The 510,863-nt window shown below is 44.4% G+C and overlaps 6 protein-coding genes and 2 non-coding genes across 8 annotated transcripts; 4 read left to right on the top strand and 4 right to left on the bottom strand.

Annotated features, from left to right (window-relative positions):
• Positions 1 to 20,381: 20,381 nt before the first annotated feature.
• Positions 20,382 to 85,912, top strand: DEPTOR (DEP domain containing MTOR interacting protein). The gene is made up of 9 exons (XM_056854500.1): positions 20,382 to 20,478; positions 43,825 to 44,003; positions 45,086 to 45,209; positions 57,344 to 57,522; positions 69,768 to 69,953; positions 71,401 to 71,535; positions 75,568 to 75,638; positions 77,169 to 77,273; positions 85,708 to 85,912. The coding sequence occupies exons 1-9, from the start codon at positions 20,390 to 20,392 to the stop codon at positions 85,834 to 85,836; spliced, it is 1,197 nt and encodes a 398-aa protein (XP_056710478.1). The 5' UTR covers positions 20,382 to 20,389; the 3' UTR covers positions 85,837 to 85,912.
• Positions 85,913 to 123,570: 37,658 nt separating this feature from the next.
• On the top strand, positions 123,571 to 195,687 carry LOC130481896 (collagen alpha-1(XIV) chain-like). The gene is made up of 14 exons (XM_056854682.1): positions 123,571 to 123,664; positions 167,550 to 167,705; positions 168,958 to 169,077; positions 171,747 to 171,911; positions 172,165 to 172,326; positions 172,731 to 172,882; positions 173,227 to 173,356; positions 178,947 to 179,092; positions 182,163 to 182,292; positions 185,601 to 185,740; positions 188,997 to 189,123; positions 191,688 to 191,827; positions 193,809 to 193,941; positions 195,560 to 195,687. Exons 1-14 carry the CDS (start codon positions 123,571 to 123,573, stop codon positions 195,685 to 195,687), a joined length of 1,923 nt encoding a protein of 640 aa, XP_056710660.1.
• Positions 195,688 to 195,986: 299 nt separating this feature from the next.
• COL14A1 (collagen type XIV alpha 1 chain) lies at positions 195,987 to 283,017 on the top strand. Its single transcript, XM_056854323.1, has 31 exons — positions 195,987 to 195,999; positions 203,348 to 203,477; positions 204,688 to 204,810; positions 206,823 to 206,972; positions 207,760 to 207,876; positions 209,844 to 209,990; positions 211,074 to 211,148; positions 212,304 to 212,443; positions 213,469 to 213,592; positions 214,646 to 214,789; positions 216,957 to 217,121; positions 218,572 to 218,610; positions 219,322 to 219,460; positions 226,623 to 226,765; positions 227,046 to 227,155; positions 228,553 to 228,711; positions 234,041 to 234,118; positions 235,112 to 235,198; positions 238,297 to 238,350; positions 239,852 to 239,947; positions 240,887 to 240,940; positions 242,400 to 242,453; positions 256,334 to 256,387; positions 257,474 to 257,545; positions 259,212 to 259,247; positions 260,148 to 260,214; positions 262,879 to 263,067; positions 276,047 to 276,124; positions 277,997 to 278,152; positions 280,858 to 280,910; positions 282,896 to 283,017. Exons 1-30 carry the CDS (start codon positions 195,997 to 195,999, stop codon positions 280,893 to 280,895), a joined length of 3,021 nt encoding a protein of 1,006 aa, XP_056710301.1. The 5' UTR covers positions 195,987 to 195,996; the 3' UTR covers positions 280,896 to 280,910; positions 282,896 to 283,017.
• A 19,904-nt stretch (positions 283,018 to 302,921) lies between these two features.
• LOC130482207 (small nucleolar RNA SNORA5) lies at positions 302,922 to 303,056 on the bottom strand. Its single transcript, XR_008933498.1, has one exon. It is a non-coding gene; the product is annotated as a small nucleolar RNA SNORA5 (small nucleolar RNA).
• Positions 303,057 to 310,683: 7,627 nt separating this feature from the next.
• MRPL13 (mitochondrial ribosomal protein L13) lies at positions 310,684 to 329,849 on the bottom strand. Its single transcript, XM_056854707.1, has 6 exons — positions 329,822 to 329,849; positions 327,380 to 327,503; positions 327,088 to 327,181; positions 323,573 to 323,633; positions 312,000 to 312,086; positions 310,684 to 310,809 (listed from the first exon to the last, which is right to left on the bottom strand). The coding sequence occupies exons 1-6, from the start codon at positions 329,846 to 329,848 to the stop codon at positions 310,684 to 310,686; spliced, it is 519 nt and encodes a 172-aa protein (XP_056710685.1). The 5' UTR covers position 329,849.
• A 238-nt stretch (positions 329,850 to 330,087) lies between these two features.
• On the top strand, positions 330,088 to 361,228 carry MTBP (MDM2 binding protein). The gene is made up of 22 exons (XM_056854578.1): positions 330,088 to 330,148; positions 331,952 to 332,032; positions 334,158 to 334,231; positions 334,317 to 334,468; positions 336,987 to 337,045; positions 338,467 to 338,611; positions 339,791 to 339,905; positions 340,831 to 340,953; positions 341,140 to 341,234; positions 342,577 to 342,649; positions 344,137 to 344,254; positions 345,252 to 345,425; positions 346,438 to 346,548; positions 347,799 to 347,963; positions 351,346 to 351,439; positions 351,594 to 351,731; positions 353,384 to 353,479; positions 356,135 to 356,401; positions 357,436 to 357,688; positions 359,257 to 359,370; positions 360,561 to 360,626; positions 361,178 to 361,228. Exons 1-22 carry the CDS (start codon positions 330,088 to 330,090, stop codon positions 361,214 to 361,216), a joined length of 2,613 nt encoding a protein of 870 aa, XP_056710556.1. The 3' UTR covers positions 361,217 to 361,228.
• Positions 361,229 to 365,696: 4,468 nt separating this feature from the next.
• SNTB1 (syntrophin beta 1) lies at positions 365,697 to 473,552 on the bottom strand. The gene is made up of 7 exons (XM_056854681.1): positions 472,574 to 473,552; positions 409,853 to 410,069; positions 395,525 to 395,732; positions 380,503 to 380,642; positions 368,779 to 368,975; positions 367,885 to 368,075; positions 365,697 to 365,800 (listed from the first exon to the last, which is right to left on the bottom strand). Exons 1-7 carry the CDS (start codon positions 473,550 to 473,552, stop codon positions 365,708 to 365,710), a joined length of 2,025 nt encoding a protein of 674 aa, XP_056710659.1. The 3' UTR covers positions 365,697 to 365,707.
• On the bottom strand, positions 398,848 to 398,919 carry TRNAV-CAC (transfer RNA valine (anticodon CAC)). The gene has a single exon. It is a non-coding gene; the product is annotated as a tRNA-Val (tRNA).
• Positions 473,553 to 510,863: the final 37,311 nt, after the last annotated feature.

The raw sequence follows: 510,863 nt of genomic DNA, 5'->3' as shown, positions 1-510,863 counted from the left end.
CTAAACTTAACCTAACTAATCTACTACTCAATTCTATTTACTGTCTTAATTTTCTGCCTATTCTCCTCAGAAGGGTCTTTTCCTGCCAAAAAAAAAAAAAAAAAATGGCGGATCGGCATCAGGACAGCTATATAGCGCCTGCCAATTTAGACCCTAGCCTGCTAGTGGCCTTACCACTACAATTAGATGAACCCTCGGACAGTCACTCTGGTGACCTGAGGACCAAAACTCAAAAGGGAAAGGCGAAAGCGGCAAGAACAGCGCAGGCAAGTACAAACGGCTTGGCTCGACCGCTAACTAGCGCGCCAAATGCCTGCTGCAAAACGCACGCTGCTCTGCCGCGCCTGAAAGACGCGACTGCCAGATCGCAACAGAAAGCGGCCGTGAGAAAACAGCGGCGGTAGCCGCTCCTCCCACACAGCATGAACGGGGGAAATGAAGGAGGCTGGCGGCTCGCCTTTTTGCCTCGCCCGCCGTGCTCCGTCCTTAGGCGGCTCGCCTATTGTTATTCAAGGACGGGAAGCAGCGGGAAGCAGCCAGGAGAACACAGCGGCTATAGCCACTTCTCCCACACTGCACAAATGGGGAAAATGAAGGAGGCTGGCGGCTCGCCTTTTTGCCTCGCAATGCTCCGTCCTCAGGCGGCTCGCCTATTATTATTCAAGGACGGGAAGCATCAACGGAGACATCGACTGCCGGTAAGGTGACTTCGCCCCCCCCCTCATAGATGCAGCCTGTTTTACTCCTGTAAGAGCAGAGCTCTCCGCCCTGATTAAAAACGCCTTCTCAGATGGCTTAAGGGCAGTACAACCTCCTTATCCTGCCCCATCCATACAGGGATCGTAGGGATCACACCCTCCAGCACCACAAACAGTAATCTGATTGCTAAAAGGGCAGAATATCAGCCAAAGCAGGGGAACGGCTGTGGCTCAGTGGCAGAGCGTCGGCTTGGCATGCAGAGGGCCAATTCTGGTAGTAGGTGATGTGGAAGACCTCTGTCTGAGATCCTGGTGAGCCGATCACCAGTCCAAGTAGTACCAAGAGAGTACGTGCTGGCCAGCCTAAGCAGCTCTGAAAGCTAATTCACGATCCCAAAATTGCCAATTGGTACCCAGACTGTCTATAGTATTTAACGCAGAAGATTTCCTTCTGCATTGGCATAAAAACCTAGCTACTCTTGATCTCTCAGAGGACTCAGAGTGGGAGAAAAGACTCCAGATAGGTTTGTGCCAGCGCTTGATTATTTCTAACTCTGTTGAAAGCAGAGCGGGAGAAACCAATGGCACCCATACAATGCTCCACAGCCTCTAGGAAGCCTTTATATTTGGTTTATCGGAGCTTCTAAAATTCTAAAAGTGCCTTCAGTAGAATCACCTGTCACTGCCTTCACTCCTTCAACCTTGTTACATGGCCTTGCCATGATTAGGGACCCTACAGATAGGAAGGCAGAGTTAGCAGGCATAAATGCTCAGAGGCCTTGGCCCTCACTATCAAGCGCTTCTATCACATCTGCCCTAGTATACAGAGCGGCAATAATTTGGACTAGGAAGTTATATCAACTTTTTCCACAGGAAGAAAGAAACGCCTTTACGGGAGTACCCATGTTTTTTGAGAGTGGTATTCTTTCTAACTGATTCGAACTTCGATACCATACCATATGCAGCTAGGACACTAGCCGCAGCATCAGATGCCAGAAGGGCATCCATGTTTTTTTTGAGAGTGGTATCCTTCCAGCTGATTATACCTTAGATACCATGTCATCCATGTTTTCGAGAGTGGTATTCTTTCTAGCTGATTCCTCCTTAGATAACATGTCATATGCAGCTAGAACACTAGCCACAGCCTCAGCTGCCAGAAAGGCTCTCTGGGTATGCCCCTGGCAAGCGGAGTATATAGATCAAAATTGGTTATTATGGGCTTCCTGTATCAGGGAAAGACCTTGCTTGGAGACAATTTGGTCCCCATATCAGTGGAGACCAAAGACAAGTTTCTACGCAAGGAATCCAAGGGATCACTCCCTCTATGTCCTTTCGTGCATACCATATACTTCAAAGATACAGACCTGATCAACCTAGAAACCACCGGAACCAGAATCGCAGCTCCTTTAGTAAAGGAGGATGATTCAATAAATCTCCAAAATCCTCCACCTTCCAGGGCAATAAAGGGGATAAACCCGACCGCCCAACCAAACAGTGACGCCAGCCACCAGTCAGTGGAAGGCAGGCTCAGCCTATTACACCGTCAGTGGTCACCTCCCAACCAGGCCTCTGGGTCACAAACATTATCTCACAAGGCTATCAGATAGAGTTTTTCTTACACTCCTTCACATCGACTAGTAATATCTCCAACATTCCCCCCCCCCCAAAAAAAAAATCCATAGAACTTCAGAGGCCTCTTAGACATCAAGGCGATGGAGCCAGTCTCACCATTAGAGCATACATTGGGAGTCTATTCAGTATTCTTTACTGTTCCCAACAAAGGCGGCGGATGGAAAGCCATCCTAGACCTCAAGTTTCTGAACAGATTATCCCATTAAAGCGCTTCAGGATGGAGACACTAAAGTCAGTCACACAGGTCCTCAGGGAAAAGCATTTTCTTACATTCTAATACACCCGGCACATTGTTGTTTCCTTCGGTTCCCGTACAAGGGACACCTCTTCCAATTCAGGGCCTTACGATTCGGGTTATCATCGCCCCTCCTCGAGTATTCACCAAAGTTCTGGACACACCAGTCACATCTCTGCGCAAGGAGGGCGTGAGAATGCACCCTTCTCAGACGACATTCTGATTTGCGCAAGCTCAAACTAGCAGAGCATAGATCATTCAGAGAGAGTTCTGAAGAGGTTAACAGAACACGGGTCATAATCAACTTCAGAAAGACCCACTTAGTTCCATCCCAACGATTGAGAGAGATGGGGGATGGACATAGACACACTGACAAACTCCTTATACCTTCCAGTGGACAAAAATCCACAACATTTCATCTCTAGCAAAGAAAGCGATTAATTCCCGGTCGCCTTCTCTAATGTCCCTGACCAAACTGAAGGGTCACATGTCTGCATGCATTCCCGCAGCTCAAGGGGCACGCTTACGAGCAAGACCTTCAATGGTTCTTAAGGCCGTACCAAAGAGACATACCAAGGAAGAAGTGACAGAAATCTCATCCTGACCGAGGAAATCAGATCAAGACTAGTATGATGGTTTCAGTCTCAGAATTTGACGAAAGGAAGTTGGTATCTCCGTCCAACACCAATTCAAATCTTCACGGACGCGTGTCTATCAGGTTGGGAAGCCACACTCAAGGGACAATGGCTCAAGCAACATGGACCATCAAGAACAGAATCTTCACATCAGTGCCCTAGAAATCAGGACGATCCTCAGAAGCGACTACATTTTTCCTTGGGCCGAGTCCAACCTCTCATCAAAATCAGCGGAACATATTCAGGGCACAGTCAACATACAAGCAGACTGGCTCAGCAGACAGGACATCAGCGAGGCAGAATGGTCTCTACATCCAGAGGTTTTTCAACTTATTACTCAGAGATTCGGCACGCCACAGATTCATCTGTTTGCATCTAGCATCATCCACCAGCTGCCAAGGTACTATTCCATGTACCGTCAACAGGGGGCGGAACAAATGGACCTCTTAATGTCACCAGGGCCACACGACCTACTGTACGGGTTTCCCCCCTCCCTCCAAGGGTATTGAGAAAGGTACGACTTCAAAAAGCATCAGTCAGATTCATAGCTCCATATTGGCTGCGACGACTGTGGTTCCCATCTATAATTCAGATGTCCATACAGAACCATTGGAGACTTCCAGACAGACAAGATCTCCCTCTACAAGACCCAATATGCCATCCCAATCCAGGGTGGTACAAACTGACCGCATGGGCACTGAAAGGAGATGACTTATAGCCCTAGGTTATAGCCCGGTGGCCGTCACTATCATATTGACAACAAGGAAGCCATCAGGAGGGACAGAGCTTAGGGCTAGCTACATGCACTCTACAAAGGCAACTGGCATCTATAGCTACCATAGTACCCAAGGTATCTGGATACCGCTTAACCAAACACCATCACATAAAAGCCTTTTTAAGGGGCGTCAGTTATTTAGCTCCTCCTGTTAGACACAGGTTCACAACTAGAGCCTGCACACAGCTTTGACAGCACTCACACAACTACCATTCGAACCAATCACTGAGATAGGACAAAATGTAGCTGCAAGTTTCACAGGGAGCAGGACATAGTGCTTACATCTTCTGCACTAACCCCAAGAATCCTAAGGAGAAGGCCTGGCACTAGCTAGACCTAAGAAGGGCACTACCTGTTTACATTTATCTTACTAAAATTATTAGGAACTCTGACTCCTTATTCGTTCATATCTCACCACCTGACAAGGGCAAGCATATGTCCAAGGCATCCATTAGTAGGACCATCACCTTATACATAACACAGGCTTATAGAATAAGTAACCTACCTGCTCCTGCGGGCGTTACTGCCCACTTGGGAAGAAGTGCGGCTACTTCAGCAGCCTTCGACTGCCGTGCTTTATGGAAGAGATATGTAAGGCCGCAACTTGGTCCTCGGTGTCCACATTTGTGAGACACTACAAATTAGATCTATACTTGTCAGCAGATGCCGCCTTAGGCAGATGAGTACTGCAAAGTATACTTCAGGACGTCTAACCCTCCCAAGGGCGGGGGACAGCTCTTGTATGTCCCATAATGAAGATGCCCTTCTCCCTCTGAGCGAGAAAGAGCCTTGGCTACTTACAGTGAAGGCTTCTTCTGCTCAGAGGGACGAAGGGCATCTTGCCCGCCCAGACGTCAGTAAAATATAAATAAAACAAATAAAATAAAATTACAGGTAATCATGGTTACATCTAACTTCCAGTTGACATTCAATTCAAGTTAAATGCTGTTTGTTGGTTCATGACTTATAGTTATCCTAAAGGTTCATCGTTAATGTTTATTAGGAACTTATTTCTTGTATAGAATTATAACTAACATGTTTCTTCAGTCTATCTTAAATATATAAGGCTCGGAAAGTCTTTAACTGATCACAAGGGGGCGTTTACCCTCAGAGGTCAGAAAAATTTAAATATTTGGTTCCTGCCTCCCGAGATAAGAGGAAAAGGAAACACCCATAATGAAGATGCCCTTCGTCCCTCTGAGCAGAAGAAGCCTTCACTGTAAGTAGCCAAGGCTCTTACTAATGCTTGTCTGAATTCACTTTCCTCTACTTAAAGACAGATGGATTCACATTCTAAGCTGTATCTGAAGTGAGCTGTGGCTCACGAAAGCTCATACCCTACCAGAAAATATCTTTTTTTTTTTTAAGCAATCTTTCTTGCAGCCTGGGGCTGTACATAGTTTTTCAGAAATTCCACTAATGAGAGACTCATTATGGTCACATTATGAGAAGACAAGAGTCGCTGGAAAAGACTGTCATGCTAGGAAAAGTTGAGGGCAGCAGGAAAAGAGGAAGATCCAACAAGAGATGGATGGACTTATAAAGGAAGCCACAGCCCTCAATTTGCAAGGCCTGAGCAACGCTGTCAAAGATAGGATGTTTTGGAGGACGTTGATTCATACGGTCGCCATGAGTCGGAAGCGACTTGACGGCACTTAACACACACACAGTAATGAGAGTTACCGACTAGGTTGATTGGTTAGGAAAGAACAGACCAGCTTGATTTGCTGGGAGATCAGCAGGTGAGGTCTTGCACAGTATAAACACTGACGCCTGCGTGTCAGAATTTTAGAAAGTACGGTTACAGTGACCTGTTCAAGATCTCATTCCCAAATAAGTCTGTACAGGACTGTGCTCTTGCAACCTTGCTCAAAAGTAAGTTGAATGACACAGTGCAATCCTAAAGAGAGCTACTCTGGTTGAAGCCCATTAAAATGAATTGGCTTAGACTGCAGTAACTCTCTTTAGGATTGCATTAGCCCCAAGTATACCATTGTGGTTGGTGTGTCAGACTAGGATCTGTGAAAACAGTTCAAGTGACGATTGTTGGGTATTTTCAGGCCTATGAGTTTCTCTTGGCCCATCCCACCTCCCAGGGCTGTCGTGAGGATAAATGGGTGAAGGAAGATGCTGCCCTGAGCATTTTGGGGTGAAAATATCTTTGAGAAATAGCTAAGTGTCAAAGGGCTTCGGTTTTAAGATCGCTTTCTTTTTCTGACTTAAATCCCCTCTCCCGTTTCTGCTTTCTGCAGCTCATGTGGAGGAGTGGGGAATCAAACCTGGTTCTCCAGATCAGAGCCCACCACTCCAAACCACTGCTCTTAACCACTACACTACGCTGGCTCTCAAATGAGGTCAAATGAGTTGACCATTAAAAGAAAGCATCTAGTGGTTAGTTCATCCTGCTTCCCACCCCTCACATAAGACAATTGGTTCATCTTATTAACTACAGTGTTTCTAATTTTTTAAAGACACATACACTTCCACACCATCTGAATGTTACGCTACCTTCTGGAGCCCCCACTATAGGGTGTGATCCAAAATATGGCATGCAGAGCTCCAGGTGTTTACTGCAGGTGCCCAAGACCTGCTGTCCTTCTGCTTGCCAGAAGCTGTCCTGGAAAGTTGCTTCCTCCAAACAGGTACCTACTGGTTTGCCAGAGTTTGCTAGATTCTAGAGGAAGAGGAAAAGCAACCAAGCAATGGTAGAGGAAGCAGCAAGGCCAGGCATGGTTGGGTTGGGAGCATTTTGCAATCTTTCTCAATCCTGTTGTAGGATGCAACAAAGCCACATGGGGGCAGGCGGGTACAATGTACAATATGTGTCCCGTTGCTGTGGCAACAGTATTACATGAATTGAAGGGTGGAAAAAAACCCTTGCGTTTGGGTAGCAATCTTCTCCGACTACTATCTTTGCTTCCTGCTTACTTTCACAGCTGGAGGGAGTTTTTTCATCTGGGATGTTTCTGTTTCTTGCTAAACCCCACTGTGTTCTTGAAAATGCAGCAAAGATCGGATCAAATTCTGGCTTATGTTCTTGAAGAATTCAGTGTATTGTCACTGAGTTCATCTGCAAAACTGGAATAGAAGTATTGACCAGGCAATTGTACAGGAACACAGACAGGTTAATGATGATAATTATAATTTGTATAGCACTTGCAGGTGTTTGAAACACAGTACGTACATTATCTTGCTGTAACTCTTTTATCCCCCTGCAAGGTAGATCAGTATCATCACCTGCATATTCATACTGCACTTTTGTAAGGGAAAACCTTACCTTAAAGTTTTTCACTCATTCTGAAAAGGGTAGAAGTTGTGGAAAAAACTTCTCTCTATTTAATTTTTTCCCTTAGAAAAATTGAAGAAGTCCTTAGAGTTTGGAATGAGTGAAACCGTGCCTTAAGAAGACTATTATATATTTGGAATGAGTGAAACCTTGCCTTAAGAAGCATTTCACTCATTCCCAAAAAGACAATATTTCATCATTTTATTCCAGCATTGCCCCACATTTCCCATTTTTTTTGTCAGAGAATGTGAGAAGTCATTAAGAGAGAAATTATGGATGTATGTGCGAATGGCCAAATTAACAGAGTCCTTACATGGGAAGGATATGGAAGATTTAAAAAAAAAAAAACATGGTCAAAGGCCGTCGCATATTGGGACAAACTGGCGAAAATGAATTTTACTAATTTAGTTAATGAGTTGTAGATAATTGATTTTTACAATGATTGTAATTATACTTATTCTTTAAAACTGTCATAACACTTCTCCGGATGTTCAATGTGGTGATGGGACACTATTTTAGGATGGGTGGTGGTTTTTCAGGGCACTATGAATTTTGTAATTTTATACTATAATAAGTAGCATTAATTATTATGTAAGTGCTCTTTTGTATTTTCTTTTTATTTGTATGTTGTGTTTTATGTTATTAAAAAAACAATAAAATTTATTTAAAAAAAGAAGTCATTAAGAGGAAAAAACAGGCAAATTTCCCTCAAATTTTCTGTTTTTCCCCTCCCCTGGGGACCTTCACATTCACTAGATGCCAGGAATTGAACCTGGGACCTTCTGCATCCAAAGCAGATGGACTGCAGATATTATTAGCTTTTGATATTAACAAAGAGTGATGACTCTTTGTTCATAGCAAAAGTTAAAGATGACTAACAAGAGACAAACGTCTCAAATTCTACCATAATTTAGAAAGGACAGTCTGTATAAATTCTGCTGGTCTACCAGCTAGTCCAATGACCACTTCTAAAGGGGTCAGGCTAGGGTTGCCAAATCCCTCTTTGCCACCGGTGGGAGGTTTTTGAGGTGGAGCCTGAGGAGGGTGGGGTTTGGGGAGGGGAAGGGCTTCATTGCCATAGAGTCCAATGGCCAAAGCGGGCATTTTCTCCAGGGGAACTGATCTCTATCGTCTGGAGATCGGTTGTAATAGCGGGATATCTCCAGCTGGTACCTGGAGATTGGCAACCCTAGGTCAGGCGAGGGTGTACAATTAATTACACAGCTTGTCAGTTGTAAGGATAAGGAGAGGCAGACTGGTCATCTTATCTGTTCTTAGACTGATGAATGCTTCTCGCGCTGTTTCATGATAACCTGCATTAAAGCAGCTGAACAATTAGCAGCTGTCAGCAATGAGGAAACAAATGCGCCAATAAACCTATAATCAACTTTTCTTATGTTGCAACCGCCAATTAATTAACGCTTACTTGGTAGGTAACAGTTTCCATAACAGAGGTCTCTAAAAATGCCATTTCAGCTGTTCCATGTCCGCTGTTCTTCTTTCCGATGCCATGATGTCCTGCATCTCTAGTTTCTCTTCTCCTTTCTCTGGCCTCTCTTCTCCCCATAGTTGTCACCAACCATCTTCAGCCTCCTTGACTGTCCCCGAAAACTGTTCTTCCCTTTATTTTATAGGAGAAGGCCTTAGGGTACCTCTCTTATTTCAGTCTCTATATCAAAGATTTGTTTTGTTTTGTTGGGGGGGGGGGCGTTCTTTACAGTTAAAAGCAAGGATAATAAATTATCTGTCCTTTTTTATGCAGACACCAGAATCCAGTTGGCACAAAATTGACTGGGCTTATGATGATTCCTTTAAAAAACAAACAAACAAACAAAACCCAAGCAAACAGTAATTACTATTTGGCAGCACATTTTGCCATTTCTTATGCTGGAGCAAAGATTACAGTTTTAGGCCCATGCCTGGATGTTAGAGGGGCACCCAGTCTCTCAGGGACACTCACTGAGATATTTGCTGTGTGTGTGTTAAGTGCCATTAAGTCACTTCCGACTCATGGTGACCCTATGAATGAAAGTCCTCCAAAATGTCCTGTCTTTGACAGCCTTGCTCAGATCTTGCAAACTGAAGGCTGTGGCTTCCTTTATTGAGTCCATCCATCTCTGGTTGGGTCTTCCTCTTTTCCTGCTGCCCTCAACTTTTCCTAGCATGACGGTCTTTTCCAGTGACTCTTGTCGTCTCATGACGTGACCAAAATACGACAGCCTCAAGAGATATTTGCTACATTTATTTATTTATTTTTGTTTAGGAAACTTGTGCTCAGCCTTTATTTGTTTATCGATATATCTAATTCTCAACATGTCCCCCATCTGTGGAAAGCTCAATCCAGAGACTGGAGCTATGAACAGACAAAGCAGATCTTTCTATAAACCTGAGAAAAGACCCAGATTTGCAGAAAGCTACAAAATCTTAAAATGAATAAACAACCATTTTCAGGTTTAAAAAACCTCAAAATAAGAGAGACAATGCCTGTACTGTTAAGAAAAATGTATGTTGACTGAGATCTCGGTGGCCACCATAGGAGTTGCTAGGCGACCACAACACTATTGCTGGCCTTCAAACCTTGGTATCTGTCAGTAAAAGGCAGGCAGGGGAGCCCTTTCCAGGGCTGTTTTGGTCTCCCAAGGGACGGGGAGAACTCATTGGGTCCAGGCCCAGCAGCAACCACCTTGTAACTTCCTACCATGCAAGTTGTGCAACTCACCCAAGTGTGGTAGTGGCTATGCCTTGATGCCACACAATTCGCTTGCAGCCTTCACACAACATGTGCCACTTGGCTGATCTCAGCAGTGGCCGCTGCCCAACTCACCTGAGCAACTTGTCATTGTGCAGTGTATTCAGCTGGGCCAGATGTTTCTCAGGGAGAGGCTGACGGGGGGGGGGAGAAGGGAGAGAGTCTTAATGGTGATGTTAGAGTGTCAGACTAGGATCAGGGAGACCCGGTTTCAAATCTTCCCTCTGCCATGGAAGCTTGCTGGGTGACCTTGGGCCAGCCACTTTCTCCCAGTCTAACCTGCCTCACTGGGTTGTTGTGAGGATAAAATGGAGGATATAAGAATGATCAGTGGGTTAGAAATGAAATCAAGCCTGAACTGACCCTAGAAGCTAAAATGACTAAACTGAGGCTATCGTATTTTGGTCACATATGAGACAACAACAGTCACTGAAAAAGACAGTCATGCTAGGAAAAGTTAAGGGCAGCAGGAAAAGAGGAAGACCCAACAGGAGATGGATTGACTCAATAAAGGAAGCCACAGCCTTCAATTTGCAAGATCTGAGCAAGGCTGTCAAAGATAGGACATTTTGGAGGACTTTCATTCATAGGGTCACCATGAGTCAGAAGCAACTTGACGGCACTTAACACACACACACACACACACACACACACACAAGAATGATATAAGCCACTTTGGGTCCCCAGTGGGGAGAAAGGTGCAGTGTAAATGAAGTAAATAAAGGTATATATGAAGTAATAAATAATAATGCAGTAATAAATAAAGGTATAAGTGAACTAAATAAATGAAATTATTTATTATTCGGGAATCTGTCTGTAAACTGAATGATCTGAGGGTTCTTTTAGAAGGGGTGGATTTTAATATTACATTGTCAGTTGCCAAATTTCTTTCCCAGTCAATTCAGATTAAAAAATACTCATTTCCTTATGTGTTATGCAGATAGTTCCTTTTTCTTCCTTTTTATTTTGATCTCAGTGTGACACTGTGAACTAAATAAATGATAAATAAAGCTGAAAACTGGGAGGACCAATAAAAGAAAGACTGGGTGGTAAATAAGAGAGAGAAGAAATCATGGAAAGAGGAGAGGCTATCAGAGCTTCCTGGAGGAAAAGAAAATAATGTGGGGAGGAGTTTACATAAGAAAATGAAGTGACCCCTCCCACATCCTTTGGATCCAACCCCATATAGTTATTACAACTCAATGCAGTTATTACAAACAGGTGCCTCAAAGTATCAGTGATAACTGTCTATAAAAAAGTAGTATTGCAACTGATAAAAAGAGTTAAAAGACAGTGTGGTGTAGTGATTTAAATATCACAGTGGATCCTGGGGTCTCTATGTTCAGATTCTCACTGTACCATGGAAGCTTGCTGGGTGTTCTTGGGACAGTGACAGTCTCCCATCCTAGCCTACCTCGCAGAATTGTTGTGAGGAGAAAGTGGGGAAAAGAGTTATGTAAGCTGCCCTGAGGGGAGGGGCTGTGGCTCAGTGGTAGAGCATCTGCTTGGCATGCAGAAGGTCCCAGGTTCAATCTCCGGCATCTCCAGTTAAAGGGTCTAGGTGAATAGGTGATGTGAAAGACCCCTGCCTGAGACCCTGGAGAGCCGCTGCCGGTCTGAGTAGACAATACTGACTTTGATGGACCTTGATGGTCTGATTCAGAATAAGGCAGCCTCATGAGTTCATGTGTGTTTGTCTGAGGAAGGGAGGGATAAAAATATTGCACACATATGGAAGTAGCAGCATCAAGACAAATTCTGACGAGCCCAAGAAAATTTACCCCCAATGCAACTATCTGCATGAAACATTGTAAAAAGATATTTATACCCCATTTCCCCCCTAATAAGCACCCACAGCAGCTTACAAAATCATCATGGTGAGGGGCTGTGGCTCAGTGGTTGAGCATCTGCTTGGCATGCAGAAGGTCCCAGGTTCAATCCCCGGCATCTCCAGTTGAAGGGACTAGAGGCAAGCAGGTGATGTGAAAGACCTCAGCCTGAGACCCTGGAGAGCCGCTGCCAGTCTGAGTAGACAATACTGACTTTGATGGACCAAGGGTCTGATTTAGTAGAAGGCAGCTTCATGTGTTCATGTTTTCTCCCATCCCTCATATTAGCATGCTAACTAGAACACGACGCTAGCTCTCAATTCACTGATACATGGTGGACCAAACTAGATCGTTGCTTTTCTTAAGGTTCCCTGCATCCAGACAGCAGCTGGTGGGAATGGCTATTAAAAAATAAAGCAGAGCTCATTTGGGCTTGAAACGCAGGCGCTTCCTCCCCACACAGAGGCATTCCAAGTCCAAATGGGCTCTGCTTTATTTTTTAATAGCTGTTCCCACCGGCTGTTGTCTGGCTGGGGGGAATCTGAGTTGGGTCCAGGGGACTTAGACCCAACTGTTTAAAAAAAAGCAAACATCTTGTTCGGCCCTATGATTTGGTAGTCCAACCTGGATATTAACCAAGTAGGGTTGCCAACCTCCAGGTACTGGCACGGGAAGAAATCAGTACAATGATACAAAATATGTGTATTGTGTTTCAAAACATTTCAACAAGTACAATGGACTACAACAAGTGACAATAAACAATATATACAAAATATACAAAATGTGTTTGATGCAGTCTATAAATAGTACAGTCTATAAATAGTACAATCTTCTTAGTATATGGAAAAGTAGTTTGAAAAGTCCATCAGGTACATGTATAAATGATCACAAAGTCTTCATTAAGCATGATGGGTGGGGGACGGCCGTTTCAAGAATATTTCTTCAGCTCCATTTCCAATCAAGTATCCAAGCTTAATTAAATTCTATATATCATCATGAAGTCAATTCACCAGTTCCCATAGGATACTCCCAAGTGTAGGCAACAGCTAAGCTGAAGAAATATTCTTGAAACGGCCGTCCCCCACCCATCATGCTTAATGAAGACTTTGTGATCATTTATACATGTACCTGATGGATTTTTTAAACTACTTTTCCATATACTAAGAAGATTGTACTATTTATAGACTGTACTATTTATAGACTGCATCAAACACATTTTGTATATTTTGTATATATTATTTATTGTCACTTGTAGTCCATTGTACTTGTTGAAATGTTTTGAAACACAATACACATATTTTGTATCATTGTACTGATTTCTTTCTGTGCCAGTTTCCAAACCTAACGGTATTAGCACGGTGCTCTCTTTTTTCTTGTTTTGCTAACCTCCAGGTACTAGCTGGAGATCTGCTATTACAACTGATCTCCAGCCACTAGAGATCAGTTCACCTGGAGAAAATGGCCGCTTTGGCAATTGGACTGTATGGCATTGAAGTCCCTCCCCTCCCCAAACCCCGCCCTCAACAGGCTTCGTCCCAAAAACCTCCTGCCGGTGGCAAAGAGAGACCTGGCAACCCTAAGCCAGGATCAGACCCAAATTAGTGGCTCCAAAGCCAGGCTAGTAAGAGGCTAAGACCGCTGAAGTCAACGGAAGGGAGTAACTGCTGATAGTCTGTCAAATTAGAAAGATATGTGAGGTGGGCTCTTTGTTTTAATGATGTATGGGGGCGGTGAATATTGTGCAGCCAAAGCTGTAATGATAAAACGTGACTAGCTGATGACTTGGAGCAAAAGCAACGTTTGAACGGTTCCTGGTTTCAGTGTTGGCTTATTGCATATTTTAGTGCAGCCAGACTTCAAAATTTGGTTTCTTTCATTTCTTTTAAACCACAAGATAGCTCTTATCTCACTCGGGCATGACCGGCTGCTGAACTGTGCTGATAAATGTGGGTTGGAGCAATAGAAGGGGAGAAAACAGAAAGACACATTCAAAGCAAATGTATCCCGTGCCATTTTCAGGGACTTTTCAGCCTTACCTCATGATGTTGATGCACGTGTATGAAAATTAGAAAGGTAGTTCTCGGCATACTTGTGCCCAGGTTTTCTGCCAATGCAGCAGGGTCAGTTTGCAGCTGGGTTCCCATATTTGGGTGCTCTGTTAAGCTTGTGTGATTTCAGTCTCAGTGTGGTGGCATGCCAACCAATACTGCCGTTTGTTGGTCTCTGCAATGACAACCTTCAGACTAGGGTTGCCAGGTCCCTCTTCGCCACCAGCGGAAGGTTTTTGGGGCAGAGCCTGAGTAGGGCAGGGTTTGGGGAGGGACTTCAATGCCATAGACAATGGACAAAGCGGCCATTTTATCCAGGTGAACCAATCTCTATCGGCTGGAGATCAGTTATAATAGCAGGAGATCTCCAGCTAGTACCTGGAGGTTGGCAACCCTGCATCAGACTATTTACTTTAATGATATTGTTCACATGGCCAATGGGGCCCTGACCAATGTCACCCTGAGATCAAAATAAAAAGGAAGAAAAAGGAACTATCTGAATAACCCATAAGGAAATTAGTATTTTTTAATCTGAATTGATTGGAAAAGAAATTTGGCAACTGACAACGTAATATTAAAATCCACCCCTTCTAAAAGAACCCTCAGATTATTCAGTTTAGAGACAGATTCCCGAATAATACCTCAGACTATTAACCAATCTAGGGTCTTGCAGGCAGATAAGCCTGCCTTTTTAAACTGTGTCTTGTTTTTTTGACTGTGCATTTAAATGGTGTATTGTTTTTAACTTGTTGCAGGACGCTTATGACGCTGTTATGCCCTTTCAGCTTTTGCTGGCTGGTTAGCCACCTAGGTTGTTGCTGTGGCTAATGCCCTCTTCGCTTTATACCCAGTCTTTTGTACTGGGCTTAGCTAATGCATAGGGTTGCCAGCTCCGGGTTGGGAAATGCCTGGAGATTTTGGGGGCGGAGCCTGAGAAGGGCAGGGTTTGGAGAGGGGAGGGATTTCAATGCCATAGAGTCCAATTGCTAAAGCGGCCACTTTCTCCAGCTGAACTGATTTCTATTTCCTGGAGATCAGTTATAATAGTGGGATCTCTTCCAGCCTGGAAAATAGCAACCCTACTAATGCAGCCACACTGATCCACACTTGAAGATAATATTTTGTTTATAAATTGCCTAAAGGATTATCTGACTGAAAGCCATCCTTAAAATAAAGGGATTGGCGGCTGATTTCAGGTATTCTTCACAGATGATTAAAGCCGATGCTTCTTGGAGATATTTCGGTGGAACATTTTAAAGGCTCGACCAGGAATGGATTATCAAGACAGGCTTCCTTCTGCTGTGTTTCGTTTCTTGGGAAGGCTGATAAATGTTCTGAAGAAAATGAACAGACTACCATAACATCACAGGGCGACATGCCTCTTGAAATCATTCCTGCGGGGAGGGACGGTGCTCTCTAATACTAGTTGTCCTTACAGTCTGTTGAAAGGATTAAAACAGGATAATGTGTGCTGAAGAAGAAAAACATGCCGCTGAGTTGCAACCAACTCATGGCAACCCCATCCACAGGGCATTCCAGGCAAGAGAGGAGCAGAGATGGTTTGCCATTGCCTTCCTCTGCGTAGCAACACTAGTCTTCCTCAGTGGTATTCCATCCAAGTACTGACCATTGCTGACGCAGCTTAGCTTCCAAGCCCTGACAAGCTCAGGCCAAACTGGGTAAATCAGGGTGCTAATATATGCTGAAAGCCAAATATAAATGCGTAATGTTATTATCAGGTGGCAGCCTATACAGACTGTATGAAAGGTTTTTAGGTGTTGGACGATGAACAACAACAACATTTCAGGAGACTTGCTTTGCCCTTCCCTCTCACTTCCTCCCTCTCAGAGTGTAGCTATTTCTTTCTTTGCTAGGTGGGGCAGCGATGTGGGGCAAACCAGCATATGTCCATATAAAATGTGGATCCATGTTACTCTGTTGCAAATAGATCTATTAAATTGACACTTAGGTTTCGGTTCGTACTTCACGATATCTTTCCATTTGGGATTTATATATTCTAGATTATTTTCATTTGATAATTCCAGCCATTTGGATGGCCCTGGTTCTGCCCTGGTCTCTCTTGGTTTTCTGCAGGTTTTCCTTTTTTGTATTCATCATGTTCCTGGCACGGCTCTGGTTGGTGAGATGATAACTCTGGTTTCTCTTCTTCCTGTCGCATGGCTCTGAAGTCGTCTGATTTGCTGTCATGTGCTTATACTTTAGTGAATCTCATGCTCAGTAGGTCCTGGTAAGGTTCGAGACCACTTCTATAAATCCATCTTGCACATCTGATTCTGAACTGTGATTTAAAAAAAAAAAATTAAAAATTGTCTCTTCCATGCCTACACCAAGAATGGTTTATGGTTGCCCTGGTTTTAAAGTAGAACAGAAGTTGAGTTCAGCAGAACCTTAAAGACCCACGGAATTTCCCAGGGTTATAAGCTTTTGTGAGTCAAAGCTCACTTGGTCAGATGCTGTGACTTCGTTATCTCACCAAATGAGCTTTGAGTCACAAATGTTTATACTCTGGAAAATTTTGCTGGTCTTGAAGGCCCTACTGGAGTCAAACTTGTTTTGCTACCACAGACTAGCACTTGACAGCAGTTTTAAAGTGTTATTGCATGTTGTTGTCTCAACTGTATTTGTAAACCACTTCTTGATTTCGGGAAAAGTGGCAAGCAATACCATACGTAAAGCATTTTTCAGCGCCTCTCTCATTTTTTAAGACGAAATCAGCAGTTATTCTCTCTAACCAAAATGCACAATAGTCTGCATTATTTCAAAGACAAACAATACCAAACGAGTGCTGTTGCGCCCCCCCCCAAATCTTATCTCAATTAAGAGATCTGTGCTAATGAAAGCATATGCATTTATTTTCTTTGCAATATACTATTGGGTTAACAAGATGGGGAGGAGGGGAAGAGGCAATAATAAATATCAGAACTCTTCTGGCCCCTTTCCTTGGGCACTGAATTGACCCTAGCAGACCCCCATATTTATCTGGAGTTGTGGGAATGGAGTGGAAGATCAGAAGACAGTTCACGATGGGTAGCCGTGTTAGTCTGCCTGCAGCAGTAGAAAAGAGCAAGAGTCTAGTAGCACCTTAAAGACTAACAAAATTTCTGGCAGGGTATGAGCTTTCGTGAGTCACAGCCGGTGCTGGCTTTACCTATAGGCTTGGCAGGCTAAAGCCTAGGGCCTCAAAATCTAGGGGTCTCCGGCCAAGGTGTATAATATTTTTGACACTGTCATAGGCCTTTTTTACAATGCTGTCATAACGCTCTATAGTCTCTAAACAACCCTTCCGGCGTTCCTTGCACTCCATTTCAGAATTCTGGCTCATCCCACAAAATGCTTACAAAGTTCAGTTATTGCAAAGTTTTTCACAGTGTTAATTTTAACATTTATGCCCCCCCCAATCACTACAGTATTTAACAATAACATCTTATATCCTTTAGAGCAAAGCTTCTTAATCTGTGGGTCGTGACCCCATATGGGGTCGCGTAACTGAATGTGGGGTCGTGAAAAATGTGTATATGTACACCAAAGAATTGTTTTAAAATAAATTTATTTATGATTTATTATCAGTAAATGTTTGATTTGTATACCTATTTTATATAACTATATAACCCGTGGTTGTGTAAAAAATTATCAGGCGAAAAGGGGTTGCAAGTGGAAAAAGCTTAAGAAGCCGTGCTTTAGAGAAGGAATTGTGAATTGCGGGATTTTAAACACCCATCATCATCCTCGGCTTCACTGAATTTTGTTTAAAACACTCTTCCATCTTCCTCTAGCCGTGACGGTGGGGGGTTGGGAGGGGCCTGGCGAGTGGAATAGCCTAGGGCCCCTCTTCATCTAAATCTGGCACTGGTCACAGCTCACTTCTTCAGATAAGTTTGGGGCGGTGAACTCTAATCCGGGTTTGATTCCTCACTCCTCCACATGAGTGGCGAGTTTGATTCCTAATCTGGTGAACTGGATTTGTTTCCCCACTCCTGCACGCGAAGCCAGCTGGGTGACCTTGGGCTAGTCACAGCGCTCTTAGAGCTCTCTCAGCCCCACCTACCTCACCGGAGAGGGGAAGGTGATTGCAAGCCAGTTTGATTCTCCCTTAAGTGGTAGAGAAAGTCGGCATATAAAAAACAACTCTTCTTCGCCGTCATCTTCTTCTTCCAGGGAGGCTTGAGCCCCCATACCCATTTAAAAACCAAGAAAACGAACCCGTTGCTTTCATCTGACAATGATCCACCCCCCCCACCCCCCGCCCCATGGCTGTTTGTTGTAGAGGGAAGACAGCAGGAAGCAGGGCCGGATTTAGGTTCGATGAGGCCCTAAGCTACTGAAGGTAATGGGGCCCATTCTATGTCCAGCTGTCCTTTGTCAACAACAAATTGTCGCTGTTTTTCGTGTTGAACATATGCTATATGGTAATTTATGGACCTAATAGGTATCTGCCCTGACCTGGATGGCCCAGGCTAGCCTGAACTCGTCAGATCTCAGAAGCTAAGCAGGGTCAGCCCTGGTTAGTATTTGGATGGGAGACCACCAAGGAATACCAGGGTTGCTCTGCAGAGGAAGGCACTGGCAAACCACCTCTGTTAGTCTCTTGCCATGAAAACCCCAAAAAAGGGGTCGCCATAAGTCGGCTGCGACTTGACGGCACTTTACATACATACATAATAGGTATCTAAAGCCATTTGCACATAACAAAATATGTATTTTATCAAAGTATTTGATATTACTGTATGTAGGTTTTATTTTATTTGTTTTTTATCTTATATTTTGAAAATGTACATCCAGTTATTGTTTTTCCTTTAAAAAATTTTGGGGGGCCCAAGAGACTGGGGCCCTAAGCTATAGCTTGTTCCACTTATACGTCAATCCTGCCTGGAAGGGTTCAGCATAGAAGAGGGAAAAGGCAGCGTGCGTATATGTGAGTGTGGGAGAAACAGCTGGAGCCTCCCCTACCCAAGAGGAGACAGTTGTATCCTGAATGGCAGAAGCCCCTCCCTCTTCGCTTCTCTCCAGCCCCGCCGCTTGCTTTGCTCTCCAGCCATCCAAAAAAAAAAAAAGGTTGCTGGGGGGAGCTGTGAGCCCCGTCCTCGGCCAGCCTTGAACCGAACCAGATTCTGCAGGGGGGGATTGCCTCCCAAGGCAGGCTCAGCCCAAACACTCCCCTTTCCCAGCCCGGCCAGACACAGGAGGACGCTGCAGCCCGTGTGGTTGCTCGGGCTGCCTGCCGCACGGCCACAAGGAAGCCCACGGTGGGAGCTTGGTATCTCCAGGAGGGGTGGGGAGCAACGGGACCGTGCGCGATCCAGGTGAGTGAAAGCCTGGGGGGTGGGAGAGAAGGGAAGGAAGGGGGGTATCTGAAGGAGGGGGGTGTCTTTGGCATTGCAGCGAGTGCCTTTTTGCAAAAAAAAGAAAAAGGGAAAAAAAGCGACCGATTGGAAGGCATGGCCCTCCAAGGTATTTTGTGCGCGTCCGTGCCGGGGTCCGAAACTGCATCCCCTCTGACCTGCGTCCAGGTTGCGCCTCCGCTGCAAAATCGCTCCGGGGCTTTTTTTATGGACTGCAGAGGAGACTTCCGAGCAGGGTGGCAGGGGAACAGACAGGCCATTTATTCCCGGAAGGTTTTGCACTGGATGTGTCTCTCTCTAGATGCACATTTTCCCCATCGGAATTCTCAAAACTCTGCATGGCAACTTACTGTTGAGTTTTGAGAATATGAATGGGGAAAAAGTGCATCTAAAGAGTGGCAAATCCAATGCAAAACCTTCCATGAATAAATGGCCACACAGACAGAAATGCAAGCAGGGCTGGGAAGGGGGGGGGGGACTTGGGAAGCTGAAGAAGGAAGCTGCTGGCTGCGAAGGGCCCCTAACGTGTAGGATGCGAGCAAGAGCGTCAGGAGCCAAGCGTCCATGGGACTTTAAATTACAGCAGGGCGTCATCGACCTCCAAAGAGGACAAGGTTCAAGGTGGTGGTTGGGAGGCAGGTGTAGAGGGGCCGTGGCTCAGTGGCAGAGCATCTGCTTGGCATGCAGAAGGGTCCCAGGTTCAATCCCCGGCATCTCCAGTTAAAGGGACTAGGAAGGTAGGTGGTGTGAAAGACCTCTGCCTGAGACCCTGGAGAGTCATGGAGAGGGGCCATGGCTCAGTGGTAGAACATCTACTTGGCATGCAGAAGGTTTCACGTTCAATCCCCGGCATCTCCAGTTAAAGGGACTAGGAAGGTAGGTGGTGTGAAAGACCCCTGCCTGAGACCCTGGAGAGCCGCTGTCTGAGTAGACAATACTGACTTTGATGGGCCAGGGGTCTGATTCAGTATAAGGCAGCTTCATGTGTAGAGAATGCAGAAGGGATAGGGTGTGTGTGTGTGTGGGGGGGTTCTTGCTAAGTTGCAAGCTGGAGGTTTGGGATGTTGTGGTGGAGGGAATTGGTGTGTCCCCTTTTAAGCTTTGGCCTGTTGTGTCCTGTGCCCCAGGCCAGATTGGTAACGATGGAAGAAGGCAGCCTGGGCACCCTGCAGCAGAGGGCAGCTGAACTGGAACACATGGCGGAAGTCCTGCTGACCGGGGAGCAGCTACGGTAGGAGACCTTGGTCTTTCTTTCTTTCCGTGTCTCCAGGAAACTGTTGGGGTTTTTTTTTTAAGGAAAATTCTTTGTGCTTGTGCAATCGACACCAAATCCCCTCTCTTTCTCTCTCTCTGTTCCAGCTGACATAAATCAGGCGCTCCACCTCTGAAGCGAACAGTTTGAGGTTAGGGCTGCTCCTCCCACGGTGTCACCCGCTATGCAAAAAAAAAAGGCGGGGGCTTCTCTTAGCTGTGTTGCAATTTCAGGCGGGCCGGTTGCCAAGAAGGAAAGGTCTCCCAGACTTTTAATAGCTGGGTATGTAAGAGGGGACTTTTGGCAGGTGTATGAAAAAGCTTGCACCTGCCAACCCCAATCCCCCTTCCCTATCCTTGCTATTAAAGGCTCTGGATCCCTGCAATTCTTTGCATCAAGTTACCCTTGTTGCACCCTGACCTGGGTGGCTCAGGCTAGCTGGATCTTAGAAACTATGCAGGGTCAGCCCTGGTTTGTACTTGGATGGGAGACCACCAAGGAAGTCCAGGGTCGCAACGCAGAGGCAGGCAATGGCAAAGCACCTCTGAATGTCTCTTGCCTTGAAAACCCTATGGAATTGCCATAAACTGGGTGCGACTTGACAGCACATTACACAGACCATAGGAAGAAGAGATTAATGCCCAAAATTGTTTGGGATTACTATTCCTTGAGGCATTTATTAAAGTGTTCCATCCATTATAAATTGTCTCACGTTTCTTCCTATGGATCATAGATTTACATTTCCCTTTTGGTTTGAGAAGATCTTTGATTTGAGAAGAGTTACAGCAATTCCTAAATCTTCGATGTTTGATTTGTCTAGGTTTTTTCATGTTCTTGCATTCCTTATTGGACCATGTCCAGAGGAGGGCAACAATGACCAAGTCCTATGAGGAAAGGTTGAAGGAGCTGGGTATGTTTAGCCTGAAGAGGAGAAAACTGAGAGGTGATATGATAATCATCTTCAAGTACTTGAAGGGCTGTCATATAGAGGAGGGTGCCGAGTTGTTTTCTGTTGCCCCAGAAGGTCGGACCAGAACCAGCAGGTTGAAATTAAATCAGAAGAGTTTCCATCTAGGCATTAGGAAGAATTTTCTAACAGTTAGAGCAATTCCTCAGTGGAACAGGCTTCCTCAGGAGGTGGTAGGTTCTCCTTCCCTGGAGGTTTTTAAGCAAAGGCTAGATGGCCATCTGTCAGTAATGCTGATTCTATGACTTCAGGCAGTTCATGAGAGGGAGGGCATCTTGGCCATCTTCTGGGTATAGAGTAGGGGTCACTGGGGCTGTGTAGGTGAGGTAGTTGTGAAATTCCTGCATTGTGCAGGCAGGGGGTTGGACTAGATGACCCTGGGGGTCCCTTCCAACTCTATGATTCTGTGATTCATGGGCTATAGACATTTTTGGTTCTTGATGATGTGCAGGTAAAGGCTGGCATTAAAAGTTCTAATAATTTGGCCAAAATTACAGGGGCGCTTTCTATATTCTGCCTGTTTCCCAGTTCATTGACTAGCGCTTGGACATCGGGAGTTTCAAAAAGAGCGGCAGCTCTGGCTTCCACATGGGTAGACCAACGAGCTGGTTTCAGTAGGTTTCCCTCTTGAAAGAGAGGGAACTCATGAGCCAGTGGCAGGACACCAAAATTTCCTTCGACGTTACACAAACACACACACACATACCCTCAATGAAATAAGCAAGTGGTGTGTGCTTTGTAACACGAAGACCTCGACCCTGCAAGCACCCAAAGAGTGGTTGTTAATGGTTCCTCTTCCACTTGGAGAGGAGTGACTAGTGGAGTGCCTCAGGGATCTGTCCTGGGCCATGTGTTGTTCAATATCTTTATAAATGATTTGGATGAAGGAATAGAGGGGATACTTATTAGTTTTCACAGGGTGGCGGATTTAGTTTGGTTTTCAAAAGACTTGGGTATTTTTCTCCCCCGGGGCTTGAGGGAACAGGCTTAGGTGCCAGGAAAGCAGAACAAAGGGATGGGGCATGAAGCTGATGCCCCCCACTTGCATGGCCGCTGAAAACTGAGCCAGGCCCCTTCTGAAGATTTTACCCATTCCTTTCCTTGTAGTCTGCAAGGTTCTCTCTACAGCAGTGGTTTCCAACCTTTTTTTGACCAGGGACCACTAGGCCTTTTTTTTCGGTGCAGGGACCCCAAGGTTCAAAATTAAAATTCCGAGAATTTGAAAATAAACTTTAATCATAACTGTTAGTTAAACATTAAACTTAGAATAATATTTGTTTATATATTTTTATAATAGAGAACTTTTAATTGAAAATATTAATTTATTATGTTTATAACTTTTTTTGCGGACCTTAATTTAGTTCTCGCGGACCCCTGGGGGTCCGTGGACCCTCGGTTGGGAACAGTGCTCTACAGCCATAGAAGTAAGGATTCCTTTTTAAGAAGACAGCGGCCATTTATGCACAGCTGTTTCCTCGCGGTCACCCCACCGACTACTTCAGGGCTTTGCTTTGATTATGCTTGCATTTTCCAACTGTCAGAGTTGCCTTGCTCTCCCTGCACATTTCTGTGCATTTCCCACAAGTTTTCTGGATGCTAGCTAAATATGAATCCAGAAAACTCAGGCAAAATGCGCAGAAATGCACGGGGAGAGCGAGGCAACCTCTGACGGTCGGAAAATGCAAGCATAATCAAAGCAAAGCAAAGTAGTCAGCGGGGTGACCCGTGAGGAAACAGCCATGCATAAATGGCCAACAATACATGACATTTGTATATTGCATTTCATACTGGTCTCTTTTCCTCTTTCCAGTCACAGCCTTAGGTCTTTTATGAATGGCTGTTTCACTCGCCGTCACCCTTCTGATGACTTCGGGACATTGTGTGGATTATGCATGCCGTTTTCAACCATCAGAGGTCGCCTCACTCTCCCCCTGCGTTTCCCCACATTTTGCCCTCATTTTCAAATTCGAGATAAAACAGGTCTCTGAAAACGCTGGGAAATGCAGGGTGAGAGCAAGGCATAATCAACACAAAGACCGAAAGTTGTCAGAGGGGTGACCGCGAGGGAAACAGCCATGCATAAAAGAAGAAAGTCTCAACAAATTGAAGTTGGAGGGAGTGACTGGCCCAAGACCACCCAGCTGCACTTCGTGGCAGATTTAACCCCGGACTAATCTGATGCTCTGTCCCCTGTACTAGTAGTTCTCAGACTGTGAACGGGGACATGATTCTCTCTCAGGAAGGGTTGTGCAGACAGGAAGGAGGAAGTGGGAAATGATGAGTTAGGAGAAGAGGCTTGGTGGCAAATTCTGTATTTGCCTTTGTATGTTGTGTGAAATGACCACAAAATACAGCCTGTTGCCCAGTAATGCTATGTATGCATGCATACTAAAAAAAAATGCAAAGTGAAATATAAACTGGCTCTGCGTTAACTAATGTGAGATTCTCATGTGTGTGTTTTTTGTTGGGGAAGAGGAAAGCAGCACTGGAGTTATTTTGCAAGTGGATGCCAAAAATGAAGAATCTGGTTAGAAGTGGGACCCCCTTCAAGAGTTTGAGAACCCCTCCTGCATTGCTGTTGGATACCCCTCATTTCTCCCCAATGGGGACACAAAGTACTTACAACATTCTCTCCTTCTCCATGCTATCCTCACAACAACGAAGGAAACAACCCAGCAAGCTTTCATGGCAAGGTGGGGATTCAAACCTGTGTCTCCCAGATCCTTGTCCGACACCCCAACCACTAGAACAGGCTGGCTGACTTTACAAGATGCTGGCTTTTGTGTATAGATAACATTCAAAGCAATTCAAGTGTGTTATCTCCAATAATTCTTAGAGAAGCTCTTTATAATTCTTAGAAAAGCTCTTAATAATTGTTAGAAAACCTCTGTAACGGATGCCAGCATTATATTGCAGGTGGGGCTGAGGTCATTTATGCATGGGAGTTTTACCTGGGGTTTGATGCTCGCTCGACCCACACTTTTCTGTTGCGAATCCAAAAAACACTATGCAACAGCAAAGTCACCAAGCTCCAATCCGGAAGCGTCCCCCCGCCCCTTGAAAACACTGCTTTGTAATTGGCTGTAGTGCTTGCTGTGAGAAAAATGCCCAGTTCCCCCCGCCCCCACGGAAACCCAAGTACCATTTTACAAAAATGTTTTATACAACAATTTCAAAAACAATGCTCTTTAAAAGGAACTGGGGAGGGGGAGAAACCCAAGCGTCGTTTTAAAACCGTTTCGTTTTTGTGAATGTCTGCTCAGAAAGAACTCTGGGTGGAGACAAAAATCAGGAAGCATTTTTGTCCTTGCCCCTTTAAATGCTGCTTTGTAATTGGCTGGACTGCTTACTGTGAGAAAAATTTCACACACACCCCAACTGACACACACCCCAACTCCCCTGCTTTGGCTTATGCATGGTGATTTCACCCAGGTTGATTTCAGGGGAGATCGAAGACTCAGGTTATTACAGGAACAGGAAGACTCGGGATTTGTGAGGGCTGGCTGCGAGGTCATCTCTAATGGACAGAGAATTCATGCATTACTCCACGGAACAACCGAGACAGACCGGGGGCAAACATGAGTGAAAGTACCCATGCATAAACGACCTGAGAGTACTTTGCTTAAAACCGCCATGATCCAATGCAAACATAGGCCTTCTGAAGGCTGCCGAAATGAGCGAGTTCAAGTAATTTTAATTGTGCATAGGATCGGGCTGTAGGTGAATCTGACTCAGGTGAGATTTGATCTGAGAGCTTCCTGTGTTAACACATTGGATCCCCTACGTTGCAGCACCCCTGAGTTCTTAAGAAGTTTCATATTTCAGCTTGTGAGATATACGTGCAGAGCAAAATGGCAGACAAACGGAAGACACGTGGCCTTAATTTATAAGCCCCAGTAAATTTTAGGAGCTGAAAACTTTGACCTTGAACGGGGCAGCAGAACATGACGAAGTAATCATGGTTATGTCTATCATGGTTGTGTCTAACATGTTGATAAGGATTGGGTTCTCGGCTGGCTGCCACCCGTTTTTTTTTTACAGAGCCAGCAAATATTTATAGAGTGGGGGGAAACTCCTGAAAACTATGATGCTGTGCTGTGCATGTTAGTCACAGTGTTTGTTTTTGAAGTGTTGGTCCCTTACAGTTTGCTTGGGGAAAGAGGTGGAAAGTGACTGCTAGCCTTGTAAATGAAGGCAGCACCGGGACTTATTTAGGCCTTTTAGTTTAGTGTTGGGCCTGAGTCTCTTCCACCCACCCCAAGGTGTAACTGCCTGGAGACCTGGGAGCTGAGAGTGGGAGAGATACCTTCCTCCATAGAATGGAGTTTGGTTTATTCAATCAGCTTCGCCTGTTTTCTCTGAAGGCACCCTTATTCAGTGTGCTTGTTTTTCCCCCCACTGTGAGAGCCAGAGTGGTGTAGAGCAGTGGACACAAGTAAAGTGTCAAGTCAAGTTTATTAATACGGTCTATTTGACCAGCCAGAAGTTAGTTTATCATATTGTCCAACTTGATCAAACTGTAAAAACTGTTACAAATTACAAAAATTGATTTAAAATAAATCTAGTACTAATATGATACACAAAATTGGTGCATGTCGCAAAAGTGGCTTGCCAACTTAAGATTACTAAAAGTATAAAAGAATTTAACAGTTTTTTTCCCACCCTATTTTTGCATATTTTAATTGCAATGGCGCAGAATTTAGCAATGGGGAGCGAAAGATGAGGAATCTCCCCCATCAGAAGAGCAGTGGACTCTAATCTGCAGAACCGGGTTTGATTCCCCGCTTCTCCACATGAGCGGCGCACTCTGACCTGTAGAACTGGGTTCGATTTCCCACTCCTCCATATAAAGCCTGCTGGGTGACCTTGGCCTAGTCACAGTTCTCTCAGAACTCTCTCAGCCTCACCTACCCCACAAGGTGCCTTTTATGGGTGGGGGGTGGTGGAGGCAAGGTTTTGAGACTCCTTAAAGGTAGAGAAAAGTGGGTTAGAAAAACCTGCCCTCCTACTTTTTCCCTCCGCTGTGTGAGATTTTTGGCAGAGCTGTGCCTCATGTCTGGAGGGAAGGGGTTGTACTAAGTGGCATTTGGATCTTGTCAGTGTCTTTGATTTATGTACTCCGTTAATATCTGTTTGGAAACAAAGAGGCATGCGGCCTTTCTGGATCGATCCATGCCTGCTTCACATGTCAAAGGACAGCCCGATGCAAGTTTTCCATTCTTTGATGGCCAGATTGGCTCCCTGGGTCAAAAGCTAGGGTTGCCAACCTCCAGGTGGGGCCTGCAGAGCTCTCCAAATAACAACTGATCTCCAAACTACACAGATCAGTTCCCCTGGGGGAAACGGCTGCTTTGGAAGATGGACTCCATTGCATTACATTCCTGCTCACCCCAGACTCTGCCCTCCACAGGCTCCACTCCTGAGTCTCCAGGAATTTCCCAAACTGGAGTTGGGAATCCTAGTCAAAAACACACCTGAAAACTTGCTTGTTGTGCATTTTGATCTAACTTAAATTTAATTTAGTATATATATATATTTTTAAACCCCTTCCCTCCCTTTTATCGTCACAAAAAATATCCTGTGAGGTGGGTTAGACTGTGAGAGAGTGACTGGGCTACAATCACCTAGTGTCATGAGTCAGCCTGCAGAGACCTCCTCTGACGAAGGGGAATTAGAAGCCAGGACAGAGGGACATCCTCAGGCAGAAGTCTCACAGGAACAACCACAGGGACTACAGCCTGCAGAATAGAGGATCAGCCAAAGTCAGGAGATGACTCACCATGCCTGCAGCCTGTCAGCTCAAGGACTCCAGCTGGACCTGACACCTTGCAACATGCAGTGTCTCCAGAGGCCTCTCCAAGGCCACTGGAGCAGAGAAGAAAACAGCTCCGTCTGGCAATGCAGCAGAGACGGCAAAGTGCTAGGCTGAAGGCTTTACAGAGGAACCTCCTCAGTAGCAGTGATGAGGAAGAGCAGGGCTGAAGCACCACCTGTGAACTCAGCCTAAGCAGCATCAGCTGGCTCTGCTACAGCAGCAGGGGAAGGGATTTAAGCCATCAGTTAGGCTTGGCTGTTGTGCAAGCAACTTGTCACCAACCTCTTTGTGTACCGACCTTGTTTCCCTGCTATCCTTTGGATTCCTGGTATCCTGACTTCTCGGACTGGCTTTGACTAACGCCCTGGACTTCCCTTGCTGGTACTGAGATCTTGGGCTTTGCCTGAACTGTGAATGACCTTGGACTGTTCCCCAGACTACACTTCCAGCTCTCGCTCCTTGCCTGCACCACGACACCTAGCAAGTTTCAGGCCAGAGTGAAGATTTGAACCTGGGTCTCCCAGATCCTACTGCCACTTTCTAATCCAGGGGTGTCAAACATAAGGCTTCAAATCAATTGCATTAAATGAATTAGTGCAATAGGCGCAAACTTTCAATACATATAAATAAATAAACAGTAAAATAAAACAATGCTTCATGAGACAAGGCTGAAAAAAATCAAAGCAAATTCAGAATCCAGGGTCTAATATCTCTGGGGTTCATTCTGCCACGTAAACGTGATGGGTGGTGGGATGCATTGCAGCATTGGGAGGCTGGTGAGAGCCAGTGGCAGCCCCCTTCTCAGTACTTCTCAGTCTTAAGTCCATTTCCTCGAAGGAAATTCTATTAATTTCCCTAGGGTTTACTTCCTAAGATGTAGAGGTTGTAGCGGAAGTTTAATTATGCTGTGCTATTCAACAATGCCGTTGATTTCTGTTTCCTTCCCTTTTTGTTACCACAGCATGACCAAGGAATTATGCAGGTGTAGAAGCCGTTAGTGAAAACATTTCACAATTTTTTACTATTTGGTCACATGGTAAGGGAACTTATTAACGTCGCCATATGTTAGGAAAACCTCAGTCTCATTGTCCATTTAACATACAACTGTCAGCTTCTCCAGATTTGTTTTAACCCACATATATTCACATTAAGACAAGTCCTTTGCCAAGAGCAAAGTATCGTACTACTGGGATATTTGGTTAATACAGCAGAGTTTGCCCAGTTGCATAAGTATGATATCGAGTGCAGTACATAAACCTCCCAAGAAGTATATTGCAAAAAGTAGATTTTGTTCACACTCAGGTTGCAGTCGGAAGGAGAGAGAGAAGCCTAGTCTAAAGAATACTTTCCCTATCACAAATGGCCAGCTGATCCGGCATCAGGAGAGATCTGTAGAGATGTGTGACTTCATGAAAAGACATGTGGCAAGAGGGAAGAACACAGGACAGAGAGAGAGAGAGGAGGGGTCAGAGGGTAGTTCCCAGGTTAAGACAAAGACAGGGACATCCCATTCAAGGAGATATCACTTATACACACTTAGAGTGATGTAGTGCCCCACAATGTCCAGGCATGCTGTCACTCCAAAAAATACTCTGTAGTTTTTGGTCATTTATGCATGGGTACTTGGATTCACGTTCTCCCCCTGTCTGATTCGGTGGTCCTTGGAGTTCTGCACGAGTTTTCCGTCCATTAGAAATGACCTCGCTGCCAGCCCTCGCAATGTCTGGGTCTTCCCATTCCTCTGTGAACCCGACTTTTCCCTCTCCCCTGAGCTCATCCCGGCTGAAATCTCCATGCAGAAGGCAAAGCACTGGACACAGAAGCTGAGCTTCTCTCACAGCCAATTACAAAGCAGCGTGTAAAGAGGCGGGGATTCAAATGCTTCCTGCTTCCTCTGAGCTCTTTCTGAGCAAAAGAAAAACTTTTTAAAACTGAGGCTTGGATTTCTCCCGCCCCTTCTTTCAGATTGCTCCTTTTTTTGTTCATAAAATGCTTTTTTAAGGCAGCAATTGGGTTGGGGGGATTTTCTCTCACAGTGAGCATTGCGAAGTAAGCAATTAAAAAGCAGCATTTAAAGGGGCAGGACTTGATTTGAGTTTGGAGACTGCTGGTGCAGAGATTCCCAACTGGAAAGTGTGGGTCCAGCAAGCAACGAACCTCAGGTAAAACTCCCATGCATAAATGATCTTTGTTTTCCAAGGAAAGACATATATGCTGCACTATAAGGAGGAAAAACATAGCCAGAAAAAAAGAGCCATTTTTAATTTGAAGAGCTACAGGGGTCCCTCTCTCCCATCCCTGAGCTGTCAACATAAGAAATAAAACTAATGTCCATCGAATGGATGGCAGTACAGGGGTGCAGTTACATTGTTCAGCACTGATGAGGATGGCACAGTCACTATGCAATAGGTGCCTGTTAGACTTGCTCATTGTTTTTCCAGCAAAAAACTGGATGTCTAAATGCTAGAAAACTGAAATAGTGCCATGACAAAATTGCTGTTCTGTGGTAATGTGTTTCGATTAGGGTTGCCAAGAAAAAAGCACAATGACTTTTAATAGAGGCTTAATGTGTGGAAATGGGCAGCTGAAGCATTTCATGGCATGGCAGTCCATACCATTACCTGATAAATAACATCCTATTAAGCCTCTGTTAAAAGGACAGGACTTTTTTTTTCCTCCAGGAAGCTGGCAAGCCTAATTTCAATCCTGTGCAATCCATGTGTAAAACTACTAAGCAAAATATTAGTCTGCTTTGGGTTTGTTTTTTAATTTTTTTGCAGAAGAACAAGAGTTGGTTTTTATATGCCGACTTTCTCTACCACTAAAGAAAGAATCATAGAGTTGGAAGGGACCACCAGGGTCATCTAGTCCAACCCCCTGCACAATGCAGGAAATTCACAACTATCTCCCCCACACAGCCCCAGTGCCCAGAAGATGGCCAAGATGCCCTCCCTCTCATGAACTGCCTAAGTTCATAGAATCAGCATTGCTGACAGATGGCCATCTAGCCTCTGCTTAAAAACCTCCAGGGAAGGAGAGCTCACCACCTCCTGAGGAAGCCTGTTCCATTGAGGAACCGCTCTAACTGTTAGAAAATTCTTCCTATTGTCTAGATGGAAACTCTTTTGATTTAATTTTAACCTGTTGGTTCTGGTCCGACCTTCTGGGGCAACAGAAAACAACTTGGCACCATCCTCTATACGACAGCCCTTCAAGTACTTGAAGATGGTTATCATATCCCCTCTCAGTCTTCTCCTTTTCCGGCTAAACATACCCAGCTCCTTCAACCTTTCCTCATAGGACCGGCTTACAATCACCTTCCCTTCCCCACAACATACTCCCTGTGAGGTGGATGGGGCTGAGAGAGCTCTAAGAGAGCTGTGACTAGCCCAAGGTCACCCAGCTAGCTTCATGCATAGGAGTGGGGAATCAGACCCGGTTCTCCAGATTAGAGTCCACCGCTCCAAACCACTGCTGTTAACCACTACACCACGCTGGCTCTCTTGAAAAGTTATGGCAGGAATGGCAGTGTAGCTATGTTACTCTTTACATCTGTTCCGAGGAAATATGTTTCCGCATACTCTAGACTCCGCTTGTTGCAGTCTAAAAAGGGTCCTTAGACAGCTGGTCAATGTGATGTAGTGAAACAGATGAACTGTTGCAGAATTGGGTGAAAGTTTATTTTGACTATTGTGGCATGTTTAAAACACATAATGTCAGAGTGATGGGGTAGAATAAAAGTCCAAGCTTGGAGTATACTACTGGCTGTGGGCCTGCAAGAATTGCGTTGCTTGCTCAGGTCAGGGGTCCATTTAGTCCAGCATTCTCTCTTGGTTTACAGAGGTCTCTGGATTCTCCCAAACAATGAATGAAGAAGAGTTGGTTTTTATACCCCATTTTTCTCTACCTTTAAGGAGTCTAAAAGTGGCTCACAATCACCTTCCCCTCCCCACACCTGTGAGATAGGTGGGGGTGAGAGAGTCCCGAGAGAACTGTGACTAGCCCAAGGTCACCCAGCAAGCTTCATATGGAGGAGTGGGGGAAACAAACCAGTTCACCAGATTAGAGTCCACCGCTTATGTGGGGAATCAAACCCGGTTCTCCAGATCAGAGTCTACCGCTCTTAACCACTATACCTCGCTGGCTCTGAAGTTGATGGCCATCTTCCCGGTTGTTCCCAAGATGAAAAACGGTGTGTGAGGAGGGCCCTCCTGGAGCCTCTCCTCCTCTTAAGCTCAGTGCTGAGCGGAATCGTGCCCCTTCAGGCTTTTAAAATGTAGTTCCCCTGTAGCTGCTGTGGACCTGTGGAGAAAGCAATCCCAGAACCCAACTATCAAGAAATCATATCATGTACTTTGACCCAGTGATCCTGGAGAAACTACTGCAAGTCAGAGCCAGTGTGGTTAAGAGCGGTGGCTTAGAGCAGTGGAGTCTGATCTGGAGAACCGGGTTTGATTCCCTACTCCTCCACATGAGCAAGGGAGGCTAATCTGGTGAACTGGATTTGTTTCCCCACTCCTACACACAAAGCCTGCTGGGTGACCTTGGGCAAGTCACTCTCTTTCAGCCTCACCTACCTCACAGGGTGTCTGTTGTGGTGAGGAGGAGGGAAGGTGATTGTAAGCTGGTTTGATTCTGCCTTCTTCTTCTTCTTCCCCCTTTGCCTTCCTCTGCAAAATCTTCCTTGGTGGTCTCCCATCCAACTACCGACCCTGCTTAGATTCCAAGAGCTGACAAAATCAGGCTATACCATGCTGCCTTCCTTCCCGTATCTTACTATAAAGCATTTTTAAATAGCTCTATTACAATGGTTTGCAAATATTATACCTTTGAGGAGCTATTTTCAAATCATCTTGCTTGCTGAGAAGCCTTATTGGTTCTGCCATAGAACTCTGTGTGTCATTGACCATTCTGGGTACGTTCTCACCAATTACTGGCTTTCACTGAGTGGGAACATGTGTGATCCGGACCTGTTCCTAATTAAATTAATTACTTGCTCCCTTCTTTGCAGCCTTACTTGGTAAAGTAAAAATATCATAACATTTGCTCTGTGATCTTTTTGTTTTGGAAGAGCAGAATAAGTATTAAGACTCCTTTTTTTTTTTAATGGAAAATCTGTAACTTAGCAAAGTGGGATATGAAAGAAGAGGACTGGAAGAAATATTAAACTTTCAAAGACCAACCACTTAAAGTAATTAATCATTCATGCAGATTTTGCATTACAAAAACCATCTGCTTCAGGATTCTGGAGCAGTCCCATAAATTTCAGCAGGGTTTCACTGACATAAATCTCAGTCCTGAAGTCCTATGCTTTCAAGTAACCCACCCCAAAGTTTGAAAGCACTTAGCAGGTTGGCAAGAATAGCTGTTGCCACTGGAACCAATGTTTTGAGAAATTCATCCAGCACTTCAGTGGATTGCATCCTGTGTCTGAATTCTCTATGAAGAATACTGTAGTGAGAAAATAATAATTTACCATTGTCCTATAGCATATTTCAGGTGTTCAAAGCAGGCTGCACTCACAAATGCTGAAGAATGAAAACGAAGGAGGAGGAGTTGGTTTTTATATACTGACTTTCTCTACCACTTAAGGAAGAATCAAACCAGCTTACAATCACCTTTCCTTCCCCTCCCCACAACAGACACCCTGTGAGGTAGGTGGGGCTGAGAGAGCTCTAAGGGAGCTGTGACTAGCCCAAGGTCACCCAGCAGGCTTCATGTGTAGGAGTGAGGAAACAAATCCAGTTCACCAGATTAGCCTCCGCCGCTCATGTGGAGGAGTGGGGAATCAAACCCGGCTCTCCAGATTAGAGTCCACCACTCCTAACCACCGCTCTTAACCACTACACCATGCTGGCTGGTGGTAGAATGGCCTTTTCCACAGGAGATGTGTTCCATCTTTAAATGGACCTTTGTGTAAAAATCTCCATGCAAACAGAAAACTAGGAGAGCAGGTAGAAAGGTTCTGGTGGTGGAGGAAACTGGTGTCAAGTTGCAGCCGACTTATGATGACCCCGTAGGGTTTTCAAGGCAAGAAACAAGCAGAGTAGGTTTGGCATTGCCTCCCTCTGCATAGTGACCATAGATTTCCTTGGTGGTCTCCCATTCAAATACTAACCAGGGCCAGCTCTGCTTGGCTTCTGAGATCTGATGAGATCAGTCTAGGCTGGGCCATCCAGGGTAGGTGTTCTATACCTCTCTTTTTTGCTTATGTTCTATTTGTGGGGAATATATTTTTTTTACATAGGGATCATTACAAAATATGACCCTCCACCTACAGTCTGAAGTGGTACAGTCTATTCTACCACTATTCTACGGGGAGGTGCTGTGGCTCAGTGGTGGAGCATCTGCTTGGGATGCAGAAGGTCCCCGGTTCAGTCCCCGGCATCTCCAGTTAAAAGGACTAGGCAAGGAGGTGATGTGAAAGACCTCAGCCTGAGACCCTGGAGAGCCGCTGCCGGTCTGAGTAGACAATACTGACTTTGATGGACCAAGGGTCTGATTCAATATAAGGCAGCTTCATGTGTTCCACCTAGTTCTCTTGCATGTGGGAACCACTTCATGTACTATATTTAGTCCTCTTTACAAGTTACTCAAGGTAGGTTGGTACCATTATGACCATATTTTGGAGCCTCACATAAGTGCACAGGTTCACAGGTTAGGGTGACTCTCTTCCAGGCGTCCACTGTACGTTTTTGGAGAATTTCCAAGAAGAGGGTAACTTCCTTCAAAGTTGAGATATTGTTTAATCTAGATTTTCTAGGCAGTCTTTACCGACCTGGTAGCTTTTGATATCTTAGTGTAGAGATGTATTAAAAATGGAATCTGCGCTGCTGTTTTATCACAGGGCCTCCCCCCATCTGAAAAGTAAGATACTGAAAGCTTTTAAAGACCTAATAAATAAAATATTTATGGCTACATTTAAAATGTTTGTTGTCAAGGTATAGTCATGGGCCCTTAGCCTTCTTAATACTAGCCAAGAGATCTGAGAATAATTGACAAAGTTCTTCAGTGAGGGTAACAAATCATTAACTAGCAAAGGGTGGCTGTTAGAAGTTGGGTCATTCCTTGCATATAATTTTAATATCCAGTCAGAGTATGGACATTCAGTCAGAGTAACTTCACTCTGGTGTTAAAGTGGAGGAATTGGGCAAGGCTACAGAAAGTTGGATATCAAGCCTATAGTATGTTGGCAAACCACATTCCACACAACATTTACAGTCACCAGTTGACATGTTTTCAGCCCTTGCTTAGATGAGTAAGTTGTAACTAGATTTATACTTCACCTTGAAAACAATATTTCTATTTATTTGTTCTATTGTAGTCTTACAGTACAATCCTAAACAGGTCTGCTTAGAATCCTACTCAAGTCTATTCAATAGGGCTTACTCCCAGGAAAGTATTCCTCAGATTGCAATATTATATAATAAGCAGGGATGTTTAGAATTCGACAGCTTTTCTACAAAATCTCAGAAGCAGTGAATGGATGGAAACTTTACTGCTCCCCTTTTTAGTTTCACTCCTTTTTTGGAACTCTTTCTCTTCATACCTTCTTCATATTCCTATGGACCATGCCAACCTCCAGGTACTGGAGATCTCCTGCTATTACAACTGATCTCCAGCCAATAGAGATCAGTTCACCTGGAAAAAATGGCCACTTTGGCAATTGGACTCTATGGCATTGAAGTCCCTCCCCTCTCCAAACCTTGCCCTGCTCAGGCTCCACCCAAAAAAATCTCTAGGTATTTCCCAACCTGGAGCTGGCAACTCTAACCGTGCCCTATTCCACACCAGTATCCCTAGGCTGAGTAATTTCCTATCACCTTCTTTCCCCAGGATTCCTGCTTCCTTTTACTCTGGTTTCCTAGTCCCAGAAGGCTGTCTAGGCTACAATAAATGGGCTGTGTGGTCCCCCTACTGCCCCCATAATCCCCCGAGTAAAGGCTTTTGCACCTCCAGAAGAGAAAGAAAGATTAAACTTAATTTATTAGCATGTTTACTACTTTTTTTATCATCGATGTATCTAATTCTGAACGGGGTCCAAAAATGCAGATTAATAAATCCACAGAAGAAGGCCGTTTACAGACAAGACAGTCTGTCGTCCCCCCCTTAAAGTCCTGAGGGAAATACCAAACTTTTTAAACTGGAGAAAAAGATCACGTGGTGCTTGGCCACCACGTTGGGGTGGGCGGTGGTCAAGGCAGCTGCCAGTGGCAAACGAACTGGGCAGGCAGAGAAAGCGAGCAAAGGAGAAAAGCCAGCCAGTTGGCTAATGGGGGTGAGGACAAGGTAGATGGAGGTAGAAGCTGCTGCTGGCCACTGAAGAAGCTCACCAGGTGACACGGCAACTAGGAGCAGCATCACTACATCCTCCTCCCTTCCCCAGATGTCTTTGCTCTGCCCTGTATCAGCCAGGGAGGGAAGGTGGACAAACGGATGGGCAGGAGATGGTGGTGCTTGCTTCTCTCCAAACTCAGCCCCACCTACCTCACAAGGCGTCTGTTGTGGGGAGGCAGGGAAGGCGATTGTTAGTCGATTTGAGACTCCTTAAATTTAGAGAAAACCAGGGTATAAAAAGCTACTCTTCCTCCTCTTCTTCCTCCTCCTCCTAAGGTTTTCTTTAAAATTGGGTCAAGTGAGGTTTAAATTGCCCCAGAATAGACAATAGAGAGCCAGCATGGTGTAGTGGTTAAGAGCGGTGTTTTGGAGCAGTGAACTCTGATCTGGAGAACCGGGTTTGATTCCCCACTCCTCCACATGAGCGGCGGACGCTAATCTGGTGAATTGGGTTGGTTTCCCCACTCCTTCACACGAAGCCAGCTGGTTGACCTTGGGCTAGTCACACTCTCTCAGCCCCACCTACCTCTCAGGGTGTCTGTTGTGGGGAAGGGAAAGTGATTGTAGGCTGGTTTGATTCTTAAGTGGTAGAGGAAGTCGGCATATAAAAACCAACTCTTCTTCTTCGTTGGCTTTGCTTATGCAGGCTACATGAAGGGAAAGAGATCTGGTGACGGGGGTTACAGCCATTGCTGGGTTAGCAGCTGTTTCTGGGATAGGGACTATTGGTGGCAGTGGAATGGGGGCAGCCAGGGAATAAGAGGAGAAGAAACCGGGCAAATGGTGTTGCAATGGGTATGTGGAGAGGATGGCGCTGCAGTTGCTGAGAATATAAATGGAAGATGAAGCCAGGTGGACAAGCAACAAGGAATGTTATGTAGGAACCTACAGCCCATCCTCAGACCAATGGAAAGCCTGTTCAGCCTCACACCTAGGGTTGCCAACCTCCAGGCGGGGGCTGGAGATCTCCTGGGATTACAACTGATCTCCAGATGACAGAGATCAGTTCCCCTGGAGAAAATGGCTGCCTAGGAGGGTGGACTCTATGGCATTATACCCCACTGAAGTCCCTCCCTCTCCAATCCCTGCCCTCCCCAGGCTCCACCCCCAAATCTCCAGGTGTTTCCCAAGCCGGAGTTGGCAACCCTACTCACACCCCATCTTTTGATCTACCCAGTGGTTGTGCTCCAGCTTTCAAGTCAACCATTGAAGAGACTCCTAGGGTTCTGAGTAGTGGCTCCAGTACCATTAGACTCAGCTTATGTCATTGTATAATTACAGAATACAAAGAGCCTCAATTGTAAATATTACGCTTGCTTAGCTGTGCTAATAGAATGCCTCCTTGGCTTTGAATCACCAAGCAGACAGCATACTTAAAGATTGCTCAAGGCTGTCTCTGTAGTTGGCACCTTCCATTAGCACAGCAAAAACAACCATGTCAAACAGCTTTGAGACCAAACATGGTTACAGGAGCCAGCTTCCATGTAAACGTGGTTCGCAGCTATCGTTTCAGGGCAGAATTTCCTCCTGAATCATATTGACTCAGAAGTATCCTCATCTCTCTTTATTCCTTCCTGGTGTTGGCCTCCGTTTTGTGGAGTATTTTCTTTCCTACTACAGTCAAATGACAATTATGTTTTCATGTGGCTGAGATGTAAATAGAAAGAGGAACATGTCTTTGGAACATGACAACCGCTAGCTGCCGAGGGTTGGCGAGTCTGTGGGAAACAGTTTGTCCTAGGCCAGGAGCATCACATTTCCCAAATGTCTCCTCCTGGGCCTCCCAGGTCACATATTTTCATTGTCCTACTTTTGGTATTCTCATATCTTGGGGTGGGTTGTGTAATAGTTGTATGCCACATGCACAACAACAAAGTAACAAGTACTCTGTATTAATCTGAAGATACCACTCCACTGTCTTCCTTCCCATTCTTTAACCACCCTGGCTGCAAACACCACAGAGATTTTAGAAGTTAAAAGCTAAGTGATCTGTGATAATCAATGCAAGCGACATGCATGAGAATACTGGCAACGAGTTTACAAGAGCAGTCAGTCCATAAATGCCACCATGCTCTAGAGATTCCTTTAGTTTTACCTGGATACACCATTAGCCTTACTGTTGCTACTAGCTGAAATTCTAACGTGGTACCTCCTGTAGTCTACAGTTGTTTATGCATGGGTACTTTCACTCACATTCGTCCCCGGTCTGTCTCGGTTGTTCCTTTGAGTTATGCATGAGTTTTCCGTCCATTTGAGATGACCTCGCTCCAGCCCTCACAAACCTTGGGACTTCCCATCCCTCTGTTAACCCGATTCTTCCCTCTCCCCTCAGCTCAGCCCGGGTGAAATCCCCATGCATAAGGCAAAGCTCGGGACACGCAAGCTTGGATTCTCTCATAGCCAATTACAAAGCAGTGTGTAAAACTCCCATGCATAAACGACCTAAAACACCTCCCTATAAAACCACACAATTTGGTGTTGCAGATTAACACTGGAGATAGCATCTTTATTGAAGCTTTGGATGAAATGATCCAGTGACCATCTGATATTCACAAACCACATGTACTGTTGATCTCTCCCAATGCCTCTCTCATGTATCACATGGTGAGGGGGATTGTATTGCATGGCCAGTAGCTGGTATATTACAAGGTTGCCAACTCTGAGTTGGGAAAATTCCTGGAGATTTGAGGGTGGCTCTTGGAGGTGGAGGATTGGGGAGGGGAGGGAGCTCAGCAGGGTATAATGCCCATAGAGTCCACCCTCCAAAGCAGCCATTTTCTCCAGGGTATTGATCTCTGTAGTCTGGAGATCAGTTGCAATACTATGAAACCTCCAGGCCCCACCTGGATATTGGCAACCCTAGTATGTTAGGAGGCATGCTTTTAACCTGTGAGAAAATATACTGGTTTTGTTCTGCTGACCATACTTCTGGTAAAAACTGTACCAAGGACACTGTGATAAAAACTGCCTTGCTAAATTAGGTCAAAGGTTCCTCCAGCAGTAGTAAACCAGATTACCTAATAGTGATCAAAATGGGTTTTTTTAGAGTTAACTCATTCTTACCGTTTCTAAGCATTTTTCAAGTTTTGTGATGAAACCTCAGCGTTTATTTTTTATTTTTTAAAAAGTACTTTCAAAAGTGCTCTTGAATAATTATTTCCATGCTTGGCAAAATTCTACTTCCTTTCCTAAGGCCATGTGCGCTGAAATGTATTCCAAAGAACCACAATACATATCTCTGCCTTTTGTGTACAAAAATAATGGTAATGTTTTCATGGTGTCCATATATCCTGCTTAGCCTCAGTCTGGCTTAAGTGGTATTCATCACTCCACTGGTCCAAACAGCCCTGTAGGGACATAACCTGTTGATTGTACCGTAATTACTGCTGGAGGGTAGGCCTGTTAATGGCTACTAGCCATAGTAACTAAAGAGAACCTCCGCGTTCAGAGGCAGTAAACCTCTGAATACCAGTGCCAAAAGGCAACATAAGAGGAAAGCCTCGGTCTCTGTGCCCTATTTGTTGGTCCTCCAGAATAACCTGTTGGCCACTGTGTGAGACTGCATGCTGGACTAGATGGACCACTGGTCTGATCCAGTGCAATGCATGGCTAATCTTATATTATGTGCTTTGTACGAAATTGGTATTCCCTTCCTGGCTTACTCTTGCACAGTAGTTAGGGCTTGGAATAATAAAAGCCCCAGGTATGGCTGGAGAATAAGAGATTTGAAGCCCAAACAGTACATAGTGATTTTCAGAAAAATTTGGTATGGAACAGAGAATCGGCTTTGATGGAAAGGTTTGGGTGGCATACGCTGCAAGGCTGCGTAAGGGCACAACCTCCCCTCCAACTGCGGTGTTGGGAGTAGCGTTCAGCTTCCTTTTAAAGAAAGTGACACACCAGTAGTGGTTAAGAGCGATGGGTTGGAGCGGTGGACTCTGATCTGGAGAGCCGGGTTTGATTCCCCACTCCTCCACATGAGCGGTGGAGGCTAATCTGGTGAACTGGATTTGTTTTCCCCACTCCTCCACATGAAGCCAGCTGAGTGACCTTGGGCTAGTCACAGCTCTCTTAGAGCTCTCTCAGCCGCACCTACCTCACAGGGTGTCTGTTGTGGGGAGGGGAAGGTGATTGTAAGCCAGTTTGATTCTTCCTGAAGTAGTAGAGAAAGCCGGAATATAAAAACCAACTCTTCTTCTTCTAACTAAGAAAAAGAAGAAGAGTTGGTTTTTATGCCCTACTTTTTCGCTATCTTTAAGGAGTCTCAAAGTGGCTTACAATTGCCTTCATTTCCCCACAGCAGGCACCGGTGAGGTAGATGGGGCTGAGAGAGTCCTGAGAGAACTGTGACTGGCCCAAGGTCACCCAGCAGGCTCAATGTGGGGAGCAGGGAAACAAACCCAGTTCACCAAATTAGAGTCCGCCGCTCTTAACCACGACACCAAAGTACAAATCTCTTTTTACATCCCCCGATAAAGAGTGAACTTCTTCGACATTTATTGGCAGGGGACTGGCTTCAGAGGCTGGTGAGGTTTGGTGTGTTTGGGCTCCCGTGACTGGCAAAAAGCCCCTTGCCCTGACGGACTTGCTGTTTGTACTTTGCCCAGTATTCCCAAGGTGGTCAGAACCCATGAAGTGCCTTAGACTGAATGAGACCCTGTTCCATCAAAGTCAGCCAGTCAGACTGACCGGCGGCAGCTCTTTTGGGTCTCAGGAAGAGGTCTTTCACGTCACCTACTGCCAGATACTGCAGCTGGAGATGCTGGGGATTGAACCTGGGACCGTCTACATGCCAAGCAGATGCTTGGCTCCTGAGCCACATGCCCATTCCTGCACGAAATAATTCTAAGTTGCACGTCTTCCCTCTTCTGGATTAGTGGAACTATTAGTGGAGCTATAGCCTGAGGTATTCCAAAATTCGAATGCCACCAGTGCACGTTGGGACTTGGTTCTTAGAGTAGCTTCAAAACCTATGAAGCGGATTCAGAGTGGTACTACATTGCTGAATCCCACAACAGACACGATACGCCAGTGGTTCCCAACCTTTTTTTGACCAGGGACCACTAGGACTTTTTTGTTCGGTGCAGGGACCCCAAGGTTCAAAATAAAAATTCCTAGAATTTGAAAATAAACTTTAATCATAACTGTTAGTTAAACATTAAACTTAGAATAATATTTGAATATATATTTTTATAATAGAGAACTTTTAATTGAAAATATTAATTTATTATGGGTTTATAACTTTGTTTCGTGGACCTTAATTTAGTTCTCGCGGACCGCTGGGGGTCCACGGACCCCTGGTTGGGAACCAGTGCGATACGCCAAAGTCACAGAACTAGTGAGCATAATCTCTGTGCTGGCAGATCACAACCAGTGCAATCGAGAGGTGGCCGGGGAGGATCCATACCCTACGTTCTTTTAAGGGGTTGATTGCTCTCCTGGTGATAATGTAATGGTGTGCTTACAAAACAGGCGGGATCAGTAAAACTACTCCCTATTGGAGTCAGTAGAGAGCTCAACAAAACTATCCCCTTGTATTTCCCCCTTTGCTCTTACTGCCATGTGGGAGGCTAGAATTCCAATTAGTTCAGCCAACTGTAATACTCCACTGGAGTAAAAAAAAGTCTTGGCAAGGGAGCTCAAATTTCACACATTTCATGATGTACAGTGGTGGGGAATTTTGGTGACGGCACCATGTACAAAGGGAACAGTTTGCATGGACAACAGACAGCCAAGGCCAATAACCAAGTTGCAAGGGGCAGAGGCGAACAGTTGTCTCTTGAGAACCCCTACAATTGTTGTTTGTGTTGCGTTAAGTTGCGGAGCTACCATTATTCTCAGTGGAATCAGCTCCCTAGGGAGGCGGTGAGCTCCCTCTCACTGGCAGTCTTTAAGCAGAGGTTGGAGGATCACTTGTCAGGGATGCTCTAGGCTGATCCTGCCTTGAGCAGGGGGTTGGACTAGATGGCCTATATCAGTGATGGCGAGCCTTTTAGAGACCGAGTGCCCAAACTGCAACCCAAAACCCACTTATTAATCGCAAAGTGCCAACACGGCAATTTAACCTCAGGCGAACTCTGTGCTGGGGCAACGGCGCATGTGCCCACAGAGAGGGCTCTGAATGCCCAATCTGGCATGCATGCCATAGGTTCGCCACCACTGGCCTATATGGTCCAGCTCTATGATTCTAAATTGATCTGGTACCTAGTCCTTGAACAATGACCTTAAGTATGGCAATCTTTCACTGGAACATTAAAAACAGAGTCCTCCTCTGCCAATCCCCCCGCCCAGTTAGCTTCTAGAACCAGTATAGAAATATACAAGAAGGGGAGGGAAATCTTAGGATTCTGTCAGTCAGCTTAACAAAACAAAACCACAGACGCAATCATGATATTGCAAATTTGTAACAATCCCAGGCATTAAATTCCATTGCTGTGAATCTCAGCCTAAAATATTTACTTTCTGTACAGAGACTAGGTTATGCACCATACTCTTGTTCTTAACTCTGGACGTAGTTCCTGTAACTTTTGTCTGCAAGGTTGCCCAAATAATGTGGTAATAATGTGAAACTAGTTAATGCAAAGCTTGTTAACACTTCCATGGGAAAATGACACCTGGCTTCTACTAATGTTCAAATGCTTATTTAATACACATACTGAAGCATGTTTATATGTTTTAGCGTATGGCATGGAAAGCTGCCGCTGTGTCTCCTCCTTATTTTCTGTTGGGCCAACAACCAGTTTCTCCATCTGCCAGGCCTAAAACTGACTGTCAGTGTATTCCTAAGAAGCGTTACTCCAGTCTAAGCCCATTCATTTAAATGGGCTAAGACTGGCGTAACTCTCCTTAGGAATGCACTGTTTGTGTTATTGGGGCTTATCTGTTCTGCAAACCTTTCTCCAACACAGGTAAAAGCATGGAGGTGCCAATTTTTTATTGGCAGGAAAACAGCATGAAAACCTCTTTCCCCATCATTAACCTTCCTATTTAAACCAGAGCCTCACTTAGGGTTGCCAACCTCCAGGTGGTGGCTGGAGATCTCCCACTTTTACAACTGATCTCCAGGCGACAGCGATCAGTTCCCCAGGAGAAAATGGCCACTTTGGCAATTGGACTCTATGTCATTCAAGTCCTTCTCCGAACCCTGCCCTCCTCAGGCTCCACCCCCACCCCAAATCTCCAGGTATTTCCCAACCTGGAGCTGGTAACCCTAGCCTCACTGGCTGCATTCTGTTAAAAAAATATTTTTGTCTCTAGTTTTCTGTATAACAGATAGGAGCACTGGGGGGGAAAGGCTGTCTGCAAAATCCGAGGAGTGGCGTGGGACAGATTTCTTCCCACCTTCTCATGACACTTTTAGTAGGAAATTTTTATGAAATGTTGGGTATTAAAACATTGCTTTAAAAGTAATAGAGGCTCTTCTCTTCTCTTTTGACCCAGTTTACCAGTCCAGGGAAATTAGAACTATACTGCTATTGAGGACAGACCGATATTTTACACAAGTGATTAAAATGTGGAATTTGCTGCCAGAGGATGTAGTGGTGGCCACACACAGAGACAGCTTTAAAAGAGGATTCGACAGATTGCTTGGAGGATAGGTATAGCAGTGGCTGCTAGCCACAGTGACTAAATGGAACCTCCATGTTCAGAGGCAGTAGACCTCTGAATACCAGTGCCAGAAGGCAACATCAGGGAAGGCCTCGGCCTCTGTGCCCTGTTGTTGGGCCTCCAGAGGAAGTGGTCAGCCATTGTGTGAGACAGGATGCTGAACTAGATGGACCACTGGTCTGATCCAGCAAGGCTCTTCTGGTGAACTGGATTTGTTTCCCCACTCCTACACACGAAGCCAGCTGGGTGACCTTGGGCCAGTCGCAGCTCTCTTAGAGCTCTCTCAGCCCCACCTACCTCACGGGGTGTCTGTTGTGGGGAGGGGAAGGGAAGGTGATTGTAAGCCGGTCTGAGTCTTCTTTAAGTGGTACAGAAAGTCGGCATATAAAACCCAACTCTTCTTCTTCTTCTTCTCTTCTTATGTTCTTATATTTTTACTGGTTATGTGGTGCGGTGGTGGACTGCATGATGGGAATGTTTCCCCCACGAATGCCCTTGCAGATGGAAAGCCCGTCTGTCAAGGAGGCCTTCTTCCAAATATTTTGAGGAGGACGTGTGAGACATTACTGCTAGTGTGAATGTCGTTTGACCCCCTCAGGCTCCGACTGCACGAAGAAAAGCTAATCAAAGATCGAAGGCATCACCTCAAGACGTATCCAAACTGCTTTGTTGCCAAAGAGCTGATCGACTGGCTGATTGATCACAAGGAGGCCACGGAGAGGGAGACCGCGATTAAACTTGTACAGAAATTACTGGACCGTAGCATTATCCACCATGGCGAGTGAAAAGCATTGGCCTTTATTAGATTCTTTAGTATTACATTTGCTTTAACCTCAGTTTTCTTTCAAGGAGCTGCCCAAGGTCTTCTAGCAAACTTGGTGGTAGAGTGGGTATTTGGATCCAAGCTTAGTCAGTTCGTGCAATATGGAGTACATCGATTGGGTCTGGGTAGACCCTGAGTAGTAGTGAGACTTGTGTTTTGGGTTCTCCTCAATTCTTTCATGTGTGGAACAAAGTCTGGCACATGTGGAGAAGGGTCTTCAGCCTTTCCCTGCACCCAACCTGAAATGGCCTCAGGGGCTCTATTTGGATCACTCCTCTGGACCGTTTCAGGAAAAGGGCACTGGGGAATGTTGAAGCCCCTTCTTCAAAGATGGGGCATTGCTGATCTGAATTGGGCACCCCATGTGTAGGACTTGAAAAGAACCCACAGCTCATGTCTGACTGTTACACAGGGTGGGGACCCCAGACCCAAATTCTGTATGAATCAGACTCCACTTACACCGCGCTATGAGTAAGCATGGTTATTTGTGCAGGCTTGTAGGAAGGAATTCATAAGTAAGAATTGTCTTCAGGTGACCAGCTAAATAAGTTATTTACACTGGAAGGTATTGTTCCTTTCCTTCCTCTCTTTCAGGCCGTTGGTGTGGATGTACCACAGATGGCTACTAAACAAATGTAAATTAAGGCGAAATAACTTTTTGTAATAATTTGCAAAGATGTTTGTGTTACTTTGCCTATATTTCCAAGTTTGAAATAGTTGGTTATTACTAGGCATTTGGCCACCTGTTGTGAAGTTAGGGTTGCCAGGTCCCTCTTCACCACCAGCGGGAGGTTTTGGGGGCAGCGCCTGAGGAGGGCAGGGTTTGGGGAGGGGAGGGACTTCAGTGCCATAGAGTCCAATGGCCAAAGTGGCCATTTTCTCCAGGTGAACTGATCTCTGTCGGCTGGAGATCAGTTGTAATAGCAGGAGATCCCCAGCTAGTACCTGGAGGTTGGCAGCCCTATGTGAAGTGTTAGCACTTCTAATTTCATGTATGTCACATTTCTTTTCTGATTTCATGTATTTTACATTATAGTGTGCGACGAACATAAGGAATTCAAGGATCTCAAACTTTTCTACCGCTTCAGGAAAGACGATGGAACGTTCCCACTTGACAATGAAGTGAAGGAGTTTATGAGAGGACAGAGGATCTACGAAAAGTATGTTGAACCCAGTTTGGAGACAGAGGTCTTGTTATTAGCTTGCCTTTATAAATACCCAGAAAAATTACGTTGTTGCAGTCAAAAAAATGCTTATTTAATTGCATGATTTTCTGACCTGTATATTTTTACAGGAAACGTTATACTTAAACTAATACGGAGGGAGAGGAAAAGATCAGACCCGCAGCATATAAATAAGATTTGAAACAGATGTTTGCATGGAGACATCAAATGTCCTTTCTGATTTTTCCAAAAGAAAAAAGCCTCCAAGATGTTAAACTAGATTGTAGTACGTCCACAACAAAATGCACGCTCCCCCCCACCTCCCACACTCATTCAAGCCACAGGCTTGATTGCAACATGGGTGCTTCAGTCACTTAGAAAGAAATAAAATATGTGAGTTGACATTTATGTACAGCGGGTAGTATGTAAGGTGAGCAGATGTTTTATTCAGCAAGTCTTGTGGGATACTCTGGGACAATGCTACCATCCGGGAGAGGCACACGTGGCTTTTTAGGGTTCCAGTAACTGGGTGAGATGTTGTGTTTTGATTGTCTGCAGCCGATATTGTTTCCATGTCAGTTTAAAGTGCACACAGAGAGGAGGATTAGGAAAAATACTTTGAAAAAAAGCAACTATCTTGAGCATAACTACAGAATAAAAAGCCCCTGTTTATATTAGTTTGAGAGCGTAACTGTGTTGGTCTGCAGTAGAACAGCTACATTCGAGTCCAGTAGCACCTCAGAGACCAACAAGATATTTTGGGTATACGTTTTGGGACCTTCGACTCTCCGAAGCTTATACCCAAAAAAATCTTGTTGAAGAAGAAGAGTTGGTTTTTATTTGCCGACTTTCTCTACCACTTAAGGGAGAATCCAACCGGCTTACAATCACCTTCCCTTCCCCTTCCCGCAACAGACACCCTGTGAGGTAGGTGGGGCTGAGAGAGTGTGACTAGCCCAAGGTCACCCAGCTGGCTTCATGTGGAGTGGGGAATCAAACCCAGTTCTCTAGATCAGAGTCCACCGCTCCAAACCACCGCTCTTTCTACTATACCACGTTAGTCTCTAAGGTGCTAGTGGACTCAAATCTAGCCATTTGTGTTAAATTCCTCTCAATCCTCAATGTTTTAAAAGAGAGTTGATACAATAGCAGTGCCGTTTCTTGGGGCGCTCACCTTTTCTATCCCACTACGGTCTCTGGGCAAACAGGACTTGACTAGCCCAAGGTCATACAGTGTGCGCTTCTGTGGCAGAGTAGGGATTCGAACCTGGTTCTCACATGAACACATGAAGCTGCCTTATACTGAATCAGAGCCTTGGTCTTGGGGAACATGACGCAACAGGCCAAAGCTTAAAGGGGACACACCAATTCCACCACAACATCCCAAACCTCCAGCTTTCAACTTAGCAATAACCCCCCCCCCAAAAAAAACCCTCCACGTCCTATCCCTTCTTGCATTCTCTACACATGATCACATGAAGCTGCCTTATACTGAATCAGACCCTTGGTCCATCAAAGTCAGTATTGTCTACTCAGACCGGCAGCGGCTCTCCAGCGTCTCAGGCAGAGGTCCTTCACATCACCTACTTGCCTAGTCCCTTTAACTGGAGATGCCAGGGATTGAACCTGGGACCTTCTGCATGCCAAGCAGATGCTCTACCACTGAGCTCTGACCCTTCTCCATAATTGCTAGACTCTAACAACTGCACCACTCTGTCTCTCTTCAGTGTTAATAACTCCAAAGGCTAGCCATATTTTCAATTTGCATGATCTTGCTGCTGGAGGACGGGGGACAACTTAGGAAACATGAAAGAATGTTAGATTAGATGGGTGTTTGGTAGAAAGTGCTATCAAATCAAACAGTGTGGGCTTCTGTGGCAGAGTAGGGGTTCTCCATAACTGCTAAGCAAGGGGTGCCAAACTCATTTGTTACGAGGGCCGGATATGACATAAATGTCACTGTGACAGGCCAGGCCATGTGTACCATAAAATTTAATGGAACCCAAGATACAAACTTTATAGAAGACACAGGAAAGGCCAGTTAATGATATTATTATTTTACTTAAAACATAAACATGCTTAACACATGGTTTTATTTAACAGTTTTATGTCATGTTATGTTATGTTTTATGTCATGTTATGGTTTTATTTATTTGAACATTGACACCTCGGGACTGGGGTGGTGGTGGCTGCCTCACTTGGCTTGCGGGCCAGATAAGAGTTCTCAAGGGGCCAGATCCAGCCAACAGGCCTTATGTTTGACAACCCTGTGCCCCACTCTAGCAACTGCACCACGCTCTCTCTCTCTCTTCAGTGTTAATAACTCCAAAGGCTAGCCATATTTTCAATTTGCATGATCTCGCTGCTGGGTGGGGGACAACTTAGGAAACATGAATGAATGTTAGATTAGATGGGTGTGTGGTAGAAAGTGCCACCAAGTTGCAACTGACTTATGGGCAACCTCGTAGGGTTTTCAAGGCAAGAGACGATCAGAGGTGATTTGCCATTGCCTGACTCTGCATAGTGACCCTGGACTTCTTTGGCGGTCTCCCATCCAAATACTAACCAGGGCTGACCCTGCTTAGCTTCCAAAATCTGATTAGATCAAACTAGCCTGTACCATCCAGGCCAGGGTTGTTAGATTAGATGGTGGAGAAAATTTCCCACTTCAGTTTTAGGAACGATAATCAAGGTGGTTTATCTCACTGATAATCACTGACAGTTTTTCTGAGAGGTTCTACAGAAGAGGAAGCGGCCACTCAGAGCATCTTCCATTTTTAAGAATATCAGAGCAACCATGATGGATCAGACCAGTGGTCCATGTAGGTCTATCAGTAGCTACTAGCCAAGGTGACTAAATGGACCGATGCTCCAAGTTTCCTGTAGTTGCCATCCAGTTGTCTGAAGAAGGCCTACAGGAAGGACATTCAGGCCGAAGCCTTCCCCCTGACAAAGAGCCCCCAGCAATGGGGCCATTGGACCATGGTTTGCCCCCAGCTGTTGACTGAAGGAAAGCCCCTATCGGTCATAGCAACCAAGAATAAGTAGGGATGGGAAGATGACAGTGACAAGATGTGACCGTTCCCCAGACAGAGGTGGAAGTCAGACAGGCACATTGGTAGGTGGTCTTGTCACCTACAGTGACAATAATAAGCATTCCTCCCAGACAACCAGCTGAGGAAGCTTTGTTCAATGGGAAGACAGTTGGTTCTGTTCTTTCAGGCTTTTGAGATGCTCCGTGGTTATCCCGCAAACAGGCTAGCGATTTTCGTTGTCAGGCTGAAGTTGTCAGAGAACAAAAGGAGAAGGCGCCCGCTGTAAATATAGTGGTATAGGTCCAAGCATGTGTCACTTTTGCCATTTCTTGTCAAATCCTTTTTGTTTCTTTGTCACGGCTTTGTTTGCTGCAGACAGTAAAACAAAAACCCTTCACTGTGAGGCAGCAAACGGGAGGGCAAGCCGTGTTTTCAGCGCGTTGTTGCAATGCCCTAGGAGATTGTTTTTTGCAGAAACAGCAAAGGATTGCAGGCCTGTGTTTCGAGCTGCGTGCTCCAACTTGGAATTGATGGCTGCGGTCAGAGAGAGAAATTCCAACTTGGAATCCAGCCTCTCTTAAGTGGTGGGGAAAATGTTGCTGGAGTTTAGAGAGAGACGACAGACGAGATTCCAGCATGCTCAGAGTACTGCTCTATTTATTTATTTGTTTATTTGGATAGATTTAGCTGTCTCGTAATCAATTGGTTCTGGAGGCTGTTGACAGAAGACCAGCACAACAAGTAAATGTATATATATATTTTTAAATGACAGCAGAAAAACAGAAGCAAGCATAAAAACAACATTAACGTGACCCTGAAGCAGCCGTGCAAATTAAAACCTCATTGGTGGTAGTAGCATCTGTGAGCTTCTAAAGCAGTTTTGTTAAAAGCAGGGCTGGGCGCTGGCTGCCCATTTTGAAAGCAGCTACATTCTCCTGAAAACAAACAAACCGTAAATTCTCTGCTCAGGATAAAGGCATGCATGTTGTCCCAAACGTTAGTGTGAGCATATACTAACCATTGGTCCATATCGCCAAGTACTGTCTGCTCAGACTGAGAGTGGCTCTTGGAAGTCAGAGGAAGAGGAAGAAGAGAAGGAGTTGGTTTTTATATGCCGGCTTTCTCTACCACTTAAGGAAGAATCAAACCAGCGTACAATCACCTTCCCTTCCCCTCCCCCCAACAGACACCCTGTGAGGTAGGTGGGGCTGAGAGAGCTCTAAGAGAGCTGTGACTAGCCCAAGGATACACATGGTCAACAGTGCAAACAGGGCAATATATGTACTTTCTAGGTTTGGTACACATTGGTCATTTATGCATGGGAGTTCTACCTGAGGTTCATTCTGGCTGGACCCACACTTTGCTGTTGAGAATCTATTCACCAGCAGTCTCCAAGCTCAAATCAAGTCCTCCCCTTTAAATGCTGCTTTATAATTAGCTTACTTGTAGTGCTTTGTATTTGGCTTACTTGTAGTAATGTGAGAAAAAATCCCCCCAACCCAGTTGCTCCATAAAAAAGCATTTTAAGAATAACAACATAGAAAATGGAGCAATCTGAAAGGGGGGGAGAAATCTGAGCCTCGGTTTTAAAAAAATTTCCTTCTGCTCGCAAAGAGCTCCGAGGAAGCAGGAAGTATTTCAGTCCCCGCTTCTGGACATGCTGCTTTGTAATTGGCTGTGAGCGAAACCAAGCTTGCGTGCCCTGCACTTTGACTTATGCACAAGGATTTCACCTGGGTTTTGCTCAGAGAAGATGGAAGAGTCGGGTTAACAGAGGAAAGGGAAGACCCGGACATTGCGAGGGCTGGGCATGAAGTCATCTCATGCATAACTCCAAGGAACAACCGAGACAGACCGAGGGTGAATGTGAGTGAATGTACCCCTGCATAAACGACCATAATTAGAAACCTAGATGTTTTTTAGGCTATGCTTAACCTATCTTGCTAAGAGTAAAGTATAGACGATTGGTGAAAGCAATGGCAAACCACGCCATAAACATAGGTCATTTATGCATGGTCGCTTTAACCTCCTTTATTCCCCGTGTCAGCCAGGATCAAATTTTTCAGTATTCATGATACCTCATTCCTTGGAAGCTCAATGCTGTTTCAACACAAAACGAACCTGGCTTTTCCCATTCCTCTTCTAGCTTGAATTAAACCGTTCATCCTGGCTCATTCCGAAGTCACAGAGCATGCATGCTCTGCTCTCGGGTTGAGCTTCCCTACCCCACACTTTTCCAACCCCCTCCTCAAAGCAGCATTCAGGGGAAAACAGAAGATTGGCTTCTCTCACAGCAAGTCAGAAAGCAGTGTGTAAAGAGGCGGGGATTCAAGTGCTTCCTGCTACCTCTGAGCTCTTTCTGAGCAAAAGAAATGCTTTTTTAAAACGAGCCTTGGATTCCCCCCCTTCTTTCAGATTGCTCCGTTTTTTGTTTTTTGTTCCTAAAACGCTTTTTTATGTGGCAGTTGGGTTTGGGGGGAAGGAAATCTTCTCTCACAAGGTAAGCCAATTACAGAGCAGCATTTAAAGGGGTGGGACTTGATTTGAACTTGGGAGACTGCTTTTCTGTATTCATGGCTCGCTTAGCACACAGTTTCGTCCCTGATCATTCAAGCCAATGCATACAGTTTCCCCCAACCCGGGTTACTTTAATGTGCGATGAACCCAGGTCCAAGCAGGGAGATCCAACCCATGCATAAAAGACCATAGTTTGCCTAGTAAATGTTGTGTTGTGATGTCACCCCCGTGGGTCAATAATGACACGGTGCTTGCACAGGGGGCGGCCTTTATTTTTACCTTTTTTGCGAACACGGAAGCTGAAAAATTTGCGCATTGCCCTGTTTGCTGAGAATGGTAGTCGCGTGTATCAGGAGGATTGCAAGTGGAGCAGTTTCCCATTACACAAGGTTGGAGTGCCAAAATTCTAATCACCAACCAAACAAGCCTTCTGTGGGGAGAAGGGAGAATTGGCGATTTTAACCGTTACACTTCCCAGCCTCCCCTGCTCTTGAGATGTAGAGGTTCAACTTAGTCCAGAAAGCTGGCCAAAACAGCAATAATTTGAAACCTTGTTATTGGGGAAAATCCAATTACTCGCTCCCGTATTAGGTTGCTTGACTGTTTAGTTCATGATCCTCATAAATAGACTTCTGGAGCAACACATCTGCATGCGATGACAGCTAATACATTCTTAATTTGTTGGCAGGAACAACATGTTCTGGATTTGAAATGTTAAATGGATGTCTGATCCTAGCAGGGAAGGGAAAGCCACAGTGATATAACATTATAAAATCACAGCGTAAGATCTGAAACCTGTAGAAGTTATAATATAGTGATCTTGTGGCTTATCCATTCAGGGGTGCATCCACGCAGTGAACACCTCCATATGGGGGTGGGTGAGCAGCAGGTGGTTTAATATTTAGCACAAGCTTACCATAGTAATAGAACATCCAAGCAAAGTACAGCTGCGGGATTTCCTGTCTGTGTACAAGCCGAATATTCAAATCAGTTCTGTTATTAAAATGGCTAGCCAACAACTTTTCACCATGAATAGGGTTGCCAACCTCCAGGTGGTAGCTGGAGATCTCCCACTATTACAACTGATCTCCAGGCAATAGAAATCCGCTCCCCTGGAGAACCTGGCTGCTTTGGCAATTGGACTCTATGGCATTGAAGTCCCAAGATAGGGTTGCCAGCTCTGGGTTGGGATCTCTATTGAAACTCGCCAGGTGATCTTGGGCTAGGGCTGCCAACCTAGCTGAAGACCTTAGATTCTTTGTCCTATGGGTGTATCAAGGCCATCAGTACAACAGGACCAACATATAAAAAATATTACTCCAAAAGGAGGCAATGTTCATACAATTATTCAACACCTTAAGTCCCAACGGACTTAATGTGCATGTGTGTGTAAAGTGCCTTCAAGTCGCAGCCGACTTATGGCGACCCCTTTTTGGGTTTTCATGGCAAGAGACTAACAGAGGTGGTTTGCCAGTGCCTTCCTCTGCACAGCAACCCTGGTATTCCTTGGTGGTCTCCCATCCAAATACTAACCAGGGCTGACCCTGCTTAGCTTCTGAGATCTGACGAGATCAGGCTAGCCTGGGCAATCCAGGTCAGGGCAACAGACTTAATACTGAACTTGATTTATCTTGCTTTATATAACGTTAATTTCTATTTTTGTCATGTTTCTTTAAAACTTTGCAACTATGATACAGCATTTATTTTCATTGGGGATAGTCTCACACCTGTGACTATTTAATGGAGCACTAAGTAACATTCGTCATTCCAAGCTTTGATCTGCGAGTTAAACCAGCTCTGAGAGGCAGTCATAACGACAAGCCCTTAACGGCGATTAGGAGCCGTTTGTGCTGTAGACACGTATGTAGTCTATTGCCATTTTGTATCCTGTGTTTGCTTGCTACCATAGATTTTTAGCATAAAATCTTTTTACTTAAGTTAGAATATAACAAATTGCATGATTCAAATATATTTTCTGCCAGGCTGATGAAGCCCCTAGCGGCGAAAACATGCAAAACAATCCAGAAGGTGTTCCCATTTTCTTTTCTGGCTGTGAAGACTTCTTGAGAAGCTAACTCAATTCTACATCTAGCCTTATAGGCAAAATGAATGAAACTGTAATTTATGCACTACTGAAGAACTTTGCAACTATGTCATGTGCAAATAAGAAAACATAACTTTTTTGATGTATATTGCGAGATCTTCTTCTTTTGTTTGCTTCTTTGTACTATTTGCTTTGCTACACTTTTGGTGGTTATTCATATTTGTCACATTGTATGTCATGTATAGTATTATCAATTTATTATAGCTTTTGTAATTGAAATATATAGAGCCTTGTGCTGTTTTTTCTTGCTAATCTAGTACCTGGAGGTTGGCAAACCTATCTACAGCCAATTATTAAGCAGCGTTTTCAAGGGGCGGGGACTTACTCTTCCAGAGTTGAGCATGGTGATTGTGCTGGTGCATAGCTTTTTTTACAGAAAAGTATGGGATGAGCAAGCATCAAGGGCCAGGTATAACTCCCATTCATAAGCGACCATGTTGTGATATCTGCTCATGGATTCCCTGTGTAAGGTGTAATACAGACCTAAGAACATGTCACTTGTGCATAGTAGTATGCAGCTGGAAGTGATCCAGTTTTGAATGCTTTTCAATGCTTTTTCTAGCCAATGGAGCTTTTACATTCCAACTGCAAGTTGCAGGAAAGGAAAATTCCCTCCATGTTAGAAGAAAAGTTTGACCTACTCTATCCCATGTAATGCTGTTTTTCTGCATACAGGGGGGATTTTTTAAAACCGGGAACGTATTAAAAACTACTATTTCCCGCAGTTCAGGAGATACTATGCCTCTTAATTATACTGAATGTTTAAACTGGCTCTCTGTAGAGAGTGTCACATCATATAACTCTCCAGGTTTCAGTGGTATAATATTTTGAATCCTAATGCAATTCTTGGGTTAGATCCAGCTGTAACTTTCCACTGGCGCAAAGTACTTCCATCAATGGAACATTTTCCTGCCTTCCCCTCCCAATGCAGCCCACGAAGCTCCCCCAAAATCCAGCTCCCGGGGAACATGAGACCTCCAGAAACAGCATGAAGGTGAATTGGTGTAGTTATACAGTAAGATACATAAGTACTGAACGAGAGAAAATCCGCAATAACGATGCGACATTTCAGTGTCATTAGTGAGACAGTGTGGTGTAATGGTTAGAGTGTTGGACCAGGATCTGGGAGACCCAGGTTCAAATTCCCCACTATGCCTTGGAAACTTGCTGTATGATTAGTCACACACTCTCGGCCTAACCTACCTCACAGGGTTGTTGTGAAGATACAACGGAGTAGAGTAGAATGATGTAAGCCACTTTGTGCCCCCCTTGGGGAGAAAAAAGGTAAAGGTAGTCCCCTGTGCAAGCACTGGGTCATTACTGACCCATGGGGTGATGTCACATCCCAACGTTTACTAGGCAGACTATGTTTACAGGGTGGGTTTGAATTTGAATTTGGGGTACATTTGAGTGTCTAGTTCTGCAGAACTGCTATATAGTTGGTTTGAGTTGTTCCTCCCCACCCTTTTGTGTGTGTTATCATTTAAGAATTAGCACCAGGCCAGTTTGTGCTAGGCAGCTCACAGTGGATTTTTTGTAATGATCACAAAAGTGTCCTATAAAAAGTGTTTCAAAACCCCCGTTCCTGCTTATATGTATCTTCATCGTGCATGTTGGGGGAATGTCATTATCAAGTATGATCTTTATTAGTCATACGCTCTGTCAAGCCCCTGCCTCAGTGGTAGAGACCACCAAAGAAGCTTGCCTCTTGTGGCTGATCAGTTATAGAGTGCAGACTCTGTAGCTCTCTGTAAATGTAATGATTCTCCTGTATCTGATCAAGATTTTTCTGTTTGCCAAGACATTTTTGGATCGCTACTTGTTTGGTCTGAATTTGTTCTGTGATTGATCTTTGTGATGCCTTTTTTCTGCATCCTTTTCTGGTGTTGTTTTTTTTTTTTTTAATTATTATTACCACCACTGTATTTAAGTAAGCTAACTATTCATTCCTACATCCAGTCTTTTATTATAACTTTCAGTTCAGGATTGTTGTTTTATTGCACTTGACTTCACTGTAAGTGTTCCAGCGTCTTTTGTTGGTTTTGTAATTATGATGTTTGCAAACCGCTTTCGGGGATTTTTATAGAGCATGATGCATGTAAATACATTCAGTAAATAAAAAATGAGTGGCCATGCTACAGACTGAAACGGATGTAATAGTCACTCTAGTTTTGCAAAGGAATCTCTTTAGGGGACTATAGGTCTTTGGGAGGAGCCATGACATTGGAAGTGGTACAAAGCCAAGCCAAGTTTGTAGCATAGGTGGGGTCTTGGTTCGTGTGTTCCTGCACCTGAGCTATTCTACTAAGGCTGTCAAGCCCCCATTGGGGGCATGGGATGCCCTGCATCCAGGTCCCATTGCCCACTGCTGCTGGAAACAGTGGCAGAGAAAAAATTAAAAAGAAAAATAAGGCTTACAGATGCGTCTTACCACAGAGCTCTTGGTGATTCCTAGAGCTAAGTGACAAAGGGCCAGAAACTCCATTGTAAGAACTTCCTTTAAGTAGACAAGGCCTTATTTTTTTTTCTCCTGCAACGCTGCCCCCTCCCTCAATGCTCCAGCCAGCTTCCTATATTCTACTCTGACCTCATGATATGAAAAATCAGGTTGCAAACTCCGGCCGCCGCTTCCACCACCTCCACTTGACAGTGATCCAGATTCCTTTCATGTTTCTGTCCCTTTCAGTCATTAGCATCCCTTTTGCAGACACAGATCTCTCTCTCTCTGCCACTTCAGTCCGGCAGGCACGTTATTTATAGACTCATCGAAGAACAATTAACAAAGAATTCCCACTCAGCGTCTACAGATCCGGGGTAACCAATTTTTCACACCACAGCTGCTTTGAAAAGACTCAGCTAATGTTTTGGGGCTTTTTAATCTCTAGGGTAGAGAGAAAAGGACATAAGTGAAAGCATCCTCACCACAATGCTGTCTGTCCCAAAGCCGTGGTCAGAAGCCAGATCTTTTCATCTTTACAATTTAAATTCAAAGGGGAGGTCAGAAGCAGTGCTATTGGTAGGATGGTGGTCTTTGTTGTCTTCCCTTTTTTAAATCATTTCTGTTTGCCATGTCCTTGGATCAAGCTTCATTTTGTCCCGATTCATTTTGTCCCAATTCTAAAGGACCGGTACCGTTATAAGGATAATCAATTTAATTGCTTCTTTGTTTTGGTGCAACATGACATAGATTGAGTTTTCGATTAGTCATTGAACTACTGTTTGTCTAGATTATTAACCAGACCAACTAGGTGTCAAGTCATTTCCCATTGAAAGGTTTGGCAGAGGCCCACGCTTAGACTTTAACTATGGATTTAATCATCATATACCTAATTCCTAACCACACATAGAGAGTATCATCCATAGATCCACAAAAGGAAGCTAGAAACAGATAAGGGGAATTTCTCTATAAACCTGAAAGAAGACTCAGAGTTAAAGAAAGATCTAAAATCTAAATATATCTATATCTGTTAGGAGATTAAAACTCTGCAAAATAATAGGAACACCTGTAGCCAGCGTGGTGTAGTGGTTAAGAGCGGTGGTTTGGAGCGGTGGAGAACCAGGTTTGATCCCCCACTCATCCACATGAGCGGTGGACACTAATCTGGTGAACTGGATTTGTGTCCCCAGTCCTACACACGAAGCCAGCTGGGTGACCTTGGGCTAGTCACAGTTCTCTTAGAGCTCTCTCAGCCCCACCTACCTCACAAGGCGTCTGTTGTGGGGAGGGGAAGCCGGTTTGATTCTGCCTTAAGTGGGAGAGAAAGTTGGCATATAAAAACCAACTCTTCTTCTTCTTCTTAACAAAAAGAATGCCCACTGAACTCTCCATGGCAATTTTTGAAGGCTGCTGTGCAGCCACAATAATATTGCTGAGCTTTCCATGTCTTGGTTTCTGTCAAACAAACCCATGGGGGAGGGAATAAGTGTGAATTTAGAGGCCAAAACAGCCCAGGAAAAGGTCCCATCCTCCTCTCCCATCATACGCCTGGTAGAAGAGGACTAGAATTGCCAACTCTGGGTTGGGAAATTCCTGGAGATTTGGGAGTGGAGCTTGGCGTAATGGTTGATATGCTCCTTAACCTTGTATTTTTAGACTGGCAATGCCGTAATAAAAGTAATTTCATGCTCCTTAACCCTGATCAGCACCAGCAGCCGCCATGCAACTAGCCCTGATTTTTCCTTGGGGAGAGGTTGCCGTGTGTAGGGAAGGAGGGAAAACTGAAGATAGGAGGGCAGATTAATCTCTAGCTGGTGAGTGGGAAGGAGAGAAGGAAGCAGGAAAATGGGAGAGGCTACGAGGGTTGCCAGGGAAGGGAACGAGGTAATAGTGGGGTAGAGGAAAACAAGGAGGAATTGACATCACCACCACAAAGTCCTTGCAGGTCCATGGCTTGTGTGATCCTGTTATCCCTTAGTTTCTTGAGGTTGTATTTCATAAAAACTGTGTGGGTTTCCTCCCCCCCCCCCCACTGCAGACTGATGAGTACTGAAAATGCTCTTTTACAAGCCAGAGAAGAGGAAGGCATCAAGTATGAACGTACTTTTGTGGTATCTCAACTTATTGATTGGCTGATCCAGGAAGGAGAGACCACCACGAGGTCTGAAGCTGAACAACTTGGCCGCCGGCTGCTGGAGCATGGAATTATACAGCACGGTGAGGACTTTGTAAGGAGGGTGCATATTTTAATTTAGACCACTTAACTGTTCCATATTCTAAATGGAAAAAAAGAGGGAAAAGAGGACATGGGTGCCAGTTAGGGTTGCCAACCTTCAGGCGGCAGCTGGAGATCTCCCACTATTACCACTAATCTTCAGACAACAGAGATGATGATGATGAAGAAGAAGAGTTGGTTTTTACATGCTGACTTTCTCTACCACTTAAGGAAGAATCAAACCGGCTTACAATCACCTTCCTCGCCCCACAACAGACACCCTGTGAGGTAGGTGGGGCTGAGAGAGTGTGACTCGCCCAAGGCCATCCAGCTGGCTTCAAGTGTAAGAGTGGGGAAACAAATCCAGTTCACCAGAGTAGTCTCCGCCGCTCATGTGGAGGAGTGGGAAATCGAACCCGGTTCTCCAGATCAGAGTCCTCCAATCTTAACCACTACACCACGCTGGCTCTCAGTTCACCTGGAGAAAATGGCCGCTTTGGAAGATGGGCTCTATGGCATTATACCCATTGAAGTACCTCCCCTTCTCAAACCCCGCCCTCCTCAGACTCCACCCCAAGTATTTCCCAACCCCGGGGTTGGCAACACTAGTTCGAGTGCCAGGAGGCAACATCAGGGCAAGGCCTCGTCCTCTTTGCCCTGTTTGTTGGCCCTCCAGGGCAGCTGGTTGGCCACTATTTGAGACAGTGTGCTGGATGTTGGCTCTCATAGTTTCTTTTAATGTTTAGGTTCTCATTTATCTTTTCCTTTTCATTTACCATTGCATGAAATGGGGGGAAAGATACAATCACACAAAAACAAACACTGATTAAAGTATAGTTTTTAGTTAGTAGGCTAATATGATTATGGTTGAAGTCTGGAATGCACAGCCCCCAAAAAGTGCTTAAGAGGATGAAGAGAAAAAATCAGGATGTCTACAAGTAAAGGAGTGGGTGAGATTTGCTCTGCTTTGCAAAGCACAGGAAGACTGTATGGCATGCTCTATGCCTTCTCATGAGTATGGGAAAGAACTTCATAGGCCATTATAGAGCCTTTCTCCTGCACTGGCCAGATGCCCATGGTATTGATAACACAGTAATGTACCCATCTATTATGTTGGATAGGAAGCCCACGCTCACTTCCCATTGAGTTATCTGGCAGCCCTGCTCATCCCCAGATTCTACTGTGGAACTAATGAATTAGCATTCATTAATAGGTTCCATGAGAGCCAGCATGCTGTAGTGGTTAAGAGCAGTGGACTCTAATATGGAGTTCAGTTGCCCGCTCCTCCACATGAAGCTTGCTAGGTGATCTTGGGACAGTCAGAGTTCTTTCAGAAGTCTCTCAGCCCAGGCAGAGCTAGGCAATGGCAAACCACCTCCAAACGTCTCTTGCCTTAAAAACCCTATGGGGTCGCCATAGGTTGTAAGCAGCTAGACTCCTCCCGCTAAAGGGTGCCATGAAGGCACGGGGGCCAAAGACTAGCATAAGAGCAAGACTCTTCTCCAAACAAAATGGATGCCTCTCTGAGACATTTGGGATCCACCTTTTGTGGCTGACTTGGGTGGGAAGGCAGTTGGCAGCTGTGCTTTTTCCTATGGCCCAAGGTGTCCTTTGCTGGACAATGGGGCTAGCTAGCTAATCCCCATTGCCTCACCCTAGGGTGATTTAATCAGCACTCTGACCAGACCATTAATTACCCTAGCTGCACCCATCCTGGGCAATCCATCAGTATTCAGGAGGATATCCCAGATATTGACTACTCATCAAGCCCCTCCTGTCTTTTTGCTTGGACTCTAGCTTTCCTTGCATAACAAAATCAGCTGTCACTTTACAACACAATAGGTTTCATACTGACTACCTGCTAGGGTTGAACTGGGAGTTGGCATTTTTATCTGTTAGAAGTCTCTAGTTTAGCATAACTAGTGAATTGTCTCCACATTTTTCTGGATTAGATTTGGATTTTACATAATTACATTTCACTGGTACTTCCGGCGGTGCATGGCCCCTATTTATTTTTTCCATACCTCTTACATAAAATGGTAGCTTATTGAAATAAGTGGGCTGTACTCCATTTTTTTAGTCTTTATGGTGCCACAAGAATCCCATTTATTTTTGCTGCCGCAAACTAACATAGCTACCCCTGCCAAATTATACAATGTTAACATATTCTCAGATTCAGTAGTGATTCCTGAACCTTTCAAACAATTGAAAAAAGAAATGATACAATATTTTTAAAAGTACAATATCATATTCCTGAAACTTTAGAACAATTGAAAAAAGAAATGCTACAACTGAAAAAAGAAATGTTACCACTGTTCTACTCAGGAGACTTGTTCTTCACTTACCTGCTATGGTTTATGATGGCCCCATGTTTTGGGGACGGTTGGGCTTTTGAATACAGATCATGTACATTGTTGTTGTGTATTACATGAATTATTGTGAATGTACACATTGCATTGTTGAATTTAGCTTTACTGTAGTGAAAGTGATTTTGGTTGAATCATAGAATCATAGAGTTGGAAGGGACCATCAGGGTCATCTAGTCCAACCCCCTGCAATATGCAAATTGTTTTGCATATAGGTTGTTAGTAAACATATATGGAATAGTTGTTTGTTCCTTGAGCTTTGGTGCTGTTCTTTGCATTAACTTAGTTCTACTGCAGCACTGGTTCTTCCTTTTTTGTCATTGAGGAGTACCCGGAGGTTGCCAACCCTAGTCATTTGGGTAATTAATGCTCCAGCCCAGTCAAGCAGGCATTCTCCTGGAGATGCAATAAGAGAAACACACGGGATTACAGATGTGCGCAAGTCCCTTCTTTTCAGTTTAATGATTGTGACAAAGTGCTCTTATTGACTTCCCAAAGGGGCTTAGAATTAGTATCAGGTTGGTATAAAGCCTGGTGACGGAGTATAGAGTAAGCACTTTATATGCCAGTAGGAGATGTGGTTTGAAGGGAAACTTACAATGTAATACTGAAAACACTTTCCTGGGGGTAAGCCCTGGTAAATGGACTGCAGTAGGATTCTGAGTAGACCTGTTTAGGATTGCTGCCTTAGTTTGTCCTATGGACTTCATTGCCGTTTTGCTAGAGTTAGAAAGCATATTTGTAACACTCAGTTGAGATAGAATGGCTATGGGTTTATCTTTAGCGAATGAATATAACATCTGGTTTAATTACTGTACTGGTAGACTTAGGAAGACTAACACAGCTAGAAAATTAGAAGAAAAAAAACCAACACACACACACACATGCCATTTCCCAATTGCAGGCTTAATCTGAAACAACAGCTGTCTGGTGTTCATTGTGTTGCCTATTTACTGCGGCCTTTTTGAAAGTCCACCTTATTTGCAAGTAAATTCCGTGTATCCGTTGGTAGGTTTATTCTGCTCTCCAAGGGCCAAACGGTTTCCTGTATCTTGTATGTCAGCATTGCCAATATAGATTCAATTAACACTAATTGGCACTTCTGCCGAGGCTTGGCAAGAACTGAATGAAGTCTTTGGCTGATGACCGAGTAGGGAATAAAATACCTTTTGTGCCCCATAGGCTGTCTTTCTAAACTGCCGTCACCACCTATAACAGAACTTGGCCACTGTTATTGTTGAATAAGCACAAAGAATGACAAAGCAAAGCTTCCTTGTATACTTAATTTTATTACAGAACCAGAAGGGACCTGAATGTCCTCTCTAGTTAGGGTTGCCAGATCCCTCTTCACCACCGGCGGGAGGTTTTGGGGGCGGAGCCTGAGGAGGGCGGGGTTTAGAGAGGGGAGGGACTTCAACGCCATAGAGTCCAATTGCCAAAGCAGCTATTTTCTCCAGATGAACTGATCTCTATCGGCTGGAGATCAGTTGAAATAGCAGGAAATCTCCTGCTACTACCTGGCAGTTGGCAACCCTATCTCTAGTCCAAGTCTGGACAGTAGGGTTGCCAGGTCCCTCTTCGCCACTGGCGGGAGGTTTTCGGGGGTGGAGCCTGAGGAGGGCGTGGTTTGGGGAGGGGAGGGACTTCAGTGCCATAGAGTCCCATTGCTAAAGCTGCCATTTTCTCCAGGTGAACTGATCTCGATCGGCTGGAGATCAGTTGTAACAGCAAATCTTCAGCTAGTACCTGGATGTTGGCAACCCTACCGGACAGTCAGGCAAAAACCTTTGTCTCTAAACCTGCCTTCTGCTCTTTGAACTCTTCCCCAAGGAACTGCCCCCTTCCCCTGGCCATGCTGTCTGCCTTCTGAAGGCTTACACCATTCCCGCCTTCTCCATTTTATCCTCACAACAACCCTGTGAGGTAGGTGAGGCTGAGAGTATGTGACTGGCCCAAGGTTACCCAGCATGGCTTCCATGGCAGAATGGGGATTTGAACCTGGGTCTCCCAGATCCTAGTCTGACACACCAGCCACTACACCATGGTGGATCTGGACTTGCTTTTAAACATGCGTATTTACCCTGTGTCTGCCAGGCAAGTCCTGATATGATTTACTTCTTTATTTATTTTTATTTAAAACATTTATTAGCCGCCGTTCTTCCTTATGGAGCGCAAGGCATCTTACAATATTAAAACAATACATAAAATAGATCACATAAAAATACATAAAACCAAAATTTAAAATCACAGTGTAGGACTGCTTTAATCAAATGCAGTCCTAAATAAAACCATCTTCAGCTGCCTCCTGAAGATCGAAAGTGAGGGGGCCAGGTGCAACCCCCTGGGGAGGTTGTTCCATAAATATGGGGCTGCCACTGAAAAGGCCCTGTCTCCTGTACACACCAAATGAGCTTCGTTGATTTATAGGACATTCAGGAGGGCCTCTCCCTGTCATCTTCATTCCCAGGAAGGAATGTGAGTTGGTTGTGGAGATGAGCAGAGCTGAAGTTGCTCTGTACATACAAAACTAGCACAGGAAGGAAAAGGCTAGGCCAGAAGCCTTATGAAGAGAGTCCTTCACCCCACCCTTGTATGATATGTTGCATGAACATAAGAAAGGCCATACTGGATCAGACCAAGGTCCATCAAGTCCAGCAGTCTGTTCACACAGTGGCCAACCAGGGGCCTCTAGGAAGCCCACAAACAAGACGACTGCAGCAGCATTGTCCTACCTTGTGATCCAAAGCACCTAATATAATAGGCATGCTCATCTGATCCTGCATGAATGTTGATCTATATGGAACTCCAGTGATGGAAACTAAAATTTAACTCTAAAACATGTGTGTGTTTTTATAAAAGTTTTAGCCAGATACCATAAAGCTCTGTATGCCCATCAGAACTACAGTGCCAACCTTCTTCTCTAGCTCCAGGCTCTGGCACTGTGTCAGATGCCATTAAGGTGAAGGGTGTTCTCCAAAACCTCAGTGCATATGGATCCTCTGTGACCCAATGAACAGATGCCCCCACAGGGACCCCTGTGTTTGCCCTGACATGGCTGCCACAGGCTTGGAAGAAATATTCTGTTTAATATCAAACTGAGGTCCCTGGATCTAGGCAGAGGTTGCCCCAGGCTGGGTGTAGCCCACCTCCCTGAAAGCTTCATGGAAACATTGTAATCAAATCCCCATTCAGACTCTGGAGCTGCCCCTGCCCCTTTTGACCACAAGAAAAGACCCAGGTAGGCATGACAATAAGCAAGCCCTCCAACTTAAGTCATATCTCCTCCACTCCCCAACATAATTTAATCTAGAGCCTAAGGGAGCCATCAAATCCTTTGTTAAATCGGCCCAAACTGGTACTCTGGGTAGGTAACCTAATCACCCCGCCCTGGGTTGGCTTTCCCATATAGAGCAGGGTTGTCCCTGACAGCATATCCCTTCCCTCTGGACTGGGCACCCCTTTCTCCTGGATCAGGTGTAGTATAACTTTCTTTGGCCCTTTTCTGTTTTTCTGCTAGCTTCTCCCCCCCCCCCCCAATCTCCCTCCAATAGACAGATACCCCTAGACTTGTGAAGGTTTATTGGTGTGTTGCCATATTTATTGTCTATTTTATTGCCTGACTGTTCCATTTCTGCTGTTTCCTTCTTAGATTTGTGTTCTGGTTAGGGAAATAAAAACCTTTCCCTTTCCCTTTCCTTCAATGGGTTGTTTTTCTCCTGGGTGTTGTCCTGTGGAGTTGTGGAGCCACGAGGGCTTCTCAGGTTTGTCAGGTGAAGAAGAGTATTGCCGCCAGGGGTTCTACCTTGTGTCCATGCAGATGGCAGCTAGGTCTGGTGTATGTGGGTGAGGGGGGAGTGTGTCAGATTTTGCTTCTGCTTCCAGTGCTTTTCCTTTCCCCATAAGAGTAAATAGCTGCCATACACTTATAAGTGTAAGGGGCAGGGAAAACAGCCTCCAGGTGGGACCTGGGTAGCCCCTGGAATTACAGCTCATCTCCAGACTACAGATATCAGTTCTCCTGGAGAAAATGGGTGCTTTGGAGGGTGGACTCTGTGGCATTGCACCCCACTGGGCTCCCTGTCCTCCCCAGGCTCCACCCCGAATCTCCAGGAGTTTCCCAATCTGGAGCAGGCAATCCTAAATACCTCACCCCCTACCAGTGGTCAGGGTTCCTCAGCGGAACAGGCTTCCTTGGGAGGTGGTAAGCTCTTCTTCCCTGGAGGTTTTTAAGCAGAGGCTAGATGGCCATCTGTCATCAATGCTGATTCTATGACCTTAAGCTGTTCATGAGAGGGAGGGCATCTTGGCCACCTTCTGGGTATGGAGTAGGGGGTCACTGGTGTGTGTGTGTGTGGGAGGTAGTTGTGAATTTCCTGCATTGTGCAGGGGGTTGGACTAGATGACCCTGGTGGTCCCTTCCAACTCTATGATTCTATGATTGTAGGGAGGAACTGGCAACCCTAGTAAGGGGGCACAATTGGGGTGGAGACTAAATCATTGCATTGGTGACCCAGTAAGAATCAAATCCACTCCTGTCTGCCCAGTCCAGTTCTAGGTTTTGTTCCTCAGGCCTGTTGGAAAAGTTAGCTGCAATACTGGGGACATTTTAAATGCATGGCTAAATAATTCAGATTAAAAGGATATCGCAGAGCTTGAGAAGGGTCAGAAAAGAGCAACCAAAAGGAACAGGGGGCTAGAGCAACTGCCCTGTGAGGAGCGGTTAAAACGTTTAAGGCTGTTTAGCTTGGAAAGAAGGTGGTAAGGGGAGACATGAAAGAGGTCTATAAAATTATGCATGGTATGGAGAGTGCTCTGACCTGGATGGCCCAGGCTAGCCTGATCTCGTCAGATCTCAGAAGCTAAGCAGGGTCAGCCCTGGTTAGTCTTTGGATGGGAGACCACCAAGGAAGTCCAGGGTTGCTGTGCAGAGGAAGGCACTGGCAAACCACCTCTGTTCGTCTCTTGCCATGAAAACCCCAAAAGGGGTAGCCATAAGTCAGCTGCGACTTGACGGCACTTTACACACACATGGAGAGAGTGGACAGGGAGAAGATTTTATCCCTCTCTCATAATACTAGAACACGGGGCCATCTGCTGAAGCTGGAAGGTGAGAGATTCAAAACAGATAAAAGGAAGAGTTTCTTCACACAACTCATAATTAAATTGTGGAACTCCCTGCCCCAGGATGTGGGGATGGCTGCCAATTTGGAAGGCTTTAAGAGGGAAGTGGACATGTTCATGGAGGATAGGGCTATTCATGGATTCTAGTAAAAATGGATACTGGTCATGATACATACCTATCCTCTGCAGGATCAGAGGAGCATGTCTTTTATATTAGGTGCTGTGGAACACAGGCAGGAGAATGCTGCTGCAGTCGTCTTGTTTGTGGGCTTCCTAGAGGCCCCTGGTTGGCCACTGTGTGAACAGACTGCTGGACTTGATGGACCTTGGTCTGATCCAGCATGGCTTTTCTTATGTTCTTATGAGCTTTGGAAACAGAATGTCTAGATTTTTAACAGAAGAGTCTGGATTCTGAATAGATGCCACTGCGTAAATCACATCTGCAGATGCAACATTAGATCAGAAGGCCTTTTAGAGGAATTGGGGAGGGAGCTCTCTGCCTCAGTTGTATGTTTAATGTAAAAGCCAGGAAATGCCTTTAACAAGTGTGGGCGCAAGTGCCATTATTTTTCCAGGACATTGCATGCATTCGCAAAAAAATGTACCTGCTTTTAGAAAAATTGGCTCCTCTAATAAGCTCCTAGGAAATTCACAGACATTATGGACAAAAGATAAAGAGAGCCTGAAAGCTCTGCTGTTCTCTACAGCGATGATCTTTGAATGAAGTTTTAAAATGTAGCTGGTCTTTTCTGTTTTGTTTTTTAAACAACTTCCTGGTGGCTTCTCTAAAAGTGAGAGAGGCAAATAAATTCAGGTTTAGATATCTGGTATGTGTGCTTACCTCTTTCATCTGGCATACTAGCTGCAAATAAATTTATTTATTTATTTGGTGTGTGTATTGGGCCAAGTTTGTTTGTTTTTTAAATGAAAACACAGAAAGTGGATATTCAGTAGATCTAGGCTGAGATTTTGAGACAGGAGCTTGATAGTCCTGCTTACAGGAATGAAGCTTTCATACTGGAGTGGGAAGTAGGACTGCCAACTCTTGTCTGGAAAATTCCTGGAGATTTGGGGGTGAACCTGAAGATGGTGGGGTTTGGGAAGGCCCCAGATGGGGTATAATGCCATGAACTCCACCTTCCAAAGCAGCCGTTTTCTCCGGGGGAACTGATCTCTGTAGTCTGGAGATTGTTTGTGATTCCAGGAGATCTCCTGGCCCCACCTGGAGGTTGGCAGCCATTCAAGGTTAGATCAGATCTTCCAGTTGGTCTGACATTTAAATTTCCCCTCAAAATCTGTAGCTGTAAAGGGGACCCCAATTTTGATAGGAGCATGTGTGTGGGGGGGTGATCCTTTCTCTTGCACAGTTTTCTTATTCTGAACCTATCCCCAGGCCCTAGCTGTTTTTATCCCCATGGGGAGGAATTAATCGGACAAGATTTTCCTTTCCCCAGTGGAGGTAAAAACAGGGGATGGCCATTTTCAGTGGGAAAATGAGGTCAGGAGAAAAGGTGCGAGTTAAATAGTCACTCCTTTCTGCCCTAGCCCCTTCAGTTTAAATTGCAATCCCCGCAGCTGAGTTTTGTAATAAATAAGAACAATTGCAGAACACTTAACATGTTGCCCTCAAGCAGAAAGCAAAAGGAAGTTGTCTGCACAGAGAGGGAAGAGAGGCAACTAATGAGGAATTTAAGCTGGGGGCTGCCTAGGCAGATGCTGAAACTTTGTCACAACCCCCCCCCCAATTGTTAACTGCATATACTGAAAGTGATGAGATCATCTGCACTCTCTGTAATGAAGTCAGATAGCATCTATAGTGTAATTAGAAGGTTGGAACTAGGAAATGAATTGCTGCAAAATGTAACATCCTCTGTGATTTTAATTTCGAAACTGCTCGGCTTTAATGAAGGCCTGGGGGGGGGGGGAATTGGAAAGCACACCTGGTGTGAAGAGCCAAGGATGCTGGCAGAGAAACAAGCTGGAAAATGGAAAAAAGATAAAAGGGATCCTGGCCTCTCCGATGCAGTTTAATAATGATAACTGCGTGTGGTGGGTTCCAGATACAAATGGCAGAGTATGTAGCGGTTGGCCTACTCATTAGCACATGAAATAAGACAAATCTGGCAGCCACCATTTTTTCCCCATTTTCTTAATTTCCATATAATCAGTTTCCCTCCACTCAGATCCCTGATAGTCCATACAGTACAGTGTAGGAACAAGGTGGAAGATCATCGGTGTGAGTGGGACAGCCCACACAGAGGGAACACACAGGAAGAAGAGTTGGTTTTTATATGCCGACTTTCTCTACCACTTAAGGAAGAATAAAACTGGCTTACAATCACCTTCCCTTCCCCTCCCCACAACAGACACCTTGTGAGGTAGGTGGGGCTGAGAGAGCTGTGACTAGCCCAAGATCACCCAGCTGGTTTTATGTGTAGGAGTGGGGAAACAAATCCAGTCCACCAGATTAGCCGCCGCTCATGTGGAGGAGTGGGGGATCAAACCTGGTTCTCCAGGTCAGTGACCACCGCTCCGAACCACCGCTGTTAACCACGACACAACTCTGGCTCTTATAGCAAGTCAGCTGCCTTATAGTGAGTCAGACCATTGGTCAATCAAGGTCAGCATTTAGAGGCAGTGTGGTGTAGTGGTTAAGAGCGGCAGACTCTAATCTGGAGAAGTGGGTTTGATTCCACACTCTTCCACATGAGTGGCAGACTCTAATCTGGTGAACTGGGTTGGTTTCCCCACTCCTACACATGAAGCCAGCTGGGTGACCTTGGGCCAGTCACAGTTCTCTCCAAACTCTCTCAGCCCCCCCTACCTCACCAGGTGCCTGTTGTGAGGAGAGGAAGGGAAGGAGATTGTAAACCGGTTTGATTCTCCTTAAAAGGGAGAGAAAGTCGACATATAAAAACCAACTCTTCAAACAAATATCATGATGCCTAGTTCAGTGCTGGAGACTCTACTTTAGATATTTCTTTTTTATTTAAAATATTTATTAGCTGCCTTTCTTCCATATGGAGCTTAGGGCGGCTTACAATATTTATAAAATTCATTAAAAAATCATTAAACCAACGTTTTAAAATCACAGTTTGCAACCGCTTTGATCAAATGCAGTCTTGAATAAAACCAGCGTGAGGACTGGGCAGAAGAAGTTATTTAAAGCTGCTTGTTTAAAGGAGAGGGATAATTATTCTTGGCAGCAATTGTTTACTCAAGCTGGGCAGGGCGTCTTTCCAGGAATTACCACAGCAGGGAGTTGGAGCACACACCTGGCTAAAAGAAGGTGCCATTGCCTTTAGGGTGAAGGATGGGGAACACCTGAATGAGGGAGCACAAAACGTATCATATCGAAGCCTGTCTTTAACATCTGTTGTGCAGGATTTTGTCCGGGAAGAACAAACTTACCTTGCATGCCTTACCGAGGCTGAGCACGACAAGAGGGTGGGGGTGAAGCTGTCACAACGGTGCCCACCAGGTACCTCGGAACAACAACTGAACAACCTGGGAGTGTGTATCAGGAGACTGGGTTGCCATAGTCTGTTAGGATTACCTCTGCTGTGCCGTGCACCCAGCCCTACTGAATTCCAAGTGATTATTCCAGATGTTGCAGCAGTGGGGTTGCCAGCTCCGGGTTGGAAATAACCTGGATATTTGGGGGCAGGGCCTGAGGAGGGTGAGGTTTGGAGAGGGGAGGGACTTTCCGTGATCCGGAAAGTGATGTTATTATGCTGGGGGCAGCAATCACACACCCCATCTCCTGCTGTTTGCCTGGCAACCCTAAGTCAACCTGACTTCCGGTCCTGTTGCTCTGTGCGCTCACCACCCCATCCTGGGTCCCTCCAACTTATTACTTTAACAGCCTTTTCACAGACAGATGAAGTTGGGTTATGCTGCCTTAGAATATTGTCGAAGGCTTTCATGGTCAGAGTTCATTGGTTCTTGTAGGTTATCCGGGCTGTGTGACCGTGGTCTTTGTATTTTCTTTCCTGACGTTTCTCCCGCAGCTGTGGCACGCATCTTCAGAGGAGTAACAGTGAAGGACAGGGTCTCTCAGTGTCAAGTGTGTAGGAAGAGTAATATATAGTCAGAAAGGGGTTGGGTTGAGCTGAATCATTGTCCTGCAAAAAGTATCAAAGGTAATGTGCTAACGCATGCATTTTGCCGAATGTGCGTTCGATCCTGGCTGAAACCTGGCTGAAACAGGGAATAAAGGAGGCTAAAGCGACCGTGCGTTTTCGCCCTGAGAAAGATCTTTCACAGCATCCTTGGAGATCCTTTAACCGGAGAAGCCAAGGATTGGACCTGAATGCCAAAAGCATGTGTTCTTCCCCATATAAAGCATGGGCTCTACCCACTGGACCATGGCTCCTTCCCACTTGTCTGCCCTTGACTAAAGCCTGCTTCACTCACACATGCGAGAATTTGGGAGTGAATGACTCGTGTTCTGTAAATAGGGGCTGTGGCTCAGTGGTAGAGCATCTGCTTGGCATGCAGAAGGTCCCAGGTTCAATCCCTGGCAACTCCAGTTGAAGGGACTAGGCAAGTAGGTGATGTGAGAGACCTCTACCTGAGACTCTGGAGAGCCGCTGCCGGTCTGAGTAGACAATACTGACTTTGATGGACCTTGATGGTCTGATTCAGTATAAGGCAGCTTCATGTGTTCAACCCCAGCCCAGGGCTTATTAGTTCCATCCTGACTTTGATAACCTGCCGTGCGAGATCTATTCGTTTCTCTCTCTTTCCTTCCTTCTCAGTGTCCAACAAGAACCATTTTGTAGACAGCAACCTGCTCTTCCAGTTTCGTATGAACTTCCGTCGGAGGAGACGGTTGATGGAGCTGCTTTCTGAGAAGTCCCGCTTGATCCCAGAGAGTCACGACAGCCCCTTCTGCCTGCGCAAGCAGAATCACGACAACAAAAAACTCACCAGTTTCCTTTCTGGTATGTTTTTGGTTAGAGCTAAAGATGGCTGCCGAATCCTTCATTTTCAGGGCCAACAAAAATGTTGGTTGTGATTGTCGGAGTGGACTGAAATCCCTGCATTTTCAGCCAAGACTCAGGCCTGGTCGGCACATGCAGTAGAATGATGTGTTCAGTTTTGGGCACCGCAATTTAAGAAAGATGTAAACAAGCTGGAACGTGTCCAGAGGAGGGCAACAAAGACGGTGAGGGGTCTGGAGACCAAGTCCTGTGAGGAAAGGCTGAAGGAGCTAAGTATGTTTAGCCTGAAGAGGAGAAGAGTGAGAGGGGATATGATAACCATCTTCAAGTACTTGAAAGGCTGTCATATAGAGGATGGGGCCGAGTTGTTTTCTGTTGCCCCAGAGGGTCGGACCAGAACCAACGGATTGAAATTAAATCAGAAGAGTTTCCATCTAGACATTAGGAAGAATTTTCTAACAGTTAGAGCGGTTCCTCAGTGGAACAGGCTTCCTCGGGAGGTGGTAAGTGCTCCTTCCCTGGAGGTTTTTAAGCAGAGGCTAGATGGCCATCTGTCAGCAATGCTGATTCTATGACCTTAGGCAGCTCATGAGAGGGAGGGCATCTTGGCCATCTTCTGGGCATGGAGTAGGGGTCACTGGAGTGGGTGTGTGGGAGGTAGTTGTGAAATTCCTGCATTGTGCAGGGGGTTGGACTAGATGACCCTGGTGGTCCCTTCCAACTCTATGATTCTATGAGATGGCAGAGCTCTGAGGAGATGGAATCAACAGTACCAATTCAGGCTAAGGAAGAGGATGCTATTTTTGAATGTTCTCTGTATTAAAACTCCTTGAACATCTAGCACAGCGGGCAGTAAACTGGGCTTGAACCTTTTAAAAAAATTGTTATTTGCGGAGCGATTGTTATCTGAAAAGCATCAACTGTGGCATACCCCACCTACCTTCTGAAGTGGCTGAGCTTATTTTATCACCTTTGGTTTGCCTCACATGTACACTAGACCTCAGTGTGGTGAGCCAGCGTGGTGTAGTGGTTAGGAGCAGCGGACTGTAATCTGAAGAACCGGGTTTGATCCCCCTCTCCTCCACGTGAGGGGTGGACTTTAATCTGGTGAACTGGGTTGGTTACAACCACCTTCCCTTCCCCTCTCCTCAGCAGACATCCTGTGAGGTATGTGGGGCTGAGAGAGTTCAGAGAGAGCTGTGACTAGCCCAAGGTCACCCAGCTGGCTTCATGTGGCGGAGTGGGGAAACCAACCTGGTTCACCAGATTGGAGTCCACCTCTCCAAACCACCACTCTTAACCACTACACCACGCTGGCTCCCAGCATGGTAGATGGTGATGTTCTGATAATGATCTCATGAATGGAGGTAGGATCTTCAAGGAAAATTGTACTCCGAGAGGCAAGAATAATTTACTACTTCTTCTGTATTTTTTTTCTCTTGGAAAGTGAGCCCCAGCAAGGAGATAAAAATCATCTCTGCAGTCCGGCGGAGCAGCATGAGCAGTTGCGGGAGCAGCGGATACTTCAGCAGCAGCCCGACCCTCAGCAGCAGTCCCCCGGTCCTGTGCAACCCCAAATCCGGTAAGGGCAGCATGGGTAACTATTAGAACACTGGCAGCTGTCTCTTCTGCAGAGAACAATGAAAACAAATCACTGTTTCTGTCTGCTCTGCCTAGAGAACTTTGGAGGAGTCTGGGGGGATTTGGGGTACTAAGGACAGCTGTACACTAATATATACCACCAATTTGGAGTTGCACTCCATGATCAGCAGGATCCCATGATGCTACTGTTGCTGGACTGTGGGCACTTCCACACATGTTGAATAATGTATTTTCAGTGCACTTTGCAAGTGGGTTTTCCTGTTTCACTCAGGGGCTTAACGCACGGCCAATTTGTCTCGCTTTTGTGCCTTAATAGTAGCGAATCTCCATGGTCCACACGCACGACCGTCCAAGGGCTGCGCATCGGACCCACCTTAGTCGCGAATTAAGGCAAAAAAACCCGGGTTAATCAATCCCTGGTTTATAGCGATCTTTTCGGTTCTAATCCGCTACTTTTTTTTAATTCCGCTACATTACCGGAACGCCGACGTGCGTGTAATTGCTCGGCTAGCTCGCTACTAATGCTCCTTACCGGTCTCCTCCGTCCCGCCCCCTTCCCTGCGCGAGCAATTGCCGCTTCCCGTCCCCCGTCCCGCCCCCTTTCCTGTGCGAGCAATTGCTGCTTCCGGTCTCCCGTCCCGCCTTTTTTTAATTAACAGGTTGAGACGATGGTATACCGGAACGCTGGCGTTCAAAGAAAAAAAAAGGGGGAGAATCGCCCTTTGATTGGATAACTCCTCAGCCAATCCTTGGGCGATGTCACTCCCCTGCTATCCCGCATTGCGAACTATCCCACATTATATGGTTGATTCAAACGCACGGGGAGCCTCCAGCAGCTACTTGTTTCAGACTTAATGTGGGATAGGCTGGCGTCATGCGTTTGATTATCCAGACTTAAATATTGTGGGATTAAAATATTGTGGGATAACAGAGGAGCGAACCAGGAACATTCTGCCCATGCGTTAATGTCCTCAGTAAAAGCCAGTTGCAAAGTAGATTGGGACATTTTCCACATTCTCATTTTCCTCGTTTATAAGTTCCTGTTTCATAGGGGGTGGGGGGAGGGTACTGTTCCACTCGTGTTTTGCTCCCTCTAGTGGTCGATTGGATATCACACTGGTTTATGTCCAGCATAAAACCCTGAGGTTTAAATCTGCCGGGAGATACGCTGGACATAAACCAGTGTAATATCGAATTGACCAGAAGTCAAGTTGCAGCTGACTTATGGCAACCCAGTAGGGTTTTCCAGGCAAGAGACTAACAGAAATGGTTTGCTGTTGCCTGGTATTCCATAGCGGTCTCCTATCCAAGAACTAACCGGGGCCAAACTTGCATAGGTTCTGAGATCTGATGAGATCAGGATAGCCTGGGCCATCCAGATCAGGGCACTGACCTATCTACTCACACCTTTTGTGTGTCACCAGCATGTTGATGTGACAGTGGCAGCTCAGGTCTCCACATCTATCAGCTGGGGAAATTGGCCTTTAATTAGGGGGAAATCCCAGTTTACAGCTGGTTGAACTGGTTTGTGGATCACTATAATATTTTGCATTACTCAGATGAAACACAGTTCTGTGACAGCAAATGCACATATGATTTATTACGGGCAGTTAATTAAACAGGGCAGCTCCTGAAAGAGGAAAGCAACAAAGCGATAAAGCTGTGAGTGCAAAGAATTAGGAATATTTCCAGCCATTGCACTCATTGGTATTTGACAAGTCCCTCTTTAGCAGGATGAAAGGAGCCAGTGTCAGAGCTTGTTTTCTTTCTAAATAATTCTGTGTCTCCAGAAAGAGGAAGGATCACCCATTCCTGCTGCTCTTCCTGAAATGAAAACCAAGGACAATCAAGAAATATATTACCGCCAGTCTCTCTTCATTCATTCCAAAGGGAGATTTGAATATCAAAGAACAATTTTGTGGCTCCCTTCCTCACATCTTCTGCATTAATGTATTCTAGCTTCAGCAGCCAGACATCAAAATTAACCTTTGAACGCGAAACGAAGTTCCCTTCCTTCCAAAGGGCACCTGCACAGTTTTACCTTTTTGGGTTTAGATAATGGCTTGTGAAGGATACACACTCCTTAAAGACGCCCACTCTTGCCAAGACAAAAGAAAGTGCACAAGATTTCGATGTAATGGAGGAAAAGCTTCAGAGAAAGGCAGGGGGAGGGAATCTCAAGGGGAAAGAAAGGGAAACACAGAGGGAAAAGTCAGAGCCCTTTTTTGCTGGCATAATATGTAGTTCGGCTCTAAGTGGGGAGTACATCTAACTGAATATGTGTAGGACTAGACTAAATGAGTGAAATTATTCTGCGTCTTTATAGGACTTACTGTCACTCTGAACTATGAGCTATCAAGAGGCATGGAGTCTTGACATCCAGGTCTTTTAACCCTGGATTACTTGGGCACTGTGTTTAAATGAGATTGTGGTTTAAAACTATACAATGTGTTTTCCACAAATACCCCCTGCCCCAACAAGTTGCATGGATTTTTGACAAATGACACATACATAGCTTATTTGCCTGTCTGTGAACATGCAGATGTCCTCTGAACTCTGCAGGTCTCTGTTCATTTTATTGCCTCATTCTTAAATAAACAAGGCCGCCACATAAAAGTTCTGTGTTACTCAAAAGCCAATCTACACATAAGTACATAAGTTGGGTCTAGGGTCCCCATCTTGTGTCTTCTAAGAGTCATGTGTGAGTCGCAGGCTCTCAATTCCTATGCGCATGGTGCCTGATTCAGATCATGCCATTTTCCGGACCTGAAGCTGAGGGGAGGGGTACGTGTCAATTTCCCCAGCAGGCCAAATAATGCATCCTTGGGACCACTGCAGGTCAGAACAATGGAGCAGTTGAGGGGGGACAGGACTTTCTTTGTGTGTACCACAGTTGTGATCAGAATCATGCACTGTGCATGCAGGAACTGAAGAAAACCCACAACTCTTGTATGACTGTTGCACAAGACACAGGGTGGGTATCCTGGATCATTTTTGCTTTTCCTCTTGGCCCTCAGGCAGGTAATTTTTACCCAAGCCCAGCATCTTCTCCCTTCCCATACAGATGGGGGGAGACCAGTGTGAATCCTGTTCCCACATCATGTTTGTTCATTAGGAGAGCAAGGCCCTGAAGTCCTTTGTGCAATCCTTCCCCTTTCCTCTTTCCTTCCCTCACATATGAAGCACAGAGGGAAAACTTTTTGGTTCGATACAAACCTCAGTTTGCTATGAAATTCAACTCGGGCAAAAGATCAAACTGTAGTTTGGTTTCTTACTTGCATAGTGACAAACCAAATTATTCTCATTTAGATTCTCATTCCATAGACAAGAAACAAACCAGGATTGTCTCTGTGCCAGATTCAGACTTGATGCTAAACTGTGGTTTGTGTCAAATCAGAAAGACTTCAGCCAGCACTATGCACAAGGGAAGGAAGGGGGAAAAGAATACATGAGTTCAAAAACTTCAACAATTCAGTCTTATCACAAATGAACCAAAGTTTGTCCATGATGTCTGAACATAGCCAATGTCTGAACTGAGGCTCAGTAAAAAGATGTAAAATATTGTTCAGATTGGAGCGAGGGGAACTAGGGAACAGCAGTGATTCCCATCTGTTTGGTCCAGTGGTGATAAAGGAGCACTGGCAAAACAGTTTCTCCATGTTTGTTGCTGAACAATGATATAGGATTGCCAGCCTCCAGGTGGTGGCTGGAGATCTCCTGCTATTAACAACTGATCTCCAGGCAACAGAGATCAGTTTCCCTGGAGAAAATGGCCACTTTGAAAGGTGAGCTCTATGACATTATACCCCATTGAAGTCCCTCCCTTCCCAAACTCCGCCCTCCTCAGGCTCCATCACCCAAATCTCCAGGTATTTCCCAACTCAGAGCTGGTTACCCTATCAATGAAACACTGTGGAAGCTCAGAAAAAGCAGGCCATACATGTCTTCTCATTGATTCAGTCCCAGCCTCCAAGAAGAGCATTTATTTAACACTTTCCATGTTTCTTCACAGTGCTAAAGAGGCCAGTGACTGCTGAGGAACTTCTGATGCCCGGGGCACCTTATGCCAGGAAAACCTTTACAGTATGTCTCTACTTTGCTTGGTGCTCTTCTGTTACCTTCAAGAATAGGCCATTTTGTTCATGGGATAATTTGTATCGGCCAACTCTGTTTACGGGGTGGTTTGCCATTGCCTTCCCCAGTCGTCTTCCCTTTACCCCCAGCAAGCTGGGTACTCATTTTACCGACCTCGGAAGGATGGAAGGCAGGGTCAACCTTGAGCCAGCTACCTTCCTTCAGGATCGAACTCAGGTCATGAGCAGAGCTTGGACTGCAGTACTGCAGCTTACCACTCTGCGCCAGGGGGCTCTTCCCACTCCCCTTTTAAAGGCCTCTAATTTGGCAGACATGACCATGTTCTATGGCATCACATTCCACAATTTAACTATGTGCTATATGAAGAAATACTTCCTTTTAGTGTGTGTGTGTGTGTGTGTGTTAAGTGCCGTCAAGTCGCTTCCGACTCATGGCGACCCTATGAATGAAAGTCCTCCAAAATGTCCTATCTTTGACAGCCTTGCTCAGATCTTGCAAACTGAAGGCTGTGGCTTCCTTTATTGAGTCAATCCATCTCTTGTTGGGTCTTCCTCTTTTCCTGCTGCCCTCACCTTTTCCTAACATGACTGTCTTTTTAGTAATAATAATTATATAATGAATATAATATTAATAGGTATAATCCCTCCATTTCCACTGTGAAGTCCTCAAGGCTACTTATAACACTTTAAAATACATCACTAGTTGTTTCTTTCTTTTCCCTCCCATCCCTGATATATTTGTGTACATTGTATTCATTCTTTTTTAAAAAAATATTATTATATAATAAAAACAAAACATGTACTGTAAATGATACAGAAGGACCCCCAAGCCAAAGTCTCCTTTATTTCCTTTCCCCTAGATTTAACAGCCATTGGCTATTCATCAACCATTTCACACTTTAACAAGGGGAAATGAAATTTAATTTTTCCTTGTCATTATAAAGAGAAAGGTTGCCACGTCGCTCACGCAATTGACCAATCTACTTGGCAGCAGATAAGGCAGTATCCACTTCTCAGAAAGTGTCTTTAGTTGCTTTATCCAGGGAGTGATATATTTATTTTGTCTCCTTTAAAGATAACATAGTAAACAAATAATAATAAACATATTATTGCTCCAGAATAGATAAAAAATGCAATGCTAAATACAAATATAGGCAATATATAATAAGATGTGTAATAACATAATACAGATCTCCACAGTATTTATATTCATCCATGTACTGAAATGGCTTTTCAGATAGCTTGACTAAATAGTTTGTATTAATTCTAAATATTACTTTTGTTAGATCCCTGCCCCATTGAAACAGTGGGGTGAGCTGTAAGTATGGGGAAGCTCCTATACCAGAGTCACTCACTTTACCAACCAGTTTGAGCCTCTTTGGGTGGGAATCGGTTGACTCTGTGGGTGTTGGCAGGACCAAGTAAACATTGGCTGCACTTTTGTTGATTTTGTTTTGCTGCTGAAACTGCACAGACAAGAGGGTTAAAGCATGCGTTCTCTCTCTTCCTCTCTCTCAAGATCATAGGCGATGCTGTCGGGTGGGGGTTCGTAGTGCGAGGGAGCAAGCCCTGCCATATTCAAGCTGTGGACCCCAGTGGCCCAGCAGCTGCAGCAGGAATGAAGGTAAGAACATAAAAAACATAAGAGGATCAGATGAAGGCCCATCAAGTCCAGCAGTCTGTTCACACAGTGGCCAACCAGGGGTCTCTAGGAAGCCCCCAAACAAGACGACTGCAGCAGCACCATCCTGCCTGTGTTCCACCGCACCTAATATATTCGACATGCTCCTCTGATCTTGGAGAGAATAGGTATGCATCATGACTAGTAGCCACTTTGACTAGTAGCCATGGGTAGCCCTCTCCTCCATAAATATGTCCACTCCCCTCTTAAAGCCTTCCAAGTTGAAAGCCATAACCACATCCTGGGGCAGGAAGTTCCACAAGGTAAGTCTGTCTTAACGTCACGAGTAAAAACAGTCAAGTTGTCATGCTTTGTGGGCTGTTTCCAATGCAATAGAAGTCATACCCAGGAAGCATTTCCATGTAGGTAGCAACACCAAGCCCTGTGAACTTTATATTAGAGTCCACCGCTCTTAACCGCTACACTACACTGGCTCTCATGAAGCGCTTTCATGTCAGAATTCAAATATGCCCTAGGTAGGAAGCAAGTTCGCTTCTCCTCTTTCCTCTCCCAATGTGAATCACCTTTAGAAGTGTGTGTGGGTGTGTGTGCATGTGTATACACACAAACATATCGCTTCTTCAAACTCAGCACAGTCATAAAAGCTGGCCGTGAAGAGGCATCTGTCCTCCTCTAAGCAGTGCTCCCTGCCAGAGTTGCTTGGAACACTCGAGCAAAGAAACCAGACCAAGAAAACTTGGCGAGGACGGAAAGGGCAAGAATCTGAAGAAAAGCCAAGGTTCAGCGTTACGCTTTTGAGCAGAGCCTTCCGCTCCAAGGCAGGGCCCCCCTCCTTCCCTCCTTCTTTCTGGACATCTGCCACAGGCTGCATTTGTTTAGAAAAACTCAAGATCACCCCATGCACCGCATGTTATACTTCCCTTCCTGGCACCATGAGGAGCAAACCCCTGAGGGTAGGACTTCTGCCCTGCAGCTCAGCATATGCCCTCGATGGTCTCTTGTTATAAAATGCTGGTTAGACGACATGCTGCAAGACCAGCAAAGCTTCTTATATTTTTTGAGGCTGGGGGCGAGGAAGAGAGTTATCCAAAACTAATCAATCTGGAGTTCTGGAGCAAAGCCTAAAGCATTCCTTTATGGCAAAAGGGGGGAACGTTGGTGCTGAATTTCTAGTGAAAAAGAGACAGTGGGAAACACCAGGCATTTGATTCCTGACTCCTCCCCCCACCCCAAATTCATTATGTATGGGACTGTCTATGGCAGGGGTCCCCAGTGTGGTTCCCGTGGGGGCCACGTTGTCCACCAACATCTGTCCTGGTGCCAGCCAAATGCTTTCAGAAAGTGGGCAGAGTTTGGTGGGGCTTTTGCCCAGCAGGACTTTATTGGCTGTATACATCAAAAGACAGAGAGCCCCGTGGCGCAGAGTGTTAAGCTGCAGTACTGCAGTCAAAAGCTCTGCTCACGGCCTGAGTTCAATCCCGACGGAAGTCGGTTTCTGGTAGCCGGCTCGAGGTTGACTCGGCCTTCCATCCTTCCGAGGTCGGTCAAATGAGGACCCAGCTTGCTGGGGGTAAAGTGTAGATGACTGGGGAAAGCAATGGCAAACCACCCCGTAAAACATAGTCTGCCTAGTAAACGTCATGATGTGACGTCACCCCATAGGTCAGTAATGTCCTGTTGCTTGCACAGGGGACTGACTACCTTTACCTTTACATTAAAAGACAGCCTGTTTAGCGGATTTCTGCCTGAAATTTTGAAGAGTTACTGTTAGACTTACATACAACTTTCTGTTCCCTGATGTTTTGTGGTTGGTTCTGCCTCCTGTGGCAACCACTTTGCGGTTGCCTCCACTGCCTGTGATTGCGCCCACGGCTGTGTGTCAGAATTCCAAAGATGCCCGCTGGCTGAAAAACGCTGGGGGTCCCTACTCTACAGTTAGTGGTGAGGTAAATGCATGCTCTGCCATTGCTTAGGGGCCCTGCCATCTGTACACTTTTGTATCTTCTGGGGTTGGATCTCAGCACTGGAAACAGATGCTAGATCACAAGGGAAGCATAGAATCATAGAGTTGGAAGGGACCACCAGGGCCATCTAGTCCAACCGCCTGCACAATGCAGGAAATTCACAACTACCTCCCCCCCACACCCCCAGTGATCCCTACTCCATGCCCAGAAGATGGTCAAGATGCCCTCCCTCTCATCATCTGTCCAAGGTCACAGAATCAGCATTGCTGAGAGATGGCAGCATTGCTGCCATCTAGCCTCTGTTTAAAAACCTCCAGGGAAGGAGAGCTTACCACCTGTTCCACTGAGGAACCACATGGGCTAGTCACAGTTCTCTCTGAACAGTTAGGTTAGAAAATTCTTCCTAATGTCTAGACGGAAGCTCTTTTGATTTAATTTCAACCCGTTGGTTCTGGTCTGACCTTCGGCACAGATGACGTGTGTTTGCCATATGCATTACTGCAGCCTGTTCCCTCCTTGCCCTCTTCTCAGCCGATTGCCATCTGTGCTTGTGGAAATTTGGGGGGCAGTGCCCGGAGAGGGCAGAGTTCGGGGAGGGATCTCGGCAGGGGCGGGATGCCTAAAACCCACCCTCCAAAGTCGCCATCTCCTTCAGGGGAAAGTGGGTAGTCTGGAAGGTCAGTTGTAATTCTGGGAGAACTCCAGCCTGCACCTGGCGATTGGCAACCCCCCTTTCTCAGAGCAGGTAATGGGTTTTGCTTCCGGAACGCTGGAAAAGAATGGAGGAGGAAGACAGGCGTTTGCTGTCTCCGGTTGGCTCTGTGCTGGGCTCGTGCTTTTTTTTTTGGCAACCCCGCGATAAAACGACAGGCCCTTTTGGTACCGAACAGCTCTTTGGCAATTGTTTTGGTGAGAACGAACAGCCTTCCTTTGTCACTTCAGCTACCTTACAGGGCTGGGCTTGGTATCGCCTGACTGAAACTGAAGTGAGGTAAATATTGACACAGCGATAATGCCGATTGCGGCATGCTCTGGCACTCTCCCCTGTTCTAGATATGAAAGGGCACAGAAATGGACAGGATGAGGCCTGTTGTCTGTTTCCAGTGGGAGAACTATAAAACTGCCTGCTCAGGGTTTCCCCCCCCCTTTTCTAAAATCTTGATGGGCTGCCAAATATGATAGTGACATGTGCACCGTGAAAAAAAACAGAGCTGGTTTTTAAGGGGAAGAGCAGGTATAGGGTGAAAACACACGGTCCCTTTAGCCTCCTTTATTCCCTGTTTCAGCCAGGATTCAGCCAGGATCGAACGCACGTTCGGCAAAACGCATGCATTAGATCCTGGCTGAATCCTGGCTGAAACAGGGAATAAAGGAGGCTAAATCGACCGTGCGTTTTCGCCCAAAGCTAGGGACTGCTATTTCATTTTTGCTGTTGTATGGACTCTGAACCAGACCCTTTCCTAAAATCTGGGGTGATTTTTTTCCTTATTATTGACTACAGTCTGACAGTCTGCAAGGGTCATGGAGTGGGGGGGAATAATTTGAAAATCCCAACCCAGAATATCCCTTTGGAGTAGGGTTGCCAGCCTCCAGGTGGCGGCTGGAGATCTCCTGGGATTACAACTGATCTCCAGGTGACAGAGATCAGTTCACCTGGAGAAAATGGCCACATTGGAAGGTGCGCTGTATTCTATAATACCACTCTATTTTACCAGCATGGTGTAGTGGTTAAAAGCGGTGGACTCCAATCTGGAGAACTGGGTTCGATTCCCCACTCCTCCACATGAGCAGCAGACTCTAATCTGGTAACCAGGTTGGTTTCCCCACCCCTACACATGAAGCTAGTTGGGTGACCTTGGGCTGGTCACAGTTTTCTCTGAACCTTCTCAGCCCCGCCTACCTCACAAGATGTCTGTTAAGAACATAAGAAAAGCCCTGCTGGATCAGACCAAGGCCCATCAAGTCCAGCGGTCTGTTCACACAGTGGCCAACCAGGTGCCTCTAGGAAGCCCCCAAACAAGACGACTGCAGTAGCACCATGTTGTAGGGAGAGGAAGGGAAGGAGATTGTAAACCAGTTTGATTCTCCTTAAAAAGGTAAGAGAAAGTCAGCATATGAAAACCAAGTCGTCGTCTTCTCCTTCTTCTTCTTCTATCCCACTGAAGCCCCTCCTCTCCCCAATCCCCACCCTCCTCAGGCTCCACTCCCAAAATCTCCAGGTATTTATTTATTATTTCCATTTGTTACCCCGCTCTTTCCGGCCAAAGCCAGGCTGTGCCAAACCCATCATTGCTGCAAACCTTTTTTGTTTCCAGAGTTTGATTCTGGAGAACAAAAACAAAACAAAACAAAATAGTAGATTTGGATTTAATATGGCTAGGGAGCTGCCAAAACTGCTCTACAAATGTTACTTGTGTCTTCATCTATGAGCTTCCAAAGCCTTGTGAATCTTCCGGTCGGCACACTGTTGCCCTTTCGGCAAGAAATCCTAAGATTTTATTCATACTGCGGCACAGAAGCTGCTAGATGTCAACGAAAAGGTGGAAGAGCTGTGTTATCCCACTGTTTCCCCCCTCTTTCTCATGCCTATACATAGGGTTGCCAACCTCCGGGTGGTGGCTGGAGATCTCCTGCTATTACAACTGATCTCCAGCCCTTAGAGATCAGTTCATCTGGAGAACATGGCTACTTTGGCAATTGGACTCTACGGCATTGAAGTCCCTCCCCAACCCCTCCCCTCCTCAGGCTCTGCCCCAAAAACCTCTTTCCCCCCCTCTTTCTCATGCCTATACATAGGGTTGCCAACCTCCAGGTACTAACTGGAGATCTCTTGCTATTATAACTGATCTCCAGCCGACAGAGATCAGTTCACCTGGAGAAAATGGCCGCTTTGGCAATTGGACTCTATGGCATTGAAGTCCCTCCCCTCCCCAACCCCTCCCCTCCTCAGGCTCCGCCCAAAACTCACGACGATGGCTTAGAGCCGTGTTGGCGAACCTATGGCACGCGTGCCAAGTCCGGCACGTCGAGCCCTCTCTGTGGGCACCCGCGGGGGCAGCGGGGGCTTTGAAGGGAGCACGGAGCCATTCAAAGCCCCCCCCCTTCCCTGGATTCCCCGTGCCCCCCCCTTGCCGAGCTGGGAGCAAACCTCGGTATTCAGGTTAAATTGCCGTGTTGGCACTTTGCGATAAATAAGTGGGTTTTGGGTTGCAGTTTGGGCACTCGGTCTCTAAAAGGTTCGCCATCACTGGCTTAGAGGGACCTGGCAACCCTACCTATACACCTATTGCACTGGAAGTACACTTGAGACACAGTAATCTCCCTTTTTTGTTGCTTCCATTTTATGGGAGAGAAGATAAAAGTGACAACTAGTAGACGGCTGCTTAGTGTGCATCTAGAGCTGAAATGCACAGCGGACGAGGGCGTGAGGGTCCCGTTCGCCTGGGGCTCGGCAACAGCTGCACCCATTCAGGCGGGTGCCAAGCGGCCTCGCTGTGGGCTGCCAGCGCAAAACAGAGCCCCGCTTGTGGTGTTCTTTCAGCCTGTAAATTCCAACCTGGGCTGCAGCCCAACCGCGGCTGCAGGACCCTGCCAGACAGCGCAGCTGTGACCTTTGACTCTTGGGGGAACGTTTGCTGGCTACTGAAATAGACATCCATTCTCGCATAAATAATAGGGCCGAGAATGCTGACGTTTCAGAAATGTGCTTTTAAAAATCTAGACGTTAACAGAAGAAGAAGAAGGAGTTGGTTTTTAGATGCCGATTTTCTCTACCTTTTAAGGAGAATCAAACCGGCTTACAATCTCCTTCCCTTCCTCTCCCCACAGCAGACACCTTGTCGGGTAGGTGAGGCGGAGAGAGCTCGAAGAGAACTGTGACTAGCCCAAGGTCACAGAATCATAGAACTGGAAGGGACCACCAGGGTCATCTAGTCCAACCCCTTGCACAATGCAGGAAATTCACAACTACCTCCCCCCACACCCCCAGTGTGCCCCTACTCCATGCCCAGAAGATGGTCAAGATGCCCTCCCTCTCATGATCTGCTTAAGGTCATAGAATCAGCATTGTTGACAGATGGCCATCTAGCCTCTGCTTAAAAACCTCCAGGGAAGGAGAGCTTACCCAGCTGGCTTCATGTGGAGCAGTGGGGAAACCAACCCAGTTCACCAGAGTCCGCTGCTCATTCTTCATCTTATGTGCTGAGGTGACAGCCCTCTGTTCTGTTTAAACTGGCTTATCTCTTTGGCCGTGTGAAACTAGTACAGTCAAAGGAAAAACCCAGGAAGGCACTCTCCCAGTGCCTGCACTTTTCTCCTTTATGCACACATGTTGCATTTGTGGGGTCCCAAGTGTTGTCTGACTGTCAGCTGTACAAGCTAGCTTAAATGCAATCGATGGAACTTAGGTGCAGTATTTTAGTTCCAAACACAGCTTTCATACATACAAACAGGCCATTTCCCTCTTTCTCCTCGCTAAGCAGTTGCCTCTCGGTGGTGGTTTTATCTGAACGAGGATAGCACCATCCGATCAGAAGTAATAACACCAGGAATGCTTGCCATTCCATAAACAAAGTTGTTTTGCTTGCCTGTGCAAATTGAACCCGAGTGCCTAGTAAACATTTTTCTGCGAAGTCTCCAGTACGACACCAGGCAGGCTTTCAGCTTGTAAAGATCGAAAGAGAACATTAATTCTCCGGGGATGTAATGTTTATGCGAGAGCTGGATCGTTGCTTGCCCCCACGCCGCCCACTCTTTATCCAATTACACATTAGCGAGAGACATTTTCAGAGTTCCGCGCACAATGAGCAGTGCGATCGTACGCAGAAATTATAACCCTTCTAAGTCAATTGACTTAAATGGATTTTGGGTGGATCTCTGCTCAGGACTGCACTTCAGATGCTGTTGTGCTGCAAAGAATTCTTCCCTGAGTTGGATGTTCAATAACGAGAGCGACAAAGATGTTGCTGGTGCAGAATGAGCCCCGTAGTGTGGAGAGTTTCCCTCTTGATGGGTGGGAAGATAGAAGAAGCTGCCTGCAAGATAATTACATTAGACCAGCGGCTCCCAAACATTTTGAGTCATGGAGCACTTTTCAGGATAGAAATTTGTCATGGAGCATTTCCGTTGGGATCGAACTCAGGTCGTGAGCAGAGCTTGGACTGCAGTACTGCAGCTTACCACTCTGCGCCATGGGGCTCCTTTCCTTTACCTCTTAGTGAATTCTCATTTTCATATGATAGTATTCATGCTACAGTGTTATATTTCCCTGTTTTACCTCTATATGTTCTTAATGTTAATATTCTCATATTGATTATCTTGAACAAATTATCAGGCTTTGCTCAGTTTTTGTTAGGGAATTGTGTTGTTGTTGTTGTTCTCTCCCCCCCCCCCCCCCCCGCTGTACATTAAAACTTTAAATGTCTTCTTTGGTTAATACTGACGTGGATGGTTATTGTGAGGCCTTGGTTAAGGCTTGCCCCATAGCTCTATAAAATTAAGAAGTGCTTTGGGACCGTTCCACTTAAATGCTGCAATCCTTCCTTCTTGCCAAGTGCTGCCAAAGCCCTAGCCTTTAAAAATTTTTTTACTATCATCATCATAAAACCTCTCTTGTTTAGTACATTGTGCTTGTTAAATTCAAAGAATCCTCATTGGAACAGTTCCTTTATTTTTTAAGAAAAGGTACTCAAATGCTAGCGGTTAACTCTAAAACTGCAAACGAATTGGGGGATTTTAGAATCGTAGAATCATAGAGTTGGAAGGGGCCATGCAGGCCATCTAGTCCAACCCCCTGCTTAAACCAGGATCAGCCTAGAGCATCCCTGACATGTGTTCGTCTAGCCGCTGCTTAAAGACTGCCAGAGAGGGGGAGCTCACCACCTCCCTAGGTAGCTGATTCCACTGTCGAAAAACTATTACCATAAAAAAAAAAAATCCTAATATCTAGTCAGGACCTTTCCTCCTTCAATTGAAACCCATTATTGCAAGTCCTATCCTCTGCTGTCAACAGGAACAGCTCTTCTCTAAGTGACAGCACCTCAAATACTTAAAGAGAGCAATCATGTCCCCCTTCAACCTCCTCATCTCCAGACTAAACATTCCCAGCTCCCTCAGCCTTTCCTCATAAGGCTTAATCTCCAGGCCCCTGATCGTCCTCGTTGCTCTCCTCCGCACCCACTCCATTCTGTCCACATCCTTTTTGAAGTGAGGCCCCCAGAACTGCACACAGTACTCCTGGCCTCACTTCAAAAAGGATGTGGACAGAATCGAGCAGGTGCAGAGGAGAGCAACGAGGATGATCAGGGGCCTGGAGATTAATTTTACAATAAAAATGGCACCTTGTCAACGTGTGCCTTTTGTGCAGGGGTCTCGAACAGCGGCACCTGACCTTAGGGCAGGATGTTATGCCCTCTCAAGTCTGTGACCCCCTTGCTCCTTTCTCCCTTCCTTAGGTCTGCCAGTTTGTGGTTTCAGTGAACGGGCTCAACGTTCTCCATGCAGACTACCGGACGGTGAGCAACCTCATCCTGACCGGCCCTCGGACCATCGTCATGGAAGTGATGGAGGAAATGGCGCCCTGAGAGAGACGCTTCCTCTTCTGTTCTTGCTCTGCGCTCGGACACTACACAAACAAGCAGCAAAGTTATACAAGGGGTTAAGTTTGTGCCTTTCCTAAGTAGACTGTTCTGCTTCTAGGTTCCTTCCTCCCTTTTCTACAGTGATAGCTGCTTTGGTCGAATACGCTAAAGACACATCTATGCTTGTGCAAATCGAAAAGGTCCGATGTTCAAACTGACTTGCTTCATCCATGCCGCACAATCGATTCTGCTAACCCCTTGGAGAGACCAGATGTTTTTCAGAGTGCTGAAGCCCAAACACTGGCTTCTGCAACCATCACTGGGTATCGACCGCATGTTTTCAGCTTATCTGCAGTCCGTAAGGACTAGAGATGTGCCTTCAAAACTGGTGAATTCTTCACAGACCTATCCTTGGGACTTGGGATGGTGTGGACAAGCAAGAGGCCAGATTGCAAGGATCAGGGTTTGGAAACGGACCGGAGTCCTGTGATCTTCTGGGGTCTCGTAAGTCTCAGTGTTGATTTCTTGCAACTTCCCAGGGTCATCTACAAAAGGTAGTAACCACCACCACCCCAAACCAGACCCTTGCTTTCGGGACAGTTTAGGCAGCTTCTTGCCTAAACAGAGTGCAGAGATTTTGAACGTGGAAGAGAGCAAGCTTCATGCCCCTTGTGCTACTCCATAAAAGTTCATGCGTTTTGTTACAATCTCAGCAGCATTTTTAGAGGACCTTTTTCATAAATAAAGAAGAAGGTTACTGTGCCATTCTTGAAGATCTTTTAACTGTTTCAGAGATGTAAAAATATACATTTTGCAGACATCTGTGGAAACAATCAGAACTCTCTCAGCACACACAGAGGCAAGCAATGGCAAAGCACCTCTGCATGTGTCTTGCCTTGAAAACCCTATGAGGTCACCATAAGTTGTCTATGACTTGATGACGCACACACACACACAGAGCTTGGAAACCACTGGGAGCTCCATGTACACTGCCCTGAGCTTTGTAATGGAAGAGCAAGACCTATGTGGTTTAGGGGTTAAGAGTGGTGGTTTGGAGTGGTGTACTCTGATCTGGAGAACCGGGTTTGATTCCCCACTCCTCCACATGAAGCTAGCTGGGTGACCTTGGGCTAGTCACACTCTCAGCCCCACCTACCTCACAGGGTGTCTGTTGTGGGGAGGGGAAGGGAAGGCGATTGTAAGCCGGTTTGATTCTTCCTTAAGTGGTAGAGAAAGTCGGCATATAAAAACCAACTCTTCTTCTTCTACAATAAACTTAACAAGTTATTTCCTTGGGCAAGGAGCATAAAAGGAGTGCTTAGAAGCTTTTGATATCTGTGGTATAGTAGATGAAATGTTGGCGCAGGGAGACCTAGATTAGATTACTGTTCAGTGATAAAGCTCTCTGGATGGCCTTGAGCAAATCACTGTCTTTCACCCTAACCCATCTCAGAGGTGAGAGGATGAAAATGTACCCCATCCTGAGGAGAGGGAAGGCCAGCTGCAAACATAAACATGTCTCAGCTACAATGACCCATCTGAAAAATGGGAATAACACCTCCCTCCCTCCCAGGATGGTTGTAATAACTGCCCACGCTTTTAGTACTTGTACAATCAATTAAGTGTCCACCTGTGGATTCAAACAGCGTTTGCATTGTACCTCCTCCCATCTTCAGACAAGCCCTCTGACGTAAAGTTATGACAGTCCTGATATTAAAAATGAGGAGAAGTGTTTATGGAAAGACATGGATACAAAACTGCAGTGTTGAATAAAGTTGGATAGTCAGTAGCTTGAAAAAGGGTATTCTTCAAAATTAGCTAAGGTATGGGGTGAATGGATCTGCTGAAGCTTTGTTTAGCGGCATTTTCAAAAAGCTATAAAAAAATGAACCAGAGAAAGCTGCAGACTTGCGGTATAAAATGTGCTTCTGACATTGTTCAATGCATATTTGCTTTAAAAAGAACAGCTTTCATTTTTTTGGTAGAATTTCATCTGAATCACTGTTTTTGAAAAATGTTAAAATATGTGGGAGTCAATCTAAGAAACTGGGCAATAGATTGCCCCCCGCCCCAATTTGAATGCGTTTTGAAAGAGTAGTTGTTGTTTGTGCATTTTTGCATAGGGTGAACAGGTATTGCAGTTTTTTTAAATTGGTCCAAAAACCTACCAGAACTACTTTGGCAATAGTGGAATGAAAGTAATGTGTGTATAGAATGTAGGAGAGAAGCCTCTATAGAACCATGTACAGTTCTCATAAAGGCTATTATGTGTTATCAATCTAAATTAAGTTTGCCAGATCTCTCCTGGCCATCAGCAAGGGATAAAGGGGTAAGGTTGCCAGATCCAGGCTGATAAACGTCTGGAGATTTGGGGATGGAGCCTGGGGAGGACAGGGACCTCAGTGGGGTACAATGACATAGAACTCACCCTCCAAAACATCCATTTTTTTCAGGGGAACTGATCTCTGTAGTCTGAAGATGAGGTGTGATTCCAGGAGATCCCCAGGTCCCACCTGGAGGCTGGCATCCCTAAATTCAGATTTGCAGACCCTGCAGTTGTGAGATTCAGGCTTTGAAATTCCCCTAGCTTTGGGAGAGTCATCCCCCGCTATGTGATATCTCAACCTTTTTAGAAGCAAAATTCAAACTTTGCCATCTGTGCTCAGACCTTGATTTGTGATAGAAATTTATACCTGTCTGAAAAATTCAGGTTTGGATTGTATCATGTAGAACTATAGGTTAATATGGCAGAATTTGAATGCCGGGAAATATTTGCCTAAGAGTTGTTGTTAAGCTACTTGTCACTTACATGATAATAGTGTGCCATAAATCTGTTGAATGTATATGTGTTGATATGTTTTCCACTACACTGTAATCAGAAGTTATTCTGGTACTGTTCAATTTATACATGTTGTTAAAGAATTTTTAAAATAAACTTTTTTAAAAATACAGTGGAGGTCTATGTGGTATGGAAAACAACTACCAATATTTAAAATAATAAAGAATGTTTGAAAAGTAACAAGTCTGCACACATGCACACTGTAACAGATCAAGCAAGGAAGACAAAGAAACACTGCAAACACATTCTTCTGCCCTTCCATTCTATACCCTAGCCCAGGGGTGTCGAGCATACGGCCCAGGGGCCAGATCTGGCCCTTTGAGAGCTCTTACCCGTCCTGTGAGCCATCCGCCCCCCAGTCCCAATCTGGGCTGGTGAGCCCGTTGCGGGCTTGCCAGCCGAGGCAGCCATACCCCGAGTCTCGACCTGGGCTGCCAAACCCGCTGCAGGCTTGCTAGCTGAGGTAGCCACCCCATCCCCAGTCCCGATCTGGGCTGGCAAGGCAAGGCCTGGCCCAACCAAGTGACATTTATGTTATATCCGGCCCTGGTAACAAATGAATTCAACACCCCTGCCCTAGCTGGTCTTATTCTAAGGCTGCTTCTTTAAGCTTAGAAGCTGTGTGTGTGTGAGAGTCGCAGTATGTGAGAGGCAGGGGTGGTTTGTCCTTACCTTCCTCTGCAGAGTCTTCCTTGGTGGTCTCCCTTCTAAGTACCAACAGAGTTTAGGTTCCGGGATCTGACGAAATCGGGTTATATCATGCCGTCTTTCCTCCCAAGCTTAGATGTTACAGTTTATTAAAAGCTTCCTATTACCTTGGAGTCTTTGCCCAGGCAGTCATTCCTTTGCTCCAAGGGGCAATGGCTGCAAACAAGATGGAGCTCAGGTCTGGGAACTTCTGATGGAAACAGCCTAAATGCACCCCTCTCCCTCTGTGCCAAAGAATATTTTCCCAAGGTCTTCAGGAAGATACAATCTAGCCTCTCACACTATCAAGTCTCGGTGGCAACTCCCGGGTGTCAGATTCCAGCTAAGGTTTGAGCTGGACCAATTTCACTGTTTTCTGTCAGAAGGGGCCACTTGCATTTATAAAGCTTTGGTGGATGGTACTTGGACAATGCTTGCGAGCAGTTGACTTCCTCCTTCCTGAGGGGCTGTGGCTCAGTGGTAGAGCATCTGCTTGGCATGCAGAAGGTCCCAGGTTCAATCCCTGGCATCTCCAGTTAAAGGAACTAGGCAAGTAGGTGATCTGCCTGAGACCCTGGAGAGCTGCTGCTGGTCTGAGTAGACAATACTGACTTTGATGGACCAAGGGTCTGATTCAGTATAAGGCAGCTTCATGTGTTCATGTGTGCTTCTGCCTGTCTTCTGCTAGGGGAGAGAAAACTTTTAAAACTAAATGTGGGGGTTTTGCCAAGCCCAAATCCTGAAGTTGAAAGGTGTTTCTCCACAGAACACAATAAAAATGGATAGCTTAAATTTAAAAAACAACAACAACCCTGAAATAACAAATGCAATCTTTCCTCTTCATAGCAAAACCTGCAACAATATACGTGGTGATGAAATGCACTCTTTGTGATACAAGAAAGCACAGTTAGTCCCGAAAAGGCATTCACCCTTCATCAATTCAATAATGCCTTTTAGAAAAATACATCTTTTTATTGATATGACATTAACAAAACATTCAAAATTAACATTCATCTCCCTATTCATGTAAAACTTACAAAAGATCCTTGGTATATTTTCACATGGGTATCACCTTATATCAAGAAGAAGAGGAAGAAGAGTTCGTTTTTATATGCCGATTTTCTCTACCTTTTTAAGGAGAATGAAACTGACTCACAATCTTCTTCCCTTTGTCTCCCCACAACAGACATCTTGTGAGGTAGGTGGGGCTGAGAGAGTTCAGAGAGAACTGTGACCAGCCCAAGGTCACCCAGCAGGCTTCATGTATAGGAGTGGGGAAGCCAACCCGGTTCGCCACTCTTCACCTCTACACCACGCTGGCTTAAAAGCAGCCCTCAGAGCCAGTTTTCCGATTGCCTGGGATTTGAAGCCTATGCAAGATGACATTTTTACAAAGTGTTTGGGACTTGGTGAGTGTTCCCAGTGAGTCCCATTAAAGGAAACAGGGCACAGCAAAGTGGGTCGATATGAGTAATGCTCTCTCATCAAATATTTAATTATTTTTTACCTAACTTGAAATGCTTTTTGAAGTAAAATACTGTGGGTTTCTTCTTTCTCAAGACAATCTAACATTTACCGCCACACTCAGTTCAGATCTTGTCTTTTTAAAAAATGCAATTATCATCTCTTAGCTTAATTAATATTCTGCTACTGCTTCTTTCTGTTGCCTAGGCAGAAAATTGAAAGGAAAAAAAACTGAAAAAAACAAAACTGGGTCACAATTTAGCTTTGCGGTGCAATACAGAGAGCTCTTGAGACTGTTGAAAGATGGAGGGGGGAAGAAAAAAATTGTAAATATCGTTACAGAACAAAATCCCCATTCTGCCATGGAAGCTCACCGGGTAACCTTGGGCCAATCATTCATTCTCAGTCCAACTTACCTTACAGGTAGGGTTGCCAGGTCCCTCTTTGTCACCAGCAGGAGGGTTTTTGGGTGGAGCCTGAGGAGGGCGGGGTTTGGAGAGGAGAGGGACTTCAATGCCATAGAGTCCAATTGCCAAAGTGGCCATTTTCTCCAGGGGAACTGATCTCTACAAAAATCTCACTACAAAAGGTTTGCTACAAGAGCTGCTAGACTATTCAGGTATTCTTCAGAACTGACCTGAAATTGAAGAACCTGACTTGAAATTGAAGCATGATGCGAAATGGGGAATAATACCGGAATCCCGTTTTTCTTTCTCTTGGCTTTTGAACTATGAACACTTATCTACCATTATGATAAGACTATTTTCCCATTCTTACTGTCCTCTATTTTGCTTGTACCTTGTGACACTATTATTGTCCTAATTGGATTGATTGTGCTTTGCTTGTAATTTATATAATTTTAATGTTCTTGCATTGATTTTATAAAGTATTTAGCAACATTCTGTTTTGTACTAATTGTACTATTTGATATTTGTATATGCCATTAGTGCCTTTTTCCCATAACTTCCTATTGCTGGCACGAGTTTTTGGTTTGAGTACCTGGAGGTTGGCACCCCTGCTTACAGGATTGTTATGAGGATAAAATGGAAGAGAGGATGATGATATTGTAAGCACTTTGGGGCCCCACTGGGGGAGCAAAGCAGAATATAAATGATTACCATAAGACTGAGAATTGACACCATGAGATGTAAAAGCTCCCGCCCACCTTGCATGGAGTGAGAGCAACGTCTTGCTTGACTCCAGTGGGGGAAGGGAGCAAAGATTCTGGGGATCCCATTCTGCACTTTTGCCCAGAATCACTAAAACTGCTACGGTTACCAACTTTGGGTAGGGAAATTCCTGAGGATTTGGAAGGGGGAGGTGGAGCCTGGAGAGGGCAGGGTTTGAGGAAGGAAGAACTGGAGGGAAAAAGTGGAGTATTATTGCCATAAAATCCACCCACCAAAGCAACTCCCCCCCCCGCAAGAATACTGATCTCTGTTGCCTGGAGATCAGTTCTAATTCCAGGAGATCTCCAGGCTTCACCTGGAGGATGGCAACCCTAAAGACCACCCCATGTTTTTATACATGTGCTGTTCAAGCATCTGCTCACTCACCCATAGGGTTGCCAACCTCCAGGTGGTGGCTGGAGATATCCTGCTATTACAACTAGAGATCAGTTCACCTGGAGAAAATGGCCACTTTGGCAATTGGATTCTATGGCATTGAAGTCCCTCCCCTCTCCAAATTCCACCCTGTTCAGGCTCCGCCCCAAAAACCTCCCGCCGGTGGTGAAGAAGGACCTGGCAACCCTACTCACCCAACAGAGATGGAACTGCTGGTGATGTGAGAAAACTGTCCAAAACTTGAAAGAAAGCCACTGTATGATGTTGTGTACACTAAGAAAACACTTGAAATCCCTTCCAACATCTCTCCATGTAGTAAATTGAGGTCAACAGAGGAGCGGTGAATTACCAGGGACAGCGCTCCCCAGTTTCTTCTTCTGCCTTATCTCAGCTGTTATCAGTTCAGATTACATGCCAGGGAGCTTGTGCTTAAATGGCTCTTGACCCTGAGTATAATCCAAGGCTGGGACCTCCTTTCTTGCCTACGGAGGCACAATCTAAAATAAACATGGCAGGGTAACGCTGATGACCTCGATCTATTACAACCTGTTCTGAAACTAGATAACCTCCGTTGCTTTCACCCAGGTCAAGCTATTTCCTCAACGGAGTTGACAACTGACCAGGAAAAGAAAGAACACCCCACCAGCCTGAACAGCTCCTGGGCATTTTTTAAATTCACTTACATTTTTATCCCATCTTTCTGCCTTATCAGGGCCAGTGGTGGCTAACAATTAAAATATGTATCATGAAAGTATATCGTAAAATGAGTTAAAAAATAACAGAGCTAAAATACATATAAAAGACAGAGCTTAAATGCATATAAAAATCAGAACATGACAAGACAATAAATTAAAACATAATCAGGAAGGAGGGATAGAATCAGAATAATAGTGTTGGGAGGGACCACCAGGGTCATCTAGTCCAACCCCCTGCACAATGTAGGAGATTCACAATTACCTACCCCCTACCCCTACCTCCATACCTAGAAGATGGCCAAGATGATCTCTCATGATCTGCATAAGGTCACAGGATCAGCATTGCTGACAGATGGCCATCTAGCCTCTGCTTAAAAACTTCCAGGAAATGAGAGCTCACCACCTGCCGAGGAAGCCTGTTCCACTGAGGAACCGCTCTAGCTGTCAGAAAGTTCTTCCTAATGTTTAGATGGAAACTCTTTTGATTTAATTTCAACCAGCTGGTTCTTGTCCAACCTTCTGGGATCATTGAGGGAACCCAGACAAAACATCCACTGGTAAAAGACAGTAATAAAGGTAAAGGTCCCCTGTGCAAGCACCGGGTCATTCCTGACCCCTGGGGTGACGTCACATCCCGATGTTTTCTAGGCAGACTTCGTTTACGAGGTGGTTTGCCAGTGCCTTCCCCAGTCATCTTCCCTTTACCCCCAGCAAGCTGGGTCCTCATTTGACCGACCTCAGAAGGATGGAAGGCTGAGTCAACCTTGAGCCAACTACCTGAAACCAACTTCCATCGGGATCGAACTCAGGTCGTGAGCAGAGTTTGGACTGCAGTACTGCAGCTTACCACTCTGCGCCACAGGTTCCTTAAAAGACAGTAATAGGAAACGCTTTGGGAGCCTCTAGCGGGATACAGAACCGGATGGTAGCATAACCTTGAACTGCTGCCCTCCTCCCACTCTTTTTTATAAAATAAAAGGCTATTAGATACCCATCGGAACGTCCAAATGGTCGTTCACAGATCAGAGCCTCGGAGGATGCAAAAGCTAATTCAAACTACTTAAAAAGATGGTTTCCCTTTATTACGTATGTAACAAACAATGACACTCATCAGAATGTGAGTTACTCTAAGTCGGCGTCCATACTTCAAATATGGTCCATCTTATAAACTTTAATTTAGGTATAATGTTGTACTAGGTCTGCCTTTCACCCCTACTGCATTGACTAAGTATACAATATTGGAGAGCAATTATAAATGCACCAAAAATGGAATGAGGACGTTGATGTTGCTTTGTAAACCTATGTTTTGTTATTGTTATGTATGAAAATTAATAAACTTTAATTTTTTTAAAAAAAAGACAGTAATAGAGGGGGACAAATATCCCTGGAAAGGGAGTTCTATAATTTTGGCACTGTAACCAAGAAGGCTGTCTCTTGGGTTGCCACCTTTCCAACCTCAGACAACAGAGGTACCCAAAGCAGGTCTTCAGCACATGACTGTGGCATTTGGGTAGATTCATATGGAAAGTAGGTAGTCTTTAAGCTATACTGGTCCCAAACCATATAGGGCTTTAAAGATCAATGCCAGCACTTTGAATTGGGCACATAAACAAATTGGGAGCCAACGTAGCAGTCTCTTGATCAGGAAGAAAACAGCTGGTGAACCTTTTTGGCCTGGAAACGAGCACTTTTCAAGCTACAGTTAAGGTCGACCCATTTCAGGATCACCACCTCTTGTTTTTTATAACAGAGGCCTTTTTAGCTAGGTTATTCTTCCTCCCTAGCTGGCCCGCACCCCAGATACAGACTTTAAAAACCTGCCAATGCTCATTTTGGTGGAAACTCATTAATTTGACCGGGGATTGGGGGAGAGTGGATGACTATACTATAAAATTTTGGAATGTCCAAAATCATATTTATTCCTGCTTATCAGTTTCCCAAAAATTGCTGAGGACATATCTTCCATTTTTGGAATCATAATGAATATGAATTACACATCCTTATTAAAGGTTTCTGATCTTTTCAAAAACATTTCTCGGTACTACTTGTAGGACCATGCATACCTAGTTCCTTGGAGAAAGAGCAGCCTAACAAAGTATACATTAAAATAATTTTAATAATGCTATTTTTGCATTTTGGAATTTTTTTGGAATCTAGACATATCTCTTTTTTTGCTATTTATTTAAAAGATTTCTATTCTTGCTCTCTTGGGTTTAAGGGCAGCTACACTGAACAGGTGTTTTCATAGTCTAAGCTAATAAAAGTCCCTCTCTAGCCCACATCAATATGCTCTTGATCCCCAGAACAGGTTTTGCATCATCTCCAGCCGTCTCTTTTCTTTGTTCTGGATATTTACTAGTGATACTAAGAATACTTTCCAGTCTGGAAAATGCTTGTTGTGAAGGCTTTTAATAGGAGTACAAACTGAAAGAGGTTCTTTATTCAACCAGTTGTGCATTCGAGTCCCCCCAATTTGTTTTGCAGTGTGACAATCAAGGAGAAAGCCTAGAGTGAAGTGGCACTTGGGAAGAATAATTGTTTTGTTTTCAATAAACTTAGAGAGGAGGGGAGCTTATTTATTATCTATTAAAATGCCTGCCTATCACCCAACGACTTTGGGTCTTTGTTTTGATTATGCATGCAAATACTCGGAAAACAGGTGTTTCCGCTTTGGGGGGGGGGGGCTGCAGAGGTCCATTGAGGAAGACAGCCCGTTGCCTAGGCCACAGTTACGTGATGGACAATCAGGAAGCTGCCTTATGCTGAATCAAACCAATGGTCCATCAAGGTCAGTATTATCTACTCAAGACTTGCAGCAGCTCTCTAGGGTCTCAGACAGGTTTTTCACACTGCCTGCTATCTGATCCTTTCCACTGGAGATGGCGGGGATTGAACCTGGGACCTTCTACATGCAAAGCACAGGCTCTTCCACTGAGCCATGCCCCCTCCTAGCTTGTCCTGCCTTGATGTAAAGGTGATATTGTTCATCCTTTTTTTTTTTTTTTTTACCTTGCCTTTCTTCAAGGAGTTCTGGGCAGCACAGATAGCTTTCCCTATCTTTTTATTTTCATTTTCACAACAATCTCTTGGGATAAACTGAGATAGTGAACTTGACATTCCTGGCCAGACTGATTGCTCAAATCACTGCCTATGTTACTGTTTTGACCATTGCAGTCCTATTTTTAGACATTGCTCTGGCAGCAAAGAAAATAATGGCTGCTAAGGGAGTTGATCCTTCAAGTTGATTTTAATGGTCACTAGGTCACATTGGCCGATTGGGACACCACCACAATTTTTAGCTATTATTTTGTTGTTTTGTATGCATCGTTTTAGTAAAGTTTTATTATGTATATTTATTATTAATCCAGTATGTTATTAATCTAATATTTTATTATGTATTTGTGGTATTTTTGATAAGTTTGTAATGGCCTATGGCTAAATGCAAATAAAACCATCCATTCATGAAAACATTGTAGTCACTTTCAGCCATTAAGGACAGTTTCATCAACAGTGAGTTAGGCCTTGAAGTAATCAGCTTCTGATAATGCACCAACTAGGGTTGCCAACCTCCGGGTTGTAGCTGGAGATCTCCTGCTATTACTACTGATTTTCAGCCGATAGAGATCAGTTCACCTGGAGAAAATGGCCGCTTTGGCATTGAAGTCCCTTCCCTCCCCAAACCCCGCCATCCTCAGGCTCTGCCCCAAAAACCTCCCGCCGGTGGTGAAGAGGGTCCTAGCAGCCCTAGCACCAACTGTGGCTTTGGGCACAGGTGAATGATAACCACCCAGGTGCAAAACAGGAACACAGGTTCATAATAGATCACAAATTCAATTAAGCCTGGAATATGAATTTCAGGTTCAGGGAGCTTGGAACTTGCAATCAATTAACAACTCTTTAACTGGAGACCAACCCCTATGAGGAAAGGCTGAGGGACTTGGGAATGTTCAGTCTGGAAAAGAGGAGGTTGAGGGGGGGACATGATTGCTCTCTTTAAGTATTTGAAGGGCTGTCACTTAGAGGAGGGCAGGGAGCTTTTCCTGTTGGCAGCAAAGGATAGGACTCGCAATAATGGATTTAAATTGCAGGCGGAAAGGTACCAGCTGGATATTAAGACAAGTGGAATCAGCTACCTAGGGAGGTGGTGAGTGCTCCCTCACTGGCAGTCTTCAGGCAGCAGCTGTATGTATACTCGTCAGGGATGCTTTAGGCTGATCCTGCATTGAGTAGGGGGTTGGACTAGATGACCTGTATGGTCTCTTCCGACTTTATGATTCTGTGAACTGGGTGACAGAAGTAAATGTGTGTGTGTTTGTGTGTGTAGTGGTGAAAAGTGTCATCAAGTTGCAGCCAACTTATGGCAGCCCCGCAGGGTTTTCAAGGCGAGAGCTGTTCAGAGGGGGTTTGCCATTGCCTGCTTCTGAGTAGTGACCCTGGCCTTCCTTGATGGTCTCCCATCCAAATACTAACAGGGCCGACCCTGGCTTGACTTGCAAGATCTGATGAGATCAGACTAGCCTGGGCCATCCAGGTCAGGGCATGCACACATACACACACAAAATTACCTGACCAATCCCGAATTCTGCAGCAATGGCACAGAGAAATCTTAAAGTGGTTAAACTGGGTGTCCTATGTCAATTTCAAGCAATCACTCAAAGGTAAACTGTAGCATTAAACAAGCATAGCGATGGGCCTTGGAAGAAGAGCTCTGTTGACTCAGGTCCATCTCATCCACCATCCTATTTCTAGCAACAACAAGATGGGTCTATGAATCCTAGAAGCAATGCATGAGGATAGCAATCTTCCCCTTTTTTGTTTATCCCCAGCATCTAAAGTACATTGTTTCTAGATATGGATGTTCCATTGAGCTATCCCAGAATCAGCTATTTATAAAGAAACTCCATTAATTTATCAAACCACCTTTCATAGGCACCTAAGCCAGGGGCCATTGACACATCCCATGGCAATAGATTTCCGTGTCTCGTGAAGGTGGAGATTGCTGTCAGCGCAGATGTCATGAGAGCATCATGCTAGCAGACACCCTCCAGAAGAGAGCAGAAGCTATATGCATGCCTCTTACATATTCATGGAAAAGAACACTAGTCCTAGGAAGTGGCATTAATCACTCTTTCATATCGTAATAACCATGTTTTTGGCAAGCATCCATTAGAATTATTACACTTTTATCATTTGTGATTTCTGATGTCATCAGGGGGAACCCCCTGAGAGCCAGCGTGGTGTAGTGGTTAAGAACAGTGCCTTGGAGCGGTGGAGTCTGATCTGGAGAACCCCACTCCTTCACATGAGCTGCGGAGGCTAATCTGGTGAACCGGGTTGGTTTCCCCACTCCTACACACAAAGCCAGCTGGGTGACCTTGGGCAAGTCTCTCTCTCAGCCTCACCTACCTCACAGGGTGACTGTTGTGGGGAAGGGAAGGGAAGGTGATTGTAAGCCGGTTTGATTCTTCCCTAAGTGGCAGAGAAAGTCAGCATATAAAAACCAACTCTTCTTCTTCTACTACTCCTCCGCTTTCTCTGGTCAGTAAAAAGCAAAAGAGCAACTTGTTCAGCAAAACAACAACAACACAACTTTAGTTTTGAAATCTTGTGGCATATTCCTCAGCACAAATGTGCAACAATTGGCAATTGCATCATCCCGAATGTTTACCGATCACATTGAAACAAGAAGTAATCCATTGCTGCCCTCTGCTGTTTTAAAATAGTTCTCTAAGTACGTTGTAAAGCTTAGAGGCATTCAAAATGTTTTTATTTTGCTCAGCCTTTAAAAAAATAAAGCATATAAATTTAATTTTTGGGATTTCAGTGAGTATTCTTTGGATTTTAAAAATCTAGATTTTACTAGTGACTTTGGGGGCGGGAATCTGAAATTAATAGGGAACCCCTTGCGTGTGTAAACTAGAGCTTGTGAGTATATATGGGTCAGAGCAAGAAGATACAAGAAGACTGATTTATGGCATAACTGTTACCATGGGTGAACAAGGAGTGGGGGGGGGGGCAGACTTGATTTTCTAAACCTAGTTTTGCCCTCACACAAAGTGACTGTGGCAAAATACAAGTCGGTGTGTGTAGAAGAAGAGTTGGTTTTTATACCCCAATTTTCTCTACCTTTAAGGAGTCTCAAAGCAGTGTACAATCCCCTTCCCTTACCCTCCCCACAACAGACAACTTGTGAGATAGATGGGGCTGAAAGAGTCCAGAGGCTGTATATATTTATAGGTTGCCAGGTCCCTCTTTGCCACTGGCGGAAAGAAAGACTATACAGTCCAGCCCACCCTGCACTTACCTTGATTTAAAAATGGTCCCTAGAAAGAAAAAAGAAGGATGCACAATCGGGGGTTTTGATCCCACCCTTCTGGGGCTAAAAGCAGCCTGGAGGGCATTTTTGATTGGGGAAATAGCACGGTTGTGGAATAAACCGCTTCTATCTGCAGTGTAACAGCTATGATCGACACACACACCCTTCCTAGGGTTGCCAGCTCCAGGATGGGAAACATCTGGAGATTTTGGGAGTGGAGACTGAGGAGGACGGGGTTTGGGGAGGACAGGAACTTCAATGGGGTATAATGCCATAGAGTCCGCCTTCCAAAGCAGTCATTTTCTCCAGGGGAACTGATCTCCGATGCCTGGAGGTCAGTTGTAATAGCAGGAGAGCTCCAGCTACCACCTGGAGGTTGGCAACCCTAGTTGGTGCATTATCAGAAGCTGATTACTTCAAGGCCTAACTCGCTGTTGATGAAACTGGAAGCGAGCAGCCTTGCGGTGCAGAGAGAGCAGAGCCAATTTTTGAGAATTTTTATTCTATAGCAACTGCATATGAAATTCAAAACGAATGACTGAAGAAGCTGCTATCGCAGCAGCGAAAACGCGAGGGTCATCTGGGCCGCGTTCTCGTCTTGCGCTCACTCTCGAGATAATTTATGTATTAGTTCCAGCCAATTTTGACTGATTACAACACTTCTGTGATAATTCTTGTAGAACATTGAGCAGCCTTTTGGAGCTGTACTGTATATGTTGTTCCGTTTGTAAGAGTTTGCACTTTCACTTATTGCACAGTTTTGTATAATAGATGTTTGTTTGCATTGCAAGAGCCTAGTCCTATAGCATTTGGTACTTGTGCCTATTTCTCCAGTTTACCACCTGGAGGTTGGCAACCCTAACCCTTCCCCATAACGGGTTTTTCTTAGGACAAACAACACATCAGGACTTCTAATCACAGTACTCCAAAATCAAGGCATAGTTGACTCCCGGAGGGATGGTCTTGAGGTGAAGAGTGATATTTGGGTTTAAAATTACAACAGGAGATTTTCATCGAGGTCTTCAGGGGCCCTTCCAATAATACAGAAATAGTTAGCTAATGTGCATGTACCCAGAAGTACTGAGGCGTTATAATGTGAGGGGGAAATGGGGTATAAAGCTATGAGGGAATACATAGGCTCTTGTTGTAAATTGTTCAGAATCTCACTCCGATTTAATCCCTGAATGACTGTGCTTGATATGCACGGTCACCAAACAGGATATGATTGCTGATTTTTTTCCTCCACACATACCTCATCATATTTTTACCTAATAAATGACATTATTACTCCGACAACCGTTCCACACAGCTCAGCAATTTGCCCAGTCACTCGGAAGAATCCTGATGACAATAAAATCCATAAAAAGATGATAACATCTATTTAAAAAAATGAAAGAGATGCAATGAAACGAGTCAGCCAGCACATCTGTCAGTAAGGGGGTAGGAGCCTACCCATAAAGAAGATAAAATGTGCAACGCTCAAAACAGCAACACAAATAGGGTTGCCAGGTCCCTCTTCGCCACCAGCAGGAGGTTTTTGGGGCGGGGTTTGGGGAGGGGAGGGACTTCAATGCCATAGAGTCCAATTGCCAAAGCAGCCATTTTCTGATGTGAACTGATCTCTATCGGCTGGAGATCAGTTGTACTAGCAGGACATCTCCAGCTAGTACCTGGATGTTAGCAAACTGAAGTTAGCGTGCTGACAACAACTTAGCAAACAAAACAGCAACGATATGCGAAGAATACAAGTGGTATTAATTTATCATATCCACTGTAGTGTAAATAAACAAGAAGTTCTGTATACAACACTTGGTATACTGATATACAGAAGTACAAACTTGTACAACTTGCCAATAACAAGAATTAATACATGTTAATGGACACCTGTAGAAAGAACTCTTACACTCCTCTTGGACAAGAGACAAGCTACACATGCTATTATGCACAGTGTATTTCCAAAAACATTTAATATGTATTAATTCTTGTTATGGACAAGTTGTACAAGTTTGTACTTCTGTATATCAGTATACCAAGTGTTGTATACAGAACCTATTGTTTATTTACACTACAGTGGATATGATAAATTAATACCACTTGTATTCTTTGCATATCATTGCTGTTTTGTTTGCTAACTACCTGGATGTTGGCAACCCTAAACACAATCTGTTTTAAGACACATACAAAATCATAAAAAGCTCACGTTCACAGAGATGGCAGTATGGAAATAACAGCTGAGGCAGAAAGAAAACCCTAAAAAAACACCTTGGTTTCCAGAAAGCTTATTACACGTTCAAATGAGTCCTTTTTTTTTTTTTTACGTTGTGCTTTTATGTGACAAAATTATTGCAATTCTGGTTTGGCAACTGTACAGAAGAAATAATATAACACAAGACATGTTTATACCTCAAGCATCTGTAAGTGATGCCTGTCCAAAGTTTTCTTGAAAACCACCAAGGAAGGAGAAACAAGTAATGGAAGAAAAGCCCATTGTCTTGATGGCTCAGACAAGAATGTGAAAGCACATGACACAATATTCTGATCAAAGCAGAACATGTTTGTATCTGGTTCGTGTTTGCATGACGAGTAGGGTTGCCAGGTCCCTCTTCGCCACCGGCGGGAGGGTTTGGGGGCAGAGCCTGAGGAGGGCAGAGTTTGGGGAGGGGAGGGACTTCAATGCCATAGAGTCCAATGGCCAAAGCAGCCATTTTCTCCAGGTGAACTGATCTCTATCAGCTGGAGATCAGTTGTAATAGCAGGTGATCTCCAGCTACTACCTGGAGGTTGAGAAAAATGCAACGTATGCTGAATAACAAAGTTAAAGGTATAGGCAGCACCAGCTCAAAATAATGTACAACAAGGAAAAATTCCCTAGTATCCACACTGGGACTAATAAAACTGTGAGGGCATTGCAAAGCAATTTAATAAACTCAAAATAAATTTGTGCAGTTACTTCACTGATATGAATTTGTGCAGTTACTTCACTGATATGTTCCAAAATAAATACAACAATTCCAATGTAATACAAGTAGATTACTTCACCAGAATATACACATGGGTTAGTACACCAGGATGCAATTCCAAAAAATGTTCAAGCCCAAAGTCCAATAGATAGTACCAATCCAGGTACAAAGTCCACGTTTCATTCAATAGAAACGTACTGGGTGGTGTGCCAGCAACCAGTTAGGCCAAAACCCTATACCCTAAACCTTATAGGCCTGGACAGACCCTACAAATATGTTCATTCATAGGCAAATTTCCTATTTATCCCAGGTAAATTCCTGTATAATCAAAATCCAAACGCCACTTCCGGATTTGTGTACGTTTCGCAGGTAGATGCTTCTTCAGTTGATTCATTCAATGGGTCCTTAGACCTCTGGAAAATAAACATATATCCCAAATACCTGGAACTCAACAACATATCAAATAATCCCATAATAATATTACCATACATACCAATGACCAGCTGACCATAAGGCTCTGACTCTCTGAGGGCTGGTATCTATACCTCTGTGTGTCGGCATGAAATATGCTTCTCCAGCTGTGGCTCATTAGCCCTACCTAATGCTCTGATGCTTAAAGAGACCCTTTAAAGAAAACTTGTAAGGTCAAATTCATTATTCAGGCCCATGGGGGCCAGTGTTTTAAATAGAAATATAAGTCTGGTTTCATGTCTATGTAAGTCAGAGCCTTATGGTCAGATGGTCATTGGTATGTATGGTAATATTATTATGGGATTATTTGATATGTTGTTGAGTTCCAGGTATTTGGGATATATGTTTATTTTCCAGAGGTCTAAGGACCCATTGAATGAATCAACTGAAGAAGCATCTACCTGCGAAACGTACACAAATCCGGAAGTGGCGTTTTGATTTTGATTTAAAATATCTTTTAAAATATTTTGTAAGCTCAGCAAGAAAGAAAGATGAAGTAAATAACATTAAAGGAAATAAGTGGGCATGTGGGCTGTTGGAGCGAATGTATTTATTATGTATTTAAAAGATTTGTAAGTTGCCTTTCCACCCAATTTAGGAACCCAAGGTGGCAAAACATCAAAAACATTAAAACAAACCTTAACAATTGCAAATAATTAAAACAAAATACATGAACACCAAAATACACAAACAAGAAGAAGCGACCAGTCAGTGGGGGAAAGCCAAACACACAAGAACATAAAAAGAGCCCTGCTGGATCAGACCAGTGGTCTATCTAGTCCAGTATTCTGTCTCACATGGTGGCTAACCAGTTCCTCTGGAGGTAGGGTTGCCAACCTCCAGGTAATAGCTGGAGATCTCCTACTATTACAACTGATCTCCAGCCGATAGAGATCAGTTCACCTGGAGAAAATGGCCGCTTGGGCAATTGGACTCTATGTTCCTCCCCTCCCCAAACCCCGCCCTCCTCAGGCTCCACCCCCCAAACCTCCCGCTGGTGGGAAAGAGGGACCTGGCAACCCTATCTGGAGGTCCAACAACAGGGCATAGAGGCCAAGGCCTTTCCCTGAAGTTGCCTCTTGGTATTCAGGGGTTTACTTAGGGTTGCCAGCTCCGGGTTGGGAAATACCTGGAGATTTTGGGGGCGGAGCCTGAGGGTGGGGTTCGGGGAGGGACTTCAATGCCATAGAGTCCAATTGCCAAAGCGGCCACTGCTCCGGAGCAGCTGGGTGGATTGGCAGGCAATTGTCTACCAAAACCACTCACCTGGCAACCCGAGTTGTGACTTGATGGCACTTAAGTCTGTAGGTAAACCTTTGTTTTCTTATTATAGTCAAGTATATTCCAATAGCCCTCCGAGCCTGCCCCAGCTACGAATAAGAATAATGCTTTATGAAACACACCATGCTGTTAAATCTAAAACAGCCTAGGGAGGGAAGTTCCTTGCCACACCCTCCTTTTGTCTCTCATGTTTCACTAGTTACCTTACCACACTTCTTTTATTTTCATTTTATGAATTTCTGTTTTTTGCAAGTTGCTTTTCAAAGATTTTTAACGTTGCATATAATAAAAACAGAAGAAAAATAATAATAATTAAACATTACACCATTAGACGCGAGCACTCTTCAGGCAATGTGGTTGACTGCACATTTAAGGGTAATATGCCACAGGCCACATTCCTGGTATGCATAACTGCCACTTTATCTGTAAAGTGCAACAGACGGATATTCAGCTTTGGAATTGGAACACATCTACCAGAACCCGTGCGTTGGCCTTTCAGATAAAATGGTGATCGCAGGTATGTCGCTCGTTCACCTTGTTAGCGTGGTCAAACCGACCACCTGAAAAGTGCTAAGAGAAGTCACAAAAAGAATCAAGTCAGGGCATGAAAACAAGAGGTATCAAAAAGGCCCATGAAATCAGAAAGGTTTTGATTCTCTGCGCCCCTGAATGAAGCCACACAGACTTCAGGGGCAAGAACATCCCAAAGCTCTGAGGAAACCCCAGAGAAGACCCCGCTACACATGGAGAATTATCTGGCCTTCCTGCAAGACAGAACACGAAGCAGGGCCTCTTTGAATCTCTGAGGCCATTTATGCAGGGTCGATTTTGATCCTCGCTCAAAGCTGCTCTTTAAAATCCGCCCTTTGAAATGACTATTCACGGTCCCTGTGCAAGAGGAGAAAATCAAACAAATTCCACCTCCCCACTCGCTGTAAGCCCTTAGCCCAATCTGAACCAAAAACCACATCAGAGACAGTCAGGTCCAAAGAAGCTGGTTTTTACTGGTCAAATAGGTTAACAGAGCATAAAGAAAAGGTGACAGCAATGGAGCTTGCTGGCTTGCACTTGGTAATATAAAAGCGTAGAAAAAAGCAAGAGATTACAAAACACAAACAGCACTGTGGTTCCCACAGCTTCAAAAGGGTTTAGGTATGCATAACAGTCCTTGAGTCTGGTCAGTGGGAAAACGAAACCAACTGAGATACAGGCCTGACACTCGCCTGCTCCTTAGTTTGCATAGCCATTAGCAATGGTCATTTGCATAGCTGAGCCGCAGCTGTGGTTTTTCATGGTTCCTTCGGTAATCGCTTCGATGTGGGGGCGGAGCAAATACAAAAGGTGGAGTTAAAGGGGCTGTTAAGAAATGCGAAGCAGGTATGCGCCGGCTTCACAGTGGCGGCTGGAATTAAGGTTCAGCATGAAGAAATAAAAAAGCGGGGCACTTCAGCCTGGAACCCGCTGTTAATTACCAAGCATAAACAGCCTTAGAGTATCTTATCTAATACATTTTTATCTCACGTTCCTCCAAGGAACTCAGGACAGCGTACATGGTCATCCCTTCCCCCTTTTACCTATACACCATATATACTGTGCGGTAGATCAGTGCGGTCCGAAGTCACCCAATGAGCTTCATGACGGAGTGAGTAGAAGTCTTGCTATTCATAGTCTGACACACTAACCACTACACACCACACACTGGTTGTGTTAAATCACTGGAACATTTGTATGGGAGTCAATAGGGTATGGGAGTCAAGAGGCAGGATCAAAGCTGTTTATTTATTTATTTACTTTATTTATATCCCGCCTTTCACCCCAACGGGGACCCAAAGCAGCATACATCATTCACCACCTCGCCTCCATTTTATCCTCACTATAGGGTTGCCAACTGCCAGGTAGTCAAACAGAAATAACTAGTGCCCTAGAGGAGACTGTGAAATCCAAAAATTGAGCACTGATGGCATTGACAGTATAGTTAACTGCTCAAATGTGTCAGTTTTGACTGTGGGAGTATCCTGCAGCGACGGTAAGTCACCTATAATGCGGTCACGGTCTTCCGCCGTGTATCCAAAGGTCTCAGACCAAGTTGCCATGCTGGGCAATTGGACTCTATGGCATTGAAGCCCCTCCCCTCCCCAAACCCCATCCTCCTCAGGCTCTGCCCCAAAAACCTCCCGCCGATGGCATAGAGCACTGGTTCCCAACCGGGGGTCCATGGATCCCCAGGGGTCCGCGAGAACTAAATTAAGGTCCGCGAAACAAAGTTATAAACCCATAATAAATTAATATTTTCAATTAAAAGTTTTCTGTTATAAAAATATATATTCAAATATTATTCTATGTTTAATGTTTAACTAACAGTTATGATTAAAGTTTATTTTCAAATTCTCGGAATTTTTATTTTGAGCCTTGGGGTCCCTGCACCGAACAAAAAAGTCCTAGTGGTCCCTGGTCAAAAAAAGGTTGGGAACCACTGGCGTAGAGGGACCTGGCAACCCTAACCGTGCCCCACAGGAGTGCCACCATTCCTTGCCAGGCAGCACGTGGTTGGGGGGTTCTGCAACAGGGGGCCCTGCCAGTAAACGTGGGCCCTGGCAGCTGCCCCACTGCAGAGTGCGCTGGCGCCAGCCCTGTCGCCAGCCTGGGCACAAAATAAAGCCTGAAAAGCCCTTGTGGACTGGAAATGTTCTAGTAGTGGCGGTGTCAACAGCATGGAAAGATGTGGACCCACTATGTATCTTTTGATGACTAGTTATTAGACTTTTGTTTAATATTAGGGTCAATACCATAAACGAAAGAAATACACTAATCTATTTTGAAGCAGAGGGAGGTGATGGGGAAGTCACTGTTTAATTCATTACTATGTACTTTTAACAACATTACAGAGATGTTCTTTTGTGATTGCTATTATAATAGTTGTTAAATGGGTTAAATTTACTTTTTTTTTTTGAAAACATAAAAAATTTTATTTAAAAAAAAACAGCATGGAAAGATGCAGACCACACGGTGGCAGTCGTGCGCTTTCCTATCCACCTCATTTCAAATGCCCCTCATTTCAAGCCACGCAATACCCTACTGTAGCCGCCGCGCCTTGAATCCCCTTCAACAGGCCGACAACTTTGGTATATCCTGCATGCCAAGCAGCAGTCAAGCATGAATCTGGATGATTACTCTTTACTGTTTATGAATGCCTCGGGGATTTGTGGCTAGACCTGTTCTCCCCTCCCTTCTTTTTTTTTCTTTAGATGTTGCAAAGAACAATTTCAAGCATTTGAAATGAATGCACATTGTGATGTATTCGGCAAATGAAACACACCGTCCAGCACACAGAGGTGTTTCGTGCATCTGAGGGAGAGGAGTGCGCAGAAAACCCATCCATCTTTATTTTACGGTCATTTGACCAAAAATAGAACGCATCGAATCAAGGGTAACATAAATTTGTAATAAAACAGTATCAGTCAATCGAAAAGTCCACAAAATAAAATATAGCAATAAAATCCCATATCTAAAAAGGTAAGCAAGCTAGCTTCTAAAACGTTTATCTATCAAATTGTACCTATTTGTACATTACATCCTTTCGGGCCTTATATATAGCAGCACAAAATTTGGCCACACATCTCGAAGTTTGTGTGTTACTATCTTCCAGTAGACGTTGGATACAGATTTTATCAGGTAGCCCTGTATTATTGCGCAGAAAACCAGGCATATCTTCTTTGCATTATGCATGGGAGTGCTACAGAATGAGACAGGGAATGTTCTAAATAATAGTTTTTTTTTTTTTAAGGTTCTAATCCTTAGGGTTTCAGAGCCTAAATTAAGTCTTACCTTTAAGGAACTTTTCCTGCCAGGTTAATTGCACATGATAACTGTTAACACACCTCAGTTTTGTTTACACAATTGCAATGATGGTTTCCTTTTTCTTCTTGAACGAGCATCTCCTCTTGGGAGTGGGACCTCCCAAGTCAACGAACTGAAAACTCTACCCAGAGGAAACAACATTGGGGGTCTGAAATCCCCACTCTGACCTATGTTGGATCATGAAGACAACAGGGTGCGTTCATTGTTCCTGTTTACGAGGGAGTCAACTCCAGAGAGGCAGCACAACAAAAATAAGTAAGACTCTCATGGCTCATTAAATATTAACATTTTTTAAAAAATCCCAGCATAAAATTCCATAGACTAGAGTCCACTTCACTAGATGCATGAGATGAGCCCTTACTTTGCAGACATATTTATGAGGTTATGAAGAGAGAGAAAAGTTGCGAACACCAGGGTCAAAGGGCCATGCGCTAGAGAAAGTATGGGGTGAGATGTAATTGCATATAATTCAAATGTTATCAAGTACAGAGACACTCACAATAGCAGTAATTGGCACTACTGCAAGCTCTCTAGTTTTCTAGAGCTTTTGAATAACACAGAACTCCTTTTCACACTGGATTTTTTTTTAAGGGACAATATTTCTAGAAGAAGAATTTGAATTTTTGCGAGTTAATTCAAATTATCTTTATTAAATATTTTAAATATGTATATACCTTTTTGTTCAGACATGCAGTGTGTGCATTACTAGACCACCATATCTGAAGAAGTGAGCTGTGGCTCATGAAAGCGCATACCCTGCCAGAAATTGTGTAGTCTTTAAGGTGCTACTAGACTCTTGCTCTTTTCTAGACCACCATAGTCTGTGATATCTGTATGTGGGGCTCTGCCCCTTTCTTTAGATCCTTTCTCAAAATCCACCCTTTTTTTGTGTGAATCCCTTGGTTCAGCCATATAACCCCCAACCTGTGAATGACTCAGGGGGTAAACTAAGTAGCATCATTTCTGTTTTAGTCATGTACTGCCCCCTGAACGTTACTGCTAGAAGAGGAAATGGAAATAGGGTTGAACTCAGAAAGCTGCCTTATACAGAATCAGATCATTGGTCTATTGCCCACTCAGACTGGCAGCAGCTCTTCAAAGATTCAGGAAGAAATCTTGCAGATGCTATACCACTGAGCCACTGTTAAGGTTTCCAAAATCCAGGTGAGGGCTGGAGTTCTTCTGGCTCACTTCCCCTGGAGAAAATGGCACCTTCAGAGAGTAGATTATATGGCATCAAATCTGTGCTGGGTTCCTTCCCTCTTCCCAAACTCTGTCCTCCCCAGGATCTGCCCCCAAATATCTACAAATTCCCCAGCCTGGAGCTGGCAACCCTAGACACAGCCCCTCCCATTCTCATGCACAGACTACTGCATTATTGCATAAAGTCAATTCTAGATTGCACATTTATTTAATGATACAATCATCTTACCAGCATAACACTCTGAGGACACATTTCAAGATACAGCAATGATTATAAACTGATTCAATCCCATAAGAAAAGTGACTCCCTTAAGAGAACCAGGATTTCCCCAGGAGCCTATTTTTAAAATAAAGATTTAGCTGGGTTATGTGGAAGTAAGAAGTAAAATAAACGAAAAGAGTGCCTTTCCCACGATCCTGAATCGCCAAAGCCAGCTCATGCAAGTTTAAAAAGACAGACAAGGTTTTTTTTTTAAATGCATGGCTGTTTCACTTGCCATCACCCCTCCGACAACTTTGGGTCTTTTTCTGGATTATACATGCCCGTTTCCCGACCGTCAGAGGTTGCCTCGGTCTCCCCCTGTGTATCCCCGTGTTTTGCCCGCGTTTTCAAATTCGAGATAAAATAGGTCCCTCAAAATGCGGGCAAAGCACAGGGATACGCAGGGAGAGAGCGAGGCAACCTCTGACGGTCGGAAAACGGCATGCATAATCCAAGCAAAGACCCAAAGTCGTCAGAGTGGTGACGGCGAGTGAAACAGCCACGCATAGTTGTTTTCAGGCAACTTTGGTTCTCTGCAGTTGTCAAACAAAAATTAAATACTGCTAAGAGCAGCCCCCCCTCCCAGTACTAAAATGGCACTATAAATTATTAGAACCTCCATCATGAACAAATAAGCTAACTTTCCCTGATGAAGAACCCTCCGTAACTAGAAAGCTTGCATCCTTCCAACATCAACAGTTAATCCAATGGGTGGCTGGAGTGGGTGGGGAGAAATAACTTTTTTTTTTGTATTGTTTGGGGGCAGGTCCACGCTAGAAACTTTATTTGGCATTATTCCACGTTATCTTTGCTTTTTCCAAAGAATCTTGGGGACTGCAGTTTGGCCTTGAACCTTCTAAACGTCCCTGAAATCCCTCACAGAGCTACAGTTCCTAGAGGACAAGTAGAGAGCCAGCGTGCTGTAGTGGTAAAGAGCGGTGGTTTGGAGCAGTGGACTCTAATCTGGGGGACCGGGTTCGATTCCCCACTCCTCCACATGAGCGGCAGAGGCTAATCTGGTGACTTGGATTTGTTTCCCCACTCCTGCATACGAAGCCAGCTGGGTGACCTTGGGCTAGTCACACTCTCTCAGCCCCACCTACCTCACAGGGTGTCTGCTGTGGGGAAGGGAAGGTGATTGTAAACCGGTTTGATTCTTCCTTAAGTGGTGGAGAAAGTCAGCATATAAAAAACAACTCTTCTTCTTCTACAGTAAACCCTACTGGACATGGTGTTATTCTCTGGGGCTGCCACAGGAACTCGAATTGATGTGCCAAATGAACATTGTGGGGAAGGGGCTTCTTTTCCCCCAAGATGGTTTGGTAGATTTATTTCCCATAACAATGGGGGGGGGGGGACTTTCCTTCGCTAAAGGACTCCGATTCTCCTTTTTGCCCACGGTGTACCTGGCATTGTATAAACCCCAAATCAGGAACTGACTAGAGAAGGTGAGGGATGGGGGTTTGGAGGGAGGGGAGGTGGCTGGGTGTATGCTAGTGCTTGTTCATACTTCTAGGGCTGGGTGTGTTCCCCCCCCCTTCTTTCCACTTTCTAGTCTTTAATTGGCTGCCTTCTTTTTCTCTCCCATCGCTGCTGCTCCTGTGATCCAGAGCTGTGAAGGGAAGAGAAAGCAGAGGGGTGGAAAGAAACTTTTTAAAAAAGAAGTGCGGCTTCCTTTCTCTGCCCCCCCTTCTTTTAAAGTAAGGCGTCCTGTGGATTTTCTGCAAGAGCGGCTTTCTCCCACCCACCTTCCAAAGGACTAAAAACTACTCATGACCACAAAGGTTGGTTCCAGTTCTTTTTTTCCCCCCTCTTCTCTCTCCACCTTTTAAAAAATAAAGGTGTTCGGGAATAGCCATTATTTTCATGGGAGGGTTAAAAGGGACCTTGGAGGGTGGGGTGGATAGGAGTGGGGAAGGGGGGAGTCATTCTGTGCCTGGTGACCTGCAATCGGAAGAAGACTCCGGGCTTTTTTCTTGCCTTCGCTCCATCAGTGAACAAAGGAAGATCTAAGAGCTCTAATGATCAGGTAGCAATGAGAGGAAGCTGCAAGATGTAAAGGTGCGGAGGGCGAGGAGATGCGCATCTCCCCCATCCGAATCCTCCAAACTCTGCATGGGGGCTTATTGTTGAGTTTTGAGAATATGAATGGGGGAAAAGTGCATCTAAAGAGTGGCAAAACCAATGCAAAAACTTCCATGAACCCGCCAAAGCAGCCGTTTCCCCCAGGGGAACTGATCTTGGTTGTCTGGAGATGAGCTGTAAGCCTGGGGGAGTTCCATGTAAGGTTGCCAACCTCCAGGTGGTGGCTGGAGATGTCCTGGGATTACAACTGACCTTCAGGCGACTGAGAACCGTTCGCCTGGCATTATGCCACACTGAAGGGCCTCCCCTGGTGAAGGTGCGGAGGGCGAGGAGATGCTCATTTCCCCCATCCGAATCCTCAAAACTCTGCACGGGGGCTTATTGTTGAGTTTTGAGAATATGAATGGGGGAAAAAGTGCATCTAAAGAGCAGCAACTCCAAGGCAAAACCTTCCATGAATAAATGGCCAGATCCACCAACGTTTTTGGAGACGCGTTTGCCTCTTTGAGAGGTGGGCGTATGTTGCATGCTTTGTGCGGCGCAATTGCCAAAACCAGATAAGCAAATACTTCGGAGTCGAGTGTTAATTCAGTCGGGAGTAGGGGGAGAGCTGGCTGTTCGCACCTCCTAGCGTCTTTGGGCTCTGTTATCCCGTGGCAAGAAAATCCCCGCTGATCCAATCCCGCGAGGTTCTTCTGGGGGCTTCATTTAAATCGGACAGCTGGGCGCAGACCCAGAACTTGGTCTGTGCCTTTGGGATCAGTGAAGTCAAGAATAATGCCAGTGAGCATGTGCAGAGTGCGGCTCGAAAAGGAGCATTGCCGGACTCGGGGTTGGGAAATTCCTGGAGATTTGGGGGTGGGGCCTGGGGAGGGACCTCAGCGGGGTATAATGCCATATGCCATTTATTCATGGAAGGTTTTGCATTGGGTTTGTCACTCTATAGATGCACATTTCCCCCATCTGAATTCTCAAAACTCTGCATGGCGGCTTATTGTTGAGTTTTGAGAATATGGATGGGGAAAAAGTGCATCTAAAGAGTGGCCAATCCAATGCAAAAACTTCCATGAATAAATGGAGATAGAGTCCACCCGCCAAAGCAGCCGTTTCCCCCAGGGGAACTGATCTTGGTTGTCTGGAGATGAGCTGGAAGCCTGGGAGAGTTCCATGTAAGGTTGCCAACCTCCAGGTGGTGGCTCGAGATGTCCTGGGATTACAACTGATCTTCAGGCGACTGAGAACCGTTCGCCTGGCATTATGCCACACTGAAGTGCCTCCCCTGGTGAAACCCTGCCCTCTTCAGGCTCCACCCCCATAATCTGGTATTTCCTAACCCGGAGCTGGCAACCCTATTTCCAGGCCCCACCTGGAGGTTGGCAACTCTACCAGGAAATCTCACAGTTCAGTTGAAGCCTGAGCTTTGGACAGAAGTCTGTTGCATGAAATGTATGTATGTCAGGTCCCATTTCTGGTACATTAGTAACAACGGGAGCGCCCATGAGCATGTGCTGAGAGCCTTCCATCAATATTGCTTCCCTCAATATTGCCTTCCTTCAGCATTCAGCCAGGACTAAGCTTTAGGGCACTGTACTAGTTTAAATCTTAAGCTCCGAGCCCTGACACTTATCACATTGAGAACCAAGCACTGGAATTCGTTTAATTTCTTCAGATAAAGGCAGTGTAAATATCACAGCTAATACTGGGGGGCCAGGGGAATCTAAGAGCTGATTTTTCTCTTGACATTTTTTACAAATAATTACTATATGAAAGTGTCACAAGGGCATGGAAGAAGAAGAAGAGTTGGTTTTTATATGCCGACTTTCTCTACCACTTAAGGGAGACTCAAACCGGCTTACAATCACCTTCCCTTCCCCTCCCGACAACAGACACCCTGTGAGGTAGGTGGGGCTGAGAGAGCTCTAACAGAGCTGTAACTTGCCCAAGGTCACCCAGCTGGCTTCGTGTGTAGGAGTGGGGAAACAAATCCAGTTCACCAGATTAGCCTCCGCCGCTCATGTGGAGGAGTGGGGAATCAAACCTGGTTCTCCAGATCAGAGTCCACCACTCCAAACCACCTCTCTTAACCACTACACCACGCTGGCTCTCAAGGTATATTTGAAGGTATGTTTGAGCTCTCCTGTGCTATTTGTGTACGTACAGGAATGCTGTTAATCTATAGGTCAGGAGGCAGAAGGGACCCATTCTCAACTCAAATGTATATTCCAGCCAATGTCAGTTTACGGCAGGAATGAAGAATGCAAAAAAAGGGGGGGGGCTTTGAGTTGCAATGTGCGGCTCTAAATAACCTTCTAGCCTGGAATCTGTTATGTGGAAATGTTGCTAACAATGGATAGAAAAGTGGGAGAAAGTTAGTGTTAAACCACATGTACATTCCTTTTATTGTGGCTTTCAATTCCTATTATTGCACAAGCAAGAAATGCAAAATTAGGATTCAACCTTTGCTAGTGGAAAATGGCCATCCTCCTCTTGATGCCGGTTAGGGAAATGTGTTCAAAGGTTTTGGTTTGTTGTCTTTTTTATCATTGGGGAACTTCTGAGTGGTCATTCAGAAGTTGCCATTTTCTCCAGAGGAACTGATCTCTGTAGTCTGGAAATCAATTATCCTTTTGGGAGAACTCCAGGCCCCATCTGGAGATTGGCAACTCTAGGCTCCATGCAGAATTGGGCTGCAAGATAGGACAGTCAGTTCCAGGATGGGAGACTCCTGTAGGTTTGCGGGTGGAGCCTGGGGAGGGCTGCCCATGACGTCAGTTTTAAAAAGATCTAGTCTGGCGGCCAATTTAATTCTGGGCTTAGTTCAGAGTGCCAAACCTTTAACACCTTAAATCATTGTTTCCCGACCTTAAATCATTGTTTCCCGACCATCAGGAGGCCTCTGGAAACATGTCCTCCTGATGGTTACTAGAGGGAGTTTCTTAGGGGGAGTAGGGGGAGTAACGGAGAAGGAGAGGGTGGTCAAAGGCTGGAATGGCTATGTATGTCAGAATGCCATTTATTTCATGTTGCTGCATCCTTTGTGCAGTGTGGGTCATCATATTGAAAAGGTTGGGAACCACTGCCCTAAATGACCTGGCAACAGGGTGTTTGAGGGACCGCCTTCATTTGAGCCTGTCCATCAGCCCAGCCCTACTTTAGGAGACCTGCTCTGTGTGGGTGTTTCAGGTGGGTGAGCAGTAGAAGCAGGGCCTTCTTTGTTGGGGCACCTCTGTTATGGAGTGCCCCCTCTACAGAAATTTGCTTGGCAGTAAGCTGGTTCAGCTTCAGGCACCAAGCAAAAACATTCTTGTTTGGTATCTAACATCATTAGGGTTGCCAGGTCCCTCTTCGCTACCGGCAGGATATTTGGGGGGCGGAGCCTGAGGAGGGCGGAGTTTGGGGAGGGGAGGGACTTCAATGCCATAGACTCCAATTGCCAAAGCAGCCATTTTCTCCAGGTGAACTGATCTCTATTGGCTGGAGATCAGTTGTAATAGCAGGAGATCTCCTGCAGCCACCTGGAGGTTGGCAACCCTAAACATCATCTAGCCTTTTCAGGTTGATTGGGCTGAGATAGTGTATGTCTCAAGGTTATCGTATGAGCTTTATGGCATAGTAGGGATTCAAACTTGGGTCTCTCAGATCCTGATCTAACCACTACATTTAACTGCTTCATGGGCCTTTGCTTGTTTGCTGTTTTGTGTGTGTGTGTGTGTGTGTGTTTTAACACACACACACCACCCTTTACTAGATTGCATTATGCTAGCTATTTTAAGCTGCCTTTCCTACAGGTTTCTATGTACAGCCTGATCTTCATTTTGTATAGTTACTTTTCAGTCCCTCTTTGTACATTAGGTCTTACTTGCAAGTAAGGGCCAAACTAGAGTGATGGTGTCCACACACCCAATTTGTGGACACCACTACACCTAGTTATGAGCTCCGTGGCGCAGAGGGGTAAGCTGCAGTACTGCAGTCAAAAGCTCTGCTCACGACCTGAGTTCGATCCCGACTGAAGTCGGTTTCAGGTAGCCGACTCAAGGTTGACTCAGCCTTCCATCCTTCCGAGGTCGGTAAAATGAGTACCCAGCTTGCTGGGGGTAAAGGGAAGATGACTGGGGAAGGCACTGGCAAACCACCCCGTAAACATAGTCTGCCTAGAAAACGTCGGGATGTGACATCACCCCATGGGTCAGGAATGACCCGGTGCTCGCACAGGGGACCTTTACTACACCTAGTTAGATCCTAAGTATTCATAAGATCATAGCCTTGGATAGAAATAAGTCAAACTAGAATCCCCATCGGGTTGGATCCTATCCCTATCCTACCAAAATTTATTATTTGTTCATTTTTTAATTCAAATATTTATATCCTTTCATTTTGGCCCAAATTTGAAGTCTTTCTCCAATCTCAGGAGGCTTAAGGAGAGCCAGCGTGGTGTAGTGGTTAAGAGCGGTGCACTCTAATCTGGTGAACTGGGTTGGTTTTCCCGTTCCTCCACATGAAGCCTGCTGGGTGACCTTGGACTAGTCACAGTTCTCTCCGAACTCTCTCAGCCCCACCTACTTCACAAGATGTCTGTTGTGGGGAGGGGGAGGCGATTGTAAACTGGTTTGATTCTCCTTATAAAACCCAACTCTTCTTCTTCATCATCTTGACTATGGAAGTGGGCTGTGGGACCCCCACACACATACACACATGCCCTCCCTGGAGCAAACACCCTCCCTCTTGCCTCAGCCATGGTTAAGAGAGATCTTGAAACTGATGTTCATCAGGATTTGAAGCTGGTTAACAACCCCTGCCTAAGCAGGGAGGGAACTTGGCTACCCTTCTCTGTGATTAATGATGGCACCTTAAATCCCTCAACCATGGTTAGGTCAAATGGGACAATTGGCTCAAGGAGGGAACCTAGAAACCCCTGGTTGACTCACAGTTTCTTAACTATGACTGGGCTAGTCACAGTTCTTTCTGAACTCTCTCAGCCCCACCTACCTCACAAAAGTGTCTGTTGTGGGGAGAGGAAGGGAAGGCGATTGTAAGCTGGTTCGATTCTCCTTAAAAGGGAGAGGAAGTTGGCATATAAAAACCAACTCTTCTTCTTAAGCGGTTCTTGTTGGAGGATGAGCCATTCAAGTCGGAGGACGGCTGCTTAGAGGATGGTTGGATCTAACCCACTGTAATTTATTTCAGAGTAAAAACGGTTAGGATCAGTTTTTAAGTGTGTTTCCTAAAGTAGTTGCTTTGCAGGTGCATCTTAAAGTAGGGCTCCCCCCTCCCTCTAAACTGGCACTCCTCTTCTATCTTTAATGTAAACCTGCCACACAGGAATTTGGCAGGTAACGTTTTTTCCTGGCATGGCAGTAAAGTGGTGGAAAAAGCTTTACCTGTTAATCTACATGCCAGGAAAAATTCACCTACTAAATTTCTATATGTCAGACTTGTTGAAGGGGTCAGAGCAGCAAAACAGCAGCTTCTGGTTCAGTGGGTGAAGTATTTATAGTCATGAAACGCAGTGAAATTATGGGATTCATGGCTGCAACATGTGTTGGTGGTCTCTGGATTAGGTCTTTTTTTAATGGAGTAGATTAGCAGTTTAGCTGCATTGAAGTCAATGGGTTTAGAAGAGGGGTAACTCTGTTTAGGGTTGCACTGTAATTCATGAAGGGCAAAGTCTGCTAGTGTGGCTGTTAGCCATGTCCCCCTAAATAGGAGTCAAGTTGTTTTAGCCATGTTAGTCCAAAAGTCAAATCCATAAAGCTCCAAACACCATCCTTGTAATACTTTTATTAGATTTAATCCAGTGATTCATAATAGTGTTAGGGTTGCCAGGTCCCTCTTCGCCACCGGCGGGAGGTTTTTGGGGTGGAGCCTGAGGAGGGCGGGGTTTGGGGAGGGGAGAGACTTCAATGCCATAATGTCCAATTGCCAAACCAAGATCTGACCTTGGGAACAGTATCTTCCATACATTAGTTGGCATTTTTTTGTTCATCTAGGTATGTAGATCAAGAAAACGTGTCCTGATGGTTACTAGAGGGAGTTTCTTAGGGGGGAGTAAGGGGAGTAACGGAGAAGGAGAGGGTGGTCAAAGGCTGGTATGGCTATGTATGTCAGAATGCCATTTGTTTCGGGTTCATAGTCCATAGAGTCCGATTTCTTTCGAGGGTATAGTCCATAGAGTCCAATTGCCAAAGCGGCCATTTTCTCCAGGTGAATTGTTCTCTGTTGTCTGGAGATCAGTTGTAATAGCAGAAGATCTCCAGCTAGTACCTGGAGGTTGGCAACCCTAAACACTGTTCAAGCTTTTAAGTTCCCCAGTATTCATCAGGTCAGGTGTTACAAAAATTAAAAAGCAGGTTCAAATCATCATGATCCCGAGACACTTTCATGCCAAGATATGGCGGAAGTTCTGGCAGGCAAAGAAAATTTAGCTCGCTGTTGGCCAGAGGCCACAAAAGCAAGAGGCGATTAAACACATAGGCCATTTATGCACGGCTGTTTCCTCGCTGTCACCCCGCCGACTACTTGGGGGCTTTGCTTTGATTATGCTTGCATTCTCCCATCAGAGGTCGCCTCGCTCTCTCCGTGCGTTTTATCCACATTTTCTGAATTTGTGTCTAGCCAGCATCCAGAAAATGCGGAGAAAACGCGCGGAAACACGCTGGGAGAGGGACGTGATCTCTAACAGTCGGAAAATGCAAGCATAATCAAACCAAAGCCCCGAAGTAGTCAGCGGGGTGACCACGAGGAAACAGCCGTGCATAAATGGTTTTAAACTCCATAGCAACCCCCTCCCCGGTGTTCCTGATCACTCTGCCTTATCCAACGAGACTCAAGTCCCTTTTCAGAAGGAAGAGGAACCCTGTGTTCAGAGATTGTATAGTATACCTTTGAGTATCAAATGTCAGAGGCAGTCTTGCTCTTAGGGTTGCCAACCTCCAGGTACTAGCTGGAGATCTCCTGCTATTACCACTGATCTACGGCTGATAGAGACCAGTTCCCTTGGAGAAAATGCCCACTTTGCCAATTGGACTCTGTGGCATTGAAGTCCCTCCCCTCTCCAAACCTGGCCCTCCTCAGGCTCCGCCATCGAAACCTCCTGCAGGTTGCAAAAAGGGACCTGGCAACCCTACTTGCTCTGGTTTAAGATTGCCTGGGGATATTTGGCTGCCTATAGTGGGAGCAGCAAGGAAACTCTTGTGTTCTCAGACCCTGATTCTAGACTTCGACTTTACATTAAGCTGTTTCGTTTTTCAAAACCCTTAAGGGCTGCCTTGCCAAGAATGCGAGTGAGATCTCTTTGCTGCCTTGATGCTATTTATGGTTATACTGATAATGCTTCGCAATGAAACATGACTGCACAAACCCACATCCCACTTATTTTAGTTTCTTAATTGTGCCTGCTGGGCCAGGCCAAGCCAACCCAGCAGTTCTGCCTCATCAGAACAGGGCTGGAAGAGTCCCATCTGTTGTGTACAGGTCTGGTCCCCACACCTAAAAACAGGATATTGCAGAGCTTGAGAAGGTGGTATGGAGAGAGTGGACAGGGAGAAGCTTTTCTCCCTCTCTCAAAATACTAGAACATGGGGTCATCTGCTGAAGCTGGAGGGTGAGAGGTTCAAAACAGATAAAAGGAAGTATTTCTTCACACTATGCATTATTAAATTGTGGAACTCCCTGCCCCAGGATGTGGTGATGGCTGCCAACTAGGAAGGCTTTAAGAGGGGAGTTGACATGTTGGTGGATAGGGCTACCCATGGCTACTAGTCAAAATGGATACTAGTCATGATGCATACCTATTCTCTACAGCAGGGGTGGGGAACCTTTTTTCTGCCACGGGCCATTTGGATATTTATAACATCATTCACAGCCCATAGAAAATTATCAACTTAAAAATTAGCCGACCAAGCCCCAAGCAGGCAGCTGCCCCAGATGACCCCCTCCTGGTGCAGGCAAGCAGGCAGGCATCCAACCGGTGGCACACTCGCCCACCTGGTGGCACAGGATGGTCTGTTGCACCATCCGGGTGTAGCCTTCCAGCCGCACGCCGGAGCTGCTCCTGCTCTGCATGGTCGGGGCCAGATTATACAGCCGGCTCCTGCTACCTCTGCCTGCAGGGATGATATGAGGACACACTGGCTAAGAACTCACCCCCCCCACACACTCATTCTGGCCCTGCCCCCTTTAACCCCTCCATTGTCACCACTTCCACCTGCAGCCCTCCATTGTCGCCACTTCTGCCCCCTGGGGTTAGATCTAGACCCATGGCAGCCGAACTGGAGGACTTTCAGAGGCCCTAGTGACCAAAGCATGAACAAGAGTTTGGCCAAGGGTTTTTTTAGAATGGCAGGGACTGGTCATCTTATGCTGTTAATTGCTATTCGAAGTGATGCCGTTATATAAATTTTAAAAACAATTTATTTAATGTGGATAATGCAGACTGATAATTAGGGTTGGGGAGGAGCTGTGGCTCAGTGGAAGAGCCTCTGCTTTGCATGCAGGAGGTCCCAGGTTCAGTCCCCGGCATCTCCAGTCAAAAAGGACCAGGCAGAAGGTGATAGGAAATACCTCTACCAGAGAAACCTGTAGAACTGCTGCCAGGCTGAGTAGACAATATTGACCAGTGGTCTGATTCAGTATAAGCAGTTTCATGTGTGTTCATGCATGCCAACAAGCCTGGAGAGAAAGAAGAAGAAGAGTTGGTTTTTATATGCCACCTTTCTCTACCACTTAAGGGAGACTCAAACCTGCTTACAATCACCTTCCCTCCCCCTCCCCACAACAGACACCCTGTGAGGTAGGTGGGGCTGAGAGAGTGTGACTAGCCAAAGGTCACCCAGCTGGCTTCATGTGGAGGAGTAGGGAAACAAATCCAGTTCACCAGATTAGCCTCCGTTGCTCAAGTGGAGGAGTGGGGAATCGAACCCCCCGGTTCTCCAGATCAGAGTCCACCGCTCCAAACCACTGCTCTTGACCACTACGCCATGCTGGTTTGTTTGTTTGTTTGTGTTTTAATAGAACCTGTATGTGTGGAAATGGCCAACTGGATTTTCATGGTAAAAAACATCTGTTAAGCCTCTGTTAAAGGGACAGAACATTTTTTTAATCCAGGCAGTTGGCAACCCTACTAATAATGGTTTTTTTCTTCTCCAAAGAGTCTAGAGTCACCTTGTTCCCTCTAAGCATGAAGAGCTTCTGTTGTTTGTTTCTGGCATACCACGCTATTGTTAAAGGCCCTGGAGCAGGCCAGGTGGCTTGTTCCTGGCCAGGTAGCAACCTACCTGACATAGAGCTGCCAACCAGTCAGTGATTTCCACACACCCCCATTAGTCTAACCGCAAAATTGGTCTGAAGGCATATAATACTGTAAGAGTGTTAAGACAGAGCAGGTCTAAGGACGTAGGTGGGAGGTTGCCAAGGAACCCTACATATGCCTCTTTGAATTCTCTAGAGCAGTGGTTCCCAACCTTTTTTTGACCAGGGACCACTAGGACTTTTTTGTTCGGTGCAGGGACCCCAAGGTTCAAAATTAAAATTCTGAGAATTTGAAAATAAACTTTAATCATAACTGTTAGTTAAACATTAAACTTAGAATAATATTTGAATATATATTTTTATAATAGAGAACTTTTAATTGAAAATATTAATTTATTATGGGTTTATAACTTTGTTTCGTGGACCTTAATTTAGTTCTCGCGGACCCCTGGGGGTCCACGGACCCCTGGTTGGGAACCAGTGCTCTAGAGAAAGCCTGTAATAAAATAAAGCCATGTTTTGACCGTCCAGATAATCAGTGAATACTCAGTCCTGTCATGGCTGTGCCTGGCAACCCTATCGATCTGCCAGATAGCGTTGTTCCATTTTTACCACTTCCTATTCTACACTGCTCTTATGCAGAGGACCAGGGTTTTTCTCCTACAACCTTACTCTTGTAAGTGGGAGGTTTGGAGGCGGGGACATTGGGGGGCCGTGATATTGCGTGCACCATTACGCCACTTTTGGTGAAAACCTGGAAGTGACAGCGGGTAGCTCTGAGAATCACCAGAAACGCTGTAGTAAAACCATAGGGTTCCTAGCGATTCCTAGAACTACCCCCATCACTTCTGGATTTTTGCTGGAAGTGATGTAGCAATGCATGCAACAACGCTGTTTTTGGCAGCAGGCAATGGGACCTGGGGGCAGGGCATTCCCCCACCCCGACTGGGGGCCTGGCAACCCCCCTTGAGCTTCATTAATTTATTTCTTGCATATCCCAACTTTCTCCTCTAATGGGGACCCAAAGTGTCTCACAACAAAAAAATAAAGTACAATAATACAGCAGGACAAACAGAAGGAGGGAGGCTTTTGAATGTACAGCAGAGCCCCCCATTTCTCTGTGGCAGGAGATCTATGAAGAAGAAGAAGAGGAAGAGGAAGAGGAGCTGGTTTTTATATTCCGCTTTTTTCTATCTTTAAGGAGTCTCAAAGTGACTTACAATCTCCTTTCCTTCCCCTCCCCACAGCAGACACCTTGTGAAGTAGGTGGGGCTGAGAGAGTTCTGAGAGAACTGTGACTAGCCCAAGGTCACCCAGCAGGCTTGATGTGGAGGAGTGAGGAATCAAACCTGATTCTCCAGATTAGAGTCTGCCGCTGTTAACTACTACTCCATGCTTAGGGTTGCCAGGGCTCTCTTCGCCACTGGTGGGAGATTTTGGGGAGGGGAGCCTGAAGAGGGGAGGGTTTGGGGAGGGGAGGGACTTCAATGCCATAGAGTCCACTTGCCAACGCGGCCATTTTCAACAGGTGAACTGATCTCTGTCGGCTGGAGATCAGTTGTAATAGCAGGAGATCTCCAGCTAGTCCCTGGAGGTTGGCAACTCTAGCCACACTGGCCCTCAGGCTCACACCCTCAGGCTAAGACACCTTCCGCTGGTGCTTCACCTCAGGCTACCAGTACCTACACGGAAGAAACACAAACACTCAGCCTGGATATTACAAGCTGGCCACCATCTCCCCACAAATCCCCTTCCTGCTGTGTGTAATACTTGGGTTTGCAGCGGATCGAAAGCTGAATTTTGCTGTTTTCCAGTGCAGCCTTATGAATAGCGGGGAAGCGTAATTCTGTTCGTGATCTGAACGTGAATATAGAACCAGGGATGGCAGCTATTCCAAATGAACAAAACTGGAGGTTTTTTAAAAAGCATCATCAGGAATGTGCGTTGTATGCCAGAGAAAGTTTGGTGCTCCCTAATTGTGCTCACAGACATCTGTTCTGCATTCTCCTGAGCAGCATGCTCCCAGGGAGCATATGCACACAGGCAAATATTTATCACGTGCGGCCACTGTGTGAAGAGCACAACTGCTGGGCAGATGTGCAGACAACAGCATTGTCCTTCCTCTGCTCCTGTTCTCTCCAGCCTTCTTATTGTGGTGTGTAGCTGGCGCCAATACTGTGTGGCTGCCAAGGGTACTTTGCAGCAGTCGCTGGTATATAGGGTTGCCAACCTCCAGGTAGTAGCTGGAGATCTGCTGCTATTACAACTGATCTCCAGCCGATAGAGATCAGTTCACCTGGAGAAAATGGGCGCTTTGGCAATTGGACTCTATGGCATTGAAGTCTCTCCCCAAACCCCACCCTCCTCAGGCTCCGCCTCAAAAACCTCCCACCGGTGGCGGAGAGGGTCCTGGCAACCTTACTGGTATAGCAGAATATGGACCTGTCACACTTTCTTAGACAAACCTACCAAACAGTAGAGGAAGAAGAAGAAGAGTTGGTTTTTCTATGCCGACTTTCTCTACCACTTAAGGGAGACTCAAACCGGCTTACAATCACCTTCCCTTCCCCTCCCCACAACAGACACCCTGTGAGGCAGGTGGGGCTGAGCGAGCTCTAACAGAGCTGTAACTTGCCCAATCTCACCCAGCTGGTTCTTAAAATGGATATATTGTTTTGCAATTGCCTTGAACATAACCAAGAGGATGTTTTCAAATCCTGCTGCTCCCCACTGAAATGGTCACCCCCCTGCTGATAAAACATGTATTTACAGATCTGTTGATACTACGAGCTCCCAGTGGCAAGGATGAAGATCCGTCATCCGTTGAAGACACTGCGCTGGTTCTCCTTGGTCTCTGTGGCAGCCACGGTTCAATTAATTAACCATGTCCAGGCACAAGGTAATATTTTCCACCCTCTAAGAAACAAACTCAAGATGCAAACGCAAGCATTCTGATGTGCAGAAGCGGGCTCTGGCGTTCTCATTTTCACCTTACCCCTTCTCGTTTAAAAGTTGATCCCACATTTTTTCAGGCAAACTGTAACTCTTTCAATTTAGCACAGGTCTCATGCAACATGTCTGTGTTTTGTACAGCCTGCCCCTATCGTTTGGCTATATTTTGAAGTTTCTGTGGCCCTTTGCGCCATAAAGCAAGCGTAGGCTGTGTTGCCTTTAACATATGTCCTCAAGATTGCTCATGTTTCTTTTTTCTCGCCCCCGTTTTCAGTCACTGACCATCTCTCTTTGCCTTCGTAACAGCTGGCTTAACTCGCAACTGATATAACACCAGAGTATGTGCTTTCTGGCTGATACTTACCGAAGTGTGAAATGGGGTGGCAAGAAAGAACAGATTTAAATTTCGCTGGTTTCTTCTCGGCCCTTCTCTTTGCTTGGGAAAGTGTTTAAGGGAATGCGCTGTCTGGCTTCATAACTATCCACCTGTGTTACCAAAAGCTTTCTTTCTAATTCAGCGCAGGGAAAAGAAAATGTGGGTGATATCAGCTGTTACTGTCCCTCTAACCTTGAACTCATATATGGAAGGATGGCCTTTCGTTTATTGTAGACCCTTGTTGGTTTTAACTATGGGGAAGACATATAGAGTTTGCATAAGTATGAAAATAGTTTATGTTGTGTTGCTGGCTATCAATTGCCCCAGTGTTCACTATCATTACCTTTTTCCAGTGATGAGATAACAGTTGGTACCTTTTATTGATGTGAGAATCACCACTGAATATTTTGTTCGTGAGTGGATCCTCACATTTGTCTTTCAGATCCCTATTGTTTAAATAGTAATTGTTGTTATTGACTAACAACAGAAGAGAGGAGGTTGGACATTCCAACATCATTCAAAACCACAGGTGTCTGTCTGCCCCAGTTCACGGCTACCTCCTGTCCCCCACTGCCCTATAGCACCTCCTTCTGCTGCTGTTCCAATATCTGGTCAAATATGCTATCTGCCTTCCGCCATATTGGGGATTCGAAAGTACACGTGTGGCTATCAGTGTGTGCTGTATATAAAGAATCATGGCACTTCCGCTCTGTTTGTCAACGTATGGTGCCCATTTTGACATCTGGATACGTGGCAGTTACAGTCTCCCGTGAGAATAGTAGGGGTAGCACCTGTCACCTAGGTCAAAAGAGGCCAGAATCATAGAATCATAGAGTTGGAAGGGACCACCAGGGTCATCTAGTCCAACCCCCTGCACAATGCAGGAATTTCACAACTACCACCCCCCCACACACACACCCAGTGACCCCTACTCCATGCCCAGTGAAGAAGTCTTCACTGAAAGAATATGCCCAAATCTCCAAGCTTTTAGTGGAAGCTGGGTTGAATAGTCTGAATCTGAAGCATGTGGCGGACCAATCTCTGCTGGTTTAGGTCTTAGTCGGAACTGTGTGCCCAACTATCTTTACAGTGTAAAGATTATTCCTTTCCATACATCTGTATAGCAGGTGGGCTTATTAAAATATTCTTAGCTATAATTATAATAATTCCTTTCTAATGTATTAGTGCAATCCTCTGTAAAGTGCACACCGCTTACGTGCTTTCCAGCTCAACCCCATGCTTCTTTACATGGAAGTAAGTTCTGCGTAGTTCAATGGGGCTTGCTCCCAAGGAAGTATGGGCAGGCCTGCAACTTTGCAAAAATAGGTCTGTCCCTGTCATAGAATCATAGAGTTGGAAGGGGCCATACAGGCCATCTAGTCCAACCCCTTGCTTAATGCAGGATCAGCCCTAGAGCATCCCTGACAAGTATTCATCCAGCCTCTGCTTAAAGATTGCCAGTGAGGGGGAGCTCACCACTTCCCTAGGTTGCTGATTCCACTGTCGAACAACTCTTCCTGTAAAAACTTTTTTCCTAATATCCAGCCTGTACCTTTCCACCTGCAATTTAAACCCATTATTGTGAGTCCTATCCTCTGGTGCCAACAGGAACAGCTCGTGACAGCCCTTCAAATACTTAAAGAGAGCAATCATGTCTCCCCCCTCAACCTCCTCTTCTCCAGACTGAACGTTCCCAAGTCCCTCAGCCTTTCCTCGTAGGGCTTGGTGTCCAGGCCATGGATCATCCTCGTCACTCTCCTCTGCACCCGCTTGATTCTGTCTGCATCCTTTTTCATTCTGAAAAAGACCAGGAATAATAGGATAGTGGACAGATAAGAATCTGAGGTGGGAGGATCTAGTACAACTGACAGCAGTTGCTCCACCCAGGTTTAATCCCTGGCATCTCCACCTAAAAGGGTCAAGTGGTAAGTGATGTGGAAGACCTCAGCCTGAGACCCTGGAGAACCACTACCGACCTTGATGGGCCAAGGGTCTGATTTGGTACAAAGCAGCTTCATGTGTCCAAAGTTTAGGCACAGCCGTTATGATAAAATGCAGCAAGGTCCATTTTTGTAAAGACAACTGTTAATTTTAGGTTCACACCCTGCATGTCTCAGACCATCTTTCTGTGTCTCTGGTCAAGAATGTTGTTTCTGGAGCGCTAAGAATTAAATGAAAATTAGCCAAGTGTTAATGGTTACCTGAACGTGTCTCTAGCCAACTTCTGGATGAATGCATTAACGCTGCTGCTGGCCATTCATTTGCACATTCCTGGGAAACTGCTTAACAAGCTTGAGTGACTGGTTGTTTTTTTAATGTCCGCTAACTTGACTGAATTTGGACTGATTCTGTTTCTTTTTGCAAGAAGTAAGATTTTGTTCCACAGGCTATAAAGGTGTCCCACAGAAATAAAGATTTCCTCTCCAGGTTGGTGACTCTGAAGTCATTCCGATCGATACCTTCTTGTTTGTCCAAGAGTTAGATTTAAAAACAAACAAACACTTTCTCTAGTTGTATGTATTTTCTTGTGTGTGACCAGTCTTTGCATAACTACGTCAAAGTGAAATATTTACCCATTTGGTCCCATCTGTAATCAATGATCAGCACGGAAATCGGTTGGCTTTCTTCTTCTCCCCCCACTCCATTTGAACACACGTGACTATTTAGTGAAAATTGTCTAGTTATGTAAAGACCCTTCCGCACAATTCCTCTAGTCTGTTGTGTTGTAGTTTTCCAGTTATACACCCAGACACATATGGGCGACTATGTATTTCTTTTCCTATCTGTGTTGAATGAGGGGATGGTTTAGGGGTTGTGGAAATGTGCCTTGTTTGGTGATGGCTACTTACTAGTGATCTGAGTACTCTGTTTCTTTGGAAGGCAAGGGCCATGTTGCAGTGGTAGGTTCAATTCCCAACGGCTACCAGTTAAAGAATTTGTGGTGGCAAATGCTGGCCTCTTGGCCTGAGATCTTGGAGAGTTGTGGCCAAGTAGAGTAAGCTATGCTTAGGTTTGCCAGGCTGCAGCCGGCATCCCCTGGGGAGAAATTGGGGATAGATCTGGGACACCACTGTCACATCAGCATGCTGACATCACTTCTGGCAAAAACCAGCATTCACATCATTAGATGCTCTAGAATTTACAAAACCCTTATGTTTTTTTTATGTCCACAAACTCAAGTGCGAAGTTGGCACTCATTCCATTCCCCCATTTTCTCTTGGCTGTGCCTCAGGCACGGGTAAGCGGCAGGATGCCGGGAGATCTCCTGCTTTAACAAGAGGCCGGGTATCCATAGCTACGTTGGCCTAGATGGACTAGTGTTGTGGCCCAGTATAAGGCTGCTTCATATGTTTCTCGGGCAGAAAGGGATTCCTGCACACATTCATGTAAAAAATTTCCAGATGCACAGTATCATTCTAATCAGAGTTACACCTTGACTTCAATGGACTTAGAAAGGGTATAACTCTGCTTAAGATGGCAGTGGAAATCAATTAACAGCCCATTCCTGAGCTGCGCTGGTGGCTGCACCCATAGCTCTTTGGAGGCCGGCGATGGCCCACGCCGGCAAAAGGGCCCACAGCGCCGGCGTCTGGGAGGCACACGCCGGCATTGGTGGCGCTGGCATGCAGGGCCGGATGCCAGTCTCCGGACGCTGCCGCAGCAGCGTCGGGCCCGGACGCCACCGGAGCCTGCTGCTGGCATCCAGATGCTGGCAACAGTGGCGTCTGGGGAGGCGTTATGGCATCCCAGGGGGCGTTCCAGCGCCAGCTGGGGGCGGGGGCGCCGTTAGGCGGCCTCCTGTGCCAAAACCTCCTTAGGAAGCAACGCCGCTGCGTTGCCTCCTAAGCCCGGTGCACCCATTCCTCTCAGGAATGCGCTGTAAGAACTGCAAGAAAGCCTACATTTATAGGTTCTTGTAGGTTATCCGGGCTGTGTGACCGTGGTCTTGGTATTTTCTTTCCTGACGTTTCGCCAGCCGCTGTGGCAGGCATCTTCAGAGGAGTAACACTGAAGGACAGAGGAGTAACACAGTGTTACTCCTCTGAAGATGCCTGCCACAGCGGCTGGCGAAACGTCAGGACAGAAAATACCAAGACCACGGTCACACAGCCCGGATAACCTACAAGAACCAATGACCTCTGACCGTGAAAGCCTTCGACAATATCCTAAATTTATAGTTTCCATGCTACTTAATTCTAGACCTAATTTTCCTGAGAAGTATTTTGAAAGTTGTATTCCTGACCATTGAATTGCTTTTCTTTGAGATTTTTTTTAAAACAGGGAGATTCTTTTTGTATTCATTTTTGTTTGCCAAAAACCTTTGTATATAGCTTGCATTGCTTGGGGGAGTGGGGTACAATTAAATAAAACATGGAATTCGATGTTTTCCTAAATCCGTGCTTGCCATTCATACTGCCAGTTTTATGGTACCCTGCTTTGTACTGTCCCTGACTTGTATGTAAATCTTGAAAATGAATTTCAGGTTACTTTCCCATCACTGTTTGTTTCAAAAGTGTCAAGAAACCCCTAGCTGTTCTAGTAAAGATCTAATACAGGGGTGTCAAACTCATTTGTTACGAGGGCTGCCAGCCCCAGGTTGGGAAACTCCTGGAGATTTGGGTATGAAGCCTGGGGAGGGCAGGGACCTCAGTGGGGTATAATGCCCATAGAGTCCACCCTCCAAAGCATCCATTTTCTCCAGGGGAATGGATCTCTGTAGTCTGGAGATGAGCTGTAATTCTAGGGGATCCCTTGGTCCCACCTGGAGACTGGCATCCCTATTTCCAACTCTGGCTTGGAAAATACCTGGAAATTTAGGGGGGGGGGTGCCTGGGGAAGGCAAAATTGGGGAAGAGGCAGGAGCTCAGCAGAGTTGTGATGTTGAAGGTTAGGGTTGCCAGCCTCCAGGTGGGGCCTGGGATACTCTTGGAATTACAACTGATCTCTAGACTATGGGGGTCAATTTGCCTGGAAAAAATGGCAGCTTCAGAGGGCAGACTCTATGGTATAGTCTAGATTCTAGGTGAAACCCCTCCAGGAATTTCCCAGGCCAAAGTTGGCAACCCTATAGCCTGCCCTGCAAAGTTGCTGTTTCCTCTGGGGTAACTGATCTCTGTTGCTAAACTGAGGGTTGCTAAATTGGGGTAACTGATCTCTGGGGTAACTGATCTCTGCTGTGCTGAAATTATGCACGTAGTGGAAGCACTGCTTTATGCTGGGGCTTCTGGCTGTGGTGGTAGACCCACTTTAGGCCTTTAGCAGTTTCAGCATTTGAAAAGGCACGGGTGGGTGGGTGGGTGGTGAGGAACGGCTACGGTTGCCAACCTCCAGGTACTAGCTGGAGATCTCCTGCTGTTACAACTGAACTCCTGCCTGGGGATCAGTTCCGCTGGAGAAAATGGCCGCTTTGGCAATTGGACTCTATGGCATTGAAGACCCTCCCCTCCCCCAAACCCCACCCTCCTCAGGCTCTGCCCCAAAAACCTCCCGCTGGTGGCGAAGAGGGACCTGGCCACCCTAGGAATGGCCTGCATTCAGCTCTAAAATGGCAGCAGCATTCCCTGGTTGTCCCCAAGGATGCCATAACTTCTAGTCGTGCTGTTCTGTAGCTAGCAACCAGGAAGCACACATTCTGGCTAGCCTTTCTCTTCTGGCATTGCTGTTCTGCTGCGTTGAGTCAGGAATCCTTTAGAAATTCTCTAAGAGAAGATAATTCATGGTGGGTCGCCGTGTTAGTCAGTCTGCAGTAGTAGAAAAGGGCAAGAGTCCAGGAGCACCTTAAAGACTAACAAAAACTGCTGAATTACAGTTGATATTCAAACTAAAGTCAATGCATTTACCTGGGCTGAATGAAGACCTTGCATTCGTGGCTTATGACCAATGCTGATTTCTCCACACCCATCTCTCCCCTGGACATCACAGACTCTTCTGCAGACCACACCGAATCCCATCACGCCTGCCATTCACATTGACATACTGTTAACATTTACAGACTAATGCTTGTCTGAATTCACTCTCCTCTACTTAAAGACAGATGGATTCACATTCTAGCTGTATCTGAAGAAGTGAGCTGTGGCTCACGGAAGCTCATACCCTGCCAGAAAATATTTTTGTTAGTCTTTAAGGTGCTACTGGACTCTTACCCTTTTCTAAGAGAAGAGGCAAACTTCCTGTCTCCACTTCCATAGAATTTCTTGCTTCTGTTCTCTGTTTCCCTTTTCTTCCTCAGTATTTTCTTCTTTTTCTCTGTGGCCGTGTCCCAGAGATCCAACTTTCAGCACTACTTGGCTACCTTTTCCTCTGCTCCCATGCAGCAGTCCAAGCTACTGAAACTAGGGGAGCTAGTGACCTACACCCAGAATGCCTGCCCACCTTCGCTGTTTCACTTCATCCAGGCAGATATTTGAAGTTCAAGACTGGAAGTGTAGAGTCATTCTTTGACAAAAATTCTTTAAAAAATTGTTTTTTCTTTGACAAAACTTCTCTTTTTTAAAAAAATAAATTTATTAGAAACATTTAGTCTTACAATAAAAGAAAAAGGGAAAAAACACCCCTAGATATAACATTACTTTAAAAAATGAAATACTGGTGATACAAATTATTTTTAAAAAAGCAAAACTAAAAGAGCGCTGTGTGTGTGTGAAGTGCCGTCAAGTCGCTTCCGACTCATGGCGACCCTATGAATCAATGTCCTCCAAAATGTCCTATCTTTGACAGCCTTGCTCAGGTCTTGCAACAGCGCTAATATAACTAAAATATAATAATATAACTAAAAACAGCGCTAATATAACTAAAATACCCATAGCACTTAATCAAATAATACTCTACTTAATCAAATAATACTCTATTTGTCTATTTAACTAAAATCTGCATTATTATCACATCACTCCCTCTCTATAGTTTACACACTAGAATGCTTTCTCCATCCTAAAAATTGTTGAATTCCAGCGAGCATCAAGTTCTTCGGTATTTTTATCATTATTATAGTATGTCAGCTTAATTAAAGCATAGGTTTCTTTAACCTTGTTGAGCCAATTAAATCAGGGAATTTATTGCTTTTCCAGTTCCTCGCAAAATTTGTTCTAGCAGCTGTTAACATATGGAGAAATGTGACTTGAATATCCTTTGGTTTGTCTGGAAAATAATTTAAAAAACCAATTTTATCTTTGACAAAATTTCTATTTAGCATGTTAGTTTTGCTTTCAAGAAAGTGGCATGATCATGTAGTGACAAGAGTGTCATGATCATGTAGTGCAGTTTTTGTCTAAACTACACTGCTTCAGCATACAGGTAGGGAATAGTGTGGAGGTTCGCCCCCTTAGTGTCTTGAATCCAGACTACATGTTTCCACAATGATCTCTGCTCACGAGTCATGGTTTTCCTGCCTCCCCCTTCCCATGGCAATCCCAAATACCCCCTGAAATTCTGTTAATGGGGGTCCCCTTTGCCCCAGAGCAGGATTTGGGGGGTAGGGTTGCCAACCTCCAGGTAGTAGCTGGAGATCTCCTGCTATTACAACTGATCTCCAGCTGATAGAGATCAGTTCCCCTGGAGAAAATGGCTGCTTTGGCAATTGGACTCTATGGCATTGAAGTCCCTCCCCTCCCCAAACCCTGCGCTCCTCAGGCTCCACTCCCCAAAAACCTCCCGCCGGTGGTAAAGAAGGACCTGGCAACCCTGGGGGGGGGGTGGCATTTTGAGCTGCCGGGGAAGGGGAGCAAAATTGCGCTTAGTGAGTGAAAATCCTTGCACCCCTGGAAATGTTAGCTTGGATCCAACCCGGTGTGCCTGAGAAGTCAGTTTCAAAGATGTGGCTTCCCCACCCGTAGAGTGGCAGAGTCCGTTTTGTGATTCTGCCGGTTATATAGCTCAGCTATAAGGTATTCAGGCTCAGTCCTATATGCTGTATGGCAGCTGTAGGCAAGCTGTCCTGTTTTCTCGAGGGGTGTATTCCAGCATCCCCTTTCTCATATTTAAGTGGCTTGTCTCTTCTTGCTTGAATTGCTCAGTTGCTGTCATGTATAGTAAATTCCTTAGGGGGCTTAATCTGCGTACAGCCTATGGAGCGAACCACGATTAGTTGCTCTAACTAACCATAAATAAATAGCAGGCAAAACATTAGGGTCGACATGAGTCGGAAACGACTTGACGGCACTTAACACACACACACACACAAAGAAAACATTTTTAGGGTAAGGCTTCAACGAAAGATTTAAACCGGCTTGATAATGTTATCATTTATATGCCTTTATTTATTTATTTTTGTGGCCCAGCTTCTCTATTGGCTAAAGGAAATTCTGTGGGGCAGCTGGAGCAGCCCAGAAAAAGAGCGCCAATTTGTGAAGTTGATGCACCTTCCGAATCTGTTTAAGACCAAACCCACTTTCTTTGTTCATTTTAAAACGTCCGCGCCACCTTTCCACTCAAACAGGGCCTCCAAGGTGCCGAACATCAAACGCTAAAGCATTTCAACATTAAAAACATTTTTTTTAAAAAAGTATATATGTAATAGTTCGATAAAAACATTTAAATAGACATAACATCAGAAACCAGGGAGGAGGTCAATAACAGTTATTGGGAGTATACCAAGCAGAACAAGAAAATCTTCACCCCCTGGCCGCAGAAAACAATACAAGGAGATCGACAAGTTTTGGCACCACAATTGAGAAGCCCTTTTCTTAGTTTGCCGCCCATCTAGCCTCAAATGGCATGGCCACCCAAAGCAGGGGACTGCTATGGCTGCCAACTACAGGTTGGGAAATTCCTGGAGAACTGGAGGTGGAGTTTGGGGAAGGTGGGGTTTGAGGAGGGGACCTCAGAGAGGTACAATGCCATAGAGTCCACCCATTTTCTCTGTTGTCGGGAGATCAGTTGTAATTCTGGGAGATCTCCAGGAGATCACTTTGAGGTTGGCAACCTTAGCCCCTGCACATGATCATAATGATAACAGATTCATATGGGAAGGGGCAGTCATTTTGGTATGCTGGCCCCAAACTGTATAGGACTTTAAAGATCAATACCAGCACTTTGAATTGGGCTTGGAAACAAATTGGGAGTTAGTGTTGACAGAGCAAGACTGGAATGATATGATCCCGAACACCCGCTCCAGTCAACATTTTGGTTGTAGCATTCTGTACCAAACGTAGCTTGTGAACAAAGGCAGCCTGATGCAGAGTACAATGGAGCGATTGCAGGATGGGTGCAATATGCGTGCTCCTCCTAGCTACTGATAGTAGGAGCATTTTGTACCAACTGGAGACTCTGAGTTGACTTCAAGAGCAGGCCTATGTAGAGTACAATATAGTAGTCTAGTCTCAGTGTTACTGTGGCATGGATCCAGGTGGCCAAACTGGACGAGTCTCATTAGGGGGCCATTTTCTGGTCTGGGGGGTAAAGAGCAGAGAGGCATGTCCATTCCCACTCCTTAACCCATGACTTCAACCGATTGCTGCTGGGGTCCATGCATTTTGTATTGGTACTTGCCCACCGCCGCCGCCCTTTGAAAATTATGGCATACCCTGCTTCTTGCATGCACCCCAAAACTTGCATTCAGATTTGTGCTTTGGAAAACATGGCCTGAAGTAATCCTCACACACACATACACACTCTTCTACAGAAAACCTGAGAAACTAGGAAAGGAATATTATGTTGTTGTTCTCTACCACATAGTACAAGAACAGAGCATATGTAAAAAAAAGTAAGAACATACAATACATTGCCTTTGCTTACTAAACTGCAGCTTTAACCTCTAACCTGTGTTTTTCTTCATCTTTTCCTGTGGGATCCGTAGTCCCTTTTTAAATTGGCTGGGGAAACCGTAATGCACCTTAACATATTTAATGTCAGTTTACAAACTAATAGACTAGCGTCATGAGACTTTTCTGATAACCTGCATCCTTTGTCTTGTCTGACAACATGTGTATCTGTGCTAATTTGAATGTGTGTGTAGTGTAATACTAATTTTTAAATTAAGCACGATAATTTTTTTTTGTCACTTTGGGCAACTGTATTTTGCTTCCCTTTCAGTGGCCCCACCGTCAAGATTAAGATATACTGTTGTTAATCATGACAGTATTCAGATTTCATGGAAGGCTCCTAAAGGGCAGCTTGATGGATATAAACTCCTCGTCACTCCAAATTCAGGTAAAAGAAAAGGCAAAACACTATATATATATATTTTTAAAAACAATCAATTTCAAAGGGTGCTCTGGGGAAGTCCAGTGTTTCTCAGACGTTGATTAGGGATGGCTGCTTTGAGAAGAAGCGGCAAACAGAGTTCCTGGGAAAAAGCAATGATCTTTCCACCATCAGGGTTCTGTGGCAGATAAGTCTATACAGAAAAGATTCCCTGGGATGAAAGAGCACTCCAGGTGGAGCGGTGCACATATGGGCCCCACCTTGGTTACAAACCTGATGCTTGGTACCTTCTTAGAATGTGCCTAATGCGGGTCTAAATGCCACCCTGTTTCTTTGAAAGCACCAAATGGGACAGGCTGCCTGGAGCTGTTCTTCAGAATGCATATGGGGGAATTGCATTTGAATGCTCTCCAGAGGGGAAAAAGGCCTTTTAGGAAGGGACATTTCTAGGGTTGCCAACCTCCAGGTGGTAGACAAATCAGACACCTCTATACACTTATCATAAGATGAGAAATTCAGTATAGGAATAGCTATGAGCAATGCCAACAATATTATGGCTATATATTTACAGTACATGGTAATATACCCACCAACTACATATATTCCTAACAAGCATATGTATTTATTTCTTTTTCATGTAAAATTTCATGTAAAAATGGCCGTTAGGATCCTTACCTGTAGTGGACGGAATCCTTCTACTTACCCCTTTTGGGGAAGTATAGTATGTTTTGTTCATAAATGGGTTATTTGGTTGAAACCTGAGACTATGGATGATGATGAATAATTGCACGTAATATATTTTTGAAGAACTGAGAAAGAATTGGGCTGTGTGCCTTGAAACGATCGTTTTCTCCTGCAATTAATCAACTGCTGCAAAGAAAAGAAGTACATCTTTAAGGACATTTCAATTGACTCTATTTCAATACTTACCTTACATAGGAATTGTTGTGAACTTGCTTTTTTGGAAAAAATTTACATGAAAAAGAAATAAATACATATGCTTGTTGGGAATATATGTAGTTGGTGGGTATATTACCACGTACTGTAAATATATAGCCATAATATTGTTGGCATTGCTCATAGCTATTCCTATACTGAACCTCCAGGTGGTGGCAGGAAATATCCTGCTATTACAATTGATCTCCAGCCGATAGAGATCAGTTCACCTGGAGAAAATGGCTGCTTTGCCAATTGGACTCCATGGCATTGAAGTCCCTCCCCTCCCCAAACCCTGCCCTTCTAAGGCATCTCCCCAAAAGCCTCCCGCCGGTGGCGAAGAGGGACCTGGCAACCCTAGATGTTTCCCCGCGGTCATCCGGACGACTGCTTTGGGGCTTCCTTTTGATTATGCATGCGTTTTGCGGCTGTCAGAGGTCGCCTCACTCTCCCCCCTCGTTTTGCCTGCATTTTCAAGATTCTGGCTAAAGTAGCATCTGGAAAGGCAAAACACCGGGGGAGAGCAGGGCAAACTCTGACAGCCGCGAAACGCATGCATAATCAAAAGGAAGCCCCTTTTCCCCGCGGGATGACCGCGGGGAAACATCCCTGCATAAAAGGCCAAAGAGTCCCTGTTGGACCAAAAAAACCACCCTTTTATCTGACATTCTAGCCTTTTGCAGGCAGTAATTTTTAACACGGGGGCAGCATTCAGTAAAATTGTTGCTTCCCCAGTGGCTATAAGGATGGGAATTCCAGGCAGCTCAGGACCCTGCCCCTTACCTGGCTGTGGATGCGAAGAATTAATCAGCAGTAGTTTCCTCATTAAGGAGACATGTAGAGACAAGTTTCAAATGATATAATTCTAAGGCGTACCAAAGGAGTGCATTATTTATGCTGGGGCATATATATGGCTGCGTATAATAGGCACACAGTTATTTATCCCCGTAAGGAGTAGAGAGAGTTTGGCAATGTGAATAATTACTTTCTGGGATTTTTAAAGAAGGGAGGAGAAAACAAGGAGCAAAGGATTCCTCAGAGCTGTTGCCAGCTGGACGAAGAAGGCAGGTTTCTGTAGCTTATAAAATACTGTTGCCCGTATGGTACGAAAATGTCAGTACCTGCGCGATCTTCGTTTTGAATGGGTGTTTTTTCCCCCCTCTTTTGCAGGTGGAAAAACAGATGAGCTCACCCTTCCGAACAATGCAAACAAAGCCATTATTCAAGGCCTTCTCCCTGACCAGAGCTATACGGTTCAGATAGTGGCCTTTGCTAAAAACCAAGAGAGCAAAGCGGCCCAAGGCCAGTTCCGAAGTACGTAACTTATCTCCAGTTTTGTGCCCCACTCGAAGGGAAGAAGCTTTGGAAGAAGCTAATTGAAGACAAACGTGTGTTATGTGTTCATAGAAGGCCCGTCTTTATCTGCCTGGTGTCGTGCAAAAAAATATTGTGAAGATTCAAAATGAAAAGAAATGTAAATTTGAGCCAGATCTTCCCCTCCTCTCCCAAACCAAAAGGATTTGAATGAATCCATTATTCTTGAATGGTATTGCTGTGTTTTCATCTAGGATACTGCTTTCAACTTGCCTCATTTTAGGAAGACTAAGTTGGAGAGGATTCAGACAAAAATGACAAATGGTTTAGAATCCCAGAGATAGGGGTCCAGTATGTTTAGTTTAATGAAGAACAGATAATGGGAACACTGTAAAAAAACAACAAAAAACAACCCTGTAACGTCAAGGACCATTATTCTTCATTACAAACTGAGGAGAGGACAAAAGTGTCCCAGTGTTGTCTTTGGCTCTCTCTATCAATTTGGTCAAGATTCAAGGTGATGGATATGATCTAGAAAGCCCTTAAGAGCTCCAGGCCAAGGCACTTCAATAACTGCATCCTGCCATTTCTCCCTTTGCATTTTCTGTAACCAAGCAACCTGAATGTGCCTTCAGGAAGTGACTGAGAAGCCGGCGCATACCTGCTTTGCATTTCTTAAGAGCCCCTTTAATGCGACCTTTTGTGTTTGCTCCGCCCCACCTCGAAGAATCCCCTCAAGGAAGCCTGCAAAATCACAGCTGCGCCTTAGCTATGCAAATGGCTGTTGCTAATGGAAGTAATGAAGGAGCAGGAGAGGGAGGGCTGTGAAATTTCTCCTTTTGCATCGGGACCGTGAACAGGCATTTTAAAGGTCGCATTTTTAAAAAGAGCTTTGAGCGAGCATCAAAATTGACCCTGCATAAATGGCCAGAGAGAGAGTTGTTGTTGTTGTTTTTGCTGTTAAGATACAGCCCACTGATGGTAACCCCGTAGGGATTTCAAGGCAAGAGACATTCAGAGGTGATTTGCCATTGCCTGCCTCTGCAGAGCAACCCTGGAATTCCTTGGTGGTCTCTCATCCAAGTACTAACCAGGGTTGACCCTGCTTAGCTTCCAAGATCTGACGAGATCAGGCTATCCATGCCAGGGTGTTCTTGGCATATTCAGCGCAAATGTGAAATATCAATATTTTGATGTCCCTGACAGGCACTTTCACGCATGCTGAATAATGCACATTCAATCCATTTTCAATGCACCTTGCAACTGGATTTTACTGTGTGAAATGGTAAAATCCACTTGCCAACAATCACTAAAGTGAATTGACAGTCCATTATTATGTGTGTGTAAAAGCTCATTTGGAGGTGATAACAGATCTTTTCATCTTGGCTAATGTTTGGTGGCCAATGGTTAAGCCACTTAGGGAGTTCAACTGTTAGAATGATTTATATCTAATCTACACGTTTTGAATAATCTCATGGAAATGATAATTTAAGACTCCAGCTGGAGGGTTCCATTTTGCCCATGTTTTCGAATTCGAGATAAAACAGGTCTCTGAAAACCTGTTCAGTGCAGGGAAACTTGAGGGAGAGCGAGGCGACTTCAGATGGTCAGAAACAGCATGCATAATCACAACAAAGACCCAAAGTAATTGGAGGGGTGACCACAAGGGAAGCAGCCATGCATAAAAGGCATATGTAGATCACAGTGCTTTGCTCTACTACTACTACTGTTACTGTGTGTTACTCTTGCCAACAAAATGTAAAATAAAAGGGTGGCTGAGATGTAAAGCAAGCCATGTTATCAAACAAAACATGCAAATGTTACGTACTGAGGTTAATTTTGTAAACAAGTGAGTTTCATTGTTAAAGAGATAGAGCATCTGTCCTTGGTTTTCAAAAATCCAATCTGTATTATCTACCTTTGCAGTTAAAGATATCGAGAAAAGGAAGGAGACCACAGGTAAATCCAAGGTGAAAGATGTAGGTACATGGAGACCTGCCAGTCCAACAACGGACACCACAAACACCCTATCTCCAGAAGCAGGTCAGAGTTTATGGGAAGGGGATATTTTCGGTATTATCTGCATTACAGAATACAATAACTATATTGTAATATATATGGAGACTGGAGGAATTACTGTTTTAGCAAATATATTTTTCACTCTCTTTTTATTTAAATCAGCAGAAAGAGGAAATACAGTGGCTACAAACATTGTAGGGAGGGTTCCCCATCTAACAAGTCTACTTTTGGCCCCAAACATTTTTATGGATGAAAACTCAGCAGCATTCTACATAACAACACCTCTCTCTATGTTAAGAAGTAGGGATGGGGAAATTCTTTGCTTAAGATTTTTTGTGTTGCAAGATTCCTTTGTCAATTGTCCAAGGTTCTTTGGCCAAAAAAACAGAACCTCAGAAGTTGCTAGAGCCAGGCTGATGGAAGATGGTGTGATTTTGAACAAATCCTACTGATTGTTATAGGGCAAAGCACACATCCTGCAAATGGGAAGAAGCTAAACTATGTATCCTCATCCCAGACTCTGATGTTATCTTGAGCGGGAAAAAGTTTTGCCCCTGCTGTTTTTGGGCACAAAAAAGCCGGAAAATTACCTGTTTTTTTCAGGAATGGCCAATTTGGCTTTGGCTTTCCTCCCAGGTTTTGGAATTTGGTAAACTCGAACCTGACGTTTACCAAAATGGCTTTTTTCCGGCTTATTTTCAGTTCGGGTTTATATGCACAGCCCTAGTCAGGACCCTGTGTATCCTTCCTTTTTCACTGCTCTGGTCCTGTCTCTTTGACGTGTAGATTGCTACTCTCATGGAATCTTCCTTCCTTCTGGCTGACACTTTCCCTTCCTGACTCTCGCTTCTCCATCTTACCACCTTGAGAGCAAGACGTGCTCTCCTGTACCTCCGTCTATCCTGGTTTAGCTAGTTAGTTTAGAATGCTATCTCTGTCCCATCCTGAATGAAGTTCCTTATAATAAGGGACTCATATTAGTTTGCTAAGATTTAGAAAGGCTCACTGTGAACCTTCTGCTTGAAGCAGCAAACACAATTCCACTGTGCTGCTATGCACTTTGCCTACTGTTTCCATCTCTTGTATCCTAGAACTCAGAAGGCAGGCCTCCTCCCTCAGTATCTGCTGAAAATGGGTTATACATCCGCCAGACAAGCAGTGAAACAAAGAATAATAGACATAAAAAGACAGACAGATCTGGGGCATGCTCCTTTATTTAGAGCACCGATAAATACTAAATATCAAACTTGCCCTGCAGAATACCTTTCGAGGGTAGAAGCAATCAATTCCAGGGGAGCTTTTACCTTAGCTCGCTGCTCGGCTCTGCCCTCGGCCCTTCTGGAGGGAAAAATTTTTAAAATCCCCTTCTCACAAAGGTTATGTCCTTGTGCCTCTGAGGAATTGGAAACAGTGGAACACGTTCTTTTTAGATGTAGTTTTTATAAGGAGGTGAGTGGAAAGATATTAGGCCCTCTTTTAGAGAAAAGCACAGGTTTTAACGAAATAGAGTAAATTTTCTTCTCAATGATGCTTCACCAGAGATAACAAAACAGGTGGCCAGGTTTTGCAGACTGGTGTGTATCACCAGAAAGGCCAAATTGAGTCATACATTTACCCCAGAGCAGGACAGGGATTTATGATTTTACTAGTCAGTCCTTTTTAGAACTAATATCTGTTTGTTATGCATTTTAAATAATACTGGGTTTTAAATAATACTGGATTTGTACATTTTATGTGGGGAAAAACTGAATGTTGTAGAGTTTTAAAGTTTGGGCTGAACTGGTCTTTGACCGCAATAAATGATTGATATTGAACTCAGAAGGCGATTCCTCGCTGTGTTCAGACATATAAATTCAGCGACCTGCCCAACTGGCTTAAGGTTTTGCCTTGCCCGTGAAAATGAAACCTGTCGAGGTGAACGCTTGGGTAATGACACGCTCAGCTCCCTGGAGCATGAACCTTGTGCGAGCAAACACCTGCCCCGTTTTGCAATGAGTTCTATGTTATTTTCAGATCAACCAGCCCTGTCAAGGGCGATGGTATCCTTGCGTGCCAGCATCGTATCCACTTTTAATGAAAGATAATTCTGTGCTTAAAGGAATCCTCGGGGAGGAGATTTGATTTGTTTTCTCATGCTGTTTTAGAATTCAAAGCGCCCATCTCTTTGTCATGAAATAACATTCCAAAGCAATTAGTCCCCCCATTAAGCAGTGATTTGTGATATGCAGAACAAGCAGATGCAAGGTAAGCTCCGCGTCACCCGTTTCCACTTCCAAGATTGCTGATGAAATCTTTCATTTTTCTGAGGTTTGTATGCCAATGGGGCTAAGGTCTGTGTGCCTTTCACCCCTCTTCTTATCTTGCCAATTTTTGTGCTATCAATAAAGGGTTTTCACGTTCGAGCAGTGTTGGTTATATTAAAGTGACGGAACAGTTTTCTTTCTTAAATACGGATGTGCATAGCAAATACGGCCATTGATGTTGGATTTGCTACTGCAAGGTGTGGCAGTGGAAACCACCTTAGATGGATTTAAATCCAGTTTCACCGTAGAGATCAACAAGAGTTTCAGGGTGTACGCTTTTGAGAGTCAAATCTCCCTTCGTTAGAGTTTTGACTCTTAAAAGTTTATGCCCTGAACCTCTTGTTGGTCTCTAAGGTGCTACTGAACATAAGAACATAAGAAAGGCCATGCTGGATCAGACCAAGGTCCATCAAGTCCCACAGTCTGTTCACTCAGTGGCCAACCAGGTGCTTCTAGGAAGCCCACCAACAAGACGACTGCAGCAGCATCCTCCTGCCTGGGTTCCACAGCACCTAATATGTTAGGCCTGCTCCTCTGATCCTGGAGAGAATAGGTATGCATCATGACTAGAATCCATTTTTACTAGTAGCTATGGATAGCCCTCTCCTCCATGAACAAGTCCACTCTTTTCATAAAGCCTACCAAGTTGGCAGCCATCCCCACACCCTGGGGCAGGGAGTTCCACAATTTATATGTTGTGTGAAGAACTCAGATCTAACTGGACTCTGGAATAAAATCTTTGTTTTCCTTCTGCACACTGGCACAGCTGTGCTCTGAAACTAACTTAGAGGGGTTCAGAAATAATTAGACAGGTTTGAGGAGGATAAGTCAGTGTGGTGTAGTGGTGAAAGTGTTGAAGTAGGATCTAGGAAACTCAGGTCAAAATCCCCACTCTGCCATGGAAACTTGCTGGGTGACCTTGGGTCACCCACACACTGTCAGCCTAACCTACCTCATAAGGTTGTTATGAGGATTAAATGGAGAAGTGTAGAATGATGGGTCCCCATTAGGTTGAGAGGTGGTTATAAATGAAGTAGATAAACAAGTCTATAAGCTATAGAACCCAAATGGAACCTTTATGTCAGGAGTGTCGAACTCATTTGTTACGAGGGCCGGATATGACATAAATGTCACTTGGTCATGCTGGGCCGTGTGTACCATAAAATGTAATGCCAGGTGCCGGAGACACAAACTTTATAGAAGACACAGGCAAAGCCAATTAATGATATTATTTTTTACTTTTTTTTTTACTTAAAATACAAACGTGATTAAAATATTAACACTCTTACAGTATTTTCTTCTATTTAACATTCTTTGATAATTGACGCCTTAGGACTAAGGGATATGGCCGCTTCTGCTGGTGTGCCCAGATCGGGAGTGGCGGGGTGGGGGGGGGATGGCTTCCTTGGATGGCTTGCAGGTTGGATAAGAAGCCTCAAGGGGCCGGATTCGGCCCTCAGGCCTTATGTTTGACGATCATGCTTTACTTATAGAAGTCATATGTCTTTGGTCGTTTATGCATGGATACTTTCACTCATGTTCGCCCCTGGTCTGTCTCGGTTGTTCCTTGGAGTTATGCATGAGTTTTCCCTCCATTAGAAATGACCTCACTGCCAGCCCTCGCAATGTCCGGGTCTTCCCATTCCTCTGTTAACCCGACTCTTCCATCTTCCTTGAGCAAAGCCCAGGTGAAATCCCCGTGCATAAGGCAAAGTGCGGGACATGCAAGCTTGGTTTCGCTCACAGCCAGTTACAAAGCAGCATGTCCAGAGGCGCGGATTCAAACACTTCCTGTTTCCTCGGAGCTCTTTCTAAGCACAAGAAAATATTTTTAAAACCGAGACTTGGATTCCCCCCCCCTCTTTCAGATTGCTCTGGTTTGTTGTTCTTAAAATGCTTTTTTATGGGGCAGTTGGGTTTTGGGGGGGGGGTTCTCTCACCGTAAGCACTACAAATAAGCCAATTACAAAGCAACATTTAAAGGGGCGGGCCTTGATTTGAGCTTGCGGACTGCCGGTGCATAGATTCCCAACAGGAAAGTGTGCGTGCAGCAACGAACCTCAGGTAAAACTCCCATGCATAAACGACCTTTGTCATCTGGACAGACAACAAGAGATGTTCATGTCTGTGATCTCTTTGTGGCATTTGAGATCCTGTGTGGTATTGTAGCTGGGGACTAGGACCCGGGATTCAATTCCTATTGTTGTTGTGAGTTGTTGTGAGGATAAAATGGAGCAGAGAACTCTGTACACTGTCCTGAATTCCTTGGAAGAAGGGGTTGATACAAATGTAATAGATTTGGGATGAGAATGCTGAACTAGGTGAACCTTTGTCCAGTAGGCAAGATGTGTATGTTCCTAAAACAAATTATTATTAATTTGCAAACAAGGGTCAGAGCTGCATAAATGAAAGAACATCCAGCCTTTTTTTTTTTTTAATTTTAAGCACTTGAGGAGCTTATTTTAAGCACTTGTTTTCCTGATTGAAATTGTCTGCTCACCTCTCAAGCTGCTGATAGCTCTGTGGGGAGGGGGGAGACAAGCACCAGTATTGGGCATGGTTTTTCCCACCCAGCAAGATTAATTAGAAGCTAGGTGGAGGCAGTGGTTTCAGCCAGGAAAATGGTACACGTGTTAGGACCAAGCTACGTGTCCGTGGGCTCCGTAGACACTTACAAAATACTCAGCCATCAAAGAGCCATTATTTTGCTGGTTTACCTTTTCTGGCAGCCACTTCAAAGTTCCAGATGGCATCTTTTCATTCTCTGTGCTCAGATAACTTTAAGCTCATTATTTCTCTGTGTTTATCTTAAAGCATCCCTCTTTTTCATTAAAAAGTACTCTTACCTTCTTTCAACACACACCCAGGAGGATGGTAGTTCAGGAGCAGAGCAAATGCTTTGGATGTGAAAAGTCCCAGTTTCAATCCTTGGCATCTCCAGTTGTTAAGGGAGATCAGAAAGTAGGTATTAGGACAGATCTTGCTCTGCCTGATTCCCAAACGGTGTTATTCTCATGGCTTCTTTAAAACTAACAGATTTACTACAGTGTACGTTTTTGAGGGCTAATGCTCACAAGTATTACAGGACCTGATAACATCCTTCAGAGGTTCACCATTCGCTGTGATAAAAGCACAATGCCCACAATGCCCTTAGGCTGTCTATATAGGACAAACAGGTCTCTTTGAAGAAGAATGGCTGGATACAAATTTTGCTTTAAAAATTGGCAATGTTCAGAAACCTCGTAATAGTCACAGTTTGTGAAATATTAGCTTAATCAAAAGTATTCAACTTAACCATTCTGTCATTGATCTTCACATCACACAGGAACTTAGAGGAGAATTTATCTGAGTGGAAATTGCTGATTTAGAAGATATCAGTAGGCTTGATTCTATTAAATGGGGATTAAATAGAGCTGGCATCTTTCTTCTCCACTACTGGAGGTAAACTGTTCAGCACAACTAGGTAGGTTGTTGTCACCAACTACAGCTCTTGTGAATGATTGCTGTGCTCATTCCCCATACTTTTGAGTTCCTCCTAAAAATGAAAAAGCTTATATACCTCTTGCATTTCATAGCCAATTAACTCACAGGTCTTTTAGACATAGGAGTTTTACCTGGGGTTCGAGACTCTTTTGACCCACACTTTTCTGTTCTGAGCCCTAAAAATGCTATGCATGTTGTTGTTTGCCCTGGAGAAAGTCCTGTGGTTTCCGGAGTACTGCAGAATCACCAGCAGAAATTCGGAAGCCTGCCCCTTGAAAATGCTGCTTTGTAATTGGCTGTAGTGCTTACTGTGAGAAAAATGCCACCACCACCCCAGCTCCCCTCTCCTGCACTTTGGCTTATGCATGGAAATGGGGACGATTTGACCCAGGCTGATCTCAGGGGAGATCGAAGAATCGCATTACAACAGGATTGGGAAGTCCCAGACATTGCGAGGGCTGGGCGTGAGGCCATCTCTCAGGGACGGAAAACTCATGTGTAATCCCAACGAAAAACTGAGTTGGACCAGTGGAGAAAGTAAGTCAAAGTTCCCATGCATAAAAGGCCACTGTGTACCATTTCTCTCTCTAGATTCTGGACAGCCACTGCCAGTCAGTATAGGTAATAACGAAGTAGATGATCTTGCTTGCTGTAAGGCAGCTTCATATATTCATAATGATCCTAGGTGCTTTGGCTGTTCTTCTGATACATGCAAACATTTTCTGTAGAAGAAGAAAAAGGTTGTTATTTCCCCCCAGTTTCTGGCACACGTAACACTTAAAATGGCTCATCTTGTTCCTAACTCACTCTTCAGGTTGTCTTGGTTTTGGACCCCGTCACGGTTCTTCTACTGCCTTGCTGCACTTCTTTCAGCAGAACAAGACGTAACTTGATGGGTAACTGCAGGGGCCTTTGGGTGTCACTTCCACTTAAAGGTTGAATAGCTTCCAACTTTTAGAAGAAAGGTTGTTGTTGTTTTTAAAGAACTTAGAGAAAAGGAAGATCCAAGCATTCCTTACTTGACAGTCAGTAGATAATCCCTTGTTTGGAATTCCAGTTTATAGGGGGGAAACTAGGTCTGGCTAACCCACACAGTTGAATTTTGTACATTACAGATAACCAAAGTTAGTTTCTAAGTCTGATTTCTCCATGCGAGAAGGGAGGGGAGGATGGAGGAGTGTGCAGAAGCACTACAGCAAGCCACGTTTGTGCGCATGTTGGTTTAATGTCAGCTTAAAGTGATGCAGGCCTGCTAATATTGAGCTAAGCAATAGCCTGGCTTTCCAGTGAGGCTAGAAGACAGAATTATTCTGAAGAGCTTTCAGGGCTGCCTGAGTCTGGGCAGATGAGAGTATCTTCTTGGTGGGGCATGAGATGTTTCCAGGTTGATTTTTTAAATATTGCCTTAACGTACTTTTGGTGACCCCGGAGAGTTTTCAAGGCAAGAGACGAGCAGAGCTGGTTTGCCTTTTTCGGTCACTGTGTAGCGTCCCCAATCTTCCTTGGTGGTCTCCCATCCAAGTACTGACCCTGCTTAGCTTCCAACCTCTGACAAGACTGGGCTAGTCTGAACTAAAGCACTGAAGGTCAATTTTACACTGTGGTTACCTGTCTTGGGTTCTGGGGCACTCAGGAGAAAGGAGGGTGTTTAAACATTTTAAATAATTTTATTTATTTATTTCCAGAGGGATAGCCATGTTAGTCTGTTGCAGGGGAAAGAAAAAGAGATATAGCTGCACCTTAAAGACTAAAAAGTTTCCATTCAATTATACATTTTTGTGGATTGGAGCTCACTTTCTTAGATGTAGTTTGTCATCTTCAAAGGAAGCAGGCTTTAGTCTGTGAATATTTTATTTTGCTGGAATAAAAATTTGATACTCTGTATGGTGCCCTTGAGCCCCATGGCGCAGAGTGGTAAGCTGCAGTACTGCAGTCAAAAGCTCTGCTCACGACCTGAGTTCGATCCCGCCAGAAGTCGGTTTCAGGTAGCCGGCTCAAGGTTGACTCAGCCTTCCATCCTTCCGAGGTTGGTAAAACAAGTACCCAGCTTGCTGGGGGTAAAGGGAAGATGACTGAGGATGGCAGTGGCAAACCACCCCATAAACGAAATCTGCCTAGGAAACGTCGGGATGTGACGTCACCCTATGGGTCAGGAATGACCCGGTGCTTGCACAGGGGACCGTTACCTTTATGATGCCCCTAGGCTCCTGTTACAAATACTAGTAGATATACAATAAACTTCTCTGTATGGAAAAGGAGCGGCTGTGTACTTTAAAAGAAACAACATTTTCTTTGGGCAGCCCATTTTTGAAGGAAGGGGCTGCACTGGTGGCTGGAGGCAGTGCCGCCCGCTGCCTCCAAAGGAGGATTCAGCCCACCCCACCCCAATAAAGCCAAATCCTGCCCTTACCTTTGAGCTTTGTGGAACTGCTCCATTGGGTTCCAAGGGGATACGCCACCTAAAAAGGTGGTGTATCTCGAGGTAAGGGCAAGGGGGTGTTCCTGGCCCCAAAGGGCTTAGGAGGCCACCTAAAGGTGGCTCCTTCCCTGGACCAGCCCGGGAGGAAGTTGCATGGACGTACGTCATCAGGACGCCGGCGTGAGGCTGTGCCGGCGTCCCTGGGCCACGTTGCCACAGCAGTGCCAGGAGGATGGCTTGAGCACCCCAACCCCAGCGTCCAAGCCTCTCTCGGTGTTGCAAGTGACCCGGGCAGCAGCGCAGGAGGCCTGGATGCCGGTGCGGCCACTTGTGTGCCTCCTGAGCTCTTTCAGCCCCAGAGCTCAGGAATGGGCTGGGAAAAAAATCAATAAAGAGGAAAATAAATGGATAAATACCTCATTGTTCATAGAGTGCTTTTAAAAATGAAAAAGACTGTCTGAAACCATTGTAGTGTATGAGATAGTGTTTTTTGGGGTGAGACACTGACCCAGCATTAAATGTGCTGGTTGCACTAGAGATGGAGAAGAATTTGTGATATGAAGACTAGCCCCACCCTGTTCAGAAATTCCGAGCTACTAGTTGAGACATTGAACCTAACAAACACCCACTCCCCAATTTTGCCTATGCTCATACATAAAAAACAAGGAAAATATTCTCTGCTTGCCATGGCTGATTAATGGATTCTGTGAATTTTGCCTCTGAGCCAGCTTTCTTATATCCTATTTTTCCTCCTCTCCCCGTTTCGCAGACTTTCACAGACTTAATACGCTGTAAAAGGAAACTGTTTTGCTCTGGGAAGTCTAATTTTTTTTAAAAATCGTCTGTATAATTTGACCAAATGGAATAACTATACTAACCAGAGTTAAGTCAAGAGCTAGACTCAAGTCCAGTAGCACCTTAAAGACAAACAAGATTTCCAGGCTATTAGCTCTCAAGAGTCAAAGCATCCCTCACCTGACGAAAGGAGCTTTGACTCTTGAAAGCTTATATCCAGTGTGAGCCAGCGTGGTGTAGTGGTTAAGAGCGGTGGACTCTAATCTGGAGAACTGGGTTTGATTCCCCACTCCTCCACATGAAGCCTGCTGGGTGACCTTGGGCTGGTCACAGCTCTCCCTGAACTTTCTCAGCCCCACCTACCTCACAAGGTGTCTGTTGTGGGGAAAGGAAGGTGACTTTAAGCCTCTTTGAGACTCCTTTAAGGTGGAGAAAAGAGGGGTATAAAAACCAACTCTTCTTCTCCTTCTATATCTTGGAAATCGTCTTGGCCTTTAAGGTGCTAATGGACTCAAATCTTGCTTTTTTACTGTAGACCAACATGTCTATCCACCTGACACCAAGAGCTGTTTTAGTTCCTCAGTCTGCCACTCAGCCTTCCCAGCAAGCTCTGAGGCAGCAATGTTGATTCTGAGAAGTGTAATTTTAGTCACCTTTACTAATTAGCCACAATGAATGAAAAGGGGGAGAAAAGCATAGTCCCCTGAGTTAAGCATTGGAAGGCTCTAGCATGCCCAGAAGTGTCTGTTACAAAGGAATGGGAATTGAAGCCTCAAGTTTTGCAAGTGTAATCCAGCAGAACCCTGGTTACGTAGATCCCTCTCCTAAATTATCTTTTCCAACTGGAGTGGAGGACTCAAGTCAGTAAATGACAGCAGCTAAGGTTGCCAACCTCCAGGTGGTGGCTGGCGTGGGATTACAACTGATCTCCAGGTGACAGAGATCAGCTTATCTGGATAAAATGGCCACTTTGGAAGGTAGACTCTGTGGTATTATACCCCACTGAAATCCCTCCCCTCCCCAAATCGACCTCAGGCTTCACATAGAATCATAGCGTTGGAAGGGACCACCAGGGCCATCTAGTCCAACCCCCTGCACAATGCAGGAAATTCACAACTACCTCCCCCACACACCCCCAGTGACCCCTACTCCATGCCCAGAAGATGGCCAAGACGCCCTCCCTGTGTTTTCCACTCACAAAATATCATGGCGTTTCCTAACCCAGAGATGGTAACCCTAGACAGCACCCTTGTGGCTTGGCAGCAGTTATGAAATTGCTTCAAAAAGAAAAAAAAATTCAAAAATTCATAAGCCCAACCACAGGTAAAGCTGAATCATAATGGCAACGAACAAAGTAATCATATCCTCGAAATCAGGTTTGCACATTGCACACAAGCAGGGAAAGGAAGTGTAGATGAACTTCCTGTATAGTGTAATTGTTACAGACTTGTGCATCTCTCTGCTGGAGACATTCATCAGTTGCATATGTGCCTGGATTTTGCTCATCGCTCTGTGGCAGAGTGCATGAACCCCCATTTTATATGTTATACAGGATGGGGAACGTGAATTGGAAGTGCTCGGAGAGTCTGGTTTTCATCTGCAAGTAGAGAGCCTGGTAATTTGCATGCTTGGTAGAAAGGTTGCGGATCATGTGTTATCTAGCTAGGTAGATAATATATGTGTATTGGGGAGGGGGAGTCAGCGGTTGTGGTCGATGTCAGCTACAGTGATAGTGGAAAGATGAATGCGGTCCTGGAAGCCAGATACAGGTTACTAGGTAACATTCTGCAGTTTAGGGTTTTAAGGATTATTTTCCAGCAGGGCCAGCAAGCAGGCAGGCAGGAATGCAAGGTCTCGATTCATGGATGGGAGAGTAGCATCAACAGGAAGGCTGTAGATTTATTAGGCACTAGGGGACACTTTGGGCCAAGATGAGCTTGTACAAAGCAGACAGGCTCCACTTAGACTGCAGTGGAAGCATGCTGCAGGTGTTTAATGTCACGCAAGTGAGAGCCCAGCTTTTAAACTAACCATTTGGGAAAAGTTCATAATATCTGGGATGCAGCCAGGTCAGTCCTTTTAGGGGAGAATTTGATAAAGAGTATGTTGGGGGTGGTGGTGGTAGTTGCTTAAAGAGATAAGTCATAAAAAAATTGCACATGAAAAGGATGCTGGGAGAGGAATGTAGAGGCATATATATGAAGAAGGGTTGGTTTTTATATGCTGACTTTCTCTACCACTTAAGGAAGAATCAAACCAGCTTACAATCACCTTCCCTTCCCCTCCCCACAATAGACACCCTGTAAAGTAGGTGAGGCTGAGAGAGCTGTAAGAGAGCTGTGACTTGCCCAAGGTCACCCAGCTGGCTTCGTGGGGAAACAAATCTAGTTCACCAAATTAGCCTCCGAAGCTCATGTGGAGGAGTGGGGAATCAAACCTGGTTCTCCAGAGTCCACCACTCCAAGCCACCGTACTTAACCACTGCACCACGCTGGCTCTGATACAAGAAACTGAGATATGATACAAGCTTGAGATATGGAGACTGGAGTGTTGCTACTAAAAAAGTAAAGTGTTCCATCAAGTTGCAGCTGACTCATGGCAACCGCATGGAGTTCTACCTCAGGGGTTTTCAAGGCAAGAGATGCTACGTGTTTCTACTAGAGGGGACAATAAGGAACATACCTTGGTCAAAATACATTATGTGGATCCAATCAAAGGTAACAGGATTGTGATCAGAAAAAGTTCTAGGTAAAATATGAATTTTACGTAGTTGCGTGAAAATTGATTTACTGGCCCATATCATATCGATTCTGGAGTGTGAATCGTGTCTTGCTGAATAAAAGGTGTATTCTTTAGCTGTTGTATTCATTGTTCTCCAAGTGTCTTGTAATTCTAATTCTGAAGCCATGGCAAAGAAAGTTTTAGGCAAGCATCCATCATTGATATCTTTTGCTTTTGATTTTTTGTCCAGAGATGGGAGAATAATTCCATTGAAGTCGCCCATCAATAAAATTTGGTCTTGTGAGTACTGGGTTATCAGGTCATGTAATTTTTCATAGAAGGATTTTTTCCCTTCATTGGGTGCATAGATTCCAACCACTATTGTCCTTTGTCCCAATATTTTAGTTCTGATAATTACAATTCTTCCTTCATTGTCTTTATATACTAGTTCTGGACAGAGACTGGGGTGGGCATAGATTACCACTCCCTTTGTTTTAGTTTTAGCAGAAGCAATAAATGCTTGTCCAAGCATCTGTTTCTCCAAGTATTTTTTATGCTTTGAAGCTATATGGGTTTCTTGTAGGCAAATTAGGGAGTATTTATATTTCTGTAGATATTTGAAGATTCTGGCCCTTTTAGTTTTCTCATTCAGTCCATTTACATTCCAAGAAATTGCTTTTGCCATAATGTAGTATTTTTTAGCAAAATAAAAAGTCTATAATTTAGTACCACCTTCTGCACCCTGTACCTCTTCTTCTTCCTCTTCTTCTTCCTCCTTCTCTCCAGGTAATTCTTTAAGGTCCATTTTATATTTTCTCAAAAATTTCCCCACATCTGCTTGGGATAGAATTGTCGTTTTCACTTCCTTATAGGTGAAAGCCAAACCTTGTGGCATAATCCAACGATATTTGATGCCATTAGCTTTCAGTATAGACACAAAGTCTTTGTAGTTATTCCTCTGTGAAAGTAGATGCCTTGGAATATCCTTCAGTAGTATAAGAGAGGAGTCTCCTGCTGACACTGGATTTTCATAATGAATCTTCATAATCTTGTCTTTAACTCTGGTGTCATAGAACACTATCATCAAATCTCTTGGCTTAGATCTTCTCATTCTAGCAGGTAGTGGTATCCTGTATATTCTATTAATGGCTTGTTTTAATTCTTGTTCATCTATCTGAAATAAGTAGGCCAAATTTGGTATTGCAGATTCTTTATTATCTCCCATCATATCTGGAAAATTGCGTATACGAAGGTTGGTCTCTTTCACTCTCATCTCCATCATTGCCATTTGATTTTTTGCCGCCATCTGATCCGCTTGTATTGTTTCAATCTGTTTTTCTTGGCTTGTTAATTTTTTCTTTGTGTCCTTGTGCTCATCCATCACTTTCTTAATTGATACATCCATCGCTTGCATATCTGTCTTCATAACAATCATTTGAGTTTTTACTTCTTTCAAGTCTCCAGTGACCACATCCAACTTCTGATTAATAGCTTGGGATGCTTGACCAAGATTTGTCATCATAGAAGTCAACTGTGCCATCTGTGCAGACATCTGTTCAAACTGTTTATTTGTTGCCTCAGTTTGTTTAGTTAGCATATCCTGTAACTTTTTTTCCATGGTCGAGGTTTGTAAAGAGTCCCTTAGTTTAGTATAGGCAGGGCTATGTAGTGAGCCAGAGCGGGGTCGAGACATTTACATTCAAAAAAAACTGGTAAAATACATGTCCACCGACAGGGCCTTTAAGGTGCTGGTTAAAAGATGATAGTTCAAAGATCAGCCTAGTAATTTTTTCGGGTTGAAAAGAGTCGAAATTGGCTTTAAAATTGCATTTTAAAGTTTTAAAATACCAGTGAGTTTTTTCGGTCGCTCTAGATCGGATTAATCAGGAAGTAAACAGGAAGTTACTAGTGCTGCAGACCTTCTATCGCCTCTTCTCGATGGTTATTCCTTCAGGAATGATTTGAAAGTAACTCGAGTGCGACGGATATTCAGTCCCGCGGCTACTTCCTGTTGTTTTAGTTCCAATGATAGAGAGGGTGTTATAGAGAGTCTTCCGTTCCAGGCACTCCCTTACTGCAAACGTGGCAGGAATTCGCCGGAAAATCAGGAAGAGAAATCACCCTCCCCTTCCTTCGGACCTTCTCATTGGTGATAATTCTTGTCAATCTAAAAGGTATCCTTCCGACTCTTTGTTATGGTTTAGGCTGATCGATCCGATAAGGCTCCTGTCGCTAATCCCGATGAGTAACTCAGATCAAACTTTTTCAGTTCGGATTATGGAGGGGTGGGGGTCCCAGAAATATTCTTATCAGCCTCCCGTCTGTTCAAATTTCTAGTAAGTAGACGAAGAGTTCTTTTGTACTCACTTAGGTGTCAAGAGGTGAGGTTCTTTTCTTTATGTAGTCCTTATGTTGGTATTAAGGCGGTGGAGGGTAGAGCTTGCTGCCAAAGTTGCGTTTTGGCGATGTCCTTCCCTAGTGCCTGTTACCTTTGATTGGAACAATAAACAAGCATTTAGATGGCGAATGAACGATAAACTTTTAAAAGACAACCAGATACAAAAGGAATTACAGGTTTTAATGAAAGACTTTTTTGAAATTAACCTTAATGGGGAAACTTCTTTAAATACAGTTTGGGACGCATTCAAAGCTGTTCTGAGAGGTTTTATGATACAGAAACACTCGGCCTGGAAGAAGACTCAATTGCAATTTACAAACAACATACTTTGGAATTTACAAAATTTGGAGCAGAAATTGGTAATGGTAACACAGGAAGAGGAGAGAAGAGAAATTCAAATACAGATTTCTGCATCTAAACACCAATTAAATTTGGTAATAATGGAGGAAATGAATAAAAATCTGAAACTTGCTAAACAAAAGTATTTTGAATATGCAAATAAACCAGGAAATTTTTTAGCAACACAACTGAAGGACTCATTTCAAAAGAAGATTATAACAAAAATCCAAACTGCTAAAGGACCAGTTTATTCAACTTCAGAAATTCAGAAAGAATTTGTTTCATTTTACTCTAAGTTATATCAGAAAGAAAATACTCCAAAACAGAAAATAGACAAATTTCTAAACTCAATACAGATGAAAGCTTTGTCAATGACCCAGAGAGAATGTATTGAAGCTCCAGTAACAAGGGAAGAAATACAAGAAGCAATACTGAGACAAAAAACGGATAAAACACCTGGACCAGATGGAATTACTGCACTATTTTATAGAACTTTTAGTGACAATTTAGTTGGATTTTTTGGTTCACTTTACAATGCAATTTTGGACGAGGGAACATCCCCGGAGACTTGGTCACACGCATTTATATCACTGATACCCAAAGAAGGAAGAGATCCAGAAAAAACATCTAATTACAGACCTATATCGCTCCTAAATGTGGATTACAAAATTTTTCCTTCGGTTTTGGCATGTAGGATAAAGCAATTTATTAAGGATCTTATACATGAGGACCAAGCAGGTTTTATACCAGGAAGGCAAATAAAAGACAATGTAAGAATTTTACTAGATTCACTGGAATATTATGACCATAATATTCAACAAACTGCGGCTTTTGTATTTTTGGATGCAGAAAAAGCCTTTGATATGGTCTCTTGGAACTTTTTGAAACGGATTTTGGATAAATTGAATTTTGGAGATCGTTTTCAGAAAGGTATATCGGCTATTTACACCTCCCAACAAGCTAAAATTTTGGTTAATGAATCAATGTCAGATAACTGCCAAATCACGAAAGGGACTAGACAGGGATGTCCCTTGTCTCCACTTTTATTTTTGTTGGTGTTGGAACCGCTATGTGTGAAACTAAGAAGTATGGAGGACATCCGCGGGCTAAGAATTAAAAAACATGAATTTAAGTTGAGAGCATTCGCGGATGACCTACTGCTAATTTTGGAAAACCCAACACAGTCAATGAATATACTTCAGGAGACTTTGGATGATTTTGGAAAAGTATCAGGCTTTAAAGTGAATCAAGAAAAAACAAAGATAATATTTAAAAATTTATCGGAAATACAACAACAGGAATTTATATCATATACTGGCTGGGAGAAAGCTAACAAAGTTAAATACCTGGGAATTTGGATCACTGCAAAGAATAAAGATCTGTTAACCAACAATTACCTCAAGTTATGGGGTAAGATTAAAACTGATATGATTATATGGTCAAACAAAAAATTGTCATTAATGGGACGTATCTCAACGATCCAAATGAATGTCTTACCGAGGATGCTCTTCTTATTCCAAAATTTACCAATAATATCACAAACAAAATATTTTGAAACTTGGAGGAAAGACATTTCAAACTTCATCTGGCAAGGAAAAAAACCAAGGACTGCTTATAAATACTTGGTGGATCTAAAAACTAGAGGAGGTTTAGCACTGCCTAACTTTCAACTCTATGCTGAAGCGGTAGCTTTAGTATGGCTAAAAGACTGGATGAATTTGTCAAATGTACGTTTGCTAGACTTGGAAGGTTATAATAACTTAAGTGGATGGCATGGTTATTTGTGGTATGATAAAATTAAATTACAAGCAACATTCCGTAATCATATAATCAGGTCCTCTCTACTTCGTATTTGGATGAGATATAAACACATTTTGGAACCAGAAACACCGATGTGGATATCGCCCCAAGAAATGCTAACTTTGCGCCCACTTAGACCAGACAAATTTATTACTTATCAAGATCTAACTAATTGGGAAGGAAAGAAATGCTCACTAAAAGACTTTCAACTGCTTAAGGATGATTTACAATGGCTTCAATATTACCAAATCAAATCAGTTTTTGTACAAGATGCAAAAAAAGGTCTCTCTAAAGAAAAATCTCCTTTTCAAAGGATTCTACTAGACAATAATACAAAGCTGATTTCTAAAATGTATAATCTCCTTTTAACAATATACTGTGAGCAGGACACGATTAAACCAACTATGATCGATTGGGCTCAAAATGTGGGACATGATATTGTTTTAAATAAATGGGAAAGATTATGGTCTAAAGATTTAAAAGGAATAAAAGCACAGTCAGTGCGAGAAAACATCTATAAAATGATGTATAGATGGTATCTAACACCCAAGAAAATTGCAAAGATTTATAAAACGATGTCCCCTACTTGTTGGAAATGTAACAAAGAAATTGGTTCCTTTTATCACATGTGGTGGACCTGTGACAAAGCCAAAGACTTCTGGGACATGATTTATAACGAACTGAGATTAATACTACAAAAGAATATATCCAAAACACCAGAAATGATGTTATTGAGTATGATTCCAGACGACTTAGCAACACAAAGAACCTTTTTGATATATGCCACAACAGCTGCGAGACTGCTTTATGCAGCGAAATGGAAAGGGCTAGAAACTCCAGAGAAAAAAGACTGGATTGTTAAAATGTTTGAAGTGGCAGAAATGGCAAAACTCACAGCTATTCTAAATGAAGAAAATGACGTTCGGTTTTTGGGGGAATGGGGGGCGTGGATGCATTATTGTGAATATGAGTTAAAATTGGGAAGAATGGAAGAATATTTTCTAATCTGATCCAGAGGATTATTTTTGATTTTTTTTTTATATTGAATAAGCATAATTATATTTACTAACAGATTATGGTTTTTTATATATGGTATTGATATTTTATCAAGATTAGATTACCTATGACGGGAGGAACTTTTTATTAAGAGGCAGATAGAGGTGATGGGGAAGTCAAAAAATTTTCCTTTTCTTTTTTTTCTTTTTTCTTTTCTCTTTTTTATTATATGATATGGAATTATAACAACTTTAGGTTAGAATTGAAATTCGATATTGTTATAGATGTTGTTTAATGCAATGGAAAATTTCTATCATAAAACCCAATAAAATTTATATAAAAAAAAAATACATTATGTGGATGATCCACCATTGGATCTTCCAGTGTACTTTTTACAACTTAAAACGTGATATGAGGAGTGTGGCCATGGTGCTGGGTGATGCTTGCATTGGCTGATATGTTTTTCCACCCCGAGCTGCTGTTTGCCATGAGGAAAAATACTGGCACCTGAATTGCCTCCTCCTCCCCCCCTTACTAGCGCTAATAGTGGTGCAGGAAACAATGACAGATTTCTTCCAGGAAAATGGCCCATTCCCAATCACAGTCTCTACAGAACCGGGTTTGATTCCCTACTCCTCCACATGAGCAGCAGACTCTAATCTGGTGAACTGGATTGGTTTCCCCACTCCTACGCCTGAAGCCTGCTGGGTGACCTTGGGCTAGTCACAGCTCTCTCTGAACTCTTTCAGCCCCACTTACCCCACAAGGTGTGTGTTGTGGGGAGAGGAAGGGAAGGTGATTGTAAGCCGATTTGATTCTCCTTAAAAAGGTAGAGAAAGTCGGCATATAAAAACCAACTCTTCTTCTACTACTACTGTTGCATTTTGAGGTTTGAAATATGCCGAAATCACAGATATCCTGTGAAACCTTCAGACAGTGATTCTGTGAAGGATTTTGCACCTCTTGCTTCTAACTTGACCATTGCCCTTTGTTGGCTAATAACTGGCTTGTACCCTGTCATTTCACTAAGCAACATTTGAAGCTATTCTACAGCCAAAGGAGCTTTCCTCCAATTTAAGGGGCTCTTCCCCCAACAGAAGATTCACTTAAGGGAGGAATGTCCACCAGTCTGAACTCTTTTCCGCTTGGGTTTTTCCCGTTGATTCTGGCCCCATACAGTTTTGGATTATCCCTTGATTTCTGCATGCATTTCTCTGCCTTTAGCTTTCACCTTGTTTCCCCCCTCCCCCACAGGTTTTTTCCAGCTCTTTTGATACCACTTTTACCCTGCTGTTTTTCTAGAAGCTGATTTTGACTCAGCTTTTTCCTAATGCGTAATGTTTCTTCTGGGTTTTTTGTCCCACCCACTTTTCAATTATTAGACTGTAATCCTGGTAAAACGACTCCCTCTGCCCCCCCCCCCAAACAGCCCTAAAATATGGATACATTGCTGTTGTGTTGTAATGATAGTTTAAGCAAATTCTCTGAATTCCCAGCTTTCATTTTTTTAAAAAAAAGTAAGTCTCTAGCCTTTTCCCTCATGAAAATATGCCTTTTCTCTTATATCTTCACAAGAAACAGGGATAGAGACTTACTTTTTTATTGGAAGGTGGGAATTCAGAGAACCTGCTTACATTATCATTACAAAACTACAGTGATATACCAATATTTTAGGGCCTTTAAAAAAAATAATAAGGGGGTGCTCTGACACCGCCAATAATGACACAAAAGACAACAGCACCCTCCCTTGACAATCCTAATTATTTAAGCCATGTGCAGAAGAAAATAAATTGACTCCACAACTGTAAAACTGCTCAGGGAGGGCAGACGTGCAGAAGAACCCTGCCCAAACCGATTCCAATGCTTGTAGATCGACTCCCAAGAAAATCAGGAGTAACTTGAGCTTGCGGAAAAGGTCCATGTTTGGGTAAAAGCGGTCTCAAAAGAGCTGGAAAAAACCTGTGGGGAAAGGTCCATGTGTTCTTGTTAGGAGGGGCTGACTAGATGGGTCCAATAAATTTATAAATGCCTCATGGTGAATATAGTCCTGGCTGCTTTGAAGGAGTCTGATGCCCTTCCTGAATAAGACATCTGTGGATCCAGTTAATTTAAAGGTAGCAGCCAACATTGTGCTTTGGGCCAAGGTGTGCTGTGGCTATGGAAATACAGGCTGTTACAGATGAAACAGATTATCTAGGCCAAGGCAGCTCATGAAAGCAAAACAGCGACTTTGCTGCAAAAAAATGATTACGAAAACTGAATTTTTCGTCAAGCAGGCAAAGGTTCTTGTAGCAGAAAGAGTCAAAACAACTTTATTTATGAAAAAATTTAGGGGTTTCTATTTAAATCATTCGTTTTTGTCATGCAGGTAAGGCAGTTAATGCCTTTATGCCTAGGGGAAAGCAAGCTCTTTCTGATAGTATTGAAAATCAAATGGAAATCCCTGTTGTAGGCATGTTCAGTAACTCTTGCACTTAAAGCTGGTAATTAATAATGCCTGTCTCTCCAGAGCTTTGTCAGGCTTAATTAATTTGTTGTTCATATGTCATGAAATGCCAATAGTTGTTTTAAGTTGACAGATGGAGAAGATGGCTTGAGTTAAAATGTGATTTAAAAAAAAAATGAAATGGGTTAACTCGCTATTAATATATCTTATAAGCAGACCCATATATTATGACTTTCTCTTGAAAGAGCATCAGCATGATAAAACAAAAATGTGTGAATTGTTTTTTTTCCATGCAAGAAACATCTGCCATAGTTTTGAAACCATCTGCCTGCCCTCTGGGTACTGAACTGATCAGGGCAAAATACTGTTACGGTCAGGGTTTTTTAAATGCCTGAGGCAGACATGAAATTCTGTTCCTCCCTCCTCCAGTGACCGGAAAAGCATACATTTGAAAAGATCACACCTGGGATATCATGTAGAGTAAAGAAGTTAAATGTGTATCCCTGGACTGACCCCTGTGAAGTGTGTGGTAAAACATGAAGTGATATAAGAATGACTGTGAACCTCAGCTCCTATTTCTACTGTAATTCCTTGTTTTTGATGCTCAGATACAGGGCCAGATTAAGATATGCTGAGGCCCTGAACTATGTCAAGTTTAAATGGCCCCATAGCATACTTAAAACAACATAGTCGTGTAGTAATTTTTAGTTTAGTTTTTCTGGGGTTTTGTTTTTGTACTTGCAGGCTCCTCATAATCTGAGGCCATAAACTGTAGTTTACTCATCTTGTGCACAAACCCAGCTGTTCTCAGATCCTTTCTTGCAGGTCTGAAGTAAACCTCCCCCCCCCCCCTTTACTGTTGAGTGGTCAGAACTGTATGTTCCCCTGGCCCCTACTTTGCCATCTTTTAGATACGAAGCCAAAATGTTTCTTTTACATAGGGTTTTAACTAGAATTTTTTTTTTTATCTTTTTAGCTGTTTTATGGTCTGCTTCTGTTTGAGGGATAATTTTATGCTGCTTTTGTGCCCTGGCTTTAAATAAAAATCTTTGTGATTATTTTAGTTGTAAGCCACATCATGCAGGATTCTGGAAGAGGCAGCATAAAAATATCAGAAGTAAACAAATAAAATAATTCTTGGTTTTCTATCTAGGGGATGGTCTGTGGCTCAGTGGTAGACCTTCTGCTTTGCGCACAGAAGGTCCCACGCTCAGTCCCTAGGGTGGTCAATCTCCAGGTGGGGTCTAGAGATCTCCTGGAATTGCAACTGATCTCTAGACTATGTCGATCTTTTCCTTGGAGAAAATGGCTGTATTGGAGGTTGGAATCTATGGTATCATATCCCACTGAGGTCCCTCCCCCAAACCTAATCCTCCCAAGCTCCACCTGAAAATCTCAAGGAATTTCCCTATCAGTCCCTGGTGTCTCCAGTTAAAAAGGATCAGGCAGTAGGTGACATGAAAAATTGAGCAGTAGGTGATGTGAAAAACTGCCAGTCTGAGAAGACAATATTGACCTTGATGGAAAGATGGTCTGAGTATAAAGCAGCTTCATGTGTATTCATCTCTTCTGCACAAGCTGTACAGTTAAACTATAGCCACCTTGTTGAAGTTTGACTTACTTTAGTTTAGGAATGTGCATTCAGATATATCTGGTTTGAATATAGATCCAAAGAAATCTTATTGGTGTTTTTCACATATATTCAGGTGTCTTGAATGTACCCAGAATTTCCCAAGATACCAGGAAATGGGTCCTGAAAAATCCCAGAAATATTTGGGATTAGTGTTTGGGAGGCTGTGTTTGATGCTTCCGGGATGCTTCCCCCCCTTTTTTGTGTGTGTCTGTTTCTTCCTGGGCTTGGTATTGGCTTGCTGTATTGGATTTTTTGTATTGGATTCTTATGTTCTTATGATTTGCTTTGATTCTGCCCTTTTAAAGAGGTTTTGTTGTTCTTGCAACATTGTATTCTTTGTAGGGGTTGTTTTGTGTTTGATTTGCGCTTTGTGGTAGATTCTTAGGTGTGACATTGCTTTCAATACTGAGGTTGTACATTGACAGAGATTCTCCAGTTTTACATTTGTTAGGCTTGCGGCAGCCTTCCTGGTCTTGTTTGGCTTGAATAATTCTCTAATTTGATATTGGGTAGGATTCTCGAGTTGTACATTTGTTGTTTTGGGCTTGCCCCATTGTCCTACGGTTCTGCTGGGATTCCCTGGTTCTTGGGCTTGTTGGTTCTGTCTGCTTTGAGAGGCTTTTGGCCAGGGGTTATTTTGCTTTCTTTTGTGTATCTGGCTATTCTTTGTCCTGGAGAAAGCAAGGGACACCCCTCCCCACACAGCAGGCAATGGAGGATGGTGGGGGCACTGTGTTCAGGGGCCCATAGAATTGGACCTTTTGGTCCAATTCACTTGAGGTTTGGGGGTTATTTAAAGGGCAGGCACCAGCAGCTCTGCTGCAATGTTGGTATAATTTGTTTCTTTTTTTAAAAAAACCACCCCTCCCCCCTCTGGAAAGTTTCCCATAGGGAATAATGGGGCCGAATAATATTGGAATCCTGGGGGGGGGGGGGACCTTGGATCCAATTACCAAATAGGTATTTGGAACCTGGGAAACTAGGTTATTTTCAGCTCCCTGATATATAGATCAGAAAAAAAAAATTGAGCTACAGATCATAGAATCATAGAGTTGGAAGGGACCACCAGTGTCATCTAGTCCAACCCCCTGCACAATGCAGGAAATTTACAACTACCTCCCCCCCACACCCCCAGTGACCCATACTTCATGCCCAGAAGATGCCCAAGATGCCCTCCCTCTCATGAATTGCCTAAGGTCATAGAATCAGCATTGCTGGCAGATCTAGCCTCTGCTTAAAAACCTCCAGGGAAGGAGCACTTACCACCTCCCAAGGAAGCCTGTTCCACTGAGGAACCACTCTTAACTGTTAGAAAATTGTTCCTAATGTCTAGACAGAAACTCCTGATTTAATTTCAATCTGTTGGTTCTGGTCTGACCTTCTGGGGCAACAGAAAACAACTCGGCACCCTCCTCTATATGACAGCCCTTCAAGTACTTGAAGATGGTTATCATATCCCCTCTCAGTCTTCTCCTCTTTAGGCTAAACATACCCAGCTCCTTCAACCTTTCCTCATAGATCCCTACTTTAGTTTAATAACTGTTGATGTATTGTGGACCACTGTCGGTTTGACACAAGGCGCACCTGGAGTAGGTACCCCATCACCCTTACCCAGTTACATTAACGGTAAAAGAGAATTTACTGTCCTAATAATCTTTAAAATTAAAATCTCCTGCTTAGCTATGACTTCAGTGTTATTATTTTATATTATCTTCATAACTCATGAACAGTTTGTGTGACAATCTTCTGTAAAAGCAACATCTGAACTTTTAGTTAAACATTTACTGTCCGTTTGAAAGAGGAACATTAATCAGAAGCAACAGCAAAAATTGCACCATTCACAAAGGCAGATGTGGCTTTTGTTCCAGAAATACTTTTTTTTCCTTTTTAATTATTTTCAAAAAGACACATCACACCATTTGGTTGAAATATGGCCCACAAACAATGAACTTGCAATGGTACGGCAGAAAATTTCAAGGCTAAGGATGATTTGTGATCCAGGGCAGTTAAAAGTAGAGGATACTTTAACTGGACAAATAAATCAGAATCACTACCCATAATGCTTTACAGTAGATGGTTCAGATCTTGTGACCTACCAGGAATTATTTAATTTTAGAACCACTAAAACACGGCCGGATTGTAAGTATAATCTTTATTGTAACCGTGTGTAACTAGATGGGGACATTAAGTTAAATGTAACCATGTATCACTATGTTTATTTTATTTATGTAATAGCCACACAAGGTCCAGAATTATCTTCTGAAGAAGAACTTGATTCGAAACAGGAAATACCGGCAACCTGTAAAGAAAGGAAAATAAGAAATGAAAATACAACAGTAATATGGACATGGCATGGTTACTAATAGCATAAGATAATGAACCATGATTTTGGTTCAGTGTCTATTTTGGGTTCATCTGTATAGAATCTTTTATATTGTTTGTGAAGAAACGTATAAGAATCCTCCAATGTATTATTATACATTGTTGGAAAGTTGTATGTTATAGCATGAAATTACATGATAGTCTGATGTGAACATAATAGTGATATATGAATACAATTCTGCATAATTGTTAATGGTAGCCTGAACTGCAAGTTTTTTTGTTATATCTATGGATCTTTTGCAATTCCAGTTCCATAATGTTTTTTAATTGAGGAATTGTTTTAGAGCATCAAGAGTCCTGCATACATTCACTTCTACCTTCTAAAACAGCAATGGTTTACTCAAACAGTGTGTGTGTGTTCGCTCGCCAAATCACAGCAGACTTATGGCGACCCCATAGGGTTTTCAAGGCAAGAGATGTTCGGAGGTGGTTTGCCACTGCCTGACTCTGCATGGGCTGAGAGAGTTCTGAGAGACCTGTGACTGGCCCAAGGTCATCCAGCAGGCTTCATGTGAAGCAGTGGGGAATCGAACCCAGTTCTCCAGATTAGAATCTGCCACTTTTAACCACTACACCACGCTGCTTTTCAAAAGGTACACTTCTGCAATACTTCCGTACTGTCCATGCTACCAGGAAATAGGCTTTCTTATAATGGCTCTTCATTGGTCTCTTTCCCTGAATTTTGACATAGTCTGGCTCTCTGATTATGAAAGGTTGCAGATCACTGGCTTGGAGCATAACCTGTAGCAAACCAGGAGATATAAAGCTGGAATTAGACATTATTGTGCACTTCAGGTTGCCATTGAAAATAGGTTAAGCCTGTTGACACCAGCAAGAGCTCACTGATTGACTAATCTTTTGTTTTTATAATGGAGTTGTTGATTTTTATTTTTATTTTTGTTATTTGAACAAGTGTTGGTGAAGGGCATTTACTCTCATATCCAAGGGGGATTTTTTTTGTCCTGATGCTTTAGTTCTTGAAGCTTTTCCTAAGCAGCTCTCATCCACAAATGCGTACTCTCTACTCTTCAGACTTCAAATAATGTCTGATCTTCTTGTAACAGCTTAATTGCGTATTTAATGGGTGCTTTGCTCTTTGGGTTGGCCTAAAGACTGCAGGTCTCCTTCCTTTTTAAAAAAAAATCCTGATCTGAGTCATGAAAGAGTGTTAGGGTTTACCTAAATTGGGGTGCCAACAATTCCTATCAGTTGGACTCCCAAGTTTGTCCATGGAGCCTGCGGGACCCTACAGTTTCTGGCCAGACAGCTAAAGGGGGACTGGCCTCAGGCATGAGAGCTGAAAAGCCTCTTCCTTGCCCGGCTAGCTTAATTGCCATTAACTTCTGCTTGTTGGACTGGAAGCTGAGGGATGGGGGGGAGAGGGGAGGGAGGTAGACTTATTAAAACAGCATTTAAATCCACTTGCATAGGTTGTTTTTTTTTTAAAGAAGAAAACTTAATTCAAACTCAGGCATTAATCTCCGGAGTTTGTTTGACAGTTTAATTTGCAGCGATTCATGAAGTTAGGCTATGTTTCTGGTCAGATGCCTAAGACTGCAAGAAATGTTGCCGAAGGGTGGTTGCCACCCCTTGCTAACCCTTGGAATAATTACTGGGGAGAGGTAATGGTGGGCTGGAGGAAGTGAATCTACCCCTCTTTTCCGTCTTCTTTTCTGAAAATGGTTCCTGGTTCCAATCTGCGAAGGAGAAAGAGCGGCCGAGCTTTGAAGGTGCATGGTTGAGATGGAATGTGTAGTTATTGTTATTGTTATTATTTTATTACATTTTCACCCTGCCCTCCCCAGCCCAAAGGCTGGGCTCAGGGCAACTAGTTCCATCCTAAGAAAGGAAATAGTTAAATTGTAGAACTCCCTGCCCCAGGATGTGGTGATGGCTGCCAACTTGGAAGGCCTTTAAAGAGGGGAGTGGACATGTTCATGGAGGATAGGGTTATCTATGGCTACTAGACAAAATGAATGCCAGTCATGATGCACACCTATTCTCTACAGTATCCGTGGAGCATGCCGATTATATTAGGTGCTGTGGAGCACAGGCAGGATGGTGCTGCTGCAGTCATCTTTTTTGTGGGCTTCCTAGAGGCACCTGGTTGGCCGCTGTGTGAACAGACTGGTGGACTTGATGGGCCTTGGTCTGATCCAGCATGGCTTTTCTTAGGTTGTTATGAAATGCTGACTGAGAATTTGAACCTAGGTTTTCCTAGTCGGACACTCTAACCACTACACCATACTAGCACACTAATCACATTCAAACTTCTGGTATAGATTCCCATTTTTCCCCCATCCTAGTGAGTGTCCACCCATCCACTAAATTGTGAAAATGTGATCATGTTGCTTATTCATGCCCAGGAAGCCCATTGCTGTACAATCTAACCGTATTGGTACACTTATAAGTTGACCCAGTTATTGTACTTGATAACTAGTTGTGTGCTATAATTGCCTGTAACTAAATCCGTTCCATCTGGATACATGTGCTTTTATGTGTGTTCATTATTAATATCCATCATTGCTGCTTTAAAAAAAAAACACATTTCAGGTAATCCGGGCTGTGTAACCGTGGTCTTGGAATTTTCTTTCCTGACGTTTCGCCAGCAACTGTGGCAGGCATCTTCAGAGTAGTAACACTGAAGGACAGTGTCTCTCAGTGTCAAGGGTGTAGAAAGAGTAATATATAGTCAGAAAGGGGTTGGGTTTGAGCTGAGTATTGTCCTGCAAAAGTATTGTCCTGTAAGTATCAAGATAATGTGCTAATGAGGGTATGGTATGTTAATATGGAACCATTGTATCCTGAAGTGATCTGTTAATGTGTGTAATCCAAAACTAATCTGTATGGCTATTGTTGAATGTTGTCTTTGTCTGGAGGTGTTTCAGGGCAGGAAGCCAAGCCTTATTCATTCTTAAACTCTCCTCTTTTCTGTTAAAGTTGTGCTGATGTTTGTGAATTTCAATGGCTTCTCTGTGCAATCTGACAAAATAGTTGGTAGAACTGTCCAGTCTTTCAGTGTCTTGGAATAAGACCCTGTGTCCTGTTTGTGTCAGTCCATGTTCAGCCACTGCTGATTTCTCAGGTTGGCCAAGTCTGCAGTATCTTTCATGTTCTTTTATCCTTGTTTGTATGCTGCGTTTTGTGGTCCCGATGTAAACTTCTCCACAGCTGCAAGGTATACGATATACTCCTGCAGAGGTGAGGGGGTCTCTTTTGTCTTTTGCTGATCGTAGCATTTGTTGTATTTTCTTGGTGGGTTTAAACACTGTTTGTAGGTTATGTTTTTTCAAAAGTTTCTCCATCCTATCAGTGACTCCTTTAATAAATGGCAAGAATACCTTTCCTATGGGAGACTGTTTTTCTTGAGTTTTCTGATTTTTGTTTGGTTCAATGGCCCTTCTGATTTCATTCTTGGAGTAGCCGTTTGCTAGCAGTGCGTGATTTAGATGGTTAGTTTCTTCCTTGAGAAACTGTGGTTCACAGATCCGTCTTGCACGGTCCATTAATGTTTTGATTATTCCTCTTTTCTGTCGGGGGTGGTGGTTGGAGTTTTTGTGTAAGTAGCCACCACCCCCGACAGAAAAGAGGAATAATCAAAACATTAATGGACCGTGCAAGACGGATCTGTGAACCACAGTTTCTCAAGGAAGAAACTAACCATCTAAATCACGCACTGCTAGCAAACGGCTACTCCAAGAATGAAATCAGAAGGGCCATTGAACCAAACAAAAATCAGAAAACTCAAGAAAAACAGTCTCCCATAGGAAAGGTATTCTTGCCATTTATTAAAGGAGTCACTGATAGGATGGAGAAACTTTTGAAAAAACATAACCTACAAACAGTGTTTAAACCCACCAAGAAAATACAACAAATGCTACGATCAGCAAAAGACAAAAGAGACCCCCTCACCTCTGCAGGAGTATATCGTATACCTTGCAGCTGTGGAGAAGTTTACATCGGGACCACAAAACGCAGCATACAAACAAGGATAAAAGAACATGAAAGATACTGCAGACTTGGCCAACCTGAGAAATCAGCAGTGGCTGAACATGGACTGACACAAACAGGACACAGGGTCTTATTCCAAGACACTGAAAGACTGGACAGTTCTACCAACTATTTTGTCAGATTGCACAGAGAAGCCATTGAAATTCACAAACATCAGCACAACTTTAACAGAAAAGAGGAGAGTTTAAGAATGAATAAGGCTTGGCTTCCTGCCCTGAAACACCTCCAGACAAAGACAACATTCAACAATAGCCATACAGATTAGTTTTGGATTACACACATTAACAGATCACTTCAGGATACAATGGTTCCATATTAACATACCATACCCTCATTAGCACATTATCTTGATACTTACAGGACAATACTTTTGCAGGACAATACTCAGCTCAAACCCAACCCCTTTCTGACTATATATTACTCTTTCTACACCCTTGACACTGAGAGACACTGTCCTTCAGTGTTACTACTCTGAAGATGCCTGCCACAGTTGCTGGCGAAACGTCAGGAAAGAAAATTCCAAGACCACGGTTACACAGCCCGGATAACCTACAAGAACCAATGAACTCTGACCGTGAAAGCCTTCGACAATACATTTCAGGTAAGTTCCACTAAATATTTGTGGGCCGTCCCTTTCATTCTCAAAACCCTTCTGCACATCAGATTGCTATTTTATTGTTGTCAAAAAATAATACTCGTCATGTAAACTCTGTGTTCTCAGTGCTGAAATCTGCAAATCAGATATTTGTTGCATTTATTAAATGTACTAAGGATGGATTTTTGACTGCATGTCCACTTGTGGTCACTTACTCTTCCCTACGTATGTGTTTCTGACACCCTGCCAGTCATGCGTATACTGATCATTTTTGTCTTCTGTTGGTTTCTTATCAAACCGTCTCTTTCAGTACTGCCCACATAGTGATGTTTAATCATCTTTGCGTTCACAAGTTTCTCGAAGCCCAGAGATATGAATGATGGTCAAATGGAAGGCATCTTCCCTTACATTGGTTGCTGCAAAAGACTTGGCCATTTTAAAATCCTCTCCTTGACAGCCCTTAATAACCACCCAGGAGTATGGCTGCCCCTGCAAAGATGCATTCCCTCTTTTTACACCTATTGATCTTGAAACACTGAATGCACGTTTAATTGTTATTTCTTTCCAACAGGTAGAATAACCAAGGAGCTTTTTCATGTCCCTTCTTTTGATCTAACCATGTTTTCTTGTAAACATGATCTCTGTTTGTTTCAAACAACAGCCGCATCAACTTTTATTGCTCTGTTTTCTCCGAATTAAATCTTCCAAATGCTGTTTTGTTATTGACAGAAAACCAATTTAAATGTAAAATCCCAGCCATTGCAGACATCGTGATCCTAGTCGATGGTTCCTGGAGTATCGGCAGATTCAACTTCAGGCTCGTGCGTCTTTTCCTGGAGAATCTGGTTTCTGCCTTCAATGTGGGCTCTGAAAAGACAAGAATAGGTAATACTTCAAAGGTTTTAAAACAAGACACCTATGTTGATTGTGACTTGTTTTTCTGCCTCTTTAAGAAGACATTACAACTTATTTGCTGTTGGTATGCATTTAGCATCATCTTAAGGTCTTCAAAGTGTTAAAACTCTCATCTCACTCTCCTGGCTTTCCACAAATTATGGAAAACCGAATTATCCAAGAGAGCTTTTCTGTGCAGTTTCACTGTACTAAATGGTTCACAAAGTTAGTTGGATAAATTATTAGTGACTGTGGTCTATACTAGAGGTGTGTATTCGCCTAAAACAGAACCAACCTCCCCCCCACCCCGAAAAATACCTTAATAGTATTTGGGGGAGAGGGTTACTGGAAAAAAATGGCAGCATTTAAAGGAAGCTGAAAAGCAGATTCTGGAAAATGCAGTGGGTTTCAGAGGCAGCAGGGGTGCAGAACTGAATGCTGGGCTCGGCACCACGTATTTTTCAGGTTTGGGTTAAATAAACTGAAAATTTTCGATTATCCAAAAAAAAACCCCACTATAAGGATTCGGCTTTTTTTGGATTTTTCAAAAAATTCAAGGTTGACCCAAAAACCCCAAAAATAGTGCACAGCTTTAGTCTATACTACTGTGTATCGCTTACTGTAAGTAGGATCCTACTATATAATTTTTGCACCACTTAATGTGTCATGTTAATACTTGTGCTCTGCTTCCGTTCTATCTTTTAGATTTCTGGTTGGTTCTAGATTTGTACAATCCTAATCCTATTGCCTTGTTTATTGAACGTTCCATTGTGTTGATTGTATTGACTCACTCTGTATAATCCACCTTGAGTCCTTGTGAGACAGAGGGTCTATAAATAACATAAATAAAGAAATAACAAATAAGTATGTTTGGTCTGTCTCACAAGGGCTCAAGGAACTCAGGATGCAGAGGTAGCATAGAGACGAAGAGGCACCCATCTTTGAAACACCCCTCCCACCTTCTGACTGAGATAAAAAGACTCAGAGATCTCCATTTGTACTCGTGTCTGATGAAGGTAGCTTTGACTCTTGAAAGCTTATACCCTGAAACTCTCCGTGGTCTCTGAGGTGCTACTGGACTCAAATCTAACTATTCCACTGCAGACCAACACAACTACCCACTAAAACCAGAGATCCTTGTAATGGTCAAACATTCCCTTTACGTTCACATGAACACACACCAGTCACAATCATGGGTGTTTGTTTAGTGCTATAAATGAAGCTTGTGTGATTTCTTCCCTAGGTCTTGCCCAATACAGCGGTGATCCTCGGATAGAATGGCATTTGAATGCCTACAGTACAAAGGATGCTGTCTTAGATGCAGTGCGAAACCTACCCTATAAGGGCGGGAACACTCTAACAGGTACAGTGCGGTTTGTGTATGATGGAAAAACAGCTCAAAATGTGTTTAGCTTCCAAATATTATACTACCAGCCATTTACCATGTAAGGGTACAAACAGACTGCCTTATTTACGCATTCTTTATATACATCAATAAAGTTTAGATGGTATTGTGTTGAAAATAATGGCAGCAGCCTGTGCGAAAAAGCAAGGGGTGGGGTGGGGAAGGACAGCACAAACATACTTATTCTGCTAATGCAAAGCAAACTCATTTGTGGTGATAGAATTTCAGTTCCATTCAGTGCATTTTAAAAAGTTTGGGGCCTTGCATAAATCACAGCATTCATATATTATTTAATTTAGCCACCTACATTGTGCTAGTTGTTGCATAAAACACAGTTTACATATTTTATTAAATTTATATCCCGCCGTCCCCAGTTGAAACGCTTTTTCCCTGAATTCTTGAACATTGGCAGGGGATAATCAGTGCTGCTGTTCTTAGAGGAGAGAAATGGGAGAGAGAAGTATTTAAGAAGCTAGATGCCTGTGGGAAACCTGTAAGACTGCATGGAATGACAGTCCTGTTTCTGTCGTTTATCTCCAGCATCTTTAATCTAGAGGTATACTGCCTCTGAACGTGGAGGCTCTGTTCAGCTACCGTGACTAATAGCTATGGGTAGACCTAAAAGGTAAAGGTCCTCTGTGCAAGCACCGGGTCATTCCTGACCCATGGGGTGACGTCACATCCCGAGTTTTACTAGGCAGACTTTGTTTACAGGGTGGTTTGCCAGTGCCTTCCCCAGTCATCTTCCCTTTATCCCCAGCAAGCTGGGTACTCATTTTACCGACCTCAAAAGGATGGAAGGCTGAGTCAACCTTGAGCCGGCTACCTGAAACCAACTTCCGTTGGGATCGAACTCAGGTCGTGAGCAGAGCTTGAACTGCAATACTGCAGCTTACCACTCTGCGCCACGGGGCTCCTACCTTCCATATAATTATCTAATCTTTTTTTAAAAAAGGTTTTTTGAAACTCCATGACAAGTTATTGTAGCATTTTTTACAAATGTTTATGTCTCTCCACCCTTTGGTTCCAAATTTCTCTTCTTTAGAATGCCCACCCAGCTGGGCAGGCCTGTATCCACCTGATAGGCTAATTTTGTAAGATATAATGGATTACCACTCTTTCTGCTAATGTTGTCATCGGGAGATTTGGGATGTCAGGGTGCATCCTTGCTTGCTTTGGCTCAGCCCAGCCCTCCCAGGGTTTCTCAGAAAGAGTCCTGAGAAATAGCTTTAGAGTCTTAGGAAGCTGAAAAGACAGGCCCTCAAGCGGTCCTTCTGATGAATAATAGTTATTCATAATACAAGGCTTAGTAGTCCCAGACACATCAATTAGTAATCTGAAATTCCTGCTTCACTCTACTTCTGACAGTACGTACCAAAGTCCCCTCCCCGCAGCATATATACCATTTGGATATATATTTCTGGCTGGGGATTGAGGGTGGGATAGAAATCCAAGAAAATAAATAAAATAAATTTTATATTTCCCTCAAATTTCAATTTATTTTTCATTCTTCCAGTTATTCTCTCTTGGAATCTCAAGTTTAAGTTTCAAAGGGATTTTGAGCACCCTTCAGGAGGATTGTTAAGGATCTGAAGTTGCCCCATCTTAAAAAATGGGTCCTTGCTAGGATTGGGAAATTCCTGGAGATTTGTGGGTGGGCCCTGGGGAGGGGGTGGTTTGGGGAGGGGAGGGAGCTTAGCAGGGCATAATGCCGTAGAGTCCACCCTCCAAAGCAGCCATTTTCTCTGTCATCTGGAGATCAGTTGTAATTCCAGGAGATCTCCAGCCACCACTTGGAGGTTGAGAACCTTTGGTCCTTCTGTCCTTTGCCTTTAATGGCCCCTTTATAGAAACTTGGGGGAGCTTTTTTGGCAATGTGTAAGTGGTGGGAAAAGCTTCACCAGCTAAAGTTCCCATAAGACAAGATGCAAGTAAAGGTACAAGAAGATTAGACTATTAAAAATGTCTATACCTCTCCTTTCCTCAGGTCAGGCTGGCATTCATTGATGGGCTGATCTGATATTTTCCCTCACAACTCCCCTGTGGAATATGTTGGTTGTAAAACTTTCCTCAGTAGGAGCTCATTTTCAGATGATGGTCCTCTGATCTCATTCTCATTCTGTTGGTCAAGGATCCATCAGAGCTTGGAGGAGGTATCAGTGATCCAGCTGAGAGAGGAGGCAGGGTTTTGCTCCTGGGGAAGCAGGTGATTCCTAGGAACCGAACAAAGGCGGAATCAGAGGTCTATCATGGAAAGGGGGAATTGGCAAAATCCTCCTCCTATCTGTGGAATCCCCTTGTTAGGATTGCCATAAGTTGACTGCAGCTTGACGGCACTTTACACACACACACACACACACACACACACACACACACACACACACACACACACACACACACACAGTGAATCTGCTTCCTTGTAGGAACACTTCTTTCCCTCCATCTGTGCTTTACTTGTACATTTGTTTACAATGGTAAACAAAAATACCATCAGTCTGTAGCATTCTGAGTGCTGACGGGAATCAAACCCAGGAAATTTTGCCCTCTCCCTTTTCATAGCTCAGAGAAGTGGGGAATACCTAATTATCTGTTTGGCCAATTTTTTGTTTGCTGTTCTTCCTGCACAGGCCTTGCTTTAACTTTCATTTTGGAGAATAACTTTAAACCTGAGGCCGGCGCAAGACCCGGGGTTCCGAAAATTGGTATATTGATCACAGATGGGAAATCCCAAGATGATGTCATTCCGCCTGCAAAAAACCTGCGAGATGCCGGCATCGAATTATTTGCCATTGGTAAGTATTGTTCCTCGAGGTGTTCTCGTATTCATCAAAGGGATAGTGAACGAGTTTCCCTTAAAAGTGTCCATATTACAATGGTTTTTACATGTTCCATCACCCCTTCTTTGAACACTGCGGAATTACAGTTCCAGTTAGCAGATTCCTTGGGAATCTTGGAACTACTTGCAATTCCAAGGTTACATTAGCAAAATTCTCATAGAACTGAATGGAGAAAGAGTGCAGCCTTTGTTCTTTCGTCTAATATCAGGCGTAAAGAATGCTGATGAAAACGAGCTGAAGGAGATCGCCTCTGAACCAGACAGTACTCACGTCTATAACGTTGCCGACTTCAGTTTTATGAATTCCATTGTGGAAGGCCTTACGAAAACTGTGTGCTCCAGAGTGGAAGAGCAGGAAAAGGAAATCAAAGGTAGGCAAGAAACTTCTTTTTGCTGTCTGTAGACACCACAGAGTCCAAGCTCTGCTCACGACCTGAGTTCGATCCTGACGGAAGTCGGTTTCAGGTAGCCAGCTCAAGGTTGACTCAGCCTTCCATCCTTCCGAGGTCGGTAAAATGAGTAGCCAGCTTGCTGGGGGTAAAGGGAAGATGACTGGAGAAGGCACTGGCAAACCACCCCATAAACAAAGTCTGCCTAGTAAACGTTGGGATGTGATGTCACCCCATGGGTCAGGAATGACCCGGTGCTCGCACAGGGGACCTTTACTTTTACTTTCGATACCACAGAAGACCATTTTCTTCAAAAAAATTATAGCGAGAGCTTGCTGTTTTTGGTGGGCGACCAAAATAATTTCATGTGATTGTTTAAAACCTAGGGACATTGGTAGCTACGCTTGGGGCACCTTCAGATTTAGTCACGTCTGAGGTGACGGCCAGAGGATTCCGTGTGAGCTGGACCCACGCACCAGGGAAAGTGGAAAAATACAGAGTTGTCTACTATCCCACAAGAGGAGGGCAGCCGGAGGAGGTAAAGACTAACGTGCCCACATGTTGAACAATCTGGAAGTTCTTGCCAGATGGAGCAAGACTATTTTGTGTGAATCGGCCCTCACAAAATAAGGCCCAGTTACATTCATACATTGATCCCCCAATGGGATATCACCATTAGCGTCTGGATTTGAAAGCCTTCAGCCAGACCGAGACCCCTTCTTGTAAACTGGTCTCTCTCTGTGTAACCTGTTACTATGAGGATATACATTAGTAGCATCGTGCCTGTGTAATGTGCTGGAGCCAGGGACTGTTAGGAACTGCAGCCCCCTAGATTCAGCATTTACCATTACACTGTTTAAACCAACCTCTCCCATCATACAGGTCGTGGTGGATGGCACTGTTTCAACAGCAGTTCTGAAAAACCTGATGTCTTTAACTGAATATCAGATAGCCGTATTTGCCATATATATTAGCTCTGCAAGTGAAGGCCTTCGGGGCACTGAAACAACATGTAAGTAAGAGTGCAAATCAAAAAGTATTAACTATCTGGTTCTAGTGTCTAGTTTGGCTGGATAACTTTGCACTTGCCCATATGATTATAGGGTTGCCAGCCTCCAGGTGGGCCTGGAGATCTCCCAGAATTACAACTGATCTCCAGACTACAGAGATCAGTTCACCTGGAGAATATGGCTGCTTTGGAGGGTGGAATGTATGGCTTTGTACCCCACTGAGGTCCCTCCCCTCCCTAAACCCCACTCTTTCAAGGCTGCATCTCCAAATCTCCAGGAATTTCCCAACCCATGGTTGGCAACCCTATGTGGAGAAGAACCTCGCAAGGGGTTGGATCTCCTTATCTATCAGCAGAAAACACTGACGATCATGGATTTTGCCTGCATTCCCCTTCCACAGAGGCCATTTCTGACCCCTAGAAAGTTTATTCTTAGAGTAATGTGGCTAACGTGGTGTAACAGCCATGTGGGTCAGGAGGTTGCGGTGGGGAGGGGGATGAAATTGATCTTTATGCCTCTTCCATCAATGCAGATCCACTGATGGAAGAGGAGGAACGGAGCAATTTTGGTCCCTTTTCCATTGCAGCCTCCTGACCTGTGTGACTGTTACAGTGTACACGGATATTGTGACCCTGGGAATAAATTTGCATCAGCAGATCATGGGATCCAGCCCAATATTTGAAAGCATGCTAGTTTCCACGTTTTTGTGAACTTCTGGATATGAGTTTATACAATTGTTTTAGAGATGTTTAACACATGGGAGACTTTTCATCATCATTCTGATTTAGTTAAGTGTTTTTTATTATCACAATCTATGGTATTCTGTTTAGTTGATTTTAAACCTTTTAAAAGGTACTTCTGGAAAAGGTGTGAACTGGAAATCTGAACATGTAACTGTGTCTTGCAAGAGCGCTGTGGTGCAAAGAGGTCAGCTGCAGTACTGCAGTCAAAAGCTCTGCTCACGACCTGAGTCCGATCCCGACGGAAGTTGGTTTCGGGTAGCTGGCTCAAGGTCGACTCAGCCTTCCATCCTTCCGAGGTCGGTAAAATGAGTACCCAGCTTGCTGGGGGTAAACTGTAGAAAAATGGAGAAGATAATGGCAAACCATCCTGTAAACGGAGTCTGCCTAGTAAACGTCGGATGTGACATCACCCCATGGGTCAGTAATGACCTGGTGCTTGCACAGGGTGCTACCTGTGTCTTGCACACAAATGTTTAACCTTGGGTGAAAATGCAAGGCCTTCCTTTTCTATCTGACCATACCTTCAAACTTGTCTACAGGTCAGGATCTGGCTGCTTTGCTTTGAAATAGGGTAGCATTTTTAATAAGACACCACTTCTCCCCTGAAAATAACTCCAAAGCGATCCCATTGGGGTATAGTTACTGTTCAAGCTTCTCCTCTGAGATGATAGCTTCTGACTGCAAAGGCTATTTTATACAAAAGGCTTCCTAACCCTCACTCACAAATGCTGTAAAATACGTCGTGTGCAAATGTTGCTCTCTCAAAAACAAACTTGTGTACCAGCCCTTGACTTGATCACTCACAAAGCTTTAAATAGCTCTTGTACCAGTCAGGTTACGAGATAATGGAAATGTTCAGCCTGAGTTGGCCAGAACACCCAAATGTTGGCTAGAAAACCCAAACTCTGCTTTCTCTCCTGCACTAACAATTAAACATACTCAGAAATAGCATGAGAAAGCCCTAATGTATGAAAAAGAAAGAAAAGTGTCTACAGCCTCACCCTGTGCGTGTGTTTCCTTGGAAATAAGCTCCGCTTAGTTCAGTGCAGCTTCCTTCCAAATAAGTGTATGTTCGCACATCATAAAAAGGACCTCTGTCTTCTGGAGGCAGCCTTTCTTCCCTCACCCTTCTCCTCCATGTCAGGAAAGACTGCCAACAAATCATGTTTCTGCCTATTTCTGTAAATCCTGTAGAGGCCAAGCAGTGGGGGCCTCCTGATAAGGGCTTTCACCCCCTTACTCCTCACTCTGTGCTGTTGATGCTGGTTTGGCAGGAAGGGGATGGACCGCTGTACTGAGAGTGCCGTCTTGTTTGGCATAGAAACACAGAGCTGTAAGGGATCTCGGGTCATCTAGTCCAACCCCCTTCACAATGCAGAATATTCACAACTACCTCCCCCCTCTTCCCCAATGACCCTTGCCCAGAGGAAGACATGCACACACTGGTTTGTAAATCACCTAAGTTCTAAGCCAGGGGTGTTGAACTCATTTGTTACGAGGGCCAGATATGACATAAATGTCACTTGGTCGGGCCGGGCCATGCCTCGCCAACCCAGATCAAGAGTGGGGGGAGGGGTGGCTGGCTCGGCTGGCTCGCGGGTTAAGAGCTTTCAAGGGGCTGGGTCCAGAACCCGGGCCCTATGTTTGACACCCCTGTTCTAAGCAGTTTGCACCAAACACTGTTTGTTTGTTTTTGCCGATGGTATCTTTGGGATGCTGCATATGTTTTTTTCTTTCTTTCAAGAAATATGTGTTAGACACTTTCTGTCACAAGCCAAGGGTTTCTTTAAAAAAAACAAAACCCAATTTTGGTGGCAGAGTTCTGGAGCCGTTTCAGATGAAGGCATCCTTTTATCCTGCTGCACTTAACCTTGGAAATTAGAACTTCAACAGTGTCTATTTTTCCTAGTTTGCAGTCCTGAAAACCATGATTTGCAAACCTGTAGTTTGTCATTTCAGATCTAACAGCAAAATGTGGTTTGCTGCAAACCAGGAAGTATATAATTAGATTGCTGTGCACTAGTGAAAGAGGGAGAAGGAAACATGAGAAACATGGGTCCAACCTGTAGCCACCAACGCCATTTTAGACTAAAATTGTTGCAAGGTGCTGAGGGGGTACCAGATGATCTTGTTCCCTCCCCGAGTGCCTTTTCAAATGCTGAAATAACTGTGGAGGGGCTGTTTCAGCATTTTAAAAGAGGTGGAGGGGTGGAAACAGGATCATGCAGCTGTGGCAATTTTTAAATGGCTAAATTGCCCTCTAAAATGGTGTTGGACCCATGTCCACTGTAACATGTAGAATCATCGATAGAATCATAGAGTTGGGAGGAAGGGACCACCAGGGTCATCTAGTCCAACCCCCTGCACATGTAGAAAATTCACAGCTACCTCATAAGAACATAAGAAAGGCCCTGCTGGATCAGACCAAGGCCCATCAAGTCCAGCAGCCTGTTCACACAGTGGCCAACCCGGTGCCTCTAGGAAGCCCACAAACAAGACGACTGCAGCAGCACCATCCTGCCTGTGTTCCACCACACCTAATATAATAGGCATGCTCCTCTGATCCCCACACCCCCAGTTACCCCTACTCCATGTCCAGAAGATGGGGAAAAAACTCTCCAGCATCCCTGGCCAATCTGACCTGGAGGAAAATTGCTTGCTGACCCAAAGTGGGGATCGGCATTATCCTGGGCATGTAAGAAAGGGCCCAAGAGCCAAGCGCTGACACAACCCTTCCTCTCCTCCCTCTCATGATCATGTAGTTTGGCTCTAAATCTTGCTAGAACAGTGTTTCCCTAATCTGGCTATAACTGAGGCATACTTAACAACAATAATTTAAAACTGGAGACTCCCTTCATTCTTACACTCATTAAGGTTTACATGTGAGGTGTGAAAAATTACCCAGCCGCGAAGACATGCAGTGTACCTGCATGAGTCATGGATCTGGCTGTGCCTTTTCATCGGAAAGGAGCAAACGGAGAGCAGTGACTCATGCAGAGAATTGAGCAGTTTTTTTGGGGCGTGATTAAACGATCCACTCACACCTGCTTAAATGACTTAGCAGAATTATCCACCTCACAGAGGAGGCTGATTCAGTGGAGATACGGCCAGATCAGTTAATCCTGCAGAAACACAGCAAGCAGAATCTGTGCAGTTCTCTGTCTTTGGGCTTTAAAGGTTTGGTTATTATTTATTTTTTCTGCCACACTGGCACATTAGTATGCCTGTGTGTACAGTTTGGGATTTATTTTTTTCTCACAGGCACAACACAAGCCTTTATTGGCATATATAATTTTTTTCTCACATATGAGCTCCATAGGGTTGCCGCCCTCCAGGTAGTAGCTGGAGTTCTCCTGCTATTACAACTGATCTCCAGCCGATAGAGATCAGTTCCCCTGGAGAAAATGGCCACTTTGGCAATTGGACCCTATGGCATTGAAGTCCCTCCCCTCCCCAAACCCCACCCTCTTCAGGCTCCACCCCAAAAACCTCCCGCTGGTGGCAAAGAGGGACCTGGCAACCCTAGAGCTCCACCTTTCCCCCAGGGAGCATATGGCATGCATAGGGATTGCTCCGTTTTATCCTCACAATAACCCTGCCAGGTAGGTCAGGCTGAGAGAGCCCGACTGGCTCAAGGTTGTCCTGTGAGCTTCATGATAAGGAGTAGGGATTTGAACTCTGATCTCCAGCCACTCTACTGCATTAACACTGCAATGACTGTACAAGATGAAATCCAAATTACGCTCCAAGCAAGTGTGTGACCAAACCTGGTTAGGAATTGGTTAATGACTGACGAGTTGTTAATAATGCTGCATACTGACCCAGTAACATCATTTCCTATAGCATCTGGTGCGTCTTTTGAAGTCACTCATTCAAGTTCTGACTAAGCCCATTTTCTGAGCCCAAGGCAGAATGTCTGGCAGGGTTGTTCTAACAAATCTTTGCCGAGAGTGTCATAAAGCAATCCTCTGAAATATGTAAATATTAATCCCTCCAGGTAACATGTTTTCTTTGCACTGCCGGTGAACGTTTGTGGAAAAATTACAGCTTACATATTTGACCTTGGTGGGAGGCTGGTGACAGATTAAAATTAACTGCAAGTATGAAGACTTACTCGTTTGTGTACGGAGCGTGACTGATCACCACAGTTGCCCGTTGCAGTAAATACACTTGTAAATGTGAGACGTTGAAACTTATACAGCTAAGTGTATTTTCGGTGATGGTTAAAAGAATATCAGGCAATAATATTTTCAGCAAGGTGGCCTCTCCCTCTTTTATATGTGTCATAGCCCTTTGACCTTTATTTCTGCAGTAAGCGGCTCACTGGGTTAATGCTCTCCTGAATTTTGGGCCCATGCATGGTAAATTCTGATCAAATTACTGGCCATCCATGGATTCAGTGCTGGCCACATGAGGAAGAGGAGGAGTAGGAGTTGGTTTTTATATGCCGACTTTCTTTACCACTTAAGGAAGAATCAAACCGGCTCACAATCGCCTTCCCTTCCCCTCCCCACAAAAGACAGCCTGTGAGGTAGGTGGGGCTGAGAGAGCTCTAAGAGAACTGTGACTAGCCCAAGGTCACCCAGCTGGCTTCGTGTGTAGGAGTGGGAAAACAAATCCAGTTCACCAGGTTAGCCTCCGCCACTCATGTGGAGGAGTGGGGAATCAGACCAGAGTCCACTGCTCCTAACCACCGCTCTTAACCACTAACACTCAACCACCTTTGTTGCTCAACCCTGACAAAATCTATTGTGTTTACTATAAGATAATAGTTTTTACAGGACGTTAGCGCAGTTCCTCTCCGTCAAAGAAACTGTCGGACAATTGTGTATCGTTTCCTCCCCTGCAGTGGCTTTACCAATGGCCTCCGATCTGGAGTTGTACGATGTGTCGCACAGCAGCATGAAAGTGAAGTGGAATGGCGTAGCAGGTGCAACTGGGTATATGGTTCTGTATGCTCCTCTTACTGACGGGCTAACTGCAGAGGAAAAGGAGGTGAGGGTGCTTAGCATCAATCAGCATTGCAATTCCCTTGACCAGACAACCAGTCTGTGTAATTCTGCATGTTTGTTAAGTAAAAGGCATTATGAGTCCTTACTTTGAAATTCTTGTGTATTGTTCTGGGGGGGGGGGGAAATCCTCCTCAATGAAGCAGCTTATTAATACTAACCCATTCATCCTGGATGGCCCAGGCTAGCCCGATCTTGTCAGGTCTTGGCTACGAAGCAGGGTTGGCCCTGGTTAATAATTGAAGAAGAAGAGTTGGTTTTTATACCCCACTTTTTCTCTACCTTTAAGGAGTCTCAAAGAGAATCGCCTTCCCTTCTCCTCCGTTCCCCTCCCCTCCCCTCCTCACCCTTGTGAGGTAGGTGGGCTTAGAGAGTTTGGAGAGAACTGTGACTAGTCTAAAGGCTTCATGTGAAGGAGTGGGGAATCAAACCCAGTTCTCCAGAGTCCGCCACTCTTAACCACTACACCATGGTGGCTCTCTGTATGGGAGACCACCAAGAAAGTCCAGGATTGTTATGCAGAGGCAGGTGATGGTGAACCACCTCTGTTCGTCTCTTGCCTTGAAACCCCTATGGAGTTGCCATAAGTTAGCTGTGACTTGACAGCACTTTCCACCATTCATGTAAACAAAGGTTGGGCAACAAATAGACCATAGACCAATGGGAAAATTCTGGCTCACCCCTCAGCTCTTGGTGGCTGCTGTCATCTCTGCAAAGGATGCAGAACCTTGGTCTGATTCTGCAAGGCATTTATGAAGACTGTATACCCAGAATCACTTACTGAAGATTATTTATGCCTTCACATGAACACATGAAGCTGCCTTCTACTGAATCAGACCCTTGGTCCATCAAAGTCAGTATTGTCTACTAAGACCAGCAGTGGCTCTCCAGGGTCTCAGGCAGAAGTCTTTCACATCACCTACTTGCCTAGTCCCTTCAACTGGAGATGCCAGGGATTGCACCTGGGACCTTCTGCGTGCCAAGCAGAGGTTCTACCACTGAGCCCTCCCTTCGTTGTTAAACAAACCTGAGGATACCTTTTTCTTGCTCTGTAATTTTAAAAGGAGCCCCGTGGCGCAGAGTGTTAAGCTGCAGTACTGCAGTCCAAAGCTCTGCTCACGACCTGAGTTTGATCCCAACGGAAGTTGGTTTCAGGTAGCCGGCTCAAGGTTGACTCAGCCTTCCATCCTTCCGAGGTCGGTAAAATGAGTACCCAGCTTGCTGGGGGTAAAGGGAAGATGACTGGGGAAGGCACTGGCAAACCACCCCGTAAACAAAGTCTGCCTTGGAAACGTCAGGATGTGACGTCACCCCATGGGTCAGGAATGACCCGGTGCTTGCACAGGGGATCTTTACCTTTACCTTAATTTTAAAACATCTGTCGTGGATGACAGGGATTCTGGTTTCCTTTAAATTCAGCCCACCTAAGAAAAAGTAGGGACCCAGCCTTTTCCCACCCCCAGTTTCTACCTGTCAAATATATGTTTCTGTATCCATCCAGGTAAGCAGACTTAACAGTATGCAAGGTAGTGAAAAGAGCATGGAAACCTACTAGGGGCTCGCAGAGACTTGCTTTTTGTTCTTTGCAAGATTTATAGCTATGGGCAGGTACCCCTTACTGGAAACTTGCTGATCCTAGCAAGACTGAGAAACCTCACCATACAGAAAGATTATTTCTTTCTTTAAAAAAAAACAAGCCAGTCACTGTTATGGTTACAACGCCCAGTGAAGATGCTCAAGGAAATGACAGCATTCATTTTAAATTGCATTTACAGTATCTGGACCTCCACCCCATGGAAAGAATGCCTACTACACTAATCGTAGCTGCGTCTCACTTTCTCTGTAATATGCTATTTCAGCTGCCATTTTGAGGAATATTTCTTGTTGTGAAAATGAAACAAGACCATGACATGGGCACAAGTGTCAACGAAACCCGGAGGTGTTGTACCTGGGCACCTTCATCCTCTCATACTGGAGAGTTTTATAGACCTCCAGTTAGATAAGCTTGAGCTAGTATGTCTCAAGGACAGAATTACCCTTTCTGTGTTTCTACCTTGTGTGTGTTAAGTGCTGTCAAGTCGCTTCCGACACATGGCGACCCTATGAATCAAAGTCCTCCAAAATGTCCTATCTTTAACAGCCTTGCTCAGATCTTCCAAATTGAGGGCTGTGGCTTCCTTTATTGAGTCAATCCATCTCTTTTTGGGTCTTCCTCTTTTCCTTCTGCCCTCAACTTTTCCTAGCATGACTGTCTTGTTGTAGCATGTTTCTACCTTAATTCCGACTTTTTTGGCTCCTGCTTCTCCTGTGCAAAATTGTGTCAAGAGAGGACCATTTGTGGAGGCGAAGCCATGGGAAAAGGAATGCTTAATCCATTTCATGCCCCATCATTTCCCCCTATAACTTGCTCCTAGCTCCATGGCTTGACCCCCAGTGGGGGTTCTAGATCCGTGCTTATGCCTTATGATTTGCCCCCCACCTTGATGCCACATTGCACAGGAAAAGTAGCAGTTGTTGTTTCAAGATACAAGGTGGTGGCAAACCACGAAGATCAGTCCCAGGAGTATTTGCTTTGTGGGGAAGCAAGTTGTATAACTTGTCGCAGTTCTACACAGAGTTACTCCAGTTTAAGCCAACTGAAATTAATGAGCCGAAACCTAAGTAACTACCTAGGAGTGTACTGTTCCACTTCCAAATTGTCATTACTTTATCTCATTGTAGTGAATCCCACAAGCCATTATTTGAGAGAAGAACTTCCTTTTGTCCAATCAGAGTCTACCTCCCATCAACTTAGTGGGCTAACCCCCAAGTTATAGTCTTGTGAGAAAAGGAGGTTCCCTCTATCCACTTTCTACACCCTGTGCATAATTTTTATAAACCTCTGTCATCTCTCTTCCATACCCCAGTCTTCTTCTGGTTCTGAGCTGAAAAGCCTCATACTCTTTAGCCTTTCCTTGAAGGGAAGGTGTCCCAGTCCAGAGATCGTTTTGGTTGTCACTTTCTGTACTGTTTCCCAGTGGTAAAGGTGTGTTTATGAACTGTTTTATATCTTGCAGATGAAACTTGGAGAAAGCTCAAGAGATATCGAGCTGGAGGGATTGCTGCCCAATACGGAATATACAGTCACAGTTTATGCAATGTTTGGAGAAGAAGCCAGTGATCCCCTTACTGGACAAGAAACAACATGTAAGTAGTTTGTGTGCCTTTGTGAACTCTGTAAGCAAAAATATCTCACTTTAAACTCTGTGTAGAGTATTAATTTCTGGAGGAATCACACAGGGAAGTCAGAAGACAGGGAAGTACCCCTTCCACCAATGTTTCCGACTATATACAAGTATTCCTCAAAACCACTGATTATTATTATAATATTATTATAAGATATAGAAGAAGAAGAAGAGTCGGTTTTTATACCCTGACTTTCTCTACCTTTAAGGAGTCTCAAATCGGCTTACAATCACCTTCCCTTCCCTTCCCCACAACAGACACCTTGTAAGGTATGTGGGGCTGAGAGAGTTCAGAGAGAATTGTGACTAGCCCAAGGTCACTCAGCAGGCTTCATGTGGAGGAGTGGGGAATCAAACTCGGTTCTCCAGACTAGAGTTCACCATTCCTAACTACTACACCCTGCTGGCTCTCCAAAATATCCATAATCGATACTCTTAATATACATTTCCGGCAATAAAGGCTGCAATCCTATGAACAATCCCCTGAGAGTAAGCCTAAATGAATAGAATGGTCTCTGTAGACTTGCTGGTGATTGCTCCCTTGATCTTGGATGGAACCCAAAGAAGGTCTTGCAGTTTTGCTATCAGCCAGTGTGGTGCAGTGGTTAAGAGCGGTGGTTTGGAGTGGTGGACTCTGATCTGGAGAACTGGGTTTGTTTCCCCACTCCTCCACATGACGCCAGCTGGGTGACCTTGGGCTAGTCACAGCTCTCTCAGCCTCACCTACCTCACAGGGTGTCTGTTGTGGGAGGGGGAGGTAAGGTGATAGTAAGCCAGTTTGAGTTTCCCTTAAGTGGTAGAGAACATCGGCATATAAAAACCAACTCTTTTTCTTCATCATCATCATCTTCTTCTCCTCTTCCTCCTACATTGAAATTGCTTTGTTTCCCACTACTGACAGGATGCCCCTGTTTAAATTTGTCTGTATTTTGTTTGCCAGCCGTACTTCTGCATTCCAAACTCTATGGTGTATTCTCGACCCACCCCATTGCCGATCTTTCCCGAAGGCAAACATTCCCTGGAAATGTGTCCTGTATCAACTTTCCGCAATTTTTATATATGTGTTTGTAATATTTGTAACCCTTTATTCTTTTTGGAAGCCTGCATTTTAGGCCCTGTGTTTTTAAATACAATTGTGCACACTAGGGCTGTTGATTTGGTTCGATCCGAACCGAAAAAAACCCCGAATTTCCCGCAATTCGGCGGTTTTTCGGTTCTGACGAACCGAACTCAAAAAGGGGGGAAACCGGGGAGCCGAATTCGCCTAGTTCGGGGTGTTCCCGAATAAATTCAGCGAATTCGGCCCCAGATATGTTCCCCCCCCCCCCCGGCACGCCTCCAGGGAGCTTCCCTGGAGGCGCGCGGCGGGCCCTTTAAACAGATTTGCGCCTCCCGGTAGGGAGGCACAAATCTATTTAAAGCCCCCCCCAGCCCTGCCGGGACTCCCAGCAGGGCTGGGGGGGGGTCTGAAAACCCTCTGCGCTGTGCGCAGACAGCGCAGACGGTCTTGCCAGCCCCCCGCCAGCCCTGCCGGGAGTCTCGGTAGGGCTGGGGGGGGGGCTTCAAATAGATCTGTGCCTCCCAGCCGGGAGGCGCAGATCTGTTTGAAGACCCGCCGCGCGCCTCCAGGGAGCTTCCCTGGAGGCGCGTGGCGGGCCCTTTAAATAGATCTGCGCATCCCGGCCGGGAGACACAAATCTGTTTAAAGGGCACCCCGTGCGCCTCCAGGGACCTTCCGTGGAGGCGCCGGGGTGCCCTTTAAACAGATCTGCGCCTCCCGGCCAGGAGGCACAGATCTGTTTAAAGGGCACCCCGGCGCCTCCAGGGACCTTCCTTGGACGCGCGGGGTGCCCTTTAAATAGATCTGTGCCTCCCGGGAGGCACAGATCTGTTTAAAGGGCACCCCACGCGCCTCCAAACCCCTCTGCACTCTCTGCGCAGAGAGCGCAGAGGGGCTTGCCAGCCCCCCGCCTGCCTTCCCGGGAGTCCCGGGAGGGGGGGCGGGGGTCTTTAAACAGATCTGCGCCTCCCAGCTGGGAGGCTCGGATCTGTTTAAAGGCCCCGCCCCCCGCGCGCCTTCAGGGAATCCCCCTGAAGGCGCGCGGGGGGCCAAATTTCCCCCCGAACTCCGGATCCCCCTGAATTTCTGGGGATCTGAAGCGGGGGAGTTCGGACTTCGGCACGGCCCGAATAAAAACGGGCTGAATTTTGCCCAAGCCGAACTATACTGAATTTTTTTTTCAACAGCCCTAGTGCACACTATACAATACAAGTATATTTTTTGTTGTTACTTTTCTTAGTATTTAGCTCAACCCCTTTGGTTTCCCCTATCCATCATTCTTTGTCAGAATTCCAAAAATGGACTCAAATAAAGTTGGGGATCCCTGTCCTAGTATGTATTATGTCTAAAACTGGCAGTTTCCTGTCTGGCACATACTCTGTAATGATATGAAGGAACCCAAGGCCATTTATGCGTGGCTGTTTCCTCGCGGTCAGACAAAACTTACTTGCAGTTTTGATATTATATATTTTAGTAGTGGAAACGACTTTCGATCAGATCACTTGGGCCTTTTATGCATGGCTGTTTCCTCTCAGTCACCCTGCTGACTACTTCTGGGTTTTGCTTTGATTATGCTTGCATTTTCTAACCGTCAGAAGTCACCTCGCTCTTTCCGCATGTTTTGCCTGCGTTTTCTCAGCAGGGTGACCGCGAGGAAACAGCCGTGCATAAATGGCCCAAGTGATCTGATCGAAAGTCGTTTCCACTACTAAAATATATAATATCAAAACTGCAAGTGAGTTTTGTCTGAGAGGCAAAGTATGAACTACCTGCATATAAGAAAGGTTGTAATTTTGTAAAAATAAAAAGCTGCTTTGGGATGCTGGAGTCCAGTACGGCTGCCAGTTCCCTGTGGCAAATTCATGTTAAAGCATAAAACGTAGTTTGGTCCTACCGTAGTTTCTGTAGGGAAGGTGGAAGTGTTGTGCCAAAGAGTTCACAGAAACAATGGGTTTTGAGGAGAAATGTAAAGGAAATGAGAAATATGCCATTGTACAGATGTTCCGAGAAGCAGCAAGACATGAGGAGCGGCGAGGGAAAAAAACAGTGGAGGTGTTTGAGAGAGGCGAAGACCTTCAGATTTGAATTCTGCACGAACTCAAGTGCTTTGGCTTTAGGGGCCTATAAAAACTGCCTGTCTTCATTTTTAAGAGCTATTGAAAGAAAAGAAAAGAAAAATGTTCAGAAATTTTTTTCTCCTCTCCTTCAAGTGCCTTTAAACCCACCGCGAAACTTGAGGTTTTCAAACATTGAACATAGTTCAGCTAAGGTATCCTGGGATCCTGCTTCTAAAAAAGTGAACGGTTATCGCATTATGTATGTTAAGACAGATGGAACAGAAACCAATGAGGTAAACAGACTTTTAAAATTGTCAAATGTATTTTGGAAAATACCTGTCCTATTTGCAAAATATCTTTATCCTATTTTCTAGTAAGTGGTATGATTAGAGGTTGTACTTTCCTTGGGTGAGGGAAGCTGATTAAACGCTTGATACAAAGTTCCAGGCCCAGGTTTGTGCCAAAAAAAATAGGTTTGGGGCAGAGGTTAGTATTTACAAGCAAAAAATTCTAAAAACTCAGATTTGCCATTGCTGTGATGTTAGTCTGCCCCTCAACGTTGGGTCAGATGTCGGCTATTAGGGAAGTTTTGTTTTAATTCTTACATTTTGTTTATAAATCCTGAGAAATAAATCAACCAAGAAGAAGTTGGGTCAAACAGTTAACCTCCACACAACTGCCTATACATGCACACACATTCTTTTATTATTTTGGGTGCGGTGGAACACAGGCAGGATGGTGCTGCTGCAGTCGTCTTGTTTGGGGGCTTCCTAAAGGCACCTGGTTGGCCACTGTGTGAACAGGCTCTGGGCTGGACTTGATGGATCTTGGTCTGATCCAGCAGGGCCTTTCTTAGGTTCTTATGTTCTTATAGTCAAAAAGGGCAAGAGTCCAGTAGCACCTTAAAGACTAACAAAAATATTTTCTGGTAGGGTATGAGCTTTCTGAAGAAGTGAGCTGTGGCTCACGAAAGCTCATACCCTACCAGAAAATATTTTTGTTAGTCTTTAAGGTGCTACTGGACTCTTGCCCTTTTTGACTACTGCAAACAGACTAACACGGCTACCCACTGTGAATTATGTTCTTATGTTTATTAAGCTGTGGCATGAGTTTTGGGTTTCAGTGTGGGCAAGTAATAATTCGATGTTTGAATTTTATATACGTTGTTTATGGTTTTAATTGTAATAATGTTATGTTGTTAGCCGCTCTGAGCCTGGCTTTAGTTGGGAAGGGCAGGAAAATAACAACAACAATAATAATAGGGGAGGGGCTGTGGCTCAGTGGTAGAGCATCTGTGTGGCGTGCAGATGGTCCCAGGTTCAATCCCCGGCATCTCCAGTTAAAGGGACTAGGCAAGTGGGTGATGTGAAAGACCTCTTTCGGAGACCCTGGAGAGCCGCCAAATAGACAGTACTGACTTTGATGTACCAAGGGTCTGATTCAGTATAAGGCAGCTTCATGTGTTCATGTGTTCAATAATAATGAGGAGGAGGAGGATTGGCACATTCCCCTTGCCTGGATACACTTGGTCTGGGACACACGATTCTAGAATTCCATGACTGGAGCTCAAGATGTGACCCATGATCATAAGAGCAGCTGTGGAGACCTGAGATGGGTTAGGGCTGCAGTCCAACTCTCCCCCTGCACCATTTCCCTATTGCAAACGCCCCTCTCCCTAGCTACCTTAAGTCCCAGCGGGGGCAAGAACCTATCTTTTTTTCACTACTGGGAAAAAAAGTTTTTTTAAATCCCCCCTCCCCTAACCCACGTGGAATAGGACCACATATTTTGCAAACAATACCATCTAAATATTGTCAAAGGCTTTCACGGTCAGAGTTCATTGGTTCTCGTAGGTTATCCGGGCTGTGTGACCGTGGTCTTGGTATTTTCTTTCCTGACGTTTCGCCAGCAGCTGTGGCCGGCATCTTCAGAGGAGTAACACTGAAGGACAGTGTCTCTCAATGTCAAGTGTGTAGGAAGAGTAATATATAGTCAGAAAGGGGGGGGGTTGAGCTGAATCATTGTCCTGCAAAAAGTATCAAAGGTAATGTGCTAATCATTGTCCTGTAAGTATCAAGATAATGTGCTATTGAGGGTGTGGTATGTTAATATGGAACCATTGTATCCTGAAGTGATCTGTTAATGTGTGAAATCCAAAGCTAATCTGCATGGCTATTGTGGACTGTAGTCTTTGTTAGTCTGGAGGTTTTTCAGGACAGGAAGCCAAGCCTTATTCATTGTTAAACTCTCTTCTTTTCTGTTAAAGTTGTGCTGATGTTTATGAATTTCAATGGCTTCTCTGTGCAATCTGACAAAATAGTTGGTAGAATTGTCCAGTCTTTCAGTGTCTTGGAATAAGACCCTGGGTCCTGTTTGGGTCAGTCCATGTTCAGCCACTGCTGATTTCTCAGGTTGGCCAAGTCTGCAGTATCTTTCATGTTCTTTTATCCTTGTTTGTATGTTGCGTTTTGTGGTCCCGATGTAAACTTGTCCACAGCTGCAAGGTATCAGCAAAAGACAAAAGAGACCCCCTCACCTCTGCAGGAGTATATCGTATACCTTGCAGCTGTGAACAAGTTTACATCGGTTGCCAACCTCCAGGTAGTAGCTGGAGATCTCCTGCTATTACAACTGATCTCCGGCCAATACAGATCAGTTCACCTGGACAAAATGGCCACTTTGGCAATTGGACTCTATGGCATTGATGTCTCTCCCCTCCCCAGACCTTGCCTTACTCAGGCTCCACCCCAAAATTATCCAGGTATCCAGGTATTTCCCAACCCAGAGCTGGCAACTCTATCTGAGGGGGTGGCTTGCCTGTCTACTCAGTCAAGTCAGTAGAATTGGAGCATCATCCCGAGACTTGCCTGGTTTTAGCTAAAATCTTATTGTTTTATTGTTTTAAATGTTTATGGCTGATATACACTTCATCATCATCATCATCATAGACCTTTAATGGCATAAGGATATATACTTTAAATGATGTGACCCGTCCTGAGCCTGGCTTCAGCCAGAGAGGGCAGGCAAGAAATCGAAAAAATAAATAAAGTAAATAATAAATATTGGGGGGGGGGTCTCCTTCCTATTCTGTTCTCTTCAGAGTAGTCAAAAGGGAGGAAGCACATTGTTTCAAAATGGGGCTCTTGCCAAACCACTAAGGTACACATCCTAGGATCTCATTAGGGTTGCCAGGTCCCTCTTTGCCACCGGTAGGAGGTTTTTGAGGCGGAGCCTGAGGAGGGCGGGGTTTGGGGAGGGGAGGGACTTCAATGCCATAGAGTCCAATTGACATAGCAGCCGTTTTCTCCAGGGGAACTGATCTCTATCGGCTGGAGATCAGTTGTAATAGCAGATTTCCAGCTAGTCCCTGGAGGTTGGCAACCCTAGATCTCATCCAAGATTCTTATTTCCCTCTTGAGCAGGAAAGGGATCTTTAAGAGACACTTGCTCAAAACAAGCTCAGCTTTTGCATCCCAGGGTAAACAGTGCGAACCAAATGAATCACATCGTCACCTTGCTTCTCATCCTCTGTGCCCTTTTATTCCGCAGGAGGAGGTTGGTCACGTTTCAACCCACACGCTGAAGAGTTTGACATCTCTCACGGAATATACCGTTGCTATTTTCTCCCTCTATGACGAGGGGCAATCTGAGCCACTGACTGGCAGCTTCACCACAAGTGAGTCTGGCTACATTTTTGAAGGCTTTCCAAGCAGGGCTGTGATATTCCTTTTCTTTTCTGGAAAATGTCGCAATTACCTGAAGCTCCCTTCACAATTTTTTTTTTAAAGTCAAGGAGCGCATTTCCTTCTTTTTCATTCATCTGACAGTCCGGATGCTTTCTAGTGCTTAAAGCAAATGCAAATGGGTATTTGAAATAGCTTGACTTTAGCTGGATTTAAAAAAAAACTTGTTACAGAAAGAAAAAAAAATAAAACATTGAATGGTTGAAAGCAGGCCAAGTTTTGCAAATGTGTGGAATAAATTATGTTGATGAAGCTAACTACTCAGCGTTTATTTAAGAAATGTTGCTTTCCATTGCTGGATTGCATTGATTTTTGAACCACAAAGCATAATTCTGCTGCAAATTAGAACTGTCAAACAGATTCCTGCCAAAAGAAAAGGTGAATCTCCCAGTGGGTACTGTCTTTCCCCATCTAGATGTTTAAACAAAGAAGAACTGCACAAACCCCAATTAATAATAATAAGAATGTATAGCATTTGTGCTTTAGAGGGATTACATCAGTTTGTCTCCATAATCCTTATGATCATCTTGCAAAGTAGGTCAGTATTGTTATCCCCATTGGATCAGTTCTCAAGGGAGAGAGTAACCTTGTTTGAGGCCACTTTGTCTGCTTATTGGAGAGGTAGAATCTGAACTGGGATCTTCCTGGTCCATAGCTCCATCTCCTTCCATACTCTCGCAAGCTTATCCTGTGGAAATCTTGTTGGTCTTTAAGGTGTTACTGGACTTGAATCTTGCTCTACCAAACTGCAGCAGCTCTGGTAGCTGTTACTACCGTAATCCTTACCGGTTGTGTTAGCATATTCTGAACTCATAGATACTCTTGCTACAAGGGTATATAGAGAGGATTTTGCTAACGTATCTTCAACAACATGATGTTCAAGGCCCATGAAATTTACTGCACTATGAACAAGAAACATAGAGCTATGTCAGCAAGACTGACTCCACTGGGTTGGAGGAAAAGACTTCTCGTGATAGGACTTGGGATTGTCTCCTGTCTTGCCCTCATCTTGATTTCAGTGGGCTTAGACTAGTGGGACTCACTCTGTGGCTGATGGAGAGCCACGTTCACAATTGCTGCCAACCAAAAAAGCCACGTTTGCTTCCATCCCTGGCACGAGGCCCTCGCCTCAGGGAGGCTTGCAGCTTACCCATTCCTCCCCTTGTTGGCTGTTTCAAGGTGGGAACCAACGACCAGCTGCAAGCTGCACTACCTTGAAACGTGGCGCAAATGCCGCATTGGCAAGCAGTGCTTAGAAAAGCCACAGGTGGCGTGTCAAAGAGGATAGGAATCATCACCTCCCTGCCCCAGGATGTGGTGATGGCTACCAATGTGGAAGGCTTTAGGAGGGGAGTGGACATGTTCATGGAGGAGAGGGGTATTCATGGCTACTAGTAAAAATGGGTGCTAGTCATGATGCATACCTATTCTCTCCAGGATCAGAGGAGCATGCCTATTATATTAGGTGCTGTGGAACACAAGCAGGACAGTGCTGCTGCAGTCGTCTTGTTTGTGGTCTTCCTAGAGGCACCTGGTTGGCCACTGTGTGAACAGACTGCTGGACTTGGTCTGATCCAGCATGGCTTTTCTTACGTTCTTATGTTGTTCTTATGTGGCTTCCAAGCTACTGAGTGAGTATCACTGGCTTAGACTGAAATAATTCTGCATAGGATTGCACTGTGACTCATCTACTTGATTAGTTGATTGAAACCTTTTATTCAATCAAAGGGTGCCTCTGATTAATTAATTGATTAAAATATTTATTAGCCGCCTTTCTTCCTTGCGGAGCTCAAAGCAGTGTACAAGCATAGATAAAAACACATCAAATAAAATATGTTAAAAACATAAAACCGAACTGTAAAATCACTACTTAGGATGGCTACTAATCATGATCGAATGCAGTACTAAATAAAACCGTCTTCCACTGCCTCCTAAAGATTAAAACTGAGGGAGCCAGGCATGCCTCCTTGGGAAGGTTGTTCCATAATTGTGGGGCTGCCACTGTATAGGTCCCCTCTTGTGTACCCACCAAACAAACTTCTTTGATTGGTGGGATGGTCAGGAGGGCATCTTCCTGTGATTTTAATTCCCATGCCGGAACATATGGGAGAATACAGCCCTTCAGATACCCCAGTCCCAAGCTGTGTAGGGCTACAGGCAGAACATTAATTAATTTTAATGTGAGCACGTACAAAACCACAGGAAGGGAGATGCCATCTTTAGAAGGGGACTTCCCGTTCTATTTTACAAATGAGGGAATGCCTCATCTAAGATGCTGCCTGCAAAAACTTGCACGTTTGTCATCTGAAATCAAAATAAGTTTGCTTTTTTCTTCAGACCTCTTTTTATCTATATGCAAATGTAATACAGCAATTAAACCTCATGTGATGAATCAATGAAGTCATCATTCATCAAGTAACAGTACTCTTTGATGCGAATGTTTGTAGAGACCTCTAGCATTCTTACATGATTCTCCCTCTGCGATGCTGTCTTGCAGAAAAGGTTCCAGCCCCTCAATATTTGGAAATAGATGAAGTATCTACAGAGAGTTTTAGAGCAAGCTGGAAGCCACCATCCTCTGATGTAGCTCTTTATCGGCTAGCATGGATTCCATTGGGCGGGGAAGATGCTGAGGAGGTGAATGTTCTTGATTCTCTTATGATGCTGCAGTGATTTTTGAACTGTGTCCAGGGAAACTTGGAGGGTTTAAAAAAAACTGGGAATGAGTTAGAGAGCCAGTGTGGTGTAGTGGCTAAGAGTGGCGGACTCTAATCTGGAGAACTAGTTCAATTCCCCACTCCTCCACAGTGAAGCCTGCTGGGTGACCTTGGGCCAGTCACAGTTCTCTCAGGACTCTCAGCCCACGTGGAGGCAGGCAATGGCAAACCACCTTCGAACGTCTCTTGCCTTGAAAACCCTATGGGATTGCCGTAAGTCAGCTGTGACTTGATGGCTCTTTCCACCACCACCAAGAGTTTTTTGGTTTGAAAATCAGACACGGCATACAATCTTCTTGAAGATAGTTTCAAGTGGGTAGTTGTGTTGGTCTACAGAGCAAGATTCGAGTCCAGTAGCACCTTAAAGGCCAACAAGATTTCCAGGGTATAAACTTCCTGGGAATGAAGCTTTGGTTTTCGAAATCTTATACCCTGGAAATCTTGGTGGTCTTTAAGGTGCTACCAGACTGGAATCAAGCTTCTTGAAAGATAATTTTCCCACCCTAATTGATGTTCCTCAGGAACTCACAGCTGTAGGCCATAGCAAAGAAGTTGGCTCTAGTCACAGTGATCTAAGACCTGTTGACCACCTTGTCCAGCAGCCTTCCTGCATCTTTTTACATGGGCTGTTAGAAAACTAGAGGCAAAGAATGAAAGGAAGCTGAAAAGGCTTCAGGTGGGCTAATGTCCTGAGGCTAGTCTAGATAAGGACTCACACAGAGTTTGAATTCTTGGTGTAGACGTTGCCATTGGCTATTATGCTGTGTGGAATAAATAGGGGTGCCCCTTAAAAAAGTTATATCCCAGTTTTCTCCCCAATAGTGAACCAGAGTAGTTTACACCATCATTTTCTCCTCCAAGATTTTTATCCTCATAACAACAATCATGAGAGGTAGGTTAGGCTGACAGTGTCTTGCCAAAAGTTGCCCAGAAAGAAGCATAGAATCATAGAGTTGGAAGGGATCACCAGGGTCATCTAGTCCAACCCCTTGCACAATGCAGGAATTTCACAACTACCTTCCCCACACACCCTCAGTGACCCCTACTCCATGCCCAGAAGATGGCCAAGATGCCCTCCCTCTCATGAACTGCCTAAGGTCATAGAATCAGCATTGCTGACAGATGGCCATCTAGCCTCTACTTAAAAACCTCCAGGGAAGAAGAGCTTACCACCTCCCAAGGAAGCCTTTTCCACTGAGGAACCGCTCTGTTAGAAAGCTTTCATGGCAGAGTGGAGATTTAAACCCAGGTCTCCTAGATGCTAGTCCAACCCTTGGACCACTATACCACACTGGCTGTGTACCCATCGTATCCCTACATGCTTCAAGACAAAGCCCTATGTCCTGTATGTTAGTGTTTCAAGAGGCGATACCAGAAGTGCTAGTAAGGATTGCTTTAGGACTAAAGCTTCTCCCAGGAGGGTGGGACTATGGCATTATTCCTGGATGTGGTAGCTTTGCTGAAGGGGAAGTGGTTTATTTGAAACAGCCTTTTCTCCTAGGTTTTTTTTTTTTTGTTTGTTTGTTTGTTTTTTTGAGCTGTGGTTTACAGAAAATTTTGAAAAAAATTGAATACAAGCTGTTTTGTAAGCTCAGTGAATAAATTACGAAGATGAATTTAATTATTATTCACATTTTACTTAAGAACATTTGCCTTTCAGAATTCAGTTGCACTGATTTATTTTTTGTTTAAGTCCTTGAGAACTGTTCATGGTTAACAATGTCTTTGGAGTAAGCAAATGGTTTGTGAGTCATTTGGCAGGCTGCACGCGATACACATAGCATTTATTTTTAGCTCTCTCAGTCTCTCTCTCTCTCTCTCTTTTATAATCTAATTCAATTCCAGTTCTCATTGAGCATTCCCATTGATAACCCATCTTTACATCTGTTCTTTTGTATAAGATCATCTTAAGTGGCGAGATGGACACGTATGAGATTGAAGGTTTGGTACCTGGCACAGAGTATGAGGTGTCTTTGGTGGCGCTCTTCGATGATGAAAGTGAAAGTGATGTTATTGCTGTTCTTGGGACCACACGTAAGATAAATTGTGTTAATTACTTCATTCAGGAGGGTGGGCTGGCATCAGCATTCCCTGAAGAGAGGCAATTGCCAGGGCCCAGGGCTTCTGGGGTGGGGGGAGGCACTGCTACCAACTCTATGCTGACTGCAAACCAGCATAGTGTAGTGGTTAAGAGCTGCATACTCTAATCTGGAGAACTGGGTTTGATTCCTCACTCCTCCACATGAAGCCTGCTGAGTGACCTTGGGCTAGTCACAGTTCTCTCTGAACTCTCCTCACAAGATGTCTGTTGTGGGGAAAGGAAGGGGAGGAGATTCTAAGCTGGTTTGATTCTTAAAAAGGTAGAGGAAATCAGCAAATAAAAACCAACTCCTCCTCCTCTTCCTCTTCCTCTTCTTATATAGCGGAGTTTCCGCAGTCATAGAAGCATGATATTGAGTGCAGTACATAAACCTCTCAAGAAGTATATCGCAAAAAGTAAATCTGACATTTATTCAAATAGATTCTGTTCACACTCATGTTGCAGTCGGAAGGAGAGAGAAGCCTAGTCTAAAGAGTACTTTCCCTATCACAAGTGGCCAGCTGATCCGGCATCATGTATATGGGAGTATGAAGCATTATTTCCACAGGACAGACCTGTAGAGATGTGTGACTCCATAAAAAGCCATGCAGAGAGTGAGAAGAACAAAGGACACACAGAGAGAGGAGGGGTCAGAGGGTAACTCCCAGGTTAAGCCAAAGAGAGGGACATCCCATTCAAGGAGATAGCACTTATACACACTTAGAGTGATGTAGCGCCCTTCAACGTCCAGGCATGCTGAGTTTCTCACTCCAACACCATTACCCCACTTGTTTATTTGTAAGCACTCTGCCACCAGCACCCTCAGCTGCAGACAGTGTTTAGCTGTGAGTGCAGGTGGCGGGAGGATGCACAGGCAGGTAGGGGGCATGTGAGAGGAAGGTAGGTGTGAGCGGGGGGGCTGGTGATGGGCAGAAAGGGGAGGGGGTCCTGGGAATTTTCTGCCGCCCCCTCCCACCTGGTACCAGCCCAGTGGGGCAGACTGCCGTTTAACATAATAATTGGTGCAAGGGAATTACATTTTAATAAATTAAATGTGACACAATTAGTTTCCCCACTCCTCCACATGAAACCAGCTGGGTGACCTTGGTCTAGTCACAGCTCTCTTAGAGCTCTCTCAGCCCCACCTACTTCACAGGGTGTCCGTTGTGGGGAGGGGAAGGGAAGGTGATTGTAAGCCGGTTTGATTCTCCCTTAAGTGGTAGAGAAAGTTGGCATGTAAAAACCAACTCTTCTTCTTCTTCCTCTTCCTCCTCCTCCTCCTCCCCCCTCCCTTCGTTTTGGTGCATTCCCTTTTTATCTTGCCGTTTAACATACACAAAAATTTCCTGATGGGCTGATGTTGTCCTGCAGGATCACTACCCATCCGAGTATACCATACTGACCTTGATGGACTAGAAGGTCTGATTCAGTATAAGGCAGCTTCATTTGTGTTCTTGTGTTCAAATGAAACAAAGAAAATGCACCTCCCAGCAACCTAGGGAGTTATTAAACTAGTCCCATATTTCCATAGTTCATATTTAATGATTTTTTTTATATCGTGTTGTTTTTCAGTTGACATGATCACTACTGAAACGACCACTATAACCACCACCAGTACCACGACATCCAGACCTACGACTGCAGGTACAACAATGTATGAAAAATGCAGCAGAAATCCAGCAAAATATATCTTGGCTTAATTTTACTGTGATCAAACATTAGTATTTTTATATTTTCCAAATTATTAAGGCTTAATGCTTATTGCTTCAGCTGTTTTTAGTAAAAAAAAAGTAATTAACTAGAATGCTTCAGAGAGAAATTCTGAGTGAGTACTGATGTACATGTTTAATATTATTTCAGTCTTTCGAACGGGAATAAGAAATCTTGCTATAGATGATGAAACTACATCAAGCTTGAGGGTGAAATGGGATATTTTGGACTACAGTGTTCGTCAGTTCAGGGTGTCGTACCTTACTGCTGTCGGCGACCGTGCTGAGGAAGCGGTAAGAATGGTCGGTATGAATTTTGTATGGCTAAGTTGGGTAGTTTCATACCAAAGCAACAATGGACATGTTTTTGTGGCCGTGAAATGGGAGACAGTCACCTGAAGCGACAATATGTGCATAATTTTGTTTGCTTGTTACTATCGGGTGGTGTAGTGGATAAGAGCGGTGGTTTGGAGTGGTGGACTCTGATCTGGAAAATCAGGTTTGATTCCCCACTCCTCCACATGAGCTGTGGAGGCTAATTTGGTGAACTGGATTTGTTTCTCCACTTCTACACATGAAGCCAGCTGGGTGACCTTGGGCAAGTTACAGCTCTCTTAGAGCTCTCTTAGCCCCACCTACCTCACAGGGTGTATGTTGTGGGGAGGGGAAGGGAAGGTGATTGTAAGCCAGTTTGAGTCTCCCTTGAGTGGTAGAGAAAGTCGGCATATAAAAACCAACTCTTCTTCTTCTTCTTCTAAGCAGTGTCAGCCCTGGTTGGTACTTGCTTGAGAGGCCACCAAGTAATTCTAGGGTTGCTATGCAGAGGCAAACAATGGCAAACCCACCTCTGTTCGTCTCTGTATCAACCGGCTACCTCTCGCCCAGGTCTGAAATGCTGACAACAGCCCTTTCAGACTCCCAATGGGCAAGGTGTGGTCCGTTTAATAATAAGGTCAAAAGCTTTTCTTTGCTAAAGCCTTATCTCTCTGGCCTTCGGTTCTTCCCCCGGGAAAGTTGCACACATAACACGCACAGCTCCTTCCATTAGTTTTGTTAAATAAAATTTATTTTTAAGAAAATAAAGAAAACACTCTCAATTCATAACAAGCAAATAAAACCATCCTACTCACTAGTGAGGGCGTTCAGAAGAGAAAACCCCCCACTGTCCCCAGGACGAGGCTAATTCCTTAAAGAAAACCTCCCCCACCAATCAAGGTCAAACACTTAATCACTCTCCACAGAGCAACTTTCAGTCTTAAAGCCAGACATATGTTACTTCCATACAGTCTCTTGCCTTGAAAACCTATGGGGTTGCCATACGTTTGCTATGACTCAGCGGCACTATCCACTACCAGCACCGTGTCTCCAGACTCAGAAAATATAGTGGGGAGAACATATGCTTTCACTTAGCACCAGTGGACAGAGAGGCATAATTTTAGTGCTTCTGTTCATAGAGGGGTTGTTGCACACTCTGAAATGTTCTGTGGGGTCAAACTCCCTGCCTCCAACATAATTATGGTTGAAAATTGACCATGGGGAAAGTTGACCATGGGGAAGAAGGCAGAAGAAGGAGAGAGAAGTGAGGGCGTCAAGAGAGGGTTGAGAGCATAAGCAGCTCCATGTCTTTAAACTTGACAAACTAGGGACAAGGATGAAGTGGGTGAGCTAGTAGAAGAGTTGACAGCCAGTGTGGTGTAGTGGCTAGAATGTTAGACTAGGATCCAAGAGTAAGGTAAAGGTAAAGGTCCCCTGTGCAGGCACCGGGTCATTCCTGACCCATGGGGTGATGTCACATCCCAACGTTTACTAGGCAGACTATGTTTTATGGGGTGGTTTGCCAGTGCCTTCCCCAGTCATCTTCCCTTTACCCTCACAAGCTGGGTACTCATTTTACCAACCTCGGAAGGAAGAAAGGCTCAGTCAACCTTGAGCCAGCTACCTGAAACCAACTTCCATCAGGATTGAACTCAGGTCATGAGTAGAACTTGGACTGCAGTGCTGCAGCTTACCACTCTGCGTCACAGGGCTCTTAGGATCCAAGAGATGTAGGTTCAAATCCTAACTTTTCCATGGAAGTACGTTAGGTGATTTGGGCTCTGTGTGTGTGTGTGTGTGTGTGTGTGTGTGTAAAGTGCCGTCAAATCACATCCAACTTACGGCAATCTCATAGGGTTCTGAGAGTGTTCTGAAAGAACTGTGACTGGCCCAAGGTCACCCAGGTGGCTTCATGTGGAAGAGTGGGGAATCAAACCTGGAGTCCACCGCTCTTGACCACTAGACCACGTTGGCTTTCAAGAAGTGAAAAGATTGGGTGGTCATGTCCATAGAAGCTTACGGTGAAACTGCTTGGCTCTTACACTGAAAAAAGATTGTGTGTGTAACGTACTCTCCCTCCATCCAAGTTTTAATGGCCCAGTTCAGCAGACTAGATACGGAAGTAATGATGCGTGACAGTGCAGATTGTGTGTGTGGGGGGGAAGTCCCCTTCCTGTTCTCTTCTCTTCAGAGTAGTCGAAGGGGAGGAAGCACATTTTTATCTCTCCCTTTCTCCAGCATGCGCAGGGCAGTGGTGTGGTTTTCCTTCTCATTTTCTCCCTCCAATAACCCTGTTAAGGTAGGTTAGGTGAAAGACTGAGAGCAGCCAGCGTAGTGTAGTGGTTAAGTCACACACGAGTTTTCTGAGGTGTTCATAGTTGTCCACAGGATTTCTAAAAATATGTTCTAGGTTCTTTCCCTTGACATTTCTTGCCTGGTTTGATCTTGAAATGCCTCGAGCAGACAAAGAGATTGCAATCTGAGTACATGTGTGCCCCACCTGGATTATTCTCTGGCACCAATCAGTGTAGGAATGTTTATAAATGGATACGTTATGCCAAGTTTTAGAGATTTCCTGCTTTCTTCTTCCTTTTTAAATACCGCATCAATTCCTCATTTTCCTTTTACATATGAACACACATGAAGCTGCCTTATACTGAATCAGACCCTTGGTCCGTCAAAGTCAGTATTGTCTACGCAGAACGGCAGCGGCTCTCCAGGGTCTCAGGCTGAGGTCTTTCACATCACCTACTTGCCTGGTCCCTTTAACTGGAGATGCCGGGGACTGAACCTGGGACCTTCTGCATGCCAAGCAGATGCTCTGCCACTGAGCCACAGCCCCCCGCCCCAATCAGTAGCTTTTATTTTTGAATATGACCATGCTGTTGGACACTTTGCCTACCTGTGTCCACACTGTTATCGTGCAGACCAAGTTTGCTTCCCCGATAAAGCTCAGGTTTTCTGGCTCTTTTTAAAAGAGAATCAATAGGCGTCTTCAGCTGCCCAATCGCATAGCTGAAGTGGTGGAATTACTACTGCTCCGGGTTCTTATAAGTCTGAATTTTGGTGGGACCAGAAAGAACGAGGTTATGAGTGCAGGAGATTAGGGAGAGGGCATGTATCAGTGGCAGGGGTTCTCCACAGACCTCTCCTGCAGCCTGAAGTGGTACAGCCCAGACACTGGTTCGCTACCTCGGTGAGAACTGGGCCTTAGAGACTTCTGCTGTGTAGGTTTGGCGAACAGCAGAAGTGCATTGATCGCAGGTGGGGACGGAGACAAATGCCCATAACCTTTGTAAAATAAAATTTGGTGTTTGTACAGTATGCACCTTGAACACATGAACACTTGAAGCTGCCTTATACTGAATCAGACCCTTGGTCCATCAAAGTCAGTATCGTCTACTCAGACCGGCAGTGGCTCTCCAGGGTCTCAGGCAGAGGTCTTTCACATCACCTACTTGCCTGGTCGCTTTAACTGGAGATGCCAGGGATTGAAGCTGGGACCTTCTGCATGCCAAGCAGAGGCTGTACCACTGAGCTGCAGCCCCTCTTCCTCCACCTTCTTGGCAGTGCACGGCCAGTGTGTGTTTGTTCTTTCGAATTTGCTGCCTTCCTCTTGCTGTACAAAATTGCTAGCTCAGCTCATCTATAAGATATGCAGAGCAGCTGTAGCTTTTCTGTAGTTGCACTACAGGGTGGCCACAAGCATTTAAATTAATGACATTAACTGAACATAAATTCCATAAAATACTCAAAAGCTGGAGCTTGGTTTCTTTCCTTGGCAGTCGCATCCCGTACAGTCCTGCTTTGTGCTGTTGTCATCTTCGAAAGCTGTGGTTTCTCACAGCTTTTGGCAGACGCTTTCAGCGTTGGCTCGGCTGCCAGAGAATCCTCCAGCATCTGCCATGAAATCCCTTCGAATGCAGAGGATTCTAGGGCATACTGTAGAGCACGCATTAAGATGATACAGAGTGCTGGCAGCGTTTGTTTGGCTTCGCTGTAACCCCCAACTAAACAGGGAGCAGTTCCAAGAACGGTCCTTCCAGTTTTTTGCAGCTGTGCATTGAAGGGGAAGATTGATAATGGAGATCGTGTCATCTTTCCTGGAATCCCGTATGCAATTATTGATCTTCTCCTCTAAGTACCCTTGAGAATCTTCCAAGGAATCCCCAGTGCTCCCTTGGAACACAATGTGAACGTCCGTGTTCTGATGTCTGAATATCCCATTCCTAAAAAATTGGTTGTGATTGCACTTGGCCCTTGCAAACATTGTTTCCACTAAAGCCATTGCTATTCGTCACAGATGTTTAGGGTCTAATGGTGCAATCCTAAGGAGAGTTACTCCAGTCTAAGCCCAAAAGGAGGGGCTCCTTTTGATCACCCCAAAAGGAGGGGCTCCTTTTGATCACCCCAAAAGGGGAAGGGGTTGTGGCTCAGTGGCCGAGCATCTGCTTGACATGCAGAAGGTCCCAGGTTCAAGACTTCTCCAGATAAAAAGTTCAGGTAGTGGGTGACATGAAAAACCACTGCCTGAGATGCTGGAGAGCAGCTGCCAATCTGAATAGACAATACTGACCTTGATGGACTCATGGTCTGATTCAATATAAGGCAGCTTCATGTTTGTTCATGTGTTATAGTGCGGATCATGGGTCTTCCTTAGAGAGGAACAGGGGCTATAGTACGGAAGAGAGATTTAGTGAAAAGCTGACCTGATCCCACTCATTGCTTCCCGCTTTTACCCAATTTTCAGTTACGTTCTCAACTTTAATCTCTAGCCAATTTATGCTGGTCTGTTTCCTTTGCGGTCACCCCTGCCAACTGCTTCAGTGCTTTGTTTTGATTATGCATGCCTTTCCCGTCCATCAGAGGTTGCCTCGCTCTCCCCATGCATTTCCGTGCATTTTGCCTGCATTTTCCGGATTCTCGCTAAAACAGCATCTGGAAAACGTGGGCAAAATGTGCAGAAACATACAGGGAGGGCGAGGCAAAACGAAACACTGGAGCAGTCAGCAGGGTGATAATGAACTATGAACTCAGGCAGTTCATGAGAGGGAGGGCATCTTGGCCATCTTCTGGGCATGGAGTAGGGGACACTGGGGGTGTGGGGGGGAAGTAGTTGTGAATTTCCTGCATTGTGCAGGGGGTTGGACTAGATGGCCCTGGTGGTACCTTCCAGCTCTATGATTCTCAGTGGGAAACAGCCACGCATAAATGGCCTTTGTTTTCTGATTTTGAATCCTGCCCTGTCCATCCAACACATTCATCATGCTATTAAGGAATGTGTGTGGACTGGGAAAAAAAAACACTTAACATTTTTGAAAAGCACTTCTACTTCCAAATGGAAAGGCGTCTGTGCCATTTATTACTGCAGGGAGGAAGCCTGCCACAGGTATGCAGGGCTCATGCTGTGGGTGGGGAGACAAAATGACAAAATCCATTAGACACAAAATGCCAAGAGGGTGTCTCTACTACATACTCAATGTACTTAACTGTGATCTGCCTCAAGCAGGTCTCTGGAGAGAAGGCAGCGTATACATTTTCTAAATAAATACATTTAACAGCCGTTCCCTCTCTCCGAGGAAAGTAGTTCTTTGAATGGTGCCGGCATTGCCATGAAACAACTTTCCCAAGATCTTTGAGGAGAAAATGAACCAGAATTAAACTGATGGAAATGTGTAGCGTAGCATAAGTATACACATGAACACACATGAAACTGCCTGATACTGAATCAGATCAATGGTTCATCAAGGTCGGTATTGTCTACTCAGGCTGGCAGTGGCTCTCCAGGGTCTCAGGCAAAGAAGAAGAGGAGGAGGAAGAGGTGGTGGCAGCGGTTTTTATACCCCGATTTTCTCTACCTTTAAGGAGTCTCAAACCATCTTAGAATTGCCTTCCCTTCCTCTCCCCACAACAGACACCTCGTGAGGTAGGTGGGGTTGAGAGAGTTCGGAGAGAATTGTGACTAGCCCAAGGTCACCCAGCTGGCTTCATATGTAGGAGTGGGGAAACCAATCGGTTCACCAGATTAGAGTCCACTGCTCATGTGTATGAATGGGGAATCGAACCCAGTTCACCAGATCAGACTCCGCTGCTCATGTGTATGAATGGGGAAACCAACCCGGTTAATCAGACTAGAGTCTGCCACTTATGTGGAGAAGTAGGGAATCAAACCCGGTTCTCCACCACTTTTAACCACTACACCACACTGGCTCCCAGGGTCTTGACCCATCTATCTCTCTGACTCTCTAGTCCTCCTCTGAGGTCAGAGGTTAAGAGGCAGCAGAAATTCCTTCACTTCCAACACTTAGACAGATGCGCTTGAAACATTTCCTATCAAAGCTCCAAGCAAAGATCCTTTTTTGTTCTCTTCTGCCTTTGGTTGATTCTGAAGCTTGCTGGCTGCTTCTGCTTCTCTGTGGTTATTTTGGTTAGAATTAACTTTTGGATTTATTTGATTGTTTTACATTTTAATTGTAGCAAAGATGAAGTCTCTGGGCAAATATCAGTTGGGGAAAACACAGGGAACTGCTCTGACTTAAATTGCCCAGACTAGCCCGATCTCGTCAGAACTTGGAAGCTAAGCAGGGTCAGCCTTGGTCAGTATTTGGATGGGAGACCACCAAGGATTAGCAGGGTCCGAGGCAGAGACAGGTAATGGCAAACCACCTCTGAACCTCTCTTGCCTTGACAGCAAAAGAATTTTTTTTAACCACACAAACAATGATAAAATGTGCTAAAATGTGGTTTGGTAGTCCATGTGGTTTGGTAGTCATAGCACACAACTGCCTTGAAACACATGCAGATGTGGCAAAATGTGAAAAATCTTTAAAAGGTAAAGGTAGTCCCCTGGGCAAGCACCGGGTCATTCCTGACCCATGGGGTGATGTCACATCCCAACGTTCACTAGGCAGACTTTGTTTATGGGGTGGTTTGCCAGTGCCTTCCCCAGTCGTCTTCCCTTTACCACCAGAAAGCTGGGTCCTCTTTTTACCGACCTCGGAAGGATGGAAGGCTGAGTCAATCTTGAGCCGGCTACCTGAAACTGACTTCTGTCGGGATCGAACTCAGGTCGTGAGCAGAGCTTGGACTGCAGTACTGCAGCTTACCACTCTGCGCCATACAGGGGCTCCTTAATCTTTACATGTGATTTTGTATGTGGATGTACACTTCCCACCCCACAATTTACATCTGCCTGTGTAGAACAAAAGGTCACCTGCGAGGTAGGCCCAGATGGAGATGCGTTGTTCCAGACAGCATGTACAGAAGCTAATCTGAGGCACAAGCATGAAGAAGCTAATCATCAGTCTTGTATGTGTTTGCTGTTTTCCCTTTCCAGGTAATGGTGCCCGCGATGCAAAACAGTTTGCTTCTCCAGCCTCTGCTCTCAGACACAGAATATAAAGTTACAGTCACTCCCATCTATTCCGATGGGGAAGGGGCCAGTTTATCAGTCCCAGGAAAAACCTGTGAGTACAAACCTTTTCTTTTTGCAGCAGCCAAATTAGATATCTCCGATATCTACAGGTTCGAGGGCCTCTCATTTAAATGGAGTGGCAGCTGAAGGACAGAGGTCTGCCCATACGATAATAAAGTTTTTAAGGACGAAAGGTGGTCATTATGTCCCCGCTCCCCTTAAATTATTTAGAGCAAAATCTCTGGCGCAGCTTTTATATGGGTCATGGCTGGGAGCTTCTCATTGTCAACTTTTGCCCTTAAAACTGGTGCAGTCAAAATTTTTGAGAGCTGCACTGCAAGTCCCTAAATTCATTTCCAATGCTAGTATTAGGCTAGAGATGGGCAAGGTGAGGGTGGAGGCCAGAGTGAGCTTGGCCATTACTCTGTGGCTTAAGATGACCACCAATCCACAGGGCCTGACCCCCTTGATATTGCAAGATAACTTTAGATCCTCCTGGCTCCAGGCGATTTATAGAAAATTGGATAGCCTGGGCATAGACTCAAATGCTGTGCAGAAAATGGACCATGATCAAGCCAAAAGGTTCATAAAACAAAGAATCTGGGATATTGAACGACAGGACGATCTGGGAAAATGCCTGGAATATAGGGTCTCAGCTAACAATAAGTATAAAGTGGCTCCAGCATCATACCTGTATCAGTTAGACCGTCCAGGTTTAAGGAGATCCTTTACGCTGACCCGCTTTCAAACTCTCCCCTCAGCAATGGTAGAGGGGCGTTTTAAAAGGATTCTGACTAGTGAAAGACTTCGCCCGTGTGAAACTGGAGAAATGGAAACAGGGGCTCATGTGTTATTAAGATGTCCTTGGTACAAAGAAGCGCGTTCCAAAGAAGCACATCCTCCCCTCGTTAAAGGGCCCCAGGGAGCTCACAGAATCAGCAATATTACAGACACTTTTGGAGGGGGGGAAAGAACAGGTTACAGCTGGGTTTTGTGCAATAGCTCTTAAAGTCCGCCCTTCAAAGGTTTCCGCAAAGATGAGTTCAATTTTAAATTAGGGAGAAAATTAAAACTCAAATTGATGGATTTGTACTGTATTTTGTATTTTGTACTTGTTTTTTAAATTAATTTATAATTGTGAAATGTAAATAGTTTTACTAAGTTTTTCTAGAATGGCAATGCCACAATAAAAACATGTCTGTCTGATATCTCCAATACGCACAGATCAGAATTTAATTTATGACGTTGGTTTTTTTTTATAGTGCCACTGTCTGCTCCAACAAACCTGAGGGTCTCCGAGGAATGGTATAACCGATTGCGCATTAGCTGGGATGCCCCTCCATCACCCACAATGGGATACAGGATTGTATACAAACCTGTGAACAGTGAGTGGTTTAATTGTCCAGTGTATAACGCTCTTCCCCTGACCTGGATAGCCCAGGCTAGCTCAGTCTTGTCACATCTTGAAAGCTAAGCAAGGTCGGCCCTGGTTAGGGTGTGAATGGGAGACCATTGAGGAAGTCCAAAGTTGCTACGTAGAGGCAGGCAATGGTAAACCACCTCTGAATGTCTCTAGCCTTGAAAACCCTATGGAGTCATCATAAGTCAGTCATGGTTTGATGGCAATAGATAAATAAATAACGATCTTAAACACTCATTAAACCAAACTTGTAAACTGCCATTCTCCTAGGTCTAGTCCTTTCTTACAAATAGCAGGTGAATCGATAAACCATGGTTTCAGCGGTACCACTCTGGACAGTAGATAAGATCTTAAAGACAGAAAGTTCCCCCTTGAAAATGTTTCCCCCATACAGACTAACAGGTCAGGGGAAATCCTGGTTTAGGTCTTTTATGCACGGCTGTTTCATTTGCCGTCATCCCACCGATGACTTCGGGTCTTTGTATTGATTATGCATACCGTTTCCGACAGAGGTTGCCTCGCTCTCCCCCTGCATTTGCCCGCGTTTTGAGGGACCTGTTTAATCTCAAATTTGAAAACATGGGCAAAACACCGGGAAACACGGGGGAGAGCGAGGTGACCTGTGAAGGTTGGAAACAGCATGCATAATCAAAACAAAGACCCAGAGTCATCAGAGGGGTGACAGCGGGTGAAAGAGCCATGCATAAAAGATCTTAGAATCCTCATTTTTGACATGCTTGTTATTTATGTGTAAGGAAGGGGCAGGAAATTTCACCCCCTTTCCCCCTCACTGCAGCCCTATGACCTTCATGGCTATTACTGCACTTGGGTCCCACAACCTGCATGCTATGTTGTGGATGTATGACCAGATCTCCCAAAAATGTAATTTAATAATAAACAGCCCCTGGAAGTGTGATTGGTGGTGCTGTAATTTGCATTTGGAGCAGGGATGCTGAAGCCATCCTCTTGTTCCATGTCCGAATGGAAATCAACCTTCCTCTTCTGCTTTTAATCCCAACAGGAAAAAGGCAAATTTAGAATTTAGAATAGCATGCCTATTATCTTGGGTGCTGTGGAACACAGGCTGGATGGTGCTGCTGCAGTCGTCTTGTTTGGGGCTTCCTAGAGGCACCTGGTTGTCCACTGTGTGAGAAGACTGCTGGACTTGATGGGCCTTGGTCTGATCCAGCAGTGCTTTTCTTATGTTCTTAGAATCATAGAGTCATAGAGTTGGAAGGGACCACCAGGGTCGTCTAGTCCAACCCCCTGCACAATGCAGGAAATTCACAACTACCTCCCAAACCCTACTCCATGCCCAGAAGATGGCCAAGGTGCCCTCCCTCTCATCATCTTCTTAAGGTCATAGAATCAGTATTGCTGACAGATGGCCATCTAACCTCTTCTTAAAAACCTCCAGGGAAGGAGAGCTCACCACCTTCCGAGGAAGCCTGTTCCACTGAGGAACCGCTCTAACTGTTAGAAAATTCTTCCTAATGTCTAGACAGAAATTCTTTTGATTTAATTTCAAATGTTGGTTCTGGTCCGAAATTCTGGGGCAACAGAAAACAACTCGGCACCCTCCTCTATATGACAGTCCCTCAAGTACTTGAAGATGGTTATCATATCATCTCTCAGTCTTCTCCTCTTCAGGCTCAACATACCCAGCATCTTCAACCTTTCCTCATAGGACTTTCTCTTTTTCTGTGTGTGTGTGTGTGTGTGTTTTAAATCCAGAGCTGAAAGCAGCAGGGGGCATTTTTACCAGCGAAACTGGATGAGGGAGAAGCTTCCCTCCCCTGCCCCAACACCACAGTCCCGATCCAAATTGACTTCTCAAGTTTGCACATTCAGGTTAATGTGAACCTTGACAGATTTCCACTATCACCAGTAATGTAATCTTCAGATAGTATCATGAAAAATGTAATGTTATCTATGGAGTTAGCTTGTTTAGAGAGTTGTATTCCTTTCTCCTTTCAGTCCCTGGGCCAGCCCTAGAGACCTTTGTGGGAGATGATATCAGCACCATTCTTATTCTGAATTTATTCAGTGGAACTGAATACAGCATTAAAGTATTTGCTTCATACTCAACGGGATTCAGCGATGCTTTGGCGGGTGTGGCCAAAACATGTAAGAACGCATGATTTCTTGTTGTCTAGCTTCTCATCTCCATGGATTATATTTCAATGGGAACTGCTTTGAGTTTGCAGTTTCTGTAAAGAAAGGCAATATAAACATGTTTTTAATAAACATGTCTTAATAATTAAGTTATACAATGTACAGAATTTCGATGAGGAAAATTACTCCTTCTACTGTTTCTTAATGGAAATGTTTTTGCCAACTGTTCACAAGGTAATTGGGTATGTTAAAAAATGACAAAGTTTAGTCTCTAGTGTGTCACTTATGCATGTTATTTGTAGGTACAGAAAATGGAAGACCCGGCATTTTTAAACCTAATATTTGTTCGACATGGCTCTTTTGAGAGCCAGTGTGGTGTAGTGGTTAAGAGCGGTGGTTTGGAGTGGTGGACTCTGATCTGGAGAACCAGGTTTGATTCCCCACTCCTCCACATGAGCAGCGGAGGCTAATCTGGTGAAGCGGTTTGGTTTCCCCACTCCTCCACATGAAGCCAGCTGGGTGACCTTGGACTAGTCACAGCTCTCTCAGCCTCACATACCTCACAGGCTGTCTGTTGTGGGGAGGAGAAAGGAAGGTGATTGTAAGCCGGTTTGATTCTTCCTTAAGTGGTAGAGAAAGTCGGCATATAAAAACCAACTCTAAAAATTCTTATGTATCTGTGAAACCATAATTGCAATGGAATTATTTTAGATGCATTCAGACTACTTTTTGAAAAGGAGTAGGTAAGTAGTTACTTCTCGCTGATAACTGGTACCCTGGGACCTTTTCTTTATTGCAGTGTACTTGGGAGTGATGAATTTGGGGGTTTATCAGGTCCGCATGACAAGCCTATGTGTCCATTGGCAGCTTCAGAGGCATGCAACTGTATACAGGACAGTGATAGAATCTCTTTTTGGTAAGTCAGCACATCATACAATGTCTTCTTTTTAAAAAATACATTTTTTAAAAATTTTATATTTACAATTAATTATAATTCCAATAAAGATCAATGCATACAATAAGGAAAGGTACCCTACAGGAGATTCACCCTGCTTCTGAATGACTAGATGCCATATTGATTCATTCTGTGTTAAATCCTTCCTGCTGCTAAATGCTGTTAACTTTATCATTTTATATATATTTTTACATTAATCAATCCACTCTTGATGTTTAGGTGCCATTTCCTGCTTCTAGTGCCTTGTAAAAACCATTCTTGCAGCACTTATTAGGTATAGAATAATACTATGTAGATATTTAGGAAACATAAGTATGAAATTTAGTAATAAGGTTTCAACTGTAAATGGGAAATCCATCCCTAAATTAGATTTCATTGTATTTGCGAATAGATGCCAGAAGTTTATAGCTCTTGGACATGTCCATCACATATGGAAAAAATCCGCTTTCAAAGAGTTACAATGCCAACACGAACTAGTTGGGTTCTTAAATATCTTTGCAAACTTATTGGAGGGGGGGATTGATGCTGTAGATGCAACATTTTTAGTCAATTTCCCTTAAATTGGAGTAAGACAGTAAAAGTAGAACTCTGTTTAAATGCAGAACGCCATACCTCATTAGGAATTTCATGTCCAAGGTCTTTCTCCAATCTCAACTGAAAATTCTGTTTACTATTTATATTTATATTGGCTATAATAGCAAGAGTTTTGGGGGGGAAATACGCTCTTGTTCCCCAGTCAGCAACTCCTTGAACTTCCTTATAGCTAAACCTTTTCGCAGTTTTGTTATCAAAAAGGTCTTGAGTTGTTTCATCCCGAACAGGCAATAAGCCATTTAAAACAAAATTATCGCATCCATAAACATTTTTTCTAATGGGATTACTAGCCCATAAAATGTTATTAATGCCGTATTTACACACAAGTGTTTTTTGGCAGTATCAGCAATATCATAATTATTTTTTACCCATTTAACAATCCAAGTAAATCTTGCTGAGTCATAACATAATTTCAGATTAGGTATGCCAAGACCGCCATTAGTTTGTTTCTTTTGAGCTATTTGTAATTTAACTCTTCATTTCTCATTTTCCCTAACAAAACCATTTACAATTTTTGGCCATTCATTGAGTGTTTTCTGTGGAATTGTAATTGGTATGTTATATAATATATAGTTAATCTTTGATATTATTGACATCTTTACTGTATTTAGTTGACCTAACAGAGTGTGTAGGTTTTGTACAGACTGAGTTTGTTTCTTATTTCAACTACAATCACTTTGTAATTATATTTATAGAGATTGGTGCTATCATTGCTAATCTTAATTCCTAAATATGTAATAAACATAAGTAACTTCATACAATGTCTTCTAATTAGGGTTGCCAACCTCCAGGTGGTGGCTGGAGATCTCCTGCTGTTACAACTGATCTCTAGGTGATAGAAATCAGTTCCCCTGGAGAAAATGGCTGCTTTGGCAATTGGACTCTACGGCATTGAAGTCCCTCCCCTTTCCAAACCCCGCCCTCCTCAGGCTCCACCCCCAAAATCTCCAGATATTTTCCAGCCTGAAGCTGGCAACCCTACTTCTAATTGCCAAAATACTTCAACTGTGTCTTGATAGATTACCTTATTCTTAATTAGCATTTACTGTCGTCTTAAATCCAGTCTAAACTTAAACAACAAAGTTATCCATCTTCTGTGTGAAATGATTAGGAAGACAATGCAGAGGGGAAAGGCTTAATCACTCTTTGTGCTGTAAACTACAATCCCAATTTGAATCAGCATTCCAAGCAGGGGAATGCCGGATTAGGTGTGTCAACTGGCCGCCTGGGCTTTATAACGTGTGAACTGGCTGATGAATTTGTATGCTCACTCCACTTTATCATGCTGCATTTGTTCTAGAAAATGACACTAAAGGTTCTCTTTCTGATTTTAGATGGGACAAAGAGGGAAGTACTACTGGGGGGTGGGACCCCAAGGCATTGCTTCTTTGACCTTATTCCTGCCACCAAGTATAAAGTCAGTGTTTATACGCAGCTGCAAGAAATAGAGGGCCCTGCTGTTAGCATCATGGAGACAACGTGTGAGTAAACTTTTTCTGGACTGTGGGGCTCATTAAGCTGCTGCAAGTTCTGTTTTCTGATTTTAATTCCTGAAAGACTCTCATCATTTGCCATAACAATATCAGCTCTAATCAGTTTGGAACCTAGTCTGGAGAGATGGTGTGGTGTAATGTCAGACGAGGGTTAGGAAGACCTGGGTTCAAATCGGCTCTGAAACATGAAGCTCGGTGGATGACTTTGGCCCAGTCATTCTCTTTAGCCTAAATTACGTGGCAGAGGTGTTTAGAGGAAAAAGCGGAAAACAGAATTTTTCTATCCTGTGTTTTCTTTGGAGAATGGGCAGTATAAAAATTAGGCATATAGCTAGTAGTTTTGCCAGGCCTGCACCTGGCTATCCCAGCAGCTTTTGGGGGTGGGGTATGGGGAGGGGGAATAGAGTGCAGCGCAGTGACATCACTTCCTGGTGAAGTCACTGCATCGAGTGACTCCCTAGAAATGTCCTCAATCTCTATGGTAAAGACCATAGAGATTAGGGGAATTTCTAGAGAGTCGCTTGATGTGGTGACACCACCATGTTGTGTGCCATTGTTCCCCTCAGTTTTCTCCTGGTTCAGCTGTGAAGGGAGAAGGGAGGTTGTCCGGTGGGGGCACAATCATTAGACATCACCTTCACAAATCCAGCCTTCACAAATCCCGGGACTTCCCGTTCCTCTATTAACCCGATTCTTCCATCTCCCCTGAGCTCAGCCTGGGTGAAATCCCCATGCATAAGGCAAAGCGCTTTGCATAAGACAAAGCGCAGGACACGGAAGCTCGAGTAGGGACACAGAAGCAGAGGGTAGGGGGTTGGAGCAGAAGCAAGTGGCTCAGGGAGAGGCTATGTGGAGGCATTCCCTTCTTGACTCAACCTCATTTGCTGTTGTTTCCACAGTGGATGCACCATTTTATTCTTCCACATTCCACACAGAAAGCCCTTAAGCTAAATTCTGTGTACAGTACCACATTCTGCACTTGTTCTGTGTTCTTCCAGAATTGCACCCTGCACACAGCCCGACTTGGGGCAGCTAAGCTTTCCTTATGTTATTCTTTTCTCTGTCCTTTAGTACCATTCCCCACTCAACCACCGCCAACTCCTCCACCTACTACCCCACAGCCTACAATTCCTCCTGCAAAGGAAGGTAAGCTATTTCCATAGTAATGGATGTTATACAGTAGCAATCTTATTGATTCTTTCAGTGTGTAAACTATTTTTAATTCATCAAGGCTGGAATCTCAGTGACATCTCGTGTACTACATGATGCATGCAGGATTAATTGAATTGGGAAGGAGAGGATTTGGTTTACAGCGGGAACCATTCTATTATTTTGATTCACAGGTTGAAACTGAAAGTATCTTATACTGAGTCAGACCATTGGATTATCTACCTAATTCTTGTTTACTTTGATTGTCAGTGGCTATCCAGAGTCTCAGGTAGAGAAAGACCCTTCTTAGCTCCAGCAGTCTGAGGTCTACATATATTTACTCATGCAGCAAAAGGAAATGGCAGATGAGGGATACCATATTTCCAGTGCAAAGATTAAAGTAACTCTGCATAGAATTGCATTGTTAAGGGCTCTCCCCATCTAAATCAAAAACTATCATGCAGGGATAAAGGATTTAGCCTAGTCCTCTTCTCTGCTGTGCTACTTTTCAAGTTGAAGGTAATTGCTTTTGTTCCGTTAAATTAGCAAAAACATTTATACTCCACCTTATTTAAACCTCGAAGTGGCTTAAACAGATGATAAAGTTGAAGACCTTAGTTCAGGGGCCCCCAACCTTTTTGAGCCTGTGGACACCTTTGGAATTGTGACATAGTGTGGTGGGTCCAGCCACAAAATAGCTGCTGCAGGAGGTGGAGCCAGCCACAAAATAGCTGCCGCAGCTTACCTTCAATCATACCATGAAGGTGCTTGTGTTGGCAGATGTTACCAAAGCAATGTTTTTAAAAATCTGCACAGCCAGTCAAATTCTAATGGCCAATAGCCCTGCCTTTCCTTGCCCATCCATGGGCACCACGTTGGGGACTCCTGCATTAGTTCATAGTCAATACAAACATTTAAAGACGTCCAAACACATAACAAATCAATCACACAAGTCCAGATCTGTAGAAAGGGCCTAGGTAAAGGACAAAGAGTAAAATCCATTTTGCTAGTGAAATCTCACCTCGTTCTTCTGCTTGTGTAAAGCAGACATGACCTCTTTTAACAGATTTCACCTGGGACCTTCTACATGTAAAAGATATTCTCTACTAGTGAGTCATAGTCCCTCTCCTAAAGTATTTTATGTCTCCTTAGTTTGCAAAGCTGCGAAGGCCGACCTGGTGTTTTTGGTGGATGGTTCATGGAGTATTGGAGATGACAATTTCAACAAAATAATTGCCTTTCTGTACAGCACTGTGGGAGCCCTTGACAAAATTGGCCCTGATGGAACACAGGTAACTAAGAGGGAAGGCGAGAACAAAACGTGAAGTACGTATGGATAAATGTATTAGCATTTAACTCAGACATATATAGAACTACATGGCTCAAAATGTAACATTATGGCAAATGTTTTCTACTAATTTTTAGTAGAAATTTTCTTTGGAATTATTACTCTCAGGATGTAATTTATATAGTTATATAGAAGAACCCAGTAAAGTGTAACCAGTATACCACTAAAGCAAGGATTCCAAATTTGTGAGTATAGCATTTTTTATACAACATCCCTGGAGTTGAACACTTGTGGGAAGGGGAAGCCAAATTGCAGGGATAAGCTCCACCCCCAACATGTGTTTATAGGGTTGCCAACCTCCAGGTACTAGCTGGAGATCTCCCGCTATTACAACTGATCTCCAGCCGATAGAGATAAGTTCACCTGGAGAAAATGGCTGCTTTAGCAATTGGACTCTATGGTATTGAAGTCTCTCCCCTCCCCAAATCCCGCCCTCCTCAGGCTCCGCCCCAAAAACCTCCCGCCATAACTCTCTCCCTTTGATTGGAAAGGGAACTCTGCTCTTTCAAAGTTCCTGACTGAATTGAGAGCACCTGTATATATACATAGCATTTTCACGTGAAGGTGTATAAAGGTGCATTGCTCCTTTGCACACCATCAAGTGAAAATGCTATATGTAAGGTGGAGCTTACCATAATACTGCCACTTCTTCCCGGCCCCCACATGTGTTCATTTCTATAGTATGTTGTATGAAAAGTGCTAATGTCTGGTTGATATCTGTGGAATCAATGTCCAGATAAGTCCGCTGAGAGTTGCAGGCTTAACCGTGCCATCCCAAGCAGAGGTGCACCCTTCTTCAATGGGCTAACTTCCAACAGATTTAGAAAAGGATAGCTATGTTTGAAATTGCCTTGTAAATCCTCTGAAACCGATGTGGTCTTCAGAGCGCCCACCTGAGCCTGGGTCCAAGTGATGTCACTCTAGTGCATCCTGCTTTCATAGTCGATTAATACGATTTTCCCCCTGCAGGTAGCAATTGCTCAGTTCAGTGACGATCCCAGGACAGAATTTAAGCTGAATGCCTACAGAAGTAAGGAGACTCTCTTGGAGGCCATCCAGCAGATAGCATACAAAGGAGGAAACACCAAAACTGGTGGGTTAAGATGCCAGGTGTGACTTGGCATTGTTTGTTTTTAAATTTTCAACACAAAGCTATCTCTCATTGTGTGTCCTGACTGCAAACAAGGAACAGGAAGCCTTGAAAACATAGCTGCATCAGGGGTTTTGTTTCTATAAGTTGGGATGCCAGCCTCCAGATGGGACCTGGGGATTCACCAGAGTTACAACTCAACTCTAGACTCCAGAGATCAGTTCCCCTGGAGAAAATGGATGCTTTGGAGAGTGGGCTCTATGGCGTTGTATCCCGTCGAGGTCCCTGTCCTCCCCAGGCTCCATCCCCAAATCTCCAGGAGTTTCCCTACTTGGACCTGGCAACCCTACCCACTCATCCTCCGCTGGTGACCAGGGGGGTTCTGGCAGCTGTAATACTCAATGCACCAGTTGTCCTCATCAAGAGCCATGGCTCTCATGCTTGTTAGCAGAGTGATTGCTCAGAGACAGGCCACATGAACTGATAAAGGACCGCCTGTGCTTGAAGGGCCGCCTACTCCCTTAGGAACCTACCTGACCCCTGCAGTCCTCTTCGGAGGCCCTGCTTCAGGTGCCCCCACCTTCTGGGATTAGACAGCTGGCAACCCGGGAAAGGGCCTTCTCAGTGATGGCACCAAAACTCTGGAACTCTCTCCCCACGGAGATTCACCTCTCCCCTTCTGTTGCTGTCTTCCACCAGTGGGTGAATGCTTGGCATTCCCTTGGTGATCCCTCCTTCCTCCCCAATGTTTTAACTTAAAAAAAAATCTTTTCTACTTATTTAAAGCACTGGCTTTAATTTGTTTTGATGATGTATTCGTGTGTTTGTTTTAATGGCTTTTAAGACAATACTTTAATTTGTATGTTTTAGTTTGTTAGCCTCCTTGGTGGCCTTATGGGGGCAGAAAGGAGGGTTAAAAATATTGTTAATAAGTAATAAAGAGTTTAAAAAAACCTTTCAACTTACTGAGTCCATTGCGGAGTATGTACTGTTTATGCGTTACATGACTTTGCTTCCTTTGAACACTGCCACCATTACTCCTTTTCTTTTTTACAGGCAAGGCAATTAAGCATGCTCAGCAGGCCTTATTCACCATTGAATCGGGGACCAGAAAGGGAATCCCGAAGGTTCTGGTAGTGATCACAGATGGGCGGTCACAGGACGATGTGAACAAAGTCTCCAGAGAGATGCAACTAGATGGTAACGTGCCGTTCGTTTAGGAAATGGTTGGCACTGACTGGTTTCTTCTTTACCTGCTGCTCCAGATCCTCCTCCCACTTTCAGCTTACCAAGGGCTGAAATACAACTGCAGAGAAGTGTGTGTTTCTTGGTCCTCCTTTGCTGGGCATGGTCGATTCAGGGCTGCTTCTGAGATGTATGCTCTGGTGATTCTGGTATGTCTCATGATGTGTCGGCTGCCACCTGGGGAACTGGCAGCGTGGCAAAGGTGGCATGGCAGGAGCCAAGGGAGTTTTTGAGAGGAGTCATCTCAATCCAACAATGCCAGCAAGGGCAATATATCCTTAGAAGCAGGTAACAGAGGAGGCCCAACCTCATTCCCCTCATCATCCATGGAGACTCTGCAGGAAAGCAGCACTACTTGTTGCTTTGCCTTGGTTTTGGAACAGGGTCTTTCCCAGTCTCTCAGTGTACGAGGACTAATGGCCAGTTTAGTGTAGTGGTTAGAGTGCCAGACGAGGAGCTGAGAGACCCAGATTCAAATCCCCATTCATCCATGAAGCTCACTGGGTGACCCTCAGCAAGTCACATAATTTCAGCCTAACCTACCTCAACAGCATGGGGTAGTGGTTATGAGTGGCGGACTCTAATCTGGAGAACCGGGTTTGATTCCCTACTCTTCCACATGCAGCCTGCTGAGTAACCTTGGGTTAGTCAAAGTTCTCTCATAACTCTCTCAACCTCACCTACCTCACAAGGTGCCTGATGTGGGGGGTGGGGGAGGTGATTGTAAGCCGCTTTGAGAACTCCTTTCAGTAGAGAAAAGTGGGAGATAAAAAACAACTCTTCTTCTTATAGAATCATAGAGTTGGAAGGGGCCATACAGGCCATCTAGTCCAACCCCCTGCTCAATGCAGGATCAGCCTAGAGCATCCCTAACAAGTGTTTGTCCAGCTTCTGCTTAAAGATTGCCAGTGAGGGGGAGCTCACCACCTCCCTAGGTAGCTGATTCCACTGTCGAACAACTCTTAACTGTAAAAAATGTTTTCCTAATATCCAGCCGGTACCTTTCCACCTGCAATTTAAACCCATTATTGTGAGTCCTATCCTCTGCTGCCAACAGGAACAGCCCTCCTCTAAGTGACATCCCTTCAAATACTTAAAGAGAGCAATCATGTCCCCCCTCAACCTCCTCTTTTCCAGACTGAACATTCTCAACTCTCTCAGCCTTTCCTCATAGGGCTGGGTCTCCAGGCCCCTGATCATCCTCGTCGCTCTTCTCTATACCGGCTCCATTTTGTCCACATTCTTCTTCTTCTACTTCTCCTCTTATGCAGAAGTGTCCGGCTCTGGGTCAAGTCTTAAAACCCCAAACTCCTCAAATGCTTTCAAAACAACCCCAAAGTTTTCCGAAAGTGATTTGTGACTTCAGCAAACCCGATGTTGCTTTTCTGGCTCACATCCCAAGCCTGTAACACTGTGCGGCACCTTGATTAAGACACCACACTAGAATGCTGGCCCAGCGAGTGTTAGAATTAGGTCATGAGTTATTTAAAAGATATAAGGAAAATTAATGTGTGTGCTGCTTTGTCTGCTGAATGTGTGCTTGAAATAAAATTGGCTGGCCAAAAGAAGAACATTCCAAAATAAGTCACTTTCTGAAAGTGTTGAAAGACTGTGCTGATGTTAATCAGGGTGCTGGTGTGGGGTGGGCGATGGGTAAAACTGGGACTTCTCCCATGCATTGAAAAAGATTGATGTCTTTTCCCATGCTAGATTTGGCCACAACCAGGACTTCTCCCATGTATTGAAAAATATTGATTAATTTTCCCGAGCTAAGCTTTGCCACAAGATTAGCTAGATTAACTCATAGGTGTGTGTGTAAAGTGCCGTCAAGTCGCAGCCGACTTATGGCGACCCCTTTTTGGGGGGTTTTCATGGCAAGAGACGAACAGAGGTGGTTTGCCAGTGCCTTCCTCTGCACAGCAACCCTGGTATTCCTTGGTGGTTTCCCATCCAAAGACTAACCAGGGCTGACCCTTCTTAGCTTCTGAGATCTGATGAGATCAGGCTAGCCTGGGCCATCCAGGTCAGGGCAGATTAACTCATATAAATGCATCTTTATTTTATGTATGCTTTGCCATTTAACTTATCATGAGAGTTTCCCTTTTTCTTTTCTCCTGCATAGGGTTCAGTATATTTGCCATTGGAGTGGCAGATGCTGACTATTCAGAGCTGGTAAACATCGGCAGCAAACCAAGCGACAGGCACGTCTTCTTTGTGGATGACTTCGATGCCTTCAAGAAGATCGAAGATGAACTGATCACTTTTGTTTGTGAAACGGCGTCAGCAAGTTAGTGATTCTCTACTTTTGTTGGCTGCTTTCCATTGGTTGAACAGAATAAAAAGAGATACTTCCATTTATATTCTCTGTGTCACAGTAACTAACATCCCATTCCTATGTGTGTCCCACTGTGTTCAATGGGCTTACTCCCTAGTATATATGTTGGATTGCAAACTTAACGTTTTATTTCATAGTTGTGTTCATAGTTGTGTAGGAGATAATGTTTCCTATTGTATTTCAGACTAGACCTTTTTACTGTGTGTTGTCTTATAGGGATAAACAACGTTGTTGTTTTTTTTGTCTGAGTGATGCTAATGAGTGTAGGCAGAGGAAGGATGGACTGAGATCTCCAGGTCATACACTTTGGTCCTCAGCCTCTTTTATGCAAGCTGCGTTGAAACACATAATGCCTTCTCCTTGTGATCATTTCCATATGTCAAGTAATGGTAGTAAACTTGAGTGAAACTTTATCTCTGCCGTAGAAAATGACTACAGGACTGGCTGTTTTCAAGGGACGTCTCTCTGCATTTTGGCCCGAAGAGCCAATTCCCCATGTTACAAAGTTCTTATGTCCCCCACGTATTCAGTCGACAGATGTGATCTGGGAGTTCTGTGCTTGGAATTTAATTCCTAGGTGCACAGGGGCCTGATTTGGGTCAGGTCTATGGTATATGGCAAGAGCAGTCTTAAACCTTCCCTTCCATGCCATTTTCCTGACCTGAAATGACCCTGGGGATCCACTGTTTGCCTTGCTTGGGAAAACTTCAGAACATGTAAGTTTCCCCAATTGGGAAAATAGTGACTCCTCTGGGCCATTTCAGGTCAGGGAATCAGCATGGAAGGAAGGCTTAATCCCCACTCCCCGTGTGCCGTGGTTCCAGTTTGAGTTCAGCGTGAGAATTAAGTTCTGAGCATGGAACCCCTCAAAAATGACGGATAAGATATATGGTGGGCATGTCGGGGAGGACTTTGTGAATTGACCCAAAGTGTTCTTATAGAGGTGTTCAAAGAAAGTAAACATACATTTCTGCTGTTCCCCCAGAATAAGGGGGAATCTTCAGAGCAGGTGGAAGTGGTCAAATGGAGGAAGTGACAATCATAAAATCAATAGGCCAGAGATTATTCTAATGGTTACTATGTCGATGTTAAATATTGCTATGCTGAGAAGCTGGCAGTAATATATCAGTACTATATCATTGCTTACTTGGTGACAGATTTTGAACAGAGGTTTATGATACTAAAAGTGCAATCCTGAACTATTATATACCCTTCTGAGTCCATTGGCCCAGATGGGCTCAGAAGATTGTAACTCTGCTTAGGACTGCAATGTCATTGTAACAAGCTGCTTAACCAAGCTGTGGTATCTTTTGATTTTAGGTGAAAATATAGAGTAGTTGTGAATATTCCATTTCATTCTGTTATTAAAGACACTTAGTCTGTTTTTCCTCTCTCCTTGCAGCCTGCCCACTGGTTTATAAAGATGGCAACAGTCTTGCAGGTATGCTGTTATTAAAAGATTATGTATCCAATTTACTGACATGTCGTTACTATTTCTGCATGTAATATGTGATGTTTATTGCACCATTGTTAAATGGGGCCATCCAGTCTATTTAGCATTCCATATCAATTATTTTATTGTTTATTTTTATTGACATTTGACTGCTGCAGGGAGGAAAGAGGCCAAATAAGAAGGTACAAATATGTTAGATACAAGTTGAGTATCCCTCATCCGGACATCTTTGGACCAGAAGTCATAGCACACCCAGACTTCAGTTTAGCCTCCCTCCCCACCGCACTCAAGCTTCAGATCTAAAATCTGGACAGATCCAAAATGTGAACCACTTCTGGTCCCAAGCTGTCCGGATGAGGAATGCTCAACCTGTATCTAACTTAATTGTACCTTCTTGTTTGGCCTCTTTCATTTCAACAACATCTGAATCACAGAAATTGTGCAGATTTTTGTAAGGCCCCATTTTGTCTCAGCACATTTTGTGATATGTAGATTGTTGCAGTAATATTAATTCCTAGAGGGTTTCAGGGGATCGCTGGCCTAACATTAATTCCAAAGATAAATTATTGTTGTTGTTATTGCTATTATTACTGCTATATTATTATTATCATTGCTGCTGTTGTTGTTGTTGTTATTTCTTAACATCCTGGACATATTAACAGATAAAAATGATGTGTGCTATACTTTTGTGTTTTCTAGGATTTAAAATGATGGAGATGTTTGGTTTGGTTGAAAAGGAGTTTGCAACTGTGGAAGGGGTTTCCATGGAGCCTGGAACTTTTAATGCATACCCTTGTTACAGCCTACATAAAGACGCCTTGGTCTCCCAGCCAACCAAGTATGTACTGCCATTATACACTTTATGGTGCTGGTAACCCACCATAAAAGAGAACTCATGGAATCTTAAACCTCACACATTCTGTGATTTTGTATAAAAATGGGATTTTGCTTATCTCATTCTGGACTGATAACGGTACCAGGTGTGGTGGCTGCCTCAAGCACTAAATTTTAGAGTGCCATTAAAGAACACCAAAGTGCAAATGAATTGGTTTGTTGCTATCTTTTTACCAAACGGGAGAAGGCTGGCACTTGAGGTTTTGTCTCAGCCATCAAAATGCCACGGGCTATCTCTGAATGGCCCTCCATAATTAAAAGTATAAAAATGGGCAACCTGTTTTTGTGCATGACAGAAATGTTTTAACAGAAACAAAACTGTAGAGATTTGGGGATGCGAGGCAGCTGAACCAAGCAATCTTCCTAAACTACCAAGAGTGGCGTTGGTGTGTGAGGAGGGAAGCCTTGGTAGTTAATTTAGCTAGAGGTGGGGGATTCAGTACAAATAATTAAAGAAAGGAGGAAAGAAGAAACATAAATGGCCCCTGGGAGTCTCCGACACTGAGATTTTCTGCTAAGCTATAAACAACTTGGAAGAATTCCCGGCAGTTATCTGATGGGTAGGAAAAGGAGACCGTTCATCTTGGTTTCTGATACGAGGCTCAGAGCGTGTGTTTGTTTTTGTCTCCAAAATATCTGTGACTGCTATTGTTAAACTGGGGGGCTATTTGAGGGGGAAAGATGTTATTTGCCCTGTGAGGAAAGATATCAGAATATGCTTTTATCAAGTTTTAAATCTAGGCTGCAGGGTGAAAGCAGTAAACTCAGATGGATGCAAGCTCTGAGCCAATTATTATTTATGATTATTATTATTATTTATTCAATTTCTATCCCTCCCTTTCCCAAAGGAGTCAGGCTCAGAGTGGCTAACAATCTTACATTCATATCACTGAATAAATATAATCATAAAACATATATATATATATATATATATATATATATATATATATATATATATATATATAGTAGTAACAATTAAAACCTAAGTTAACCAGAGCTATCTTAAAGCCACTTTAAAAAGGTGGCGCCCTAATAACAAATCTCCCTAGTCAAATGGATAAGCAGAAGAAGAGTTGGTTTTTATTCCCCACTTTTCTCTACTTTAAGGAGACTCAAAGTGGCTTACAATCACAATCCCTTCCTCTCCCCGCAACAGGCACCCTGTGAGGCAGGTGGGGCTGAGAGAGTCCTGAGAGAACTGTGACTGGCCCAAGGTCACCCAGCAGGCTTCATGTGGAGGAGTGGGGAAACCAACCCAGTTCTACAGATCAGAGTCCACCACTCTTAACCACCACACCACGCTGGCTGCACAACAGGGGACACAGCAAAATTCAGCAGGGGATATAAACACTAGAACACTAGAAGGGCCCAGCAGGGGAGGCCAGTTGGTGTACAACCATCAGTGCCCTCAACCACAGGTGGAAGATCTCCATCTTACAGGCCCTGCGGAACTGAGCCAAGTCCCACAGGCTCCGGGTCTCACTCAAAGGAGAATTCCACCAGGCCGGGGTTAGGGCCGAAAAAGCCCCTGGGGCTTTGGCAGCGTAGCTAGAGCTTGGTTGTGCTTAAGAACAAGAATCACTGGTTGTGCTTGCTTCTGGCCACCAGCAGCCCTATAAGGTAGTGGCCCACCGGGAAATTTCCCTGAACGTTAAATAGCCAATCCACTCCTGGGCACCTGGCTATGGAATAGAGATTTTTCTTGCTTCCCAAGGAGAAATGGCGGGCAGCCTCTTCCCTCCAACCATTTACAGTAAGAGTCTCTCCTGTATATAAGACTGCCTTTGGAATATTGCCAGTATTAATCTTTACCTTGGCCAAATCTATGGGTTTTTAAAAACCCTTATTCATTAAACTTCTTCATCATCTCCCAGTCTGGCAGAGGGCTTGAGTGCTGAAAACACAAGAGAGAGAAGTATATTGAGTTTCAGAGAAAGGGGGTCTTGGAGCAAGATTTTGCCTGGAAAGGGAGCATGTGATAAGTAGAGAGATAAAGCTAACTCAGCCCATATGTGGGTTCTGCAAATTGTAATGAATAATATTATGGGGTGGGGGAGATAGAGGAGAGAGTCAGGCAAGCACAGTGTGTAATGTGGCATTAGGCATTAAGAGAATCAATTAAAATATGTCATTTGTCACATTCTTTTCCAAACTGAGGCCATGTTTATACATAACTGGAACAATTCAGGTAATCAGTAGGCACAGGGGAGGGGGGCTCAATAGAATATTATTTGCTTATGTAAAGGCACTTTTCCAGCAAGGCAGTGTTAGTACGCAGTTTGGTGACAATAATTTAATAGAAATTTTGGAATAAAATAAAAATAAAATTCGTGGGGTTTACTACAGTCCACAGCTGTAATAATCACGGGGTGGCATCGACACTTTTAAAGATGCATCTGAATTCTCCAGGGTGGGGGGAATCTTGCACATTTTTATAAAGCTTTGTTGTTGTTGTTAGCTTCCTCAGAATTTCTTAGATGTTTAGCTTGAGGAGACCTCTTTGTATGCTCTTCAAATTTCACTGGTGAGTAAATCTAGTAACAACCAGACTGTTTGCTACCCTTCTGAGAAAGTTCAGTAATCCTCTTGGAATTCACTTAACTTTCCCCATAAAATTCCTTAGATGTTTCATCTAAAGTGAAGCCTCCATTTTTCTTTGGATTTGACTTTGGGGAAATCCACAATTCAATTGGAATGTGGTTGAGTGTGTTCTGGTACAACTTACAGCGTGCAATCCTCTGCAGAGTTACTCCAGTCTAAACCTACTGATTTCAATGGGATTAGAATGGGCTTAGACTAGAGTAATGCTGTGCAGGATTGCACTGTTAGTTGTTTTAACTTCTCTGATTTGGCTTATATACCCGGCTCAAGGGGGTCTTCCTGGGGCAAAAGGACTGTGGAAGCTGCCTAAATGCCTCCCCCACGCCAGCGTGGCTGCCCTGGCAGCAGGGGCTGGTGGTGCCTGAATGCTGGCGTGTTTGACCCAGCGCCGGCTCCAATGGAGTTTTGGCCTCCCCTTCAGGAATGGGTTGTTACAGTGGGTGGAAGAGAGATACGCAAATGAAGGGTCGCCTCCTAGATGCCGTCACCTGTAGGCACCCATCTCTCCTCAGTAAATTACAGCACAATTGACAGAGCCTGATCTCAGTATCTGGCTGATTCATGGGAGTAGATGGTCTTCAAGGTATTTCAGCAGTTCCCTTGCCAGTCATTCTCAATTAGCTAACTGGAGAAAGAAACAAAATCCTGCAAAATTCAGTTGTTCCTAAATTGCGAACTTTTCTTCAGCAAAAGTTTTATGCTTCTTTTTTTGGCTATGGTCCTCAAACCACTTCCTTTGGAGTAGTCTTAAAGTGATTAAATTACCCTACGGGAGCCAGTACTGAAGACTTGCAATGTGGTTAAGCTCTTTTGCATACCAGTTTCAAGATGTGTAATTTTAACGTCATAAATGTAAATTAGAAAGGTTTATGGAAGGCCGGATACTTATCTCTCAATAGCTTAAGGGTGGCTTAAGTGGAAAAGATTAGTGTAACTAGGTCGCTTAATTAAAAACGCAGGAGAGAAATAAAATATTGTGTATAAAATGGAAGATGGTTTATGCTTTCTAATATCAAACCTTGGAATAAAGCTTGTGGCGGTATTGTTGTGGTTTGTGGTAGCATAGTTCAGTCGCTGTCTATTTGCAATAAAATCCGTAACTGTAGTGGTCTGTTTTATCAGCCAGTTTATCAAAGAAGTTAATTGAAAATGGAAGTTCTATTTATGACTGCTAAAAACGTATGCCTTCTGATGAACCAATGCATTAACTGGGATTCTGAGACCTCTGTAGACCTGAGTATGCTTTTTCTTGTAGAATCTTAAATTTCTACATGTCGGATTGCGCCTAAAGAGGCTTATGTGTGGTCAAAGAGGTGTCTCCATTCATATAGAAGCTCAGGAAGAGCTGGGGAAGGAAGGGGATGTACTGTAACAGAGATCTGTACATGCTTATGGCTTGCCCTCCATAGCCACCTCACACTGCCCTATGAACAAAACATATAGTACAAAGACAAGGTAGAGGCGCCCAGCATTTTCTGTTCAAGGTACGGTTGCCAGCCTCCAGGTGGTGGCTGGGGATCTCCTGCTATTACAACTGATCTCCAGCTGATAGAGATCAGTTCACCTGGAGAAAATGGCAACTTTAGCAATTGGACTCTATGGCATTGAAGTCCCTCCCCTCTCCAAACCTTGCCTTCAAACCAGGCTCCACTCCCAAAATCTCAAGGTATTTCCCAACCCAGACCTGACAACCCTAGTTTAAGGCCAGTGATGACTTTTGAGTGGAATTCTGGGGCCTCCGTTCACAGGTTCTGCGGGGTGGGGTGGGGGCTAAAAAGCAGTCTATAGCTTCACATTGAAAGCATACATTAACATCTACCATCAGCCCCTTTAAGACCATTAAGCCCAGAACTGATCAATTACCCAACTGCAGCATAGTTCAAGGCTAGTGGAACTCTTGAGTTAGCCAATCTGAAAGAACAAGCTCTGAACATCTGTAAAACAAGTTACAGAAAATTCTAAAGCAAACCAATATTTAGCATGCTTTCTCCCCCACACCCCATGACACAACAGGAGCTGAATGTGAAAAACTCCCAGCCCATCTTGTTTTCTGACAGAATATTGGGAGGAATTAGGACTTCCTATTTTACCATATGGAAGGCAGCAGAATCTGAAGGGGGCAGTGGCCTATTTGTTAGGTTGCCCGTAGGAGAAACAGGACTAATTGCAGGTTTTTGTGGGCTCTGAAGCACAGTGTGTCAATGGGCCCTTCTTTGGCGCTCCCTTCTCTCTCTCCCAATCATGGCTGCCATTTTCCTTCCCTCCGATTACGCCTCTATTCTCCCCTCCCCATGGAGACCACTTTCCTTCTCAATTATAGCTCCTTTCTTCCTCTTTGTCAGATGGCAGCTACCTTGGAGGGAGCTGGGTGTGGCTTTCTTGCATTCCTTTTATTTTATTATATTTATAGCCTGGTATTCAACTATAAAGTAGTATTGACCCTAGCAAGTCTAAAAGGAGTGGGAATGGGGTCACTTGCAGTGTTGCGTGATTGTTTGGGATGATTCCGAGGGGTGTCATAATTCAATTATCTTGTACTCTGCTTCCTCAGCCAACTGTAGACACTTTTTGCCTTGGGAAATGAGAGATCACCCTGGTGTCTGCAGTCAAGGGTGGGCCCTCTGCCAGGCTCTGGGCCTTGGCAGACACCCAACCGTGCCAATTCCTGATGCCTGCCCTAAGGAGAACACATTCCCCTCTGCCTTCTGCTTTCCTTCCCAAGGAGAAGATGGGATGGATGCCAGGAAAGGAGAATTGTGCCAAAGTTTGCAGAAGGATCTTGTGCTCTTATTTGTGTTATCTGCCTGTGGATGTACTAGGACCTGTCTAAGCGACGGCCAGCAAAGTAGTACGCAAGGGTCTTGTTTCTCACACACGCTATTTCTTTAGTCTGTATTCAGCAGAGATCCAGGTCCTGTGGCATTTTGGTGTGACTGTGAACGCATCAAAAGAAACAAAGAGAAAAGTGGTGGACTTGTTTGCACAGCGCTTTTAAAAGGAGGCAGCATAGTGTTTCTTTGTAGCTGTAATATTCTTATATGTAGATCTATTTTATCTGGCTGCTTTTGTTGTGTAGCAGCCAAGGGGTGGGTCATCTGGATTGTCAACATAGTATAGAGGGAGGGTAGTTTTAGTCCTTTCCTCCTGTGTGGATTTCCACCCACTATGCCCCCACAAGCTGTTATTTACCTTGTGGAAGGAAACATACAAGCAACTATATCAGTGGTTCCCAAACGTTTTGGGCCACCGCCCCCTTGGTCCCACAAACTCAACCCCAGCACCCCCTACCCTATCCTATAGAAAGCATTATTCAAAATAGGGGTTTGCATGACTCACTAAAGAAGATAATAATAAAATTTCAAAACAGTAACAATTCATTGCACATCTATTCAAAATCAAATTAAAACTTTTTAGTTGAAATTTATTCAACAAAACTGATGAACTTGATCCAGTGGTACCAGCTCTTCAAAGTCTGGGGAAAAATTCTGATAGTTTCCACCCAATTTGCCAGCATGGTGCCATCTCTTGATCTATTGTAAATTAGTGAACAACACAGTTGAAGGGTCCCACCTCTAGCACCCCCTGCTGCCCTCTTGCCTCTTAGTGCTCCCCTAGGTAATCCCACTGCCCCACAGGGGGTGGTACTGCCCACTTTGGGAACCACTGAACTAAATAGTGCCTGAATGTTTCTCTTGAGGAGCAACTAACAGCTTCCTCAACTGGGGAAAATGGCACAGGGGAAGGGGGTTAAATTGCTCTTTACCCGTACTTGGCTCCTATCCAAACAAGGGCTCCTGATGGCTTGTTCACTTTTTAAAAAGCCCACAGGATGGGAAGATTCATAGATCTCTGAACATCTTGTCCAGTCAAGCCAGTGATGGAAGTAATTTCAGGTTCTTTCTGGGACTGTCTCTCTTATGGTGCTCAAAGTAAAAGATGGAGAGGGTACCGCTTAACTCTTTCATCATCATCATCATCTTTATTAAGCATTTACTACACCATAGTTATAAAACAAGATTATGAAAACCAAATAGTCTATAAAAGGGTTAAAATAAATAAAGTAAATAAACCCCCCAAGGATGTAACTGCCTCACCATGGACTTCATCAAATTTTGTGGGTGCAACCCTCCCTGCAAACCTTCTCCTCACATAAACTGTTGGGAGGGTGCTGTCCTGATCTAAGCATCATGTGCATTGACCCTCTTGTCTCATCTCTTGAGTACCAGACAGTCTCTTACCAGTGCTTGGGCATGGATAATCCCTCACTTCAGCCTCTCCATGGCACTCTTGCTGCCTGCATAAGTAGGTTGGATCTCCTTGCCCATCTCCTCAATGACAAAAAGCAGGTCCGTGTAAATGCTTTGGGAACCTTGGACACCTGGTGGCTTCGTCGCCTGCATGTAGCCCATGGATGGGAGCCCAAAATCGTTTAAAAGAGGTGCCCTTGAATCCTCCTCAGTGTCAGGATATCAGTGTTGGGAACATTATTTCTTTCCCTTTTACAGATACTTGCACCCCGAGGGGCTTCCTTCAGACTACACCATTACTTTTCTCTTCCGTATACTGCCTGAAACACCCCAGGAACCGTTTGCTCTCTGGGAGATTTTAAATGAAGAATACGAGCCATTGGTTGGAGTGATATTAGACAGTATGTATTTTGTACGTCTATAGCATACTTTTATTGCTTATTGATTTTCATGTTCACACCTAAGAAGGGTAAGAAAAACATTATTGCAGTGTTTTCAAAGAAGGCTAGAATTTTTGTCCTGTGCGTTACGTACCTGCCACCGGCCTGTTGATTTCAGTTGTATTTATATATCATTATAAATCAAACACTCGACTCACGGGCACCTGAGGTGATATACAAACATTAAAACACACAAAATACACTTCTCTCTGCAATGTGTTCTTTCTCTCTCATGGTACAGATGGCGGAAAAACCCTGACTTTCTTCAATTATGACTACAAAGGTGAATTCCAAACTGTAACATTTGAAGGACCTGATATAAAGAAAATATTTTATGGAAGTTTCCATAAGGTAAAGTAAAACTAGCTTATTAGGAATGGGCATAAGTATCTCCATGTACTTTGGTTTACCCAGTCCCCTTCTGCCTTGCCTTTGCTGCTCTGTGTCACGTGAATAATTTTTATCTCCCAGCCCAGCTCAGATAACCAAAAGTGAATCAGGCCAGGGAGAAAAGTACTTGAACAGTGGAATGTAGAGAAGTAAGGTGAGGCAGGGATTAGCTCCCCTTTTCCCTTCTCATGCAAAAAAATAAAATCTCCTCCAGTTCCACATGCACCAAGATAATAGCCAGTGGTTTATTTTATTTGATTGATTGATTGATTTGATTTATACCCTCCCCTCTCCAGCAATGCTGGGCTCAGGGCGGCTTCCAACATAATAAATACAGTATATCATATATATAACACCAACATTTAAGATACACTAAAAACTTTAAAACTACAAACCCAGCTTCGGCCGGGGAGGGCGAGTTATAAATCACAAATAAATAAATAAATAAATAAATAAAAACAAAGATGATGCCCAAACTTGAAAACTGGCTCCTATAAATAAATGTCCTTGACAAGTAGGTTGGCCTAAAGATGAAAACCAGGAAGGCCATAGTTTGAGAGGTCCATAGGCCCAAGCGCAAAACGAGGATGAAGAAAGGACTGAAAGGGGGAGGGGGGAGGGCAGGAAGAATAGGGAAAAAGAATGTAGGGGAAGGAAGGGAAAGGAACATAAGAACATAAGAAAAGCCGTGCTGGATCAGGCCAAGGCCCATCAAGTCCAGCAGTCTGTTCACACAGTGGCCAACCAGGTGCCTCTAGGAAGCCCCCAAACAAGACGACTGCAGCAGCACCATCCTGCCTGTGTTCCACGGCACCTCATATAACAGGCATGCTCCTCTGATCCTGGAGAGAATATGTGTGGATCATGACTAGTATCCATTTTGACTAGTAGCCATGGATAGCCCTCTCTTCCATGAACATGTCCAATCCCTTCTTAAAGCCTTCTCTTAAAGTTGGCAGCCATCGCCACATCCTGGGGCAGAGAGTTCCACAATTTAGCTGTGTGTTAAGGAAGGGGTGGGAGGCCAGCTAATCCACATAACCGTTGCTGTCCTCAACCATATGCCTGGTAGAACATCTTCGACTTACATGCCCTGGGGAACCGAGCTAGGTCCTGCAGGGTTGTCCTCAGCCGGTCTAGTTCATTTCTTAGCCCTCGCTATCTGCTGACTTACATCTTCAGATATTGCTTTTTATAACTTACCTTTCCAAATTTCAGCTGTGAATCCAAATCTGTGAATTTTGAATTTGGGCAAAATACTAGTAAGTCTGTTACTAAGAAAAAAACTTTTTTTAAACCCGAAAAGGTCCTACATACTTATATGTCCTTTTAAAAAAGACACCTTTGTTCTCTCCTAGTTGCATGTCATTATCAGCAAAACGGCTGCTAAAATAGTGATTGACTGCAAACAAGTGGGCGAGAAAGCAATCAGCGCAGCTGGCAATATCACCTCTCAAGGGATCGAAGTATTGGGAAGAATGGTCCGATCCAGAGGACCGAGGGACAATACTGCACCGGTATGTGAAGCAGCTTGTGTTTCGGGTCTCGGTTTTAAGAGAAATTAGGTTTCTGAATGAAAGGAAGATTTATGAATACGCTTGTGAAATAGTTAAGGAAGTTATTGTCTGGTTGATTAAAGAAATGGTATGATTAACCATGTTCACCTCAAGGATTTGGGACAATTCAAGCTTTCCCAAAATAGGGAACCTCTTGCATCTCCTGGTGGCCTGTCTGGTGGATTTTGCATCTGAAGGTTCCAGTTTCTCATTCCAATGTCTTGTACCACAAGGAGACAAAAGATAGCACATTATGCAGGAGTTTGTGTTCTGGAACTTGTGATTCCATAGATATTAAACCATCCTCCCAGTTGCTGTTACCTTTTCCCCAGCCACCAAAACCTTCCTCTTCATATCAACTGTCTTCCAGAAAGAGCAGAAATAGACTTTCACAGAAATGACTTTGCGTTTTGAGGAAGATCTAATTATTATAGATAAGGGCAGAAGAGGAAATGTGTGTTAATTTCCTTTGAACTCCCTTATCATAGAATCATAGAGTTGGAAGGGACCACCAGGGTCATCAAGTCCAACCCCCTGCACAATGCAGGAAATTCACAACTGCCTCCCCTCCATACCTAGTGACCAGAAGATGGCCAAGATGCCCTCCCTTTCATCATCTGCCTAAGGTCACAGAATCAGCATTGCTGACAGATGGCCATCTAACCTCTTCTTAAAAACCTCCGGGGAAGGAGCGCTTACCACCTCCCGAGGAAGCCTGTTCCACCAAGGAATTGCTCTAACTGTTAGAAAATTCTTCCTAATGTCTAGACGGAAACTCTTTTGATTTAATTTCAACCCGTTGGTTCTGGTCCGACCTTCTTGGGCAATAGAAAACAACTCGGCACCATCTTCAATATGACAGCCCCTCAAGTACTTGAACATGGTTATCATATCCCCTTGGCCACGAGCATTTTCTTGAACCTAAAGCATTTTCTTGAACCTGACCTGGATGGCCGAGGCTCGCCTGATCTCATCAGATCTCAGAAGCTAAGCAGGGTCAGCATGGTGAGTACTTGGATGGGAAACCCCCAAACGATACTGTACCAGGGTTGTTATGCAGAGGAAGGCAGTGGCAAACCCCCTGCAAACGTCTCTTGCCTTGAAAACCCTACAGGGTTGCTGTAAGTTAGCTACGACTTGACAGCACTTTACTCACATGCAAGACCCAAATTGAAACACGGTGCTTTTGGCTATGTATTTGTTTATTGGTCTGCCAAGAACATTTACCCCCAAATTATGTTTCTCTGGATGAAAAAAAATTCTTTTAAGGCTAAAACTTTGAATATTGTCTTAGAAGACAATGGAACAGAGCAACCCTTGTGACCACATTCCAACAGGGAAAGACAATGACGAACTTATAAAAGGTTGCAGTTAAAGGGTGCTTTGTCGGAAGAAGGGGAAAGAACCAGTGCCTTTTGTTGAGAAAGCCTGACCAGCATGAATGACAAGTCATTTAGTAAACTGCACACCCACAGAAAAATGTTGGTTGTCTTCAAGTGAATGGGTCAGCAGTTACATAAGACTAGAGGCATGCATAGCTTCATTTCTCCATGAAGTTCTCTCAGCAGTACCAATGACAGTTTTTTTCACGGGTTTTAACAAAACTTATGCTCTTATTTAACTGTTAGGTAGTTTGCAAGATTCAAAGTTTGGTGGCTGTAGCCTGGGCAATAAAACTCCCAGGTGCGCATGGCTTTTCTGAAAACAGTAGAGCCATATCTGAGGTTGTTTGATGTTCAGGGTCTTTTCACTGGGGTCATCCATGGGTTTTCTAGTAACCTGAAACCTGGGAGGGGAGGAGAAGCATACATTCTCAGCTGTGTTTGGCATCCTGTTCATAAATTCAGCAGCTCTTTGTGTGTGGACCATTGCAATAGAATTAGCCGTCAATGGAGATAAATAATTTTTCACTGGGTCATGCTCTGCAATGCCGGAATATTTTGTCATGATGGGCAGGCGTTGTGGTGAGCATTCTCCATCTGGCATGGCCAAATCTTCATCTGTGGGAGCAATCCTAAGGACATCTACTCCTGTGTAGGCCCCGTTTTATTCAATGGGTCTTACTCCTTGGAAAACGTTTTTAGGATTGCAGTCTAAATGCTTCAGTTATGCTTCAGAGATGTCACAGCTAAAGTCCATTGGTCCACCGCACATGTAGGCAGTCCAATGCCCACATTATCCTCCACTGCTCACAAAGTCTCCTCTGTTGATATCCTTGGATATCTGTCCTCTCCTCTTCAGGGCAGGTGGCAAATTTAAAAGCGCATGTATGTGTGTGAAAGACAGCACATAGAGATCTAAATTTGGGGGCTATTTTCAGCATTTAGGTTGCATCCTTTTTAAAAAATACACTACAAAAACTGTTTGTTTACTTGGTTGATAATTCTGCATATGGTTGCTGTTCAGTCATATGATCTGTAGCGGTGCGTTGTGGGTGTTGCAGGGGAGGGGGGAGAAAGAGATGGTGAGGGTATGTATCTATTCTACATTTTTAAACCAGTTCTACAGTAATTGAATTGTCATGGTATCCTCCAGTGTCCTGGGAATGGAAGCTTGTTAGAGACGCTAATAATTGTCTGTTATCACCCTTCCCCCTGTTTAGTCTGACCATATTAAAGAGGATTCACAGTGGGTAGCTGTGTTAGTCTGTCTGCAGTAGTAGAAAAGAGCAAGAGTCCAGTAGCACCTTAAAGACTAACAAAAATATTTTCTGGCAGGGTATGAGCTTTCGTGAGCCACAGCTCACTTCTTCAGATCTCATACCCTGCCAGAAAATATTTTTGTTAGTCCTTAAGGTGCTACTGGACTCTTGCTGTTTTCTACATATTAAAGAGGTTGAGTTATCCAGTCATGGATCTCTCATGCTGTTCAAAATGTAACAGACTTGATCCTACAAAGGCTGTTTATGATTGGAAGTTATCAGCTGGTTCACAAGTGGAAATGCTGAGAAAGCAGAGTGAAAACTGCTAGCTATCCTCTCAAAACGTGTTTAAAAAAAGACGTAAAGGCTGCAATCCTAATCAGTCCTACTTGGAAGTAAGTTCTGTTTTATTCAATAGAGCCTACTCATACGAAAGTATTCTTGGAATTTCAGACATAAGCATTAACTATACAATTTTTTTCCCTCCCATGGAGAAAACCGAGTAACATGTAGGATGTGTTACCTTGGAATAATATTGCATATAGCAAGATTTAAGCACATGAATGCATGAAGCTGCCTTATACTGAATCAGACCCTCGGTCCATCAAAGTCAGTATTGTCTACTCAGATCGGCAGCGGCTCTCCAGGGTCTCAGGCTGAGGTCTTTCACGTCATCGACTCGCCTGGTCCCTTTAACTGGAGATGCCGGGGATTGAACCTGGGACCTTCTGCATGCCATGCAGATGCTCTACCACTGAGCCACAACCCCTCCCTTATTGATACCACTTTTAGTTCTAAAATTGTCCAACAGCCTGAGTAGCCCAGCTTAGCTGAGTTTGCCAGAGTTTGGGCGCTAAGCGAATGGGCCATGGTACTTGCATGGGAGGCCTCCAAGGAAGACTGGGCTTGGACAAAGACAATGGCAAACTATCTCTGTTCATCTCTTGCCTGGAACACCCTGTTGTCGTCTTGAATGGGTTGCAGCTGGACAGCATATTCTTCTTCTAAAATTCTCCACCATCTCCAGTCTCTGACAATTGGGGCTAGAATAAGAATCCCTGCAGCTGTCACAATTTCCTCTTAACACCATTGTTAAAATTGCTGGTGCTGATGTTGATTACAGCAGAGACATGGCCAAAGTGTGCGTGAGAACAGGCAGCTTTATTTAGAAGTTGTACCTCAGTGTGATAATATCACGAACTGAAAGAATGTTCCATTGACTTTAATGGATCCCATGTGTTGAATTGGGGGGGGGGATTTATAAAACGCACTGCATATTTTGCAAACTGCCTTTTGTAGATATATCTGTTTGCATTCTCAGGAATTTATCCCTGTATGCAAAACAGCATGTCCCCTTTTTCTTCTGTTGTGTAAATTAGAACCAATCAATCCAAGAATCCAGTGTGGTATTATATTTTTCTACAAATCAATTAGCAAAAGTTTTTTTTTTAATTGTTTTATTATATTTGAGTTGAGAGAGGCTGAATCAGCCATTCTTCTGGTTTTAAAATGTGATGTGGGCTTCTTCTGATTCCAGCTGAGTTTACTAAACAAAGATCCCTTTGTCATTGGGAGGCATTTAATCAGGGACATTTACATTCATAGCCTTTAGCTCAATAGTCAGCACCCTTCTCAGACCCAGGGTGCACCTTTAACCCTAATCTGCAAAACCCACTTTTAATTTTTGAATGTCTGTGTCCCTCTTTTTCCTTCCCTCTCAGAGCATATCTGCAGAAGTATTAACTAACAGTGATTCCTTTTTCCTAAGGATCCTGGGAATTGTATTGGGGGATGGGGTGGCAGAGGATTCTTACCATTAGTACCAGTTTCCAGAATACTTGGGGGAGCCATGACAACTTAACTGGTATAAAAATTTCATCTACCATTATTAATTTGTCAGCAAGTCATGTGAAATTAAGATTTTTCAGCTCTCCTTGATTTTTTTTTCTTTGCAGGGAAAGAAAATTTAGCAGGGAAAGACATCTATGAAGTCCTCTTATTGCCATGCTGAAAATTCAGGATTTTTATTCTGTGGGCAGGATCCAAAGAGTTGTTTAGGTTCAAGGCATGGGTATTGCACTGACCAAGTAAAATATTTCCCCTTTTTTGTTTTGTTTGAATAGCTGGCCTCTGTGCCATATTTAGGGTTGCCAACCTCCAGATTGGGCCTAGAGACGTCCTAGTATTACAACTGATCTCCAGATGACAGAGAGCAATTCCCCTGGAGAAAATGGCAGCTTTGGAGGGTCAACTCTATGGCATTGTGCCTTGTTAAGGTCCCGCCCCTCCCCAAAGCCTGCCTTCCCCAGGCTTCTCCCACAAAATCTCCAGGTATTTCCTAACCCAGAGCTGGCAACCCTAGGGCCGTATCATAAAACTGCTCTTGAAACTCTTCTCTGTTTCAAAAACACTTTGCCTTAAAACTTGGGGAGCTGCTGTCTGGGACCCCCCACCCCCGAAGACCTAAATCCCTCTTGGTTTCATAAAATGAGTTTCTCCATTTCTGTCAGTATATGAATTTCACCCAGATAGGAATATCCATTTTAATAATCTAGCATCTATCCAAATAACTTTTTGAAATGGCTATCCTTTGTTGATTTTTTTCTAATACCAACTACATTTCACTTTATATTTCTGTTTTTAAACCAGTTCCAGTTGCAAATGTTTGATATCGTTTGTACGACTTCATGGGCTAATAGAGATAAATGCTGTGAACTTCCTGGATTGGTAAGGCTCCATTTTAAAGCTCCTGTTTGATGGTATGTAATTGATAGTCACAAATATATTTTGGAATTGTCACCAAAAGTTTTATATATAGTAGGCATAACTCAGCACCATTAACACACAGTGGTTCCCATTCAATGGAGATAATTCCCTGCATAAATATAACTATTAGAGATGTGGAATCATAGAATCATGGAGTTGGAGGGGACCACCAGGGCCATATAGTCCAACCCCCTGCACAATGCAGGAAATCCACAACTACCTCCCCCCCACACCCCCAGGGACCCCTACTCCATGCTCAGAAGATGGCTAAGATGCCCTCCCTCTCATGAGCTGCCTAAGGTCATAGAATCAGCATTGCTGACAGATGGCCATCTAACCTCTGCTTAAAAACCTCCAGGGAAGGAGAGCTCATCACCTCCCGAGGAAGCCTGTTCCACTGAGGAACCACTTTAACTGTTAGAAAGTTCTTCCTGACATTTAGATGGAAACTCACAAGAAAGGCCCTGCTGTATCAGACCAAGGTCCATCAAGTCCAGCAGTCTGTTCACTCTTTTAATTTAATTTCAACCCTTTGGAATGGTATAGTATAGCTCAATCTCATCAGATCTCAGAAGATAAGCAGGTTCAGTACTTGGATGGGGGACCACCAAGGAAGACTCTGCAGAAGAAGGCAATGGCAAACCACCTGTGCTTCTTGCCTTGAAAGCCCCTTGGTAGGGTCTCCATAAGTCATTGTAACTTGACAGCACATGCATGCGTACATATATACATACATATATATCTGTTCCTCTGTTATTTGTTAATAGCATCTGCCTGTCATAAAAAAAGAATGAGGAAGCTCCATAAAGTAGAGCACCAGATGTACTTTAGAGCTTCTGCTTGTGCGTGGGGATCATGTGCTCATGACCAAAGTGGCTTTGCTTCTAGATTCTTAAATTTGTCATCGAACTTTGTGATGTATCAGGGATGATGTTTATTTTCCTTTGTCCCTAGAGAGATGAAGAAAGTTGCCCCTCCCTCCCTCATGCTTGTTCCTGTTCTGAAACGAGCAAAGGTCCTCAGGGGCCACCTGGGCCACCGGTAAGGTTTCCTTCATGTTTGACTTCCCCATGTCACTGTTTTTGGTTCTACTGGATTGGGAACATGGCTTCATTATGTTATGTAAGCCATTGATCCCCAGTGTGGCACCTGTCTCCACCATGGTGCCTGCCACTGTGTTTCCCAGGGCCCTCTTCCTTCTTTTCAAAGCATCTCTTCCCTAAAGCAAAGTGCCAATCGTGGCTTTCCTCTACCTTATTGGAACAGGGATTGCTTCAGAAAAGTCCAAGAGGCATCATCTTTGTGTCTGCAGAGAGGACCCACCCAGAAAGAGCTGCCCCCATCGTAGGAGGATACTTGGTTTAGAATCATAGAATCATAGAGTTGGAAGGGACCACCAGGGTCATCTAGTCCAACCCCCTGCACAATGCAAGAAATTCACAACTACCTCCCCCGACACCCCCAGTGACCCATACTTCATGCCCAGAAGATGGCCAAGGTGCCCTCCCTCTCATGATCTGCCTAAGGTCATAGAATCAGCATGGCTGACAGATGGCCATCTAGCCTCTGCTTAAAAACCTCCAGGGAAGGAGAGCTCGCCACCTCCCAAGGAAGCCTGTTCCAATGAGGAACAGCTCTGTTAGAAAATTCTTCCTAATGTCTAGACGGAAACTCTTTTGATTTAATTTCAACCCGTTGGTTCTGGTCCGGCCTTCTTGGGCAACAGAAAACAACTCAGCACCATCCTCTATATGACAGCCCTTCAAGTACTTGAACATGGTTATCATATCCCCTCTCAGTCTTCTCCTCTTCAGTCTAAACATAACCAGCTCCTTCAACCTTTCCTCATAGAACTTGGTCTCCAGACCCCTCACTATCATGGAGGCTTGCAAACAATTTGTGATTGACCCCAGCCTTCCCAGAAGCCATTTTGTGCTTGGCCACGCCCCTCCCCAGTAACAGTTTTATGGCTGTGAGCCCTTATCTGTTCTAAAAATCCTCAAGTGTCCACAGGCTCAAGAATGCTGAGGAACCTTCATGTAAACTACCAAATTACACCTTTTTCAGGGGCTGAGAGGTTAAAATGAAGTTTGTTCAACTAAGGAGGATCTATTGCTTTGACACAGAATTTTGTTTAAGGGGTTTTGTAGGTTTTGGCTCATTACTTTCACATCAGAGCCTAAAGAAAATAATTAAAATACATTAGCTCCTATATTATGTTCCATTTGTATGTGTCACCTCTTAACATTTTCTGGTCCTGCTGTGATAATTCAGCAAACGTACATATAACTCAGTTCCTCTGTTCTGTTAATCAGTGAGTTAGTGGAGTATAGGGTTTGGGTTCCATTCCACGAGGGTAGAATTGTTTTGAGGATAAAATAGTACAGTCACTGAACTTTGAGTTCTTGGAGGGAGGGGCAGAACTCAAATGAGATAAATAATAATCTATGGAGTTTTGGGTCTGGATTTGAAGGTCTTCTTGAGTGATTGCTAATTGACTGGGTTTGCAACCCGGTGGATCCAACACCCACTATTAATGAGTGGCAATCCTATTTATTTGTGACTTGATACTTAAAACTGCAGTTGTCTGGGACAGAGTCAAATGCCCTGACCACTCGGCTGCCATACTTTGCTGAAGTCTGAAACCCGAAAGGGAAAAGACTTGCTAGGAGTGAGGCAAATGAGATATACTTGGGCTAGCATCCTTCTCCAAATGATATGAAAAGGTGCAGTGCAGTAAAGAGGGAAGTGAAGTGCTTTGTGGTATAGTGGTTGGAGTGTTGGACTAGGATCTGGTCTGGGTTCAAATGCTTGCTCTGCCATGAAGTTCATAGGGTGACCCTGGGCCGGTCCCTGCCTCTCAGCCCAACCTACCGCACAGGGATGTTGGGAAGATAAAACAGAGGAAGAGGTCTGTCTGTCATTAGTCACAATGAAAACTTCCTGAGCTCTGTCTGTTATTAGTTACAGTGAAACCATATTGAGCTTTACTGAAATTTTCACCTAATTATATGGGATTTAAAAGTGCAAAATTATGTAGAATTACAATTATGTTTGCTAACATGGTTATACCTGATAGATTTCATTTTTTGCAACTTCTTAAAAAATTCTCTAGAACTTACTGATATGATATGAGAAGTGTAAGGAAAATCCCATAAGAAGCATTCCCATAATAATTCACTGAAGATAAAATAGTCATGATTCAATTTAGACAACTATAATAGTGTTTGGGAGTTTGATTTCCTGTGTACATAGATTACACTGGGGTTAATTTAATTCGGCAAATTAAACTGAACAAATTCTCAGGACATAGCATTTTCTCCAAACATTTTATTTAAAAAAAAAACACCTGTGGAATTGATAGCATGTTAAATGTGTGAGTTCAGAAAACCTCAGTGCTTAAATAAACGTGGCCCTCAGACTTACTGGTATTTCTTTTCTTTATGCTGCTGTCATTACCGTTCTAAAATAACATTGAATCTGTAATGGTATCAAGTGACAGAGTTACAGGAAGGCTTGTATATTGCAAGAACTCAGGGGACTTGTTGTGCAGCACCTCGCTGTGGACACAGCAATCAGTCATATGGCACTATGGAGCCCCCCACACATAGAGAGAGACTCACAGTCTGTGGGACTGGGCCACCCAGTATCTTGGATCTCAGTTAGCGTTTCTGTAGAAGGACTTCCCCTTGTGAAGTGTGATTTTTCTGCCTCCCCCTCCTGATTTCATTGGTCATTTTGGTCTCCGACAGAAGGGGGTATATGGGGAAATCACACTGTCCTTAATTCCCATGGAAACCCTAGTCAGGATCCAAGCTAGTGTTTGGAGTCAAGGAGGAAATTTTCCCTCGTTGCAATAGTGGTAGGAACTCAAGATGTACCATGCTAGATCACACCAAAGGCCCATCTCCAGCATCCTGTTTCCCTCAGAGGCTGATCAGATGCCAGAGTTTGACACTCTAACCACTACAACACACTGCCTCTCTCCTGATCTTATCCGATGAGATCTTGCATCAATGAGGCTTTTCTAAATCAGATAATGAGTATAAATTCTTGGGGTTTGGGGAGGAACAAGGAAAAAGGAGACCTTTGTGGATAGTAGGGCTTATTTTTCATTCAGTGCTAAATGTGTTTTGCAGGGTGGACCAGGCCTCAGAGGTCCAAAGGGTAACCGTGGCGAATATGGCCCAAAGGTAATTGTTGTACTGCTACTTCCTATAGGTACTATGCAAAGTCGCTGGAGTTTTCCCGTTGAGTTCAATTGAATCTGGTTTGCACCTGTCTCAGAACTGGGATCAGCATACCCTAACGTGGGACGGCTGCTGGGGCCAGTTTCCAATGAAACATGCATGCCTCCCGCTACCTGCTTGCCCTTCCCCTACCCTCTCACTTGAAAGCCCCCCCCACCCGCATGCACCACCAGGGGAAGGGCATGTGATTGGCTCACAGCAGCAGTGATCCAGTGCTACCGGGGAAGGGTGTCTGTGCAGCTGACAGCAAGGACAGTGTGCGGGGGGGAGTGGTGAGCAAGCCGGTAGGGGGAGGGCACATGAGCTGCTGGTAGGGGAGGGGCATGCATGTGGGCAGAAAAGGGGGTATGAGCAGGGGGAGGGGGCTAATAGGTACCCTTTGTTCAGGGCCACTGAAACCTGGAACCAGCCTTATATTATCAGTTGTATTATCAGTTGTATTGAAACCTGGAACCAGCCTTGTATTATCAGTTGTATTGTCCCAACAATGGATATTTGTCTGAAATTATTTCTAGAATGTTTTAATGTTACTTATGAGAGAGAGAGAGACAGAGACAGAAAGAGAGAGAGAGAGAATGGGTGGCTAAAAGTATAAGGATTGTTATGGAACAGACTAGAGCAAGAGTCCAGTATAGGGTTTCCAAGTTCCTCTTAGCGTTTTTGGGGTGGAGCCTGAGAAGAGCGGGGTTTGGGGAGGGGAGGGACTTCAATGCCATAGATTCCAGTTGCCAAAGCAGCCATTCTCCAGGTGAACTGATCTCTGTCACCTGGAGATCAGTTGTAATTGCAGGAGATCTCCAGCTAGTACCTGGAGAGTGGCAGCCCTAGTTCAGCAGCACCTTAAAAACTAACAAAATTTCTGGCAGGGTATGAGATTTTGTGAGCCACAGCTCAAGACCTGTGGCTCACAAAAGCTCATACCCTGCCAGAAAAGTTGTTACTGGATTCTTGCTCTTTTCTACTGCTACAGACAGACTACCCACCATGATCTATCTCTATGGAATAGACAGTATTCATAGATCCTTAACAGTGATCTATGTTTCATATGAACCTCCTTATACCAAGTCATTGACACATCTTGCTTGCTATCGTCTACAATGACTGGCGGCGGCGCTTCAAGGTCTTGAGCAGAGAAGTTCTTTTCCCAGCATGTGCTGCTCAACATTCTTTAACTGGAGATTCAGGGGACTTAGCCTTGAAATACGGCTGCTCCCCATTTGTGAGCAAATCCTCAAGATCAGAAATTGGAGTCTTTGATATTTATGTCCTTAAGCCAGCCTTTTGCAAAGAAGGCTCCTATGCTTGCTCAGACATAGAAATGCATAGCTTCATAACCCTCATCACATTGTTTGAACGTGAGGATTCTGTGCATTTATTTGGTATAGTTTGCTACTTTATTTGTTTGGAGGAGTTGCAGCTTATGACCACTAGACTATCATTCTAGGGGCCGGATGGACCACGAGGTGAGATTGGAGCTCCTGGTCCTCAAGGACCTCCTGGGCCACAAGGGCCAAGTGGACTTTCTATTCAAGGACTTCCGGTAGGTTCTAAACTGTTGGCAACCAAGGTCTTGTTCACACCCTAGCAGTTGGGTTTTATGAAAGAATGGAGCAACGTTATACCGAATCAGACCATTGGTCCACTAAGGTCAGTTTTGTCTACTTAGACTGGCAGAATCTCTCCGGGATCTCAGGTAGAGGTCTTTCACGTCACCTGCCAGATGTTTTCGCTGGAGATGCTGGGGTTTGAACATGGGGCAATCAGCTTTTGCCTCACCACTGAGCCACAGCCCCTCCCCAAAGTTGTAGAAAGCAGGTTGTGCAACCCATTAAGAATACTATGATTCTGCGATCGTTAAAAGTCTTTCCGTATGATTGTAAAAAAATCCAGATTTTTTCTTTGGTCTACCCCTGATGCTTGGTCCAATGCGGTGCCGGCATCATAATAACCTGTTTCCCTGTCCCAATCAGCTTTCCTCTCCTGCAGAAGACTTACTAAAGATGAGGAAGGCCCTTCCTGACAGGTCCTCAGCTGGATCTAGCGCTCAACCCCCTTTCCCCTTCTATTTTCATTCTTACCTGTTTAATGGCTTCACATAAAATGCTAAACAAATTAGACCCAACATTTCCACTTTTTAAAGACTGTAAATGTTTTTTTAAATAGGTATATATTATATTTATACTTTATTTATATTTCAAACGATGGGGATGCTTCAGCCAAAGTTAAGCAATACTGTTTTAAATGGGTTAGCATTAAGCATCTTCTTAACCCTCTCTCCTGTTGAAATCTGTGGAATTTAAGTGTTTTGGCTGGATTTTGCCCCAAGTTTGTGACTTGTCCTGTAGTATTTCTTTTTCCATGAAGAAATCTGCAGTGGACAGTTTTGCATGTAGTGTAAAACGGAAAACATGTCTGAAAGGGGGGGGAAGAGCGGAAATAAACCATTTGTTTGCTTAACTCTGTGATTGATGATCCTCAGGGACCAATTGGTGAAAAAGGAGAAAAGGGAGAAGATGGTCGTCCTGGCATACAGGTAACTTCTGTGCTAATCGGTTATCTTTTATGGATTATAGATATCATTAAATATGGACTTAGCAGCACTTAAGAACATAAGAACATAAAAGAGGCCAACGCTGGATCAGACCAAGATCCATCAAGTCCAGCCCAGAGCCTGTTCACACAGTGGCCAACCAGGTGCCTCTAGGAAGCCCACAAACAAGATGATTGCAGCAGCATTGTCCTGCCTGGGTTCCACAGCACCTAATGTATTAGGCATGCTCCTCTAATACTGTAGAGAATAGGTGTGCATCATGTACTTATTTTTACTTGTGGCAGGCATTGGATACTTCACGACTGTGCGGTTACTCATATAGGAATGGACTGTCCTTTTAAATTTCTGGTGGGCCCCTGCCCACTGGCAGGCAGGAGCAAGCTGAGCCAGGAGGCCCCATGTATTTGACAAGGGGGAACTCTTGAAAATTCATAAGGAATACCTCAATTTTATGATCGTTTCTTTAGCGAAGGATTGCAGAGCCCCCTTTGGCTATCAAAATAGGTCCTGTGTGTGTAGGGGAGGGGAGAATTTATCTTTGAGTGTTCCTTGTTCCCCATTGTCCTTAGGATAGTTTCTGATCCAAAGGGGCAGCCTCCCTTCTCCACTGGACAGAACTATGGAGTTGGGGGACTGTGTTCTAAGGGCATGCACTAATGTGCCCATGGAGAAACAGGTCCTCCCCCTTGGGATCCTTTGAGTATCAAAAATGTGGTCTCCTGCTTCTCTGCTGAAAGTATGCATGTGGGGGAATGGGCTCCGAGATCATCAAATTCCACAGTGGAACAGGGACATTCTCAATGTGATAGTTTTATGTCACCTGTTTTTCCTTACTAAACTTTACTGAGGAGAGGAGAAGAGGAGACACAAGGTGCCCCTTTTCGATGTTACTTGTGCATCAGCTGCAACAGGTCCCTCAGCACACAAGGCCTGAGGAAAAATGGCCTGAGTGATGTTGGTGGGAAAGAGCCTGGCAGAGAAGGGAGTCTTACTATTTTTTATTTTATTTAAAAAAATTATTTTGCTGCCTTTCTTGTGGAGCTCAAGGCAGCTTACAATGTAAGGTGGCTATCACTACATAGAAGGGTTGATCAATTGTAAATGCTGTGTGAGTAAATGAACGGTGAATGGTATGTGAATGGTGTGAATGAAAAGAGTGTGTGTATGAGCATCACATTTGATTAGTGTTTGTGTGTATCCAAATAAGGGAGTGTATGCCTTAGTAAAAGGGAATGGCCACAGTGAAAGTATAGCATTAAACACATCCACAACTTTATGTCCATCTCCTTTTATCTCAGTGCAAAACAAACATGGATCTCCATTGTAAGCAGGGGACATGGCTCCTTTAATTGCCCTTAAAGATACATGAGTGTTTTAATAACGTTTGAATCTGTGCACGTTTAGAAATGCATTACCTGGCTCAATTTTTTTTTCTACACAGGGTGTCATGGGACCCCCGGGACCCCCAGGACGAGATGGAAGCCAGGGCCCACGGGTAAGGTGAAATGAATACAAGGCTGGTCTGTGGACCGATAATAACTGGCTTGCTACTTCTGCTTCTTAGACCCGTTCATTTTGGGGTCATCTATAATTTCTGTCACCTCAAGATCCACTCTATGGTTTTCCCAAACTAGGGTTCCCTGACCCAATTTGGTGCTTGTGATCCCAATGGGCCTCTTCACCATTTTCTTGTCTTGCTAATTCCTTGTAGAATAGAAACCGTGCCAACGTGGTGCAGTTGGAGGGTCAGAATTAGACCCTGGTTCAAGCCCCACTCAGCCACAGTCATTCATTCTCAGTCCAGTCTACTTCACAGGGTTGTTGTGAGGATAAAGAGGGGGAAATGGACTATCTATAACACCCTGAGGTCTTGGGAGGAGGGGTAGGACAAATATGACATTTTAAAAACAAAATCTTGCATATGGCTGGCGTTATATAAATAGCAGAAGAAGCAATGATAGCCAATTTGATGGCAAAATCTGAATAACATTTACCCCCAGTTGTTATAATTTGGTTCATGAGTAATCCACCTTGAGAGAGGAAAGGCAGCATGGTATAGCCCTATGTCGTCATATCTCTGAAGCTAAGCAGGGTTGGTACTTGGAAGGGAGACCACCAAGGAAGGCTCTGCAGAGGACAGCAATGGCAAACCACCTCTGCTTCTCAATTGCCTTGAAAGCCCCTTGGTAGGGTCGCCATAAGTTGACTGCAGCTTGACAGCACTTTACACACCCCCACATAGTCCACATTTCTCATTGAGCTTCTAGGTAGATTACAGCCTTTAAAAATGTTAAAAAGGCCAGTATAATATATACAACAAATAATGTAAAAGAACTAGAGGACAAGGAGATAAAAACAGTATACTACATCCAGTAATCCAATGCACTATAAAAAAAAACTGCTCAATTTCTCCCCACAGAGATTAAAACAACAACCTTTTTAAAAAATGCCATCCTGAACAATTCCATTTTATATGTTTTATGAATCAATACAAATGTGGTGTCCTTCCCAACCTCCTCAGGCAGGTCATTCCACCAGGTGGGAACTACAGCAGAGAAACCTCGAGTATAGGCAGCCGTTGCTCTTACCCCTCTGCAGTATGGCACCTTAAGGCAGCTTCAGAAGTTCCTAGTTCTGTCCAGGTTTCATTTTAATTTTACGTCTGCCTTTTTAACCTTAATTATTTTTTGTTCCAAAGACTGCTAAGCAAACTTCCTAGTCATGGGATAAGAGGACAAGTCCTCTTATGGATTGAGAGCTGGCTGAAAAATAGGAAGCAGAGAGTAGGAATCAATGGAAAGTTCTCACAATGGCGGGATGTGAGCAGTGGGGTGCCTCAGGGATCTGTGTTGGGACCGGTGCTTTTCAACCTGTTCATCAATGACCTGGAGTTGGGGTTAAACAGTGAAGTAGCCAAGTTTGCAGATGACACCAAATTATTTAGGGTGGTTAAAACAAAATCGGACTGTGAAGAGATTCAGAAGGATCTCTGCATACTGGAAGAAAGGGCATTAAAATGGCAAATGAGATTCAATGTGAGTAAGTGTAAAGTGATGCATAATGGGACAAAAAATCCCAACTTCACATATACACTGATGGGATCTGTGCTGGCAGCGACAGACCAAGAAAGGGATCTTGGGGTGGTAGTGGATAGCTCAATGAAGATGTCAACCCAGTGTGCGGCTGCTGTAAAAAAGGCAAATTCCATGCTGGCTATAATTAGACGAGGAATAGAGAATAAAACTGCTGATATCATACTGCCCTTGTGCAAATCTATGCTGAGACCACACTTGGAATACTGTGTACAGTTCTGGTCACCACACCTAAAAAAGGATATTACAGAGCTTGAGAAGGTGCAGAAAAGAGCTACCAAAATGATCAAGGGACTAGAGCAACTGTCCTATGGGGAGTGGTTAAGATGCTTAGGGCTGTTTAGCTTGGAAAGAAGGCGGTTAAGGGGAGACATGATAGAGGTCTATAAAATTATGCATGGTTTGGAGAGAGTGGACAGGGAGAAATTTTTCTCCCTCTCCCATAATACTAGAACACAGGGTCATCTGCTGAAGCTGGAGGGTGAGAGATTCAAAACAGATAAAAGGAAGTATTTTTTCACACAATGCATAGTTAAATTGTCTGCCCCAGGATGTGGTGATGGCTGCCATCTTGGAGGGTTTTAAGAGGGGAGTGGACATATTCATGGAGGAGAGGGGTATTCATGGCTGTTAGTTAGAATGGATACTAGTCATGCTGCATACCTATTCTCTCTAGTATCAGAGGAGCATGCCTATTCTTTTGGGTGCGGTGGAACACAGGCAGGATGGTGCTGCTGCACTCATCTTGTTTGTGGCTTCTTAAAAGGCACCTGGTTGGCCACTGTGTGAACAGACTGCTGGACTTGATGGGCCTTGGTCTGATCCAGCAGGGCCTTTCTTATGTTCTTATGTACAGTCAAATGCAAAGAATAACTGAAAGGGCATGGAAAACGTTCAGCAGCAGCTTTCTATCGTCTGTCCACAGCACCATTTTCCATTTTCCACAGCACCATTTTCCTTTATGTAGGGATACTTCCCCGCCGACCGCTTCAGGGCTTCCTTTTGATTATGCATGCCTTTTCTGACCATCAGGGGTCACCTTGCTCTCCCCGCTAGTTTTCCCCACATTTTCCAGATTCTGGCTAAAACAGCATCCGGAAAACATGGGCAAATCGCGCAGGGAGAGCAAGGTGACCTCTTATGGGCAGAAAAGATGTGCATAAGCAAAGGAAGCCCCGAAGCAGTCGGTGGAGGAGACCACGGGGAAACGTCCCTGCATAAAAGGCCTCCCTCTCTTCCCCATTTTTAACTAGTTCTTCTAGTGAGGAAGAAATGGCAACGTATTCCCTAAATCAACACGAGGAAACCAAACGGATCAGTTTCATGATGGATTGCACATTCTATAAAATGTAGTTGAGGGTAGCTTGAATTGCATTTTAAAGAATGATTTGAATCAGACTCAAAAATCTGTTCTATGTTAATAAAATAAACTCCATAAGGAGTTTGATGCTTAGTATCCCCTAACAGTGTGTTTAACTGTATCTGGTGACAGAATCAAATAAATCTGCGTTCCAAAATCGTATTAAACCAATGTTCCTAAACATCCATTTAAACCAGTAGGGCGAACTTCACAAGCCATTTTTGGATCTGGGTTGCCAAGCTACTAACTTAGGTGCATTTATCTGGAAATCTTTTGGAAGGGGCTATAGTATTCATGGCAAACCGAAGGTTACCGTTCCATCCAAACTGGCAAACTGGGGTTACGCACTCGCCCTCCGCACCAGAATTGGAAACCACAATCAAATGGACAGTCAAATAGCTTGTCAGTTTAGATGCAACAGCAAACGCCCACCCAAGATGGAATGGAAGGAACAGGAGGAGGGAATATACGAGCCCAAGGTGGGCATACAAGCTCTGCACTAGGGTGATGAAGGAGTCAAGACTAGGATCTAGGAGACCCGGGTTCAAATCCCCACTCTGCCATGGAAACTTGCTGGGTGACTTTGGGTCAGTCACGCTCTGCACATAAACTATTCACAGGTTTGTTGATGTGAGGATAAAACAGAAGGGGGGCAGATGATTTTGTAAGCTACATTGCGTCCCCATTGGGTCATAATGCCATTGGATTGGCATTACATGTGAGTAGTACCTATGGATAGTAGTGGCAATATGTACATAGTGGTGATTCAAATGCTTTTTTTACGTACAGCGGTGTATGCATTTTATATTTGATTTCTCTAATACCAGTGCAGGAGAAATGTCATGTGCAAAGCAGCCCCGAAGTTAATTCAGAGACAATGGTTTACAGATCGCAAAGGCTGTAAACCAGTGGTTCCTAAACTTTTTGGGCCACTGCCCCCTTGGTTCCACAAACTCAACCCCTACCCTATCCTATAAAAAGCATGACTCACTAAAGAAGATAATAACAATAAAATTTCAAAACAGTAACAATTAATTGCACATCTATTCAAAATCATATTAAAACATTTCACTTGAAATTTATTCAACCAAACTTATAAACTTGATCCAGTGGTATCAGCTCTTCAAAGTCTGTAAAAAAATTCTGACAGTTTCCACCCAATTTGTAAGCATGGTGCCATAGTTTGATCTATTGTAAATTAGTGAACAACACAGTTGAAGGGGCCCACCTCTAGTGCCCCCTGCTGCCCTCTTGCCTCTTACTGCCCCCCTAGGTAATCCTACCTCTTCCCAGGGGGTGGTACTGCCCACTTTGGGAACCACTGCTGTAAACCCTCAAACCACCTTGTCTGTATTTGCCCTTCTGAACCTGCTTTGGAAATTAACTTGAAACCTTGACAAATGAGCAAAGAGAATTCGGCATCTGTTAGTTATTAGAAAGGTGCTGGCTACAAATATACTCTCTGTCCTTCTTTCTGCTTAATCGCCTTCTTACACACATACTTATGCTGTATTCAAGGGCTGTGAAGTGGGACTTGCCCAGTCTCAGCTCTTCAAACAATAGCCATGCTGTAAATGAGGTGTGTGTGTGTGCAAATGCATGTGTGTTCTGTAAAGCAGAAACCCAAAAACCACTTGGCTGCAGCTGTACCGTGCTAACTTTACTTGGTCAAGAATTTCTGTGATTTGCTCCAAAAACAGCACAGAGCAAGTTTTAAAAGCCCAAACAAGACTTTTTAAAAACAAAGCCTGCACAATTACCTTTTAGGTAGAGGTAGGGTTGCCAACCTCCAGGTACTAGCTCTAGATCTCCTGCTATTACAACTGATCTCCAGCCGATAGAGATCGGTTCACCTGGAGAAAATGGCTGCTTTGGCAATTGGACCCTATGGCATTGAAGTCCCTCCCCAAATCCTGCCCTCCTCAGGCTCTGCCCCAAAAACCTCTCGCCGGTGTCAAAGAGGCACCTGGCAACTCTAGGTAGGGCTTTACCACGGGGATTGTTGATAAGGCCTTGGTTATAAGGGCTGGGTTTGTGAGCATACTAAAGCATCAGAAGGATTCTGTACTTCGAGGAATGTCTAAATATTACTAGAATTAATCAAGAAGCTCGATGCTATCTCACACTTTTGCAAAAGCCAGGTGGCAGACTTTGGATCAGACGTGCGCCTGGAGTTCTGTGCTGGGAACGTATTTCCCAGGTGTGTGGGATCCCAATTTGACTGGGGCTCTGGGGGGAAGGGGCTTACACCTCCCTCCCCATGTTTTCTCTCAGCCTAAAACAGCCCCAGAATCCACTATTCACCCTGCAGGGGAAAGTTAAATGCGGTGATAGTCTACATGCAAGGTTCCCCAATGGAGCAAATAATGGGTCTTGGAGATATTTCAGATCAAAAAGGCAGGAATGTGGGAGGAAACAGGCCCCTTCTTTTTGTGCGCTGTGGCCCAATCCAAATTGGCCTCCCACATATCTGGGATTTGAGTTCCAGTGCACATCTGTTGACAGTCCACATGTCTGCCACACGGTCTTAGCCACAAATGAATTGGCCCTATGTCTCCTCACACTAGAGATGTTGAATTATCATGACTAGGAAGGCTGAGTTATTCCCTTTTGTCACTGTACCTCTTGCATTTCATTGCCTGATTACATTTGTTCCTCTGCCTATGTATGTGTATTTGCTAACTAAGGGCATGGCTTGGGTGTCTGTGCAGTTCACAAAAGCTTCTGCTGCAGTAAGTCAGTTACAGCCCATTCCTGAGCTTTCGGCAGCCGGGGACAGTGGGGAGGAGGCACCACCGTGGTGCCTCCTAAACCGTTCCACAGCTGCCAAAAGCTAGGCTTTTTTCTTTTAAAAAGGGCTTTTCGCCCCCTGGACGCCAGAACGCCGGCGAGGGCCTTTACGCCAGTGGAAGGCCCCGTCGCATCCCGGGGTGGCAGGAGACCAGTGTCTGGGTCTCCCCACTGGCGTTGGGGCCACTTATGGTAGCGTAAGTAGCCCGGACACCAGCATGTGTGTGTGTGTGTGGGGGGGCAACGCTGGCGCTTCCCCTTCCTGGCCTCCTCAGAAGTCAGGAAGGCGCTGCCAGTCTTTAAACTGCCACAAGATTTAATTCTGTTTTCGGAGACTGCTTTGCTACGAAGTAAATACTGGCTGCTTCCACGGGCATTCCACTAGAGTGGGTTTTTGTTGCAGTGTCCACATGATGGAGGAGGTTACCGCATTATCCAGTGATGTATTATGAGTTTGAAAATGTTATAAAAAGCATCGCTTTAAAAGGGTTTTTGGATGCCACAGCTAAAAAATGGTTGGAAGACGTCTTCACAGCTAAAGGGGCCAAACAAAGTGCGAACAGTATTTTTTATAACATTTTCAAACTCTTAATACATCGCTGGGAATACCTAGTGCGGTAACAGCCAAAGTGCAAACAGTATTTTTTATAACAGTTTCAAACTCTTAATACATTGGTGGGAATACCTAGTGCGGTAACAGCCAAAGTGCGAACAGTATTTTTTATAACAGTTTCAAATTTTTAATACATCGCTGGGAATACCTAGTGCGGTAACAGCCAAAGTGCGAACAGTATTTTTTATAACATTTTCAAACTCTTAATACATCGCTGGGAATACATCATGCGGTAACCCCGGAGTCTTCTTTTTGTCCTGCTTCCATATTTCACCTCACTTTGCAGCAATCTTTCTAAAACCTGGTTTCCTTTTGAAAGAGATCACTTCCAAAGTCCATTTGCATGCTGTTTGGATGGGGAGGTGCAGATTTTTGCAGGTCCCACCCACATCTGCACTTTCCTTGCCTCCCCCGCATGCAACTTCCCCTCACAACCGGAAGGCTATTTCGCGCTTCTCTTTAAACAAATTGAAAATTGACATGTCACTGTAGTTTTATAACTTTATAACATTTTAGAAGTACCAAGAATGTAAATGATATTGCCCATTTATAATTTATGTTGTTTTGTCTTAGTAAATCTGTCAAGCAGTGTGCTTCTCTGGGTTTGTTTAATATTGCAGATTTTCTATATGCGACTGTTCATGATTCATGACTATCTAGAATTAGTTTCTTTCCATTATAATGGAGTACTAATGTAGCCTGCTTGATTTTCCATCTTATCAATGGAACCTTTTGTTCTGTAAAGTAATTTTCTAGATAAACAACAAGTGGATCTTTTTCTGTAGTTTCATGGTCTCCTCAGTTCTAAATTATGTCATCTAATTTCACTCTGTAGTTCCTCCAGTCTCTCCTTTATCTTGTTAATTTCCTATCTTATTATTTTTTATCTGTACCCTTACATTTTCCCAACTTTACAACTTTCTTACCAATTTTGCTAATTTATACCCTCTTTCCTCATTTTCCTTATTTCTTTCTGAAATCACGTCCCTGAGTTAATTAACTGAGATATCTGCGCATCTGTTTTTTTGATCTCTGTATTCTAAAAGTTTCTCTTTTTCTCTCGTTCTCTCTCTTCTAATTTTACTTCTCACTTTCCCTCATTCTTTGATTACTTCAGTCAGATTTAATACCCTGGAGAAGATAACATTGTCTCCTTCCAGCTTATCTGAGTCTGTTTTGGAATCCCTTGTTTAATTATGATATTTATCTGAAGACTTTTGATATGGGATTTCACCCATCCGTTGCTCACTACAGAAGCTAACTTAATACTCAAATAATATGCTCAGAGTGCAATATCAACTGTTTTGTTTCTCTATTACGTTACACAACAGCAACATAGATGACACAACTCCAGCATATGTTGTGTGTGTGTAAAGTGCCTTCAAGTCGCAGCTGACTTATGGCGACCCCTTTTGGGGGGTTTTAATGGCAAGAGACTAACAGAGGTGGTTTCCCAGTGCCTTCCACTGCACAGCAACCCTGGTATTCCTCCGTGGTCTCCCATCCAAATACTAACCAGGGCTGACCCTGCTTAACTTCTGAGATCTGACGAGATTAGGCTAGCCTGGGCCATCCAGGTCAGGGCCCAGCATATATTACACATCTCTTAAACAAAAGAATCATATTCTGTCCCAATGGAGCTTTTTTTAGTAATAATACAGTAATAGCAGTTAATATTGCTCTCATTTGAAATAAAAATGCTCTCTGGTGACGAGCATTGGCGACAGCTAGTATTGCTTCTGATCTTACTGAATATTGCAGTTCTTTCCACTAATAAACACTTACATTACAGTTCTTCCCTCTAATGAATCATAACAGCAGCCAGAATTACAGTTGGTTCCAAAAACAATTACACTTCACCTCTACAAAAATATATATATGTAATAAAAGGTATTTTGTTATTACTGACACCTGCATGTAATCCTCATGGGTATTACGTTTGCTTCCCAATACTAAATAGTAGCATTAATGTGCTTTACTTAAGCTTGTGCCATATAATAATAATAATAGCATGTAATAATAATTGCATTTCACCCTGCTGTAGACCTGTTAAACCTATATTTACAATGATATATTGGTATTTTAGTGCCATTAAAAACAAACAAACATTGCAGCCATGATATCAATAGATCAATATAAGCATGTGACTATAATAACATCCTCACTCACTATTCCAGCTTGAATGATTCACAGGGTACTCCCGTCCCAGGCTTTACCTTGAGGGACTAGGTATTTAGATGTGCTGTCGCATCTGACAGCCAGATAATTTCCCAGTCTAGATCTTCTCTCTGGTTCAAGTTCTTTAAAAGGAATCACGAAAGAGCTTCCTGTTTACCCAGTATTTCTGCATACAAGCTAAGAGTTGCTCTCCCATCAGTCAGATTCCAGACCATGCCAACAGCTGTGTTGGCTGGACGCTATGCTCAAATCCCGATGGCCTCCTGCTTATGCATCTGAAATTGAGGACTTACCTCATTATGTGTTGCACTGCCCTTTATACTGTGAACCAGATCCAAATTTCTTGGTTTATTTTTTATCTGCTATCAATTATTTTAATGTTCAGGAGAAGCTTTCTTTCCTCCTGTCTGATAACGACCCTGTTGTTTCTTACAATTTGTCTCTTTTTGCCTTAGCTGCAGGGAAAATTTGAGACAGTATTGTACTTAAACCGGATAACTAAGTGTAATTTGATAGCAATGTATATTTGTATGTGATTTTATTTGTGTCCTTTTTTTTAGTAGAAGCTGTTCTGATTTATGTTTATGTGATGGTAATGTGTGCGTGTTAAGTGCCGTCAAGTCGCTTCCGACTCATGGCGACCCTATGAATGAAAGTCCTCCAAAATGTCCTATCATTGACAGCCTTGCACAGATCCTGCAAATTGAAGGCTGTGGCTTCCTTTATTGAGTCAATCCATCTCTTGTTGGGTCTTCCTCTTTTCCTGCTGCCATCAACTTTTCCTAGCATGACTGTCTTTTCCAGTGACTCTTGTAGTCTCATGACATGACCAAAATACGATAGCCTCAGTTTAGTCATTTTAGCTTCTAGGGTCAGTTCAGGCTTGATTTGATCTATAACCCACTGATTTGGCAGTCCATGGAATCCGTAACACTCTCCTCCAATACCACATTTCAAAGGAATCTATTTTTTTCCTATCAGCTTTCTTCACTGTCCAGCTTTCACACCCATACATAGTAATAGGGAATACGATGGCATGAATTAATCTAGTTTTGTAAGGGCCTTTGGCTATGTACAATAAATTTGTACCGTACCATAATATAAGTATGTGCAAAAATAAAAAGTAGGGATTGTTGTGACGCCACCGATGACAACAAAGCCCTCCCTTGAAATTCTTGATTATTTAAAGCATGTGCAGAAGCAAATAAACTGACTCTGCAGCTATGAAAATGTAGAGGGAGGATAGACGTGCGGAAGAACCGTACCCAGACCGATTCCAATGCTTGTGGAACGACTCCGAAGAAAATCAGGAGTAAGTCAAACATGCAGAAAAGGCCAACGTTAAAGGCAGGAGATAAGCCCTGTTAGTGGGGAGGGGGGGGGGAATCCTGGGGTGAAGTATGCAGGTGGAATGTAGAGAGCAGGGATGGGTTAACCTTGCCTTATCACTGACTCATACCTGCATATCTTCCCTAATTCCTGCAGTCATCTTTCCCAGCAAACTAGAGTTTGGGATCCTGTCAAAATCAAATCTAATTTTGGCCTCAGTTGCCCTAAAGACTACGGAACAGGATTGGGATTAATCCTTCCAACAACATGCCTGTCTGCTCCATTTGTTGCATGGTGCTGTGATATTCCATAACTGCTGCTGACATGAGATAATACGATTACAGCCTTAAGAGAAAAGTTCAGGCTTTTGCATTCTTTCACATCTGATATGGCCCTGGTTCGCTTGTGAACAGACTGAACTACCTTTCCATTCCCCCGCTGCCTGCTAGAATCAGTTTAAGATGTGTATCTGCCATTTGGTAACCTGAGAAATGAAATCTAGTAATGAGTTTTTGAAGTTGTCTCCAAACCAGGATTTGTTTGAGGTATGGCAGTGGGAATGCTCCTTACTCGACTGCTTCTGAAACAGACTCAGGTTTGACTTAATTTATGAAGGACAGTTTTAACACCTAACAAAAAACGTACGGTAGGAGGAAATTTGCCAGTGGCCAAGAGATACAGACAAAAGTTCCCAAATAAACGGATCTGGAGGCTTTAGATGGAAATACTCTGTATCAGCCAAATGGGGAAAGCTGTGACACTTGAAAGCAAATTATAGAACTGAAAAAGAAATCCATGTGGAAACGTTTTTGCTAAACTTTTAAGAGGGGAGAAGAGCACCCCAATCCATAGACCTGCAAGTTTCCGTCTTGACATTAGGAAGAATTTTCTAACAGAGCGGTTCCTCAGTGGAACAGGCTTCCTCGGGAGGTGGTAAGCTCTCCTTCCCTGGAGGTTTTTAAGAAGAGGTTAGATGGCCATTTGTCAGCAATGCTGATGAAAGGGAGGGCATCTTGGACATCTTCTGGTCACTGGGGTGTCGGTGGGGGGGGAAAGTAGTTGTGAATTTCCTGCATTGTGCAGGGGGTTGGACTCGATGACCCTGGTGGTCCCTTCCAACTCTATAATTCTATGATTCTAAAGTACAACAGAGGGCTACTCATTATCTCCTTAAAGAGAAATGGGGAAGGCCAGATCCTCCCCTTCCTGTGCTGGCTCACAGTTTAGTGGCTCTTGAAATCTTCTGAGTCTACCAATCACCTGTTGGGAGTAGGATCGCCAACTCCACCTGGGAAGGGTGAGGTTTGGAGAGGGAAGGGAGTTCAGCAGGGATGTGATGTCCACCCTCAGATCCTGCCAATTTCTCCAGGGAAGCCGATCTCCATAGCTTGGGGATCAGTCGTAGTTCCCGGAGAACTCTGCACCCCACCTGGAGGTTGGCAATTTCGGTTGGGAGTGATAGAAACAAAAGCTGATACGTGGGACCAGCGTGGTGTAGTGGTTAAGAGCGGTAGCCACTAATCTGGAGAACTGGGTTTGATTCCCCACTCCTCCACATGAGTGGCGGACTCTAATCTGGTGAACCGGGTTAGTTTCCCCACTCGTTCACACGAAGCCAGCTTAGTGACCTTGTACTAGTCACAGCTCTCTTAGAGCTCTCTCAGCCCCACCTACCTCATGAGGTGTCTGTTGTGGGGAGGGGAAGGGAAGGTGTTTGTAGAGAAAGTAGAGCATATAAAGTCAGCATATAAAGACCAACTCTTCTTCTTTTACCGCACAAGGTGTCTGTTGTGGGGAGAGGAAAGGAAGGAGATTGTAAGCCGGTTCGATTCTCCTTGAAAGGTAGAAAAAATTGGCATATAAAAACCAACTCTTCTTCTTATTCTTGCCTCCACTCTTCCCATTTGCAAAGATGAATTGGTACAGTGATCAACCTGTGAGTGGGAAAGAGATGGGAGGAGGCTGCACACCCAGAGTAGGTTACAGTGGGAAGGAGGTTCCCAGATTAACTGGCAGTCAACTGTCAGGGGATTGAGGAAGGAACTAGACCAGAGACATGCCTGTGAAAAAGGGCAAATGTGGATTGAACTCCATGTTCTACTTTGTATCCTACCATGTACCCATGCCTTGACATCACCACATTTCCACATTTCCCAGACTCCAACAACACCCAGTGGCTTCCAGTTTTTTGGCCATTATACTGAGTCAAACTGCTGCATGTGCATCAAAGTCAACAATGGCCGGCTATGCGCCCCCCCCACCCCACTAAAGCTATTTCTGTGCTTCCATGTTGTTGCAGAAGTGCATTTCCACATGTGGATTGCTGGTGTTGGCTGGTAATTGTAACATTTTGTAATACGTTCCGGCTGGAAAACTTGAGTTTCAGAAAAAACAGGACATAACCCAACATGGAAGTTGGAAGATGAAATTCAGATTTCCAGTTTGTCAAAAGGTCTACATTTTAGTAATGTATGCAGAGGTTCATTTTTGCTTTAAACGGGACCCCGTTGTAATTTTTTTAAGTCTTTCCCCTTCAACCTCAATTCAATGGCTCGACTCACAGGAATGTTGAAGTGTTTCTGTGAATAACGGTTTGCAATGCTATCTTGTAATAAGCTCCAACTTATGAGGCATTCGGATGGCGCAAGGAGTGAGGTTCATCTTTTGAAATTAGCAGTTTGCTGTTCGTACTTTAAAGGAAACCAGAAAATCTGTTGCCTAGGAGATCCATGAAAAGCATTAACAAATATTAAGAGCTGATGTAATTATCACTACTAAGAATTTGAACTGTGCTCCGGGAACTCTCTCTTTCAAACCTGACCTCAGCCGCGAACCCACTAGGAAACCTTCCTCAAGCCTCTCTACCACACTGCTTCCCCTCCTCTCCACAATGGAGAAGAAGAAGAGTTGGTTTTTATACTCTGCTTTTCTCTACCTTTAAGGAGTCTCAAACCATTTTACAATCTCCTTCCCTTCCTCTCCCCACAACAGACACCTTGTGAGGCAGGTGGGGCTGAGAGAGTTCTGAGAGAACTGTGACTGGCTCAAGATCACCCAGCAGGCTTCATATGGAGGAGGTGGGGAATCAAACCCGGTTCTCCAGATTAGAGTCCATCGCTCATGCGGAGGAGCGGGGAATCAAACCCACTTAAGTGCTCTAAACCACTACACCACACTGGCAATATAAGGAGAATAATAGTGACTTAATGTATAAAGTGATTTAATGTATAAATGATTGTAAAGATTGCAGCATTCAAATTCAGAGAGAGACAGTGTGTTGTAGTGGACAGAGCAGCAGACTAGGACCGTGGACAACCAAGGTTCGAATACCCCTTCTACCATGGAAGCTCGTTGGGTGACTGATGTCACAGGGTTGTTGTTGTTAGAGAATGGAGGAGGAGAGAATAATCTAAGCCACTTTGAGACCCAATTGGAGAGAAAAGTAAGATATAAATAAATAAATACAAAATAAAATAAATGCATGCATGTATTCAGGGAACTCTTTGTACACCTAAAATGTGACGTAAAAATGTGTGTGCATAGCTTTTTCTTTTTAGCCACCCAATCGCAACTGACTTACAGTGACCCCGTAGGGCTTTCAAGGCAAGAGATGTTCAGAGGTGGTTTTCCATTGCCTGCCTCTGTATAGCGACTCTGGACTTCCTTGGTGGTTGTGTATACGGTAAAATCTGGGTTCAATTGCATTCAACCCCATCCGCCACCAATTCTAGAAAGCATATTGCAGCTTCAGTGCAAACGTTGCTCTGTGGGAATGCAGACTGCTTTGTTTACTTCAGTCTGTATCTATGTACAATCACACAGGGCATAGGGAGTATTCCTTAACCTTGGCATGGTCCTTCTGTATTTGCATGGAACTTCATGTACTTCTCTGACTTTGAGGTCACCACCGTGTTGTGCAGTGAACTTACCAGTCCAATATACAGGAGATGGTTGGTACTTCTAATTCAGTGTAAAAAGTAATATATTCATTTCATGTACTTTCTTTTATTTAGGGCCTACCTGGGAAAGATGGGCCTACTGGACCACAAGGGTCCACAGGACCTGCGGTAAGTATAGGCCAAGTAAATTTAACCGTACTGTCAAATTTTAACTAGCATGGCTTAAATACTCCAGGAAGTCAATATCTTCTTCACATTACTCAGCTGTAGCCCAAACCCACAACTGCTTTTGGTGTGGTGGCAAAATGGGGAAACTGCCATGAATTAACTGCTTTTCATAGTGTAACCAGGTCCTATTAATACTTCAACACAGGTCAGGCATAAATTAAGGCTGCAGCATACCTGCATACCTGAGAACCATCACAATCTGAGTTGGCGCAAAGGAGGGGGTTGAGCAGGATCTCAAACACACATTGGGTGTATTTTCAGCACTTGTGATTGTGCCAGAAAATGGAAGCTTAAGACGGGGCTCATTCATGGTTATCATGGTGACTGTCCTGGTAAAATGATCATTTTTAATGTAGAAAGTCAATCATTCTTAGAAAAATTGAAGGCAGTAGGAAAAGAGGAAGACCCAACATGAGATGGATCGACTCAATAAAGGAAGCCACAGCCTTCAGTTTGCAAGACCTAAGCAAGGCTGTTAATGATAGAATGTTTTGGAGGTCGTTAATTCCTTGGCCATTTATGCCGGGTCAATTTTGAAGCTCGCTCAAAGCTCATTTTTTAAATGCGACCTTTAAAATGACTATTCCTGGTCCCAATGCAAAAGGAGAAATTCCACACACCCCACTCGCCTGCACCTTGTTTGCATAACATTAGCAATCGGCGGTTGCATAGCTAACGCACGGCTGTGATTTTTGCATGCTTCCTTGAGGGGATTCTTCGCCGTGAGGGCAGAGCAAACACAAAAGGTCTCATTGAAGGGGCTCTTAAGTAATGTGAAGCAGGTATGCAGTTCAGCCTGGAATGCACTGCTAATTACCAAGCATAAATGTTTATACAGTCACCAAAAGTCAGAAGCGACACACAAAGTTATTGTGCAGTAATATCAGCTACATTTTAAAATTCAGTTTCTCAGGCCTGCTGTTGTGGCTCTCTGGGCAATGTATTTTGTAATGTACTTTGATAACACTTTTTCATACTTCACCTGGCATCAGATTATTGAAGTTTGCTTTTGTTCTTTCCATGTAGGGGATACCTGGTGCTCCAGGTGTGCCGGGAGTTATGGGGAATGCTGGAAAACAAGGAGACGTTGGGCCCCCTGTAAGTAGCAGAACAATCGCACGCTTCCTTTTTGACGAGAGAACCATATCCAGAGAACCAAATATTCCACATGGACAAGCTGCAGCTCACCACACAGCTACCACATCGGCACTGGCACCAGCCAGCCAGCTAGTGAACAGCTTTGCTGGGATGTTTGCATTTGTGGTGAACAGCAATCCAACCTCTCTGAAGACTGAACCGCAGCGCCAAGGTGGACCAAACCACATGGCCTACATACTTAGGGTTGCCAACCTCCAGGTGGTATTCAAACCAAAACTCATGCTGAACTAGTGAGTTATGCAAAGAAAACAAACAAACACAAAACTAAACAGCACTATGGCCAAATAAAACGTATCAAAAATGAAATCTATTCCTACTGTTATACATATATACAAGTTTCAATTTCCACATGAACATGTTTATATGTTCCACCAAAATCTCCAGGTATTTCCCAACCTGGAGCTGGCAACCCTATACATACTGCCACAACCTTGTAAAAGCCAGTGAAGCACTGAGGGTTACGCCAAGCACAGAGGGTCTCCTTTTATTTGGGGAAATTAGCTGGAGACTAAATAGAGCTTTGCAAGAGGCTGGCGTGGGGATCTTTCTAAACCAATTCTGCCCCTAGGTGAGCAAGCCAAATGGAGAGCAACCCAATAATGAGGAGGCTTTTATGAATTTTAAGGGTTTTATTAAAAGTAATCAAATAGGGTAAACACACACACACACAAACAAACAATTCCCAACACACACAGAGCTAAGAAAGTAAAGGGTTGAGATTCCCAAGCAGTTCATAGTCACCTTTCCTGCAGAACGAGGTTCCAGAATAGTAGCTGCATGAGGGAAGGGGGAAAAGGACTACACGCCAGGTGTAGGACTCACATCTTGTGTTCTGGATCCAAAATGAGAAGCCACTGACATGTGCCAGATCTCTCTGTTTTATAGTCAAATTCTGCCCCTGAAGCAGAGTGACTCACAGGGCATGTGAGCAGTGGGGCACAAAGGTAAGATTGCTTTAAAATTGGAGAAAGATTGAGTGGTGAAAAGGTGGGGGCCAGGGTGATCGGAATATGAGGGGATTATTGATGACTGTCAATCACTCAGCGATTGTGTTATTGACAGCTGGCAGGAACTGGGAGCAGAGAGGGGAAGGAGAAGATGGGATTAGCCTGCCCTGAGAAGGAATGTAAGGTGTGGAAGGGGGAAACGCTATTGTTCTGAGTCTGAAGTCGTCAGGCAGATCTTGATATGCCAGCCGTGTCTTTGGTCATGCAAAGGTGTGTCCAGGAAGGCAGCTGTTCCAGGGGCGAGTCCCTGGCAGGGAGGCTCAGGAGCAGATTTTGGAGTTCTCTGTTCTGCTCTGCATTCAGATCCAAGATGGAGTTCAGGTCCACTTCCCTTCTTCGGGTCCAGGTGCTGTGGTCCATTTGCAGGTCCCTGCTGGCTCCATACAGCGTCGTCCGGTGGGGTGTCTGGGGTGCTCCTGTGTCTTGGAGTGTGGTGCTGTCTCTCTCTGTGCCTCCCCTGCTATTCAGCAACAGTCCCAATGTACAGACCCGAGAGTCCAAGGGTGTCCATATTACAGGGGGTATAGAAGGGTATCGTTACATGAGGGGGGAAAACAACACACATACAAACTAAATGTTCATCTTAATTTTTTTCACAGGGACTTCCTGGACTAAAAGGCGAGAGAGGAGAACGCGTAAGTATCCTGTTGTAAACGCAGAACTCAGTAGGCCGTGGGAATATGAAGAGGATTGAGTTGTCCTTTCTAAAAAAGACAGGGGTCTAGTCCTCACTGTTCTGAAGAAAAATATGTTGTTATGCAAGTTGTTCCTTTTCAAAGACACAAAAGCCAAAAGGTCTCAGGGTATATTTTCTAATAATTAGAATGAGGCTATTTCCATATGGGTTATTTGTTCTTCACCGAAGCATTGTGGTACATTTGTGCACCTCCCAGAGTTTCTCCAGCTTTTATCTGATCTTTTCCAAACCTGCTTTGCTGGAAAGTTTTGGGAAAGATCACGGCTAAGCCTGGATGGCCGCTATGTAGGTGAGAAAGTTTGGGTTTTTCCAGTCCCGCCCACATGGCAGCCATTTTCCCTGCCGCATAGTTACAGTGGCCACCCCCCCTCTGCCAACCACCTGTGTATCAGGTTTTCTGAACTCCCAGCTTTCTTTTTTTTAATAGTAGGTCTCTAGCCCCTTTCATTGTGGAGATATAAGAGGAAAGGCATGAAAGAAGCTAGAGACTTACTTAAAAAAAGAAAAAAGAAAGCTGGGAATTCAGAGAACCCGATACACAGGTATATTGTTACGATTTTATAATGATATTCAACTACCAATTTGTAAAATCTTGAAAAGCCCTGCTGATCCAGGAGAGGGGGCATGGCTGCTACTATGGGACTAGGACAGGGTAGTTTTGGGGAAACCTGCCATATAGAAGCCAGACTGCTGCTTTACCAGCAGCTGCAGCAGCAATAGGGAAACTACCCAGGTTTGTCCCCGTGTGGAAACCACCTAAGAAACTTCCATGTTCTAAGCCACTGGTTTTATCTCGGGGAGAAAATTAGGAGCTAATTATGATATTCTTGTTATACAGGGAGACCTTCAGTCCCATGCAATGGTGCGGGCAGTAGCTCGTCAAGTGTGTGAACAGCTGATCCAGGGTGGGTAGAAACATCCATAATTCTCACAAAGTTATATCTGTTACCAATCTTGGTTTATTGCTGAAATGCAGACCTGTTCATCTGGCAATCCAGGAAACTGGATGCCTTCTACTGTCACCCACCGGGTGCCTGATAAAACTCTAGGTAGGCAGCAAAGAACCAGGAGGTCTGTTGAGCTGCTGCTGCCTTGCGTTTGAGTTGGTGGGACACCCATAACATTTCACAAGTGGAGGTGGATGTTTTGTGGTGGTGGAAGAGTTTTAGCCCTTTAGGATTGTTCCTTCTGCTGAAGAAAAGGGTTGTGAATCAGTTGAGAGTGAATGTGTGCTTGGCATATGTGTCACATGCAGGAGGCCCTAAACAACCCAGATAAAAAAGAGCCAGGGCTTACTGGTGTTAGGAAAGGTCTTTTTTTGTGTGTCTGTGTCCTAGAGAGCTACTGCCGGTCAGAGTTGGCAATACCGAGGCATATGGACCAATGAATTATCTTAGTATAAGGCAGCTTCCCAAATAAGTTCGCCTTGTCCAGTTGTCCTACTGCCCCTCCTCTGGCTATACTTGCCTTACCCCAGGATCACTTGGGTGCCCTCAGGTCTGAAGCAAGCAGAGGTTGCATTGCAAGGAAGTACATGTGCAGTGTATAATAACTGCTACAGCAAAAGACCCCAGGCCCAAGGGAGTGACACTCACATTATACATGGGGAAGCTGGACAGGAAAGGCCCCTGGATGCACAATGTGGTTGCACATGTCTTCATTCTGCCACTCCAATCTAGGGTTGCCAACCTCAAGGTATTAGCTGGAGATCTCCTGCTGTTACAACTGATCACCAGCCCATAGAGATCAGTTTTCCTGGAGAAAATAGCCGCTTTGGCAATTGGACTCTATGGGATTGGTCCCGCCCCTCCCTAAACCCCACCCTCCTCAGGCTCTGCCCCAAAAACCTCCCGCTGATGGCAAAGAGGGACCTGGCAACCCTACTCCAGTCAGAGGCATCACCCCTGCGAATCCTGCAGGCACAACACAGTTTAGGCTGCATTATGGGTTGTAAAATTTGCCATCTAACTGGTAAAAATGAAAGGCATATAATAAAACATCCGTGGCTTTCACCATTCACACCCTGTGAAAGCACCAGGTCATTCCTGACCCATGGGGTGACGTCACATCCCAACGTTTACTAGGCAGACATTGTTTACGGGTGGTTTACCAGTGCCTTCTCTATTCATCTTCCCTTTACCCTCAGCAAGCTGGGTACTCATTTTACCGACCTCAGAAGGATGGAAGGCTGAGTCAACCTTGAGCCGGCTACCCGAAACCGACTTCCGTTGGGATCTAACTCAGGTTGTGAGCAGAGCTTGGACTGCAGTACTGCAGCTTACCACTCTGCGCCACGGGGCTCGTCAGCACATATGTACCACATCTTTATTTATTTAGCAGCCTGATAGCCCAGCCCATCTCAATCTCATCAGAGCTCAGAAGCTAAGCAGGGTTGGACATCATTAGTACTTGGATGGGAAACCACCCAGGAAGACCGGGGTTCCTAGGCAGAGGAAGGCAATGACAAACCACCTGTGCTCATCTCTTGCCTTGAGAATTCCATAGTCGGTTGTGACTGAGAAAAACAATTGCACCTAAACATTAGGAAGAACTTTCTGATGGTGAGGGCGGTTCGACGGTGGAATGTGCTGCCTCGGGGTGGGGTGGGGTGTAGTGGAGTCCCCATCTTTGGAGGTCTTTAAGCAGAGGTTGGATGGCCATCTGTCGGGAGCGCTTTGATTGTGGGATCCTGCATGGCAAGGGGTTGGACTGGATGGCCCTTGTGGTCTCTTCCAACCTTGTGTGATTTTGTGATTTGTGTTGTTGTTATTATTGATTTGTTTAAATGTTTATGCTTTTCTCCCACGCTGGGGACTGTTATCCCACCTTCTTAACAAAAGGGTCTGAATGTACATCCTTGTAAAACTTGAAAGCCATCTATAGACTGCTTTTAGAAAACTAGAGTTCCATCACAAGAAGTTTATTTTTTTTTTTTTATTGGAACAATTGTGTTGCTTTGAGTCTTAGGTGATAACCTAGGGTAGAAATGTTTAAAATAAACACTTATAGGTTGAGTTTCCCTTATTTGAAATGCTTGGAACCAGAAATGTTTTGGATTTCAGATCTTTAGGGATTTTGGACTTTTGGCATATACATAATGAGATATCTTGAGGATGGGACCCAAGTCTAAACATGAAATTCAGTTATGTTTTATATATACCTTATACACATAGCCTTAAGGTAATTTTATACAATATCTTTAATAATTTTGTGCATGAAACAGCGTTTGTGAACATTGAACCATCAGAAAGCAAAGGTGTCAGTATCTCAGCCACCCACCACAGAGCAGAGAATAAGCCTGGAAAAGATGTAGCGCAGCTAAAGGGGGCCTTTTCTCCCTTGGGGCGCTGAATAAATGTCTGTTGTGCACCTGCGTTTTGACTGCAACCTATCACATGAGATTAGGTGACATTATGTCAAAAAGTTTCAGATTTTGGATAATTTCGGATTTCGGATTTTCGGATAAGGGGTACTCAACCTGTACTATGCTTGTACCCCTGAATGGGGACTCAAAGTGGCTTTTATTGAATGGTTGAAGTATAAATTTTATGGCTGTTCCTACCACGCAGGACACCTGGCCAGATATAACTCCATCCTAAATCAGATTCCAAGCCAATCTGTGTCAACAAGAACTATCCCCGGGCCTCCAGGTGAACCTGGTAGGCAAGGGCTGCCTGGACCTCAAGGAGAACAAGGATCTTCAGGAAGACCAGGGTTTCCTGGCAGTTCTGGCCAGCCTGGAAGACCTGGTGAAAGAGGTAAGCTGAATTTAAAGGAGTGGAAGATGCAATTTGCCTGAGGGCCAGCAAGGAAAACATAGCCATGGCTGATGTAAAACAGGACACACAAAGGGAATAGAACTTAATGTTTAACTGCTGGAAGGCAGGTAAAACCAATGAAATCAAGTGTTCCGTTCTTTTTTTCCTTTTCTTAGTTAATGGTAATGATCTGTTGGCAGCGTTGTGAAGAACTTTCCTTGTGAGTATGGTGTTTTCAGAAAAAGATCCAGCGTGGTGTAGTGGTTAGGAACGGTGTACTCTAATCCGGAGAACCAGGTTTGATTTCCCACTCCTCCGCATGAGTGGCGGACTCTAATCTGCTGAACTGGGTTGATTTCCCCACTCCTACACATGCTGTGCTCCTACACAGCAGGGTGACCTTGGTTCTCTCCGGACTCTCTCAGCCCCACAAGGTGTCTGTTGTGGGGAGAGGAAGGGAAGGCAATTGTAAGCCGGTTTGAGTCTCCTTTAAAAGGTAGAGAAATCGGGGTATAAAAACGAACTCTTCTTTTATTAGCCCTGAGTGAGGAAAAAAAGAGATTTATTAAGCTTCCAAGTGGAAGCCCATGGGGCATTGTTCTTTAATTCTCATCTGATATGATTATTTTTGTGGCCCGGTTTGCTTATAGAACCTTAGTGAGCTTTAGCAGTCTACATGTAAGAGCAGAAGTCAAGCCACGGTGCTGTGGTAATCCCATAAAATAAGAAGATGGTTACATGTCAGACCTTACAATGGGTGGGATTTTCTTAAGGCATCTGAGCAATTAAGGTGGTTGCGTCTTAACGACAGCGAAGGGAACTTGGGCGTGTGTGTTCCTTTGGGGCTTGCTTTATACTGAGAATTAGCACATGGTGGATTTTTGTAAGAATATGTGTGGTGGCGCCTTGTGACAATTTTATCATCATTGTAATGTGTGGGTATAGAGGTGAGTTTATCTGACAATACAGAATGAATAACGCCATAGCTCCCAGCAAACATTTTGTGAAAGAAATGCATCATGGTGGACAAAGTATTTTAGTTGTCATGATTTTGTGTCGTTTCTGGACCCCAGATCTCACCCTCAATTAAATGAATATGAATGTTAGGGGCAAACTACACATGGCCCTGGAGTTCTGTTCTTGGAATTCCAGATTTATAACTGGGCCTTTAAAAGTGGCCATTGGAGTGTGGGGAAGAACATAAGAAAAGCCCTGCTGGATTAGACCAAGGCCCATCAAGTCCAGCAGTCTATTCACACAGCGGCCAACCAGGTGCCTCCAGGAAGCCCCCAAACAAGACGACTGCAGCAGCACCACCCTGCCTGTGTTCCACAGCACCTAATATAATAGGCATGCTCCTCTGATCCTGGAGAGAATAGGTACGCATCATGACTGGTATCCATTTTTACTAGTAGCCATGGATACCCCTCTCCTCCATGAATGTGTCCACTCCCCTCTTAAAGCCTTCCAAGTTGGCAGCCATCACCACATTTTGGGGCAGGGAGCTCCACATATATGGCACAGGGGAGGACATGAGGGTTACCTTTTCCTTTTCATACTGTTTCCCAGTCAGAAATGTCACTTTCCTGGTTGCTTTAAGCCCCAGTGGGGACGAAGACCCCTACAATGCCTGTCTTTTCCCCTTGCTGAATTTTAAAGCAGTTCGGTGGTGGGAGTGAATTTTCAGATTGGGGGAATAGCGGCATTCTCCTTAATGTTCCAGTTCCAGTTCCCTTTGTTACCATTCCCCCCCACCCCCTGTTTCCACACAGCTTCATTAGCAATCCTTTGCTATCCTGGTTTTGTACCTGGGGTTTCAGAAAGAGCGGGGTGGGGTGGGGACGCAGAAAAGCTAGGACAGCCAGGGATTGCTAATGAAGCTGTGTGGTAACAAGGGGGGGGGAGGGAACCGGTAACAAAAGGAAATGAAACGGGAACATTAAGGCTGTCTGAAAAACACGAGTGTGTATGGGGAGAGTTTCAGAGGGTGACCGTGTGGGTCTGCGGTAGAAGAGCTGCAGTTGGAGAGCGAGATTTGAGTCCGGTAGCACCTTAAGAGACCAACAAGGTCTTTGGCGTATAAGCTTTTGAGAGTCAAAGCTTTTTTATTGTCAGATACCAGAAAGAGTTACAACTTCCCTTCCCCAGTTTTATGCCTTGATACAGATTTGTCCCGCATTCCCCGGCTAATTTTTGGGACCAAATTATACATCCAGCTATGGAACTCTAGCATTGCACGTCCAAATGGATTTGCTTATGAGCCACCGTGGTGACCCTTGTTTCCCCCCATCCCTCTTTTAAATTTAGAACATTACCTATAGAACATTAGATATATGGGTCAAGAGCTGCTGCTATTATTGTTTTGTTTCTGGCGTGCCAAAAACATCTTGAAGGAATCTATTATCCGCAACCACGGACTGTTTAATTCCAACAGTAAATGCACTTAGTTTAATTTCATTGATCGCAATGGGAATTAGACAGTTTTAAGTGTTCATATTCTGATATATACACAGTATTGCTCCCCCCCCACCTGTAAACGGCATTTTGGAACAGCTTTGGGTCGATTATAATGGTCGCTCCTCTTTTGGCATGGCAGGCGGCTCACGTGGTAGCCCTGAGAATTAATATGAAGTCGCTGGTTCTGACAGGAAACCTTTCAGCAACCTCAAAGCCTGGAGTTCTCCTTCCTGAGGCCATAACTCTAATTACTTTAGTGTAAGAGGAGACAAGATTTAGGAGGTTGAGCTTGTCGGCCTTGGGTTTCTATGGCAAAGCCGAACAAAGAGCAGCGTTGTTTAGTGGAATACAGGAGAAGGGGGTTGAGGTACGGAGTGAAGTGGGAAGTTGGAACCAAGAACGAGACTGATTCAAATTGGATGGGCTAAAGAAAAAAGTGGGATATGAAGCAGCCTCTGAAAAGCGAAAATTCTCTGAGGAACTTAAGGAACCGTTTTAGACTCGCGTAAATGTTATGCAAATGTGTAGACAGGAACAAATAGTGTATCTGATGATAGTAATAATGTAAGTAGCAACGCTGAGTCTTGCGGAGAGAGGGCTAGAGAATTTTGGGGACGGCCAATAGTTTTGCAGTAAGGAAAGAGGGCGTAGGATCAGAGTTCTCACGTTCATTATTTGTCGCTAAAACAGTTGTCTAAGTAAAAGAGACATTTTGGCAGAACCAGCTTTGTTACTAATGTGGAACTGATACCTAAGGACACTGGGACCAGCATTCATCAGCCTCCTTTCAAATGTCATGACTTGGTCCTATGCCAACTTCCCAGCTCCAACTCCATGGCACTCTTTAAAAAGTGACTTTGGGCTGCAAACTGTTTACACCGGCTTGATCTTTTAAATGTCCATTGGACAAAAAAGACAGTTTACTTCAGATCTGTTGTTGAGTGCCCGTGTGTAGATCCCATTCATATCTGTGAGGGCTTGTGCATGGAGAATGTTCCCATTGAGAACGTAAGCAGAGTCTACTGGACCAGACCAAAAATCCATGTATAGTCTAGCATCCTGTTTCTAACAGTGACTGGCCAGGTGCTACTCTTTGGGAAGAACTTGAAGGCATCGACACTTCTTCCTTATTTGTATATTCAGTATTCTGGTATTCAGAAGTGTCCTGCCTCAGAACATGGAGGTTCTATTTAGCTATTTTGGCATATTCATTGTCATAGTGAACTCCATACATTATTTATGTGTTATGTAAAAATAGTGCTTCCTGTTACCTGTTTTGATCCTAATGCACAGAAACTTTGTTGGGTGATCCGAAGTTCTAGCGTTATGGGAAAGAGAAGAAAACCTCTTTCCAGGTTTTTTTTAAATAATGTTTTAGAACTGTATATAAATTCCTAAGCGCAGGCAGATAGTGAGAGTACATACGCTGTAGGTTGAACTAGCTTCAGAGTTATCAGTCTTTTGAGCCATGTGATATGCAGCAAGGGAGGTGACCCTGCCATGTTTCTGGCAATCTGATTCTGATAGGGGGAAATCCATCTTAATCCATTAAAGCAGGGGTGTCAAACATAATGCCCACAGGCAGAATCCAGCCCCTTGAGAGATCTTTATCTGGCCCGCGAGCCAGCTGAGGCAGCCGCCCCCCACTCTCGATCTGGGCTGGTGAGGCATGGTCTGGCCCGACGAAGTGACATTTACGTCATATCCGGCCCTCGTAACAATTGAGTTTGACACCCTTGCATTAAAGCAATCAGTACACAAGGGTTAAACAGACATTATGACATATACCAGTTTAACTTTCATGGCTTCCCCTCAAAAATCCTGGGAGTTGTAATTTGTTGAGAGTTCTGTGTTAATGATTCTTGGCGCCACTCACACACAGCGAAAGAGCTCATTGTTCCTTGAGAAAAGAGGGATAACTATCAAACTAGTTCCAAAATCTAAACGGAGGTAGGGCTGCTAACCTCTAGGTGGGGCCTGGGTATGTTGCGGGAACTGGCGGATTGTGCCAACGCCCAGGAATAACCACCAGTACCAGTAGAGCTTGTAGAAAATGCAGTTGTTTATTCACAGTGCTATACACACACTCTTCCACCACTATCTCCCGACATAGACTCACGGAGTCAAATACTTATATACAGATGCCATCTCCAGGCAGTGTTACAGGCTGAGTCACCCTCCAGGTGCAACTCATTACCTTCAGGCTGAGTCACCCTACAGGTGCAACTTATTAACTCAGTCTCAGGCCTTCTAGGGGCTTTCCAGGTTATTACATCAACTTAGCTTGACACTTAGATCCCCTGAATCTAAATCCACCTGTCATAGCTAATAGAACAGACTTGCATATTCTGTCAGGGTACAGTTGCCAGCCTCCAGGTAGTAGCTGGAGATCTCCCGCTATTACAACTGATCTCCAGCCGATAGAGATCAGTTCACCTGGAGAAAAAATGGCCACTCTGGCAATTGGACTCTATGGCATTGAAGTCCCTCCCCTCCCCAAACCCCGCCCTCCTAAGGCTCCACCCCAAAAACCTCCCACCAGTAGTGAAGAGGGACCTGGCAACCCTAACTATAGGAGAGAGAGAAGGTGAAAAACTGGTGGAACAAAAAGAGGTTAAAAAAAGAATGGATGGCTAGGTTAGAAGGAGTAAAGTGAAATATTGATTAGGTTAAAAATTAAGCGGGCCACAAGTTTCAATTAAAGGCCTAGGTCTGAGAAGGGCAAAGGCCATTCCTGTAAGGTCCCCTTTGGGGCACACACACTGCAAGGAAACTGCTACTCTGTGGTGGAATCCTACATATATATGAATATCAGAATCACACTGGTTTCCCATTAGGGTTGCCATCCTTCAGGTACTAGTACAACTGATCTCCAGCCGACAGAGATCAATTCACCTGGAGAAAATGGCCACTTTGACAATTGGACTCTATGGCACTTAAGTCCCTCCCCTCCCCAAACCCCACCCTCTTCAGACTCTGCCCCAAAAGGAGAAAAGGAGTTGTGAGATGCTAACGATAAATTGCAGTTATGGAGGGACTTGAGTGGAGATTGGCTCCCGGTTGAATCGTTCTCTTCCAAAGGGAATAAAGCGTTATCCAGTTGTTTCATTGCCCAGTGGGAATAATTTAGCAGGCTCTAGGTCTTACAGGTTTAGGGTTGCTAGCTCTGGGTTGGGTATAGGGTTTCCAGCTCTGGGTTGGGAATTACCTGGAGATTTTGGGGGTGGCGCCTGAGGAGGGCAGGATTTGGAGAGGGGAGGAACTTCAATGCCATATATGTTTTATATGTAGCCTGCATTCCAGGCCCAGTGTTTTTAACAAACTTATGGTGCACACTATATAATAAATATGATTATTTTGTTATAGTTTTATAGTTTCCAGCTCAACCTTTGAGGCTCCCTATACTTTTCTGGTTGAGTTCTTTCCCCCCTCTTTTTTTGTTGTCTAATTGGTTCTTGTTGCACTGCCAAAGCTAAGCTGGAGGATGCCAAACTCAGGCTTCCTTGTTAAAAGTCATTTTTAATGTTCATTTAAAAATACAGAATAAATGCAATTTTGGTAAATTTCTGGTTCGGTTTACTGAATCAGCAAAATCCGGGAGGTTGACAAAGCCGAATTTGCCATTCCCAATAATTTCACTTTATCAGGAACGCCTTTCTGCGGCTCCTGCGGGGACATTTTTGCAGGTAGAGGTCCCAAATTTTCAGGGTAGCTAGAAGGGACTCTCCTTGCAAGAAACCCCAAGTTTGGTAAAGATTGGGCTGGGGGTCCAGAGTTGTGGGGTCTTGAAGGGGTCGCCCCTGTCCTCCTTTGAAATGCATTGGCAAAGTGGCTGTGTTCAGAATCTTTAGTGTGATTAAAATAGGAGTGTAGAAATAGCAAAAGTGTTAGACTGGTAGGGTTGCCAAGTCCCTCTTCGCCACCGGTGGGAGGTTTTTGGGGTGGAGCCTGAGGAAGGAGGGGGTTTGGGGAGGGACTTCAATACCATAGAGTCCAATTGCCAAAGCAGCCATTTTCTCCAGGTGAACTGATCTCTATCAGCTGGAGAACAGTTGTAATAGCAGGAGATCTCCAGCTACTACCTGAAGGTTGGCAACCCTATAGACTGGCGAGGACAAGAACTCCATATTGCCTGGGCAACCAAGAAGCCTTTTGTTCATGATGCTGCTCAGCAGTGACTTGTGTGCTGTTGTGCAGGAAAGATCCCCACGCCTGCCATGGAATGCTGTCGACAGGGGAGGAGATTTAAAGGGCCCTTTCACACAGCCCAAATAATGCACTTTCAATCCACTTTCAGTGCACCTTAATGATCGTTTGCACGTAGATTTTGCCAGTTCACACAGTAAAATCCACCTTCCAAGTGCATTGAAAGTGGATTGAAAGTGCATTATTTGAGCTGTGTGAAAGTGCCCTAGTGTCCCTACTGGAGGACATCAGGAGGCAGCGAGGGAAGCGCACAGTTACTGAATGGATAGAAGAACCCAGGACTGGCATGCGATAGCATTACATGCGACCATGCTAGGGTTCACCTCCCGATTAAGATTGCAGGGAGGGGCCCTCCTGACTGTCCCACCAATCAAATGACCTTGTCTGGTGGACGCATGAGACAGGGCCTTTTTGGTGGCAGCCCCATGATTATGGAACAACCTCCCTAGGGAGGTGGGCCTGGTCTCCTCTCTTTCAATCTCCAGGAAGCAGTTGAAGACAGTTTTATTTATGGGGTTGCCAGGTCCCCCCTGGCCACCAGAGGGGGATGGGGGGTTGGGTTGCCGGATCCCTGTTGGGAAACTCTTGGAGATTTGGGGACGGAGCCTGGGGAGGACAGGGATCTCAGTGTGGTACAGTGCCACAGAGTCCACCCTCCAAAGCATCCATTTCCTCCAGAGGAACTGTTCTCTGTAGTCTGGAGATGAGCTGTAATTCTGGGGGATCCCCAGGTCCCAACTGGAGATTGGCATCCCTGTTTATTTAGGACTGCATTTGACTAATTTAGTTTTTATGTATCTGCTTCCTAATTGAGATTTTCAATGGTGGTCTTTTAGGTGTTCTTAAAAAAAAACATAATCATTGTGTTATTTACATTGTAAGCCGCCTTGAATTCCACAAGGTAGAAAGGCAGCTAATAAATGTTATAAATAAATAAATAAGGGTCATCTAATAAGGGCACCACATCTCTCTCTCCCTTCAGTAGTGGTCAGTGTTGGTCCCTGGGACTTCACCTGTTCTTATTGTGTCTGGCCATCTTTGCCTACAGACGGTGGCAGCATCTTTATTTCCCTTTGGCACTTGGGGAACTTTCCCATGGGGTTAACTCTTACCACTCAATTAAGAGTGGCATGTTTCTCTGACACAAGATACTGCTTTATAGCCTTGAGACTCAGGCAAGGTTGCCAACTGGCCAGGAAAAAGAAAAGGTCTGGTCGCTTTTTACAGAGGTTTAATATGCAGAAACCTGCAGCTTTCCCTGGCATGGAGCTAAAGAACCTCGCCTGAGGATTACTGCAGATCAAACTGATTCTAAAGGCACAGCTGGAAGGAGCAATTTAAAAAGTTGGCAGCCTTATAAAGGAGCCTGGGGAAATCTCCCGAGCAATTTCTCTATGTATCTGATAGCCCCTCTGTTTCCAGATATGAAGAGCACACAACCTTATGGCAGCAGACCTCTTTTCTTCGGCCCCCTCGAGGCTGCGTTTTGCGATCGCAATGGAAAGCTTTGGCTTCAGCCTCTCTGTAAGCCTGAATGTGATAGCATCCGTCCAAAAAGACTGGGATGCCAGCCTAAAGAGCATGGCCCCGCAGGCTGGATTTCTTCTTGTGGCTCTATTGATCTTGTGCCAAGTCACCCGACTGGCTCTCATCTCTGAAACCACGCTAGAAAATATCGAGGGCTGGGAAGCCCCGAGGGCTGGAGTCGCTGGTTTGAATTTCCAGCCGGCTCTCAATTTCAACACTTGCGACTTCAATCCGAGTATATTTGTGGCTCGCTGGAATTGTGCTTTGGGCTTGTCGTCACAAGAGACCACCTTTTGCTAAGATCTACATCTGTGCATTGGCATCTGGCTTTTGGTTTCATTCTGTTCACTCATCTTGGGCTGTTGGAGTTTATTCTAATATGTAGCCAGGCATGTTTAATGCAGGAAAGATATTAGAAAGAATTTTCTAACAGTTAGAGCGGTTCTTCAGTGGAACAGGATTCCTCGGGAGGTGGCGAGCTCTCCTTCCCTGGAGGTTTTTAAGCAGAGGCTAGATGGCCATCTGTCAGCAATGCTGATTCTATTACCTTAGGCAGATCTTGAGAGGGAGGGCATCTTGGCCATCTTCTGGGCATGGAGTAGGGGTCACTGGGGGTGTGGGGGGTAGTTGTGAATTTCCTGCATTGTGCAGGGGGTTGGACTGGATGACTCTGGTGGTCCCTTCCAGCTCTATGATTCTAAGGAAGAATTATGTTGTGGGAGCTTAAGTTCTGTGTGTAGTTGGACAGGTGTAGGGGCTTAATAAGGACCTAGGTTGTTTTTTAAGAATAAATATATTAGAAAACAGATACTCAGAAAATGAAGATGACTGTTGCCTTTCTCTGCCATTTCCACCTTTCATTTAGGAAAACAATGTTCCAGTGTGTATATTTGTGGGTTGGGAGAAGGATACTACATTGGGGAATGGGCTTATCATAAACTTGAGAGTCTATATGAAAATATCACAGGAAGTGGGGGAGGAGAATATTGCATATTCTCCAAAATATGGGAAGTTCTACACTGAAGCTCTACAAAGAAGGAAGGGGAGATTGTGATCACAGATGGTAGATTTGGGGGAGTGGCATATTACCTGGGCACCTTCCCCAGCCCCAGCTATGGATCCAGGGCACCTAAATGTTCTTCCCTCCGGGTACCCCAAGAATCTTTAAACCACAGTGGCTGTGCATGTCGAATAGTGATTCTCGAATTCTCTTAAGATGTGAAAGTTCAGAAAGCCCGAATGGGCGCATGCAGTTCATTTCATCTCATTGGAGAGCTAACGTGGTGTAGTGGTTGAGTGGTGGTTTGGTGTGGTGGAGTCTGATCTGGAGAACCGGGTTTGATTCCCCACTCCTCCACATGTGCGGCAGAGGCTATTCTGGTGAACCGAGTTGGTTTCCCCACTCGTCCACATGAAGCCAGCTGGGTGACCTTGTGCTAGTCACAGCTCTCTTAGAGCTCTCTCAGCCCCACCTACCTCACAGGGTGTCTGTTGTGGGGAGGGGAAGGGAAGGTGATTGTAAGCCGGTTTGATTCTTCCTTAAGTGGTAGAGATAGTTGGCATATAAAAACCAACTCTTGAACACATTGTAACTCAGCCGATTTAATGTGTAACCACTAAAATAATTTTATAGCACCCATGTTATGTTTGTTATTATTAGTTTTGTTCGAGTTATGCATAGAGTTGTAAGTAGAGAATTATATTGCTATTAGAGCGAGCCTTCGTGCTGTTCCTTTTGTATAGTAACCTCCAGGTAGTAGCTGGAGATCTACTGCTATTACAACTGATCTCCAGCTGATGGAGATCATTTCACCTGGATAAAATGGCTGCTTTGGCAATTGGACTCTATGGCACTGAAGTCCCTCCCCTCCCCAAACCCCACCCTCCACAGGTTCTGCCCCCAAACCTCCCGTCGGTGATGAAGAGGGACCTGGCAGCCCTACCCCTGGCCTCTGGTGGGGGATGGGGGGCAGGGTTTCCAGATCCAGGTTGGGAAACTCCTGAAGATTTGGGGATGGAGCCCGGGGAGTGTAAAGACCTCAGTGGGGTACAATGCCAGAGAGTCCACCCTCCAAAGCATCCATTTGATCTAGGAGAACTGATCTCTGTAATCTGGAGATGAGCTGTAATTCCGGGGGATCCCCAGGTCCCACCTGGAGGTTAGCATCCCTAGCCTGCAATGAGAAACATACAAGTGATGGGGTTTGTTGAGGGACCATTTCAGGTTTGGGGCACAAGAAAAGGATTCAGAGCAAGGAGCACCATAGTGCCAGCTTGGCTCAAGGCCTGCAATCGGATGTATTCACAATTAGTTTTTTTCCCCCAGTCAAAATTGGTATGTTCTGTCATTTGTGTAACTTGTGGCTCATAGCCATAGGGAGAAGGGGGCAGCTGGATTAGTAAGAGTTAATAGTCAGCTTGCTATGGTATTCTAGAGCAAGGCTTCTTAAACCTTTTCCACTCACAACCCCTTTTCGCCCGAGAAATTTTTGTGCAACCTGGGGTATATAGGTATATAAAATAGGTATACAAATCAAGCATTTACTGATAATAAATCATTAAAAAAACTTTATTGTTTCCAAATTTTTTGTGACCGCCACATTCAGTTACAAAACCCCCATATGGGGTCGCGACCCACAGTTTAAGAAGCTTTGCTTTAGAGTCCAGTTTAAGAAGCTTTGCTCTAGAGTCCTTGGTGGGCATAAGAAGAGCCCTGCTGGATCAGAGCAGTGGTCCATCTAGACCAGCATTTTGTTCCACCCAGTGGCCAACCAGTCACCCTGGAAGGCCAACAAATGGCACAGAGGCCAGGGTTTTCCCCTGATGCCTCCTAACACTGGCATTCAGATATTTTCTGCCTCTGTATGTGGAAGTTCCCTTTAGTCACCATGGCTAATAGCCAGTGATAGATCTATCCTCCATGAGTTTGTCTAATCTCCTTTAATAGCCATGCATGCTTGTGGCTATCACTACATCCTCTCCCAGTGAATTCCACATTCAACTCATCGAGTAACGAAATATTTCATTTTTTTCTGTCCTGCATTTATTGCTAGGGTTGCCAAACCTCCAGGTACTAGCTGGAGATCTCCTGCTGTTACAACTGATCTCCAGCTGTTAGAGATCACCTGGAGAAAATGGCCACTTTGGCAATTGGACTCTATAATATTGATATCCCTCCCCAAACCCCACCCTCCTCTGGCTCGGTCCCCAAACCCTCCCACCAGTGGCGAAGAGGGACCTGGCAACCCTATCTATTGCCCATCAATTTCATTGGACATCCAGCTGGGGAGAAGGAAGGAAATGGAGAATGGTCCATCAAACTCGATTCTGCGTCTCCTCATAGTGGAAGAAAAGAGGGAATATACTAGATTCAAATTTTTGCAAACTGTGCCTAATAATTCAGTCCTAAACAGAGACACAACCTTCTAAGCCTATTGACTTTAGAAGGGTGTAACTTTGTTTAGGATTACACTGTAAAAGGATTAATTTGAATGCATTATTTAACTTAAGTGGCTTTGGCAATCTGCATCATTTTCTCTTTCAGGAGGCTTTAGGATTTTACACCTCCCTGCATTAAATCGTTTTTGTGGGCTGCCGTTGAGATGGCTTTGCATGGCTTGGGAGAAATACTCTCCCTTTGTGCAAATAAATGTATCCGAAATTGCTCGCAGGCAGCAACCACGGATTAAAAGGGAGTTGTATATCTGTAGCAACCGACCTGTAAAAGAAAACCATTGCACCATCTGGCATTGTTTTCCTGGCACTAACCTGCAAATTGCTGGCTGACGAAAGGGAATGAAAGACAAAACGATCGCATTGCTTAGCATGTTGATCTCTCCCTTGCCTCATAAATTTGTAGCAGAATGGAAGGTTTAACAGAGGCCGCCTGTTTCTTAGAACACTGGGTGTCATGGGCCTTGGTCTGATCCCTCAAAGCGTAGAGTCATAGAGTTGGAAGGGACCACCAGGGTCATCTAATCCAACCTCCTGCACAATGCAGAAAATTCACAACCACCTCCCCCACACACACACCCCAGTGACCCATACTCCATGCCCAGAAGATGGCCAAGGTGACCTCCATTGCTGACAGATGGCCATCTAGCCTCTGCTTAAAAACCTCCAGGGAAGGAGCCCTTACCACCTCCCGAGGAAGTCTGTTCCACTGAGGAACCGCTCTAACTGTCAGAAAATTCTTCCTAATGTCTAGACGGAAACTTTTGGTTCTTGTAGGTTATCCGGGCTGTGTAACCGTGGTCTTGGTATTTTCTTCCCTGACTTTTCGCCAGCAGCTGTGGCAGGCATCTTCAGAGGAGTAACACTGAAGGACAGTGTCTCTCAGTGTCAAGTGTGTAGGAAGAGTAATATATAGTCAGAAGGGGGTTGGGTTTGAATATATTATATATATTTATATCTCTCTCTCTCATATATATATATATATATATATATATATATATATATATATATATATATATATATATATATATATATATATATATATATATATATATATATATATATATATTCCTTAAAAGGTAGAGAAAATTGGCATATAAAAACCAACTCTTCTTCTGAAGTGGTACAATATGATAGTAATTACATACCTTGCAAGAAGCATTATAGCAGGAAGCTGGCTATCTCAGGATCTTCTTGTGAGAAGAAACAAGAAAACCGTTTCTCTCTAGCCTCATTTAATTAATGAAAGATGCAGATGTAAAAACATTAACCAGTGATTTGGCTAAGCCCCCCGCCCCCTGCCATCTGTTCTGATTTCTGTTCTTTGCTTGTACAGGTTTACCAGGAGAAAAAGGCGAGAGAGGTAGTCCCGGTGTTGGAACACAAGGACCTCGGGGTCCCCCAGGTCCTGCAGGTAAATCGATTAGAGTGCCCCCATTTTGTAGGACAGTTTTACATCCATTAAAACAGTAAGGGTGTCTGCCGCAATCACACTGGGGATGTGCAACATTATTCCCATTAGAATTTCTCCTTGGAGTTTGAGCTTCTGAGTTACTTAAACTTGTTTGTAAAGAGAAGCCAACTTGGTGATGTTACACTATACTTTTGTTTTTTGGATTCTGCATTTTACACAGTTCTCTGCGCACTTGCCACAGGTTTGGGTCAGCGTGGTGTAGTGGTTAAGAGCGGCGGACTCTAATCTAGAGAACTGGGTTTGAGTCTCTGCTCCTCCACATGAGTGGCAGACTCTAATCTGGAGATTCCCCACTCCTCCACATGCAAGCCTGCTGGGTGACCTTGGGCCAGTCACAGTTCTCTCAGAACTCTCTCAGATTCACCTACCTCACAAGGTGCCTGTTGAGGAGGAAGGAAAGGTGATTGTAAGCTGCTTTGAGAGGCCTTTCGGTAGAGAAAAGCGGGGTATAAAAACCAACTCTTCTTCATGATGTCTTTTCACTTGCATAAGAATGTGTGCCCATTGATGAAAGCACTGTGCAAAAAGGTATCTTTTAAAAATTAAATTTTAATTTTCAATTCAATAAAATACAAACAAAACATACTATACAAAACAATACAACACATAATACATTACCTCAACACAGTCAACTCAGAAACAAAATAGAGATAAATGGAAATCATTCTATGAATATATTAAAACCAAAAAATGACAACAAAACTTTATAATACTCAGCAGATTCACATTTGGGATTGAACACAACTCAATAATAAGTTAATGTATTATGATACCCTATAAGGGGGCGGTACTAGATATATTAATGCTGTATAATATCTATATACATCTATATCTATATCTATATATTTTTTTATTCCCTTGCCCTTCTTTCCTTCTGTATCCCATTTATTATTAAAAATCAATAAAAATATTTATTAAAAAACCAGTCATATCACTACAATACCAAAACATTCTTTGATTGGGTGAACATAACATATAATTTCCTTAATTATTCTAGATATAATATTAATACCAATATAATTTTTATCTAAGCAAATCATCTCTAAATGTGCTTTGCTCCTGCATACTCATTCTAGCCAAGATTAAATACTATCACTGGTATCATGCTTTTGAAACTTTCATGTAATAATTGATTTCAAAAATGCTAAATCCAATACAATTTTATAACATAACCGTTTCCATTTATACAATCTTTACGAAACATATACAAAACACGGTTCCCATTTTTGTTGAAACTCTTCACTGAATCGTTTGTTTACTTGCAAAAAGGATTTTTTGTTGTAATCGTGTGATCACATTACGATCCCGGGTTTTTTTTGCGTCTAAACTTAACCCTGAATGCACAAAATTTTGCATGCACCAATTCTGAAATTGATTTTAGAACATCTCCAAGTTAAACCAGAAATCAGGTGGTGTAGAAGGCAGCCTAAGAAAGAGAAAAAGATTGGGATGGCAAATTTGTAAACAAGTAGGAAACATGCTTCAGGAGCCATGATTGGCCCTGTTCCCAGGCGTAGGTTCACGTTATCTTCATAGGCATGCCTTTCTACTTCTCATTTTAATGCACTTAAACTGTGGCAAACGTGCTTCCAGTGTGGAATGGCCATTCTTCTAATAATACTATCACAGCGTTAAACAGATTTTCCCCTTTAGTTGTGCAAGCTTGTCTGTGATGCCATGTAAGCACATTGCCAAAGAGTTGCTGGGCAAAAAGGAACATGAACGTGCGAACTCACTTCATGTGCTCATACTTCTCTTAAGCTTTACAGGTGATCACTTTAGCACCGACTGCTGCTTTTGGTTTCCATGCAGGACCTCCAGGTGAGAGTCGAACGGGTAGCCCAGGTCCTCCTGGCTCTCCAGGCCCAAGAGGGGCAACTGGTCACACAGGTGCTCCTGGGTCACAGGGTACAGCAGGGCAACCCGGATACTGTGACCCTTCTTCCTGTGCTGGTTATGAAACAGGAGGTGAGTATGCTTTTCCAGGACATTTTTTTTACTTATTCCAATTCGACCCTGCTTCTCGGTAATGCCCTCATAGTTAATGCTGCACTGATATTTAAATTTTCATTGTAAAAAATGGTCATTTAATTGGGGGAGAAGTTGGTTTCTCTTTCCACTGCAGTATCTTCTGCTTCTCCCTTCATCGTATCACTTCTGAGGTTCAGGAGGCCAGAATGTTTTGCAGTGCGGTACAAGGGGTTCTATATTTTGGACAAGGGCGGCCATGGTTAGAAATTGCCAGTTGCCTCATGCATAATCAGATGTAATCTTCTATTCTTTGATCGTTGGACCCAAGCACAAGTCCTCTTACAGGAACCAGAAAATATCAGTCCACCAGTTCATTCATAGACAGCTACCCCCTTCTAGGGATGGTAATTTGAATTACGCTTATTTTCTATGCGACAGACCTCATCAACTATATTTACAAGTTTAGAAAGCAAACAAAAGCAAACCAACAAAGCCCCATCATGGGGGGGTCACATGCTCAGTTCTTACACCACGACTGATAATTCTGCCTAGTTGTTTCCCGTACTGTTCAAGACATAATTTGACATGCAGGAACTATTCAGGAGGGTCGCCAGCACCACAGGACACAATGGTTGCAAAGGATATTTTGAGTATATGTGCAAGTCTTTTTAGATGATTTGCTCAACACTCCCTCCCTGTGGATTAATTTGCCATGGCTCTGATCTAGGGCTACATGCAAGAAGCCCCAGTCACTGTTGTCTGATTGGTTGTTCAACAGGGGGAAATGACAGCAGGCAGGGTGGTGTGTGTGGGTAAATTCAGCTTCCTTTCAAACAGATGATAAGCACTGGGGCTATGTTTACACAGCCCAAACTATTGAACTGGGCAAGGGAGTTGTATGTGCCACAGCTTGTTTCCACATGTATGCGTGACCCCAGGATGGTCAGGACCTATGCCCAGCTGTCTTGTCCATCAAGACAAAGGGCTTTTACGCATTCTCCATTTCCTCACATCTAAGATCCTGTTTCCTCTGGGGTTTTTTTCCAGTTCTCCACACGTTTTGCACCCTCTGATGGTCGATTCAACATCACACAGCTTTAAATGAAGCATTCCTCCCTGCAGTTTAAAACAGCAGCTTTTTGTGCTTGATAACAATTTGTGCTATATCGAATTGACCACTAGAGGGAGCAACACACGTGCAGAACTGAACCCCCCCCCAAAGAAATGGGAAGTTAGATGCGAGGAAACCGAGAATACGTAAAAGCCCAAATAATGGCAGTTTGATTTTGTGGTTGTGAAATCCAAAGGCCTTGTTATATCAAATGTTTCATTTTCTGTGTGTCCTACTTTTGTGGCAGTCTTGTTGTCCGAATCATCCATCCCATCATACTTGCATGCCTTATTTGTGTAGTTTCTATCTCCTACACATCTGCCTTGACGTTTTACATTTGTAGTTGCCTCACATGGGGAAAATTACTCCTCATTCACCTTGCTTATTCATGTGCTTCTATATGACATGAGGGCATGAATGCCACTAACCTGACATACTGTAATAACCTGAAGCAATGTTGCCATGAATGAATGAAACATAATCTTTGAAAGAAAAGGCTGGATTCAAGAGTTTTCATTGCATGGAAAACCTATAAAGAATAACAATTGTTCTAGAGCAGTGTTTTTCGAACCGTGATCCATGGAACCCTATGGGTGACCCTATTAGTCTGTCTATATAAGTAGAAAAGAGCAACAGTCCAGTAGCGCTTTAAAGACTAACAAAATTTCTGGTAGGGTATGAGCTTTCGTGAGTTACAGCTCACTTCTTCAGAACCATGTCGAGACAAACCTGCCTCCATGCATTAACACAGCCAAGCTTTTCTAGGTTTGGCCAGTAAACTCACCCCAATAAAAGCTAAAAAGAGCTTTATTCGAGAAAATTTAGGGAAAAAACACACCTGTTTTAAAACATTGCTTACAGTTCTTTGATGACCGTCTAAATATAACAAAACTAGCTCGCTAACTACTTACTGAAGTCCCATGCAGCAAAGATGGTTCTGAAGAAGTGAGCTGTGGCTCATGAAAGCTCACACCCTGCCAGAAATTTTGTTAGTCTTTAAGGTGCTACTGGACTCTTGCGCTTTTCTACTGCCATGGAACCGTGACATTTCTTGCCAAAGATTTCCCCTACCAGACTAGGAATTGTGGGCAGAATCCTTTGCGAGACAGCTGCCCCCAGTTCTACGAATTTCCCCCTGCAGTGTTGGGTATACATCAAAGTATACACCCAGTTCACATGATGATGAAGTCCAACAGCATGTGGATCTTGGGCCATGCCTCTGAATTCTCTGTATAAAACAGCAGTGCCATGACAGAAAAAAAAACCCCATAAAGAGGAGTTTCTTGTGGGTAAGGAGCTTGAAAAACAGTGTTCTAGCACATACAGGCCATGAAAAAACTTTGGCCGCATGACATCTGGATCTTTCAAATGTTTGGACTGGCAAAGCATGAAATAAAACCTTAATCTTGCAGTTATTAAATCTGTAACTTGATGGGCTTGGTTACTTCAAATGTAAGACACAAGATTAACATGTAGCTAAATTGGCCTATGAGACTTCCTTGTTCTAATGACCTGTATGTTTTTGTTTGTGTTCATCTTCTCCCATCCCTGTTCTTCCTCTTTCCCCCCATACCGTTTTCGATTTTTAAAGGTTCATTTCCTTACAATGGCTACCAATACAGAACGTGAAAGACACTGATTCGGGTAGAGTTTGTTTTTCTTTCGTTTGATGGAGGTCACAAATGGCTACTGAACCACTTTGGAGCTTTCCCCCCCTCCTCCACCAGCAATACTGCTCACCACTAACCAAGGGTTGCTTGCTTAATTGTCTTAGGTTTCTTGCTAAAGTCAAAGCACTTAGCACATTTCTTCCACTGAACAGATTTGCTAGACACAACTGATGGCTGTCCCAGAGCAAGGCTGTGCAAAGTCCTTGAAGAGCTTTTTAAAAAAACTAATTACTAATTAAAAGCTCAATCGTCAGGTCTTTTGAGGAAGATGTGTACACAAATAGCAGGCTTCTGTCTATGCTGCTAATAGGCAGGCAGGTATGCATCAAGGAATTCATCCCCACCCCATTAGAGTAGCAAGCTGCATCATTTGATGTGGCTGGCAATGAGCACCACCATTAGGGTATAAATGTGTGCCTGTTATGTTTAATTATTGGTATTAAGTTTTTATTACATGTGTATGTATTTATCAGTGTGTAGGAAAGCTGGTCAGAGGTGCCATAAATAAATGCAACCAGGGAAACACTAGTTCTAGGTAAAAAAAAAAAGGTGCACATTACTGCAATTGGATCAAGACTAGTGGCACTCTTTTATGTTTCAGTATATCCTGCATCTTGGATGCTATTGCCCTATCTTGCAGAGGCTGAAATACATTTTCACTTTAAAATACATTCAGCACATAAATATCCCTTATCCTCAACCACACTATCGGTCCACCTACCTCTGTATAGTTCGGGGGGGGGGGGGCTGGTAGAGAAGGGAGATGCCTGAGATAGGACCTTCTGTGTTCTCTACCTCTGACCCCTGTTCCCTCCTCCCCAAAAAACAGCAGGCAAACACATGAAGCTGCCTTATACTGAAACAGACCCTTGGTCCATCAAAGTCAGTATTGTCTACTCCAGTGGTTCCCAAACTTTTCGGGCCACTGCCCCCTTGGTTCCACAAACTCAACCCCAGTGCCCCCTACCCTATCCAGCAACACAGTTGAAGGGCCCCACCTCTAGTGCCCCCTGCTGCCCCCTTGCCTCTTAATGCCCCCCTAAGTAATCCCCCCCAGGGGGCGGTACTGCCCACTTTGGGAACCACTGGTCTACTCAGACCGGCAGTGGCTCTCCGGGGTCTCAGGGTCTTTCAGATCACCTACTTGCCTAGTCCCTTTAACTGGAGATGCCGGGATTGAGCCCGGGACCTTCTGCATGCCAAGCAGATGCTCTACCACTGAACCACAGCCCTACTACTGAGCCACTTACTCTGGAGTTGACTACACCCAACCAATCCTGCACCAAGCCTGCCAGGAGAGAACTGGTTCAACACTTTGTAGTTTGAGGCATTGATCATCCTTCCAGTTCTTGCAAATACTGAAACTTTGCGGCATCAGTTGTCAACTGTTTTAATCTCTCCCAAATAAATAAAATGTTATGGGCACAGTCCAGCCAAACATGAGAACTTTTAGATACCATTGACTTCAGGGAGATAATGAGCTTCAGTCTAGGAAGAGTTGTGCTTGACTCTCACTGAAAGCAATAGGAAAAACTGGTTATGATTACCTCAAATCCCTTAATTTAAACGACACTTAAGTACAGTTTAACTTTCTTTGGGTTGTGGCCATTTGTTTATCCTTCTCCCACTGGAATCAACGAGGTCCCCAAAATTTTTAATTTTTGCTGCTGTTGTACCTACTTTTATTTTTAAACTTCAAGGATTTCCTAATCACACTGAATTAATACAACAAGCACATTCCTATTGCTGGTGATGGTTTCCAACTAACTGAACTCAAAAGCTGTAAAATAAGGACGCTCCCCCTATTCACCAATGCTTATTTAATTTTTGAAAAGGCTAATTGCTTCATAAGCAAACAACAGCTGTAGAGCTCCATAACAGACCAAGTTCCTAACGATTGCTTTAATTTTCCTTTCCTCTTCACGTTAACCATGTGACTGCTCTTGGTGGTGGGTTAAGGTGGATACGGGGATCCAACTGATGAAGATATCCCAGTCGTGCCATTGCCGCATAACTCCTACCAGCACTATGACCCTGAGGACCTTTACGATGGGGAACAGCAGCCCTATCTCGTTCACGGGTCCTACCCTCACCCCCAGTCCGCGTACCCTGCTCCTCATGTCGCTCAGCCACAGTTCACGCCTGTTCGTGACGAAGCAGAGGCTCTCGAATTGAGATCCCCGGGAATCAGCCGCTTCACAGGCAGAATCTCCAAAAGAAGCATTGGCTCTCCAATCCGCAAGACGGTGATTAAGGAAACCTCTTCATGAACTGTTTCTTTTATGTGTGTGTACGTTATATAGTATTTTTAGGCCTTGGCCCAGTTGCCTAAAGGATGTCACAGAAATTGTTTACAGGCTCATATGTTAAAGGGAAAAAATTATACTGTACATGACCACTGGCAGAAGAAGAAAATGCTAATTATATTGCATGCCAGAAGTTTTTAAGCATTAAAGAGGTTTGTTGCTATAGGAATCCTCAAAGAAACTTTTTTTTTAGTTCTTTACAGTTGTCACATGACGGTGCTTCAATTCACTTTTCAAAACACTGTATAACTAGCTGGTATATTTGAATAAATCAAGAAGAGTTACAGTAATGTCTTGCTTTTGGGATGTCTCGCTTCAAATTTTGATTGTGTGTAACCCTACTAAAGCCGGTTGTATTGGTTGATTTTTTTAAAAAAAACCTTTTTTGAAAAGATTTATATGGTGGAATTGTCTTTCCATAGTATTCATATAAATACCTTTTAGAAACACATCAATAATTTATTGTGGATCTATTACTACTCTGTTTTTTTTATACATGAATAAACATGGCAAACTTTTATAAATTAATTCCTCACCTGTATTGATTTTTAAATTTAAGCAGTGGCTCCACAAACTGGGGAATGGAGATCTTTGTGGGCTGCAGACTTTCACCGTGATCTAATGATCTCTACACAAATGTCCTTGATTGCAATCATTTCACCACTGACTTGAAATGAAAGAACTCACTTAATTCTGTACACAGCTCTCCTTTGCTGAATTCAGATGTAATTTACATAGCCATTTTGAGATGACAAAATCCCCCTGAATGACTTTGTTTGCAATTGTCAGGATATCTTTGTCTTCTGAAAGAATCCACTATGGAAAATTTTAGACTCATCCGGGTGAGTCCTAAGGCATACTAGTCAATTCATGATTTGAGTCCAGTAGCATCTTAAGGACCTGCAAAGTTTTCCTGGGTATAAGCTTTCGTGAGTCAAAGCGCACTGAATCAAATCTAGTATCTGACAAAGCAAGCTCTGACTTATGCAAGTTTATATGCTGGAAATTTTGTTGATCAAGATGGTGCTACTGGACTTGATTTTTTTCTGCTACTACTGACTAATGCGACTACCCACCTGAAATTAGTCAATTCACGGTGAATTAATGGGTGCATGAAGCAGCTGTCACATGCTGCAGATAATTTGGTTAAACTCCATTTAAAAGGGATTAACTAACAAGTAGTATAAACCTTTATGGTATCATATGGTAGAGAGCCAGCGTGGTGTAGCGGTTAAGGTCTTGGACTAGGTCCTGGGAAATAGGTTCAAATCCCCACTTGCGCCATGGAAGCTTGCTGGGTGACCTTGGGCCAGTAACACACTCTCAGCCCTGACCCTGCCTAGTATTTGGATGGGAGACCTCCAAGGAATACTAGGGTTGTGATGTGGAGGCAGGTAATGGCCAACCACCTCTGAACATCTCTTGCCTTGAAAACCGTATGGGGTCGTCATAAGTCAGCTGTGACTTGACGGCACAATAAAATAAATCATAAAGTAGCCAAGACTTATGTGTTAATTCTTGAATTACAACAGTTTACCGAAGAAAAAGTTTGATAACAACACAACATATCCATAACGCTTGCCCTTATAGAAACGCTGCCAGACAAGGGTGGTCCCAGTCTGAGCTTGGCCTCAAACCAATACTTAAGATGAGGTGTTATCAGTCATGCAACCAGACTACAGTGGGGCAGCTACAGATGGGGGTGGGGGGCATGGGGAAATAGGGACGGCCATAAACATAGTTACCCTTTTTCTAATTACTGCAATCAAGATGGCTGTTTCTGTGTTGGTGGAGGGGAAGGTGATTTTAAGCCGGTTTGATTCTCCCTTCAGTGGTAGAGAAAGTTGGCATATAAAAACCAACTCTTCTTCTTCTATTGTTCCTCCAAATGCGTGCATACCAAGTAGATCACTGTTCAGTTTGAACGCTGGAAACATGCCCAGGATTATATTTTAATTGTTTAGTTTCTATATTTGAACCTCTAAACATTTGCAGTACAATAACTCAGTTATTGCCCACCAAGCTTTTAACTTCATCACAACTGGATACAAACATCAGTATATTTTATTTTAAGTTTTGGTTATTGTACGTGTTTTGGAAGTCTCATCCTTGAGTATTATACTACTTTAACAACTAAATCTGCCAGATGACAACTGCTTCTTTTTTCCCATGGACTATTTGCTTAAAGATTGACCTGTGCGGTATTTTTCCCATCAAGATGGCCACATATGTTTATACTCTGCTCTGTTTTCTAGAATTATTTATGCTTATCACTGTCTCATTCTTCCAATTCCCTTATAATTAGGTCAGGGACTAAATTGCAAATGTGAGCTTAGCTGAAGAGTCCAATCCTTTTTCCCATCAACGCTTTATGAAAAAAAAGTTGGAATGGTATAGAGTAATTGATTCTGATTACATTTCATGCAATTATATATGCACACTGCAGTATTGGTAGCCTTTGCCAGAAAATGCTCAACTCTCAAGCACACCAGAAGTAAAGGAAGATGGTCCTTCTCGCCAAATGAAATGGTCTCTCTATGTGTATTTTTGATAGTACAAGGTGGGAGGTGGAGTTAAACCTCCCTTCTGCAGCACACAGCCTAGATTTTGATTTGCCACCTCTCCAATGGGTTTGTAAAGGCCAAATTACATGCTAGGGAATTCCAATCACAGACATCCAGTGTCACATGTAGTCTGTGCTTTGGTGGTGGTAGAAAGTACCGTCAAGTCACAGCTGACGTATGGTGACCCCGTAGGGTTTTCAAGGCAAGACACATGCAGAGGTAGTTTGCCATTGCCTGCCTCTGTGTGGGCCGAGAGAGTTCTGAGAGAACTGTGACTGGCCCACGGTCACCTGGCAGGCTTCATGTGGAGGAGTGGGGGAATTGAATTTGGCTCTCCAGATTAGAGTCCGCTGCTCTTAACCACTACACCACGTTGGCTCAGTCTTGATTTAGAGAGTATGTATTTTAGTCAGCATGAAGGAAGAGCAGCTTTGTACACAGTAAAATCCTTACAGAAAAGATGCTGGTCCAACCTATCGTTTTTCAGTACTAGTTTCTGCTGAATACGACTTTGGTAGAATTCCTACAATTACACACTCAAAACTCATACTAAATATCCTGTCCAAGATCTCCACTGTGTATTTAAACAAGGCCTCAGATTCATGAGCTAATCTAGCAGCTGGTGGGGCTTTTGAAGTGATGAAGATTTACTTTAGATGAATATCTGGTCCATTAGCTAAGCATATTGTACCACAAAATCAAAAGTAGCATAAACTACGGTCTTTGACTGGCAGCAGACGGCAGGCAGTGATATAATCTACGTGGGTCAGTTGGAGTCGTTCCTAAATTAAAAACTGAAAGGGGATTACTTATAGTGCTTTGTATCTTATGTACAAGGCAACCCCAGTTTTCTAAATGGTCTGGGAGACATCACAATATTTGAATAAACAGTATGGAGTGTCTTATGTAGGATTAACATTGACACTAGGGACAAAGAGACTCTACTTTGAAGATCTGCCTTCGAGGAGCCAGAGGAGGGAAGTGTGCAGAACAAGGAACACTGCCTAGCAGCAAGTCTTGGGAAAACTCTGAACAATGTATAACAATCCCAAAAAACCCAGCTAGTGGAGGCTTATTCTTTGAAGCAGAACATTTACTTAAGAACATAAGAAAGCCATGCTGGATCAGACCAAGGTCCATCAAGTCCAGCAGTCTGTTCACACAGTGGCCAACCAGGTGCCTCTAGGAAGCCCCAAAACAAGGTAACTGCAGCAGCACCATCCTGCCTGTGTTCCACAGCACCTAATATATTCAGCATGCTCCTCTGATCCTGGAGAGAATAGGTATGCATCATGACTAGTATCCATTTTAACTAGTGGCCATGAATAGCCCATTCCTCCATAAACATGTCCACTCCCCTCTTAAAGCCTTCCAAGTTGGCAGCCATCACCACATCCTGGGCCAAGGAGTTCCACAATTTAACTATTCGTTGTGTCACAAGGAATCAATAGAATTACTCTGTGGTACAGAGTGCCTTTAACCAACTTTGGTACTGCAACTGCAGCTATTCCTCAATAACCATGATCTGGCTACATTCATTCATATTCTGAGCCCATCTAGGCTATCCTAATGCAATGCGCTCTACATGGGGTTGCCTTTGAAGACTGTTCGGAAGCTTCAGCTGGGCCAAATTCAACAGTGATATCGCTGACAGAAGTTTGCAATAGGGATATGTGGCCAATTCTGGAAGTGTTACATTCACTGCTAAACTCATGGTGACTCCCTACTGTGATATCAGATGAGAACAAGGAGAAAATTTACACATGCCTGGTAGTTTTTTGTTTTTTTTAATGTAATGTTGTATTGTATATGTTTTAATTTTTGTCGGTGGCCCTGCGTGTGCAATTGACCCTCCACAGAAAAGCACTATATAAGAAAGAAATCCTAAGCAGGTCTACTCAAAACCCTACTCAAGGTCTACTTAGTGTGAAAGTGTTTTCAGGATTGCACTGTAAATTATCGAAATAAAAACTCAACAGGGGTTCAGAGGGAGATGGGTCCAAAGTACCCGAAGGACTACCTGCCTCCCCGCATATATTCCTGTCTATGATCTAAGGTTAGCCAAGGGGATTCTGCTGCAGGAATGTCCATTTGGCTGGGACTCATACAAAGGCTTTCTCAGCAGCTGCCCCAAAATTGTGAAATACTCTTCCCCAAGAGCTGTGCTGCTCCTTATAGGTCTTTCCATGGCTTTTGAAGGCCTGCCTGTTCTAGAAAACCTATGTAGGATGTCTCCCTCCCCCCCCTCCCCCCCACAACTGAATTTGTGTCTTTTAGTTTTTGACTGGTATTTTGTGTAGCATTGTATTTTGTGTGTTTTAATTTCTCTTAATCACACAAACAAGATAACTAGACAAGTTCAATATATAAGCCAATATATAAGTTGCGTTCAATATACAGGACAATGAGATATAAAATACTTTAAATAAATAAATACATGGGAACTAGAAGAGCTGCAAATGACAGCTGAAGGAAAAGGGTAAATTTGACATAGATATTGACAATGCCTACAATCTTATGCCCATTTTAGCTGGAAGAAAGTCCCACTGAATACAACCTGCCTTTCGAATAAACATGCTGAGGAGGTTGCGTTGTAAATCTTTGCCTGCAGGTTCCTAGCTCATTTGTATTACCGGTCAATTAAAAGTTATTTTTTCCTGTTTTTTATGGCTAAAGTATACAGACTGTAATGCTCCTACAAGCTGTATGACTATATTAACCCACCTCGAGTATTTCATTAGAGAAAGTCAGATTCAAATATCATAAATAAACAAACAAAATAATGTCATGCATTCTTACAACAGGACTGAATTCACTGCATATGAGTTCTGAACCGTCACTTTTTGTCTAACAGTATGAGACATGAACATGTTTAATGAAACTAGAATAGCCAAAATATTTCTTACAAGGTTTGAGAATGACTTTTATAGTGCTAGAATTCAATCCTAACTTTAGTTTTGATAACTGCATTAACTTTATGTGAATGAGTGATTAACATCATAGGAAAACTGCACACAGCCCTTTGATAACAAATCACTAACAACACCCATTTAACTGATTTCATAGTGTTTTCTTTAACATTTTATCTCTGCCAAAAATAGTAAGAGACAGATGTGCCGTTTCAAAACTGCCTCCAAAATGTAGTCAATTTTTAACCTTAGGAGAGTTAACTGACTTTCCCAGATAGTCTAAGAAATTAAAAGCAACCGTGAAGCATTTCGCACAAGACGAACAGCTGAAGTGCCTGCCTCAAATACCCACCCTTTGTGATGATGCATTTCTGCCCTAGCAGACTGCATCTTACTGTAGATTCTTCAATCTTTAACTTTAGTTAACATCACTGTTCCCAATCCATTACAGGCATTGTGATCTGCAAATGCCTAGGTACCCAATAAATGGTTGGTACTGTTAGTTTAGAGATTGCTGATGAGTGAACACATGAAGCTACCTTATACTGAATCAGACCCTTGGTCTGTCAGTCAGTATTGTCTACTCTGACTGGCAGCGACACTCCAGGGTCTCAGGCAGGGGTCTTTCACATCACCTACCTGCCTAGTCCCTTTAACTGGAAATGCTGAAGATTGAACCTGGAACCTTCCGCATACCAAGCAGATGCTCTATCATTGAGCTTCAGCCCCTCCCCTAAAGTGAGATGGGGGGGGATCCTGAATCCAAGTACCCCTCACCTCCTGACAGAAAAGGATTAGTGCCAACCACCTCAGCTGACTCGGCTGGACAGAACCAACCATCTACTTGGTGCTTGCTTCTCAACCCAGCAAGGGATTCCTGTGTGAAAGGCCTTGGTAGAACAGGGTGCCAGGAATTCGGTGTGAGATCACCGGTCGACGGCATGCTTCAACAGGAATGTGCCAATTTTAACAGCCAGCATATCTGCTCAATCTTTCTGTGTATCACACAGAAAATAAGCCATAAAATAAATTCACCGAAGGCCAAAGAAGAGGATTCACATATAGAGTAAAATGCAGATGTCTCAAAATTGTTTTCTGAAAAGCAGCTTTATTGCCAATACTTACCAAAACAAGGTGGTGATTAAAAAACAACAACTGTGGTCTTGGCTTTATGATGTACCGAAGGTTATTCATTTTGGCCAAGCAATACTGTCCGTATCAGAAAAACAAAACACATTTTTACTATTTAGAGCAAATTTGTAAAGGTTTATGCAAGTGACTGAACTATGAGATGCCGGCAGGTGCAGTGCTCAGAAGAGATGTAGACTCCATGTCCCATTGCTTTAAACTCCCTCTGCTACCTCCATTGAAAGTCTTTAGGCCTGCAAATAACAGGAGGAAAATAAGTACCATTAGAGAGATCTTGCAAAATAAAGAAGAAATAGAGCTGTCCTAAATCATGACTGCAGTAACTGCATACGCAGTAAGAGAGAAGCAGCAAAGCAAAAGCAATTGTTCTTTGAGAGTTCACCTATGGTTATTTCAGTTTCCAACAGCCAACTTTGCGTGTTAAAATGAAAATAGAAACGTGAATTTTTTAAGGAAAAAAATACCCTTTTCTAGGGTGCTTAAGGCCCGTTCATCTCACCTGCTAAGATCTTCCTCACAAGCCCTGATCTCTGTGCCCCCTGTCAGAGGTGAGGTGACGGAGACGGGGCTCTTCCCAGTAACGCAGGGGTGGGTAACCTTTTTTCTGCCAAGGGCCATTTGCATATTTATCACATCATTTGGGGGCCATACCAGTTGTAGGTCTCCCGGCGGGGGTGTGGGAGGGGAGAGGCTAGGGAGGTTTTTGGGGTGGAAGAAAGAAAGAAAGGAAGGAAGGAAGGAAGGAAGGAAGGAAGGAAGGAAGGAAGGAAGGAAGGAAGGAAGGAAGGAAGGAAGTCCATTTATGCATGGGAGGTTTTGCCTTGGATTTGCTGCTCTCTACATGCACATTTTTCCCATTTGAATTCTCAAAACTCTGCATTAGGGTTTATTTTTGAGTTTTGAGAATTCAGATCAGGAAAATGTGCATCTAGTCTAGAGAGTGGCAAATCCAAGACAAAACCTCCCATGCATAAATGGCAGAAGGAAGGAAGGAGGGAGGGAGAAAGAGAGAGAGGGAGAGAAAGAAAGAAAGAAAGAAAGAAAGATGGAGGGGGGGAGAAAGAAAAGGACAGAGAAAAAGAAAAGGACAGAGTGTGACAGACCAAGAAAGAGACAGAAAAAGAGGGAGAAAGAAAGGGAGAGAAAGGAATGACAGAAAAAGGAAGAAGAGAGAAAAGCCTCCCCCCACACACACACACCTGGCGGCGTGCGCAACCCCGCGCAACTGGGCTTCAACTTTCCCGCCTCCCCACTCCGCCACACCCCCAGATTGCCTAATCGGCTCCCGGGAGTGGCTGGCTTCTTTTTCTCCCCCCCCTCGCCGCCTGTCAGCTGTTGAGTGGCGAGAGGGAGGGGGAAAGAAGAAGCCAAGCCGCTCCCGGCGGCGGAGCATCTGCATGGGAGGCGATTAGGCGACTCTGGGGGCGGGGTAGGGAGGCGGGAAGGTTGAAGCCCGGTTGCGCACGCCGCGGTGGCATTCAGGAACAGCTGAGGCAGTGAAAGGGTTTTTTTAAGTGTGCCGCGACGTCCCTGAACACCGCGGCTGTAGGGGCAGCCTTGGGGGAAGGGTCTTTCTCCCTCCCCCCACCACTCGGAAGGAACCTGGGACCTTCTGCAAGCGGATTCGTGCCTGTGTGTGTGTGTGTGTGTGCGTGCAGGGGAGGGGGGGAGCCGGGAAGGAACATGGAATCCTTCCCGGTTCCCCCCCCCCTCCCCTGCGCGCGCATACACACAGGCATGCACCCGCTTGCAAAAGGTCCCAGGTTCCTTTTCGGTACCCCTCCCCACAAACACACGCACCGGCTTACAAAAGGTCCCAGGTTCGTTCCCGGTTCACGCCCCTCCCCCGCACATACACAAAGGCACCCAACCGCTTGCAGAAGGTCCCAGGTTCCTTCCCGGTCAACCCTCCCCCGCACACACACAAAGGCACCCACCCGCTTGCAGAAGGTCCCAGGTTTTTTCCTGCATGAACCCGGCCACGCACACAAGCCAGCGGCGCAGCCAGCATGCAGGCAGGCGAGGCCCCGGAGGCCCGATTCTCAACCCCACCTGGGGTTGAGCAGGGGGAGGGCTGAACAGGGGCCCCGAGCCAGCAGTGCGGCCAGCGCGCAGGCTGGCGAGGCCCCAGCGGCACGAAAGCTCGCGGCATGGGGGTGTGGCCAGAGGATTACCACGCCCCACAGACAAAGGCAAGCTGGGAGGGGGAAGGTTTGGGACCGGCATGCGCTCCTGCCTCCCAGCAAAACCCGAAGTGCCAAGAGGAGGCTCCAGCTAGCAACAGCTAGCTCAGTGGAGCTCCTGGCCTTGGCAGGCGGGCCGGGGGCCAGATAAAATGAGCTTGCGGGCCGTATCCGGGCCGCGGTCCAGAGGTTCCCCACCCCTGCAGTAACGGTTCGCCTGGTACCTATACTATCTTCTTTTAGGCACCAGACCAAAACATTTCTGCTTAACCAAGCTTTTAATTTAGGGGCTGAATCTCTTCAACACCATCTTTATACTTGTACTTTCGGACTGAAAACTGTTACATTCATTTTACGCTGACCGGTGGATTGTTCTTATGCTCTGGCTGGGTTTTCTTTTCTTTTCTATAAATTTTTATTATTTTTTATAACATAAAACAAAACAAAACATACAAATAAAAAGAAAATACAAAATAGCACTTACTTAACAGTTAAAACTACTTATTATAGTAAAAACTTACAAAATTCATAGTGCCTTAAAAAACCACCACCCACCTTAATACAGTGTCCCATCACCACATTGGACTTCCGGAGAAGTGTTATGACAGTTTTAAAACATATGTATAATAAAAACATTATAAAAACTATTAATCAATTATCTATAACTCATTAACTAAATGAGTAAAATTCATTTTCGCCAGTTTGTCCCAATATGCGACAGCCTTTGACAATGTTTTCTTGAAATCTGCCATGTCCTTCCCACGTAAGGACTCTGTTAGTTTGGCCATTCGCATATACAACCATAATTTCTCTCTCCAGGCATTAATTGAAGGTTTATTTACTTGCTTCCAGGTTTTAGCTATTGTAATTCTTGCTGCTGCAAAACTATATTGACATATGACTCTATCACTTCTGTCTATTTTATCTTTAGGTATACCCAATAAACAAAAAGAAAGGGTCCATCTTCACTTTAGAATTAATCACATAATTGGTTTCATTTAGTACTTTTCTCCAAATATTTTATTTTTTCTACAATTCCACCATGCATGCATAAATGTTCCTGTCTCGTTTCCACATTTCCAGCATCAATCCGAATCGCCTTTTTTCATTTTACTTATCATAACCGGGGTAATATACCATCTATAAAACATTTTATATAAATTTTCTCTAATTTCATTAGTAATTGTAAATTTATATTCTTTTTTCCACCAATTTTCCCATATTTTCAGATCAATATTATATCCTAACTCCTTCATCCATTTCACCATTACTGGTTTGATCCTTTCGTGTTCTAGATTCATTGCAATTAATAATTTATAAATCCATCCTATCAATCCTTTATTTCCCTTGTTTAATATAATTTCTAATTTGGATTTATTTTCATTAAATCCCTTCAATTTATCTTTATTAAATATATCTTTTAATTTATAATACATAAACCAATCTTTTATTTTAAGCTCTTCTCCGCTCTTTAACAGCCAAACCCCTTCCCTACACTCTATAATCTCTCTATAAATATCCATAACTAAATTTAGTTGTGTACCTCTCTTCATAAAGGCTTCACTGGATTAATCTAGCCTGGAGTTTTATTTTCAAAGAATCCTTCATATTTTCTCCAAACTTGAAATAAACCATATCTAATAATATGAGAATTAAATTCTTTATTTACTTTCTCTTTCTCATACCATAAATATGCATGCCATCCAAAACGTAAGTTGAATCCTTCCAGTTCTAAAAGTTTAATATTCTCTGATAAAATCCATTTTTTAACCAATTAAAACAAGCTGCTTCATAATACATTTTTAAGTCAGGTAATCCCAAACCTCCTGTTTCCTTTAGTTCAATTAAATTATTATAAGCTATTCTATGTCTTTCTTTTCCCCATAGAAAGTTTAAAATATCTTTCTTCCAACTTTTAAATATATGTACTCCTTTTAAAACTGGTAAATTTTGAAATAAAAAAGCATCTTGGGTAATACCCTCATTTTAATCACCGAAATTCTACCCCATAGCGATAGTGGTATTTTTTCCCAATTTTTGAGATCTATTCCAATTTGTTGCCATTGTTTAATATAATTAATTTGAAATAAATTAAGATTGTTTTGAGATAACCATATACCCAAATATTTTATTTTATGTTCAATAATAAAGCCCGATTTCTTTATTAATTCTTGTTGCTGTGAGAGAGTCATATTTTTAACCAATATTTTGGTTTTATTTTTATTTATTTTAAAACCTGCAAGTTTTCCATAAACCTCCACTGTTTTATTCCAATTTTCAACTTGATCATTAGGATTTGTCAAAAAAAACATACAAGGTCATCTGCATATGCTTTAATCTTAAAATGATTTCTCCCAATTTGAAATCCATTTAAATCTTCCGTTTTGTCTAAATCTTTTTCAATAAAACCTCCAACACTAATATAAACAGTAAGGGAGAAAGAGGGCAACCTCGTCTAGTACCTTTTTGTATTTCAAATTGTGATTATAATATACCATTTATCAACAGCTTTGCAGTCTGGTAACAATATATATTTTAATCGCTATTTTAACGTTTGTTCCCGCATCCATAAATTCTAATATTTTCTTCATAAATTTCCAATTCACATTATCAAATGCTTTTTCCGCATCTAAGGATATCATAGCTACCGGTGTTGGAACATGTTCTGCATATTCTAAAAGATCTATTACCACTCTAACATTTTGACTAATCAATCTACCTGGTAACAACCCTGCTTGATCATCATGTATTGTCTGATTTAAAACTATTTTTAATCTGGATGCTAAAATCTCAGCAAACAATTTATAATCGCTATTTAATAATGAAATAGTCTATAATTCTTAACATCTAATAATTCCAAATTTGGCTTTGGTATTAATACTATATTTGCTTGTTTCCAGGTTTGGGGAATAGATCCGTTCTGAAAGCACGCATTCATTACTCTTAATAAATGTGGAGATAGTTGCTCTTGAAAAGTTTTATAATAAAGTGCTGTAAATCCATCCGACCCTGGAGATTTATTTAATTTACTCTTGCCTATAGCATTTTTTAATTCTTCCATAGTTATTTTAGATTCTAATAGTTCCCTATTTTCTTGTGATATTTTTCCCAGTCAAACTGGTTAAGATAAACAGCCATTTCTTTTTCTGATATTAAGTTTTTTCTATATACATTTGTATAATCTTTTACAAATGTTTCCATACTTTTTTGTTTATCTGTTAATACTTTACTATCTTTCTTAATTTTCAAAAAAATTTCTCTTTATGTCTGAGCTGCCATGCTAACATTTTACCCGGTTTATTCGCATGTTCAAAAAATCTTTGTCTATTAAACATTATTTTCCTTTCAATTTCAGTGGTTAATAGAAATTCATTTTGATGTTGTAATTTTTTCAAATTATTTAACTGTTCCTGCTTTGCTGATTTATCATATAGATTTCTAAGCTGTCGTTCCCCTTGTCTAATATTTTCTAATATATTTTTCTTTTGTGCTTCCTTCACTTAGAACCTAAGATGGATAGATCTGCTAAAAAAAAAAAAAGGGAAACTGTGAGGGTAAACTACCTGGGATTTTTAATAATCTTACAGATCAATGGGAAATGTTTGATGTATGGAGATTGTTACATGGTAGTAAAAAGGGATATACTTTTTTCTCATCTAGACATCTTACTTATTCAAGAATAGATATGATTTGGCTTTCTAAAGGTTTGATAAATGTTTCAGAAGATGCAGAGATTTTACCTAGGGTGTTGTCAGATCATAATGCTGTTTCAATAAAGGTTAAGATAGGTGATAGAAGGAACAAGCCTTGGCTAATAAATGAATTTTTATTTAAAAAAAAAAGTAGATAAATTAAAGATAGATATACAAAATTATTTCTTTGATAACATAGATAAGGGTATAAAGGAAAAGGTAATATGGGACACTGGTAAAGCAGTAATTAGAGGACTTTTAATACAACAAAACACAAGATGGTTTAAAGAGCTGGTTGGGTTTTTAATGCTGGGTTTTAATTAGCAAAGTTTAATGTTTTGTGCATTAATTATACTTCGCAGGCCACCTCAGCCAGGTTTGCTGGAAAGATGGCATGGAAATTTCTGAATCAATAAACAAACTCCCCCAAAATCACACAAACAAGATATAAGCCAAGACGTGTATCTAATATGGGATAAGGAAAGCTAGGGGGAAAAAAGACCATGAAGATTTAATAAGAGTAATAAGGGAGGAAGCCTCCAATTCTCATGACCCCACAGAACTTTGGGTTCTGGCGGACAGACACTAATTGCTGAAGTTGGCCACAGCTCTATCCAACTGCTAAAAATGAAGACAGACTACACAGTTCAGTATTTACATGCCACGCAAGTTCCTCAATGATCTGGCACCTAAAGCCCAACAGAGTATTCTAAAGAATAACCATATGGAGTTCTTCACATATTGCACTTATCAGAAACATTATTCAGGTTTTTAATAAAGGCAGAGCAAAGAGACTGTCTCCGATCACTATACTATGTGGCTGTTCACCAGCCAACCACCCAATTTCACACGGCATGTGTATTTCAGTAAACTCTTTACTACCAAACTATGTGCTATAATCCACAGGAGTACTGGGAGCTTAGTGAACACATGGACACATGAAGCTGCCTTATACTGAGCGGCCGTGGCTCAGTGGCAGAGCATCTGCTTGGCATGCAGAAGGTCCCAGTTTCAATCCCTGGCATCTCCAGCTAAAGGGACTAGGCAGGCAGGTGATGTGAAAGACCCCTGCCTGGGACCTTGGAGAGCCGCTTCCGGTCTGAGTAGACAATGCTGACTTTGATGGACCAAGGGTCTGAATGAAGAAATGCTGGGGATTGGACCTGGGTCCTACTGTGTGCCAAGCAGATGATCTACCACGGAGCCACAGCCTCTAATTTTGCTCTTACCTCTCAATCTGTGTTTACACACGCCCTGTATGACAGCCTTAAAAGACAAAGTGAGGGGCACGTCGCATTGCTCGCTGCCCTGAGAACAGACAGGGCCACCTGGGGCTACTTCAACACAGCACCTGCAGCCTTAGAGGTAAAGAAAGCAAGAAGCCCTCCGATTACGGATCTTCAGGCTGTCCTGCAGCACCTCTGGGACAAAACAAGCCACAGCAAGCTTGAAATACTGGAGAGCTGGCTGCTCCAGCACATACTAACATTGGTACGTCTTTATAAGGAATATATATAAACTTTAAAGGGGAAAGTTTAAATTCAACAATATTTGTACTAATGGCATGTTTCTGTACAACCCTGCGGATTAATGCTGCAAGGTTTTTAAAAAAACAGCTGTGTTCTACTGCATAGCATAAGTCACAAGGCCTGGTTCCTTCTCCAGGAAGCTTTTTGTCTATATTTTGACAGGGGGAGAGGAGGAAAATGGGATGAATATGCACAAGACTTTGTCTGGGGACGGAAGGAGACAAAACCGGAGGTTTAAGAAAATTAGAGACCCAATTTTCAACTTTCTTCTATGGAGCTTATGGATGAACTAGATGTGTGTGTGTGTATAATAAAAACGAAGGCAACTGAACTTTCCCCCCTAAAGCTTTGTGATGCCTTCAAAAGCTATTGGTCTTTTTCTTGTTTAGCTTTGGAATGGGAAGAAAATTTGAAACAGGTGAATACCGGAGCCCTGTCATGGCATTGATAAGACTGGAGCAAGAATCACACTTGCGGGTCCAATACAACTAAATAAACTGATCACGGACTGGATTACCTGTGGTTTTAATACTAGAATCATATTTGTCTATGCAGATGTGCTAATTGTGATGGTATTCAGTGTGTTCTTTATTTTTGTCATTGTTTGTTCATATTTATTGTTAGCCAAACACTGCTGCTATTTTGTTTAACTGTAATAGCTTTGGCTTTAGGCAGAGTTTTAGGCCTTAGTACTGTTCAGTCCTAAAGAAGACATGGCCTCAGTGTTTTGCCAAAGGGAATATAGGCTTACAGAACAGAACATGTGGAGTGGGGGAATCAAACCCAGTTCTCCAGATCAGAGTCCACCGCTCCAAACCACCGCTCTTTCTAATCCAATCCAAAAAGATAGGCTCAGAAAACACTTGAGAGTGTCAACGGATATCCCTCTGAGTGACGGACATATAAATCTGGGAAATTCCTTCTCTGAAGTCCCCCTAACAAAAACACAGTAATTATTCTGCTGTTGGAACAAATAAGCTAGCTAGGTGTCATCTAAGAGAATACATGACCTCTGCAACTTCAACAAGGAAATGACGATCTTTTGGAAGAAATCTGGATGAACTGGGACAAGGAAGAAGTGCTTTTACAGTGTGTGCGGGATAAATGGAAGAATTATATGAATTGGGGAATGCCTCCCCTCTCCTGCACACAAACACGGGTGGGAATGGAGATGTTTAGGTTTGCCAGGAACACACAATCCTACGCTGGACATCAGCTATCTAGCACCACAACCACAGACAGCTGTGACTGACGTTACTCACAGAAAACATTCTGCTTTCAAAATAATGCTTAAGGGTCCAAGTTACAACTCACATTCTCATGGGGTTATTCTCTACCCTTGGACGAGGCACGGCTATTGGCTCTGGAACTACCCAGTAAGCAAACAAACTATGCTAAATCCAACATGGCAACAAGGAAAACGAGAAGCGCATGGGAAACATCCTGGTGAGGTCCTCTCTACTTGCTCAACATGTGCCCATAAGCACAGTCCGAACAATCTCTGCCCTCTCTTGAGAACCGGAAATGAAGGCAAGTCAAAACGTTCTTTTTTCCTTGGGGAGATCAGATGGCAGCCCGTACCTTTGGGACATATAAAAGAGGTGAGGGAAAGCCTCCCCCTCTCCCGTACACAAGTACCGGTGGGAGTGGAGATGTTTAGGTTTGCCAGGAACACAAAATCCTACGCTGCTGGTCCAACAGGAAAAGAGATATAGGGCAGACTTGGGACGGGGGGAGATGTGGTGTTCAAGAACTCAGTGCCAACGCAACTCCTGTCTCTACAGATTCCAAAATTGTGACCAGCATTAGTGACTGTGCTGGTGTGCAGTATGGACTCTGACATAGTTCCACAGTAGCGTTCAGCCAACAGGCAACCTGTTGTTCAGATGTAACGACAAACCATGCCGTGCTGGCATGATAGGAACGAATCGGCCCTTGCTCTCTCCTTTCTGCTCATGCACACAGAATACATTTGCGACTTGCACTTCCCTTCCAAACTAGGACCGAGAACCATGCTTTGAAGCTGGTTTGCGATCCCAGTCTGGATGCGTAATGCAACCAGGGTTTGTTGTCTCCAACGCAACAGCCAGCTACGGTTTGTGCAAAACTGGAAACAAATAAATTAACAGTAGTGCAAGAAAGAAAGCAGGGAGGGAGGACCATGTAAGCGCAGGCTTGTTCACAGTGCGAAACCACAGCTGGCATTATGTCTGAAAAAAGAGAGTACAGGCAAAGAAGAGTTGGCTTTTATATGCTGACTTTCTCTACCACTTAAGGCAGAATCAAACCGGTTTACAATCACCTTCCCTTCCCCTCCCCATGACGGACACCCTGTGAGGTAGGTGGGGCTGAGAGAGCTCTTAATAGAACTGTAACTTGCCCAAGTCATCCAGCTGGCTTCATGTGTAGGAGTGGGGAAACAAATCCAGTTCACCAGATTAGTGTCCACCGCTCATGTGTAGGAATGGGGAATCAAACCCGGTTCTCCAGATCAGAGTCCACCACTCCAAACCACTGCTCTTAACCACTACACCATGTTGGCTCCTAACCACTACACCACAGCTTTCTACTTAATGCTGTATGACAAGATCCAAAGTCCAATCCCTAACACTTCTGATTTAAAAAGAGAATGCAAAGCTGAGAGAGGCCTCTGTTTAAACATTTAGACTGCCAATCCAAGTATATAATACTGAACTAGATAAACCAATGGTCTAACCCCGTGCAAGGCAGCTGCATATATCCCAATCGTGCTATTTAAAAAAAACCTGCCTTCAAAAGCTATTGGTTTTTTTCTTGCTTAGCTTTGGAATGGGAAGAAAATTTGAAACAGGTGAATACTGGATCCCTGGCATGGCATTGATAAGACCGGAGCAAGAATCACACTTGCTGAAAAGTTTGTGGGGGGTGGGGATCAAGGGTTAATTTGCTCGAGAAGTTCTGCTTTAACAGTGAAAGAAGCCTATGGTAGCATTCTGTCAAGTCTCGACAGAGCTGCTGCGGAGTTCCCTCTGGCAAAACTACAGGCAGCACATTCCAACGAAGGTGGTCTCTTTTTGCCTAGCAATCTGTTGCAGAACAAAAGCAGGGATCTGGCCGATGATCTAAGAGGTGGAATGACTGGCCATGGGGGGAAGGGGGTGGTGGTGGTGGTGAAGGTGACAGATTTTATTTTGAGCTAAAACGACTTTGCAACTTTTTAGGGCAAGGAATATTGTCACACACTCCATTGCTAGCCGTCACGAAGACTTCCAGATGTAGTACTAAGCAGTAAATTTTGGGCAAGAGAGCGAACAGGTCCTGGGGGGACGGGACCCTGGAGCCAAGTCTCTGAATACTACTACATCAGTTTCTTACTTTACATTCATTATTTGTACATATTAAATACAATTGAGAAATCACTGGCCCCAGTCTAAATAAAGCTATCCTTCAATCTTGCTGAAACTAATGGAATTTAAAGTTAACCGTAATTAATTTGGTTTCAAACTCTGAATGCATCATATGGGAAAAGGTACATCATAGCTATCATAGTCCATTTTGGTCTACTAGATACTCATCTGTGTCATGACCACAACTGTAAAATTTTGTCCTATATGTCTCAAGTAGCTATGACAATAATCTAGCAGAAGTGTTTTATGGGAAATTTCAGAAGTTGTATTTACCAAGCACTATTTTGTGTAGTTCTTTGGCATTTAGGTGACAAAGAACTTAGTGCTTATTTCAAAGTGGAAACACTAGCTATTTGCAAGTGCTAATTACTTTTAAAGCACACCAATTAAAAGATTGACCAACATGGAAGTAAGAAAAAAAAAGAAACATAGTTCTCCATCACCCAAACTGTGAACATTCTGCCGTTTAAAGAGGGGAGGAGGGGAATTAAAGAATAACAACATTTATCCAAATAGACTGGGAGAAACAGAATCCAAAAGACACACATATAAGCCAATATTTGGTTTGGATAAAAAGAGGAGTCTTTTTATAACCTGGAATGTTTGAGCCACTGTGGTGTAGTGGTTAAGAACAGCGGCCTCTAATCTGGAGAACCGAGTTGGTTTCCCCGCTCCTCCACATGAAGCCTGCTGGGTGACCTTGGGCCAGTCACAGTTCTCTCAGCCCACACGGAGGCAGGCAATGGCAAACCACCTCTGACTGTCTCTTGCCTTGAAAACCCTACGGGGTCGCCATAAGTCAGCTGTGACTTGATGGCCCTTTCCACCACCACCAATGTCTGATACCACTTTCCTGGAAGACCCTGAAGAACATATTACTGAGGGACGACGACACAAAACACTCCCAAAACTATTTCCCTTCAAAATTCCCTTGCTCTATGACACCAAACAACATATTCAATTATTATACTGAACCAAGCCAGTATAACTAGTTTTGCTGTCAGCTCCATCTCAAAGTCATCCTTTATCATGTCGATGGCTTTTTTAAATTGCAAACACAGAAATACCAAACCTTGTCAGTGGGACTTGAGAAGTTACATCAGTCAGCCATATGCATCTGGCATGATAACTTTGAAGCCTTCAAAACTGCATTTCCCCCCTTTACGGCAGCCTTCCTCCAAACAGTGAGAAAAGTGACCCCTCAGCAAAATTGTGTGTGTGGCAGGTATTCATCACCTTTTTGCCAAGGAAAAGTAATTTTTCAGACAAGAGTTAAGTTCCCATCAACACTTTATGGGGCCAGTGCCTTGCAGCTAACATATTAGCAGCCTACCAATAATCCGACACAAAGGTATTTGTAATTAGACACATGCAAAGTTGAAAGGGGCACTAATGAGTCTGAACTTTGGTTTCTTTATTGAGTGAGTGAAAACATTTTTTCCAGACATGGAATCAGTGCTGATCTGACCTCTCTGCACAAAGTTAAATAACCATTTTATGCATGATGTTCCTCTCGCATCCACACTTAAATCCACCCCATTGATTCCTGATCGAAATATCTTCAGCTCGTTCACACCACACAAAATGTTTTTGTTATTGGAACCTGAAGGCAATTCCTGCCTTTCTAAAGCTTGAAATAGAAACTCACTGTTTGGTAGCGAGCCTGGACAGAAATTACTGGCTAGACCAGTAAGGCGGCTTTATTAGAACTGTCTGCTGAAGTCTGTAGATTGGATGGTTCAGTACTAGGTTGTGAACTGTTCAGGATTCCTGCCCTGCTCCAGCCTGTAGCTGGTAGTGAAGGGGGAAAAAAGCAATGAAATAATGCACAGAGTGTCCCTCCCTGATATGCCTCCCTCTCATCCAGAAGAGCCGGGTGCTTGGTAGAAAGGAGAGGGGAGCAAGGATGGAGACAGACCTGCAGAGTGCTAGGTGAGAAAGTAAGAAAGGGTGGGTACGAGAGGGGGAAATTCTACAAACACTGAAATTCAGAGCATCCTTGAGACACTAGGCTGATATTAAAATAGGATGCAGCTTGAAGAATCCAAAACTCAACCACTTCTGGTTTACAGTTTTTTGCTTACTCCTATAGCAAACAGTCATAAAATGTTAAAATGCAGAAAAATACTGTAACTGCTGAGTTTGGCCTCAGACCAAAAACTGGTTCTTAAAACCAGGCCCCCCGGTGTAGTGGTTAAGAGCGGTGGTTTGGAGTGGTAGACTCTGATCTGGAGAACTGGGTTTGATTCCCCACTCCTCGGAGTGGAGCCTGTCTGCAGCAAAACTATCCCCAGAGCCCACAAAGAGCTCCGTGGCCCATGAGCTACAGATATTTACTGTGGCAACTGTTTGGACCAATCCTCACCATGGTATAGGCGAGCAATGAATTTGACACAGTTGCAGAAGCTTTCGCCTGTCCAGGCTTCCCCAGGTCAGCCTCACTAACACCCTTCAAGGAGCACTGGTGTGTGGGAAGGCTGTAAGGCTCTCATTATCCACGCAAGTTGGAAAAGGGGCCTAAAACGAGTGAGTTCTATACTAGGGAATCCCCCACAACACCTCTTTCCAAGCTGATTTGCACCCCCCTTATTTTCTGAGCACTTGTTTTTTAAATGCGTTACTCTGAAGAAAAAAAAAAAAAGCCCATACACATGTATCTTAATCGCAAGTGTCTTAACCTTGGCTAAGAGATGGGAATGAGCCACTAAACCATGTCTCCCTTCTTGCAGTCTCTTCCCAGGATTTGGAGATGGTGCTGACAGGCTCCTTAACCACGGTTATAAGTTACGGATCTTATTCTAGATCTCTTAAATGATCAGACCTATTGTCTGTGCCAGAAATCCTAGATGAGAAAAAAAAAACTTTACGCTCCAACATCTTGAGGTCAAATCTGGTCATTACTATGCTTTAGCAGCGAAACGTTTAGCCCATAATTTCCTAGTGTTGAGCTGTAAAACCCATTGTGCCTAACTAACAATTATTGCCTTCCGTATCTATAAGAAAACAATACACACAGAAATGTGGGATTACTAGCTGATGACAGCAGTACAACCTCATAATAAAATGTCATCGCCTGTCTTTCATGCTTCCTTAATAAACGACGTTTTCAATCGTTTTAGTGTTCTGCTCCACCTGTTTGTCTATAACTAAACAGTTATATAACTAAACAGAGGACAACTTGAAAATATTTTATTAATAAAACATCAGTCCGTATTTTAAACTTTATTATTAAATATTTTGAAGTTGTGAAAGTGTTAAACATAGTATCAATCATCTCTTTCTTTCTCTTAGAAGTTACTCCCTTAAAAAAAAATCAATGGACTATCTTGAAAAACATAAACATGCATTTCTTGCTTATATGCTACTTCGAAGGCAATACTATTATCAATTGTTAATTATACTGAAACTAGGAGGTTAGTGGATTGAGTTCGATACTGTTCATCCGAATTTTTCTGCTGGGAAAAAAAAAAGAGGGGTCCTCTTTGCGCAGCAAACGTCAGGATGTGACGTCACCCCATGGGTCAGGAATGACCCAGCGCTTGCACAGGGGGACTACCTTTACCGTTTTGAAGAAGTAGCTGCAGCCCTCTCCTTTCTCAAGCGAGCACAACTGTGAAAGACGTGCAGGTGAGTCAAACCGTCAGCAGCTGCCTAATTTCTCTTCAGCAGCCCTCTGAGCTCCTGTTCGCAGCATTTTATCTGCCAGCTTTGGTTCTCTGTAATTAGCCTGACTGGAACTATCCTGACTGGATAGAAGGCTGTGAAAGGAGTCGAAGCTTGGGACCAGCCAGAGAGGGCTGCGATAGATGGGAAGCACGGTAGCGAGACTGAGCGGAAGCCAGACTGTACTCTGGGAACCTGAGGGGTTCTGTTAAAGCCAAAGCTATTGACACACACAACCTGTGGTAGTGACAGGAGTGAGAACTGGGTTAGAGAGGGCCCATTCTCAGGTCACGAAGGGGAATTAGTCTCTGAGGTAGAGCTATTCCGGTAGCAGGGAGGTGTGGAGGATTACAGCCACTGGTATGGGGTAATCAGAGAGAGAACTGGAAGAGGGAATTTGGATATTTCCCCAAACTTCTGTGAGTTCTCTGAGGAGGGAAAGGAACTCAGACTTCCTTCGCTCCTGTGAGCTGGGCTGGGGATAGAGTCTGAATCTGAGAAAGCGTGAAACTAAGGGGGTTACCGCACTTGTATTCCCACCGATGTATTAAGAGTTTGAAAACGTTACAAAAAAATACTGTTCGCACTTTGTTTGGCCCCTTTAGCTGTGAAGACATCTTCCAACCATTTATAAGCCGTGGTATCCAAAAACCCTTTTAAAGCGATGTTTTTTTACAACATTTTCAAACTCTTAATACATCGCTGGGAATACAAAATGCGGTAACCCCCTAAGAACTGAAGGAACTTGAGTGAAGAAAACATCTAAGCTATCTCTGAAGTAATCTTATGTAGATAAACCTGACTGAGTTTTCCCTCCAACTTCTGCCTTTTCTTGAAAATCAGTCTCTGTGAGTTCTGTTCAATAAACTTCCCTGTTTTGTCTGTTTAAGTTAAAAAGTCTCATGTGTCGTATTTCTCTCTGAGGTAAATACTGGTGTGGGACTGGAGGAGAAGGAAAATAATCTCACAAATATACTCAGGTCAACGTTTTTCCCTCAGCATATACAGTCGGGCTGAGAGATAGAAATATAGAAGCGGTTGAAAGGGGGGTGCGTCATAGTCTCCTGTCCTGTGCTGATGTATGGCTGAGTCCTGGGAGAGAGTCAGACACCAGCAACCCCACCTTAGCTGGCAAAGTGAATTGGTAGTCCTACAATATAAAAACCAAACTCAAGAATACTCTATGCTGTACTAATATCTAAACAAAACTAGCAGCATACAGAATAAGCAGTGCAAAAATCTATTCAAAAAACTAAATACGAATGCCACTCGAATAATACATACTCATTCACACTGACACACATTCACACTTCTGTCTCCAATGCACAGCCTTTGTGGATAACTTTCCTGCAACAGAGATAAGAGAATTACAGGAACTCTTAACTACTAACTTCATATATTGAACTCACCCTGGGCTCATTAAGGAAGCGGTTTTTTGTGAAGCCCCTTTTTCCTCATTGCTACGAACTTCTTTTGCCTTACTGGAAAAATGACAGAATATAACTAGTTCAACTATTGTTATAATAGTATATTTATTGAGTGTCAGTGTGAATGAGTATGTATTGTTCGAGTGGCATTTGTATTTCGTTTTTTTGAATAGATTTTTGCACTGCTTATTCTGTATGCTGCTAGTTTTGTTTAGTCCTACAATATAGCCATGGTCTGGATCAGGCCCCCGGGCCCTCTCCTTCGAAACAGAACAAAACTCTTTTAAGAATGTACTGGAAGAAACAAAACATCACCACATGCAACACCCTAAAACGGCATTAACAAATATCATGAGCTGAATTTCTTAACTGGCTTATTTTCACTGAGCAATTTTCCTGCTTCATTTCTTTCTGTATTGTTTTAATTACAACTCTACATAAACTATTTTATAGTGTTTTATGAGCTTGCTACGCCTCTTGTGGTTCAGCGGGTACTGCATATATGCTTTAGCTGACAAGGACAAAGGCTTTATTGCAGCTGGAATTTTAGCTGGAGAAAAAGGTTAGGAAGGAAAGCAATATAATACTTAAAGAGAGAAATCATGGGATTAACTTTAAACAGCTGAAAGGCTTAAATGCGGATTTGCTGACCTTTTTTAAAAAAAGCCATCATATTAGAATACTGTTCTGTCAGTCTGGCACTTAGCCACTGGGCAAAACCTTCATCTCCAAGGAAAAGCAAGCACTTCTTTTCAAGTACCTGTCTATTTGTGCAGCATTCCTCTAGGGGAGAAATAAGTTTTATTCAGGTTATTACAGCTTGCAAGCAAAGCATTTAGTAATTTTGTACCCCCTGGAGTACATAGCTCCAGTGACTGAAGAATCCAGTGCCTCTTTACTTCTTTCTATTGTACAGACTACTATTGATTCAGGCAAGAAATCCCAGAGTACAGAATTTCCCAATGCAACATTTGTTGAGAAGTTTATTAATTGCAGCATTCACAAATATGCTTGAGGATTAAGGAAGGCTTATTCGGGGCCTCAAACCAATTTAGCTTCAGGTTCAATAGACAGGATATAAAATGTACAGGTCAGGCTTTACTTGAATTCAAGTTTTTAAAACCCTCAAGTTAATTTACTTTCTGCCCTCGCCAAGTCTAGAAAGGAAGTAAAAAAGCTTTCATTTCAACTGCCTGATCCAACATCTCTACTCACGGCGGAGAGAGAAAAATATAAAATATAAATATAAAAGATTAATATATCTTGACAATGTGGGCTGAAACAAGACCTTTAAACTGAACTAAAAATTAGCTGATAGGAAGAAAGCTGATTCCTCAGAAATGTGGTGTTGGAGGAGAGTGTCACGGATATAGTGGACTGCCAAAAAAAACGGATCAGTGGGTTCTAGATCAAATCAAGCCTGAACTGACCCTAGAAGCTAAAATGACTAAACTGAGGCTATTGTACTTTGGTCAAATTATGAGAAGACAAGAGTCACTGGAAAAGATAACAATGCTAGGAAAAGCTGAATGCAGCAGGAAAAGAGGAAGACCCAACAAGAGATGGATTGACTCTACAAAGAAAGCCACAGCCCTCAATTTGCAAGATCTGAGTAAGGCTGTCAAAGATAGGACATTCTGGAGAACACTGATTCATAGGGTTGCCATGAGTTGGAAGCGACTTGATGGCACTTAACATACACACACACAAGCTAATTCTTACCAAATATTTGCACTTCGTAACAACCAATACTGCAATTGCAGTTTTTAGAATCTCAAGTAACAACTACCAACCTTATCCATCTTAAAACATTTTTGTGAAAGGCAAACACCCTCACCGACATAAACCTTAACTTTCCTTACTTTTTAATCTTCCTTTCTTTTGAATGAACATGACCACCATTCCCTAAAGCACCTCAGGGCAAACAAGTGATGTCTGCCAGAAGGGGACAGTCGTTTCTATAGCACTAGGACATTTAAGCTAACTTCTAATCAATGACGCTTCCCTTTTAGAAACTGGTCGGGAGCTCACAGCCGGAAGAGGTTCTCACAAATCCTCAAGCACGCTTATACAGCTAAAATATAACAGCCACATGACAACTGCGGGCCACCTCAATGACTCCTCCTGTTCCAATTTTGGGAGACAGAAGGGGCAATTTAAAAAATAAAAATGAACAGACCTTATTATGAGACTACTAAAGGTGGTCCTCTAGCATTTCATGAGGACAAGAGTAGGGTATGCCAGTCATCAGAATTGCTTATAGTGAAGGGATTCACCAAAGGCATGTCAATCTCCTGCCGAAATGACACACACAAAAATGGGCTATGGGAAGGTTTGAAAATGTTCGTGCATTCCCGAGTAATACCACCCAGCACTCATACAGCTCATTTCAAACACTTGAGAGCAAGCATGGTATAGTGGTTAGGAGCGGCGGACTCTAATCTGGAGAACCGGGTTTGATTCCCCACTCCTCTGCATGAAGCCTGCTGGGCGACCTTGGACTAGTCACAGTTCTCTCTGCTCTCAGCCCCACCTACCTCACAAGGTGTCTGTTGTGGGGAGAGGAAGGGAAGGAGACTGTAAGCCGGTTTGATTCTCCTTAAAAGGTAGAGTAGGTCGGCATATAAAAGCCAACTCATCTTCTTCTTTCAATACATTCTTGCATCATCAGTGTAGGCTGTATTACTGCTCCCCCCCCACCCCGAGATAGCAGGCTGAAGTGGAGAGAACGGAAGCTTGCAGAAAGCCAGCTGGGGTGCTAAAGGCTCTGTGAGAACTGACCCAGAGTGTCCCAGTTCACAGGCAGCCATTTTGCTGCTAGTACCTAACTAGGCTGCTGCTCCCACTCTGGGATTAAAGAATTTAGTAGGGTACATTTTGCTCTTGGGAGGTTGGGGGCAAGCACACGTTCTCTCTCTGAAGAAGCAAAGCGAGTGGGCCGCTCCCACAGGAGTTGTCTTCTGATGCATGATTTGCCCTGGGGTGGGTTATTTGGTTCTTGCCCCTCCTCAGACAGATGAAGCTAAAGGGGCCTGTAATTTTCCACCTGAAATGGTGCCTAATATTTACAATTGAAGACAGACACCTTTAACGCGCTAACTAAATTATAAGCTCCACTGTTAAGTACGGTTTTTGCATGTAATACCGCATTGTATCTCTCAGCATTCAATCAGCCGGCTTCCTGTAACCTCCTTGTAATTGGAGTGATAATAGATGTCAATTTCACAGCCCAAAACGGCAAAGGTCTAAAATTAACAGGAGTTTTATTAAAATATCCACTGCCTTGTTTTTCAAAATGATGAAACAGTTTGGAACGGTAAGTATCAATCTGGCTGGAGAACAAGGATACCTCATGTTCAGTTTGGTCTCCAAATATTTCCCAAACTATTCTTTCTTCATTGATGATTCTTCCTGCCAGGGTATTTTGTGCTGTGATTGCTTCAACTTTCTTATATGAGGGGAGATCATGAGCTTCTGTGCCCCCCCCCCCATTTCTCAGTAGAAAGAAGAACAGCCCTTTTGATTTTCCCAGCCTCCTTTTGAGGTTTAAGCATGATTCTTAATGTATGTTAAAACAAAACACATTTTCAAGGCAAGTCTAACAGACTGCAACTGACAGCTACATATTGCTAATTTCTAGGGATGATTACAAAATCATAGCTGGACAGACTTCACAATTGAATCCTGTTCCTTCCCCATCAGATTTACTCTTTGGATTGAAGTCCCAATCCTCGGGGAGATCTGATGAGTAGTCCAATAAGCATTGGTAATGGGATGGGTTCCCTTATTCCTTGGCTCTTACCTACTTTACAAATTCTGAAATACCAAATCAAATAATGTAAATTAGACCATATTATCCAGCACTACCTACATTTATGCAAATCTGAGAGTATGTGTATGTATGTGTGTAGATAGAGAGAGAACTTTTTGAGAGCAAAAAAAGGGACTTATCACACTCCCACTCAGTAAACAGCCCTGTAAGGTACCATTTCATTATTTCTTTCTTGCAGATGGCTGTGTGTGTGTTGAAACAACTATATTTTGTCCAAGGCCATCCGGTGAGTTCTTGGCTACAGCAAAATCGGGGTTATCTTGGCCACTATGTTTTATCAAGGAGCCCCGTGGCGCAGAGTGGTAAGCTGCAGTACTGCAGTCCAAACTCTGCTCACGACCTGAGTTCAATCCCGATGGGAGTCGGTTTCAGGTAGCCGGCTCAAGGTTGACCCAGCCTTCCATCCTTCCGAGGTCGGTAAAATGAGTACCCAGCTTGCTGGGGGTAAAGGGAAGATGACTGGGGAAGGCACTGGCAAACCACCCCGTAAACATAGTCTGCCTAGAAAACGTCGGGATGTGACATCACCCCATGGGTCAGGAATGACCCGGTGCTCGCACTGGGGACCTTTACTTTTATATCAGCTGACTGAAACACAAAGTGCTTCAGGGAAAGAAAACATCTGGACTATCACAGAATTATTATTATCATCATTATTATTTTGTCTCATGATTACTCCATGATTAGCAGCCTGTTTCTTTCTTTTCTATCAAAGACATTCTGCTCGAAATCATACTACTGTGTTTGTTTTACTGCGATGCAACCACGTTTACCAATGACCGTTCTGAAAACTTCACCCCGGAGTGAAGAGAGGATATGATTTTGTTTTGTTCACTCATTATTTCTTGAACTAGCTTAAAGACCACATAGTTCTTTATTTACCCCAGATATGTAGAAGAAAAACACAAATAAGAAAAAAAGGATAGAAAAATAAATTGCTTAACATAATCCAAAACCTGAAGGAATGTAGCTCCACATTCAAAAGAGCCATCTGCCTCAAGGGCGTACTTGAAACATGTCTTATCTACTTAAAGGATAATGAATTCTTTAAAAGCTAATCTATCAGATAAGCAGTCATAAACACACTTTTCAAGGGCTATTAGACACTTACGGAGTCCAGAGCCTTGGGAAAGCATCAATTTCTTCTTGCGTGTATTCATCTAACCTCTTGGGCACTTTGCGGGGCTGCGGAAGCTGCTCTACCAAATTCTTACGCATTTCTTCAGGAATAACCTAAGAAGGATGACAAGACAAAATTCCAAAGGTCACCCTGAGCTCTTTATTCACATCATTTACTAAAAGGAAAAAGAAACTCCCAAAAACATTTATATTATATATAATTCTTATAACATTAATTTTGTTTCAATTCAGGCCACATTCAGATATCATTACACAGAGAGAGGTTTGTCCATGAGGCTTGAACACAGCTTGTTGCTGTGGTCACATACTCCCTTTGCGCCGCTTATTTTCATGCACAGTGACATGGAGTGCAATTGAAAACAGGAGGAAAGTGCAAATGAAAACTGTATCGGGAAACCTTCAGTCAAGATCCCAGTTTTCTGTGGCATCTGAATACAAGTCGCCTTGGCAAACTACCAGCTGTTTCCCCTCACAAACGGCCATTTTAAACCAGCATTAGACCATGGTTTAGGCAGGGCAAAACTCCAGTTTGCTGGCACCAACACGGCATGGCAAACTGGAACCTGACTAAAGGTTTCCCAAACCAAGGAGTTTTCAGTCACACTCCACACACAAGGGGAGGGCCCACTAAAGCACTCAGGAATAAAAACAAGCTGTGTTTGTGCCTGCTGTAGACAGACCTGTTTCTTGCCATGTCTAAATGCAGCTTTAGTCCTTGTCCATTTATTCTAAATAAAAAATTACAGACATAAGAGATCAACACCAAGAACAGCTATAAAGTCCACTTAAACCAAAAGTTGCTGGGCAAGGTTGCATGGCAGCTCCAGTTTGCTAATGAAATGTTTAGATCTGTAATGTTGTTATCTTATTCTAAGCCTTTAGGATGACAATAAAGCCTGAGGAAAGGAAGACAAGGGCAGCCATCTCTGCTTTTGTCATCTGTTGCTTAAACTAGGGCCCCCCCAAGAGCATATACTGGTGGTTCAGCCAAAATAGCAGTGGGATTTTATCAATTCACTCAGTCTTCTAAGGGAACTCATGTGGTGGCACTATGTATCTGTATTTCCACGTCACGGTGCTGGTTTGAGCCTTTAAAGCCCCAACAGGCCTGAGTCCTGCTAATCTGCGACACCATCCATCTTCTCTCATTTCTTCTTTCTCATGCCCTTTGGTCACTGAATGAACTTCCCTGCTGGAAGTCCTGCCCTTCAACCAGGTGGGACCACAGAGGGCATACTGACAGATCATCCACTGAACAAGATATGATCCAGCTTCTGACTTACATCATCTGCAAAGAGATGCAGTCTTTGCATCATGGTTCTTCTGTGGAGGTTTTTTGGCAGCATTCCGTAGGTAGCCAGTTTTACAATCTGCAAAAGAAATATATACATTACACCCACGATATTGCCTTTCCTAAAGTTTCAGAAATGTAGAGCCAATTGCACGAACTAAATATGAGAATTAACAAAGAGATAAATTGGGAGATGATTGTCAAAGCCATCATGACTCAAAGGAGCCTCCATCTACAGAGGCAGCAGACTTCTGAATAACAGTGGCTAGGAGGCTGCAGAAGGAAAGGGCCTTGGCCTCTATGCCCCTATTTGTTTGGCCTTCCAGGGCAACTGGTTGGGTGTTGTGTGAAGCAATATGCTAGACTAGGTGGACCAGTGGTCTGATCCAGCAGGCTTTACTTATGTTCTTATGTTCAAAGTGACTGCTATCTCAATTTAGAAGGGAAGTACAAACTATCAAATGCTGGTTCAAACACAAAAGCAAACTGTGGTTTATGTTAAAGCAGAAGTCATCAATTTTAGGTCTGATTTAAAGGATGTTGGGTGGACAGAAGAACTTGTCTATGCAGTATTGCATGTGGCCAGGGTCTCATTTAAACTGAGCTCTCTGTGTATGATTAGCATGCCAGAGATAGGCAGCCAGTGTATGCTAGCATGGCACATGTAGTGAGACTGCACAGTTGAATGCTGGGTGCATGCAGAAGTCGCATGGGCATGTTCTTCTTGCCCAACAGTGTCACATTATATCAAGCCACACTTTGAACATATCAGCAGAGGACAGGCAAGGGAGCACATAAACACAGCACCAAAACATAATTGTTATTTTATTTACTTAAAACATTACTTAGAAAATTTAAATGCTGCCTCTCCAGAGACTCGCTGGAGGTGAATAGCAAGGTAAGAAATACAATAAAGCAGAATCGTAACTAATATTCCTATAAAAAACCTTCAGGCTAGCAGCATGTCATGCTTCTCTCATTCTGCAAGCTATGAAAAACAGAATTGATCAGGAGGGCATTTTTATAAAGGTAATAGGGCTATAGTATAATGGAATGGTTCGGGGAAGGTGCTTTAACAGGCGTGTGGAGTATACCACTGTGATTAGTATGTAGCAAATAAACAAATATTTTGCTGTATTTTCCTGGTCTCACTGCATTGTTTTCTGTATTTAATACAATTATCTGCACTGTTTAACATATCACGTTTAATACTTCATACTTACTGAAGTTCTAGTCCTATTACACTGCTTATGAGATGTCTCATCCTACTGATTGCATTGACTTACACAGTGCAATATGTCTTGTATCTCAGTGAGAAAGGCAGACTATAAATCATGTAAATAAATAAAAATAAAACAATACTAAAATAGCTGGAACTCTTTGATTGAAAGCTTGGGTAAAAAGAAATGTTTGCCTAAAAGGTGGCAAAATAGGCACCAGGCAGGCCTCAAAGAGGAGGACATTCCAAAGGCAAGGAATCTCTACTGAAAAAAATCTTATTGCTGGTAGACACCTACCTCACCTCTGAATATATGGGCACAGAGGCCAGGGCTTGGGAGAAGGATCTTAACTTGTAGCCTGGACAGTACATAGAATCATAGAGTTGGAAGGGACCACCAAGATGCCCTCCCTCTCATGAACTGCCCAAGGCCATAGAATCAGCATTGCTGACAGATGATCATCTAGTCTCTGCTTAAAAACCTCCAGGGAAGGAGAGCTCATCACCTCCCGAGGAAGCCTGTTCCACTGAGGAACCGCTCTGTTGGAAAATTCTTCCTAACGTCTAGATGGAAACTCTTCTGATTTATTTTTAACCCACTGGTTCTGGTCCAACCTTCTGGGGCAACAGAAAACAACTTGGCACCATCCTCTATTTGACAGCCCTTCAAGTACTTGAAGATGTTTATCATATCCCCTCTCAGTCTTCTCCTCTTCAGGCTAAACGTACCCAGCTCCTTTAACCTTTCCTCATAGGACTTGGTCTCCAGACCCCTCACCATCTTTGTTGCCCTCCTTTGGTCACGTTCCAGCTTATCTACATCTTTCCTAAATTGTGGTGCCCAAAACTGAACACAATACTCCAGGTGAGGTCTAACCAGAGCAGAGCAAAGCGATACATGAACAGATCCACAGAACTGGGCATACTGTTGTGTGTCCCGTCTCCCCCACAACCTATCCCATGCCATTGGAGAGGCAGGGAAACACTCAGTATACCAGCACTGGAATGAAATATTATTTAATTAGGTGTTATGGAGAAGGAGGGACCCTAACATGGGGCTGCACAAGGCAAGCCTGTTTTTTCTTTAATGCATAGATCAGAGCCAGCGTGGTGTAGCGGTTAAGAGCAGAGGATGCTAATCTAGAAACCAGGTTCAATTCCCCCACTCCTCCACATGAAGCCTGCTGGATAATCTTGGGCCAGTCACAGTTCTTTCGCGACTTTCTCAGCCTACACAGAGGCAGACAATAATGGCAAACCACCTCCAAACATTCTCTTGCCTTGAAAACCCTACAGGGTCACCGTAAGTCAGCTGGCACTTGGCTGCACTTTCCATTACCAGTTCCGCCTTCACTGTAGGCATTTGCCCTGTGAAAATGACCTGACAGCTATTTGTTCCAGATGAACAGCCCCATTCATAAGGCTAGTAGGAATGAATAAGATCTATGGACCTACTTTAACTTGTGTGTAAGAGATACAGTTCAGGGCAGGTTTTTCTTGGGCTAAAGACCTCTCAGTGTGCCAATATATATTCTATACATAAAAACTAAAAAGCCATACAGACCTTAGCAAAAGAGAAATGTATTATATAAAATAAACAGCAGAAGCTAGTGCTCTTCACCGTTTAAAGCACTGGCAAACAGAGTGAACTCCATATAAAGCAGTCCTTTCAGACACAATTAGCAAGATCAGATAATTTTACATGATTTGATTCTGAGGCCACCCTTTCCTGGCCAAGCCAGGTTCAAAGCGGCTCACAACCTGTTAAAATGATGGTCAACATTATGAAGCTGGTCACTGGTTCCTTAGCTTAGGTTGCAGCACAGGAACGGTAGTTAAGGCAGAAAAATTTACAAGACACTCATATTTGATATTTTGGAAACTTACAAATTTTTGTTGGCTGCAAACACTTGCAGGCATTTAATTTCCTATCCACTAATTACAACAAGCAATAATCTAAAGTTACTAGTTCTGCAGTAAAAACTGATTGCGGAAAACTGTCAAATTAAATAAATGGAAAAGCTCTGATAAAGAGAGCTGGCTAAGAGAATAAGGTGCGACCTAGGAGGTTGCCAGTTCAGATCTGTCACTCGCTAGCTCATCTGAACTACAGGGATTACTTTATAGGGCTGCTGTAAGGATTACACTTATAATGTACATGAAATGCTCTGAACATTGAAACGCTATCCAAATCCTTAGAATTATCACCAAACAGAAAAGTATGGAAGAAAGAAGCACAACTAAATAGCAACAGACAATTCAACACAAGTCCATTCCATAGATGCACTGGACTTGAATGCAGATTTTGTAGGGCATTTTTTTTTACATTTTGTCTGTAGAAGAGAGTTCTTGCTTAATTAATTCCACAATGCAGGGTGGTGTGTTGATTCGCTATATAAAGATTTCAATGCACAGCTGAAAATTCTTCATAAGTGGAGTAGCTCTAGTAGTAACTCTATCCAACATTACCAAATCTTTTCAGAAAACAAAGTTAATTACTAGAACTGTCAACACACACAAGGTTTAGCTCCCTAGCATTTCTCATGAACATTTCTCACTTAACTACCCTTGAGATTCCTCATCCTCTTTTTAAGATAACTCTTTTTGTGCAGACCTCATTGAGACCATATTTTGTCTATTTTCTTTTAAAATTTTCTGCTTTTTGTAGACCTTGGAGTTTATTACAAGAACTGCTGTTACTTCACATCTGGAATTTCCTTTTTGCCAAAACAGTTTCAATGGCTTTTAGTCTAATATATGTTTAAAGGAGAAAACCTTCACATTTTTTCAACTGCTTCTTTCAGTGTGTGAAATCCTGGATGTTAGCCACAAAAGATGCCATGTTCTTTTTTCAACAAACAGCTTGTGATACAGTAATAAAAATGTGGGGAAGACAGAAACCAGAAGCCTAAAACCAAAGAGACTTTCATTTCCAAGCCTAAAATGCTCATATACTCATCTTCAAACATAAGCGATTATATTTTCTTTCTATTTCCATACTTATATGTGCAGGGTTGCTTTAGACAACCACAGGCACACCCTCGCCACCTGTAAACCAATCTCTCTTTCACTTGTCTCCCACCCACAAATAGAATGACAGTAATGCACCTTGGGAGGAATAAATATAATGATACTTCCGCTAATGCAGAATGCATCACATTAGCGGAAGGGTCTTGTGCTACAGAAATATGAAAGCGCCAACACAGTGAAACGGTTAGATCCAATATAAATAAATCTACAAAATATGTCAGTAAGTAATTCTGTGAAATATTTCAGAAACATTGATACGATGATGTGTTTTTGTCTTTCTTTGATACACAATACTAACTGGAGTCGTGAAGGATAAGACTCCGAGACAGCATAGCTGCCCCTAGGTGCAAATTACACAGGCTTGTTAGCAACAAACAGCCTGGCAATATTTGAAATCGTGCGTTGCTGAGGCACCAACTCTAAGCCCAATTTGCAGCACATTTCCCTAGCCCATCAACTCAGCAATGATGGAACCCTCAATAAAGTGGGTTCTAGTTCAAATCAAACCTCAACTCTCCCTAGAAGCTAAAATTACTAAACTCAGGCTATTGTACTTTGTTCACATTAGATGAAGAAGACGACTTGGTTTTTATATGCCGACTTTCTCTACCACTTAAGGAAGAATCAAACCGGCTTACAATCACCTTCCCTTCCCCTCCCCACAACAGACACCCTGTGAGGTAGGTGAGGCTGAGAGAGCTCTAAGAGAGCTGTGACTAGCCCACGGTAACCCAGCTGGCTTCATGTGTAGGAGTGGGGAAACCAGTCCAGTTCACCAGATTAGCCTCTGCCACTCATGTGTAGGAGTGGGGAATTGAACCCGGTTTGGATGAGACACTGTGGTGCTTGCTCTCTGCCATCTCATATGTGACTTCTGCCTCTAGTTCCTATACAGCACAGTTTGCCATGGCTTCCAAAACAGCATACTATGACTAATGCTAAACAAAAAATGAAGAGGGAGGAAGAGCACAAGCCCACAACTGATGGTTTGGAGGATCAACTTAATTGAGTACCTCTCTCAGCAGCTGACCCACCCATCAATAACCTCACATTCAAAACTGTGAGATAGTGCTTCACAATCCAGAGCTGAGCATAGAATTCCGAACAGATTTTATTTTAAGTGATGCATCTCAGCTGTTCACTTCCATTTCCTCAGGTTTTTTGGCTTGAGGATAGGAATTATCCATTGATGCACAATGGAGGCAAGGAAGTCCAACTCCCTGTAGTTGTAGCTATTCTGGTGGTCAAGTGGGAAATTCATTTTGACTCCATGGTTTACAAATGGCCTAACCCCTTCCTAAAATGCTATAAAAATCTCAACAGCCAAAAATGCAATCCACTAAAATATTAAACAGTTTCTGAGAAATTTGGACAAGCGCCATAGGAAGGAACTAATAAAACTGCCAGACAGACATCTCGAAAGAGACAAAATGTAAAGATATTACAGCAAAGACACCCACATGTTATATGCTAGGGCTGGAAAGTCGGAAATCTGGAAGCTCAAAGTTGTTAAACATTCCAAGAGGAATCTGGATGACTCATTATTTGAGAAGATATTGTTAGAACAAGATGAATTCAAGGGAAAAGATCTGATTCAAAAATTAAATTGCAGCCCTGTTTGATTCCAGGAGACAGAAAATGCTAGAAAAATTATAACAAAGTCATATTACAAAGATATGTTGTGATTTCATATAAAAAGACAAAAATCCAACCACTAAGCTCTATACAACATCACTATCATCACCAGTGAGATGATGGATTAAAATACTGCTCTTTTAAAAAGCCACCAAATGATCACAGCTGCAACAAATAAGGAGACCGGTTTACCATGAGCCTGGCTGCCAAATCACACATCCAGACCCAAAATGAGATGGATTGACTCTATAAAGGAAGCCACAGCCCTCAATTTGCAAGACCTGAGCAAGGCTGTTAACAATAGGACATTTTGGAGGACATTGGTCACCATGAGTCGGAAGTGACTTGACGGCACTTAACACACACACACCTAAAAGGCCAACTCCACAATAAATTCAGAATATGCATCTGAGAGGCCCAGCATCATTCATGCTTAGGAAGAGGCAAGTGGGATCACCCAGCAAGGGAAGCAAAGGAGAAAGCACAGGGGCTTAAAGCCCACCCATAATCTTACTTTGTGTAGAATGCTACGGAGGAAGTAACGGCCCCTTAATAGCAGCACACAGGAACATAGACTTCTCCATTAGAAATGTATCCATAAAATTAAAAAATTAATCAACCCAACAATTGCTTGTCTGTTTAAATGCATTTGCCATATTTACTCTCCTTCGATTCATTTCGTCATCGCTAGACGAAAGCTCCCTATTGATTCCCAAAGCCCTGAAAGCTCCACATTAATCAAAAGGACAAATTCCCACTGATTAGCTGTGTATGTTAGCTCTGGTACATACTGCTGAAGAGTATAGAAGAGCTAAGGATGAGTGGCGCTGGGAAGAATAAGGAAAGGGATGTGGGCTTAGGCAGAGAGCTCGCTCTAGGAGAGAATGCAGGAGCAGAGATTATTTGTATTTTCATCCAGGATTTAAAAAAAACCCTCTTCACTGTAAAGTCTATAATGAAGGATTTGTGTAAAGTTTCTACTTATATAAAGCTGGAACGGAAAGGGTGGGGAGAACTGAAGGAAGATTAGCCTCGCTTTCCACTTGTAAAAACTGTACTGTAAGCTAAATTAACTTGCACGCTAAGTTTGATAGACCTTAGTTCCAAAAGCCCCATTTCTGGACTTCTTCCACAAAACTATTCTATTTCTAGGGCACAGTTGCAGAGTGGAATTGCATAGCTGTGTTTTCCAAGTGGAGACTGCAATGCACAGAATGAAAACTTCTGCCTATGCTGCCTTTCTGCACAATGCATCTCCCAACACAGCAGCGAATGTCATTCACAGAAGAATGAGAAGTGAAATGTGCCAGTGTACTCACCAGGCAAATGAGGTATCAACTAGTCATCCACCCTCAGATTTCCATGCATAAAAGTTTTTAACACTTAACAAAATTCTCAATGCAAAGCTTTGTAGATAACATACCCAATTACAATCTTTATATCACTTCCTCCTAACTCAGATTTGAAAATGTAGGCTCCATTTTGCATTCTAAGCCAAACACCATTTTTAAAAGGTTGGCTACAGTTACAGAGCGCTTTCTGTCTCCTCCCTTCTGACCCTTTTTCTCAAGCCTCCATGGCTTTTACCCCCTTTCCTTTGCCCAGCTGATTTTATCCTTGCTTTCAATTGCTTGGTCTTGCCTTCTTTCTAGAGGCATAGAGTTGGAAAGGACCACCAGGGTCATCTAGTCCAACCCCCTGCACAATGAAGGAAATTCACAACTACCTCCCCCTACACCCCCAGTGACCCCCCTACTCCATGCCTAGAAGATGGCAACAAAAACCCCTCCAGGACCCATGGCCAATGTGGCCTGGAGGAAAATTGCTTCCTGACCCCAACCTGCTTTGCTTAATAAACATTTTGTGGGCTTGCCAGGCATATGAGATTGATCTGCAATGGTATGCTTAAATCCCACTCCTAAGACCAGTATTTAGGGAACAGGATTCCCCAACTGTTTCAAAACTGACCTTATCAAGCTTTAGGCTGCTGGTTGCGACAAAGTCTTTTGAACCATTATGTTAGCGGGGGGTAAGAGAATAGGAGGAATTGGTCTGCTAGCTGATAATGTCATAAATGAGAACCCGTGTGGTATAGCAGTTAAAGTGTTGGCCTAGGATCCGGGAGACCAAGGTTCACTCTTCCATGAAAGCTTCCTGGGTGACCTTAGGCATGGTCTCAGCCTAACTCACCTCACAGAGTGGTGAGGATAAAATGAAGGAGAGGAGAATGATGTAAACTGTTTTGGATCCCTATTGTGAAGAAAGGCAGGGTATAAATGGAAGCAAATAAAAACAAACAAACATACAAACAAACGCATTCTGCTTGCATACAAAGACTCCAGACAGCCATTTGAAAAAGAGCAGGGTATCTCACCTAAATGAAAGGAAACATGTATCTGATGAAGGAGTTCTGACTCTTAAAAGCTCAAGCCCCCAAAATCTTGTTGGGCTCTAAGGTGCTACTGGATTCACTTCTGTTTCTCAACCACGGCTCATCTTCTCTCCCCCCCCCCGCCCCCCCCCACTTCCAACAAGATCCCTGTTGCTGAGGGATCTTGTTCTCTCAATAATTCATAATAGATATTTTTAAAATATTGCCTTATACTTGTCCTCTAAACACCATACAGGTACACAATATAAACACGAAACATACATAAAACCATTCTACCTCTTGCAGATTCACTGCCCAAAACATTTTCACAGTTTATAATTTACTTTACACTGTTCATAGTAAAATTCTTCGAGTCTGGCCACCAGAACATAACCCAGAGTGAGTATTAACAAGGAAATAATTTGGTGTGTAATTCTAATGCATGTTAAGGTTATGCTGCCCTCCAGTGTTCAACTCTCAATATGGGCAGCTGAAGCACAAAATAAAACACAAAAACAATTTGCCACGTAGGGCAGCTTTCAATTTTCTTAGCACTAGCGCTGCGTTTGTTCCTGAGAAGCATCATTTGGAGTGTCATGATAAAGCTGTTACTGCATGACTTTAATCAGATAAGCAACAACAAAAATCACCAGTGCTGTATACTTGTCGTCACTCAACAACCAGCACAGAGGCCAAGGAACAACCCAGAGAAATGAAGTCAAGTGAATTGTGTGTGCGTGTGTAAAGTGCCATCAAGTCTCAGCCGACTTATGGCGACCCCTTTATGGGGTTTTCAAGGCAAGAGACTAACAGAGGTAGTTTGCCAGTGCCTTCCTCTGTATAGCAGCCCTGGACTTCTTTGGTGGTCTCCCATCCAAATACTAACCAGGGCTGAGCCTGCTTAGCTTCTGAGATTTGATGAGATCAGGCGAGCCTGGGCCATCCAGGTCAGGGCCAAGTGAATTACAACAAATATAATAAAGTCAATAGACCACTCATAAGGCTAATAGCAAGTGTTGCACTGTGTTATACATTACACAGTGAAATATGGTCAGACAGACCAATAACTATAACTAGTCCATTGAAGTAAATGGATTAATTCAGCTCTCAACTGAATTCACGCTTCAACGCTGCTACTCTAATCCATTTACTTCGATGGACAATTTATAGTTATTGGATCTGTCTGACCATATTTCACTGTGTAATGTATAACACAGTACAACACTTGTTATTAGCCTTACGAGTGGCCTATTGACTTTATTATATTTGTTGTAATTCGCTTGACTTCATTTCTCTGTGTTGTTCCTTGGCCTCTGTGCTGGTTGTTGAGTGACTTTAATCAGAAGCATACTTAACTCTGCTATTAGTAGTAGTAGCTCATGTAAAAAGCCACCAGTAAATCAGGCACTGGGGATCTTTATGAACAAAGTCTGTTCTAGCAATAGACACTGGACATGTTCATACTTTAGTGCAAGAGTGCCTCAACTCAAGACCAAAGCATCAGTCGGTCAGAACAGTTCTAAGGTACATTCAGCATACACACAGCTCCCGATGTCATGGTATAGTTGTCTGCCTAATCATCCAGGGAGCCAGCACAGTACAGTTTGGAAGAATCAGGCAAGAATATAAAAATCTTTTCTCCCCAAGTTCTTCATAAATAAGTTTTTGGGGAGGAGGACAGGGCTATTCTAGATGTGAGACCCAAGATACCTCCTCCTCTGAGCCCTCTGACATGGGGAACTCTAACTTTGTTCCAGGTTGCAGAGAAGGCAAAAAGAAGCTCAAGTCCCACTTGCTGCTTCTCTAAATCACAAATTGTGTGCTGTCGACTCACAACTGACTCATTGCAACCTCAAGACTATGCGGTTTTCAAGGAAAGAGATGAGCAGAGGCAGTTTCCCACTGCCTTCCTCTGAGGCCAACGCAAAACTAACTCATTCCATCCGTGAAGTTCTGAAGAAGGGCAGGGAAGGGTCAGTGGTGTCCACAACAATGGCTAAAACTTGAACTTCTGAGGAAGAGTCAGGCGGCAAATAAAGCACAGCCGGGACAGTTCCGAAATTGTTTTGCAGAAGACGGGAAAGAAGAAATTGTTTTGAAGGGTAGGAAAGCAGCTTGACAAAAATGAAGAAACTCTTCAAACACAGCATGGCACATAGCTCTGAGACAGGAGTGGGAGGAGATGGAGGGGTGCCAGTAGATGAGTTTTGGCAGAAGAGAGGTAGAGGAGGAAGTCATATTGATTTTGGGAAGTCAGAACGGATTTGATCCTGCCAGACCAATCTCGTTTCCTTCTTTGATGGAGTGATGGGCTTCTACTGGATTGTGGGAACCCACTGACTTTGTTTGCCTGGATTTCAGTAAAGCTTTTGACAGGGTTCCCCATGATGTTCTGATGGGTAAACTGGAAGACTGCAGACTGGACTCTAGGATAGTTAGGTGGATAGCGAACTGGTTTGACAACCAAACCCAAAGAGTATCTGTCAATGGTATTTCATCTGATTGGAGGGAGGTTCCAGTGGGGTGTCTCAGGGCTCAGTTCTGGGCCCAGTACTTTTCAATATTTTTTATAAATGATCTGGATGAGAGGGTGGAGGGACTACTCATTAATCTGCTGATGACACCAATTGGGAGGAGTAGTGAACACCCTGGAAGATAGAGATGGAATTCAACAAGATCTGAACACACTGGAAAAGTGTATTTGAAAGGCTGTCACTTAGAGGAGGGCAGGGAGCTGTTCCTCTTGGCAGAAGAGGATCAGACTTGCAATAATGGATTTAAATTACTGGTGGAAAGGTACTGGCTGGACATCAGGAAAAATGTTATTATACTAAGAGTGGTTTAGCAGTGGAATTGGTTGCCTAGGGAGGTGGTGAGTTCCCATCACTGGCAGCCTTCAAGCAGCAGCTGGACAAACGCTTGTCAGGGATGCTTTAGGCTGATCCTGCATTGAGCAGGGGGTTGGACTAGACGGTTTGTATGGCCCCTTCCAACTCTATGATCCTTGACTGAGAGGCAGTAGATTAAGGAAGAGGTTCTCATGCAGAGAAATTGGGAAGCATGAAAAGTAATCACATGGAAAGGCTCTGTGGTTTAGATGTGGGAGGCAAAGAATAGGAAGGAATCAAACATGGCTCCAAAGTTAAATAATTGCTCTTGAAATGGTGACAATGAGAATGATAACGAGTCCAGGCACTCTCTTTCAGTATCCTCAACTGGAAATGCTTACAGGAAAATTCAGATGAAAGTCTGGCAAGTCTATTTAGAGATACAGGATAAAGAGGAGGTGAGGGGAAGGATTAGCACTTACTGCTGTTGGATCCTTTGTATGAAGCTGAGCTGCTGTTACTTGTTTGAAGCCGCCGGGGTATCTACAATGCAAATGACGTAAATAAGCAAATTTTTTAAAGCCTGCCTCTTGGAAAATAAAACCTGCATATGACCTTAAGTTGGGCTTCTGTATGGATGAAGTGCTTCATAGGAAGGGTAGGACTGACAACAGCAGAATTTATGTTTAAAGACCAAGGACATACCAGGCACATGGCAGGACTGTATGGATATGTGGCCACGAAGGCCTTTGGCTGGGGAGGGCAGGGCAGAAATGTAATAAAATAAATGCGTGCCCCAACTCTCCTTCCCTACTCACAACTCCAACCCTCCTTCCCTCGACCTCTTCCTTGCTATTTCCTCTCTTTTCTTAGCTCCCAAATTTGTCCCACCCCAGCTTCATTTCCCTTGGCTTCGGCTTTCTTCACCCTTCCCTTAATACGCTGTCTGTTTTGCTGTGGCTGAGAAAAGGAAGATGGAAAAACTTAAGGAATGTGAAATGCATTAATCAATCTTTGCTTTTCTGATATACTAGTGATAGTTGCTAATGACTCACAATAAGCTACACATTTGAGGAGATATTAAGGAATCCACATCCCTCTAATACCATTATACATCTTGCCCTATGAACAGCAGAATCAAAGTTCAGGGTGTCATTTAAGAAAGCATGTAAAAAAAATGAGGGACCATAGACACAAGTGCTATGCAAAAATCAGGGTTGCTGCCTGACTGATACATAAAGAAGGAATTGTTCTCCTGACAACCACTATATTTTTAAATAGTCCCAGGATATGGATAGAAGGTGCATACTATATTATTCTTGCTGAAGCTAAGCACGTATGGGACTCGTCTGTGCCTGGATGGGTGATTTCCTAGGAAATACAGGGCACTTTCGCCCATGCTGAATAATGCACTTTCAATGCACTTTAATGCTTATTTGCAAGTGGATTTTGCTATTTCACACACTAAAATCCAGCTGCAAAGTGCATTGAAAGTACATTATTCGGCATGCGTGAAAGCGGTCACACTGTCTTGGATTTCATGATAGAAAGGTTGAACATAAATAATAACAGCAAATAAATAAACAGAAATAGATAACACTCTGCTTCCTAGGGCCAAACCCGGAAGAGTGGGATACCATGAATTTAGGAGAAGAAGGAATTCTACATCCTACAGGTGAAAGTCTGCTGGTAAGACTGTTAGAAACCTGGAGCCATCCCCACACCTGTCAGCTCAAGGTTTGCTATGGATGTGTTGGGACCACATTATGAACTGAGAAGAGCAATGCAATCACCCAGATATTTAGTAAATTTCCAGCAAATCCTATGCAGAGTTAATTCCATTCAGGGTTTAGAATGGAGTAAAATTAATTTGCAGTTTTCAGGTTTATCTACAATTAAGGCTGTGACACAGACTGTAGGAATGAATTGGGAAAGAAAAGGTGTGGTGGGTAAGATAAAGGAGACCTTTTCTAGCTGGTTCTTGTAGGTTATCCGGGCTGTGTGACCGTCGTCTTGGTATTTTCTTTCCTGACGTTTCGCCAGCAGCTGTGGCAGGCATCTTCAGAGGAGTAACACTGTCCCTCAGTGTTACTCCTCTGAAGATGCCTGCCACTGCTGCCGGCGAAACGTCAGGAAAGAAAATACCAAGACCACGGTCACACAGCCCGGATAACCTACAAGAACCAATGAACTCTGACCGTGAAAGCCTTCGACAATATTTTCTAGCTGCTTTAAAAAAAACCTTCTATATGTTTTTAATTACCTTCTTTACACTTCATGTTATATTTTATCCACCAAAGATAGGATGACAAGATAACGTTTACAGAACTTCTGTTTTTCAAGCCTACAATAATTTTTTTAGCCCAACCTCAAAGTCATGTTTGCTTGTTTGTTTTCTAAAAAAAGGACATAATTTCTCAATTTAGGGCCCAGTCAGTGGTGACCTCAAAGCATGATAGCAATACTTTAAGCACTGTGCAATTTTTAAAAACCAATAAGGAAAATTTCATGTGAGCATGCAATAAAAAAAAAACCTAGATAAGGAAACTATACAACTGTGTGAGACATGGAAGGCTATTGTCATGTAGAATTATGATGTCATACAGTATTGGTCATAGAATAGGATCGATTTCCACAGGGCAATACACCAACAGCAAAGGGATCATCTGGCAAAAAAACATGCTTTGCTTTGGGAGAGGAAGAATAAATGGGTAAACCTTAATATTTCTGACATTCATATAATCTTTCCATGCAGGTTTGTATTCCTTTTTTTAAAAAAAGGAAGTATGCAGCTTCCTTTTTTTTTACAATTTAGTCCTAAACAGAGATATACCTTTCTAAGCCCACAGACTTCAACGGACTTCGAAGGGTGTTAACTCTGCTTAGGATTGCACTGTATGTGACTTTGAAAAGAAATTCATGACAATGTAAGCTATTGGGCTGGGCATCAGACAGGTCCAAAACAACAAAAATACGGTCAAGTGAGCAATCGAATACTGGACAATATTTGTGAAACATTAACTGTTAGAACAACAAAAAAGATATTTGCATGGAGAACTGAAGCAAATAATACATAAAATACTTCCTATCGGTTTGATAATTCTGCTCATTATAAAAGCAGCTTGGCATTTTATATCAGGCGATGATGTGGAGCAGAAAATTTTCCAATGCTATATTTTTCTGTGGACATTTTCCGCCCCTCATATGAAAGTACAGTCTTTTTATCTATCAGAGTTGCTGTGTTGCAAATCATTTGGTGGAAAATTTCCTGGCCCACATATGTACGTATAGCCTGCTTATCTATAGTTGTCAGTATTACTGGGCTGCAAATCAATCATGTTAGATGGGCTATGTGTAGCATATGAAGCATGGACAAATCCCAGTGACGTTACTTAAATTCATAATTGAAATTATTTGTTTAAATTGGAATTGGAAAATTTTCTTATTCAAATTTCCCCCAAAACCCACATTGCTGAGAGCAGCTGGCAAGTAGAAACTTCACTACCTTGTTAGATTTGTCCCCAACAGCTCACTCTCATCCTTGTTTATAAATAAATAATAAAGGAAATCACAGGGGCACTCTTGGCTTCCAGAAATATTTGACTACAGTCAAATACCAGGCAATCAATTGACAATAGATGGCCATTTGTTTGATAGGCATGCTAAACTTAAGTGTGCTGTTTACAGTGTTAAAAGTATGGTGTAGTGGTTAAGAGCGGTGGACTCTAATCTGGAGAACTGGGTTTGATTCCCCACTCCACCACATGAAGCCAGCTGGATTACCTTGGGCTAATCACAGTTCTCTTACAGCTCTCTCAGCCTCACCTACCTCACAAGGTGTCTGTTGTGGGGAGAGGAAGGGAAGGTGATTTTAAGCCAGTTTGATTCTTCTTTAAAAGGTAGAGAAAATCAGCATATAAAAACCAACTTTTCTCGTTCTTTGGCAAAAATATCGATTTATTAAATATCTATATTCTTAAAACTGTTAAATGCTTACCCAGTATGTGATGAGTACACCTTCTGTTCCCATTTATTGCCAGAAAAAGCAATATGCCTTGTATTTATTATGACAACATGATCTCCAACGTCACCTAATTTAAAAAAAGGGTTCTTGGTCAATAAGATCACCTGTAACCTAAGAACTCTATATAGAACATTGCTAATGGTTCTCAGCATGAAATTGTTTATGCAAAATACAGCATCACAAACTAAGTATTGAGCTGCAGTGGCACAAGGGCCCTACAGCCCAGCTGGAGAGCACATGTTTTGAATAGAGAAGATCCACTTACTTAGAGCGTGGTACACAGGCTTATGTTTCCCTTGAAGTCTGAGCATGGCCATTTCTGCAATTTTTCCTGGTGGCTGCATCTTTGCATCCAAAAGATACCAAGCTCGAGCAAATGTGGCCCATTGCTGAAGAGAAAGAGTGGGAGTATAATTAATGCACTGAAATTGATATACTTTAACCAAATGGCCTATCCCCATCATATCTCACCTGATGCTTTGAAAATTATGAATTGTAATTACCAATTAAAGGCTTTAAAAAATAACCTTGCTCACAAAATCTAAAACACAAGCTATATAACAGAGCTGCTGCATTAAAGCACAATATAGGGACCTATGCAACATCTTAATCACCGTAGATCTACGGTCATTAAGATGTTGCACAGGTCCCTATATTACTTTACTGCTAATGCAGCTACCTATATGGAATTAAAGTGTTTAGGAGACTCTTGTTATTTTGACTGCAACAGAAGAACATCTAGGATTTGTACATCTGCTCAGTCGATTCACACCTGGAAAAAGAACCCTACATTTACTCTTCTGGAACGAAAGGCTATGAGGGGAGGGGAGAAAAATAAGTATTGCATTTTATAGAGCATAAATGCACAAGAACACACAGTGTTTACTATCTGTCCACAGAAAATTCACAACAGCAGGTTTTGCCCAGAAAAATCTACTCCAAGGGTTACACATCCATATGCATATACATGACATTAGGGCTCATTGACCACCACTGGGTTCCTTACATGCATAAGTGTGGGCTGAAAAGCCTGAGGAGTCTTTCATCGGTTTAAATTACACTCTGGCCATTTATGCATGGGAGGTTTTGCCTTGGATTTGCCGCTCTCTAGATGCACATTTCCCCCATCCAGATTCTCAAAACTGTACACAGGGGTTTATTTTTAAATTTTGAGAATTCATATGGGAAAAACGTGCATCTAGAGAGCGGCAAATTCAAGGCAAAACCTCCCATCCATAAATGGCCCAAGGTCACTTGTAGGCCATTTATGCATGGGAGATTTTGCCATGGATTTGCCGCTCTCTAGATGCACATTTTCTCCATCCGAATTCTCAAAACTCAGTATGGGGGCTTACTGTTGAATTTAGAGAATCTGGGTGGGAAAAATGTGCACCTACAGAGCGGCAAATCCAAGGCAAAACCTCCCATGCATAAATGGTCTCTGTGCACGTGTTAACTTCTCCACAATTTGTTCTTAAACAAACCAACAAGCAAACCAAGATTTGCCCTTCCATTCTTTGCAGAGGATCCAGAGGATGGGGAAATCCAGGTGAGCCTGCAGCAGCTCCTTGAGCTCCTTGGAAGAATAAACAGATTAAAATGCAACAGATAATGTTGAGTCCTGGCACAGAAAACAGATACCAATGTTGATACTTGGATGGGGGGCCGGGAGGAGCCCCCCACAAAAAGACGAAAGCCCTGTTTACTTGCAAGCGTGGCCATTTATGCACGGGCGGTTTTGCCTTGGATTTGCTCCTCTCTAGATGCCCATTTTCCCCATCCAAATACTCAAAACTCAACAATAAGCACCTATGCAGAGTTCTGAGAATTCAGAGGGGGGGGGGGAAGGTGCATCTAGAGAGCAGCAGATCTAAGGCAAAACCTCCCATGCACAAGTGGTAAGGTTGCCAGGTCCCTCTTCGCCACTGGCTGGAGATTTTTTGGGGTGGGGCCTGAAGAGAGCGGGGTTTGGGGCAGGACTTTTTTTTTTAATAACAATTTTTTTGTTTTTTTTTATATTACAGTAGTTTCCAGCATTCATTAAGATAATTACATGATATCAACAATATTTCTCTATTCCATATAACTAATTAATTCATATATTGACGCTGACATCCCCTCTCTTTTTGATAACTTTATCATCACCTTTGCATTTAATTCCTAATTCAATGCAACGCTTCATAGATAGACTGGATCACAAGTCATAAAATCTAAAACATGAATCTTAATAATATTTCCACCTTAATCAAATGAATTAGGACAGGTCATAACCTTCAACACTTCCCAATTTAAATTCGTTTTGACAACATATCGCCCAGGCCTCCCCTTCTCCCACACCTTCTGTATTCTCCTTCTGATTTACTAATGGGGGGCGGGACTTCAACGCCACGGCGGCCAACGGCCAAAACGGCCGTTTTTTCTCCGGGGGGGGGGGCTGGTCTCCATCAGCTGGAGACCCGTGGTAATAGTAGGAGAGCTCCCGCGAGGACCTGGAGGTTGGCAACCCTCATAAGCGGCGACGGTTGCGGTTCTGAGGATTTAAACGCGGGAAGCGTGCCTCGAGAGCAGCCGATCCGAGGCGAAACCTCCCGCGCATAAGCGGCCCCACTGGAGCCGCAGGGCCTACTCGCGAGTAAGCGCCACAGGATGGGGATGGGGGAGCCACTTGTGAGGCGAATCCCTGAGGGAGGGGAGAGGCGCCCTTTACCTGCGCGGCTTTGCTGTAGCTCGACATGGCCGCCCGCCCCGCCGAAAGCGCAAGGCCGCGCCGCTGAGGGGAAGCGCCTCCCTGCGGGCCTCGAGGCGGAAGGGGAAGGGCGGCCTCCGCCCCAGCGCCGGTCTGGGCCGGCCTCGGGAAGCGGAAGGGACGCCTTCAGCCCGGAGGAGGAGCCTGGCGCCGCGGCGCGGGGATTTCGAAGGGAGGCGGGAGGCGGTGGCGGTGGCGGTGGCGGTGGCGGGCGTCGGGCCGGGGCCATGGACCGCTACCTTCTCTTCATGAGCTGGCGAGGCGAGGAGGGACCCGAAGGGCCCTCAGGTGGAGCCTCAAGACGGGGGGTGGGAGGGGAGAGCAGCGGCGGAGGGAAACTTGTCGGTTTACAGTTATGGGACGGGGGTGGGGTGGGGATAGCCGTGTTGAATTATGCACGGGAGGTTTTGCCTCGGATATGCCGCTCTCTAGAGGCGCATTTTCCCCGTCTGGATTCCCTGCGTGGGAAGTTTTGCCTTGCATTTGCCGCTCTCTAGATGCACATTTCCCCATCCACATTGCTGCTCTGTACATGCACATTTTCCCCATCTGAATTCTCTGCATGGGAAATTTTGCCTTGGATTTGCTCTCGAGATGCCCATTTTCCCCATCTGAATTCTCTGCATGGGAAGTTTTGCCTTGCATTTGCCGCTCTCTAGATGCACATTTCCCCATCCACATTGCTGCTCTGTACATGCACATTTTCCCTATTTGAATTCTCTGCATGGGAAGTTTTGCCTTGCATTTGCCGCTCTCTAGATGCACATTTCCCCATCCACATTGCTGCTCTGTACATGCACATTTTCCCCATCTGAATTCTCTGCATGGGAAATTTTGCCTTGGATTTGCTCTCGAGATGCCCATTTTCCCCATCTGAATTCTCTGCATGGGAAGTTTTGCCTTGCATTTGCCGCTCTCTAGATGCACATTTCCCCATCCACATTGCTGCTCTGTACATGCACATTTTCCCTATTTGAATTCTCTGCATGGGAAGTTTTGCCTTGCATTTGCCGCTCTCTAGATGCACATTTCCCCATCCACATTGCTGCTCTGTACATGCACATTTTCCCCATCTGAATTCTCTGCATGGGAAATTTTGCCTTGGATTTGCTCTCGAGATGCCCATTTTCCCCATCTGAATTCTCTGCATGGGAAGTTTTGCCTTGCATTTGCCGCTCTCTAGATGCACATTTCCCCATCCACATTGCTGCTCTGTACATGCACATTTTCCCTATTTGAATTCTCTGCATGGGAAGTTTTGCCTTGCATTTGCTGCTCTCTAGATGCCCATTTTCCCCATCCGAATTGCCGCTCTGTACATGCACATTTTCCCCATCTGAATTCTCTGCATGGGGAGTTTTGCCTTGCATTTGCTGCTCTCTAGATGCCCATTTTTCCCCATCTGAATTCTCGGCATGGGAAGTTTTGTCTTGGATTTATTGCTCTTTAGATGCACATTTTCCCCATCCAAATTGCCGTTCTGTAGATGCGTATTTTCCCCATCCGAATTCCCTGCATGGGAAGTTTTGCCTTGGATTTGCTGCTCTCTAGATGCACATTTTCCCCATCCAAATCGCTGTTCTGTAGATGCGCATTTTCCCCATCCGAATTCCCTGTATGGGAAGTTTTGCCTTGGATTTGCTGCTCTCTAGATGCACATTTTCGCCATCCAAATTGCCGTTCTCTAAATGCACATTTTCCCCATCTGAATTCTCTGCATGGGAAGTTTTGCCTTGGATTTGCTGCTCTCTAGATGCACATTTTCCCCATCCAAATTGCCATTCTCTAGAGATGCACCTTTTCCCCAACCGAATTCCCTGCATGGGAGGTTTTGCCTTGGATTTGCCGCCTCTAGGTGCACATTTTTCCCATCTGAATTCTCTGCATGGGAGGTTTTGCAGTCCTTCAGTCTATGCAATAAGAATTGACTGATCTTGACTAGTAATAATTGAATTAGATATGCATTAAGAATAGGTAAAACCAAGATCTGATAAATGAGCATGCATATTGCTGGACATTAATGATTTGTCTGTACAGACATACGTTCATATGAAGTTTCAATTAATATAAGCATAAACTTATATTTTGCAGGTTTGACAGCTGCCAGTATTTCTAACTTACTGGAAATAAACTATAATGCCTCTGTAAATGCAAAAATTGAAGAATTTCCCGGTAAGTGAAACATCAAATAGTAATAGAAAAGGGCAAGAGTCCAGTAGCACCTTAAAGACTAACAAAAATATTTTCTGGCAGGGTATGAGCTTTCGTGAGCCACAGCTCACTTCTTCAGATACAGCTGGAATGTGAATCCATCTGTCTTTAAGTAGAGGAGAATGAATTTGGACAAGCATTAGTATGTAAATGTTAACAGTATGTAATGTGAACAGCAGGCGTGATGGGATTAGGTGTGATATGCAGAAGAGTCTGTGATGTCCAGGGGAGAGATGGGTGTGGAGAAATCAGCATTGGTAATGAGCCATGAATACAAGATCTTTATTCAGCCCAGGTAAATGCATTGTCTTTAGTTTGAATATCAACTGTAATTCAGCAGTTTCTCTTTCCAGTCTCCCTTTGAAATTCCTTTGTAAGAGAACTGCTACTCTTAAATCTGCAACAGAATGTCCTGGAAGGTTGAAATGTTCTCCCACTGGTTTTTGAATATTGTGGAACACCTCCCGGGATGCCAGCACGAGGACTGGCGCAACTTCGGTGGAAGGCCAAGCCAGCATCCGAAAGCCGCTCTGCCGTGGTAGTCCTGGGGGGCCGGCGCAAGTGGCACTACACCGGCGTCCGTGCCAGTTTGCATGGCGCAAGTGCCACAGACACCGGCATAGGGGTCATGGCTCCTCCCTAGCCCATTTGGCCCCCAAGCTCAGGAATGAGCTGTAATAGATCTATTATGGTACAACGTTTGTGGGCTACAGTCCACTTCATCAGATGCATGAAGTGTACCCCTTGTTTGATGCTGGTGTATGTGCATTTTCCTCCTTTTTAGAGAAAAATTGGAACAGTAGGGTCAAAAGTCAATTGAAATGCAAGAAATCACGTCTGTGACATTACACTTCCTCTCACTTTTAATTGCCTTTTTGACTTCACTAGTTACAATTTCTATATATTACTGTTTACCAATAGAGTGGGCACTGTGCAGTTAATGAAGTGGGCTCTAGTCTGCAAAAGCTAACAACGTTATGAATGTGTTCATTAGTAGTTAGTAATGTAAGCAAATTGTCAGACACTTGGAGAAAAACAATACAGTATGGTTAGGAGAGCCAACGTGGTGTAGTGGTTAAGAACAGTTGATTTGATTCCCCACACCTACACATGAAGCCTGCTGGGTGACCTTGGGCTAGTCACAGTTCTCTCCTAACTCTCTCATCCCCACCTGCCTCACAAGGTGTCTGTTGGGGAAGGGAAGGAGATTGTAAGCCGGTTTGCTTCTCCTTAAAAGGTAGAGAAAGTCGGCATATAAAAACCAATTCTTATATTTTACTATCCCTTAATGTTAGGGAGGGGCTGTCACTCAGTGGTAGAGCATCTGCTTGGCATGTAGAAGGTCCCAAGTTAAATCCTTGGCATCTCCAGTTGAAAGGACAGGCAGTAGGTGATGTGAAAGTGTCTAGACCCTGGAGAGCTGAGGCCAGTCTGAGTGGAAAATGCTGACCTTGATGGACTGATGGTCTGATTCAGTATAGGGCAACATCATGTCCATGCATACCAGAAAGAAAACAGGATTAGCTCTTTAAAATATATATTGTTGATCTTGAGCTTCTTGTGAGCATATATTGTCAGGCTCTTCTTTGGCAGACTAAAGGAAAATCTTACAGTTTTTAAATGTTTTGGGGACTGTATTTGAAAAGTGGGCTCATAAAACTAATATTATTCCGAGAAACAAAAGTATGCTTTGCAGTTTATAAATTCACAACAGCATGCTGTCGGAAGTACTATGGCTACAGATATCAGATCTGAGCAGGCAAGAAAATCAAACCACACACCTTTTTCATGTAAGAGCACTTAGGAACTGACTAAAGGGAAGAAATAAGGGACAGTAAATGATGCAAGCAGACATGCCACTTATTAAAAATAATATTGTATTTTTTGTTATCCATATTTTACTGTAACAAAGAGGGAGCTGTTTGCTGCATCTGGCGCATTATTTGAGTCCCAGAATGTTTAGCTTAACCAGTGAGGTGCATTCAACATCTCTGGAGATAGAAATGAGATTTTAGAATTTCTTCTTTGCTTTTGTTCGTATGTGTGTGTTTTGCTGCATGGTAATAGGCATCCATTCCTCTTTTAGCATGTTCACTTGCTGGCATTCCAGATGTGAGGGAATGGTATTTTGCAATTCAGTCAATATGTGGACTTTATCAGGTGAGTTGAGGATTATCCAGACACCTAATTACCCAAAATGTTGATATAAACTTGAACTGATGGAATTGTATTTTTAATGAAACAGTTCTGTAGTTCTGACTGGGAAGACATCAGCTTTGACCTACTGGCAGATCAAAGCAGTGACTCTGTTCGAAGACATATTGAAGAATGCCTTGGTGGTTATCAAAATATTGAGGAGGAAGACAGTAATAGCAGAGAGCCCCTGTCAGTGATTGAGTAAGTTGATAACTTTCTGAAATTTCCATATTTATCTACTAATTTACCAATACCACAATATTGACCACACCAGCCCCAGGATCTCTTTCCCTCCCATTCTCGGACAGTTCAGACCTCATCAGCATATATTTAAAGCTAGGCTTTTCATTCCTATTTATTTATTTATTCTCTGCCTTTCTCCAGTGGGGACGCAATGGGGCTTACATCGTTCTCAGAACAACCCTGTGAGGTAGGTTAGACTGACTGGCCTGTGGTCACCCAGCAAGCTTCCATGGCAGGGTGGAGATACGAACCTGGGTCTCCCAGATCCTAGCCCAGCACTTGAACCCCCACGGCACTTACCTATACTAAATGGGGAGGAGAGGGAAATGGCTGGTGATTAGATCAGGGAGGAGAAGGCATATTTGTGTGTGATAAGGTGCTTTTCTTATTAAAGCAGAACGAAGATTGTAAAACGAGTCTGGGAGCGTTGTATAAGTAGCTCCCCATCCAAGCCCTTCCGTCCATCGCTTAGTTTGTGAAAGAATGCTGTGTGTGGTTTTGTTAATTTATGTCCTTTCCAGCAGGGTCCTTTAGGATGATTCAAAACAGCCGTAAAACAATAAGACAATCCATATGGCTATAAAAATGGCAGCACGTAAACAGTTCTAAGTAGAGCATACATCACAACCTTTTTGAGAAGATGGGAAAGGCCCTGCTCCATTCGAATGAAGCTTCGTTCAGTCCGCCTGTTTCATGTGTTGGCTGTGGTGTTTTGACACACTGCTTCTGAACCATGGAGTTTTCATTTAGCCAGCGTGATTAATAATCATTGTTAGACGGACAATGCAGTTCTGTTCCCATTGAGTTCAATGGACTTAGAAGAGCGCAATTCTTAGGATTGCACAGTTAGCCTTCCTCAGTTTGTCCCTTTTAAAGCTTTCTGTGCTAGTGCCCATCGCTACAAGTTGTGGCATGTTTCCATGCGTTAATTTTGTGTTGCGTGTCCTGAATCCATTCAATTGTGTGAACCCAAGTTTAGTATTATGGGAAAGGGAGAAAAAGTCTGTCTGTAATTTTTCTGTACTTTGCATGATTTTTTAAATAGCTACAGGATGTCCTCATCCCCCCTCAATTATTTTCAGCTAAACAACTTTTTAGTACTTTCTTATAAAGAAAATGCCCAGCTTCTTGATCATTTTAGTTGCATATTTCTGTATATTTTGCTACTCTGTAATATTCTCTTGGGATGGATTTACCAGAACCACAAAATTTCAAATGTGACAATAGCTGCTAGTTTCATTTTGCATTGCTTTTTAAATAATTTATAGCACTGATTACATTTTTTTTGTTTCTGCTGAGTTACCTCTACTCGATCCGTATCGTATATATGTGTTATAACTTTACATTTATTCACTCCGAATCGCATTTGCTGCATTGTTGCCCATTCTCCCAGTTTGAAGAGAGGTCATTCTGGCCTGCTTCGGTTGCAAATAATTTAGTACACCTCACTTCTTGCCCTATTCCAGGTTGCTTAAGAAAAAAATTACATACCTGAGAACCTACATGTCACTGGGGGTGTTCCACAGATACTTCCCTCCAGTTGTGAGAACGGCACATTTTTTTTGTTTGTTTATTCATTCCTGGACTTTCTCCCCAGCGGGGCCCAACACACCTTAAATCAATCTCTTCTCCTCCATTCAACAATCCTGTAAGGTAGGTTAGGCTGAGAGTGCATTATAGGCCAAAAGTCACCAAGCCAGCTACCATGGCAGAGTGGGGTTGCAAACCTGTGTCTCCAAGATCCTAGTCCAACACACTAACCCCTACACCACACCTGTCTTCATACACCTACCTTCCGCTGCCTGTTACCAAGCCAGTTAGTAATCCATTCTTGTTATTTTAGGAGTATCTAACTTCTCAATAATATATCTAGTTTTTACTTCTCAGAAAAGGAAGTGTGTATATTCAAGATCCGTGGAAGTGTTGGTGGCTATCAGCAGAGTCATCCAGAATATCCCCAAATTGTATTGGGTGGCTGGTTTTAGTAATAAAAGTATAAATGCCAACACAAGGGGGAGCCAGTCAGTCAATCTCTGAATTGTGTCAATCGATATGGAAATTATCTCTTTCAGGTTTAGTAGCAAAGCATTTTTTTTTGTATACACGTTTTAATCAATACGTCTAAGTAATAATAGTAATTGGCTTATTATTGAGGCAGCTTCTAGTGAGTCCTCTCTGACTGGGCTCTTTGGGCTTTGGACTGTGTTTTGCTGTTGGTGTTCCCTAATTTGGTGGTGGTGCTTTCATTAGAAATGCTGCTGTTCTCTTGTTTTGACAACACTTGTTCTTGAGGTTTTGAGAATTTTAAAATATTGTTTTATCTTATGGTATTTTATATTTTAATTGAGGCAGGAGATAATTTTTGAAATTAATCTTGATCTGTTTTTTGATGGTGTTTGGATTGCATAATTCTTTGAGAATGTTAGAGCTGGAAATATGATCACTAATTTTCAATATGCGTTCTTTTGAATTTTAGTCTCTTTGAAGAATCTGCTGAGAGTATACATCAGCTAGCAGACAAGCTTCCTGCTCCTGGTAATCATTTTTGGAAACTGGAAAGTCTGTTTTCTCACCTCTTGTAAAAATCTGCTTTTTTCCCCTAGTCACTTTGGGTATAAAACCTCTGTCATGGCCAGTGATGTGGGTTTTCCAGAGAAATTTGAATCAGAAAATTTTCCAATTGAAATTTAAATAAACAATTTAAATCTATAATGTAAGCAAAAGAAGGCAAATATACTATGTACAAGCCTGGACTATGTACAGTCACTGGGGATTTGTCAGCGTGGTGTAGTTAAGAGTGGTGGACTCTAATTTGGAGAACCGGGTTTGATCCCCCACTCCTCCACACGAGTAGCCGACTCTAGCCTGGTGAACCAGGTTGGTTTCCCCACTTCTACACTTAAAGCCAGCTGGGCGACCTTGGGCTAGTCACAGTTCTCTCTGAACTCTCTCAGCCTCACCTACCTCAAGGTGCCTGTTGTGGGGAGATGAAGGGAAGGAGATTGTAAGCCGGTTTGATTCTTCTTAAAAGGTAGAGAGAATCGGCATAGGTCAGCTTCCTAACCCCTTTTGCCCCAAGAACACCCTCTCGAGCAGCGGCGTTGCTACGCCACCTTTTTGGGCGGCGTAACCCTGTTGCTTTCTATGGGGGCATTTCCCCCTTTTTCATTTTAAAATTACTTTTATTTACCTTGCAGAGGCCGGGAAACCTCTGTGGAGGCGGCATGACAGCGCCCTCCTGGCCGCTGCCTAACTCCCCCCCCCTCAATTCAGGAATGGGCTGCCCAAGCATTGGGGGGGGGGGAAGAAGGGTCATGAGGTAACATTAAGTTTGAGATGTGATGGAAACAAAATCAAAATGGCAAAGACAGGGAGAATCTTTAAATCTACCAGTGAATCTTCAAGCAGGCTCAGAGAGCCATACAATAATCAGAAGATTGCTTTCGCCATGCCATCTACAACACATGCAGTTTATATTTATATATATATGTGCTGTAAGGTCAAAATAAGTAGGTTTTTTTTAATAATGGCAACCAAAAACAGTTTGGCCCTAGTAAGAGGGGATAGGGTGCATGTTGGAGAGGTGAACTAAATTAGAGTGGCGTTCAATTTCATGGTTCATATGATTTTAAGCTCAAATTAGGGTACAAGACTGTTTTTAGAGAGAGGGGAAATAACGGATATCAACTTTTAGAGGACAGGTGGAGAATAACGGGAGGTTTGACGGCAAAATGAGATTGTCTCTTTTAAACATCATTAGACTTGAATGTTCTGCAAACAAATGTCAGAGAGATGGAGAATGTGCTTATCAATTCTGATAAATCTTGTACCTAAATCTCTTAGTGGTTAATTTGTGATAAAGCAGAATCTGTGCGTCTGTTCCTTAAAATGGAGTTATTTCTTTCCTAATTTGAAGTGCTTGAGTTACCTACGTGCATGATACATTGTTTCTACAGGAAGAGCAATGGTTGATGTGATATTGCAGTCTTCGGAAGGAGATGCCCCAAGGTTAAAAGACTGTTTACCAGTTATTGGTGCCTTGAAACATCTGAGAGAATGGCACGCAGCAAAAATCACTATTGTAGCAAAGGAAGGCAAAACGTGAGTGGTGTTGTCCGTATCAAATAAGAAAACTGTTTAATTGTGTTGCTTTATATTGCCTTTGGTACAGTAGATCATGCCATCTTGTTGAGGCGCCTGGAGGCAGAAGAAGGTATGTAGGGGCTTTAGCTCAGTGGTAAATACAGAAGGCATACAGAAGGTCCCAGGTTCAATCCCCTGCAGCTCCAGTTAAAGGGACCAGGCAAGCAGGTGACGTGAAAGACCTCTGCCTGAGTCCCTGGAGAGCCACTGCCGGTCTGAGTAGACAATACTGACTTTGATGGACCAAGGGTCTGATTCAGTATAAGGCAGCTTCATATGTTCATATGTATCAGGGTGTGTGTGTGTTGAACTGGTTGAAAACATTCCTCATGGATCATGGTGGTTCCAGACTTCTAAAAACCTAATGCATTGGTTACTGAATGTCCCATTTTGTTGAATCACTATGTGTAATCCACCTTGAGTCCCTTTGAGAACTATAAATAACGTAAATAAAATAATAAATATATGTAAAATTATATTGCAAAATTAAGTTCATAAAGGCTGCACTCCTAAAAAACACTTTTCTGGGAGTAAGGCCGTACAATTTAAATTTGAAGGTCACAGAGGAACTTTGGTTAAATGAAGGCATATGACTGTGTACAAGTCATGGGCTTTTGAATAAGATCTTGTGGGTGCAAATTGGTACAGTGAGTCTAAGCTTTTGAATTAAAAATAAATAAGATGGTTGCTGCCTAGGTAGACCTTTAATATAACTGGATATGTTAAACTGGCTTTAAATACTGTGTTTGCAGTCTAAAAGCTTTCTATTAAGAAATGTTTTACGGTGCAGTCCTAAGCAGAATTGTACACTGTGTGTTCAGAAGGGTGTATTTCTGCTTAATGTTACACTGTTAAAATACTGAGTACTGATGAAATCCTTGTTTGTCTCTTTCATGTTTCAAGAGATCTTGATAGTATACGTTCCCTGGCTTGTGACACGTGCAAGAATAACTAAATAAGTTTTATGTTCTTCATTATTACCACTTTTGCAGTTAGTCTTTGGTCAAAGAAATCAACAATTCTTTGTGGGAAAACAACTAGTTTAAATCAACTTTTTGTAAACCAACTTATAACTCAAAGAGTTATGGAGACCGAGTAAAAGATTCACAGCCCATTCATGTTTTCTTCTATTCATAGATGGCAAAAAATTGCCGATTATCTGTCTGCCAATATTGTGGCTCCTGAAAACCTAAAAAATAGCATTGATTCGACAGAACTGTGGAGAGGAAGAATTCAGATATGGGAGCAAAAGGTACTACATTGTGACTGGTCTTAACCCTCTTTGGAAGTACTGCGACATGTCCTATATCAGAGTTTCCCAAACCTTTTGAGTCATGGAGCACTTTTCAAGGAGAGAAATTTGTCACAAGCACTAATTTTCACCTAGCACCTGTATACTAAACCGAATGACATTAGTATTTTTCTTTCCAGTCTTTTCATGGAGCACTAGGAGACGTTTCATGGAGTGCCAAGTGCTCCTTCGAGCACAGTTTGGGAACCTCTGTGCTATATCATACTGCTGAAAATACATACCAGTTGTAGGCGTGGAATCCTGCTTGATGCTCTTAACCTGAATGTCGTCAGTTACAGAAGCTGTTCTGTATTGGTTTGAGCATGCTGAGCAGAGGCACGTGACTCACTGAATCAGCCTAGAATCTCAGATAACTGCTCTTTGATATCTCTGATCATGTGAATGAGGCCAAGCGTATGTTCTCCCCCAACTGGACATGAAGCAGCTTTGTTGGCAGAACTCCTCATTCGCCATTTGCAGTCAAATTTCAGGAAGTGGCTGCTTCTGATCTGGAGAACCGGTTTGGTTCCTCACTCCTCCACATGAGTGGCAGGGGCTAATCTGAGGAACTGGATTTGTTTCCCTGCTCCTACATATGAAGCCAGCTGGGTGACCTTGGCCTAACCACACTCTCTCAGCCCCACCTACCTCACAGGGTGTCTGTTGTGGGGAGGGGAAGGTGATTGCAGGCCGGTTTGATTCTCCTTTAAGTGGTAGAGAGAGTCGGCATGTAAAAACCAACTCTTTGTTTTTATTACTGCAATGATTTATTTGTAATTTTTTAGTTACATTTGTAAAGGTTTTGCTTTAATGAATGCTTCAGATTTTTTTAAAGTAACCTCTGGCTTTTACATTTATTATCCTTTAAACACTTTGTGTCTTTCAGTTTGGCTCCGAAATTACCTTTCCAGATTTCTGTATAAAAAGTACTACAACAAGAGGGTCATTCAGTAACTTGTATTTTGACAAAACTGAATGGACAAAACGTACCAACGCTCACCTGCAAAAGGTAAAAGCATGCGTTTGAGCTTTCTTTGATCTCCACTACTTGGTTTTTTAAACTGTATTACACTTGACATTTTTTCACTTTGGCCGTAACAAATTCTATTCCATGTCTTGGTTAGAAGAATTAATAGCATGTTTCAGATAAATAAAATAATAGCAAAATAACTCTCTCAACTACATGCCCTTTCAGGTTTTCCATTATTATAGCCCGGCATTGAAGTTCGTACAGATGGTCCGGCTGTCTGATCTTCCTTCATCTTTAGTGTCGGACCTTCACTTTGATCTGTATCCTTTTGTTACCAAGCTCATTCTGTTTGATTTGTGTTTTGAGTCCCCCTAATTACACTGAGCTAGTGGAGATACGTCAGGTGCAGGATATTTTTGGAGAGTTCTTCACATACATGAACCCATAATTGGGCTTGGTTTAAGTAGAGAAGGAGGAAACAGGGACTGTAGCAAATATTCTCAAGTTGTTTCCTTTAGTCAGGCTTATTGTTATATAATTATGATTCAAATAAATTAAAAAAGCATCTGTGAAGTATTGTGTGTATAGATAAATTAGGAATATAAAAAAAAGTTATAGCAATTGCAGGAGGAATAAGGTAAGATTTTTAATTACGAAAGAGTAGTAAATGTTTCCATACATTGGCTAGAATTGTACTGTATGCATCATTCATATTCCTCATTCTAGGATCCTCACAAGAAACTGGTCCACAAACCCAGTCTACAAAGCCAGTGTGGTGTAGTGGTTAAGAGCTGTGGTTTGGAGCGGTGGAGTCTGATCTGGAGAACCGAGTTTGATTCCCCACTCCTCCACATGAGTGGCGGAGGCTAATCTGTTGAACTGGATTTCTTTCCCCACTCCTCCACATGAAGCCAGCTGGGTGACCTTGGGCTAGTCATAGTTCTCTTAGAGCTCTCTCAGACCCACCTACCTCACAGGATGTCTGTTGTGGGGAAGGGAAGGTGATTGTAAGCCGGTTTGATTTTGCCTTAAGTGGTAGAGAAAGTCGGCATATAAAAACCAACTCTTCTTCATAACACGTAGAAAACTTAATTTTGGGCATGCAAATTCAAAAAATGGGAAAGACTTATCCAGGAGGTATAAAATTTTCCGTATTCCGTGTTCACAGAAAGATTGATTAGTTTCTTAGTTAACAGTCCCAGAGTTTTGGGACTTGTTGAAGTACCCCGCTGTGGCAAGTGAGATACTGAACGATCTTCATAGAAACTCATTGTTCTTGTGATTTCAATCATAGAATCATAGAAGCTGTGTTGATGTTTTTGTCAAGCCACATGAAATACAGTGGCAAAACAAATATTTTTGTTTTTGCCACTTCTTAATGAACTCTGTAAGTCATAACTTCTGTGCTATTGAAGATGTGGGGGCAGGGACTTGCTGACCATGCATTTCAGCAGTGTGCTTTCGCAAATGTAAATCACAGTAACTCCGTAAATCTCAATAACTCCATCAATCAGATCTCCTTGTAATGATAGATTTACCGTAATGGCTTTGGGCTTCTAAAGAGACACCCGAATAATGCTATTTTATTGCAGAATGTATAAGTCTCAACATTAACAGTTCATGGGTATCCTTGAAGATGTGATTTCTTAACTCAGTATGTAGGAGTTTGGCCAGGACCAACGTCAAAGACAGGTCTGCGCTCTTTCAGAGTCAGATGTCTTCCCTTCATGAAAAGGTATACTGTTTCTTCAACTCAGCAGCAAAATAAATTGCAATTCATTTTTAATGTACATCGAAGAATGATTCTGCATGGTGTGTTGCCTCGTTGCGAAGTGTAAATTTTAATTATAAGTACCACACGTTTGCCCTGACCTGGATGGCCCAGGCAAGCCTGATCTCGTCAGATCTCAGAAGCTAAGCAGGGTCATCTCTGGTTAGTATTTGGATGGGGGACCACCAAGGAATACCAGGGTTGCTGTGCAGAGGAAGGCACTGGCAAACCACCTCTGTTAGTCTCTTGCCATGAAAACCCCAAAAGGGGTCGCCATAAGTCGGCTGCGACTTGATGGCACTTTACACACACACACCACACGTTAGATTCAGTACAAATACTTAATTGCAATTGTCTTGAAATTACTTTTCCTCGCCAAATGCATCTGCTTTAAATAGTTAGTCAGTAGCTTCTCTTAATGTAATTAACATTAGGAAAGAATATTTGAGGAATAGTCAAAAACTCACTAGTCCAGAACTTCATAGGTCTGGATAAAACTAATTAATGGTTTCTAGATTATTAGCCAGATGCCTGGAATTTTACAGGTCTTGTGTGGGGGATACTTTGAAATAAAATGTGGTTCAAAGTTCTGCAATAGGGCAACGGAAGCAGCACCAATGAAACAAAATAAAATGAAGTCTCATTCATTGAAATTCATCCCCAAATTACCTTGAAGACAAAAGGATAAACTTCAGTCTTATACAAGTAGGTCTTCTAAAAGATGCTCAGGCTTGGTGAATTTTTAGTGCAAGAGAATCCCATAACCATTATCTGTCTAACTGGGCAGAAAGATGGGATATAAATATTGTAAATAAATAAATACTTGGCTGTTTTGGTAACTGTGTAACTGAAGAAGTGAGCTGTGACTCACAAAAGTTCATACCCTGCCAGAAATTTTGTTAGTCTTTAAGGTACTACTGGACTCTTGCTCTTTTTTATTGGTAACTATGCTGTGTGAACATGATGCATAGTTCTTTTTTAAAAAATATTTCAACTTATAAGGTTATACAAACAATAACATAACACGTAACACATAACATAAATACAAAATTTAACATATATTCCAACATAAAAGCTAATGTTAAAACCTAACAAAATCAAGTGTGCCTCAATCAACTCTGAGTCTTATATCTGTTAGTATTTATTCTAGGTTATCCTCACTATTCAACTGTATTTATAGATATACTTGTTAGTACTTATTGGTAGCTAAAAAACCTTTCACAATATCAGCTACATTGAATACTTGAGAAAGGGAACTAGTAAACTAATAAAATATGTAAACAAGTATCATAGTAGCATAAAATTATAAGCCAAACTAATTAAGAAGTTCCCTGATGCATAGTTCTATAAGGTGTCAATGGATTCAATTGTCAGATACCTTCATAAAGGTGTCTTTTGGGAAGCAGATCCATAATAAAAAAGTATTGTGTGTGTGTGTATATTTTCTGTAGGTTGGAGCACTGTTTGTATTGCCTTGCAGTGTAAGTGGAATGTTGATACCCTTGCCTATCCAACTCCATACCAAAAAATGGAAGGAATATGTGGCTCAGAATCCTAAAGTCATCAGTGGTGAGCAATGTGTGCATCTCTAATGGGCCTTCAAGCCTCTCCCTTCAGCAATCCCCTATCCTTCGTTTTAGTACATCCCATCTGACTTCCCCAAGGGCTGCCTGATGACATGTCCAAGAGGGAGGACTCTGACCCAGGCATGCTTGGGTGGCTTTGACTGGTTATGCCTCAAATCCCAGGGGCTGTGGCTAGGGATGCAGGGAGCTCACGTCCCTTGCTGGCGCAATTCATCCCCTGTTCCCGAGCCAAGGCAAAGCAACGAGTACACACACATGAAGCTGCCTTATACTGAATCAGACCCTTGGTCCATCAAAGTCAGTATTGTCTACTCAGACTGGCAGTGGCTCTCACATGAACACATGAAGCTGCCTTATACTGAATTAGGCCCTTGGCCCATCGAAGTAAGTATTGTCTACCCTGACCGGCAGTGGCTCTCCAGGGTCTCAGGCAAAGGTCTTTCACATCACCCACTTGCCTAGTCCCTTTTAACTGGAGATGCTGGGGATTGAACTTGGGACCTTCTGCATGCCAAGCAGATGCTGAATCACTGAGTCACAGCCCCTCCTCTAAGTGCCTTATCGTATTTTGCAACTTAACCATGCTTTGTGAGCAATGGAGTATACGTTGCTAAAATAAATAAAAAGGTAACAGAGTGAAAGAAACATGTTCTCCTTTCCAGTGGTTATGAAACCTGGGAACACATTTGATTGTAAACTTTCTCATACAAACAAAGTGTAGGCATGTGGCACATCTGTTGATCTGAATGTGTGAATAAGTCTGCTACAAATTATAAAGATACAAGTGTTATGTGAGTGTGTGTTAATGAAAGTAGTTTGAGTGCACTTGCTGTGTTTTTAAAAATCCCTCTGGCAATCCTAAATATAGAATATACTGAGACTTTTCACCTTGTATGCCTGAACAATTGTCACTGACATTAGTAAAGTTGGTGAAATTTTTTTAAAAATAACTTCTATCACATTTCTTCTGTTCTCATTAGTTCCCGAAGTTGAACTGAAAGGAGAAACTTGCAGCTATTATTTCTTAGTGCGAGGCAACGGCTGTGGAGGCTGCAAAGCGACATTGATCTGTTCAGCCAATCAGATAAATGGCTCAGTCGGTCTTGCCAAAACAATTGGAAAACTGACAACGAAGACTGAGGAAGCCGAAGAAAGTAAGTCCATTTCTGAGCATTAGATAGGAGAATTAGATTCAATTACAACGTTTGTGTCATTCTTAATTAGAAAAGAACAAAATTCTACAGAATTGTTTATCTTGAACTCAATATGTGGCTCAGGCAGCCCAGTCCCTGGGCGGGGGACAGATCCATGGAAGCTGGGAGAGGCACAGCCGTGCCGTCTCCTCAGAGGCTTCCCGGCCGCTGCAGAGGCAAAAAAGGAAGTTCAGAAATAATAAAAATTAAAAAGGGGGGAAATCTCCCATTGCCTGCAATGGGGCTACTCACTGAAAAAGGGGGCAAAGCCCCACCACCGCTCAAGGGGGCATTACCAGGTGAAATGGTTGCGGCATATTATATTCTGAACTACATTGCTGGAGGGGGAAGGAACAGATTTTGGAAAAGAGATGGGGGCGGCTTCCATTTTCCTGTGAAATGCTGAGGTTCTCTGAATGCCAAGTCTGGCTTTAGGTAATCAGCATAAGAAAGGCCATGCTGGATCAAACCAAGGTTATCAAGTCCAGCAGTCCGTTCACACAATGGCCAACGAGGTGCCTCTAGGAAGCCCACAAACAAGACGACTGCAGCAGCATTATCCTGCCTGTGTTCCATAGCACCTGATATAATAGGTGTGCTCCTCTGATCCTGGAGAGAATAGGTATGCATCATGACTAGCATCCATTTTTACTAATGGATACCCCTCTCCTCCATGAACATATCCACTCCCCTCTTAAAGCCTTCCAAGTTGGCAGCCATCACCACATCCTGGGGCAGGGAGTTCCACAATTCTGTTTTTGTATATTGAACTCACGTATAAAACACACCCAGCCATGGTATCTGGGACTACTTTGTGTAAAACCTGTGATGTTTTGCTGAAGGGTGTTGATCCAAGATGCTTTATGCTCAAGTCACTGATAATGTTAAGTTCTAGAATTTAATATAATTTTATCACTTTGGGATTCGTAGGATCATCTCTTGTCTCATGAAACCCCCCCTTCCCCCCATACAGGTATGGCTGAAGAGATCATCAGATCTCTTCCACTTCTCTGTGGAGAAGAGATCTTACAGAGAGAGAAGAAACTGGCTTGTATCCAGGCGTTAGCTTTGAATCAATGCCTGAGTAAGTAACTGAAAGAACAGCTGCCAACCTGTGAGCTGATACGTAACAATTTGTCTTAATTTAGGTTTAATTTGACAGTATTTATGTTACACTCTAAGGAAACAAGAACATTCAGGCAATGTTTTAAAGTGTTTTCATTAGGAAAAAGTGGGATTATGCATCTAAGACGTTTTCTGCTTGTATGATGTGTCTTAAAACAGATGTTAACGTCTGTTATTTTTGCAAGCGATGTTTTTCTGTTACTACTTTCAAAGCAAATACCCAACCATAGGGGCTAACTTGGAGCTAAGCTATACAATCCAGGAGAAGATTAAAACCAAACCAAACAAGAATTTTCTATGGAAATATGGTTGTCAGATCTTCAAAACAACTGGAAAAAAAGGGAGAGAAAAGAAACCGAAGAGGTTGAGCTAGATACTACATAATATAATAAAAAGAGATTTGTTTATATTTTGTGCACAAATACATGTTAAAAACACTGGGTCTACAATGTAGGCTACCTAAAAAGCGTGAACAAATATAAACAGCACATACTCAGTTGATGTCAATACATAAAATGACCAAACGCTTTTCGGCCTTATATAGGCCTTCCTCAGTGGTCAAATATAAAATAATTTTATAATACACATCCTGTCATCTATATTCATGTTATAAAAGGTAAAACATATAAAAGCCTTTTGGAAAAGAAAAAAAGTGATAAAGCCAATTAGTATAATCTTAATAAATAATATACCCAAAGAATTAAAAAAAATGGGGGGGGGGAATTGTATGGTAACCTTTTGTTTTGTGTGGCTTTATGTAAAAATATTTAGTCCATGTGTGTTAAAACATGGTTACCAGCTCACACCTAGGTCAAAAATTATATTTTAAATTTTTTTAGTTATGCTATCCATGAAAGAATCTGTCAGATCTTCAGCCAGACTCTTCAGCTGTGCCTTTAGCCAGCAGTTTTGTATGCAAAATGTAGCGGATAATGGGGTTGCCACCAGGCTTAAAGAAATATGTCTTGTCCCTGATAATAATAAGATGGCTTATTATTATTGGGCTCCTGGGAGCGACCAATGGAAATTGTCTTTAAAGATAAGGTAGTTTTTAAAGATAATTCATATGTGTAGCTCCAGCCCTTTTGAAACTAGTGGTATGAAGTATGTCAATAACAGTTTACTCAAACTGTGCATTTTGTGTTAAAGGTACATTGACAATGACTGTATGAAGCTCAACTGTGCTTTGTGTTCTTTCTTTTTTTCCAGAGAGGCAGGAAACAACCAAACCATCCCTGATTGCTTCAGCCGAGGAACTGAAAACCATGTTAACACGGACCAGGGAACGTTTTTTAGAGCTGTGGAATGCTAGCCTTCCCAAAAGTGATTGTCCAAGAGCAGCTGTCAGAACCAACAGCCACAGAACAATTTGTGGTAGGTATCTTTTGTGTGTGTGTGTTCTTGAAGTGACTACAACTAGTGCTATTAACGATGCAACTGGACTAAAGCCGAAAGGACATCCAGTTGTTGACGTGAATGGATACAGGAGGAAAATCCAAAGCTTTTTGACACATAACAGGAACGTGAAACATGAAAAGTACAAACCAAGGTAAGCAGAACATTTTTCCTGTTAATAGTCATATTTTCAGTTCAATTAAACGTACGTGCCACGCGTGGACACAAATTACAGTGATATAAAGAGTTTGTAGGAAAAATGCATATGCAATGAGCACTTGGAAAGGGGTGCTATGCACTATTATCTATAAGTGATTGCCAGAAATTTCTAAGTACTTAAAGGGAACTTAGATAATAATGAGCAAATCACTGCCCTAAATGAACAGTGAAAATCAGGAGAATATGTTTATCACAGAATGCAGAAAAGTCAGGGAAGGGAATATTGGGGGTCAGATCTACATGATTCAATGCATGAGAAAGTTTAATAGGAACAAATTTTCCCCTAAAGTCATTGTGAGTAGAAATGCCAGGCTAAAAAAGTATCATACTGGGAACATTCGGGAGAAGACATCCCTTCTTGAGGCCAGATCACAAAGTGTCCCTTCCTCCTCAGGAACTTTGATCAGCCCTTAAGAAAAAAAAATCAGAGAATGTAGCCAAATGAGAAAATGCTGTAATAGTGGATGACTTTCTTTCCTTTATCCCTTAGAAGCTCCTTGATCCATTGATCTTGAGCAGCATATATCTAGTGTTTGAGGGATATAAGGACTGAAACAAATCTTGCTACTGACAATGCAGCCTTGGGATCCCTATCACTTAGTAATGGATGACTTCCAGCTAACTTTACATGGACTTCATAAGTGCCCAAGTAGGTTGTGACAAAGAGACTCTATTTCTAGACATGATAAATTGCTTTCCCTTCCAACAAGTCAGCGTGGAGCCAGCTAGAATGGGAAGTGACCCTTGACTTAACCCCGGATAATGCTCCAGATCTGAAACAAGATGTAAGTGTTGTCAAAACTCTCCGGGAACAGTGACCGCAATGCCATCAGATTTAAACATCAATCTAAGTGGAAAGTTTCCCCAGAAAGCCTGATTTGTTGCATTTAGTTTCAAACGAGGAAAGTTCTAAGAAATGGTTCAGAAAGAAGTTGAAAGGGGGAGTCAGGAAAGTCAAATCTCTACAGGACAGGGGAAGATTGGAACTAGCCAACATAATGCCAGTTTTAAAAGCTCAGTCCAGAGATGAGACTGGAAATTGACCTGAGCAAATATCAGGCTATTTAACTAGCAATCGGGAGAACGGATTAGTAAACAAAGAAGTTAAGCCTTGTTGCAGAAAAATCGGTGTAGTGTCTATAACAGAAAATTCTGGGTCACCAAACTTTTAAAACTTTTTTAGGGGGAAGATGGTATGACCTGGTGGGTACTATACATTTTGAACCTCCAATAAGCTTTTGATAAGCTTTCATTGAAACCCCTGAGTAAATTGTAATCCCTATGGTTATGGGAAGAAAGTAGATTCCTTTGAAATGACAGGAAGAAAGTAGATTACTTTGAAATGTGGTATTGGAGGAGAGTGTTATGGATACCCTGGACTGCCAAAAAAAACAAATCAGTGGGTTATAGATTAAATCAAGCCTGAACTGATCTTAGAAGCTAAAATGACTAAACTAAGGCTATCGTACTTTAGTCACATTATGAGAAGACAAGAGTTACTTCAAAATATGATAATGCTAGGAAAAGTTGAAGACCCAACAAGAGATGGATTAACTCTATAAAGGAAGCCACAGCCCTCAATTTGCAAGACCTGAGCAAGGCTGTTAAAGATAGGACGTTTTGGAGAACATTGATTCATAGGGTCGCCATGAGTCGGAAGTGACTTGACGGCACTTAACACACACATGGTTACGGGATAAGTGTATGAGCTTCCTTAGGGATTGTAGACTGATTAAAGAATGTGTAAAGGCTATTGTGTCCTGATTTAGACCATTGGTCCATCTTGCTCAGGATTGTCTTTTCCAAGGACAGGCAACCTCTGGCACTTGCCCCAGGCATTGATGCACCGGACAGTCTTGGTTAGCATGTAGGGCTGGCTTCCTGCCCACAGTACTGATACAAGCCCCTGAGGCTCTGGTATTGCTTTTGGGGCTCCACGTGTACCTGGTGTGTCTGTCCAAGTACAACCCTCATACCTCCACTCCTCTTACTTGGCAACACACTGGCATCTTCACAGTACAAGAGGCCAGATTGGGAGGAAGGAGGAGGAGGGTGTGTCACTTTTTGTTTCTTTATTTGTTGTTAAACAGGCGAGAGTTGGGTTTTGTGTGTGTTTCATTTGACATTTCCCCAATGACACCTCCTTCATAACCAATGTTTAAGAAATGTTTTGTATGTATTTAAACTGTTCTGTGTGTATTTTATATGTTTTTATTATAACGGTTTTATATTGTAGTTTTATCATGTGTGTTTTAAATTGTTAGCGCCTTGGTGGCCCTTGTTAGGACAGAAAAGTAGGATGTAAATTTTGTCAATAAAATAAAATAGATGATGTGGGATCTTGGCACTTCAGTTAAAAAGGCTGCCCGCTCTTGGTCCGTTCTGACTGGCAACAGCTCCCAGGATCTCAAGCAAGGAAAGGTCTTTCCTCAACACCCTGCCATTAGAGCTTCAATCTAGGACTTTCTGCATGCGGCACCCGTTCTGCCGGTGAGCCATAGCCCCAAAGATCTGGACAGAGAACCTTTCCATGATCCCACTATGTATTAAGCTAGTGGTCACTGCTGATCAAACATAAGAAAGGCCATACTGGATCAGACCGAGGTCCATCAAGTCCAGTAGTCTGTTCACACAGTGGCCAACCAGGCACCTCTAGGAAGCTCACAAACAAGACAACCGCAGCAGCATTGTCCTACCTGTGTTCCACAGCACCTAATATAATAGGCATGCTCATCTGATCCTGGAGATAATAGGTTTGCATCATGACTAGTAGCCATTCTTCAGTGGAACAGGGTTCTTCGGGAGGTGGTGAGCTCTCCTTCCCTGGAGGTTTTTAAGCAGAGGCTAGATTGCCATCTGTCAGCAATGCTGATTCTATGACCTTAGGCAGATCATGAGAGGGAGGGCATCTTGGCCATCTTCTGGGCATGGAGTAGGGAGTCACTGGGGGAGGTAGTTTGGACTTTCCTTCATTGTGCAGGGGGTTGGACTAGATGATCCTGGTGGTCCCTTCTCTGTATGATTGTATCTTTTGTTAGGCCAGTTTAAAAACAAGCTCGTGCTCGATCTTCACAGATGCATTTCGAGCGAAAAATTAAGCTGTTGTTTGATTCTTGTTAACGTTCCTTTTTTCTTGGCTCAGAATTGGAGCTAAAGTGTTCAAATCCTTTGGAGTGGCCAGAAAGAAGCGTCCTCCAGAACTTAGAAAACTTTGAAAAAATTAAGCAAAAGACAAGGTAACGCCTGTGCAATATATAAATGTATTTGAATGCAGACAAATCTTTTAAAAACTGCATTGCTCTTGCTTGGTATGGATTGCTACTATGGGTTTGCTTTGTCCGTGCTGTTTTTTTAAGCTTTTCTTTTTCCTGTTTTTCTTTTTCTTGTTAGAGTTTCTGAACAGCTGTTGGGGCGTAAAGATGGCCAAAAGGAGTCCATAACATTGCTCGATGCTAAAGAGCTGTTGAAATTTTTCACTCCAGAAGGGCTGCCTATTGGGAATCTTCAGCCTTTGCATGTTCAGAAAAGGTAAAACTTTGCACGTCTAGTAAAGGTAAAGCATTCAATCCAGGCATCTTTTTGAAGGAAAATACGGAATCGTGCAGCATCATGTGATCATAGTTAATGTAGATAGTGTGCCATTTGTGCAGAAGAGTGTAATGTTCATTAGTTCCAACAAAACTTTATTTGGAGTTAGGAATGCACATGAGACTGCATTTATTTATTTATATTTATTAGTCCATTTATACGGGTTGAGTATCCCTTATCGGGACAGCTTGGGACCAGAAGTGGTCTGTATTTTGGATCCAGCATGGTGTAGTGGTTAAGAGCAGTGGTTTAGAGTGCTGGACTCTGATCTGGAGAGCCAGGTTTGATTCCCCACTCCTCCACATGAGTGGCATAGGCTAATCTGGTGAACCAGGTTGGTTTCCCTACTCCTACACATGAAGCCAGCTGAGTGACCTTGGGCTAGTCACACTGTCTCAGCCCCAACTACCTCACAGGGTGACTGTTGTGGGGAGGGGAAGGGAAGGTGATTATAAGCCGGTTTGATTCTCCCTTAAGTGCTGGAGAAAGTTGGCATATAAAAATCAACTCTTCTTCATCTTTCCAACATTTTGGAATTTTTGCATATACATAATGAGTTATCTTGGGGATGGGACTCAAGTCTAAACACGAAATTCATCTGTGTTTTATATATACTTTATACACATAGCCTAAAAGTAATTTTAAGCAATATTTTTAATGTTTGTGTACATTGAACCCTCAATGGCACTGCTGAGGGCCTGTGAGTAATGCCTGCATGCCGGCTCAAAAGTTCTGGTTTTCAGATCAGTCCGGGTATCGGGTGTCCGGATAAGGGATACTCAACCTGTAGTCTGCCCTTCTTGCAAAGACTCAAGGCAAATTCTGGTGGAATAACCAGGAAGCCAACTCAAAGATATAGTAATATCCCCAATTGTAAGTATTTTTTAAAATGGAAGCTGAAGTTCTAAAGTCGGTGAATAACATAAAGTTTCACTGCTAGTACAGTAGGATTGTGGAGTGCATGCAGCCTTGTCCAAACTATGTGTCTGGTGTGCTTTTCAGCAGTTATTGGGGTGGATCCTATCATCCCCCTCCGCTGAGCAAAGTTTGAAGCATTCCTCTAACTTCAGTGACTCTTCCATTGGATGAAGAGTCGGCGGAAGAGCTCCTTAGGCTAGAGAAAGGCTCCTTGGGGGATGGTTAGATCCAGTCCTTTGTTTTACTGTTATCCCTGAGACAGAAACCATCAGAAGATGGGTGGTTACAGCAAGGCGCTGTTCTGTTGTGCTTGCCCTCCCCCACAGCTGATAATCACTCCCCAGCAATTCCCTTTTTCCTAACCCTTTGTGGGTTGCGTCTTTTCTTAAATGGTAACTTAACAAGTGTAGACCGTGTTTTCTATGTAAGCTCAGCTGCCTATTTTCCTTTAGGGGCTTGATCACAACTCTCTGCTGAAGCTACGTGTCTGTAGCAGGGTGCGTTTCCATGCTTGCAATGTGGAACCCTTGTATCAGTCGAAGCTTAATTGTGCTGGAGTGGCTTTAGCAATAAACTGCCAATGTGACAGATTGTTCCAATTAACTCTGTAAGGCCGTATTGTTTTTTCTATAAATAAGCAAGTTGAAATGGATTTCCCCCTTCCCCCTTTTCAGTGAAAATGCGTTTCTTCTGACACCAGAGCTTACACCTCAAGAAGTGAGAAGTTTGCCTTTTGAAAAAGCTGCTGGGTGCCATTATCACGGCCTAGAGTAAGTTTCGCTTTATACTTTGTGTTGTGAACTGTCCTCATTCTTAGAATCATAGAATCACAGAGTTGGAAGGGACCAGCAGGGCCATCCAGTCCAACCCCCTGTACCATGCAGGAAATTCTGAACTACCTCCCCGCCCCCCCACACACACAGTGACCCATACTTCATGCTCAGAAGATGGCCACTTCTTTCTTCATAGAAGTGCAGTTGTAGAAAACATGCACATAGACACAATTGGTGTTTTGGTTCTATAATATAATGGGTGGGAACTTCATTTTTAATTTGCTAACATTAATTGTATGAAATAAAAATTGCAAGATAGTTATATTTTTTCTGTTAGTGAGTACCCAAGATGTTCTGACAATAGCTTTTATTTCTGAATGAAAGTAATAAGTAAAAGTACTGAGAGTTCATACATTGAGTACTGCAGTTTCATTATTATGGGGTTGGGGTGGGGGAGAAAGAACTGGGATGCAGAGGAGATGTTGCGATGTCCATATTGAAGAATATTGAAATCTATGTTGACCTTTGCCCTGGCTTGGATAGCCTAACAAACTCTTCTTCATTATGTTTCTTGTAGAAAATGAGTTGATTTTCCCTAACAGTCTAGTAGACCCACAAGGTGCTGATAATGTAGATAATCGTAACAGAAGCAGAGCCACATGTTCCAACCCTTTGGGGTACAAGTTAAACGAGCATTGACTAAATGGTCAGGCAAAATGGTCACACTTACCTATATGACCTGTTGAAGTGCTTCAGTGATCATTTGAGGAGCTCTAGCTAAATAAACCCCATGTTCAGAAGCAATATATCAGGGAATACCAGCTGCTAGCAAGAGAGCTGCTGTCTGCTCTTTAGCTCACCAGAGCCTCAGGTTGGCCACTCACATTTTGTTTGAATGAAGAAAGGGGATCTGCGTCGCAGCAAGTAAGAGCACAGCTGCGCAGGTATGGTGCACAATGGCTAAACACTCACCATAAGATCATGGAGACCTTGCTATCAGTTTAGTGAGTTTTAAAAAACAGTTTAGCGAGTTTAAAAAAAAATCAAATTCTACGTTTGGGTCTCTTGCTTGATATTCTTTTGGTGCTCTTTCTGACCTACAAAAGGATGGTAGTGTGTGTAAACCCTTTAATAGCATCAGGAAATCTTACCTGTAGATAGATTACTAAAAACAAGGAAGATGTTGCTATGAGAAGAATAAGGATAGTGACAATTTTACTAACGATAGATGATATTTCAGTACCTGCTGAGCATATAAATAAGCAAAATCAAATGTCATGAAATAGGTAAACAGCAAGATTTGTGTCTTGTCAAATAACGAGCTTGTTTCTAAAGGTGACTGTATGTCAGCATGTAGAAACAAATTCTTCATTATGTTGCTTGTAGAAAATGAGTTGATTTCCCCTAACAGTCTAGTGGACACACAAGGTGCTGATAATGTAGATAATCGTAACAGAAGCAGAGCCACATGTTCCAACCCTTTGGGGTACAAGTTAAACGAGCATTGACTGAATGATCAGGCAAAATGGTCAGACTTACCTATATGACCTGTTGAAGTGCTTCAGTGATTATTTGAGGAGCTCTAGCTAAATAAACCCCATGTTCAGAAGCAATATATCAGGGAATACCAGCTGCTAGCAAGAGGGCTGCTGTCTGCTCTTTAGCTCACCAGAGCCTCAGGTTGGCCACTCTGTGAAGCAGAATGGTGGACTAGATGGACCATTGATTGATCCAGTGGGGCTCTTAGGTCCTTCATGCCCTGCTTGTGGGCTTCCTAGAAACATTTAACTGACTCTGTTGGAAATGGTCTTGGATCCACAGAACTACTCTTCTGTTCTTATATATTTACCTGGGGCTGGGCTGCATTGCCTGCCAAATCTGAGATAAATTTGGTGAGATGTTTCCCCTGCAAGCCACTCATCATCATCCCTTCCTCCTGAACATTTTGTTTGAATGAAGAAAGGGGATCTGCGTCGCAGCAAGTAAGAGCACAGCTGCGCAGAAGGAGCTTTCTCTGTGGTTTCATCTCACACTCTTAAACCATCTATTTATCTGAATGGCATTTTCTTAAAAAAACAACAACTCAGGGACGGGCTTACAGTGTCACAAATTCAACAGTAGATGGGATACATTTAGGCTGGAGTGCCTACACACTTGCTCTGAAGAAATTGTTCACAGAAATTTTGTTAGGAAAGCTGTTGACGAAGGCATTGGCTGAAGTTAACTGGCAGCCTTCAAGCAGAGGCTGGACAAACACTTGTCAGGATTGCTCTAGGCTGATCCTGCCTTGAGCAGGTGGTTGGACTAGATGGCCTGTATGGCCCCTTCCAACTCTATGATTCTACGATTCCAAGTTCAGTATATTTTAATCCTTGATGTTTCTGTGAACATGAATTTATATGGGTTAATTAATAGACTTGGGTGTAAAATCAAAGTAGTTGTTTGATAATCTTGCCAATAAATTGTGGATTGAGGTTTGGTATAGATCAAACCGTTGAAGCACAACGCCGACTTGGGTTTTGCTCCATTTTGCAGCAGGCATGAAAGGCGAACTTCCTAGCAAGAAACAAAGGATATTCGATTCTCTTTAACTAAGGAGGATTCTCAGTTCTCTTGCGGTGCGGCTGGCAACTCTCTTTAACTTCCTTCTAGATACTGCCTAGACAACAGAAGAGCTCTGGAAAGAGATGTAGGATTTGCCGAACTCCAGACTCGTCTTATCCGTTACGAGACTCAGACCACTTGTGCGAAGGAGTGCTGCCCCGTGCCGTGCGTTCTGAGCCCCCTTCCGTCTCCCGCTGTTTTGTCAGAGCCTGGAAGCATCCCGGATGGGGAATCTTTACGAAGGGACCACCCGACAGAGGTGTCCAAGCTAAAACGCAGATCGAAAGACCAGGATGGCTTCTGCTCCAACAAGAGGTAATATACTAAATTTAAAAAACATATTTTTTTCAATTAATGTCCCCTCACCCTCCCCCCCCCCCGCTAAATGTTCAGATGATCCTTGTGCTCATTCCCAAAGTCTGATCGCCTTTGGGCAGCATTTGAATACAGTATATTGTAAAAACTGGAAGGTATGGGCTGTGGCTCAGTGGTAGATCATCTGCTTGGCCTGCAGAAGGTCCCAGGTTCAATCCCCAGCATCCCCAGTTAAAGGGACGAGGCAAGTAGGTGATGTGAAAGAGCCACTGTGGTGTAGTGTTAAGAGCAATGGTTTGGAGTGATGGACTCTAATCTGGAGAACTGGGTTTGATTCCCTACTCCTCCACATGAGCGGTGGAGGCTAATCTGGTGAACTGGATTTGTTTCCCCGCTCCTACGCATGAAGCCAGCTGGGTGACCTTGGGCCAGTCACATTCTGTCAGCCCCGCCCACCTCACAGGGTGTCTGTTGTGGGGAGGGGAAGGGAAAGTGATTGTAAGCCGGTTTGAGTCTCCCTTAAGTGGTAGAGAAAGTCGGCATATAAAAACCAACTCCTCTTCTTCCTCTGCCTGAGACCCTGGAGAGCCACTGCCGGTCTGAGTAGACAATACTGACTTTGATGGACCAAGGGACTGATTCAGCATAAGGCAGATTCATATGCTCATGTGTATTGTAGACTTTACCACCGTGTATAGTTTCTATTATCTGTTGCTGCAAGTAGGTTCCTACTACGTAATTTTGTTGCTTTCATTTAACATGTCATGTTAAGACTTATGCTGTGCTTCACCTCTGTTCTGTTGATTGTATTGATTTATTCTATATAAAACGGCCTTGAGTCCCAGTGAGAAAGGTGGATTATAAATAATGTAAATAAATATAAGACCTATTGAGCTGCATCCTGCAAGATGCTGGCTGAAGGTCACAACCTCACCAGAGTTGGCATGATTTAGTTACCACGTGCCGAGCAGAAAGAATTCTTAGATACAGGAAACAAGGACATATTTGGTCAAAATTCCTCCTCCTCTTTCTAGGTTAATAAAATCCGGAAGCACAGATTCTCTCTCGACCCAGGCAAGCGGAAGCGGCAGCGGTTGCCGATCGAGAGGTGCCACAGGGCAGCACTTGGACAAATCGATCTCTCTGTCTTCTGTGGCTGCCAAACAGTCTTATAGTCGGGTGCACGAAGTAACCACAAAGAGCAGCAGCTCAGCAAGCCGGAGGTGTACTAAAGAGACAGAAATATCAAAGCCAACAAAGGAATCGCGGTCTCAGAAGCACACACGGGTAAAGAATGTTACAAGGCAGTTAAAAGCAAAGAGGTCAAGGGGTCTGCCATTCCTAAATATAGCTGAAATAAGTGGGGCACAGTGTGAAGGTAAAATTTGCCGTCATTGTAAGAGGTCCCTTCATGCGCATAGTTAAATTGTGGAACTCCCTGCCCCAAGATGTGATGGCTGCCAACTTGGAAGGCTTTAAGAGCGGAGAGGACATGCTCATGGAGGAGAGGGCTATCCATGGCTACTAGTCAAAATGGATACTAGTCATGATGCATACCTATTCTCTCCAGGATCAGAGGAGCATGCCTACTATATTAGGTGCATTGGAACACGGACAGGATAATGCTGCTGCAGTCGTCTTGTTTGAGGGCTTCCTAGAGGCACCTGGTTGGCCACTGTGTGAACTGACTGCTGGACTTGATGGACCTTGGTCTAATCCAGCATGGTCTTTCTTATGTTCCTGAGTAGGAGACACACCAGCCCTGTCAGGGCCTCGGAGTTTCCCTTAGTGGCCTTTTGATCATCTTCCTTAAAACTCTGTCCGATAGTCCCCATTGCTTTTGCATATTCCACTTTTGCTCATGTTGTTAGCTAGTTCTCCATTCTTTGCCACATTCTTTGTTATGCTCTTGTGTGACCTGCATCATCAAGAAGCAAGCAGAAGGCAAGGTATACAGCTAGCACAGGTGACAGGTGAGGGAAGAGGTGGATCTATACATGGTTTAAAATTCAATATAATAAAAATGTTAAGGCTTTGGCGCATTGTGTAGTTTTGAAGCTCTGGGAGATAATGCATGCTTATCCCAGATGGAGCATTATCCCAGTGCAGGAAATTGTTATATGCGAAGCAGCTGCTCCTAACAGAAACCAAAGGAAGCCAAACAACAGCAATGAAAGGGAAACCCAAGCAAGTATGATGATTTTAAGAAGTAATATTTTTCAAAGTTTCATCTTCAAAGGACAATTTAAATATTTTATTACTGTATTACATGTTCCCATGCAGTAGGTAAGCAAGTGAGCTCTTCGCTTCTTCAGATGAAAAAACTGGAATAATTTTTTAGGTTTCTTTTAAGCGTCTTCTTTTTTAGGTTCCCCACCCCTGCTTTATAGAGTCAGTCCCTTTCTTATTGGGTTTTCCTATTTTCCTGCTGCCTTCAACTTTTCCTAGCATGATTGTCTTTTCCAGTGAGTCTTGTCTTCTCATAATGTGACCAAAGTACGATAGCCTCAGTTTAGTCATTTTAGCTTCCAGGGTCAGTTCAGGCTTGATTTGATCTATAACCCACTGATTTGTTTTTTTTGACAGTCCACGGTATCCGTAACACTCTCCTCCAACACCACATTTCAAAGGAGTCTACTTTCGTCCTATCAGCTTTCTTGAATGTCCAGCTTTCACACCCATACATAGTAATAGGGGATGAATTAACTTGATTTAATGAATTAACTATGGCATGAATTAACTTGATCTTGGTTGACAGTGACACATCCTTCTAGTCAAATGAAAATCTAATCTACAATTTAGGCATATCATGTATTGGACCACAAGCTATTAAATATGCCTATTCTTTCTTCAAGATGCTGAAGGAAGTGGTGACTAAAACCCTTCAGGCACATGGCATCGCTGAAGACCACCAGTGCTTTACTACCTGCACCCAACGTCTCTTCGAGATATCCAAGTTCTACTTAAAGGTACTCTTTTTTGATTGATTGCATTTTATATCCTGCCTTTCTTATGTCATGGAGCTCTATGTGGTTTATGTAGGGTCCCTCATCCAGGCACTGACCAGACCTAGACCTGATGAGCTTCAGCAAGGTTGCCGTTCCAGGTGCATTTCAGCAATACCCTGGGACCCAGCCCTGGCAATAGACACTTTTATGAATGGTCAGAGTTCAAGGCTGATAAGGGACGTATGGGATGCATTTAGCAAAGTACTTGCAAGCTCCTTTTAGCACGTACACGGCACTTCTTTTCCGAGTGACAACATGCCTTCACTTCCTCAGACTTTTATACCGCAGATCTGCAAGTGATCTTTCTTTACTAAGAGTTCGTCTCGAAGGAGATGAGCTTCACAGCAGTTGCACTTTCTCTCCTTGCAGAATGCTTGAACCACATATGTCTCTATAAGGGAGCAGCCATTGATTAATCTCATAGTAGAAGCTTGCCAAAGGTTAGGGTGGCACAGGGCAGATGTCAGCCCAATTCAGGTTGGAGTTTCAAGCTACTTGCTACATTTGGGAGCAGATGTGTGATTCCTTCACACTGTGCCAGCTGTGAATTACATTAATATCACAGTAGAATGTGTAGTGTGTATGTGTCCACCTGTAGACAAGACTTAATTCAATGTGCACACACTATGTTGAATTTGCAAATATCAGAATCAGGGAGCATTTGTAGAAGGACCAACTATTACTATTTTGCTACTTAATGATTACTTTTATAAGAATGTGAACCTATTTATTCTCTCCCTTAAGCTCAATATAAATATTGAGATCTGCTTAGCATGTTGGGTGTAGTCATATCATAGAATCATATAGGCCATCTGGTTCAACCCCCTGCTCAATGCAGGATCAGCCTAGAGCATCCCCGACAAGTGTTTGTCCAGCCTCTGCTTAGAGACTGCCAGTGAGGGGGAGCTCAACACCTCCCTAGGAAGCTGATTCCACTGTTGAACAACTCTTACTGTAAAAACAAATTCCTTGATACCCAGCTGGGATCTTTCCGCCTTTAATTTAAATCCATTATTGCGAGTCCTATTCTCTGCTGCCAACAGGAGCAGCTCCCTGCCCACCTCTGTGACATCCCTTCAAATACTTCAAGAGCAATCATGTCCCCCCTCAATCTCCTCTTGCCCAGACTAATTCATGTATTGCATGTTTAGGATCTGAAAACATCTCGGGGTCTCTTGGATGAAATGACTAAAGCTGCAAACAGCAACGTTAAACTGGTATGCATATTTTGTCCTCCACCTGAAGCTTGTTTGGGTGACCCTAGGCCATTCAGAACTTTCTCAGCCTATACAGAGGCAGCCAATGACAAACCACCTCTGAACATCTCTTGCCTTTAAAACCCTACGGTGCCGCCATAAGCCATCAGTGACTTGACGGCCCTTTCCACCACCACCAAGTTACGTTCACTGTACTGGACAATATTGCAGAATGACAACTGACACTTTGATTATCGAAGTTGTGTTGGCTTTTGTTGGATTCTGCATTCTATGGGTAGAATTAGGCTTCCTCTAGTAGTGAAAGGGAACTGGGTCAACCCATTAACATTTGTTGCACAGTGACCTATTTGGTGCTAAATATTTTTGTTGCCCACAGAATACCTGCTGTGGTTTTGATACCCACACTCTGGGAAACAATGCTAAATGGAGCTTTTGGCCAACCCCTTTTGTTAATCTTTGAATTTCGAAGAACTTCATCTATCTATCTAAACTGTATTTATTTTGTCATGTTCTTTTCTAATTCTAATTATCTTTCTTGGGGCATTTAATAGGTGATTGAATGGGTTTTAGAAAAGACCACCAAGAACTGACCTGTGCCAGAGTTGCTGACATTCTGCATACAAACAAGGTGCATTAAATGGACACGTCGCATGGAGAGTCTTGTTACATAGTCTACGTGCCTTACAGCATGTTGTATGCAAAGGCTGGCCATGTAAAGAATTACACTGACGTGAGCTACTTTGTATGTTACGCAACCCTCTTGGCTTTTTATGTGTGGCATGTACAGGTTTTTGTTTAGAGCAGTAAAGGCCAAGTATCGTAACTGTTGATGGTTTTATCCTTTCCCCCCTCTTGCCTGTAAAATTTAAGAGGTGCTTAACTCTGTAAACACCTCTTTTGTTGTTAACAAACTAGCAGTAAAAAAGGATTTACCAGCTGGCAAAGTCCTTCTGCTTTTTGTTGGAATAACTGTCAATGTTTGTCTTGCTTGCTGTAGAACCCTCGTTGGAAGGTCATGAAGTGGAAGACGCTGCTCAGACTCGCAGCAGACACACCCACGGATCTCTCCACAAAGATCCAGTCTGTAGAGCAGAGGTGGGGAATGTGAGGCCTGGGGGCCATTTAAGGCCCGTGAAATCATTTGGTCTGGCCCTTCGTGGGTCCTGGCAGATCTCTAGCTCAGAAGGATCTAAGACTGGCGATCCGCCCCTTCCCGCGGACAGGAATAGCGTCTATTCAAGGCAGGTGTGAGTTTGTTTTGCTGAGAAAATGAACCTTCCCTCCCCTTGCAGAAGAGCCGTTAGCTATGGAGCTGTTAGGGCCGCCCAAGAAACTGTGTTAACCCTTTCCCACCCGGGCCGTGGAGAAACGTATTCCCTCTGTACTACAAGAGGGATGGGGGGCGGAAGTGGCGACAATGGAGGGGTTAAAGTCCTTAAGGCGTAACTGACCAACCTGGGATCACTGCTACCAAGGTTATCAACTAGTCCTTGAGTTTAAAAATGTCAGTAGGATTAAACCAATGTTGAGAGCCTGCGTGGTGTAGTGGTTAAGAGCAGCAGGACTCTAACCTGGAGAACCGGGTTCGATTCCCCTCTTCTCCACGTTAAGCCTGCTGGGTGACCTTGGGCCAGTCATAGTTCTTTCAGAACTCTCTCAGCCCATGCGGAGGCAGGCAATGGCAAACCACCTCTGAATGTCTCTTGCCTTGAAAACCCTACGGGGTCGCCATAAGTCAGCTGTAACTTGATGGCACACACACAAACCAAATCAAGTGGTCTCTCAGTCTATGTGTCAGTTTTCCATATATAACAGCCTACGGCTCACTATATAAATTAATATTGCTTCACAACTGTTCCAATAAATGATATTTTTATTAAATATAGTATTTTCCTCTAAAATATAAATATTTTAAACTAAATTCTTATAAATCTGGAGTAGCTCCATATATTCCATTCTATCATACCCAGCCAAATGAGAGTCAGTCCAAAATCTGTATTTAATTTGTCTATAAATATATAATAATTTCTTTTTACAAACTAGTTATTCACTTGTTCTTCATATTATAATCTTGAGCACCGTAAATTACATGACATACTGTGTAATTTAATTGTTGGTAACTAATAGATGGATTCTGATTATTTACAAGGCGGATATTCTTATCTATAACATTCCAGTGATTTTTTTAAAAAGAAGTATTTAAAGAAGCAGTACAATTTACATATGTATCAACTTTCCCTACAATACACAATGTTCTAGATTATTTGTAATTTCTGTCATTCAAATGAAAAAAAAACCCTTCCATTTGTGGTTAATGAAGACTTAGGAAAGAATTCTGAATTCATGCAAGGCTGTTAATCGCTTAGGTTGGTAATTCTTTGTGTTCCTTAACTTCTTACAAAAGGTAGTTTAATCTGAAATACCTGTCATTGTTTAGCTACAGAGACAGAGGCTTTAGTGAGCTCATGGAGGGTTCTTTCAAAGATGTCCCACGTAAACGGAGGGAGGGAGATCTGTGAATGTATCTCTTCTCTCAGTTAAAGTGAATGAGGAGGGTTGTGCGCAGACGTTTTGTGCAGTCCAAACTGCTTTAGAGCTCTGGATTAGGACAACAGGTTTCTTAAAATATCTCAAGATTACTAAAAATGGTTATAAGGGCACATGCTTTTAAACCTTCTGTGGAACAGAGCTATTTTATATACCAACCCAGTTTAGGGTATATGTAACGCTCCATGTCTTTTAACCATGGTTAAGATGTGGGTTCTACATGTTCCTCCCTTTTATAGTGCTAAATTCTCCTGCCCATTTTAAGTACCGCTAACCATAACTGATGCTAACCAAGTCTGCCCGTATACACATGGCTGTTTAACCAGCTTCAAATTCTGTTCTCGAATCTTATTTGAGAGACCCTGGCTTGTGATATCTCTAGGGCGACAGTGCACTTGATTCTGCAGAACACTCTTTTGGCTATGGTTTAGAGGTCAGAAATGTTGCATCTATACCTACTCCTCTAGCCCCAAAAGGATTTTACCTATCAACAGCAGCTAGCACCGAAGCGTTTACAGAGTTCGGTGGGTGCCTTCTTTAAGGGAAGCAAGATAAAAGATCTTATAATCCTTAAAGCATATTGCACAAAAACCACACCTCTCTGTTCTGTGAAACAAACCGTAATTAATACGTCTCGCTTTCAAGGAGCACAACTAAATTGAAAGGAGTTCCTTTTGCCTGCCTATCTGAGTTTATCAAAGGCACCTGTGTTCCAGAAAATCTGAACGTGGACATTTGTAATACCGCAAGCCACTAGCTTCAGCCCCTCCCATCGTATTTTCTGCTGCTGGTCTACCCGCCTGCCCTTTTTATACAGGACAGTGTTGGTGCATTCAAAGTCTTTCAAGCAATATTGCTTTCATATTGTGCACCATCCTAAAATGACGCTTCATGATAGAAAAAGATGATGGCTGGCTAAATCTGGCCTCTGCCCTTTTCACCTGCCCCACGTACCTTGACCACTGAGATACCTCCCCCACCCAAGAACTCAAACTGGAGCAGGGGTCCTGTCAGTTACCCACCCCAGCTTCCCACATATATGTGGGGGTCAGGACATACTGTAAAGGCGGGCTTTGCCCTTGTCTCTGGGGCTATTTGTGCTGGGGAGGAAGGTATCTCACATGGAAGTAGCTAGTGGGCCCGCCAGCCTATGCCTGCTTCAGAATATGGTCTGTAAATAAAAATCAATAGCCAAAAAGAATTTCATAGATTTTTTCCCTTGCTGCCTTCATTGTAGTTCTACTAAAATGGTTAGTGCTGCATCGTGCACCTCAGAATTTATTTATTACAAATGTTATTTACTGAATAAAGCCTTTTAAAAACAAAAAACAAAAACCGCAGCGTGTTTCATTTTACCGGCAAGCTTCTGAAGCCAAATGTTCGGAGTGGCTATTGTAACCTTTTGTCTCTCCTAAGTAAGGGCACTTAAGTCGCACTTTGAGTACTCCACTGGTGGTTGTTGGGCTTGGGGATGCTATCTTGTTGCTGCAACGGGCTCCGGCCGTCCCCACCCAACCCCCACATTTTGCAGTGATACTGTGGCATTTACAGATCATTTGGGAGAAGAACAGCACGAACACCATGGGCTTTCAAGCCATTCTTACCTTGTGTGGCTCTAGAATCTAGACAGCTAACCATGTACCTGGTCTAACGGTCGCAGAAAGCTGTTCTCTTCCTGGTCCTTTCTCAAAACTGGAAGATGGCTCAGTAAGCTTCCATTATACACAATGCCTGACAATTTCATTGATCAGATCCAATACAGGCGAGTACCTAGACTATTATCTCCTATTTACTTAGCCCTTGATCACTATTAGTGGTTTTCAAACCTTCCTGCTCTCAAAGAAACTTAGCTGCATCCCTTTTACGTGCCAAAGAAACTACATGTTACAGAGGAGTCTGAGGTGTGTTTTAAGACATGCCATTTGTTCATACAGGCTGCCAGTCAGGCGTACTGTTTCCTCTGCTCATCGTAAAGATTGTATCCTAGAATGCACCCAATGTTTACTTGCAGCCGCATGTTGCACTGGAAGATAAGTAGGGACAAGCGATCTCTCAGGGAAGCGTGGCCTCTGATATTGATCTTTTCTCTTGAAACTCCTGATACTCCCAAGGAACTTCCCAAATTCTTCCAAACCCAGTTGAAAATCTTCTGCTCTGTATCACTGACTGAGGGACAATAATAAATCTGAAATACTTGTGCAATTATTCCTTCAGTACTCAAGTTTGCCGTTATTTATAGTGATCTATGTTGTGTCCCCCACATCCCTGCCCCCCGCTGCAAATCAATCCTAGCTGAAGCTAATGTTCTTCTCTCTCTGATTTCCTTGATTATTCTTATTTCTTCTTCAATTTGTTTTTCTGGCTGATCCAAGCACAGGCTCCGCCCAACACAGGCAAAGTTCCTGCACAAAGCAGTTATGTTACGTTGCTCACAGCTACGCTTGTAGCCAGACTGTCTCTTGCTGTTCAGATTAGCCTGGTAGCTCTTTGTTCCTGTTTTCTTCCGTGCAAAAAAATTTAAAAATCGACAGAGTTTATGCTACCAGACCAAGTCTTGTAATCTTGGCTGAAAGGAAGGAATGAATGATGAACACGATTGGCTTTGGACAAGAGTGAAGATCCAGTTGCTGAAAATAAGAGGCAAAGAGAGATAAAAATGCTGTGAGTGAACTAAAAAACACATGGAAGAGAAGTTAACAGTTTTTTTTCATTCTTTTTAAATATCCAGCCTGATGAAGAATTCTGTAGAGCTCAAAAGCTGTGTTGTATTATTTTGGTTGGTTTCATTAAAAACATGGCTTTTGGATTTCGAAATTTATTATCACTTAATAAATTTGATTCCCCACTCCTCCACATGAGCGGTGGAGACTAATCTGGTGAACTGCCCTTTCTCCCTGCCCTTCTGGTACTGGCAGCTGTGAGAATAATAGCTGGCCTCTCATACCCCCATCAGTTGACCGATACTGATTTTTCTAACGGTATAACTGCCCCAGCACTTGGAATAGCTGGTAGAACTACACAGGCAGCTCTAAGTTTCTTCACAGCCAAATCGGGGAATCAAACCCAGTTCTCCAGAGTCCACCACTAGTGTTTCCCAGAGTGGACAATAATGCCCCCTGGGGGGTGCTGAAACAAACCAGGGGGGTGGTAGTAGCCTCTGATGCAATTGGGGGGGCGTTGAATAAAGATAAGAGGGCAGTGGAAGCATGAAGGAAGAAGAAAAATTTGAAAAACTGTTCACACCTGTTTCATCTGTTGTGTAACAGAGTTAAAGTCATAGTGATTACTTTATTTTCCAAATAAACACATAAAGTGTAAGTTATAACCAATCAGTGGTAGAGGCAAATCTACTGTGAAACTAATGAAGCTTAAGCTTCAGGGCCCTTAATCCTGGAGGGGGCCCCTGTAGCAACTTTTTTTTAATAAGTGAATTTACCAACAAAATTGATGGAGTTTCTTAGTGATAGAATAATAAACCAATGGGTTGAAATAGTTAATATTGATTGGTTCTTGTAGGTTATCCGGGCTGTGTAACCGTGGTCTTGGAATTTTCTTTCCTGACGTTTCGCCAGCAACTGTGGCAGGCATCTTCAGAGTAGTAACACTGAAGGACAGTGTCCTTCAGTGTTACTACTCTGAAGATGCCTGCCACAGTTGCTGGCGAAACGTCAGGAAAGAAAATTCCAAGACCACGGTTACACAGCCCGGATAACCTACAAGAACCAATGAACTCTGACCGTGAAAGCCTTCGACAGTTAATATTGACTTTAGAATATGCTCTAATACCCATTTCATATGGCCTCAAAATGTCCCTGTAATTGGTCAAATTTCAGAATTACCCAGACCTCACTGCTGGTGAGAAGGGGCTCATTGGATGGCTCATTTTCAAGGGCTCCACTCCACCACCCTCCACCATTTGGGCCTCAAGGGCCATAAGGCCCTTTGGATCTTGCTGGATGTTGCCCTATTGTTGCTGGTTGCGAAGGGGCCCTCATAACAGTTCAAACTTTAGGGCCCCAAAAATGTAGGTCTGCCACTGACCAGTGGTCAAGTCCACCAACAGGTCTTAACAAGCAAGTGTTGGCAGGTGAGCGTGTTGCGCATTGTTGGGAAGTCCAGCATGCATCAGCAGGAATATGTACGTGTAATGACTTGTTTACAATGCGATACTATAAATAGGCAACATGTATGAAATTTAATTTAGGTTGTTTCTGAATTGTGTGACAAGCAGTTAAGTGCAATAAGTATTTAAAACATTTAATTCATCTTCAATACTTTCAATCTTTATGGATTATGGAGCACATACAAAGCAAAGTGTACTATTATTTCAGTATGTTATTTGTGATTTTTATTTTAATATCTTTCGTTATCTTAATTTTCTGTGTATAATGCAAATGTTACTATGGTAGATTAAAAAAAATAATTTTACCTTTTCAAGCTTCAAGGTGTCTTATTTACAACAACATCTTTTTTTACTGTGTTGTAGGATTTAGGTAGAAATACAGATACATAAATGAACGCAAATTTGTCACTATCTTTCTGTTTGTTTGCTTAAAGAAGGTAGATTTCTAGGGGGGCGCTGAGTAATTTTTTTTCTGAAAAGGGGGCGGTAGGCCAAATAAGTTTTGGAACCTCTGCCCTAAACGTTTTCACTTGGCAGATAACAAACGGCAATAGTCCACCTTCAAAGTCCAGTGCAAAAACAACTTACAATTTCACCTTCCTTTCCTCCGAAGTCTAGATAAAGCATCCGAATCCCGTCGTCTGAGGACATTTTTAGCTTCTCGTAAGGAAACTGTACAATTGTTTTGGAAAAGGCACCGTCTTGGGGTTCAGTTGTGAGAGAGAATCCATGGTCATAATGGATGGTCAAACGGCACTCTTGGTTCTTGTAGGTACAAGCTGAAGAAGGGCACACCAGCGGCAAAAGGGAGAGAGGATTCAGAAACAAAAGTCATAAATAGGAGGCTGATCCTTTTTGACTGGCTGGAGCTGGTTTGGCTCCAGTGGGAACTGCGATGCCAACTCTTCTCTGCACCAGAAAGCACCAACGATTTCTTTGCTGCTAAATGGAGGACAGGAGCCCCGTGGGGCAGAGTGGTAAGCTGCAGTACTGCAGTCCAAAGCTCTGCTCATGACCTGAGTTCGATCCTGACGGAAGTCGGTTTCAGGTAGCCGGCTCAAGGTTGACTCAGCCTTCCATCCTTCCGAGGTTGGTAAAATGAGTACCCAGCTTGCTGGGGGTAAAGGGAAGATGACTGGGGAAGGCAGTGGCAAACCACCCCGTAAACAAAGTCTGCCTCGTAAACATCGGGATGTGATGTCATCCCATGGGTCAGGAATGACCCGGTGCTTGCACAGGGGACCTTTACCTTTTAAAATGGAAGACGGGAAATTATTCCATCTCCTTTGAAAGGGTTAAAACCATGCAACCCCAGCCCTGCGCTATACTGAATCAAGATCTTTAGAACCATAGAGTTGGAAGGAACCACTAGGGTCATCTAGTCCAACCCCCTGCACAGTGCAGGAAATTCACAACTACCTCCCCAGCTGGGAGTAGCATCTGAAAAGAGCTCTGCCAGGGTCTCTCTGGGTTTCTACTCACCGGTTGTGATTTCCGTAGTAAGCTCCGCTGCGTTGTGGCAGCCCTGAACTATGCTGCGGGTCCACATGGAAAGGTCTCGGCTCGTCTCTGTCCTAAAGAGATGGGTCTCGATCCCTTGCCGCGTCCCTGTGCGAGTTGCGAAGGAGACGTCTAACCCCGGCGGCGGAGAGCCCTTCCCCGGACCTGAATGCACTAATCTGAAGGGGGGGGGGAACGAAACAAGAAGCAGTTAACTGTCTGACGGAGGGGAATCCTCAGAGATTAATGGACGAAAGCAGGAAGCACAGAAAAGGAGAGAAGGCAGAAGCGACTCTCGGTTTGTTTTTTAGTGGTTGGTGATTAAGCAGTCCCTCGGCCAAATCTTCCTCCTAGAGAGATCCCGTTGGGCCCCAGCACAGAATCACAGAGTTGGAAGGGACCACCAGGGTCCTCTAGTCCAACCCCCTGCACAATGCAGGAAATTCACAACTACCTCTCCCACACAACCCCCAGTGACCCCTACTCCATGCCCAGAAGATGGCCAAGATGCCCTCCCTCTCATCATCTGCTTAAGGTTATAAGATCAAAGATCTGTAGGGTTTGAATGAAAACCGATAGGTGGGCACTGAATTCACTCATGAGTGTCTCTTTGGTGATGGTGGAGAGCGCCATCAAGTTGCAGCCCACTTATGGCAACCCCATAGGGTTTTTCAAGGCAAGAGGTGATCAGAGGTGGTTTGCCATTCCCTGCCTCTGCGTAGTGACCCTGGAACTTCTTGGCAGTCTCCCATCCAAGTACTAACCAGGGCCAACCCTGCTTAGCTTCGGAGATCTGAGGAGTTTGGGCTAGCCAGGGCTATCTAGTGTCCCTCTAGACCAGGGGTGTCGAACATAAGCCCCCGGGCCAGATCCGGTGCCATGAGAGCTCTTACCAGGCCCACGAGCCAGCCGAGGTAGCCACACACCCCTACACTCGATCTGGGCGAGCGTGGCATGGCCTGGCCCGGCCTGACCACGTGTCATTTATGTTATATCAGGTCCTCGTAACTATTGAGTTTGACACCCCTGCTCCAGACAGTCTCAAGTGTGCTTACTAAAACCTTCATGTGCCAGCAGAGGGCGCAGGAGAGCCACTCATCAGACACAATCTCCCCTTTCAAGGCAGCATGCTAAAAATATGCACATATTTGTAGACTGCATATTCTTCAGTTCCTCAGAGATTTGAAATATGTTTATGAAACGTGCCTGCGACCTAGTCCTCCCCTTTTCCTTGCAGCCTAGCCTTTCTAATTCTTTACAAACGTTCCTGGCTCCAAAAGTGTAAAGAACTTTAGATAATTTTTAAAAAACCAACAAACATTTTGTATCATTCCCCCATTCAATTTTTTTTTTAAATCATTCAATCAGATGGATGAGCTGTTATGATTTAAAATGTCTATTTTGGCCTGCATTAAAATGGATGAAATCAGTTTAATGATGCAGATGGGAAGAGCTACACCCAGGTAATCACCCCAATCCAGACATGCCAACCTACCCCAAGTTACCACACAATCCCATAGTACATGCAGAAATTAAAACAAAATCCCTTGTCATCCCTTATTCACGGTGTTCAAGAAACCCTACTGTACTATGCATTATTATTGAGAGTAGTATTACGAGCCCCGTGGCGCAGAGTGGTAAGCTGCAGTACTGCAGTCCAAGCTCTGCTCACGACCTGAGTTCGATCCTAACGGAAAGTCGGTTTCAGGTAGCCGGCTCAAGGTTGACTCTGCCTTACATCCTTCCGAGGTTGGTAAAATGAGCACCCAGCTTGCTGGGGGTAAAGGGAAGATGACTGGGGAAGGCACTGGCAAACCACCCCGCAAACAAAGTCTAACTAGGAAACGTCGGGATGTGACGTCACCCCATGTGTCAGGAATGACCTGGTGCTTGCACAGGGGACTCTTACTTTATTTTATGATGATAACTACTATCAAGGATGCAGGTAGTGACACTAGTTCCAATGAGCAGCAAATGTTTTGTTCAAAAGAGGAAACGGAAGTCAGAACTTATGCCTTCTAGAGTCGGGCACTTGTTTCTTCTAGTTTAAGTATTGCCTGTTCTGACTGGCAGCAGCTTTCCAGGGCTCAATCAGAGAAGGGTCTTTCCCACCACCTGCTGCCTGAGATCTGCTAAGGTCTTAGCAGGACACACCAGGGATGAAGGCAGCGGCCTCCCGCGTGCAAAGCAGATAATCCCAATGAATTGGGTAGACAGGACAGTTATCTATCAAAAGCCAGCACAGACTCTAGGGGTGGGGTGGGGCTTCTGGATCCAGCAACACTGTGGAGAAACTGGAAGATTCAAAACAATTGAGGCTGGAAAGTTTGATCCATTTTATATAAAATGACCCGGTTGCTATTAGGCTCTGCCACGATTTCTCTCTGCGGGAACGATCCCTTAAGGAGGCATCGGTGCCCATGGCAGAGACGAAGAGTGTGTTATCCTGAGGGTGCGCACGCTCTCCCCTCTCTCGTTCAGTCCTCTCTCTGACGCAAACAGGTACATGCCTGTGGCTTTACAAGTCACGATTTCGGGAGCTTGTTATTCCCAGCTGGTTGTCCTCAGATAACCCTCCTGTCTACCCAAACTGGCACAAGGCATCGGGAGGTCCCGGCACACACCCTCGCAAGAACGGCTCCAAGGTCATTAACAGCTTCCAGACTTTCTCCCAGGTTGGCTTCTCCCTCGCATCGCACCCTTGCGACGGAGGAGCCCTTGTGCTATTTCATCACAGCCCAAGAATTCTACATTTGGTAGAAGGTTACTCAACACTATCGCTCTTGTCTACACATCCCTCCGTTCGCCCCTCTCTGCTATGCGAGAAATGCTCTGCCGAATGACAGCTTGGCAGTTATCACCGTGTGTGGCTGGCGTTAGTCAGTAATACGAGAAAGGGCCCTCGTACACCTGGTGCTCCACGGGGGGGGGGGGAGTGAAAGATTGGCAAAGAGTCGAAGCCTCATATGACCAGCCTGTGTTTTATTCGTCATTCGACCGACGATACGATGCGCTTGTCTTAAGCTGTGCCGCAACGTGGTCAATTCAGAGCTTAGGTGAGGGACTTATTAAAAAGTTAATAAATCATAGAATACCTACAGAGCTTGGTCTACGCATTGATGTGGCGTGAAAGCTGCAGCGTTAGGCCAGATGTGGCGGACGCAAGGAGAAGAGTTGGTTTTTATATGCCGACTTTCTCTACCTTTTTAAGGAGAATCAAACCGGCTTACAATCACCTTCCCTTCCTCTCTCCACAACAGGCACCTTGTGAGATAGGTGGGGCTGAGAGAGCTCTAAGAGAGCTGTGACTAGCCCAAGGTCGCCCAGCTGGCTTCGTGTGTAGGAGTGGGGAAACCAACCCGGTTCACCAGATAAGACTTCGCCGCTCAGGTGGAGGAGTGGGGAATCAAACCCGGTTCTCCAGATTAGAGTCCACAGCTCTTAACCACTACACCACGCTGGCACAAGTGGTTGGTGTGAAAAACAAAGTACAAAGGGGGACAACGCGTGGTGGTCCATGTTGAATTCTGATGCGTTTTTGGAGCCAGCTGCTTGCACTTTGGCTCAGGTGATTTTAAAAGGGGATTAGACACATTGATGGCAAGTAGGACTATCAATGGTTTCTAGCCACTATGGCTAAATGGGACCTCCATTTTCAGAGAGGGTGTGCCTCTGAACAACAGCCACTGTGGGACAACAGACAGGGAGAGTTGGCCTCTGTGCCCCTGCTCCTAGGTCTTCTGGGGAGTATCTTCTTGACTGGATTAGATAGATTACTGGTGTGATCCACACCCACCACCTTCAACATACCCACAGCAGAGAGAAATTTCGGCAGAGTCTCACAGCAACTGGGTCATTTTATACGAAGTGTGTGAATTAAACTTTCCAGCCCTGAGTATTTTGAATCTCCCAGTTTCTCCATACAGTGTTGCTGGCTCCAGAAGGCCCTCCCATAGAGTCTGTGCTGGCTTGTGATAGACAACTCTCCTGCCTACCCAAACGCATTGGGTCATAGCTTGGAGCTGGAAGGTGGAAGAGAAGGGGAAACCAAAAGGGTTGCGCTAAACACTCGCTAATAAGACAACCAATAAACCTATTTTTATTATGTATTGTGCACAGTTGTATTTAAAAACACAGGGCCTAAAAAACAGGCTTCCTAGAAAGCTCAAACACAGTACAAATATTACCAACACATACACAGTTGACGTTAGTACATAAAATGACCTTTTCCAGGCCTTCCTCAGTGGTCATACATGCACAATTTTGCAAAACACATCCTGACATATACACAAACATTGTACAAGGCAAAAAAAATAAAATACAAGCCTTTTATTCTATGAGGTTTTATGTAAAAATGGTTAGTCCGTGTGTCTTAAACAGCGTTTCAGGATGTGTATTATACCAACCAACGTTAAGAAAAAGAATTTTCTTGTATATCTTGTAAGGCTTGTATATATTTTTTACCTTGTACAAATGTGTCTGTTGGTCATTTTATGTACTAACATCAACTGTGTATGCACTGGTAATATTTGTACTATGTTTGAGCTTTTTAGGAAGCCTGTTTTTAGGCCCCGTGTTTTTAAATACAACTGAGCACAATACATAATAAAAATAGATTTATTGTTTTTTTGCCCTGACCCTGGATGACCCAGGCTAGCCTGATCTCGTCAGATCTCAGAAGCTAAGCAGGGTCAGCCCTGGTTAGTATTTGGATGGGAGACCAGCAAGGAAGTCCAGGGTTGCACGCGCACACACACACACACACACAGAGTTTTTTTAGATAGTGTTTAGCTCAATCCCTTTGGTTTCCCCTGACTTTTGGGTTGAGTCCACCCTTTTCACCCCTTTTTCTTCAGGTGGAAGAGAAGGCCTGCTTGGCAGTCGGCCATACTTTTCTGTTTGCCTCTGTTGTCTATTTTTTTTCACTGTAATAGCTGTTTTGGGACCCCACAGAGGAGAGAACCGAGAAACAAGCAAATTATCTTTGAAGGGCACCCAACAAATCCTGTCCAATCCAGCCTTAACCCTTTCTCCCTCTCATAGCCCTTCAATGTTCCCTCCCAATCCCAACAGAAATCTCTTCCTGACGACAAACAAGCATCTCTTGGTGAAAGAGAAGCTTTGATATAAAACAGGATCCAAAAAGGAAGATCTGGTGCTAGGAATGCTTTTGAAGGTCACGGTAACTTTCAGGGTCAAGGCGCTCCTGGAAAGTAAGGGTTGCACTAAGGCCCAGCCAATGCATGTGGTGGTCAAACGGGCTGTACAACTTCAAATGGCAGGTGGAGAGAGCCACATCTTTTAATGCACTCCCCGTAGGGTTGCCAACCTCCAGGTGGAGCCTGGAGATTCCCCTGGAGTTACAATTCATCTCTAGACAACCGAGATCAGTCCCCCTGGAGAAAATAGCTGCTTTGGAGGGTACACATGAACACATGAAGCTGCCTTATACTGAATCAAACCCTTGGTCCACCGAAGTCAGTATTGCCTACTCAAACTGGCAGCGGCTCTCCAAGGTCTCAGGCAGAGGTCTTTCACGTCACCTGCTTGCCTAGTCCCTTTAACTGGAGATGCTGGGGATTGAACCTGGGACCTTCTGCATGCCAAGCCTATGCTCTACCACTGAGCCACAGCCCCTCCCCAAAGACTCTATGGCTATATACTCCACTGAGGTCTCTCGCCTCCCCAAACCCTGCTCTCCCCAGTCTCGACCCCTAATCTCCAAGTATTTCCCAGCCTGGAGTTAGCAACCCTAGATAAAAGAAATCCAATCGCTCCTCAGGGAGAAAAGGTTCTAGCCAAGCGCCCTTCACATGCTGTGCTTGTTTTCTGCTTTCAGTTCCACGTAGAGGTTGGAACTTTGTCCTCTGAAGGTAACACAAGCCAGTCAGGACAGGATAAGGGAGCAAGCCTCTAATGAAAATCACCAACACCTCCTTATCTGAGGGTGTTTCCTAAGGGCATCAAAGGAAGCCGTGATACGGCCCCTGTAAAAGAAGGCTTCTTTGGAACAGAAGATTGTGGCCAATTATAGACTGGTTTTGAACCTGGTTTTTGGGGGGGCAGGTTATATAGAGAGTGGTAGTAGACCTACTCCAGGGATTCCCGAATTACTCATCTGCCCTCGACCTATTCCAATCTGCCTTCTGGCCTGGTTACCACGATGGCTTTAATCCCTGCGGTGGATGATTTTGATTTTACTGAAACACCTGGAAACTGGAGTGGGGGTGAGAGAGAGAGTACTGTAGTGGCTTTTAACTCTTTTCTATTTTGGACTGCAGTGGGAGGAGGGAAGGAGAGAAAGTCACACTGCACAGGTGGAGATCCTTCCATCCACAGAAACACCGCAGTGGATCCAAGCCATGATCTCTGAGTGAAACTTCAGGTGTAGGATTGCGAACTCCCGCTAGGGAAATTCCTGGAAATGTTGGGGGTGGAATCACCTCAGTGGACTGTGATGCCAAAGAGTCTCTCCCCCCCGCCCACATGCAGCCATTTTCTCCAGAGGAACTGATCTCTATAGTCTGGAGATCAGTTCTAACTCCAGGGGAATCTCCAGGTGCCACCTGGAGGTTGGCAACCCTATCTGGGGTGTGTAATTTGGCCCTAATAAAGTAGCAATGATTTTGGGGGTGGGGTGTTCATTAATCAATTTAAAAGGTTTTTATCCTGGACTCTTGGGGGTCTGCCAAAAACAGCTAACAAAATAAAGTGGAACAAGTAATACAATTTAAATCATATATACAGTTGGAATTGGTTATATAAACCATGAAAATAAATAAAAAACTCCATCAACTAAAACTGGAAGTGATCTAGGAAAGGGCAGAGTCTAAGTCTTCTCTCCCACGCCATTTCCCTGATTGAAATTTGCCCCTTCTTCCAGCTGCTGTAAACTTCATTAAGGAAAGAAGAAGAGTTGGTTTTTATATGGCGACTTTCTCTACCACTTAAAGCAGAAATAAACGGGCATACATTCACCTTCCCCCCCCCACAACAGACACCCTGTGAGATAGGTGAGGCTGAGAGAGCTCTTAATAGAACTGTGACTAGCCCAAGGTCACCCAGCTGGCTTCATGTGTAGGGGTGGGGAAACTAACCTGGTTCACCAGATTAGCTCCAAACCACCACTCTTAACCACTACACCATGCTCAAAAGGCTTGATAAGGGAGCCTCTCTTTCTCTGCTGGGGCTTAAAGCAATTGGAGAATCGGAAACATATTTGATCAGACTAGGTAGGGAAGAATTACAATCCCACCCCCCACTATCATGACTCTAATCAGTATCAAGTCTGCCATGGCTGTTTTTTCAGAGCCAAATGACACATCTAGAGTCCCAGTTGTGCGACTTCAGGTCCGTGTGACATTTGGCCATACATTCCATTAATGTAAATGGAAGCCAGCACACATACTTCTGAGGATCACACCCAAGCATTTTAAAGACTGCCAAGCTGAAAATCAACGTTTCCAAGCCATAAAAGTCTAATTCTAGACATATGCAGTAAGCAGAATTGTGCAAATGAAACACACACATGAATGCATGAAGCTGCCTTATACTGAAACAGACCCTTGGTCCATCAAAGTCAGTATTGTGTACTCAGACTGGCCGCTGCTCTCCATGGTCTCAGGCAAAGGTCTTTCACATCACTTGCTGCCAGATCCTTTAACTGGAGATGCCGGGGATTGAACCTGGGACCTTCTGCATGCCAATCAGATGCTCTACCACTGACCCATAGCCCCTCCTCAAGAGGGAAAGAAGTTATTTGATCGTTGTAGTAACTCAATCAAATTTGATTTATTAGGCACACAACAACGTATTACAAGTTCGTATCACTTACATCCTGCTAGGTCAGATATTCTAAATATATAGGGTCGGCACAGGAGATAAAAGGATCATGTAATACACAGAGCAACTTCCATATATGCCTAGGCGACCTAGAGCTGGTCAGGTGCAGAATTTTTTGGAGTAGGTCAGAGTGCTTGGATGGTCTCTCCTAGAACTCCTCTAACCTCAGAGCAATCAACATAAGAACATAAGGACAGCCATGCTGGATCAGACCAAGGCCCAGCAAGTCCAGCAGTCTGTTCACACAGTGGCCAACCAGGTGCCTCTAGGAAGCCACAAACAAGACGACTGCAGTAGCATTATCCTGCCTGTGTTCCACAGCACGTAGAAGAAGAAGAGGAGGAGGTTTTTATATGCCGACTTTCTCTACCACTTAAGGGAGAATCAAACCGGCTTACAATCACCTTCCCTTCCCCTCCCCACAACAGGTAGGTGAGGCTGAGAGAGTGTGACTAGTCCAAGGGCACCCAGCTGGCTTCATGTGGAGGAGTGGGGAAACAAATCCAGTTCACCAGATTAGCCTCTGCCTCTCATGTGGAGGAGAGGGGAATCAAATCTGATTCTCCAGATCAGAGTCCACTGCTCCAAAACTCTGCTCTTAACCACTACACCACGCTGGCTTGAATGGTTTCTCCTAGAACTCCTCCAATCTCAGAGCAATCAGAAGAGATCCGCAGCTCCAGAGCAGATAACTGCTTTCCCAGTCACTGCTTGGAGGCACTCCAAGTATAAAAATGGGAAGGTGTACATGGAGTTACTCCAAGTATCACAGCCCTACACCATGCAGGCCTTACTGTGAACAGACGGGCATGTGTGCAAAGGGACAGCTCTATCCGGAATGAATGTTCTATACATTTTGAAATGAATCTTTCTTGCCCTGATGCTTGACAAAAAAGCAAAGCAACAAGAGAAATCCGACGGGCGTACACGGCACAACTGCCGTCATATAATAAACCGATCCAACCCAAGGTCGCTTCTGAAAGCCAAGGGAGAGCACTCGATACACCCATGCTTCTATTAAGCAAACGTTGCTCATTGACCTCAGCACCCAGTGGCCATGACCAAGGCTGCCCATGCCCCTCTATGGCATCAGGCAGCTGTGCCAATGTCAGCCACATGTCCAACCTCTCAGTTTGCCCGTCCCCACTTTTACAGAGGCCTGGTACATACATGCGGAGGAATAGGGCTGTCCACTCTGGGTTGGGAAATTCCTGGAAATTTGGGGATGAAGCCTGGAGATTTTGGGGTTTAGGAAGGGACGGAAGCGCAGCAAGATATAATGCCATAGAAACCACCCTCCATAACAGCCATTTTCTCCAGGGGAACTAATTTCTGCAGTCTGGAGATTGGTTGTAATTCCGGTAGATTTTCAGGTTCACCTGGAGAGTGGTTACCTTACAGAGGGAAATGAAGAAGAGTTGGTTTTTATATGCCGACTTTCTCTACCACTTAAGGAAGAATCAAACCGGCTTACAATCTTCTTCCCTTCCCCTCCCCACAACAGACACCCTGTGAGGTAGGTGGGGCTGAGAGAGCTCTAAGAGAGCTGTGACTGGCCCAAGGTCACCCAGCTGGCTTCATGTGTAGGAGTGGGGAAACAAACCCAGCTCACCAGATTAGAATCCACCGCTCATGTGGAGGAGTGGGAAATCAAACCCGGTTCTCCAGATTAGGTGCTCCAAACCACCGCTCTTAACTGCTATACTACACTGGCTTCACTTCAGGGTAAACATGGGAAATGGCCAAATTTTGGCCTACTCGTCTACAATTAAAATAAATAGAGCAAGCAAACAGAGAGGGTCGGAGTCCTTCCGGCCGTACTGATTTTTTTTTTATTCACGTGGAGTTTTTAATGGTAAGGAACATTCAAAGATGGGATCCACTACAGGCAGCCTAGCAGATTCTACCACAAGATCACTCTGTCTCATCCTGCCTGAATGGGTGAACCAGGCAGGACCAGTGGTGGAAGAAAAAAAAGGGGAATGAAACCTAACCTAAAAACAAAAGCTGGGTACCCGCGGTTGGGTGGGAGGAAGATTTATATAAGTCTATGTAGAAATATTACAAATATAATTTATTAGAAGTGCTATACAAAATTTAAAATTCTTTAAAAGCATTGAAATAGCACAATGGCAAAACAGGTTGATATCTATAACCACAAGTTTGGGTTTGTGGTTATAGATATCAATCTGTTTTGCCATTGTGCTATTTTAATGCTTTTAAAGAATTTTAAATTTTGCATATTGCTTCTAATAAATTATATTTGTAATATTTCTACATAGACATATAAATCTTCCTCTCACCCAACCTCGGGTACCCAGGCAGGACCAGTCCCAGGTTTGGAGGGCTCTGTGCAGAGAGTGCCTAGGAGACCCCTCCCCTCCTCTGCCCACCTCCAGGTCTCCTTGTTTGCCCCTCCCTTCCCACCCACCCGTGTCCTCCCACCAACTGTGGTCACAGCTGCTCCCACACCCATCCCTTGATAGCGTCAGGCAGCATGTGGCTGGGAGTGCCGTTCCTCTAACTGCTAAAAGCTCTGTTATCTGGTGGCAGACCTACATTTTTGGAACCTTGAAGCTTGAACTGTTATGGGGGCCCCTTCCCAACCAGCAACGAGGTCTAGGGAACCATTGTTATCTTCTTCAGTGGGGTTGTTCTATGGCACATGTATTGGTTCATTCTCTAATAGAGAGGTAGAAGGTCTTCCGAGGGGGGCTCATTAGGATAAAAAGGTGAAAATCTGATTTTTGGTGTTAAAATGCACAAGCGAGACAAGTGCAGCCTGAACTGAGAATTCAGATGCCTTTTATGGTTCCAATTGGCTCTAGCCTAAGGACTGACCTATAGAACTATTAAGCCGTGCACCAACGAAAGATTTGAGGATCCAGCTGCCAAAATGTAGGCTATGAATAGATATTGGCGAGTTCAGCGAGCCCTTACAGCTGGGGGTTCAGGCGCTGCAAGGCCTCGAGGAAATTTTGAAATTTGACAAATTACAGGGACATTTTGAGGCCATATGAAATGGGTATTAGAGCATATTCTAAGGTCAATATTAAGTACTGCAACCCATTGGCTTATGATTCTGTCACTGAAATAGCCTCATTTTAATAACAAACACTTTAAAAAAACTCTACCGATTTGGTTGGAAAAATTCACTCATTAAAAAAAAAAAGTTGCTTCAGGGCCCCTCCGGGATTAGGGGCCCTGAACCGTAAGCGTCATTAGTTTCATAGCAGAAAACTACTGGCAGACGAAAACCCTTCAACCACAAGACAGGCTGCCAAATTTTGCGTGGCGGAGATTAAAGTACATAGTAAATTAAAAAGCAAAGAGGCAGAAAAAGTTGAACTTAAACTACTGCGTTTCAAAAGTGGAGAAACCTGACGGCTTGTTTTGTTTATAGGAAAGAGAAAATACTTAAATTACTATGCGGTGGTTTGATTATAATTCTGATAAGTGTTTATATCCTATTTTATTTGAAATGCTGTAGGATTGTCACATACAGTGTGCATTTATTGGTCTTTGACTGCAAATAAAATTCATTCATTCATTCATAGTAGATCCGTTACTGCTGCTGCCCTGTGCCATCTGCACACCCCTCCCCGACAATGCTGGGCAGGGAGTGCGGGTGGTGGAGCACTCATAAGCGGATGGGGGGAGGGCAGAATGGCGGGTGGCATGCAGGCAGGCAGGAGAGTGGCAGAGGGGGTCCCCGTCAGATGCCCTGGGCCCTGGCAGCTGCCCCACCTCGGGCTGTGCTGACACCGGCCCTTAACCAGTCACAGCTACAGGCTGTTATATACAAGCACCATCTCTGAGCTCAGGTTGTCCTCCAAACCTAAGGAAGTGGACTTGGAAAGGTACCTGGTAGCCAGCAGAGGATAGGAATGCAGAGGGCTAAACCAGGCCTCCTTGATTCGTGGCATGTTCTCATACATCAAGAGATCCTTCTCAGTCAGCACAACCAGTACAGGTTTCCAGTGCTTCTCGTTCTCTCCCAGCACCTGAAAAAGAACAGAATCTCAGTGAAATAGTGATAAAGGAAGATACCAGGAGGTGGAGACCACCAGCTAGAAGCAAGGATACGGGTTCTGGTAAGGGAAGGAGAATTTTTACTGGAAAAGGTCCATTCCAGGTTTCACCAAGTGGTTTAAAAGAGGCTTTTAAAAAAACCTGTGATGTTCTCAGATAATTAAATTAGAGCTCTTCCTCTATTTCAGAAAGCCATTCTCTATTTTCATTAACGCAAAAGGACCATTTCAATTACAATCCCTGTTTAGTACACAAATTGTCTATTATCAGCTGCTGGATTTTTCAATGGGCACTCAGGCTATGGAATCAGAACAAAGTGCTTTTTGGTTGGGGGGGAGGAGGAAGTTCCTGTTTTATAGTAGTTCTTCAAAAATAATTTTCTTAAGTTGAAGATTTCTAATTCACATTTACCCCCAAGACCACCTACAAAGAGACAGTTTAGTGTAGTGGTTAGCATGTGGGACTAGGAACTGGAAAATCTGAGTTCCAATCTCCACTCTGTTGTGAAACTCACTTAGGAAAGTCATGTTCAGGCTAGCCACAAGGTTTTAGAAAGAATAAAATGAAGAAGGGGAAAGAACCATGCATGGGCTTCCCGAGCTCCTTAGTGGAATGGCAGAATAAAAATACATCAGACATAAACTTTCTACAACTTTTTAGTAATGAGATTTGGCCTTTATTTTCCCATGTTTGAAAGGAATGGGTTTGTGTGTGTGTGTGCAAAATGCCGTCAAGTCGCCGCTGACTTACGGCAACCTCTCAGGGTTTTCAAGGAAAGAGACATTCAGAGGTGGTTTGCCGTTGCCTGCCTCTGCATAGTGACCCCTGGATTTCCTTGGTGGTCTCCCATCCAAATACTAACCAGGGCCGACTAAGATTGCCAAGTCCCCCCAGCTGCCGGTGGGGAACAGGGGGGGGGGGTTGCTAGCTCCAGGTTAGGGAACTCCTGGAGATTTAGGGGTGGAGCCTGGGTAGGACAAGGACCTCAGTGGGGTGCAATGCCATACAGTCCACCCTCCAAAGCATCTATTTTCTCCAAGGCAACTGATCTCTGTAGTCTGAAGATGAACTGTAATTCTGGGGGATCCCCAGGTCCCACCTGGAAGCTGGCATCCCTATTGCCCATCCTGCTTCACTTCCAATATCTGATGAGATCAAGCTAACCTGGGTTTTTGAAACAAGGGTAATATAGTCTGAAGAGACCATGGCGCAGAGTGGGAAGCTGCAGTACTGCAGTCAAAAGCTCTGCTCACAACCTGAGTTCGAGTCGGTTTCAGGTAGGCGGCTCAAGGTTGACTCTGCCTTCCAATCCTTCTGAAGTCAGTAAAATGAGTACCCAGCTTGATGGGGGTAAAGGGAAGATGACTGGGGGAAACAATGGCAAACCACCCCGTAAACCCAGTCTGCCTAGTAAACATCAGGATGTGACGCTACCCGTTGGGTCAGTAATGACCCGATGCTTGCACAGGGTCATTACTTTACCTTTAATATAGTCTGCCGTTTTACAATCTCTTTTCCTTGCTTTTTCAATATACACACACTCTTTAAAAACTTGATTCACGTACAGGAAAAGGATGCTTTCTTGAGTAGCGGATGCAAAACAGGCTATATTTTATGGGCGAAAGCAGCTGCCGATCAAGAATAACACACCGAATTTACAGCACCCCCCCAAAAAGAAAAGAACGTTGCGTTGAGAATTCACGGCGCTCACTGAAATCAAGGTAATTTCCAGGGCGGAAGTTGATTAGTGCAGACAGCCGTAGGCACAGGAGGCTGCCGCGCGCTTCCCACGCCACAGGAAATTGGGTTATAATACACCTTTGACCCTAATTGCCAGAACGAAGGCAATACTTGCGAGAATTATTTAAAGAGGAAAACAAAACAAAAAAGAAAAAGAAAAAAGGGGCCACATTTTTGTTTCTAATATCTTCCTGATCCCAGCGCGCACCACAATGCCGGCTTGTGCGCCGATCAGATCTGGACGTTGGCCAAGACATACAAAAAATCCCCACAAAGGGCATTGCCGTACGAACCGAACGAGCGCAAGAGATGCGAGAGAGGAAAATGAGGCTGCCGTTTCTAATCTCAGGAGCCTGGACTGCTGAGGAACAGGGCACTGGGAATGGGAGACGAAGCCGGAGCACGTGGCATTAAAGACTTCGGGAGGAGCTGCTGGAGGGAGGAGCAGGCAACCACAGCAGGTTATGGTAACCCCAGCAAAGACGATGCCATGGAGGAACCAGGAAAAGCCCCTCCTGGGACACACTTGTGCTGATGGGTCTAAGAAAAGTTCATAAGGCCAAGCAGAGAGCCAGCGTGGTGTGAGAGCCAGTGTGGTGTAGTGGTTAAGAGCGGTGGTGTGGAGCGGTGGAGTCTGATCTGGAGAACCGGGTTAGATTCCCCACTCCTCCACATGAGCGCCGGAGGCTAATCTGGTGAACTGGATTTGTCTCCCCACTCCTACACACAAAGCCAGCTGGGTGACCTTGGACCAGTCACAGTTCTCTCAGCCCCACCTACCTCACAGGGTGTCAGTTGTGGGGAGGGGAAGAGAAGGTGATTGTAAGCCGGTTTGAGTCTCCCTTAAATGGTAGAGAAAGTCAGCATATAAAAACCAACTCTTCTTCTTCAGAAGGGGAAAGATGAGAGAGACAGGAGTGGAAGCCATGTGTGTGTGTGTGGGGGGAGAGGCTCAAACTTGCAAGCGCTGGGGCAGGAAGGCCCCATAAATACGATGCTGTAGAAGCACAACTAATTGGGTGTATTCAAGCTTGGTTTTCAAGCTTTCTGTCCTCAGGGACCCCTTTCTACACTGGCCCATTTGCCAAGGGTGGCCATGCATGTGTTTAGTGTGGGGTGGAGAGTTCTGCAAACATTTTTATCCGTGTCAACACTGTATGATCGTGATGTCCATGATGAAGAAGAGAACAAGAAGAGTTGGCTTTTATATGCCGACTTTCTCTACCACTTAAGGAAGAATCAAACCGGCTTACAATCACCTTCCCTTCCCCTCCCCACAACAGACACCCTGTGAGGTCGGTGGGGCTGAGAGTGACTTGCCCAAGGTCACCCAGCTGGCTTCATGTGGAGGAGTGGGGAAACCAAACCGCTTCACCAGATGAGCCTCTGCCCCTCATGTGGAGGAGTGGGGAATCAAACCCGGTTCTCCAGATCAGAGTCCACCGCTCCAAAATCCAGGCATCCCTGTGCATTGCAGTGGCGTGTTCCAGGCACAGAAATTTCCCAATAACTAAACAAATATAGGGTGCGCACTGAGTTTATGTGGGACACTGGCCAGGCCTGTTGGGTTAGAACCAAAACCCACTTAACACAGACGGCAGAAGAGGCGTCAAACTGTGTCTGGAGTCGATCACTACAAATTGCAGGGGGGAGTTCACCTGATGGAATGCAACCTCATACATACACGCAAAGATGGTCCCCTCCCATCCCAAGAGAAAACAAGATATCTGGGAGAAGTGTTCTAGCTAATATTTTTAAAAACATTGTTATCCTGCCTTTCTACCCTTCGAGGGCCTTCGAGACAGGGAACAGTTAAAAAGACATTGAAACATAAATAGGCAGGAATGCTAGTAAAGGATTGCCAAACGAAACAAAAAAAAAGTTTCCAACTGCTGGCAGAAGGCAATGGTAGAGGGGGACAGTCGAATCTCCCCGGGAATCGCCACAGTTTTAGTGCCATGCCTTTCTGAGGTTGCCCCTGTCTCACCTCAGATGATGGGGTACACAAAGCTTAGCCCCCAAAGATTATTGTAATGGGGGGTTCATATGGGAAAAGGTGGTCCTTAAGGTATGTTGGTTCCAAGCCATACAGGGCTTTAAAGGTCAATAGCAGCACCGTGAATTGGGCCTAGAAGCAACGAGAGCCCATGTAGATGGAGGGATGTGGTCCCCACAACCTACTCCAGACAGAAGAAGAGGAGTTGGTTTTTATTTGCCGACTTTCTCTACCACTTAAGGGAGACCAAACCGGCTTACAATCACTTTCCCTTCCTATCCCCGCAACAGACACCCTGTGAGGTAGGTGGGGCTGAGAGAGCTCTAAGAGAGCTGTAACTTGCCCAAGGTCACCCAGCTGGCTTCGTGAGGAGTGGAGAAACCAACCTAGTTCACCAGATTAGCCTCCGATGCTCATGTGGAGGAGTGGGGAATCAAACCCGGTTCTCCAGATCAGAGTCCACCGCTCCAAACCACCGCTCTTAACCACTACACCACTATAGCATTCTGGCCCCAGTATTCTGTACCAGCTGTTGCTTCCAATCACTCTTCAAGGGCAGCCCTACTCTCTTGCCAATATGCCAGTTCTCCCCATGAAGGAATGATCTCCCAGGGGTAGCATTACACCATGAGAGCCCTCTACTTGCAATCTGAAATGGCAGGGTCCAGCTACAGATTTACTCGTCCTGTTAGTGAGAATTAGGTCTGAAGCACGCGTGTTGCTCTCCAGCAACAGCGGGCAACATGTCTTTCATGGAAGCGTGTCTGTTAGTTCTGATCTCTGTCATACGGACAGGATGGTGCAGAGTTGTTTTCTGTTGCCCCAGGAGGTCGGACCAGAACCAGCGGGTTGAAGTTAAATCAAAGGGGTTTTTGGCTAAACATTAGGACGAACTTTCTGACAGTTAGAGCGGTTCCTCAGTGGAACAGTGCTCCTCGGGAGATGGTAGGCTCTTCTTTGGAGGTTTTTAAGCAGAGATGGCCTTCTGTCAGCAATGCTGATTCTGTGAACTAAGGCAGATCATGAGAGGGAGGGCAGGAAGGGTTGCGTCAGTGTTTGGCTCTCGTGGCCCTTTCTTACATGCCCAGGGTAATGCCGATTGCCACTTTGGGATTACCATTTTCCTCCAGGCCAGATTGGCCAGGGATCCTGGAGGGTCCCCCCGCCATCTCCTGGACATGGAGTAGGGATCACTGGGGGGGGGAGGTAGTTGTGAATTCCCTGCATTGTGTAGGGGGTTGGACTAGATGACCCTGGAGGTCCCTTCCAACTCTATGATAATGATGATGAAGAAGAAGAGGAGTAGGAGTAGGAGTTGGTTTTTATATGCCGACTTTCTCTACCACTTAAGAATCAAATTGGCTTACAATCACCTTCCCTTCGCCTCCCCACAACAGGGACCCTGTGAGGTAGGTGGGGCTGAGAGAGTGTGACTAGCCCAAGGTCACCCAGCTGGCTTCTTGTGGAGGAGTGGGGAAACCAAACCGCTTCACCAGATTAGCCTCTGCCCCTCATGTGGAGGAGTGGGGAATCAAACCTGGTTCTCCAGATCAGAGTCCACCACTCCAAACCACCGCTCTTAGCCACGACACCACGCTGGCTGTATGAGTCCCTGCCTTGATAAGTTTGTAAGGAATCCTGGCTTGATTAAAAGCAGTTTTAAAAACCACTGGTCCGGTTTTTTTGTTTGTTTGTTTGTTTTGCTTAATCGTCCACATTATTTAAAGAGCTTGCAAAATCAAACATAGGGATGTCTGCGAAGAGATACTTCAGTTTATCAAACTCTTCATCTGCTTCAACCCCCACACAGTTGCCAACCGCCCCAGTCAGATGCAAGGCACGCTGAGCAACACGGCAGCGGCTTCCCTGCGGCGTGAGCCCATGTCTTTGCGGAACGTGCACAAACATTCCAACTATGTAGGTTGGGTCAGGGCTGTGCTTCAGTGGCCTGCATACTTCCTGGCCCCACCTTACCACTGAATTATGCTAGGCAGCTGAAAACTGCAAGGGGGGGGATATGATTCAGAGGGTGGCTGAGCTGTTCTGCGGGAGAACAGCAAGATTTGAGTCCAGTAGCACCTTAGAGACCGAGATTTTCGGGCTATAGGCTTTTGGGAACCAACGCTCCCTTCATCAGGGGAAAATGTTATTACAAGAGTTGTTTTTGTGTGTGAGTGCTGTCAAGTGGATGGCGCCCAGTTGTTTTCTGTTGCTCCAGAAGGTCGGATCAGAACCAACAGATTGAAATAAAATCGAAAGAGTTTCAGTCTAGACATTAGGAAGAATTTTCTAACAGCTAGAGCGGTTCCTCAGTGGAACAGGCTTCCTCGGGAGGTGGTGAGCTCTCCTTCCCTGGAGATTTTTAAGCATAGGCTAGATGGCCATCTGTCAGCAATGCTGATTCTATGACCTTAGGTAGAGCATGAGAGGGAGGGCATCTTCTGGGCATGGAGACCAACAAGATTTCAAGTCACTGGGGATGTGGGGGGGTGGGAGGTAGTTTGGAATTTCCTGCACTGTGCAGGGGGTTGGACTAGATGACCCTGGTCGTCCCTTCCAACTCTATGAGTCTATGATTCTAAATCACAGCTGACTTATGGCGACCCTGTAGGGTTTTCAAGGCAAGAGACATTCGGAGGATGACTCTGGTATTCCTTGGTGGTCTCCCATCCAAACACTAACCAGGGCCGACCCTGCTTAGCTTCTGAGATCTGACAAGATCAGGCTAGCCTGGGGCTATCCAGGTCAGGATTAAAAGAGATAGAAGTGCTCAATTTTAAGGACTTACACATGCCGTGGAGTTCCATTTTTTTCCTGGTGCAGCAGTTAAGTTACCCCGGGAACTTATTTTAAAATAGTGTTGGCTCTAGTCTTGGGCCGAATTAACCGGCTCATTTCACGGTCATAATAAATGTGTTCAGAAGCAAACTGAGGAGGGGGGGGGGAGGGTTGCCTCCCTGCAATAAAGACCCCTGGCTTTTTAAAGATCTCTCAGATCCAGGATCCCTCTGCTGCTTGGCTTATGAGAAATGACAAGATCACAACCCAAAAAGTGACAGCTACACTCCTCACGAATAAATCAATTATCTGAGACAAACAGGCGTCTTCAATCACATGCAAGGTAAAGTCATATAATGCCGGAAGAGTGTAAAAGCTGGTCTCCATCTTGACAGTGACATGGAGCTGATTCCACTGTCGAATAACTCTTACTGTAAAAAACAAATTTCCCCTGAATATCCAGCTAGTACTTCTCTGCCTGCAATTTAAACCTATTATTGCGAGTCCTATCCTCTGCTGCCAACGGGAACAGCTCCCTGCCCACCTCTAAGTGACAGCCCTTCAAACACTTAGAGAGCAATCATATCCCCCCTCAACCTCCTCTTGCCCAGACTAATTCATATATTTCATGTTGAGGATCTGAAAACATCTCGGGGTCTCTTGGATGAAATGACTAAAGCTGCAAACAGCAACGTTAAACAGGTATGCATATTTTGTCCTCCACCTGAAGCTTGTTTGGGTGACCCTGGGCCAGTCAGAACTCTCACAACCTACACGGAGGCAGGCAATGACAAACCCTTCAAATCACTTCAAGAGAGCAATCATGTCCCCTCTCAGCCTCTTCTACTCCAGACTAAACATTCCCAGCTCCCTCAGCCTTTCCTCATAGGGCTTCTTCTTTTGGTTATTTAGATATTTATACCCTGCTGTTCTCCCCAGTGGGGATCCAAAGTTGTGGCTCAAAGTCATGGCTCAAAGTCGAGCATCTGCTTGGCATGCAGAAGGTCCCAGGTTCAAGCCCTAGCATCTGCAGTTAAAGGGACTAGGCAAGTAGGTGATGTGAAAGACCCCTGCCTGAGACCCTGGAGAGCTGATGCTGACTTAGATGGACCAAGGGTCTGATTCAGTATAAGGCAGCTTCATGTGTGTTCATGTGTACTCCATTTTATCCTCAGGACAACAATCCTCAGAAGTAGGTTAGGCTGAAAGTGAGTGACTGGGCCGCATTCCTATGAACACTAGAAGTTTCCAGCATCTGCTGATGGTCTGTCTTAAAACTTTCCACACAGGAATTCTGTCCTCCTTTATTTCCACTTGCATAGCACACCAGAAATTCCTTGTAGTAAATCAGTTGCTTGATAATTACAAACAATGTTGGGTTACCTGCCTTACACTAAGTCAGACTGCTGGTCTGTCGAGGTCAGTGTTGTCTACTCTGACTGGCAGCAGCTTTTCCAGGATCTCAGGCAGAAGTCTTTCACAGCACCTACTATCTGATTATTGTTTTTAAATGGAGGTGCCAGTGATTGAACCTGGGACCTTGTGCATGCAAAGCAGATGCTGTGCTACTGAGCTGTCGCCCCTCGAAGGTTGCATATCAAACTTCTACGGTAGAGTGGGGATTCAAATCAGAGCCTAGTTCGACTCTCTAACCACTACGCAATGCTATCAGGCAGAGTCACCCAAAATGCTGCTTCCATTCTTCCTTGGGGAGGGAAATGAGAGAAGGAGCAACCCCAGACACGCAAAATAGCCACTTGCCTGGTTGCCAAGGGACAGCTGACATTCTGAACAGGTGAACAGGCACTGAGCCACGGAACAGCTGATTTGCAGCTGGTCCTCAGCATATATCTAGGGAATCTTCAAAAAGCACAAGTACAAAAACCTCCTACACGCATTCAGCACAGCTAGCGTTTTCGTCCCTGGAAGACTGTTTCAACAATAGAGGTAAATATCATTAAAGGTAAAGCTCCGGGTCATTCCTGACCCATGGGCTGATGTCACATCCCGACATTTACGAGGCAGACTTTGTTTACAGGGTGGTTTGCCAATGCCTTCCCCAGTCGTCTTCCCTTTACCCCCAGCGAGCTGGGTACTCATTTGACCGACCTTGGGAGGATGGAAGGCTGAGTCAACCTTGAGCCAGCTACCTGAAACCAACTTCCGTCGGGATCGAACTCAGGTCGGGAGCAGAGCTTTTGACTGCAGTACTGCAGCTTACCACGGGGCTCTTACTATTAGGAGAGCATTTACTTTAGCTCGCTGTTCGGCTTTGCCCTCTGCAGTACTGGAAGGGAAATTTTAAGATTCCACATTTGCACTGGAGATCCAGAAACACTGAAACATGTCCTTCTTAGGTGTAATTATTATAATGAGGACTGGGTGAAGAGCCTAGGCCCTCTTTTTAGGACGAATTTTCCACAGGTAAGAAAGCTGATGGCCAAGTTTTGATTCCCCACACGTCCACATGAGCGGCGGACGCTAATCTGGTGAACCAGGTTGGTTTCCCCACTCCTACACATGAAGCCAGTTGGGTGACCTTGGGCTAGTCACAACTCTGTTAGAGCTCTCTCAGGTGATTGTAAGCTGGTTTGATTCTCTCTTAAGTGGTAGAGAAAGTCGGCATATAAAAACCAGCTCTTCTTCTTTTTGGAAAAGAAGAAGCTGTGTCTTTTGGAGCAAAGAGATGAGAAATCTTGGGGGCTTGGAAGAAGATATACACAGGCAGATGGTCTGAAAGCAGGTAGGCAGAAATATGGTGGAGGACAACCAGGCCTGAATGAGGAACCATTAAGATATTTCTGCCTCTCTCATGGCTCAGTGGCAGAGCACCTGCTTGGCATGCAAAAGGTCCCAGGTTCAATCCCCGGCATCTCCTGCTAAAAGGATCAGGTGTTAGGTGATGTGAAAGACCTTTACCTGAGACTCTGGAGAACTGCCGTCAGTCTGAGTAGATAATACTGACCTTGATGCACATTATACCTAATGTACAGTTGTACTCGGGTTGTAAAAGCACAAGGGAAGTAAGCAGGCTTTGTTTCCCCTCTCTCTTACACCACACGAGCAGTAAAACCGACGTTCTGCACTGCTGTTTCAACGGCCCACTTCAATTAACATGCCAGCATGGCGTGCATTTAACAATCCACACAGAAAGCCCTCAGGTGATCTTGCAGTGCGCTTAGCATCTAAACCACCTGAGAGCCGGGGTTAATGTGTACACCGAACAACTCATTAGCTGCGTGTAACTGTCCAAGCCCAAGGAAGAATTATCATAATTAATCTGATTGATCCAACTGGGCGCTCAGCCTTGGGATTCGTTCTCAGATGAGAGTTGATCAAAAAAAAGCAAAGGTCAGCGGCTTGGCAGAATATTTTTGCTACGCAAGGTGAATGCTTTTGCTTTTCGAACTAATCATAGGGGAAGGTAAGAATGACAACTAATACACAGGCTCATTAAAAATTGAGAGGGGAGATGCAGGGAGAAGGGGGGAAATCAAGGGAGGGAAAAGGCTTCCTTGCCATCAGTTTGGTTTTGGTTTTTTTTCCAGATCTTTGCTCAAGCACAGGTTTTGTGTTCCAATAAAGATGATGGAGGGTAGGGGTTGGGGATTTTTTTTTAAGTAACTAATTAGTACGTCTACTGCTGCAAAGGGGAAAAAAACTTTACCAGCGGAACGTATGCACTACAACACTCAGAGGCCTGGTAGATTTATATGAGCTAAGCACTCCTGACAATGTATTTACTGTTAAGCAGTGGCGTAGCGTGGGTTGTCAGCACCCGGGGCAAGGCAAGTAATTTGCGCCCCCTAACCCGTGGATTTTAGCACTCGAGTCTCTTCCACTAGATTAGTTAAAGAAACCCTTACCCCCTAAGCACATGTATTGTTTGTGCTGATGTAATTAAAGTAAAATGACTGAACCTGGGGCCTTCGGTATACCAAGCAGCTGTGGGACTTGCAAATACCTCTGTACTTAATAATTTGTGTTTAAGAGGTGTTTGGAAGATGCAATACAAACCTTATGCCTGCTTGTCTTTGGGCCATACTCCTCCTGTGTTGTTTAGGTGGAAAGCAGCCACTGGCTTCCTTTTGGGACTTCATGTACCCCCCCCCCATTCATTTTCATATGCCCAAAACATATATTTACTGTTTACTGATATGATGCTTGCTATACACCTCTGTGCACATCCTGGCCACAGGAGGCAAAGATGTATAGTAAATTGGCCCATGCTGCAAAACTAAATTAACTGTATACAATTCAAATTCACCAATTAGTAATAAGTGGAAGATGAGTTTGAAAAAGAAAAGTCCAGGAGGCAATTCTCACTAAGCATCAAATTCTAATCCACAAGTGGTTTCTCTAACAATGTGTGTGTGTGTGTGTAAAGTGCCGTCAAGTCGCAGCCGACTTATGGCAACCCAGAGGCCACTTACCGGCATCATCTTCGCCCCGAACCGCATTGAGGCGGGTGGCGCCGGCTCCCACCACCCGGGACCGAGGCGGAGACCAACGGCCGAGGCCTGGAGGAGTGCGGCGGCCTCGCGTGCCCAGGAACCTGTTGCAGGCGGCGCTCCCGGGCCGGTGGGACGGCCCTCGCGGGACCGGCGCCTCTCTCAGGGCCCAGCGCCGCCCCGCGCCCTTCAGCTTTGTCTCGCCTTCGCCCCCCACCCCTCCTTCCCCGCCGCCTCTGCTCGCCACAAACAAGACGGCCGCCGCCCTCCAGCCTCCTCTGAAACTCCCCCCCCCCTTCCGCTGGCCCGGCAGGGAGGAGCTGCTGAGTCCCACCCCCAAGGTGGGCTGGGCCGGGTGAGGCCGACGCTGTGGGCTCCGCCGTGCGGCCCTGCCTCAGCGGCGAGGGGGAGGGAGATTAATGCCTGAGGCGGCCCTGCCGTGAGTTGGGGAGCGGGGCCGCGGCTTTCCCGCCCCCTGGAGGCCTGCTGAGAGTTTGAAAATGTTATACAAAAAACACCGCTTTGAAAGGGTTTTTTGGATACCGCGGCTTATGAATGGTTGGAAGACGTCTTCACTGCAGTGAGAGAGAGTGAGTGAGTGAGCCAGGCAGGGGCAGAGAGCTGCGAGTGCGCCCCCCCCAGATGTTGCGCCCGGTGCGGCCGGCCCCCCCTGCACCCCCCACGCTACGCCACTGCTGTTAAGATAAATAATGGAAAACAAGTAAACAACTGGTCACAGTGAAAGAAGAACAGGAAGAGGAGGAGGAGGAAGAGGAAGAAGAAGAAGAGTTTATTTTTATATGCCGACTTTCTCTACCACTTTAAGGAAGAACCAAACTGGCTTACAACTCCTTCCCTTCCCCTCCCCACAACAGACACCCTATGAGGTAGGTGGGGCTAAGAGAACTGTGACTAGCCTAAGGTGACCCAGCTGGCTTCATGTGGAGGAGTGTGGAAACCAACCCAGTTCACTAGATTAGCATCCGCTGCTCAAGTGGATCACCAGATTAGTATCCGCCACTCATGTGGAGGAGTGGGGAATCAAACCCGGTTCTCCAGATCAGACTCCACCGCTCCAAACCACCACTCTTAACCACTACACCACACTGGCTCTCTTTAAAGAACAAACACGCCTGTACTTTTTACATTCTTCCTCTGAAGCCATGAGAACTAGAAATATGGACTATATGTTTTTCTTCAATCATAGAATCGTACAGTGCAAAGTATAAAAAAAACTTTCCGATCAAGAACAGGCGCCTCAGAAGGTAGCTCTAATAAAAATAAAGCTACGATATCTCAGCTTCTCTTTTTGGTAAAAGAACGTCTGGTAATCTTCAAGTCTGGCAGCAGTGACCTCCAACTAGAGCTGAATTGCACAGGTCACTACAAAACACGAGATGCATACCGCACAAAGGGCAAACCCCTAAGAATTACCAAGAGGTATGAAAGCATCACCCTTTGGCATCGGCTTTCACTTCTGGGGACCATCCAAGTTCCGTGCCTCTTAAAGCCCTACATGGGTAACAAGGTCCATGGCCACTGGGGGCAACTTTCTCTCGCTAAACGGCCATCCTAATCGAGAATGCTGACTCCGTAGACACAGGGCACCGAGAACAGCTGAGGTACCTTGAAGTTCAACGGGACAGTTGCTTTTTATACCACCACCACCTTTGCCTATCGCCCCACTCAGTCAGTCATAATCTAACAAACTCAGGACTGCAATCAATCAGAGTAATTAATTAATAAAACTATTGATCAACTCAAAAGGTTGCAAAATTAATCAGGCAGCAGACTTAGAAAAAAAACCACCCAACCTACTGTTAGTACAGATTGAAGAAGAAGAGTTGGTTTTTATATGATGACTTTCTCTACCACTTAAGGGAGACTCAAACCGGCTTACAATCTTCTTCCCTCCCCCTCCCCACAACAGACACCCTGTAAGGTAGGTGGGGCTGAGAGAGCTGTGACTAGCCCAAGGTCACCCAGCTGGCTTCATGTGGAGGAGTGGGGAATCAAACCCACTCTTAACCACTACACCATGCTGGCTCTAAATAGGCCATTTATGCAGGGCTGTTTCTCTGTGGTCACCTCCGCCGACTGCTTTGGGGCTTCCTTTATGTTATGCATGCTTTTCCCGACCGTCAGGGGTCGCCTAGCACTCCCCGCACATTTCCGAGTGAATTGCCTACATTTTCAGATTCTGGCTAAAACAGCATCCAGAAAACACGGGCGAAATGAGTGGGGAGTGCTGGGCAACCTCTGAAGGTCGGGAAAGGCATGCAAAATCAAAAGGAAGCCCCGATGCAGTCATCGGGGGTGACTGTGGGGAAACAGCCCTGCATAAATGGCCATACTTATAAAGCAAGGGTCATCGCCAAAGAGGAATTCTCCAATCTCAGTCTCACAGGAGGGAATTCCTCTCCTATGTCAATATGCACGCATTGTCTGTAAAGCAGAGGAAGTATACTCTCTGCTTCAGAACGAATGTTTTACTCACACACAGATTTCAGTGAACATTAAAACAACTAAAACACATTACGTCCCTATGGTTTTAAACAATGCCAACGGCTATATTGACCGGGTGTTACTGCTGAATTCCAAAAGATCAGCGTTTTTGCATCTGTGGAACGTCTGCTCTGACTTATACCACTGCTTATTTGAATGCCCTCTTTATGTGGAACTCCAGGCTAAATTTCTTGCCAGATTGGTTTCTGGCCTAAACACTTGTCCTAGTGCTGAGAAACTAGTATTTTTGCTAAAAGACACCGCTGGGTTTGTTTCTTATACGACTTCCATGTATGCTCTAGCAGCAAAGAAAATAAGGTTCAATATGGGTTGCTAAAAGAGCTGATCCTTCGAGTTGATTTTAATGGTTGCTAGGTCCCATTGGCCGATTGGGACACCACTGCAATTTTTAGTTATTATTTCTCTGTATGCATCAATTTAGCATAGCTTTATTATGTATATTTATTATCAATCCAGCATTTAATTAACCTCGTATTTCCTTTTATCACGTATCTGTGGTATCCTTGACATGTTTGTAATGGCCTATGGCTAAATGCAAATAAAACTATTCATTCAACTAAAAGACATTCCGTTCATCAACTAAGATCAGTTTAATCAGGTAACAGTCCTAAACAAATTTTAAATGTGTCACATTTTCATACACAGGTGCCGAAAATCTGTTAATGGAGCACAGTCCTGTTTTGTTCCAAAGCAGCATTCAGCATTTTGCTGTCCAATCCACGGACAGCACATGCAGGCAAGATAAAAACTGCAGAAAGCTGGAAGAAGGCTATGAAGGAAGTATAAAGGAAAAGTTTTCATAACTTCTTAAAATGACTCCTCAGATTTGGGGAGGGGGGGTGACTTGGGACTTACCCAAAGCAGCATGGAAGCCATTTCATTGTGGTGCAATCCACACTGCTATGGCTTGATGCATATGAAGAAACCAGATAGCTACAGCCAGTGATGTGGTCACCTGGCCTACTGATACGCCACAAAAATAGGGTCGTCAGCCTCCTGGTGGTGGCTGGAGATCTCCTGGGATTACAACTGATCTCCAGGCGACAGTTCAGCTGGAGAAAATGGCTGCTTTGGAAGGTGGACTCTACGACATTATCCCTTTTTGACGTCCCTCCCCTTCCTAAACCCTGCCCTCCTCATGCTCCACCCCCAAAATCTCCAGGTATTTCCGAACCCGGAGTTGGCAACCCTATACATAAAACCAACAGCAAAAAATGCTACTCTAAACTCCTTGGAGGAAAAGCAGGACACAAATGTTTATGCCTGTCCAATTAAATCAACAGGTTGGAAATATGATTAATCGTTGAATGGTTTCAGGCACGTGCGGAGAACTGTGGAGTAACAAGAAGAAAGTTGCAATTACCTTTTCTGCGAGCCAACCAAGATGCCTAATCTCTCGGCCTCCTGCAATCCCCGTTTTACCCAACTGATCTTTAACCTCCGAGATGACTTTAGGAATGAGTTCGCTGACACAGGAGTGGATAGCGTTGAACCAGGCTTGGGCAGTGGCAGAATCTTTACTCCTTAGGACAAGAGTGTGCTTGGCATCAGGTGAATGGATTTCAACAAGCCTAAGGGAGGGAATCAGTATGAATCAGGATTATACTCTTACCGTTATTACTGAACAACCCAGTTCTTTGAACTATTTCTCCAACAAACACGTGCACAAAAATTTGTGGCAAGGCCTACTTGGGTGCAACTCATAACATTAAAACCCTCAGGTCCGAAACATAGGGGAAGTCCCCTGTACTCTGCTACCTATTAGAAAGTACAAACTGTATTATCAAGAAATTATTATAACAAATGTTTTGGATATCGCACCAGTTCTCTGTAGTCAAGCTTTCATATACCAGTTATTGGAGTTCTTTTGCACAGAGAATTTTAAAGTAACAACCTATTACATCAGGGCAGTATAGTGTAGTGGTCAGACTGTTGGAGAAGTATGGGGCAGACCTGGGTTCAAATTCCCACTCAACTATGAAGCTTGCTAGGTCATCTTGGGCCAGTCACAGTCTCCAGCTATACGACCTTGCCTGGTTGCAGGGAAGATAAAATAGGGGAGAGGAAAATCCATGTATATTGCCTGCAGTCTCTTGGAGGTAAGGCAGGATGACAATGAGAAAGAGAGATAGGTAAAGAGTTGGGGTTATACAGCCCCTGACAACTCCATAGTACATACACTGCCAAGAAATGTTCCCCTCACATCATGCTGATGACATCAGCCTGTCACTAATAATGAATGCCCCCCCCCCAAAAAACTAAAAGAGTTACACTCTTCTATGTCCATTGACTTGGACTCTTAAATGGGATAGTGGCAGGGGACTGGGGTCTTCAGGAATTACTTAATTCCCAGTACCAGGAGGATATAGTCTATGTCGGCAGCATCCCAAGTTAAACTGCAAGCACCTGGATTTCCCGCCTCTAGAAAGATGTCATGATGGTGATGGAGCAGGAGGAGGAGGAGGAGGAGAATTGGTTTTTATTCCCCGCTTAAGGAGAATCAAACAGGCTTACAATCTCCTTCCCTCCCTCTCCCCACAACAGACACCTTGTGAGGAAGGTGAGGCTGAGAGAGTTCAGAGAGAACTGTGACTGGCTCAAGGTCACCCAGCAGGCTTCATGTGGAGAAGTGGGGAAACAAACCCGGTCACCAGATTAGAATCCACCATTGATGTGGAGGAGTGGGGAATCAAACCCGGCTCTCCAGATTAGAGTCCACCACTCTTAACCACTACACCACACTGGCTCTCTAACCGTACGTTCTGACCGGAATTACAACAAATGGGAGGCGATTTGAATTTTGCATCTGAGGGAGCATTGGCAATACTCTAGTTGCAGGTTTTGCCTTGTTGATCCACCTACCTAGTTATCTGGAATAAATACGTAACAAAAACACTGGACAGAGTCCCTGATCCATTGGCAAATGCTTTACATATAATGAAAATTTGCCTACTGATGGTACAACTCCAACTCTAAATGACTTCCAACGTTTCCAGCGGTGCTCTTTGTAGGTCTGGTTGGCTCTTGAAATGCAGCATTATATTTATCTGCAACTGGGTGATAAAAGTTCTCTTTCTAATTCCCTTTGGCCTGGAAATATTTAAGGCAGTGCCACAGCTGTGTTTATTCGCACATCCCCACCGATGTTACGTAAACACCGCCTAGGGAATGCTTTCTGATAAAGCCCACGCTGGCCCAAAGGAATTATAAATTTAGCATTAGAAGTACAGCTCTGCTCCAGCCGGGTTGTACGTATGAATGATATCGCATTTTCTCAGAGACCGTTTGGCTAATTTAGCCCTAACCCAGGACTTGGTGGAGGTGGTAGCGCTGTGCTCAGGGTGTTGTGTGCGGGTCTCTGATTTTCTGCTTTGAAACCAGGTTGCCAAAGAAATATTTACCAGCATTCCCTCTTCCTGCTTAGAAAACACTTGCGTGGTATAAACTTCCTGAAATGTACCCACAACACTGCAACCTTGAAACAAAAAAGAGGAACTGGTACTCAAACTCAGATCCGGAATAGAACTCGTAATTTCTTTCAGTGCACCGAACAACCCTCTCACTTTTGCTTAGATTTCTTGAAGAATGAAGATTCTTATTTAAAGATTATTTTGTGAAATCACTGGAAATAATATATGACTTCCCTTCTGCTGAAGTTGCACTTTCAAAATACTATTTCTTTACTGAGGATCAGCTCCCACGTCATCTTTCTTTTTTCCATTATAGATATACTTGCAGTCAGCAACTAACCCGTTCACACAGTAATCTCTTACCAGGAATACCTATTTTGCGCCGTAAAAAACTGGAGCCAGTGTGGTGTAGCGGCTACAGTGTTGGACTAGGGTCTGGGAGAAATTTTAAAGTATAAATGCCTTAGTCGACTACAAGCAAAACTGCAAATATAGCCAATTTGAGGGGGAGAGAGAGAGAGAGAGAGCACTGCAAACTGCTATACTCTATGTTATTATAGCACATGTATTTGCAATTTGGGATATAGGAATAAACAAAAGCTAAAAAAAAATACAACCAATTCTGATGTAAACAAAGTCTTACAAGTCACGACAGGGCTGGAAACATATTGGATGTCCAGTGAAACGTTATAACACTGAAAACACTGAATTCTTCAACAGTGTATTACCTTGTATTATGTGAGCTTGGACACATCACTAAGTCTGGTATAGTGACGTGACCAAGGACGCTAACTCTCAACCCCCAAAATTTTGTTGGTCCCGAAGGTGCTACTCAGTTAGGGTTGCTAGGTCCCTCTTTGCCACTGGCGGGAGGTATTTGGGGCGGAGCCTGAGGAGGGCGGGGTTTAGGGAGGGGAGGGACTTCAATGCCATAGAGTCCAACTGCCAAAGCGGCCATTTTCTCCAAGTGAACTGATCTCTATCGGCTGGAGACCAGTAGTAATAGCAGGAGATCTCCAGCTACTACCTGGAGGTTGGCAACCCTACCAGTGAATAAACAGGGACCTCCACATTAAGAGTCAGTACACCTCTGAATACCGATGGTACAAGGCACCTCTCTGAGCTGTTTCTTGGTCACATGAACACATGAAACTGCCTTGTACTGAATCAGACCTTTGGTCCATCAAAGTCAATATTGTCTACTCAGACCAGCAGCATCTCTCCAGGGTCTCAGGCAGGGGTCTTTCCCATCACCTACTTGCCTAGTCCCTTTAACTGGAGATACCGGGGACTGAACCTGGGACCTTCTGCATGTGAAGCAGATGCTCTACCACTGAGCCACAGCCCCTCCCCTGGTCCTCCTGGTTGGCCAATTACCAGACTAGATGGACCACTGGTCTGATCTGGCAGGGCTCTTATATTTTTATCTGAATGTGCTTTTGCGTTTTGAAAAACGTCCCACAGACAAAAAAAAATGCATCAGCAAGGGGAAAAGTTTCTACCCCCTTCTTTTTGTTTGCTGTGAAGATTTTGTATTTAATGTAGGAGGGTATTCGGAAATGTGATCCTCCGTGACCCTGAAATGGTACAATCTATTCTTCCACCTCAGCATTCTCTTACCTTATTCCTACCTCATTTTGCTGCCACATGTAAATTAATCCATACTTTCAGTAACATGGCTGTGGCGATGATCTTACCCATCCATATATGGCCATATACTTCACAGTCGTGTCAAAGACAATTCCCAGACATATTCTTATGTACGTGACCTTTACCATAGGCTCTGCCAGGCAGTTGGTTCTGCTTTTATGGACACAGGGAAGTTACATCACTAGAAAGAGGCACTCCGTTCTAAAATAGCAGGGCTCTCCACGTAAGAACGGCGTGGTTCCTTCAGGGGTGTTGATACTAGACAAAAGCAGGAGTTCTGTGCCAAGAACACAACTCATGTTTGCGTAGGTAGAACCGATCACTTTGATTCTAGTATCTTGGACAGGGTGAGACGGGTTCCTTCATAAGAGCATAAGAAAGGCCCTGCTGGATCAGACCAAGGCCCATCAAGTCCAGCAGTCTGTTCACACAGTGGCCAACCAGATGCCTCTAGGAAGCCACTAACAATACGAGTGCAGCAGCACCATCCTGCCTGTGCTCCACCGCACCCAAAATAATTCCTATGCATTGTCTGAAACAGGAATGTGTGTATCTCCCTAATGCTTGCTGATTCCCTTTCCCCATTTCTTGTGTCTGAAGTCACTCAGATAAAAAGGTATCCGATGAAGGGAACTTTGAGAGCCAGCGTGGTGTAGTGGTTAAGAGCGGTGGACTCGAATCTGGTGAACCGGGTTTGATTCCCCACTCCTCCACATGAGCAGTGGGCTCTAAACTGGAGAACCGGGTTTGATTCCCCACTCCTCCACATGAGCAGTGGGCTCTAAACTGGAGAACCAGGTTTGATTTCCCACTCCTCCACATGAGTGGCGGACTCTAATCTGGTGAATCGGGTTTGTTTCCCCACTCCTACACGTGAAGCCAGCTGGGTGACCTCGGGCTAGTCACAGTTCTCTCTGAACTCTCTCAGCCTCACCTACCTCAGAGGGTGTCTGTTGTGAGGAGAGGAAGGGAAGGCGATTGTAAGCCGGTTTGAGTCTCCTTAAAAGGTAGAGAAAATCAAGGTATAAAAACTAACTCTTCTTCTTCTTCAAAAGTTTATACCCTCAAAACCTTGTTGGTTTATTAAGGTTCTACTGGATTCGAGTCCAGCTGCTTCGATAAATATGCAAGCCACATTCTGAAAGGGGGAGACAAATTGGGGCTTTTTTTTTTTAAGGCAGGGGGAACTCCAGCTGGGAGAATCTTCCTTTCCAGCTCCAAATGTTGTGACCACAGACTGGTGGCAGCTGCTGAAGTCCAATGGCAGATGGACCAAGTGCCCTGGGACAACAGCTGAAGAGGTGGGCTGAAGAATTAAGACTGAGGCCATTTATGCATGGTCAATTTTTTGCTTGCTCAAAGCTCTTTTTTTAATGCAACTTTAAAAATGCCTATTCACGGTCCTGATGCAAAAGGAGAAATTCCACCCCCCTCGCCTGCTCCTTCGTTCCTGTTTGAATATCCATTAGCATGTGCATAGCTAACGCACCGCTGTTATTTTGCATGGTTCCTTGAGGGGATTCTTCTGGGCAAACACCAAAGGTCGCGTTAAATGGGCTCTTAAGTAATGCGAATCTGGTATGCACCGGCTTCGCAGTCACTTCCGGAATGACGGTTCAGTGTGAAAAATGCAAAAAAATATGCGGGGCACTTCAGCCTGGAACGCACTGCTAATTACCATGCATAAATGGCCTGAGAGTCTGGTAGCACAGTGAGGATCAGTCAACATGTTTTAGGCTGCCTAGAGCAAAGGGAGGTTGCAGCTCTGGGAGATCTATATCCCCAGTCAGCATCAGATTGGCCTTCTGGTGTCACCTAGGCACAGAGGATTATGGGCTGTGGAGGAAACCCTGATAATTCTGACACCAGCCACTGACCAGCAGCCCCCATAGCTGGTCCACAGGGCTCCTAGACTGAGCTGGGACACCTGAGCATGAACAAAACTCCTCCACCAGGCCTTCCTAGAGTGATCGTGGAGAACTTTTTGCTGAAGCTGGAGAGTGAGAGATTCAAAACAGATAAAAGGAAGTACTGTATTTCTTCACACAATGCATAGTTAAATTGTGGAACTCCCTGCCCCAGGATGTGGTGACGGCTGCCAACTTGGAAGGCTTTAAGGGGGGAGTGGACAAGTTCATGGAGGAGAGGGGTATTCATGGCTACTAGTCAAAATGGACACTAGTCATGATGCATACCTATTCTCTCCAGGATCAGAGGAGCATGCCTATAATTTTGGTTGTGGTGGAACACAGGCAAGATGGTGCTGCTGCACTTGTCTTGTTAGTGGCTTCCTAGAGGCACCTGGTTGGCCACTGTGTGAACAGACTGCTGGACTTGATGGACCTCGGTCTGATCCAGCAGGGCCTTCCTTATGTTCTTATCTTCTTTGTTTGTATGTGGAGAAAGACAGTTTCACACAATTCTGTGTCATTTCCTCTCGATGTGACAACTCAGGATGCCTCAGAGTAAGAGCAGAGGAACCTACATCATAAAAGAATGTCCCCTGATCCACGAAGATTACACCTGAGGCACCAAAACCGAAGTAATTTCATCAATAAACAAAGCTGTCTCTGTTTGAAATGTTACTGCCAGTGCCTCCGCTTGTAACATGAGATAACGGCAACTTCGTTCTGGAGGAGCTACGGAAGTTATAGGTATCTAGAACTGTTGTGACTTTGGAGGATTTTGTTGAAGATCTTCCACTCTCTGACGGGCACGAAAAGGAAAGAAAAAATTTCAGTATAGAATGGAGCAGGGGGTTTTTTACATGTCACCTGGTGCTGACCAACAGTAAACTGAGAAGTTACATTTTCCACAGGAAATAAAAGCAACCAGAATTGATAAAACCACCTTAATGTGTGGGAGTCTCAAAGCACCTACTTCCTGCTAACAGCTTCACAGTATTAGCTGAATCTGTGTTGGAGAACTGCCTTGTCTCCCTGCCCCCTACCAACACAGCTTCAGGCTTGAGGGGTCGGATCTACTAGCCTCTTTTCGGTCCCTGGGGGCATGGTTAATTAGAGGGAACAGGTTTTGGGAAAACCAGGCGTGCCCCCTTCCATGTTCCACCCACAGGAAAGGCCTCAATTGTGGACTGGAAGAGCACCCCTCCCCGCACAGACACCTTTTACCATCTTATCCACGGATGAAGCCTTTATTTTGGCAGGAGGCAGAGCATCGGGCAGGAGTTTTATTCACTGATTTAGATATTTATGTGCGTGTTAAGTGCCGTCAAGTCGCTTCCGACTCATGGCGACCCTATGAATGAAAGTCCTCCAAAATGTCCTATCTTTGCTTGCTCAGATCTTGCAAATTGAAGGCCGTGGCTTCCTTTATTGAGTCAATCCATCTCTTGTTGGGTCTTCCTCTTTTCCTGCTGCCCTCAACTTTTCCTAGCATGACGGTCTTTTCCAGTGACTCTTGTCGTCTCATGACGTGACCAAATATTAGATATTTATATACTCGCTTTTCTCCCCACTATATATACACACCCAAGCTAGCCTGATCACGTCAGGTCTCAGAAGTTAAGCAGGGTCAGCCCTGGCAAGTATTTGGATGGGAGGTCTCCAAGAAATATCAGGGACATCATGCGGAAGCAGGCAATGGCAAACCGCCTCTGAACGCCTCTTGCCTTGAAAACCCCACCAGGGTTGCCATAAGTCAGCTGCGACTTGACCGGGGGGGGGGGGGGAAGCAGCTTACCACATCAATCTCACCATCTCCATGTTATCCTCACAGCGACAACCCTGTAAGGTAGGTTAGACTGTGACTGGCCTAAGGTCTCCCAGCGAGCTTCCATGGCAGAGCGGGGATTTGAACCTGGGTCTCACAGATCCTTGTCTGACACTGTAACCATTACACCACTGTGCCAGATCTTCTTTGTGGAGAGCAGGATGGTGAGAGGGTGCATGGGGTGGTAGGGAGCGAAATGGGAAAGGACTGCTTTCAACTGCTACCGATGGGGATATCCCCAATGGGGATATCAGGCGTGACCACAAAGTAGTAGGGCATTCCTCTGCATTGCTTAGGTCGAGATTCATTGGGGAGGGGCTGTGGCTCAGTGGTAGAGCATCTGCTTGGCATGCAGAAGGTCCCAGGTTCAGTCCCCGGTATCTCCAGTTAAAGGGACCAGGCAAATAGGTGAAAGACCTCAGCCTGAGGCCCTGGAGAGCCGCTGCCGGTCTGAGTGGACAATACTGACTTTGATGGACCAAGGGTCTGATTCAGTATAAGGCAGCTTAATGTGTTTATGTGTTCATCTTATAATCTTCCTCTAAGGAACATTTTGTAGTTAATTGTCTCATATTCTAGTTTTGTCATGCTTTGGGGGCTACGTTTTGACTGAAAAGTGGAATTTGAAATAGAATAATTCATCCCTGTTCCCCCCTCCCTGCCCATCAGACATGACAGGCCTTTAGCTAGTTGCTAACAACAGATTTAAAAAAAAATTAAAATACAAAATCAGTGTCGAGCCTAGGATACGCCATTAGGGGAAAGTGAGATACAGCCGTTTGTTGTTGTTTTTTAAGCCCCCAAGAATGGCTGGTTTTTACCTTCCTCTTCCTCTCCCCCCGAACTGGAAACCTTTCAACTTCTGAGTCCCTCAGACAGAAAAGTGTTGAAAACAAATGAAGTCCTAGTCGGTTTCTCTAACAGCCTCTGTGCTGGGTAGGAACAAAACGCTCATTGTTTCTGAAAGAGGAGGGGAAAAATTCTCTTTAATGCTCCCCCCTTTCCAGCCTTCATTAGTCCCCCTTTATAAAAAACGGACTGTGAAAGAGACAGTCATGTCGAACATTAGTGTGGCGGGATGCAGCTGGTCCCACACATGTTACAAATAAGGGCCAATATGGTCTCCCTGCTTTTAGCTCCAGCAATGCGAATGGCACAGAGCCATCCAAGTCTCACTCCTCGCTTGCTTCCCCCTGAATTTCCTGACTTGCTCTACTCTTTCTCCCTTCCATTGCAACTAGAAAGAAGCTTCCAGATGAAGCACCGGCTGGTTAGTTCAACATCAATATGTTAAATTCATCTTTCAGACACGGCTTCTTGTGCCTCGGCGCTCGACATTTCAAGACAGCACCACTACAGTGAAAGAAGAAGTCAAGAGCCATTGTGGGGTAGTGGTTAAGAGTGGTGGACTCTGGAGAACCGGGTTTGCTTCCCCACTCCCCCACGTAAGTGGCAGACTCTAACCTGGTGAACCAGGTTGGTTCCCCCACTCCTACACATGAAGCCAGCTGGGTGGCCTTTGGCAAGTCACAGTTCTTTCTGAACTCTCTCAGCCCCACCTATCTCAGAAGGTGTCTGCTGGGAGGAAAGGAAGGGAAGGCGATTGTAAGCCTGTTTGAGACTCCTGAAAGGTAGAGAAAATCGGGCTGTAAAAACCAACTCTTCTTCTTCTTCTTAACTCACCTCCTACGAAACCCGTGGGTCAGATGCAACCACGGGCTGTGGTTTGTCGTTACATGAGCTTACCTGGATGTTCCCTGCCTCTCCCTCCTCGCGATGCTTGAAATTTAAAATGCTTATGCAGCAAAAAACAGTTCTTGTTACAAACTACGGCTTGTCCTGTTCCCGCTAAACCAGAATTCCAAACCAGAATTAAAGCAGAGTTTATAATTCTGGTTTGCAGGGGGGAAAGCCAACCACAGTTTGTGATTCAGGCAAAACACAAAAATTGTTTGCTGAGAAAAGGGAAGTGTTTTTTGAGCTGTAAGCGAGGAGATGCGCGAAAGGAAAACACAAGCCCAAGGACACACGAAGCGGCCTCATACTGAGTCAGACCCTTGGCCTATCAAGATCCGTATTGTCCACTCGGACTGGCAGCAGCTCTCCAAGGTCTCAAGCAGAGAGGGTCTCTCACATCATCAACTACCTGATCCTTTTAACTGGCGGTGCTTGGGATTGAACCGGGGGCCTTCTGCATGCAAAGCAGGTGTCCTACCACTGAGCTATGAAGAAGAAGAAGAAGACGACGACAACGACGAAGACGAAGACGAAGACGAAGAAGAAGAAGAGGAGGAGGAGGAGGAGGAGGAGGAGGAGTTGGTTTTTATATGCCGACTTTCTCCACTCCTTAAGGGAGAAACAAACTGGCTTACAATCACCTTCCCTTCCCCTCCCCACAACAGACACCCTGTGATGTAGGTGGGGCTGAGAGAGTTCGGAGAGAACTGTGACTAGCCCAAGTCACCCAGCTGGTTTCATGTGGAGGAGTGGGGAAACAAATCCAGTTCACCAGATTAACCTCCGCCACTCATGTGGAGGAGTGGGGAATCAAACCCGGTTCTCCAGACTCCACTGCTCCAAACCACCGGTCTTATCCACTATACCACACTGGCCTCACACCCAACTGCCAGGCTTATTCACATAGAGACAACCATGGTTTGTCATAACATCTGAACTATGGCTACAAGTATAGCAGCAAAGTCTGTCTCTCCTGCTTTCTTGTCTCATTTAATTTTCGTTTCAAAAATCTTAACCTAACTTCCATGAGTCTGTAGCCTTCCATTACATTTTGCGCTTGGCTTTTTAAACTGGCACTTTCTGTCTATGTTCCTTTGAAGGTGTTTCCCTCTCTGGGTTTGGATTGAATTCCATGGAAAAACAGAGTGAAGGAAATAAATATATCAGAATTGGAGACTGACGAGTTAATGTGTCATTCCTATCTGATGGACAGAACCTGTTAGTGTTTGTGGCATGCTGAATGTAATTAACCAAGACACTATTACTTTTGAATTTGCAGGGGGGGGGGAGTGAGTGAGCTCACTCCCATTCGTCGTTTTCCAAGTATTGAGGTATCTGCATTACATCCTCTCTTTGAAGCGGTGTGATTGTCTGTGCAGCGTTCCCCTTCTGCCTCCAGATTAGAGCAATACATTCCAATCTACTATTTCTATTCTAAGAAATAAGAAATTATCAAATAATATAAAAAGGATGCATAGCCCTTCCAGGGGACTGGCCAAGGGACCCCAGCTATGTACTTAAGCGCTGATCTGAGGGACTGCTCATGGGGTAATAACATGGCAATACTATTCACGTAGGCAAAGTCTGAAGCAGGCATTAGTCACCCAGAAGGCCACTTTGCTGTGATAAAACTGTACATATTTTTGGAAGGTGTGTATGCTTGCACGTTTTTTAATTGATCCCCAAAGTTGCCAAACCTGTTGTGTCTGGAAGTGTTTACAGAAAGCCCTTGAGCAGAGGGGGTGGTTTAAGCATGACTAAATGGCGATTTGCACCCAATTAAATTAATCTGGTGAATTATTTTAATCTAATTCACTTAAACAGGAATAATCAGATCTGCTCCTTATAAGTTTTAAAGGCTCATGATGTTAGAAATGCTTCCTGTATACAACTAGCATTATAAAAGGCTGACTTGATTGCTAGTGATGGGCAGATTTCCACAGATGCTTTCAAAATACGAAATCAACACTAAATGCTAGCAACGAAGAGTATAAGAACATAAGAAAAGCCATGCTGGATCAGACCAAGGCCCATCAAGTCCAGCAGTGTGTTCACGCAGTGGCCATCCAGGTGGAGGAGATAAACACTCCTAGTGCCTGAAACGTACATGAGAGCTGCCATATTTCTGAAACTTTTCAGCATGAAAAAACAAGAACATAATCATCTACTTCCACTAGGATTGCCATTTGTCCACTTATGGTGAGAGACTCCCATGTAATTCTGGCCATTGCCCACTGATGCTTACCTGTTCATCGGATGGAACAGGCCGGCCAAATGAGCGTGTGTGTGTGTGTGTGTCTCATCCCTGTGTAATGATGCAACTTCTGATACGACCCGGAAGTGATGGGGTCACACTGGGGGTGATGCTCCAGCATTCAAGTTTCAGGTCGAGTGCTAGAGCGTTGTCCATGGTGCGACGCCATTGCTTCTGCATCGTGCCAGAAGTTGTGTTGTCACGCAGGGATGACACCACCCACCAGTTTGGCTGGCCAGTTCCACCCAATGGCCAGGTAAGCATCAGTAAGCACCCAATGGCAGAATTACATGGAGGGGGGTGTCTCCTGCTGTAATCATAGGAAGTTGCATCCTCACATGGGGATGATGATCAGACCCCCCTCCCAGTAAGTTCCCATTTCCCCCCATCTCCTGCTGGATGCCAGGCCACACCTGGCAACCCTAGATTCCATACAAGGAACCTCACATGTACCTCACCCACCTGCCATATAGACATGGTAAAGAAGAAGGAAGAGGAGGAGGAGGAGGAGAGCTGTTTTTTTATGCCGACTTTCTCTACCACTTAATGGAGAAACAAACCGGCTTACAATCACCTTCCTTTCCCCTCCCCACAACAGACACCCTGTGAGGTAGGTGGGGCTGAGAGAGTGTGACTAGCCGAAGGTCATCCAGTTGGCTTCGTGTGTAGGAGCGGGGAAACAAATCCAGTTCACCAGATTAGTCTCCGCCGCTCATGAGGAGGAGTAGGGAATCAAACTCAGTTCTTCAGATCAGACTCCACCGCTCCAAAGAGATGTTAGGGCTTTTCTTTAGCCACTAAGGAGATGAGTAATGATAGCCGTTCCATGAGGTTAAACATAGAACTGCCAGAATCACAGAGAAAAGAGAGACTGATTTCAAAAGCAATACTGGTGCAAACAGAGGAAAGAAGCTGACCTCGCTCTATCCTTGCAGTCTGCCTCACCCCTCGGTGGATTCATTCACTGATTCATTCATTGATTCAAGGAATTTCTACCTCACCCTTCCGCCGCAGTAGCACCCAGGGAGCCCACAAAATTAACAGGTGGTAGCAAATAAATAATTGACAGGGTAAAGCAATAAAACAGCCTTATCAAAGTGGCACACTAATGTAAAGACTACTACCAAAGGGAAGGGCGGCCACCTCTCCAGCTTATGAGGTCAATGAACTGCTTGGGGGGTCAGAATCTCCTGAGCTATGACATCACCAAATATTTTAAAAAACATTTATGTCTTGCTTTCCCTTAAGTGCAAAACATCGTATGATGCATAAAGTACAATCTAAACTCATTATTTTTCATTGTGGGAGGTGGAGGGTGGGGTCTGTGGAAAGATGGCTGCCATCTGCATGTTAAATTCAGGCTGAGCATGTGTCTCCCTCCTCTTGCAGGTATTCATAGCCCAGATGTGGCCAGAGACATGAGCTCTTGGGTGTGAACTGCGGGGCAAGAGCCAAAGGGCTCTTGGCCCTTGGCTCGCAGTCTGTAGCCTTGAAGGATTGCCCTGGTGTATACCAAGCCAGACCAGAATGTCTTGGATTGGGGAGGGGCAGTGGCTCAGTGGTAGAGCCTCTGCTTGGCATGCAGAAGGTCCTAATCCCCAGCATCTCCAGTTAAAGGGACTAGGCAGGTAGGTGATGTGAAAGACCTCTGCCTGAGACCCTGGAGAGCCGCTGCCGGTCTGAGTAGACAATACTGACTTTGATAGACCAAGGGTCTGGTTCAGTATAAGGCAGCTTCATGTGTTCATGTGATTCCTTTTCTGTTTCTTTATTTGTTTTTGTTTTCTTTATTTAAACTATATTTTGTTCCCTTACAATTGCTTATTTGGCCCTGACCTGGATGGGCCAGGCTACCCCAACCTTGGAAGCTAAGCAGGGTCAGCCCTGGTTAGTATTTGGATGGGAGACCACCAAGGAAGTCCAGGGTTGCTATGAAGAGCAGAAGTTCCCATCTGATAGTCTCTTGCTTTGCCTTGAAACCCTATGGGGGTTGCCATAAGTTGGCTGCGACTGGATGGCGCTTTCTACCACCACATCGCTTATTCAAATTGCATGTTGTTGTTTTTTTGATGTAAGCCACTTTAGGTCTCTATTGGGAACAAAGCAGGGTAAGAAAGTTTCTAAACAAATAACAAAAAAACAGGACAAAACCCTGAAATAAACAAATCAATAAAATAACCATATCAAACAATCCAAAAAAATAAAAATAAAACCCTCTTCCAAGCAAAACACCAGCCATTTCACTTGGTTTTGTTGATGGTGCTTGACCAGATATGACAAAAATGTGCTGGTCTAGTAATATCTTGCAAGACCTCTGAAAAGCTAAGAGTTGCAATTTTGGACCCTAGAGGAAAGTCATTCCACTATTGTTCCCCACCAAGTCAGTTGGTGGGAGAAGAATCTGTCCCAGACCAACAAACTAGGCACATACCCCTCTATCAAGTAAATCCAGAGGCCTTTACCAGAAAAAGGCCGTAGCTCAGTGGTAGAGCATCTGCTTGGCATGCAGAAGGTCCCAGGTTCAATTCCCAGCATCTCCAGTTAAAAGGACTAGGCAAGGAGGTGATGTGAAAGACCTCTGCCTGAGACTCTGTAGAACCGCTGCCAGTCTGAGTAGACAATACTGACTTTGATGGACCTTGATGGTCTGATTCAGTATAAGGCAGATTCATATGTTCCTGTGTTCAAAATGTTGTGTGGTGTCTAGCGTGGGGAGGGGACTGGGGGGGCGGGAAGCCCTAGGTCACGGGCAGATGCAATCCATGGGTCACCAGTCAGCCATCTCTGCATATGAGTGTATACAACAAAGAAAATTAACTTTTAAGAGGCATTGAAAGGACAAGTACCTATCCCCTTCCTTCCTCTCTCTCTCTCTCTCACATACACACAATCCCACAATGCCCGTTACCTGTTTTCCAGATCCGAGGCAGCCATGTTGCGTGTAACGAAGCACATTTTGAGCGGGATCATTTTCTTGTCTCTGTGGATGGAGAGAGAAAGCTGCGAGAGGGGGTCGCTGGATGCATTTCCCAACCGGGGGGATTCTGGTGGGGGAGTCTCCCACCCGATTTCTGAAACTGGAGAACCTTTCTTCACGTAAGGGGTGGCTTCCCGCATGTATTTTACTGGTAGGAAAAAAAGACAAAAAATATCTAATAAAAACCAAGCAAAATAAAGAAACTAAAGCTACTTCAACCAGGTCTGTGTACAGGTGTTCTGACAGGGTTGCCAGCCTCCACGTACTGGTGACCAGTGCTAATCGGTATATAGTTATTGCTGTGTTCCGTATGGAAAAATACCAAAATAATGAACAAAATTTACAACTAAACCTTGTTTGCTTTTACTGGATGTTGCATATACTTCATACAAACTTAGTCATATGGCTTATCTCATACACATACACACAGATTTACACATCTGAATACACAGGCATAATATGCCCTTGCAATTTTTCCAAATCTGGTGTAATTGCCAATTTTTCTATGAGCATTACTTGCCCTTACAACATCCAGTAAGCAAACAAGGTTTAGTTGTAAATTTCGTTCATTATTTTGGTATTTTTCCATGCGGAACACAGCAATAACCTCCACGTACTGCTATTACAACTGAATCTCCAGCCAATAGAGATCAGTTCACACAGAGAAAATGGCTGCATTGGCAATTGGACTCTATGGCATTGAAGTCCCTCCCCTCCCCAAACCCCGCCTTCCTCAGGCTCTGCGCCAAAAACCTCCCACCGGTGGCAAAGAGGGACATGGCAACCCTGTGTTCTGAACTTGCACTTGCCATCTGCCCCTTACAGGCCTGGAAGACTTTCCTTGTAGCTGTTCCACAGGCAGTTTGTGGTACACACATGTGTGTGTGTAAAGTGCCGTCAAGTCGCAGCCAACTTATGGGTTTTCATGGCAAGAGACAAACAGAGGTGGTTTGCCAGTGCCTTCCTCTGCACAGCAACCCTGGTGTTCCTTGGGGGTCTCCCATCCAAATACTAACCAGGGCTGACCCTACTTAGTTTCTGAGATCTGACGAGATCAGGCTAGCCTGGGCCATCCAGGTCAGAGCGGTACACACATACACATAGGTAAAAATATTTTATGAGACTCTTTAACCGTTTCTAAATTGTTGGCCAGTTTAGCAGCAGTTCTAACAGGCGTGAATTTATCATCTTACAGGCCAACCAAGCTGGCGGGGTTTGGTTTTGTTTTGAAATGCAAAAAATAAAGACACTCTTCTGGCCTCACAAAGCTTAAATGCCACATAAAACAACTTGCGCTGGGCTTTTTAAAATGCAGAAAATTAGAGGAAGAGGAGGAGGGGGAACTGTAGCCCTCGTGAGAGACTCGGATCGAAAATCTAAACATCAGGCAGGAACATTCAGATGTGAATGCAATTCCCAGGACGTTGTGACAAGCACAAAGATTATTCCATTTCCCTCTGCCAAGATGTTACTATACAATTCAGGAGTGACATCAGTACAAGTGGCTGGATAGTATCAAGAAGGCTTTTGTGAGATAATTGTAAAGAGACATTATCGGGAAGGGCCTGCGGGTTAGAAAACAAATCCTTCCCAATGAAATTTAAGCCAAAAGCTATCCCAGAGCAAGCTGGCCACACTCTCTGGAACAGCCTGATTTGCAAGTCGAACAGACCATCTTGGATAATAGAAGGCCCTGCATCCCTGTGGGGATGTAAACTTCCCCAAGGCCGTGGGAGGAAGCTCAGAACAACAGCCTGATAACACCAACAAGCACTGTACTTACTCTCTTGTATTATATTGTGGTGCCTACAGTATGGTTATAATAGTAGCCCTGACCTGAATGGCCAAGACTAGCCTGATCTCACATGAACGCATGAAGCTGCCTTGTACTGAATCAGACCCTGGGTCCATCAAAGTCAGTATTGTCTACTCAGACCGGCAGTGGCTCTCCAGGGTCTCAGGCAGGAGTCTTTCACATCACCTACCTGCCCAGTCTTTTAGTTTTCTTCAAGAAGCTATGCTCTGTGCCTCACCTGGCTTTCGAGAAATTGAATAAACTTTATTTAACCACAAGGGAGATTTTCTAAATCCCAAATATTTTGACAACATCAAGAAACATTCCTGTTCAGTCTTTGGTGCATCTTCAACACTGGATCATCTACTCTTAAGGCATAGTTTGTAGAGCTAGAAGCGAGTCCAGAAGCACCTTGGAGGAGGAGGAGGAGGAGGAAGAGGAGAGTTGGTTTTTATATGCCAACTTTCCCTACCACTTAAGGGAGAATCAAACCGGCTTACCATCACTTTCGCTTCCCTTCCCCACAACAGACACCCTGTGAGGTAGGTGGGGCTGAGAGGGCTCTTAATAGAACTGTGACTTGCCCAAGGTCACCCTGCTGGCTTCATGTGTAGGAGTGGGGAAACAAATCCAGTTCACCGGATTAGCCTCCGCCGCTCATGTGGAAAAGTGGGGAATCAAACCCGGTTCTCCAGATCAGACTCCAGTCCACCTCTCCAAACCACCGCTCTTAACCACTACACCACGCTGGCTCTCTTTTTGAGAGTCAAAGCTCCCTTCATCAGGTATCTGGCAAAGAGAGCTTTGACTCTCGAATGCTTATACACCCAAAAAGCTTGTCGGCCTCTAAAGGGCTACTGGACTATATTCTAGCTGTTCTACAGCAGACCAACATGGGTCTCCTCTGAAACTATCGTCATAGTTCGTAGTAAGTGATCATCTGGTATTTCTTCGATTTCCCCGATCTAGTTTCCCAGTTAAAATACAGTCTAAAACTTGCATTGCCGAACTCTACCAGGCTGAGGTTCTCGATTTCCCCGATCTAGTTTCCCAGTTAAAATACAGTCTAAAACTTGCATTGCCGATCTCTACCAGGCTGAGGTTCTCGATTTCCCCGATCTAGTTTCCCAGTTAAAATACAGTCTAAAACTTGCATTGCTGAACTCTACCAGGCTGAGGTTCTAATCATCACTACTAATTAATGATCCTCGGCCTCTTTGTGTATGCCAAATTAAAAACTGCGGTCAAGCAATTAAAATTCCAGTGTTCGGTTCCCTTCCTCCCCCCCCCCACCCCTTCATTTCGAAAATGACAGGAAACAAGGAAGCGGCATTTGGACGAATTAATCCACCGGCATATGCCGAGAGCTTTGTGTCTGTCCTCTGTTTGATTTGCGAGGCAGCCGGCGCAGCGTTCAAAAGAGCACTTCATTTGCGCACAATGCTGCCCGCCCCCCCCAACTTTTCCACAATTAATGCTTTGTTACTATTCACAGCTGACATTTGAAGAAGAGGAGGAAGAAAAGCATGCCTCTAATGAGGGGAAGTCATACAGGCAAATTTGATCAAGTCTATCAAGACGGGCTTGCTAAAAGACCTCTGGAATGTCTTAAGGTTACTTTCCAAAAGCCAAATCAAAAAGAAAATGGGAGACTTATATCCTCGGTTCTTATAGCGACGATGAGTGGAAAATGTTGGCTTACCTGATCCAAAAAACAGATTTGGGGAGTTTCAAGGTTTGCTAGCGAAAAGGGGGGTGGATGGAGAATGCAGTCTTTCTTACTGAAATCCCAGTTTACTATTTTACTGGCGGTGGAACTAGAACAATGGTCATTTATGCTTGGGAGTTTTATCTGAAGTTCATTGCTGGCTGGACCCACACTTTCCAGCTGGGAATCTCTGCACCAGCAGCCTCCAAGCTCAAATCAAATCCTGCCCCTTTAAATGCTGCTTTGTAATTGGCTTATTTCACAGTGCTTACTGTGAGAGAAAATCTCCCCCCAAAAAACCAATTGCTGCATAAAAAAGCATTTTAAGAACAAAAAACGGAGCAATCTGAAAGAAAAGGGAAGGGGGGAGAAATCCAAGCCTCGGTTTTAAAAAGCCTTTCTTTTGTTCAGAAAGAGCTCCAAGGAAGCCGGATGCATTTGAATCCCCGCCTCTTTACATGCTGCTTTGTGGTTGGCTGTGAGAGAAACCAAGCTTCCTGTGGCCTGTGCTTTGCCTTCTGCACGGAAATTTCAGCCATGCTGAGCTCAGGGGAGAGGGAAGAGTTGGGTTGACAGAGGAATGGGAAGACCCGGACATTGTGAGGGCTGGCCACAAGATAATTTCTAATAGACAGAAAACTTGTGCAGAACTCCAAGGAACAACCGAGTCAGACAGCTAGTGCATGGAGGTTGGCAACCCTAAGCCTGGTCCATATAAAGGGCTAAACAGCATGCTAGGGAGGAGGCTCCAAGTCTTCTCCAAGCTGCAGAGGAGAGACTTGGAAAGACAGGAGGAGGAACAAGGAGAGGCTGACACATGAACACATGAAGCTGCCTTACAGTGAATCAGAACCTTGGTCCATCAAAATCAGTATTGTCTACTCAGACTTGCAGCGGCTCTCCAGGGTCTCAGGCAGAGGTCTTTCACATCACCTACTTGCCTAGTCCCTTTAACTGGAAATGCTGGGGATTGAACCTGGGACCCTTCTGCATGCCAAGCAGATGCTCTACCCCTGAGCAACAGCCTCCTCTTCTCTCTGCAACTGAGGCCTTTGCCAGCCCTGGGGTCCCAGCTGGGGAACCATGTTGGTGGACAGGGAGGACTAATCGCAGACCTCCAGGATCTCAACATGCTTCTGCTCCATTAACAGCCACCAATATTGCATAAAGGCACTGTTAACTTGACAACTGTCTGGTTTCGAGGCAATGTGAGATGTGGATGGTAGTGACTGGCCGCCTTTACCAGCCATTATTCAGGAGGCCCTGGTCCTTCCAGCACTCTCAATTCCCTCACTGTGCAAAACCTATTTCTGTTCTACCAGGTCAGATGAGCAATTTGATTATTCACCGGGGACGTGCCCTTTGCTTAATAGAAATGCCATCTACCTGGAAGGAGTTCAAACACAGCCGTTTCACTGTGTTTGAATGAACATCAAATATTTGCAGAGCGGTGCGGCACAGAAAACTGGAAGCCGCGAAACAAAAGGCAAACCCCTTCTTACAACTCTCAGAGAGTCAAATTTTCTGCTCACTGGAACCCAGCGGTTCATTTTGGTATCTCTCGGCCGCAAGGCAATTAACAGTGGCTGCAACTTGCAAGGATGCAATCATCTACAGGGAACTAGGAGTTCTGGAAAGAAGAAGCTCTACCGTTACGCAAGAGACGGCAGGATATCGTTTAAGGCCAGCAAAGTGTCAGTTATCTGTTTTAGGAGTATTTTTTGCCACCCTGTGGGTTTTCAGCTTCCAGTACCAAAAGATTTGGGGCCATCACTGTTTCAACTTAATGGCCAGGCCTTCTCCCCGGGTAGCCCAATAAAGATTTTTTTCTATCCCAATCTTCAGTATTGGAAGTATACAAAAGCATCACTGTCTGTTGGAGCAAATGATCCCATCTGGTTTATTGCAGGGACAGTGTTTTTTTTTAAAGAACAAGACACTTCCTCCAGAGTGGTGTAGTGGTTTAGAGCGGTGGTTTGGAGCGGTGGGCTCTGATCTGGAGAACCGGGTTTGATTCCTTACTCCTCCACATGAGCAGCGGAGGCTAATCTGGTGCACTGGATTTGTTTCCCCACTCCTATACACGAAGCCAGCTGGATGACCTTGGGCTAGTCACACTCTCTCAGCCTCACCTACCCCACAGGGTGACTGTTGTGGGGAGGGGAAGGTGATTGTAAGATGGTTTGAGTCTCCCTTAAGTGGTAGAGAAAGTCGGCATAAAAAAAATAACTTTTTCTTTTTCACTATCTAGAAATGCTGAATATCTGGAAAATATGGAACTCTTCGTCTGTTAAGAACAAGAAGGCTCAGATTAGTGGTGCCGTCTAGTCCAGCACCCTGTTTCACATAGCGGCCGACCAGTTGCTAGAGTTGCCAATCCCCAGGTGGTGGCTGGAGATCTCCCGCTATTACCGCTAATCTCCAGGTGACAGAGATCAGTTCCCTTGGAGAAAATGGCCACTTTGGAAGGTAGACTCTATGGCATTATATCCCACCAAGGTCCCTCCCCTCCCCAAACCCCGCCCTCTTCAGGCTCCACCCCCCCTAAATTTCCAGGTATTTCCCAACCTGGAGTTGGCAACCCCACCAGTTGCCCAGAAGGATCAGCAAACTGAGCATAGAAGCCAAGGCCTTCCCCTGATACTGAATGGTGTCTGAAAGATAACAATGGTGCTCGGTGAATATGCTTAGGAAAGAAGTTACAGAAATGAGGTGCCACCACAGAGAAGACACCATCTCTGGTAACCATTTGCCCAGTCTCTGAAAGGGAAGGAACCTGAAGAAGAGCCTCTGCCTGCAGCTGATGGGCAGGTTCTTAAGTGTTTGTGGAGGGCAAGTGCTTTTAATCACACATCAGTTCCAGCAAACAGCAGATCTAGCATCTGAGTAAACATCTAATCTGCTTGGATTCTGTATCAATGGTCTAAAACTTCGAACTCTACTTTATGAATATTAGGCGCTCAATGTCAGCACTTGTAATCCTAAGTCAAATAGCCACATCAAGAGACAAAGGTCCAAAAGAGTTGGTTTATTGAACTAGGCATGCGGAGCTTAGAAACCCAAAGGCAGGAACGAAGGGGGATGGGGGGTACCCTTGGTTATAAGGGGAATTACAGACATGGCATTACAGTCACATCATGATTATAGAAGCGGTCTGGAAATACCAAGCTCCCACGGACTTCAGACCCTGGGAAGCGATGCGAAGCAAAGCAGCTGGCAGCTGCACCTGAAAACAACCTTGAAGTCAAGGCGAAAGGGGGAGTCTACGGACAGCCTGACACTCTTAAGTACTATCTCAGTGGAATCCCCATAAACTGTTTGTTTTTTGGGACTGTAGTAAATTTCCTTTCAGTGAGACATCTGTGAGAATTTGCATGCATATTCATCAGAGCGGGACTGACTACCAAATGAAGGACTGGATGGAATATTCGGGTGGGATGGGGAGAGAGAGACTTCCTGGCAAGCCAAGGCAGGTTTGTGGTCCCCCAGCCACACATGATGAAAATTGGAGTATTTTACTGAACTGAAGCAGTCCTTCTCTTTGTCTTGCCTTACTCTCTGTTACTAATTTGCAATCCAAGAACAACAAAATTGGAATATGGAGACTCCTGCAATCTGATATCCTGAAGCATTCTTGGCAATGCCATCTTACTAGGGTTACCAGCCAGACTCTTCACTCCCATGGGAGTAAAACTGGGAGGGGGAAGCAATGTCATACAACATCATTTCCTGTTGAACCTGGAAGTGACATCACAAACCACAGAGATTTGGAAAATTCCCAGAGCAATGTGACGTCACTTCCAGGTACAAATGGAAATGATGTTATGACCTTAAGCAAATGATGAGAGGGAGGGCATCTTGGCCATCTTCTGGGCATGGAGTAGGGGTAACTGGGGGTATGAGTGGGGGGGAGGTAGTTGTGAATTTCCTGCATTGTGCAGGGGGTTGGACTAGATGGCCCTGGTGGTCCCTTCCAACTCTATGGTTCTATGAATCTATGACACTGCACAATGTCAATTTCCACCCCCACCCCCCATTTTTGCTCCTGAAGCAAAGAGCCACAGCAGGGGTGTGGAGCCGGGGGTGGGATATACCAGGTAAGCCTACGTATTATACAAAGCCAGGCTGCAGGTCAAATTAGCTCAGTATGGTCTGCTCTGACGGGCAACAGCTCTCCAGGTTCTTACAGAGAGAAAGGTCCTTCCCAATATCTGGTACCCAAGAGCTCTTAGCGATGCCAGTGATTCAACCTAGGAGTGTCTGCACGCAAAGCAGGTGTCTACCACTGAGCCACACACTAAGCAACCTCTTATTTATCTCAATTAGCTTGGGTGTGTATTGGACATGTTGCGGGTAGACCTTTATGAATGCACGCAGATGGATTTGATAGCAAGTACTATCGCTAATTTGAATTTCTCGCTCGAGCATTCTGAGGATGAGGAAGCATGAAGACTTCTGAAGCACAACGCCTCTATTGAATGCATTCACAACATTGTCCGCATTCACTTAACTGATGGAAGAAACAGCAAGGGCAATTTCGCCCCCTTTCCCCTCCCCACCGTAGCTCCCCCATGACCATTATGGGTAATTACTCCATGGGGTTCCTATGATCCCAGGAATCAACTTTCCCAGGATCGGAAAAGAAAGCAGGCAAGATCCCTTGACACCTTCCATTATTATGAGTTAGATCCTGTAGCGCCATCCTGCTAACGACAGCGCATTCCTCCCGCACAAGGAGTCTTCCGCTGACGCAAGGGCTTTGTAGAAGGCTCCTGGTACCAGCAGAAAGTGCCCCCACTGAGTGCAATGGAGTCGTAGGACTTGACCCCCATATATTTTATCATGTTTATAATGCCTTCCAGTGCTCAGTTCTGAACATCTAGTCAAGTTTATTAATACGGTCAACTGACATCTACTTTGTTCTTTAACTTTTCTACTGCATTGCAGAGACACAGGATTACTCTTCCTACACACTTGACACTGAGAGACACTGTCCTTCAGTGTTACTCCTCTGAAGATGCCTGCCACAGCTGCTGGCGAAACGTCAGGAAAGAAAATACCAAGACCACGGTTACACAACCTGGATAACCTACAAGAACCAATGAACTCTGACCATGAAAGCCTTCGACAATATCTCCAAGGAAGCTTTCAAGGCTCAGCACACATCTGAACCCAAGTCACGGGCTTTCCTAAGTAAGCTACTACTGGATTCAGAGGTACAAGGGAAGCCCTCCATTTTTTTGCCGTCAAGTCACAGCTGATTTATGGCGACTCCTGGTGGGGGTTTCAAGGCAAGAGACGTTCAGAAGTGGTTTGCCATTGCCTGCCTCCACCTCTGGCCACTGGTATTCCTTGGAGGTCTCCCATTCAACTACTTGCCAGGGTCAACCCTGCTTAATTTCTGAGATCTGACGAGGTCAGGCTAGCCTGGGGCTATCCAGGTCAGGGTGGAAGATCTCCATAGAGAGCAAGAAATGAGTCCATACCATTGACTGGCATGGAAGAGCATAATATCCACTGCCAGTCAAAACATCCACCTGGATATAAAATTTCATCATCTCAGATCCTCTTTGTATTCCCTGCCACAAAAAAAGCCATTCAAATTTTTAAAAAACGCTACACCGGTTGTCATCAGCCGACTGACCTTTAGGGTCCTTGCCACAGCAAACTTGCGTCTCAGTTTTCTAAAGGACAATGCTGAATCCCTGGCTTTTAGCAAATGCCAGAATGAGACAAACAGTTTAACATTTATAATGTGCCTCTCATCTCTAATATTTCAAACCCTGCCAAACTGCACATGCACACACGTAAAGGTGGACAATAAATGAAGTTAATAATAACAATACACAAGTTCCCTAGGCCTTTGCCCGAGAATACTGGTGGTTTTTCTATATAGGCTATAGATACGCACTGTGCTAAATGATTCACTAAGTTACTTAGATAAGTTATTAAGGACTGTGTTCTATGCTACTGTGTTTACTGAAACTGGGATCCTACTATATAATTTTGTACCATTTAATGTTCTATGTTAAGACTTATTTTATGCTTTGCTTCAGATCTGTTGATTTCTGATTGGTTCTACAATCCTAGTCCTACTGTATTATTGAATACCCCATCCTGTTGATTGTACTGACTTACTCTGTATAATCCACCCTGAATCCAAGCGGGAAAGGCAGACTATAGATGGTGTAGATAGATACACAGACAGACAGACAAGCTTATCCTTGTCCATGAATTATGCCTAAGGTTGGTGTTTTAATGCTGGTTTTAGGACATTCTAATTTAAGCTCCTAATCTGGTGTGTTTTAATTCTGATGATTCTTTCTGAATGAAGTTATTGCTGCAGAGAACTGCACAGGGGACTACCTTTACCTCTATCTATTATTAGTTAGGAACCTATGAGTTTTCCCAGCAGACCAAACAGCAATCTGTCTGGACCATTTCAAGTCAAGAAAACAGTATAGATGGGAAATGCTGAAGTCCCATCTCTACACATGACATGTAAGAACTGAGGAGAACCTGCAATTTGCACCTGACTAGCCCTGCTCACAAGTTAGAAAGAACACAGCCATAATCCTGTGTACATTAGATTGTTTTTATATGGGTGTTCTCACATTACATTTGCTGCACATAGAGCTGAATGTGTGAATGAAACCCCCATTTATCCATGACAGTAGTTTCAGATAGTAGCCACATCGGACTGAAGTAGGAGAGCCAGCGTGGTGTAGTGGTTAAGAGTGGCGGACTCTAATCTGGAGAACCGGGTTCGATTCCCCACTCCTCCACATGAAGCCCGCTGGGTGAACTTGGGCCAGTCACAGTTCTCTCAGAACTCTCTCTCAGCCCATGAGGAGGCAGCCAATGGCAAACCACCTCTGAACGTCTCTTGCCTTGAAAATGCTATGGGGTTGCCATACGTCGGCTGTGACTTGACAGCACGTTCCACCACCACAGGATATCTAGATTCAAGTACAGTAACACCTTAAGAGACCAACAAGATTTGGAAGGCATAAGCTTTTAAGAGTCAAACCTCTCTTCATCAGTATCTGACGAAGGGAGCTTTAATTCTCGGAAGATCTTACCCCAAAAATCTTGTTGGTCTCTAAGTGCTGCTGTACTTGAAGAAGAAGAGTTGGTTTTTATATGCTGACTTTCTCTACCACTTAAGGGAGACTCAAGCTGGGTTACAATCACCTTCCCTTCCCCTCCCCACAACAGACACCCTGGGAGGTAGGTGGGGCTGAGAGAGCTCTAAGAGAGCTGTAACTAGCCCAAGGTCATCCAGCTGGCTTCGTGTGTAGAAGTGGAGAAACAAATCCAGTTCACCAGATTAGCCTCCGCCGCTCATATGGAGGATTGGGGAATCAAACCCGGTTCTCCAGATCAGACTCCACCGCTCCAAACCACTGCTCTTAACCACTTTCACCATGATGGATCAACCCACTCATGCAGGTACTGGTTACCTGTTTCATTCATGAAGTGAACCCAATATACTCTTCCTTACAAACAAGCATACGCACATGCATGCAGGTTCTACATGCATTCAGTGTAAGATGTGAACAGGGATGAAGCTGCACAGGGTAGAGTCCCCAGACACAACCTGTGTACTCTGTAATGTGCGTATCAGAGAGAAGAGACAACTGAGGCACAGTTAATAGAAGCAAAACCTTAACACTGCTTGTAGGAAACAGCTGAACAAATACAACTCTTGTAAATCAAGGTCTCAAAACACATAGTGCTTGGTTGCAGAAGAAGATAATGAGTGTTTTCTTGGCTGAGAAAATTTTTTAGACTGAGAACCCTTTAAAGACAGAAATGTATTTGAAAAAACCCCACTGCAAGGCACTTTGAGCTCATGGGACTTATATATGAGCAAGATATAAGCATAATGAATTAGCTGAAGGCATTTCTTTCCAAAAAGGTTCTGGTGTCTGGGCTTTCCTATTCCCATGCAGGAGAATAAAATGGGCCCTAGCAGAAGGAATCGATCATTAAGACTTTAGCTCAACCCTCTACTGTGCCAGTTTACTACATGTAGGGTGGAAATAATTCCTATTTTAAATATACTATGACCTTTATTTTTTAAACGAATCCACAAGCTTTCAAACTGCCCTGATTCTGCCACCCTAAACATTAACGGGCACTGACCTAGATAGCCCAGGCTGTCCTGATCTCATCAGATCTCAGAAGCTAAGCAGGGTCAGCTCTGGTCAGTATTTGGATGGGAGACCACCAAGGAATACCGGGGTTGCTGTGCAGAGGCAAACAATGGGACCACCTCTGAATATCATTTACCTTGAAAACCCTACAGGGTCACTATAAGACGGCTGCAGCTTAATGGCAAATAACAATAACAACAACAATAGCCATGAAGGGTGCATTGTTGCATCCAGTATAGCTAAAAGCTCAGTTTGTCTCTTATTTGTTAGAAATCATTTTCATGGCATCTACTTGCATTCTCAAAATAAGAATGCAATTTCTGTGCATAATTCGGTTTCTTGAGCATCAGTCCCTTATCAGAAAGCTACTGCGTTACAGTCCTTTAATGGCCTGCCCTTCCAAACTGGGTTTCTTATCTTATTGCCATTGTAAGATTCAATTGAAATCTTGAAATCTTCCCATTCTATTCTCAATAGTCTTCCACTGGGCAAGGAACCCATGTGTGGTTTCCTGATCGACAAATGCCAAAGGTCAATATCTGAAATAATCAGAATCAAGGGGTGTACTTCAGGCTGGAGCATACTTCAAGCTGAAGGAAGGAGGACGGCGTGTTTGAAAGTTATGTTCTTTTATACAGAGGAAGAAGAAGAAGAAGAGGAAGAAGAGGAAGAGGAGGTTTTTATATGCTGACTTCCTCTACCACTTAAGGGAGAATCAAACTGGCTTACAATCACCTTCCCTTCCCTTCCCACAATGGACACCCTGTGAGGTAGGCAGAACTCCCTGCATACACAAAACTAGAATGCCCCTCTCCTTATCATGCTATACATCTAAGTTCAGGCAATGTACTTTATTGTGGGGGGTGGGTGGGAACTATTCAAATATGCCCTCTGTCCTTGCTCCCATTTCTGGGCCAAACCAGGAGGTGACATCATGCCACTCTAGGATTCAGCAGAAACTCTATGGTAAAATCATAAAGTTTCCACTAAATCCTAGAGTGGATGTGGGTTTGGACTGGAAATGACATCATAACTTTGCTGCAGGAGATATTTTTAAAAATTACTTTTACTCCCACTGGCCCACCCAGCAACAGCAGCAGCACTGCAGAGAATGTGATCCACAAAGCAAACTCAGTCCACCAGCCTTGAATTGTGGCCTGGAAGCAGCTTCAATCTCCTTTTGCAACTCCAGACAGGAATAAAAAGTGAGAGGGTTATACTGATCCCTAGCAGATAGCCTTACCTGTCTGCCTTCAACTAAGTGGGTTGCAAATTGTGTAGGACTGTTGTAAGGGAACAGCAGTAGCAGGAAAGTGTCAACAAAAGCACTCCCATAGCCTGACGTGCCTTCAAAATGTTTTTGCAAAACATATTTCTATTAAAAAAGAACATACAAGGGAGAATAAAATCAACATTCCTTACATACAGGGATCTGTTTATGCGAAATCCTCCCTCTGGAAAAGCTCTACAAAGATGTAAGAAACACTTGAAAGAGAGCAGAAAGGAACATCCCAAATGTATTTGTTCAACATTAAAGAAAATACCTAAACAAATCAGTGGCTTCTACCACTGACAACCCATTATCTTGGTTCAGAAATACTACATGCATATGCTTAAAAGTCTGATGCTTAATCATACTGCTTAACCATAGTTCGCGCACATCATGGCTTCTTGCTTTTACTCTGGTTCAAATTCAAATGTACGGTTTCCGGTTGCCCTGGAAGGCATATATAGGAAGGGACCTCTGAGACCAGCGTGCTTGTTAAGTTGCAAGCAGGAAAATAGAGAAAATTACTTAAATACAGATTGCTATTTATGATTATTTTATTAGATTTTTATCCCGCCCCTCAACCAGAATGGGGCTTGGGGCGGCCATGAGCATAGCAGTACAATAACAGTAATAAAACCATAATTTCAATAAAATCCAGTTAAAACTCAGTACACAGATTTCGATGTTAAAAAATCCAACGGAGGAGGAGAAGAAGAAGAAGAAGAAGAGTTGGTTTTTATATGCTGACTTTCTCTACAACTTAAGGGAGAATCAAACTAGCTTACAATCACCTCCCCTTCCCCTCCCCATAATAGACACCCTGTGAGGTAGGTGAGGCTGAGAGAGCTCTAAGAGAGCTGTGACCAGCTCAAGGTCACCCAGCTGGCTTCGTGTGTAGGAGTGGGGAAACAAACCCAGTCCACCAGATTTGCCTCCGCTGCTCACGTGGAGGGGGGAATCAAACCCGGTTCTCCAGATCAGAGTCCACTGCTCCAAACCACCGCTCTTAACCACTACACCATGCTACTAGAGTCCACCAAAATTGCATTAGTGGAATGCCTGGTGGAATAATTCTGTCTTACATGCCCTGCGGAACACAGGTAAGTCCTGCTAAGCATAATGCTTAACCACGGTTAAGAAAAACGTCATGATTAAGCATCACATCTGCATAGAGTCTACTTATTAAAAAATAATAAAGCGTCTTCTCTTGCTGAAATGAAAATTACCCGCAGGAGACAGTGGATTCAGCGCTTTACCACCGCTCCTTCTTAAGGATTTGGTTGACGTATTAACCCTGCTCCTTACCACCAGGACTGGCATAATCAATTTTCCGCTGTAGCTGAAGTGATGACTCATGGAAAATATCTGTTAACATGAAATAAAACAACTTCTGGGCTATACATGGAAAGGAACAGTGGACAAGGCAGGCATGAAAGGCTCGGAATGTGTTTGATTCCAACTTGAAAGACTATTTTTAAAAAAATATCTAAGGAAATGCCAAATAATTACACATTTTTAGAAGCTGATGTGACATTTCGGGGATCTGGGAGACAGTAAGACAAGGGTAATTACAGGTCCTGAAGTTTCCATAACAGAATGGGTACAGTACAGTGGTAGGGTTGTCAGGTCCCTCTTTGCCACCGACGGGAGGTTTTTGCGGTGGAGCCTGTTGAGGGCAGGGTTTGGGGAGGGGAAGGGAGGGACTTCAATGCCATAGAGTCCAATTGTCAAGGCGGCCATTTTCTCCAGGTGCACTGATCTCTATCGGCTGGAGATCAGTTGTAATCGCAGGAGATCTCCAGCTAGAACCTGGAGGCTGGCAACCCTATATAGTCGCAGAAACCTAAGCGATGAGCTGGGAGTGCCAGGTTCAAATTTCAGCTCAGCCAGTAATTGAGTGCCCTAGGGTTGTCAACCTCGGGGCGGGGCGGGGGGGCAGGGTTGAAGTTCTCCTGGAATTACAATTGATCTCCAGACTACAGAGATCTATTCCCCTGGAAAAAGTGGCAGATTCGGAGGACAGCATCATATTCCCACTGAGCTCCTTCCCCTCCCCAAGAATTTCCCAAGTTGGAGTTGGCAACCCTACGCCTTCACTCCATCTCTCACCCTCAGGCTACCCTCACCCAGTATTTATAATATAATAAACACTGGCCAACCTTGCAGGGCTGTTGTTCTGGTTCTAAAGTATGTGTACCTCAGTACCTATATTTGTTATATTCAGTACCTACTTTATTTTGCAAGCTGCCTTGAAAGGTGGCTAATAAATGTTTTAAATAAATAAATAAAACAAATACCTAGGAGAAGTGCTACATGAATACCCTTCCTAGGATCCGGCTTTTGATTGGATTGCCATAATAATAATAAAAACCTTCCGAACATTCACCGAGCTAATGAATGGAGACTGTTAGTAGAAGCAGAGTTTATCATTGCTTAGCTTGAAATATGAATCTTGGTGGCTTGCGTAGTTTGTCTTCAGGAGGAGGTGAGAATTAAACCCCACTGTGTTCTTTCTCCAGCTCTGATTTTAATCCAAGATGGGGGGGGGGAATCACCTTCCATCCCTCCATCTCTCCCACCCATCAAGCTAATTGGGGAGCAGCTGCTACGGAGTGGCAGATCTCTCCTCCCCAACACCTGGAATGAATGACTGCTACGATAAGAATCCCCAACACAAGGAATCTTGGGTCATGTTTTAGCAGGGCGCCTGTTCTAGCTAGCAACTGCAGGAATATCAGTTTTTGATAACTGATATTCTGGAGGGCTGGTAATAGACCAGGAGTCACCAAATCATTTCTGCCAATCCACCTTAAAATTCTCAACCCTCTTCTTAAAGGTACCTTGAAGTGCTCTGCCCTATACCTTGCTAGACACTTTCTGTACTGTTTATAGTACACCTTGCCTTAGTTTTTTTTGTTTGCATTGTTCTCTAATTCTGTCGTCCTAGTCCAACTGCATTGTTAATTGGTTGTTCTGTGCTGCTGCGTGACCGCATTGTTTTATATCCTGTAATCTGCCTTGAGTCCCTGAAAGAAAGGTAAGAACATAAGAACATAAGGAAAGCCTTGCCGGATCAGACCAAGGCCCATCAAGTCCAGCAGTCTGTTCACACAGTGGCCAACCAGATGCCTCTAGGAAGCCCACAAACAAGACGAGTGCAGCAGCATTGTCCTGCCTGTGTTTCACGGCACCTAATATAACAGGCATGCTCCTCTGATCCTGGAGAGAATAGGTTATGCAGCACGACTAGAATTCATTTTGACTAGTAACCGTGAATACCCCTCTCCTCCACGAACATGTCCACTCCCCTCTTAAAGCCTTCCAAGTTGGTAGACTATAAATAAACTTCCAAGTTATTAGACTATAAATAAAGTGAATAAAAGATTTAAAAAAATTAAAAGGACCGTCCAATTCAGCAACCTATGGGCCAACCGCCTGCAGCCTTCGCTATTTCTCTGCTAAGACTCAGTTTAAAGTGAACAAGGCCTCTCCAGTTTTTTTTTCCGTTGAAGAACGGGCTGACCAGAGTGAGTGCTGAGCAATAGGAAACTCTTACTGTGAAACACACTTTTGATAAATCATTCGACTTCCTTCCGTTATTTGCTAATTAGAAGAAGATCAGCAAGTTTTGTCGTTGACGGCAGCACGGCTTGAGGACTAACCCAGGGAGGATCTGTTAGCGGTAAAGCTGAAATAATTTTATCAAAGAGTTTGAGATGCAAACATAAAACCGCAGAATCGTTCAGGTAGAATTGACCTGAAGACACTTTTGCGGGCAGGAACGGGAAATTTACCAATCCGCCTGTCCACATGCATCTCTGCAGGGTGACTGCAAACAATTTAACCCCCTGGTCAGCTGCTAATGTTTTAGCGCAGGACGTATTTCGAATTAAACTAGGAGTGAAAAGCCCAGAAAAATTAGCTCAGCTTGCTGACTCACTCCCGTGTGAGCCAAAACAAAGGCAAAGAATTAAATAACCCACCTGCCCTCACTAATTTAGCAGACCCACTCTTTATTATACACCTCAACTGTTTTATACACCTCAACTGTTCACTTGAGCAAAGGCCTCTTAGGGCCAAACTAGATATCACATTTTTTTCAAGAGGTGGGTCTCGGTTTCCCAGGCCGACTCAGTTTCCTCACAGTCACACAGCAGCTGCATGGAATGGCAATCCAGCGGGGGGGGGGGGAGCCCAATTCAGCTTGGAATTGCAGGGTGGGAGAGGGGTTCCTGCCTTCACCCCCCACACACACCATTTTCCCAAGCCAAAACAGACCACGTGGGAGTTATTTCCCCCTTTTTGCAGCTGCTTGTGCAGAGACTATACTGTGCATGCCGCTCCGAAGAGGGGCACACAACTGTCTGCCGGGGCTGTTTCGGCTCGGGAAAATGGCAGTGGCTATGGTGGAAGGAAATCCAAACGGCACTCTTTAAAAACAGCGGTGTCTAGTTTGGCCTTAATTCCCAATGTGAACCACCACAAAGATTGTGGGAATTCTTCCTGTATTCAGTTCATTGTCCACCCACGGGTTGGATCCTGCATATGCAATCCTCTAGAAGAGGCACCTTCTTGTGCTGGAAGGAATCTTCCCTGGCGCGAGATGCCCAGAAGCGAGAGCTTCTTATAGAAGAATGGATCCAGGGACTCTAACCCAGTGTTTGTATCTGGCTGGGCTAAGATTGCCAGATCCCTCCTTGCCACCGACAGGAGGTTTTTGGGGTGGAGCCTGAGGAGGGTGGGGTTTGGGGAGGGGAGGGACTTCACTCTGAAACTTTTTTATTATTTTTCACATATTGAATACAATCAATTAACATTATCTATTGATCTGTTGCAAATCTAATTTAACCTGCGATATATATTTCTCACATCCTCTTCTTCTACTGTAACTTCCCTTCTTCCTTCATCTATCACCAATTTATCTTCGTAATCCTCTTTGCATTTATTTTCTAATTCTGTGTGTGTGTATAGAATTAGTCTAGGTCATAACCTTTAACATTTTGCATATTAAGTTCATTTTTGCAATATACAATCCATGCCTCCCACTCCTTAACATATTCATCATTGTCTTTTTGATTTACTAATGCAGTCAGTTTCGCCATTTCTGCTAGCTCGGACATTTTATGTATCCAGTCAGTTTTGTCCGGTGTCTCAGTCATTTTCCATTTAGCTGGAGGGGAGGGACTTCAAGGCCATAGAGTCCAATTGCCCAAGCGGCCATTCTCTCCAGGTGAACTGATCTCTATCAGCTAAAGATCAGTTGTAATAGCAGGAGATCTCCAGCTAGTACCTGGAGGTTGGAAACCCTAGGCTGGGCACCAAGATGGACCTTTATTTTGATCCACACACAAAAAAAGGCAGTTCTTAACTTCTGAAGAAAAGAAAGAAATGCCTTTGCTAGCTAAGTGCCTGCCTGAAGAGAAACAGAAACATTTGCCTTTGTGTAACTGCCATAAAACACTCAAAAGGCAAAGCGAAGTGTTAAGTGTGTGCTGCCTTTGCAGTTTGGTCCAAAGTGCTTCCTACGATTTATGATCCAAACAATGCAGATCTTTATTTACATTGTGGAAGAAATATGAAATGGAAAGCTCAAAGCCAAAAAGAAAGGATTCCTTTTATTACCTTCAGTATACGAAAGCCAGCTGGACTAACTCCCCAAATCTAGAGCACAATGGCAACTCTATTTTCCTGTTAGGAGTACGCATGGCAGCACATTAAGTCTAGCCAGCATAAATGCACGGCAATATCTTGGAACTGTTAATATCGATAAGTAACATGCATATTGATGTGGAATCATGTGAGCTAAGTTACATATTAGAGGAGAACAAACACTGCGGGCTTTAACCAATGTTTCCTGGAAATCATTTACCGGTATATGGTCATTCATCGCTAAACTAGCTTTACTTAACCCCATGGATTTTAAAAAGGGAGGGGAAAGACCAAAAGTGGTCAATTTCTCATCTAGAAGAAGAAGAAGAGTTGGTTTTTTAATGCCAACTTTCCCTACCACTTAAGGGAGACTCAAACGGGCTTACAATCTCCTTCCCTTCCCCTCCCCACAACAGACACCCTGTGAGGCAGGTGGGGCTGAGCGAGCTCTATCAGAGCTGTAACTTGCCCAAGGTCACCCAGCTGGTTTCGTGTGTAGGAGTGGGGAAACAAATCCAGTTCACCAGATGAGCCTCCGCCGCTCACGTGGAGGGGTGGGGAATCGAACCCGGTTCTCCAGATCAGACTCCACCGCTCCAAATCACCGCTCTTAACCATGACACCACGCTGGGTTGAACCAACCACTGGTTTGAACCAAGTTGGCGTAAAAGGGTCATTCATTAGACTTATAGAAGAAAAATTTTCTGATCACTGATGAACAAAAGTCGGATTCTTAATCTAAAAGCTACTAGTGAGGACAAATTTATAAGTGATATAAGACCAGTTTCTAATCTAAGGGCCATAGGGGGTGCGCACCTAGGTACCTTAAGAATTGTTCTCAGGAAGTTACATTTAATTAGTTCAACAGAAGGAGTAGTTTGTACCCAAATCAGAGCTGCATATAGAAGCTTGTAAGTAGTCTTAGTGGTAAATCACTGGAGCGCCACTGGAATAGACTGGATTCGCATCACTAAAAAACATTACAATTGCTCAAATCTCCCATTTGGCTTTAACTAGGATATATTCAATATGCATTTCCCCACATAATTTGTCACAAAATAGCCCTCAGGTAAATTTATATGACCTAACTTGTTCAATTTTATATTCTCCTATCACCCAGTTATTTAGTGGGTAAGAGACCGTTCCAAACAAAATGATTTTGTTGGTTCTTGTAGGTTATCAGGGCTGTGTAACGGTGGTCTTGGTATTTTCTTTCCTGACGTTTCGCCAGCAGCTGTGGCCGGCATCTTCAGAGGAGTAACACTGAAGGACAGTGATTTTGGTTTTAGCAATATTTATAGACATTTCGTTTTCAGAACAATATCTAAATAATGCCCGCAAGGCTCTTTTAAATTCCTCCTTTGTTAATGAAATAATTATCATATCGTCTGCACATAATAATGTAGAAATTCTTTCATTGCCCAGTTTAGGACCATGTACATTCTCTGCCTGAAAAAATATTTGTTACATCACTTAAATACAAGTTGAATAACAAGGGAGCCAACACACAACTTTGTCAAACTCCTTTACACACTGGTACAACTAAAGTAATATGACTCGACTGAGGACTACAAGAAGAAATGGCAACCATTTTTCAACAGATATGTATGATACAGATATGTATATACAATGAGATATCAGGGTCAGATATAAATAAGATTTGAAAGGCCATCTTAATAGATTAGATAATAATCCTTTTAAAAGAAAAAAAATTGCTCAACTTTATAGATATATCATCCAGTTGAGGTTGTTTAAAGAGATAAGAATTTCCAGTTAAAATTTGTATTTTCATAAGAGATTATAGCGTGGGGTGAGTTTGGATCGATGGGTTATCTAGGGCACGGACACAAAAGAATTGTTAAATTTACCCCTTTTGTTTTCCCTTCTTTTCTTTTTCTGTATCCCTTATTTTAAAAATGAATTTAAAATTATTTTTTAAAAATAAGATGACCAAGCTGATTACAATGCACTTGCGTTGTTGTGTTATGATGAGGTGACCAACACCAATCTATCATTTCCCCACAACGTAAGACACAAATGCTGGCTTTTTTGTTTAAAAAAAAGGCAATCCAGGCAGTTCTGTTGTTTAGCCCGCAACAAAAAGCGTCATCATCAAGATTATGCCGCTTCCTTATTCCCACTGGATCATTTAGTGCAAGCATTACACTGCAGCCATAGCTCATAAAATGGAAACTTTGCTATTCTTTAATTGTCTTTTGGAAACTCAGTACCTAACCCACAAACTCGCTTCAAAAGGCAAACCTTAAAGAACTCCCCAACTCCCTTCACACAGATCATGTACTAAAGTGAAGCTGACTCAGGAGTTGCACGCAGCCATCGTTCACAACTTTTTCCCATAGGATGATAACGGTTCCCCTTCCCACAAAGCCCTAGTGGGCCCATTTGTCACACCCACTCCTATCACCATATACCCCTAGATTACCAAATGGGGTGGAGGGAGAATCAGATCGAGCAGGCAGAGTTCATATTCATCCGACTGGGTTAACTTAGTACTGGGGAAGGGCCGTAGCTCAGTGGTAGAGCATCTGCTTGGCATGCAGAAGGTCCCAGGTTCAATCCCCGGCATCTCCAGTTAAAGGGACTAGGTGAGTAGGTGATGGGAAAGACCTCTCTGCCGGAGAGCCATGGAGAGGGCCTGTGGCTCAGTGGAAGAGCATCTGCTTGACATGCAGAAGGTCCCAGGTCCAATCCCCGGCATCTCCAGTTAAAGGGACTAGGCGAGTAGGTGATGTGAAGGACCTCTCTGCCTGAGACCCTGGAGAGCCATGGAGAGGGCCTGTGGCTCAGTGGAAGAGCATCTGCTTGACATGCAGAAGGGTCTCAGGTTCAATCCTCGGCATCTCGAGTTAAAGGGACTAGGCAAGTAGGTGATGTGAAAGACCTCTCTGCCTGAGACCCTGGAGAGCCGCTGCAGGTCGGAGTAGACAGTACTGACTCCGATGGACCAAGGGTCTGATTCAATATGAGGCAGCTTCATGTGTTCATCTGCAGCGAGTGCACTTCTTGAACAAGCTCTTCTGAGCCATGTCGAGAAACATGGTTGCTCTTCGCTGGGAAGGGGGAAGAGAACAGACCCACAAGCCAGAAGAAGAAGTCCAAAGGAAAAACTCACAGAGCTCGGCTACTAGTAACTAACTCCGACAGTGGTGAAAGAAGAACTGAGGGCCAGTTTGAGACTCCTTAAAGGCGGGGTATAAAGACCAACTCTCCATCTTCTTCTTCAGGCCCGTGCAAGCGCAGTCCCAATGTGTGCCTGCAACGAAGACCTCGATGAACAACAGTTATAGGTAAGTACAACTCTGTTTTACTACGGACTGGATTTGGCCCTGTGACTGACCGCTGCCTGCTAATCTGCAAGAAGTACAAAATTACAAATCATGTTCTCACAAGTTTATCTGTTCTCAAATTGATTTTCCTGCCCAGAGGCATTCAGATGTACTCAGCAAACTGACAGTTATCATACCACAGAGGTAGTCCACGCTTGCCAAGGTCCTTGGTATTTTGGTATTTGAACCAATCCCGGGGTCCCACACACTCACCACTTCCCAACCCGGGGGGGGGGGGAGTTGTCACACTCTACAGAAGTATGTGACTACAGTATTAACAAGTTGTCACCCAAATGTAGAGATCTTGATCTTAGGATCCTGGTTTTATTTGGAGTATGCAAACGCCGGTTCACTGAGGCACCTCCATTTGGAGGGCAGGGTGAACTGGAACTCAACCAAACTGGGAAATGTCCCATCAAACTTTGCGCACAAGAGGAGGTGGGAAGAGCAAGGGGTACAAGCAAGCACCGCAACCGTGTTTGTGCCAAATTACAGTTTAACGGCAGCTTGCCGTGACATCCAAATGCTGCCTAGGATTATGTTTCTGGAAGTCTGCCCATCCTAATGCCCTTTATACTCATGAGCATGCTGCCCTTTTACAAATAAAAAGAGAATGGATCTCAAACTGTGTTTCTAAAATACCCTGTTTAAGGGCTTTTGTTTTAAAAGGCCAAACAAGGATAAGATGTACCTCATTTTTGATCACAGAACTACAAACCACAGCCCTATGAGTAGCTCCTTTCAGGAGACTCTCTAAAGGCAGCCAAACAGCAGCAAAAGAAGCTTGGAGTACAGACAGTGAAAGAAGAAACCTGTGCCAGAGTTATGTCCGGCATCAGGATTTTGAGGCACTTTTTGCATTAATTTATGGCAGAAACGTTTTATTTATGTTACACTATATTATTTATTGCAAACTGCTTTGTATGAAAATAAGGGTGGAGGTCCTAAAGAAGCAACGAACTTTGTCACAGATGCCATGGTTCTAGGGCACCCCTCATTTCTGAAATTTCAACTTAGCAATGGTAAAGTGAGGGCAGGCGGCGGCCCCCTCCCTGCGCGCAGGAGGCCCCGCAGGGTCAGCTGGCAAGTGGGAGGACAGGCCCGGGTGAGGTGGGGGGGAAGAAACCACCGCTGCCCAGCAGAAGGCAGGGTGGGGTGCGGGATGAAGAAACCGTCGCCGCTGTGCAGAAGGCATGAAGGCGCCGTGCAGAAACCGCTGCCGCGCAGAAGGTGCAATCAGGTGGGGTGGGGAGAAGCCGCCACCGCCGCCGCGCAGAAGGTGCGATCGGGTGGGGGGGGAGAAGGCGGGTCAGCCCGCCCATCAGCTGGCCGGCGGGAGCGCGCTGGGAGAGGGCCCGGCAGGCGAATTACCATATTGACCCGAGTATAAGCCGAGGTGAGTTTTTTAAGCCAAAAATCATGGCTAAAAAACTCGGCTTATACCCGAGTATATACAGTATTTAAATCAGGGCAAGAATGGGTAGCTGACCTAGGAATTTGTAAACAGAAAGGGGAAAATGGAAAACATCTCCATTTAAAATTGCCCAGTGCCCCCACCTTCTTAGCTACTTTACATTTTGAGTACATTTTGAGCAAGAGTATCCCCCCCAAAAAAAATGCATAAAATGGACCTGAAATCTGACCGGAGGTTTAATTAACAACTCTCTATCTGCTCATCATCTTGATGAGACTGGCTTCATCCTTCTGTTATTAATGGTGGCTTCCCACCACTCCACTCACTAGCAGCTTTGGGGTTTTTTTAAACACTCAATCATTTTTCGTAAGTACCCTGTGTGGCGGAACAGTCCTGCTCTGACCTGCAGGCCCTATTCCACATTGTCCCCCAAGGCATCTGGGCCCCAGTGGGTGACTAGGGTCTCTGTCTGGCATGTGACACCCACCTGGTTTTCCCCACACCTGGAGGGGCTTTCCCCTCTCTCTATTCAACCGCTGCCATCACCTGGCCTTTGTAGGAATCGCCCACTGAGAGGGCCAGGGCTCCCAGCTTCCTCACCCTGTTCTGAGGCCTCGCCTCTGTGTCTCCCCCTATCCAGCACCGGGTTACCACAGCTACAGCTTACTGCCTTTTGCACCACTGGGGGAGTAGCCACTCACCCACTGACTGCCCCTCCCCTTCTTCCCAACGCTCCTTTTTAAAACAGCATGCCTGGAATGATGGAGGTCTAACGTGGTACAGAGAACCACTACCAGCATTAAAAGTTGTAAAGCATTTATTAAACAGAAAATGTCCACAAGCATATTCTCAGCACAGCACCAGATTGAGCAAGGGATCTGAATGAAAGAGTAAAGCACAATTCCTCTGTCCTTCCCTCTACACATGCCCTAGCACAGAGTTTCCCAAACGTTTTGAGTCACGGAGCACTTTTCAGGAGAAAAATTCGTCACAGTGCGCTAATTTTCACATAGTACCTATATACTAAACTGAACGACCGTGGTATTTTTCTTTCCAATCACTTCATGGAGCACTAGCAGATGTTTCGCGGAGCACCAAGTGCTCCCTGGAGCACAGTCTGGGAACCTCTGCAACAGATGTCAACCTAAGGCAGGCTCTTTAGCTTAAAGGGTTACAGTTGTTCTAAAGGGCTCCAACTACCTTGAAGCTTCTGTTCAGGAGTGCAGGCCAGTACATGACAATGGCCACCTCCTACAGACCTCAGGTAAGAGTTCTGTCTCACTCGATGGAATCAGCACAAAAGAGACCCTCCTCCTAGCTCCCAGGAGTTTTATCATCTCTCTTTCTCCTCCCACTGACCAAGTCAGGCCACGTCAAAGAAGCTTTTCCTGAAATCTCAAGGAAATTTTTCCTAACAAACCTCTGCCATTACCTCCATGGGAACAAATATGACAGTTTGACTGTAAAAACAGTTCCTTGTTTAAAAGTCAGTCAGTCCTTTAAAAGGATTTTAATGAGTTTGAACACCTTCGGTTTTTCAGTTATGCTGTTTCCTGCTCCAGGTCCCTACTACCAGTCCACTCTACAGAAGAATCCAATAAGGATTCAATACCACAAATGCAACTGTGGTATGTCAATTTACCTATCCCTTAAGTTCTATGCTAGCCAGGGCAAAACTGGAAGAACAAGTAGTTTCTCATAAAAGCTGCAGCACATGACACATTTCTGGAAGAACAATAATAATACTGACCCACCTCCAGCATTGTCATAAGGATTCCACACATTCAGCTACACATCATCCTATTATGAATTATCAGGATAATGTATATATATGTGAATACATGAAGCTGCCTTCAGCTAAATCAGACCACTGGTTTATCAATCTGCTCTCACTGGAAGCAGCTTTCCAGGGTCTCAGGTAAAGGTCTTTCACTTCACTTCCTACTTGGTCCTTTTCACTGGAGATGCTGGGGATTGAACCTGGGGCCTTCTGCATGCAAAGCAGATGCTCTACCACTGAGCCACAGCCTGCCCGATATATATCCCCCTACATTCTTGCGTGAACCGGCTGTACAAGCATGTAATGTTGTAGGTTTCAAAATCACTGAAACAAATCAAACTCAACACCCGAAACTAAACCTGTTTGAATATGCACAGAACTGTGTCTCATTTCACAAGGCACTGAGGAGAAAAAAGCAAAAAAGATCTAAGACAACGACAGAGATTGGGACCATAAAGAGAATCATTTCACGATATTTCCCCAGCAAACTAAACATCAGGGAATAGGAGAAAAAGAGAAGCACAGGCTAAACTAATGGAAACTTTCTACATCTCCACATAGTCAACAGGAACGTTCAATTTATACCAAAATCCAATACACCCAGTCATATAAAATGAAATAAAGGTTATTTTATACTACATATTGTCTCTTCCCTACCCATACTTGGGGTTCAGTGCTCCACTCATGCATTTTTAATGCATCCTACGTGATGTTCTTGTTCATATTCTTTCAGTTGCTTTACCCTGTGATGTTTCAGCCCCGATGAGCTTCAAGATTAACAGCAAACGCAACAAAAAGCACAAATCAGTCTTACGTTTGAACAAAAAAGATTTTTTTAATGTGCATGTAAATTCCAATACATGCTGAAGGTTCACAAAGCTGAGCTACTTCTTGTTGCTCCGGGCTCCTTCGTAATGGATTCTTTACCAAATCTATAAGATAGTACCGGATGGGTTGCAGATATTTAAACAGGAAACCAATTAACTTAATGTCGCTACCAACTTTGAAGTCTCTGCAGTCGGCAACAGTGCCTTTGAATATATATATTCAAAGCTTGGTTTATTTGTTTATCCTACAAGTGAATTAAGAATGGGGTTTTAAAGAACAGAACAAACCAGAATTTCTACTAATGGGTTATAAAGCCACAGGTGTCAACAGGGCATTCTGATATTTCCATGCTAAAAGAACATAAAAGAGGTCTGTTTTACAGCTGTCTGAAATATTATTTCCATGTTAGTCTTAAGGTCACTAACGATGAAGACAGATGTAACATTTAGAGAACAGCAGAGCCGATTTGGAAGCATCCCCACTCGATCCAACCTGCACGAATTTTTCCTCTACGGGTTCGAGCTTGAGGGGGGAAGAGATCTGCACACCAGCCATGATTTGTCACCTGAAACCTCCCTCTAAAATTCCTGGAGCAATTGTGCTCTTAAAAAAAAAAAAAAAAGAGGTTCCCCTTTGTAAATTAATATGACAAAACAACAAAGGCATTAATGGATCGAAATACAATCAACAAGTATGAATGCTCGTCATGCAAACTGACATTCCAAGAGAAAGCCATACTCATCCTGCACCTGAACAACCACCTGTGCATTATTTTAATATTATATGTCTTCTGACTAGGGTTTATTTATTCTATTTAAAACATTTCGATGCCACCCTTCCACCCAAATGAGGTCCCAGATTAAAAACTATTAAATAAAACATATAAACGCAAACAGAAAGGAGGGCTAAGGTTTAGTGAGGGAATGTCAGACAAAACAAAAAAAAACTCTTCACTTACTGGCAGAAGACAATGATAGAGGGAGACAGATGAATCTCCCTGGGGAAGGATTCCCAAGTTTCCACGCCGCTACCGAAAAGGCCTTTTCTCAGGTTGCCACCCATCTAGCCTCAGATGGTGTGGGCACCCTAAGCAGGGTCTGAGAAGATGACCGGAATGGACGACATTAGGTTCATATTAGAGCAGGCGGTCCCTAAGGTTGCCTCAACTCTGCATTAGGAGAATTGGCAGTGGCCAAAATCAATTTTAAAAGAAGGGTTTTGCCACACATTTCTCCCACCTGATTTTGAGGGGCTCTCATTAGCTTGCAGTAATTCCTCCCCTTAAGCACACAACAACCTCGTGAGGTAGGTTAAGTCGAGAGAGAGAGAGAGTGACTGCATCATGCAGAGAACTCTGTGGCCGATGTGGGACTTGAATCCAGGTACTCCTGGTCGAGTCACTACTCCAGACTGGCTCCCTACTAAACATATGTGGTAGAACGGTCATCTGTATGGGCTCCATATGACATGAGAGAATGAACATGCTTATTTGCTCATGTCACCCTGGAAGGAGAAAAAAGCACACTGTACAACGCAAAAAAATACATCTTGCGGTATGTATCCAAATGCCTTTCTTATGAAAGGGTTGCCAGATTGGATTAGAATTTCATTTCAGTTGGAATCCAGTTGTGTACCAAGTATTGAGACTATGTGGTGATGTCACTTCCTGACTAAAATAGCCTAGAAAAGGGAGGAGGGGGAATCTGCCTTCAAGGAAACTGCCTACATCGTCTGCTGAAAAATCCTTGCATGCTGTAGAGCAGTGGTTTTGTTCCATTCCCCCCTTTCACCATTGTTCAGAATATAATTCCCCCCCTTCTCAAGATAGTCATAAACTTTACTGAATGTCGCAGATTAAATTAAAAACGACAAGTTTACAGATTGTATATAATCTACAGGACGTTACACTTTGCTGAATAGTGGTCCCAATTCCCCCCACCCCGGAACCCTAAAATCCCCCCCTGGGGGGAATTCCCCCCTTGTTGAGAACCCATGCTGTAGAGGATTCTGGGACAATTTCTTGATCCAGATCCTGGCCAGGCCTGATACACCTCACTGCTGTCTTCTATGAACGGAAAGTGCATCGCAGAACACACCCAGCATTGCGTTGCAACACAATGTAGAGCAAAACTGGTGGTGGTAGTTAGCTTTTTTATAAGGAAGACTCTTCATGTTCCCTCTAAGAAAGCACAGGGTGTCCTTCTCAAAACTGGTCTGAGTTCAGTTTGTTAATTTTTATTCATTTAGGTATTTAGATCCTGCTTTTCTCCCCAATGGGAAACTAAAGCAGCTTACAACATTGTTGACCCCTCCTTCGTTTTATCCTACACGAGACTCCATAAATGCCTTCCTTCTAGGTCTGTAGAGATCTGTTTTAAAGACAAGGGTTTTAGAAATGATGGCTCGGGTAGCGCAGAGGTTAGTGTGAGGTTAGGATTAGAGTATCAGTCTAGCACTAAGGAGATTTGGGTTCAGATTGCAACTCAGCCATGGAATTCACCTCTCAGCTTGTGTCCCACTATCCAGCATTGGTTTAGGGGGAAAATAGAGGAGGGAATAGGGTTGCCAGGTCCCTCTTCACCACTGGCGAGATGTTTTTGGGGAGGAGCCTGAGGAGGGCGGGTTTGGGGAGGGGAGGGACTTCAATGCCATAGAGTTCAATTGCCAAAGCGGCCATTTTCTCCAGGTGAACTGACCTTTATTGGCTGGAGATCAGTTGTAATAGCAGGAGATCTCCAGCCAGTACCTGGAGGTTGGCAACCCTAGGAGGGCAGCACCATGAACCCAGTCCCAAGTTCCTTGGATAAAAGGCAACATTCAAATGTGATAGACAGAAATGAGGGGTTTAATTTGAATGAAGTGGCAGGGACCAGATATTTTGTTCCTGGCATGCTTTAGATTCACTGAAATCTCTTACTAATCAGGGCTTTTCTTCTTTGGAGACATAGCTTTTACAACCTTAATAAAAGCTTTTACAATCCACCCACCCCCTCCCCAAAAGAGGGACAGATGCAACATTTCAAAAGCAAATAACAGAATAACTAGTATATTCTAAGTAGTATATTTTCAGTCGTTTAAGTATCTTAGCATATTTTAAGTATTTAAAGTTGTATATTGAATATGGCTTCACAACGTGAATCTCTCAGGCAAAAAGCCTTCAAGCTGCATTAGTCATCAGAATGATGGGGCGTATAGTACCTTTTAAGAATGCAGATGGGACAATCAAGTTCGAGCACTCTGCCGTCTAAAAAGCCCTATGTGTCGAGCACTGAGAACAGTTAATGTCTAAACGTCTCCCTGATTCGAGATTTTTCCATTTACAGAAGTTTTTTCTCTACTACAGAAAAAGTCTGCTTTGCAACCTAAAGCCGCCAGAAGTACGCGGAGGCCAAATCTGTAGTTAAAGTGGAGATTATATACTGGACTGTCACAACTAGCCTCCACCAACCCGCATTTTCTCTTGTCTATTTACCTTGTCTCTTCCTGTTCCGCTTTTCCTTTTGTTTCGTCAAAAGCCGTTTATCCTAACAATCACAACATCCTGTGCCAAAGAACTCCTGTGCTGAATTATGAATTGCATGAAGCAGCGACAGACAGTCATTCTGTTTGCCTTAAATCAGCTTCCTCTGGACTTCAGTGAATGACAGTGAGTCTTCTCTGCAACCTGGTAGCAGCTCCATCCAGCTCTACAACACAGTAGTCAAATCTACCTGGCCTTCCAGTCCCCGCAGTGGAGGATCCCCCTACCACTCATTTCACTGCTCGGTGCAGCCATGGAATGGAGCCTTGTCTACTCACTGGCCATTAACGCATGGGCAAGATGTCACCGGTTAATCTCTCTCTCATCTCACACTATTTTAATCTGGGATCATAAAAGTGAACGCACGTCCATCTCCCATCCCACACTATGTGATTTTATAATTTTTTTATTGCTTTTTTTATAATTAAACAAAAAATAAACAAAAATAAAATCATAATACAATACAAAAAAAAAATACAAAATCACACAGAGAGCACTATTACATCCAGTAATGTGCACCACCCGATGCTTCATGCGTTTGGGACATGGGATAGCGTGGGATATTCGGGGAGTGCTCCATCGCTACCGACGTCATTACACCACAGTCACGCGATTGTGCGTGCTTGGCGTCTTCTTTTTCCCCTCCCCCCTAGAATGATATGCCGGTATACCAACGCAACTCACTTCAGGACGTTAGTTTTTCTCCTGCCCTCCTGCTCTGCAGCAAAAAGCAGAGCTTTCCGGCCCGCAGCTCCGCTGTCTCCGTTTTTGAGGCGGCAGGAGGCTCGGAAGCTCGGGGCAGGCGCAGCTAGAGCGGGGAACGCTGAGTCTGCTGGCCAGCTGAGCGGCGGCTCGGCGGGAGCTGCGAGAGGCTAGCGGATGCTTGGGCCGACTCGTCAGGCTTACCGGCGTCGCCCGCTCACTTTCCTGACCGGGGAGGGGCGGTTTTGAGCCACTGAGGGGAGCGAGCCTGTGAGGGAGAGGCGCGGCCTCGGCGCGAGGCATACACGGGGCCTGGTGTCAGCGGGTGGCTGATCTACCGGAGGAGGGCCCCCCTCCTCTCTTTGGCCCTCTAGTTATCCGGTCGCATCTGGTGGGGAATTTCACACGTACACACCCTCTTTAGGGCGGCCAGGCGCTAATAATAAAAAAAATCACTCCCGGTTGCGTTTGTCCGGGGGATTATCACACACATGCACACGCTGGCACGCAGGCACGCACACACGCAGTCTTAGGCAGCAAGGACTAATGGAATCTCGACCCAGAAGCTCACGCATGATGAAACAAACGGATTTATCTCAGATTGTGATCTGTATTTCGTGATAAGACAGGTCTTGGAAAACACGCAAGTAAATCGCGCTTGTGGTAGATTTGATCCGCAGAGCGGGGACAGCGTGCGTGTGACCACTCGAAAACCACTACATTGGGGGGGAGAAGCAGACCAAATCGGTCATGCGTTAACGGCCATTGTGAGGGCTCCTTCTCTTCTGAGGCGAAGGGCATCTTGATTTATGGGTTGTTTTCCTTTGCTGCTACTTGGGGAGGCAGGACCAAAACTCAACTTCCTGTCTCCCTGGCGGGAAAACAGCCTACAGGAAGCCAGTTTCCGTCCTGCTTCTGTGGGGTGTGCAGGTCGCTAGCGTAGCTCCGTGCTTCATAGCTATGAGGTGGACGTTCATGGGATTGCCATGAGTTGGTTGCAACTCAATGGTACACTTTTTAAAAATAAAAGCTATTATGTGGCTTTTGTTTTAGGATTTTAGGAGACAGTAAGGGCTCATTACAGAGCCCCGTGGCGCAGAGTGGTAAGCTGCAATACCGCAGTCAAAAGCTCTGCTCACGACCTGAGTTCGATCCTGACGGAAGTCGGTTTCAGCCAGCTGGCTCAAGGTTGACGCAGCCTTCAGCCTTCTGAGGTCGGTAAAATGAGTACCCAGCTTGCTGGGGGCAAAGTCGTAGAATCATAAAGTTGGAAGGGACCACCAAGGTCTAGTCCAACCCTCTGCACAAGTGTAGATGACTGGGAAAGGCAATGGCAAACCACCCCGTAAACACAGTTTGCCTAGTAAACTTCAGGATGTGACATCACCCCATGGGTCAGTAATGACCCGGTGCTTGCACAGGGGACTACCTTTACCTTTAAGGCTCATTGAGATAGCAATCCTACGTCTTTGTACAACTTCAGACTGCAGATGGCTAATCCATCTGAAAGTGCCACTCGTGCAAAAAAGAAATCCCTCAACATTAAAAAATAAATAAATGTGGGAGAGAACAGCTTTACCATAACTTTTTCTGGGCCATGCTAGCTTTCTATGCGAAGGGTTGGGGGTACAGAACAGTATTCCTTCATATGAGCCCCCAGCTGCAGTCTAGAGAGGTAGAAGAAGAAGAGTTGGTTTTTAAATGCCGACTTTCTCTACCACTTAAGGGAGACTCAAACCGGCTTACAATCACCTTCCCTTCCCCTCCCCACAACAGGCACCCTGTGAGGTATCTGGGGCTGAGAGAGCTCTAACAGAGCTGTAACTTGCCCAAGGTCACCCAGCTGGCTTCGTGTGTAGGAGTGGGGAAACAAATCCAGTTCACCAGATTACCCTCCGCCGCTCATGTGGAGGAGTGGGGAATCAAACCCGGTTCTCCAGATCAGAGTCCACCGCTCCAAACCACCACTCTTAACCACTACAACACACCCTTATAAACGTCTCATTATCTTCTCTCCAATCTGTGCGAGTGAGCTTTTCCTGCAATGGATGTTACTCCCCTCTGTATGACCCACAACGCTTCTGCTTCCTTTGCTGGGGCGAAAAGTACCGTCTCAGCAGTACCATTTCATGGACAGGAAATGCTGCATCGTATCAGGCAGATTTCGCCTCTGGCAATGCAAACATTCCCCAGCTTATTACAACTGGCTTAAGCTGATTCCTTCTCACACTTCCCATGTGATAACCAGCCTCCTTGAGCCATAAGGCACTAGAAGGAAGATTCCAGAAATTCCACCAAAGAGAGAGCATGAATGAGAGAGCTTGAGAGCGAGCTTGAGAGAGAGCCTGTGGCCAATATCTCTTCATGTCTGATGTTTTCCCCATTTGCATTCTGCACGAAAACAGCTGCCCTCGAAGAGACCATCAGAAGGAAAGGGTGACAGCCTCACTCCACAGTGCCCGAGTCCATTTTCAGCTTCCATCACTGACAACATCCGAGGAAGAGAAAAAAAAGCAACCAGAAACCAGGCACCCTTCCATCCTGTCTGGATATGCGGGGGTGGGACACAAGATGATACTAACAGATGACACGAAATACACATCTGTGGCAGATCTCTTTCCCTAATTCCTTTTGTTAAAAAAAAAATTAAGTCAACTGCCCCTTAACTTTGCTTTTGACTGAGCAAATGAATTTTATAATGCTGCAAAGGAGTTATTTCTTTTCTGAAGTTTTCCTACTAAACTCATGATGTGCTTCAGAAAAGCTGAGCTTTATCTATTACTGGATGGATGGATGGATGGATGGATGCATGCATGCATGCATGCATGGATGGATCGATGCATGGATGGATGGATGGATCGATGGATGGATGGATGGATGGAAGGAAGGAGGCAATTCCCAATGGTTAGAACAGAGGTACCCAACCTTTTCAAGTCTTTAGGCACATTTGGGATTCTGACACGGCATGGTGGGCGCAGCAACAAAATGGCTGCCACAGGAGGCGGAGCCAGCCACAAAATGATTGCCACAGCTTAACCTCAGTAACGAAGTGCAGGTTCCTGTGCTATGGTGGTAGCTTCTGCCAGACAACTTTTTTTAAAAAATAAATCTGCACAGCCAATTAAATCAGAAGCCTTAACTGATCCCGCCCACTTCCTAAAAACACTTGGCAGGCGCCAGAAAAGGTGTCGGTGGGCACCATGGTACCCATGGCGACTCCTGGGTTAGAAACTAATTCTTCAGTGCCCTGCAGAACAGGGAGACGATCCATACTGCAAAAGATGAGCCCGAGTATGTTGCACAGAATTTGAGATACCCTGGAAAAGATTTTATTTGTTAAAATCCACACAGGATACGTGGCCTGGCTACTTCGCTGCAAGGCATCTCCTTGAAGTCAAAGTGGCTTAGCTGGGATTCATGAAGTATACAGGCCGACGCTAAAAAAGAAAAGGAAAAAGGACTGGAAGAAATAAACAAAAAAACCAGCCGTACAATGCCTACGCATAAGTAACACAGTGTTCTGACAAAGCCAGGGTAATTAAAATTCAGACAGGCTGCGAGTCTCCAGCCCAAGAACAAAACCTCGGCAATTAGAAGGCCTTGCCTAAACCTTATGACACAGCCGAAAAGTTTTGCATAATAAACCATGGGCTACTACGCACTTTATATTCAGGGCTAAACACAGGCACCTCTTTAGTGGCCTGCAGCCTGGCCTGATGCTGGGTTCCACGGATCTGACTCCCAAATCTGTGAACACCTGTGATGCTATCATGCTTTAGAAGAACATACATAGCCCGGCAACATGCTGGGTTTGGAGGCTTAAGAATTGCCTGGATTCACCAGAGTCGAGCCTCTGAGCTTATCCAGGGCTCAGCCTCAGAAACTGTGAGTATTCCATCAGGGAGGGGCTGTGGCTCAGTGGTAGAGCATCTGCTTGGTATGCAGAAGTTCCCAGGTTCAATCCCCGGCATCTCCAGTTAAAGGGACTAGAGGCAAGTAGGTGATGTGAAAGACCTTTCTCTGCCTGAGACCCTGGAGAGCCGCTGCCAGTCGACAATACTGACTTAGATGGACCAAGGGTCTGATTCAGTAGAAGGCAGCTTCGTGTGTTCCATTAATTCCCTTACGTCTATATTTCCTGTGGAAAGGGCTTTAAGGTGAGAGAAGGAAGATACTGGACTCTGGAATTCAGCTTTGGATTCAGAGCTTACTCTTTCCCAATTGTCCCATCTCCCATCCACTAAATCAGATGATATTGCGAAACATATTCATTTATTTAGTATATTTTTATCCTGCCCTTTCACCAAGGAGCTTGTGATGGTGTACATCAGGGCTGTTAAAGCAAGCCTCTATTAATCCTCAGGAGGAGGGTGGGGTTTGGGGAGGGGAGGGACTTCAATGCCATAGAGACCAATTACCAAAGCGGCCATTTTCTCCAGGCGAACTGATCTCTATCGGCTGGGGACCAGTTGTAATAGCAGGAGATGTCCAGCTAGAACCTGGAGGTTGGCAAGAAAACACCACCAGTACTGCAAAAGTTAATTGCTACAAAAAATCAGTATGCGGCCAATACTCAATTGTATGTTTCATTACTTACAAAACATCATAACAGTTAAAGAACGTGAAATTTACAACAGTGAAAAATCATATATACAATGGTGAATATATGCAAACAAACAAGACATAAACATATATACATACAACCCTCAAAGGGGACAAAATACTAACAAACTAGGCTAACAAGCCTCAACAACTATTAGTTCTTGAGGATTACTAGAGGCTTGCTTTTGAAAGAAACGATTTGTTCTTGAGGCTTGTTAGCCTAGTTTGTTAGAACCGGGAGGTTGGCAACCCTATACAGTCACACATGCCTAAGAGATGAGCTGGGGGTGCCAGGATCAAATCTCAGCTCAGCCAGTAATTGAGTGCCCATGGGTTGTCAACCCTACTGGCGAGGCATGGCCAGGCCAAGCGTCATTTATGACACATCCAGCCCTCATAACAATTGAGTTCGACACCCCTGGTGTACATGGTCCTCTCCTCCTCCATTTCATCCTTATACTAGCCTTGCGAAGTAGATCAGGTTGACAAACAGTGACAGAAACAAGGTCACCCGGATTTGACTAGGCTCTCCCAGAACCTAGTTTGATTCTCTAACCACTGCCCCTACCATTTGTTTCCCCAAAGGACTCAAAACAGAGAACTCTGCTAATCATTAGCCAACTCCATAACAAAGCCTTCTGGACAATGAACACACGAAGCTGCCTTCTACTGAATCAGACTCTTGCTCCATCCAAGTCAGTATTGTCTACTCAGACCGGCAGCGCTCTCCAGGGTCTCAGGCAGAGGTCTTTCACCTCACCTACCGCCTGGTCCTTTTAACTGGAGATGCAGGAGATCGAACCTGGGAACTTCTGCATGCAAAGCAGAGGCTCTTCCACTGAGCCATAGCCCCCACGTGCATATGCACATATAAGCAAGTTGTACATGGGTTTAGGAGCCCCGTGGCGCAGAGTGGTAAACTGCAGTATTGCAGTCCAAAACTCTGCTCATGACCTGAGTTCGATCCCAACGGACGTTGGTTTCAGGTAAGCGGCTCAAGGTTGACTCAGCCTTCCATCCTTCCGAGGTCGGTAAAATGAGTACCCAGCTTGCTGGGGGTAAAGGGAAGATGACTGGGGAAGGCACTGGCAAACCATCCCGTAAACAAAGTCTGCCTAGTAAAAGTAGGGATGTGACATCCCCCCATGGGTCAAGAATGACCCAGTGCTTGCATAGGGGACCTTTACCTTTACATGGGTTTACCGTAATATGTGAAGACGGCTGTCTCCAGGGAAGCTGCTCCCTCCCCCAACTAGTGACCCCCACTAGAGTTGCCAGGTCCCTCTTTGGCACCGGCGGGATGTTTTGGGGGCGGAGCCTGAGGAGGGCGGGGTTTGGGGGAGGGACTTCAATGCCATAGAGTCCAATTGCCAAAGCGGCCATTTTCTCCAGGGGAACTGATTTCTACCCTGACTGCTTGGGTACCATGCCAGGAGGTGGCAAAGAGGAGAGGTTTCCCTTTAGGACCAGAACATTCTACCACACAGCATTAGTCAGGCCTCGAATACAAGTGTTCAAATGTGACCCACAACTGGGATGCATCTTGACCAAAAAGTGGACCATACCAACAGCACCACCATCTGACTTAATAAACTATTTCCCCTGCTCCATCTCTGACTAGTTTTATTCACGGGATCGCTATACCAAAGCTGCATTTTGGACTGAAGAGTAGGAGAAGTGTTTGTTTTCATGTTTTTTTGTGCTTTTTATAGTCAGATTTGGGGTGTTCCATTAAATCTCATTATGAGACCTGTGGTGCAGAGTGGTAAGCTGCAGTACTGCAGTCAAAAGCTCTGCTCACAACCTGAGTTCGATCCCGATGGAAGTTGGTTTCAGGTAGCCGGCTCAAGGTTGACTCAGCCTTCCATCCTCCCAAGGTCGGTAAACTGAGTCTCCAGCTTGCTGGGGGTAAAGGGAAGATGACTGGGGAAGGCAGTGGCAAACCACCCCGCAAACAAAGTCTGCCTAGTAAACATCGGGATGTGACGTCACCCCATGGGTCAGGAATGACCCGGTGCTTGCACAGGGGACCTTTACCTTTTTTTAAATTAAATCTCAACCCAAACAGAAAATCACAAGAGGGTGTAAAGTGGCCCTGAAGAGTAAGGCGATCACTGTGTTACATGAACACACAGTCAATGAGATGTGTTTCTGATTTGCAACTATTCACAACACTTGCCGGTCACACCCATCGAGCGCTAAATTAATTGTGAGGCAGCCCAAACTTCTACCACAGCAAACTGTACTCACGCTGGAAAATCTAGATGCCTCCACTACAGAAACTACATTCACCTCAATAAGGCTACTTGTACGGACACCGCAGGCCTAAATCTGGGCTCCAGCCCGAGCGCCTGAGAGAAAAGGGTTGGACAATTAAGCCACATTGTGTTGGCAGATTTCGGAGCAAGGAAATATCCTAAAAGAGCTGCCTTTTGTTAAATTTTCTGGAATGGAGTTCATTTGCTTGGAAAACAACCAGCACTTTATGCTCTTGAGTTACTAAGCAATTCTGGGGACTAAGGAGGAGGGAAAACCCCCACAATTCATTTATGTTCTCGGTGCTGTCGATGTTTTATTTCTTGATCCTCCTAGAAAGGACGCGGACCTAGAGAGAAACAACTTTTCTGACCCTCTGAGGCTGCGTTTCTAAGTTCTCTTCTGGAATCTGCACAGATGTTTTCTGAAGGGTCAAGGTTCCCGTAATATCGGAACACATGTGAAGAAAATTATTGGAGGGGGGACAAAATTGTTGGGGACTAGATAGCGAGCTTCGTTACATGTCAGACAGACGAGGGTTAAAATTGATTGTATTGAGGCTGACCAGTTCAAGAAGGTGATGTAATCTCCAATGTGTCAATTAGCTATTGGTCAGTGAGGATCAGCTGTAAACATGTTGTTGGTCACGTACCCAAAAATCTGCATGTTACAGCTCTTTCTTTGTCTAAGAAGAAAGAGCAGTATCAGTTACCTTTTTGATCTCAACCAGAAAGGATGGGGCAACTCTGTATTTTAGAGATGCCATGTGCTTAAGTTTAGATTCCTGCCGGTTCTTTTCGGGCACGTTTAGGGAACTAGAGATGTAGTAAGGAGTTATTGTTTTAAACTCAAGTTTACCCTACCCTATTTTATAGTGAGTAAAGTTTTGTTTTTGCCAAGACAAAGGACTTTGTCTATTCATTGTGTGCGTGTGCCTTAATTGACTTTCACCAGCCATAATCATACGATCCGTAATCCTCTAATAAAAGAATTTTCCTAACAAAAACAAGCCAGAGGCATTTTTTAAGATTTGCAAAACATGGGGCGGCGTGCAGGGCGGGGGGGGGGGGGGGGGGCAGACAGACGTTTCTGTAATAGCAGTTCAAATGGCCTGGGAAAGGTAAGGACACACAGCATTCATAAATGGTGTGTGTGGAGGGGATCATATGTCAAGTATGCCACAATTCTTCAGGCTGGGAGAAGAAAGCAAAGTTGTGACAAGGGAGAGGGGCTGAAACGTGATGCCATGCCTTGATGTTCATTCCCCCAGCACAACCACTTCGTACATGAACACTTGATGCCAACAGGTGTGTATTTCCTTGTTTTCCACAGCAGTTGCACTTGGAAAAGGCTTAAATAAGGATCACAGGACTAAATATAATGTGTAGTTCTGTCCAAAGGCATCTCTAATTTGTGCTAAGTAATCTTAAGTAGTCACTCTTGCTTGAGAGGAGAAGGAGAAGAAGAAGAACAAGAGCTGGTTTTTATATGCCAACTTTCTCTACCACTTAAGAATCAAACCGGTTTACAATCACCTTCCCTTCGCCTCCCCACAACAAACACCTTGTGAGGTAGGTGGGGCTGAGAGAGAGTAACTAGCCCAAGGTCACCCAGCTGGCTTAATGTGTAGGAGTGGGGAAACAAATCCAGTTCACCAGATTACGTCCGCCACTCATGTGGAGGAGAGGGGAATAAAACCTGGTTCTCCAGATCAGAGTCCCCCGCGGCAAACCACCGCTCTTAACCACTACACCACGCTGGCTCACTTTTGGGATCTAGCCAAGGTCCCTCTAGTCAAAACATCTCTGGAGAAAATGCAGCAATCCAGCAGGCTCGAAGTGGTCCGGTTACAAATTGGCTAGCCGTCCACAGTGACCTGGATAGCCCAGGCCAGCCCAATCTCATCAGATCTAGGAAGCTAAGCAGGGTTGACCCTGGTTAGTACTTGGATGGGAGGCCACCAAGGAATTCCAGAGTCGGTATGCAGAGGAAGGCAATGGCAAACCACTTCTGTTAGTCTCTTACCTTGAAAACCCTACGAGGTCGCCATAAGTTGGTTGTGATTTGACAGCTCTTTATACTCCCTCCACTGCACTCGAACGTCTGTCCACTCTTTATCATACCCTGAGGTACAGCAACAGTTTGAACAACTCCAGCGTGGTGTGGTGGTTAAGAGCAGTGGTTTGGAGCAGTGGACTCTAATCTGGAGAATTGGGTTTGATTCCCCACTCCTCCACGTTAGCGGCGGACGCTAATCTGGTGAACCCGGCTGGTTTCTCCACTACTCCACATGAAGCCAGCTGAGTGACCTTGGGCTAGTCACAGCTCTCTTAGAGCTCTCTCAGCCCCAACTACCTCACAGGGTGTCTGTTGTGGGGAGGGGAAGGGAAGGTGATTGTAAGCCGGTTTGATTCTTCCTTAAGTGGTAGAGAAAGTCAGCATATAAAAACCAACTCTTCTTCTTCTTCTTCCAGCAGCGTTAACATTTTGTCAGGCCATTTACTTAGCCAATATCCCTCTTTGGATATACACCACATGGAAATAACTCAAGAAGAAGACTGCACCAGACAGTGTTTGGCTTCTTTTGAAAGCTTGGAATGCACACTTCTCATCCAGGTCATTAAAGCTTCCAAAATGTAAACTGGGGATTGTCACAGTGATTCACCACTGTCATATAAAGGAATAACTGCACTGTGGAAAGTAGAAGAGAAACGAGGGGGCAGGTGGTGATTATCCACCATAGCAAAAACTGTTTCCTTGTGATGAGAGAGAAGACAAAATGAAGTCACCTCCCATTATCACCTGCGGCTGGGATAGCTCCTCACACTGAAACCACGTATAAGGCACCACAGATATCAAATCACGGCCTTTTGTAGCAAGACTGGATCTTCCTACTAATGGCCCCGAATTGATATCTGCGTGCTTTCTACCATATCCCAATGGTTGCTTGCCAGACCAAGGAGCTCCTGGCCCGCAGTCTGCTGCTCTACAGTGCCACCAGTACATATGGCCGGAGGATGGTAGTGCAACTTCTAATCCAGCATAGGTCGGGGGACACAGCAAGCCAATTGGACCCCACTTTGTTTTAGAAAGGCAACTCTCTGGTGTGGCTCCTCTGCCTGAGCTATTTATTACTTGCAACTGCTTATCTGATTTGCTTCCAGATCACCAGCCCAGACACCATGGGTGTGTGTGTGGGGGGGGAAACAAACAGCCTTGAGAAAAGGAAAGGCAATAATGCAAGACCCAACACTTTGCAGGGATCCGGCACCCTGACATCTCCTCTCGAGCAGAGACTGGGAAGTTTTGTGAACATGAGAAATGCATTTGGTTCCACTGCTTTCCCAACACTGAACAAAACAGGAGTTTCATGCAAGCATCAGATAACACGTGCACACACTTGAGGCCCTAAACTGATGTAAAGACCACCATTATCTTCAAATGCCAAAGAAAGGATGTTTTAATATTTTAGGGTTGCCAGCTCCGGGTTTGGAAACACCTGATAATTTTGGAGGTGGAGTCTGAGGAAGGCGTGGTTTGGGGAGGGGAGGGATTTCAATGGGGTATAATGCCATAGAGTCCAGTCTCCAAAGTGGCCATTTTCTCCAAGTGAACTGATGTCTATCGCCTGGAGATCAGTGGTAATCCCAGGAGACCTCCAGATCTCTATTTAACAATATGATTTCCTTTTAAAGACACTAGCCTACCAAAGCGTTTTAAGTTATACATTTAAATAAGAAAAATAAAGGCATAAAGACATCGTTTCCTAGAGGAAAAAGGACAATTTGTCCATATTAGGATACATAATCTTCCAGCACATTGTTAATTCTCTCTAGGCTAAAAACAAAACATTCTGTGCCAAGAAAAGCAGAATTCTAATATTTCTATACATTATGCACATTAATATACATCTGTTTGTTTTCCACCATATATTCTCATTCAGGAAATGAGTCAAAGACAGTCCTCGAACGCTGAAAATCCTTCTTGGGCCTTTAGCTTTTGAGAGTTTTCTAGGCATTGTGCATATATCTTTAGATATATTTGCAATCCTATGGACTAGAAACTTGTTTAAAGGATACTAATTATACATCAGTAACAAACTCTGTGCTTGCGTGCTGTAAGTGCATAACTGTAAAATATACACAGCTCTGCCTATGATATAGTACTCTTAACGAAGTGGCTACATTACTCACAGGGACATCCTCTTATCCTGCCTGTGAATAGCATCTGCCCTCTGGAAGAGAGCCATGTCCTCTTTATATATTTTCATTCATATGGATGGCACACATACCATAAGAGTCACCAACTTTAAGAGGTTTCTGGCTCAAATGAGATTGGGACATTCAGTCTCAGGGGACAAAATGTCCTCTGGAAAAAAACAAAAAAAAACTCCAGATACATACCACAGAGAACTGAAGGGTTAGTTAAGGAATAAAGCACGGTCACTCAAGCAGCAACAATAGGAAAGGCCCATTCTATACACATTACCTGCAGGAAACATTTCAACTTCATAATGCCCTCGAAAGGGCAGTGAATGTGTAATGCCACTACTGCTGCAAGACTGGTTTATGCAGCAAAATGGAAACTTTCGGAGATACCGGACAAGACGGATTGGATAAACAAAATGCTGGAACTAGCAGAAATGGCTAAACTTACAGCATTAGTAAATCTAAAGGAGAATACAGAATCTGTGGGAGAATGGGAGCCATGGACAATATATTGTGAAAATGAATTAAAGTTGGGAAGGCTTAAAGGTTCCGTTTTGATCTAATTCAACTGAGTAAAGTAGAAATATTATTAAGGATATTGATTTAGATTATAAGAATTGTAATTAGATTTATATAAGAAGTATTATAATGAATTAGAATTTAAATGCAAAGGGAATATAAAGTTATCAAATAGATAGAGGAGGAGAGAGGGGAAGTCAATGAAATGTCAGAATTAATTAATCATTTTGATAAGAAAAATAATGTTTACACCATATGACAATGTTATTGAATGATGCAAATTATTGTGATATAAAAAAACAATAAAAAATTTTTTTTAAAAAAAGAAAGGGCAGTGAATGTGTAAATGTGGAGAAGTACATGAATTTCCAAGACTGCGAGTGGATTAGTGGAGGGCAGGCTCTAAAGCAGAATCCAGGTATCTCCTTGGAATCAGAAGACCCCTGATTCTCTTAGGAGCGAAAAAAAGTAGAGATTGCTTTCTTGTGTGTGTGTGGGAATCCCAGAATGAGTATACTTCTCTTGCTTAAGGTTTAGAGATCCAGCTAGAAATCAATGAGAGAAATCAACCTTTAATGCCTTACACGGTCTGGGACCCTCGTAACTTCGGGACCGCCTCTCCTGGTATACCCCCCCCAAAGGACACTGAGATCATCTGATGAGAATACCATCTTCACTGGCCTTTCCACTCCTCCCCTCCTTCCCATGCATGGAATGAAACGGGTGGAGGGGCAGCCGCCTGTGAGGCTCTTACCGCAAATGGGATTTGCGCGCCATCTCTGATTAAGGGTTTTAAACTTTAAAAATTTATTATTGGTTTTATCGGTATTATTTGTAACAGTTGGGTTTTAAATGATGTTACCCGCCCTGAGCCAGCTTGCTGGGGAGGAAGGGCTACAAATCTGAAAATAAATAAATAAGTAAGTAAGATGCTGCCGAATTCTGAATCAGACCATCAACCCAGCTAGACTAGAGTCCAGCAGCACCTTAGAGACCAACAAGGTTTTCAGGGTATAAGCTTTCAAGAGTCAAAGCTCTCTTTGTCAGATACCCATTCGCCCAGTTACACTTGAGAACCTTTTACTGGAAATGTCAAGAACTCTTGAACACGTGAACGCATGAAGCTGACTTATACTGAATCAGACCCTTGGTCCATTGAAGTCAGTATTGTCTATTCAGACCAGCAGCGGCTCTCCAGGGTCTCAGGCAGAGGTCTTTCACACACCTACTTGCCTATCCCTTTAACTGGAGATGCCGGGGATTGAACCTGGGATCGTCTGTGTGCAAAGCAGAGGCTCTACCACTGAGCCAAGAAGCCAACTCTTCTTAGGATGTTGCAGGTTTGCATGGGATGGGAAGAGCTACCCTCCTTTTGGAAACCCCTTGCAAGAGAGAACAACATCAGAGTCTATCTTCCTGGGTAACCCTGGACTCTGGCCCTTGTCATGCAGCCCTTCAGGTTGCCAGAAATGAAGACAGGCCAGAAATGAACTTAATGAGTCATTTAGCATCTTAAAGACAGGGTATAAGCTTTTGTGACTGAAAGCTCACTTCATCAGATACAAAATAGAATCTATCAACCCTTATATCCAGGTCAGGGTGGCAGGGGCGTTACAAACAAGGGCCAGTTAGAGTTAGGATGCAAAGGTACCATGCAAAATATAATCAGCCTCTGTAAAGCCAGCAGATATGCATAGAGGGGAGAAATGCAGAAAATTAATATTTTGTAATGAGATAAGCTTCAAAGTGAGATTACATTGTGAGACTGATTCATTAACAAGCTTGGGACAATGGCCCTCCCAAGGCTAAAGAGGGAAAATAGGATTCTTATATCATTACAGATGATTTGCTGCATTCGCCATCTCTGTGCATATCTCTTAGCTCGAATCAAGCTGACTATGTTTTGTAGTGTACCTCTACATCCTGACTCCCAACTCACCCTCCCACTTCCTGACCCAGATATAAGGGCTGATGAATCTCCATTCTCTTTTGTATATGATGAACAGAACGCTTATACCCTGGGAATTTTCTGTTTAATTTGATTTAACTTGGGATTTTGAACATTATGTAATGATAGCCACACACATAGACAACTTTAAAAGGGGATTGGACGGATTAATGGAGGACAGGTCTACCAGTGGCTACTAGCCACAGTAACTCAAGGGAACCTCCACATTCAGAAGCAGCAAACCTCTGAATATCAGTGCCAGGAGACCTCTATGCCCTGTTGTCAGCAAGGCCCTTCTTATGCATTCCTATGTCCACTTCTGAGGCACAAGAATCCTTTCAAGATGACCTTTGCCCCGTTATGGCACAAGAACCCCCTCTGGTATCCGGTCTACTCCAATTGGTAACAACTTTCCAACGTCTTAGGCAGAATTATTTCCCTGCTCTGCTAACTTAGATCCTTGCAGGAAAGTAAATACAGATATCAAATATTTATAGAGCATCTGACAGGGCTGGACAGGATCCAAACCAGAAGTCTCCTGGCTCGTGTTCTTCTTACGGTGAGTTTCTCAGTGCTAATATTCAAGACCAGATATTCATATGGGGGGGGGCACACTTCTCAAAATACTTTTGCATGCCATACTTATGATTTTCCCACACATGGTTAATGAGATTGTAGTTCGACCCCTACCCCTGCAGATAGTTTACAAACCTCATATCTTCGGTGGGTGTTTGGCTGGTTTCCTTTGTCAGCGCAATGAAAGCACACGAGTTTGTATGAGCTTGAACATTCGGTTTTCATAAAAACATCAGAACGGCAGTGCTGGATCTGACCAAGGTCCATCAAGTCCAGCAGTCTGTTCACACAGTGGCCAACCAGGTGCCTCTAGGAAGCCCACAGGCAAGACGACTGCGGCAGCATTGTCCTGCCTGTGTTCCAAAGCACCTAATATAATAGGCATAAAAACATAAGAAAAGCCATGCTGGATCAGACCAAGGCCCATCAAGTCCAGCAGGTCGATTCACACAGTGGCCAACCAGGTGTCTCTAGGAAGCCCACAAACAAGACAACCGCAGCAGCACCATCCTGCCTGTGTTCCAAAGCACCTAATATAACAGGCATGCTCCTCTGATCCTGGAGAGAACAGGTATGCATCATGACTAATATCCATTTTTACTGGCAGCCGTGAATACCCCTCTCCTCCATGAACATGTCCACTCCCCTCATAAAGCCTTCCAAGTTGGCAGCCATCACCACATCCTGGGGCAGGGAGTCCCACAATTTAACTATGTGTTGTGTGAAGAAGGGAGAGGCTGTGGCTCAACGGTAGAGCATCTGCTTGGCATACAGAAGGTCCCAGGCTCAATCCCCGGCATCTCCCGTTAAAGGGACTAGAGGCAAGTAGGTGATGGGAAAGACCCCTGCCTGAGACCCTGGAGAGCCGCTGCCAGTTTGAGTAGACAATACTGACTTGGATGGACCAAGGGTCTGATTCAGTAGAAGGCAGCTTCATGTATTCATGTAAGAAATACTTCCTTTTATCTGCTTTTTTCATTTAAGAACCAACTTACAGCGCAATCCTTGGCAGAGTTACTCCAGTCTAAGCCCACTGAAATCAATGGGCTTAGACTGGAGTAACTCACTTTAGGATTGAACCGTAAAGCTGCTTTTAACCCAGTGCTCACAAGGGAGAATGAACTTTAACTATATCAAACTTTCCCCAAGTATTTGTTTTTCAATGCAGTTTCACAATTTTACAAGGACTTTTTCTTTTTTGGAGGGGGGAATCAATTTCCCAGCCCTGTTACAAAATTTACAGCGTTCCCAGTAGTTGGGTACTCAGTTACTGTCGGTCAATCGCATTCTCTCCACTTCCTCATGCAGTCCGAAACAGATGTCTAATTACAGGGATTGACCAGCAGACCGCCCACAAACCACATTCAAGTCCATAAGAAACTTTTTATGTGGTACAATTACAGCCTCTGTGAATCACGGTCAAAATCCCTCACACAATTGCATTGATTCTAGGCCCACATGGTTGTATTTCAATGGGATTCATAGCCTAGTCCTAAATAATTTTACTGGGAAGAAGCAAGCCCCGCTCAGTTCAACAGGATTTGCTAGTAAATATGAGCACAATTAAAAAATTAAGGCTTCTAATAAAAGCAATTCAAATTCTGTCTGGTTTCAGCTATCCTGAATCCAGACACTATGGAGGGGCCATTGGTTGGAACAGTGAAGATCTGGCAGGGGTTTCCCTACCTGTTGTGGATGGGGTAGGGTTAAGTTTCACAACCTCAGGAAAGAGTCCTTAAGGATATTAGAGGATCCTGAACTTTTGTAAAATATGTAGGGTCAAAAAAAAGAAAAAAAAGAATGCTGTTTGGGGCACAAATCATCTCCTAACTCAAAAACTTAAACAAGCACACACAATGCACACATAATATAGAACATGATTCAGCCTCAAACGTTTCTCCACTTAATTACAATTCACAAGCCAAATACTCCAGAGAAGCCCCATTACATAGGACTTCAGTGTTCAAGCTCCTTCACATCCATTAGCTCAGCAATCTGTGAATAGGGTTGCCAGCTCTGGGTTGGGAAATACCTGGAGATTTTTGGGGTGGAGCCTGAGGAAGGCACGGTTGGGGGGGGACTTCAATGGGGTATTAACGCCATTCCGAAATGGCCATTTTCTCCAGGTGAACTGATTTCTGTCACGTGGAGATCAGTTGTAATCCCAGGAGATCTCCAGCTACCACCTGGAGGTTGGCAACCTTATCTGTGAGTAGGCCTTTCATTTTATGCCCATACCTTCTACAAGGAGCTAAGATTGTAATTTTCTTGGGAACACAGCGGAGCACAGTGCTGGCAAGTTCCTCTACATCCCGCTTCAAATGGGATGTGAGGATTGCAGTGTACAAAATTAAAGAGGGAGTTTATTTTTTTTAAAAAATGTGTTGTGGCAATTTGCCACTCAGCTCTCACACTTTAGTAAAGAAGCAGTTCTAAAGATAGATGACAATAATAGAGAATATCAACAATCTTGTGAAGTGGTAATGCAAAAATGAACACTCACATGTCAAGAATTGCTAAGGATGTAAGAACTCCTGGGACTGTTCATTTCACTGTATAGTACACCTCACCATTTTCTTCTCCACAGTTTCAAAAATGCCAGCTAGCACGGCCATAAAGAATGATTCTCAGAACTTATGCAGATCCATATCACTGAAACAGTCTAGACAATGAATGACATATCTTGGTATTCCTAATCTAATCAATGGAAGATCAGGCAAAAGGAAATCTTTGAAAGCTCTTCAGTGCAATTAATAGGCAGAAACCCCTATTATTGGTTTCCTGGAAACGGAAGTGTTTCTTTTCTTTTCTGAAGAAGTGAGCTGTGACTCACGAAAGCTCATACCCTGCCAGAAATTTTGTAAGTCTTTAAGGTGCTACTGGACTCTTGCTCTTTTCTACTGCTACAGACTAACACGGCAACCCATCGTGATGAAGAGTTGGGTTTTATATGCTGATTTTCTCTACCTTTAAGGAGACTCAAACCAGCTTACAATCTCCTTCCCTTCCTCTCCCCACAACAGACACCTTGTGAGGTAGGTGGGGCTGAGAGAGTTCAGAGAGAACCGTGACTGGCCCAAGGTCACCCAGCTGGCTTCATGTGTAGGAGTGGGTAAACAGACCTGGTTCTCCACTAGAGTCGGCCGCTCTTAACCACTACACCACGCTGGGCTCTTTCTATTTTCCCATTACATTCTAATTCCATATTAAAACAGAGTTTAAAAGATATCAAATGGGGCACACTAGTGATGGAGCACACTCTTTGCAAGCAGAAGATCCCAAATTCAGTTCTCATCTCAGGGCCAAACTACAAGTTCAGGTTTTTTAAAGAGTCAGGTCCAGGTGTCTGGAGTATTCTGTGCACTTGATACAGGACAAATGGGGAAACAACTCCCTCCCGCGCTGTTTCTGCACGGGAAAATGGGTCAGGGGGCAGGAACCCTCCCCCATTTTCTCAACTTCCAGTTGCAAGCACAAGTGTTTTCTGTTTTGGTTGAACCTCCAGGTACTAGCTGGAGATCTGCCGTTACAACTGATCTCCAGCCGAAAGAGTTCAGTTCACCTGGAGAAACTGGCCGCTTTGGCAATTGGACTCTATGGCGTTGAAGTCCCTCCCCTCCCCAAACCCCACCCTTCTCAAGCTCTGCCCCCAAAACCTCCCGCCAGTGGTAAAGAGGGACCTGGCAACCCTAAGGGAACCCAAGCTGGGTCCAGTTCTCTTAAAAATCCACATGTCTAGCTTGGCCGACAGATAGCAGAGTTGGGGAAGGCCAACACACTACTTCACAAGCCAGGCCAGGACACTACTCTCATTCTCATTTAGGGTTGCCAACTTCAGGTTGGGAGATTCCTGGAGATCTGGGGGTGGATCCTGGGGGAGGATGAAGTTTGGGGAAGGGATGGAGCTCGGCAGGGGTGTGTTGTCACTCTAGGGCTTCCATTTCTCCTAGACACTATGGTATACCATAGAGTTCGCCCTCTGAAGGGGCCATTTTCTCCAGGAGAACTGATATCTGTAGTCTGGAGATCAGTTGTAATTCCTGGAACTCTCCAGGCCCCACCTGGATGATGGCAACCCTATTCTTATTCCCTCATATTATGTGCTGTCTGCACATGGATGCTTTCATACACAGTCTTCTGTTTGCGCAAACCTACTTTCGGAACAGAAAGAAAATTCCCTTATTTCAGCGTCCTGGATATTTTAAATGGTATTTGCTTGTGTTGCATTGAGAAGAGAAATGTAGATGTTGTACAGCTGTCCTCATCCCATAATGCCAAACAAAAAATGGTAAATGACCATGAAGGGACCATCCTCAGACAAAACAGGATATTGTTATTTCCCTTGAGGGATTTCCCCCGCCCCCCCCCACCTTGCAACAAAAGAATAATTCTTCCCTTTCCAAAAAAACACTTAAAAAAATTCCTGCATTTAGGCATTCACTGAATGCCTAAAACCAAACAAGGTCAAAGGCCATAAGAGAATTTCTATAAACGTTCACTGGATGGGAAATTCAGTGTCATGAAGCTCAGCGACAGCTAGCCGCCGAAGCCTGGGGAATGTCTTCGAATGTATTCCTATCCCATGTGTATTTAGTCATCTTATAAGGAAATACTTTGGCCATGTAAACAACATTGGTAGGCATTCTTAACTCTGCAGGGCCCTTGTTCTTAGCTGTATAGCCCTAAGCTGGACAAACACTGTGTAGAGATATACATACCTTCTGTGTTTTTTTCTTTCCAGCTCCTTTTTACCACTGCCTAGGGTAGCCAACCTCCAGGTACTAGCTGGAGATCTCCTGCTATTACAACTGATCTCCAGCCGATAGAGATCAGTTCCCCTGGAGAAAAGGGTCGCTTTGGCAACTGGACTCTATGGCATCAAAGTCCCTCCCCTCCCCAAACCCCGCCCCAAAAACCTCCCGCCGGTGGCAAAGAGGGACCTGGCAACTCTACCACTGCCAGTTCGTGAAAGTTTCATAAATGCTTCATTGATAATTTGGTGGTTTTAACAAAATCTTTTCATTTAGTTTTTCCCAAGAACACAGTCAAGGCAATCATACCAGTATCACAACTTCAGTAACAACACCGATTCCCTTTTATTCTCTCAGTCCATTCCCACTCCCTCCCCTGCAAAAGAAATGATTTCTCCATCTTGTTATCATTGGTGCTGCAAAGTGCTGTCAAGCGGCAGCCGACTCATGGTGACTCCTGTAGGACTGTTCAGAGGGCAATTGTCATTACCTGCCTCTAAGTAGCAACCCTGGGTTTCCTTGGTGGTCTCCCATCCAAATAGTCACCTGCTTAGCTTCCGAGATCTAACGAGATCGAGCTAGCCTGGGCCGTCCAGGTCAGGGCCTTGTTTTCATCAGAAGGGGTGATTTTAGCATTTGTAATGTTTTAGCTGCATTCAGATGCCATTTTATTTTATTAGATTTATATCCCGTCCTTTCCTGGCCCATTTTATCCAACATTAAACTGGGATATGCAACTCGGCTTATTGCTACGCTCACATGGAGGCAATGTTCCATCCTTCTTGCATGAAGTATCTCATTTAGAAATCAACTCCCATGATGTATGAATGCAGGGGCACGGGTTAACCAGAGTTAGTTTTCCCCACCCAAAACAGAATTCTTTGCCTGCATTCAATTCTGGTTTAGAATCTTAGTTTGTGAGGGGGAAACTTACTTTGGTTAACCCACATAACTGCATTCATATATCACAGGTAACCAGAGTTAGTTTCCAACCAGGATTCTCCGCATGAAAATGAAAAAGACAGAAGCACACTCAGGAGCCTGGGAACAAGCCATGTTCGTGCACAACCCAGCTTAATGCTGGTTAAAAGTATCATCTGAACGCAGCCCTGTGGTGACCATGTGGATTTTAAAGTTATTTCCACATACATCCCAAATGATATGACACAATAGAGGTCCATAAAATTATGCATGGTATAGAGAGAGTGGACAGGGAGAAGCTTTTCTCCCTCTCTCGTAATACTAGAACACAGGGTCATCTGCTGAAGCTGGAAGGTGAGAGATTCAAAACTGATAAAAGGAAGTATTTCTTCACACAACACATAGTTAAATTGTGGAACTCCCTGCCCCAGGATGTGGTGATGGCTGCCAACTTGGAAGGCTTGGAGAGGGGAATGGACATGTTCATGGAGAAGAGGGGTATTCATGGCTGCTAGTAAAAATGGATACTAGTAATAACAGATACTAGTAAAAAATGGGGAGGGGCTGTGGCTCAGTGGTACAGCATCTGCTTGGCATGCAGAAGGTCCCAGGTTCAATCCCCGGCATCTCCAGTTAAAGGGACTGGGTAGGTAGGTGATGTGAAAGACCCCTGCCTGAGACCCTGAAAAGCCACTGCCTGTCTGAGTAGACAATCCAGACTTTGATGGGCCAAGGGTCTGATTCAGTATAAGGCAGCTTCATGTGTAGTCATGATGCATACCTATTCTCTCCAGGTTCAGAGGAGCATGCCTGGAAGACAGGCAGGATGGTGCTGATGCAGTCGTCTTGTTTGTGGGCTTCCTAGAGGCCCCTGGTTGGCCACTGTGCGAACAGACTGCTGGACTTGATGGGCCTTGGTCTGATCCAGCACGGCCTTTCTTATGTTCTCATCTTCCACAGCTCACTGACTTCACTGGGCACTGCGAGGGTATCTCACAAATTCAAAAAGGTCAGTTGCTTAATAAGACCTTGTGCTCCACCTTCTGCCACTGGGCATCATGCCTCCTACTGGGCATCAGGCATGAACACGTTTCACCGCTTACTTCACCGCCAAAGGGCACGTTCTCATGAGAACAAGTAATGCACTGGCACAGCGACCGGCAGTATCTTTTTGTCCTGCCAATATTTTCTAATCAAGGAAGGCTTTCTGATGGATCATTTGACTTCTGCTCATATCCATGCACAAATTCACCACAGTGCTGAGTGTTTTTAATACCTATCTCTCCAGGAGGCCAGTCAGGGAAGTGGAAATGGGAACGTAAAAAAGAAGAAAGATATAGGACACCAATACCAGAAGAGTCAATGACTGAAATGAGATCTAAGGCATTCCTGGTATGAGTTCTGAATGGCCTCCCTCCTGTCTGCACTTTTTTTTGGGGGGGGGGAGGGGGTGGATAAAGTAGCTACAACTTTTGATTGGACTTTCTCCAAGTAAGGAAAGAGCAGCTGGAAACAGCAATTGGTAGAGATCGATTTGTCAGCATGTAAATGACAAAATCTGATTAACAACTGTTTCCAAGGAACTTCTTATTTTGCGCCAGGAGGCTTTGCTGTGGTATGTGTAAAGACCCACAAAGGTGCAGCCGACTTCTGGCAGCCCCATAGGGTTTTCAGGAAAGAGATGGATGGAGGTGGCTTACCATTGCTTGACTCTGAGGAGGAGGAGGAGACTTTCTCTACCACTTAAGGGAGAATCAAACCGGCTTACAATCACCTTCCCTCCCCCTCCCCGCAACAGACACCCTGTGAAGTAGGTGGGGCTGAGAGAGCTGCGACTAGCCCAAGGTCACCCAGCTGGCTTCATGGGTAGGAGTGGGGAAACCAACCCGGTTCACCAAATTAGCTTCCGCCGCTCACGTGGAGGAGTGGGGAATCAAACCCGGTTCTCCAGATCAGAGTCCACCGCTCCAAACCACCGCTCTTAACCACTACACCACACTGCATAGCAATCGGTGGTTTCCCATCCAAATACTAACCAGGTCCAACCCCGCTTAGCTTCTGAGACCTGACGAGATCAGGCCAGCCTGGACCATCCAGGACAGGGTCTGAGGCCTAATAATATTTTTTGTGGATTCATCTGCAAGTCTAATGATCTACAGGTCTGAAAATTAAAACACACAGTCGAATAATAAAGATTACTGCTTTAAAGGCGCTGGAGTGATCGGGGGAGAGGCTAGCCGTACCGAACAGTAGCTGCAGAAGAGAGGGGGTGGGAAACAAACACATTTTGCTACATGGGAATTACAATGACCGTATGCATTCAGCTGCTTCCTGAATTTTAAACCAATGTGAAGAAAAAAATTATGCAGGAAGTGGGACTCAGGGCTGATTCACACTGAGCAGCGTTGGTTCCTCTCCACACCACTTCATTAACACGATCTACGTGAACGAGGCCGCGTCTGTCTGGCCTCGAAGGGAGGGCGGTGTTTTGTTCAGTCGTTGGCCCTGCCCATGCTGTTGCAAAGTAGTAGGGAGGCAATGCCCACAGCGCTGCCGCTGAACACAAACGATCCCTTAATCTCGCAGATTAAGGATAATAAGGACTTCGGAGCAGTAAGGATTTCAGGCACTTCTAAAACACACGCTGGAGAGCCAGCGTGGTGTAGTGGTTAAGAGCGGTGGTTCAGAGCGGTGGACTCTGATCTGGAGAACCGGGTTCGATTCCCCACTCCTCCACATGAGTGGCGGACGCTAATCTGGTGAGCAAGGTTGGTTTCCCCACTCCTCCACATGAAGCCAGCTGGGTGACCTTGGGCTAGTCACAGCTCTCTTAGCCCTACCTACCTCACAGGGTGTCTGTTGCGAGGAGGGAAGGTGATTGTAAGCTGGTTTGATTCTCCCTTAAGTGGTAGAGAAAGTCGGCCTATTAAAAAAACCCAACAATGCCACCCCACTCGTGCCAACACAGAACCAACCACAGAGAGAACGAGAGAGCTCGAACTAATACGTGCGGGACCTCTCGGCACCTCCACAGGTGAGACCGCATCTTGTGTGTGTAAAGTGCCGTCAAGTCGCAGCCGATTTATGGCAACCCGGGCATAGGGCATACCTCATCCCATCCCACTGCTACCCTGAAGCCTTTCAGCCACACTGGGGGAGAGGCGCCTGGATGGCCAAACCCATCAGCTGTATGGGGGGAGGCACCCAGCTGGTTGCCCAAGCCCCTCCACCACTGAAGGGCATCACTGTAGTGGGGGCAGCTGGCTAGACAGGGAAGCCAAACACAGCTGGCTGGAAAGTTAGGCTGGGATGCTGGCTCTTTCTCCTCCCTCCTCCCCTTGGGGGGTGGCCCCCACGTTCTTCCCCAGGGCGCCAGAATCACTAAGATTACCCCTGGGACCATGTCGTTCCCTCATATTGATTGCTGCCAGCACCAAAGGACAAAATGCGCTTTCGCACATGCCGAATAATGAACTTTTAATCCACTTTCAATGCACTTTGTAGCTGGATTTTACTGGGTGAAACGGCAAAACCCAGGGGGTTACCGCATTATGTATTCTCAGCGATGTATTAAGAGTTTGAAACTGTCATTAAAAAAATACTGTTCGCACTTTGTTTGGCCCCTTTAGCTGTGAAGACGCCTTCCAACCATTTTTTAGCCGTGGCATCCAAAAACCCTTTTAAAGCAAGATGTTTTTTATAACGTTTACAAACTCTTAATACATCGCTGGGAATACATAATGCGGTAACCCCCCCACTTGCAAACGATCGTTAAAGTGCATTGAAAACGGATTGAAAGTGGATTATTCAGCATGTGTGAAAACACCCCAACAGTTAACAGCATCAGCTATACAGCACTGCCACAGGGGCTGAGGCAGGTGAGATGGGGAAGACTTCAGAGATAGCTTGGTCAAAGCAGCATCATGAACACACATGAAGCTGCCTTATATTGAATCAGACCCTGGGTCCATCAAAGTCAGTATTGTCTACTCAGACTGGCAACGGCTCTACAGGGTCTCAGGAAGAGGTCTTTCATATCACCTACCTGCCTGGTCCCTTTAACTGGAGATGCAGGGGATAGAACCTGGGACCTTCTGCACGCCAAGGAGATGCTCTACCACTGAGCCACGGCCCTTCTGCAATGATGTCCAGTCCGAGGGAATAGTAGGTAGTCTGAAAGTTGGACAGGGGCCGTGGTACAGCGATAAGGCTCCCTGGTGCCACCTGATTCCCAGGTTCAAAGCAATCTGGGCTATGGTGCCAGTGTAGTAGTAGCAGTAGGAGAAGAAGAAGAAGAAGAAGTAGGAGAAGTAGAAGAAGTAGAAGAGTTGGTTTTTACATGCCAACTTTCTCTACCACTTAAGGAAGAATCAAACCAGCTTACAATCACCTTCCCGTCCCCACAACAGACACCCTGTGAGGTAGGTGGGGCTGAGAGAGTGTGCCTAGCCCAAGGTCACCCAGCTGGCTTCATGTGTGGGAGTGGGCAAACAAATCCAGTTCACCAGATTAGCCTCCGCCGCTCACGTGGAGGAGTGGGAGAATCAAACCCGGTTCTCCCGATCGGAGTCCACCACTCCAAACCACCGCTCTTAACCACTACACCATGCTGGCCCAGGCCTCTGTCCTTGGCCCAAAGCGCGGGAGGCTCAGGCACCTGGGGAACACAGCCTGACCCCGCAGCACCAGAGACTTTGGATGGGTGAGGTGTCCTGTCCCTGCCTTTTGTTTGGCACCATAGGCCTTTGGCAAAGGAGCTCTTCCTTCGGCTGGCCACGGATTCCTTCGGGCCTCTGCAAGTTAGCTATGCGGCATACGGCTCCGGCACAGAGAGGGAGAAAGAGCCTCTTGTCAAAACGCCTAATCTTCGGCTCCCCTAGGAAACAAAACTGCCATTCAGAGGGCTGCAAAAAGCTGCAACATGTCCAGGCCGGTTTGTGATTGTTGCAGCTGTGGAAAAGTACTTAAGAAAACACTGTTTGCTCACGTCAGTTGTCAGCTCACAGCAAAGGCCAAACTCTCTCCAAGGCTACGCCCACATACCCCGTTTATCCTCATGGACTATACAGGAATTTGGCTGCTAAATCCCTTCCCTTTGTGTTCTCTGATATAGCAGAAATCCCTATAAGACGCTTTACTTGGGGGGAGAGGAGGAGGAAGAAGAAGAAGAGGAAGAGTTGGTTTTTATATACCGAGTTTCTCTACCACTTAAGGGTACCACTTTCCTCTCCCCACAGCAGAAGTAGTACTTCACCTACTGTGAAGTAGGTGGGGCTGAGAGAGAGTGATTTGCCCAAGGTCACCCAGCTGGCTTCGTGTGTAGGAGTGGGGAAACAAACCCAGTTCAGGATGACAGCCAAGGATACAGCAGTCAATCACATACAGGTAAAGTATACTGTATGGGAAAATCCAAATGAGTGATTTTAAATCATGTGCCTTAAAAAAAATCCTACACACATTTTAACCCGTGCATCTTTTTCCTTCTGTGTGTTTTAACCTGTTTAAAAATCTTGTTAATTGGGTTGTTGGTTTTTGTGTCCTTGAAACTCCGCATTGTATCATTAGCCGCTGTCAGCCCGAGGTGATAAGGTGGGATATAAATCTTTCAAGTGAATGAATTAATGGAAAGCCATCTAGATTATTTTTTTCACAGGATTACAGAGAGAGAAGAAAGAAGAGTTGGTTTTGTATATGCCGACTTTCTCTACCACTTAAGGAAGAATCAAACCGGCTTACAATCACCTTCCCTTCCCCTCCCCACAACAGACACTCTGTGAGGTAGGTGGGGTTGAGCGAGCTGTGACTAGCCCAAAGGTCACCCAGCTGGCTTCATGTGTAGGAGTGAGGAAACCAACCCAGTTCACCAGATTAGTGTCTGCCGCTGATGTGGAGTGGGGAATCGAACCCGGTTCTCCAGATCAGAGTCTACAGCTCCAAACCACTGCTCATAACCACTACACCACGCTGGCTCTCTGGCCATGATCACTTTCCACTGGGGTTGCCAACAGGCCTGGGGGGGGGGGAATTCTCCCGCCCCTTCCAACATACATTTGCCACATATCAGGGCAGTAGAAGAACATAAGGACAGCCCTGCTGGACCAGACCAAGGTCCATCAAGTCCAGCAGTCTGTTCACACAGTGGCCAACCAGGTGCCTCTAGGAAGCCCACAAACAAGACGACTGCAGCAGCATTGTCCTGCCTGTGTTTCAAGCACCTAATCTAATGGGCATGCTCCTTTCATTCTACAGAGAATAGGCATGCATCATGACGTATTCATTTTGACTAGTAGACATAAATAGCCCTCTCCTCCATGAACATGTCTACTCCCATAGAATCATAGAGTTGGAAGGGGCCACCAGGGTCAACTAGTCCAACTCCCTGCCCAATGCAGGAAATTCCAAACTACCTGCCCCCCACTCCCCCAGTGACCCATACTTCATGCCCAGAAGATGGCCAAGGTGCCCTCCCTCTCATGATCTGCCTAAGGCCATAGAATCAGCATTGCTGTCAGATGGCAATCTAGCCTCTTCTTAAAAACCTCCAGGGAAGGAGAGCTTACCACCTCCCGAGGAAGCCTGTTCCACTGAGGAACTGCTCTGACTGTCCCCTCTTAAAGCTTTCCAAGTCGGCAGCCATCACCACATCCTGGAGCAGGGAGTTCCACAATTTAACTATGCGTTGTGTGAAGAAGGCTTGTGAATGGGTACGGGAAGTCTTGTAAGTGGGTACGGGACAGATGCACAGGTGAGGGGCCCATGAGTGGGTGGGAAGGGAGGCATACGTGAGGGGCCTGGTAGGCAGAGGGAGGGGGCTCCTGGATACTCTGCGCCCAGCCCCCCCCCCAAATTGGGAACCGGTCCTGGATGCAAATAGGATCGCAGCACAGGATCGTAGTGTTCGTGATCTTGAGTTATCCTTAAGAGTGGCCTACCTTACAGGATTGTTTTGTGCATAAAGAGTATTATGTACACCATCCCAAGCTCTTCAGAGGAAGGGCAGCATTAAAAAGTCATTAATACATTTAAATCAATCGAAGTTAGTCAACACTAATTTTAGCCCTATTGAGCTCAGTGTATAATTAACTTTCTCTGGATTGGGGCCAATGTGCTCTTAAGAGCAATGTGTTGCTCTTATGGTAGAAACAGCAGATTTAGGGCATTCCAAAACAAGTGTGGTAGGTCCCTATGTTGTGGTTTTTCTTCTTCTAAATTTAAATTTACACAATTATTTTTCTATGCAAAAGCATGCAAATCAGCTGCAGTCCCCCACTCATGTTTCCTTACACTCCTGTTTAAAGAACAGTCACCCAAAGACCTAGTACAATGTTCTCTTCTCCTACCCTGATGCTGAGCCCCCCCACACACACACTTATACCATCTTGGAGGTGATTACATCTAACTGCCCAACTGCAGACAGTTATTTTTGATTCTAGCACCATCGAGGACATTATTACCCTTTTATTGAAATGGTTCGGGCTATTTTAAAGTGTATTTTAAATTGTATTTTAATATTTTATTGTTTTTAGTGTAATTCTGTTTGTGAGCTGCCCTGATCCCGGCCGTCGGACTGGGGAGGGCAGGGCAAAAGTGCAATAAAATAAATTAATAAATAGTTTTATCAGTTATCTTCCCTACTAGTTACAGTGGACCAAGGTTGCCAACTTTTTAACGAACCCCTGCTCCTGTGTCTTTACCAACAATTTGACCGGCAGAGATGGGCAGCTGAAAAGCTTGGCCTGCTGATTTCTGCATGTTAAACTGCCCTTAAAGGAACAGGGGCAGGCCTGGCTAGGTTTTGTTCTGTTCATCCAGCAACTCTAATGAAACTTAAGCACATTTTAAACAGCACCACTGAACTTTGTTGAATATCAGATCTGCAGAGCAGTGGTCCACCCAGGCACTTGTTGCTCCCGATGAAGACTTTTGCGACACTCAAAATCTCGCAAACTGCTATAGCTGGTCCAATAAAAGATTGTGTTTTCTGTCTTTTGTGACCTCTGACTTTAATTCACTGTTCTGTTCCAAACAGGTACCCGAATTTGAACAAGCTCTTCTAAAAAAAAAAACCACCACAAAGCTCGAGATTGTGGTTGACAGCATGCCCCTCGGCCGTCTTCACAAATGCCAGCAAACAGAAAGAGGTCAAGAATCTCCAGTACAATGAACTTGTGTGCAAGGAAGTTATCACCAAGGGCATTTTTCTCTATCCACAAACACAGAATGGACGTCAGTTCATTCATCTCCTGGATGCTTGCAACAAACTTTGACAAACACGGAAAAAAAGAAGAACAGCGGGGAATCTTTCTTCTCTCAAATACCATTTCAAAATCTTTAGAACTTCAAAATTGGAAGGGGGGGGGAAGAGATTATGATTTCCGGTCTTCTAAGTCTGTAGTAGACAGCTCCGGTCTTCAGCTCATTCAAAGGTATTAGTTCCTCTGAGGGTCCCAGAATTGTTGGGGCAGGGTGGAGCAAATATGGGGCTACTGTAAACCAGGGCTGGGTCGTGGTTTGGGGGTGGGGGTCTGGGCAAGAGACTTTCCTCCAGTGCTCTGCCCACTAGGCATGTCAGCCCCTCCAAACATACCTTCCCGCAGGAAGAAGCGGAATATAACCCTTTTCAATTTCTTTATGCCACGTCAGCACCGACAAGGAGCGTGAAAGAGTCACGCTCTGCTTCCTCCAGCTTTCCTCTTGGAAAAGATGCTTAAAGGAGGGAGGACGAAGAGATTCTCTTGCACACTTCAGCAGCACAGGTGAAAGCGTAAAGCCCCCCCCCCAAAAAAATTGAAATCTCCTTCCTCTCCAAAGGAAATGGGAGATTGTGGCATCATAAGGACATCTGAGATGACCTTCCATTCCTAGTGAGAGCAGACGGACCCAGTATCGTGGGCTGGATGAATTTCTGCTGGCTCATGGCTCCAGGAGATACATATCCATGCCAACCCTTGACACAAGCCCTGCCATTAAACTCGGCTTCCTGCAAAGACTGCCCCCACTCATATATGAAGCTTAATTCCAGATGGATGGCCGTGTTAATCTGTAACGCTAACATTAATCTGGAGTCTACTGGCACCTTCAAGACTAAGAAAATTTATTCTGGCACCAGCTTTCACGAGTCAGAGCTAACGTCATCAAATATGTAGCTCAACCTCTGTGACTTTCTATTGTAACTTCATCCTGCACTAGATTTTATAGGTGGACTATCTAGTGTAGAGCCAGTGTGGTGAGGTAGTTAAGAGCGGTGGTTTGGTGGACTCTAATCTGGAGAAAGGGGTTTGATTCCCCACTCCTCCAAATTAACGTTGGACACTAATCTGGTGAACCGGGTTAGTTTCCCCATTCCTCCGCATGAAGCCTGCTGGGTGACCCTGGGCTAGTCTCAGCTTTCTTAGAGCTCTCTCAGCCCCACCGACCTCACAGGGTGTCTGTTGTGGGGAGGGGGAGGTGATTGTAAGCCGGTTTGATTCTTCCTTAAGTGGTAGAGAAGGTCGGCATACAAAAACCAACGCTTCTTCTTCTTATCTAACCACAGCTGGAAGTGTCTCACCTCTCCGCCAGGTGAACAGATTACTGTTTTGACCGGATCCTGTTCTGAACTGGCCTCTCTTTGTGATATAAACATGCCCTGCCCCTCTCCCACCCTACACACCTTCCTGTTGTGTATATAAATTAGCCCTGATGGATCTATACTCCTATGCATCTGATGAGGTGAGCTCTATGTCATCAAAGCTGATGCTGGAATAAATTTGGTTAGTCTTTAAGGTGCCACGCTGGACTCGTGTTCTATTTTCCTGCACAAATAGAGGCAGATTTTGGGTAAAGTTTAGCTGGGCAACCTTGTCATTCATGTACTGTCTTTAATCTCTGTGCTTCTGAGGTAGGGGCGTGCTGCTGTGTTTATTATCCTTCTCTTTCCTTTGCTCACAATCTGCATAGTCTCTTCTCTCCACCTTTAAGGGACTTTGTTGCCAACAACGGGGGGGGGGAGGGAATCCTGCCCCTCTAAACAGAGACTTACTGGGTAGAAATAGGCAACTGAAGCTTTTCATAGAGAGGTAAATAGTATCACCTGGTAAATAACCACTGATTAAGCCTCTTAAAGGGGCAGGTCATTAAGTCTCCAGGCTGTTGGCAACCCTAGGTGTGACTAAGAACACTCTCCCCCCCTCCCCGTTTAGAAGGCCTCATCTGTAAATACTGTTAAAGCAGAATTGAAAGCCCATTTTAAATGCAATTCGAGGCAATACAGTTCTTACTTTTATGCTCATATTGCAGGCATGGGAAATGCAAAAGCAGAATTAAACTTATTGTATATCTTGACTATGGTCCTACAAAAAAAAAAAAAAGCATCCACACACAGGAGGGGGTAATGAAGTTGCATTCACCTTTGCCACAAAGCTCTGATGTTCCAACCCATTACTGAAACAGATGAGGTGGCAGAGATCTAGTGGTCAGAAAGGCAGAGATGTGACTTGGGGTTTATTTAACCGCTTCGGTTTCAAAGAACAGCATAAACATAAGGTGGGCTCTCTACCAAGTACTCCTGACTGTCATCACTGATATGAATATTTTAAAAAATCCATCACTAGTTTCATAAAACCCTTACTCCTGCTTTTTTCTGGATCTGTTTGCACGTGCTGGCTAATGGCCTCTAAACCTGCCGAACTGAAGCAGTGTTCAGATGCCACGGATTCCCAAGTCGCACATTTTTCTCTCTGCAAAGTTGCACGGCGTTTACTTCAACATTTTCTATATTTACAGAAAACTTCCTCTACAGCAGCTGTTGTTCCGGCAGATTTTTAAAATATGCCCTATTTTAAGCCCAACCTTAGACAGCAGCCAGGTAATTTTGCCCTAATCTCTCCCTCCTTCTCTCTTGATTTCACATCCCAAAGTAGCAGCCGGAGTGGGCAATTAAAAATGGAGGCAAGGCCCAGTTGAAGCAGCAATTAAATCATTTCCACAATGTTACTTTTTTCTGCTTACAATCAGGATCTCCAAGCATTCTCCTCCCTCCCGCTATTGAAGGAAAGTATAGAAGGAACAGTGGCGAGTGAGTCCTTAAAAGGGACAGAAACAAAGGGATCGTTATAGATCGTGATTTGAATTAGGGGGTTAGCCCCCTGAACCGGTTTTCAGTCTCTGGATTCAACCTCAGAATACTTTGGCACGTGCATAGAGGGCCTCCCTCACCTGTGCATAGCCGTAGCAAGATTCCTACCTCCTCGGATTAGGAAACAGGGCAGAGGGCACAACTTTTAACAATGTTTAAACCCAGGCAGGCACCTTCACCAATTGACACGAGTGTAACCACAGAAGGTCTGGTTTGTGCTCGAATTCAACCCTAGCCAGAAACGATAAGCATAATGAAGCTATTGACGGATCTGCTTGAAACGTCGGTTATTACTGGACAGAAGTTTGTTCTCCACCAAAACGACGAGAATTGGAGGGGGGGGGAGGTGCAATTAAGTTGACGGACAGCCAAAAGGAAGTACAACATGTAACTGACTTAGGCCATTTATGCATGGGAGGTTTTTGCCTTGGATTTGCCGCTTTCTAGATGCACATTTCCCCCATCTGAATTCTCAAAACTCTGCATGAGGGTTTCGTTTCGAGAATTCAGATGGGAAAAAAATGTGCATCAACAGAGCAGCAAATCCAAGGCAAAACCTCCCATGCATAACAACTCTTAATGAAGTTTGCTGCTCCAAGCTGTATCTAGGGCCACTAGCGTCAAGTGGCAATAAAAAGAGACGAGGCAAAGTCACTGAGGACATGTCTTTCAACAGGTACTAGCCATGACAGCTAAATCAGACCTTCATGTTCAAAAGGCCGTGTACCTGTGAATGCCATCTGCTGGGGATGGGGACAAGAGAAGGAGGAACTGCCTTCCCTTCCTGCCTGTGGACTTTCCCTGAGGCAACCGGTGGCTACTGTGGGGGAAAAGGAGGCTGTACCAGATGGATCCTTGGTTTATCCCCACAGGGTTCTTAATCGGAGGGACACGCAGCACGTATTGTCAAGGAATAGTTTCACCGCAGGAACACTTCAGCCCCATCCCTGCATTCTCAACTTGACGGAAGCACAGCAAAATCCAAACACATGCTTCGGCTGCAATCCTATGCATGTTTACTTAGCAGTAAATCCTATGGTATTGCATGCCTCTCTCTCTCTCGTCCATTTCCCACATTACAGGGGAACACCAGTTCCCACCTGCCCACAGCACGATTCTGCAACAAAACCGCTGAGCACGAAAGGAAAACACATGTCCGAACAACACGCGCCGCAGTGTGTGCAATGGCCTTTCCCCTACGAAAGGCCCTGAGTCAGAGCGGACGCGTCCTTTCAACCTTCCCCCCCCTTGACAAGGGGAGGAAAACCTTCCAAGAGCACTGCAGGTGGCTGCGGCCGACAGACATTAGAGTCCCAAAGCCGGCAAGATCTAAAGGCGAGAAAGGCCTCGAAGCATGCGCAGAGTACCCTTTCCCCAGCAGCCAGGAGTGTCACCGAAAGCCAGGCTCCCAGAAGCATTTCAAGAACCGAGGAACTTTCATTGGTGTTTGTTAATCTAGAAAATTGATATGATAAAAATTTTCAAAAAGAAAAGAAAGAAAAAGAACCGAGGAATGCGGGGAGGGAGGGATGGAGAAGAAGCCCCCCCCCAAAAAAGAAGACCCCTGAAGGTGAACCCCTCACCTTCCAGCAAGACCTCCTTGCCCGCCCTCTTGAGCGCCTGCACGGCCTCGTCGTGGGTGGCGTCGCGCAGGTCGGCCCCGTTGACGGCCAGGATGGCATCGCCCACGTAGAGCGCCTGGGTCAGGTCGGCCGCCAGACCCTTGAAGATCTTGCTCACCAGGATGGGCATCTTGTTCTCGCGGCCCCCCTTGATGCTGATGCCCAGCCCGCCCGCCTCCTGCTTCAGCACCCGCACCCGCCGCTTCTGGCTGCCCACCGCCGCCGGGACCTGCTCGGGCGGGTCGGTGAACGCCGTGCGCGCCCCGACGGCGACCCCCGACGGCGGCGGCTCCGCTCCGGGGAGGCTGCAGGGGCTCCCCGGCGGGGCGGCCCCCTGGCCGGCCGAGGGCCCCTCGCCGTCGGGGGCCCCGACGCCGTTGGCCGCGGCGCCCTCCTCGCCGCTCAGCACCAGCGCCTGGCGGCTCAGGCTGGCCAGCACCCGGTGCCAGCGGCCGCGCACCAGCACCTCCAGCCCGCCGCCCCGCAGCGCCCGCCCGTCCGCCGCTACCGCCATCCCCGGGGCATCGCTCCGCCCGCAGCGGGGTGCACGGCGCGCTCGCCAAAGCCGGAGCAGGGGGGAAGAGGCGGGCGGGCGGGCGGCCGGGCTCCGGAGCGGAGGCGGAGCGACGGGGCGGCCCCGGGGCGCTCCGGGCTCTGCGGCGCGGCGCAAGGAGGGGAGGAGCGCCGGGGGAGGGACCGGGGAGCTCGGCCCGCGCTCGGCCCCCCGGGGCGTTGCCGCCGTCGGGGGGCGGCCCCGGGCCCGTCTGGAAGGGGAAGCGCAGCGGCCACGCTGAGCGCGCTCATAAACCCAAAAGGAAACGCTGGCTTTGGGGGGGGGGGGATGGGGGGCCGTGGGCGACATAAAACGCACGGGCGCTGGAGCCTCCTTTCTGGTGGGGTCTTCGCCTCTTTTCCCGCTGCCCTCAACTTTTCCTGGCATAATCCACAGCGAGTAGCCGTGTTAGTCTGTCTGCAGTAGGAGAAAAGAGCAAGAGTCCAGGAGCACCTTAAAGACGAACACAAATATTTTCTGGCAGGGGGTGAGTTTTCGAGCAAGAGTCCAGGAGCACCTTAAAGACGAACAAAAATATTTTCTGGCAGGGGGTGAGCTTTAGCTAAAGCTCACCCCCTGCCAGAAAATATTTTTGTTCGTCTTTAAGGTGCTCCTGGACTCTTGCCCTTTTCCTAGCATGACGGTCTTTTCCAGTGACTCTTGCCGTCTCATGACATGTCCAAAATACAACAGCCTCACTTGAGTCATTTTAGCTTCCAGGGTCAGTTCAGGCTTGATTTGATCTATAACCCACTGATATTTTTTGGGGGGCAGTCCACGGTATCCTTAACACTCTCCTCCAACACCACATTTCAAAGGAATCTATTTTCTTCCTATCAGCTTTCTTCACTGTCCAGCTTTCACACCCATACACAGTAATACAGATTACATAGTAATCTGAAAAATTAGATGGGGGGAAATGTGCATTGTGTGTGTGTGTGTGTGTGTGTGTGTGTGTGTGTGTAAAGTGCTGTCAAGTCGCTTCCGACTCATGGCGACCCTATGAATGAAAGTCCTCCAAAATGTCCTATCTTTGACAGCCTTGCTCAGATCTTGCAAATTGAAGGCTGTGGCTTCCTTTATTGAGTCCATCCATCTCTTGTTGGGTCTTCCTCTTTTCCTGCTGCCCTCAACTTTTCCTATCATGACGGTCTTTTCCAGTGACTCTTGTCGTCTCATGACGTGACCAAAATACGACAGCCTCAGTTTAGTCATTTTAGCTTCTAGGGTCAGTTCAGGCTTGATTTGATCTGTAACCCACTGATTTGTTTTTTTGGCAGTCCACGGAATCCAAAACACTTTCCTCCAACACCACATTTCAAAGGAATCTATTTTCTTCCTATCAGCTTTCAGCTTTCTTCATTGTCCAGTCAAGGGTGTAGGAAGAGGAATATGTAGCCAGATACTGCAGACTGGGCCAACCTGAGAAATCAGCAGTGGCTGAACATGGGCTGACCCCAACAGGACGCAGGGTCTTATTCCAAGACACTGAAAGACTGGACAATTCTACCAACTATTTTGTCAGGTTGCACAGAGAAGCCACTGACATTCATAAACATCAGCACAACTTTAACAGAAAAGAAGAGAGTTTAAGGATGAATAAGGCTTGGCTTCCTGTCTTGAAAACCTCCAGACGAACAAAGACTACAGTCCACAATAGCCATGCAGATTAGCTTTGGATTTCACACATTAACAGATCACTTCAGGATACAATGGGTCCATATTACCATACCACACCCTCATCAGCACATTATCTTGATACTTACAGGACAATGGTTAGCACATTACCTTTGTTACTTTTTGCAGGACAATGATTCAGCTCAAACCCAACCCCTTTCTGACTATATAGTACTCTTCCTACACACTTGACACTGAGAGACACTGTCCTTCAGTGTTACACCTCTGAAGATGCCGGCCACAGCTGCTGGCGAAGCGTCAGGAAAGAAAATACCAAGACCACAGTCACACAGCCCGGATAACCTACGAGAACCAATGAACTCTGACCGTGAAAGCCTTCGACAATATTAAGGCCACTTATTCATGGAAGCTTTTGCATTGGATTTGCCACTCTGTAGATCAGTGGTTCCCAACCTTTTTTTGACCAGGGACCACTAGGACTTTTTTGTTCGGTGCAGGGACCCCAAGGTTCCAAAAAAAAATTCCGAGAATTTGAAAATAAACTTTAATCATAACTGTTAGTTAAACATTAAACTTAGAATAATATTTGAATATATATTTTTATAATAGAGAACTTTTAATTGAAAAGATTAATTTATTATGGGTTTATAACTTTGTTCTCATGGACACCTGGGGGTCCATGGGCCCCTGGTTGGGAACCAGTGCTATAGATGCACATTCTCCCCATCCGAATTCTCAAAACTCTGCATGGGGGGCTTATTGTTGAGTTTGGAGAATATGGATGGGGGGAAAGTGCACCCAAAGAGGGGCAAATCCAAGGCAAAACCTCCCATGCATAAATGGCAGAAGGGATATGTTTGGATCGCATTCAGATTCTTTGAAGTCATTAAGATACCAAAGTTGAAGATTAGAGTTTAAGAGAATGGTGAATGGGGTTTATTAGAATGAATCGGACGTTAAATACAAAGAGAGGAATAAGGATGCTCATTCAAAGCTCTGTTTTAAATGCGACTTTAAAAATGCTTATTCACGGTCCCTACGGCCATTTATTCATAGTAATTAGCAGCGCGTTCCAGGCTGAATTGGCCGGCATATTTTTATGAATGTTATATGCTGAACCGTCATTCCGGAAGTGACTGCAAAGCCGGCGCATACCTGCTTCGCGTTACAAAAGAGCCCACTTATCGCGACCTTTGGTGTTTGCCTCGAAGATTCCCCCTCAAGGAACCATGCAAAACAACACAGGTGCTTTAGCTATGCATATGCAAATGGGTATGCAAACAGGAACAAAGGAATGGGGGAAGTGGAACTTCTCCTTTTGCATCGGGACCGTGAAAAGGCATTTTTAAAGTCGCATTTTTAAAAAGCTTTGAGCGAGCATCGAAATTGACCATGCAAAAATGGCCTGGATGACCTTGGAGGGTGTGTGGAAAATGCTGTCAAGCCTCTCTGGGCTTAGGGCGGACCCGGTAAAGGGGTTTCAAGGTGAGACAAGAGGTGGTTTGCCATTGCCAGCCTCTGTGGAGCAACTCTGGACTTAGGGTTGCCAACCTCCAGGTAGTAGCTGGAGATCTGCTGTTACAACTCATCTCCTGACGATAGAGGTCCGTTCCCCTGGAGAAAATGGCCGGTTTGGCAAATTGACTCTATGGCATTGAAGCCTCTCCCCAAACCCCACACTCCTCAGCCTCCACCCCCAAAATCTCTCGCTGGTGGCGAAGAGGGACCTAGCAACCCTATCTGGACTCCTTTGGTGGTCTCCCAGAGTTGACCCTGCTTGACTTTCAAGGTCTAAGAACATAAGAAAAGGCCATTCTGGATCCGACCAAGCCCAGCAGTCTGTCCACACAGTGGCCAGCCAGGTGCCTCTAGGAAGCCCACAAGACGACGGCAGCAGCACCATCCTGCCTGTGTTCCACAGCACCTAATATAATAGGCATGCTCCTCTGATCCTGGAGATAATAGGTATGCATCATGACTAGTATCCATTTTGACTAGTAGCCATGCATATCCCTCTCTTCCATGAACATGTCCATTTCCCTCTTAAAGCCTTCCAAGTTGGCAGCCATCACCACATCCTGGGGCAGGGAGTTCCACAATTTAACTATGTTCAAGGGGCTGCTGGGTGGTGAAGTTCCCTGGGTGACCTTGGAGGGGGGTGGAAAGTGCTGGCAAGTCACCTTGGACTTAGGGCGGACCCTGTAAAAGGGTTTCAAGGCGAGACAAAGAGGTGGTTTGCCATTGCCTGCCTCTGTGGAGCAACCCCGGACTCCCTTGGTGGCCTCCCATTCAAATGCTAACTAGGGCTGACTCTGCTTGGCTTTCGAGATCTGACAAGATAGGGCTATCCTGGTCAGGAGGCCAACCAAGTGACACATAGAAGTGTGCAAGCTTTTGAGTTCTCCGGAACTTTTCTTCAGGCTAGATGTTAATCCCACCCACCCCAGAAAAAATTAGGAAAAGGCAGAAGCTAGCACATGATGTCAAGGTCCTGCATTATGCTTAAATGTTAGATGCAAAAAGATATCCCCTCTAACCAATCGAACAGGGGTGTGTTGTGGAATCAGTAACAATAAGATTCAGCTTGCACACTATGGACGTTGCTCAGATTTCCTTGGGAGAAAGGATAAGGCATGACGGCTACTGCTGCTGCTGTTTGGATTGGATCCAGCCAGCTTTTTCACTTAATCTCTCACAATTCTCATTACTACAGTCTAGGGTTGCCACCCTCCAGGTGGTACCTGGAGATCTCCCGCTATTACAACCGATCTCCAGATGACCAAGAAAATGGCTGCTTTGGAGGGTAGAGTCGATGGTATTATACACTGCTGAGGTCCCTCCCCTCTCCAAACCCCACCCTCCCTAGGCTGAACCCCCAGAATCTCCACGTATTTCCCAACTCAGAGCTGGCAACCCTACTGCAGCCCCTGTCCCACATGGCTTTTGTCCATGCAGGTCTCATGATCCTCAGCACACCCTTGCTTGCATGGTCAAATGAGGCCCCTCCTTCCCTTTTCGGCAGCAGAAAAGTTGGTTGGATCTAACCCCTTGATTGTTTGGTTTATCACTGTCTCTTACAGCAAACTAGCGACCTTCGTTGCGGATAAAGAAAGTTGCACAGTTGTGCTTCTGTCCACAGACAAGGAAGGAGCCTCTGCACTATTTGGGAGAAGGTCCCTCTTTGCCACCGGCGGTAGGTTTTTGGGGCGGAGCCTGAGGAGGGCAGGGTTTGGGGAGGGGAGGGGCTTCAACGCCATAGAGTCCAGTTGCCAAAGTGGCCATTTTCTCCAGGGGAACTGATCTCTATCGGCTGGAGATCAGCTGTAATAGCAGGAGGTCTCCAGCTAGTAACTGGAAGTTGGCAACCTTACTCTCTAAGTATGTGAAAAAAATATGATTTGCAGTGCGTTCCTAAATGCTGTTAACCCTTATTAGTCCATTGAAGCGAAATGGGATGTATCTCTGTTTAGGACTGTGTTGTTAGTAAGTTAACTAGAAGAAAGAAAATGACTGGTAACAACATTCTGATGAAGACTTAATATGCTCCAGAACTGACTTTGGTTGGACTCTAGTATCAGAGGAGCATGCCTATTATATTAGGTGCTGGGGAACACAGGCAGGATGGTGCTGCTGCACTCGTCTTGTTTGTGGCTTCCTAGAGGCACCTGGTTGGCCACTGTGAGAACAGACTGCTGGACTGCTGGACTTGATGGGCCTTGGTCATATCCAGCAGGGCCTTTCTTATGTTCTTATGACTGAGAGGAGTTGAGGATTGTGTACCAAATAGGGAGAGAAGACAACCTCCCGAGGCTGCCGGAAACATTGTAAAATGCTTGAAAGGGACATTTAGGAAGGAGAGTTCCAATCTGTCCCCTCCTGTGAGTTTGTTTTATATATATGTATCTTGCGATCTAGGAGGTTGTCGACCTCAAAGTGGCTTATGACCAAATAGTTTTTTAAAAAGAAGCCGAAGAATCTAAGATCACTGAAAAAGTAAACATACTACTAGCAGCGCACGCCAAAGCAGAATTACACCCTCAGAGTCCATTGAAGAAGGATGTATGCAACTCTGCTTAGTACTGCATTGTGAAGAGCTTCAAAACATTGAAATCACTGACTAGCAGTACAGCAGAACAGCATAGAATATCCTTTAAAAAATCAATTGTTTTTAAAATTGTGTCAAGTAGTTGGCATTGGGGTCTGGAAACCCAGTAAGCTCAAGAACTGCTCATCCAACAAATCTTTCCTTCCTCCCCTTGTTTTCAGAAGCCCTTCCCCTTAGTTATCACCTGAAAAGCTGCTTCCCAGGTGGCTCCCGGTGATACAGTTGGAGTGGGAAATCTGCCGAAATTGGGAACCCTCCTTTGTGTGAGTGAACTCGAACACATGAATCTGCCTTATACTAAGGTAGACTTTTTTTTGTTCCAGCAAGATAAGTATTGTCTACTCAGACTGATAGTAGATTTCTGGGGTCTTAGGTAGAGGTCTTTCAGATCACCGATTACCTGATACTTTTAGCTGGAGACATTGGAGACTGAACCTGGGACCTTCTGCATACCAAGCAGATGCTGTACCACTGAGCCACAGCCCCTCCCCTGGCCTTACGCTCGTTCAAAAGGGCGACTTTGGATCTGCCCTAATGACTGCATGCCAGGTTCTGCCCATCCTCTACCAGACTCCACTGGATTCCTTTTCCCCTGAGCCACCAAATTCCACCCTGGCTCCTTCCTGAACCTTACAAGCTTTGCCTGGGTGTACCAGGTCATGCCCTGGCTCCACCCATTTTCTAACCCAAAGTTAGCAGCCCCTGGTGAGTGTAAACAGGGTTGGTTGCTCAATGGCGGTGAGGAATTTAATAGGCACTTGACCCAAATTCCTGGGCACGATCTCTTTGCCAGCCAGCCTGGTCTCAAAAAAACAAATACATACATTTTAAAAAGTTACCCAACCCATGCTAATGTACCAAATGATTTCATCAGGGATTCTTAATCTTCTTTTTAAATTTTTTTTTGCATTTCTCATGTTTAATTCAAACGTAGTGCCTACATTATGCTTTGAAACACAAATGAGTTTTCTTTCCGCATTGTCTCATATTAACAACGTTCACAAGTGACACGTTCCAGACTGTAAAGCACACGCATATATATAGCATCACTTGTGGAAAACATCCTTTGTGACATGGGAAGTATGACTGTAAACAAAGGTCTCCGGGTTGGCCCATGCTTAACCCCTAAATCTGTTCATGTCGTGGCCTGAGATATATGAGAAAAGGTTACCTTTGAACATCTACAGAGTGTCTTTTCCTTCTACAGAGTCAGTTACAGCCTCCCTTAAGCTAGATCTGGTGGGAAAAAGCAGTGACTTAGGAAAATAATCATAGATCTATCATCTTTGGCTAGCCCTGTCATCTGTTTTCAGCATTAGGGATCACTCTTGGAACAAAGTAAATCTTGAAAGTGCTTAGTTTCTAAAATAAAAGGCGTCAGTGTCCCAGTTCTGCCTGAAGCTGGAATAATTCTTTCAGTTCTGGAAACCTTTCCACAACTTCAGTTTTGCAGAGTTGATTAACGGGGAGGGAAAGGAACTCTGCACATGCTCAGACATATTCTTGTCTGGGAACTGTTTAACACTATATTGATCTCTATACTTTCATGAAGCTAACACGGACACAAACCCCATTATTTTTCCCACTCCTAACTTGGAGTGTTAATATGATATAGGTCATTTATGCATTGTTAGTATGTACCTGGTTCGTCCCTCTCTTGTCTCACACTGGTTGTTTATGCATGGGTACTTTCATTCACATTCGCCCCCGGTCTGTCTTGGTTGTTCCTTGGAGTTATGCATGAGTTTTCTCTCCATTAGAGATGACCTCGCTGCCAGCCCTCAACAAATCCTGGACCTTCCCGTTCTTCTGTTAACGCGATTGTTCCCTCTCCCCTGAGCTCAGCCCAGGTGAAATTGCCGTGCATAAAGCAAAGTGTGGAACATGCAAGCTTGGTTTTGCTCACAGCCAATTACAAAGCAGCATGACCAGAGGCAGGGATTCAAATACTTCCTTTTCCTGCTTCCTGGGAGCTCTTTCTGAGCAGAAGAAAGGCTTTTTAAAACCGAGGGTTGGATTTCTCCCCCCCCCTTTCTTTTCATATTGCTGTTTTTTGTTTTATGTTCTTAAAATGCTTTTTTATGCGGCAATTGGGTTTGGGGGGAGGGAACTTTTCTCTCTCTACAGCCAATTACAAAGCAGCATTCCAAGGGGCGGGGATTCAAATACTTCCTGATTTGAGCTTGGAATCTGCTGGTGCATAGACTCCCAACAGGAAAGTGTGGGACCAGTGAGCAAAGAACCTCAGGTAAAACGCCTATGCATAAACCAACCGGGTTGGTTCCCCCACTCTTACAATGAAGCCAGCTGGGTGACCTTTGGCTAGTCACAGTTCTCTCCAAGCTCATTCAGTCCCACCTAGCTCACAAGGTGTCTGTTGTGGGGGTGGGAAGGGAAGGTGACTGTAAGCCACTTTGCTTAAAAATAATTATTGTGCATGAACAATCTTTTCATTATTATGTGATATCAGAGCTAGAACAAATGCTGACCACACACATTCTCCCCCCTTTTCAATACCTTGAATATATCCAAAAGAGCAGCTCTGTAGCTCTTGCTGTTAATCTGGTCTCCTTCTACAGAATATCTTTGTCCTGTCCTTGTAAAATCAAAAATGGTACCCCTGTGAATCACGACATTCAATTTGAGAGAATGTCAGCAGTTATACACAGACAGGTTAGTGGAAAGAGATTTTTCCTTTCTCTAAAATGGTACCATTTTCAGCACAAACATGGACATAAAATTTTGGGGAAAACAGCGTCGTTCAGATCTTGTTCACAGGCCGGACTCACATGTTACCTCTTCATGCATGCATGCATATCTCACATTTGTAGACATAGGCATGGGTCCTTCTGCCACATCAGTGAAATGTAATAAACCTATAACAAGCAAGATACTACGACCCGTTTCTCTTCTGCAAACTGCAAAATATAACTGGAAAAGAAAACCCGAGTTGCATCATTCTAAAGTAAAGATCTTGGGAACAAAAAGTGCTAGCCAACTTTTAAAAAATTAAAAAGATTTCAATAGTCTCTAGAGACCTAATTGAAGCTGCATCATACTTTGTCTCCATATCCGCCCGCCCCCCCAAACCGAACCCTTTTGATATTTCACTTTGTAGTTTAAGAAGGGCCTCGGGGTTTTATGCCAATTATTATAATTTAAACCAGTGCCATTTTTTTTGCTGCTGCAGACTACAGTTTTAAAAATCTGAGGCCTTTTAGGATATGCACGAAACACACCTGTTCTTTTATGTGTTGGCTCAGAATCATGACAGCCAGACATGCAAACTAGTAAAATGCACAAGCCAGAATTTAAGTTCTGGGGTTTGATCACTCAGCTTTGCAATAAGAGGGAAGGAAACTCTCCATTGCCCTGACCTGGATGGCCCAGGCTGGCCCGACAGATCTCAGAAGCCAAGCACAATCAGCCCTGGTCAGTACTCGGATGGGAGACCACCAAAGAAGTCCAAAGTTGCACTGCAGAGGCAGGCAGTGGCAAAACCACCTCTGAACGTCTCTTGCCTTGGAAACCCTATGGCAGCCCCATAAGTTGGCTGCAACTTGATGGCATTTTACACAGATACACACACACATTGTGGAATGTACTGGCAATGCTGGTAGCGATGGCCACTAGCAAGATGGCTTCAGCCAGCGTGGTGCAATGGTTAAGAGCGATGGTTTGGAGCGGTGGTCTCTAATCTGGTGAACCGGGTTGGTTTCCCCACTTCTGCACATAAAGCCAGCTGGGTGACCTTGGGCTAGTCACAGCTCTCTTAGAGCTCCCTCAGCCTCACCTACCTCACAGGGTGTCTGTTGTGGGGAGGGGAAGGGAAAGTGATTTTCCTTAAGTGGTATAGTAAGTCGACATATAAAACCCAACTACTACTCCTCCTCCTTCTCGTCTTCTTCTTCCTCCTCCTCCTAGACAGATTCATGAAGAATAGGCCCATCAAAGGCTACTAGCCATGAGGACTAAAAGGAACCTCCATAGATGCTATAAACCTTTGAATACTAGCGCTAAGAAGTAAAATTAGGGGGAGGACTTGGTTTCTGTGCACTATTTGTTGGCCCTCCTTGGCAATGTTTTGGGCTCTGTGTGAAACAGGATGCTGGACTATATCGTTATTCTTCTTCATCTTCATCATCATCTCTGCAGCAAATTTGGTTGTCTGGGTGCAAGGCAGTGCAACTTCTAAACAAGCATTGTCTGAGTGCAGCTTGGTTGGTTTTGACTCAAAAAACCAGATTGTCTAGACCAGGCTTGTCCAAACTGCGGCCCTTGGGCCACATGCGGCCAAGGATGGCTATGAATGCTGCCCAACACAAAATAATAAACTTACTTAAAACATTATGAATCAGCTATTGTTAGTGTTAGTGTATTTTATATGTGGGCCAAGATAATAATTCTTTTCCCAGTGTGGCCCAGGGAAGCCAAAAGATTGGACACCCCGGTCTAGACCCAAGTTGGAGGATTTATATAGGTTCATGTTAGTCCCTGTTGGCTGCTGGAGTCACTGGATAGCTGCTGATCTATTAGCTGCAGCGCCACCTTCTGGTCTTGGTGCATGGTGACGAGTGGCAAAGAAAGGCCGACAGCATGCTCTTTTATGCTACTTGTATGCTACTTTATGTCTCAATTGAGGAGAAATGTGGGGTGTAAATATATAAACTCTACTGCTACTATTAATAATGATGATGTGTCTGATTTGGATATTAGAGTCCTTGTTTTGATACTCCCATGTTTTTCTTGAATTATTTAGCTCATTTATACCCGGTGGGGATCCATAGCAGCTTACAATATTCTCCCCTTCTCCATTTTATCACCACAACGACCCTGTGAGGTAGGTTAGAGTAACAGACAGACACTGGCCTAAGGTGACCCAGTGAGCTTTCATGGTAGAGCAGTAGGGTTGCCAACCTCCAGGCAGTAGCTCCTGCTATTACAACCGATCTCCAGCTGATAGAAATCAATTCCCCTGGAGAAAATGGCTGCTTTGACAATTGGACTCTATGGCACAGAAGTCCCTCCCCTCCCCAAACCCTGCCCTCCTCAGCCACTGTGGCGTAGTGGTTAAGAGCAGTGGTTTGGAGCAGTGGACTCTGATCTCGAGAACCGGGTTTGATTCCCCACTCCTCCACATGAGCGGTGGAGGCTAATCTGGAGAACTGGATTTCTTTCCCCACTCCTACACACGAAGCTAGCTGGGTGACCTTGTGCAAGTCACTCTCTCTCAGCCGCACCTATCTCACAGGGTGTCTGTTGTGGGGAAAGGAAAACAATTGTAAGCTGGTCTGAGTCTTCCTTAAGTGGTAGACAAAGTTGGCATATAAAAACCAACTCTTCTTCTTCATCATCTTCATCATCATCATCATCATCATCATCTCCAGGTATTTCCCAATCCAGAGCTGGCAACCCTATAAGGCAGGGATTCAAACCTGGATATCCCCAATCCTAGTAAGACACTACACCACTCTGCCTACCCCCACCCTGGTCAATTCTTGCAGACCTTTGTGCATGTTACATGTGCAGCTTTCTGGGTATTACCTTAGTAGACACTTGAAGAACAGGTGGATTTGGGCATATAGATGGTAACTATATCGAATCCTGGTTTTACTGCAGTGCATTAAAAAAAACCAGTCCATTGCAGTGAAAATTAATATCTGCTCAAACAATTGTGATTTAATCTTCAGCCTTGGGCAGATTTTATGTTTGAAGACAAAACAAGCAATCCTAAAAATAAAAGGGTTGTAACTGAAGTGTTGACATATCCTTAGCTACAGTGACATTCCTCTCCTTCCCCACCGGCATAATTTGCTCTGCTCGTCTATTTCAACACTGACTGTTTCCCAAGGCACCAACATGACTTAACATTTTGTTTCTGAGTAGCTGTGAGTTATTTCAAATATATGTGGTACCAGCCAATGCATTAAGAGGCGAGTTGCTTTTAATGTCAAGATCAAAGTTCCACGTTACCATCAGCTGATAAATAAGTAGGAGGAATTCAGGGAATAACAGAACATTAAAAATTGATTCCCACTTGTTGCTGCTTCCTTGATCTCCATCTTACATGTTTTGTCTACGCTAGAGCTTTTTGCGGTTGTTACAGTTTTGGTGCTCCTACAACACGCACTAGGAGAGTGGGCTACGTGTGGTCCTCTCGATACCCATGGTCGCCATTTTGTGAGACTAGAGCTCACCTTCCCTTCCCCTTCCCACAACAGACACCCTGTGAGGTAGGTGAGGCTGAGAGAGTGTGACTAGCCCAAGGTCACCCATCTGGCTTCATGTGTAAAAGGTAAAGTTCCCCTGTGCAAGCACCGGGTCATTCCTGACCCATGGGGTGACGTCACATCCCGACGTTTCCGAGGCAGACTTTGTTTGCGGGGTGGTTTGCCAGGGCCTTCCCCAGTCGTCTTCCCTTTACCCCCAGCAAGCTGGGTGCTCATTTTACCAACCTTGGAAGGATGGAAGGCTGAGTCAACCTTGAGTCGGCTACCTGAAACCAACGTCCATTGGGATCGAACTCAGGTCGTGAGCAGAGCTTCGACTGCAGTACTGCAGCTTTACCACTCTGCGCTACGGGGCTCTAGCCTTCCTAGCCTAGCCATACAAAATTGCAGACAAACATATGGGAAGGCCTGTGGGTAGTATGCTTTCCTATTGAACATATGAACACATGAAGCTGCCTTATCCTGGATCAGACCCTCGGTCCATCAAAGTCAGTATTGTCTACTCAGACTGGCAGCGGCTCTCCAGGGTCTCAGGCTGAGGTCTTTCACATCACCTACTTGCCTAGTCCCTTTAACTGGAGATGCCGGGGATTGAACCTGGGACCTTCTGCATGCCAAGCAGATGCTCTACCACTGAGCCATGGCCCCTCCCTATTATGCAATGTTGGAGTACCAAAATCTTAAAAGAGTGAACAGGACTCAGCTGATGCTTAAATCATATCCCTGTCTTACATGTTATTTATAGTTGGCTGGTAAGCTAGCGTTGGCCCAGTGTGGAACAGTTCCTATCCTCCTTCTTCCCTCCAATGGTCTGGTAAAGTGTAGGAATTTCCTGTTGCTGAGAAAATAGCAAAGTAAAGGAGATTTTGGGGTGGAGCCTGAGGAAGGCAGGCTTTGGGGAGGGGAGGGACTTCAATGTGGTATAATGCCATAGAGTCCACCTTCCAAAGCATCCATTTTCTCCAGGCAATCTGATCTCCGTTGCCTGGAGATCAGTTGTAATAGTGGGAGATCTCCAGCCACCACCTGGAGGCTGGCAACCCTACCCTGTGTCCATTGATAGATATGTCAGACATCTTGATGGATCATCATTGCAACCTAGAAAATAAAAACATGCTACCTTTGACAACCACTTGGCACTTGATCTCACTACCCAGTGTGCTTCTCCTGAATATCTCAGTTAGTTTTGATCCATATAGCTGGTTTCCCACTGCTCTGACACTGATTTTGCAGGGGCTTAAGTACTTTTCAGATACATCCCAATCTTATAGCAATTCTATTTTATTGTTTAAATTATTTTGCCTGTGTTAATGTCTGAATTTCATTTTTTTTTTGCAGCGGAACTTGGAAAATTTGTGAACAACTGCGACATTTAATTTTCCCATAAATAAAACATTTTTAAATAATCTAATAATCTTAAAAAAAATAATCTAAAAGGAGCCCCATGGCGCAGAGTGGTAAGATGCAGTACTGCAGTCCAAGCTCTGCTCACGACCTGAGTTCGATCCCAACAGGAGTCAGTTTCAGGTAGCCGGCTCGAGGTTAACTCAGCCTTCCATCTTTCCGAGGTCGGTAAAATGAGTACCCAGCTTGCTGGGGGTAAAGGGGAGATGACTGGGGAAGGCACTTGCAAACCACCCTGTAAACAAAGTCTGCCTCATAAACGTCAGGATGTGACGTCACCCCACAGGTCAGGAATGACCCGGTGCTTGCACAGGGGACCTTTACCTTTTTAAAATAATCTAAAGCACAACATACATGCTAGGGATCTGGTGACTTTAGCCTTGAACAAGATTTATTTTTTTCAAATGTAATGCAGAATGGCGAAATTTGGAAATATGTCTTCTTTGCATCACAGTTTTTCACATCTACACCACAGAACAAATTATTCATTATAAGTCTTTATTCCAACCCATCCCATGGATGAAAGTAGATGCAATTAAACTTACACTAAAGTTGTGATTAGCTGTACCACCTATAACTCCTTAATTATAGGGACTGATTATAGTAATCAACAAAGTGTGGTAATTGGAAACGGGTTATAATTAAATACCAAGTGTCAGTGGGTGAACTAATGCTAGTCAGATTTAACTTAAATTACTTAAACACTTTGTGCCACGCTCATAGTAGTAGGGAAAAGGTTCATGGTTCTCTGTTGCTCACTTTCTCTCCCAAACTGGATAAAGATCCTGGAGCACCATCTTATTTGGTATGGATAGGGTGGCCAGGTCTCCCCTTGCCACCAGCGGGAGCTTTGTTGGGGCATGGCTAGGGTTGCCTGGTCCCTCTTCACCACCGGCGGGAGATTGCTGGGGCGGAGCCTGAGGAGGGCGGGGTTTGGGGAGGGACTTCAATGCCATAGAGTTCAATTGCCAAAGCGGAAATTTTTCTCCAGGTGATCTGAACTCTATCGGCTGGAGATCAGTTGAATTAGCAGGAGATCTCCTGCTGCTACCTGGCAGTTGGCAACCCTAGCCATGGCTGCAATGTCCTAAAAAATGATATTGCAGAGCTTGAGCAGGTACAGAAAAGAGCAACCAAAATGATCAGGGGGCTAGAGCAACTGCCCTTTGAGGAGCGGTTAAAACATGTAGGGCTGTTTAGCTTAGAAAAAAGGCGGTTAAGGGGAGACATGACAGAGGTTTATAAAATGATGGATGGTGTTATGTATGTATATAGTTAGGCGATATGCAGGGGGAACTTAGGAGCTTGTGTCCTGGACGAAGGATCCTAAGTCCTGCATGTGCCATTGGTCCAAACCGGCACGCGCCATTGGCCCTAAGCCGGCACACGCCATTGGTAACCTGGGGTTGTTTCCCCCCTATCACGGATCAGGGGGGGAGTGGCCGCGGGTGGCCAAGGGAGCATATAAGCAGGGCCGTTTGCACTATGTTCTCCAGTTCTGTTCTGTACTGTTCTGTTGTTGGAACTCTGTCTCGACCTCGTGTGTCCTCCCCACGCAGACTTAACAGTGGCGACGAAGGCTGGTAGGCAGTCCGGCTTGCTACCAAAACCACTCTCGCTGAGATCTCCGTTGATTCTCTGTGACCTCATGGTGCCCGGTAGGCAGTCCGGCTCGCCTTGCTGAAATACTTTTGACACACTTGAGATGCAACACCTCGCTACTATGGCCATCCGAGGATCCCTGGAAGCTTTCGACTCCGCCAACCCCAGCGAGTGGGAGAACTACGCGGACCGAGTTACATGCTTGCTGGACGCCAATGACGTTGAGGACACCGGCAAGAAGCGCTCACTGTTCCTCAGCATGTGTGGGCCACGGACCTTCCAGCTCGCTCAGTCCCTGCTGGCCCCCACCAAGGTGATTGAGGCGCCCTTTGCCGAGATAATGGCTGCGCTGGGCAACCATTTCACGCCCAAGCCCACCCGCCTCGCTCGCCACCTACCATTCCACCTCCGAGACCAGGAGCTGGGCGAGTCCGTTGCCGACTACCTCGCCACTCTGCGCCAGATGGCCCAGTTCTGCGAGTTCCTGGACCTCAACGGCTCCCTGCTTGACCGCTTCATCTTCGGACTCCGGAACAAGAAGGTGCATTGCCGTCTCATCTCCAGAAAGGACGTCACTCTCTTGACGGCCGTCGAGGAGGCCGCCGCTGCTTAGAGCTCTTCCAGAACCGACGGGGGGGGGGGGAACCGGGGCGCTGCGCCTCCTCCATCTACACCTGTCCACTACGAGAGCACCAGTGACCGGGACGGTGAGGCTGAGACCCACAAAATGTCCGCCAGGGCGCAACGGTCGCAGGGCCCAGTGGCTCGCCCATGCGCCAGCTGTGGCGACTCGCACGACCGTCGCACGTGCCGCTTCCACAACGCCAACTGCCGGGCCTGCGGCCGAGTTGGCCACATCACGAAGGTTTGCTGCTCTGTGAAGAAGGGCCAGCCGACGGGGCCGGCCAAGAAAGAAGGCGCTGCCCAACCCATCCATGTGCTGTCTGACGACGAGCACTCCACTCCCTGCTGTTGCCGCCACGCCTCCGACCTGCACAGCATCCACCTCCACAAGGTACACGGCGTGGAGAAAGTCTCCATCTCCGTCCGGATTGAGGGCACCAGACATTAATCAGCACCTTAATCTCCCATCCAGACATTAATCAGCACCTTGCCTACATAGCTTCAGGAGGTTTATGGAGTAAATCATACTCACCAGTTAGTGGGAATTTACTTTCAAGTTATTGAACAATAAGAGTAGGAAAATAACCATCCTTTGTTTTTGTGTCAAGTATGTACTACTACTACTACTACTACTACTACTACTACTACTACTACTACTACTAATAATAATAATAATTTATTAATACGGTCACTGACCAGCAGAAAAAACAACAGCCACAAGTATGTGAGTGGACGAGCAGAGATTAAATGATTTTGTGGAAAGTTTTCATCCCAAGAGGAGAAGGACTTATGTGGTCCTTGGAACATCATCTTTGATGTCTACAGCCAAAACAGTATCAGCAGTTTTGTCAAGGTTTTTCCCCCTGTTTAGAATAATAACTTTTTATTGGATTCACCATAAAACCCATGAATCTTTGGATTATTTTCCTCCCGCGTTTGGTAACAGAACAAGGCCCACTTTAAAGAACAAAGCCAGATCCTGCCATCTAGTGGAATGCTTTAGTAACTCTCCCCAGTTTTTATGGCAGAAAAAGATGGGAGCAGCAATAGGCAGCCTTTCTTAAACCTGTCAGACTGGCTGAGGTGTTGTCTGCAACAACGTCCCCAAGTCTCTTCAAATTTTAAACTGGAGGATGAGGAGGACTAGAAAGCATCTGGGCTTTCCTTAGTTTGTGGTTTGGTTCCCCCTTCAGGCTTTCCTTCTTCCCAGGAGGTGTGAGGAGAGAGGTATTCCACTTGGCTCTGCCTCCTGCATCAGCCGTTTTGGGGTAGTGCTCACAATATTCTGTCAAAATCCCAAAGGATGGGGACCGCTGGGCTAGACTACTGGAGAAAACAACCTTGTTAGCAGGCTGCAGGGTGACAATTACTGTAGCAGCCATCAGTGTGCTGTCGTGCTCCTATGCTGGGGTGGTTGTAGGGTTGCCAACCTCCAGGTAGTAGCTGGAGATCTCCCACTATTACAACTGATCTCCAGGCAATAGAGATCAGTTCCTCTGGAGAAAATGGCTGTTTTGGCAATTGGGCTCTATGGCATGAAAGTCCCTCCCCAAACCCTGCCCTCCTCAGGCTCCTCCCCAAAAACCTCCCCAAGGTCGGTTGCAAAGAGGGACCTGGCAACCCTAACATGAAGCCAGCTGGGTGACCTTGGGAATATGTTTCTCCATGGCCCGGGTGGGAAAGGGTTAACAGTTTCTTGGGAGGTCCTAGCAGCTCCGTAGCTAATGACTCTTCCGCAAGGGGGAAAAAAGGTTCCTTTTCTCGGCAAAACCAACTCACACCTGCCTTGAATAGAGGCTATTCCTATCCCACAGAAAGGGGCAGATCACTAGTCTTAGCTCTTCTGAGCTAGAGATCTGCCAGGATACACAAAGGGCCAGACCAAATGATTTCGCGGGCCTTAAATGACCCCCCAGGCCTGACATTCCCCACCCCTGCCTTAAAAGTAGAGAAAATCGGCATATGACCAACTCTTCTTCTTCTTCACTGTAAACTACAAATGGTGGTCTCTAAATTGTATATTCTATTGTTACAGCCTGTAGGTGCTGCAAACAATTGAACAAGGTTATAAGTAAGGGTGATACCCCAGTAATTACACAACTCCACAGCCTTCCATTACACTTTTCCCATCAGTCTAGTTAAAAGGCTACAAAATGGAAATTTCACTCCTTTCCAAAGCAGGCAGTAATTTAAGCCTATTGAGAGCTGAAATTTAAATTATAGTACGGAGACAGTTATGCACATAAAGAAATATATCTTAATGGCTTGCATCTTAATCAGGTAGGGTTGCCAGGTCCGGGCTGGGAAATACCTGGAGATTTTTGGGCGGAGCCTAAGGAGGGAGGGGTTTGGGGAGGAGAGGGACTTCAATGCCATAGAGTCCAATTGCCAAAGTGGCCATTTTCTCCAGGTGAACTGATCTCTATCAGCTGGAGATCAGTTGTAATAGCAGGAGGTCTCCAGCTAGTACATGGAAGTTTGGGTAAACAAGAACAGCACACAAATATAAATGCAAATTTTATATAAAGTGTCAAAAAAGTGCTCATGAAGTGACAAAAAGCAAATAAATATGTACAATATAAACAATAGGATATGCACAATGTAGGTGAAAAAGTTGTTCCAGCAAACAAGTAATCACAATGTAACAGGTTTCAATCCAACAGGTAAGTTTTTTTAAAAAATACGTTGAAATTTCCTAATAAAAATATCTTTCTCAACAGAAATCAATAGTAAAGCTGGAAAACAACTAGCAATAACTCCATAGCTATAGAAGATGTTCCAGGACGTGTCGTCTAGATCGTTCAACCACGTTCCGCTATGGGCTTTATCAGCTTCAAGTTCAACAGGAAATAATAAAGATGTGAATCATAATAGGTGCCGTCTTGTAATGGACCAGAGTTACTTCTTTGTAGGTCTTTTGGAAACGTGGTTGAAGTTGAAGAGCTAGCTGTAAAGCAGACTCCCACTTGGACCAGCCGCTCTGTATCAGCTTAAGCTAATTTGGGTATGGGTTGTTGTAAGAACATAAGGGGGGATGATGCCTACATAGGGTTGCCAGGTCCCTCTTTGCTATTGGTGGGAGATTTTTGGGGCGGAGCCTGAGGAGGGCAGGGTTTGGGAGGGGAGGGACTTAAATGCCATAGAGTTCAATTGCCAAAGCAGCCATTTTCTCCAGGTGAACTGATCTCTATCAGCTGGAGATCAGTTGTACTAGCAGGAGATCTTCTGCTATTACCTGGAGGTTAAAGGGAAAAACAGCACCAGCTCCAATTATCAATAATCACACAGAATTTGTATTAATTACTCAAAGAAACTTAAATATTAGTATACTGTTCTATACATTTGTAAATAATATAATAATCACAAATGAGGTGTAACTGGTTACCCCACCAGTAAGAAATAAAGTCTTTCAACACTGGTTACCCCACCAGTAAGAAATAAAGTCTTTCAACATCAAACTGCAATAGACTCCAAAGTGAACAGTCCGAGTTCAAAACAAAATCCAATACCGAGTCCTCTTAAATAAAAGTAAACCGGTTCTAAGAAGAGTCAGGAACCATCTGATATCACTTGCAATAATAACAAAGTCCAAGGTCCAACAAATCCAAGACAACACCTCCGGATTTGTGTGTGTTTCGCCTGGAACGAGCTTCTTCAGTTGATTGATCAATTTTCATAGGGTACAACGACCTCTGTAATAAATATATCCAACAAAACCACATTGTATGCATATTCCAGCTTACAAAATTATTAATAAAAAGGAACCTCATTCTTATACATACCAATGACCAGCGTCCCCACGGGCTCTCCTGAGCTAAATGCTGGTAGTGTTAACCCAAAGGTAGGCACTGGTTATAGACAGAAACCAGCTGAGACTAATTATAGAGGCAAGCAGAGAAGGGATAACCACTAGTATCTTAAAGGACTTTGTTATTATTGCAAGTGATATCAGATGGTTCCTGACTCTTCTTAGAACCGGTTTACTTTTATTTAAGAGGACTCGGTATTGGATTTTGTTTTGAACTCGGACTGTTCACTTTGGAGTCTATTGCAGTTTGATGTTGAAAGACTTTATTTCTTACTGGTGGGGTAACCAGTGTTGAAAGACTTTATTTCTTACTGGTGGGGTAACCAGTTACACCTCGTTTGTCATTATTATATTATTTACAAATGTATAGAACAGTATACTAATATTTAAGTTTCTTTGAGTAATTAATACAAATTCTGTGTGATTATTGATAATTGGAGCTGGTGCTGTTTTTCCCTTTAACCAGTGTTTTTTCAGCACACGTTGTGATTTATTGAGATTTAACTATTACCTGGAGGTTGGCAACCCTAATGCTACACCACCTTCTTGGAGGAAGGGTGGAAGAAAAATCTATACGTAAATAAAATATGGCTGTGAGCACACTTAGGTAAAAGATCCATACTTTCCTTCAAAAGAATCATTCTGTGTATTTGAATTCCATTCTTCTCCAAGAAGTTTGAGATAATAAGGATTATTCCTCTTCCCATCCCATGTTACCTCAGAACAACCCTCCGAGATAGCCTGGACTGAGAAACACCACCTGGGCCCAAGGAACTTATGGGATTTGGTCTGTCCTGATCTAGCCTGAGTGTCTAACCACAAAACCACATTACTTCCTTCTTCTGAAACCCGTTCTGAAGGGGAAAAAAAACTTGTAAACAAGTTGTAATTCGCAAACAATTACCATGGACTGGTCTCACTGAAAATTAATCCAAGTCTGTGAGACAGTTCTGGTTGAGTTGCAACCCAAATGCTATTATTCTTCTGACGGATCAAACTCTTCAAAAGTTCAGACAGACAAATCTGCATTGTGCTCATGAATTGGATGATTTATATTAGCGACGTGTGAGGTAAGCAGGGAGAGAAATATGTCCCCATTCATCGCATTCACTTATTTTAATATTTCCCACATGTTTCTATGACAACATTCAGAGGCTACATGTTCTAATGTTACTGGCGCAAGGGAAGCTGGTTGGAGCCGTAGAGTTCCTTCGATTTTATGGCTGAATGCAACGTCTAATGGACAATGTAAATCTTCCCAGAAAAAACATGGAGGTGGGGAGCTTTCATCAAGTGCTCCTCTCATGGCAGCCTTGAAGTTTCTAATATGCACAGCCTAATTCTAAAAGAAACTAAAAAAACCCAAAAAACTGCCTAGGAGTCAAGTCCAGTTTTATTTCGATACAATATCAGCTCTAGGTAAAAATCAAAGTTAGGTTAAAATAATAAAATAAAATAATAAAAGTTGATGATTCTGGAAGGATGATTTGAAGAAGAGGAGGAAAGATCTTCTACTGGGAAAAGTTTTCAGTTGGCTGTTCACGAATCCCACTAGACCGGAGGCAGAATTTGGCTACTTGAATGGTTCTCTCCCGAGAGAAGTCTCCTAAGAGAAGGGAAACTTTAGCTTCTTCCAGTCTCCCAGGAAAGGATGACAATATGGGGAGAATGTACTGCGATCTTATGTCGTTGTAGAAGGGACATTGCAGCAGAACATGTTCTATTGTTTCCACTTTCTCTGTTTTGCATGGGCATAGTCGTTGATGAAAGGGAGTACGGAGATACTTGCCTTCCAGGAGAGCTAAGGCATTGAACCGCGCAAGAGTAAAGGCCCTTCGATATTTGGATACTTCCAGGAATCCAAGGTAGTCTGCAGGGTGGAAAGGTTTGATGTATTGCAAGATGGTTGAATATTTATGAATCTGAGCCCTATCTGATTGAAGGGCGTGGTCCAAGAGTCTCTGTTTGATTGTTTCCTTGGCTTTTTCATGTCCCAATGGCAATATGGCTTGAGAAGAGAGGCCGTGTTTCTGGAGCATCTTCTCTATTGCACTTTGCCAAGTTGTGCAGTAATTATCAGCTAGAATCAGAGGGGTTAGACCAATAGGGTTGAATATGAGTTTTAGCCAATAGTTAAGTGCTCGGATCCACATATTGAACTCGAAAGAGTTTCTAATCTCCAGTTTCTAATCGGAGGAGGGCATTTGGAACATATCTTGGAACTCCAAGTATCTTCCTCAGAAACTTCGATTGGATCGTTTCCTGTAGGCGAATATCTTTTTAAATGCAGAGCTGTGACCCATTTAGAAGCTGGGGAACGACCTTTCCTTGGAAGGCTCTGCCTAGGAGTCAGAGAACCTTACACCTAGCAGCTGCAGTGGTGGTAACAATTGCTATATGGGCGGTTCAGGTTAAACAGCTTCCTAAAGCACTTAAATGCCAAGAGGACATTGAATACTTTGCAGCCTGTAAAAAGTAGGAATGGCCAGTTAGCTGAACAAAGGTCCCATAGCATCAAAGTGCAACCATTTTTGAACACTTCTGAATGTGGGAATTTCCCTTTAGTCACCGTGGCTACTAGCATTCAGTAAACCTGAATACCACTGCCAGGAGGCAACAACAGGGGAAGACCTCAACCTCTATGCCCTATTTATTGGTCCTCCAGAATAACCTGTTGGCCGCTATGTGAGACAGGATGCAGGGCCAGATGGACCACTGGTCTGATCCAGCAGGACTTTTCTTATGTTCAGTGTGGTGTAATGGTTAAGAGCGGTGGTTTGGAGCGGTGGAGACTGATCTGGGGAACCGGACTTGATTCCCCACTCCTCCACATGAGCGGCGGAGGCTAATTAATATGAATTTTATATTCTGTAAGCCGCTCCAAGCCTGGCTTTGGCCGGGGAGAGCGGGGTAACAAATTGAAATAATAATAATAATAATAATAATAATAATAATAATAATAATAATAATCTGGTGAACTGGATTTGTTTGCCACTCCTACACATTAAGCCAGCTGGGTGACCTTAGGCTAGTCACACTCAGCCCCACCTACCTCACAGGGTGTCTGTTGTGGGGAAGGGAAGGTGATTGTAAGCCGTTTTGATTCTTCACTTTAGGCCTTTTCAGATGTTCATTGTTTACCCGCCAACCACGCGTATTGGGAAGCACATACTACCCACAATCCTCTTGATCATTTTAAGTGAACAAAGAAATACACATTTTCCATGCACATGCCTCTTTGGCATGTACCTAAAAAAGTGTTGCATTTGCATGTACCAAAGTTGGAAAACACTGTTGCCCTGTTTGCACAGAATGCTGACAGCGTTCAATGGGAAGGTTGGGGTAGCATGTGCTCTCATTTGCATGGCTGGTGTGCCAAAAATGAACGCCTGAGAAGAACTTTTATATTGTTGTAATCCTTATAACATGCAATGTTAAGTCAATATTTTATGATCCTCGTTTTGTAGACAGAGGGCTAGGTGATGAAGGTTTGCCTTAAGGTCACACAATCAAAGCCAAACTAGATGTTATGGCAGTCACAGTTCTTAACTGCGGCCACCGACACCATTTTAGAAAAAATTTGGCCACTTAAAAATGCCGTGAAGACCTGATCTTGATAGGGCCTTTGGTGCAGTGGAACCAGGTGAACTGGCTTCTCCCCTCACACCTTTTCAAATGCCAAAATAGGGTGATGAACTTGGAATGTCCCCTAATCTCTATGGTAAAGACCATAGAAACTAAGAGAAATTCATAGAGTGCTACTATGGGAGTCATATTTTCTGCTGCACCTCAGTTTCTTGAAGGTGAGAGATTGGGATTTGGGGCAGAGCCAGTATTAATTAAAGGGTGCTACTGGTGGTGGCGGGGGGGGGGGGAGCTATACAGGAATTAAATAGACCACAGGGAAAGAAGAAAAACCAAGAGCCATTCACCAACAAGATCTAGCAGATAATGTCTTTCTGGTTCCATCAGTTCCTTGCCCGACTCTTGTGAAAAGGGCCCATTAAATGGCTTTTTATAACACTGGGGAGCTCAAAGAGCTCTGTGAAAGGAGCTGGGTGATCTCAGGGTCTCCTTCCACACGATGCTTTCATATATTAGTCAGCTCGAGGGCACTGTTGAGACCCATATTACCTACCTCACAGGAAGTGAAAATCGATAGCCCGTTGGTCTTGACGGGCCTCTGAATGCAATTTTTCAACAGAGCAAGGATCATTAATCACAGGGAACTCAACATTAATTTTATTTTTCTTTAACACTCCAGAAGGTGAACCTTTTCTGGGGGAGGGGGAGGGGGTTTCCCCTTCTCCATTTTTTACCTTTGTTCTCGAAATAGGTCCAGATGGTGTCAGATTATTAAACGAAGGTGTTGAGATGAAATGCGCAGCTATTTCCGCTGCACTCGGAAAGTTTAAGCTCTATTTATTTAACGTTTTCCCTGAAAAATGAACTCGAGCATGGTGTGGTAGACTAAGATCTGGGAGACCCAGGTTCAAATCCTCACTCTGCCATGGAAACTCATTGGGTGACCTCAGGCCAGTCTCCCCAGCAGTGGCGTAGCGTGGGGGGTGCAGGGGGGGCCGGCCGCACCAGGCGCAACATCTGGGGGGGCGCACTCGCACTCGCAGCTCTCTGCCCCTGCCTGGCTCACTCACTCACTCTCTCTCACTGCAGTGAGGGCTGTGCGAATCCGATCCGAGCCGCCGGGTCGCCGCCCACTGTGGAGGGGGGGGTGCGTGCCAGGCGTGCGGTGCGGTGCGGAGAGAGCGAGGGAGGGACTATCTGGGGGAGGGACAGTGAAGCAGCCGCCCAGCGCAGCGCTGAGCGCGGGAGAGAACCAGCATGCAATTGGCTGAGCTGCCGAGCAGGAGGCGGGAGGAGTCGAGGAGACGTGGGGAACTGAGTAGAAGCCGCCGCTGCAGGTAAGTTTGGTTGGTTCAACAGTGACTAACAGTAATAATGAAGATCTAGGGAGAGCGTCCCAGTCTTCGCTTGCTCCTGACCGGTTTTTTGCTTTGCAAGACAGAATCTTCTCTTTGGCCCACTGGCTCCATCTTGTGGAGGGTCGCGGGCTGCACTGTGGGAAATGGGCCCATGCCCGTCCCCCTGATCCCACCTGGGTTTTTACTTTTCGGAGCAGAGTGGTCCGTCCCTTTGGCCTGGCTTTCCCCTCTCTCAGCCTCGAGGCCACATTTGCTTGAAGCTGGTAATGCCCTTCGGTCTCTCCCTTGCATGTAGACGGAGACGGGCAAATCTCTGTACGGTGTCCTGTGCTCTTGCAGTGGGGAAAGTGGAAGAGGAATTCCTGCTGGACAGCGTCCCATAAGGGGAGAGACCTGGCTGTCTCCCTCCCAGCCACCCTTAAAAGCTCCCAGAATGATTGCCCTCCTCAACTCCCCTTTTGGTACATTTCCGCCTCTGGCTGCGTATTTTCCCATGGTATAGCCTAGCCAGGATTTTCAGAATCTCAGTTTTAGGATCGGGGCCCTTGAGGAGGTGTAGACCCCTCTGCTAATCCTCCGCCTCAGACCCTTGCCAACACCAACCGGCCTTCCGCCTGCTTGGGTGGGTGAGTGATCGGAGGTAGCCAGTGGCCCCAGCTGCCTGGCTGCTAAGCTAGAAGGGGGAAAATCACATTGGAGGGGTCCCCGAAGCTGCAAGCTGGCTCCAGTGGCGCGCTGTTGCATTCAGGACCTTTGAATGGGAATGGTGGGGGAGAGGAATGCTGCCTGTGGCTGCCTCCTTCCCCCAGCGTGGTGTAGTGGCTGAGAACAGTGGACTCTAAATCTGGAGAAACGGGTTTGATCCCCTGCTCCTCCACATGAGCGGTGGACCCTACTCTGGTGAACTAGGTTGGTTTCCCCACTCCTCCACATGAAGCCTGCTGGGTGACCTTGGGCTAGTCCCAGTTCTCTCCGAACTCTCTCAAGCCCCACCTACCTCACAAGGTGTCTGTAGTGGGGAAAGGAAGGGACTGTGATTATAACCCACTTTGAGACTTCTTAAGGTTGAGAAAAGCAGGTTGTAAAAACCATCTCTCTCTCACACACACACACACTAGCCTAAAGTGCACCTCAGTAATGCTATAGGTTCATTCTGGGAACAGGACACAAGTAAATATTATTAGAAAATCTGTGTCCTTCCTAAGCCTTTTTTAATTAAAGCATAAATATTGCATTCTTAACATAGACTAAATCCACAAAGCATTACACCATCCTCCCATCATAGTTACATAGATAATTAAAGGAGAGCAATTACATGAGTCCATAAAAGTTTCTTACCCCCCAAAGTAAATAGGTCACAGGCAAGAAGCCCCTTCTGAGAAGAAGAGCTTGGTCAATACAGCTTCCCGTATTTACAGGATTTTAAAATCATCTCCTAACAATAGCGAACAATCCCACTTGATAAGGGTCCACATTCTTGGCTAACCCATTATCTCATAACTTCAAACACCAAAGAAGGTTATCTATTCTTTAAATATCTTCTTAGAATATTTATAAATGTTAGCCCATTCTTGCTAGTCTTGATATTTGTTGTCGTTTACGATGGTTGTGAGACGACATATAATAGCATGGCCCATGCTAGGTTACTACATTTGTAGATTTGTATTCATAGACCTGCTGAAAATGTGGAGAATGTGTAATGCATGTTCGCACTCAATAAAGTGTTTGAAAATAAACTTGTATTTAGATGCATTTTACTTTAATTACATCAGTATTTTCATAACAAACAATACATGTGCTTAGGGGGTAAGGGTTTCTTTAACTAATCTAGTGGAAGAGACTCGAGTGCTAAAATCCACGGGTTAGGGGGCGCAAATTACTTGCCTTGCCCCGGGTGCTGACAACCCACGCTACGCCACTGCTCCCCAGTCACTCTTTCTAGGTGTAAACCACCCTACAGGGTTGCTGTTCTGAGGAGTATTTATTTATTTAAATATTTATATGCCCACCTTTCTCCTAGCAAGTCAGGATCCAAGGCAAATAACAACAGTAGTAAAACAGTTTGATAAATCTACTTATTAAAAAACAACAGCTATACAATCATTTTAAAAAACCCAATCTACAGCAGCAGGGTATTTCCCCTTTGCTCTGGCTCAGGCTGTCCAGATAGGGTTGCTAGGTCCCTCTTTGCCATCGACAGGAGGTTTTTGGGGCAGAGCCTGAGGAGGGCAGGGTTTGGGGAGGGGAGGGACTTCTGGGCCATAGAGTCCAATTGCCGAAGTGGCCATTTTCTCCAGGTGAACTGATCGCTATCGGCTGGAGATCAGTTGTAATAGCAGGAGATCTCCAGCTAGTACCCGGAGGTTGTCAGAGATGCAAGGCTGTCAGATTAGTTTGACAGGTTGCACTGAGATCAAGTAGATCTTTAATGATGTCATAAGTCTGGAAAGTCCCTGGATAGCCTGTGGGATCTGGCCAAAACCGGTTTGGGCCAGAAGGCTGATGCAATGTACTAGCAACAGGTGAATGACTTAGCATCTACAGCAGTGGTTCCCAACCTTTTTTTGACCAGGGACCACTAGGACTTTTTTGTTCGGTGCAGGGACCCCAAGGTTCCAAATAAAAATTCTGAGAATTTGAAAATAAACTTTAATCATAACTGTTAGTTAAACATTAAACTTAGAATAATATTTGAATATATATATATTTATAATAGAGAACTTTTAAATTGAAAATATTAATGTATTATGGGTTTATAACTTTGTTTCGCGGACCTTAATTTAGTTCTCGTGGACCCCTGGGGGTCCACGGACCCCTGGTTGGGAACCAGTGATCTACAGTGATTGGTTGCCTGAGATGGCATATTGTATAAAGCTGTATAGAATGGAAGCTTATGTGTCGGGATGCTATGAGTGGAAGAGTGGAAGAGGAGTTTGTATTATACCTGTGCACTGTAAAATAAACAAGCACTGCTTTTCTAGTAGCAAGGAGTTCTGGTGGTGTTTTCCTGGACAACCTGCGTAATCCGCTGGCTCCCGCGTCAGAGGTTGGCAACCCTATGTCCAGAAAGCTCTCTGGAACACCTCTGTCATAAGGCCAGGAGGCTAGAAGCCCATCTGACTTCAGGGTTGCCAACTGCGGGTTCGAATAAAACTGGAGATTTGAGGTTGGAGCCTGGGAGAACAGGATTTAGGGAGGGGAGAGTATAATGCCATGCAGTCCACCTTCCAAAACAGCCATTTTCTTCAGGAGAAGTATACTACATGTTTTAAATAAAATAACTAATAGGTAATTAAGTGATTTAGGTAGTCTGGAGATCAGTTGTAATTCCAGGAGATCTCTAGCCCCTGGAGATTGGCAACCCTATCTTTTTTAGGAGGCTGTTCCGGAGGCCTGGGGCAGGCACTGAAAAGACCTGAGGAGAAAATGGAGGAGAGGACAACAAAACAATAAGCTACTTTGGGTCCACATTGAGGAGAAAGAAACCCTGTCCCTGAACCCTTAGAAAGAGGATGTCCATCAGAGGGGACAATACTATACATAGATCAGTCATCTGACTCTGTTCAAGGAAGCTTCATGCAGTCATAACAGTGAGGAAGAGAAAAAAGTGCCCCTGATAGCTAGGGTTGCCAACCTCCAGGTATTCGCTGGAGATCTGCTATTACAACTGATCTCCAGCTGATAGAGATCAGTTCACCTGGAGAAAATGGCCACTTTGGCAATTGGACTCTATGGCATTGAAGTCCCTCCTCTCCCCAAACCCCGTCCTCCTCAGGCTCCGCCCTAAAAACCTCCTGCTGGTGACAAAGAGGGACCTGGCAAACATACTCCTGGAAGATCAGTTCCCCTGGAGAAAATGGGTGTTTTGGAGAGTGGACTGTATGACATTATACATGGCTGAGCTCCCTCCCCTCTCTGAACCCCGCCCTCTACAAGCTCCGCCCACAAAATCTCCAGGAATTTCCCCATCCTGGAGTTGGCAACCCTGTGTGTGTGTGTGTAAAGTGCCTTCAAGTCGCTGCCGACTTATGGCGACCCCTTTTGGGGTTTTCATGGCAAGAGACTAACAGAGGTGGTTGGCCAGTGCCTTCCTCTGCACAGCAACCCTGGACTTCCTTGGTGGTCTCCCATCCAAATACTAACCAGGGCTGACCCTGCTTAGCTTCTGAGAGCTGACGAGATCAGGCTAGCCTGGGCCATCCAGGTCAGGGCTGGCAACCCTAGATACGTCTAAAAATATGGCTTTGAGGTCAGACAGTGTGGTTTTCTTTTTAAATAGGAGATGGTTTCTAGTCCTCATGGTTAATAGAAACGAGTTTTTAAAAAAGCAAAGCCACCATTCTATCTTCAGAATACTGCAGCCCAACTCTAGTCAGGAGTGGAAGGGTGGGAATATAGAAGAGAAATTTACATCATTTACAAATAGGGTTGCCAACCTCCAGGTGGTGGGGGAGAAACAGGCACCTCTATACTAATACCAAAGGTTAGGAAAACAGTATAGGAGCGAAAAACATTTACAAACAAGGTGCAATTTTTATATAAGCTACTGAGATTCCTATAAACATACAATGTACAAATACAAGTAACCACACTATAACCAACACACAGTATGTACAAAATATACAATAAAGGAGCAAAAAATCTTTCAAAGGTCTCAGCAGAGTACCAAGTATGTATAAGTTCAAGTTCAATATTCAGATGAATAAGAAGCCACAATCTTCAATATTGCACCTTGTTTGTAAATATTTTTCGCTCCTGTACTGTTTTCCTAACCTCCAGGTGGTGGCTGGAGATCTCCTGCTATTTCAACTGCGAGATCTGTTCACCTAGAGCCGTGTTGGCGAACCTATGGCACGCGTGCCACAAGCGGCACGCCGAGCCCTTTCTAAATCAATGAAAGCACTTGGGATTGCTTTCCTTACTTTGTTTGGATCATTTTATGCTTGTGAGCATAAGATGTTAACGTATGAGTTGTTTTTTCTAAACTAAAACCTCAGTATTCAGGTTAAATTGCCGTGCTGGCACTTTACGATGAATAAGTGGGTTTTGGGTTGCAGTTTGGGCACTCGGTCTCTAAAAGGTTCGCCATCACTGACCTAGAGCACTGGTTCCCGACCGGGGGTCCACGGACCCCCAGGGGTCCACGAGAACTAAATTAAGGTCCGCGAAACAAAGTTATAAACCCATAATACATTAATATTTTCAATTAAAAAGTTCTCTATTATAAATATATATATATATTCAAATATTATTCTAAGTTTAATGTTTAACTAACAGTTATGATTAAAGTTTATTTTCAAATTCTCAGAATTTTTATTTTGAACCTTGGGGTCCCTGCACCGAACAAAAAAATCCTAGTGGTCCCTGGTCAAAAAAAGGTTGGGAACCACCGACCTAGAGAAAATGGCTGTTTTGGCAATCGGTCTCTATATGGCATTGAAGTCCCTCCCCTCCCCAAGCCCCACCCTTCTCAGGCTCCGCCCCAAAAGTCTCCACGTATTTCCCAACCTGGAGCTGGCAACCCTATTTACAAAGAAGGTGGGGGGGAAACATCTTTCAGTCTCCCCTCCTTTCACCATTTGGTAAATTAGGTGTAAATGTGGGGCATGACGTGGCCAGTTAGGAATTTTTAAGTCTCGTCGATTTCACCTGGAGTGAGTTAAGCGAGTTCTTAATTTTCTCCTACTGAAGTCGACAGGATTGAAAAGTGCTTCACTTCGGCTAGATTGGGCTCTCGTAACAAGCAAATTGGGTACAGCTTTCTGGTTTATAGTTGATTGTCAAGTAGCTTTCCTTGGAGAAACAACTGCACCAATTACAGGTAGTTGGACGAGTCGTTTCATAGGCTACATAGTGCGTTTTAGCTGTGCCAGCCTCAAGAACTGCACATTTGGAACAGATTTTTGCTATGTGCAGTGAGAACGCCTTTGCAAATAGGGGTCCTGCTGTTTTCAGTTTCATATGACTACAAGTCTCTCTTGAAGAAAGCTGGGAAAGTAAAACGTTTCCCTTGGTCTGGTGTGTATAAACACGAAGATATTTTGTGTCAGTTTCAGACTAAGGAGGGGGAAGGTTAAAGGCGTGCTTTCACAATATTGTATAATAAAGAGGAAATCAGCAAATTATGTTTTTAACTGGGTTTCGTAGAGTGCTGCATATGTAAACAGAGCCAACTGGTGGCATAATTTCCCCACTTTTTCCTCCTTTTCTACCATTGTTTTTGCTCTGCCTAGCCTTTAGACTGCAGGTTTTTAATGATTAAATCATATTTCACTATAACGATCCAAAACCTGAAAGAAAAAAAAGAAAGAAAAAACCGCAGAGAGCAACATTCATAATGTGTGGATGAAGAACGTCATTCAGAATATTCAAAATGGAGGGAAACAACAATGTAAGAGTTTGGTAAAATTTCATAATCTGAATTTCTGAAGTTTACTTTAGTGTCCTATCTTTTACCCAAGGGTACAAAAATACATGTTCTCATAACATCCCTACCGGTACCCAAAACATTGCCCTCTTCCTCCTCCAGTATCGCTTGACCTGGTTCCTCAAGGTTGGTATGATCTTCCCTTTCAGGCTTACATCCTCCTCAGAGTTGCTTACATCAGCTTGGTTCCCAGGCTTTCTCATGCCATATTCTATACTCAGCATCCCTGTTGAATCTGGGGGTCTTCAACTACCTATTCCATGCGGTAGTCTCTAGGGATAGCCTGCCTTCATATCCCATGGTTATACCCAGCCTGAGGGGCTTTGTGTGAAATTGTGTGTGGTTCAGTTCCAAGCGTCTGCAAGTCTGGATCATGGGATGGACCTCAGAAGCCCACCTGTGAAATTAACAGCTCCCCCAAAAGTACTCTTGGTAGCTATTTGTCTTCTGAGGTATTCTTGCCATCAGTTGACAGAATATCACCACACAACAGCAAGACCCTTGCCTTTTCTTCAGCCTTCAAACTTCCACTGAAGTCTTTTGTCTTTCAAGAAACACTCCTGGCAAGTCACTTGTATGCTTTTAACATCTCAGGCCAAAGATCTTCTTCTTTGGTTGTGATTAGAATGCATTCAAATTTTTGAAAAAAAATGTATATTATTTAATTAAAATTGGTCATATTTTTTTCTTCTGTCATTATATTCTGTGAAACTGCACACTCTTCTGAAGATCCAGTAGAAGGCACTGTTAGTGTACCGAAGAAGGTCCATTTACAAATACCCATATATAGAAATTCCAGTTCCGGACACTGTTCACATTAGTGGTATTATCTTGTCTTGCGGAAAGCAAAACAATGGGAACAATTTACAGAACATGATGCCTTGGCAGAACCGTCTTCCCAAGGCGAAGCTCTGCAAAGGTCTTACTGACCCTGTCAATTCATGCTGTCAGCTCCTTGTCTCTTTCGTAAACCCACGTCCTTCTATTGGCTAAACTCCATCTTACTTCAATGTGGATTCCATCTGTGCCCAGATGCTTCAGGTTTCGTGAGGCTGGATTGGAGTACCTTGTTGCAAGGGTGACATTAACAGGGTGGAAACAAGGTCATTAACCCCCCCCCCCCATTGTCCATGACTGTATGCCCTAGTCCTGCACCTGCCTGTGCACAGTCTCCTAATATGGAGACTGTACACCCATATGGCCCACCCTGCTTTTCAAACACTGGTGAGTGCTGGGATGGAAGCCATACAATGCAGCTTATATGCGCCAGGAGGCTGTGCCTGTGCAAAAGGGAACAGAGCCAATGTGCTTAAATGATGTATTCATATCCTGCTCCACTTTTATGCATGTTGAGTTGTCCGTGCATGGGTCATATGCACTGGGCTCATATATTGAGCCTACAGATACACACATGCATGCAGGCGTCTATGCAGGGATCCTGACTGTGTGAAGAAAGCCCCACATGTATACGCATATAGTTTTTAGACATGTGGTTCCAATGACTGTGCAAAGCTCAGGGGCAGAGCCTACAGACACTCTCTGGCTCTCCTGCCCTCTTCCAGTATGTGAGTGTGTAAAGTGCCATCAAGTCACAGCTGACTTATGGTGCCCCCCCCAAGGGTTTTCAAGTAGGGTTGCCAGGTTCACCACCGGCAGGAGGTTGTTGGGGTGGAGCCTGAGGATTGCAGGGTTTGGGAAGGGGGGGACTGCAATGCCATAGAGTCCAATTGCCAAAGCGGCCATTTTCTCCAGGCGAACTGATCTTTATTGGTGGAGATCAGTTGTAATAGCAGGAGATCTCCAGCTAGCACCTGGAGGTTGGCAACCCTATTTTCAAGGCAAGAGACTTACAGAGGTGGGGTTTGCCATTGCCTTCCCCTTCATAGAGAGCCTGGAATTCCTTGGTGGTCTCCCATCCAAATACTTACCAGGGCCAACCCTACTTGGTTTCCAAGATCTGATGAGATCAGGCTAGCCTGGGCCATCCAGGACAGGTCCCCACATCCACTATCTCCCCTTAAAATATCTGAAAAGGGCTACAGTCATTAATATGACAGAGGAAAGAGGAAAAAGGTTGGAAGCCTAATGTTTCAGGCTGCTATAGGAAGTTTCTTTTGTGCTTGGTCATGCGTGGAAACATTTGCTGGCTCCTTCCCCTACACTCCTGTTTTAGATTGTCGCCACTTCAGCAAATTTGGGACGGTGGTGGAGCTTGAAATGCCGTCATCTCAGCAACTTCTTAAAACACTTATTTTCTCTCACACCCCTCCCTTACTATTGTTTTGTTTAGAGCAAAAGTATCCAAGTGTTCTTTGTTGCAGGTGTTCAGAAAAGTAAAAACGTCGAGCACCTTCACAGCATAGTTAATACACTCAGTCTTGCCGGTAATATCCTAGAACTGACTCTGAAGAAGACTGAAGACGCTGGTTGTTTATGCATGGGTACTTTATTCATGTTTGCCCCCGGTCTGTCTCAGTTGTTCCTTGGAGTTATGCATGAGTTTTCTTCCATTATAGATGACCTCACTGCCAGCTCGCACAAATCCTGGGACTTCCCGTTCCTCTGTTAACCTGATTCTTCCATCTCCCCTGAGCTCAGCCCAGGTGAAATCCCCATGCATAAGGCAAAGTGCAGGATGCCCAAGCTTGGTTTCTATCACAGCCAATTACAAAGCAGCGTGTAAAGAGGCGGAGATTCAAATGCTTCCTGCTTCCTCGGAGCTCGTTCTGAGCAGAAGAAAAGCTTTTTAAAACTGAGGCTTGGATTTCTCCCCCTCCTCCTTTCAGATGGCTCCGTTGTTGTTTTTTGTTCTCAAAATGCATTTTTGTGCAGCAATTGGGTTTGGGGGGATTTCTCTCACAGTAGGCACTACAAAATAAGCCAATTACAAAGCAGCATTTAAAGGGGTGGGGACTTGATTTGAGCTTAGAGACTACTGGTGCAGAGATTCCCAACAGGAAAGTGTGGGTCCAGCCAGCAACGAACCTCAGGTAAAACTCCCATGCATAAACGACCACTGTTTCCAAAAAAAGTGCATGTATGAATATGAAAATGATTTAGAGGCTCCATAAAACTCACAACTGTCTTGGCTGAGAATCAAGTGTGGAGACATCAGAAGGGCTCTGTCAAACTGCAAACACTATCCCACTCTTATAGTGTCAGATAGGCTCTCTGTCAACCCCGGAATGAAACAAGATGGTTTCCCCCACGGACAAGATGGAGTTTTTGCACTCCGTCCCTTCCCCCATTTACACCCGGTCTCCCTCCCAAGATCTACACCTCAATGGAGACCCGCCCGGGAAATCGCCGACCTGATACCGGGTCCCCCAAAACAATGACGGAGCCCGGGAAGATCAGCCAGTTAACGCGTGCGTTTATTTTCTGTATGCGTTTGCTTAAGTACTTGCCGGTAGTTAAATTCTGTATTGTTTCTTTGTTTCTCAAACCTAATCTTCCCTATTGTATCTGCCCTATATGTGTATCACTATTCCCCCATGCCTGTATTCTAGCCTTAAGTCTTTTACCTGCTGAAACCACTGACTTTCTGTAATAAACTTTTAACTCGCTATACCGTCTGGAGAAAAGTTATTGCCAGGAACGCATTGGATTACTGAGGCCTGACATATAGGGTTGTTGTGAAACCAGAAGGAAGGGAATCATGTATGCTGCTCTGAGCCTCTTGGAAGAAGGCAGAATACTAATAAATATTACTGGGAAGGATTGAATGAATTACCATATCACATGCAGAGAAAATTATCCATCCCTTGCAGAAGCTAATTGGAAGGGGAGGAGGCGAGAGCAATAAATCATGCAGAGACAGAGTAGGCAGCCTCCTTTGAGGATGCATACTTTGGGCTTACAGGGGCTTCTAGTTAACTAATTAATTTGTATCTTTCGTATGTGGGATTTATTGAGCATGAAGGATTTGCTGAAATCAGGAAAGCAAGATAAATGTCCTTTTCCTGCCTCAATAAGGCTCCCCCAGGTCCGTACGGTGATTGCTCTGCCAGCACTAGATCATAGCTCAGTAATGTTACAACAGAAGACATCTCTATTACTCTGCAGAAAACGATTATTCTATACACAGCCAATAATTACGCACAATACATTTTCCCAGGTATATTTCCATTCTGAATAATAGACAAAGCAAGAATTCTGTGGCTGCTTCCACATGAAGATTCCCCCCCTCCCATGTGGACAGCGGGACCTCTGCTGTTTTGGGGAGCATCCCCATGACATGCTCAAACCAGGCATAACACATGTGGCTCTTGCATTTCTCCCTTATGAGCTAGATTAAGGAAATACCAGCTTCAATCTAGTTCAGTGGGAAACTGTGGGGTGAGTGTGGGTGGGAGCCTGCAGCCAATCTGGGGAAGGAGAAGAACATAACATAATAACATAAGAAAGGCCATGCTGGATCAGGCCAAGGTCCAGCAAGTCCAACAGTCTGTTCACACAGCGGCCAACCAGGTGCCTCTAGGAAGCTCACAAACAAGACAACTGCAGCAGCATTGTCCTGCCTGTGTTCCCAAGCACCTAATATAATAAGCATGCTTCTCAGATCCTGGAGAGAATAGGTATGCATCATGACTAGTATCTGTTATGGCTGGTAGCCATGGATAGCCCTGTCCTCCATGAACGTGTCCACTCCCCTCTTCAAGCCTTCCAAGTTGGCAGCCATCACCACATTCTGGGGCAGGGAGTTCTACAATTTAACTATGCGTTGTGTGAAGAAATACTTCCTTTTATAGTTTTGACTCTGCCACCCTCCAGCTTAACCAGATGATCCCGTGTTCTAGTATTATGAGAGAGAAACGTTTCTCCCTGTCCACTCTCTCCATAACTTGCATAATTTTATAGAACTCTATCACATCTCCCCTTAGCCACCTTCTTTCCAAGCCAAACAGCCCTAAGCTTTTTAACAGCTCCTCATAGGGCAGTTTCTCTAGTCCCCTGATCATTTTGGTTGCTCTTTGCTGCACCTTCTCAAGATCTGCAATATACTTTTTTAGATGTGGTATCCAGAACTGTACACAGTATTTGAAGTGTTTCTCACTAGGCACAAATTCTTCTCCTGAGAGCCAGTGTGGTGCAGAGGTTAAGAGTGGTGGATTTAGAGCTGTGGACTCTGATCTAGAGAACCGGGTTTGATTCCCCACTCCTCCACATGAGTAGTGGAGGCTAATCTGGTGAACTGGATTTGTTTCCCCACTCCTCCACATGAAGCCAGCTGGGTGACCTTGGGCTAGTCACAGTTCTCTCAGCCCCACCTACCTCACAGGGTGTCTGTTGTGGGGAGGGGAAGGGAAGGTGATTGTAAGCTGGTTTGATTCTTCCTTAAGTGGTAGAGAAAGTCGACATATAAAAACCAACTCTGCTTCTTCTTCCTCTGTGTAGCAACCCTAGACTTCTTTGGTGGCCTCCTATCCAAGTACTAACGAATACAGACCCTACAAGTTTCCGAGACCTGATAAGATTTTGCTTGGTTGGGCTATCAGGATGCTATCAGGTTTCTCACTAGGCACAAATTCTTCTCCTTCTTGTAACTTTGTTACCCCCATCATTGTTCGGACTCGGACCCCCCAGCGAACATGTAAGAAGAGCTCAGGGTAGTTGGAGAGATGCAGCTGTTCTGCCTTGTTAAATTAGCCCCCGCTTGCGCTGCTCGGCCATTTGCACTGTTAGCACCAGTTTTGATGGATGTTTTGCTCTCCTCGAGCTGATAGAGGTGGCAACCGTTTCCAGATTTTGGGCCTCTGCATGCTGCTAAGTGCCAGTTCAGCTTTCCATTTAAGGCCCTGATCACATAAGATTAGACCCGCAAAGCCTTAGCAGGAATGAACAGATCCGTCCAGATTAATTGGCAATCACCCATGAGACTGTATAAAGCCGCTGTATCAAAAGTAGAGATGTTTTGGGAGCTTGCAAAAACATCAGGAGAGTGTTAAACCTTAAGCGCTCTACGGGATTTCTTTACAGTAAAACGCAGTTAAACCACAGCTAAACTTTGAAAAAGAAAATGTTGACGCAATTGTAGAACTTCCTTCATTTCATTCCTGGCATATTAAAACCTGGGACGTTGCTCAGAGGGCAAAGTTACAGAGATTGTCTGTAGGAAAAAGCACAAGCAGTGCCATCCTAAGTCACCCTAAGGAGGTCTACTCAGAAACCTACTGAATTCTATTCAGTGGGGCTTGCTCCCAGGAAAGCATTCTTAGGAAAGCACAGAAATGGTGCAAAGAAATTTACTTTGTATGGCAAGCTTTGTTCTGTTCAACATTCACCATTTTAACACCAATAAAAGAAAGACTGCATTTGTTTTCTTCTGGCATGATTTGAATATGCAGCAGATTCTAAATAGTGTGCTGTGTAACTTTTTTCTGTTTTGGAGGTATCCTGAAAACCTGAAGTAGGCAGACCTTCCAACTGGGTTTCACAATTTGCTATGAAGCTCCAAAATGTTGTCTATCTCGAGACAATCCCTTGAAGATTGTGGTGTTAAACCAGCACTGTTAAAAGAATGGGACACTTATAAAAAAAGAATTCGCCCTTCACCACCACCCATAATGTCACCGCTTGAGGCATATCATGAAGATCTTGCATGAAAGTGTGGTTTTTACCTTACCTATCAAGACATGATTGGGGAAGATGGAGAAATCAAGCATCTACAAACAATAAAAAGAGAAAATAAAGATATGAACTGGTTAACGTATCTTCAGTTAAGGTCCAAGCTTAAAGAGGATTGCATGAAAACAGGTATGATGAGAACATTAACAGAATTTGAAACCATAATAACCAAGAGCAATGATCACTTGCTTGGAAAGATCTACAAATTGCTAAGATACAACTCAGAAATGGAGCAAGTCAAGACAAATATGATCAAATGGATGCAAAATTTCGGATAAATGATAACACTT

The sequence above is a fragment of the Euleptes europaea genome, chromosome 8 (assembly GCF_029931775.1).
Source record: "Euleptes europaea isolate rEulEur1 chromosome 8, rEulEur1.hap1, whole genome shotgun sequence".
NCBI lineage: Eukaryota > Metazoa > Chordata > Lepidosauria > Squamata > Sphaerodactylidae > Euleptes > Euleptes europaea.
The sequence above is the reverse complement of the archived record's forward strand: the minus strand, read 5'-3'. Positions and strand labels throughout refer to the sequence as shown.

Excerpts from the sequence above, each read along its gene's own strand:
- MRPL13 (XM_056854707.1), bottom strand. The coding sequence starts at position 329,848 with ATGTCGAGCTACAGCAAAGCCGCGCAG. Across the intron at positions 323,634-327,087 it reads GTGTACTCATCACATACTGG|ATACCCCGGCGGCTTCAAAC; the intron begins GTAAGCATTTAA and ends TTTGCATTGTAG. Across the intron at positions 312,087-323,572 it reads ATACAAAGGATCCAACAGCA|ATTGTAAAACTGGCTACCTA; the intron begins GTAAGTGCTAAT and ends TTTCTTTTGCAG.
- COL14A1 (XM_056854323.1), top strand. Across the intron at positions 214,790-216,956 it reads CAGAGAGATGCAACTAGATG|GGTTCAGTATATTTGCCATT; the intron begins GTAACGTGCCGT and ends TCTCCTGCATAG. Across the intron at positions 239,948-240,886 it reads TTTCTATTCAAGGACTTCCG|GGACCAATTGGTGAAAAAGG; the intron begins GTAGGTTCTAAA and ends GATGATCCTCAG.
- MTBP (XM_056854578.1), top strand. The coding sequence starts at position 330,088 with ATGGACCGCTACCTTCTCTTCATGAGCTGGCGAGGCGAGGAGGGACCC. Across the intron at positions 356,402-357,435 it reads GGCTTCTGCTCCAACAAGAG|GTTAATAAAATCCGGAAGCA; the intron begins GTAATATACTAA and ends TCCTCTTTCTAG. Across the intron at positions 360,627-361,177 it reads CAAACAGCAACGTTAAACTG|GTGATTGAATGGGTTTTAGA; the intron begins GTATGCATATTT and ends GGCATTTAATAG.
- DEPTOR (XM_056854500.1), top strand. The coding sequence starts at position 20,390 with ATGGAAGAAGGCAGCCTGGGCACCCTGCAGCAGAGGGCAGCTGAACTG. Across the intron at positions 57,523-69,767 it reads GCATGGAATTATACAGCACG|TGTCCAACAAGAACCATTTT; the intron begins GTGAGGACTTTG and ends CTTCCTTCTCAG. Across the intron at positions 77,274-85,707 it reads CAGCTGCAGCAGGAATGAAG|GTCTGCCAGTTTGTGGTTTC; the intron begins GTAAGAACATAA and ends TCCCTTCCTTAG.
- LOC130481896 (XM_056854682.1), top strand. The coding sequence starts at position 123,571 with ATGAAGATCCGTCATCCGTTGAAGACACTGCGCTGGTTCTCCTTGGTC. Across the intron at positions 123,665-167,549 it reads TAACCATGTCCAGGCACAAG|AAAACCAATTTAAATGTAAA; the intron begins GTAATATTTTCC and ends TGTTATTGACAG. Across the intron at positions 172,327-172,730 it reads GCAGGAAAAGGAAATCAAAG|GGACATTGGTAGCTACGCTT; the intron begins GTAGGCAAGAAA and ends TTTAAAACCTAG.
- SNTB1 (XM_056854681.1), bottom strand. The coding sequence starts at position 473,552 with ATGCCAGGAAAAGTTGAGGGCAGCGGGAAAAGAGGCGAAGACCCCACC. Across the intron at positions 410,070-472,573 it reads CAAGGAGGTCTTGCTGGAAG|TAAAATACATGCGGGAAGCC; the intron begins GTGAGGGGTTCA and ends TTTTCCTACCAG. Across the intron at positions 368,976-380,502 it reads TATCCTCTGCTGGCTACCAG|ATTAGTGCATTCAGGTCCGG; the intron begins GTACCTTTCCAA and ends CCCCCCCTTCAG.